At 42.0% G+C, this 576716-nt stretch overlaps 1 protein-coding gene across 5 annotated transcripts; it reads left to right on the top strand.

Annotated features, from left to right (window-relative positions):
• Positions 1–98231: 98231 nt before the first annotated feature.
• On the top strand, positions 98232–555562 carry cadm1a (cell adhesion molecule 1a). 5 transcript variants are annotated; one of them, XM_063011200.1, is made up of 13 exons: positions 98232–98328; positions 102199–102329; positions 428887–428904; positions 440981–441127; positions 453649–453801; positions 458053–458190; positions 465150–465308; positions 473460–473550; positions 478456–478628; positions 506811–506891; positions 522877–522909; positions 552791–552919; positions 553732–555562. In XM_063011200.1, the coding sequence occupies exons 2-13, from the start codon at positions 102257–102259 to the stop codon at positions 553848–553850; spliced, it is 1314 nt and encodes a 437-aa protein (XP_062867270.1). In that variant the 5' UTR covers positions 98232–98328; positions 102199–102256; the 3' UTR covers positions 553851–555562. The 5 variants fall into 5 exon arrangements, with proteins under 5 accessions (XP_062867270.1, XP_062867271.1, XP_062867273.1 ...); XM_063011201.1 differs by lacking the exon at positions 428887–428904; XM_063011203.1 differs by lacking the exon at positions 522877–522909.
• The last annotated feature ends 21154 nt before the right edge of the window (positions 555563–576716 follow it).

Below are 576716 nucleotides of genomic sequence, written 5' to 3'. Positions count from 1 at the left end.
TAACTTACCAACATACACCTGAACTTATACCCAATAAAAAGTCATTGTAAGAGCTAGCTGCTGTTTCATTTATTCAAATTTGGGCCGGGTTTGGGCATGAAACTCCCGGGCTGAAAAAGGGGCCCACTCCGGCCCTGGTCAGAGCATCTCCAAAACTGCAGCTCTTGTGGGGTGTTCCCGGTCTGCAGTGGTCACTATCAAAAGTGGTCCAAGAAAGGAACAGTGGTAATCCAGCGACAGGGTCATGGGTGGCCAAGGCACATTGATGCATGTTGGGAGCGATCCAACAGACGGCATACTGTAGCTCAAACTGCTAAAGAAGTTAATGCTGGTTCTGATAGAAAGGTGTCAGAATAGACAGTGCATCACAGTTTGTTGTGTATGTGGCAGCAAAAGGGGGACCAACACAATATTAGGAAGGTGGTCATAATGTTATGCCTCATCGGTGTATAGTTCAATAAACATCAGAGGAGTTCAGTAAACAGAACAAAAAATGCTTGGATTGCAGTTCATGTTTACACGTTTAGTTTGAAGATATTCCCTTGACAGGAAGATGACAGGTTGATTAATTTTGTACGTTTTTGACATATGCATTCAATTATTAACTGACAGAAATTAATTGTTTGCTTAGAAATGCTTAATTATAAACAATTAGCATACTGCTAGCTTCAGGCAATGAAGAGCAACAAATTAATTATTTATTTGTATAAAAACTTATTTACAAAAAAGAAAAACAAACCTTAAAAACTCTTGTGTCATTTTTTAAAAGTGCACCAGTTTATTTGCATTTATAATCTTTACAAAATGTAATTACTTGATAAACATCGTACTGGTTAACTAGCTGAGGCTAATGAGGAATGCTATTAACAGCATGGCATGATTAATGCATTGTTAATTTTAACTCTACATGATTCATGAGCTGGCACAGTGCTGCAGCCGGCAGCGCTGATACCAGACAGCCCGAGGGTTCGGGGGACCCGGTGTTAGTCCTCACTTCTGGTCTGTGTTCCTGTTGGCTAAACTGCAGCAGATAGAAATAGATCAGTACAGTTTAGGGTGAAAGGATACGTACTTTGTGAAAGACATTCACGTCATGGCAGCCATAGGAGTTTAATGAGTTCTGAAACTGTTCTTTTTTTAATAGATGATCAAACACACACATAAAAAACTTTTAGATTTAGAATTTCTAAACAAATCTATGACACAATCTGCTGGATTGAAACCTACATACAGCAGTAGATGAATATTTTGATGGTGTGGATAGTTCTGCAATGTCATGGATTGGCTTTCTAATCCGCCCTGACTGCCATGGCATACAGTACACGTCCCTAAAGAGTGTAAACTAGCTTACAATTGATGCAAAGAAGTCTCTGCCATAAGCTATTACACAACTCTGGGTGACACCAACCTATTGTGATTGTCATATATACACCGATCAGCCATAACATTAAAACCACCTCCTTGTTTCTACACTCACTGTCCATTGTATCAGCTCCACTTACCATATAGAAGCACTTTGTAGTTCTACAATTACTGACTGTAGTCCATCTGTTTCTCTGCATGCTTTGTTAGCCCCCTTTCGTGCTGTTCTTCAATGGTCAGGACCACCACACGACCACTACAGAGCAGGTATTATTTAGGTGGTGGATTATTCTCAGCACTGCAGTGACACTGACATGGTGGTGGTGTGTTAGTGTGTGTTGTGCTGGTATGAGTGGATCAGACACAGCAGCACTGATGGAGTTTCTAAACACCTCACTGTCACTGCTGGACTGAGAATAGTCCACCAACCAAAAATATATCCAGCCAACAGCACCCCATGGGTAGCGTCCTGTGACCACTGATGGTCTCTGACTTTACATCTACAAAGTGGACCAACTAGGTAGGAGTGTCCAATAGAGTGGACAGTGAGTGGACATACCAGCACAACACACACTAACAAACCACCACCATGTCAGTGTCACTGCAGTGCTGAGAATTATCCACCACCTAAATAATACCTACTCTGTGGTGGTCCTGTGGGGGTCCTGACCATTAAAGAACAGGGTGAAAGCAGGCTAAAAAGGTATGTAGAGAAACAGTCAGTAATTGTAGAACTACAAAGTGCTTCTATATGGTAAGTGGAGCTGATAACATGGACAGTGAGTGTAGAAACAAGGAGGTGGTTTTAATGTTATGGCTGATCAGTGTATAATGATCATGGATTTAGAATGAGATGTACACATGCCTAGTACACATGGATAGAATTTTAAAAGTCTACATACTTTTGACCAGAATTATAAGCTTTTACCAGCACTGTAATGCATGCTTGCATCTTTTTCCCAAACATTTCATTTAACATCTCAATTAATTTCACTTTATTCACACATCCTCAATCATAAACTGACAGAAGTGTTTGTCATGTCTGCTTCACATGTATTTATAATGATTAGCATGCTGCTAGCCTCAGGCATTTAAGAATAATGAATTCTTTTTATATATTTGAAGATTATTAAATAAAAGGTACTTGTATTTGGTGTCATGAAGGCAGAACAAACTAAATATCAAACTGAACAGCCAAGACAAGACAAGACAAGACTGAATTTGGGTTTGTAGGATGATTGATGGCTTCTACTGATGCCTCCTGTAAAAATATACTTAAAGACAATAAAAGTGTGGGATTGTTTTTGATAGCTTGTGCTGGACCACTAGTTCATACAAAAAATAATGCCACAGCAATTCGATTCTTTCCTGTGAGCTGTGTATGCCTGCCATTCTTTCCCATTAACCAATGCTGCTCCACTCCATGATGCCGATCAAATGTCTCTACCATGTATTCAGTGTTTTTTGGTATCGCTTCCGGATCCACTGTGATCATGATCAAGCAGTAGCCTAGTGGTAAAGGTACTGGACTGGTTCAAGCCACTCCGCTGCCAGGTTGCTGCTGTTGGGCCCTTGAGCAAGGCCCTTAACCCTCAATTGCTGAGACTGTATACTGTAACTGTAATGTAAGTCGCTTTGAATAAAGGCGTCTGCTACATGTCGAAAATGTAAATGTAAAATGATCAGTTTGGGGTTCTTATTAAAGAGGGATGAATATATGTAGGTTAACTCTACCTGTTGATTCTATTATCCAGAATTACTAGCTGTGGTTTGAACGTCTGTGGTTCCAAAACGATGACTTATCAGGTCCTGTATCAGGAAAATATGCCAATATGTTCATTAATACACTGCTGACCTATAGGTTGAATTGCTATGTTCTTATTTAAATAATGAATAATGTGTTATTAAAGTACTATCGGGCACAGAGCAGTGCCATCTGTTTCTGCAAGAATTCCCTGACCGCTATCGTGTTGCAGTTTAGGAACCTGGCAGTGATGAAACATGAGAGCTGTGAAGATACTGCATTGGTTTTTATAGCCTGCTCCATTTGGCAGTTCATTATTCTGGATATCACACTTTCAAATCCCACTCCTCCGAATATAGGTTCAGTGCCAACAGAGGCATGTTTGTGTTTAACAGATAAATAAAATATGCATTTAATTTATTGTTCTGAAGCGCACTTGTGTGTACTGTGACTGTATACACTGATCAGCCATAACATTAAAACCACCTTGTTTCTACACTCACTGTCCATTTTATCAGCTCCACTTACCATATAGAAGCACTTCGTAGCTCTACAATTACTGACTGTAGTCCATCTGTTTCTCTGCATGCTTTGTTAGCCCCCTTTCACCCTGTTCTTCAATGGTCAGGACCCCCACAGGACCACTACAGAGTAGGTATTATTTAGGTGGTGGATCATTCTCAGCACTGCAGTGACACTGACATGGTGGTGGTGTGTTAGTGTGTGTTGTGCTGGTATCAGACACAGCAGCAGCTGATGGAGTTTTTAAATACCGTGTCCACTCACTGTCAACGCTATTAGACACTCCTACCTAGTTGGTCCACCTTGTAGATGTAAAGTCAGAGACAATCGCTCATCTATTGCTGCTGTTTGAGATGGTCATCTTCTAATCTAGACCTTCATCAGTGGTCACAGGACGCTGCCCATGGGGCGCAGTTGGCTGGATATTTTTTTGGTTGGTGGGCTATTTTCAGTCCAGCAGTAACAGTGAGGTGTTTAAAAACTCCAGCAGCGCTGCTGTGTCTGATCCACTCATACCAGCACAACACACACTAACACACCACCACCATGTCAGTGTCACTGCAGTGCTGAGAATGATCCACCACCTAAATAATACCTGCTCTGTGGTGGTCCTGGGAGGGTCCTGACCATTGACGAACAGCATAAAAGGGGGCTAACAAAGCATGCAGAGAAACAGATGGACTACAGTCAGTAATTGTAGAACTACAAAGTGCTTCTACATGGTAAGTGGAGCTGATAAAATGGACAGTGAGTGTAGAAACAAGGAGGTGGTTTTAATGTTATGGCTAATCGGTGTATGTTTGTAAGCTACTTAAAGCTGAGGTATGGCAGCCTTTAAGCTTTGTGTATTCCCCATTTTTCCATTAAATCCTTGTATTCAATTAAGTATTTCATCTCTACATCTGCAGCCCCCCTGGACAGATTCAGAATGTGTTCTGTAGAGCCCATTACACTTTCTCTCATAACTGAAGTTCCAGGTTTCCTCCTGATGATACAGGAGATACGTTACCACCCACGCCTGAGAACGTATGAAACACAGGATGATTATAATAACTATGAGGAAACCTGTCTGATGCTTCTGAGGCACGCCTGCAGTGACAAGCCCGGTTATCACCTCACTAGGTGGACACAGTGTAGTCTAATAATTACTATCAACACTGGACATTTAAGTGATCATATCTTAATGAAAACACACGCTCTGTGTGTCATGTCTAGGCATTTTAATATTTTAAATCCCTGCCCACGGTCATTAACCTTTATCAGTGTCAGTTGCAGGTATTAGGCTCAGGGCAGTGATAATGTGTATTGCACTAACCACACAATTAATATCGACCACATACTGTAAGTGTTTACTTAAACAGTGCATTAAAGGTAACATAAGTAATCTAGTATTTTTTATCTTTATCATTAGCTTTATCCCGGTCAGGGTCACAGCAAGTCCAGTTCCACCAGGAAGCATTGAGTGCCAGGCAGAAATACCCTAAACAGGGCGGCAATCCATCACATGGCTTCAGTCACCCTATTCAGACACAGCTAATCGTGTGATGATCAGGGTCATGATGGGTTCAATGCCACTCACATATTTACTCACCTTGTCATAGAGGTAACTTAGAGTAGCCAATTCCCCTATTGCAAATTTTGGGAGGTGTGTCAAAACTTCATGAGGAAACCTGTGCAGCCTGCATGGATGTTATTGGCTGGGGGGGTGAAACAGCCCAGCCATTGGGAGGTACATTTGTCAGTGCATTTTTCATAGCATCCCAAGCCCGGATAGGTATAGGAGTGTTGCATAAGGAAGGGCATCTGTTGTAAAAACTGTGCCAAGAGCATATCTGCTGGAGTGACCCCTATATATAGAAGCAACCGAAAGAAAAAAAAATTATGTGGATAGGTTGTGTCCCAGAAATCCCTAAACACCTTAGATTTAGTCACATAGCAGGACTAAGACGCAGTTTTAAATGGCTACGCAGATCAGCCCAGACTTTATATCTGGCCTTTAGCAGGTCCTGGGTCACCTCTTGAATGACTAAGATGCTTATTTTATCATGGAAAGCGCCGACACCCAGCGAAGGAACCTAATTTCTGCTTCCTTTACCCATAGCCTCTCCAGCCTTGACTACTTGTGTAATTTCCATGAATATCACGAACAGTAGTAAAGACAAAACGCATCCTTGACAAAGTACAACAATGACTTCAACTTAAAACCAAGAACTATGTCAATTTTTTGCTGCAGAGATGTCAAGGCATGTCATCATACATCTTCTTCTGGTGTACATAACATGCGGACTGGATTGGCATACTCTCATGACTCCTCATACAGTATATATATATATATATATATATAAAAATGAGTGTGTTTAATTACAGGGGAAATTCTAATATTCTCTCTCTCTCCTTCTCTCTTAAACTTCCAGACAATGTGAAAATAGTAATAGTAAGATCATTTTAGTAGCCAATGCCCCCATGCACACAGCCTGGTCCATGGGAAAATGGTTAGTCAAGTATGGTGTGACCAACCAACCAATTGTTAACCCAATCCAACACGTTTGGAACAAACCAGGAAAGGCTTTATGCCTGACATCTGCAGCTGACCTCACTAATGTCCTCTTGGATAAATGAAAGTGAGGTGGAGCTAAGGTGGAGTTAAGGTGGAGCTGCTGTCATTGGCCATTTACCAAAAGCACCAAGTGAGCTGTATGTGCAGCATTGATCCAGTCCCCCAGCAGATGGCTGCATTGCACAAGTCAAGAACTTGTACAGAGCGCTTTTCCTCAAAGCTTTGTCGCCCCTGTGAAGCCTTCAGTGCTGACCTACAAGTGAAGATGATCAGAGATTTCCAGACTCATCCAACCAACTAGAACCGATTAAACCAGTCATATAGTTCTATAATGACAAATATAACACCGTAATAAAATGGAGTCTGTATTACACACTATGTTTTAATACTTATAGGTAAGTAAACATCTAAAAGACCAATTCTGACTCATATAATGAGAGCACTTATTTTAAACAACTAATAATTGCTGGATGTTGTAAAGAAAGCAGGAAGGTTGCAAATGGAGATCTTGTTTAAGTTTATTTCTTGCATGCTGAGTATCATTTATGTTGTGGGAATTTGCATCAGAAATGTCACTGCTTTACCTGATTGTGATACTCTGAGCTAACATTTGTGTAGTTGTTTTTGCAGGTTATCTTGGAACCTGTAAGTGCTCAGAAATGGCTACAAGTGACATTCTAGACTTGTGAAAATCTTTAAACCACTGAGATGTTTATTCACAGAGCTTTCCAATCTAGACTATCCTATAGTGCTTCTGGCTCAGTTTGTTAAATGAGCCCTATTTGCATGGACACAGTGACGTCACCAACACTCATAAATCAATCACTTACCAGTTAAAGGAAGCCAGGTTAAAGTACTTTCATAAACTGTACAGGTTATAGTATTTTCAACACCAGTGATATTTGATTAAAATTAAAAACAGGTAAATAAGAACAGCCCTGGAAATCATTACATAATCGAGAACACCATGACGTTCAAGTTTTTACCAGTGTATGTACACTTCTGACTTTAACTACATACACCAACCCTATTTAAGTTTGGTATAATATCTAATTGTTTTAATTAACAAAGTTTAATTATTACTAATGTATAATAATAATAATAATAATAATAATAATAATAATAATAATATTAATACTGCTATTATTATTGTTGTTGTTTAATTATTGTTAGCTATTATTATTGGTGTTTTTGTCATTGTTTTATTATTATTGTTAGTTATTATTATTTATTATTATTATTATTATTGGTGTTGTTGTCATTGTTGTTTTATTATTGTTAGTTATTATTATTTATTATTATTCATTTTTATTATTTCTGTAACTTCAGTTTACAGGTGGGCCACAGCAAACAGGTAAAAATCACAGGTATGACATTAAAACTGGAATTGTTGCTTTACTATAAGAGTTTTCTCTCCTCCCTTGTTTCATTAGCACATTTGTGTGAATCAGACCTAGGTATTTCATCACTCCTTCTCCTCCTGTTCAGCTCCACATGCAATTCAGTCCATGTGGACGAACCATGGCTCATTATTTTCTACATCTCCAAATCATTCAAGGCCAAAACAGTGCTGTATGTCAAAACTAGTTTTACACCTTCACAGGCTAGACTGAAATGTTAAAAATATGCTGGACCTACCAAATCTGACCTGATACTGCAACAATAATGTATAAAAGTATTAAATCCAAGATACATACATATAAAAGTGGTGGATACAAGACTGTTATCAAAACAAAAATATATACTTTTTGAATTTAGCCAACTTGAATTTTTAATAAAGTGCTTCACTCTACCCAGAAACATTGGGCAGAAACCACGATGATGTAGTAAAATAGGTTTTTAGAGTTCATAGAGTTTTAGAGTTCCCCACCTGGGGGTCGAACCCAGGACCTTCTTGCTGTGAGGCGACAGTGCTACCCACCTAGCCACCGTGCTGCCCTGCAATTACGTCAATTCAAAATTTGCAAGATAAAGTGTTAAAAGGTCCTAATACTTTCTGAAGTATAATTTGAAAGTAAAGATGCAAACAGTTTAAGGTCATTTTTTAATAAAAGCTATTGTTAATATTCTTCATAGATTATTTTTAACATTGTAAAATTTAATTATCAGTTCACCCGTGCACATGAACTGCATGTAAGTACAAGCAAAAACTTTAGTGCTTCAGTGCCGGCGTTTAGCAAATAACGCACGTCTCACTTGTTTTTCACTCTTAAAATGTGCACAGTTTATCACTTACAAATTTATTAAAGCAGATCATCGCCCCCACAGTTAGTACCGGTCGTCAGGGGAACTGAGCGTGTGCTTCTAATGTAAAAATAGATCCAGAAACTTTCAGTCCTTTCTATCATTTACTTAGTGGATTTTATTGATGGAGTCATCGCTTCAAATTAAGTCCTATTATGCCTAACACAAGTTTAGAAGCGTCTACATGTTTTTGGGATAGAGGCTCAGGACCCATGCAACACTGACCAGGATAAAACAGTTACTGAAGATGAATGAATGAACGAATGTGACTACACACTTACATAATAACTAATACACTCACTCGCTCACTAAAACACAGAGGCAATTTGAAGCAGCAAATCCACCTGTTGCAGGTTTTTCAGAGGAGATAAAAATAAAAAACATGAAGAAACAGAGAAATCTCACAGCAAACCAAGACAAAGATTAAACCTACCTGATCCGTCTGATTATTATATATATATATATTATATATATTATATATAATTACAGTTTCTACAGTATGCACATACTGGCTTAGCTAGACACACTGCGGAAACATAGCAAGTTGAATGTATGATAGACTGGTGCCATGGCCTGACCTGACCTGTGAGTAATAATACCACAAAATAAACACAAAATGACTCATTTATTACAGAAGGTTGAACCTCAAGTGATGAAGTGATAAAAATCTATTTATTTACAACCCTAAATCAGAAAAAATTAGGACAACATAGAAAATGCAAAAGTCTCTCACATCAAGTTTGACTTTTATTTTATTATAGATAGATTCAAATCCAAGATATTTCAAGTTCTGTCTGGTTTGCTTCATTTCGTTTTTTTAATATACATCCATTCCTGCATTTCATACGTGCAACACATTCCAAAAAATTTGGGACAGGGCAATTTAGTGCTAGTAATGGGGTAGAAAATAAAATAATGATGTTATTTCAAACAGGTGATTTCAAACAGATTTAGTTTCTAAAGCAGTATCCATGAAAGGTTGAGTCTTTGAGGAGCAAAGATGGACACATGATCTTCAGTCTGTCAACACATGCATAAGAAAATTATTTAATTAAATAATGTTTACAGTGGGAAAAAATGGAAATGATTTACATATTTCTCCCTCTACAGTGCATAATATTGTTAAATGATTGAAGAATTCTGGAGGAATTTCAGTACGTAAAAAGCATGGGAGCAAGCTGATCTCTGATCCCTTAGACAGCACTGCATCAAGAACCATCATTATCAATCACTGATAGAATCAAATGGGCAGGGATTAATTTGGCAAACCCTTTCAAGCACTTCAATACGGAGTTACATATCACAAATGCCACTTAAAACTTTACTGTGCAAATAAACCTTACATTAGTGACAGTGGTAGCTTAGTGGGTAGAGCTTTGGTCTATCAACTGAAAGGTTGAGAGTTCAAATCCTAGCTCTGCCATGCAGCCACTGTTGGGCCCTTGAGCAAGGCCCTTAACCCTCTCTGCTCCAGGGGCACCGTACAATAACTGACCCTGCACTCTGACTCCAACTTCCAAACAAGCTGGGATATGCAAAGAAAGAATTTAGTTGTACTGTATATGTACAGTATATATGACAAATAAAGGCGTTTTTCTTAGGGCAATTGTAGCCTAGCAGTTAAGTTATTGAATTAGTAATCAGAAGGTCACCGGTTCAAGCCCCACCACTGCCAGGTTGCTGCTGTTGGGCCCTTGAGTAAGGCCCTTAACTTAAATTGCTCAGACTGTATACTGTAACTGTACTGTAAGTTGCTTTGAATAAAGGTGTCTGCTAAATGCCGAAAATGTAAATGTAACATTAATCACCTCCAGAGTCAAGTTTTATTTATATCGAATGTTCATACTGTTAAAACTTTTTAAAAGTGTTATAGAAATACTGTGTTTGTCTGCAGCAAAGTATCAAGTCTGAAATATTTAATTTTATAATAATAATTTTTAATAATAATAATAAATGCTTTATGAGTTCAGCAGCAGTATTAGTGTGGGGGTGTCTGAAGACAGCGGTGAGTTCTGGACGGGTCATCAGGTGTGGGAATGTCAGCATAGCCAAGCGGAACAGGTGGCGGGTCTGCAAAGGTGGAATCCAATTTGGCGAGGAGACCTGTAGCAGAGATTAAAGGCTGAAAGCAGGAGGACACTGACAGCATGACGGCGAGGACCTCTCGACATGAGTCACTGGCAAACTTCAGATAAGGAACCCAGGATTACTGAGCTTTTATAGATTTCATAGTTAAAAAAAATAGGAATAAAATTTGGATTAGTGACGGTTAGTTTAACAAACAGTTTGACTTTTTAAAGGTAGTTTTATAGATCCATTAAACATTATATTAAGTGTTATTAATAAATTATATAAAGAAAATGATATGCCTCCAACTTTGCAGCAACAGGACCTTTCCTGTTCCGGCATGGTCTATAAACTTGTTTTATAAGCTTCAGCGGCCTGCACAGAGCCCTGACCCTAGCCCTACTTTTTATTACCAACATCAATCCTCAGCCATACAAACGCTATTTTGGGCACAAATTCCCACAGACATATATCAAAGTCTTGTGAGACTGCTTATCACAGGAACGGCTGATGTTATATTTAAAAAGATCACATAGATCACTCTATTTAATACCATTTGTTTTTGACATGGAATGTCCAACAAGCTCATGATCAGGTGTCCAAGTATTTTTGACCACATAGTGTCCTCCAGGTTGTATTCTTGCCTTGCACCCAGACCTACTGTAACCGTTGTGATATGAATGAAGTGATTACTACGGCTTCATACTTACTTATGGGTGTGGCATGGTGGCTCAGTGGGTAGCACTGTCGCCTCACAGCAAGAAGGTCCTGGGTTCGATCCCCAGGTGGGGCGGTCCGGGTCTTTTCTGGAGTTTGCATGTTCTCCCCGTGTCCGTGTAGGTTTCCTTCGTAAGGGCCGGTTTCCTCCCACAGTACAAAGACATGCAAGTGAGGTAAATTGGAGATACAAAATTGTCCAACCAAAGTGCAAAACATGACGTTAAAATCCTAATAAACCAACAAACATACTTACTTATGGACGTGAATGTCCTCTTAGGCTTTGGCAGGGTCTTGTTTCTCCTGAAACCTCATATCTAAAGGCAGTGCTAGAATTTGATAATCTATCCATGTTTTTTAAACAATTTATGTGGAATTTCAAAACAAGATATAAAAGCAAACCGTACTTTAAACGTAATGCACATTTCTAACTTTTTTCTTTGTTTTGTTCTTTGATTTGTAATCGTGAGACGATGCTGGCTCCAAAAGTGGTTGCAGAGTTGCTGATATGAAGACTGGCATTGCTACAGAATTTTCATATCCTTCATATCTGGCTTTTGTCCAACTGTAAATCATCCGCATGAGCAGATCTGTTTTTTTCTCCCTTCTCTGCTACAGGCAAAAGCTTTCCAAATTTCCACAGAACCAGAGAGAAGAAATACAAACGAGACTCTCAGAGTACTTCCTCATCGCTGGGTACGGGTAATCTTTCACTCGCAGGACTGATTGATTGCTTCAGTGCAGGCGCTACCAGAGAGCAGAAATATATCATACAAATGTTTGGCGTACTATTATTCCACTTTATCATAATATATACTTTTGGCTAACCATAACTCATACTCACGCCTGTTTGCAGCACTCCTTGGAATAAAAGTGCTGACAACTTCTCTACCCATGATGAATGTTTGAATAACCCCTAACAAGTTCCTCCCAGTTTTGGCAAAAAGAAAATGTTATGCAATATTTAGATCAGCTTTTTTTGATAATTTTCCTGCTGGTGTCTGGTTTGAATATTGGCTGTAAAATTCTTTCATTTCACTCTAGATATGACAAACACACAGTGGCTAAAAGATGCACCAAACAAAACAAAAACTGAAGGCACGAAATCTGACAACAGAATGAAGGAAAATGAATATTGGAAATATTCCTGAATGCCATTAAAGAAAGTGAGCAGAAGGATTCCAGGTTGACCAGCAGTAATGTAGCATTAACAAAATGCATTTTCAGAAGAAGAGTTGTTTTTTTTTCTGGTCCACATACCTCTTTCCTCCTTATTTTTATCTGGACTTGAGACTGGCACTGCACCTTCCAATGGCTAGACTGTTCGGTCACCCCCATCCCTCCCAAGACAGAGCCAATTATGTATGTGTAGACATACTGGCCAATAACACGACAGAGATTGGAACCCTGGATCTCAGTGGCAGTGAGCTAGTGTATTTTATCTCTGTGCTACCTGAGCACCCACTTTTTTACTCATGATTACTGCTGTTAAATGTCAAAAAGCCTGAGGTATTCACAAAATATTACAAAAAGTATAGCAAAACATAGTAAAAGTATGTGTTCAAGATATTAGTTGATGATAATGACAATTATAAAAAATTATAATGGTGCAAAATCCAGAAAACAATTTGTCTTCAGTGTATAATTTGCTTTTGTTTAAATTTGAATTTCTCCCGTTGGTATTATCAGATTTGTTTGTGTACTTTGTGTTTTTATGTATTTATTTTGTTCAGTATGGCACATCAGCGTAGGTGCTGCACAGCTTCAGTAAGATATGTTTGATTGTAAGATCGTGTGGCTGTTTGTATGGAAAGTGCTACATTGTCCTTATTAAATTCCCACAGTATGTGGACTGGCTACATAATTTGTATGTCCTCTATGTATAATAACACCTAATCTGTATATTTTGTACTAACAATCTATCTGTTTATTGTACTCCGCTGCAAACTATTCAAGGCAACTAACAACAACAGGAGAACAAACATCATGTTTTACATTATTTTTATATGCTAATGTGGTTTGTCATTAGGCACAGATTTGAAATTATGTTCTGGTTATGTTAACATAGGGGGTGTGAACAAAAAAGTTCATTAATAGTCAGATATCCTGAATGAAACATGTGACAAGTTCGAGAATGCACACGGACATTGAGGGACATGTCTTGAAACGACACCAATAGTGTGGTGGGTGTGGCTTATCAGGTCCTCGTGCCAGTCATTTGAAAGCAGTCTGTTAAAAAGGTGGCTTTAAGGGCGCCCAGGTGGCACAGTGAGATATTCTGCTAGCACACCAGCGCCGAGATTCTGAACTCCTCAGTTTGAAACTTGGCATTGCCACCGGTCGGCTGGGCGATATCTAGCGGGCATAATTGGCAGTGCCTACAGCAGACACTAATTGGCCACCGTATCTACAAGGTGAGGGCCGGACTATATGTGGGTGGGTGGGTCTTCATACGAAGAGGGCTGTGCACCTGTCGTAAGAAGCGTGTGCAGCGATGTGCTCTCCTCGGATGCAATCTGGTATCTCTCAGCAGCGGAAGACAAATTGAGTACGCTAAATCGGGAGGAAAATGGGGAGAAAATGCATAAATAAATAAATAAATATATAAAAAGGTGGCATTAACAAGAATGGTGCAAAGACAGAACATTATATTTTGTTTCAAATTGGAAAAAATGGTGACAAACACACACAAAATGCTACTAAAAGTCTAAAGTGTGTGTGTACGATTGGTTTAAACTAGGGCTGTCGAAGTTAACGCGATAATAACGCATTAACGCGATTTCAATTTAACGCGATTAAAAATAATAGTGCCGTTAACGCAAATTCTAGTTAATGTTGAGACTTGACTGGTAGAACTACAACGCTCGGTTACATTATGTTAACATTATGTTAAAACAAACGTTTTAATGTCGGACTTGCCACCGTTTTTCCAAATACCGGAAAGCTGAGTCAAGCACGTTAGTCCATGAACTATGGAAGCCCCAAAGGGTCAAAACACACTCACTTCGTGTAGAAACGGCCATCAAACCATTGTCACAATACAACCACAGAAAAGTCTGTTACAATAACTACGCCTTATCCCACCTAAAGCACCGCTGATCTACAATGTTTGCTGATGGAGAAATTCTAAACTACAATCTGACATTTACTGCCTAGTATGTGAGTGAATAAAACTCCCTTACAGTTTTCTCTTGTCCCAGCAGTTTTTAACATCAGTACATTTAGCATAAAATGTGTTCACCATTTTAATTGTAACATTTCACATAAAAATCCTTGTTTTCTATAACATTTACACAGATTTTTTTAAATGCGATTAATCGCGATTAACTATATGAAATTCTGAGATTAATCGCGATTAAAAATTTTAATCGTTTGACAGCCCTAGTTTAAACACTTGATCACAAAGGGTCACAGAGTTTTAGACCCCAATGACGGCAACTCTAAAGGTGTTTCCAAAAAAAGACAAAAGTGTCAAAAAGTGTGTTGTGTCTGATGGACCTTACTTTGAAGGTTAATGGAGGTTTTTTTCTATTTATGTTCTGTTTTGTTGTTTTTATTGTAACATTCACTCAACTTTTTGTCCACACCTTGTATAAATTAGCTGCCTTTTTAGACAGAAAGTAGAAACCAGTAATACTGTTGCCTTAAAATTATAATTCTGTAATTTTAAATGAGTAATTAAGCCTGAGCATCTTAGCCAGACGAGATTTCATCTTGTAAATTTTATATCCACTCTTACCTGCTTATAAAAGCTCAAATCAAAACAAACATTTATCCCATACAATATCTAAGCTCCTTACTGACACCGGTGTGTCAGTTGGTCCCGACAACATCTGTAAACCAAGTTAATCGTGTCTGCTGCAGGGCGTCAGATAACCTCCATAACACACGGGTCGGAAGTACAGTGACACTCCTCTGCACCCACACTGTCAGCCTGTCTGCTTTGGTGTCCATCATCGTGTGCTTTCTTCCTGAAATTGAAATGAGGACAGATGAGATGTGCTGGGCACCTGAATAATTCGTGTCCACCCTGTCAGGCATCTGTCCTGAACACAATTAAACGAACAGAAGTTACAGTCCCTAACTGAATTGTATGAGCTGTTTTAAAACAATATAAGGTGTAAGATAAAGTTTTAAGGAATGGGTGTAATTTTTTTTTCTCTCATTCCATCTAGGGCAAAATTTGGCAGCACTATTTAAACATTCTAAAGTATTCTTATAATGGTTCCTGCTGCTGTGATGTCATTATTTAGCTATATTATTAGGTAGAAAACTAGCTAACAGGTGAACTATATATACATCGATCAGCCATAACATAGTATCCTTGTTACTACACACATTGTCCATTTTATCAGCTTCACTTACCATCTATATACTGTATATATATATATAGGAGCATTTTGTAGTTCTACAATTACTGACTGTAGTCCATCTGTTTCTCTGCATGCTTTGTTAGCCCCCTTTCATGCTGTTCTTCAATGGTCAGGACCCCCACAGGACCACTACAGAGCAGGCATTATTTAGGTGGTGGATCATTCTCAGCACTGAAGTAACACTGACATGGTGGTGGTGTGTTAGTGTGTGTTGTGCTGGTATGAGTGAATCAGACACAGCAGTGCTGATAGAGTTTTTAAACACCTCACTGTCACTGCTGGACTGAGAATAGTCCACCAATGAAAAATATATCCAGCCAACAGCGCCCTGTAGGCAGCTTCCTGTGACCACTGATGAAGGTCTAGAAGATGACCAACTCAAACAGCAGCAATAGATGAGCGATCGTCTCTGACTTTACATCTACAAGGTGGACCAACTAGGTAGGAGTGTCTAATAGAGTGGACAGTGAGTGGACACGGTATTTAAAAACTCCAGCAGCGCTGCTGTGTCTGATCCACTCATACCAGCACAACACACACTAACACACCACCACCATGTCTGTGTCACTGCAGTGCTGAGAATGATCCACCACCTAAATAATACCTGCTCTGTGGTGATCCTGTGGGGTCCTGACCACTGAAGAACAGGGTGAAAGCAGGCTAAAAAGGTATGTAGAGAAACAGATGGACTACAGTCAGTAATTGTAGAACTACAAAGTGCTTCTATATGGTAAGTGGAGCTGATAAAATGGACAGTGAGTGTAGAAACAAGGAGGTGGTTTTAATTTTATGACTGATCAGTGTATGATGAATTAGTTGCTCTCAGCAGAGTCAAGCCAGATCTCCTGTTCTTATGCCACACCTCTGTTTTCTTGTGCTCTGCTAGTGCTAACATTTAAATAGCTGAGCTGTTTTGCATTACCCAATGAGGGATGGAACAGTAAAATCATTTTAACAGGAAATATACTGATATTATATAGACTTTATGGCCAAAAGTTGGTAGACACCGCTAGTCATTATTTATTTTATGTGTTTCAGCCACATGCATTGCTAACATACAGTATATACATTTTATTATATTAATAAATTAAAAGCTTTCAGCTTTGTTGGACCATGTGGGAAGGGTCATTACCTGTTCCAACATAAAGAGATGATCTGAAAGTTTGGAACTCCAGTGGCCTGCAAACCGACTGAACACATTTGGAATAAAATAAAACATTGATGGCTGGTGCAGCAGGATATTCTGCTAGCACACCAGTGCTGAGATTCTGAACTGAGATTCCTCGGTTTGAAACTCGGCGTTGCCACCGGTCGGCTGGGCACCATCCAGCGAGCATAATTGGCAGTGCCTGCAGCAGACAGGTCTCTGCTAGGGTGGGATGGCCGGACCATGTGGGTGGGGTCTTCAAACGCTGTGTAAGGACCCTGATTGGCGGATAGAGAGGCGCTTGTGCAGAATGCATAGGTAAAAAGGGGTTCCACTAAGGGCTGCACGCGGGTCGAGGAGGCGTGAGCAGCAATATACCTTCCTCAACTGCAATCAGGGATCCCGCAGCAGTGGAAGACAAATTGACTACGCTAAATTAGAAGAAAATGGGAGAAAATGCTTAAATAAAATATGGAGAAAAAAAACGTTGATGGTGAGCCAGGCCGTCTCTTTTTGGCACATATTTCTAAAGACACTGTAAAATCTTGTGAACAAGCTTCACATAATGGTAAAGGATGTTAGGGCTGCAAAAGGGAAAAGAAATGGAAATAAAGTCTTTATATTAACGTCTATTGCTTTGAGAAATGTGTGTATAAGTGTGTGTGTGTGTGTGTGTAGTTAATCTGTACTTCATATAATTACAGAATGTCTTTAGATCTTCAAACAAAGACAAAGAGAGCTGGTTGTTCTGATGTGGAATGTAAACTTCTACTTGACCCTGGATGTTTCCACTCAGTCTATACGATGCGTTAAATGACCTACACAGGGCAGCTTTTCTTTAGCACTTGGTGTCTGTTAGCTACGCACTTAAGATCAGCAATTAAACACGTACAATAATCCATTTAAGTGCTTTTGCCCAGGAATTTATAACAGTGTGTCAGTTACAAACCACAGATATTACAGGCTAGATGTAATCCTCAGATCAATAACAGGTTTTATTTTAAGTCTGTAAACAACTTGGACTTGACCACCGGTTATGACATTAAAAATACTCGATGCAAAGATAAACAAGGTGATAAGTGTTTTTAGCACTTGACCTTCTTTAGTATGTGACCCTCATATTAAATTTTTTTTTATTTAACTAGTCGGGTATTAAACCCAGTAACCACATTCAGGCAATTAAATAGGATCTGTTAAAGTGTGTTATTAAAAACCGGTAGTCAAGTTTTCCAGAAAGCTCGCTGACAAAAGGTTTGCTGTGAAATACACTGTAAAAATAGAACCACTAGCCAAATTCACTATAAAGTTCTAAAGCATTAAATGAATCTGTATCATGTAATTTACACCCTCTAGTCAAATAATTGAAAAAAAAAATAGACAGTAATCCCTCGCTATATCGCGCTTCGACTTTTGCGGCTTCACTCTATCGCGGATTTTATATGCAAGCATATCTAAATATAAATCGTGGATTTTTCGCTGGTTCGCGGATTTCTGCGGACAAGGAGTCTCTTTATTTCTGGTACATGCCTCCTCAGTTGGTTTGCCTAGTTGATTTTATACATGGGACGCTATTGGCGGATGGCTGAGAAGCTACCCAATGAGAGCACGCGGTTAAGTATCCTGGGTACTGATTGGCTCACCGAAGGAGAGAAGCATTAGATTCCGCTTTATGCTTTATAACTGTATGGGAAATGTTTATAAGAGTGTGGGAGGGTTTATAAGGGCTTAAGACATATAAAAATAACCATATAAACACATGGTTTTTACTTCGCGGATTTTCACCTTTCGCGGGGGGTTCTGGAACGCAACCCCTGCGATCGAGGAGGGATTACTGTTTAATGTTAGTCTGATATATATATATATAATGTTATATTAAGAGCCTCAAAAGTAAGGCACAATTTGCGTCTTTACACAAATCTATACCCTTTCATGTACAGCTGTATGACACTCAGTAAGTCTGGGATGTTGTTTTGCACAGTTATTGTGTTTAAATAAAGACCCTACACTTTCTCGCTGAATGGACAGCATTTTATAGTACTGTAAGGATATCAATGTAGGGAAATATATTGTCTTCTGATGTAATAACACCAATCAAGACAAAACCCATGCACCTTTAAACACTGGTCAGACAGTTACTTAAGGGGTTCGAGTTTTGCCCAAACAGGTTTATCACTATTATTTGTGTAAGTTTAAAGTTAAGTGTCTTTTTTTCCTTGTGCAATATCCACTCCATAAAGAGCAATATTAACATCTGGACCACTGACTGTGTCCACAATATTTCACCATAAATGTTCATGAAGTCATAAAAATCCTTACTGTAATATCTTGTTTTATGTAATTATATAAACAAATCAATATGACAAATAGGCAATAACAGAAGCATTCAGAAAGGGAGTGTTTCATTCTTTAAAGCATGCTATATGAAGACTATTCTTTTCCCAAAGAACATTTCCTACAACAGTGTTTGTTTATTAAAGCCCTGGTCTGGTTCCTTTTCCCTGGCACATGTTTGCATGCTGGGTGGAATGGTGGTGCAGCAGGTAGTGTGGGTCATGGGTCATTAAAGAAATATAAACGACGTTTACATGCTTTGATCATTTGTGTTAATATTCACTGTCACATTGTGATGTAAATGAACTGGGTAGCGCTGTTGCCTCACAGCAAGAAGAACCTGGGTTCGATTCCCAGGCCAGATCATTAAGGTCCTTTCTGTGTGGAGTTTGCATATTCTCCCTGTATCTGTCTGGGTTTCTTCTGGGTACTCCGGTTTAGTCCCACAATTCAAATGACATGCAGTCAGTCCAATTGGAGCTACTAAAAATGCCCAAAGTGTGTGTGTGTGTGTGTGTGTGTGTGTGTGTGAATGTGTGTGAATGTGTTTGCCTTGTGATGGACTGGTGACTAGTCCAGGGTGGTAAAAAAGTAAATGAATGAAAAAACTAAACATCCACTCTGCAGCCTACATACAGTGCAGAAAATGATCTAAATTACAAAATGTTATCCATCAAAGGGTTTTAATTACGCCACACAGTGTAATGTTTTAGCAATAAAAGATATAAAAAAATCATTCTGCCAAAAGAAATCTATGTAAACAAGCATTTCCTGTAGAGAGATTAAATATAATAAGGCTGCATACTTGTGGTCGCCTATAAGTGTTCTATATAATTCATACAAATCTACTTCTTAATATAAATTGAATTCTTCAAATTAATGTGTAAATAAGCCTTTTTTGCTTTGTGTGTTTTTTTTTTAATGCATTTTCTTTCCTTTGTCTCCTGATTTTTTAGCTTGTCCAATTTTTACCCAATTGCGTTATGCTTCCTTTCTACTGGTGCTGACCCCTGCCCCAATCGAGAAGAGTGAACTGACATACGCCCCCTCCGACACATGTGCAGTAGCCGACTGCATCTGTTCACCTACATGATGCAAGTTCATATGCAGATCAGCTTTGTGTACGGAGAGCCACACCCTGAACTCATTATTCCTCTACTCTGTGCAGATGCCATCAATCAGCATCAGTTATTCTGCTCCCTCCCTGAATGAACAACAGCCAAACGTTGTTCATGTAGCCGCCCAGCCTAGCCGGATGGCAGAGCTGAGATTCGATACGATGTATTCAAAATCCCAGCTCTGGTGTGCTGGCGTATTTTACCGCTACGCCACCTGAGCGGCTTTCTTTGTGTTTTCTTGCTCTTTCAGCACCGTGAGCACATATTGGCCAGAATTTTTGTGTGGAAAGGCCAGTGGTGTTTTAAAAGGAAAAAGCAAAAGCCATTGAAATGAACTCCTGGAATGCCTGGAATGTAGAAAGAATCCGGTAAACACGAAGATGTAAAAAGCACATTAATGATTTTTAAAATCTGAATAAGCCTTTAAAGAAAACAGGTTATGTGGTCTAACATTGCAAGTATTATGTATTATTAGGTAAATGTGTGTTCATGTATTTACAGTAAATATTTTGAGTGAAACAGACTTTTATTGGCCTGGTAGCTTAATACTTTCACGAAAACATCAGTATGGGTCATGTCTTGGTTGATCGACTACATGGGGACGAGGTAAGATTGTGTAAATTAGATTCCTTCTTACTTGACAGGACTCATTTTAACAATGTATTGCGCAATCACAGATTCTGTGAGGCTTTCATTTCATTAGGATACTTTCAATTCCAAACCATTTTTTAATGTTGTAAGTTTGGTGTAAACCATGACCACAGTTCTTTATTAAGCACATCAGTTTAGTTTTAATATGAGCACAGAACATAATGGGATTAACGTCTAGGTCATTTTCTGTCATATTCAAATAAAAAAACAAAGCCGACGTCCATCTGGACACGCGGCCGTAATATCATAATGCGTAATTGTCTGCAGGCTTGGTGATCTTCTAAAAAGATGGTTTAATATCCTGTCGAATGATGTGAAGCCCAGCTGTAACCCAGACTCAGACGTGGCACCGACTGTCTATCGGAAAAGAAGCTGTCGAGCCATTTGTGCGTCTTTCTCCGCGAGCGAAAAGGTCACCGTCCAAATTGCCATTAAAGCAAGTAATTGCATCCTGTGCCTGGGGAAAACAACAAGAACTTGATAATCACACAGTAAATTTACCATGATAAACTTTTTAAAGGGTCAACGGAACAGGCCGTCAACATTTATATGAGCAATCAGGATGAAAGAGTGAGAAGCTGTCTTTCTTTCACAAATGGCGTGATATGCTGAGAGTCTTCAGATTCTTAATAGCCGTACATAATTGCTTGTTTTCTTTCCATCTGTGCAGAATTCCATGCTTTTCAGCCACGTTTGTTAGCGATATCTGAAGCACAATAACAGTGCGCTCTCTGTGGTTGTGTATGTTGTGATGGATCCTCCTCCTCTGTACTTGGGTTAAATTATAGGACTATTTTTTTGGATGTGAATCTTAAATCTTGTTTTCTAAAAACATGGCAACTTATTTAGGTTAAGAACTTGTTTGTTAGCTAATCTAAAGCACATGAACAACACTCTCTTTGGTTGGGTGTGTTGTGATTAGGGCTGGCTCAATACCACTTTTTTAAGTCCGATACGATACAGATACTGCAAATTGATTATGTGCCGATACCGATAACAATCCGATACCGTCATTTCTCCTCTCAAACAACTAAGCAGTAATAATACACGTCTCAATGCACCATGGTTAACCTAGCTATCTAAATAACAATGCTCAGTAAAACTAATATTCTAAAGGAATAAATACATAACCTACAACATCACACTTATGCAAAACTGCTTGTTTTGTATTTAGTAAGGCCCTAACTATATCTGAAGCACAATAAAATACTTTATGTTTGGGTGTGTTGTGATGGATTTTTTTTTTTTGTGGTTATGAATCTTAGATCTTTTTTTCCCCTAAAAACGTGATTCATTTATTCAAGTATGAACCCTTTTTGTGTCACATTAAAGCATGAATAGAAGTCCACCTCGCCAGCAGCTGTTGAATGGAGAGCGTAACTACAGTGCCTGAGCTGCTCACTGCTGTCATAATCATTGAGAATAATTACAGCTAATAGCAGCTATTTACACTGGAATGAAACACAATGTCTTTTACTAATATGGAATACTTTTAAAATAAATTACTATGCTTATGATGCGTAGTGATCGTGATCTAAGCTACAAGATGTGAATTAAAAAATAATGAATGCAAATAAAACTTATTAAAGTGTCCAAGGAGACTAATAATAAAAAAGTTAGTAAAAAAAAAATTAAAAATAGAATTCATTTACTGTCTATTTAAGACTGCTTTATCCTTGTTAGGGTCATGGTGGTTTTGATTTATTGGACGAAAGGGGGGAAACACCCTGGACAGGTTGCCAGTCCATAACAGGGCAGACACACACACACACACACACACACACACACACTCATACCTACACTCATTGCCATTTCATAAGCTCCAAATAAGCCTGACTGCACGTCTTTGGCTGGAGGAAACCCACACGGACACAGGGAGAACATGCAACTGCACAAAGAACGGACCCTGGCCGTCCCTTTTTGTGTGAGCCGACCCCTTTTTGTGAAACCATTGCCCCCCGTGCTGGCCTAATTTCAAAACAGTAAATATATTTTAATACTAAATTCTAATTAAATAGAGGTTTTTGTTGTTGTTTTGAAGGAAGTGTTAAAATTATCACAGGATATACACCAATCAGGCATAACATTATGACCACCTTCCTAACTGACTGGTCTGCAGCTATGCAGCCCCATACGCAACAAACTGCGCTGCACTGTGTATTCTGACCCCTTTCTATCAGAACCAGCATTAACTTCTTTAGCAGTCTGAGCTACAGTAGCTCGTCTGTTGAAGGCCAGCCTTCGCTCCCCATGTGCATCAATGAACCTTGGCCACCCATGACCCTGTCGCCGGTTTACCACTGTTCCTTCCTTGGACTACTTTTGATAGACTTCTGACCACTGCAGACCAGGAACACCCCACAAGAGCTGCAGTTTTGGAGATGCTCTGACCCAGTCGTCTAGCCGTCACAATCTGGCCCTTGTCAAACTCACTCAAATCCTCATGCTCGCCCATTTTTCCTGCTTCTAAAATCAACTTTGAGGATAAAATTTTCACTTGCTGCCTAATATATCCCACCCCCTAACAGGTGCCGTGATGAAGAGATAATCAGTGTTATTTACTTCACCTGTCAGTAGTCATAATGTTATGCCTGGTCAGTGTAGATCAGAATTGTATATTTTTAACATAAAATTAGGAGGTTGGAGCATTTTATCTTTATCCTGACATCTCTAAGTTTCACAGTTATAAATCAATCTACTCAATCTAAATCAAGAGAAAGACTCAATCTCAATCAAGAGAGTTTTTAGAACCTCTGGCTTTCTACCCCTGACAGCTGTGTGCTGGTGTAATCAACACAAAATAATGTTTATGGTGTATGTTGACATTTTTGGCACCTAATGAATAAGTCATAGAGAATATACTGATGCAAATCTAGACTCTGGTTCTGAAATCCTATACCTGACTCCGCTGCAGGTGAGTCTATTAGCACAAAAGCCTGCTGGCTGTTAGCAGCTCGCCTCCAGCGATTAAGAAGCTCCAGATCTGGCTTGATGAGTGACCTGCTTGTCGTGTGCTTTCTAAAATATCTTGTAACATTCTGCAACAATGAACTAGTTAGCTAGGAATTTGTTGATGAAATTTGGCACCGAAATTTCACTTTTATTTGACTTTTAACCAGTCAAAGCTAGGCCAATTAGCAGCTAGTGAACTAATATCAGCTTAAGGCAGCTGTACTAGTGTTAGCTGTATAAAATATTTGTGGTTTTTGACATATTTTCTGACATGGTTTTTGTTGAGTTTACTTAAGCAAATCATTCTTTATATATATATATACCGATCAGCCATAACATCAAAACCACCTCCTTGTTTCTACACTCACTGTCCACTTTATCAGCTCCACTTACCATATAGAAGCACTTTGTAGTTCTACAATTACTGACTGCAGTCCATCTGTTTCTCTTCATACTTTTTTAACCTGCTTTAACTCACTTACTTTTGTTCTTCAATGGTCAGGACCCCCACAGGACCACCACAGAGCAGGTATTATTTAGGTGGTGGATCATTCTCAGCACTGCAGTGACACTGACATGATGGTGGTGTGTTAGTGTGTGTTGTGCTGGTATGAGTGGATCAGACACAGCAGCGCTGCTGAAGTTTTTAAATACCGTGTCCACTCACTGTCCACTCTATAAGACACTCCTACCTAGTTGGTCCACCTTGTAGATGTAAAGTCAGAGACGATCGCTCATCTATTGCTGCTGTTTGAGTCGGTCATCTTCTAGACCTTCATCAGTGGTCACATGATGCTGCCTACGGGGCGCTGTTGGTTGGATATTTTTGGTTGGTTGACTATTCTCAGTCCAGCAGTGACAGTGAGGTGTTTAAAAACTCCATCAGTGCTGCACAACACACACTAACACACCACCACCATGTCAGTGTCACTGCAATGCTGAGAATGATCCACCACCCAAATAATACCTGCTCTGTGATGGTCCAGTGGGGGTCCTGACCATTGAAGAACAGCATGAAAGGGGGCTAACAAAGCAAGCAGAGAAACAGATGGACTACAGTCAGTAATTGTAGAACTACAAAGTGTTTTTATATGGTACGTGGAGCTGATGGACAGTGAGTGTAGAAACAAGAAGGTGGTTTTTATGTTATGGCTGATCGGTGTATATATATTTTATATAAATTTTATGTATATATAATTTTTTTTCCATTTTCTCCCAATTTAGTGTAGTCAATTTGTCTTCTGCTGCTGAGAATCCCCAATTTCTTGCAGTTGAAGTGGGTATATTGCTGCTCACGCCTCCTCCGACCCACGTGCAGCCCTTTACGGAACCCTTTTCCACCCATGCACTCTGCACAGGCGCCTCTATCCGCCAACCACGGTCCTTACACAATGTTTGAAGACCCCGCCCACATATTCTGGTCATCCCTCCCTACAGGCACTGCCAATTATGCCTGCAAGATGGCACCCAGCCGACCGGTGGCAATGCCGAGTTTCAAACCGAAGAGTTCAGAATCTCGGCGCTGGTGTGCTAGCGGAATATCCCACTGCGCCACCTTGGCACTGCAAATCATTTTTAAGAGGAGCAGACTTAGACATTATGGTCCTGGCATCTGTACAAGGCACACCTTCAAATGGACCAATGAAATAACTTAGGTTTGGGAGAATGGACACAGCTGGAACACTCCTATATATTTACCCATCATTCCCCTCTTTTCTCCTTGACGAATCCTTGCACCCACCTCCGCCCCATTTCCTGCACAGCTCTTCACGTTTTTGTTTTCCTATATTACTGTAGCTGGTACAATTGGCTTCCCTTTTTGGAGGGGGGTTTGGTTTTAATTAGGATGGGAGCAGGCAGTTGTTGAGCCAGCTGGGGTCCTTGGGCAGGATATTTATACAGGCACCTTGGGGTCCTAGGGGCATGCTGGTGCAGTGCTGCTAGTTAAGCTAGCACATGCGTGTGTGTGTGGCAGCGGTCTCTGGAGCAGGAAGGTGTGAACAGACGGGCATAGATGAGTCCTGTTTAGCATTTGCTGTCTGGAGTTGAGTTAAGCTGGTGCAAGCAACTTTGGCAGTACTGGGTTATAGTTAAGTTTGTACTTGGTCACTGTGTACAAGTTGCTAAGTGGTGGGGCTACTCTGGGGAGTACAAGCATCCAGCATGTCTTCTAATTAATGCGTCAGCTCTATGCAATGACAGGTATGTTCCCCCACTTTTCTAAACCTGCGTTTGTGAATTTGTTTGTATATAGAGAAAAAAAAGGATTATAATAATAATAGGGGACACGCCACATAAATAAATTTTAAAAATTAAAGAAAATAACCTTAAAGCCCCCTTAAACTCCAGCCCAACATTCCCAGAGTTCCCCTCCCGTCCTAACAGTCTCATAATCACTCCTCATCCACTTCAGTTGAAGGTGTGGCCTGCACTCATAAATCTCATCTTATTTATTGAGTCATCTGGCTTTAAGAAGCCATTAGCCCAGAGCTTCAGATACTCAGTAGATTAAAAAAGAACAAGTGTTTGTTTATTATTAGATTAGGCAGAATGAGTTTGCCTATTATCGTGACTCGGATGAATCGTAGATGCCATTGTAAGTAATTGGTGTGGCAATACAGATCACTCACCAGTGGCGTAACTAGGAGCTCATGGGCCCCCCTCAACGAATATCATATATATATACAGTGTATCACAAAAGTGAGTACACCCCTCACATTTCTGCAAATATTTTATTATATCTTTTCATGGGACAACACTATAGACATGAAACTTAAATATAACTTAGAGTAGTCAGTGTACAGCTTGTATAGCAGTGTAGATTTACTGTCTTCTGAAAATAACTCAACACACAGCCATTAATGTCTAAATAGCTGCAACATAAGTGAGTACACCCCACAGTGAACATGTCCAAATTGTGCCCAAATGTGTCGTTGTCCCTCCCTGGTGTCATGTGTCAAGGTCCCAGGTGTAAATGGGGAGCAGGGCTGTTGTTAAATTTGGTGTTTTGGGTACAATTCTCTCATACTGGCCACTGGATATTCAACATGGCACCTCATGGCAAAGAACTCTCTGAGGATGTGAGAAATAGAATTGTTGCTCTTCACAAAGATGGCCTGGGCTATAAGAAGATTGCTAACACCCTGAAACTGAGCTACAGCATGGTGGCCAAGGTCATACAGCGGTTTTCCAGGACAGGTTCCACTCGGAACAGGCTTCGCCAGGGTCGACCAAAGAAGTTGAGTCCACGTGTTCTGCGTCATATCCAGAGGTTGGCTTTAAAAAATAGACACATGAGTGCTGCCAGCATTGCTGCAGAGGTTGAAGACGTGGGAGGTCAGCCTGTCAGTGCTCAGACCATACGCCGCACACTGCATCAACTCGGTCTGCATGGTCGTCATCCCAGAAGGAAGCTGACGCACAAGAAAGCCCGCAAACAGTTTGCTGAAGACAAGCAGTCCAAGAACATGGATTACTGGAATGCCCTGTGGTCTGACGAGACCAAGATAAACTTGTTTGGCTCAGATGGTGTCCAGCATGTGTGGCGGCGCCCTGGTGAGAAGTACCAAGACAACTGTATCTTGCCTACAGTCAAGCATGGTGGTGGTAGCATCATGGTCTTGGGCTGCATGAGTGTTGCTGGCACTGGGGAGCTGCAGTTCATTGAGGGAAACATGAATTCCAACATGTACTGTGACATTCTGAAACAGAGCATGATCCCCTCCCTTCGAAAACTGGGCCGAAGCTGAAGGTAAAGGTGATGGACTAAACCCAATTAAGCACCTGTGGCGCATCCTCAAGTGGAAGGTGGAGGAGTTCAAGGTGTCTAACATCCACCAGCTCCGTGATGTCATCATGGAGGAGTGGAAGAGGATTCCAGTAGCAACCTGTGCAGCTCTGGTGAATTCCATGCTCAGGAGGGTTAAGGCAGTGCTGGATAATAATGGTGGTCACACAAAATATTGACACTTTGGGCACAATTTGGACATGTTCACTGTGGGGTGTACTCACTTATGTTGCCAGCCATTTAGACATTAATGGCTGTGTGTTGAGTTATTTTCAGAAGACAGTAAATCTACACTGCTATACAAGTTGTACACTGACTACTCTAAGTTATATCCAAGTTTCATTTCTATAGTGTTGTCCCATGAAAAGATATACTTAAATATCTGCAGAAATGTGAGGGGTGTACTCACTTTTGTGATACACTGTATATGATGAGCGATCGTCTCTGACACACACACACACGTAACTAGGAGCTCATGGGCCCCCTCAACAAATTTCATATATATATATACAGTATATGTGTGTGTGTGTGTGTGTGTGTTGTGCTGGTATGAGTGGATCAGACAGCAGCGCTGCTGGAGTTTTTATATACTGTGTCCACTCTATTACACACTTCTACCTAGTTGGTCCTTGTAGATGTTAAGTCAGAGACGATCGCTCATCTATTGCTGCTGTTTGAGTTGGTCATCTTCTAGCGCCAACTGTTTGAGTTGGTCATCTTCTAGCGCCACGGGGCGCTGTTGGCTGGATATTTTTAATTGGTGGACTATTCTCAGTCCAGCAGGGACAGTGAGGTGTTTAAAGGTACTCACTCACTTTTAATATAATAATATAATATAATAATAATGACCTGGCGAGTGCAGCCAATGGGGGGGGGGGGGGGGGGGGGGTACGTCGTGGAGGGCCCCCACTGGACGTGGGCCCTAGTGCACCTGCCCCCCCTGCTCCCCCAGTAGTTACGCCCCCTGTCACTTACAAACCTTTTTTTTATATCTGTATACATGATGATAAAAAAATGAAACACATCTCTAACCTATTGTACTTACCATGTATCACTATACATTTCATTTCAATATGGACAACCTTAAGTATTCTGCCCTTTAAGCAGCTGCCAGACTAACGACCGTGACTTTTACACAAAGTGTACACATGTATGACATTAACAGTGACAATAACACCTCAGATATTACAAACCGTGCATTGCTCGCTGTGCAATCAAGTGCATTCAGTGTGTGCAACCAACCTCTGTATTTACAAACTCTCCCTCATTTATCACTGTCAGATTCGGCCAGATATTTATTTAACACCCAATTTCATTCCAATTTAACTAATCTCAGCATAGTGCATCAAACAGAAGTAGGTAAGACATCAATCTATTCTGTGTTTACGGCTTATATACAGGCTCACCTGAGTGCTGGTGTGAACTGGAATTTCATCAGCTTGCAGATCATTCAGTTTGTGTCGGTATCCTTCCACTGACCTTGGGCAAAATCAACTATTTCATAAGCTGGTTGGTTGGGAATAAACAATTGAGTCTCTCACCACTCGCTTTCTGGTACTAAATCTAACAATAATGCAGATGGTTGCTTGTTTTAAAAGTACTTATAAAATATGAGTTTGGCTTTTTTATTACAAACCAGAAGAGAACTGTGAGCCTGTTTATACGGCTGCATGGTGAGCACTGAATAGGGCAGTTTAATATCAGCCCTGAACATGATAATAAACTGTTCCCCTTTTCTGCAGGGAAAAATGCTCACTAAATGTTTGGAGAGGGGTAAATTGTCCTTATAGGGTCAGATATTTTTCACCACTATTTCTGTGACTCTACTTGGAAAAACTTTGGCTGTTTCCTACATAAACTGATTCTTTTTTTTGTTATTGCATAAGATGGTGGTCATTATTAAGAAATTTGTGCCTTATAAGGAAATAAAATTTCTTAAAAAGTATAAAATAATTTAAAAAAATCTTTTAACATATGAAAATGTATTTAAAACATAATAAATATCCTCTGGTAAGTCTAAGGTTTAGATTTAAAAATTAAAATAAATAAATAATTAATAATAATAAGGTGCTTGGGTGGTGTACAATGCTAGTCCAACACCACTGTGATACGGGATCAAATCGTAGCGGTGCTGTTGGGCATCTACAATGACATGACTAGCTTTTGGGGGATGGAGGGACTGGTGATGGCCAAAGCCATGTGATGGATTGACACCCTGTCCAGGATATTCCTGTTTCTCCCTAAGATTTTGGAATGTGTCTTGGAATTTTTGCCCACCTACTAAAAAGACCATTTGTGAGGGCAGACAGTGACGTTGGGTAAGAGAGCCATACTGAAAAAGAGTTCTACTGAAAAAGGAAAGGGTTCTACTGGAAAGTAAAGCGTTCTGGTGGAAATGGAAAGGGTTCTGGTGGAAAAAGGAAAGGGTTCTCCTGGAAAAGCAAAGGGTTCTGTTGGAAAAGGAAATGGTTCTCCTGGAAAGGAAAGGGTTCTGGTCAAAAAGGAAAGGGTTCTGCTGGAAAAGAAAAGGGTTCTGTTGGAAAAATAATGGGTTCTGGTGGAAAAGGGAAAGGGTTCCCCTGGAAAATGAAAGGGTTCTGTTGAAAAAGGAAAGGGTTCTGGTGGAAAAAGGAAAGGGTTCTCCTGGAAAAGCAAAGGTTTCTGTTGGAAAAGCAAAGGGTTCTGTTGGAAAAGGAAAGGGTTCTCCTGGAAAATGAAAGGGTTCTGGTCAAAAAGGAAAGGGTTCTGCTGGAAAAGAAAAGGGTTCTGTTGGAAAAAGAATGGATTCTGGTGGAAAAGGAAAGGGTTCCCCTGGAAAATGAAAGGTTTCTGTTGAAAAAGGAAAGGGTTCTGGTGGAAAAGGAAAGGGTTCTGGTGGAAAAGGAAAGGGTTCTGCTGAAAAAGAAAGAGTTCTGCTGGAAAGAAAAGGGTTCTTCTGGAAAGAAAAGGGTTCTTCTGGAAAAGGTTTAAACAGTGCCTGTTCTGCAGTACCACCTTAACCAAACCATCTGCAACTACAAATCAGCTTTACCTGAGTGCTATTCATCAGCTAGTAGACCTCCGGGTACATGGATTAACGTTTCATTTTTAAAGCCTGACATTCTTTATAAGGTTGGCATGAAGAGAATTGATGTTTATTGTACAGCTACGTCTGAATGGAAAGGGTGGACAAAGCCATTGCAAGTGCTTAATAAATAAATATGTTGCAGCAGCTGTATTCACTGTAATTATTATTCTTTTTCTTTTGTAGGTTAAAACAGCTTTGAAGAACTTTGAAGAGATCTCAACGTAAAAGAAAAATCATTCATTAACCAGAGGTCACGATCTCTGTTTGACACAGAGCTTCATTTATTATTGTTGATCTTTTGATAAGTGTGCTGTTAAACAGACTTTGATTAGGATCATGAACTTTTCCTCTTTATGTACAGCTTCAAGTCAATATATACAAGAAAAATAAGTAATTAATTAATCAGCAGACTAATACAGATTAATAGCATTACGAGTGCACTTAGGCAAATCCCATTATTACTGCTCGTCTTATTTACTGTCAGTACTTAACCTAACGCGAGCATGGCAATTCATTCCTTAGATTTTTGTCCTTTAGAAAATAAAAAATACGTTTTTACACATTTTCTTTCAAATTATCCAGACGCTAAAGCCTCTGAATTTTTGTAGAGGGACTTAATTTTTTATCTCTTATTTTGATAAGTGTGCTCCAGAAGAGGCTTTGATTATGAAAACAAAGAGTGCCCCTTACCAGTGAATATTAAATAGAAAGCGCTTGTTTTAATTATGAATTATCATATAAAAGGCTGAAACTGCTGGCAGTGCTGGTGCACAGCTAGATGTGTGGTCCGCACCTGGCTACAATCTTATGAAGCATCAAAATAATCACAAATCACATAATTTACTAGGCCCTTTCACCACAGTCAAGCTTTAGAATGTATTGTTAAGGGTTTTCTAGAATATTTGAGGCTGTTTTAGTAGAATATGGGGACCAACTTTATATAAATGCTTATGGATTTGGTTGTGATGTTCAAGAAGCACCTGTGGATCATGGAATATGGACAGCATTTACTGAGCCAGACTGTCTGAGTTAAATTAGCCTATAATGAGTGTAATATTGCTTCATTACAGCTAGTCTCTGGTGCACCTTCATCTGGACCCCAAATACCTGTACCTTTTAGTCCATATGAAATTTTATGTTTTGTATAAAAGCCACAAAATAAACTTTCACTTTGAACAGCTACTCCATACTTTAACATGACTACTTTCTCTTTTGAAGGTTAGTAAATATTAATTGGCTTTAAATCTGATAAGTGAAGTGATAAGTAATGAAGTCAAACATAATAAATGAGCAAAAATGACTTGTTTAAAACGTGCAATTGTTTCAAATGTGCAATTTAAGACAATCAAACTAAATAGATTAGAAGTCTAAAAATTTCTTAATGCACTGTATGTATTAATGGTTATTTATATCTGTAACTCGGCATGTGGCAAGGAGCAAGTGAAGGCACTTTTTTTGTATATCTGCGTCAGAGACCATGCAGGCATCACAACATGCAGACAAGATCATGACTCACAAATCCATATTCAGTATACAAACAGATAAACTAGGACCTGAGAAAAGAACTTGAGAGGTAAAAAATAAAACAGATTGAGAGCTACAAAAATAGCAGTACACTGAATTACTATAAGAGTAAGTGGGACAATAAAGTGACACAATTGTACACCATACTAAAAAAAGAATGTTTATTGGTTACAGTGTATCACAAAAGTGAGTACACCCCTCACATTTCTGCAAATATTTTATTATATCTTTTCATGGGACAACACTATAGAAATAAAACTTGGATATAACTATAAGTCAGTGTACAACTTGTATAGCAGTGTAGATTTACTGTCTTCTGAAAATAACTCAACACACAGCCATTAATGTCTAAATAGCTGGCAACATAAGTGAGTACACCCCACAGTGAACATGTCCAAATTGTGCCCAAAGTGTCAATATTTTGTGTGACCACCATTATTATCCAGCACTGCCTTAACCCTCCTGGGCATGGAATTCACCAGAGCTGCACAGGTTGCTACTGGAATCCTCTTCCACTCCTCCATGATGACATCACGGAGCTGGTGGATGTTAGACACCTTGAACTCCTCCACCTTCCACTTGAGGATGCGCCACAGGTGCTCAATTGGGTTTAGTCCATCACCTTTACCTTCAGCTTCCTCAGCAAGGCAGTTGTCATCTTGGAGGTTGTGTTTGGGGTCGTTATCCTGTTGGAAAACTGCCATGAGGCCCAGTTTTCGAAGGGAGGGGATCATGCTCTGTTTCAGAATGTCCCAGTACATGTTGGAATTCATGTTTCCCTCAATGAACTGCAGCTCCCCAGTGCCAGCAACACTCATGCAGCCCAAGACCATGATGCTACCACCACCATGCTTGACTGTAGGCAAGATACAGTTGTCTTGGTACTTCTCACCAGGGCGCCGCCACACATGCTGGACACCATCTGAGCCAAACAAGTTTATCTTGGTCTCGTCAGACCACAGGGCATTCCAGTAATCCATGTTCTTGGACTGCTTGTCTTCAGCAAACTGTTTGCGGGCTTTCTTGTGCGTCAGCTTCCTTCTGGGATGACGACCATGCAGACCGAGTTGATGCAGTGTGCGGCGTATGGTCTGAGCACTGACAGGCTGACCTCCCACGTCTTCAACCTCTGCAGCAATGCTGGCAGCACTCATGTGTCTATTTTTAAAAGCCAACCTCTGGATATGACGCAGAACACGTGGACTCAACTTCTTTGGTCGACCCTGGCGAAGCCTGTTCCGAGTGGAACCTGTCCTGGAAAACCGCTGTATGACCTTGGCCACCATGCTGTAGCTCAGTTTCAGGGTGTTAGCAATCTTCTTATAGCCCAGGCCATCTTTGTGGAGAGCAACAATTCTATTTCTCACATCCTCAGAGAGTTCTTTGCCATGAGGTGCCATGTTGAATATCCAGTGGCCAGTATAAGAGAATTGTACCCAAAACACCAAATTTAACAGCCCTGCTCCCCATTTACACCTGGGACCTTGACACATGACACCAGGGAGGGACAACGACGCATTTGGGCACAATTTGGACATGTTCACTGTGGGGTGTACTCACTTATGTTGCCAGCTATTTAGACATTAATGGCTGTGTGTTGAGTTATTTTCAGAAGACAGTAAATCTACACTGCTATACAAGCTGTACACTGACTACTCTAAGTTATATCCAAGTTTCATGTCTATAGTGTTGTCCCATGAAAAGATATAATGAAATATTTGCAGAAATGTGAGGGGTGTACTCACTTTTGTGATACACTGTATATATATATATATATATATATATATATATATATATATATATATATATATATATATATATATATATATATATATATATAGAGAGAGAGAGAGAGAGAGAGAGAGAGAGAGAGAGAGAGAGAGAGAGAGAGAGAGAGAGAAGCACTTTGTAGCTTTACAATTACTGACTGTAGTCCATCTGTTTCTCTACATGCTTTGTTAGCTGCCTATCATGCTGTTCTTCAATGGTCAGGACCCCCACAGAGCAGGTATTATTTAGGTGGTGGATCATTCTCAGCACTGCAGTGACACTGACATGGTGGTGGTGTGTAAGTGTGTGTTGTGCTGGTATGAGTGGATCAGACACAGCAGCGCTGCTGGAGTTTTTAAATTCTGTGTCCACTCACTGTCCACTCTATTAGACACTCCTGCCAAGTTGGTCCACCTTGTAGATGTAAAGTCAGAGACGATCGCTCATCTATTGCTGCTGTTTGAGTTGGTCATCTTCTAGACCTTCATCAGTGGTCACAGGATGCTGCCCATGGGGCACTGTTGGCTGGATATATTTTTGGTTGGTGGACTATTCTCTGTCCAGCAGTGACAGTGAGGTGTTTAAAAACTCCAGCAGCGCTGCTGTGTCTGATCCACTCATACCAGCACAACACACACTAACACGCTACCACCATGTCAGTGTCACTGCAGTGCTGAGAATGATCCACCACCTAAATAATACCTGCTCTGTAGTGGTCCTGTGGGGGTCCTGGCCATTGAAGAACAGCATGAAAGGGGGCTAACAAAGCATGTAGAGAAACAGATGGACTACAGTCAGTAATTGTAGAACTACAAAGTGCTTCTATATGGTAAGTGGAGCTGATAAAATGGACAGTGAGCGTAGAAACAAGGAGGTGGTTTTAATGTTATGGCTGATCAGTGCAGTGTGAAATCAAACACATACTGCATGAGAAAACTGTAACAAGGCTGGCGAGTGTCTGCCAATTCATTTAACAGTACTTAAAGATTTCAGACTGTATTATAATATTTACATTTATGTAAGTAAGGTTCACTCACTGGGAAAAGGCCAGTTAACTAGCCAGCAAGCAGGTCAATAGGTCACTTGTTCAGAGATTTTAGATTCTAGTGCAAAATAGATTTGATTTGCATTATTAGATTCTTACTGGTTTCTCTGATTGAAGCAAATATTACAAATTCCATAACCATGATTTTATGTAATTGATACTGGCACACAATTAACAGGCTAACTCATCAGCCTACAGTAAAAGTTACGCTTGCAAAACACAGTAAAAAGTATCTGAAATTTGTTAATTCTCTTGGATCATTACTTAACTGATAAAAGTAATATATATATATATACAGTATATACAGTGGGGGAAATAAGTATTTGATCCCCTGCTGATTTTGTAAGTTTACCCCCTTACAAAGACTTGAACAGTCTATAATTTTTATGGAAGGTTTATTTTAACAGAGAGAGACAGAATATCAACTAAAAAAACATTAAATAAAAGTTATAAATTAATTTGTATTTAATTAAGGGAAATAAGTATTTGATCCCCTACCAACCAGCAAGAATTCTGACCCCCACAGACCGGTTATGTGCCCATGAGGCACACAAATTAGTCCTGTCCCTGTATAAAAGACTCCTGTCACAGAATCAGTTTCTTCCGTTCAAATCTCTCGACCACCATGGGCAAGACCAAAGAGCTATCAAAGGACGTCAGGAACAAGATTGTAGACCTGCACAAGGCTGGAATGGGCTACAAGACCATCAGCAAGAAGCTTGGTGAGAAAGAGACCACTGTTGGTGCGATAATTCGAAAATGGAAGAAATACAAGATCACAGTCAATCGCCCTTGCTCTGGAGCTCCATGCAAGATCTCACCTGGTGGGGTAAGAATGATTCTGAGAAAGGTGAGGTCAGTCCAGAATTACACGGGAGGAGCTCGTCAATGATCTCAAGGGAGCTGGGAGCAGAGAAATGCTGGATATGACCCCAAGAACACCATCCCCACCGGGCATTTCTTTGCCTCCAAACACGGCGAGTGGAGTTGATGCCAAAGAGCTCAATTTTGGTCTCATCTGACCATATCACATTCTCCCAAGCTTTCTCTGAATCATTCAGGTGTTTATTGGCAAACTTCAGACGGGCCTGTACATGAGCCTTCTTGAGCAAAGGGACTTTGCGGGCACTGCAGGATCTCAATCCATTACGGCGAAGTGTGTTACTAATGGTTTTCTTGGTGACTGTGCTCCCAGCTCCCTTGAGATCATTGACAAGCTCCTCCCGTGTAATTCTGGACTGACCTCACCTTTCTCAGAATCATTCTTACCCCACCAGGTGAGATCTTGCATGGAGCTCCAGAGTGAGGGTGATTGACTGTGATCTTGTATTTCTTCCATTTTCGAATTATCGCACCAACAGTGGTCTCTTTCTCACCAAGCTTCTTGCTGATGGTCTTGTAGCCCATTCCAGCCTTGTGCAGGTCTACAATCTTGTTCCTGACGTCCTTTGATAGCTCTTTGGTCTTGCCCATGGTGGTCGAGAGAGTTGAACGGAAGAAACTGATTCTGTGACAGGAGTCTTTTATACAGGGACAGGACTAATTTGTGTGCCTCATGGGCACATAACCGGTCTGTGGGGGTCAGAATTCTTGCTGGTTGGTAGGGGATCAAATACTTATTTCCCTTAATTAAATACAAATTAATTTATAACTTTTATTTAATGTTTTTTTTCTGGATTTTTTGTTGATATTCTGTCTCACTCTGTTAAAAATAAACCTTCCATAAAAATTATAGACTGTTCAAGTCTTTGTAAGGGGATAAACTTACAAAATCAGCAGGGGATCAAATACTTATTTCCCCCACTGTATATATATATATATATATATTTTCAATGTTTTTACTGATCGTTGTATTTTGTCAATAGAAAAACATTTACACACTCCAAAAAGTTTAAGCATGGGCAAAATAAGACTGAAAAGTTTATAGAATAGTCAAGTGACAGTAAATTGGACAAGTGAACAAGTTAATTGGTAACACATGATTGGATATAACAAAAGGACACTTTAAATGATTAGTCTTTACAAGCAATGATGGTCATGGCTCGCAGCTTTGCGCCAATCAGTGGAAAAAAAACACTTCTTAATGCAAGACTGTAAATAATGTAGTCTTTTACCATCTACTGTTCATTATATTGTAAAAATATTCAGGGAATCTGGAGAGATCTCAGCCGAAAACTTTAATGTGCATCACCTTTGAGCTTTCAGACGGCTTTGCATGAGGAACTGTCATACTGCTGTGATAAATGTAGTCATATAGGTTTGGGAGTACTTCAGAAAACCTTTGACACTTAACACAGTCCACTACTGCATCAAGAAATGCAACCTGAAACTCTGTTACCTAGTTGTAGCCTAGCGGTTACTGGACTAGTAATCAAAAGGTTGCTGGTTCAGGCCCCACCACTGCTAGGTTGCCACTGTTGGGCCCTTGAGCAAGGCTTTAACCCTCACTTGCTTAGACAGTATACTGTCACAGTACTGTAAGTTGCTTTGGATAAAAGCATCTGCTGAATGCTGAAAGTGTAAATGTTTGTAGGGCAGTTGTAACCTAGCGGTTAAGGTACTGGACTAGTAATCAAAAGGTCACTGGTTCAGGCCCCACCACTGCCAGGTTGCCACTGTTGGGCCCTTGAGCAAAGCCCTTAACCCTCAGTTGCTTAGATTGTATACTACTATAAGTCGCTTTAGATAAAAAGCATCCGCTAAATGCCAAAAAATGTAAATGTTACACAAAGAGAAAGCTGTACATCAATTCTATGCAAAATGCCACAAAGTTCTCTGGGCCTGAACTCATCTCAGATGGCCCAAAAAACAGCAGAAACATGTGATGTGGTCAGATGAATCCACAGTTCATCTTGTTCTCTCAAGTCAAGTGAGCATTTAAAATATGCAGTTCATTTCCTACAGAATTACTGCTCATTCTTGCACCCATTTTAGGACTGTTCATGCAGTGACATTCTGCTCACATTATAAGGTAGCTTTCTTTCTTAAAAATATAAAAATATCACAGAAATACAGCATTAGTCCATTTGATCTCATTCAAAGCCCCAAGGACTGGCAATTTATTGCTCATATAAACAGTCACAGGCACTAGTCTGTGCTTAGTTGACACATTTATCTTTAAAAATGGCATTTATCAAAACAGCCTGGCAAATTATTGAGCTTCGGCTGGTGAAAAATGAGAAACAAGTCGTGGCTGTATGTGTGAATATAGCAACCGACTGCAATAACAAGAGACAGGAGCCAACAGCAAACGGCTCTGCAGGACGGGTGTAGGCTGGCACTTCACACCAGTACAGTCACACTTTTACATCCATGTACCGTGTGTGCTGTCGTTTTCTCATTTCATTTCAGTGTGAGAACCAGCAGACTCGTGCACTGGTTAGAAGTTAGTTTGTTCCACTGTGTGCTCATATTTTATACAATAAATCTCAGTTATTGTGATATATCCTTTAACATTTGGCTACAATTAAATAAACTGCTGATGAATTAATAACGTATCTAGAGACCAGATTGTGAAATGTATTTCTGACCTTTAGCTAGCTGGCATGCTTGTTTCTAAAAGTGAAAAGACTGTGTTTTATTACGTATTATGTACCACATTACTTCTATTTTAATGGTTTAATTTAAGTCAAAGTCCTTATATGTAAAAACTATACTGGAATTCTGGTTCTCAAATTCTATTCATTCTATTTCAACTAGTTGGACTAAATGAAGGGTGGTGCGGTGGCTTGGTGGGTAGTACCGTTGCCTCACAGCAAGAAGGTCCTGGGTTTGATTCCCAGGTGGAGCGGTGTCCTTTGTGTGTGGGTTTCCTTTGGGTGCTCCGGATTCCCCCCACAGCCCAAAGACATGAAGTCTGGTTAATTAAAGCTACTAAAAAAGGTCCCCCTAGGTGTGTTTGTGTGTGTGCCCTGTGATGGACTGGTGACCTGTCCTGGGTGTTTCCAACCTTTCAACCAGTGAACTGTACCCACCAGAACCCTGAATAGGATAAAGTGGTGGTACAACAGACACCTAATGGCAGTTGTAGCCTAGCGGTTAAGGTACTGGACTAGTAATCATTAGGCCATTGGTTTAAGCCCCATCACTGCCAGGTTGCTGCTGTTGGGCCCTTGAGCAAGGCCCTTAACCCTCAATTGCTTACACTGTATACTGTCACACTATTGTAAGTTGCTTTAGATAAAGGTGTCTGCTAAATGCCGAAAATGTACAAATGATGTACAAATGTACCTAATGAATTAATTAATTAATAAATGAATGGACTAAATGAAATTGGGGGAAAAGCTAAATATATAAACATTCTTTATATGTGTCTATAATGTTTAAAAAAATTTAAATTCTTTCAATAATTTAGATATAATAAAATAATAATAGATGGCGACAGTGACAGTTTTTAAACCGGAGCTAAAGATCCATTACAAGAACAGTAATGAGACAGACTAGTCTGTATTGAGCCAAATCACTAATTAAGTCATTAACAAGACAGGAACACTAACTGCATGATAGGGCAGCAGGCACCAACTTCTACAGAGAAGCTCTATCTCATTTGATTAGCAGCGTTAGCATAAATAATTTGCATAAAGTAAAACTAAAACAGAGATTAACAAAGATTATTAGAAAAACCAAACAGTCCTTTTATTTAAACTCCTAAATGTTCTCTTTTGTTTAGCTTAACTGGCAGATGATAGCAAATACCACAGCAGTTTATTATGAATGAATGGAGCCACATCCTCAGGCATTTCACTGACGAGACTGATATCGTTTGCCAAGTGAAAAAGGAAAATTAGAGGCAATGGAATTAAGCAGAATGAGTTGGGCATGTGTTGAATTCAACAGAGCTGTTCATTTCTAGAGCTGTACATGTGGTTGAATGTCAAAAGGTGCTAATGAAGAGCAAGTAAGCACATTTGTGAAACTGATTCCTTTATATAAAGGGTCAGACCAGAGTGGCCTTTGACATACGTGGTATAAAAATTGCTAGACTATGTCCTTCTCTGCCTGACTCCGTGGCTGAAACCCGTATTCATGACTTTATTACATCTAGATTGGATTATTGCAACTCCGAACTGGTCGGGCTCCCTTCGAGCAGTTTAAAGAAACTTCAGTATGTCCAGAACTATGTCCAGTACGCTCACTAAATCCTGGGAACACATAACTCCCAAGCTGAGAAATCTCTATTGGCTCCCAGTTTAAAATACTTCTCTTGGTATATGAATCTTTACATGGTCTGGCCCCCGATTACCCTACTGCTCTACTTATCTGCTCGATATTGTCCTTCATGTTCACTCCGATCTGCTGATGCCTACTTGCTTTCTGTTCCTTCAACCAAACTTTGCTTGTTTGGTGAAAGAGCCCTCAGTGTTGCTGGTCCTAAACTATGGAACTCTTTACCACTGTCCTTCCGCATGTGTTCGTCACTGTCTACTTTTAAGAAGCATTTAAAAACTCATCTTTTTAGTATTGTGTTTCCAAGTTTGTAGTTATTTATTTTAACAGCGTATTCTTTTTATTCTTGGTCTCTTAATCTTTAAGTTTTCTTTTTCTTTTCCTTACTTGATTTCTTTGGTTTGCTTTGTTGTTTTGTGTTGCTTGTATTGTTATCTATATTTACTGTACTTCATTGTTGGCAATTTGTTTTAATGATACTTGAATTGTACGGGCGGCACGGTGGCTCAGTAGGTAGCAAGAAGGTCCTGGGTTTGATCCCCAGGTGGGGCGGTCCGGGTCCTTTCTGTGTGGAGTTTGCATGTTCTCCCTGTGTTTCCTCCGGGAGCTCCGGTTTCCTCCCACAGTCCAAAAACATGCAAGTGAGGTGAATTGGAGATACTAAATTGTCCAGGACTGTGTCTGACATTAAACTTGTGAACTGATGAATCTTGTGTAATGAGTAGCTACCGTTTCTTTCATGAATTTAACCAAAGTGTAAAACATGATGTTAAAATCCTAATAAACAAACAAACAAACTTGAAATGTACAGTGTCTGGTGTCCTGCGAGGCGCTCATTTATTTAATTAAATTCTATTTTTATTATTAAGTGAATGCTATGGGTGCTGTCCATCCATATTTAATTCTAACTCTTACTATTTTTTACTAATATAATTTATACATGTCATGACCGTGAACAGAACAGTCAGACACTCGCGGATCATAAAAGACGTTTTAATAAACAGTTCAAAGTACAAGGGGAAATCCAAAGAGTAGTCAAAACCAAGCAGTAGGTCAGCATGTAAATCAGCTAGGCAAAAGCACAATCCAACGGAAAACACAGAAGTCGTAGTCACAATACTGGGCACAGGGGTCATACACATGCAAAAACGCTCAGTATGCAGAATAATAACTGGCAATGCATTGCAAAGTATACCTTTTGTTTCAGGTGTTGATTAATACATAGGTGATGCAGGCGCCCTCTGTGCTGTCCGATTGGCCGAATGTGCTAAATGATCGTCCGCTGACTCCTAGAAAATGCAGTCCTCCACGTCATTATAGTCAGCGGGTACCAGCAAGAGAGCGGCATCGCCAGGAACATCATTTCAAAAGCTCACAATATGATAACTGTTACCCCCCCCCACTCTAATTAGACTAACATGAATGGAAAATAAAATGTGTAGCTAGCTATCATAAACAATGTTAGCATTTATTACCCTGCACCAAAAAATGAGTGATGACACCATACATAAACGATCTAGAGAATGTTCCGCTGTTTATTAGCCTTTTCACAAGCCATTAAGCTCTCTATTCTCAATTAACTGTCCTTTTATGTAATATATTATACTGATAAGCATAACAACATTTAGACAAAGTGTCAAATGGAACTGTGATCACTAAGCAAACAGACAATGGTTAACAGACATTGTTAAGAACGTACTTCACCATTCAAATAAATCAGAAATGTGCAGTTAATTAGCATAACAGTGGTTACAGTTTCCAAATACTTTTATGGATGCGAGTAAATCTTCCTTAAAAGTCACACATAAAATGCAAAATCTTTGATAATATAGCAATACAAATGGCCGAAAGTGTGAGCGATACCTAAAACATGACATGATTAAAAAGCCTGCCTTTATCCCAACGTTTCAGGTCCATCATTTGTAATATTGGGACATTTGGCCTCTGCTGCTGGTGGTTTATAGTCCAGTATCTTTTGTTGTCACTTGAGTAATGCGAACATGAGAACGCCAACAGAAAAGAAAAATCACCTTCATTGCTGTGTGATTCATCAACTAGCAGCTAACGCTAGCACACTGGAACAGTGTCTCCTGATAAATGTGGTTCTGATGCCACCCACCAACACAAAGTCACACAGTCATACGGCAAGTGTGATATAGCCATGTTTCATTTTAACTCCAAAAGAATTAGAAGCCACTCTATGGAATAAAGTTGATCAATATACAATTCCAAATCAGAAGAAGTTGGCATGGAAAATGCAAATAATAATAATAATAATAAAAAACAGAGTTTCTTACATTTACTTTGACTTTTATTTGATTGCAGACAGGATGAACCTGAGATATTTCATGTTTTATCTGCTCAACTTTATTTCATTTATTAATAAACATCCATTCCTGCATTTCAGGCCTGTAACACATTCCAAAAAAAGTTGGGACAGTAAAGCATTTACCACTTTGTAATGTTGCTATTCCTTTTCACCACACTTAAAAGACATTTTGGCACCGAGGAGACCAAGTAATTTAGTGTTTCAGCTTTTATTTTGTCTTGTTCTTACTGCAAACACGTCTTAAGATGTACAACAGTACGGGATCGTCGTTGTTGCAAAATTCTCCACACGTTCTGTATTAGGGACAGATCAGGACTGCAGGCAGGCCAGTCCAGTACCCGTACCCACTTCTTCTGCAGCCATGCCTTTGACATTTGTGCAGCATGTGGTTTTGCATCGTCTTGTTGAAACATGCTGGATGTCCCTGGAAAAGATGACGTCTTGGAGGCAGCACATGTTGCTCTAAGATCTCAATGTATTTTTCTGCATTAATGCTGCCATCACAGAAGTGTTAATGACCTTTACCAAGGGCACTGACACACCCCCATACCATGACAGACCTTGGATTTTGAACTTGTTGCTGATAACAGTCTGGATGGTCCTTTTCATCTTTGGTCTGGAGCAAATGAAATGAAGTTGAGCAGACAAAACATGAAATATCTGCAATCAAATAAAAGTCAAAGTAAATGTAAGAAACACTGCATTTTTATTTTATTTGCATTTTCCATACTGTCCCAACGTTTTCTGATTTGGGGCTGTATTTAATGTACAGTAAGTTAAATAAATGCAGAAAAGCCAGTGATTGACTGTACAGCCACTTCTGTCTGCTGGAGGTAACGGCTTAGTCACTTGGGCTGGAAAAAAGGCCTCCATTCCTGATCTGCTAAATAACAGCTTTGACAAGGGGACGGTGGTAGCCTAATGAATAGAGCTCTGGGCTTTCAATCAAAAGATTGTGGGTTTTAATCCTGGTATTGCTAAGCAGCCACCATTGGACCCTCTTGGGTCCAGGGGTACCATACAATGACTGACCCTGCGCTCTGACACCACCTTCCAAACAAGCTAAAATGAGGAAAAGAATCTTACTGGTTTGTACACGTGTGTATTTATTTATATTATAAAAAATAAAGTTTTTTTTTCTTTTTCTAATAGGCATTACTTTCCACTTCCAATGAAATTTCACTCAATTTCATCATTAATTTGGGAGATTATTCCAGGAGGCTTTTGTTATTCTTCACCTCTTTGTTTTTAGTCCATGCAACATCAGTGCGACCAATTAACTCCAAAGTTTTATTTTTTAACTTTGGAATTATTACACAATTAGTAAAATATACACAGTAGAAATTATTCAGTAGAGAATGTGAGTTTTAACGTACAGAGACATTTATATGTGTCATATTTAATCTTAAAAATTAGAAACACACAGAGGCGTCATTAATAAAAAATAAAAAGTCATATAAAGTCTGTATGTAATTTAACCAGGGATTAGTTTTTGTTTTCGCCTTCAAACAACACCATGCTGTGTAAAATCTACTATCTTAGTAAATAAGGGAAACATTTAACATGTTTACATACACCAATCAGCCATTACATTAAAACCACCTCCTTGTTTCTACACTCACTGTTCATTTTATCAGCTCCACTTACCATATAGAAGCACTTTGTAGTTCTACAATTACTGACTGTAGTCCATCTGTTTCATTACATACTTTTTTTAGCCTCACCCTGTTCTTCAATGGTCAGGACTCTCCCAGGACCACCACAGAGCAGGTATTATTTAGGTGGTGGATCATTCTCAGCACTGCAGTGACACTGACATGGTGGTGGCATGTTAGTGTGTGTTGTGCTGGTATGAGTGGATCAGACACAGCAGCACTAATGGAGTTTTTAAACACCTCACTGTCACTGCTGGACTGAGAATAGTCCACCAACCAAAACAGTCCAGCCAACAGCGCCCTGTGGGCAGCGTCCTGTGACCACTGATGAAGGTCTAGAAGATGACCAACTCAAACAGCAGCAATAGATGAGCGATAGTCTCTGACTTTACATCTACAAGGTGAACCAACTAGGCAGGAGTGTCTAATAGAGTGGACAGTGAGAAATAAGGAGGTGGTTTTAATGTTATGGCTGATCAGTGTATATAGAGGGGAAATGCCCTCCCCAATATTCAGATATGCTCAAAATGCCCCCCCCCCTTCCCCAAATATATTGATGTAAAAATATAAAAATATAAATAAACATTCATTCAATCAATTACAAATAATGATTTATAGGGCATAACTTTATAGTAATGGTACCAACCATTTGAAAAACACTATTTCCCATTCCAACATGACTGGACCCCGCTAGGTCCTGTTTTGATAAATGCCATAGGTAAAGACCTTGCTCTGTGTGGAGGACATCCAGTGGCCTGCAAAGAGTCCTGACCCCAGCCCTAATAAACACTTTTGGTATGTACTTTTGACTGAATGGGGGCACATTTTTACCGATACACTCCAAAATTATATGGAAACCCTTTTTATGAAAGTGGAGGTTGTTATTGCCACAAATGCTCAAAAAACAGCCTTCGCAGGCTGGGCGCCTTCATGAACAACGATTGGCTGTGGTTCATAGGGTGGTAAAAGCCGGACCAGGTTCCTCATAACTGATGCAATTACGACCTCTGCTGGCTGATTGATAGCGTCTGCACAGAGTAGAGGAATAATGCGATCAGGGTGTGTCTGTCCAAACACAAAGCTGATCCGCATATGAACGCACCTGGTGCAGGTGATAAGATGCAGTCTGGTACTGCACATGTGTCAGAGTGTGCGTATGTCAGTCTCGGCTCTCCTCGGTCAGGAGTGGAGGTCAGCATCAGTAGAGAGGAAGCATAATGCAATCAGGTAATTTGATATGACTAGATTAGTAGAAAAACAGTCTTTACTAAACAAAATCAACTCTTTTTAATTACCTTTTAATAATTTTTTTTACAGGTGTGATCAGCGGTAGTTAAAAGTTCCTCTGCAACAGAACGAAGTAACCTAGCATAACAACAAATGTAACATACTGTATGTCTGTCAGATAGTTATACAACAATAGCCATGGTTTGAGCTTTTTATTTATTTTTTTAATACATAGCTCTCACATGTGGGGATTTTTTAACACGTAATTCTATGTGTTGGGAAATTTGCTTCTTGAGCTTCTGGGGAAATCTGATAGATATGTCTGACAGAAGGAATAAAGAATAAAACCATCTGGAATAAAGAGTCTGTAAAGGTTGAGCTTTATTAGTAATGCTGGGTTGTGGATTGTGGCGTTGGAGCGATGCTGAAGAGAACGTTGGGTCCAATATATTTTTAGGCTAGCATGTGAAGCGCGGTATGAAAGTGATTCAGTGTGATATTAAATGTACCTGAAGAGGATTTAGATGTGTTGAACAGAAAGACGATATCCAGAAGTTGAGATTTCTGGGTAATTCAGCTTCACTTTTCCCTCCAGGGGACGGAGATACTTTTCCTTTTTTTCCAGACTGTAGCTTTACTGATATCATTTCACATTTAGAAGGTAGATCATCTAGGCAACTGTTTCAGCCTGGGGATTACAAAGAAATAAATACTTAAATACCTCCTTCATTAAATTATAATGTATCTGATTAAACTGTAATCAGAGTATTTATTTTTTTGACAGGGCCGATACCCTCTCCGCTGTAACGTAAACATGTCAGATTCATTTAACTGATCTTAAATCTGCTGTCTCTGAAGGTTTATGTATAAGGCAGTGTTTGCAACAAAAATAAACCTTTAAAACACTACATTACCTTACTCAGAACTTTAGGAGCAACATCTGAGTGGTGCAACAGAAACTGGTTTGCCCCGTCACTGGGAAATAACCAGTTATTATTTTTGCAATAGTAAAATACAACAGTCATTCTTGTCTGCTAGTCCTAAATTTGCTTCTCTTTGTATGGGAAAATGTACATTATGGCAGTCTTGGGATTTGAATATTTTCTACATCATTCTATAATGTCATTGTGGGCGGCACAGTGGTTGGTGGGTAGCAATGGTAGCAGGTGGAATGTAGAGTTTGCATGTTCTCCCAGTGTCTGTGTGGGTTTCCTCCAGGTGCTCCAGTTTCCTCCCATAGTGCAAAGACTTACAGGCAGGTTGATTGGTGATGTGACAGTGTAAAATGACACCTTGCTGTGTAAAGCCACTGGTATAACTTAACGGTAAAGGTACCAACCATAAAAAAAAAAAAAAGAAAACTATTTCCCATTTCAACATGACCACACCCCTGTGTTCAAAGCTAGGTCCTGTTCTGATAAACAATATAAGTAAAGATCTGGCTCTGTGTGGAGGGCATCCAGTGGCCTACACAGAGCCCTGACCACAGCCATAATGAACACTTTTGGGATGCACTGGAATGTCCATTGCAAGTCTTTTGACTGAATGGGGACACATTATTACAGATACACTCCAAAATGATGTGAGAAGCCTTTTGAGAGGAAAAATTGCACGTGAAGATGTTTGACATTGAACTTGAACTGATGTATCATTTGTAACCTGTCATGAATGTAAGCAAAGTGTACATTAAGATATTGAAATTCTAATAAAATAACACCTTGCTGTGTAAAGCCTCTGTAGAAATAATACTAACATGTTAGTAAATAAGAAGGAAAATACAATAATAAAAAATTTTTTGTCACCCCTCCTAGTTATAAAGGTTTGGGTGTTTTAGCCCTATGTATTGCTACCAGGTACATGCAATCAATTAAATAAAATGAACTATAGGGTATAATAAGATATCCTTTATTAATCCCACAATATGACCACACCCCTGTGTACAAAGCTAGGTCCTGTTTTAATACATGCCATAGGTAAAGACCTGGCTCTGTGTGGAGGACATCCCTTATGAACAGTTTTGGGATGCACTGGAATGTCCATTGCAAGTTTTATGACTGAATGTGTAAATCATGGTATTAAAATTTAAATAAATAAATAATCTCATTGAATTCTTTGTATTGTTTATATTTTTAAAGAAATAACCACTCCGCACAGATAAAAAACCCATGACGTACAGAAGTGTTTTTCTATGACCTCGCAGGCACTACAGCCTTCAGTGTCAGGATGAATACTTATTATATCGTGCTAAGGAAGCTTGCTGAGTTGCCGCTGCGAGTCTCTGGAATGTCACAGAGAGGGTCAATATTTTCAATTAGGTTGTGCTAACAATAGAAAACAAGCCAAACATTGGTGCCAATGGATACAGTGGCTCCTACTGCGTGTGACAGGTCTCCGGATCCTCTAGCTGGCATTGATTTTAGCTTTCCTTTGCATTACCACACAGAGCGAGGCTGGCACTCCCGGGCTGCCTGAGATCAAGGTTCACATTCACGTCTGACCCTCACGCTGTGGAAATTATTTTATTTCTGTTAACTCACACCGACGCAGGATCTGAGTGATGCCTGCTGTGATACAAAAAACAAAACCAAGCACAACCACAGCTAGCAGTTTACTGACCGGGCTTTTATTTAAACATTTTATCACACCTTAAGCAATGAGTGTTTTATCTAGTAAATATATTATATTTTTATTAAGTGCTTAAACTTACAAATCCTTTTTGACTTGAATAGAGGGACAAATTTACACAGAAACACTCCGAAATCTTGTGTTAAGTCTTCCTAGAACATGGGATGTGGCTATTATTATTATTATTAGTGGCTGTTATAGCTGCAAAGTAATCTATTAGTCTGGAAAGGGTCACAAAGTAATTTATAATGTTTTAAGACTTAAGCAAACTACAGTGAGAGTTATTATTTCCATCTTCATGATTAAAAAATTAGTAAAAAACGTTTTGGATAACATTGTCTGGACAGATAAAGGTTTGAATAAATAAAGGTTTTACCTTGTCTGGCAAGTAAGAACATTATTGCAAGTAGCAGTCACTAAAATTACACAGAATGGTGAAAAAAACATCCAGTGAGTGGCAGTTCACAATGGAACCACAATGGAAATAAGTCTTCGGACTTTTTGTGTTATCCCTGACTATTTCTGTTTTTACAAGAGGCACTGCATCTAGAGAGGGCTGGAGCGCTTGTTATGTTTAAAAGTATGAAATGGTTTAATAAAAATCAATCAATCAATCAGTTCTGTGTAACCTCTAGTGAGTGTTGACAGTATTTCTGGCATACTCAAACTATCTTGTCTGGAACCAACAACCATGCCACTGTCAATGTCATTGAATATTACTTGAAGCTCTTGACTCTTGTCTGGATGATTTCATGCTGTCACATGACTGACTGATTGTACAATTTCATAAACGTATGCATTTAATATTTAAGTAACATGTGATTTATGACCAACATGAGTTATACAGTTAATGATAATTCTGATCATGGATCAACTATCAAGGATCACTGATCATAAGATCGATCATCTATTCATTTCACATCCTATCAGTTTATTCTCCTTTTATTGATTTATACAATTATTATTAATCAATCCTGCCTCTGTCCATCCATCCATTATTGCATCTTTTAACCTGTTAAAATTCATCCATACTCCAAACATTATTCCATTTGACAACTATCCAGCAATTAATCTTTCTATCTATCCACCCATCTTTCTAAATATTTTTACATTAGCCATTAATTTATTTATCCAATCAAACTTGTTTTAGGCATCCATTACCACAACCATCAATGCACCCATCCAACAGTCCAAACATTAATCTGTGCCTGTCCATCTAAATATATCCACTCCTTCATCTTTCTATTCAGATATTGATTACTGTATTAATTATTATCCATGCATTTATCCATCCATTCATTTCTAAAAATGTGTTATTTTCATCCATCCATTTATTTATGTATCCATCTATCCCTTAATCCATCCATCCATCCATTCATTCATCCATCCATCCATCCATCCATCCATCCATTCAGATTCAAACATTTTAACGCACATCTGTTCATTCTTCCAGACAAAATTACACATGAGGCCAAGCAAATATTCATCAGTTCAAATGTCCATCTATTCATCCATTTATTCATACATCCCATCATCCATCCATCCAGTCATACAGATGTGTACACATTTTAATATAGAGCTGTTACTTGTTCCTGGAGATCAATCTCCAACCCAGGACCTAGTCATCTCTCTTGATGACTCTCAGATCAGACCATCTGATCATATATAAAGCCTTGGTGTTGTCCTGGATAACCAGCTGACTTTCTCTTCTCATGTAGCCAACATGACAAGATTTGGCACAGTTTTTACCCCGGATGCCCTTCTTGACACGACCCTCCCTATTTATCCGGGCTTGGGACCATCACTACAATGCAATGGTTTGTGCATTCTAGCGGCTAGGTGCATATAGGACAATTCAGTGTCTCCAATTAGCTACATGTTTTTGGACTGTGGGAGGAAACCGGAGTACGCGGAGGAAACCCACGCAGACACGGGGAGAACATGCAAACTCTGCACAGAAAGGACCCACCTGGGGATCGAACCCAGCACCTTCTTGCTGTGAGGCGACAGTGCTACCCACTTAGCCACCATGCCGTACTTACATACTTACTAACACTTACTAATACTAATTTATTTCTTGCAACAAAAAAAAAACACTTTTTAACAGATTTTTTTTAACAGGTTTTAGCAGATTTGTGTTCTTGGACTGTTGTCTACTTAAACTAGAGTAAGGTAATGTTCACTATGGAAGCACTTCTGTAAGTCGCTCTGGATAAGAGCGTCTGCTAAATGCCGAAAATGTAAATGTAATACACATCTGTTTGTTCTTCCTTTCTATATTTTGTTCAGACAAAATTATGCATAAGGCCAAGCTAACAGTCAACAGTCCAAACGTCCATCCATTCATTCATACATCCATTCATCCATCCATTCATCCATCCATTCATCCATCCATTCATGCATCCATTCATCCATCTATTTTAATCCCTCATGCAACAAGTTTTCTCATTCTCATTATAAATCTGCGCTCTATATTTGCTGCTTCTCTTTCATTTCTTAAGTTCATGCCCTGTTACTGATTTATTTTCACTGTTCGTTTGCCTTCTGCATTAATGATGATCTGCCAATATCTAATGTATGTTTTACTTTTAATTTGCTCTTGCAACACTATTTTGTATCAATATTTTAAATCCAAAGGGGCTTTTGATCAATGCATTCTTAGGCAATACCACAGGCAATATGAAACTTTGATCAGCTGCTAGAAATAATGTTTGCGAGCACAAAGAGCAAATATTTACAGCTAGGAGCAACATATAATTGGCTAGAAACTCTCAAAACCGCCTGAGGTTATTCGAATGAAATTTCTACACGTACATGTAAAACTTCATGTACATTTATAATTATATTTAAATGAAGGAGCTTGATGGTTGGTGCATTGTGATTAAAATTGAAATTGTGTAGCACAGTCCAGAAAATCCATGATGCCTCTGGCTGAGAGAAGTACCTACCAGAGATAGAACATTTCCATTTATTTTATTTTATTTTATTTATAACTCTGAAATGTCTTTCAATTTAATTGACAGTATGCCACTGAGGTCAAATTTTTACAACCCCCAAATCAGAAAAAGTTGTGACAGCATGGAAAATGAAAATAATAAAAAAACTATTTTTTTTTTTCATTGCAGACATGCAGAATGCTGATTCACCTGACCACAATACACGTTTTCCCCGTGTGATGGTCCATCCCTACTTTTTTTGGAATGTGGTGCAGGCCTGAAATGCAGAAATGAATGTTTATTAATAAATGTAATGAGGTTGAGCAGACAAGACATGAAATATTTCAGGTTTATCCTGTCTGCAATCAAATAAAAGTTAAAGTAAACGTAAAAACTGTGTTTTTATATTATTATTTGCATTTTCCATGCTGTCCCAACTTTTTCTGATTTGGGGTTGTACATACATTTGTATGGAACAGTAAGAAGGACGTGATCCAGATGATCAGTCAGAGAAAAAGAACTGTTACAAAAGTCATTATTATCCCAATGTTATATTTTTGACTCACCAGTTATTTTTGTGAGTTTACACATTTACATTTGCAGCATTTATGGATGTTTTTATCCAAAGCGACTTGCAATTATGACTGATACATTTTGACCAATTAAGGGGTTAACAGTGGCAGCTTGGCGGTGTTTGGGGTTTGAACCAGCAACCATCTGATTACTAGTCCAGTACCTTAACCAATAAGCTCCCACTGCCCCACACGAGAAACATTAACTTAATTAGATAAAATAATGTATTTAAATTCTCTGGTGCTTTAACAGTAAGATGTATTGTTTGATGGTTAATGGGTTGTGGTTGAACTATTGGTAGGACTATTTTGTTTACGCTTACATGCTTATTCATCAGTTAAGTGTGTGTGTGTGTGTGTGTGTGTGTGTGTTTCATTTGGCCTTGTGTTTGATTCATTCTCTGGCTGTAATGCCGCTCTTGTGGCGTGATCTGAATGATTGAAGCTACTGCTGAGATGACCTGTTTTTCATAGACAGCAGCGGCTCTGGGAACAAATGACTCATTCTGCTGTACCGTGTACCCAAGTCGCTTTGTACACACACACACACACACACACGGACACACACGCACACACACACACACTATCAGAAATGCAGCATGCTGGTGGAATATGACATAGACTGAGTGCTATTTGTTATTATTTTGACACTCAATACAACATCACATACTTTGCTATGGAGAAGGATTTAGAATCAATATTCCAGCACCATTCGTTGCTGTCCTAGATTAGTCTGGACGAAGATACAGTTTGTGAGAGGATGCAATCGTTTCTATACAGACATGATGCCGTCTGTTAGATTTACAGTAAATGTACAAAGGATTGAGCTCATATTTTTTTAGATAATTGATATATCGGATTAAGGGTGACACGGTGGCTCGTAGCACTGTCGCCCACAGCAAGAAGGTCCTGGGTTTGATCCCCAGGTGGGGCGGTCCGGGTCCTTTCTGTGTGGAGTTTGCATGTTCTCCCCGTGTCTGTGTGGGTTTCCTCTGGGAGCTCCGGTTTCCTCCCACAGTCCAAAAACATGCAGTCAGGTTAACTGGAGACACTGAATTGCCCTATAGGTGAATGGGTGTGTGTATGTGTGTGTATCTGCCCTGCGATGGACTGGCGCCCTGTTCGGGGTGTTGCTGTGTGCCTTGTGCCCATTGGAAAGCTGGGATGGGCTCCAGCACCCCCCGTGACCCTGACTGGATAAGAGGTTATGAAAGTGAGTGAGTGAGTTATATATCGGATTAATTTTAGTGCTGTTAGACTGTAAAACTGAATTGACCTAATTCACACTGCATTTCCATAGATTCCCTTTTTCAACAGATAAAAAATGTGTTAAATAAACCAACAGAGCATGTAATCAAAGTGCTTAGTTCTGTGTTATATGTTCAAGGACAAGCCAGAGCCTAATCTCAGAGAGGGATACAAAATAATATTTGTTTTTGTTCGGGGTGAAGAATGGGAAGCCCGTAGCTACCAAACTGTAATAACTGCATTACTCTGTGATGTATTACATTTCACATAAGTCACAAAATCTGCTGCTCATTTTTGAAGTGTTTATTACAGAAGTCCAAGAGGCTATCTGTTATTATTATATTTTTCTCTTATCTGTTATCCAATGAAAACATGTCATAAAATAATAAAATAAGATTTTTTATTTATATTATAACCTTTTCTGTCTTAAAACTACAAAATACACAAAGTACTCAAAAGGCAACTGTTCAGATATGTTCATTTAAACGTTGATTGAGAGATGATTGAGAAAGGACAACTATCTAAAAATTGCCCATAATTAAAACAAACTACAATTCATTCACAAATAAACTGATTTTCAGCTGTGCTATCGAGACACGGATCTGCTGGCTGGTCAAGCCGCCTGTACGAGTAGATTTACATATAGTAGTGTGGGACTCTCCATAGAGTGGAAGGAATAGAATGGAAGAAAAAGGGGGGAAATGCTTAAATAAATTTAAAATGTACATCTTTATAATATAGCTATAGAATTAAGCCTAGGTAAGTTAGCTATAAATAATGCTAGCTTCAAAAAGGCATGGTGAAACAAAAATATGTGCTCGACCACAACCCAAAAAAACCCCAAACACCCTTCATCCATCCATCAGTTTGTGATAGTTTTAAATAAAGGGAGCATTCTGAATTTTTTTTTCCCGGTTTTTTCGCATTTTCTCCCTTTTTTCTCCAGACTTGCATTATGCTTCCTCTCTACTGATGTTGATCTCCACCCTGGTTGAGGAGAGCCGAGACTGACACACGCCACCCTCCGACACGTGTGCAGTAGCCGACTGCAGCTTTTCACCTGCACGAGGCGAGTTCATATGTGAATCAGCTTTGTGTACGGAGAGCCACACCCTGATCAATGCATTACGCCTCATCTCTGTGCAGGCACCTTCAATCAGCCCGCAGAGGTCGTAATTGCATCAGTTATGAGGAATCCCTGTAGCTTGATTGTAGTTGTTAGTTTTACTAAGTACATATCCCAAATGGTGCTTTGGTAAAAGTAAGCTGTATTTGAGTATTTTTTTTATCTAGCTAACTACATTTTGGAAGTAGCTTGTCAAGCTGTTATGTTAGGTACAGTTTTTAATTGTGGATAAGCCAGTAATCAGGGATGCACCGGACTCTAATCATTCAACTTTAATTTCTAGAAACAGTTCCTTCCCTGCTGTCAGAGGATAAATTATTTTAGTGATTTGCATAACACATAAAAAAGGCCGTTCTCTGCCCTAAGCTGATAATTAGTGCTGGCTTTAAGTGTACCTAAATATTTATAAACTGCTTCCATACACTTACATCCTCAGAGTAATTGCAGTGCAGAAAGCTGAATTTATATCACCTCATTTACTTACTTGTATGGAAGGAAATTAGGAAACGCAAGCTGGTTAATTCATAAACCTTTAACTTATAATTTCATGGTTTCCATGATAAACTTAAGTCGCCGCACTATTTAACATTACTCATATATAGAGGAAAAAGTTTATAAAACATTTGGTTGGCAACTAATTAAAGTTATAACAATAGACACATGCATTCTGATTAACAACACACAAACAACTGTACCTTGTATAACCTATTTAATAGTGATTACAACTCTAATTTCAATCAGTAACAAAGAAAAGTCTGCATGCTGTCATATAATTACTGGTAAAAAGGGCAAAATGCACAGCAGGTAGGTTAGATACCACACAGCTGGATTTAAGCCTGTCTGGATTACACCATGCATGTATTGTTTCCTCAGTGATTTCAAGCTGTCAGTATTATTAATGCAGCAACACAATGCACCCTCCACTGTGCTTTACAACTGGGAATGAAATGAAATTTTTGTATTAGTGTACACTGGCTTTTTCCCTAACATGCCAAACACTTTCCTCTAAATATTACACACATTTAGGTCTATTTAGGGCTATCCATATGAAGGTTAAAGGGTCTAAGCCATTTGTAAAAAGATTTGCAACTTTAGCATTACACATTGTGCTGTTTATGTGATCTAGTAATTTTATCATTCAGGTCACAATGTGTTTATTTTTGTTCTGTTTTTATTTATGCATTTTCTCTCTTTTTCTCCCAGTTTAGTGTAGCCAATTTGTCTTCCGCTGCTGGGGGATCCCTGATTGCAGTCGAGGTGGGTATATTGCTGCTCAAGCCTCCTCCGACCCGCATGCAGCCCTTAGTGGAACCCTTTTTTCACCCATGCATTCTGCACAGGTGCCTCTCTATCTGCCAGTCAGGGTCCTTACCGAGTGTTTGAAGACCCCACCCGCATAGTCCGGTCAACCCGCCCTAGCAGAGACGTGTCTGCTGCAGGCACTGCCAATTATGCCCGCTAGATGGTGCCCAGTTGACCGGTGGCAATGCAGAGTTTCGAACCGAGGAGTTCAGAATCTCGGCACTGGTGTGCTAGTAGAATAGCCCGCTGCACCACCTGGGCGCCTCTGTTTATAAATAATTAATAATAAATTATATTCATTAATAAATAATATAATGTAAATAATTTCCAAATTAGCTTCCTATCTAGCTCTTTAAATGATATAATTATTTGTTAATTTACGTTATTATATTATAATATACTCCTAAACTAACCACAATAAAAATAACTTTTAGTTTTACCACGGTATATTAAGTAAAGAAAAGAAAATGTGTTGTCCGAATCATTAATCCTTTATTTTTTCCTTTTGTATAGTAATTGTTGTGATGATTTGTGTAGATATGTATTTATTTTTTACTTCCAACAATTAACTTACTGTAACAAACAATTAGATAATTGAGCCACTATTGTTTTTTCTTAACTGAACCCTCTCTAAATCATCTTTTTCAGCCACAGGAAAATAAAAATTGGTCATACATGAGCCGGCATTCACAGCGGCACCATGTGCCAGAAAAATAAAGTCAGCAGATCTGATCCACACTGATATACTGACTGGCAGGTCAGCTGGAAAGAAGAGCCGAAAAGTTCTCTGGGTTTGCAGAATGCCTATCAAACCCTCGCCTGCAGCTCTGTCTTATGGACTGTGAAGCTAATGTTCATCTGGCACCCAGGCCCAGTCAGCAGAGTTTAATGAGCCGTACTGCATTAAAGCACTCCGCTCAAGTGTGCCGCGCAAAGTCTGTCTTATTATAAAAGAATATTTATTTCCTCTGGTCCCTTTTTTTAGACTGTGATTATTGGAAATGATTTCACAGAGGGGTGAGTACTTCAAGTTGGAACACATGCATCCAACAAATGGATTAAACATGTCCACTAATGGATATAAAAATCTGATGTTCTTTTTCTTAGTATTGAATCACACGTCCTATTCTTTTAGAAATTAACTCATTAACAATTCTTGCATCATCATGACCTTTTTTTGGGTCATCACACCTACCTGCTATGCAACTGTGTCTTTTTCATAAGGAATTTTGTAAAATAGCAAGTATAGTTAAAATTTACTTTGTTAACTCCTTAGACAAATATGGCCTATTAAGGCTTAAGGTGATAAACAGTTCATTAAAGTTTGGTTATCATTGACAGAAGGAATGAGATTTGGGAGTTCAGAATCAGTACACCAGATGTTTTTCCCCTAAATTATTTTGGATCACAAAACATAAGTGTAGTGGTAACTCTGCGGTTAAGGTACTGTTGAGCCCCTGAGTCTATAAATGAATCCTAATTAACAATGTTGACAGCAAGCTTTTGGTGCAGTCAGGTTTTAGCACAGCTCTTCATAAGTTAAGTTTTAAAACATCCATGTACGTGGTAACTAAATCACCCTATTAACAAAACGTACTCTGTCTAAGCATTATCAGTCCAAAGCAAAGACATTTGGAACCCACAAGGCCCTCAGAGACCACCAAGTGGCTTCTTAAAAATTTCAAAAGAGCACTTTAGTGCCGTAGTGGCTAATTGACTACCAGAGCTGACACAACATTTTAAATAATTGCATTTAAAACGACTGGAGCAAATCGTACGCTCTCCAAATTTTAATAAAGCTCTGAAAAACTTAATTTCTGACTAATATCACGGCATTCCTTAGGGGGGAATCATGACAGCAGTGGTACTGCTTTTTACACTGAAACTTTCTTAGCTGTAGGTTGTCATAGGTAGTTATTAACAGTTGTTAAACATATTTTGCTAGAAAGTTTAGGCTGTTTAAAACTTAAGAAGCCCAGACTTTAGCCTTAAAAATTAACTTGTATTTTATCTGCCCAGTGGTTTTATTAGCTTAGAAATCTTTATCTTCATATTTTATTTTTTAAATGTATACTGCAATTTATTTTCTTCTGGTTTAGCAGGACTTGGGGTCTGAACTTCTGTGTGTGTATTTTTACTTTGTATATTATTATGCATTTATTCATATAAAGTTGAAGTTTGGCTTCATTTCAGGATGTAAGTTAAGATCTGGCTAATGGTAGGAGTTTTACCAGGGCAGTTGTAGCCTAGCGGTTAAGGTCTGGACTAGTGCCGCTCAGGTGGCGCAGCGGTAAAAAAAAAAAAGTTGGGGTTTCGAATACATTGTATCGAATCTCAGCTCTGCCTTTCGACTGGACTGGGCGGCTGCATGAACAACGATTGGCTGTTGTTCATAGGGGTAAAAAATCGGATCATAGGTTCTCATAACTAATGCAACTGCGGCCCCTGCTGGCTGACTGATGGCGCCTGCACAGGGCTGAGGAATAATGCTGCTGGGGGTGTGGCCCTCCATGCACAGTGCCCGTCAGTGTATGAACTCGACTCGTGCAGGTGGAAAATGCAGTCTGTACTGAGCACGTGCCGGAGGGAGTATGTCAGTTGAGAGGCGTCCTCAGTCAGCGGTGAAGGGTCGAATCAGTATAGAGGACACAATCAGGGTAATTGAACACCACTAGATTAGGGGAGAAAATTGGGGGGGGAAAAGTGGGAAAAATAGAAAATTCCAAAAAAAAAAAATATATATATATATAAGCAGATTCAGAAGTTGTAGAGGATAAAAAAAAAACACTGAAAAGTGCAGTGTGCATTCTGACCCCAGCACTGGAATTTAGAACCAACAGCTTAATGAAGTCTGTGGCTGAACAGAGTAAATTATAAAATGTACATATTAACATAACTCCTCCTGTCTCCAGGCTAAGAAACTATAATCATGGGAGAAGATGCCACAGTGTTTTTTTTTTCTCTAAACATATGGTGTGTAAACCAATTAAGTGTAAAAAGCCACTTAACATATGTAACGGTAATATCTCTCATAGTCTCGTCGTGCAGCAGGTGTGACTCTTTGATTAGATCATCCTCAATTATGATTTTAATTAAATGTCCTACCTAAAGACAGATTCAGAAAGTCCTTGGGAGTGGCTGGAGGATTAAGTAGCTAAGAGGAAAACAGATGCTGAGCTTGAGCCAAGGACAGAAATATGAGAAAAAGACAATAAAATAAAGAAAGAAAGAAAGATAAACAGAGCGAATAAACAGTAGCAGTTGCTCAGCAACTAAGATGCACACATCGGTGGCCAATGTCCACGAATCCTGAGACCTCTCGTGTAAATGTGAGACAAATTCCCGGCACAGTCTGACATAGTGTTCCTGCACTCCTATATTACATATGGCTGAAGGTTGGGATGTTCCAGAGATCCTCATCCTAATACGTTTTATGTGACTTGACTGCGAATTGACATTCTCATACTGTACAGTTTTAATGATGTGTTTTTTAGGGATTATCCTCTGCAGATTATCCCCTTATAACCCAAGTCTTAGGACTGTGACAGGTGAAGTGTGTTCAGTTCACTGAAACAACAGCAAATAATTGACAGGAGAATTAAACTGGCTCACAATGCCTGCAAGATAAACATACAGAACGAAGCACGGAACAAATTATTTATAAAAATAATAAAAGACACCGATCAGCCATAACATTAAAACCACCTCCTTGTTTCTACACTCACTGTCCATTTTATCAGCTCCACTTACCATATAGAAGCACTTTGTCGTAGCTTTGTTAGCCCCCTTTCATGCTGTTCTTCAATGGTCAGGACCCCCACAGGACCACTACAGAGCAGGTATTATTTAGGTGGTGGATCATTCTCAGCACTGCAGTGATACTGACATGGTGGTGGTGTGTTAGTGTGTGTTGTGCTGGTATGAGTGGATCAGACACAGCAGCGCTGCAGGAGTTTTTAAACACCTCACTGTCAATGCTGGACTGAGAATAGTCCACCAACCAAAAATATCCAGCCAACAGCACCCCGTGGGCAGCGTCCTGTGACCACTGATGAAGATCTAGAAGATGACCAACTCAAACAGCAGCAATAGATGAGCGATCGTCTTTGACTTTACATCTACAAGGTGGACCAACTAGGTAGGAGTGTCTAATAGAGTGGACAGTGAGTGGACACGGTATTTAAAAACTCCAGCAGCGCTGCTGTGTCTAATCCACTCATACTAGCACAACACACACTAACACACCACCACCATGTCAGTGTCACTGCAGTGCTGAGAATGATCCACCACCTAAATAATATGTAAATATTGGTCTGTCCTGACCATTGAAGAACAGGGTGAAAGCAAGTTTTTAAAAAAAGTATGCAGAGAAACAGATGGACTACAGTCAGTAATTGTAGAACTATAAAGTGCTTCTATGTGGTAAGTGGAGCTGATCAAATGGACAGTGCAGGTAGAAACAAGGAGGTGGTTTTAATGTTATGGCTGATCAATGTACTGTATATCCGAAAGCATCAAGACACCCCTGCTTTCAGGTTTGAGTTTTTTAGCCACAGGTTTGGGGGACTACTTAAAATAGAATTTTGATACAAAAAGTACAACATTTAAAATAAATACCTCTTAGTGTCAATGGCAGTGCAAGAGAGAACAGTACAGTAAAAGTTTAAAAGGAGCCATTTGCACATGCAATTTCCCCTGAGCACTTTACAAAAAAAAAAAAAAAAAAAAAAAAAAAGGAGCTTAATGGACATTCAACAACAGTCACAAAACGAAATTTCAATTCAGTGGGCAAACAGGATTTTTGGTTGGAATGGTTCTAAATTTATCCTGCACTGTTACAGATATGTTTGTTTTTTTCAATAAGGAATAGCTATCAATAAATGAACATGTAGAAAATATCAGTAAATATAGTATGTAGACACCTAGGGTACAGAATTGATTTTATAGTGTGTATGTGGTGGTACGAATGGTGGGATAGATTACGATCTTTACAATATTACCTTAAGCAAACACTACAGACAACGCCACCCTGGGAATTTCACCCAGGTAAATATTTACCCCCCAAAAAAGGAAGGCACTCAGATTTGTATAGCAAATCAGCAAGAGGTGTGTTTAAACTAAAAATAGAACACTTTATTTCTTTAAACCAATATTATCTAGACAAATCATAAAATACACTTTAAAAGATACAGTACCAATTAAAACTTGCTGCAAAGCAGGGCAACAAATGTTACTGAGATCAGCAAAAGCCCCAATACTTTGATTGCAGGTTACAGGACACTAAGAGCACTCCTACAAACTAAACAAACAAAATGAAGAAAAAGAATAATTACTACAATGAAATCTACCAAAATAAATCTAAGTAGTCACCCAAAGTACAACACCAAATACAGTGTATCACAAAAGTTAGTACACCCCTCACATTTCTGCAAATATTTCATTATATCTTTTCATGGGACAACACTATAGACATGAAACTTGGATATAACTTAGAGTAGTCAGTGTACAGCTTGTATAGCAGTGTAGATTTACTGTCTTCTGAAAATAACTCAACACACAGCCATTAATGTCTAAATAGCTGGCAACATAAGTGAGTACACCCCACAGTGAACATGTCCAAATTGTGCCCAAATGTGTCGTTGTCCCTCCCTGGTGTCATGTGTCAAGGTCCCAGGTGTAACTGGGGAGCAGGGCTGTTAAATTTGGTGTTTTGGGTACAATTCTCTCATACTGGCCACTGGATATTCAACATGGCACCTCATGGCAAAGAACTCTCTGAGGATGTGAGAAATAGAATTGTTGCTCTCCACAAAGATGGCCTGGGCTATAAGAAGATTGCTAACACCCTGAAACTGAGCTACAGCATGGTGGCCAAGGTCATACAGCGGTTTTCCAGGACAGGTTCCACTCGGAACAGGCTTCGCCAGGGTCGACCAAAGAAGTCGAGTCCACGTGTTCGGCGTCATATCCAGAGGTTGGCTTTAAAAAATAGACACATGAGTGCTGCCAGCATTGCTGCAGAGGTTGAAGACGTGGGAGGTCAGCCTGTCAGTGCTCAGACCATACGTCGCACACTGCATCAACTCGGTCTGCATGGTCGTCATCCCAGAAGGAAGCTGACGCACAAGAAAGCCCGCAAACAGTTTGCTGAAGACAAGCAGTCCAAGAACATGGATTACTGGAATGCCCTGTGGTCTGACGAGACCAAGATAAACTTGTTTGGCTCAGATGGTGTCCAGCATGTGTGGCGGCGCCCTGGTGAGAAGTACCAAGACAACTGTATCTTGCCTACAGTCAAACATGGTGGTGGTAGCATCATGGTCTTGGGCTGCATGAGTGTTGCTGGCACTGGGGAGCTGCAGTTCATTGAGAGAAACATGAATTCCAACATGTACTGTGACATTCTGAAACAGAGCATGATCCCCTCCCTTCGAAAACTGTTCCAACAGGATAACGACCCCAAACACAACCTCCAAGATGACAACTGCCTTGCTGAGGAATCTGAAGGTAAAGGTGATGGACTAAACCCAATTGAGCACCTGTGGCGCATCCTCAAGTGGAAGGTGGAGGAGTTCAAGGTGTCTAACATCCACCAGCTCCGTGATGTCATCATGGAGGAGTGGAAGAGGATTCCAGTAGCAACCTGTGCAGCTCTGGTGAATTCCATGCCCAGGAGGGTTAAGGCAGTGCTGGATAATAATGGTGGTCACACAAAATATTGACACTTTGGGCACAATTTGGACATGTTCACTCTGGGGTGTACTCACTTATGTTGCCAGCTATTTAGACATTAATGGCTGTGTGTTGAGTTATTTTTAGAAGACAGTAAATATACACTGCTATACAAGTTGTACACTGACTACTCTAAGTTATATCCAAGTTTTATTTCTATAGTGTTGTCCCATGAAAATATATAATAAAATATTTGCAGAAATGTGAGGGGTGTACTCACTTTTGTGATACACTGTATATACGTGTCGACACAGCAAACCACATCACACGTGTTACTACACTACACTCACTTTAGTTTGGTAGGCTGAGTTCCACTAAAATTACACAAGAAAGGTAATCAAAGCAAAGAAAATTATTAACCAAATAATACTAATATTAATAATACTATGAATATTAATAATAATAATAATTAATAAGACAATTGATAAAAAAAAAAAAAAAAAAAAAAAAAAAGTGGAGACAAAACTAAAATAGAGACAAAACAGCAGCGCTCAATGGGAATGCGTCAACTGGATGCGACTGGCAACCCAAGAAGCAGCAAAGAGGGAGGGAATGAGAGAACACTCCACCCCCAGCCACCTGTAAATAAAACAAATCTCTTATAACTCCATTTAATATTACATTTAAGTGGAATTATGTCCCAATGCACAACAAGTACATACCAGGAGGAAGGGCTCACAGCACCCACACTAAATAGTAGCAGCAATGTGGTTCGTCAGCTGTGCGTAAAACATGTTATTACTAGTACGACTTATACATCGCTAACGGAAATACTTAGTTACCACGGACCTACCTGCAATAACTGCAACCAGGATAACCCAACCAGAACACGTTTCGCTATGAATATAGCACAATTTCGGCTATATTCAACTGACACAGAACACAACGCTACGTAGAAGCACAACACTACATAGAAGCATGGCGAGGTGCTGGAGACTATCCCAGCTTTTCAATGGGCGCAAGGCACCCAGTAACACCCTGGTCACAAAAATATTCTAAAGACTGGCTGCAAGAACAACACCAAGTCTACCTGGATGCATCTTTGCAAGCTGGATTAAGGCAGTTTATTCTATTTTATCTTGGAAAAATCTGCCAATGTTAGATGGAGGTAGATGGAAGCCCATTCAGTGACATTAAGAGACTTACCCAGAATCCACTCCTTGGGTCATTGTAGTGTTTAAAGCTAACCTGTCACTGCAGTCTGAGTTTGCATGCACCCTGGTCTTCTTCCCTTTAACCACTCTCCCAGTCCAGCTGCTGAAAAGCCCCCCACAGCATAATGCTGCCTCCACTATGTTTAATTATAGCGATGGTATTAGCCAAGCGCTGTCCAGACTGCTTGCTGTTCTGCCCAAAATGTTCAATTTTCAGCTCATCAGACCATATAATCTATTTCCTCATGTTGCCAGAGTCATTTACATGCCTTTTAACAAACTCTAAGCGGGCTGTCATGCCTTTTACTTTTTGTCTTGCCAGGCTGCCATAAAGGTCTGAGAGTGCTGCAGAGATGGTTGTGTATCCATCATGTTCTCTCATATCTGCACACGACTTTGGAAACTTTCAAAAGTGACTCTTGGGTTCTTTATTATGTCTGTGACCGAGGCATTTTTGCCTGGATGCCAAAATTGGCTACAGGAAATTCTGATTCTCTGGAAATATCCTTGTGATCAATGAACTAAAATGAACAGGATTGGGACACTTTCATTCAGGTGAATACATTGTCCACTACTCAGGTTATCACCAACAACAACAAAGTAATGAATTGGTCTTCATCATTAACAAGGGCGTCAGCAAGCTTTACTGTCATCCAAGCTTATGACCCAAGAACAAATGCCAGTTAAGAAGCAACTGAAGTTCTAACTCAAATTGACAAGAAATGTAAATGAGTTGTCCTGCTGTTTTTGGGAGACTGGAATGCCAAGGTTGGGACCTGAAGAAGAGAAACAGACAACACGACCTGGGAAACAGGTTAACATTGGATGGAGTTCACCAAAACCAAATTGGCTACATTGTGATGATAAGCTCAATTTCCATTGCAAAGACATGGTCTGGAAATGATTTTGAAATACACCATAAACTTCTAGTGTGCAGAAGAAAAAAAAACAATCAGACCATCAGGTTCCCAAAATATGACCTGAAGAACATACCACCTGATGCTAAACGTAAATGACAGAAACAGAGGAGCTATGGATGAAACTCAAAAAGGTCATCAACGAAGGATCAGAGAAAAACCTGTAAAGAATGAAAATGAGGAAGAAATCAAATGAGATGACTGCTGATACGGTGGAGAGAGGACAAAATCAAGAATGATAAAGATCTTTTAGAGGAACTTAACCATGGATTTCAGAGAGCTGCATGGAAGGACAAGGACCAGTACTAGACAAATAGAAGTATTATTTTCCAGAAGATACGTCCAGATGTGCAAGCAGGATTCTTAAAAGGCAGAGGAACAAAAGATAAAGTTGCAGATGTATGCTGGGTTATGGAAAAAGCCAAGTATTTCAAGAAGGAAGCCTTGAATACCAGAACACCAGGACATCTCATTGTTCAAATAAAGAATTTCTATACTGGTTAACAAGCCACAACTATGACAGAAAATGGACAAACAGACTGGTTCCACACTGACAAAGGAGTCGGACAAGGTTCAACCTGTACACTGGACATGGTGGTGGTGTGTTAGTGTGTGTTGTGCTGGTATGAGTCAAGGCACAACAGTGCTGATGGAGTTTTCAAACACCTCACTGTCACTGCTGGACTGAGAATAGTCCACCAACCAAAAATATCCAGCCAACAGCGCCCCGTAAGCAGCGTCCTGTGACCACTGATGAACGTCTAGAAGATGACCAACTCAAACAGCAGCAATAGATGAGCCATCGTCTCTGACTTTACATCTGACTTTAAGTGGACCAACTAGGTAGGAGTGTCTAATAGAGTGGACAGTGAGTGGACACGGTATTTAAAAACTCCAGCAGCGCTGCTGTGTCTGATCCACTAATACCAGCACAACACACACTAACACACCACCACCAGGTCAGTGTCACTGCAGTGCTGAGGATGATCCACCTCCTAAATAATACCTGCTCTGTGGGGGTCCTGTGGGGGTCCTGACCATTGAAGAACAGGGTGAAAGCAGGTTAAAAAAGTATGTAGAGAAACAAATGCACTACAGTCAGTAATTGTAGAACTACAAAGTGATCCTATATGGTAAGTGGAGCTGATAAAATGGACAGTGATTGTAGAAACCAGGAGGCGGTTTTAATGTTATCGCTGATCGGTGTATATAATAAGTTATTAATCACATTATGCGTTGTTGTAAAGCGAAAAAGCCATGAAACCAGACAAGCTAACAGAGCTAAACTATTTCTGCTTAGTTGCAACACATAACTGAGTTCCAAACTGCCTTTGTAAACCAGTGTCAGCACAAGAAATGTTAATCGGGAACAAAGCAGTGCAGCTTCCAGAATCTTGCGATCGTCATCCGCACTGCCAAGTGTTAACCAGAGTGTTGTAAAGCACAACCCACTGAACTGGAGAGGTGAAATGCATTCTCAGGAGTTATAAATAATGTTTAATCTTCTAGCAGCCTGACTGGATCTGTAGACTAGATTAGATCTGCAATTTGGCAAATTCTCCAAGAATTCTACCTGCCTTAATGCCAACTGTTAATTGGAGGAGCTGTTTTGATTCTTTGGTCTTTATAGTTTCAGTAAAAAGAAAAAAATTGATCCAACAGAATTCAGTCATGTTGTACATAATTCAGTGCTATTAAACTTGTGTAAACAGTTTGGGGAGCACCCTTTTTGTTTCAGCATGGCGATGTTCCTATGCACAACGTAAATCATATATTTGTCATATATACATAAACACTCTCACTCACTCATTCACTCACTTTCTTAACCGCTTATCCAATCAGGGTCATGGAGGGGTGCTGGAGCCTATCCCAGCTTTTCAATGAGCGCAAGGCACACAGTAACACCCTGGATGGGCGCCAGTCCATCGCAGGGCAGACACACACACACATACACACATTCACCTGTAGAGCAATTCAGTGTCTCTAATTAACCTGACTGCATGTTTTTTGACTGTAGGAGGAAACTGGAGCTCCCGGAGGAAACCCACGCAGACACGGGGAGAACATGCAAACTCTGCACAGAAAGGACCCGGACCGCCCTGCCTGGGGATCGAACCCAGGACCTTCTTGCTGTGAGGTGACAGTGCTACCCACCGAGCCATTGTGCCGCCCTGTACATAAACACTCACTCTCTCTCACTCACTTTCTTAAGCGCTTATCCAGTTAGGGTCGCGGGGGGTGCTGGAGCCTATCCCAGCTTTTCAATGGGCGCAAGGCATACAGTAACACCCTGGACGGGGCACCAGTCCATCACAGGGCAGACACACACATACATACATACACACCCATTCACCTGTAGGGCAATTCAGTGTGTCTGCCCTGCGATGGTGCCACCCTATACATAAACAGTACAATGAAATTCTGTTTTCTGCAAATTCCAGCTTCTTTGGAAACTGTATGGCGCCTCTGAACCAGTCAGGATTAGGAGCCTTTCCCAAGGGTCCAACAGTGGCAGCATAGCAGAGCCTGGATTTAAACCGACAATCTTTTAACTGATAGCCCAAAGCTCTACCCACTAGCGCTACCACTGTCCCTAAGTGTGGAAGAACTTGATGGCCTGCATAAAGGCCTGACCTCAAGCTCATCCAACACATTTGGGATGAAGTAGATGCAGACTGTGAGATTATTGCCCAACATAAGTGCCCAAACTTAGTGTTTTTTTACTTAATAAAACTCATTTCCTGCATGTTCTAAAATCTATTAGAAAGCTTTTCCACAAGAGTGGAGGCTTTTATAGCAAAGTGAAGAGACACTGAATGTGGCTTTGAAATAAGAGCTATATTATTTTGCTTATTTCAGTAATGTACAGTACTCAGGGATGTCTTTCTTTACTTAGTTATATAATGTCACCTACATCTAGACAAGGCTAATCCTTTAGACTGATACCTTTATCAGTGGAATATGTGGAAAATAGCCTAGACGGATAAAATAGCAGGATTAGTCTAGGCAAGAATTGCTTTCTGACAGGTAAAAGTCAGATTGTATTACATTTAAACCTCTATTGAGAAACTGCTCTTATCAGTCCTTGTTTTTCATAGTCTTATGTCAAATGGGTATATTCTGGGTCAGATGCCTAGATAAAGACGACATGATCCCTCGATAGTCTTATGATTTAACACAGATTGTAGCCTGAAGGGTTTTTTGTAGAGTCGTTTGTATGTGCATACACGATACATTTAGTTTTTTTTAGTAGTTTTGCATTTACATCAAATACATTTTGAGGATTCAGTTCATTCAGTTTAATTCAGTTAATGCCCATTCGATTTCTTCTGTTTTTACATATTTGTCACAGTGGTTGTGAAACAAAAAATGAATGGTCAGGACCCCACAGGACCACCACAGAGCAGGTATTATTTAGGTGGTGGATCATTCTCAGCACTGCAGAGACACTGACATGGTGGTGGTGTGTTAGTGTGTGTTGTGCTGGTATGAGTGGATCAGACACAACAATGCTGATGGAGTTTTCAAACACCTCACTGTCACTGCTGGACTGGGAATAGTCCACCAACCAAAAATATCCGGCCAACAGCGCCCCGTGGGCAGCGTCCTGTGACCACTGATTAAGGTCTAGAAGATGACCAACTCAAACAGCAACAATAGATGAGCAATCGTCTCTGACTTTACATCTACAAGGTGGACCAAGTAGGTAAAAGTGTCTAATAGAGTGGACAGTGAGTGGACACAGTATTTAAAAACTCCAGCAGCGCTGCTGTGTCAGATCCTCTCATACCAGCCCAACACACACTAACACACCACCACCAAGTCATTGTCACTGCAGTGCTGAGAATGATCCACCATCCAAATAATACCTGCTCTGTAGTGGTCCTGTGGGGGTCCTGACCAATGAAGAACAGGGTGAAAGCAGGTTTAAAAAGTATGTAGAGAAACAGATGCTGGTAAAGTGACAAGTATTGGACAAATAGAAGGATGGATGGGATGAATGGATGAATAGATGAATGGATAGAGGGATGGATCGATCGATGGATTGATGGATGAAAGGACGGAGGAGTGGATGGATGAATAGACGAGTGGACAGACAGACAGACAGACAGACAGACAGAAAGACAGATACTTTACTGATTCCAGAGAAAATTTACTGCTGCCCTGAGATGGATTGCAACACTGACATTGGTTCTTACAACCTAGATCAAAAAAGCCATCCCTATTCTGCTCAGAATGAAACAGGTATTAATGAAAAAAAAAAAATAATAATATTCAGCATCTGAAATGTAAATCTGATCATGTGTAGGAAGTAACATGCTGTTTCAGTAAGTTTTAAATAGATACTCTCTTAATTAGCTTTTATCACCTCCAGAAATCATTAATAAGGTGTGACCTTACTGTTAACATCTTACTGCTATGATGTATATATGATATATTCTTAAGACTGGATCCTGATTCATTTTTATTCCTCCCACTGAATTCCCTCTTGAATTGAACTCATTCACAGTTCTTGCTACTGTATGATTGAACACTCCACAATAATCCTAAGAATATTGGACAGTCCAGATTTTCTCTGCTTGATTTTTCCCCTGTCCAGTTGTATTTCTCAGTTCACTTCAGGTTCATCCACACAAGACCAGTGGCTTTGTCACCAAACCTCCTTCTGCTCCTAAACTGACTCCTGGTTTACAGGATAGAATTACCTTGGTGAATGTGAAATATCCAAAACCTAAACCCCAGATGTAGCAGAGCATGATACCCCTAAAAACTTTTCCTGAGAATTTTCTTGTGTGTGCTTGTGCACACTGGTTGTAAATAATGCATGGCAGGAAGGTCTGGTAAAAATGAAAGATAAGAACTGCCCTGAAATTCACTGCCAGAGGTTGAGAAATGATGTCATTAGAATTACTTCTAGCACAAATTTTGCACTGGTTCCAAACAAATGACTCCAGGGAAATTAACTTGAGAATGGCTGGAAATATTGTTGCCAGTTTTCAGTTAGGTGCCACATTATGGATGTCATTTCCAATATTACATATTTGCACTATTCTGAGTTTTTTCCTACTCAAACACTTCTTCTTATTATTATTATTGTTGTTGTTGTTGTTGGTGGTGGTGGTGGTGGTGTTATTATTATTAATGTTATTTTTATTGTTGTTGTTTGTTTGTTTATTAGGATTTTAACATCATGTTTTACACTTTTGGTTACATTCATGACAGGAACGGTAGATACTCATTACACAAGGTTCATCAGTTCACACAAGGTTATATCAAAGTCATAGACAATTTTTCTCTAATTCACCTCACTTGCACGTCTTTGGACTATGGGAGGAAACCGGAGCACCAGGAGGAAACCCACACAGACACGGGGAGAACATGCAGACTCCACACAGAAAGGACCTGGACCGCCCCACCTTGGGGATCAAACCCTGGACATTCTTGCTGTGAGGCAACAGTGCTACCCACTTAGCCACCGTGCCGCCCCTGTTGTTGTTATTGTTGTCGTTATTGTTATTATTGTTGGTGGTGTTATTATTATTATTATTATTATTAATTATTATTATTATTATTATTATTATTATTATTAATTATTATTATTATTATTGTGCTGTCAAGTTGATGCAACCATATGAATAGTCACAAGACCCTCCAGATCCTGTTGGGATCCTCCATCTTTTTTGGATTTGTCTTCTTCCTGTCCTCTTAATGACCCATCCATTGTTCCTCTTCCTCTTTTACCTCAACTTGTCCAAGCACATTTACATTTTCCATTGAATTGGTTGATCTCATGATGTATCCAGAACGAGAGAGTCTCAGTATGGTTATCAAGGCTTTAAGAAAGAAGTTGGGGTTGATTTGGTCAGAGATCCATTTCTTTGTCTCATAAGTTCAAAGTCATCAATATTCTTTCTGTCCAGCTTTCCCGTTCATAAAGGACCACAGAGATGACCATAATCGTGGTCTTTCATTGGAGAGACGATTTTTTTACAACAGAAGCTTGAAATTACATCAGTTTCTTCATTTCTGTTCTGCCAAGTGTCAGTGTGTGTTGTATTTTCTGACTGTTGGATCCTTTGCTGGTAATCATTGATTCAAGTAGTCAAAAGCCGTTGGTCTGTTGTCATGACTTTTAATATTGAATTGAAGTTCCATGTTTTCACTCTGTTTCCATCTGTTCTTTTGGTTTCCTTACACTATGAGTGCTTACAGGTCTTCCTAATTTTCAGCTATGGGTGTTGTATCATCTGCATGTCAAAGGTCATAGATTTTTTTTATACCTATCTTGGATCCTCAATCAATTCTGCTTCCATCAGTCCTGCTTCATTCATTATATGTTCATCGTACAGGTTGAACAGCGATGGTGACAGAATGCAGCCTGGTCTGTCTTCTTTGCCAATGTGAAACCAGCCTGTTTGTTCATTTTCTGTCATGACTTTGGCTTGTTGATCAGTGTAGAGATTCCAGTTAGATGTTGTGAGTGGTCAATTGGTGGACAGCTCACTGGTATTGTGAGTGGTCAATACAGTCAAAAGCTTTGCTGTAGTCTTCTTGAGTTCCTTGACTTTTTCTATAATCAAATGTAAATTTGAGATGATATCTCTGGTTCCTCTGCTTTTTCTGAATCCATCTTACACATTTGTCTGAATAATCTTCATGTATCTTCTGGAAAACAATTCTTGTTTTTTAATCATTTGTTTCTATCCTCTATTTTTTCTAGTACTGGTCCTTGTCCTTCCATACACCTCTCTGGAATTCATGATTTACTTCCATTAAATATGTTTATCCTTCTCGATGATGAGGTCTTTGTCATATTACATTTGGTTTAAAGATCCAAACGATTAAGTCTGTCAAATATGCAAAAAAGAAGCAATTAGGGCTTTTAGGAGTCTGTACATTTGTTTTACTGGATGTTTGGCCAGACATCACAACAAAGCACTGACTGTCCCTATCTCCAAAAACTGCATTAATACAACACTTTAAGGGTGGCTGGGCTGTGATATGCTAACCACTAAAGAGGAGACCTAGTCGATCCCCAAGCTAAAATGTCACCAGTGTCCTGGAGAACCAAAACTGCACTGTGAAACTGTGTAAAGCTTCTGCCTGCGGTCAGCATTCGCCTTTTCTCCAGTAAGCGTCCCGGCCACTGTCCGGCGGATACAGTTCCAGCAAATGTCATGCATGTACAATTATGTTAACATTGAACCTTCACCTTCATGGTTCAGGTACTCTAAGGGGAGAGAAATAAAGGGAAGGCTTAATATTATAATACACATTAATACAGGTATTAGTCTTAAAAGCATGTGTATTAATACTAATTATAAACGTAAAATGAAATCATAATATTGAGGCCCTAAATCAAAAATAATACTTTGGTATAGATAGTCTTAGTGTTAATCAGCCATAACATTAAAACCACCTCCTTGTTTCTACACTCACTGTCAATTTTATCAGCTCTACTTACCATACAGAAGCACTTTGTAGTTCTACAATTACTGACTGTAGTCCATTTGTTTTTCTGCATGCTTTGGTAGCCCCCTTTCACCCTTTTCTTCAATGGTCAGGACCCCACAGGACCACCACAGAGCAGGTATTATTTAGGTGGTGGATCATTCTCAGCACTGCAGTGACACTGACATGGTGGTGGTGTGTTAGTGTGTGTTGTGCTGGTATGAGTGGATCAGACACAGCAGCGCTGATGGAGTTTTTAAACATCTCACTGTCCCTGCTGGACTGAGAATAGTCCACCAACCAAAAACATCCTGCCAACAGCGCCCCGTGGGCAGCGTCCTGTGACCACTGATGAAGGTCTAGAAGATGGCCAACTCAAACAGCAGCAATAGATGAGCGATCGTCTCTGACTTTACATCTAGAAGGTGGACCAACTAGGTGTTGGTGTGTCTAATAGAGTGGACAGTGAGCTGTGTCTGATCCACTCATACCAGCACAACACACACTAACACACCACCACCATGTCAGTGTCACTGCAGTGCTGAGAATGATCCACCACCTAAATGATACCTGCTCTGTGGTGGTCCTGTGGGGGTCCTGGCCATTGAAGAACAGGGTGAAAGGGGGCTAACAAAGCTGGCAAAGAAACAGATGGATTACAGTCAGTAATTGTAGAACTATAAAGTGCTTCTATATGATTTTATAAACAAAAAAGTACTTAGGATTACATAGGAGAAAAAAGCTCTGTGTGTATAGCGTGTATACCATCTGCTCACTTAAGCATTTTGAAACCTTGCCATTTCATCCTTCATCCGCTTCTGTTTTTCACTCTTGTGTTTGACCTTGGCTGAGTAGCCTGTTTGGCTGCGCTGTAAAAACACTGGCATCTCGTCCCGTCTCGTGACAGACAACATCAAGTTAATCTCACAGGCTGCTCACCCCTGAACTCTCCATGTGATTAGGAGATTAGATTCAGCCAGCAGTGTGATTGCATCCCCGAAGGTCACGTCACTATGATTTGACACTTTTTTTCATGCGTTTTTCTAATTCCACACATACTGTAGTCCTGCTAGAGCTACAGGCGGCACGGTTTATATAAGGACATTATCATCTAGAGCTGTGACTTAAGCTAGTCAAGGAGATGAGTGTTAAATGTGAAGCTACTGTGTTAATAATGCAGACATTTTTCAAGGTCACCATTAGCAAAACCTGGTGATGATGTAAAGTGCACTGCTTTTGTAAGGTCTACTGGTTTTGATTGGATGGATGCATAAGCTAAAATAAAGTTCATTAAATTGACACAAGAAACATGCAGATCCTTACGGTTTTATTGCATTTTAATTAAGTGCATTTCATGTACAGTATATCTGAATGTAATTAAAGGTGGGGGTCAGTGAATTTTAAATAGAGTCAGGACGTTCTTTTCCAGCACCTGTTAATGAATAATGGTAAATTTGGGTCATACACACCAGTACTAGTTAGGGGTCATGGTGGGTCCGGCCTCAGTGCAGACAGGACCCAATCCATCACAGGGCCTCAGACACCTCCGCTTGGACATAGCCTATCATGTCTATATGTAGGCATCTGACCAGGTGATGGTGCCAACTGATAGCTGGTGATTTGAACCCTGGATCCCAGCAATAGTGGGCTGGTGTTATTTACCACCACACCACCCAGGCACCCAAGAATGACTATATTTACTAAAATGTATTGGTTATAATCAATCCAAATTAAGATTTTTGCTCTTTTTAAATGTGAGGGGAGAGTAACAGAAATGAATTAGATTATAATCCATTCCATTAAGCAATAACACATTTATGTGCAGTAATTTTTTTCCGTAGGTCATTTATGCATTCGTTGTCTGTTTTACCTCTAATTTATCCTGATCAGGGCTGCAGTGGGTCTGATTCACTGGGTGAAAGGCAGGAAACAACCAGGGCAGTTAGACAGTTCATTACAGGGCAAACAAACACACACACACATTCACACATTCAAACAATTATTAGTAGCGCCAATTAATCTGACCACATAATCTGTCTTGTTTGAGGAAACCAGAGCACCCGAAGGAAACCCACACAAACACAGGGAGAACATGCAAACTCCACACAGAAAGAATTCTGGCCGGGGAATCAAACCCAGGCCCTTCTTTGGGACAGTGGTAGCCTAGTCGGTAGAGCTTTGGGCTATCAACCGGAAGATTGGCGGTTCAAATCCAGGCTCTGCTATGCAGCCACTGTTGGGTCCTTGAGCAAGACCCTTAACCCTCTCTGCTCCAGGGGCGCCGTAAGGTGGCTGACCCTGTACTCTGACCCCAGCTCCCAAAAACAAGCTGGGATATGAGAAGAAAGAATTTCATTGTACTGTACAACTGTATATGTATATATGACAAATAAAGTATATCTTCTTCTTCTTCTTCCTGCTACCCACTGCGCCACCATGCTGCTCAATGGACTAATTAATGTAGTGGAAATGATAAGGACAGTGCAACTGTAGGCTTAGACTGTAGGCTTAGACTGTACACTTGTCACAGTTGTAAGTCTCTTTGGATAAAAGCATCTGCTAAATGCCGAAAATGTAAATGTAAACTGTCATAATAACTAGCAGACAAAAATCCACTGGTATTGTCAAAAGAATAGTAAGGAAGGGATCTATGACTTAAGCATAATAAATAAATATATAGTCTGCACAAAGAAAGCAGATGTGAAAGGGGTCAATACTGCTGGGTACAGTTAAATAGATTGACAGTCAAGGAGAAAAAGCTTTTAAAGCCTCCTGGTGCAACAGTGAAAACTTCTGTAGCTTGTCCCAGAACGGAGAGGATTAAACAGTCTAGAGTTAGGGTGGGAGACGTCCTTAATGATGACTCTCTCTTTCAGTCGACAGCATTTATGATAAATAACCTCTACGGTGGGTAGTTGGAAGCCAGTGATATCGTTACGGATTTCACCACCCGCCGGAGGGCAATTTGGTCTGAGACGGAGCAACTGCTGTACCACGCTGTGATGTCGTTTTTCAATAGACTCTTAATGGTACAGCGGTAAAACTTCACAAGAACCTGATTTAATAAGTGAGCGTTCCATGTCTGAGGAAGCAGAGGTGCTGTTTCACCTTCTTAATCAGGGTGGAGGGATTACAGGTTCAGATCCTCTAAAATCGAGACACCCGGTACATACTCTATATGGACAAGAGTGTTGGGATACCTCTTTTAATTTTTAAATTCATGTGTTTTAGCTTACCTATGTCATAAATCAATTATATAAAGAAAACTAAATGCTTCCAACTTGGCAGCAACAGTTTAGGGAAGGCCCTTTCCTTTTCCAGCTTGACTGTGCTCCAGTACACAAAGCAAAGCTCTATAAAGACATGAAGAAAGGCTTAATTTCAAGAAACTCCAGTTTCCTTCAGTCTTTCATTTATTACTTTTTTGTTATTTTGGCACCTCTGTAATGCTTATGGGCTATGACAGGACAAGAGGGGTGGACACATGTTGTCCACACATGTTGGATGTTAAATGCTAAATGTTAAATATGCTAAATGCTAACCTACATGCTAATGCTAATCTAAACACACAGGAGCTAAGCTAAATGCTAAACTAAACATGGACATAAACCCTAAGCTAAACTAATAACATGGGACAAGACAGGATCACTAAACAAACATAAAGCTAAACAAGAACTAAACTTAAGACAAACAGAACAGAACAGAACCGACCCGACCGACCGACCGACCGACCGACCGACCGACCGACCGACCGACCATCACTGGCTAAGGTAAATTAATGGCAAACCAAATCAACAGGACCAAATCAAATCAAAAATAGTTTCCATCCAACTGAGCCACAGGGCACCTCTGAAATTCTCTTAAATGAGGTGCAGCTGGGGCTAATTTGCAGCGGGGACCAATTACATTAGGGGCGTTGGCTCTAACATGTGCTGCTGGAGAGGTGGGCGTGGCAGGTGCACCTAAGTTCCAGGAGCACATAGAGGCTGGAATCATGACAATCATGTAAACCCCTTTTGTTGTTCTACTTTAGTCAAACATTTTGCACGTGCGGGGCTTCACCGTGCTGTTCAGTAAATTACTTCCACAGTTACTTGTTTATTGCAGTGCATTATTGATGCTTTACACAGGCTGATACTTAAAAAGCATGCTGTTTCACTTAAGCACCACCTGAAGTACTAACACTCAGTCAATGGAGGGTGTTCAGAGTCATTTTAACCTAGTTTTAGATCATGTTTACCAAAATATCCACCTGTACCAGTAGAAATGGAAGCGCTAAAATATATCTTAGCTTGTTGCTGGGGTAGTACTCTCATTAACTGGTCTTCTGTAGCTTTAGTATGTATCTTTTTATTGGAAACTCATAGAAATACTGTATACCAGTTCATCTGTGCATAATATACCCCAAATAAGAAACATTCTAAAGGTTCAAACAACATATCCTTGAGGGTATCACCAACATTAGGTACTTCCATTTTTAAAAGTAAATCCTGTTTACTCGTTGAAGTGGGGGTGTAACACCCTGATTTAACATGGACAAAGAGCCATATTGAAGGATTTACTTGACTAGATTAGCAGAAATCTCCTAAACAGGTATTGTGCCAATCCTTAAAATGGATTTATCCTTTCTCTTTGTTCTTAGTCATCCAACATATCCTATAGCTAGAAGTTGTGAAGGTCACAGACAAACCCTGTTTAGCTATGCAGCGCAAAGTACAAAGTCCTTTGTTGTGCTTTGGGTGAAAAAGATTTGTGGGGGATTCTGAAGTACTGATGAAAAGTCTTAGCGTTCTAGGATCCTTTGATAATTACATCATCAAAGCAAAGTTCTGAATTATGACATGACTAATAATTTAAGCATGTCATTTATTCTTGGACATCAGAGGCCAGTTAGATGTCTTATTCATACAAATGATTTTTATGGTTTTAGATAAAGAGGTGAGATTTAAAGATAAGGTATGCATCGTATGGTCAGTAACCTTCCAAAGACTTTCAAGTCTTTCAGGCTCCTAATATGATGTTTTGTTTTTAAACTTGAATAAATGGATAAAATAAATGAAGTTACTCTGGATGACCTTGAAAGTTTGAAAGATCAGTGAAAAAAGCTTCTATTTTGCTTATTGTCTGGATTTAATACAATGTTTTAATTACACATCATATAATCAGCATCAATTTAAATAACAAGTATCATCTTAACAAAAATTACATGAATACTAGAATTTTGTGGTATTTGGTATGTCCATATTTAAAATGGACATGTGCAGTAATGTACAGACACTTTTTAACCAAAGCAAAAATTGACTGTATACAATTCAAGCAATTGAGGGTTAAGGGCTTAATTTAAAGGCCCAACAGTGGCAACCTGACAGATACTGGGCTTGAAGCAGTACCTTGAAGTCGAGTACCTTAACCACAAAGCTACCCCGGTCCCCCACTGCAGTGGATGATGCAGCTTATAAAGTGGGTGCAGCACAGCAACATAGGAACCTGAGTTTGGTCTTTGCTAGTTACTGTTTTTCTTCCACTTTCCAACACTCACAGAAGGTCATTTTCATAGTCCAAAGTAGAAAACTAATTACACGGCTGCACTGTACAGACACTGTTTCCTTTAATACATCTTCACTTCTAACGAAACTCATATAACATTTACATTTACAGCATTTAGCAGACCCTTTTATCCAAAGCAACTTACAGTTGTGACTGAACACAATGAAAGCAATTGAGGGTTAAGGGCCTTCCTCAGGAGCCCAACAGAAGCAACTTGGCGGATACAGGGTTTGAACTAAAAGCCTTTCAATCAATAGTCCAGTAGTTTTACCACTGAGCTACCGCTGCGTTTAATATAAGATAGAACTTTATTTATCCCAAAGGAAATTCTTGTGGCACAAAAATTACAACATAGACATAAAAACAGTGCTTAATAAAATAAAAATAAAAAGATAAATTAAAATTTAGTAAGAATAATAAGGTAAAATTAGAAAGCGGAAAACCAGTATAGCACATAATAATAATAAAGTCTCATTAGCATTGATTTTGAAAAGTAATGAAAGTCATTTCTGTACATGAGTTGAAAGAGTAATATTGCACATTGTGTAGGGAATATTGCACATAATAGTAAAAAGTTGGTAGCACTGTCGCCTCACAGCAAGAAGGTCCTGGGTTCGATCCCCAGACAGGGCGGTCCGGGTCCTTTCTGTGCGGAGTTTGCATGTTCTCTCCATGTCTGCGTGAGTTCCCTGCGTGAGCTCCGGTTTCCTCCCACAGTCCAAAAACATGCAGTCAGGTTAATTGGAGACACTAAGTTGCCCTATAGGTGAACTGGCGCCCATCCAGGGTATTACTGTGTGCCTTGCGCCCATTGAAAAGCTGGGATAGGCTCCAGCATCCCCCCGCAACCCTAATTGGATAAGCGGTTAAGAAAGTGAGAGTGACTGAGAGAGATATTGCACTGGAGACTGATGTTATTATAGGAACCCTTGGGTCCTGCCATCCACGTGGATGTTACTTTGACGCGTAAGCATTGTTGCAGACCATCTACACCCTTTCATGGAAACGGTATTCCCTGACAGCTGTGGCCTCTTTCAGCAGGATAATGCGCCCTGCCACAAAGCAAAAATGGTTCAGGAACGGTTTGAGGAGCACAACAATGAGCTTGAGGTGTTGACGTGGCCTCCAAATTCCCCAGATCTCAATTCAATCCAGCATCTGTGGGACATGCTGGACAAACAAGTCCGATCCATAGAGGCTCCACCTTGCAACTTACAGGAGTAAAAGGATCTACAGCTAATATCTTGGTGCCAGATACCACAGCACACCTTCAGAGGTCTAGTGGAGTCCATGCCTCGACGGGTCAGGGCTGTTTTGGCAGCAAAAGGGGGACCAACACAATATTAGGAAGGTGGTGATAATGTTATGCCTAATCGGTGTATATATGTATGTGCTCATGTGTTTGTGTGTGTGCTACAGAGCAATAGAAAGCATCTGTGACCTGTAAGTATTTAGAGCTTTGTGCTGTGCTGTTAAATATGTATAATTAAGTATTATAACTTTTGATATGTATAATTAATTATTTATCTATGTAATTACTTGACATTATTGTAGAGGAATCTGTAGCATAGTACTAGCACATAAAGCTAATTCAGTTAATTCAGTTTAAACAGCTTTTTTTTCTACACACACATACGCTTTTACTTATTGCCCGTTCTGACCGTGCTGTCACATCACGCCTGTAAGTGGCAAAGTGACGTCCCTAAAGGTTCATAATACAGAGCAAGTGGATACGCCTGCCTGTCACTACAACACATCACTTCACTCTAAACTATCCACTTCATATGCAAAAGGTGGGACATCCACAGAATGCTCATGTCATCCCTGACACAAAGCTACTCGGGATAATCAGCTGGATCAGACGCTGACCGAACAGACAGAGCTGAGCAGATGCAGCACTGTAAGTATTGTCATATTTCATTTTTCTCATTTGTACTGCTTTACTGATAGACACCCTCATTTTAAACTTCACTCACAGTCTCAATTACAATGAATCATAATCAGACTGAGCATCAGAATAGATCCATCATGTCATTTTTCAACCCGAAGCTTCAGCACAAGACGCTGAATTTTTGCTAATGTTCTCGGTGGTTCAGCTTGGTGCTAAATATGTTTTTTTTTAGTGCTGGCACCGATCCGATACGCCGATATGTAGATATTGGCCCAAATCACTGGATCGGATATCGGAAGGAAAAAAAACTTGTAATCCGATCCGATACTGTTGCTTAATGTAAATAACACTTAATGTAAATAAGGCCATTGTTTGTGCGTAAAGCAAATAACACACGAAGATACGTTCCAACAGAGCGCTGTTTATTACCAGCTCACTCAGCAACTGCCGTAACAAGGTGCATCTTGATGACATCATTAACGTGTGCCACTGATCTACAACTCATCCACAACCGCCATTCAGAAATTAAAACACACTGATCTACTTAAACTTTTACCATTTTAAAAAATCATCTACTACTGCCACATCTAAAACCACTGTTTAAACACAATAACAATCATCTACTACTGCCACATCTAAACACACTGTTTAAACACAATAAAAATCGCTTTATAAATGATAAATTGCTCACCTGAGATAAAGAATCTATCTTGTCCCGGCTTGGAGGTCTCTCACATGCTCAACCATTAATCCATTAGTGTTATGAAATAAAACAAACTACACCGTTTCCCGTTTAGCCACAGACGTCCTCTTCAAAATCCAGCAAGGTTTAATCATCTAAAAACATGACAGAACTTTAACGGAAAATCTCAACCCTGCGTCAGTTCTAATTGGTCCATCATGTTTGATTGACATCCACATCTTCCAATTGTAGACACTTTGGACGACACGCCGTAAAGCGAGGTGTGTCATGTGAACGACAGCTTGAACGTAAGTGAAACCAAAAATGCTGCTAAATGTTCTGTGTGTAAAATTTCAAATAAAAACAGCAGTTTTGTAGAAGTGTGATGTTGTAGGTTCTGTATTTATTCCTTTAGAATATTAGTTTCAGTCTGAGCTTTGTTATTTAGATAGCTAGTTTAACCATGGTGCATTGAGATGTATTATTACTGCTTAGTTGTTTGAGAGGAGAAATGACGGTATCAGATTGTTATCGGTATCGGCAGATACTCAATTTGCAGTATTGGTATCATATCGGACATAAAAAAGTGGTATCGAGCCAGCCCTATTTTTTTTTATAAACAATGGCTTAAGGTATGGTTCTTTTTATCATATTTATGGGTCGCCACAGCGGATCTGGTCCGCATACCAGACTTGGCACAGTTATTATGCCAGATGCCCTTTCTGATGAAACCCTCTTTTTATATTTGAGTTCGGGACAGACACTGAGAGCACTGACAAGTGTCCCTCCCAGTGTCTATGCTGTTTAAGCCCCCCACACCCCTCACCTCTACATAACCCAGTGTTCTTATTAAGACACAGAAAGCTAGCCACTGTTTTTTCTGAACCACAACATCAGAGAAGATACTGTATGCATGATCTAACTGATAATGACCTTGGTTAGAGACACTTTGATTAACAGGAAGCTGGGCCAGCTGGATTATGTTCTGGGTTTGATCTTCACATCTGGCAAATAGCACCACTGAGATTTGAAGCTGGATCTAGTGTAATTGACCACTATGCCACCCAAGCAGCTTTATCATTGTTTCTATTATTATTTTCATTTTGATGCATGGACTCTGGCATGTATCTGGTACAACATAATTTACCTTATGTAGTAATGTACACCATGATTTGTGAGATTTTTACCTTTGTTGTTGGTTGTAGATTTATACTGTGTTGCTCTTAATAAAAAAGCATTTACTCTCAGGGGGACTGACACATGGCTGACCTCTGCATCAAGATGTCAATGTCCTGCCCTCTGCTTCACCTCACAACTTCACGCTACAAGAACAGACCATGAACTACCAGCCTCCTGAGACAGTGGGTCAGCGTGTATGGTAATTTAGTTTAGCTGCTATGCCAAACACAGCCTTAGTATTAGTTCACTACTATACATGAATGAAATGCACAAACGAGTGACAAAATAACAATATAAAGGGACTGTAAAGTGTCCGGCCTCCATCAAACACCAGAAAGCTAATAACTAATCTCTAGAACTGTACTGGAGAAATGGGACACCATTATTTCAAGACACTCAAAGACAATGACATTTAGCATTTTGGCATTTAACAGACACTTATATCCAAAATGACTTACAATACTGTGACAGTATATATTGTCTAAGCAATTGAGGGTTAAGGGCCTTGCTAAAGGGCCCAACAGTGGCCACCTGGCAGTGATGGGGCTTGATCCAACGATCTTTTAATTACTAGTCCAGTACCTTAACCACTACAACTGCCCTAGTGACAACACAATACATATTATTGGTGCACATAACAGTATTCACATGTAAAACAGACAACGATGAGACATAACATTATAACCTTCTTTCTAATATTGTGTTGGTCCCCCTTTTGTTGCCAAAACAGCCCTGCAACTGCGACACACTGTGTATTCTGACACCTTTCTATCAGGACAAGCATTAACTTCTTCAGCAGTTTGAGCTACAGTAGCTCGTCTGTTGGATCGGACCACACGGGCCAGCCTTCGCTGCCCACGTGCATCAATGAGCCTTGGCCGCCCATGACCCTGTCGCCGGTTTACCACTGTTCCTTCCTTGGACCACTTTTGATAGATACTGACCACTGCAGACCGGGAACACCCCACAAGAGCTGCAGTTTTGGAGATGCTCTGACCCAGTCGTCCAGCCGTCACAATTTAGCCCTTGTCAAATTCGCTGCCTAATATATCCCACCCACTAACAGGTGCCATGATGAAGAGATAATCAGTGTTATTCACTTCACCTGTCAGTGGTCATAATGTTATGCCTGGTTGGAGTATATTGTTAAATTTGGATTAGATTTTAATTAATCAAGTATAGGCTATTTGTAAACATCTATCCATATACTCTAGCACCAGTATAATAGCAATTTGTATAGTATTACTATAAACAACATCACATAATAAATATACAAGCCATCATTGTAATCCCAATACAATTCTATTATAAACACAAGATTAAACCAGCATCATCATAAAACCTCATCCTGAGCCCAGATTGAACAAAAAATACTGCAGTCTGTGTGTTAATTTAAAATAAATGAACTCATTTCTCAGTCTGATTTTAATCAGAGTTTTAAACATCGCATCAGCACTCGGGTCTGTGAAGTGGAGGCCAAGGGCCAAGTGGTGGTTTGAGACCACTGATTAAAATGCTTCTATTTTACATGTTGCTCAAATTTAATACAATGTTTTTCATTGCAAATTATATAATCAGCATAACCGGGCACTCAGGTGGTGCGGCGGTAAATTACGCTAACACACTACTGCTGAGAACCTGGGTGTCTACAAGTAGACATGATTAACTATGACTTGAGGAGTGGCTGAGGCCTGTACAGGGTGTGGTACTGCATTGTGCCCAGTGATTCTGTGACCCTGATCAAGACAAATCAGTGAAAAAACATGAAAATGAAATAAAATATGATGAGTGTTACAATTTGAGTTTTTCTTAGTATTTGGCAGAACTGAAAAACAAGACACTACTGAAAGAACGTTTGTGAAATTGGCAATGTCAGTTTAATGTCAGTATGGCCATACCAAATAATGTTAAACCTTTACTTCTCCTCTGGTCACAACCTTATAGATTTACCAGATAAAATGGCCAACATGTTTGGCTAAAAGGAAGGGAAATTTACTAGCCTAGTGGGTAGAGCTTAGGGCTATCAATCCAAAGGTTGAGAGTTTGAATCTCAGCTTTGCTCCAGGGACGCCATACAATGGCTGACCCTGCGCTCTAACCCCAGCTTTACTGTGCACCTGTATATGTATAAATGACAAATAAAGGCATTCTATTCTATACCTGATAAATGTGAATACTGGTCAGCCATAACATTAAAACCACCCTCTTGTTTTTACACTGACTGTCCATTTTATCAGCTCCACTTACCATATAGGAGCACTTTGAAGTTCTACAATTAGTGATTGTAGTCCAGCTATTTCTCTGCATACCTTTGTAGCCTGCTTTCATGCTGTTCTTCAATGCTCAGGACCCCCACAGGACCACTACAGAGAAGGTATTGTTTGGGTGGTGACTGACATGGTGGTGGTGTGTTAGTGTGTGTTGTGCTGGTATGAGTGGATCAGACACAGCAGCGCTGCTGGAATTTTGAATACCATGTCCACTCACTGTCCACTCTATTAGACAGTCCTACCTAGTTGGTCCACCTTGTAGCTGTAAAGTCAGAGACGATCACTCATCTATTGCTGCTGTTTGAGTTGGTCATCTTCTAGACCTTCATCAGTGGACACAGGACACTGCCCACAGGGCGCTGTTGGCTGGATGTTTTTGGTTGGTGGACTATTCTCAGTCCAGCAGTGACAGTGAGGTGTTTTAAAACTCCAGCAGCGCTGCTGTGTCTGATCCACTCATACCAGCACAACACACACTAACACACCACCACCATGTCAGTGTCACTGCAGTGCTGAGAATGATCCACCACCTAAATAATACCTGCTCTGTGGTGGTCCTGTGGGGGTCCTGACCATTGAAGAACGGCATGAAAGGGAGCTAACAAAGCATGTAGAGAAACAGATGGACTACAGTCAGTAATTGTAGAACTACAAAGTGTTTCTATATGGTAAGTGGAGATGATAAAATAGACAGTGATGTAGAAACAAGGAGGTGGTTTTAATGTTATGGCTGATCAGTGTATATCTGTACGTATGATTATTAGCAGGGTTTCCCAGAGGTGTGTGGAGCTCAGTCTCCTTGACTCCTGACTCCTTTCTAGGCAGTTTGATTGGGTTAAGGTCAGGAGACTGTACAGACACTGCTGCCTTTTCTTCTCTTTAAATACTGTGTATTTCTGCTTTGATGCTGTGTTTGTGGTTGCTAAAAATCAAATATTACTTAAAAGGAAAGAAGTGAAAGCATCTACAAACAGTTATTGGCCAGTGTGTACAGTATATAAAACACGTACTTTATGTAAGAGATAAGACCCAAAGTAGACTCATGTGGAAAAAAATGGAATAAAAGTGCATTCAAATAACACAATGCAGTGTTTACCCCAGCAGGTCTGTTATTTTCTCGTATCAGGCCACTTTAGCAGGCGTCATATCACTTATGCCTACTTATCAGCGTTTAAAAACAGAAGTATTGTGTGTGCCTTGCTTACTCGGAGCTGAAAGATAACATTTTAGACCTTTTTCATTTTCATGAGTGTGTGTTTATTTTTAATAGCTGCTGCTCTGGTTTGTTAGAATTTTTTCGCACAGCTCTGCATTTCTAGCAAATTTTGTTATCTGTCATGTAAATAATTAAAAATAAATCCATGGAAAGATGGTACATTTTGTAAATCATAATTAAAACAATAATCTGTGCCGCTCAGGTGGTGCAGCGGTAAAAACACACACTGGAACCAGAGCTGGGATCTCGAATACATCGTATCGAATCTCAGCTCTGCCTGCCGGCTAAGGCTGAGCGGCCACACGAACAACGATTGGCCTGTTGTTCAGATATGGGCGGGACTGAGCCGGATGGGATCTCTCTCCCATGACTGGTGCAATTGCTCTGCTGGCTGATTGATGGCGCCTGCACAGAGATGAGAAAAGAGTGCTGTCACTCTTGTCTCATTGTGTCTCTCCGTACACAATGCTGAGCTGCACTGCACTCATCAAAGTGTCGGAGGGGGCGTGGGTTAGCTTCGTTCTCCTCAATCAGAGCAGGGATCGGCATTGGTGGAGAAGAAGCATGATGCAATCGGGCAATTGGACGTGCTAAAAGGGAGAAAAAGGGGAGAAAATGCATGAACAAAAATATTAAAAATAAATTAAAAGAAAACAATAATCTGTGATTTGCTAACTTTTTTGATCCTTTATTTAAATGACCAACTTCACTGTATTTGACACTTTTACATTACCCTTCCTAATTAAACTGGCAAATGTCAACAATTAGTGTCCTCATTTCCCAAATTATTAGGAAATGAGGACACTAATTGTTGACATTTGCAAGTGGACATTTTGCCCATTCTTGCTTGTTACAAGACTTAAGCAGCTCAAAACTGTGGTCGTCGTTGTCTGATTCCTCTGTTCATGATGCGCCTTACGTTTTCAATAGGAAACAGATCTGGACTGCAGGCAGACTAGTCAAGCACACATACTCCGGGTGTGTTCGAAAACCTAGTGATCTCTCTACATAGACGCATTTTACGTCATCCTATGCGCGCTCCCGAGAAGGAGGCTTTTTGAAATCCTAGATGCCTTAATATGCGCACTGGTAAGGTATCTTAAAATTTCAACACTGTTTTGACTCAAGAACTAGTGAGCATTGGATGTGCATTGCACCCTTCTCTTTATAAAGCTGCATAGTCGCAGGAGAAGTGTCCATCCATGTTATCTTCTGTCCACCATCTAAAGCAGCGGTCCCCAACCTTTTTTTCACCACGGCTCGATTTCATATAAGATATAATTTCACGGACCAGCGGGGGTGGGAGGATTATACGATGAGCATAATAAAAAACACAAAGTGCATAACAATACTACCCAACAATGATGGAAAGTCAGTGGGAACCCTGATTTTTTTTCGCGGCAACAAGTAGCTTCCATCTAGGGGTGGTAGGAGACAATAACACCCAAAGTATGTTCCTTATGTCCGGTCTACTCCGGTTGCCGTCTCTGCAGAAAGTCCTGCTTCACAAGGATAGGATGTTGGAAATAGAAGCAGTGATTTCATTGCTTTAGTAGCCATCTCTAATTATTTACTTTATGTGTGGCCCGGTAATAAATGACCGGTACCGGTCCGTGGCTCGGTGGTTGGGGACCACTGATCTAAAGCACACGGGCAGCTGAACTTGATATTGGAGCAATGGGAAAAAGTCGACTGGTGCAACAAAACTGGTGCGGCAAAGATGGCACCAGGATGCACTGTAGAACAAACCACCTCACAAATTACAGAAGTTAAAAAACCTGCTGGTGAATTCCCGCTACCAGATACCACATGACTTCTTCAGATGTCTTGTGGAGTCCATATCTCGGCGGTTCTGTTTTGACAGCTTATTAGGAGGGGGTTTGTAACATTTTTGCTCATTAGTGTGTATACATATCACAAGGCATTACACACTCACCCATTCACTTATGTACTAAGACCTAAGTATTATTGGTGGCATATCTTCTGCATGTTTAAGAGAGGAAGCAAGGATCACACCTAGGACTCATGTTGCTGCGTGGCACCCACTAAATTAGCTACAACACCATGCCTGGCTGTTCTGTTATAAGGAATTACTACAAGACTTCCACCCAATTAGAAATGTGCATTTCCTGTAGTCATGGAAAAGGATGCAATAAACACCTGCCTCTCGGTCCTGCAGTAATTACTGGTGAAAAGGCTTTCAAATATTTTAAAGTACTTAAATACGAGGAGCCAATTTATAAACGGAAATTATTGCTTGGACAAACAGTTCAGCTAATGAGGCCTGAGTCTGAAAAGATACATACAGTAGTGCTTAAAAAATAATACACACACACACACATACAAGGTGGATGAATGAAGTTAATTAATGCCACTATTCAGCAGTACGTATTAAACAAGCTAAAAAGCAAACTTGTACGTTCACTAATAGGAATACAAAACACAGTGTTGGGAGGCTTACCAGGACTTTTCTGACAAAGTCCGGAGCTACTCAGATAACTAGCCTCCAAAAACAATCTGAATATGCCTCAGGGGGCCCGAGAGCGCTTACCAAGGAGGCCACAGAGTATAAGCCTGGTAGGGGTAAGACAACACTTACCTAACAAGATCTATAAAGGCACACACACGCAGCAACACATGCGAGCAATAAGAAAATGTAAATGCAAAAATCAAAACTGAGACAGAAGCTGACTAGGGGTGAGGTGTGTGTGGAAGGGGGGTTCAGGTTGGGCTACAGAACTGCCACCCAGTTTATTATTATTATTATTACTACTAATACTACTACATAACAAAATCTATTAATGTATTCATTTATTAGCTTTTTTTCTGCTGCTGGGGGATTCCTGATTGCAGTCGAGGTGGGTATATTGCTGCTCACGCCTCAGATGACCCGCGTGCAGCCCTTAGCGGAACCCTTTTTCACCCATGCATTCTGCACAGGTGCCTCTCTGTTTGCCAATCAGGTTCCTTACACAGCGTTTTAAAGACCCCACCCACATAGTCTGGTCACCCCGTCATAGCTGAAATGTGTCTGCTGCAGGCACTGCCTATTATGCACGCTAGATGGCGCCCAGCCGACCGGTGGCAACGCAGAGTTTCGAACCGAGGAGCTCAGAAACTCGTGCTGGTGTGCTAGTGGAATATCCACCTGCCACCTGGGCGCCTCATTTATTTGTTTTATTATTTTAAAAATTTGTTCTTCCCAGTGATGCAGTGAATCTCGTGCCACCCAGAAACATTGGGCACAAAACAGGAATTAATCCAGGACTGGGCACCAATCGATAGAAGCAACACAACAACAGGTCTGAGAATTATAGGTTGAAGAGGCACCACTGGTACCATTTCAAATCTTCTCCTCTCAGCATTGTTATTTTAGCCTTCAATTTATTTACATTCTGAACATGCAGTCAGGTTAATTGGAGACACTGAATTGCCCTATAGGTGAATGGGTGTGTTTGCCCTCCGATGGACTGGCGCCCTGTCCAGGGTGTTACTGTGTGCCTTGCGCCCATTGAAAAGCTGCGACCCTAATTGGATAAGCGGTTAAGAAAAGTGAGTGAGCGAGTGCACATACACGGCACGACATATTAACACTGCTGCAATGACCTTGTTACCTTATTATTTTTATAATAAATCGTTTATGCTCACTCTCATCTATATTAAACACTTCATCCTGATCAGGGTCATCCTGGTTCCTGTAAACTACCTGTAAACACTGGGCACTAAGAGGTAAATCATACACACTACTGTACATGTATAATAATAGTTTCAATAGTAATACCAATGCCATTGTGTACATAAAATCAATTGCAACCGTGTGTTTTTGATGGATGCTGAAAATGTCCTTGTGAAAACAGCCTTGTTGATGAATGTGCTCTCATATTTAAACACTGTGGGGATTACTTACAAGATTTTTGTCAGTGTTGGACATTCTGTGTACATCTATACCCTTCATTCAAAGTCATACTTTGCTTTAATTAGCAAATTTATATAAATTATAACTGCTAAAATAAAAAAATCTTTGGACACTTAATACTGCATTGTTGAGTAGTAATAAATACTACCAGCATTTACTGGTAACATGCAAAATACCAATATTATATACCATTTTTTTTCTTTTTGCTGTCAATTTGCAATGCTTTACCACTGTTTTATAAGCAATTCTAAATGATAAGATTTAATCAAATTACTTACAAGTTACTATCAACACATTGAGTAAGCTGGTGTGTGTAATGGTAGGAGCTACGCTGCGAGTTCTGGGTTTGAATCCTGTGTTGAGCTAATGAATACAGAAGGTGCGTGGTGTTACAAGAACCTAGCCATTTGGAATCCAGGTGTTCCAATCACATACATGGCCACAGGTGTATAAAACCAAGTACCTTGGCATGCAGACTGCTTCTACAGACATTTGTGAATGAATGGGTCGCTCTCAGGAGCTCAGTGAATTCCAGCGTGGTACCGTGATAGGATGTCACCTGTGCAACAAGTCCAGTCGTGAAATTTCCTCACTACTTAATATTCCACAGTCAACTATCAGTGGTATTAGAACAAAGTGGAAGTGTTAGGCCATGTAAAATGACAGAGTGGGGTCAGCGGATGCTGAGGCGCATAGTGCACAGAGGTCGCCAACTTTCTGCAGAGTCAATCACTACAGACCTCCAAACTTCATGTGTCCTTTAGATTAGCTCAAGAACAGTGCGTAGAGAGCTTCATGGAATGGGTTTCCTGATGAACATGAGGAGTGTGTCATGAAGGAAATCCGGTGGAAAAACTGTGTCAAATCAAATATGTGGATAAAAGATCTACTGTGACGACCCCTAACAGGAGCAGCTCAAAGAAATCATCACCTACAAGTTTGATTCAAAGACTAATGAGCTATAATAAGAAACTACAGTCTCTCCTTGTAAGATCCTAAGGGATATTGTATGTTCTCACACATCTGATAATACTGGTTGGCTGGAGTTTAGTGGATGTTGTTAACTACAGCCAGCATGCTGTCAGATTTGTGATGGAGCGCTTCACACTGGCGTCTCTTCTCCAGCAGCTGAAATGAATAAGCAGCAGGCCATTGTCATTTCCATAAAACGACCCGCGATGACAGTGATTGCCATCCTCATTAACTTGCTCTACCAAAAACCTCAGTGTCAAGCATCAGGTTGATGATTTGTGCATTTGATAATAAATTGTTCCTCGACTGACAGTGATGAATGCTGCAGCATGTGTTAGGATCTAAAGGTCTAACAGTTTCTGTCACACCTTTATAATTTGTCCCAAACACTTTGTTCGACTAGAGCAGGAATCGATAAATGATGCTAAGATTTGTTTTTAATCACAGCACAGATGAAAAACAGCATGTGTCATCAGACATTTTTCTCTCACGCACAATTTTCCATCCTAGTTTATTTGCTTTCGGTTTATTTCTAGTCTCAGTGCTTTAACAGTGAACACAGAGCTTTTCTAAAGTTGCCTCTTTTTGAGACAGATTTATGTTAAATGACAGCTGTCAGTTGGAGACTCTGGGTCTCTACGTGTTGTTTATCTCACTCTGTGGGGGCATTTTAGAAAGGAAATAGATGTGCAGCACATACAAATATATAACATTAACATCGTGCAAGAAAAAATCTTAAACTGACCGGAATATATAACTTACATTTATTTAATTATTAATTCATTAGGATTTTAACACCATGTTTTACACTTCTGGTTACATTCATGATAAGACAGGTAGATATTCGTTACACAAGACTCATCAGTTCAAGTTTTTAATATCAAACACGGCCATGGACAATTTAGTATCTCTAATTCACCTCACTTGCACGTATTTGGAATGTGGGAGGAAACCAGAGCTTCCGGAGGAAACCCACGCAGACACAGGGAGAACATACAAACTCCACACAGAAATGACCCGGACTGCCCCACCTGGGGATCGAACCCAGGAGCTTCTTGATGTGAGGCGACAGTGCTACCCACTGAGCCACCGTGCCGCCCGAAACAACTTACATAAGTGTAGATTTTTTTTCTGCAGGCTGAGGTAGTGCCTTAATCTCAGAAACCTATTAATACTTAGATTATTTAAAATGTAACTACAGGACTTTTATGACAAGAACTGCCTAAATATTGTATACTGTGGTTCTTGAGTATTTTATTAGAAATTCAGGTCAACACTATCAATAAAGGTTTTGTGTTGTATTGGATGTTAAATAACATAAAAATAAGATTTTAATTCTGATGAGTACATTGAGAATGAATAAAGCAGTAAGATCTGTAGGGATTTAACCATCCACAGTCCAAAACATGATTACATTTTTCAGAAAATAATTTATTATTTAATAATTGATTACAGAAGCCTATGAATTAATTAATAGAAGACTTGTTGCTGCCTCTAAAAAATGCAAGTTAAGACTCTACTTCGCAAAGCAGAGGTCATGAATCAACAACATTCAGAACTAGTGAAGACTTGGCTGAGCATAAGCTCATCTGAAATAGACTAACGCAAAAATTTAAATCTTTGCTGTGCTCAGACGAGTCCTCCTTTTAAACTAGGGTTGAGGAATTTGCTCAGGGGCCCAACAGTTGCCTGGTGCTGGTGGGGCTTAAACGAGCAACCTTCTCCTTGCTAGTCCAGTACTCTAACCACTGAGTTAGCGCTGTCAGGTTGCCTCTTTACTAATGCAAAGTTCAAAAGCCAGTGTCTGTTGTGGTATAGGGGAGTGTTAGTGTTAATGGCATGAGTAACTTAAACATCTGTAAAGGCAACATTACATACACATTTTATAGCAACATACACTTTATTTTCACAAAAGACAATGCTGATCTTTATTCTGTATGTGTTACTTCATGGTAAAAGCACAGAGGCTAGAATGGCCTGCCTGCAGTCCAGACCTGTTTCATTTTGAAAGTGTGTTGCATAACAAAGCATGATATATAGCAATGTAGGCCCTGGAGAAAGTAGACCCACGTTGACAAGGAACTTAAGTGAAAAATCATATTTTACTAGGGCCAGTGCTTCATTGACACATTCATGGCTATACACAGAATCACAAGTTCAATGACAAAGACAATCATATTAAAAGCTTCCTTTGTGTAGCCTTAATTTTTTATGTATTGTAAAAGTACAAACTGGAAATAAACACTCACCAAAGTATTTGTACTATGTACAAGAGGGGCGGACACACACAGAGATGTTATTAACAAAATGTTTAATAATAACAAAACAAGACAAACGAACACAAGACCTAAAATAAGCTAATGCCAAACATGAACAATGCTAAATCTAAACTAAGCTAAATGCTAAACACAAACTAAGCTAAATGCTAAAGGTACCTAAATGCTATGCTAATCTAAACTCACATAATGTGACTAAACCTACAAGAGCATTGAACAAGAGCATGGACTGACTGACAAACAAGAGCATGGACTGACTGACAAACAAGAGCATGGACTGACTGACAAACAAGAGCAATCAAAAAAGAGGCGTTAGTTGGAGACTGAGGGGCATTTCACATAAACACTGAACATGCTCCGGGAGCACAGAGGGGCTGAACTTGTGACATACTACATTTATGACTTGTGATTTTTTTGGCATGAATTAAGCTCATTATTTATGAGAACTACACTTCTAGAAGAAACATAACACTGCTTCAATTGTCTCTATGGCCATAGGTGTAAATTTAGCAAGAAATAATCTTAAAATATTAGTATTTTTGAAACTAGTTCATAAAGCAGTTAACTTTCTGATTTTGGTAAATATTGATTTTAATTATTGTTCGGGTGAGTCCGTGTTTGAAATATGATGTAATCATCCAGTCTCTGTAAATATCATGAGAGAAAACTGGCATTAAAGTGTTGATACCAGACAAAAGACCATGCAGTGATCAATAAATAACACAGCAAAATGTCATCAGCCGAGAAAACTTTTGAAGGAGCTGATAGGACTGTACTAACCTGTAGAGGTTTGCTGTCTGCTAGGTACGCTTGTTATTTCCTAGCCCAGCAAGCTGAAAACGTGAGCGATTTTTCTATCAACATGGAGATAAATAAATAAAAAGTGGTTGCATGTTTGCTCCAGGCAAGAGATGTTCGAATGTAAACCTGATTATCTAAAACAAAATGAATCAGAATTCTGAACTGGGCACAATTCGCTTCCAGTCATTATAAGATAAGAAAGAAATGAAAATTTGCCCGTGCTGTATAATTCATAAGCACAGGTAGATACTTATTTTTAGGCAGCCATTTAATTTTAATAACCTGTCTCGTCGGAAATAAAAATAAAAAGATGTTATTTTAATTATTGATGAAGACTGATCTGCTGTGGTTCTACCTCGCCATTAAGAAGTGTAACATTTTAGGTATGGTGACCTAATTCTACAGGGACTTGTTCTTTATTCAGCTCGATGCCGTGTAAAAGCTGTTTGCTTCTGATTGCTACAGTTAATGAGAAAAAACGTGTTGACAATAATATCACTAGAAGGAACAAGTTATGTAATTAGGCTTTCTACACCATCTTTGTGAGATCAGGTTGCCTGTTGAAATGCCTGCATGGGTTTCTAAATAAAAAACAAGATATGCCATAAAATGCTTGATTAACCACCAGCCATCAAAGCAGCAGCGCTGGATCCAAGTCCTAATATTATTTATTCAGTGTCAGATCCTGTTGTAGAAGATTCGGTGTAGGAAACACTAACCTGTAAATGAATCACCTGTAAAAATTGGCCCCAGTACTGTGAACCTCGTACAATGCATCATGGTACATAAATGAAAAAAAAACAAGCGTGGGATTAATGATTAGTCTCTGATCCTTTGCAGAATAATTGAGCCAGCAATACTTAAACTGCCGCATACCGAAAATTTCACCTTCCTAGCCAATAAATCTAAACCACTAAATGTCATCATTGTGCAAGAGTTACAAATTTAAAAACTCTGCGCCAGGTTCACACACTAAATCCACGCTCAGATCTCACACCTAACATATGGGTATTAAAAATGAATTATGACGTGTATTATTTTAGCAGTCACATTTATAAAATAATTCATACATTATATGGCTAAAAGTTTTTGGACACTTGATCGTAAGCTTGTTGGACATCAAAACAAATGGTATTATAATAGCTTGACCTCAACAGCCACTCTTGAGAAGGCTTCTCACAATACTTTGAAATATGTCTGGGCACTGATTTTGGTAAAGACCTCAATTGATGTTCCAGTTCATTCCAAAGCTGTTCAGTGGGGCTGAGGTCAGGACTGGTGCAGGATAATGCCCGAATTCATGTGGCCAGAGTGTGAAGTGTTTTCTGTGTCACTGGCTGCCACACCATCCTGCAACATAAAGTTTTAATCCTTCTCTATTCTTAATAGAATGAATGAATGAATAGAATGCCATATATACATATACAGGTGTACACACTCACTCAATCACTTCCTTGCTTATCCGCTTATCCAATTAGGGTCGCGAGGGGGTGCTGGAGCCTGTCCCAGCTTTTCAATGGGTGCAAGGCACACAGTAACACCCTGGACGGGGCACCAGTCCATCACAGGGCAGATACACATACACACACCCATTCACCTATAGGGCAATTCAGTGTCTCCAATTAACTTGACTGCATGTTTTTGGACTGTGGGAGGAAACTGGAGCTCTCGGAGGAAACCCACGCAGACACAGGGAGAACATGCAAACTCCACATAGAAAGGACCTGGACTGCCCCGCCTGGGGATCGAACCCAGGACCTTCTTGCTGTGAGGCGATAGTACTACTCACCGAGCCACCGTGCCACCCTACAGGTGTACAGTACAACTAAATTCTTTCTTCACGTATCCCAGCTTGTTTGGAAGCTGGGGTCAGAGCGCAGGGTCAGCTATTGTACGGCGCCCCTGGAGCAGAAAGGGTTAAGGGCCTTGCTCAGGGGCCCAACAGTGGCTGGATGGCAGAGCTAGGATTCGAACTCTCAACCTTTCTGTTGATAGACCAAAGCTCTACCCACTAGACTACCACTGTTCCTATAATAGTTAGTATAATTATTTTTTACTTCTAGTTTGCCCGACTGACATTTCCTATTAACGTTTTTAAACAGTGGAAATTGTGAGCTAGAAGTGCTTTGATAAATTTTCATAGATTTCTGCTACTTTGTAGACATCACTTAGCTTTTTACAGATCCTACATGTGGGTTGTTGAGGCAGAGAATTTACTACACCTTGGATCTGTCATCAGCCAACAATTTCTAATGAGAATTCCTAACCCATGTCACAATTAATTTTCTTTCCCTATTTTTTAGGTCTTTTCAATGTAAACACTATGAATAACCCCCAGACAATATGTTGCACAAAACATTTTCATAAAAATGTATTCACAGTGTGACAGGCCAAAACAATTCCATCCACAGTAGGGTTTCAACACCTGCTTTACATTGAGAATCAATTCAGCTGGGTTCTTGTTCGCTTCAGTGCTAATAAGATGTAGTGAAGTATCTTTTATCTCTTTGGTTCGTGTATGTTTGTATAGGCTGTAAGGTCTCTTGTCTATTGATCTGGTATATTGATTTGGTTAATTTTTAATATAAAAAAATGCTGTTTTTATTTTAATTGCAGCATTTTATAGCAATAACCATTTCTAATGTTGTCCTTAACTCTTAAACATCAATGCACAACCAAGTACACCGATCAGCCATAACATTAAAACCACCTCCTTGTCTCTACACTCACTGTCCATTTTATCAGCTCCACTTACCATATAGAAGCACTGTGTAGTTCTACAATTACTGACTGTAGTCCATCTATTTCTCTATTTCTTTTTAGTCTGCTTTCACCCTGTTTTTCAATGGTCAGGACCCCCACAGGACCACCACAGAGCAGGTATTATTTAGGTGGTGGATCATTCTCAGCACTGCAGTGACACTGACACGGTGGTGGTGTGTTAGTGTGTGTTGTGCTGGTATGAGTGGATCAGACACAGCAGTGCTGCTGGAGTTTTTAAATACCGTGTCCACTCACTGTCCACTCTATTAGAGTTGGTCATCTTCTAGACCTTCATCAGTGGTCACAGGACGCTGCCCACGGGGCGCTGTTGGCTGGATATTTTTGGTTGGTGGACTATTCCCAGTCCAGCAGTGACAGTGAGGGGGTTTAAAAACTCCAGCAGCGCTGCTGTGTCTGATCCACTCATACCAGCACAACACACACGAACACGCCACCACCATGTCAGTGTCACTGTCGTGCTGAGAATGATCCACCTCCCAAATTAAATCTACTCTGTAATTGTCATGTGGGGGTCCTGACTATTGACGAACAGGGTAAAAGCAGGCTAAAAAAGTATGAATTGAGTATGAGTAATTGTAGAACTACAAAGTGCTTCTATATGGTAAGTGCAGCTGATAAAATGGACAGTAGAAACAAGGAGGTGGTTTTAATGTTATGGCTGATCGGTGTATGTGCTGCATTCATTAGCAGAAGGACAGTCTGGGAAATGTGGGACATTGTACATTGTAGTGTCTATAATATCTGTTTGTAATGTGGGTTTTAACCCATTTTAAGCAACACAGGAAAGAAAAAGCCCTTCCATGTTCCAGCATGGCTATGCCCCTGTGTAAAAAAAATTAGATCCATATGATAATTGTGAGCATTTGCGGCCTATAAAATGAATAGTTGAGTCCTGTATAAACATCTCTTTAATTCTTCTTCATCTCAAGACAATCAAAGCAATTGCCCTGTGAGCCATTGTAGTGAATTAGCATAATGAGCCTCCAAGGGTTGAGCTACCAGCATTAACTTATCAATTTGCAACGGTGGCTCCAACCGTGAGCCAATTTCAAAAAGTGCCCAATTAATTTACTTAAAAAGTCAACATAATTATGTTGATGAGAAGTCACTTGTTTTATATTCTGAAAGGAGGGGGTAAGCACTGAATAGGTAAATATCTTACGTGTTCAGACTTAACACATGGTGATATAATAGGTAGTGCTTGTGCTACATTGTTAAGCCCCATCATTTCTTGTTACTATTTGTGTGGAATTTGACATGTTTTCTCCAGGTCTGTGTGGGTTTTCTCTGTGCTGGTAAACTGGCTGCTCCAATTTACCATGAGGTGTACAGGCCATGTGATAGATATATGCCGTGTATGTATTCACATCTTGTACCTAATTGTACCTAGTCTCTGGACCAACTGCCATATTGAACAGAATGAAGTGCTTTTGTGAAATGCTCAACACATAACAGACTACTTTGCAATACTTATAATTCCTTTGGGCAGCATTGTCCACCTTTGGTGTGGCACAGTGGCTTGGTGGATAGCATTGCTGCCTTGCAGCAAGAAGGTCCTGGGTTTGATTCCCAGGTGGAGTGGTCTGGGTCCCTTCTGTGTGGAGTTTGCATGTTCTCCTCATGTCTGAATGGGTTTCCTCTGGGAGCTCCGGTTTATAAAAGTTAAATTTATAAATGCAAGATCTTCAGATCCAGAAATGTCCAGACTTTAGTAATCTATGTGGTTCTGTATAGTGAAAGCTGGTCAATATTGGAAAGAACAATTACACTTGGAAGAGCTAAAGATAAAAGAGGAAGAGGATGGCCAGCAAAACGATAGATGGATACAATTAGAGGAACAATGAACAAAAAGATAAATAGAGATAAATAGAAGAACAATGAACAAGCCACTTAGAAGCCTAAAACAGAAGACAGGATGTTCTGAAGAAAAACCATCCATATGGTCGCCAGGAGTCGATTTCGACACAACGGCACTTATAAATAATAATAAATGTTATATTTTCATATGACAGGAATACAAAAAGAGCAGCAAGGTGGCTCAGTGGGTAGCACTGTCGCCTCACAGCAAGAAGGTCCTGGGTTTGATCCCCAGGCGGGGTGGTCCGGGTCCTTTCTGTGTGGAGTTTGCATGTTCTCCCAGTGTCTGCGTGGGTTTCCTCCAGGAGCTCCGGTTTCCTCCCACAGTCCAAAAACATGCAGTCAGGTTAATTGGAGACACTGAATTGCCCTATAGGTGAATGGGTGTGTGTGTATGTGTATGTGTTTCTGCCCTGCAATGAACTGGCGCCCCATCCAGGGTATTAATGTGTGCCTTTCACCCATTGAAAAGCTGGGATAGGCTCCAGTAACCTCCCCACGACCCTGATTGAATAAGCGGTTAAGAAAGTGAGTGAGGAGAACAAAAAGAGATTCTTAGATGTGAAACAGTACTTCAGCTGTCTATATATGATCTACAGTTCTTCACATTACTACATTGGTAAGTTACTAAATTAACTAAATTAAGAATATGGGTCATTTTGGCCTCACTGTAGTGAATTGTATTAAATGAAGCGTTTTAGTGATGTTTTGAGAGAACAGTATTTGGATTCGACCATTAGGGGCGCTGTGTCTTTACACCACGTTTGAAGGCAGTGTTGACCGAATCACCAACAAACCGATTCTTTTGAACTACTCATTTAGACAAATCAACTCCTGTGCCAAAATGATTTCAGCGTTTAATAACATGTTACTGTGAGTAATGGATTTGATTTAAGTTGTGAAAATACTGTGATTTACACGTATTTCTTCCATAAAGAGCATTATGGTGTATTTACACCTATATATCTTTTTATTTGTGACACCACCAGTGATGAATCAAACTATCTAAATGAATCGTTTATTAACTTTCTTTGTTTACGAATTTGTGTTGCATACAATCTATTCAGTGGACGATTATACTGGACGTGAATAAAATAATAGATTATTTTAATATAGTGAATCTCCATTTTGAATAAATATGTAATTTATGAGGATTTTTAAAGACGTTTGTCACTCCTTAGATGGCCAATTTCTCCCAAGCACATGTGTTCGATACATCGAAAGAGTCGATTCATTAAAAAGAGGAGTCATAATACAGTGATTTTCATACATGCGAAGCGATTTTTTTCCCTCGAGACCAACGGTCATTCTGAAGTAGGACAGATTAAACGTTATTTTATATAAAATACATTCTTTACAATTTAACTAAACATTTAATTGTATTAGGATCTCAAAATCAAGTATTGTAAACGTTTATTGGGCCAGTTACCCAAAACTGGGTAACATTTAAAAAATGAAGGGAAGTTTGGCTTTTTAGCTTTTGATTCATACAGTTTTGAGAGGAGAACAGCACAATAGGTAGGTTACTTTTATATACATGTTAAAATGTGATTAATTTAGCAAACAGTCTTTATGAACACTAATGAAAGTTGTGAATGAATGTTTCCCTTTTAAACACCACTTTATGAACACAAGACTTCAAATAAGCAAACTGAGTCGATTCAGTAAAGCGAGTCATTTACACTTTTGATTACACTTGAGGCAGTCTACAAATTTGGAGACGTGTTCTAGTATTGCACAGGGAATATCACAACAGGCTAATAATATGACATTAGTTATTATTTTGCTTAGATATATTTTAATGAATCCTCTTTCTATTTGATTTTATTCAAACAGGTCGTTCAAAAGAGTCGATTCAATAAAGTGAGTCGTAATTAGAACCGTTACTAACGGTCATTCTGCATCAGGACAAAATAACAACCGTATTTAAGACAAAATGTTGGATTTGGCTCAAATGTAGGTGCACTCGGATATAAAAGGGAAAAACATTTCTGTAAAAACTTTCCATAAATATTCACCCTTGGCTAACAAATGTACTTGACGAATGAAGTATCTTTGTTCCCTCTTTTTGTATGTAAACAAGTAAATCAAAATGAATCGTTTACTTATTCTGATGTGTTTAACAGATTGGCTTGAAAGAGTCGATTCAGTAAAGCGAGTCTGATTTTGAGTCACTAATTTCCACACATCATTGTTTTCATCTAGCTAGACCAGCGGTTGTTTCATTTCATTTTTATCAAACGCCTCATCCTGTTCAGGGTCGCGGCGGGCGCAAGGCTGGAATATAGTGCATTTAAACAGGTTGATTCGAAAGAGTCGATTCAGGAGAGCTAGTCGTGATGAAAGTCACTAATTGGCCAGTCGCACTTTTTATTTTAGCAAGATCAAATGTCAGTGTAAATATGCAATATAGCTGTATTTTAAGTTTTTAAAATCAAGTGTTTTACAAGAAGCTATCTTTATTTATAGCCGCAATAAAGTTTTTGAAACCAACCTGTTTGGTTCAAGAGTCGATTCAGGAAAGCGGTTCCTAATGAGCATGAACTATTTACTTGCTTTGTTTTAGCAGAAGGATTCGATTACAAAACTGCCCGTGACAGTGTTTGCCATTGAACTGATAATTTATATCTAATCAAACTACATGTTTACAAACTACAAGTGTAAACATGACCTTAACATCCTAATAAACAAACTATACAATTTTATTTCACTCGTTCATTCATACAGGGTTGTTTCAAAAGAGTCGATTCAGCGAAGCGAGTCGTAATGAGCACTGATTTGCTTATTGTGGTACATCACTTTGCATTTCATATGAGAATGAGCATTTTAACGTCATGTTTTACATTCTTTGGTTACATACATGACTGGACAGGTAGATTCATCAGTTCATCAGTTCACAAGTTTAATGTCAAACACAGTCATGGACAATTTTGTATCTCCAATTCACCTGTTTGCATGTCTTTGGACTGTTGAAGAAAACCGGAGCTCCTGGTGAGAACCCACACAGACACAGGGAGAACATGCAAACTCCACACAGAAAGGACCCAGACCGCTCCACCTGGGGATCGAACCCAGGACCTTCTTGCTGTGAGGCGACAGTGCTACCATCGGCCAATAAAAACGATGAATCATGTCTAATCAAACAGTAGGTGTGTTCGAAAACCTAGTGAGCTGCCTTGCTGTCTTACTGCCTACATATGCAGCTGCCTAAGTAGAGAGGATTCTAATAAGTCAATGACTTATAAGGCAGGTTATTCGAACGCGCTACTTAGACAGAGATTCCATCGGGTTTTGCATTTAGCATTTAGCATCTTGCCATTCAAACCAATGGGATGGGGTGGCACAGCGCGCTAGCATGTCAACTAACATCTCCCTTCGTGTACCGAAAACGGTCACATTCGCTGACAAGCCCGAACTTGCAAATAAAAACACTTGTGCAAGTTTATACAAGTTAAAAATCAATAGTAATTTATTAACGTTTGAAAGTAATCCATTCGTTCCTCCCCCTCGTCAGCCATGTTTTTTTTTTTTTTTTTCTGTGAGAGGAGAGCTGCCGCACTGAATGCTGGGATTGCCTTGATCACTAAGGACGCTTCCGATGCTCACTCGTTCTTGAGTCAAAATAACATTGAAATTTTAAGATGCCTAACCAGACAGCTTATTAAGGCATCTAGGATTTTGAACAGCCTCCTTCACGGGAGCGCGCGTAGGATGACGTAAAATGCGTCTCTGTAGAGAGCTCACTAGGTTTTCGAACACAGCCATATATGTCCTGTCATGAATGTAACCTTGGTGTAACTATACAATTGTATTTAACTCGTTCATTCAAAAGAGTCGATTCAGCGGAGCGAGTCGTAATGAACACTGATTTGCTTATAGACCACTGAAGTCGTGCGTCATTCTGTAGTCCTCGTTATGCCCATATTTGGAGGCCCGGGTCTAACTCAGATTTCCTATGGGAAATTTGAATGGGGTTTTCAAAAAACCGGCTGTAACTTATCCTGTGCTAAATAAACATGTTCAGAACCCTGTACGTTTTGTCCTGTGTAAATTTTTCTCTTGAACATCACTGGATCCTCTGAATTACGAGGTTGTTAAAGGGTCGTAATACTAATAATGCTACACGAAAGCTAACGCTACTGCACATTAATTAGACGTCACTGAACTACACCGATCAAAACAACGAAACGAGCGGCTCGATTTTGTTAAGTACAACCAAAGGCGTAACACCCGACCATCCTCGCTTTCTACTTTAATGTAGCTAGCTACTAAAAATATCAACCAAAACTTGTGAATATCACTCCACTGTTACACTTTTGAATCGCGCTGCTTCGTGCGCTTATTTAAGAGGCTTATAAAAGAAAGAATAGACAGAAGAATCTCCATAAAACAAAACGTAACAGCTTTGGAAAAATTTTTATGCAATTTGCGAAATCTCCATTCATATTTCCCATTCAAAATTTCTCTTAGACCCGGGTTACCAAATATGGGCATAACAACATGGCGTGGCCTACAGACACGACTTCAGTGGTCTATAGTGGTACATCACTTTGCATTTCATATGAGCAACAGACATCAGAAATGAAGATCAGAAGAAAGCATTTACAGTACATTGCATATTGAATATGGATATAAAAATGTTCATTTACACGTCAGAATCCAGTGATTTGAATCCAGAGCTCCCTGTATCAGGCTTATTAAAGGGAATGGTGCATTAGGGTAATATAGACTTGATATCTGAAAATGGTACTACATTAACAAGTGGGCTTTCTGAAACCCAGATTGTGACGCTCCCTCTCTCATTCTCTCTCTCTGTCTCACTCTCTCTCTCATTCTCTCTCTCTGTCTCACTCTCTCTCTCTTTCTCTCTCTCAATTCAATTCAAAAGTGCTTTATTAGCATGACAAATATTCACATTTGTATTGCCAAAGCGTCTTTACAAACTGGATAATAAATGAAAAAAATAGTTGCATACATAAACATTTATATTAATTTAAAGGATGTTCAATAACATTAGTAAGTAGCCTTAAAAAATAACAGAAACAAATAAGAACAACAATTATATAAAGTGTGTATATGCATGTGTGAAAAAAGTATTTGTAAGTGTGTGTGTGTGATGGGGTGTGTGTGTGTGCGCGCGATTATGTGCTAGTGTGTATGACTCGCATCTCTCTCCCTCTCTCGCATCCCTCTCTCTCTTTCTCTCTCTCTCTCGCATCCCTCTCTCTCTCTCTCGCATCCCTCTCTCTCTCTCTCTCTCTCTCTCTCGCATCCCTCTCTCTCTCTCGCATCCCTCTCTCTCTCTCTCTCTCTCTTTCTCTCTCTCTCTCGCATCCCTCTCTCTCTCTCGCATCCCTCTCTCTCTCTCTCTCTCTCTCTCTCTCGCAGTAGGTGAAGCGGCTGCAAACTCACAGCGGCGTTAGTAAAGAAGAAGCAGGTGTCCAACATGGCGAACGCGGCCAGCGGAGCTCTCGCAAGCCTTCTGCTTTTATCCACGATTGCGGCAGCTGTTCTCCAAGGTAGGAACCAGCGTTTCCCTGCGCTCCTCGCTTTCTGCGCATTCGCTGTTTACAACCCCGGAGCTGCAAACAAACGGCGGGGGCGTGAAACACACACCGAGAGCACAAAACCCTCGATCAGCCATATGGATCCTAATGGAGGGAAAGTAACTTGTTGGCTGCAAATGTTGCCGGTTTTGCCAGAATTGCGGATTTAGACGTGTTTTCATTGCGCTGCTGAGGCTCGGGGGGGGGGGATGCTGTTTGGGTTAATTTCACTTTGAAAGTAGCTCTGACTGTTGCTGCTGCTGCTGCGTGTTGGAGAAGTGAGAAACGCGCCACGCCGCTCCGTGCTCGGGTTTCTTTACTTCATTCAGATGCAACAACGCGCTCTGAACGCGATAAATGCGATCACTGTGGAGCCCGGATGCATTCTGGGCATTATATGCAGGGGTCGTGTGTTGATGATGGATGGCGGGCTCGTAAATGGGTTAACTAGGGGACGTGGAAATGGACGCGCTATGCGGCGTTACCGCAAAACGCGCATCGTAACCGTGAACGCGAGTGCGAGTGCGCAATTATATCTGCGCTGTTTTATTAGTTGGCCGTGTGGGACTTTATAGTAAGGTGTAACCATGAAGAATCTGCTTGTGTTTCCCTGCATGCATGGTGGAGGATATATGTGCGCTAAAACAAAGTTTTTTTTCTTCTCAATTTGCAATGATGGCGCATCACAGATGCCGCAAGCTAGTCGGGCTTATGTGATGTCTTCTAAATGTCGCACTAATCTGTACGCTATTTGTTATTAGATCTCTGTAGCATTATGTAGAGTATGTAGGTGAGACAGACGGTGACAGATTCTCGCATCTACATACAGTATGATCCTGCGTGTCGCCTGTAAGGCAAGAAACGCACATGAGGAAAGTTGACATGTGCAGTGTGATCGCTCAGATCAGGTGCGGCAGTAGGGCATGGAGGAAAACATACTACTATCATCACAGTCATAGCCGATTCTCTTGGTTTATCAACCTCACCATGAGCTTGTTGGACAACATATATAACATATATAACATATATACATATATAAATAAAATGTACTGGTCTCTATGTGATCTTTTCAGCTATAACAACAGCCACTCTTCTGAGAAGGCTTCTCTCAAGACTGAAGTATGTCCGTGGGAATTTGTGCTCTTCAGTCAAAAGAGCCTTTATATGGCTGGCACTGATGTTGGTCAAGAAAGCCCTAATTGACATTTTAGTTCATTCCAGAGCTGGTCAGTGTGGCTAAGGTCAGGGCTCTGTGCAGGACACTGGAGTTTCTTTAAACCGAGCTTGTCTTCATGTTTTTTTGGAGCTTGCTTTGTGCACATGGACACAGTAATACTAGAACGGAAAAGAGCCATCCCTAAACTGTTGCTGTGAAGTTGGAAACATATGATTTCCTTTATATAATTGATTTCTTATATCTCTTAGCAATTGTTGTGCCTAAAACACAATAATTCACAATAATTCACAATTGTCCATGTAATGTATAAATGATTTAAAGAGAGACTACATTTAGGTTAAATGCACAAACTCCAGCCGACTGCCAGATAGTGTTGTTGTTTTATTTACACAGCTCACAGCTACTTTGTCCTGTATCTAAATACAAGTGTAGTTAGATGTGTAGCTCGTATTTGTGATTAAAATCCAATTTTTGGTGGATGTGATGAGTTACAGATTGATCAGTATTTCCTACACTTTGATACAAGAAGTACAGGATAGTTATACATACTGTTACTGTGATTTAAATCTGGATGTTCAGTGATGGAGGAGAATTAGGCTGGTTAGTGCCTGACCTCATAAATTCTTTCAGATTAAATGCTTGAATCATGTGATGTCCAAAAAGCTCATGGTCAGTTGTCCACATACTTGGCTGTATATTGTGTATTGTAGCCTAATTATTACAGCAGGTTAAAATCTTTTAAATGGATATGTGCAATAAAGATTCTGTTTCTGTTCCTTTTTGACACTTAAAGTTCATTTAGAAGCCCAGAGTAATGATTCAGAGATCGTACGACAGTTAGTCATGGAGGAAAACAGTCATAGTACCATCCTGCTCCTCTATTTCAAGCAGCATCTCCTTTCTCTGTACTGTCTCTTTAATAATGTGGTTTCCGACTCCTGCACTAGGCACTTTGTATCCATATTACATATTATTTACACATTCTGTGTCATAACTAAAGCCTACGATGAGTTACTTACCGGATCTAAGCCACAGTGTTTGTATGTGTAGCAAAACAGTGGTATGTAATTGGTTTGCAGCATGGTGCATATAAAGAATTCTGCTAGCAGAAAGATAAAGCTGTAATAACCCAGTGCGTCCGATTATCTGATTGATACAGTCCGTATTTTCCCTGCATGCAATGTGTCTGTGGTGTTTTTGAGACCGTAAGATTAAATGGGTGAATGCCAGTGTGTGAGAGAGAAAAGGGACTATTTACTCTTTTTTTATACTGTGGTCATTCATAGAGGAAAGAGAGAGCACAATGCATGTAGCAGTTTGCCTTTCTGGTAGAAAGCCCTGCCTAAAGCAAGCCAGACAAAACAGGTTCAGTTCGGCCACTTTGTTGGTGGTCATTTTTTATAACCCCCACCACCCCACCCCCCTTTCCAGAACTTTCTGGATGTGGGACACAGCAAAGATACTTCAATATTTTCATGATTTAAATATGTATCACAGTTTTTGCATGCTATTTAAAGCCTGCATAACACCACATCTGTTTTGAAATACTGTGTGAGAGATGCTTGTCTTCAGCATTTAAAATAAAATAAAAAATTCAGTACTTTATTTAACAGAGATAAAGTGTGTGAAAATGTCTCAATTCAGATGTTATATTCCTTATGTAGGGACATGTAAGTGTAAACTCTTTAGCACACATTTGGTTAAAAGTAGAATTTAGATATGTAGGTTCACTATATGGACAACAGTATTAGGGCACCACTTCTAATTACTGAATTCATGTGCTTCAGCCTTAACAGTTGCTAACAGGTGGAATAAATCAGTTATAGAAAGGAAACAATGCCTCCAACGTTGCAGCAACAGTTTAGGAAAGACCCTTCGATTAAAACCCCAGACCTCACACAGAGCCCTGACCTCAGCCCAACTGAACAGCTCCGGAATGAACTGGACAACCGATTGTGGCTTTTTTGACCAGTGTCAGTGTTGAGCCATAGGAATGCCCTTTTGACTGGAAGGGCACAAATTCCCACAGACATACTTCAAAGTCCCGTGAGAAGCCTTCTCAGAAGAGTGGTTGCTGAAAAGATTACATTGAGTCACAGTGTTTTAGTACAATTTCTTTTTGGAATGGGACGTTCAGCAAGCTCATGGACAGGTGTCCAAATACTTTTGGTCATATAGTGTATATGACTAGATGTTTTGTGCCAGAACACTTGGATGAATACGCACAAATGGTAAACGTATATAACAAAGAAATGTGATTCTAATCATATGGTACATTGTATTTTTATTGACCTTTGTGGCAGTCATGATTATTTAATTCTCAATACATTGTTCCATGATTTTAGATTTTACTGTCGCTCCTTCCTGCTCCACTGTTTGTGAAATCATAGTTCTATCCTGTTTTTTTACTATGTAAAAAATACAATACAATAATTTGCCTGCCTTGCGGTAAAATATAGAAATAGTAGTTGTTCTATTGTTGTCATATTTAGGAATATGATCTGGAAAATGGTTTCTAGCATTTAATCAGGTACCAGGTACTGCAAGTAAAGCACTGGCACCTGATGCTAAACACACTACTCGGAAAACTATATTCAAATGTTAAAGATGTCAGTGATTTTTTGGGATTCTAGCTATTTTTGCTGGAAGCTAACAGATCAGAAACTCAACACCTCTTTTTTTAGAGCTCCCTTCAAAGCCATACCCCAAACACACACACACTTTCAAACATGATTGACAGGCAAGTAGAACATCTCTTAGTGGTGATTGGTTAAATATTAACTGTCATCTTTATTTGTTTATTTGGTTTACAGAGTACACAGCGTCCAAAAATAAGCAGTTATTTCCACAAATGTGGGAAGAATTTTTTTAACTATTGAAAGAGCTTTCTGACAAAAAATGATTATGATACATTTATCATATTATTATATTCATTTTGTCATATTGACAAACCCACGTCAAACGATGCTTGTTAAAGTCAGTGCCTCAAACGCTTAGCTAATTTGCTAATGAGTTTGGGTTGCACATGCTGTTTAATCTATGGCTGCAACAACTAATCAGCAAAATCAACTAAAATCGGTTATCAAAACAGTTTGCGATGAGTTTTAATATCGTATGTGGCCGAGCAGTCACTTTAAATTTGTTTCACAGTCGTTTAGAGCAAAAACCTGATGAGAAAGCAGATGCTTAGTGAGTTTGTAAAAACACACAGCATAAAATAAAGTAGACCAGTTAAAATGATGCTGTTTTATGGCAGCTCGTGTTTTGATGTCAGGAACAATTTAGATTGTAATAATTTACTTGTGGCCAACACGAGCGCTCAGTGGAAGTTAGATGCCTTTCATCGAACCATGTTCATTACTATTGGGTATCATGTTTAATTGAGTTTTTAATTCTTTGCTTTATGTTTTTATCCTTTGTACCCCATCAGAAAGTACTTTTGCTTGTTATTTTGGCAAAAAAAATTGTATACGTCCTGGATGGGTTAAAAATAATTTAACATGGTCTCATATGAATAATTAGTCTACCTGATGAACTCTTTCTCTCTTCAAAAAAGGAACTAATAACATAAAGCCAAATGTTTTACATACATTTAGGAGCATAAGAATGTGGACAGTGTTACAGTTTATTGTATGAATTGTTGTATGAATATTCTACAAATACTTGCTTTAGTGCAGCATTCTTTAACTATTTCAGTTTATAACTGCATTATAGTTGTAGTGGTGTATAAATTATATCGTTCAAACTTCAGACTCAGTATTTGTTGGAACATACTTTTGCCTTTATAATCTCTAATAGGCGATTTTGGTAAGTGCTAACAAGCTTCTGACACCTCTCTTGTGAAATCTTCGCCCATTCTTCTTGTGCAAAAGCTTCCAGCTCATTGAGGTTTGAAGGCTTTTGTGTTGCAAGTGCTTTCTTTAAATTCCACCAAAGATTTTGTATGTGATTAAGTCTTAAGGCCACTTTAAGATAATCCAGGACTGATTCCATTAATCATGTCAACTTTAGGTCCTACACACCAGCAGTAGGTTTAAGGATCAGCAGTATTATGTAGGGATTGATTAATTGTAACATAACAGTATTAACAAAATATCCTGCTACTTTAAAATACTACATCATTTATTTTCTTTGTTCGTTTGCTGCATCATTCTACTAATAAGCTAAATCTAGCTTTGTAAATAAGCTTAAAGTTATAAATTCTTATTTTCTTTGCAGGGTTGAATAATTCTGATTGAAACTGCACCTATTTAGATAGATTCTTGAAAGAGCATTGTGCATTATATTGTATTAAATTAATAAACATGTTTTTATTCATAAATTTTTTTAAAAATCTGAATCAACTGATCCATCAATGGAGGAAAAATCATATTCAAAACAAAATCAAAACATATTAATAGATTATCTTAATAATTATTAGTTAGCTATTAGCCATCATTTATTCACAGTTAGGAAGAATACATGTTAATCCCGGTCTGCATCAGCACTAATCGTAACAGTGACTTCTGATTACGACAGATTGAAGTTGTTGTTTAAGTAGTTTTAGTTTTATCTGAACTGTGACACCTGATAAATATTGTCCTATTATTATAAGCACCCAAACCATAATACGTGCTGCCTTCTGTCGTTTAGCAAAGCATGCGCGGCTTTTAAGTGTCAGCAGTAATTTCTGTTTTTATGAAGACAGTAGGGTATCACAGTTGGGAACAGACATCACGGGCAATTAAAAGACCATTAGTCAGTTTGCTCTTGCTCAGGGTAATTGGCTGTGGCGAGAGAAATAAATAGTTTAATGCACGCGTGTATTAAACCTTGCTGACTTACTTACCGTTCTTACTGATTTGTTAATGTTACCGGGGAACGTTGTCATTTTGGGCCTTAAATGGGTTGTTTGGTGGAAATAAGATTAGCGATAATTTTTTGCGGCCTCAGATGCCACTGATAACCAAGAAGTTTTGTTGTAATTGAAACTTTTGTCCATGAATTAGAATTGTGCAAATAACATGCACAGAATAGCTGTGGGCAGACAGCAAAGATTACACGATATAAAGCTTGAATGTTTTTACAATATACTGTATTGAATGCCTCATTAAATGTAGGTACGTTTAGACCTGTTTTTTAGCATTTGCTGAAAATATGGGTATGTGTGAACAGCAAAAAAAGGCATTAAGTTTTAATCCAAAAATGTTAATACAAAATATATAAAAAAAAGAGTTATAGTTAAAACACAGGTCCAGAAAAGTTTAGAATAGTGTATCATGGTAATTTCTTACAAAATATAGTCAATTTGCCCAGTGCTTTTTTATTTTTTTATTTTTTTCAAACAGACTTACACATGTGGTGTCTGGCATAGAATGACCATATAAAACAACATGCTTAAAATGAGTCATGATGACGCTTTAGACTTATTTTGGATGGATTCTTGTTTTAGTTTATATATTTTAAACTTTATATGGTATTGTTCACTGCTTTTGGATGTGTGTGTGTGTGTGTTTCATTTAATTATTAAATACTTATAATGTTTATAACATTCAGCTGAAGCTTTTTATCCAAAGTGCCATACAGTTGTGATTGAATCTATTGCAAGTGATTGTGGGTTAAGGGCCTCACCAACAGTGGGATTTTGACGATGTTAAGCTAAAGACCTTCGGATCAATAGTCCAGTACTATAACCTCTGACCCACCACTGCCCTTGATGCGTAATGCTGACTAGGATTTGATCAATTGACTGTTATGATTAAGATAATAATTGTGCTTGATTTCTTTCCAGCTGAGTAACTTCAATTGTTCTGTTTATATTTTTATATTAACATTTATTTATCCTTAATTACCTCTTTATTTTAATCCGACCTGCAGTGTGAACTGTGCCATCAATTAGTATTTTTATGAATTGACTTTTTGTATTTTCTCCCTGTTTCTTGAATTCTGGTGCAGATCCCCACCCTGACCGAAGCTCTGTGATTTATTGGCACACTGTTCAGGGTATTCCTGCATTGTGCCCAGCATTTCCTGGTAAAATCTGACCCACTTGACCCTGACCAGAATAAGGCTGTTGATGAAAATGAAAAAGTGCTTCTCTGGTCTTTGACCGACTTCTATAAGAGTATATCGCACACCGATTTCGACACAAATAAATACACTAGTGCATTAGTATGTAGGATTCTGGAACCAGACTGAGTCATCCTAAAATAAGTGTGATTAGAGATACTGAGACAGCCTTCCAATACTCATCGTCAATAGCCGTGTAGTTCCACTACAAATCCAAAAATGCTAAAATTGCACATCATGGATATCTCGGCTGATCAGTTTCCCTGAAGCTTTTCTTTGAGCACCTAATTTCTACACTGGCGGTTTTCTCAAAAATCATTAGCATATGAAAGGCCTCTATGTGTAAAAGCACTCTTCGACAATAGCACTAACTCTCTATTTCAGGAACTGCCTGTGAATGCTGGTCACTCAGGAATTTTCAGCGCCAAAATCCGAGTCCAGTCTTGGCTGAAAATACAGAATCAATAGAGATTCTCCATCGACAAAACAGTCTTTTAGTCAGGCCCGATTTAAAGCCGAGGAGCCGCCCCTCCGCGTGTAGAACTTATTTAAGGCTCGCAGCGCAGCACGTCTTCCAATGGCAAACAAAAGAGCCGGTTTCGGTAGGTTGCCGTTATTAGACGTTTCTTTTCCTTTGAAGTGTGCAGTATTTGTTTTGCTCCACTTGGCTGTCAGACTAATACCTTACAGAGGCAAAATGAAAAATGGCTGGAGGAGCAGCAAATGCACATAAGAATATTTAGGGATTACAGCTGGAGTCTGCCATGCCCGCCTGCCTATTGATTGGTTGCTTTATTTCAACAAAACGAAATAAAATATAGAGCCATGGCAAAATAGGAGAGGAGGCGAAGTTCTTATTCATTTCTCCAGTCTGTGCCGTGGTTAAACACACCACAGTTTCAATCAATTTTATCCTCCACAACTGTCAATCTGTGATGAACTGATGAGCGACACCCATTTAGAGTCCGCTCTAACCACGAGGCTACACTGTACCTCTACTGGACTAGTAAGCAGAAGGTTGCTGGTTCAAACCCCACCACTGCCAGGTTGCCACTGTTGGGCCCTTGAGCAAGGTCCTTTAATTGCTTAGACCTTACAATAGTCAACCAAAATGGTATCACGGGCTGCTCTGGCAGCCCAGTGGTATTTTCAATAGGGCTTTTTTTTATATTAACAGTGTTATTATAGAGTGAACATTTCATACTGTATCACCTCTAGATGATACCAATTATTAAGTACTGAAAGGTGACTTTCTGTGTTTTTGTTCTGGCTATGTGACTTTTGTTCTGGCTAATAATGATCTTAATGTAACTCTACATTTATTCATTCATCGTCTGTTTTACCTGCTTTATCCTGGTCAGGGTCGCAGTGGGTCTGATTTATTGGACAAAAGGCAGTAAACACCCCAGACAAGTCACCAGTCCATCACAGGCTAGACACACACACACACACATGGTTATTTTTAATAATTTAAATGAACCTGACTGCACGTCTTTGGACTGGGGAAACCCACATAGACAGGGAGAACATGTGAACTCCACACCGAAAGGACCCTGGCTTCCCTGACAGGTAGGGATGTAACGACACACTCTACCCACGATGCGATGCGATTCACAATACTGGGTTCACGATACGATTTTTTCCAGATTTTTTAAACTGAAATTGAAGACAAATGATGACAAAGTTTCCTTTCATTATTTCTCTTAAAAAAAATAAAATAAAATACTGTATTTGTAATTATCTTTTATTTATATAAATGATGGAATGTCCTTTTATTTCTGAGGTAGGTACAAACTATGCAAAACAATTTTGAATTAAGCCCAATTTGGCTGCAAAACCCTGAATTTGGCAACCAGGCGTATAGCGCCAGTGACGTCAACCAGGCGAGGTGTATAGCGCCAGTGCCCTCTGCTGTTTAAAGTGAACATCGATGTCAAATCGATTTGTATCGTGGAGTTTTTTAATCGGTTTTGTGGTGCATCGTTACATTCCTACTGCCAGGGAATCAAACTCTGACCCCTCTTGCTGTGAGGTTACACCGTGCTCCACCGTGCCGCCCCTGTAACGGTACTGTACATTAAATTTACAGTTAAATTTATAATGTATAAATAATGCTTCCGTTGTCTTAAAACTACTGAGCTTTTTGTATGAAAGCATGTGAATCGAGCCTCTGCCTGCCTGATTAAGAGCCTCTGTAAGGACGGGAAATTATTGTTGCAGTTATAGAAAATGAATGCAGCTGTAGAAGGTGTGTACGATTTGCCTACACAGCGTTAACCAGTATTGGAACATTCAGGTATTTTTATTGGTACTTCAGCTCATATTTCAGCCACATTAATAAAAACCAAATCAGTTTCTCAACTTTCAATCAATGCGTTGCCACCCTTACTGGTCACCTTCTGCCAGATTAGGAAACTTGATGGATTGCATCTTGAAAGGGCCACATTTATTTCAATCATCGAGCCGTTTAAACGGAAAGTAATTTGCACTTCACCTATTTACAAGTAAACATGATCAGTCATTACCAGAAATGCACCTTGCCGCCTGCTGGAAATTGGAGCCATCTTATTAACGGATGGTTTAAATCTGTTCTGCAAGTAGTTAATGAACTGAGGAATTGAATTCTGAAATGCAGTCGCAGCCGCCCCAGCACCCACCTATGTGCCTCGGCTGGATGATGCTGCAGTTTACCATACATTCCTCTTCACTGACTTCTCATTAAGGGACATTAAAAGGGAGCATTTTTTCGTTTTTATTATAATAATCATATTTCCTCTACTGCTGTAAAGCAAGTTAAATAGAACTGGATAGCTTGAGGGTGACAGGGTGGGTGTCCCACAGCCTCAAGCTCCAAAACCAACTGGTTCAACAAACAAGGTGTATTCCTGGCTTGAACCCAATGTTTTTGAACCCAAAGTATTGGGCTTGAGCTTTGTTTTTATGTCAATGTAAAAATTGTGAAGTACAGGGCGGCATGGTGGCACAGTGGCACAGCAAGAGGGGTCTGGGTTTCTATGTGAAGTTTTCATGTTCTCCCTTTCCTCCTGTTGCTCTAGATGTGAGTGTGTGTGTGTGTGTCTGCACTGTGATGGACTGGCAACCTGTCCCGGGTGTTTCCTGCCTTTTCCCCAATGCTGTTTGTGATAACACACTTCTTCTCATGATCTATTGCTTTATTAAAGGAGCAGGATATTTTGTTAGTACTGCCATGTCAAAATTATCCTGAAACCTACTGCTAGTCTGTATGACCTAAAGTTGGGTTACAACATGATTAAACCATTGCGAACTCAATAGCCAGCCTTCATTTTTGTCATACATCTTGAAAGCCAAACCTGTTAGCAAATCTCTCTCCAGCTTTATATATAACACACATTACCCCAAAACATTGAATCCCTTGGGGTGCTATGGGGGGGCCTTTTCTGTTCATTGTTCTGGTGGGCTTTGGTCAGTAGTTATAAAGCCACAAAATGCATCTATATGATTGGTGTCAACTCAACCACTCAAAAATGTCTGGTAGTGAAGCATTTGACATTTAAAAATAGACTAAGATTATATTTAGTAATATTGATTAGTATAAAAAAGTGTTGATCATTTACTAATGGCAAAGACGTGGTGATCATGGAGACCTGGGTTGGCATGTTCTTCCTGTGTTCAGGTGTGTTTGAAAACACTGTTCTTCTAAATTTATTTGTGATCAGACCTTTCTCAACACAACATGAAAATTAGCAAATTTATCCATTTATTTTTAGTCTGAATAAAGAAGGTTCTGTAATCTCCTGTAAGCTCCAGGATTCATGTTCTCTCCTGTAGCACATGAGAAGTCGACTATGAAATAGTATTGTTGTAGTTGCACAGAACCATTAGCTTTTTCTGATGCTTTACATGTTTACAGGCTTTAATGGTCCAGTGTAGTTGTGGGCATTGTAATACGATGCAAATAAATATGCAAATAAAACCTGGAGGTTATAGGAGGGATGAAATAGGTTAGAGATTTTAATGTCTTATTTTATGAGCTACACTGTTATTGCCATACGGGAAAATGTAGGCAGTCTATTAAGGTTTTTTTTTTTTTGCAAATTATATAAACATGTTAAACATTTAGATAGACAGATAGATAGATGGATAGATAGATGGATGGACGGACGGACGGATGGACGGAAGGACTTAAGCTCTTTTATTTTGGACACAGTTCATTTAAAAGAGTTGAAGGTAAAAAAGGAAGAAGATGGCCAACAAGGTGAATAGATACAATTAGAGGAACAATGAACAAGGCCCTTGCTCAAAGGCCTAACAGTGGCAGCAAGGCAGAGCTGAGATTTAAACCAACAACCATCTATCCGATAGCTCTACCCACTAAGCTACCACTGTCTTTTATTATTTCCAGTTATTCAGTTACACAAAAAGAGCATGTGTAAAAGTCACTGAAATCCCAGGACTGTCATGAAATCCATACAATTCTTTAAATTTAGCCAACCCTCAATGGAAGACTGGAGGAAACTGGAATACCTGAAGGAAACCCACATGTAAAGCTCCTCAGACACGGACTGGAGGGTAGGATCAGACCCTATATGTCCTCAGAATCATCTTACCAGTAATACCACCTAGTCCATGGATTATCATTAGTAAAGTTTACACTGATGCATAGGAAATGAACTTTCTGTTCATATTGTTTGACCCAAAGCTTAGCGAAGTGGCCTCAAGCAGCCAGTCCATGCTCTCCTGTTGTGCAGGGGCTTTGTGAGGCTTTACAGGGATGCTGCAGAAAATCTAGCAATCTCAGTTTATGAATTTTAGTCGGTCACAAGTGTTTTTGTAGAGCTGGTGTGTTATAGCTGGCTTACCAAGTCGCTATTTCATTTACCTTTGGTGTTTAATATTTGTCCACAAGCAGCTGTTGAGATGAATAACAAATGTTTTAAACTCTGAATCGTGTTGACAGTTCAGTAGCTGAGACTGGAGCTAAAATCGTCCTCACACAGCAGACGTTATCATATTTGGGATGATTTTAATGTAGAGAAAGATGTAAAATCACAGTAACTAAAAGGTGATTATCTTAACAGATGGGGATTTTAAATATTAATATTTGTGTAGAGAAGCATTTAATCATGAAGTGCTGTGTCCCTTTTTAGCACATCAGATAGAAGAAGCCGGGCTTTTGTTCTTCGATTAGTGTTCCTACTAGAGGTGGGAGATATTAATATGCAGCAACGATATTCAAATATATTATGATATGCTTATGATTATCATGGACAATTGTTGGAATTGTTAGGGATCCAGGATTAAAATGAGTCACTATTTGGGCGCTCGAGTGGCATTTCTATTTCACAGAGCCATCGACCCGGCCGAGTGTCCACACAAACACAATCAACCATGTTTGAGGGAGGGAAGGTCGGATGGTTTCTCGTTCCGTTGCCCTTATGATATGTGTTGGGTGAGTTTGGCGGGTCATTTGGAGCTTAGTGTGGCTCTGCGTAGGAACCCAACACTGGCTCTGATTATTTTATTTAGGCTGGTTTGAAAAGCTTTATAACTGGCTTCAGCTGGCGACGTCTCAGTGCCCAAATAAATAGGGCTAGTTGAACTGCACCCATTTAAAAGTACATAAAAGCGTGATCACTTGCCAGACTTTGTAGGTAAAAACCCAGGTACCCAGTTACTCTATGCTGGTAAACGTTACTTGCTGAAGGTCCTAGGATCAATTACAACAAGAAGGTCCTAGGATCAATTTGGTCTTGGGTTTGCATGTTCTCCCCGTGTCTGTGTGGGTTTCCTCCTGGAGCTCCTCCATGTAAGTTAAATGAATTGGAGAAACAAAATCGCCCATGATGGTGTTTGACATTTGACTTGAACTGACGAATCATGGGTAATCTACAGTACAACTACCTGTCTTGTCATCAGTGGAGCCAACAAGAAATTCTTACACAAGACAATACAAGAACAGTTTTAACCTATCTCTCAGCCATAGAAATATAAAATATAAAATGGAACCACAATGCCGATCATGCCATTAAATGACACAACTGTGTTAAACATGGCATTAAAATCCAAACAAATAAACAAACAGTTAAACCAACATGACCCTAATAAGTAAACAACCGAACTAATTAATGTAAATGATGGAAATTGAACGACGTTACTCTTGATGTTATCAGTGTTGGGTATTGATTTACTATCCGTTTCATATCCAAAGCAAAACCGTGACGGCAGACGTTTGGTTAAGCTTGTCTAGCCTAAATAAAAAAAATAACGTGAATTCCCATGATAAACCAAAATAGGTTAAGCTGTCATTTATCAGCGTCTGTCAAAGCGTGGCAGGGTAAAAAACTCACAAACTCACACGGATGATCTTCACCGCTCATGGAAGCAGCACCACAGAAATTCAGTGCTCTAGAAACGTCACCCTTCAGGTCACCAATCGATTAAAAATAGCCAGTGTGTTTGACGGCTGAGCGCTCCGTGTGTCCTCGGGGAAAATTCTTCATGTGTTGTGGCCATCACAGCAGTGCTAGGATTGCATGTACTGATTAGCGAAGCATTTGGCGTTTTTAAAAAGCTGATCGGGCTAAAATTGCAGGCTATCATGGCATAAAGATGTACCATTAGTTTCCTGTGAGGCTTTTTGATGCCTTGATTAATGGTTTGAAGTCAATATTTTTCTTTTAACAAGCTGAAGTGTGTTTTTACTGCCTAACATGGGTACGGTAAATGTACTGAATAGAGCATTTCTAGAACAGTCCACAAAGACTAGACGGTTGAGTCGGTGCTGCATAAAAACATGGCTCTGATCCTCAGCTTGTTTGTTTCTGACTTTTTTTTCTTCCTTTCTAAGACATACAGACTCTGGGTTTACGCTACCGTGGTGTGATGGGTTAAGTGAGTACGTGCGTCTTGCCCTGCACTCAATTTCCCCTGTTCGGAGTGTATATCCACCCTGCGCCCAGTCTTGTGGCGCCCAGTCTAGGTGGTTCCAGGATCATTAGGACCCTGACCAAGGTTAAGCAGTTAGTAAGAGAGTAAACAGCTTGTGGCTGTGCTAACAGTAAACAGCCCCATACTGATTAAAAAATCTGTAATGTTTATAACATTGTTAGGATTTTATTATGTCAAAATTAATATTTATTAGATTAATTGACTTTTTTCAGGTATGTAGCCCTTTGTGTATTTTGTTCATATATTGATCAACATTTGACATTGGTGGAACCAGATGATTTCATCATGTTGTATCATCCACCCATTGCTGCTTGATTGATTGCAAGTAGTGCATGATATATTCTAATCTTTTTTTCCACTATTTCGGACCCAGTTGACCAATTGGAGCTGATCTCCACTCCTGATCGAGGCTGTCATGCACCCCTTCTGACAAGCATGCAGCTGATCACTTCTTTTCACCTGCTAGGGGCGGGGTCTCACAGAGCTGAATATCATGTGTGGAGAGCTACTATCCATACCATCATCCGTGATCGGCCGCCCCCTGTGCTGGCACCTCGCCCGGCCAGCAGAGAAACACGGCCAGTCGTGTGTGTGTGCAGGCCGGCATGATTAATCTTTTAATGCTTCTTCCACAACTTGTTTTCATAAAGTTGTTATATGAGGCAGATATGCCATTTTAGGGTGACATTAAGAGGAATATTTATTACAGGGGTGCCCTGACCGTGAAAAATTCCATGTTTCGTTGACTTAGTGAAATAAGAGAAAACAGGCACTCGGCTGGCGCAGCAATCTAATGCACTAACTGTGCTATCGACCATCTGGGTGCCTACAGGGATGCTCGATGGGCTGTGTGTCTGAGAGGGGAGGGATAAGGGTCGAGCAGGGATTCCTCGTTACGTGTCGCTGCAGTTACGGCCTCTGGTGGCCGGACGCTGCATTTGCACAATGGTGTTTATTCACGGACGGTGTGTGACTCTCCATGCGCAATACTGCCGTCTCTGAGATCTGATCTCCAGCATGTGAAAAGAAGCGGTTTGCAAGTGCATATGACTAGATATCTCTTCTAATGACTGAGATTAGGTCTTTCAGCCACACTGGTCTACTAGTGGTTGACAGAAGTGTATTTGATGCTTTTAAGGTTGTGGCAACAGTTTGAGGAAGGCCCTTTTCTGCCCAGTCTGACAGTGACATGGTTTAATGAGTTTGGTGTGAACAAACTTTGGTGACTTGCATAAATCCCTGATCTCAGCGGTACTGAACACCCTAGGAAGACATTGGAACATCTAATGCAGGCCAAACATTTTTGTCCAGCATTAATACCTGACCTCACAGATGCTTTTACTTCATGGACACAAATTCCTACAGACACATTTCAAAATGTTGTGGAAAGCCTTCCCAGAATAGAGAAGCCTGTAACATCTGCAACACTAGTCTATGGTTTAGTGTCCATGTACTTTTGGTCATATAGTGTATGTATTCAAAGGTTATGAGAAGTGTGTGTGTGTGTGGTGGGGGGGTGTATGGAGGCTGGGAACACAAACACAGATTAGCTGCCGCTGCAGCAGAGCCAGACGTGACGTGTTCTAGTGAATGTGACTAAATGACTGAACCGCTGGCATTCAGTGGAAATTTCGAGCGCCGGACTAATGAAAGGATTTGTTTAAAACCGAAGCTTTTATCTCAAACGAGTGTCACAAGTGATACACGACTGTGCTCGGATGCATTGTTTTGCATAAGCGAGCCCCGAGCGTTCCTTCCCACTTAGGTGTACTTAGCTCAGTGACAGGAACACCTTAATGCCCAGGCAACAAATAATCAGCCGTGAAAAATAGAAAGTGATGATGCATTATACAGGCTCCTTCAGCGCTCGCTGAAAATATGCCATTGGCAAGTGGTTTTTGTCTCAGCGTAGCTTTGCATTAATCCTCTCTGTGATGTTTTGCGTCACGACTGTCTCTTCGGAGACCTGATGTTATGTTGTAAAAGCTTTCCATGCTTTTTTTCTGTAAATACGAGCACTTCGGGTGATAAACTCGCTTTGTGATTGCCGTCTAAACTCCGATCACTTTGTGTTTAACCTTTTTCTGCCTGAGCGAGGCATTTTGTCTTTGGTGCTAGCACGTGGCGGGTTTAGGGTCACACAGGGATCAGTATTGTGTACGGAGGGTCATGCACTGATCAGCATTGTCCCCTGTCTTTGGGCAGAGGCCGAGGTTGCAACAGCAGTGAGGAATCACTTCAGCCCTCCCACCCGGCAGACGTTGTTTGCCAATTACGTCTGTGCGTAGGCTGGCCGATAGCAGAGCTGAGGTTTAAATTCGTGAGCTGGAGCTCTAGCGTGTTTTACTTCTGTGCCACATGAGTACCCACATTTTATGCATTTTACCCTCTTTTTCTTCTAATTTAGTGTAGCCAATCCGCTGCTAGGGACCCCGATGGCATCCAAGGAGGGTGTATGTTCGTCTGACACTTTCCCTCTGACATGTCTTCTTATTTACCCATACTTTGTTGGATTTGTGTGTGAGCCACGCCCTGATCTGTACTCTCCTCCACTTTTGTACAGGCGCTTTGGGTAACCCAAGCATTGGACAGTGGTAGCTCAGTGGTTAAGGTACTGGACTAGTAATCTGAAGGTTGCCAGTTCAAGCCCCACCACTACCAGGTTGCCACTGTTGGGCCCCCTGAGCAAGACCCTTAACCCTCAATTGCTCAAAAAAAATTGTGTTCACTAAATGCCAAAAATGTAAATGTAAATGTAACCCCACCCAGCAAACTGGAGGTTCATTGTGCCTGCTAGGGGGCGCCCAACTGACCGGTAGCAGAACCGAGATTCGAACCTGGGTGCTAGCGCATTATCCCGCTGTGCCACCTGGGCGCTTTAGTACCCTAAATTTTGTAGTTTTAAACAAATACTAGGCAATAAATTTATAAACCTTTTTACGTTTTTCATTTACACTCTGTCAAGTGCTTTATCCTGGTCAGGGTCGAGGGTGTCCAAGGCGTGAATACCCTGTTCATGGCACCCTCTCCCTGAAAGAGACATAGCCAGTTACGTTTGTGTAGGTGCCCAGGCTAGCGTAACAGACTGGTGCACCACAGAGCACGTCTTTCTAACTTCTTTTTAAAATGTAGACATCTGAGTTAGTCATGTTTATTGTTTGTGCAGGACAACACTGCTGTGTTCATTACATGAATTGAAAAATATAATAATTTACCCATAAACCATTATTATAATAGGTTTGCTGATCAAGGTCATCATTTTTTATTCAGAACAACACTTAGTCCTAAGTGACCCGGCGGCCTCTTGCTCGAGATCCTTTGCACGAGCGGGGATCTCAGAACGAATGTATTAAAACCGTTAGATCTCTCTCTTCGCCCCCCCAACTGTGCAGAGTCCCGACATATTTGGGCTTCAGACACGAGCTCGGTGCATAAGCCATCTGGATGTGTTTCTTTTTTTTTTTTTTTAGGTCGGACTGCATTACCCCGGCGCAGTAACAAGACAGAAGGCGCAGATAGGATGGGTCTGCTTTCTGGGTCAAGTAAAGAGGAAATTGCTGTAGCGATGTGGGATTAAAGTTCAGGACTCAGTGTGTGAAAGCCACGCTGAATGAACATAAAGCTGATAGAGGTGAACAAGCTGAAGAATGAAACGAATGATACAGAGTTTATCAGAATAGATTTTGTGCAGTCGTTCTGTACATCATCTATCAGCTCTTTCAATTTTTTCCTTTTTTGATGCGGTACAAAAATCAAAGCTCTCGGGTGTCATCTGATATCTGATACTAATCCAACGCTTCCCGCACAGTAAAAGACTTTCTTTACATATTTGATGTTAAGCGCTGTATAACATTATAGATACATTATCAGTAGTTTGCCTTAATACAGGTTATGTGTGTGTGTGTTTATTATCATTTATTAGGATTTTAACATCATGTTTTACACTGTGGTTACATACATGACAGGACACGTAGTTACACAAAATTCATCAGTTCAGTTTTAATGTCAAACACAGTCATGGACAATTTTGTATCTCCAATTTACCTCACTTGCATGTCTTTGGACTGTGGGAGAAACCGGAGCACCTGGAGAAAGCCCACGCAGACACGTGGAGAACATGCAAACTTCACACAGAAAGGACCAGGAACGCTCCAGCTGGAATAAAACCCAGGACCTTCTTGCTGTGAGGCGACAGCGCTACCCACCAAGCCACTGTGCTGTTTTGTCTGTGTGTGTTTTGTATATCCAGGGGTGGGGCCACGGGGCACTGGCTCCAGTTTAATCCTGATTGGCCCCTGAAGTGCCCCTGTACTGTCACTTGTTGCTTGAGAGAATTTTATCCTAGCATTGGTAGTTCAAAGACTAAGGTACTGCACTAGTAATTAGAAGGTTGCCGGTTTAAGCCACAGTTAGGCCCATGAGCGAGGCCCTTGACCCTCAACTGCTCGAATTGTATTGAGTTGTAATTATCAGTGGCTTTAGATCAAAGCGAATGATAAATGCTGCAAATTGAAATGAAGATCAATTTCAAATACATACACACAACAAACACACACTCAATTGGAGCACCACCAGGCCAATGTAGCTGGCCAACAACACACAACACTTCACGATAAGCTACATTCATTGATTCACTATAAGCTGTGGCTGAACTGTTACAAAGCTACATTACTAGTTAGCCAGCATTCAAGTTTCAATTTATATTAGAGGAGAAGGTGTTCGCATTATTACACCCATGTTATGTTTCGTATTTGGACAGAAATGGACACTAACGTAAAATTGCTTAATTTAGCTCTGTGCTAAGGGTTGATTTTCCTGCCCAGATTTTTTTTCTTCTTGTACTTAAAGAGGCTCTAATCGACCATTTAGAAAATACATTCACTGTGTGTGTCCTGTTTATTACACGAGGCTGTAGAACCAACAGCAAACACGTTATGACTGGTTAAATATGCATAAAGCTCACTGAACAAAGAATTACCCTTGAATGTCGGACATAAATTTGGCCCCTCTGTGTGGGGTATGGCTCTTTTGTGCCTCCTGATTTAGAAAAATCTTAGAACCGCCTCTGTGTATAACTGTTATTTCTCTTCAGGTGATGAACTCGCTTTGTGGTTGTCATCTAAGCTCTGATCACTTTGTGTTTGACCTTTTTCTGCCTGAAAACGTGCTATGTGTCTCTATGCAGCACGAGGCGGGTTCAGGGTCACACAGGGATCAGTATTGCGCACGGAGAGTCATGCACTGATCAACAGTGCCTCTGAAGAGATCTCTGCCGGCAGACGTTAGCCAATCATGTCTGTGTGTAGGCTGGCCGGTAACAGAACTGAGATTTAAATTCACAAGCTGGTGCGCTACTTCTGTTCCACCTAAGTACCCAATTTTTTTTCTAAATGATAAATGGTGTTTATATACAGTTGTAGAATGTTGTATGAACCAGTTTTTTAAAGCTCTATGTTTTGACTCACTACTCTGTGCTGAATTGCTTAAATTTAGCCACATGGGAGGTGTGTGTGTGGTGGGGGTGGGGGGTGGGGGCTGGTGTTGAGCATGAACTGCCCAATCAAGTTCTTGACAAGCGTCTCAGAAGAGTTCAAGTGTGGACATTCTTTTTTAATCTTTTAATCAGGACTTTCTAGTAGAGATCATACTTAATGGTTCCATCATTTATGGCAACTTGTAGGCCCCAAAGCAGCAAAGCATCCCCACGACACCACACGCTCACCACCATGTCTGACTGGTGATATGACATTTAAATTATGGAATATTTTCCTAGATGTACTTTTAACTTTGACGTCTTTTACTATTAGTGCACAGAATATAATCTCCATAGGCCTAGAGGGACACCAGTGTGCATTCTGGCAAATTTGACAGCCTTTATTTTTCTGCTGGGACAGCAGTGGTTTTTGCTTTCTATGGTTTTGTTGATGGGTCTTTGAGATGCTCTTGGAGACGTTTGGTAAGTCTGTCACTTCTGAAGATTTTCCACAGCTTCAAGTTTTTGATTTTTAGAAATAATAGCTCTTATTGTGGTTCACTGGGGTCCCAGAGCCTTGATAATGTTTTTTGCCTTTTGCAAGAGTTGTGTGAGTATGGCAAAACAAAGTATGATGTATTGTATTTTAATGTACATTGTAATTAAAAAGGGAGGCGGGTGGGTCAACTCTTCTGCTGTCCAATATACTTCATATACATCAATGATATACACCTTAATATTGTGTTGGTCCCCCTTTTGCTACTCCATACGCAACAAACTGTGATGTTCTGTGTATTCTGACACCTTTCTATTAAAACCAGCATTAACTTCTTCAGCAATTTGAGCTACAGTAACTCGTCTGTTGGATCGGACCACACGGGCATCAATGAGCTTTGGCTGCCCATGACCCTGTCGCCAGTTTAGCACTGTTCCTTTCTTGGACCACTTTTGATAGATACTGACCACTGCAGACTGGGAACACCCCACAAGAGCTGCAGTTTTGGAGATGCTCTGACCCAGTTGTCTAGCCATCACAATTTGACCCTTGTCAAACTCACTCAAATCCTCACGCTTGATAATTTTTCCTGCTTCTAACATCAACTTTGAGGATAAAATGTATAATAATATATTTCATCCTTATGTACGCTGTAATGAAAAAGCACAAATTTATAATTCACATTTAAAAAAGTAGGTATTTACAAATTATATTAGCCAAACTATGTACTCATCATGCACAGTGGCCACTGTATTAGTCTCTGGAGGCAGTGTTATCATCTGGGTTGCTTCACTTGGTCAGATTGAGACTCAGCAACGTTCTGCCAGCGACCACCTGAACGTACTGACCGATCAGAGAATCCCAGCAGTGGATTATTTTCTCCCCATGATTTCAGGGGCAAATTCCAAGCTGACAGTGCAACTGTGTGAGTGGTTCAGGGAGCACGAGGAATCATATCCCACATGAATTGTTCACCACAGAATCCTGACCCTTACCCTGTTATAAGTCTTAAGTTGTGCTGGAGAATTCACGGAGTGGTTCGATTTTCCCATCGTCAATACAAGATCTCAGCCAAAAACCAACGCAGCTCTGGATGAAAAGAAACATTATGACGTTATATAAGGTTGTGGAAACAATTTCACGCTGAATGCGTGCCACAATCAAAGCCAACGGCGGTTTGTATTTATAAACGCAAACTCGAAAGAAATTTTATGTAAATATGCCCTGATATCAGATTAAATATTAAACTGTATATAAAACCAACAAGAAAAAAAAAAGCTGTTGATGATGGAGGATTGTTGGATGTGATACTTCTGGCACAGGTGTGTGTGCCGCGACCTCTATTTACCCTAACACACTCCACCGGTTCAGAGTCATGCGCCTCGGAATCACAAGTCTCTGTTAGGTCATGTACACCAAACTCCACCGTTAGTGCACCGGCACAAAATGTCCTGGGGAGAAAAGCAGAAAAGGGCCTGGGGAAACGGATCCAGTGCAATAAATCACCAGCAGTCCAGAAAAAAAGAAAAAAAAAGAAAAAACAAGGTAGAGAGGAAACACAGAAGGTGATCTAAAACATCTAAACCTGATTAAAAAGCAAATCAGCAAGAACATGCTGTAAAACAAAGCAATGAGAATGTCAGTAAGAAGAAGCAGCAGCTCATGCATAGATCATACTCTCGTTCGGACAAAGAAAAGGAAATATTACAGAAAATCGTACAGAGGAAGATGATAACCACTGAGCAAGTGTACGAGATGGCCAGAACAGAAAATGAGCTACTGAACCACAGAAAGCATTACAAGTTATATTACTTCGGGCGTTGTAGCCTAGTGGCTAAGGTACTGGACTAGTAATCCAAAGGTCACTGGTTCAAGTCTCACTCTTAATTGCTTAGACAGTGAACTGTCACAGTACTGTAAGTCACTTTGGATAAAAGTGTCCGCTAAATGCTGAAAATGTAAATGTGATAAGGCACCCACATGACAACATTGAAAGTTGTGTTACGTCAGGACTTGTGAAAGGATGTAGAACCAAGAACACCAAGAATAAGCTGGATTGACATCACAACATTTTACATTTACAGCGTTTATCCTGTTTACCCTGTTATCCGAAGCGATTACAATTATGACTGAACACGAGCAATTTGGACAACTGAGGCTTTGCTCAAGGGCCCAACAGAGGCAACTTGGCAGTGGTGGGACTTCAACTGGCAACCTTCTGATTACTAGACCATTAACTGAAACACTAAACTACCACTGCTCCTACCACAACATCAGCCCATGATTACAGTATCAGGGCCTCGTCTGCTACCGGTAACACGGGATATACACGGGGCTTTGGAGAAAACTGACCCATCTGTGCGGCAAACCATCACAAAGTGATGATGACGTGACAATGAATGAATACATTTCCAAACTTACTTGTTTTGTAGCTTGATTGAAGAGTTTTAAAGTAATATGAAGACTTTTACTCCATTGTGAAACTGTAAGTGAAGTCTCAGCAACTCATTCAGTTTTTTCCTCTTCCTACCATTATTAACCTTTTTACTCTTGAGCCGACGAGTGAGCCTGCAGGTAAACCTAATCTCCTTAAAAGACCCCTGAAATAAACCCGACCACTTACAGGAATCACTCCGAATGTATCTGAAAAAGTTTTTTTTTTTTTATGGTTTAGTCATTCCAGTTGCTATTCATTCCAGTTTTATTTTATGCTGAAGACACAAAGACGCTCCAGGAATTGAAAAAAAACGTGTCATTTTACCTTCTAACATTCAAAATTTTAATATTTCAATTACTTTGTGGTGCAACGTTAAGTCATGCAAGCCTATCGGCTAGTCGGGTGTTTACACAGGCATGATTGGCTATGTCTAAGGAGGTGGGGAGATTGTGTGTCTATACAGCCTAGCCATTGTGAGTTGCACTGAGGACCCAAACCCGGATAAAATAATCAAGAATGAGTCGGAAAGGGCATCCGGCATAAAGACTGCACCTGTATTAACACTGACCAGAAGGTTTAGCTGTGCAGGTCAGCAGAGGTCATAACTTGTTCCTCCTATTGCAGACACACAGTCAACCGTGTGTCTGTGCAGGCGGCTGGTAGCAGAGCTGAGATTTAAACTGGAGAGCTGGAGATCTCAGCACTGGCGGGTTAGCATGTTTCAATATGTTTACAAATGTAAGTATGAGAATCACCATTCATAATATTTTTATAAGAAAAGAAGTTCTGCTTCTGCCGTGTGACAGTGAAAAAGTGTCTGACTTAGACGACCAAGAATACAAGCAGGTCACCAATCATAGGGGTCACCACAATGACCGGAAGCCTCAGGCGGCTTCGTGGCATCACCAGAAGTGCCATGCATCTTGCAGTCGATGATGTATATGTCTATTTCCCGTATCAGAATGGCTCCCCTGCCGTTATATCAGTCACACTAATAGATAATTCATGCTCCGATGCCCTCGCCTGCACAACTGCAATCGCAGGAGAGCAGGTGCCCGGCCTCTCCTCATTCCTCTGCAGCGGTTTTTTTTTCATTTTCTTTTTCTTTAATCAAACTTTCAGTCCTTTGATACCATCAAGACCCTTAAAAAACAAGAATATCACAATGCAACTTGGTTATTGAGAGTAATCAGCTGAGAGGAAAGCCTGTCATTTCTTTATTTTCTTCAGAACGCGTGCAATAATAGGATTGCGAGAGCGACGCACGGTTCCGTGTGACCTTGGCACGTCAGGGGTTTTGATAAGGACGCGGGTTCTTATTTAGAAGCCTTTGTTCAGAAGAAAAATGGTTTATTTGGGGGAATCGGCTGAAAAAGCGCCCGACCTTTTTGTTTTTGCGTCGTACCCCTTTCGCACTTGATTCGGAAGAGCGAAACGCAATTAGGACGCTCTGTATCTATGGCTTACTGCTTCAGTGGCATGTGCCCACATCATTCCGCTTCCATTCGAACATAATTGGAGTAATTAAATCTAATGACTTTCTTTGATAATGCTGCAGCTCTATAAGTGGCATGATAAAGCACTAAGAGTGCAGGCGCCCAGGCCGAGGCTAATGAGACGTGATCGGTGTTTCGAGCAGTGTTGTTTAAGCATGGCAGCGCCGTCATTCCGCAAATGTCACTGTTGTGCTTCACAAGATCCACATTTTACACTTTAAATTAATAAATGACCTCATGAGAGGGCAGCACAGTTGAACAGAAACTCGCAGGGCCGGCATTCGTCAAGCGCCCTGTGGAACGAAGGGATTTTTTGGTTTTGGTCCCACACTTGTAAGGAAAGTTTACTTTTGACGAGTTGGCGAGCGCTCATGAGTTCACCATGGAGAGTTTGAAAGTTTCCCAGTAAGAGGAAACAGATTCAAATTCAGAGAAGATTCAGAAAGTATAATGAGATGATTGATTGACTTCATTTCATTATATGGTGGCGGCAGTTCTAGTTCTGCCGGGAAACAGGGCAGGGCAGGAATACCCTAGAAAGAGCGGCAGTCCATCGCAGGGCTTCCACACGGAGCCATACCATGTATGGATAGACATTCCCCCCACCACCTATGACAGTGTCTGCATTAAAAACCCCGTCCAACCTGCCCTCCCTCAGACATGACCCACCCATCATGTCAGTGTAGACGCCTGGCAGGTCACTAGCTTTACTGAGATTCAAACACGGATCTGTCTATCAAAGACTGGGCTAGCGTAATAGCCCACTGTGCTACCTAAGCACCTAGAGATTTGAGGTCACTTCTTATTGACCTGTTAAAAATTCTAATTTCTGGCACTCAGGTGGTGCAGCTGTTTAATATGCCAGCTCAAATCTCAGCCATGCTACCGACCTGTCCGGGCATCCAACAGTCTTACAGAACCACCTCCTTGTTTCTACACTCACTGTCCATTTTATCAGCTCCTGTGACCACTGATGAAGGTCTAGAAGATGACCAACTCAAGCATCAGCAATAGATGAGCGATCGTCTCTGACTTTACATCTACAAGGTGGACCAACTAGGTAGGAGTGTCTAATAGAGTGGACAGTAAGTGGACACGGTATTTAAAAACTCCAGCAGTGCTGCTGTGTCTGATCCACTCATATTAGCACAAAACACACTAACACACCACCACCATGTCAGTGTCACTGCAGTGCTGAGAATGATCCACCACCTAAATAATACCGGCTCTGTGGTGGTCCTGACCATTGAAGAATAGCATGAAAGCAGGTTAAAAAAGTGTGTAGCGAAACAGATGGACTACAGTCAGTAATTGTAGAACTACAAAGTGCTTCTATATGGTAAGTGGAGCTGATTAAATGGACAATGTTTGTAAAAACAAGGAGGTGGTTTTAATGTTATGGCTGATCATGTAATTGGTTGTGTCTGAGGGAGAGCAGGATGGATGAGGTTTTAGCATGGGTGGGCTAGTGCATCGGACCCCTGCATCACCCAAGCTCCAGGCATCATCATTTTTAGGAGTTCTTATGAGCAAGTATCTTTTCCATACGATTAAGCCAGACTAGACAGATTATTTAGCTCTGCTCACTCTTCCAGATGTTGTTTCTGCCGCATGTTTGTAGAGGCGCTGAGAGGGCACATGCTGATGTGGCGGTATAAAGCTGTCCAACACAAACACTGACAGACGATGACTTTTCCATGCTGTTTCCTTCATTCGGCTGCAAATATCCACTGCACAGTCTTAGAATCAGTGCAGTTCAACCTAGATAAACGTTTATTAGATCTAATAAAGGATTCGATTCATATTTACATTGTACGATGCCTCATAATTAGCTCTGTATTACAGAGTTTTCCTCAGTCGACATTAAATTCAAAAATCCCCCACACACTTGTAATCATTAACTTCGGAATACAAACGAATCTTTTTCTGTCTCTCATAAACCGCTTCGTCTCTCTTTAAAAAAATATTTTAAAAGCTCCATCGTCTGCCTTCAGAAGTCTCCCCAATAAATCTAAATTAATACCCAACTAATGTGATGCAGTTTGTGCCAACTAGTAAACTACATCAGAGCTGCACTTTTGGTCCAGTACATCACTGGTGCAATAACAAGAGTTTGCACTAAAATTCGTTTATGGATCATTAAAGTCAAGCACTTAGTACACTCTTTGCTAATTGTTAAATAATGCTAAATAATGCGCTCCACTTATGTATTCTCAGCAGATGGGGACTGGGGAGAGGAACAGCAGTGCAGGAAGGGGAATAGAAGGGGAATTTACTGTACTCATCGTGGTGGCTGTTTACATACCCCCACAAAGCGACGCTAAGCTAGCGCTAGCTACGTTAGCTAATGCTATCAACAAGCATCAGTTTCGCCACCCGGAGGCTGCACTCATCATCGCAGGGGACTTCAATCAGACTGATCTCAGAACAGTGCTTTCAAAGTTCCATCAGCACGTCCTCTGTCCGACACGAGGGAAAAACACGCTGGATCATGTCTACACGAATGTGAAGGATGCCTACAGCTCCATCCCGCTACCTCCATTCGGAAAGAGTGATCACATCTCGCTACTGATGAAGCCCACATACCAACAGCTACTGAAACGTGTTAAAACTACAGTGAGAACTGTGCGTGTGTGGCCTGAAGGGGCAGAATCAGTATTGCAGGACTGTTTTGAGTGCACGGACTGGGATATGTTTAAAACTGCAGCCACCAGTGACTGTCTGACTGATGTGAATGAATATGCATCATGTGTCACTGGCTTCATCCAGAAATGTGTAGATGATGTGACTCAAACAAAGCAAATCCGCACATTTCCAAACCAAAAACCATGGATGAACAGCGAAGTCCGCAGTCTACTGAAAGAACGGGATGCAGCTTTTAAATCTGGCAACCCCGAAGAACTCAAGACTGCTAGACGTAACCTGAGGGTCGGCATCAAGGCTGCTAAACACAAGTACAGCACACAAATTGCAGCCCACTTTAACAACAATTCAGACCCCCGACGCATGTGGCAAGGGATACAAGTAATCACCGACTACAAGAGCAAAGTCAGTAACTTGGAGACTACAGACGCCTCACTCCCTGCCGAACTGAACACCTTCTATGCCCGCTTCGAGACCACTGCTCAGGCTCAACCATCCACGTCTGCCGTGCCGCTTTCCACAGAAGAGCCAGCACTCATCCTAGCTACAGACGAGGTGAGAAGAGCTCTTTCGAGGGTGCCAACCCGGAAAGCAACAGGTCCAGATGGCATTCCAGGACGGGTCCTGAAGGCATGTGCCAACCAGCTGGCTGCCACCTTCACAGACATCTTTAACCTTTCCCTGGCACAGTCTACTGTTCCTGCCTGTTTCAAGGCCACCACCATCATACCAGTCCCAAAGAAGTCCAGCATCACATGTTTGAATGACTACCGCCCCATCGCTCTCACACCCATAGTGATGAAGTGCTTCGAGAGACTGATCTTGGCTCATATTAAGAGTAGTCTTCCTATCACCCTGGACACTCATCAGTTTGCCTACCGTGCCAACAGATCTACTGATGACGCAGTTTCTCTGGCAATGCACACCGCACTCAGTCACCTGGATGGAGTTAACACATATGTCAGGATGTTGTTTATTGACTTCAGTTCTGCCTTTAACACCATCATCCCATCCAGACTGATCTCCAAACTGAGCACACTTGGGATTAGTCACACAATATGCAGTTGGATTATGGACTTTCTTAGCTCCAGACCACAATCTGTTAGGATGGGTGACCACACCTCCCCCGTCCTCACACTCAGCACAGGATGCCCACAAGGTTGCGTCCTCTCACCTATGCTGTACACACTGTACACATACGACTGCATCTCAAAACACAGCTCCAACACCATCATAAAGTTTGCCGACGACATCACAATAATCGGCAGAATCACCAACGATGATGAGAGGCTGTACAGGGAGGAAGTGAGGATGCTCACAGAGTGGAGCACTGCTAACAACCTCTCCCTCAATGTTAGCAAAACCAAGGAGATGGTCATCGACTTCAGACGGGGGAGTAGAGTGCACACACCACTGAGCATCGAGGGGACAACGGTGGAAAGAGTGAGCAGCTTCAAGTTCCTTGGCGTCCACCTAGCTGAGGATCTCACCTGGTCACTCAACACATCACACGTCATCAAAAAGGCACAACAACGTCTCCACTTCCTTCGAAGACTGAGGAGAGTCAACCTGCCACAGCAGCTTCTCTGTAACTTCTATAGATCCACTGTGGAGAGTATCATGACAAGCTGCATCACGGTCTGGTACGGCAGTGCCACAGCTGCTGAACACAAGGCTCTTCAAAGGGTGGTGAAAACTGCCCAGCACATCACTGCAACCGCACTCCCACCCATACTGGACATCTACAATAAAAGATGTCTGAGGAAAGCCAGGAACATTTCCTCTGACCCCACACACCCCAGCCACTTCCTGTTCCAGCCACTGCCATCTGGGAAGAGGTACCGGACCATTCGAGCCAGAACCACCAGACTCAAGAACAGTTTCTACCCACGAGCGGTTAAACTAGTCATTCCTACTATAACTACCAGGACATAACCACCTCTACGACTGTTGCACTCGCACTTTTACTGGACTCTTGCTGCTAATCCACTACCTCGAATTTGTTTACCTAAACCTAGCTGCTAAATCCAAATCCACTACCTCAATCTGTCTATGCACCTTGCTTTTGTTCTTGCACCTTGTTTTGTTCTTGCACCTTATATTGTTTTTGCACCTTATATTGTCTTGTCATTGCACCTTGTCTATGCACCTTATGTATGGTTTTCTTTTGGTAACTTCCCCCATCCCCTCCCCCATTGTTTTTGCACTATTGTCTTTCATTGTCTGCACTGGAGATGTAGCCTGACAGTGTTTCGTTATACTGTACAACCCTGTATTGTATAATGACAATAAAGTTGAATTGAATTGAATTGAATTGAATAGAAGGCGGAAAACAAATCGTTTCAGACCCGTTAAAGTTTTGTAGGCTTTTAGTGTAATAATCATTTTTATCTGTGTATTTGTGCATTTTGCCCTCATTTTTTCCCTAATCTAGTTGTATCTAATTACCCCAGTTATACCTCCGTGTACCTAGTATACGTCTCTTCCGAAATGTGTGTAGTGCCAACCACTTCGTCTCACCTGCCCGAGGCAGGTTCAGGTTCACCCAGGGATCAGTATAAGGCACAGAGCGTCACATATAAGGCAGATTATTTAGACACACTGCTTAGACAGCGATTATGTCACCGCAGTTTTGCTTACGCTGAAACAGTCTCCCTCTGTGCACCGAAAACAGTTAAATTGTCACTCATGAGCTCGAATTTACAAATAAATGACACTTGTTCACCTTTATACAAAATTAAAAATCAACAAGAATGTATTTACATTTGAAAAGAACTCTGTTGGTTGCTCCGCATCCGTCCGCTATGTTCGTCATTTTTTGTGAGAAAAAACTGAATGCTGGGATTGCCTTCAGCACTGAGGAATCGTCAGACGCTCCCTCGTTATTCAGTCAGATTATCACTTAGAATTAAGGCACCTCAGTAGGAGCATTTTAAGGTATCTAAGAATTTAGACATGCCTTCTTCTCAGGAGCGTAGGATGACATAAAAAACGTTTATATAGAGAGATCACTAGGTTTTCAGACAGACCCTATATAGGCAAAAGAATTGGGACACCTCCACTCACTTTAGACGTTACAGTCTGGACCTGTTGTTTGAAGTCGATGTTATGTAATATATGAATTTTCATATTGGGGTCAGTGTTAGAATCATTAGTGTGTTTTGGCTGTTATTGTGGCAGGCACGAAAAGACTCATTTGTTATGTTCAGTCATGGAAATAATGGACTGCGAAACCCTAGGTTTTTTTTTCATATTATTTAATGTATACACATAAACATGCCTTTGAGCGATAGCATCTCGGGCTCTGCAGATTTGTGTACACAGTCTAAAACAGACACTGCTCATAAATAATAAATAAAACACATTAATGTTGAAATGGGTAAGAAATGTCTTATAACTGTCTCATACAGGCGTGTTAACGTTTCTTTTCTAATGAAATGTATTTTTCTCAGTAATAGCACAATGATAGCGAGGAAGCTCTGCCTGATTCTTATCTCTGTGCCTATACTAGAAGCAGAAGCAGGACTTGCTTATGTCGAGATAGATCGCCAGAGTGGATTAGCATTAGCTCTGCTTTCTGCGCGGTCCTGTGGAAAGTGTGCTCAAAGCACCAGGGACTCCGAGACGCTTCAGCAGATTAAAGGTTGTACACCATAAAGAAGCCGATCGATGCGTTCACCTGCCACGATATTGAGCACCTATTGATCAGGAGGCAGGAGCAGAGTGATGCAACCCAGCTGTGCTGCAACTGGTTTAACTTTAGTGAACTTCAAATCGCAAAATGCTGAGGCTCTAATGGCTTCAACTTTTAAGTAGATGCAAAGACATTTGGATGGGTGTAGTTTTAGACTATGATGTGTGATTGCTACTGGAGAATACTGGATGTTAGTTTATCCACATCTATCATGATTGTCCATGGCTGGTAAGATCGTGCTGTTACTTATCATGTTATTTCATTTTATGCAGCACGTTGGCTCGGTGGGTAACACTGTCGCCTCACAGCAAGAAGGTCCTGGGTTCAGTTCCCAGGTGGAGTGGTCCGGGTCCTTTCTGTGTGGAGTCTGTGTGGGTGTCTGCATGGGTTTCCTTTGGGAGCTCTGGTTTGCTCCCACAATCCAAAAATGTGCAAGTGAGGTGAATTGGAGATACAAAATTGTCCATGACTGTGTTTGACATTACAAACTTGCACTGATGAATCATGGGTAACGAGTAACTACCATTTCTGTCACGAGTGTAACCAAAGTGTAAAACATGACGTTAAAGTCCTAATAAATCGATAAATGAATGAATTAATTTTCATCCACTTTATCCTGCTCAGGTTGGTGGTGGGTTTGGTTTCACTGCGAGGTAGGACTACCCCCACCCTGCAGGGCGCCAGTCAACCCAAAACATGTTAAGGAAAGAGAGTTTGGAATGAGATACTGATTGGTGAAGGACTGCAGAGAGAAGAGTGTGATCCCCTGCACATGTAGGGCATGTCAATGACTGCACGTGTCGGAGAAGCCATGTGCCACCCTGCAGTTCTCCTAGGCTTTGGATAGATCGCAGGGTGCTGGTTCAAGCCCCACTACCACCAAGTTGCCACCGTAGGCACCCTAAGCAGGACCCATAACCCTAAATTGCTTGTGTTGTATTGTGAGTTGCCTCTTTATCCTGGTCAGGGTCTCTGTGTGTCTGGATTCCCCTGAAATCTGAAATCACTGGATGCTATGCCGTAAGGCCATCCCACTCCCTCTGACATAGTCGATCATTTCTGTATATAGACACCTGATTGGTCAGTTCACCTGGGGATTCCAGCAGGAGTGGGCTAGCACAGCTTAGCGCTGCACCACCTGAGCGCTATTAGACATTTTACGTCTAAACAGATGTTTATCCAGACCGTTCCAAGTGAGGTCTCATCTCTGCCATATGCATGACGAGCCTATTTCATCACCCAGAGTGTCTGAATGACTAATTTTTCATGAAAAGCTCCTCATTAAAACAAAGCCTGGATTATTCCAGCGTGTTGATGCTCATTGTTAACTGCTCCCGATTTTATAGACGCAATAATGAGAGCCTAACACGTCCGCGACGTCCACCATAATAATCCCACACGCAAGCATGTGCAGCGAATACAGACGGTCTGATATTTACCCACAGACACGGCACACGGCATCGCCTGGCTCTGTCATTAGCCCCTGTCGTTTCCCATGAGCCGGGGCAGGTGCTAATCAGCATGCTAATTGTAGCATTGTATTGTTGCGTGATTCGCAGAGATGAAAGGCAGGGCTGTACGGTGAAAGAGCCACGAGTGTGTGTGTGTGTGTGTGTGTGTGTGTGGAGGGAGGGGGACGGAGGGTTAATGGGCAAGGTCCAGCGGGGCAGCGTCCTTTTCTCTGTCTCATTATGACGTCTGGCATTTTGACTCATTACTGCGATTATGTCTTCCAACTCGCTCAACAAGGCGAACGCGGAGCTGCGTGGGAGCTAACCGCGTACAGGAAGTACTTTAGCACGGTGTGTTCCTAGATGGCTCTTCAGAAGATCTACTGCAGGTCTGACAGATTGGCACAGACTTTAATTCTGCTTAAAATCAGTTTTATCCACTTTCACTCTGATTTTATTGCTGAAAATGAGCTGTAGGTGCTGGATTGTTTTATATTTCTTTTTTCTATGGTTGACCAACACTTTATCTTGGAAGACGTTGCTGCAGGTCTGTTTTCCATGGAATCACTAGTGCAATAACACACCCCAGACAGGACGCCAACCTGCCACTTAACCTTGACCATCCCGCTCCCTCAGACATAGTCAAACATTTCTGTGTATAGACACCTGACCAGTCCATCGCCGGCCTTGGTCGACCCCCAAAACCTTTCCTTTCTCACATTTAGACAGGACACCAACCTGTTGCTTAGCCTTGACCATCCCACTCTCTCAGACATAGTCAGTTAACTTTGTGTGTAGACACTTGTCCAATCCATCGTCGGCCTTGTTTGACCCCCAAAACCTATTCTTTCTTACATTTACATTTGCAGCAGATCCAAAGCGACTTACAATCTAGGCAAATAGAGTTTAAGCAATTGAGGGTTAAGTGAAAACTTGGCAGTGGTGAGGCAACCTTCTGATTACTTCTGATTATATTTATTTAACCTTTCGGCTGCTCTGTTATTAAGAGGTCGCTACAGTGAATCATTCTGGTTCGCATGTCTGATTTTTGGCCCAGTTCTTACGCCGGATGCCCTTTTTCTTTCTTTTTCTTTTTATTGAGGTTTTGCATTACAGGTGACAGGACAAGATTAGAAAAACAATGTAAAGAACAATAAAAAATGTTGCATTTACATATTAATACAGATTACCAAACAGCAAAACAACAAATCCATCTCCCCCCTCCCTAATCCCCTATTGGGCCTGCCCACGGGGCGCTGTTGGCTGGATATATTTTTGGTTGGTGGACTATTCTAAGTCCAGCAGTGACAGTGAGGTGTTTAAAAACTCCATCAGTGTCTGTGTCTGATCCACTTATACCAGCACAACACACTAACACACCACCACCATGTCAGTGTCACTGCAGTGCTGAGAATGATCCACCACCCAAATAATACCTGCTCTGTGGTGGTCCTGTGGGGGTCCTGACCATTGAAGAACAGGATGAAAGGGGGTTAACAAAGCATGCAGAGAAACAGATGGACTACAGTCAGTAATTGTAAAACTACAACGTGCTTCTGTATGGTAAGTGGAGCTGATAAAATGGACTGAGTTTTGAAACTAGGAGGTGGTTTTAATGTTTTGGCTGATCGGTGTATCTTCTATACCTTTATACTCTATTTATTCTCATTCATTTAGCCACTTTTAGTCACCTTTCATCACACTGTAATTATATACTAGTCTACACACTGTACAATCAGCATTATCTGTTTAATATTCTTAACTTATGTCTCCTCATTTCACTTATCTGGTCATTCCTGCACTTTAATTGTATTATATGTAAATAATCTTTATCTTGCACCTCTGGTTAGATGCTACTGCATTTCATTGACTCTGTACTTGTACTCTGCACAATGACAATAAGGTTGAATCTAATCTAATCAAAATAATTAAGGGAACGTCTGGCTGATTCCCCTTTTTCTGACGCAACCCTTTTTATTGTGTCCGGGCTTGGGGGCAGCACTGAGAGCGCACTGACTAGCACATCTCTGAATGACCAGGCTGTTCAAGCTGACACATTGGGTGTGTTCGAAAACCTAGGGAGCTGCCTTGCTGTCTTACTGTCTACATAGGCAGCTGACTTAGTAGAGAGGATTCTAATAAGTTAGTGACTTAAAAGGCAGGTTATTCGAACGCACTACTTAGAAAGCGATTCCATCGGGTTTAGCATTTCGCGTTTAGCATTTAGCATCTCGCCATTAAAACCAATAAACTGAGGTAGCATAGCACGCTAACGTCAATATAACATCTCCCTTCATGTACCGATAACGCAAATAAAAACACTCGGTACAAGTTTATACAAGTTAAAAATCAGTAATATTTTATTTACGTTTGAAAATAACTCCATTCGTTTCTCCGCCCCGTCAGCCATGAGTGCTAAGATTGTCTTGATCACTAAGGCAGCGTCGGATGCTCACTCGTTCTTGAGCCAAAATAACATTGAAATAATAAGATGCCTCAGAAGTGAGGATTTTAAGGCATCTAGGATTTCGAACAGCCTCCTTCTCGGGAGCGCGCACAGGATGACGTAAAATGCTGCCTATGTAGACAGCACACTAGCTTTTCGAACACACCCATTGTCTATCATCTATCATGTCTAAACGTGGACCTCTGAGATCAGATTCCTGGACCCCAGCGGTAGAGGGCTAGCATCATTTATCGTTGTGCAACCCGAGCGCCTTGCTAGAATATTGTCGTTCCAGTTCTTTAATCACTGTCAGATTGTTCCAGTATGAGAACGCAAGCCAGTTCGGCGAATCTGTCGGGTTAGCCTTACGCTAATTTGCTTTTCTGCTCTCCCCGTTGGCATGGCCTCGAAAGTACCGATTGGTTTGCTCTCTCTTTTTTTTCTTTCTTTACTACATTCGCCGCGTTCTTTGTTAGTCTTGAAAAGCCTGCGTATAATCTACTGTGTAATCTTCCACATCCGCACGGCGACATGCTTTTAAGCATTGTCAGCATTCAATAGCAGCAATGATTTCCCAGGCAACCTCACACCTTCACAAAGGCTGATGGAACGGAAAGCAGGGGGACAATAGTAAGAGCGGTAAGAATGGACTTTAAAAAAAGTGTGTAATCTTAGAACAGCTCGACATTGTGTTTGCTTGTGTATTCAGGACGACTGCATGTGCTGTTAGGGTTCTAGTAGGAAATGTACCTGTTCTATAGAAGACGCCCCAAACACGATCAAATCTATTATTTATAAATATACTGTTTTATAGGACTGACGAAATCCAGGCAAATAACAGATACCGTTTGATCAAAGGGTTAAAATAGTTGCTATTGTGGTTTTGTTGCATTACTCTTGTTATTTTTTTTCCTTTTTGCACCCTAATTCAGTCGTATCCATTTGAAGCTCTTCTCTTTCTCCTTGAGGAGATCCGAGGCTTCTTTTTCATTTAGTAAGATATAAGAAGAAGAAGAAGATATCCTTTATTTGTCATGTATACATATACAGGTGTACAGTACAATGAAATTCTTTATTCGCATATCCCAGCTTGTTTGGAAGCTGGGGTCAGAGCGCAGGGTCAGTCACCTTACGGCGCCCCTGGAGCAGACAGGGTTAAGGGTCTTGCTCAAGGACCCCACAGTGGCTACTTAGCAGAGCCTGGATTTGACCGCCAATCTTCCAGTTGATAGCCCAAAGCTCTACCCACTAGGCTACCACTGTCCCTTTTAGTTCTGCAATTTGCATGTTCTCCCCATGTCTGTGTGGGTTTTCTTCGGGAGCTCTGGTGAGCTCAAGTGAGGTGAATTGGAGATACAAAATTGTCCATGACTGTGTTTGACATTAAACCTGAGCCGATGAATCTTGTGTAGGACAGCTGTAGCCTAGTGGTTAGGGTACTGGACTAGTAATGGAAAGGTTGCTGGTTCAAGCCCCACCACTGTCAGGTTGCCACTGTTGGGCCTTTAAGCAAGGCACTTAACCCCCACCCGCACTTTTGCTCAGACAAAATATTGTCACAGTACTGCAAGTGACTTTGGATAAAAGCATCTGGTAAATGCTGAAAATTTAAATGTGTAACCAGTAACTACCGTTCCTGTCATGAATGTAACCGAAGTGTGAAAACCATGACGTTAAAATTCTACTAAACAAATCAATTGGGCAGCAGTTACTTTTCCACGTGGGTGATATAAGTTTTGAATCAATCATTATCTTCATTTAATGCAACGATAATTTCAAAGCAGCATTTTGTGTTGACTTGTGTCGTCTTTATCCAATATATTAAATTTGGTTGGAAGACATTATCAAATTTAGAATAAATCAGAATGGGGCGAATTCTTTTTTACAGCAAAGTGCATCAGTGATGAGTTATTGCCTAAAGCTTGCTTGGATCCCGTGAGAATTTAAGTATTAGGTCACAACTGGGGAGCGGCCAGTAATGAGAGCTTTGAGATCTGCATTGTGTTGAGCAGGGCTATTCAGGGACATTAGCGACTCATAGGCGTGATCCTGCCCTCGAGTAAACTTTTACTGCCCCTTTAATTGGGTCTTGCTTGCTAATTAAATGGACACATTAGGAAAGTAAACGGTTCTGGTATCTCTCGTACACCATCGGTGTCACCGGCCAGTTAAAAACGAAAGGCATAACTACGTCATGTTACTGACAGCAATGCTACTCTCCAGGCTGAGTGTGGATTTTGATGTGGAAGCCACAATTTTATTTGCATTTTTTCTTCAATTTTCCTCCCAATCTAGTCGTATCCAATTCCCTGATTTGTATTTCTGCCTCTTACTGCTGCTGAACCAGTTGAACTAGTGGTACATTACAGGGCGCACTGGTGGCACAGTAGTCAAGTCAGGTCAAATTTATTTGTATAGCGCTTTTCACAGTAGACATTGTCAAATTGTCAAAACAACTTTATAGAATCCAGGACCAACAGACCAAAAACCCCTGTTGAGCAGCCAAGGGCGACAGAGGCAAAACTTCCTTATATTAATATAAGAAACCTTGAAAGGAACCCGACTCATTAGGGACCTCCATCCTCCTTGATACTTCATACATATATAACATTAATTTAAAGTTATAATTAGTGAATATAATAAACAAGCAATTGGAGTTCTTTATTATTTACTCCAGTCTACAGTGATTTCTGGACATTTTTGGTGCAAACATGCCAAGTTTTCGTCACATCTAGCAGGAGCTGCATTGTTGGCACAGCAGTCTCAACCTGCAGGCTTCAACCTCGGGTGGGTAAACAGGTTTCCGTCAGAACCACCTTGAGGTAAAAAACAAAATGTAGTTAGAATGTGAAATCATTAAGACTATAATGTCAGTTTTGCAGAGAGTAGCGTGAGTCCAGGTCGCAGACTGGACACGTGTCGGACGGAACGCGTTGTGATCCGGCTCTCTTTGATCAGATCTGGGGTTGTGCAAGCGGCAGCGGATTTATTCTGACATCTGGGAGATGGGGCGGGTGGTGTCCAGAAAACAAAACAGTATTTGAATCATAATAAGCTTCTTCTAAGTAAAACAAGAAAAAAACAACAAGCAATTACGATGTTTTCTACGTAACCTTCAGTGCTTCTTTGAAATTGTACCCATGCATTAGTTTGGAACAGCTGACCTTTTCCACCGATGCTATCTACGCGGACGGAGAGGGTACATGTGGTTATATCTGCAGTCCTCATTTAGCCGTAATGAGCTTCTGAAAAAGAATACGTGGCTGTTTGAGCTCGACCACCGGTGGAAGTCAGGAGTTCACTTTGATTGAGTTTGATTGGCCTGAGAGTTTTATTCAGGTTTAAGAAATGGGCCATGTCCATCAGCTCCTAATCCTCCGGGTCTCTTAAACAGTGTCCCTTTTTCATCCGTCCTTTTTGTTCCGCTAACTCATTCCCGCTCATTCAGATGGCCTATTGTGCCCTGCTTGCTCTTGCGTTTCATTTGCCGGGCTTTTGTCTGTGGAATAAGCAGGAAGCATTGAGTTTGGCTTTTGTCTTAAACGCGAATGAGTTCGTTTGTGCGGAGGTTAAACGCAACAAAGCCTTAAATTATGTCGCTCTTATCAGATAAGTGACGCAGAAGGCTTAAATTAAAGGCACTCCTGCTAGCTCCTACTTTTTCATGTATGTGAATTCTTTTTTGCTCTGTGCTTGCGATTATGAACGGTTACATATTGATTAGCGCATGGACACCGTCTTTCATCTGTGCCGATTGGTGTTTTTTTTAAATGCCCTTATATTGGTGATTAATAGTTTACCAATAATACATTTGTATATTATTTTTATCTGGTTTTACCCTCGTCAAAATTACCATTAAGTAATTTGCAGGTCTTGATAATATTTGCTGTTTGTGCTTTTCTGTACTTTGTGGTGATTTTGACGAAGATAAAACCATGTAAAAATAATATACAGCCTAAAATGTGCTATCGGTAAACTATTAATCATCTTTTCTTTTTCCACAATTCATTTTTTCACCTATTTTCCCCCCAATTTTCATTCATTCAGTCATTTATAAAGCCGCTCAGGTGGCACAGCGGTAAAACCACACTCTGCAACCAGAGCTGGGATCTCGAATACATCCTATGGAATCTCAGCTCTGCCTTGCCGGCTGAGGCTGAGCAGCCACATGAACAACGATTGGCCTGTTGTTCATTTGCATTTACATTTTCAGCATTTAGCAGACGCTTTTATCCAAAGCGACTTACACAATGAGCGGAACACGATGAGCAATTGAGGGTTAAGGGCCTTGCTCAGGGACCCAACAGTGGCAACTTGGTGATGGCGGGGCTTGAACCGGCAACCTTCTGTTTACTAGTCCAGTACCTTAACCACTGAGCTATCACTGGCCCTTGTTCAGATGGGCGGGACCAAGCCGGATAGGGTCTCTCTCTGTCAGACTGGTGCAGTAATGACCTCTGCTGGCTGATTAGAGGTGCCTACACAGAGATGAGGAAAGAGTGCTCTTAGGGTGTGTCTCTCCGTACACAACGCTAGGTGGCACAACACTCGTCAATGTGTGGGTGATAAGATGCATACAGCTTGCTGACCACGTGTTGGAGGGGGCGTGGGTTAGCTTCGATCTCCTCGGTCAGAGCAGGGATCGGCATAGGCGGAGAGGAAGCATGACACAATCGGGCGGTTGGACACGCTAAAGGGGATAAAAAGCATTAAAAAAAAGAAAGAAAGTCATTTATAAAAATACTAAAAACAAATCCTCTTAACAAAGCTCTAAAACACCTGATAAAAACTAAAACGTGGCCTTTCTGGGCTTCTGTACAAATGTTCTCTTTCAGTTCTCTCGGTCTGAACTTGAATTCGATGCTGCTGTTTTCTGCCATTTCATTGTCTCTACAAAACGAAGCGACAGAATTGGCACGTTCAGAAAACAGCCATTTACTAATCAAACTTTGGACGAGGGTAATTAATTCTTTGAAATCGGCCCCTTCATCTGCATCATAAAGCTGGTATAATTATGACTTCTGTTAATCGAGCCCCGAAATGTAATTAGAACTTTAGTCTGAATTACAACAGCACTGTGATTTTTCACGAGTGCGCTGCTGTGTCGGGATAAAGCGAAGTGCTCGAATTCCATTAGGAAATACAAAATGTTGTTTTTTTTTTTCTCTGTTTCCACTTCTTTCCAGTCTGGAGGGGGCATGACGAATTTCTGAAGCTTGTTATCTGCCGAGCACAAAGCACACAAAGCATCGGATTCTCTGTTTGTCAGCGGATCACCGTATTTTCTTTGCAAAAAAAAAAATAAATAAAATAAAACATCTTGTTGCCCGGATGCTGTTCGAGCTAGAAAAGGAAATAGGAACTTGGACACTGCCTCTCGAGACCCTGGGAGCACTTTGATTGATTTTAAATAATCAAGCACTCTGTTTGTTTCATGATGCCAATTAACCGGCTGCTCTCATTTAGTAGAGCGAACGCGCCGCCTTGAAAGCAAATCGGCTCTGATGGCAGAAATCGCTCGTGTAGTTCGGATCACCGGCGCTTTGTTCAACGACCGAGCGACTGTTCAGTCAGGTGTGTGTGTGTGTATGTGTGTGTGTGTTGAGAGGATAGACCTATTGTTGCTGAATTTGCATAACCAGGCACAGTTGAGAAAAAAAACCACTTCATTTTAAAGAAGACCAGGGCTGGAATGGGCATTTCCGGTATTTGCCAACACCTTGTATAATTACACTGTACTGACCATGAGCGTATGAGACTCCCAACGTACTTCCAAAACCTTCAGTATTAGATAGAAGATATATATATATAGAGGTTGTACTTTATTTGTCATGTATACATATACAGGTGTACAATACAATGAAATTCTTTCTTCGCATATCCCAGCTTGTTTGGAAGCTGGGGTCAGAGCGCAGGGTCAGAGCGCAGGGTCAGGCATCGTACGGCGCCCCTGGAGCAGACAGGGTTAAGGACCTTGCTCAAGGACCCAACAGTGTCTGCATAGCAGAGCCTGGATTTGAACCTCCAATCTTCCGGTTGATAGCCCAAAGCTCTACCCACTAGGCTACGACTGTCCCTTTAATACGTACCTGACCCCTCTTTGCATCTTTCCGAAAGATTTGCAGGCGATTCTATAGGAATCTCTGCTCATTCAAAAGAGCCGAAGTTCCCACAGGTCATAAATTCTCACAATCAGCGTTTTAATTGATCCCAAAAGCGTCCTTTAGGGTTGAGGTCAGGGCTCGGTGGAGGCCGGTGGAATTTCTTCACTACAGAGATGTCTGACCAATTCTTTATGGACATCACTTCTCTATACTGTTGCCACAAAGTTGAAAGCATGTGATTTCTTTTATATTATAGATTGTATAATATCAGATGTTAGCAGTGAGTGAGGTTTAAACATTTAAAGTTGTGAATTTATAGGGGTGTCCACTTACATTTGGCAGTATTGCTGCTACTAACGGCTTATTAGCTTTTAAATGTATTATTTTTCGAATCATTCATTCATTCATTCATTCATTGTCTGTTTTACCTCCACTTTATCCTATACAGGGTCACATGGCCCAGACACACACACACACACACACACACACACACACACACACTCAAACCTAGGGGGCTTTTAGTATCTTCAGTTCTTCAGTTAATCTGACTGCACGTCTTTGAACTGTTGGAGGGAACCCACACAGACAAAGGGAGAACATACAAACTTCACACAGAAAGGACTCAGACCGCTCCACCAGAGAATCGAACCCAGGACCTTCTTGCTGTGAGGCGACAGTGCAGAGAAAACCCACGCAAACATGAGGAGAACATGCATATACACTAACCTATTGAAGCTGGGATCCAGGGTTCAAATCCTGCTGTTGCTATCGACCAGTCTGGGCATCTACATACAGACATGATTGGCTATGTTGGGGGAAAGAGGGGGGTGGATAGACAGCTGAAGCCTGTGATGTATTAGCAACCTGTGCATATTAAGGTGTGTTGTTTGTCTTGCACCCAGTAGTTCTGGGGAAACTAAAACCACACAACCCTGACCAGGATGAAGCGGTTTTGAAATATGGATATAAAATGAATTGACGAATAGTGACGCATACGTTTGCTCAGCAGAGAGTGAATGAATTGCTGCTGTTAGTCCACATGGCGCTGAGAATGCTTACACTTGGGTCTTTCTCTTATTGGCTCAGAGTATCAGAGGATTGGCCTGAACACTTTAGGCCGTAATCCTATCTGTGTACCACATTTATGACTTCAGAGCTCTCGGGGGAAACGTGGAGCATCGCTAATTTAAGCTAAATGTGAGCCTCTTCGCTGTCTGTTCATCCTGCCTGACCACCACTGGGAGCCTGGCAAGGTTATGCCTGCAAAAAAAACAGACCCACCGCTGGCTACAGAGGACGCTGTCACTTTTCTGACCAGGCGGTCTCGCCCCCAAAATTATCAGGTGTCAGTTACAGCCTTTCCATTTCATCTAGCCTGGGCACCTCCATCCTGCCTTCAAGCATTTAGAAATATAGTCACCACCACAAAAAAATAATAATCCACTTCCCTTTTTTCCTGGTGCCCACAAATCTGCTGGGCGAGTTCCATTTATTAAATTATATCAGCTTTTCATTTTATTTTCTCAGGTAGCTGAAGTGGAATGATAAAATGTGTATAAAGGCAGCTGTTTTGATGAATGGAAAGCCCCGAACGTAACCGGCGTGATAAATGACGAGAGAAAGTAAATGCAGTCATTTGATTAAAACTCATTGATTTGCTTTATTTACTGTTTATTACTCAGTCTTGTCATTTATCATCTAGTGAGCAGCAATGTGTCACTCTTTTTATTACACAGTGGAAAAAAAACAATACAACCCTCTTCTAACTTGCTTCAGACTTTGCAGCAACAGTTTAGGGAAGGTCTTTACCTGTTCCATCATGACTGTATCCCTGTGCACAAAGCAAGCTCTATAAAGATGTGAAGAAAAGCTCCAGTGTCCAGCACAGAGCCCTGACCTCAGCCCCACTGACCAGCTTCGGAAAGAACTGGTACATCAATCAAGGCTTTATGGACCAACTGAATGGGCACAAATAGACTTCAAACACCTGAATGGCTGTTGCTATATCTGAAAAGATCACACAGGGGTCACTTCGTTTTAATACCATTTGATTTAAAACAATGGGATGTACAGCACACTCATGGACAGGTGTCTTAACACTTTTGGCCATATAGTGTTTCTGGTCTTGGAAAACAGCATTTTAGGAACCTGTGTTGTATCTATTTTCAAATTTTTTATTTTTTATTTTTATTTTTTACCCCTTTTTCTCCCCTTTTAGCATCGTGCTTCCTCTCTGTCTATGCCGAACCCTGCCCCGACGGAGGTGATTGAAGCTAACCCATATCCCCTCCGAAACACGAGCAGCAGCCAGATGCATCTTTGCCACCCACACATTGACGAGTTTGGCGCCACCCAGCGTTGCATGCGGAGAGACACACCCCAAGGGCACCCTCTCTCATCTCTGTGCAAGCGCCTCCAATCAGCCGGCAGAGAACGTAATCGCATTCTGACAGAGAGAGACCCACATCCGGTTCTTTGTCCCACCCCCCATATGAGCAACCGGCCAATCGTTGCTCATATAGCCACTCAGCTTCGAACCGGTAAAGCAAGGCTGGATTCGATACCACGTTCTCAGAATCCAGCCCTGGTTGCAGCGCGTCTCTTTTTTTTTTTTGGTTGCTGCGCCACCTGAGCGGCCTCTATTTTCAATTTTGACGTGATTGGCTATGTCTGAGGTGGGAAAGGTGTGAACAGCCCGTCCATTAAGAGGTGAACTGATCAGTTTGGTTTTAGTGCAGGTCCCAAGCCTGGATAATAAGGTGGTTGAGTCAGGAAGGGGATCCGGCGTGAAAACTGGTAAAAATTAAATAGGGTCTGTGGACCAGAAACGTCTGACTGGTCCTTTCAAAGTAGGAAATAAACCTAAAGGTTAAATAGACTGTTTAGGTTTGAAAAGTTTGGATGGGTGATGAAAAGGTAAAAAAAAAAAGTGCAGTCCATCTTTTTAGGACGATACCCACTCCCACTCAAAGTGACTGAATGGGCACAAATTCCCACTTTATTTTAATACCATTTGTTATTGGAATGGGATGTCAGGCGAGTTCATTTGTAGTCCACATAGTGAATTCATCCGCATTTGGGACTCCCTAATATGTGTCCCCTTATTGGCTAGGTTTATGTTACGTCATGCACCTGCATTTAGCCCAGCCCAAGATTTGAACCCGCAAAGAAGCTCTTACCAATACGACACACCAGCTCACCACTGGTTGTGTTTTTTTTAATGCATTTTCTCCCAATTTAGCGCACTCAATTTGTTCTCCGCTGCTGAGGGATACCCGATTGCATCTGAGGAGAGCACGTCGCTGCACACGCCTCCTCCAACACGTGCGCAGCCCTCCTCTTCTTGCCTTTGCATTCTGCACATTAGCAGAATCAGGGTCCTTACACAGCGTATGAAGATCCACCCTCCCACATATAGTCCGGTCCCCCCCGCAGATACGGTGGCCAATTAGTATCTGCTGCAGGTACTGCCAGTTATGCCCACCAGATGCCGCCCAGCCAATACCAAGTTTCAAACCGAGGAGTTCAGAATCTTCGTGCTGGTGTGCTAGCGGAATATACCGCTGCACCACCTGGGCGCCCTCTTCCCACTCTGTTTTAATACCGTTTGTTATTGGAATGGGACGTCCAACAAGTTCATGATCTGGTGTCCACATAGTGAATTCATCCGCATTTGGGACACTGATATGTGACCCCCCTAATGGCTAGGTTTATGTTACATCATGCACCTGTATTTTAGCCCAGACCAAGATTCGAACCCCTGGAAAACAGTAGAGAAGCTCTTACCAGTACGACACACCAGCTCACCACTGGTTGTCTTTTAAATGTGCTACAGTTTATGACTGAATGATCTGCATGCTTGTTTAATATGATACTGATATGATACTGATGTGGGGTCAATAATCCCCCGTCCTTCGTAAAGTCCCTATCTTTTTTTATTGAACTAATTCTCAGATTGGTGCCCCGTCCATCATATTTAAAGAGGTCAATAATTCTGGTCCTGCTTTTGCCTCACATCTCACTGTACTTGTAAAGCAGATTCATTAGAACATAAAAGCACATAAACAGAACCCCACAAAATAATCTCCTCGAAAGCCACATCACACTCCATTCCATCCATTATGACCATGTTTTAATTGCCATGTTTTCAAAGCATGTCATTCCTCAAGCACGCAGACGAGTCGCCCGCGAGGCCGTCGCTTGTGATCGCCGGGAGGCTACGACGCTCCAATCAAACAGGAAAATTAAAGACGTGCAGCTGTGATTGATCATGCCCGCGGGCTCTCGTTTACAGGACACCTCTTCAACTTCGCCTCGTTGCTCCGTCGATACGCCACGTCACGCGGAGTCAGTAATCACAGCCCGAACCCGGTTCAGGAGCAGCCAGACCAAACTGCCTTGTAAGGAAATGTATAATTAACGTCTCAGAACAATCCACTTTACGTTCCTCCCCACGCTATTAATATTTCATCTCCCATCTCCTGACGCGCGGGGAATTCTGTATCCCCGAAATAAATGCAAGGGAAACGGCCTCTGCGGCTCTCCGGAGACCCGCTGATGATATTTAAAGCGCGGCTAGTGCGACCTCTTCAAACTTCACAGCACTGCGGGGGATGAGAAGTTATGGGCCCGCAGAAACATGGGCTTTAGTTTTTTTCTGGCGACTCGCAGCCATTCGGAAGTTCTCAGGAGCGCACGTGTGCCGTGAGCAGCTGTAATTAAAGAGGGTGGATGTCTGCAGAGACACATACTTGTTTTTAACGGCACCGTTGATGCGTCGTTGCATTGACTCATTCATTGTTAATAACCGAGCCACTTAGGATGCCTGCGAATTGTTCTTGATGCCGCACAGCGAGTCTGTGCCGTGTTTCTTCACCATCATGTTAGACAGAGCTTCTCTTTTACAGGGTGTCCATAGACCAATAAACTGTCCTGTTATAGAGAAACAGCAGACCTGACAGTGACTCTGCCAAATAGTTATGTCACTGACATAACTGAGTGTATGAGGGGGTGCTGGAGCTTCTCCTAACTTTTCAATGGGCGCAAGGCACACAGTAACACCCTGGACGGGGCACCAGTCCATCGCAGGGCAGACACACACATACACACTCATACACACTCCCATTCACCTATAGGGCAATTCAGTGTCTCCAATTAACCTGGCTGCATGTTTTTGGACTGTGGGAGGAAACCGGAGCTCCCGGAGGAAACCCACAGACACGGAGAGAACATGCAAACTCCACACAGAAAGAACCCGGACCACCCCGCCTGGGGATCGAAGCCAGGACCTTCTTGGTGTGAGGTGACAGTGCTACCCACTTAGCCACCTTGCCGCCCTTAAATCACTTACATAAAAGTAACATCACATACCATTACTTTTCCTGAACAGTGTCCTGCACAGAGCCCTGACCTCAGATCCTCTGACCAGCCTTGGAATGAACCAGAACATCAATTGAGGCTTTCTTGACCAACAGTGCCCAGCCATACAAATACTGTCATATTTTGACTAAATGGGTACAAATTCCCACAGACATACTTCAAAGTCATGTGAGAAGCCTTCTCAAGACTGGATGTTGTTATAGCTGGAAAGGTCACATAGAGGTCACTCTGTTTTAATACCGTTTGTTATGGGAATGGGATGTCCAACAAGTTCATGGTCAAGTGTCCACATCATTTTGGCTACATAGTGTCTTTATCCATGTTTGGGACACTGATACATGTCCCGCTAATAGCTAGGTTCACGGTATGTCATTTTTTTCACTCTCTGTATTTGTGAGCTCAGCCCAAGATTCGAAACCCTGGAAACCAGTAGAAAGGCTCTTACCAGTACGACACACCAGCTCATCTCTTGTTGTCTTTTAAATGAGCTACAGTTCATAATCATATAGGTTTGATTTTAAACCTCCCTGCTTTGTTAAAAACAAGTAGGTCAGCATGTCCCAACCTTTTTTGCACCACGGTCCGGTTTCATATAAGATATAACTTCACGGACCGTTGGGGGCGGGATGATTACTGCATTTTGTTGCCTTGTGCTTGTACATGTGTAATGACAATAAAGTTTAATCTAATCTAATCTAATCTAATTTTATAAAATTGATCACAAACGATGTAACGAGACGCTGCTCCCATCTAGGGCTGACAATAAGACAATAACATCCTAAATAGAAGCAGTGAAAATCGCTTTTCTAGCGATCTCTAATCATTAATTTTTTCTGTGCGGTCCGGTAATAAATAGCTCACGGACCGGTACCGGTCTGCGGCCCGGTGGTTAGGAACCTCTGAAGTAGATCACACGGTGCACGACTCCCTCATGCCCTCAGAGAAATCCTAAACAAATGCACAGTGGAGGGGAGTTTATTTAAAACAATGCTTATGTGTAGTAGTAAGTCCTGATTGCAGTCTATGAAAGCCGACAGCCTTGTTCAGTCTGAAACATTTTAATTAGCTCGCCGGCTAGGTGCCTGAATTTATCATCTCCAGCCCTGCCGAGACACTGCAACCTCAGCAATAACAGCGCTCCGGCCAAACCGTCGTATCGATCAGTGGACGTAGCGTAGCCGTCTCGGAATCGTTAAAGGTTTCCAACAGTAAACCCGGATCGTAAAGCGAAGCCACCTAATCCTTTAGCCATTACCCCCGGTTTTATAGAGCTCTGTTAATGTTAATGAGAGCAGAAGGTCCAGGCCTCACATTTCTAATTGCTCTAATGTTGAAACATGAAATGGTTTGCAGTAGCAATTTATTGAGGGGAAACACTGGGTTGGAGGGAAGGGGGTTGGGACGGATGTTGAAGCTCCGCCAAGCAGCTGAGCCCCACCTGCCCTGCGTTTCATACCTAATTCATACCTAACACAGGCAGGAAAGGTGAAGCCGCACGTCAAGAATCTGGGGCCATTGGGGTTGGGGACATTAAAGGGGCCCAAAGGCACAACGGTTGCTCATTGGTCCAATCATATTTGGCTTTATCTATTGTTAGAAAAGACAGAAAAAAGGCAGAGCTTGAAAAAAAATGGAAATTGCCCCTCCACCCCCCAAAACCATCAATAAAAAAAAACACCAAATTTATTCTTCCAAATTGGTTCCCTTCCTCCCTTCCCTACAATCACTGACCATTTCGTCACACACCCACGTTTGCATGCGTTTATTGGAAATTTTATTAGCTACACCTAACGTAGTACCATACAGCTATACTGTTACTGACTGTAGCTCTGCAGTTGCCTAATATACTTTGAAAAGTAACTCCAATAAAACGTTCACTACCCAGATGTCATTCAGGTGAATCAGGTGCAGCAGCGTTGTTGGGATTTTTAACAGTTCTCCTACCAAACATATGAACCATGAGCGAGTAGGTGTTCCTAATAAAGTGGCAGACGAGTGTTTGTATTATTGTTATTAAGGACAGTAATACACAACATGACAAATAAATCTAGGACTGAACATGAGTTTTTCACCGCTTAATCCTGGTCAGGGTCACTGGAATCACTGGGCACAATGCATTAACGCACCACTGACGGGACGCAAATCCATCGCCGGACCTCGTCTCTTCATTTTCCAAGGCATATTCAATCATATCTGTTTGTAGATGATCAACTGGCCGATGAAGATCCATGCAGTACCGGGCTAGTACAATTATACTGCTGCACCACCCGAGCGCCAAGGTACACCTGACCGCCATGGTTATAAATGTGTATAATGTGCTGTAAATTCAGGGGCAAGCTACAGTATAGCCTAGTGGTTAAGGTACTGGGCTAGTAATCAGAAGGCCACTGGTTCAAGCCCCACCACTGCCAGGTTGCTGCTGTTGGACCCTTGAGCAAGGCCCTAAACCCTCATTTGCTCAGACTATAGTGTAACTGTAATGTAAGTCACTTTGGATAAAGGCGGCTGCTAAATGCCAAAAAAAAAAAAAAAAAAAATCATGCCCCCTTATTTAGGGGTCGCATCAGCGGATCCGGTCTGCATACCAGACGAGGCACAGTTTATTTGTTAAATTGTTACTCCCTGATTTATTTTATTATTTCGTTTTTACAGCACTGAGTGTGCACTGACGATCGCACCTCCCGATGGCTAGGCTTTTTTGGCCATCTGCTTTTTTAGCCAATCATGCCCATGCAGATGACCGTCCAGCAGATAGCACCTCTAAGATTTAAACCATGGATCTCCAAATCTCAGCAGTACTGGACTAGTGCAATTTTACTGCTGCGCCGCCTGAGCGCCCTGGTCTTCTTTCCACTACTCTGGTATTTAGGGGTCGCCTCAGCGGATCTGGTCCACACACCTGACTAGGAACAGTTTATTTATTTATTTGTTTTTTTTATGCTCTTCCTGACACACCTCATGTCCACGCAGATGCCCGACCGGCCGATAGCACCGCTAAGATTCAAACCCTGGATCTCCAAATCTCAGCAGTAGCAGGCTACCGTATTTTTAGCGCTGCTGGTAATGAATGTTCCCAGGCAGGTGAATGAAAGGATTTACGTGTAAATATGCAGCATGTGTTTTTCCAAGGGCCCCGGCGGTCACCAGCTTCACGTGCGAAAGTCGTACGAGAACGTTTCCACCGCTCTTCCACGAGAATGCCAACAACGGTTTAGCATCACTGTGATTGAAGGCATAATTAGCGTTGGAATGGCGCTCGTTCTTGTTGTTTGACAGGATAATACACAGCGTAGGTGCGCTCAATTCAATCCAGTACAGCGTCCCGAAATTGCCTTCAAAAGATGACTTCATCTGGGACGCACAAAATGTCGATTGTTTAGATATTACGCAGCGGCAGTTAAAAGCAGGGTACACGATTACACGACGTCCCCGGGTCGCCCGCGCACCTGCCCGCTAAGACTTCTCACTTGTTAACATGATTGCTTCAACAGATCAATAGCAATTTTGTTGTGGGTCACATTCTCAATGACAGTAATGTACACGCCAAAATGCAACAGCTCTTATTCCCCCAGCAGTAAATTGGAAAATCTGTCTCCCAGAATCAGCGGCGAATCCTGTTAACTGTCTGCAGAATGTGATTAAGTCCAGCGTCAGTGGGTGGTTAGGCTTTTTTATTTTTGGTCAATGCTAGTTTAGCTCTGCTGAAAATATCTTCCCACGTTATGAGAACTCGGATTATTTCTAGCAACTTTTTATTTTAATTTTAAACCGAGCTGGCCTTTCTATATACACTGATCAGCCACAACATTAAAACCACGTCCTTGTTTCTACACTCACTGTCCATTTTATCAGCTCCACTTGTTTCTCTACATACTTTGTTAGCCCCCTTTCATGCTGTTCTTCAATGGTCAGGACCACTACAGAGCAGGTATTATTTAGGTGGTGGATCATTCTCAGCACTGCAGTGACACTGACATGGTGGTGGTGTGTTAGTGTGTGTTGTGCTGGTATGAGTGGATCAGACACAGCAGCGCTGCTGGAGTTTTTAAATACCGTGTCCACTCACTGTCCACTCTATTAGACACTCCTACCTAGTCGGTCCACCTTGTAGATGTAAAGTCAGAGACGATCGCTCATCTATTGCTGCTGTTTGAGTTCATCATCTTCTAGACCTTCAACAGTGGTCACAGGACGCCGCCCACGGGGCGCTGTTGGCTGGATGTTTTTGATTGGTGGACTATTCTCAGTCCAGCAGTGACAGTGAGGTGTTTAAAAACTCCAGCAGCGCTGCTGTGTCTGATCCACTCATACCAACACAACACTCACTAACACACCACCACCATGTCAGTGTCACTGCAGTGCTGAGAATGATCCACCACCCAAATAATACCTGCTCTGTGGGGGTCCTGTGGGGGTCCTGACCATTGAAGAACAGCATGAAAGGGGGCTAACAAAGCATGCAGAGAAACAGATGGACTACAGTCAGTAATTGTAGAACTACAAAGTGCTTCTATATAGTAAGTGGAGCTGATAAAATGAACAGTGTGTGTAGAAACAAGGAGGTGGTTTTAATGTTATGGCTGATCAGTGTATATATTAATTTATAATTAGATTTTTAATGAACTGTTGGTGACCAATTCTGTTTAAAATCAACAGATAAGGGGTTAATCCGATATATAAATCACCAGGTCAAGCATCACTGGCACAGATGCTGTATGGCAGCTGTAGCCTAGTGGTTAAGGTACTAAACTAGTAATCAGAAGGTCGCTGGTTCAAGCCCCACCACTGCCAGGTTGCTGCTGTTGGGCCCTTAAGCAAGGCCCTTAACCCTCAGTTGCTCAGACTGTATACTGTCCCAGTGCTGTAAGTCGCTTTGGATAACAGCGTCTGCTAAATGCCGAAAATGTGAATGTATCTCACTGTATTTATCTAGAATACGACCTTAAAAAATCCACCAAGAGCTTCTAGAAGTAATGCAGTCAACGTCCAACGTTTTAGCTGCTAATAGCAAATTTCTGATTTGCCGAAAAAATGAGGACTTTATCCTGAATAATATAGCTGTAAGTTATATAACCGCGAGCGTAATCATTCTTCAGCTGGTGCGGTTCCGTCTACATTCTCTCCAAAGATGCAAAATGCATAAAAAATAGTTTCCCCTCCAGATTTAGCATTTGTCATGCATGTTCAAAGAGCATCCTTTTCCCCCCGACTTTTTCTGATAAGAAAAAAAAAAATGAACGTGGGTGTGATTATTCCTGCCTGCTGGTGTATCAGCCTTTCACTTGTGTACAAATAGAGCAGGGCGGGGGAAAAAGCATCGCTTCCTTCTTAAATATTCACAGAGGTCTGTCATCAAAAGGCTCGGCTAATCTGACATCTCACTTCTCTATCCGAGGCTAAATCAAGGATGCGGCTGAGAATCCGCTGGATTGTGCCGGCGGCAAAGTGGGACGCACAGGCCGTCTCTCTCGCTCTCTCTCTCTCGCTCTCTCTCTCGCTTTCTCAAGCCTGATGCCAGAGTGGATTCTGGATAATAGACCAAATATGGTCAGATTGGTATTAGGGCAGGAGAGGAGGGTAAAGATGGGGTGGAAGAGACAGAATCATACCGGAAGGTATTTGATCATGACGGAGAGGTGTCTCCTCTATATTACCACAGCACCAGCTTTATGGACGCCCTGTGGAAGATTTTTTTCTTCTGTGCCCTGTAATGCCCTCTTACCCTGTAATTATTATCTCTGGATAGAGCAGATCATTTTTTTTTTTAAATACAAGGACAAATCGTGTCCTCAGCACAAAAACTACTACAATACATGAGTTACAAGTCTGGTCTGTTGGGTCGTTCAAATATTTTTTATGTTTTTTCCCATCAGTTTAGACAGTTTAGAATTTCCTTTTAGTTCAGCGTGCATGACAGGGTCGAAACCCCTGATGTGGTGTGACAGCGTGAGATGCTGAGCTGTGTCAGGACCCGCTGACTTGCCTTTCTTGATTGTACGATATACACACTCTATCAGAAAAGAATGTGAGCTTATCAGTCTGTGAGCTGAACCTGAGGTATAAACAGACTACACAGCAGAACAGGGATCAAAAACGCAAATTAATTTTCCTCCCAATCTAGTTGTATCCAATTACCTGATTGTATTACGTTTCCCCTCTACTGATGTTGACTCTCACTCTGACTGAGGAGAGCCGAGACTGACACACGCCCTTCCGACACGTGTGCAGTAACCGACTGCATCTTTTCTCCTGCATGAGGCGAGTTCATGTGTGTATCAGCTTTGTGTACAAAGAAACACACCCTGATCCCTATTATCCCCTGTCTCTGTGCAGGCACTATCAGTCAGTAACTGAAGTGCTGATTTCAGCTCAACAGAGATCATTGAAGAGACAGATACAGGGCAGTGGTAGTTTAGAGGTGAAAGTACTGAACTTATAATCAGAAGGTCACTGGTTTGAGCTCCACCACTGCCAAGATGCCACTGCTGGGCCCCTGAGCAAGACTCTTAAGCCTCAGTTTCATACATTGTGTTAGGTCACTGTTGAATACAAGTATCTGCTAAATGCCATAAATGTAAACGTTGTACATTCGCTACACACTTCTTACTTTATTTGCATTTCTGTTAGTTCTTCTTCTTTTGCTTGTTCATCCAATAATTATTGGGAAATAATAAATTTCCCTTGGGATAAATAAGGTATCTATCTATCTGTCTGTCTGTCTGTCTGTCTGTCTGTCTGTCTGTCTATTTATCTGTCAATCTAAACATAAAACTCATACAATGTCGGAGACATTTAAATTTCTGTCGATTAGCAGACGCTTTTATTTAAAGTGACTTACAATTGTGGCGATACAGTGCAAGCAATTGAGGTTTATGGGGCCTAACTTGCAGGTGGTGGGTCTTGAACCAGTAACTCTCTGATTACCAGTACAGTATTTCAGCCATTAAGCTACCACTGCCTGAATAGCCAGCAATTTAAGGTGGAAAGTTGTAGTTGTAGCTGCTAATACTTATGCAACCAGTTACTAAGTAAGAAAAAAAACCTGCTTTTACTGGTTAATGTGGGTTTTTTACTGGTTAACGTGTCACATATAAAACTTGCATACAAAATTCAACACGTACTAAATTTATTATATATATATATTTTGAAATCACACTTTTACATGGTGGCGATTAGCAGACGCTTGTATTCAAGGCGACTTACAGTTGTGCCCGATACAAGCAAAAGGGGTTTAATGGCCTTATGCAGGGCTTGAACCAGCATCCTTCTGATTACCAGGTCAGTACCATATCCAAATAAGCTACCCCTGCCATAAAATCCACTGATTTAAGGTGGGAAGGTGTAGTTATTGTTGATAACACTTATGCAACCAGTTACTGAGTATAAAAAAATACTTTTACTGGTTAATATGGGTGTTTGGTTAATTTGTCATATAGACAATTTAACACATTTAACTTTATTATAACATTATTATTATTATTTTTATTATTATTATCGCATTTTCATTCAATGTTGCCAGTAGATAAGGACAAATGTGCCACCATAAAGGAGGTCTGAAAAGTTAGCACTTACTTTGTTTATACAAACTTCGCTGCACTGTGTCTTCTGACACCTTTCTATCAGAACCAGCATGAACTTCTTCAGCAGTTTGAGCTACAGTAGCTCGTCTGTTGGATCGGACCACACGGGCCAGCCTTCGCTCCACACGTGCATCAATGAGCCTTGGCCGCCCATGACCCTGTCGCCGGTTTACCACTGTTCCTTCCTTGGACCACTTTTGATAGATACTGACCACTGCAGATCGGGAACACCCCACAAGAGCTGTAGTTTTGGAGATGCTCTGACCCAGTCATCTAGCCATCACAATCTGGCCCTCAAATCATCACGCTCCAGCTTCTAACATCAGCTTTGAGAATAACATGTTCACTTGCTGTTTAATAGATCCCACCTACTAACAGGTGCCGTGATGAAGAGATAAACAGTGTTATTCACTTCACCTGTCAGTGGTCATAATGTTATGCCTGGTCGGTGTATATCTATATTACATTTATGAGATACAGTGGTATAAAAAAGTAAGTGCCCCCTTTTTAGACCTACTTTCTTGAGTCCTGGGACTCTTTTTGAAACGTGATGATTAATACGTCTTTTATTTTCTCTTGAACAAGCATTTTTGTAGAGGTAGAGATGCTCCGAGCTCTGGTCACGTCTATCAGAATATATTCATATCAGAATGAGTGGCTGTGGGTGTGGGTGTTCCTACATGAACCCCCTTATATCCATCCTATCTATAAAGCATTAGCAATATTCCTTCAGTAACTTCTAGAGAACGGCTGGTGTTGCTATGGAGAGAACATGCACTCCATCCTCTCTGCTCATACTGGACACAAAAGGACGATGCGAATAACGGATACACCCACTGGACACGTATGCTACAGATGCGCAGAGCATTAAGTACTGTTAAAAAAGCAATACAGACGTTTGTTTACCTTCCATTAGTACATTGTGGCTCTCCAGCAGCAGCCCATTCTTCCATCAATTACCCACAAGGCTTTATGAGACCTTTAACCAAAGCTTTTTAGTGCATACTTTCATTCACAGGCTGGCAAACTGTAAATCAGGCTGTTTTTTCTTCTTCTTCTGTATTTAAGGCAGAAATGCTTACTAATTTAATTATCTTGCTTTTGAATGAACAGCCTTAATGGGTTAAGCCAAGAGTGCAGAGGTTCGGGTCAACTCTGCCACATCACTAAGCATAATTAAGTCATTTGAGTCGGAGAGAATACAGAGTGGCAATAAAATTCCCCAAAAATATCACAAATCAAACACAAGTCATATGCTGATACCAGAAATCAAGTTACAGTGGTCTTCTATCAGTGACGTGACTTCTATTCTGACATCCTCCCACAAAAAGTGTGCTGTGTTTAGGATGCAGTAAAAGCCGGTGTTGGTGTTCAGGTGGTGCAGAAGTCTGTTACACTAGCCCACTATTCCAGAGATCAGGGTTCGAATCTCAGCTGTGCTATCGGCCGGCTGCGCGTTTACACAGACACAATTGGCTATGTCTGATTGGGCCTTGCATCCAGTGTTTCCCAGTGAAACCAGACATGCCTCAACTTTAGGATAAAGACGTTAATGAAATGAAATGGAATAAAAGCCAATGTTTGAGAGGTTTTTTTGTTTACACACTGTCGTTAAAATCATTTCACTCAGCAAGCTTTTAAATGTTTATCCCGCTAATAAAATGTGGCTTTTGTATTTTTGAAATTTGAAGTATTATTATTATTATTAGTAGTAGTAGTAGTGTTATTATTACTATTAGTAGTAGTATTAGTATTGTAATTATTATTTTATTATTAGATCATTATTTTATATATAATAAATATTATTTTGTAATAATAATAAAAATATTAATTTTACTTTTATTATTATCATCATTATGAATATTTCTGTAATTATTATTGTTTTTATTTTTTATTGTTCTTATTATTATTAATATTATTTTACTATTATTATTATATTATTATTATTAGCGTTATTGGTATTATTATTATTATTATTATTTGTAATATTATTAGTAGTAGTTGTAGTAATAGTATTATGTTATTATTATTTTTATTTTTTGTTATTGCTATTTTTTATTATTATTCATATTCTTAATAATAACAGTATTTTTTATTTTTTATTATACATTTTATTACTAACATTATCATGAATATTTATTTTTATTTCATTTTTATTATTATAACCATTATTAAATATTAGAAATATTATTATTAATAATAAAAGTATAATTACTAGTGTTATTATTCTTATTAATAATTTTTCTTTATTTTCTTTATTAATATTATTATTATTATTGTTATTATAACCATTATCATCAATATTTATTATTATTATTATTATTAAGATTTGTATCATCACTATTGTTATGAATCGTATTATGATTATTATTAATAATAATATTTATTATTATTTGTAATATTTATTACGTTGCGTGCAGCTGCGACGCGCCGTCCGTTGAGACGATCTACATGTTTATTATCTTCTGATTGAGGTATAAACATAAAAAGCTGTCTGTGTACAGATCCGTCTATTAGATGGAACATTAACTCTTATTAGACTGATGTAAACATACCTAATGTGTCCTGTGTGTCAGATTCAGCTCAGTAATTTTAACATGCCCACCCTAACAGAACGCCGCCGCTGTTTATTTGATTAGCAGCGTCTTTATAAAACGGCCCGTTCAAAAGCATCTTTTCCTTAATTGTATCTTAATTTTCCAGCCTTTCGTTCTGTGCTTTGATCCAGTGCAGCACCAGCGTTATCGTTCCAGACTTTCCTGATACAGGCATCGGAGATTAATGGCGCTTTCACAAGAGCTTAGCAAGCGAAACGTTTCAGCACTAATTAAGGGCAGACGGGGTTAAAGCAAGGTTTAGACGGTTTGTAGCAGCCAGGCATCAACACCTTTTATCCTGGAGGTCCAAGCTGACCCAGTTTTTCAGTTTACATATTCGTGCTTGTTGCTAGTGGTTGTGTTGAGGCCTAATTTGGGTAGGCCTAATCCAAATTTGGGTAAAAAAAATTGGGTAGCAATGTTTTATTTTTATTGCTAGGGCGCTTGGTTGGCACAGCACTAAATTACACTAACCCACTACTGCTAGGATCCAGGGTGTGAATAAGAGCAATCATGTGCCCCTCTGTGCCCTCCCAGTCTGCTGTATTTGGCATGATTCTGCGACCGCCACCCCCCTGCCGAACTCTGCAGCAGATGGTTCTGTTACATTTTTGCATATATTTATAAGAAGGTCAAAAGAGGTGAATGTATGAGTGAAAATTATATTAAATAATAAAAGCTAACGTTAATAAATGCTCGTTTTACCGTAACTGTACGACGTGTTCTATTTCTGAAGCTGAGCGATGACCTACAGAGGGCCCTCAGCAGGGGGCGCAATGTCTCAGGGCTAAGGAACCACAACTTTAAAGCTGACGCGCTGACGGATTACGTGTTTGTTGCTGGATTTTAAATCAGGATCGAACAAAAGGTGGGTTTCTGAGGGAAACGTGTTGCACTTGTTTTTAAATTCAGTCGGTGTGAAAAGCACGTCAGATGGATTTTGTTTGCCTTTGTTACGAGCTCAGTCGTTCGCATTTCAACTGCTTTTCCACTTAGCTAACACACTGGTGTAAATTGCTCAGTTCCATTACTCTTTCTCCATGGCTTTGTGTTTGCTTCCCTGCTGATGTCTGGATTCATATCTGCATCCATTGTCATTTTCTCCGACTCTAAATGAACATTCCTCGTCGGGCTGCAACCCACGGTATTATTCTCTTCCATTACGTCGCGTGCGGCGCTCTCAATTAACGCGTAACTCGGCACTTGCCACTTGTACGCAGACTCCTAATGCCAGCGCCCGTCCATTATCCGGCTTTGTCGGCGAGCGCGGGACTTATCTAGGCATCCAATCCGCCGGCCGCACCCGCGGACATCGCTTTTAGCTCACAGCAGAGACGGGAGATTAGAAAGCAGCAAATGGAAGGCATCATTTACAACGTGCACTCAATCTTGTCGTTCTCTAATGTCGTTACAGAGTTCGGCGCGAGAGGCTGTTTCTTTTTTTTACTGCACATTTCCTGTTTCATTTGTTCAGAGAAAGCATGACGTTCTAATGATCACTTCGGAAAACACATTAAAGCATGATGAGATTTGATGAGATTTACTGTAGATCGCAGGCATGTGCTGAACACTTCCAGGGTCCTCAGATCTCGGTCCTTAGGTTTGAACTTTGATTTCCTTCCACCTCAGTGCCTTTAGGTGGTACTGAATAAGTGAATTTGTGATCCCTCACATAGCTTGGCACCCACTCCAGGCTGTGTTCCCAAATTGTGTCCGATCAAAACTAAACACAAGTCAGAAGAAATGGTTGTAAATAAAAAGCAAGATTGTTCAGAAATTCTTTTCTTATTTTCTTTCTTTTTTTTTAATATATTTTTTTCTCCCTTTTTAGCGTGTCCAATTGCCCCATTGAGTCATGCTTCCTCTCCACCAGTGCCCATCCCCGCTCTGATTGAGGAGAACGAAGCTAACCCACGCCCCCTCCAACGCGTTGTGTACGGAGAGACACACCCTGACAGCACTCTTTTCTCATCTCTGTGCAGGTGCCAACCATCAGCCAGCAGAGGTCGTAATTGCACCAGTCATGGTAGAGAGACCCCATCCAGCTTAGTCCCACCCATATCTGAACAACAGGCCAATCGTTGTTCATGTGGCCGCTCAGCCCTAGCCGGCAGGCAGAGCTGAGATTCGATACGATGTATTCGAGATCCCAGCTCTGGTTCCAGCGTGTGTTTTTACTGCTGCGCCACCTCAGCGGCATGAACAGGATGTTTCACTGGAAAATAAAACAAGCAAGTGTACTATTTTTTTGGGGGGGGGTTGTAATTATCATAATTAAATCATAATAAAAAAAAATTAAGAACTAAATAAGAACTGAAAAAAATGTATTACTTTATTTCCACAGAATCAAGTCTCAGCTCTGAGTCCCTACACTGTGGTCACTCACTTCCCATTTAATTGTGTCTTTTAGAGCAGGAAGAAAAAAAAAAAGGTGGAGGATTTATTTTCCCTGACTCAAAAGCTCTAAAATTACATACAAGCTGAAAGTCAGCAGCAGCAGCAGCAGCAGCAGCGTATTGTCAGGCCGGTCACCTGACTTTTTCCTCCGTCCACACTACAAAAGCGCTGTGCAAAGTTTGCAGGAACCAAGAAAATAAAACCATTTCACGTCCCACGGCCTTGAAGGTGGAGGGGGGTTACAATCCTGCCCCCTCAGAGCCGCGCTCATTTTCATTCTGCCACGTCCTGATGGAAACTGGAGCATTAAGATGCAAGGTAATGGTGTCTGCAGAGTGCAGCATAATACACTCATTGCAAACAAAGCTCCGGAGTGATGAGCCAAGCACTTTAACTGTTTACCCGAGAACGGAGGGGAAAACAGCAACAGCAGGTCTTTTTGTGCACTTCTGCCCATTTCTCAGGGACTTTTTGGAGGCACGCCAATCAAAGCAGATCACAGCAACAGCGCCGAACAAACAGGCTACAGTGGAAGCCAGTGAAGATGAATGAGTTTACATATCTGGTGCAGGTTATTTATCTCCAGGCCTGGCAAAGGTCCCGCAGCCCTTGGAGTGCTGTAGATCCGTTTAACCTTGAGAGCAAGCTGGAATGAGACAATACCGTCTAAAGAAAACGAGAAAACGCGCTTTAATGTAAGGGCGTGTCGGTGAGAAAGACAGGCCTTTGTGTTTAATAGCGGCTAAAATGACAGTAAAATTGCAGCGTAATGGCTCACTCTTTAATAACAACTCCTGGCTGTCTGTCCTAAAATACTGTGAAAGCTCCGTATATTCATGTACGTCCACGCATAATGGACCGCTCTGTTTTATTTGCCTTGCGTGGGTGTTGAAAGGACCTCATTTCATTTTTTTTTGGCTGAAATAATCTATGATGGACAGTTGGATGAATATTTGCTCCGGAATGTAATTTGACAGAAATTTAAATATGGAGCAGACATGCACTGATATTCAGTTCTTTTCTTTTTAGAAGATACTGATATGGGTCGCTCAGGTGGCGCAGCGGTAAAAACACACGCTAGCACACCAGAGCTGGGATCTCGAATACATCGCATCGTGTCTCAGCTCTGCCTGCCGGCTGGGCTGAGCACTCACATGAACAACGATTGGCCCGTTGTTCATTTAGGGGTGAGGTATATGACTGATGCAACTATGACCTCTTGGTCGATGGCGCCTGCACAGAGACGGGGAGAGGGTGCGGTTCAGGGTGTGTCTCTCCGTACACAGAGCTGGCCCGCAGCTGATCTCGTCTGGTGTAGGTGAAAAAATTCATACGGCTGCTGCCCACGTGTCGGAGGGGGCGTGGGTTGGCTTCGTTCTCCTCAATCAGAGCAGGGATCAGCATTGGTGGAGAGGAAGCGTGATGCAATCGGGCAATTGGACGTGCTAAAAAAGGGAGAAAATTCATAAACAAAATGGGCTGAGGCGGCACAACCCCGAGCGTGCCAGCTAACGTCTCCCTCCATGTACCAAAGGGAGAATTTATTTACATTTGAAAAGAACTCCGTTGGTTGCTCCGCATTCATCCATGATGTTTAAAATCTTTGCGGAGAAAAGTAGTGCCGCACTGAATGCTTCACCGCTAAGAAAGGATCGGACGCTCCCTCGTTATTCAGTCAGGTTTTAACTTGAATTAAGGCACCTTAGTAGGCAGCATGTTAAGGCATCTAAGAATTTAGATTTGCCTTCTTCTTAGGAGCACAATGGATGACATAAAATGCGTCTATGTAGAGTTTGTTTGTTTGTTTATTAGGATTTTAACATCATGTGGTTACATTCATGACAGGAACGGTAGTTACTCATTACACAAGGTTAATTCGTTCACAAGGTTATATCGAACACAGTCATGGACAATTTTGTGTCTCCAATTTACCTCACTTGCATGTCTTTGGAATGTGGGAGGAAACCGGAGCACCCGGAGGAAACCCATGCAGGCACGGGGAGAACATGCAAACTCCACACAGAAAGGACCCGGACCGCCCCGCCTGGGGATCGAACCCAGGACCTTCTTGCTGTGAGGCGACAGTGCTAATCTATGTAGAGAGATCACTAGGTTTTCGGGCAGACCCCAGTTCAGTGGTCCCCAACAAGTGGTCCCCCCCAGTTCAGTGGTCCCCAACAATAAATGTCTGTGGGTCATTTATTACAGGGCCGCACAGAAAGAAAAAGTAATTAGAGATCGCTACATCAGCAATGAAAACACTTCCATTTCCAACACACGGGTGTTTATTATTTCATATCACCCCCAGGTGGAAGCAGCGGGTCATCCCCACCCCCCGGTCCGTAAAATTTTATTTCATATGAAACCGGTCCGTGGTGCAAAAAAGGTTAGGGACCGCTGCCCTAGTTTGATCCCAGTTTGATTTAAGATGAGAAAACTGCGAGAACAGCGTCTGAGTCGGTCTGACTGGTTTATGTTCCTCATGCCAGTCATGATACAGACATTTACCCAAGACCTGTTCACTCTACCACAATCTTTACCGTTCACAAACAACAACATGGCAGACTTCCCTGATAAATGGCTGGCATTTTAGAATACTGTGTAGGAATGTTAATGATTAACCAATAACCAACAAAGAAGTCATTGTTCCATTAATGCTGTCGGCTATAAAGGTCAATTCAATTCATTTCTAACAGCGGGCGGTTGAGTTAAACTGAGAGCAGGACTACAGATCTTCACCCACCCTCGGTGCTCGTGCCACAGCTGACTGTTTACTTCCTCTTCCTCATTCAGAGGAAGAGCGTTGAATTCCTAATTCAAATAAAATCTTTTTTTCATGTTTTTATATTATTAAAATGATGAACGGACGCATTCAAATCCCAAAAGGAAGCTGTTTTGCGTCAGTATGGAGTTAAAAAAATAAATAAAAACGATGTGGATATTTTGCATCATGCTTTAACGCTTTTATTGCCAATCCCAACCATTCATTTTCCTCCTGATCTCATTCCAGAGCTTTTCACTGAAGTTCAGGTCTTTATCGTGTACATTACCCCAGCGGCCGTTTCTCACTCTTCTTTAAGTCACTTGAGGTCATCCTATGGTTGTTTAGTGACATTCAAATGAGCCGAATGTCACATCCCAGGCAGTAAAGATTCGTTTCTGCTCTCTGTGGTCTATAGCTTTGTTGTTGCCAGTGTTTACTAGTGACCTTGTTCTTAGGAACCAACCTCTTTTAGAAATCTTTTTTTAAATGCTTTTTATTATTAAAATGAACGGGGGCAGTATAAGCATTCAAATCCCAAATGGAAGCTGTTTTGTGACAGTAAACAATTGGGGAAAAAATGATGTGGATATTTTGCATCTTGCTTCAATGCTTCTGACGCCAATCCCAAGCTCGAATAGATATAGGAGTGTTGTGTCAGAAAGGGCAACCAGGTCTGGTATGCGGAGGATACAGGAGCAGCTAAAAAAAACGATAGCATTTATTGGCCAAAATGACATCTGGTCATAATGAATGATAAACAAACAAACATGTCCATTAAAGGACACAGTACTAATGCTTTAGCTTAGGAAGAGCTTAGAAATCAATATTTGCTAGAAAGACCACAATTTCCAACCACAAATGTTATGTTTCCTGGCATGTTCTCCGCTAGGCTTCCACATTTCCATTCTGCCACTACTGGCAGGAAAATGCAAGCAGCTTGGTTTTGATGGCTTGTGACAATTCATTTTCCTTCTGAGTTCATTCCAGAGCTTCTCACTGAAGTCCAGCTCTGGAGATTGAGCTGGCCATGACGAAGTCTTGATCTGCCGGTGCTACAGCCACACCAGGATTGATCTGGCTGTGTGGCATGGAGCTTTGTCCTGCTGGAATGACCAGTCCCCAGCAAGATGATTCATGCGACCACAAAGACAAATCTGCCCAGTTTCAGTCTTGCTGAAACACCCCAGTGGGTGCGAGACACTGTGGCCTGTGGGCTTCTCCAGGTTTCCTTTCAGACATAAAATGACCAAGTGTTGGGACAAGCTGAAAGTTGGACTCATGGTCCAATCTTTATGGTCTTTTGCAGACCTCAGCCTGGCTCTTATTGCTTCTCATTACTGAACAATGATTTTTTTCTAGCATTGCTAGACTTCAGCCCTGCCTCAGGAGCCTGTTTCGAACCCTTTTTTGTGTACATTACCCCAGCGACCATATCTCTTTCTCTTTATGTCACTTGATGTCATCCTATGGTTGTTTAGTGACATTCAAATGAACCAAATGTCACATCCCAGGCAGTAAAGAGTTGTTTTTGCCCTCTGCGGTCTATAGCTTTGCTGTCCCAAGTGTCTGCTGGTGACCTTGTTCTTATAAACCACTCTTTTTAAAATTTTAATGCTGGTAGAAACCTAATGCTTACTTTAACCTTCTGCCAAAGTATTGGGACACCAACATGTTACACAAACATGAGCTTTATGACATTACATTTTAAATCAATGAGCATTAATATGAACTTGGTCCCTGGTTTGCAGCTATAACAGCTTCCACTCTTCTGGAAAGACTTTGTACAAGATTTTGGGTGTGTCTGTGGGAACTTTTTTTTCAGAAGAGCATTTGTGAGGTCAGACACAGTTGAGTGGACAAGAGGGCCTGGCTCGCATTCTTCGTTTTAGTTCACCCCAAAGGTTTTTAAAGAGGTTGAGGTCAGGTGTCTGTGCGGGCAAGTCAGGTTCTTTTTTGAGAGCTTTGTGAGCGATTAAGTTTAAGGACATTGCAGAAAAATAAATGCATGTAGGTTAATCAATTAAAACGCATTAAAATAGTTTTTTGGGGGGGAAAATGGAGGGTAAGGTAACAATCAGTTTATTCATTTATTTATTAGGATTTTAACGTCATGTTTTACACTTTGGTGACATTCATGACAGGAACGGTAGTTACTCATTACACAAGGTTCATCAGTTGAAGTTTAATTTCAAACACAGTCATGGACAATCTTTGGACAATCCACGTCTTTGGACTGTGGGAGGAAACCGGAGCTCCCGGAGGAAACCCACACAGACATGGCGAGAAACTACACACAGAAAGGACCCAGACTCCTTCACCTGGAAATCGAACCCAGGGAGGTAATCAGATGATACACCATATCACACTGGGTGTGTTCAAAAACCTAGTGAGCTCTCTACATAAACAGCATTTTACGTCATCCTACGTGCTCCTGAGAAGGAGGCTGTTCGAAATCCTAGATGCCTTAATATGCTCACTAGTAAGGTATCTTAAAATTTCAACGGTATTTTGACTTAAGAACGAGGGAGCATCCGATGCTGCCTTAGCGGCCAAATTCACACTACATGACTTTCCAAGTCGTCAGGTCGCTGTACAGTTCACACTACATGACTGGATCTCTTGTAATCGTTGTTGAGTAGTTCACACATAGCGACTGAGAGCCGAGTTTAGATCGCCGAGCGAACGCCGAGTTGCTGCCGAGCTGCCACATCTAGCGGCGACCAGTCGGCGAGCGAAAATCAGGGCAAAAATCGTGTAGTGTGAACTAGGCATTAGCGGTGAAGGCAATCCCAGCATTCAGTACGGCACAACTTGCATAAGTGTCATTTAGTTGCAAATTCAGGCTTGTCGTTGGGCCGCTCAGGTGGCGCAGCGGTAAAAACACACGCTGCAACCAGAGCTGGATTTCGAGTACGTCGTATCTAATCCATCTCTGCCTTGCCGGCTCGAGGCTGAGTGGCTGTATGAGCAACGATTGGCCGGTTGTTCAGTTGGAGGGGCGGGACAAAGAACCGGATGTGGGTCTCTCTCTGTCAGAATGCGATTACGACCTCTGCCGGCTGATTAGAGGCGCCTGCACAGAGATGAGGAAGAGTGCCCTTAGGGTGTGTCTCTCCGGATGCAACGCTAGGTGGCGCCAAACTCATGAATGTGTGGGTGGCAAAAATGCATCCCGCTTGCTGCTCATGTTTCGGAGGGGATATGGGTTAGCTTCGATCTCCTCGGTCAGGGCGGGGTTCGGCATAGACAGAGAGGAAGCACGATGCAAATTGGACAATTGGACGCGCTAAAGGGGGAGAAAAAGGGGAGAAAATGCAAAAAGAAAAAAGAAAGAAATTCGTTCTCGTCAGCAAATATAACCGTTTATGGTACATGAATGGAGATGTCAGTTGACAGGCTAGCGCATTGTGCCACTCAATCCCATTGGATTGAATGGCATGAGGCTAACTGTGTTAGCTTAGTAAGTGAAAACTGATGGAACCAGGGCTGGACTGGGAACAAAATTCAGCCCTGGACTTTTTTCTTGACCAGCCCACTACAAGCACATCACACCACACATATCACCCCCTAATCAAATGTTAGATGATTGATATTAATAGTTTTCATCTATCTTACCACTAAAGTTAATAACTCACTATAATAAAAATTAAAATAATAAAAAAATAACAACAAACAAATATATATATTTCCAACACTTTCCTTTGGGATTAATAGTTCTATCCATCTATCACACACATAAAATTTACAATTTCTTAAATAGTTCTATTGGATTTCACCATCCTGTCTCATTAAACCGCAAGAAATAAAATTAAACCTTTCTTTCATTAAACCTTTAACACTGGTAAATATGCTTTTTTCGCACTTTTATTCACACGTGATTCACGTTTGTTCCAAATTAGTGCATGGCTCTGATTAGCAAAGAAATAAATCGCATGTGTAAATACTTTATATGTTGACAAGGGAAATTAACCATGTGAGCTATGCACATAATCACTCAAAACATGTCCTGAACAGCTGCATTTTCCTTTTCTGTATTATAGAGGACAAGATAGTGTTTACTTTTTCTGAAGAGCAGAGACTAATGGTACCATTTCAAATTATATCCACCGCCCTATGTAGTGCACTATGTTGGACATGACATCGTAGAACTTTTACAAAAATCGTCCTTAAAACGGCTGGTTTATAGCCCCTGGTATCCAACAGTAGCTTAGATAACTACTTATTAATCATTCAGTGATTGTTCAAAGAAATGTTTTGTACTGTTAGGAAGTACCCTAAGTAGGGCATAGGTGACATTTGAGATGGGCCCACAGTCTCTTCTTAAACGGCGTTACTAACAAAGCAGAGGCGCTGGACCCTAACTACACCTTTTCTGCTCTCTGGATAGGCTGTAGTTCCTCACTGCCAAACAGGTTGTCCAGTTTTCTGCACTTTTCTGCATCTGCTTGCAGCTTTTTCTGTTTTTTTATCACGGGCTTTTTCTGCACCTCCTTTACGCTTTTTCGACCCTTTCTCCATCTCGCACTCATTCATAGTTTTTGTACCGGTGGTTGCGATTACGGTTTATCCTGGGGGAGGGACATTTCTGTGATTGGCCAATGGACATGCAGTGAGGATACTGTGGTGGGCCAATGCACACTTCAGGATTATTATTCAGGAATATTTAAAACAGAATTTATTTTTCACTCTCTCAGTCTCAGCGGCCCACATACAGAGCGGCCCACCGGGAAAACTCCCGACCCTCCTGATGGCCAGTCCATCCCTGGATGGAACCACTGTCTAAGTAGCGCATTCGAATAACCTTAATCATAGGTCAATGACTTGTTAGAATCCTCTCTACTTAGAGAGCTGCATGTGTAGGCAGTAAGACAGCAAGGCAGCTCACTAGGTTTACGAACACACCCACTGAGTTACCATCCACACCATGAGCAAGCCTAGGCCTTAGTATCAGTTTTAAACCATCAAATAAAAATCGATCTAATAAGTCATTCATCTTTAAGTTTAAAACTATCGGCCATGTGAATAAAGACGGAAATCACCTAAATTCAGCAGGAGCTACTTTAGCGTGTTAATTCCTTTCCTGTCTGTTTAAATGAGGGACCTTGAGACTGCAGCGATGGCTAAACGCTCTGTGCATATGCAGTACCGAAAGCTGTAAAGCTTCACAAACAAAGCATAAATCAGGAAGTTTGTCAGAGCAAGGCAGGAGGAATAAATCAAACCCGCGCGCTCACTGCGGCGCTTTCTCGCCACGGCAGCGGCTCCTCGGCGTGCCGGCGCAGCATGACTTATAGCCAGGAGGGGAAGAAATTACACTTATCACTTAAAGATACTGTAGGGAAAATGTAAATGAAGCTCTGTTAGGGAAAATGTCACTTGCTCTCAGCGGGCGCAGCACGTGAGGGGGGTGTTGATGTGTTTTTCGGGGGTGGAGAAGTGGTCGATGAGGACGAGGAGGCAGCTAGATGGCAGATCAAGGGCAAAACAATAACTATGAGTGACTTTTAATAGGCTCGCGCTGTCCTGTCGAAGCTACGTCTTGTTTTCTGTTGTCTCCTGAGCTTAAAAATGGGGTTATCATGGTCATAGTAATTGGTTGGCTGGCATGGATGGGGATGGCTTGTAGGGGTTTGTTCAGTGTCCTGCCCTGCATTTGGTGTGCATTTATCTGTCTGGTATGCAGAGAGCTGTGGAGGAAGGAAGTGTAGCATTTCCATAAAGCGCACAAGGCGAGAGTGAGAGTGATTCCAGGCCCTTGATCAGATAGCGTAGCAATGAAGGATCAGCGGCGTCCCACCGAATATGATTCCGCTTTAACCCCGAGCAGCTTCTCCCCAGAGCCGTCTCCGCAGGAAAGAGTCCCAGCTTCATTCCACATGGCCTGATGGCACGTTCCCCGGGAACATTTTACATTTTCAGTTTATATTAATGAGTGCAGGAAATGATGTGCTCTCTGTTTCTGTCGCCTGGACACTCCCAGTAGAGTGAAGGCTCCCATAATGCACTGATATTGACAGCATATTATGTGAAACTTTACACCGCCACCGGATGAGATGTATTATCGGCAGGTTTGCAGTAGTAGCAGTAAAAAAAAAAAAAATTCTTGCTGTTTAGAAATAGATTTATTTATTTATTTATTAGGATTTTACTGTCATGTTTTACACACTTGAGTTACATTCATGACAAAAACGGTTGTTGCTCATAAATTTTGCTTCATTAGTTCACAGGTTTAACGTCAAACACAATCATGGCCAATTTTGTATCTCTTGTTCACCTCTTTTGCATGTCTTTGGACTGTGGGAGGAAACCCACGCAGACACAGGGAGAACATGCAAACTCCACACGCAAAGGACCAAGACCATTCCACCTGGGAATCAAACCCAGGACCTTCTTTTGATTTTGTTTATGCATTTTCTCCCCTTTTTCTCCCGACTTTTAGCGCGTCCAATTGCTCGATTGCGTCGCGCTTCCTCACCACCAATGCCGATCCCCGCTCTGATTGAGGAGAACAAAGCTAACCCACGACCCCTCCGACACATGGGCAGCAGCCGTATGCATTTTGTCACCTACACTTGATGAGTTCATATGCAGATCAGCACTGTGTACGAAGGGACACACCCTGATCAATTTACGATGTATTTGAGATCCCAGCTCTGGTGTTCCAGCGTGTGTTTTTACTGCTGCGCTACATGAGCGGCAAACCCAGGACCTTAATAGATAGATAGATAGATAGATAGATAGATAGATAGATAGATAGATAGATAGATAGATAGATAGATAGATAGATAGATAGATAGATAGATAGATAGATAGATAGATAGATAGATAGATAGACAGACAGACAGACAGACAGACAGACAGACAGACAGACAGATACTTTATATTACTTTGTTACAGGAAAGTTCTTGTTACAGCAGCTCACATCAGACAGACTTGTTACATAAAACATCCACTGACTAAAAAAAACAAGCTAAAAATCACAGGAAAATATGTACTTGTAAACATTATATTTTATATATCATATACATGTAAACATTAGAAGTAGGTGTATGCATAGCAGGATAATCTATATACAGGAGGTCCTCGACTCACGTCGGAGATCCATTCCTACGGACGCGACGTAGCACGATTTTCGCCGTAAGTCGGAACCCACCTACATAAGCATCTACGTCACTCACATGGAGCACATACACAGTACAGTAATGAAGTGAAACAGTAAAAATATTCGTATTCGTCCCCTCCGCTCGCCAACTAGTTCCCGTGCGAACTTTGTTTTTACGTCTCAAACGGCGTACATCGGAATGACGGAACGACTTTCTTAATACATTTATAGGAGATGGCGACGTAACCACGAAACGCCGTACACTGTACATGTAAATTAGAAATTCAGACATTCAGAAGCTAGAAAGTAGGCAGTTTTGTCAGAACTTTGGTGATGGAAGCTTGGCACATACGCATAATTTGTTGCTTTTCAGTCATGAAAGCTAGCAGGGAACTGGATAATGTAGTAATGGGAATGTAATTTTCACTGTTCCACCTGTACGAGCCCATTTATTCCATCCCCTGTGGATTCTGACTCCGTGTAGTCATAAAGTGCGCTGATGTTGAGTAACGGCGTGGCTGGAGTCCTGGAGTCTGGAGGCCGGTGGTAAATGTGATAGAGCTGGAATGATTGATGTGGGCAGACGCCGTTTCTGCACCGGGACACTGGGACACCTGATCTGTCCCAGCCTAAACAACTGCTTTCCATTTATTTCTTTTCATTGGATTCGTTCGCTCGGTTCTGTTCTCTCAGCCTCTCTTTCTCAATCGATTTTAAGTAGGCGACTTTTATTTGCGCCACTTTTTAACGTTACGGTCCTGTCAGGATTGCAGTCAGATTACAGTTCCAGTCATCATGTCCTCAGAGGCTGCTGATCCTCCAAGGAGGATGGAGGTCCCTGCTGAGGCTGGTTCCTCTCAAGCTTTCTGCCTTTAATTTAAGGGAGGATTTTTTCTTGGCACTGTCGCCTTTGGCTGCTCACCAGGGGTTTTTGGTCTGTTGGTTTTGGATGCTCCTTTTGAGATCGTGTCTGTTGTAAAAAAAAAAAGTGCTATACAATAAATTTGACTTGACTTGAGGGGTCCTGGGTTCGATCCCCAGGTGGGGTGGTCCGAGTTTTTTTCTATGTGGAGTTTGCATGTTCTCCCTGTGTCCGTGTGGGTTTCCTCCGGGTGCTTCGGTTTCCTCCCACAGTCCAAAGACATGCAAGTGACGTGAATTGGATATACAAAATTGTCCATGACTGTGTGTGACGTTAAAACTTGTGACCTGATAAACCTGAACTACCGTTCCTGTCATGAATGTAACCAAAGTGTGTAAAACTTGACGTTCAAATCCTAATAAACAAACAAACAAACTCGACTTGAGGATGCTGAGCTCTTTGCCCATGTAATAAGGAAGAAAATTCAGTCGAGCTTCGAGTGTCGGGGCTTTAATGCTTCAATTAACTCACCTCAGAAGTGGGAGGCTCTACTCGTTTGAGCTACTAGGATGCCTCCATTGAAACTCATCTTTGGTTTGGTCTTACCAAGCACCAAAAGCTCATGGATAGTTTATAGTCCCTGTTGTGGATGAAACAAACTACTGTATCTGTATGTTACGTTTACATTTACACCTTTAGCAAATTAAAATACTTGTATATACTACATACTTACTCGTCTACAAAGCCAAAAAGTAGACCTGCCCCAAGATAAAAAACTCATAAAACCTCCCTCTGTACCATCGACCTTCGACCCACTAGTCTTGCTTGTTTTGATCCTCCATCCAGAACTCAAGAAAGACAAGCATCAAGGCTCTTTTCTGTACCAGCACCTAAGTGGTGGAACGAACTTCCTCAGTCTGTCCGAGCATCTGAGGGTGTGTTCGAAAACCTAGTGAGCTGCCTTGCTGTCTTACTGCCTACATATGCAGCTGCCTAAGTAGAGAGGATTCTAATAAGTGAATGACTTATAAGGCAGGTTATTAGAACGCGCTACTTAGACAGCGATTCCATCAGGTTTCGCATTTAGCATTTAGCATCTTGCCATTCAAACCAATGGGATGGGGTGGCACAGCGCGCTAGCATGTCAACTAACATCTCCATTCGCTGACTAGCCCGAACTTGCAAATAAAAACACTTGTGCAAATTTATACAAGTTAAAAATCAATAGTAATTTATTTACGTTTGAAAATAACTCGTTCGTTTCTCCGCCCCGTCAGCCATGTTTTTTTTTCTTTTTTTCTGTGAGAGTAGAGCTGCCGCACTGAATGCTGGGATTGTCTTGATCACTAAGGACGCTTCCGATGCTCACTCGTTCTTGAGTCAAAATAACATTGAAATTTTAAGATGCCTAACCAGACAGCTTATTAAGGCATCTAGGATTTCGAACAGCCTCCTTCACGGGAGCGCACCAAACACTTAGGCTGAACAGTAACACACACTTACTAACCTTGTATATATCTTATAAAAAACCTTTGTTCAAACAGGGTTTCAGCTGAAACTAGATGTCTACTTCGTTGTCTGTTTAAACTAGAGTAGTGAAATGTTTACTGTGGAAGCACTTCTGTGAGTAGCGTCTGCTAAATGCTGAAAATCTAAATGTATAATTATAAATCGTCTTTTCATGTTGAGGAATCATAAGTGTAGATACATCGAGTCCTGGAAATATATAGGTCTGTATAGGTCTGAGAACATTTTAATGAGGGTGCATAGTATTATGGGAATGCGTGGTGGTTTTCAAACCACAATGTGGGAACACATTGCTCTGGGAACATGAGGCCCTGGGAACACAGTGCTGTTATCTAGAAAATACCATAGAGTTAGCATAATGCTGGGAACATCTGGGTGACCATATCATGACTATGCAACTGACCTACTGCAGGGCTCTAGGGTGCGACCAATTTGGTCGCACATGCGACCTAATTTCTCAATGGTGCGACTGAAAAAAATCTGAGGTCGCACCGGTGCGACCAGCCGTTCGAGGGGAAAAAAGTCTCTGTGACTCTGAAAGTCTCCGGTGCAACAACAGACACACATTAAGCCCATATCTAATCATATCTAATCACATCTATATGTCTAACCAATCAGAGATAGTGAAGGGCGGGACCAGCATCATCAACGGTGGGCGTTACACAGCGAAAGTTAAGAGTGGTAATATCATGGTGGAGTGTGTAGAATATGTGTGAGCATCTGTGCTGCTGTTACAGATGTTGGTTTTAATGTAAAAACATCAATCAAATATCGGTGATAAGAAGACGTGACGTGTTTGTCTCAGTTGTTGTTTTCTTTAGTTCACTGACGTTAGAAGAGTTTTGCGCTTCGCTTTCACCGCGACTCTCGGCGCAAATAACCGATTTGCTCAGCGCTCGACTCGATAGATGAAACATCATTAAAGTTCCACGATACAAACACCCATCTGTGTGAAATAACCATCAAATCCAGTCTAACAGCTCCACATGTATCTGTGTTTAGCTGGATTTACTTCACGTGTGGTGTTTATATTTCACGTTAAACGTTGTTCGTTCTGTCCGGGTCACTTTTACCGCGTCATATCACAAAGTTCATCTTTTTTTTAGGGCACTTTAAAAATATCAGCAGCAAACTGACTAAAAATGTAATAATGTCATGTAGCCTATGTCAATAATATGCGTCTCGTTACTGCATTAACCATATGTAATATTCTTATCATTAAATGAGATGTGCAGTTTGAAGCCCTTAAAACACTTGCACTGTTAATTCAGATTTTCTTTTTATTTCACTTTTTCAGTAAGTTACCTTTCTTGTAGAATTGTGCTTCAAATAAAGAACTTTATGTTGACCAGATTGTTAGTTAATCATTTACAAGTCAAAAAGTGAACCTGTAAAACTGCAGTGTTAAATGCGGTGCGGTCGAAAATTTGGGTGCACCTAACTTTTGTGCTGGTGCACCTAAGAAAAAAAGTTAGGCGCACCAGTGCAACCAGTGCAAAAAGTTAGTCTAGAGCCCTGTACTGACAGAGCAATGAAAGGTCAGCGGTTAAGGAACTGGACTAATAACGTAAAGGTCGCTGGTTCAAGCCCTACCACCACAGGGTGCCACTGTTGGTCCCCTGAGTGAGACTTTTAAGCCTTAATTACTTGACTGTAAGGGTAGTGAACCATACCAAGCAATGCAATAACACTAACCTGGTAAAACCTATGTGAAGCAGGTGCAGCAGTATTGTTGGGATCTTTAAACACCTTAATGTCAATGCTGGGAGGAGAAAAAAATGCAAAGCCAACATCATCTTGTTATCAGAAGAGGAAGATTTCCACACAGTCTGTAACTAGGGTTGTGTCAGTGCTGTTCCTAATAAAAAGGCCAGTACGTCCAAGCAGGATTAAAATCCCAACACCTGATCAGAACAACACACTACCATGACCAATTCTACCTACCAAACGTCATCCAGTCAGCAGGGGTCCTATTGAGGGTACATGTACAGAGAAACAGATGTGGTACAGTCAGTAATTGTGTACCCATAAAGTTAATCTGTATGACGGGTATAGTAGAAAATAATCAATTAATGTATTTACTATACTAATATTGCCCTAGCTGTGTGTGTGTGTGTGTGTGTGTGTGTTTGCCCTGTCATGGTTTGGTGACCTCTTCAGGGTGTTTTCTGTCTTTCGCCTCATTGAATCGGACCCATAGTGACCAAGATAAAGAAGTGGTAAAACAGACAGTAAATTACTGTACCTAATAAAGTGCTCGGCCGTATTGTGTGAGTGTGTACGCTCTCTGTGTCCGGCTGTGATATCTGATATATTGCGGATGTTATTGTGCTGAAATACTCTGCCGCATTGGCCTGTCATTTTAGGAATGGGTGTTTCTAAATCTCGTCGGGGCTGGAGGCCCGGCGCATTAGCCTGTCAGGGTTCGGCATGAAGAGCTCTCACCTGTTTGCATTGCAGAGCCTTCTAGCGAGGGGGGTCACAATCTCCTGTCCATTCTATTCTCTCTGATTTTACATTAGTTGTCTGATTTCCCAGTCCAGTTTTCATACTCGGTGTACAGCCAAAGGAAAACTGACCATGAGCTTGTTGGACGTCCTATTTCAAAAACAAATGGTGCTAAAATAGAGACTTCTGTGTGATCTTGTCAGCTATAACAACAGCCACCTTTGTAAGAAGGCTTCACACATAGCTTTTAAGTCTGTCTGTGGACTGTCGCCGCACAGCAAGAAGGTCCTGGGTGTGCTCCGGTTTCCTCCCACAGTCCAAAGACATACAAGTGAGGTGAATTGGAGTGTGTTTGATATAACCTTGTGACCTGATGAATCTTGTGTAATGAGTAACTACCGTTCCTGTCATGAATGTAACCAAAAGTGTAAAACATGACATTCAAATCCTAATAAAAACCGCTCAGGTGGCGCAGCGGTAAAGCGTACGCTGGAACCAGAGCTGGATCTCGAATACATCGTATCGAATCTCTGCTCTGCCTTGCTGGCTGAGGCTGAGTGGCTACATGAACAACGATGGGCCTGTTGTTCAGATAAGGGGTGGGACTAAAGCCGGATGGGGACTCTCTCTCAGACTAGTGCGATTACGACCTTTGCTGGCTGGTTGGTGGCGCCTGCACGGAGATGGGGAAGGAGTACGGTAGAGGGTGTGGCCCTCCGTGCACAGCGCTGTACCTCACTGCGCTCGTCAAGTGTAGGTGATAAGATGTTCGATTGCTGTGCACGTTTCGGAGGGGGCGTGGAGCAGCCTCGTCCTCTCCAATCAGGAGCAGGGACCAGCATTAGTGAGAGGATGACTGACGGGTAGAAATTGAATGCGCTAAAAGTGGGAGAAAACCCAACACTGGTGCTGGTCCAAAAAGCCTCAATTGATGTTCCAGTTCATTCCAAAGCTGGTCAGTGGGGCTCTGTGCAGGACACTGGAGTTTCTTTAAATCGAGCTGTTCTTCATGTCTTTATAGAGCTTGGCTTTGTGCACAGGGCACAGTAATGCTGGAACAAGCAAGTCCCTTCCCTAAACTGTTGCTGCAAAGTTGGAAGCATATAATTTCCTTTATATCATTGATTATTACACCTGTTAGCAATTGTTGGTTGAAACATGTAAATTCAATCAATAGAAGGGGTGTCCTAATACTTTTGTCAATATAGTGTGTGTAAACATGAACATCCAATTACTTTACTGTGGGAAGAGACTCAAGAGGCTTGAGACTTTAAAGGTCTGATCTCACCAGTCACCCATTTAAGGGGAAACACTGAGCATGTCTAAGCTCCCTTTGTAATTCTTGATAGGCTAAGATGCATGACAAGGTTTGAGGCTCAGGAGGCCACAGTTTGCTTTTGTTCCAAGCTGGCGGGTTTTTTTTAACACGCTTAAGCCATCTGTTACCTTAAGGTGGACGGAGACTCCAGAGACTCAAGCCTGCTTGTCACAATAGGGTGGAAAGAGTCAGGATCTCAAAGCCACCTTTAACTCTACAGCGAAGAGAAATTCAGATTGACCAAATTGCCTGTCACACTGAGGGGGGGAAGATTGAAGAGGCACAAGGAGACCAAAGCAGCGTATAACTCTTATGTAGGCAGCAACCTAGGAAGCTCAAGCCATCAATCACTCTAAATGGGGCAAAGATTTGTGCAAAGGCTTTCCACTCGTCACTCCGGCAGAGACCCAGTAGACCTGGGCTCTCCATGCTTCTAGGGTAGGGTTACTTAGAAAACCCAAGGACCAAGGTGCTGGATGCTTTGTTGTGAGAAGGTGACTCGAATCAACCTGGTGCTCAGAACGTCAGACCAATTGGTCACTCTGAGGTATGCAGATTAACAGTGGGTCTGACTTGTCCGCCAGTCAGAAGTGGATTGACCCTTATTGTTTGAGAACCTGCTCACCTTCTGACGTATTGGAACTGAAGAGGCTTAAGCTTCCTGTTATGCTGAGCAAACGTTCATTACCCAATCTGCTCATCACTTTAGAGTGGGTGAAGAACCAGTACCCACAAGCATACTTGTCTAAGAGACTTGACCCAACTCAGTCCTGAGCTTCAAGAAGTCAATGGATATCCTGGTATTCTTAGGTGGGCATTTATTGAAGGAGACTGTCCAGGGTTATATGCTTAGCAGTTTCTAGTCTGACACTAAAGGCCTCAGCATACTTCATGTGGAGACGACGGTCGCCTGGCTTTGGCGACCAATGTGACGTAATTTGGGAGAAAGCGAACAACCACGGGCGCCGCTTAGAGGCTTCATATGCCTTGTTGCGCACATGGAAGCTGGGCGAACTCCGAGGATTACGTCACTCCGTGACAACGCCTGTGATTGGTCGGTAAAAAGGGCGTGCCATGAAAACAAACATGGGTGATTTTGAGGAGCGTCTCAACTGTGATCATCGGCTGCGTCCGAAATCGCATACGTTCATACTGAACAGTACGCAGGAGCGGGTAGTGTATTCGTAGTATTCATTAAACAGTACGTGAAAAGTACCCGGATAATCTACTGCTCTGGCAGCATTTTTTGTGTATGCAAACACAGCACACCTGCGTAATGAAAGAGCTTCTGTACCGACTGAGCAGTGCGCACTGCCTCTAGTTTAGTACGTACTGTTTAAGTATGCGATTTCGGACACAGCCATCGCTGTTCAGTAGTCGTAGGACTTAACATAAGATAAAATAAGATGAGAGGATTAAGACTTAAAAGGTCTGAGCCCACCAGTCACCCATTTAAGGGGAAACACTGGGTATGCCTAAGCTGCCTGTTAATTCTTGGTGGGCTAAGATGCATAAATGTCACAGCGTCACCTGCAGCTGTGGAGCTGACGCGACAGGCAAAACAAAACCGCAGGAAGTATGCCAGCTTGGAAGCTCGCGAAGGCGCGTTCAGCTTCGTGCAACGCTCGCGAACTTAGTTTCGCAGGAAGTATGCGGAGGCCTTAAGGGAGACACTCGGATCCCACAGCGCAGCATCTCTCGGCCTCAAGGTGGGGCGACGGACGTCAGCAAAAGTGAGGACGAAAGAAACCTTGATCGACCGGCACTCGGCACCAGCTTACGCACTGCCTGCTTTTAACGCCAGGACTCATTCAAAGACTCTTCAGACTCCGCGCGCAGGCATTAAAAAATCTTCAGCACCGCTGTTGACGTGTTGTTGCCGAGGCAAACGATCTTTGAACTTATGCAAAAGCTTGTAGTTGTGCAAAACAAGAGCCAATGGCAGGCGTCTGATCTGAGATGTCACGCGTAATGTTTTGAGACGTCGGCTGCTGGAGCGCTGGGTTCAATCCAACGGTGTCAGTAAAAAGTGGATCTAGAATTCTCCGGGGTGGCTATGACAGGAACATACTGACATCAGGAAGACGTCTAAAGCAAAGACAGGTTTTTTTTTTTTTCCAAGTCGGGGATCATATATTATTTTTCTTAGCGAATATCGTGTAGGTTGTGCAGGTTAGCTGTCAGCCCCCCTGTCGGGCACGTGGCACCGTATGAAGAAATTCCATCACTGGAAACATGGTACGGCGTGGTAATAAATCATGCTCGCCAGCTCTCACGTGCATCGATGTGTTCTTGAACGTACCAGGCTGCTGTGTCAGCAGGACAATGGTTTAGCCCTCGGTCCTGGACCGTCACTCCGGTTATTCATAGAACGCATCAATGATTTATTGAATAACAAATCTTGAATAATGGGAGCCGAGCCAATCCATCACGCAGACTCCAGAAGCCTCGAAGCTCTAAAACTTCATCATGTGATTTATTTCATTTGTTAGGTTTTGAAATGAAATTTTGCAGTCGGATTAAATTAGTGCTAAAAAAAGGTGAAGCGCTAATTTGATTTCATTTCTGCGACTGTTACGTTCATACACCGATCAGCCATAACATTAAAACCACCTCCTTGTTTCTACACTCACTGTCCATGTTATCAGCTCCACTTACCATATAGAAGCACTTTGTAGTTCTACAATTACTGACTGTAGTCCATCTGTTTCTCTGCATGCTTTGTTAGCCACCTTTCATGCTGTTCTTCAATGGTCAGGACCCCCACAGGACCACTACAGAGCAGGCATTATTTAGGTGGTGGATCATTCTCAGCACTGCAGTGACACTGACATGGTGGTGGTGTGTTAGTGTGTGTTGTGCTGGTATGAGTGGATCAGACACAGCAGCACTGCTGGAGTTTTTAAACACCTCACTGTCAATGCTGGACTGAGAACTGTCCACCAACCAAAAATAACAGCCAACAGCACCCCGTGGGCAGCGTCCTGTGACCACTGATGAAGGTCTAGAAGATGACCAACTCAAACAGAAGTAATAGATGACCGATCGTCTCTGATTTTACATCTACAAGGTGGAACAACTAGGTAGGAGTGTCTAATAGAGTGGACAGTGAGTGGACACGGTATTTAAAAACTCCAGCAGCGCTGCTGTGTCTGATCCACTCATACCAGCACAACACACACTAACACACCACCACCATGTCAGTGTCACTGCAGGGCTGAGAATGATCCACCACCTACATAATACCTGCTCTGTAGTGGTCCTGTGGGGGTCCTGACCATTGAAGAACAGGGTGAAAGGGGGCTAAAAAAGTATGTAGAGAAACAGATGGACTACAGTCAGTAATTGTAGAACTACAAAGTGCTTCTATATGGTAAGTGGAGCTGATAAAATGGACAGTGAGTGTAGAAACAAGGAGGTGGTTTTAATGTTATGCCTGATCGGTGTATATCCAGTAAGAACTAAAAAGGTTATTATAGGTTATTCTCGGTTTATTTACAGAATTGTATGAAGCAGCCTGGTCACAAGAACACTTCAATTATGTTTGTGAACTCACAGTCTTACGAAACGACACGGAAAATTCATGCTAGAAGCAGGAAAGCAGATTACGACGGTTTCATTTTCTGCCTCCTTGCTTAATCCATGACATTTGATGAGACACATGAAGGTAATGTGAGCAGCGACACGGAAAAAACATGTCAGTCTTCGGCCTGGAGTGTGCTCGCTATGTGGATTATTAATATTAGTTCCTAATAGTGTCCCAAAACCACTTGGAAATCCATGGCTTTATTTAAAAAATATCATTATTCCACAGAAAAGCCTGATGAATGCTGACAGCTTTTAATTTTAAATGCTACACATATTTAGCATGCTTTAAAAAAAACTGCATCCCAAAAGTTCATTTAACAGTTTTGTGGTCCTTGACATGAGCATTCAGGCGAACTTTCCCTAAAGGTGGTTTAAGTAAGTATTGTGTTTGATTGGGTTTGGGGTACACATTCGGAAACACACACATGTTGTTTTTATGCATTTTCCCTCCAGTTCTCCCCCTAAATTTGTCATATCCAATTACCTGATTGTATTTCGCATGTACAGCTGCAGACCTCCACTCCTGACCTCTGACATGTGTGCAGTAGCTGACCATTTCTTTTCACCTGCATTAGGTGGGTTCATATGGAGATACAGTAGTGTTCAAAAAAATAGCAGTGATTTTAAAAAAGTGAATAAAGCACAAATTCATTATAATAACTTTTATTTCCATAAATGCAAATGCACTGAAAATACTCCACTTTCAATTCTAAATCAAAACATTAACAACATTTAGCCAGTTTGTGTTCATCATTTACAGAAAATTAAGAAAAATGAATATTAGGCTGCTCAGAAAAATAGCAGTGCCAGCATTTTTCTTTAAAAACTCAAAAAAATTTATCTATAAACTGAAAATGTTTGAGGTTTCACTTTACTTTAAATTACTGAACTAATATTTAGTGGCATAACAATTGTTTCCGAGATCTGTGTTGCATGGAGTCGACCAACTTCTGGCACCTCTGCACAGGTATTCCAGTCCAGGATGATTACACTACATTCCACAGTTCTTCTGCAATTTTGGGTTTTGCCTCAAAAGAACGCGTTTCAGATATCAGAACACAAGTTCTCTCTGGGATTGAGGTCAGGGGATTGGGCTGGTCACTCTATTACCTCAATCTTGTTTGTCTGTAACCAAGATGTTTTGGGTCATTGTCATGTTGAAACACCCATTTTAAGGACATTTCTTCTTCGACATAGGGCAACATGATCTGCTCAAGTATTCTGATATATTTAAATTGATCCATGATCCCTCGTATGTGATAACTAGGCGTAACACCATGGTATGAAAAACATCCCATATCATCATTTTGTACCACCATGCTTTACTGTCTTCACAGTGAACTTTGGCTTGAATTCAGTGCTCAAGGGGCGTCAGACATACTGTCTACGGCCACTAGACCAAAAAAATACAATTTTGCTTTCACCAGTCCACAAAATATTGAGCCATTTCTCTTTGGACCAGTTAATGTGTTCCTTGGCAAATTTGAACCCATTCAGGACACGTCTGTTTCTTAACAACAGAACTTCGCAAGGAGTTCTTGCTGGTAAATTGGCTTCACTTAATCATCTTCTGTACTCACTGGTAACTTCAGATGTTCCTTGATCTTTCCGGAGGTGATCACTGGCTGAGTATTTGCCATTTTGGCTATTCTTCGATCCATTCGAACAGTAGTTCCACGCTTCCTTCTGCATCTTTCAGGTTTTGGTTTTCACTTCAAGACATTTGAGATCATTTTAGCTAAGCAGCCTATAATTTGCTGCACTTCTCTGTATGTTTTTCCCTCTACAATCAACTTTTTAAACAAAGTATGCTGTTCATCAGAACAATGTCTGGAACAACCCATTTTCCCCAGTATTTCAGAAGGAAATGTGCTATGACCAACCTGTGCAACATTTGCCCCCCTCCTACCTTAAATAAGGGCCAAAATTGACACCCGTTCTTCTGCAGAATGAATGGCTTCACCAATTGAACTCCTCACTGCTATTATTTTGAACAAGCCCCTTTCAGTCAATGCTTCGATTTTACATTTTTTGCTATGTAGAAATAGCATTTTTACTAAAAACAGTGATTTATCAGGTTAATGGTGTTGGACTGCTATTTTTTTGAACACCACTGTACGTATCGCGTATGGAGAGTCGAGCACCGATCTCCATTATCCACCGTCTTTGTGCAGGCGCCTTCGATCAGCTAGCAGAGGCCGGAATTACAGCAGCAACGAGGAATCACTTTGACACTTCGCCCTCCCTCAGACACAGCCAATAATGTCTGTGTATTTCCCGACTGGCTGATAGCAAATTTAAAAGCTTGAGATCTCAGCAGTGGTCGTGTAGCATGTTTTACCTTTGTGCCACTCAAAGCCGCACAGTTTTTTGCATATTTAAAGCTGACTTAAATCCGGATCATTTAATGGCTCCTGCTTTTACCGCGCCTCGCGTGTGGTGATATGCTACACACCGACGCAGTAATTCGACATTTTTGCACGAGCTCGGCGTGAAAACGATGGACTTTGTGAGAAAAGGCACAGAAGTTAAAAGGGACTTCCAGCTGGTTAGATTTTCTAGGATGTGGGTAACGTGTCAGACCGCTTCACTCTGATTGCTTTACCCACGGGAGCTCTCGGTTGGTGCTGCACAGGGCCGATGGGCGATCTAAAGCGCAGTAGGACTGTGGAATAGATTTCTGGAACGTATTGTGCAGCATCGGAGCCTGAATCCTCAGTGCCATCTGCAGCAGCGTCAGCTCTAACACCGGACAAAAAGTGTAATTACTCCCACCTAACAAAGGCTGGAGTAATTGGAGGAAGTGTCCTAATTCAGTCCTCCGAGTACTTCAGTCATTGCTCAGCCGTGCGCTTTTAACTAGACCTGGATATGACGTGTCTATATTCTTAAAGATATAACTCAAAGGCTGATATGTAGGATGGATTCTGACTCCATTAAGCACATGAAAAAAGTCAATCAATGCTTTCTGGCTTACTTGCAGTAGTCTCCGTGGCATCACATCATAAAGCCTTTTATTTGGTGCTTGGGTGGTGCAATGGTAAAACACCCTCCACTCAGTTCTGCCATCAGCCAGCCGGGTGCCTGCACAGACTGGTTGTGTGCCTGTAGGGGGAGGGACATGGCTGAAACGGGGTTCCTCGTTGCTGGGGATAGTATACTGGTGCGACTGATTATGGATGGCAGCGTGTGGCACTTCGCACTTGGTAGAGCCCTCTGCCCTCTGCATTTTGTCCCGTTTCTCCCGACTTTTAGTGCGTCCAACTGCCCGAGAACGAAGCTAACCCACGCCCCCTCCGACATGTGGGCAGCAGCCGTATGCATTTCATCACCCACACTAGGCGAGTGCATATATGCAAATCAGCCCTGTGTACAGAGAGACACACCCTGATCGACACACTCTTTCCCCTCTGTGCAGGCGTTATCAATCAGCCAGCAGAGCTTGTAGTTGCATCAGTAACGAAGAGTCCCTATCCGGCTTAGCCCACCCTTATATGAACAACAGGCCAAACGTTGTTCATGTGGCTGCTCAGCCCAGCCGGATGGCAGAGCTGAAATTCGATATGATGTTTTCGACATCCCAGCTCTGGTTCCAGCGTGTTTTTACCGCTGCGCCACCTGAGCGGCCCAAATATAATTATTAATAATTAATAAATATGAATAAATAATAAATTTTTCATTCATCCATTCATTCATCGTCTGTTTTACCACCTCTTTATCTTATTCAGGGATGTGGTGGATACAATTCACTGGGTGAAAGGCAGGAAACACCCCGGACTAGTCGCCAGTCCATCACAGAGCAAACACACACATACACATTCACATACACATTCACACACAGGGCAATTTTGTATCTCCAATTTATCTGACCGGAAGCTCCCGGAGGAAACCCTAGCAGACACAGGGAGAACATGCAAACTCCACACAGAAAGGACCCGGACCGCTCTACCTAGGGAATGAACCCAGGACCTTCTTGCTGTGAGGAGACAGTGCTACCCACCAAGCCACCATGCCGCCCTCATATTAGGATCAAAATGTGTCCTAATATTATTGAACATTCTACGTTTGTCTATATTGTGCCGCTCTAACCAGTAACTGAAGCAGTTTGAATAACTTCAGCCTCTCAGCGCTCTCAGCTTCAGCATCTTGAGCTTGATGGATTAGAACCTGAAGGAAAGTACGTGTGATGGGTACCCCGAAAATATGTTTGTGTTATATTAAGTGGCCAGAGGTGTTGGATTTCCTCAGGATGACTGCTCCGAGAGCCATGAAGCCATGTTTCCCATCAGGCAGTGTTTATACAGCGTCCCCAAGGCTACAGCGTCCTGAATCTGCTGGGAAACAATGTAATATTTCTGGTGCCAGTGAGGAGTCGTGGGTTCAGAAAAGCATCGTCTGTTTGTTTTCCGAGTCAAAATCCACATACGGCACAATATCACAGTAACATGATTCATCCAAAAACGGCGTGGAACTGCCCAGCAACTGCTCAGCAACAGCTATGTACACCAGAAGACAAGTATGTGGATTCTTCTACTGAGGATTTAATTAATGACTGCGGTTTCTAACACATCCATTGCTAACAGGTGTATAAAAGTGATATAAGATAAATGATATGCTTTTAACATTATGAAAACAGTTTAGGGAATCCCCTTTCTCCAGGCTGTGACTCTGTGGTTTGACTAGTTGTGTGCAAAGGAGCTCCAGTTGCCTCCACAGAGCCCTGGTGAACACTCAACCCAACTTAACACTTTTGGAATGCCAGCCAGGCCTTCTCTTTTCTTTGATGGGTAGCACTGTCGCCTCACAGCAAGAAGGTCCTGGGTTCGATTCCCAGGTGGAGCGGTCCGGCTTCTTACAGTCAGTAATTGTAGAACTACAAAGTGCTCCTATATGGTAAGTGGAGCTGATAAAATGGACAGTGAGTGTAGAAACAAGGAGGTGGTTTTAATGTTTTGGCTGATCAGGTTTCAGAATGATTGTCCAACAAGCTCATGGTCAGGTGTCCCAATACTTTTGTCCATGTTGTGTTTCTCATTTCCTGTTGGTGTTCGATAGTACAAAAAAAAAACCCAGCTCTTTCTTTCCAGCACTGTACCGATTTCTTTAGACCTGCTGTTTGAGAAGCGTGCACAAGCCGGTCCTCTCATGCGCTGCCCTATTAATCATCAGTCAAATAACTTCCATTGGATTCAGAGGGAAGGAAAAACATTTATTGGCAAGGTTTTGCTATGCAACAGCAGTGTGGAGCTCCTATAAGCGATAAGCTGCCGGGAGAAACGAGCACGGCGGCACAACTTGTAAGAATGATGAATGAGAAATAATCCGCATCCGGACCTGGCCTCCTCCATCACAGCACATTTTCTTTGGAGACGCATTTACCTTTCAGAGCGTTCCTTACTGAAACTCAGAAGCAGGCATTAGGAGGTACAGCAGTGTGGGGGCGGGAGAAAGCTGCACTTTAGCTGATTGGCGCAGATTGTGCTAAATGGACCTGCGGTAATTCTATGCTAAGGGAAATAGATCACCCTGCTTGAAGCAGTTCTTTCTGGGACTCTGGCTTCTAGAATAAGTGCACCGCTTTAGACAGAAGTCACTGCTGGATGGATCTGTTCATGTTAGAAAGCGTGTTGTGTTTGGAATGTGGATGATGCTGTTGTGGTCATGTCCATTACTTTACCAAAACTACAGCTCAAGTGCAAAATATTTAATGAATTGAAGCAGAAAAGCACACTGGATAGAGCAATCGGAAGGATGGTGGTTTGAATCCTGGCTCTGCCAAGCAGCCACCGCTGGGCCCTTGAGCAAGACTCTTAACCCTTTTGGCTCTAGGGGTGCCGTACAATGGCCAACACTATGCGGATGACAAATAAAGGAAACAGGCATTTTATTTGCACTTGATTAATATTATTAGTATCAATATTATTATTATTATTGTTATTATTATTATTATTATTATTATTAATAATTATTTCTATTATCAATATTATTATTATTTATTATTATAACTATTATCAATATTGTTGTTATTATTATTATTATTTTATTTTATTATTATATTATTTTATTATTATATGGTTATTAGTATTACTATTATTTATTATTATTATTATATTTTATTATTATATTATTATCTTATTATTATTATTATTTATTAGTAGTAGTATTATTTAATTATTATTATTATTATTATTTATGTGTTATTATTGTTATTATTATTATTTTTTTTATAATAATTATTATTATTATTAACATTTGACCCATCATATTTCTGACAGAGATGATCATACACTATATAAACACAAGTATTGGGACACCCCTTTTAATTTGGGAATTAATGTGTTTTAGTCACAACAGTTGCTAACAGGTATAAAAAATAAATTATATAGAGTAAATTTAGATCCTTCCAACTTTGTATCAACAGTTTAGGGAAGGCTCTTGTTTACAAATCAAGCTCTATAAAGACATAAAGAAAAGTTCGATTTAAAGAAACTCCAGTGTCCTTCACAGAGTCCTGACCTCAGCCCAACTGAACAGCTTTGGAATGAACTTGAACATCAACTGAGGTTTTCTGGACCAACATCATTGCCCAGCCGTACAAATGCAGAGAGGTCACTCACATTTAAGACTTTTTGTTTTTAATCTGGGACACATCCAACAAGCTCTTAATATGTTAAACTTTTTTATTTTTGATTTTTTTACTCGAAGCTTCCTACACTTGTGACATGAATAAATGAATTGTTATGTGGTTTGGGACACAGCACCTGTCTGTTTATTTTTCTATATCATTTCTTACTTTAATGTGTAGTTCATGAACTTAGCTATGGATTTAACACTGGGAGGGGACCAAATCTACCAGGATTGGGGTGCGGCTGGAGGGGTGATTGGGTTCATAACATGTTTATTTAAAATTTTTAAATAATTATTTGTGGGGGGGGGGGGGGGGGGTGCGCAGTGTGCACATATCTGAATATACTGTGATTACAGTAGGTTTAGTTTAACAGGCGGTACGATAGTGCAGCTGCTAGTGTAAGTGCTGCACAGTGACATGAATCTACCTTTTAAAAAAGGGAGTAAATAAATATGAGATTTACACTTTCTGCTTAGTGTTTCTTTGTGACAATGGTCCCGTTGTGATGCTGTGAAATTGAACGACCAAATAAATATATTTTTATTCCTTTCATCTTTATTGTTTGGTTATTCTCAAATGTCTGTTTGCATTCGTTACTGGAGAATGAAAGTGAATCTGTAGATCTTCAGTGTATCGTTAGAGACAAACCCTAAATTCGGGCGGCGATGGCCGAAGCGTGCGCGTGCAGCTCCTCCGCAGACGCAGATTTAACGCCTGTCTTTCGAGTTAAAGTGAGTTCAAGTGAGAGTGGTTTGGACAGCAACAGCTTGGTGCCGTCCTGCTCCAGCTGTCCACGCTTCTTTAAAGCCAGACGACGGAACATAAAAGCCTGGAGCTGTTTCACTTCTTTATGGGTCACAAGCTTATGATTATATTGGCTTCAGTGTTACATTCACACACTGTCATAGCAGCTAAGCAGCAAAGAGCTGATCGTTTGTTTTAAACACAGCTCGTATAGTTTGAAAATTAACTAGTGTTTATACACTCATCAGCCATAACATTAAAACCACCTCCTTGTTTCTACAGTTGCTGTCCATTTTATCAGCGCCACTTACCATATAGAAGCACTTTGTAGTTCTACAATTACTGACTGTAGTCCATCTGTTTCTCTGCATGCTTTGTTAGCCCCCTTTCATGCTGTTCTTCAATGGTCAGGACCCCAACAGGACCACTACAGATCAATACCTACTTTGGGTGGTGGGTCATTCTCAGCACTGCAGTGACACTGACATGGTGGTGGTGTGTTAGTGTGTGTTGTGCTGGTATGAGTGGATCAGATGGAGGTTTTAAACACCTCACTGTCACTGCTGGACTGAGAATAGTCCACCAACCACAAATATCCAGCCAATAGCGGCCCGTGTGCAGCTTAGCGTAGTTTAGTGTAGTCAATTTGTCTTCTGCTGCTGGTGGAGCCATGATTACAGTCGAGGTGGGTATATTGCTGCTCACGCCTCCTCCGATCCGCGCGCAGCCCTTAGCTGAACCCTTTTTCACCTATGCACTCTGCACAGACGCCTCTCTGTCTGCCAATCAGGGTCCTTATACAGCGTTTTGAAGACCCCACCCACATAGTCCGGTCCTCCCGCCCTAGCAGAAACGTGTCTGCTGCAGGCACGGCCAATTGTGCCCGCTAGATGGCGCCCAGCCGACCGGTTTTACACACGTTGGTTACATTCATGACAGGAACGGTAGTTACTGGTTACACAAGTTTCATCAGTTCACAAGTTTAATGACAAACACAGTCATGGACACTTTTGTATCTCAAATTCACCTCACTTGCATGTTTTTGGACTGTGGGAGGAAACCCGAGCTCCCGGAGGAAACCATGCAGACACGGGGAGAACATGCAAACTCCACACAGAAAGGACCCAGACTGCCCCACCTGCGGATTGAACCCAGGACCTTCTTGCTGTGAGGTAACAGTGCTACCCACCGAACCACCGTGCCGCCCCGCTATGACTGAATACATTTTGAGCAGTTAATGATCCAACAGTGGGAGCTTGGCAGTGTTGGAGCTTAAACCAGCAACCCTCTGATTATTAGTCCAGTACCTTTACTACTGAGCTACCACATCTTAACGTTGCAAAATATTTATTGCTATTATTGTTTATACGAGGGATCTTCAAAAAGTTTCCGCACTTGTATATTTTGGTTATAAGCGGTGAGGGTAGAGGGAGTAGTTGAGTTAATCGGTCGTGTCTGAGAGTCTTGAGAGAGCTTATAGTTCGGATTCAGCGCCATCTGATTTCCACATTTTTGGATGCTTAAAGAAGCTTTAAGGGGAAGATGATTTTCATGTGATGATGATGTGAAAGCAGTGCTGCATCAGTGGGTACGAGCTCAACCCAAAAGCATTTTATATTCCAGCTTTTTTGGAAACTGGGGTCAGAGTTTAATTTTGTAACATTTCAGCCCCTTGGTGAAAACATTATCAGTTTGAAGAGTCGTATCACTTTTCCCCAGAACCTCCCACCCAGTAGGTAGTAAATGGGTTTAGGAAAGTGCTTCCTCTCCTCTCTCTCTCTCTCTCTCTCTCTCTCTCTCTCTCTCTCTCTCTCTCTCTCTCTCTCTCTCTGTCTCTCTCTCGTAAAAAGCTCCGGAGCCGAAGGGAACAGAGTACTCTTGTCTGTGGAGGTGCTGGCGCGCTGCCGCGTCGTGCCTCGCGTTCAGTCCTGATTTCCTGCTCTTTACGCCATGCGGGTGGCTCCTTCCAGCAGAGATAATGAGAAGAGAATGCATTAACCTTGTTTTCATTTACTCCCCATAGATCCCGTTCAGGCTGCTGTCACTGTTCCGTTTGAAACGCTGCAGCTCTTTGTCCTTCTTCTGCTCCTCTCGTGTCCTGCGACCTTGTCGGCAGCGGTTTCAGGGGAGCAGCTGGGACTTTGCTCTGGACTCTAGGGTCTATTGTCAGTTTATTTTCTAAACGAAGGAGAGAGCTTTTCTTCAGAAGAGTTTCTTCTATCTTCACTTTGAGTTTGGCTTTGATCTGTGTTTTTATTATTTATTTATTTAATTTTTTTGGCAAGTGTTGGGTAATTTTATTCTGTCAATCTTCCTGATGACTTTGGGATGCTCGGTTGGAAAGCGATTATCATCAGGAGTTAATAAGAAAAGATGTTTCACAACCCGAAATCAGATCCCATCAAATGTTCTATTATGGTGGGAGCTGAATGATTTAAAGCGCACGTATTTATTTCTACATTTGTCAGGGATGAGGCACTGAGTCTCTGTCTATAAAGAGGGGATTCGGGAAGTATTCAGACCCCTTGAATTTTTGCACACTTTGTTATGTTGTGGATTTGATTTTAAATAGATATAATTGCGTTTTTTCCAATCAACCTGCATTACATCACCCATAACATCTATAAACGTCCAGATATTCTGATCTGCAGAAATGTACACTGATCAGCCATAACAGTAAAACCACCTCCTTGTTTCTACACTCACTGTCCATTTTATCAGCTCCACTTACCATATAGAAGCACTTTGTAGTTCTACAATTACTGACTGTAGTCCATCTGTTTCTCTACATACCTTTTTTTAGCTTTCACCCTGTTCTTCAATGGTCAGGACCCCCACATGACCCCCACAGAGCAGGTATTATTTAGGTGGATCATTCTCAGCACTGCAGTTATAATGACATGGTGGTGGTGTGTTAGTGTGTGTTGTGCTGGTATGAGTGGATCAGACACAGCAGCGCTGCTGGAGTTTTTAAATACCGTGTCCACTTACTGTCCACTCTATTAGACACTCCTACCTAGTTGGTTCACCTTGTAGATGTAAAATCAGAGACGATCGCTCATCTATTGTTGCTGTTTGAGTCGGTCATCTTCTAGACCTTCATCAGTGGTCACAGGACGCTGCCCACGGGGCGCTGTTGGCTGGATATTTTATTACCTATTTTATTATTTATTATATTATATTACCTCTTATTTTGATATTTGGAGGTTATAATTAGAGTCCTGTGGCTGAAGCATTAAGGTCACAACAGTAATGTTGAAAACTGCGAAGGTGATTCACAAAGGTTGAGAAGTTAGAGAGAAGCTATAACTTTTCTTGCTCCTTGAAACTCCATTGGTTGTTATCCGATTGTTTGTACTTGTAGGATCTGATGCCAAAAATAACAGTGAGATGGCAGAAAATGATCAGAATTCATTAGTAGATAACATTAGTATAGAATCACTTTGTAGTTTTACAATTACTGACTATAATCAATCGGTTTCTCTACATACTTTTTTAAACCTGCATTCACCCTGTTCTTCAATGGTCAGGACCCCCACAGGACCATCACAGAGCAGGTATTATTTAGGTGGTGGATCATTCTCAGCACTGCAGTGACACTGACATGGTGGTGGTGTGTTAGTGTGTGTTGCGATGGAGTTTTTAAACACCGTGTCCACTCACTGTCCACTCTGTTAGACACTCCTACCTACTTGGTCCACCTTGTAGATGTGAAGTCAGAGACGATCGCTCATCTATTGCTGCTGTTGTGAGTTGGTCATCTTCTAGACCTTAATCAGTGGTCACACGGTGCTGTTGGCTGGTTTTTTTTTTGGTTGGTGGACTATTCTCAGTCCAGCATTGACAGTGAGCACTGCTGTGTCTTATCCACTCATACCAGCACAACATTCGTCAATGTGACCTCAATGCAATACGTGGAAACTCAGAATCTGTGCAGCAACCTCTTTTTCCCCCCTTCAGAACTGTCACAGCGTTCACACACTTTCTGACACTCCTGGCATTAGCACTTGTCTTTTCAGTCCGGCTTTTGCGTCAATAGCCAGTCCTCATTCGGGAGTCTCAGTGAAATGATTACATAAATCTCTGCATTTTTCATTATGTGACCATCTGAGCTGAGCCTGTGGTTTGTTCCACTGTGTTCTGTGGTTCAGGAAAAGCTTATAACAGCTACAGCTTAGGAAACGTCAATACGAACGTCTTCTGTAACCTTTAAATTCTTTTTACAACAAACACCAGCATTTCCTGTTTTGGAAAATTGACTTGTGCTTCTTTAGGATTTATTTTGCACTGCACATTAGAAATCGATAGAACTTCGGGTTTTCAATCTTGTGTGTTTTAAACGTACTCGAGAGACAGCTGGACTGGTCACAGTGACGACCGCTGAAGCGGCTACATACTGGCTGTGCATTGTGCAACGACACCAAAATGATGTTCAGTATGAATAAAGTCATCAGATCATCATTTTTCTTCTTTGCTGAATCAGCTGTTTGTGTATATAGTGTATTTTATCATCTGTATCAGATGCAGATGCCCGAACCACCTCAACTTGCTCCTCTCTCTACTCTGAGCTCCTCCTGGATGGCTGAGCTCTTCGGGATGCCTTTTGGACTCCTCATGTCGGTGGTATACCAGGCACGGCCAACTGGGCAGAGACCCCGGGGTACACCCAGGACTCTCTGGAGGGATTATGTCCTCCGGCTGATCCGGGAACGCCTGGGGATCCCACTGGTGGAGCTGGTAGACGTTGCAGGGGACTGAGATGCCTGGTCTTTTTTGTTTGCCCTGTTGTCACAGCGACCCTAAAATGGATAAGCCAGATGATGATGATGATGATGATGATGATGATGATGCTGTATTGTCTTCAGCATAAGTATTACATCCCATGCATCCAACTGAAGACAAACCCCTTTAATTCTGAAGTAAAGGCCAAAGATAAAGGCTCAGCGTCAATCACTGTCCATATAGGTGCCCAGCCTAGTGGTAGCAAAGGTGCGATTTAATATAAGATGGCAAATCAGACAACAGGGCGGCACTGTGGCTCAGTGGGTAGCACAGTCGCCTCACAGCAAGAACGTCCTGGGTTCGATTCCCAGGTGGAGTGGTCCGGGTCCTTTCTGTGTGGAGTTTGCATGTTCTACTCGTGTCTGTGTGGGTTCCCTCCAGGAGCTCTGGTTTCCTCCCACAGTCCAAAGACGTGCAGTTAGGTTGGAGACGCAAAATTATTATTTTTAAAATCCTAAATAAATAATAAATCCTAATAAAATCAGACAATGGAGTGACATAAATCCCCTACAGTGAACTTACTGGTTGTAGTGGTGCATGCTGAAATAATAATGCAGTCGATCTGTGACCGTTTTTGTCCCAGTCCTTCAAGTTGATGGGAAATGAACCAAAACAGAACCAGAACCCCGTGCTCATGTTTGTTCCTTTTTTTCCCCAATGTGCAGTGTTTCTAATTCCTTCCACCAGTCATGACTACAGAGACCCACCTTTCAGTCCATCAGCAGTTACCGCGTGAACTGGTGATTTGTACGCGCCCGTCAGGGACCGACCCTGTCGCTCCTCGTGAGACGGCTACTGGAGGTCACAAGATGGCACGAGCAGCTGTAACAGACCCAAGTCTAGTTAGAACCCTTAACAAGACTTATGTTCCATCTGTTGTTCAAAGCTGCTTTAAAAAAAATGAAGTAAAGAGGTGACTGTGTCTTTGACAGGGATGGAAGGGGGTATGCGTGGCGGTGCCAGCCTGGGCATCTGGCACTCCTCTGGGACAGCTGTTTCTTCAACCTGCCCTGGGGTGCTGGATTATTTATGCAACCTTACTCACACTTATTTATTAATAGTGCATTTGCATATGCGCACAGCATGGTGTGGTGAGAGTCCCTCGAGCAACAGTCGGCAAATAGCCTCATGTACAGATTCAACACAATAAGTGGGAGGTGTCACCTGGGACCAAAATAAAAGGCTTTATCTTCATGATAATGGCGAGTGATGTTGATCGTTGTCACCATTGCTGGTTGTATAGAGCTTGCTACAGTCATACTTGAACAGGAAAGGGCCTTCCCTAAACTGTTGGAAGCATAGTATTTTCTTTATATAACTGATTTATTACACCTGTTAGCAAATGTCGTGGCTGAAACACATGAATTCAGTAATTTGAAGGGGCGTCCTAATTCTTTTTTCCTAGTCTATACTCAGTACTGTGTACTAGCCAACGTCACACTTGTCTTTTTGGGCCGTTGTTTTATTTTTTTAGGTCCAATAACAATAAGTACCTCGTATTTATTGTAGGTTCTTGTATTTGTCTGCACTTTGTAGATTATATTGTTTGCACTTGTGTTGTGTTGCATCCTGGTCCTGGAGGAACGTTGATCTGGTTCAGTTTGCACTTGTTTAGCTGAAATGACAATAAAGCCTCTTGATCTTAATCCAGTGTTGCTCGTTGTTAACCCGGGCCTCGAGCGATCCGGTATGTAAATCCGACCTCTGATCCACATGTCTGATTTGCCACAGCGTTTACACCGGATGCCCTTCCTGACACAACTGAGAGCCCATTGAAACTCGCACCATGAATGACTGGTGATGATTTTTAAAAAGCACATCATTTTAGTCACTCATTTCCACATTAAAGAAAGTGTCCATGTACAGTACAATGAAATTCTGTTTCCGCGTATCCCAGCTTGTTTGGAAGCTTGGGGTCAGAGCGCAGGGTCAGTCATTGTACTGCGAGTGCAGTGCAGCTCAGCACTGTGTACGGAGAGCCACACCCTGACAGCACTCTTTTCTCATCTCTGTGCAGGCACCATCAGTCAGCCAGCAGGAGTCGTAATTGCATTACTATCCAGCTTAATCCCACCCAAATCTGAACAACAGGCCAATCGTTGTTCATGTGGCCGCTCAGCCTAGCCAGCAGAGCTGAGACTCGATACGATGTATTCAAGATTCCAGCTCTGGTTCCAGTGTGTGTTTTACCACTGCGCCACCTGAGCAGCCCGAGCAGACAGGGTTAAGGGCCTTGCTCAAGGGTCCAACAGTGGCAGAGCCTGGAAAGCTCTACCCACTTGGCTACCACTGTCCCAAAGGATGCGTGTTGGATGGGAATCGAACCTGGCCCAACTGCTTGGAGGGCAGCTTCGCTCACCGCTATACCACCATTGCAGTTTAGTTAACGAGAACATTAGAACCTTGTTCTGCACAATTAACTCCTTTTTTATTCGTCTAATTCAAACTCTGGGTCTGCACGCTGACCCTGCTGGACCCGTTACATCAGGGTTTTTCAAACTTTTTTTTTTCAAGCAACCCATATTATGTCCATGATTTGTACCGCAACCCAGAGAACACAAACAATGCATCAAAATGAAACACAAAATGACATATACTTATAATAAAAATAGTGGCAATCTGGTCCCACTGTGGTTTACAAGATGTAACGTAAAGCCTCCATGTTTATTTCATGTTTGTCTAAAATTTGTTGATTTGATCATTTTTCTCTGCGACCCATTTTTTTGGCTCGCGGGTCGCGACCCTTGGTTTGAAAAACCCAGCATTACAAAACCGGAGACGTCGTTTAAATATCGTAAGACTCGCTGAATTAATTGCATCAGCTGGTTTCTCTCTGGTTGCGCAACAGTAAACACAGTTTGGAAATAAAACCCGGCGAAGTTCACGGAGCTGCCGGAGATTCGCCAGGGCCGGGCACCATCTCGCTAACGGCAAACACCTTTCGGCTCGCTCGGCGAAGTCTGTTAGCTCAGGTAATGACATGAGACAACAGAGAAGCTGATCGCCGGTGAGGTCGAGAGACTCGGAGCTGGATGTTTACTGATTCCGACGCAGATGTCACGCCAGGATGTTAACGGCGCCGCTCGCTTCTGGGAGAGCTTTACGTTTACTTTTCATTTAGCCCAAGTCCTCGACAGTGTAATCTCCTTTTAAGCACGAGTAGCTCCCGAAAATAACCCGGGTCGCCTAATCAACGTAGCCCGAGTCGCTCGAGGTTACCTGCAGACATATGGCCGCAGTACACGCCTGTCTTCTGCAGATACAAACTGCACGAACGGGGTTTCCACCTCCATTTCTTTCAAGAGCTAATCTGGTTTTCAGGAGAATGCAGTTTTGGGATAAAATGCTTATTACTCTCTCTCACCAAAGGAATGGTTTTATATATATATATATACTGTGTATCACAAAAGTGAGTACACCCCTCACATTTCTGCAAATATTTTATTATATCTTTTCATGGGACAACACTATAGAAATAAAACTTGGATATAACTTAGAGTAGTCAGTGTACAGCTTGTATAGCAGTGTAGATTTACTGTCTTCTGAAAATAACTCAACACACAGCCATTAATGTCTAAATAGCTGGCAACATAAGTGAGTACACCCCACAGTGAACATGTCCAAATTGTGCCCAAAGTGTCAATATTTTGTGTGACCACCATTATTATCCAGCACTGCCTTAACCCTCCTGGGCATGGAATTCACCAGAGCTGCACAGGTTGCTACTGATGACATCACGGAGCTGGTGGATGTTAGACACCTTGAACTCCTCCACCTTCCACTTGAGGATGCGCCACAGGTGCTCAATTGGGTTTAGTCCATCACCTTTACCTTCAGCTTCCTCAGCAAGGCAGTTGTCATCTTGGAGGTTGTGTTTGGGGTCGTTATCCTGTTGGAAAACTGCCATGAGGCCCAGTTTTCGAAGGGAGGGGATCATGCTCTGTTTCAGAATGTCACAGTACATGTTGGAATTCATGTTTCCCTCAATGAACTGCAGCTCCCCAGTGCCAGCAACACTCATGCAGCCCAAGACCATGATGCTACCACCACCATGCTTGACTGTAGGCAAGATACAGTTGTCTTGGTACTTCTCACCAGGGCGCCGCCACACATGCTGGACACCATCTGAGCCAAACAAGTTTATCTTGGTCTCGTCAGACCACAGGGCATTCCAGTAATCCATGTTCTTGGACTGCTTGTCTTCAGCAAACTGTTTGCGGGCTTTCTTGTGCGTCAGCTTCCTTCTGGGATGACGACCATGCAGACCGAGTTGATGCAGTGTGCGGCGTATGGTCTGAGCACTGACAGGCTGACCTCCCACGTCTTCAACCTCTGCAGCAATGCTGGCAGCACTCATGTGTCTATTTTTTAAAGCCAACCTCTGGATATGACGCCAAACACGTGGACTCAACTTCTTTGGTCGACCCTGGCGAAGCCTGTTCCGAGTGGAACCTGTCCTGGAAAACCGCTGTATGACCTTGGCCACCATGCTGTAGCTCAGTTTCAGGGTGTTAGCAATCTTCTTATAGCCCAGGCCATCTTTGTGGAGAGCAACAATTCTATTTCTCACATCCTCAGAGAGTTCTTTGCCATGAGGTGCCATGTTGACTATCCAGTGGCCAGTATGAGAGAATTGTACCCAAAACACCAAATTTAACAGCCCTGCTTCCCATTTACACCTGGGACCTTGACACATGACACCAGGGAGGGACAACGACACATTTGGGCACAATTTGGACATGTTCACTGTGGGGTGTACTCACTTATGTTGCAGCTATTTAGACATTAATGGCTGTGTGTTGAGTTATTTTCAGAAGACAGTAAATCTACACTGCTATACAAGCTGTACACTGACTACTCTAAGTTATATCCAAGTTTCATGGCTATAGTGTTGTCCCATGAAAAGATATAATGAAATATTTGCAGAAATGTGAGGGGTGTACTCACTTTTGTGATACACTGTATATATATATATATATATATATATATATATATATATATATATATATATATATATATACACACACACACACACACACACACAGTTTATTCATTTTCTCCCTTTTAATGCGTCCAATTGCCCAATTGCATCATGCTTCCTCTCCACTAATGCCGGCCCCGGATCTGATTAAGGAGAACGAAGCTAACCCACGCCCCCTCCAACATGTGGGCAGCAGCTGTATGCATTTTGTCACCTACACTAGACGAGTGCATTATGCGGATCAGCACTGTGTACGGAGAGACACACCCTATCCGGCTTAATGCCCCACCCCTATATGAAGAACAGGCCAATCGTTGTTCATGTGGCTGCTCAGCCCAGCCGGCAGGCAGAGCTGAGACTCAATACGATGTATTCGAGATATATGAGTTCTGGTGTGCTAGCGTGTGTTTTTACCACTGCGCCACCTGAGCGACCCAAGGGAATATTTATTGGGCTGGTTAAAGCTTGTGTCAATGACTCACAAACTGCAAGAGTTCAATACAAAATGGGCACAGGATGGAGTTTTATGTGACAACGTATGGGGTCTTAAATTCCCATTTTTAATGTGTTTTAATCATCTGTAAATAATTAGAGTGGCACAGTGGCTCGGTGGGTAGCACTGTCACCTCAAAGCAAGAAGGTCCTGGGTTCGATCCCTAGGCCTGGTGTTCCGGGTCCTTTCTGTGCAGAGTTTGCATGTTCTCCCCGTGTCTGCGTGGGTTTCCTCCGGGAGCTCCGGTTTCCTCTCACAGTCCAAAAACATGCAGTCAGGTTAATTGGAGACACTGAATTGCCTTATAGGTGAATGGATGTGTATATCTATGTGTGTGTGTGTGTGTGTGTGTGTGTGTGTGTCTGCCCTGCGATGGACTGGTGCCTCGTCCAGGGTGTTAATGTGTGCCTTGCACATAAGCGGTTAAGAAAGTGAGTGAGTGAATTAGGGCGGCACGGTGGCTTGGTGGGTAGCACTGTCGACTCACAGCACGAAGGTCCTGGGTTCCATCCAGTTTCCTTCCTGAGGAGATACAAAATTGCCCATGACTGTGTTGGATATAAACTTGTGAACTGATGAATCTTGTGTAGAGTAACTACCGTTCCTGTCATGATTGTAACCAAAGTGTAAAACATGACGTTAAAATCCTAATAAATAAATTAATAAATAAATAATAAATCTCTAATTCTTTTTAAAGGCTTTAAATGTCTATTAATAAAATGTCTTGAGCTTTAAAGGAAAAGGTTTTAAACACTGATTTGTATAATGGAAAATTTGTTGTTTTAAAAATCTAATCTCTCTCTCTCTCTCTCTCTCTCTCTCTCTCTCTCTCTCTCTGTAGGTAAGTGATGGCGATGTTCGGCTCTTTATCTTGTCCCGGCTGTAGCTGCGGACTCTGCACATACCCCTGAGAAATGGGTCCTGGGGTGATTCATGGACGGCAGGTTTTTTTAAAAATACCCCTGACTTCAGTGTATTACAGCCATGCAAACTGCTGTCGAAGCTCGCCCCGTCTCTCCCCCTAACTCCCCCTCCCCCACCTTCCGTACGGGAACAGGCAGGCCGGGCGCTCTCGTATGGATCATTTTAATGTTCAACAAGCTCTTACGCATGAAAAATTTATCGAGAGGCTAAAATGGTGGACTTGACTGAGCGAGCGAATTTGGAGATTGAGGAACACACACACGAGCGAGCGGGCGGGCGGGCGAGAGAGAGCGCAGGAAGTCTCAAGGTGCCATAAAGGCAACAAAACGCGGCCGAATTTATCGCTGCGAAAGCTTCATGGCTACAGAGCCGTTATTACCGGCATTATGACTAAAACCCAAGGAAAAGCGATTTGTCTTCACTCATATCGCTAGTGACCGTAGATAAATAATAGAAACATTTGCTCAAAAAATGGCCTTATTGCCCCAGACGGGGAGCGCGAAATTAATGAGCTGAGAAATTGCTTTCATCAAACAGCGTCAAGGTAAGAGAAGGAAAGTACAGCGTGGAGCGTTCACGGTGACATTAACACTTTCAAAACACCGTTTAACAAGCCTGAATGGGCCGTTCCACCGGCCAGGACGGCGGTTTTATAGCCTGTAAACCAACACACGACTGATCAGCAAACAATCGTCACGATCAACCAGTTCTACCAGGGAACACCCCGAACAGGGTGGCACCGCCTTGCGGCTACGCCCTTCCTTCCGTCTTTTGACATAGCCAAGGCCCGACTAAATTCAAGGGAAAATGTGCTAAAAAATGACAAATAAAGAAAAGAGCCACACTCATACATTAAATTATAGATTAAATAGAAGCTACAATACACAGCACAGCTCCCCTAATAGTTGAATGTAAACCTAGAACAGTGACGGTGCAAGGCTCCGTCTCAAATACGAAAATACTCATCCATGTTTTAGATATCCCTCCCCCCCCCCAAGATTTGGTTGGGATTTTTCCATACTCACTTTAGCTGCTTTAGACTTCGAAACCTTGGACATTTTGACTGAGGGATTGCTAACTGAATTGCCGTAGGATTGCTAGGATGCCTCATAGTGCAACGTTTACATTCAACACAATAATGTGTATTGCAACTGTGAGGGACTGAGCACCTAAGCCTAATTTTTCACTCACCTTTCACACCTGTGTTAATGTGATGTGACAATAAAGTGGTTTGATTTGATTTGAGGCACTTAAATTGTAAATCGCTAAACACAAACCTTTAATTTTGAATTTTACAACAAACTGCATATTAGACAGGAAACGACTCATTTCATGCTCTGTGATGCGATTTAGGGGCCTTAGACATATCCAATCGTGTCTGTATCTGTGTCGCCACTCGGCCAGCTGATAGCACCTCTGAGGTTCAAACCCTGACCTGAGTGGTAGTGAGTGAGCCCCAGCACCCTTTTTCTTTTGCCAAATTGGTTTTAAGTAAAGCTGTCACACGATTGAAATTATTAATTGAGATTAATCGTGATTAAACAACCAAATGAATCGCGATTAACTGACTGCAAAAATAAGCAGCCACATGAACAACGATTGGCCTGTTATTCAGATATGGGCGGAACTAAGCCGGATAGGGTCTCTCTCGTAACTAAAGCAATTACGACCTCCGCTGGCTGATTGATGGCGTCTGCACAGAGACGGGAAAAGAGTGCTCTCAGGGTGTGTCTCTCCGTACACAACGCCGAGCTGCACTGCACTCGTCAAAGTGTAGGTGATAAGATGCATACGGCATGCTGCCCATGTGTCGGAGCGGGGATCGGCATTGGTGGAGAGGAAGTATGACGCAATCGGACAATTGGATGCGCAAAACAAAAGGCGAAAAAGGGGGAGAAAATGCATTAAAAAATATATATAAAAAAATAATTCTCGATTAATTTTTTTAATCGCGATAAAAAATTTTACGCGTTAATCGTGTTAATTAACGACAGCCCTAGTTTTAAGCGAAAGGAAAAGTGTCGGTCGCACAATGATGTGCAGCCCTGAACTGAAATATTTATGCAGCACTAATCACTCAACACTCAACTCACACCTCAACACCGGAGTCTCACCGGGGCCCAACAGCGCAAGAGAAAAATCCATTAAGGTTAATAAAGTTATTGATTTTATTTTGTCCTTGGTCAACCATGACATCAATAATCCACACTAAAGGTGGCACAGCACACACAATGCCAGCTTCTCCACGAGTCCTCCACATGACCTGTGTTTTTTTTTATTTAATAGTTTAGTTTTTTCTCCTGACGTTTCATCATCTGCGTTCTCATCGTAATCGCCTTCAATGTTTCGGCTAAGCCACTGATGCCAAAACAAGGCCTGGTATTTTTCCGTCTTCGCTGCACGAATCCGCACTTTCAAAGGCAGGAAAGCGAGATGTTTACGCTGAAAAGATCAATCAGACAGGAACATTTCTTTTGATTTTTGAAGTGCTAGTGTTTTGGGGATGAATTCTAAGGCAACTCGTACTCGACGTCTCTCCAGTCTGATGCAACGAGACGCAACGCAGACGTTTCCTTTTGAACCTGGGTTTCTAATCGTTGACAGCGCCCGCCCCTGGGCGCCTGTTGTTAGCTGCTACCTCGTCCAGGTGAAACGGAGGATTAATTGAGACCAATTAAGAGAGAAAAGTTTCAGATTAGTGAAGAAGCGTAGCGCCGCGAGACTCTTAAGCTCTCTGTTGCATATGCGCGTATGATCTGGCCGGCGTTTCATCATGAAAGCCATCTTTGTTCTTCTATTTACGAGTCTCCTGAGGGCTTCGTGGGACGCGGCGGTGGCTATGAATTCTCCAGCTCATAAAAAGCACTGTATGTCCGTTGAATGTACTTTTGTCTGGTCTTTCCAGACGCCCCTTGAGTCACTTCCTGCATTAAGTGTCACAATGAAACACCCATGTGTCTACTAGTCACGCTAGTCATGTCTGTGGTATGAGCACGATGTGAAGTCCACCAAGAATGTGACGCATTTTTTATTTACTTATGTCAGACCATCCCAAAATACCAGTGGAAGGTCAAATGGTAAATGCTAACCCACAGCATGTGAGGTTTAGTTGACCTTGGTCCAGTGTACCCGGGGGTGAAGAATCATAAACAACTGTAATGTCTGCTGGGTGTTAAAAGACCTGTCTAAAAAGAGGGTGGGGTCTTCCACGCTGTTTAAGGAAGTGGAGGAATGTGGAGATCAGCACGTGACTCTCCCTACGCAGGACTGGCCTCATACATGAATCCACCAAAGTATGGGGGAATGAGAAGGTGGAAGGTGACCCAGTGGACCGCCCATGCGTCAGAGGGAGCTTGTGTCAGACAGATATACCCCCCCTCGGACATGATCGGGCTCCCCAGCACTGGAGGACTAATTAGCTACACTGAATTGAGAGAAAAAGGGAGAAAACGCACTCGGGTGGCGTAGCCGTGTAATATGTTGGCCCGTCACCGCTGAGACCTGAGCATATCTCTGAGATATGAAGGCTGGCTGTGTCTGAGGGAGGGAGGCTAGATGGTCAGTCACCTCATTGCTGCTTCAAAAGGTAGTCCTATTGCTGGGGGGGGGCTGGCACGAGCTGGGGAAGAATACAGAGAAGGTAGTGTGGTCTTCTGGACGTGCAGGACTGTTTTCGCCTGCAACCTCCTCAGCCAGTGTGGTGTACCTATTGTATCCAGGCTTGGGACCAACATGTGTGAGCGCACCGCCCAATGGCTAGGTTGTCCGGCCACCCCCTCATGTCTGTATAGTTGCTCGACGTGCTGATAGCAGGTAGCGGTTTAGCGGGATTTACCGCTATGACACCTAAGTGCCAAGTGTTATTATCATGATAATACATACATGCAGCCTGATGGGGCATTTGATCATATTGCCCACATATTTTACGTACGAGCTCTTATATAATACGCCTTTTTTTGCCTATTGAGCCGCGTGACATGTTGTGTGAAAATGTTTTCACGGCTCTATTACAGTTCACATTAAGGTCACGACATTCTCACGTTGAGAAATGTTCCATTCTAAGCAGTATGTGTGAAAAGCGATGCCGCCCGCACGCCAGTGTTGATGGCAAATGCATCGCGCTGGTTTGTCAAGTGTTAATCACATTTGCTAACGCAAGAAACTCTTATGCTGTCGTACTTCCGAGGAGAGCACGTCGCAGTACACGCCTCTTCCGACACGTGGACAGCCCTCCTCTTCTCGCCCCCTGCATTCTGCACAGGCGTCTCTTCCGCAAATCAGGGTCCTTACACAGCGTATAAAGACTCACCCACCCACACATAGTCCGGCCCCCACCCTGCAGATACGGTGGCCAATTAGTATCTGCTGCAGGCACTGCCAATTGTGCTCGTCAGATGGCGCCCAGCCGACCGGTGGCAACACCGAGTTTCGAACCGAGGACTTCAGAAACTCAGTGCTGCTGTGCTAGTGGAATATCCCGCTGCGCCACCTGGGCGCCCAAAATGTGATTTATTTTAATGTTACTGTACAAAAGATGTGATGCAGCTAGATTCAAAATGAACAAAAGTATTGGGACACCACTTCTAATATTGAATTCATGTGTTTCAGCCTTAACTATTGCTAACAGCTGTAATAAATCAACTATATGAAGGAAATTCTTTGCTCCCAACAGTTTAGGGAAGGCCCATTCCAGTCCCAATGTGAGCAAGCTCTATAAAGTCATAAGGAAAAGCTCATTAAAAAAAAAATAACTCCAGTGTCCTGCACTGAACATCTTTGGAATGAACTGGAAAATCAACTGAGGCTTTCTTGACCAACACCAGTGCCCAGCCACACAAATACTGTCTGTCATCTTTTGTGCCTTTGAATGGGCACAAATTCCCACAGACATATGTCAGCCTTCTCTGCAGAGAAAAATCCCTGCAGAGGGTTTTGAATATGAAAATTCCAACAAGCTCATGGTCAGGTGTCCAAATATTTTTGGCCATATGATGTAAATGAAATAACAAGAGCAGAAAGTGTGAAATCCATATTTCTCCGAACTGCAGCAGATGCTTTTAGCGACATATTTATTACTCACACTGAAATTATGAAGTGTGTTGCTTTCACTAAAGCTAGCCCGACTCTAAAACCACATTAGCATCCGCAGTGGGATTGCAAAGAGGTATTTATTATGCTGGTTATGTATTATCTATTTATTATACATGGCTATGAAGAACATGCTCAATAAAACATAACGGGCATTCATATCATAAAATCAACCACAGTGAAACATCTATAGTTTACGTGAATGTAATGCTGTGCAGGGTTCCACAAGCCTGGCATTAAATCAGCTCAGGTGCCAGTTTATTAGAAACACTTACACTTAAATACACACAGTTCAGGGTTCAGTTCAGGGTTTAGTTTGTTGTTTTCTTGTCATTTCCAATTCCCGATTATAAATCCGCTGGTGCTCGAACATCCCCCAGTCTGATCACGGAGAGCCGGATCACCACACGACCCCTCCGACACGTGTACAATCTGCAGCCGCGTCTTATCACCTGCCAGTGTTGAATTTCCACACACAGTTATACACTATATTGCCAAAAGTATTCACTCATCCATCCAATCACTTCCATGGCCACAGGTGTATAAAACCAAGCACCTAGGCATGCAGACTGCTTCTACAAACATTAGTGAAAGAATGGGTCGCTCTCAGGAGCTCAGTGAATTCCAGCGTGGTACCGTGATAGGATGCCACCTGTGCAGTCGTGAAATTCCAGTGGTGAAATTTCCTTGCTACTAAGAATATTCCACAGTCGACTGTTAGTGCTATTATAACAAAGTGAAAGCGATTGGGAACGACAGCAACTCAGCCACAAAGTGTTCGGCCCAGACAAATGACAGAGCGGGGTCAGCGGATGCTGAGGCGCATAGTGCGCAGAGGTCGCCAACTTTCTGCAGAGTCGATCACTACAGACCTCCAAACTTCATGTGGCCTTCAGATTAGCTTCAGAACGGTGTGTAGAGAGCTTCATGGAATGGGTTTCCATGGCCGAGCCGCTGCATCCAAGCCTTACATCACCGAGCGCAATGCAAAGCGTCGGATGCAGTGGTGTAAAGCACGTCACCACTGGACCCTAGAGCAGTGACATGGAGACGTGTTCTCTGGAGTGACGAATCACGCTTCTCCGTCTGGCAATCCGATGGACGAGTCTGTGTTCGGTGGTTACCAGGGGAACGGTACTTGTCTGACTGCATTGTGCCGAGTGTAAAGTGTGGTGGAGGGGGGATTATGGTGTGGGGGTGTGTTTCAGGAGTTGGGCTCGGCCCCTTAGTTCCAGTGAAAGGAACTCTTAATGCTTCAGCGTACCAAGAGATACATTTTTAAGAGGACAATTTCATGCTCCCAACTTTGTGGGAACGGTTTGGGGATGGCCCCTTCCTGTTCCAACATGACTGCGCACCAGTGCACAAAGCAAGGTCCATAAATACATGGATGAGTTTGGTGTGGAAGAACTTGAGTCCTGACCTCAACCCGATAGAACACCTTTGGGATGAATTAGAGCGGAGACTGCGAGCCAGGCCTTCTCGTCCAACATCAGTGTCTGACCTCACAAATGCGCTTCTGCAAGAATGGTCAAAAATTCCCATAAACACACTCAACCTAAACCTTGTGGAAAGCCTTCCCAGAAGAGTTGAAGCTGCGAAGGGTAGGTCGACATCACATTAAACCCTATGGATTAAGAATGGGAGTCACTCAAGGCAGACGAGCGAATACTTTTGGCAGTATAGTGTATCTCGTATGGAGAGGCGAGGATCGTAGGACCACTGCCGACCACATATTATTTGAATGTGTGGCACTGGTTTTATACTATACCTGGCGCAGCAGTACCTAATGAAGCCAGACGACTGGCCACCTGGATGCAGTGGGGGAGCGGAAAGGTAAAGCGTACCTGTGAACATGGGGTGGTAGGGGTCAGCAGGAACAGTCACTCTGGCTTCTTCCTCCTCACTGAGTGATGGGCGGAGCTTGCCAATCTAGCACAGCACTCCTGGCAGCCTCATTACCCACAGTTCACCTGATAGAACATCAAAAAAGTTATAATTATGTGCTTCCAGGCTGGATATTTATTTCCTCTTAGCTTGAAATGGCAGAACTTGCTAGCCTAAACGATCCCGTTCACAGCGTTCACTTCTCTGGTCACTTACAGCTTCAGAGCGCATTTCATTCAAGCTCACGACTTCCTTAATTATTTTTAAGCTCTTCCTGAGGGCTGACACATCGGCAGGGGTCAAACTGTGCGGCCAGGTGAAAATCAAAAAGCCATATTGCCATCTCCTCCGTCGCTCCCTTCTGCCGCCCGCTCCGCGGGGCCGGTAATGGAGATTCGGAATGCCCCCGCTGCTCCGGCCACCTGTGCCACTCGGCTTTGGCTCCGGCGCCGAGGTGTGCGCCGGTATTCTGCGCTCGGTCAGCGAGGTAGCCACGTTATATAAGCACAAATCCAGCCAAGCCGATCAAATATCACGCGCCACTTCATCTCTAACCCGGCTTCCTTAAAATAGGTCGGCCTGAAGAGGGTCCTTCTGCTTTAATGATACGGCGGGACGAACACGAGGGCTGCGTCTCACTCGCTCTTCCATAGGAGCGAATCTCAGAGCGCAGGCACCGCATCTGGTGTCAAGTTGTGTCGAGGTTCTAGTGCGCTTCGAGCCTGTGTGATTTACTCAGTGAAAGGCCGCCTGGATGACGTCCCAGCATGCCCAAATGATCCCTTTTATGGTCCAGCAAGGATAATAAAGTGAGAAAAAAGAGCAATGCATTAGACAAGCTAAGCTACTGGGGAATGAATGTGACTCCCTCAGTTCAGGCTGGAAAATGGATTACGCTGGTCATTATTATTTTAGACCTTTTCACTATCAGGCCAGAAGTTGGGCCAGGATTTAAAATAATTAAGAATAAACTCCGCACTACGGTCCGCGCTGCCCTGACCAACCTTGACGTTTGCTGTTTTTTTGAGTAAGGCTGCTCTGCTCTGCTCTTGGTTTTTTTCTGCTGGTGTTTAGCCGAGCTTATGTGCAGTTCTGGCACACAATGGGTGTCTTCGAAAACTTAAACTTTTTAAAGTGTCTTCAGAAATATGTGCCAAAAAGAGGCGCCTGGCTCGCCATCAATGTTTTATTTTATTCCAAAGGTGTTCAGTGGGTTTGCAGGCTTTGTACTAAGGCCACAGTCATGCTGGAACAAGAAAATGACCAGATGGTCCAACAAAGTTGAAAGCTTTTTGAAATGTATATACTGTATGTTAGTAATGCATGTGGCTGAAACACCTAAAATAAATAATGACTAAGGGGTGTCTAACATTAAAACCACCTCCTTCTTTTTACACTCACTGTCTATTTTATCAGCTCCACTTACCATATAGAAGCACTTTGTAGTTCTACAATTACTGACTGTAGTCCATCTGTTTCTCTACATACCTTTTTAGCCTGCTTTCACACTGTTCTTCAATGGTCAGGACCCCCACAGGACCACCACAGAGTAGGTATTATTTAGGTGGTGGATCATTCTCAGCACTGCAGTGACACTGACATGATGGTGGTGTGTTAGTGTGTGTTGTGCTGGTACGGGTGGATCAGACACAGCAGCGCTGCTGGAGTTTTTAAATACCGTGTCCACTCACTGTCCACTCTATTAGACACTCCTACCTTGTTGGTCCATTTTGTAGATGTAAAGTCAGAGACGATCGCTCATCTATTGCTGCTGTTTGAGTTGGTCATCTTCTAGACCTTCATCAGTGCACACAGGACGCTGCCCACGAGGCGCTGTTGGCTGGATATTTTTTTGATTGGTGGACTATTCTCAGTCCAGCGGTGACAGTGAGGTGTTTGAAAACTCCAGCAGCGCTGCTGTGTCTGATCCACTTATACCAGCACAACACACACTAACACACCACCACCATGTCAGTGTCACTGCAGTGCTGAGAATGATCCACCACCCAAATAATACCTGTTCTGTGGTGGTCCTGTGGGGGTCCTGACCATTGAAGTTTAGAATTATAATTGTCCATTTTTGTGTGCATATACAAATCCTGACAAACTAAACACCAGATATAGGGCTGCTAGTTTTCTTTTCACTCAAGTACTGAACATCTGCAAATGAAAACGGTTCATCTTCCTTTCGTCTCACACTGCCTTCTCGCCTTCTGTGTCTTTTTATATCACCAACAGTTGATCAATGCAGCATTTTGCATTAAACAAACATCTGTAACAGCAGCACAAATGCCCACAGGCAATGTTAGTATTTTTTTCTTCTGTTGTGCCACAGCCACCGTTGATGACGGATCCTTGTCTCCCAAAAACAGGTGGAAAAGCGGGCCAGATTTTTAAAAGGCACCGAGGTTCACCAAGAAGCCTGAATGGAACCATTTCAAGAACCAGAGTTCTTTTAGTTGAAACGGGCTAAGAGAGCAATCAGCAGCAAACCCTACTTATTTTTTATGTATCTATATATTTTTTTTGAGCTTCAGTTAATGTTCATATTAAACACCAGGGCAGGGAAAACGTCTTAAAACACTATATGGCCAAAAATATTTGGACACCTGACCATGAGCTTGTTGGACTTCCCATTTCAAAACCAAATAGTATTAAAACAGAGCTCTATGACCTCTATGTGATCTTTCCAGCTGAAGCAACAGCCACTCGTCTGAGAAGCCTTCTCACAAGACTTTGAAGTATGTCTGTGGGAATTCCTGCCTATTCAGTAAAAAGATGACAGTGTTTTTATATGGCTGGGCAATGATGTTAATCAAGAAAGCCTTAATTGATGTTCCAGTTCATTCCAAAGCTGTTCATTAGAGGTGTCCCTATACTTTAGTCCATATGAGGTACTTTGGCTTGATTACCATGGAATCCAGGTTCACACGTTTAATCAAGAGTCTAGTCGTCTGAAATCACCGGCCTGCGCTGCTCCAGCACCTCAAAATGTTCAGACGGGTGAGGCATAAAAAGTTAAATTAATGAGGGAAGAAAGGTAGCGAGTGTGGATGCCAGAACTGTGGACTCTGTAATACAATTAAACAATGAACATCCTGCTATGCTCAGTGGCATTTCCGTTAATACCGAGCACTAATATCCATCCATCTTTTTTCTGAAATGATTACTCAGAGGGCTTCTGCGCTTTTGGATGACATCCCAGCGTGTGCAAACCATTTCTTTTACGGCCCAGCAAGGATAATAAACTGAGAAAAAGAGCAATAATTCAGACAAGCTGAAGCCACTGACTCGCAAGGAGATTGAATGACACTCCTCTATTTACAGGCTCTAAAACGGACAAAGTTGCTCATTATTAATTTTGGATCTTTTTCATTATCAATTTGGGATTTAGGGATTTAAAATAATTAAAAATGGACTCCACTAATGGCCTTGGCTGCTTTGACTTTGTCTGCTCTTGGTTTTCTTCCGCTGCTGTTTAGCCGGGTTTATGTGCAGCTCTGGCACGAGCGTCCAACCCGTTTTCACCTTCAAATAATAAAAATGGCGGGAAATGATGCATGAATCGGCTGTCGGGTGCTTTGAGGAATATCTGACATGTTAGAAGGTATTGCAGGCACCTTCTGTCTCTGAACAAAACGGTTCACGTACCGCCTTCTGTGTCTTTTTATATCACCAACAGTTGATCAATGCAGCTTTTTGCATTGAACGAACATCTGTAACAGCAGCACAAATGCCTGCAGGCAATGTTAGTACTATTTACTTCCATTGTGCCACAGCCATTGTTGATGACGGATTCTTGTCTCCCAAAAACTGGTGGAAACGCGGGCCAGATTTTTAAAAAGCACCAAGTTTCACTAAGAAGCCTGTTTTCACCTGCAAATAATAAAAATGGCGGGAAATGATGCATGAATCGGCTGTCGGGTGCTTTGAGGAATATCTGACATGTTAGAACGTATTGCAGGCACCTTCTGCTTCTGCACTACTAGCTAGACAGTTAGCCTATATGTAGTTTTATTTATGTGGTAAATAACGGTTTTGTTTTTGTTTTTTGTCTGTCAGGATTTGAGGGAAAGCTTTACTAAAATAAAGCAACTATAATTCTATACATTTGTGAGGCACTTTGGTGGTACGGCGGTTAAGGAGGCTAGTCTTCTACCACTAAGATCCAGTGAAGTGTTACCTGTACAGCATTTATGTTACTGTTTTTAATAACTTAATTGAACTGCTTCTCCATGGAAGGGTCGGAGTGTATTCTCCCAATGACTAGGCTGTTCAGCCACCACCTTAAGACATAGCCAATCATGTCTGTGTAGAGAGTATTACACCGATAAGCCATAACATTAAAACCACCTCCTTGTTTCTACACACATTGTCCATTTTAAGGACTGTAGTCCATCTGTTTCTCTGCATGCTTTGTTAGCCCCCTTTCATGCTGTTCTTCAATGGTCAGGACCCCCACAGGTCCACCACAGAGTAGGTATTATTTAGGTGGTGGATTATTCTCAGCACTGCAGTGACACTGACATGGTGGTGGTGTGTTAGTGTGTGTTGTGCTGGTATGAGTGGATCAGACACAGCAGCGCTGCTGGAGTTTTTAAATACCGTGTCCACTCACTGTCCACTCTATTAGACACTCCTACCTAGTTGGTCCACCTTGTAGATGTAAAGTCAGAGACGATCGCTCATCTATTGCTGCTGTTTGAGTCGCTCATCTTCTAGACCTTCATCAGTGGTCACAGGACGCTGCCCACGGGGCGCTGTTGGCTGGATATTTTTCATTGGTGGACTATTCTCAGTCCAGCGGTGACAGTGAGGTGTTTAAAAACTCCAGCAGCGCTGCTGTGTCTGATCCACTCATACCAGCACAACACACACTAACACACCACCACCATGTCAGTGTCACTGCAGTGCTGAGAATGATCCACCACCTAAATAATACCTGCTCTGTGGTGGTCCTGTGAGGGTCCTGACCATTGAAGAACAGGGTGAAAGCAGGCTAACAAAGCATGCAGAGAAACAGATGGACTACAGTCAGTAATTGTAGAACTGCAAAGTGCTTCTATATGGTAAGTGGAGCCGATAAAATGACAGTGAGTGTAGAAACAAGGAGGTGGTTTTAATGTTATGGCTGATCGGTGTATATTTTCACCTCATGGCTCTTGCTACTTTTCTTTGGTCCTGTTGTGACTTGTCACATGTCAACATCAGTAGAGAGGAAGCGTAATGCAATCGGGTAATTGGATACGACTAGATTGGGAGGAAAATGAAAAAGAAAAAAAGGAATCGTAGCTTAAGTGTGTACTGACTGGCAGACGTGGGGAAACTGACGCAGTCTGCCTTCATCTCAGCAGTCGTGCTGCATGTCTCGTGACATACATGTTTCAACAAAGAACTTAGGATACAGTCAACAACTGAGGCTGTTTTCAAATAATATAGTCCAGAACAGAATTGTTCGAGATGGGAGATGTCCCAGAACCGAGGTCCCACTGTATTATGATCCCGCTAGATGCTTTGTTCGGCCAAGCTAGGCTTTTTGCCCACAAAGGGTCAGATATAGCGCTGGTCAGAGGCCGAATCTCGCTCGGGTTAATGCACTAGACTCGATCAGCGCACGTCTTGGCCGGACGTTGATGATAAACGGTCTGAGCTTTGGGGACGGTGGCTATTTCTGACCCGACAGATCTGACCTGCTTCCTCCTGTCTTCATTTATATTCCTCATGCAGTCTTTCATCTCTGTCTTCCAGTGCAAATTTGAACCTCCCGAATCTATCGATTCGAGTCTTCCGTTGCACCCTGAAGGCCGTTTGTCTGCCGGTATCCACTTCTCTGGAATACAGAGATCAGGCCGAACCGTTTAGCGTGTACACAGGCTAACACGGATGAATGTGTTGGGAATACAGTTTTAGCACAGAACTCTAAGCATGTACGCAGCAGCCTCCAGGGAAGGTCGTCCACGTTTGATTGATGAGATGAAGTTGGCAGATTAAGAGCAGTGCTAAAATAATAAGCTGGTCGTTTGTAATTGCTCTGAGGAGTTGTTTCCATGTGCATAGCTGTGGTTTAATCAGCTTACTGTCAGTCAGGACAGCACAGTAAACAGCGCGCTGAGGGAGGAACGGTGATACGACACAGACATTAAAGTAAAGTCTTGAGACGCCAACACATTTTAATGCTGTTTTTAGTTATCAAATGATTCATTTACTCGAGCTCTAGAGTTTGAATCTCAGCTCTGCTATCGGTCGGTCGGGCATCTACACAGACACACGATTGGCTGTGTACCTGTAGGGGGAGGGACAATAACTAAAACAGGGTTCCTCATCATTTTTTGCTCATAGGGCCAACAGTAGCAACCTGCCAGTAGCGGGACTTGAACCAAGCAACAACTTTCTGATCACTAGCCCAGTACCCTAATCACTCAGCGAGCACTGCCCACCTTTACAGTACATTTCTAAAAATAAAGTGACCTTTGGGCTTAACATACTGTGGCCTCCACAATCTGTACTTACATTGCTCCTGGCATTTGGACCGAAGTATTGGGACTCCCCTTTAATATTTAAAATTAGCTGCAACAATTGCTAACAGGTGTAATAAATCAATAATATAAAGGACATTATATATTTCCAACTTGAAATATGAACTGAAACACTAACTGAGTCTTTCTTGACCAACACCAGTACCCAGCCACACAAAGGCTGTCATGTTTTGACTGAATTCCCACAGACATACTTCAAATTCTTGTGAGAAGCCTTCTCAGAAGAGTGGCTGCTGTTATAGCTGTAAAGATCACTCAGAGGTCACTCTGTTTAGATACAGTTTGTTTTTGAAATGGGACGTCCAACAAGCTCATGGTCAGGTGTCCAAATACTTTCGGCCATATATTGTAGGTAAACTGTATTTTTAGCACTGTCAGTTCAATTCATAACACACTTTATTTATTTATTTTCCCAGAATGCAGCTGAATTTTGCGCCATACAAATGTATCGTTATTAATACTTGGACTGTCATTGTCATTATACTCAATACACATCCACTCCACACACACACACACACACACACACACACACACACACTGGAAGCAGCATCTCCCAGCATGTATTTGCAAAAAATATAAATAGTACAGACTGACTGAAATCCAGACAGATGGAATACTTTACAGACATGACTATCCGTAAGGGTGAGGTTACTCTGGCTCTACCTGGACCTGAGGCTTGGTGGGTAGCACTGTCGCCTTACAGTAAGAAGGACCTGGGGTTGATTACCAGGTGGAGCGGTCCGGGTCCTTTCTGTGTGGAGTTTGCATGTTCTTCCCATGTCTGTGTGGGTTTCCTATGGGAGCTCCGGTTTGTGAGGTGAATTGAAGATACAAAATTGTCCATGACTGTGTTTGACATTAAACTTGTGAACTGATGAATCTTGTGTAACCAGTAACTACCTGTTCTGTCATGAATGTAACCAAAAGTGTGTAAACAAACAAACTACATGGATCTGAGGTTCAGTGGCTGGACTATAAGAGTTGGCCATCATAGTTACCGCAGGCAATCAAATTAAATTAAAATACATTTACAATTTGAGTTCGATCTTCTGTTCTTTGGTTACCTGCACACAGAGAGGTAAACTGACTCTTCGAGGAAAGACCACATGACATGCGTTATCTCTCCACCAACCCTTCATGACAGATCCTTGTAATTTGCAATTTGCTTTTTGCTTACAGCTTTTTAGCAGCGAGACCTGCTTTCTCCTGCGTGTGTTATTAGCTGCCATAATGACCTATAAATTTAATATGAGGCCTCTCGCCAAGCATCTAGGTTCATGGTCTTTTCCACAGGGAATAACCACCGGTTGCCGCTAATGTTTATTACGCTATCATAATGGTATCGTGCTCCAGCATGCTCTCCAAGTCCGGAGAGAAATTTTTAATAGAGTTGTTTGTTATGTTACTTATTAGATGTACAGAAATTGGCTATTTTCTTTAAAGACGTATAAACAACATCGTTTGCACAAAGCAGTTACGAACAAGTAATTCTTGGCATTTCTTTCTCCCAATTCCTAAAACATTGTTACTAGGGACACACGGTCACTTTCTTCCACCCGTGCCGAAGAAGTAAAAGAAATAATGAGCGAATACGACTTCCATTGGCTTAGAACCTGCTACAAAAGCAGCACCTTTAAGCTTGACTGAACTTTGCTGCTGATAACAAGGACCAAAAAAAAAAAAAAAAATCTGGAGTCCAGCAGCATCTTACTGGTGGTGAAGTTTTCTTTAGTGGCTCTTGAATTACATCTGACCAGCCGGACAAATTTCCTCTTAACATAATGTGACAGTTTTATTCTACCGTGGCAAAGAGACCACTGTTCCATGTCGTTTGTAGTGGTAAAGCCAATCTAGCCCAGTTTAGACAGACAGAAAGAAAGAACAGGAGCAGAAGTCCTGTACCTTCTAAATGAATGGAACTATTGGAACCTTTTTCCTTTAGCTTTAAGATGTGAGATTGAGATGTGGCTTAGTACATCTGGCTCTTGAATCCCATCTCTGCCATGCTGCCACTGTTGGGCGCTTGAGCAAGGCTCTTAACCCCATCTGCTCCAGGGGCTTTGACCCCCAGCTTTTAAACTAGCTGTAATATGTGTGCATGACACATAAAGCATCTTTGAATTTACATTAGTTACTTGTGCACCTGTCCACATATAATCAATTACCCTACAAATTAATTCATTTATTTTTATTCTTCACCACCTCTTTATCCTGGTCAGGGTCGATCCGGGTCCAATTTTCCTTAGAATCACTGTTTGCAATGAAGTAACACACCCAGGACGGGATGCCGATACATAAAGGGGCCTCGGATACCCCCACTCAGACACAGCCAATCATGAGTGTATATGGACACCAGACTGGCCGAAAGCACCACTTGGGATACGAACCCTAATAGAGGGTTCCATTACCATGCCAATAATTTCTATTAATTTCTATTATTATTTATTATTGTTTGTTTTTCTTTAATTCTTTCCATTTGAATGTGTTTTATAATAAAATCTGACATGTTGCACATGGAATATGTTTTATATACAAGATCAATTCACTTGCAAACCTGCAACAGTTATTGTCCTCAGGTACCAAACCAATGAAAGGTGTTATTAATAGGGAAGATGATGGAACCCAGGGGTAAACATATTCAAGCTGACCAGTAAAAACAGTGGAAATCTGATTAATCTGAAGGTTCTAGAGAACGAACAAATAAAAAAAAAATTTGTTTTGGGGTGCGCAGGTGGGTCGAACTCCTCGGTTCGAAACTCGGCGTTGCCACCGGTCGGCAGTGTGCCATCTAGCAGGCATAATTTGTAGTGTCTGCAGCAGACTCTACTTGGCTACTGTGATGTATTTTATAAGCATTGACCTTTCTGTTATACAGTAGTTGTGGTAATGCACTGAATGCTGGGATATGTTGTTCTCTTCCTCATCAGTGGTTGTAAACTGGAAAACGCTAGTAAACATGCACCTGTTGTGCTAACAGTACATCTCGGTCTCTTTCTGATTATTTATCGTATATCCAGTACTAACGGACGTACTGCCGATATAACAGCTACCTTGTCTGCTAGGGTGGGATGACCGGACTATGTGGGTGGGGTCTTCTAACGCTGTGCAAGGACCCTGATTAGCAGATAGAGAGGCGCCTGTGCAGAAGCATGGGGGAATAAGAAAGGGTCCGCTAAGGACTTCGCACGAAGGAGGCATGAGCAGGAATTATACCCTCCTCAAATGCAATCAGGGATCCCCCAGCAGCGGAACACAAATTTAGGCTAATAATTTATGCTAAATTTATGCTAAAATCAGGAGAAAATTTGAATTTGAAAAAGTGGGAATAAGTGTTTATGAAGTTAATTTAATAAGTAATACAGGTCTTATTACTTGTGGAAAAATGCTAAAACGCTATGTTATAAATGTTTTTGTTAGCTAGTATTGATTTTGAGCGTATAGATCTCGTGTGCTGTTGTAGCACATTGCAAAAGCAAAAAAGCCGGGTGAAAAACGACTCGTCTTGGTGCTTCGAACGACTGTGAACGGCTGATAAATGAGGCAAATACAGACATTTGCTGTCAAAACTCCTCGTTTTGTTAATAGCTCTCGCGTGCTGTATTGATAGCGTGCCACGTCCCAGCAGAGGTCCTTTGGAGATGCTAAGCAGTGGCAGCGGTGGGTCTGGACGTCTCTCCGTCGGTTAATGGACAGTTGTCAAACACTGAACTGATGAATCAGACAGGGCTCTGTAAATCCCGCCTCACGCCGAGCCGTACCTGCTGTGGTCGGGAGGGGGGGACCCTTCTGGTTGTGGGGCAATTAGCATGAAAGCAGCTAAGCATGAAAGCTGGCCATTGGGGGCCCCCTTTGCTCTGCACCGCTCGGCCACCAGGAGTCCTTTCCCCATCACTGGTCGTGTATTTCGGTTATAGCTCACAGATGGAGAGCAGGCGCCCTGATGCACCACAGTCTGCTTCAATTTGGGCTTCCGCGCGACTAATTGTGCAGCCATGTAATGACGTCTCGCGACAGACAGCGTGCTGCTGCTTCGTGCTCTCGGTTAATGGCCATTTATTGGAAACATGGTGAACTGGTCTGAGATCACCAGCGTGTTTAACTGGACAGATTTATTAGACACATTTTAAGATAAACATCAACACGTGGAGGTAGCAGCAGTTTTAAAGTCGACCTCGCAACTCAATCAAAAAGATCAAAGTTTACGTACATTTAAAAGGAACACATATACACTGATGAGCCAAAACATTAGGACCGCCTGCTTAATATGCTGTCAAAACAGCTCTCGCGCTCTGAACCAGTTAGGGCAGTGGTAGCCTAGTTCTTGAGGTACTGGACTAGTAATCTTAAGGTCGCTGATTCAAGCCGCACCACTGCCAGGTTGCCACTGTTGGGCCCTTAAGCAGAGCTCTTAACCCTCAATTGCTTAGACAGTGTACTTTTTTTTTTTAATGCATTTTCCGATTTTCGCGCGTCCAATTTTTTACCCAATTGCGTTATGCTTCCTCTCTACTGGTGCTGACCCCCGCCCCTGATTGAGCAGAGCGAACTGACACGCCCTGTGCACGGAGAGACACACCCTGATCAGCGTTATTCCTCTCCTCTGTGCAGACGCCATCAATCAGCCAGCAGAGGTCATAATTGCATCAGTTATGAGGTCCCTATCCGACTCCCTACCCTGTATGAACAACAGCCAAACGTTGTTCATGTAGCCGCCCAGCCCAGCCGGATGTCAGAGCTGAGATTCGATACGATGTATTCGAAATCCCAGCCCTGGTGTGCTGGTGTATTTTACCACTGCGCCACCTGAGTGGCAACAGTTGCTTTGGATAAAAGCGTCTGCTGAATGATGAAAATGTAAATGAGTCAGAATGAGTCCCTTGGTGTCTGGTACCAGGACGTTACTGGCAAGTCCTTCAGCCTCTGTGTTTTACAAGGTTCATCGATCTACAGTGAATCTGGTCAATCTCTTCTGCAGGAAACAATAATTTTGGAAAAGACTGGATTTGTCTGACCAGCTGACCTTCTTCCATTTGCTTGTTTGTCCAGTTTGGATGCCCATGTGTTCATTTAGGTGGTTTTAATGGTGGACAGGAGTGCACAGGAGGTGCGCTTGTCAGTGCCAGTCCCAAGCCCGGATAGAAATAGAAGAGTTGTGTCATTAGAAACTGTGTTAGTCTGGTATGCCGATCAGATCCGCTGTGATGACACCTATATACGAGGGCAGCTGACAAACAATAACAAATAAAATCCTTACTTTATATTGCTTGGTTGAGTTATAGATAAGGCCATACTAAATTCAAGGGACAATGTGCTTAATTTCACGGACCTCGTTTTTCAAAAATCACAGAAGACAAGAGCCACATTTCACTGCAGTCATTAAATGACATTTATAAACTAAATGATAAAATAAATAGAAGCTACAACACACAGCACAGCTACCTTAATGGTTGAATGTAAACCTAGAACATCCAGCGACGGTCTCAAAGATAAAGATTTTCGTCCGTGTTTTGACACCCCCCTCTGCATTCACAAAATTGGTTGGTAGTTTTCCAAACTCAGTTACCCGAGTCGTGTTTTAAGCTGCTTTACACTTCGACATCTTGTGTATTTTGACTAACCGACTGCTAACTGAATTGCTGTAGGATTGCTAGGCTGGCCTCATAGTGCAGATTAACCAATAAACATGAGGCACTTGAACACTAAATGGCTAAACACAAACCTTTTAGCCTAGTCGGTAGAGCTTTGGGCTATCAACCGGAACATTGGTGGTTCAAATCCAGGCACTGCGCTCTGACCCCAACTTCCAAACAAGCTGGGATGTGCGAAGAAAGAATTCCGTTGTACTGTACACCTGTATATGGTCATATGACAAATAAAGTATATTTTCTAAACTGAGCAATTGAGGGTTAAGGACCTTGCTCAAGGGCCCGACAGCAGCAACCTGGCAGTGGTGGGGCTTGAACCAGCGACCTTCTGATTACTAGTCCAGTATCTTAACCACTCTGCTACGGCCTCAGGTACAGAATAAAAGCATTTTTTACCATGTGCACATGATGGACCTTTGCCCGATTCTAGCCTTTCAAAACCCAGTGCGCCGTTGTGGTTTTGTTCTGCCACCTCTTTGATCGCTCCCTCCCTCTGACGGTCTCTGAAAGTTCAGATCTGTCAGTCAGTCTATTAGGCTCCCCTCGCTTCTGTAATGACTCCCACTGTTCTCTGATGCAGGAATGGTGATGGTGGGTCTGATAGCGACAACGCTTCGTTTCACCGAGCACAAAAGGCGTTCGACTTCCATTGTGCCGGTCCCGGGTGCGCTCTGTCTAACCTGTGGCAACAAAGAGTAATAGGAATGTTTATTCCCACCAAGTGTGATTGCAATCCTTTTGTGAGGAGAAATGGAGGGGAAAAAGACATTACTTGTGTTGTGCACTTTGTGTTGGCAGAATTTCTAAAGGTTCTTTGGACATCTTTTAGAGACATGGCTAAGGGTCCTGACCTTTTGGTTCTGATGGAACCTGTACAAAAAGCCGGGTTATGACCTTAGCCAGGTTATAATCAACAAAAGATCAACAAAGAATAGAGCACTGACGAAACCCGGTGAGGTCTGGGTGGATTCGGTTAAACTGTGTGAACTGCGTATGTAACGTAATGTAATATGCTCATGATATGACCAGATGTATGTGGAAAACCGCCTAATTATCAAGGTCAGGTGGTTCAGTGGTACGTCTTGCTGCCAAAAGGTACATACAATCACTGAAAATAAATATGCTTACAATTTTAAGACTGTAAACAGTTTGGAAACTGCGCCCAGGTGACGCAGTGGGATATTCTGCTAGCACACCAGCGCTGGGATTCTTTTTTTTTTTCCCACATTTTTCTCCCCTTTTTCTCCGTTTTTTAGCGTGTCCAGTTCGTACCCAATTGTACCCGTTATGCTTCCTCTTTACTGGAGCCGACTCCTTGCCCCGATTGAGGAGAGCGAGACTGCCGCACGTCCCCTCCGACACGTGTGCAGTAATCACACATCTTTTCACTTGCACGAGACGAGTTCACATGCCGATCAGCTTTGTGCACGGAGAGCCACACCCTGATCAGCATTCCTCGACTCCTGTGCAGACGCTATCAACCAGCCAGCAGAGGTCGTAGCCCGCTCAGGAGACCCTATCCGGCTTGTCCTACCCTATGAACAGCAGCCAATCCTTGTTCATACAGCCGCCCAGCCCAGCCGGATGGCAAAGCTGAGATTCGATACGATGTATTCGAAATCCCAGCTCTGGTGTGCCAGTGTGTTTTACCGGGATTCTACATTTTTTTACCCCCCCCCATGCAGTGCCTTCAGCAAACAAAATTGGCCACTAGTCTGCTGGGTGGAAAAAGATCGGACTAGGTGTGGGGAGTGTGGGGTTTTCTTTAACGCTGTGTAAGGACCCTGGTTAGTGTCCAAGGCGCCTGTACAGAAGTGAAGGAACACAGAGATCTGTGTTTTCTGTGTAGAGCCGTGGTTCTCACTTACAACTGGCTATGGCTGGGCGATTTTCACGATTAATTCGGTTAATCAGAATGAACGTTTTCACCCGATGTTAGAATGTGACAATCGCGATTGTTTACATACTTTATATTTTTACTAAAATACCAACATGACACGAGGCAGAAACTGACCAGACGCTCGCGGAATATAAATCAGGGAAAGTTTAATATAAAAAGGCAAAAACAGTGTACAAAACCAGGTCAGAGTCCAAAACCAGAGGATAAACTAAAACAGTAAACGGAAGACAACAAGGGTTATACACGGTAACGGTTAGATTCAGAAATAAGGAGCGTAAACACGATCAGTAAAACGAGACACAAACAGAAGAGTTTAATTAAGATTCACTGAATCGAACACCGCTGAACTGAATCAAAACTCCGGCGCGGATTGGCTGACCGGGGACATGTGACGGTCCGTGGAAACATGGGAGTTGTAGTCTATATAGTTAGAAGCAGAATGTGCCCCCTCCATCCACCCCCCAATCACAAGAGGACAAAATCAAAGCTGAGCTGAGTGATTACTTCACCCCCCCTCCCCCAGTATAGATACTGATACAGACTCACTCAGTGGTGGAAACAGCACAGCACAGACTCGTGTTTCTTTTAAGAAACCTGTAAAGAACTTTTTTTTAGTCCTTTTCCTAATGTAAGGTTTTGCTGCACATTATTTAAAAAAAAAAGAGTTGTTTGTGAGCTATTCTTATGAAGCATATAGATAATTCAGATTTCCATTTTGTTTTTAATTATTGTGATTGTTATTGTTATAAATTTTTAGATCCTTAAAAGGATAATTATAGGTGGTGCTGGTACTATTTTTGCACTTCTGCAGTCATTTTAATTTACAATGCAAAAAAACTTAATCTGAGTCTTATTTCAATTGCATTATACAAGAACAAAAAAAATCGAAATCGTAATCGACAATCGGTTATAATTTTAAAATAATCGAGATTTTTTTTTTGGGCAAAATCGCCCAGCCCTACAACTGGCTACTATTATGCCTAAATCATTATTTCAAGTCATAAATCAAAAACATAAATCGAGTCCTGTCCACCCCACGTTAATTTTCACCTTGTCTGGCTTAATTAGTTTGCTATTCTTTAGTTAGAAGAAATCATGTAGTCTAACGTCAAGGTGCACGTGTAGAAGTTGGTAACATAATGCTCATTAGAGCAAAAACAGTGCCCATTGGCAAAGTGCAAAAAAAACTTCAAACCGAAAGTAATCAGAGTATTTAGACATCAAACGATAGGCGAGGTCCAATCAAACACATAACATGTTGGGCTGAAGTTTGGATGATATCGTATAGATCATTTACTTGTGTGTATTTATGTTCTTATCAGTATTAGAATCAAAATCACTTTCTTAACCTGGTGATTGAATTAAGTGGGTTCTTCGGACCATGGAGTCTAAAGATTTTAATGTTTCATGTGGTGGATTAACAGGTTGGGTCGCTTCTGAAAAGGGACACCACACTTCCTCTGGGACAGTTCGATCTAAAGATAAAGATATGCTGGCATCCCTCGCCAGCTGAAAACCCGACCAGACCCAGCCCGGTATTACGGGTCCAGAGAAAAGCAGGTTGCCATCAGAGGAGTGGGCAAATCTGTGAGGGACAAACCATGACAAGTACAAACACTTCCACCCGGAGCGAACTGACACTCAGCAGGGTTAGGTGATTGTCAGATATGTCAATCATCTCTGCCTCCATGCCCCCTGTGCTGGACAAATTTGGGGAGGCAGAAGGATGTGAGTCCATAACCGTGCTTTACTGTGCTTCTAACAGACTAAATAAAGATTGTTCTACTCAGGTGCACACTTGCAAAAGAAAGAATGCAACAGCCATCTATATAAAAATTCCCTACCTGTCCAGAGTATTTCTGAGCGATGAGGAAAAGTCATTTGTGAGCACAATTTTAATAAATATTTCTTGTTTTCTGGTCGGGTTAAGTTCGCCCAACCAGAATGAAATCAACTCGTACCACAAAGAAAGCTCAGCCGGCGAACTCCTCTACAGGTAATTAGAAATCTGGAGAAAGCTCTGGGGGCTTGGCTCTTGGAAGAAGAAAAGATTTAGTAGAAGAGGCGTACGCTTCAGGTCTGAGGCTGATTCAGAGAAGCTCATTTCAGAAAATGGAAAGTGGCGAGCGTGAGGGATGTGCTTTTGCAGATGCACAGGCTGTTTTATTATTGATAGGATTATGACTCCGTGACTACAAGGTAGACCCATTAGTGCCGACGGGAAGCCCAGGAGACAACAGCCTCACTCCGGATTGAGCGAAGAGCCGGCCCTGAGCGAAACACTATCTGCACTGAGCTCCAGATGCCAGACCTTGTGTCATTATTAATTACCACATCTAAAAGGGTCAATCAGGCGTGAACCCGCCACTCCGACTTTGGGCCGATACTAGCGCGACCTGCTTCGTGTGGTGGGAACAGAACACAAAGACAATAAGGCTTGTTAAACAGGTTCATTTTATTTTCTTTTTTTTTACAGCACTGAGAAATGAAGCAATCGAATCACATCTCTGCCAAATGACTGCGTATCTCCTCTCACATCTGCAACTTCACATCACTGTTCACCAACTTATTATCGCGGGGATTATGCTCTTAGCACGGTTCTACTCATATCTGATTGAATCTGCAGCAAACAATGCATTTAATTTCACTTCTGAAGCATAATTCAATGAGGTGGAAATGAAGAATTTATACAATTTTCTTTGCGGTAGCTCGGCCTGAATTGTTTAGTGAGCCAGCCAGATGGTTCTGTTTCCACTTTTAGCTCATTATCAAAGTCAGTGTGCAGAACTGGCACGAATCTCGCCACCCACTGTAAAGGCCGTTAGAGCTCGAGCTCAGCCCCGCTTACCAGACGCCGCGTGATCATTACCATGATGAAATGAACGCCAGCAAAACAGACTCCGTGATGGACTTGGTGCTGATTCTGGAGGTGGATTTTGTGTAACACTTACATATGTGCTCCTGTACAATGTGAATGTGTGTGTGTATGTGTGTGTCTGCCCTGTGATGGACTGGCGTCCTGTCCAGGGTGTTACTGTGTGCCTTGTGCCCATTGAAAAACTGGGCTTCTACACCCCTGCGATCCTAATTGGATAAGCAGATAACAAAATGAATGAATGAATAATAATAATAAAAGCAACATTATTAGCTATAAAAATAAATAATAACATTAATAAAAGAGTCAACAAGAATAAACAAAAAACACAATAATAAAAAAATAATATTAATAATAATAGCAACAGTCACAAAAATACTATTAATGAAAGCATCAACAATAACTATAAAAATATAATAATATTAATAATTTTAATAATAAGTATAATTCATTATTAATATATAATACATATAATAGTTAATTTATTAATTATAATTAAATAATTAAAAGCAACAACAACAAAACAACAATAATAAATATTATTATTATTATTATTATTTAGGGGACAGATGGATTTACACATGGACAGTACAATATGCTGGGATCAGAGCACAGGGTCAGCCATTGAACGGGGCTCCTGGAGCCGAAAGGGTTAAAGGCTTTGCTTAAGGGCCCAGCAGTGGCTGCATGGCAAAAAACCTACAACCTTCCAGTTGGTAACTACAGCTGTACCTACTAGGCTACCACTGTACCTATTAGACATAAGCACAAACAAATAAGCCAATAAAGAAACACAGCGAGTTCTGTATGTATGATTGTATGATTAAATAAAGCAATGGCATGTTGCTATACTCTGTGGCATGTATAAAAAGTCGAGCAGGCCCAGTTGACTTTCATTATTAGGAAATTAGTATTTTAAAGTCCAGCTGCTCTAATGAGATTAAAAATGCATGTTTTAGAAATAGGCTTACTGTTGCTTTAAGTCTTTATGAATGATTTTTAGTTGTGTGGTTTGAATGCACTAGTGTCTTTTATTGTGTTCTTTTACCTGAGTGACAGAACAACATTTAGCTCTAATGTCTTGTCTTGTAGAGTCCATGGCTTGGCGGGTCCCAGCTGTTTTGACAGCATATTAGGTGGCTGATCGCTGCAGAAACGGCTTTCATTTAAGACACAGATTGTCGACCTTACCCAAATAAAACCATCTAATAGTAGAATTGTTGAAATTTCAGGATTTTTAGGTACATTTTAGAAAAAAGGGGGATTGGTATTGGTACCGGCACTCTATATCTGTACTGGACAAGGTACTCTGTACTGTATCTATCGGTGCATTTTTAATAACGCCCCCAGAGTATTCATCCAGCCTTATGCCAGATATTATTCTTTCAACCATGTTAATAATGCATTAATAAGGTATTTGAAATCCAGGAGTCATATGAAGTTTCAGAGGAAGTTTGAAACTTTTTGTTCTCCTTGCCATCATGCTAATGTATACAACTGGGTCATGCCAGCGGAGACTATAAAGAAGAGCTCCAGCAATATTAGATCAAACAGGATGAGTCCGTTTCTCCGTATCCACTTAGAACAGCAGAGCCTGAAGCCATCCATCATCCTCAGTAAAACATGTCAATACCAGTGTCTGGCGGCTCCTCTTAATACACTTTACTCCGTCTGACATTTTTACTCTGTTTGTAGTGATCTGACATTTTGGGTTTTTATTTGTTGTGCTGTTGTCTGTGTCCGACTCTTCCTTTTATAGCCATCAGATGATTCATCCCAGTTCGATTTAATAAGCACCTTCTTGTTTGAGTTCCATTTTGTGGTAAACTTTTCGTTTTCAGGACACCCGTCTTTACACCGTCAGTATACACCCAAACTTGAACGAGGTATTAGTCCATATGGTAGAGAAGAAAAGCATTGTCATGCTTAACCATTTGTTATAAAGGTCACATGACATATCAGGTCATTCATTGGCTCACAGTGGGTGTGTTCGAAAACCTAGTGAGCTGCCTTGCTGTCTTACTGCCTACATATGCAGCATAAGTAGAGAGGATTCTAATAAGTCAACGACTTATAAGGCAGGTTATTCAAACGCGCTACTTAGACAGCGATTACATTGGTTTTCTCTAACTATGCTAACACAGTTAGCATAATGCCATTCAAACCAATGGGATGAGGTGGCACAACTCGCTAGCATGTCAACTAACATCTCCCTCCGTGTACCGAAAACAGTTAAATTGTCACTGACAAGCCCGAACTAAATTTTGAATTAAAAATCAATAATAATTTATTTACATTTGAAAATAGCTCCACATCGTTTCTCCACATCGTCCGCCATATTTTTATTTATTTATTTTTTTTAAGAAAAGTCGTGTTGCACCGAATGCTCCCTCGTTATTCCCTAAAAGTACGTTCAAATTTTAAGATGCCTTACTAGGGAGGATATTAAGGCATCTAGGATTTCGATCAGCCTCCTTTTCGTGAGCGCGTAGGATGACGTAAAATGCGTCTATGTAGAGAGCTCACTAGGTTTTCGAAAACACTGAGTATAAAACATGGTATTACCCTACTTTCAGACCGATAGTAATTTTTTGGCTCTTGTCGGCCTGAATCACTGATCTGTCAGCTCTTTGTGTTAACACCGGCAGCGTCATCATTTCCTGTGATTGTTTGGTTGACATTGTTTAACTAAAAACAAAACAAATAAAAAAGCAAATGCCGTAACAATGCAGCGTACTTCACTGGCTAGTATCTACAGGGTGTATAAACTTTTCGACCACAGATCAGATGTGTTCCTACTAAAAATAAAAATCCTGAAGGGAGATCGTTTTACTGTGGCTGAGATAATGTGTGGAGATAATGCACAGAACATTCTGCTAAATGCTCATTCATATTGGTAATCACCACATCAAAGTTAAACTTCACTCAACTTTTTCACATCCCCGACTCCGCCCACTTTGCATCACCAACATTCGCACTGCCTTCTGTTGCCAAAAAACGCCCGATTTTATTTAAAATGATTGACAGCTGCTCACTTTGTCGTGTTGCTTTTCTGATGGTCTAAATTAGCAATACCCAGGACTAGTACTTGGGGGATCCGAACTCAACTAAACTTGAGAGCTTGAACACTAAGCAGTTGGGAGCTTGCGTGTTAGACAACTGCACAACCCCCATCAAATATCTCCACCTCATGACCCACCTTCATTCTGGATGAGAAGGATGGCAGACTGCCACACATACCTCTAATACCTATATGTTTTAGATTTTTAGATCTTATTTTTGCATTACATAGTGCAAATTAACCAGTAAATGTGAGGAACTTGAAAGCTACGCATTAAATTAAACTTAGACTTAGACAAACGTTATTGTCATTCATTATACACAAGTGTACGCAGAACGAAATTTCGTTGCAATTGGCTCGCACAGAATTTAAAAAAGTAGGCAAAAAAAAAGCATTGATACATAGTATCATAGAATTAAGATATGAAAGTATATGAAATGAAATATACAGCAGCACAGATTAAAACTATAAAGTATTTAATGTAAGTGGCAGCACAGAATTAAAAATAAAAGTATATGAATATACAAATAAATAGCAGCAGGAATTAAAATATAAAGGCATATATACTGTATATATACTGTATATATACTGTATATATAAGGTATATATATTTCGTTCTGTATATATACTGTATATATACATACATAAAATAGCATGTATATATACTGTATATATACATACATAAAATAGCATCATGGAAATCATTAAATTGCTAAACACAAACCTTACATTTTAAATTTCACAGCAAATTGCATATTACACAAGAAAACGTGAATTAGGTAGGGCCTTAGTTATATGCTTAGCACCTTACTTTTTAAATGTATGGTTTGTGCTACCTAAAGCTCCATACTGTCTTTCTCCATGACCTCTATCTATTACTTGTGTGTGTGTGTGTGTATGTGTGTGTGTGAGAGAGAGAGAATGCGCCCTGGAAAAGATATTAAATGCAAATGCTAAACAGTCCGCTCTTTCAGTCTGCCAGGAAAAGTGAACCTTTTGCGTTTCTCATCCGCCACCGCCAGGCAATGTGACTCCAAATGCCTCGGAATCATCATATCTTTTATGTGCATCCAACAAAATCATTCCGTGATGGCATTTTAGCCGTTTTGCTATGCACGGGCTCTTCCGCGGCTCCGTCGCGCCCGGCGCTCCCTCGTGCACGGTGACTGAAGAGCGAGCGGACGGGATCTTCTGATGCCACCGTTGGACACAGCTGATAGATCATTAGACGTTCGGATCGTGCTTATCTCGCCTCTTTTCTCCATCTCGAAGTTCATTTTAGTGTGTAGGATCTCATCTTTAACTGTCTGCAGGTATAGCGGGTCTAATGAATTCCCCCAAAGAGCATAAAGATGATTGATGTGCCAGACACTTAAGCATGCGATGATTCTGGGATGAAGAGGGAGAGCAGGAATCATCATGATCGCTGAACTGCTCTAAGCTCATTTACTAGCGCTGCATTGCTGCAGACGGGCGAGGATCCTGCTTTAAATGTGTCTGTAATGTGTCCATCACTTCTCACGAGTCTTCGCTGAGACTGTCAGGTTCATTTAGCTCACTAATATTATAGACATGATTCTGAGGCCTGGCAGGTTTGCAGCTCTTATATCGTTTGCATGACAGCAAAAGATTAAATATGATTCTTCTAACCGTTTTTTTCTTAAACATTTAATCAATTTTTCTTGAGTTTAATACAAAATGTTCATTGCGATCCATAAAGAATGCATGGCTTCCCATAATGCAATTCTCTCACCGATGTCACTAATGGGAGTTAAAGCTGAAGTTATGTTTGCCTTTACTTTGCTGATTGGCTGAAAGTACTGTATGCAGACACCTGATCGTAATTATGCTTTACGTTCCGTTCCAGAATCTAATGTTACACTAGAAGGCCTGGCACACAGTCGACATTCCAGTTCACCTCAAAGTTGTTCAGTAGGATTAAAATGGAGGACTGTAAGTTCATTCTGTAAGGGGCATGGCGGGTGACTCTGCACCTGCAAGAATTGAAAAGTGAATTTTTTCCATTATATATACATACGTATATATATTATATACACACCATAACATCAGCCATAACATTAAAACCACCTTCTTGTTTCTACACTCACTGTCCATTTTATCAGCTCTACTTACCATATAGAAGCACTTTCTAGTTCTACAATTACTGACTGTAGTCCATCTGTTTCTCAGCATGCTTTGTTAACCCCCTTTCATGCTGTTCTTCAATGGTCAGGACCCCCACAGGACCACCACAGTGCAGGTATTATTTAGGTGGTGGATCATTCTCAGCACTGCAGTGACACTGACATGGTGGTGGTGTGTTAGTGTGTGTTGTGCTGGTATGAGTGGCTCAGACACAGCAGCGCTGCTGGAGTTTTTAAACACCTCACTGTCACTGCTGGACTGAGAATACTCCACCAACCAAGAAGATCCATCCAACAGCGCCACATGGGCAGCGTCCTGTGACCACTGATGAAGGTCTAGAAGACGACCAACTCAAACAGCAGCAATAGATGAGCGATCGTCTCTGATTTTACATCTACAAGGTGGACCAACCAGGTAGAAGTGTCTAATAGAGTGGACAGTGAGTGGACACGGTATTTAAAAACTCCAGCAGAGTTTGATCCACTCATACCAGCACAACACACACTAACACACCACCACCATGTCAGTGTCACTGCAGTGCTGAGAATGATCCACCATCCAAATAATACCTGCTCTGGGGTGGTCCTGTGGGGGTCCTGATCATGGAATAACAGCATGAAAGGGGGCTAACAAAGCATGCAGAGAAACAGATGGACTACAGTCAGTAATTGTAGACTACAAACTACAAAATGGACAGTGAGAGTAGAAACAAGGAGGTGGTTTTAATGTTATGGCTGATCGGTGTGTGTGTGTGTGTGTGTGTGTGTGTGTGTGTGTGTGTGTGTGTGTGTATATACAGGGGTTGGACAAAATAACTGAAACACCTGTCATTTTAGTGTGGGAGGTTTCATGGCTAAATTGGACCAGTCTGGTGGCCAATCTTCATTAATTGCACATTGCACCAGTAAGAGCAGAGTGTGAAGGTTCAATTAGCAGGGTAAGAGCACAGTTTTGCTCAAAATATTGCAATGCACACAACATTATGGGTGACATACCAGAGTTCAAAAGAGGACAAATTGTTGGTGCACGTCTTGCTGGCGCATCTGTGACCAAGACAGCAAGTCTTTGTGATGTATCAAGAGCCACGGTATCCAGGGTAATGTCAGCATACCACCAAGAAGGACAAACCACATCCAACAGGATTAACTGTGGACGCAAGAGGAAGCTGTCTGAAAGGGATGTTCGGGTGCTAACCCGGATTGTATCCAAAAAACATAAAACCACGGCTGCCCAAATCACGGCAGAATTAAATGTGCACCTCAACTCTCCTGTTTCCACCAGAACTGTCCGTCGGGAGCTCCACAGGGTCAATATACACGGCCGGGCTGCTATAGCCAAACCTTTGGTCACTCGTGCCGATGCCAAACGTCGGTTTCAATGGTGCAAGGAGCGCAAATCTTGGGCTGTGGACAATGTGAAACATGTATTGTTCTCTGATGAGTCCACCTTTACTGTTTTCCCCACATCCGGGAGAGTTACGGTGTGGAGAAGCCCCAAAGAAGCGTACCACCCAGACTGTTGCATGCCCAGAGTGAAGCATGGGGGTGGATCAGTGATGGTTTGGGCTGCCATATCATGGCATTCCCTTGGCCCAATACTTGTGCTAGATGGGCGCGTCACTGCCAAGGACTACCGAACCATTCTGGAGGACCATGTGCATCCAATGGCGGTGCCGTGTATCAGGATGACAATGCACCAATACACACAGCAAGACTGGTGAAAGATTGGTTTGATGAACATGAAAGTGAAGTTGAACATCTCCCATGGCCTGCACAGTCACCAGATCTAAATATTATTGAGCCACTTTGGGGTGTTTTGGAGAAGCGAGTCAGGAAACGTTTTCCTCCACCAGCATCACGTAGTGACCTGGCCACTATCCTGCAAGAAGAATGGCTTAAAATCCCTCTGACCACTGTGCAGGACTTGTTTATGTCATTTCCAAGACGAATTGACGCTGTATTGGCCGCAAAAGGAGGCCCTACACCATACTAATAAATTATTGTGGTCTAAAACCAGGTGTTTCAGTTATTTTGTCCAACCCCTGTATATATATGATATTTATTTGAATGCAAGAGTCAGTGACTATGACTGAAGATGGTGTCCCTGAATGAGTAAAAAGCATGTTTTACTCTTGTAAAAGAAGTAAATTTAACAAAGAAGAAGCCTTAAGTTCACATTTAATGTCTATGGAGAGTTTTGCTGTATTCCACCACTCCTAAATATCCTGCAAATATACACAGATATAGTAAACAGACTCGGTCAACATGGCTTCATCACCTCATGCAAAATGTATCCAACCAAAATTACTCCTGACTGTAACTGCTATTAGTGGTGTAGTAAACAATGTATAAAAAGTTTATACATTCATAAATAGTTGATATTTATGTTAAAATTGTGTGCATTTTATTATTATGTTTTAAGTCAAGCTACAAGACTTATTCAGTTTTGCTGGTGGGGCTTAAAGACGTGACCATCTGCCTCGTAAAACAACGTTAAAACTTAACTGCTGATTCTCTGCTTCCCTTTTTAGCATTTTTTTTATGTTTTAAAGAGGATACATTTCCCAATCCAGTCCCTAGATTAATAATCATTGTATAAATGACTTAAGTATTAATGGGGAATTCATATTTTTAGAGCACTGTACACAAATGTCCTATTAAAAGTCCTTATAAAAACATTAATTCTTTTTTTTTTGGGTTTTGTTTTGCTGTTTTCCACTTTTTTCCCACCAGTCAGTTCTTGTCATGTTGTTCCATAATGAGTTAATTACAGCTGGGATGTGTGGCAGACAGCGAGAGATGACAGGGGGTCTCTGATGACAGCTGATGGGTTTCTGCGCCTGTTTGTTTTATCACCAATGTATGTTATTAATTCCTCAGGCATCGAGGCTCGCTGCAGATCTTTAATGACGGAGCCAGAGCTCATACCAGCAGTAAACAGATTTCCTTAAAGGTTCTCGAGTGAGTAAACACGATGCCACCTGATACACCAGAGATGGGCCCAAACCAGCCTGGAAAGATGCGCGCACACTTTCCACTGTGCATCAGTTAGATTCCGTCCTCAGGGAGCGCGCTTCACTCATCAATCTGTCAGCAAGTCCTTACGTCCTTCCAAGTGTGTCAAAGAAGCACACTCATCCGATTCCACGGGCCGAAATTAACGAAATAACACCGCGCTTTCTGAAAGGCCGCAGATGTTCTTATTTAAGCATGGCAAACTCCGGTGTCGACTTCTTAAATCTGTCGTCGATTTATTCATGCATCTCAGATCAAAGAATCTTAAAGGATTGCAGCTCGCTTCTCCTAAAACTCCTACAAATAACTTTTCCAGCTCTGTTGTTGGAGAAGTCGTCCAGAATTAAGAATCAAGGCTTATTTTGAATGGAGTCGCAAAATAATCAGGAGTTGACCGGCCACCAGGGTCAACCCTTCAAACACTTCCACACAGGCACTATTAGGGCGCATTTACATGAGACACAGCAAACCGCTTTTGCGCCGGCTATGCCGTTGTTTCTTCTGGAGTGTTGCGTTGCTGCTTAGCTTGCCGCTGCGCTTCCCTAAGCTGCACTCAAAGTTTACATGATTGCACTTTGACCCAGTTTGCCGCTGACCTTTTCAAAGCTCCTCCGATGAGACGAACTGTTTGATATGATGCGGTAAAAGCAACTCAGGCTGAACAAACAAAGCTTAATGTGACTTATTGTATTAAAACAACGAGCGAGGAATTTAATTAGTGGAAAGAACTTATGAGCAGTAATATTTAAGAGATGTATGGTGTTCCTGTGTCGTTCTTTTAATACATTAAACCTCACTGGCTTTCTTAACCGCTTAGGGTCGCGGGGGGGCGGGTGCTGGAGCCTATCCCAGCTTTTCAATGGGCGCAAGGCACACAGTAACACCCTGGACGGGGCACCAGTCCATCACAGAGCAGACACACACACACACGCCCATTCACCCATAGGGCAATTCAGAGTTTCCAATTGACCCGACTGCATGTTTTTGGACTTTGGGAGGAAACCAGAGCTCCTGGAGGAAACCCACGCAGACACTGGAAGAACATGCAAACTTCACACAGAAAGGACCCGGACCGCCCCACCTGGGGATCGAACCCAGGACCTTCTTGCTGTGAGGTGACAGTGCTACCCACCGAGCCAACATACATTAAACCACGTTAAGTTTTTTTTTTTTTTTTTTCTTTCACAGTAAGCATTTTAAACTCTCGTAGAAGCTGATTCTCACAATTTCTCAACACCCTGAGCTGTAGCACAAGTTTAAAAGTGAAACAGGGAGGAAACACAGATAAACACAGATACATGTGGATGCTTAAAGAGTGAATCTGACGGTTATTTCACACAAATGCAGATTCATCTCATATTCGCACTTTGATGACGTTTTACTATAATTTCCACTGTGATAAATAAAGTATCTTTCTATGTATGTATGTATGTATGTATGTATGTACAGTGTATCACAAAAGTGAGTACACCCCTCACATTTCTGCAGATATTTAAGTATATCTTTTCATGGGACAACACTGACAAAATGACACTTTGACACAATGAAAAGTAGTCTGTGTGCAGCTTATATAACAGTGTAAATTTATTCTTCCCTCAAAATAACTCAATGTACAGCCATTAATGTCTAAACCACCGGCAACAAAAGTGAGTACACCCCTAAGAGACTACACCCCTAAATGTCCAAATTGAGCACTGCTTGTCATTTTCCCTCCAAAATGTCATGTGACTCGTTAGTGTTACTAGGTCTCAGGTGTGCATAGGGAGCAGGTGTGTTCAATTTAGTAGTACAGCTCTCACACTCTCTCATACTGGTCACTGAAAGTTCCAACATGGCACCTCATGGCAAAGAACTCTCTGAGGATCTTAAAAGAGGAATTGTTGCGCTACATGAAGATGGCCAAGGCTACAAGAAGATTGCCAACACCCTGAAACTGAGCTGCAGCACAGTGGCCAAGATCATCCAGTGTTTTAAAAGAGCAGGGTCCACTCAGAACAGACCTCGCGTTGGTCGTCCAAAGAAGCTGAGTGCACATGCTCAGCGTCACATCCAACTGCTGTCTTTGAAAGATAGGCGCAGGAGTGCTGTCAGCATTGCTGCAGAGATTGAAAAGGTGGGGGGTCAGCCTGTCAGTGCTCAGACCATACGCCGCACACTACATCAAATTGGTCTGCATGGCTGTCACCCCAGAAGGAAGCCTTTTCTGAAGTCTCTACACAAGAAAGCCCACAAACAGTTTGCTGAAGACATGTCAACAAAGGACATGGATTACTGGAACCATGTCCTATGGTCTGATGAGACCAAGATTAATTTGTTTGGTTCAGATGGTCTCAAGCATGTGTGGCGGCAATCAGGTGAGGAGTACAAAGATAGTGTGTCATGCCTACAGTCAAGCATGGTGGTGGGAATGCCATGGTCTGAGGCTGCATGAGTGCAGCAGGTGTTGGGGAGTTACATTTCACTGAGGGACACATGAACTCCAATATGTACTGTGAAATACTGAAGCAGAGCATGATCCCCTCCCTCCGGAAACTGGGTCGAAGGGCAGTGTTCCAGCATGATAATGACCCCAAACACACCTCTAAGACGACCACTGCTTTATTGAAGAGGCTGAGGGTAAAGGTGATGGACTGGCCAAGCATGTCTCCAGACCTAAACCCAATAGAACATCTTTGGGGCATCCTCAAGCGGAAGGTGGAGGATCGCAAAGTCTCGAATATCCGCCAGCTCCGTGATGTCGTCATGGAGGAGTGGAAAAGCATTCCAGTGGCAACCTGTGAAGCTCTGGTAAACTCCATGCCCAGGAGAGTTAAGGCAGTTCTGGGAAATAATGGTGGCCACACAAAATATTGACACTTTAGGAACTTTCACTAAGGGTGTACTCACTTTTGTTGCCGGTGGTTTAGACATTAATGGCTGTATATTGAGTTATTTTGAGGGAAGAATAAATTTACACTGTTATATAAGCTGCACACAGACTACTTTTCATTGTGTCAAAGTGTCATTTTGTCAGTGTTGTCCCATGAAAAGATATACTTAAATATCTGCAGAAATGTGAGGGGTGTACTCACTTTTGTGATACACTGTATATATCTATCTATCTAAGCGGTGCTGAACAAAGCAGCAATTTCAACCAAAGCTCACGGTTTTGCCGCTTCTCACGTTAATGTGCCCTTACATTCTTTCTCTGATTACTTTAAGTTTCTGGTCCATCATAGTTTTTTTATTCCGTTGTCAGGAGAACTGACTCTCACACACATTGTCTATTCTTAGCAGATCCAGGAGTGAATATACATAGAACAGCACATGTAGTAATAAAAGATAAGAGAACAAAACCGGCGTGTGTTCCGTGACCGGGGCTGATAGCACATAAACAAGAGCATCACATTAACAGAAGTACAGAATGTTCTAGAAGAGTTTGTAGAAATATAAAAATATATCTTACAGCCACCATCTTTAAATAAACTTTGAGTAAAGGCTCGAGTCGGCCTTCGTTAAGCACTCAGTGTCGTTCACAAGGACGAGTCCAGGCTAAAATTGCTCGGCTTCGCCTTAAATCCAGAGGGGATGGGAGCTGTTTACCTTGAATCTTGAGCAGTTAAGCTTGTTTTCTCCCCGTCTGCCTCTCCATGGGTCTATCAGGCCATGCCGAGTGAAAGGTGGAGGTTGGCTCATATGCTGACGCTGACGGTTTAGTGTGGCTGACAGGCTGACAGCGCTGTGGGCCCTAAAATGTCCTAACTCACATTTCTTTGGCACCTCAAATGATGCAATCTACAAGCACATGTACACACACTGGAAACGATTTGCTTTTTCCCGCGACAGGGGGTGGCGGGAATTTTTCCTTTTCCTCAACTGTGCCTTAAATGCGCCGGTTCTGTCGCCGCCCTGTTTCACCAACCCGTCATTTCATGTTACAACGTGTAGCTTCGTGTACTTATGAATTTAAATGTCACACGCTGGGTCTGACCAAATTTCTTCTAAGGCCGATAATAACACTACACGACTTTCCAAGTCGTTAGGTTGCTGTACAGTTCACACTACACGACTGGATCTCTTGTAATCGGGAGTCTTTCAAGTCGGTGTGTATTTCACACTACACGAATGATCGACGATAGGGGGTTTCACACTACACCATCTATCACCAACTGGAATCTCAGACGAGCTTCTCTGGTCTCCCAAACTACCTTCAGTCACAAAAACAAATGCGAGAAGTGACAAAAGGTTTAATGATACCGTGTCCAAAAATGCACGTCAACAAGTAGCGAGCGATCAAAGTTTGTGCGCTGACGTGCAGCGTAAAAGCAAGTAGGAAAAATAAATAAATCTGAGTGGATTTGGCTACGCGACCAGCATGGTTTGTTCTATAGTGAGTTGGAGGTTAATAAATATTTTTGCAATGCAACGTTGGTATTATGTTTTGTAGAGAACGATAAGGTCAGAAATACTGTAAATCTTGTGTGTGTGCTGATGTATTCTGACTCCTCCCCTGCGTTTCACCCTCACACCGTATTTTGCGTTCTCATTGGCTATTCGACGTAGCACTCATTGCCAGCTGGGCGACTCAGATCCAGATATTTAACATGCTAGATAAATTTCTTTAGTCAGCAGGCACTCGGCGAGCCGCTCAGATCGAGTTGTTGAGTAGTTCACACATAGCGATTGAGAGCCGAGTTTCGATCGCTGAGCGAACGCCGAGTTGCTCCCGAGCCGGCAAATCTAGCGCCGCCCAGTCGGCGAGGGAAAATCAGTGCAGAAATCATTTAGTGTGAACTAGGCATTAGCAATTGAGGGTTAAGGGCCTTGCTCAAGGGCCAAACAGTTGCAACCTGGAAGTGGTGGGGCTTGATCCAGTGACCTTTTGATTACTAGTCCAGTACCTTATCCACTAGGCTACAGCTGCTCCTTATTTAAGTCTTTTGACAGCGACGTGACTTTGCAGCGTCAACTAATGGAAAACTTCTTCTTACGTAACGTAGAATTATTCTTGCTTTATATTTCGTTTTACCTTGAGTCATGTGCACATTATCAATTGTGTGATATTCGGTCTCAGTGCTGCGTTTCTGCCCACGCTGGAAATTTTTAGATCTTTGATTTGATGCACAGATGTTTGAAAACTTTACTTATAAACCCCAGGCAGTCGCACTTCGACCGCAACATCCACTGAATATCTGGTCCGTCTTTAAGAGTGAGATTTTTACCCACCTAGTTAAATTTTTTCTATTTAATATATTTAAATTTCTTGTCATTGTGCTGCATGAACGGATACAAATAAAGATCGGGTCTGTCTGAAAACCTAGTGAGCTGCCTTGCTGCCTACTACCTTCCTGGGCAGCTGCTTAAGTAAAGAGGATTCTAATAAGACATCAAACTCATAAGGCAGATTATTTAGACGCACTACTTAGACAGAGATTCCACAGTGAGTTTTCAATTACTAAGCTAACACAGTTAGCCTCAAGCCATTCAAACCAATGGGCTGAGGTGGCACATCCCGCTAGCATGCCAACTAACGTCTCCCTCCATGTACATAACGCCGGTATCGGTTAAACTGTCCATGTTGAGCCCGATTTAGCAAATAAATGACACTTCAATGACAATCAATGATAATATTTACATTTTAAAAGAACTCTGTTAGTTGTTCCGCATTCGTCCGCCATGTTTGTCATTTTTTGGTGAGAAAAGCTGTGCCGCACTGAATTCTGGGATTGCCTTCACTGCTAAGGAAGCATCGGATGCTCCTTTGTTATTCAGTCAGATTATCAGTCAGAATTAAGGCGCCTCAGTAGGAGCAATTTAAGCTATTTAAGTATGTAGACATGCCTTCTTTACGGGAGTGTAGGATGATGTAAATTGCGTCTATGTAGAGAAATCACTAGCTTTTCAGACAGACTCATAGTGTTTGATTAAAAACGTAAAGCAAACAACCCAAACATGATTTATAATTCCTAGTAAAATATGCATACATGAGCTCTGATCAGGATTAAAGAGTCGAGTGATGAATGAAGATGAATGAATTCCATTCGTAAGCGTCTCTGCATGAATACTGAAAAGCTCATCCCACTCCTGATCATGGGAAGATTGTTTGTTTTTTGTTTGTCCTCATACATTGTCCCCGTACATATCCGCAGTATTCTGCAGTCGTACCCACGTCCCCGTTCCCGTGCAGCTCTTCCCTCCGCAGCATTAACAGTGTGCAAAGTGCATAAGTAATGAAAGTGGACCAGCCGGGGAGCTTTCTGGACTTTGAAATAACTCGGTCCTGAAGAAGCCATTAGGAATCATGTCAAGCCAACATAATCTGCTTTAACTCACAGTGCTGTAAGCGATAACATGAAGGCCTGGCTCACAGTCAGCATTCCAAATCATCTCAATGTCCAGTGTGGGCGAGACCCGGCTTCTGTGCAGGCTGTTGGATTTCCTGAGGTCCTGGAATCTGCTTTCTTAAATCATATAGGTGGAAACAGAACTTTTCCGGCTGCTTTTGTATTTAGGGGTCACCGCGGTGGATTATTCTGGTCCAAATATCTAATATGGCAATGTTACTTATTTTATTTATTTATTTATTTATTTTGTTAATGCTGGAAGCCCTTCTTTGTGCAACACTGACTATTATCCAGGCCTGGGACCTGCACTCAGAGTGCACTCAAGTGCGCCTTCCAGTGGCTTACCTGTTTGGCCATACCCCCCTCAGACATGGCCAACCATAGACACCTGCTGAGAATTGAACCCCGGATTTCTGTGCTAGTGGACTATTGTATGCAAACTACACATACATACACTGATGAGGCATAACATTATGACCACCTTCCTAATATTGTGTTGGTCCCCCATTTGCTGCCAAAACAGCCCAGCAACTGTGATGCACCGTGTATTCTGACACTGTGTATTCTGTTGGATCGGACCACACGGGCCAGCCTTCGCCCCCTACGTGCATCAATGAGCCTTGGCCGCCCATGGCCCTGTTGCCGGTTTACCACTTTTCCTTCCTTGGACCACTTTTGATAGATACTGACCACTGCAGACCGGGAACACCCCACAAGAGCTGCAGTTTTGGAGATGCTCTAACCCAGTCGTCTAGCCATCACAACTTGGCGCCTGTGAAACTCAACTTTGAGGATAAAATGATCACTTGCTGTCTAATATATCCCACCCACTATCAGGTGCCGTGATGAAAAGATAATCATTGTTATCATAATGTTATGCCTAGTCGTGTATTTGCTTGAATGTTGATCCGAATGTCACCGCTTTTTCTTTACATACACATACCAACTTTAATGATGCATCTTTTCCACTCAAGTTGGCAACTGTAAATACGCCTATCAACAATGAGTTGCTGGTTAAAACAGATTACCTAGTTAATACTCCTTTCTAGTACCATTCTAATGTGACTGTATGCTGTGCATTTCTGCAGCTAACACATTTAAAGCCTACTTCCTTTTTAAACTAGTGTAGATTTGCAGTACCGTTTGGTTTTATGTATCCGCGGTTGTAGAAAGAACTTGACATCCCGCTATCAAAGGCAGCCTTACTGTGGACCCTCGGGATAAATGAATCGTGCCTCTCCGACTGTGTGACTAAGGCACGGATCCCGCCACTGTGTCGAAGTCAGTCTTACCTACAAATCCCCCAAAGCCAGGGAATAATAATAAGGACGAAGACTTGTCTAATCAAATCTGGTCTATGAGGCATGACTAAAGGCCCGGTCTGTTCAGCTGAAGAAGGATTGTAAAAAGTCCTGCACGTTTGCTTTTATTAAGTTTCCCAGCGCTTTAGACAGGGCTTCCTTTTAACCTCGGATATACGAGCAGTTCTACCTGCCAACAGCACGCTAAATATGAAGCTAATGATGGAGTTCACACCTAAACAAAAGTGGGAGCCATAGGGGTCTAATTGTACGTATCCATTGGTCTAAAATGTTGAACGTGATCATTAACGCCGCACGCTCGAGACCAGAGCGGCTTTTGGCTTTTTCCGCGTAGCGTACTTGCTGGGATAATAGAAAGTCCTCAGGCAGGAGAGCGGCAGAGAAAAAATGAAGAGCTATCCATCAACGGCACAATCGGAGGCCAGGATCCTCCGTTAAGATTAGGGCTGTTTAGAAAGATGGATGGCCATTGTCAGCGCTCAGCATCATCCCAAAAGGCTTAAATGAAATCCAAAGATTCTCAGCAGTGGCGTAAATTACCTCTGTAATATCTGCAATAAGGCCAGGCTAAACCAAGTTCAGGCCTGATTAAAGTGGCAGCTCCCTGCATTATTATTACAGATTGTAAACATTATCCTGTTCTCGTTTCCTCGCTTGTGTGCTGTTGGGGGAAACTTATATAAACTATACGGGGGTGTTTTTCTAAAAGGGAGATTATTCTGATCTGTAAGTGATCCCAGCAGATCTGAGAACAGTAGCACAAGAGTGCAGAAATGCACAAGTTTTGTTGATTTGCTCATTCAAGTGTCCAAATATTTTTGGTTTTGTTGTTGACTTTTTTTGTTGCTTCCTGTAATGTTGCATACAGACTTGTAAAAAATGCTGTCCGGGGGTTTCAATAATCTATACAACTGGTAAAGATAATATAGATATAAATAAAGACAAATTGAAGGGTGTTTGGGTGGTACAATGGTGTGCTACACTAGCCCACCACCTCTGAGATCCGGGTTCGAATCTCAGAGCTGTTGTCAGCCAACTACAGCGTCTGCGAAGACCTGATTGGCTATGTCTCCGTCCAAAGCCCACAGATAAACTGCCGCCCCATCCAGGCTACTCCTACCCTGCACCTAGTGTTATCTGATGTAACTGGATCTGCCATGACCATGACCAGAATAAAGCAGGTGATGAAAATTGGCGCAGCAGTAAAACAGCAGTAAAGCTCTGCCATCCGCCTGGGCTGGGCGGCTGCAAGAACAACGATTGGCTGTTTATAGGGTAGGATAAAGCCGGATATGGACTCCTCATAACTGAGCGAATCACGACCTCTGCTGGCTGGTTGATGGCGTCTGCACAGAGTTGAGGAAAAATGCGTATCAGTATGTGGCTCTCTTCATACAAAGCTGATCCGTGTATGAACTCGCCTCGTGCAGGTGAAAAGATGCAGTCGGCTACTGCACACATGTTGGTGGGGGCGTGTGTCAGTCTCATTCTTCTCAATCGGGGTGGGGGTTAGCTCCAGTAGAGAGGAAGCATAACACAATTGGGTAAAAATTGGACGCACTAATATTGGGAGAAAAAGAGACACAGGCACACAGTAACACCCTGGACCATCACAGGGCAGACTCACACACACACACATACACACACATACACACACCCATTCACTTATAGGGTAATTCAGTGTCTCCAATTAACCTGACTGCATGTTTTTGGACTGTGGGAGGAAACCGAAGCTCCAGGAGGAAACCCACACAGACACGGGGAGAACATGCAAATTCCACACAGAACGGACCCAAACCGACCCGCCTGGTGATCGAACCCAGGACCTTCTTGCTGTGAGGCGACAGTGCTACCCACCGAGCATTTATTTATTGACATGACATTTATTTATTCATCCTGACTTGCTAGGGGCCGGACGCTGACCAGGAATGCAGTTCTGTCACCTAGGGTTATACTGCAAACAGCACCTTTGGTTGTACATTCATTCACTCCACTATCTGGTACAGTTCAATAAAGTTGAACAAAGCAGCCAGAATGGTGGATGCCATTGTTGGATAACACAGACTGGTTTCATTTTCATATTCCTCATTATTAGTCGTTACGTGTACCTTTAAAACAGGGTAAAGATGAGGGCCTGTTTGAACATCATCTTAGACACCAAAATAAAAAAACCTAATGAACCGCTGGACCTTAAATTGATCACTCGTGAGTGAAAACGTACACTTTTAATTCTGTTAATGACGATTAATGATTGTATCGATACGTGAACTGTGAGGGAATGGAACCTAAATCCAGACAGAAACACACAGAAGAGCACAAGCATACCATATAGTGCATCCAAAGTTATACACCACCTTTTTTATTCTGATTAGCAGGATTACCTCCCTTTTTCCTCCCAATGTAGTCATATCCAATTCCCAAGTTGTGTCTCCTGTAGTGCTGCCTCCATATTAATGTCAGTGGTTTTTATATACAACCTCGAATCAGAAAAAGTTGGGACAGTATGGAAAATGCAAATAAAATAAAAACACAGTGTTCCTTACATTAACTTTGACTTTTATTTGATTGCAGACAGTTTGAACCCAAGATATTTCATGTTTTATCTGCTCAACTTCATTTCATTTGTTAATATACCTTAGGGCTGCCGTGATTGGTCGACGTCAGTATTTTAAGTCGATGCATCGTTTTTTAAACTATGCTCATAAATGATCCTTTTTAATTTCTACGTTTCCATTCATATAAGCGTTCATATGATTCCCTTAGCACTACTTGCTGCGTGCATGACCTAAGTCGTACCGGGTCCAGTCACTGGTTGGCGGCATTAACATAAACACGTGCTGCACTTCGTTTAATACGGAGCACTTGAGAATTTGATAATATGGACATAAACCCTGTTACATTTAGTTTTGTGCTCTATTATTATGCCGTACATTTTGTTGTTAAAATAAAAGAAGCTTAAACGAGATTCTAAATTACATTTTTTTAAGAAAAATTAATCGCTAGATTAATAGATTAATCAATAAAATAGTCTATAGATTAATCGATAGACAAATAGTCATTAGTGGCAGCCTCCAATATACCTCCATTCCTGCATTTCAGGCCTGCAAATAAATATATCAGAAATATCTCAGGTTCATTCTGTCTGCAATGAAATAAAAGTCAAAGTAAATGTAAGAAACTATGTGTTTTTTTTATTATTTGCATTTTCCATGCTGTCCCAACTTTTTCTGATTTAGGGTTGTAGAATATCCAGCAAACTCACGGTCGTGTGTCTACATATTTTTGGCCACATCGTGTATGTGTGAGCACGAGTGCAAATTTCTCTTTGCCCGCTTCATACCCGGCTCTGATCACGTTCAGCCAAGTAAAATGTGGTAGCTTTTTCCTTTGTTCTCTTCAGGTGTTGCTTACATTTCCAAATGAACTCTGGCTCACTGATCTGAATTTTTAATGAAAAGGAAGTCGGTTATATGCTAAAGTCAGCCATTTAGGTCAGTTCTATTAATGAGAGAGGACTAACGTCAGGCCGGAGAAGAAAAGAAGGCCTTCTGGATCTAATGCCTCTTATTTGGCAGAAACACCAACCACTGTCAGGACAGCACAGGCAATTTGGAAGCTTTCTAAGGGCCAGGGATTAAGGCTGAGGGCTGAGTAGCCAGCAGCCCCCTGGCAGACAGTACCTGTCAAATCTGCGTGTCAAAAAGCCAGGCCGGGTTTTTTTTATTTCAGACGAGAACCAATGCCGTTCTGACGGACACAATTAGTTTCACCGGCGTGTCAGAGTGCTTCAAATTACTGGTGACCTTTTAGCTCAGGGCCTGTCCCTTTACACAGCGACCTAATTACTCATTAGCTGCTCTCTCCCCCATATTATAGGCCTGGCTCATAGTGTGGAAGCTTTCATTTATCTCAGAGGGTGGCTGTCATCGATTCTTAGCATTTCTCAAAGCTCTGTCACCTTCATGTCAATGATAAATTCATGAAGGCTTCAGCCGGGCGTGTCATCTTTAGCCGTATCTCCATGTCCTGAGTTTAAAACGGACGTGATTTCTTTGTCTTTTGATTACATTTCCTGGACATTGTGAGTCATGATTAATGTTTCCACCATGGCATGATTTTGCTTTTAGAAATATATTTGGGTTTGCCATGGGTGCCTCTTCAAGAGCGATGTCTTGATTGTAATAAGTAGGCTTTATTGTTATCAAAAAGTGGAAGAAAATACAAATAATGTCCATTTTCAGTTTTATAAAGACCCAAACAACACCAGCATTGATTTTACCTTAAGAGTAACTTCTGCAGCCATCAGGATTGGTTTAAGGTCATCATGTTCTCTGCATTGGTCACTAAATATTATTTGTTGTTCACTAAATATTATACTGTTGTTCTGATTTATTTATTTATTAGGATTTTAATGTCATGTTTTACACTTTGGTTCCATTAATGACAGGAACGGTAGTTACTCAATACACAAGATTCATCAGTTCAAGTTTAATGTCAAACACAGTCATGGACAATTAAGTATCTCCATTTCACCTCACTTGCACGTCTTTGGACTGTGGGAGGAAACCGGAGCTCCGAAGGAAACCCACACAGAAACGGAGAGAACATGCAAACTCCACACTGAAAGGATCGCTCCAGCTGGGAATCAAACCCAGGACCTTCTTGCTGTGAGGTGACAGTGCTACCCACAGAGCCACCGTGTTGCCCCGTTATGATTTAAAATGATCCAAACATCAGCTCAGGTGCTAATTTTGCGATAGAATTGGAATCTTTTGTGGTCCTAGATGTTAGGGACAGTGGTAGCCTAGTGGATAGAGCTTTGGACCATCAGTTGAAAGATTGTTGGTTCAAATCCAGGCTCCTGTCTGCTCCAGGGACGCTGTACAATGGCTGACCCTGCGCTCGGACCCCATGCTTCCAAACAATCTGGGATATGCGGAAAAAGAATTCCATGATACTGTACACGTGTATATGTATATATGATCAATAAAGGCATTATTCTGCTTCATTTGGCACTTTTACCTTGTTTTACCTTGTTTATCATCCTCCTAGGCTCTTTCTTACACTAATCCATCAAACATCACACCTCTCTCCCTTATTGCTTGCACTGTTGTAAATGTATTCACTTTATAGGCTTACATTGCACCTCATATTGCATTTATATACACCGATCAGGCATAACATTAAAACCACCTCCTTGTTTCTACACTCACTGTCCATTTTATCAGCTCCACTTACTATATAGAAGCACTTTGTAGTTCTACAATTACTGACTGTAGTCCATCTGTTTCTCTGCATGCTTTGTTAGCCCCCTTTCACCCTGTTCTTCAATGGTCAGGACCCCCACAGGACCACCACAGAGCAGGTATTATTTAGGTGGTGGATCATTCTCAGCACTGCAGTGACACTGACATGGTGGTGGTGTGTTAGTGTGTGTTGTGCTGGTATGAGTGGATCAGACACAGCAGCGCTGCTGGAGTTTTTAAACACCTCACTGTCACTGCTGGACTGAGAATAGTCCACCAACCAAAAATACCCAGCCAACAGCGCCCCGTAGGCAGCGTCCTGTGACCTCTGATAAAGGTCTAGAAGATGACCGACTCAAACAGCAGCAATAGATGAGCTACAAGTTGAACCAACTAGGTAGGAGTGTCTAATAGAATGGACAGTGAGTGGACATGGTATTTAAAAACTCCAGCAGCGCTGCTGTAGTGCAATAGGTTTGATAAAAACCACTGACATTGATATGGAGGCAGCACTACAGGAGATACAACATCGGGAGAAAAAAGGGAGGTAATCCTGCTAATCAGAATAAAAAAGGTGGTGTAGAAACAAGGAGGTGGTTTTAATGTTATGGCTGATCTGTGAATATTAAACCTTATATTGCATTTTTTTCCTCTCCCATTTCTTCTATTTTTCATCTAAACTTAAATTTGAATATAATTTCTTTAAAAAATTGTTGTAAAACATTATTTCTTTTTTCGTACCGTACGTTTTTCTTTAGCAGTTATAAAAACAGCATTTCACTGCTAGTTATAGGCAATGAATTCAGCTACTTCGTTTTGGCTGTTGTTAGAAGTACGATATAAATCATTAAAATAAGATAAACTGGGCTAGAATGCATGAGCAAAATATCTGTGGACTAAGTAGCTGACTACCCTAGCACCTTACATGACTTTATGAACTGATTTTGTACACCTGTAGCAATAAGTTTGATTCAGACACCAGAATCTAGATATTGAGGAGTGTCCACATACTTTTGACCTTATTGTGCGTAATCAATTGTTGTTAGTGTGCTGCTGGATTCGTTCCAAGTACAGTAACCTGAAACCACGCCTGGGAAGCCTGCGAGTCTTATCTAGAATTAAGAAATTGATGTCGAATTAGGGGGTGTCTGGTGCACCCTGCTGCGCCCCCGACTGTTCTCCATACAGCTTGGTTTACTCAGGCTGAACCACCAATTAAGATCAGAATCATCCTGAGGAAGAAAGAAAAGCACTTATTTATCTCCTTCTGCTCGAGTCTGTCCGTCGAATAAGTTTAGCTAATCTCCTAGCCCGGTCTGACCAGCCTCCAGTGTGACTGGGAGATAGAAACGATGGGTCGCAGCCCTTTTGCTGATGGGACTTTTTTCTCCTCCAGGACCAGAGCAGGACTGAAATAAAGTGCTTCCATCACACAGGAGGAAGAGATTAGAATCCACAGCTAGCCTCGGCTGTATCTGCACCCTATTCGTGTAGCCAGGTTACACCGAGTGTAGCGACCCCGCTGAGCAGAAGTACCCTCAGAGAAATACTCATCTACCCACCGAATGTAGCACGTCCTGCAAATCACGTGCTGGCTGTCTGGGAGCAAAGACTGGACCCTGTACTGTACAGGCACATTCACATGAGAAACGGCTGTGCTGTTGTTTCCTATGCAGTGTGGCACTCGAAGTTCACCAAACCAGTTTGCCACTGACCTTTTTAAAACGCCTCCAATGAGACAAACTGGTTTATATGACGCAGTAAAAGCGACTCAGAACAAAACTTAACCTAATTTATTGTATTAAAACAACGAGTGAGGAATTTTATTATTGATTAGAGAACTTATGAGCAGTAATAACTAAGATAAGTTTAGTGTTCTGGTGTCGTTTTTTAGCACATTACACCACGGTAAGCTTTTTTAATGACAAGCGTTTTAGACTCTCGGAGAAGCTGCTTCTGATTCTCACAAATTCTCAGAATCGAGCTGTAACACAAGTTTAAAAGTGAAACAGTGAGGAAAATCCAGATAAACACAGATACATGTGGAGCTTTCAGACTAGATTTGATGCTTATTCCACACAAATGCAGATTCGTCTCATATTCGCACTTTGATGACATTTTACCACACAGGCCGATCGCTAAACAAAGCGGCGAGGCTCGCGGTGAACGAAGCGCAAAACGCTTCTCATGTGAATGTGCCCTAACTAACTACCTAACCTAACAGGAAGCTTTTAGGAGGTGGATTGTTGGGACCCTGATTGGGTCTTTATACCCCCATCTACAGGGTTTGAACCATAAAGTTATTATAAGAACTTTAGACAGCAGTTTAGCAGGCATTAGTTTGGTCATTGATGCATTGGTCACCAGAATGTACGGATACTGGACATTGCCATATTAACACGAGCTTTATTACATCAGAACAGCGCTTGGGTCATCGATCTGAATCACAAATGCCATGTGACTCACTGTGGGCTTAGAACAAATGGTCACTTGACAAAGAATGACTTGTAGCTTGGAAAAAATATTGTCCTCGTTGTCTAATGTTTCTATGACCAAAAGTATTTGAACACCTGACCGTGAGCTTGTTGGACATTCCATTTAAAAAACAAATGGTATTAAAATAGAGTGACCCCTGTGTGATTTTTTCAGCTACTACAAAGCCACTCTTCTGAGATTGCTTCTCACCAGACTGTGGGGATTTGTGCCTATTCAGTCATAAAGAGCATTTGTATGGCTGGACACGAAAGCCTCAATTAATGTTCCAGTTCACTGCAAAGCTAAACAGTTCGGCTTAGCACTGCAGTTTCTTTAAACTGAGCTTTTCTCCATGTCTTTATAAAGCTTGCTTTGTTCACTAGGGGCACAGTCATGCTGGAACAGACAGGAAACGGCCTTTCTTAAACTGTTGGTGCAAGTTTAAAGCATATAATTTACTTTATATAATTGATTTATTACAGTAATTAGCAATTCTTGTTGCTGAAACACACAAATTCGGTAATTAAAAGCAGTGTCCCAATACTTTTGTCCACACAGTGTTCCTTGAAACCCTTTTATTTAAGCTTACCTTGTAGGAGGCAGGGTCACACTAGAAGTTTTATAATTTTATTGTTACGTAGGTGAGGCTACATAATTTAGCGTAAACCTACTAAATTAATCCTAGATTTCATTGGTATTGGTTGGAGATGTAGAATAATGATAATTGGCATGATGCCCATATCTGAGGGATCCAGTGTGTGTAAGACTGGCTCAGCCGGCCATTAAAGCAATAAGAAAAGCAATCATTTGATCGGCTTCTGAAACTTTCTCCGCCTCTGTTCTGCACTCAGCCACTGTAAAGCTGATTCTAATGTAAATGCCAGTCAGATCGAGCCTGACCTACGTGTGATGCCAGCCAGCTCGTGCATTCTGGACTTTTTATAGATGAGCCGAGTGTCTGCAGTTAGCATCCCTGGAGCAATATCTCAGCCTCCATGGTTACTGCTTAATGTCATTGAAAGGTTCAGATAGCACATAAGGATGATAAAGCTTGGAGGTCTCTCTTTGGTTATGTAAAGCACCGTCCATTTCAATTGAAAACCTATATTATGAACCGCATGAGCCGTTTTCATTCACCGAAAGACTTTTGCATTTAAAAGTTCAGCCTTGGCTGCAGCACACAAACTCGTGGAGCCTTTATGTGAGTCTGAATTACAAAATCATACTCAGGGTCAGACACAATGGGAACTTTGTGCCCATTTTCTGGCGAAATTTGGCCTCGACATTTTGTGCAGAATGTAACAGAAACGCAGCCAAAAACAGGCATGAATTTCAGAGCTGCACACAAAACAGCTTCATTAAACATGTAGTTACACACCGCGTGCACAGCAGAATGTGAATAACAACTCTGTCCCACATACAAATGTAAAGAGGAGGCAGAACTGTGCACTAATATAATGAAGATATCAAAAGTGAAGCTCAGTACATGTTTAGTTTTATACAAACGTTTGGACACACTGGTTGATATTTTAACACATACATTAGTTTATTTGCTAAATGTTGTGTACTTTAATTATTAAATTGTTTATAGCTGGTGCAGCAGTAAATTACGCAGGCCCTCTATTGCTGCTATTCTGGGTTTGAATCCCCAGAGTGGCTATCGGCCTTGTCGGGCGTATCAGCCAAACAGAAGACAGGATGTTTTGGATACTGTACATATGGTCGCCAGGAGTCGGAATCCACTTGATGGCAATTAATAATAATAATAATAATAATAATAATAATAATAATAATAATAATAACAAAACAATAATAATAATAACACTAATAATAATAATAGTAATAATAATGATAATAACAATAATAATACTACTAATAATATTAATAACAATAATAATAAGAGACATTAATAACAATGTAACAGTTTAATAGTAATATCAGCAATAATAATAATAACAAAAATAATAGTACAAACAAAAAATATTATTATAATAATAGTAATCATAAAAACAACAATAATATTTTTATTATTATTAATAATAATAATAATAATGACAGTTTAATAATAATAATTATTTTAATAATAAAAAAATATATATATTTATAATTATATTTTACTTTTTCTTTTTTTTCAGATTATAATTTGGCCATTTTCATGTTTATTAAATTAGTTATATTTAAAGATAAAAATATTTTTTCATGTAATAATTTTCCCTCTTATTCATTTTTTTATTTATGTATTTATTTGTTTATTATAAATGTATTTATTTTTTCATTATAAATGTATTTATTTACATTGATATTTATAATTTATTAGAATATCTGTCATTCTAAATTATTTTTCAAGTTTCTGGCAACCCTAATAATGGTTTAGATAGATAGATACTTTATTTATTCTGAGGGAAATGATTTAGAATGAAAAAAGGAAGAGAAAGACGCTGTTTTTATATTTCTAAATAAAGAGTTTAAATTCAGTTTTAGTTTGTGAGGGACACAGTCCAGGTATCTTAATGAATGGACATGTTAGCTGTTTCTGTGGCCTTCACACTGTTTACTTTTTTGTTGATGTGAGTGTGGATAGAACTTTGGATTGTGCCGTGTCACATTTGTACATCCAGCCTTGAGTTTAAACTCTATATCAGGGGTGTCAAACTAATTTTCACCGAGGGCCACATCAGCATTATGGTGACCCTCAAAGGGCCGATTGTAACGTATCCTGCTGTGATTGCAGTCTGTTGTTTTTCTTGGAGGCTGAATTCTGCATTTATATTGTTCTACTTTACCACAGACACGGCCTCATAACACAAGAGACGCACCGGTTTCTCTTCCTGAAGCACAAACTTGTTTTCATTTTCATTACATTTCCTCCTTATGCTTAATTTTCTTAATTATCTTTTTGTACATTTTAGGATCATGTGTAAATATGTGTAACATCATCTACTGGCGGGATGTGTCACTTTGCAGGTCACAAAATCAGCATGTATTTTGAAAGATGCAGTTTATTTATTTATTTATTAGATTTTACAGTGTATTTTTAAGACAATCATTCTGCCCTCACTAATAGTTTATCCCCCTTTCTCAGCTAGACAGACAGACAGACAGACAGACAGCTCCCTTCAGAATACAGTCGGTTTATTTGCTCCCCAGCTGTGTGCATCAAAATGAAGTAAAAATACAAACAATAAAAACAATAAAGAACCTAATATAGTAAAAGCACACAGCTGTAGTCAAGTGTTACATCTGGTACAATATAAGATTTAACCAAACGTAAAATAACGAGTTAAAATTGTGTGTAAAGATACTAATTGCTATAGTAACGTAACAACAGTATTTAATTACGGTAAATTTGTAACTAAAACGCTGTGATATACTCACTAAACATTTACTAACAACTGAGAATATAAACGCCACTACTTACAGACGATGCTTGGGTATTATATTGCAATATAATTATTTGTATTTATTTATTATTGTTTACATTACTGACTACGCTACCCCGCGTTCTTTTGCCGTAAAAGTCACATGGCTTCTTAGCGAAGGTTAAAGTTAGTTGCCATGACTACGATGTCACGTCTCTTAAAGGCGCAGGAGCGCATTAAATTATAAGCGCGTCTCTGTAACGACTCGAACCATCACAACTATCGTACAGTCGTTTAAGCTCTCGCGGGCCGGATCAAATGACGCGGCGGGCCGGATCTGGCCCGCGGGCCTTGAGTTTGACACCCCTGCTCTATATGAATGACATTAAAATGTAGAGTTGGAAATAGTTGATTTATTAAAGCATCGATTAAAAAGATGGGGATTGTTTTACCACTGCTGCTCCTCTTTCTCTTGTTCTCGACCTTTTTTCATTTAAAGTCTCATTTCAACAAGTAGCAATTTCTTTTTCTTTCTTTCTGTCACTTCTGTTTAGTTTTATTTATCAGCCTGGTCAAGCAATCATCAGTGCATGAATCGCATATTTCCAATTACAAAGCTTTCTTCTGAGCCATAACTAGTTTAATAGCTCATTCATCAGGGAATCACAGTTCATCACAGAGCAACACACAGATCATTCCACACAACTTCCTGTAAATGAGATGATGAAAACAAGACGAACTTAGATGAGCCACAGATTAATAGATGAATGATTTTTTTTCGGCTGCTTTCGTAAATACACGTTTTTGATTTGGTGCAGTTTATGCTGGATATCCCTCCTGATCCAACCCTTTCATTTATCTGGGCTTGGGACCGGCACTAAGGGTGCACTAATACGTGTCTCTATTGGTTCAAATCCCAAGCCTGGCTCACAAATACAGAAAGTGCATGACGACGATATGTGAATCTAATCATTAGGGGGAATGATTCACATAACGCCATGCGCCTTCTGTATTTGTGGGCCAGGCTTAGGATTCGAACCCTCTGAACTCGGGCACTGATGTTTACCAGTACGCCACTCCAGCTCACATGGATCCAAAATTTAGAAGGGTCGTCCTAATACTTTCATCCATATAGCTGCTGAAATCATTATAACCACTCTATGCAGGTTAAAGGAATCATTTATTGTTTATCGACAAACTGAAATCTGCTCAAATTTGGTCCTTATTACTTGTAAATTGCTCAGGGGTCCAGGTTTTGTTCACACTAGGTCATACAGGTTCTACCCGGAGGTGGTTTTAATGTTATGGCTGATCGGTGTACATCGTCTATTATACATTGTTATTTATATATATATATATATATATATATATATATATATATATGTTATGTAATACCTGATACATGTTGTTTATTGGTAGAGTGTAATGTTTGTGCAGCCTTTCCATTGGGATTTGGTCTCGTCTTAATTCCTCCACCACTTCTGTGTGTCCAGTGGATTCTGACCTCTGAGCAGAACAATATTTTCTGTCATCATTAGAACAGAACAAATGTTTTGATGGCTTCAGCTTTAAGCACTCGGTGCCTCGTCGAAGAGGAATGTTCCCTCACGAACCCTTAAGGCCATCACTGTGGCATGAGGAGGATCCGTCATAGCTGTTAAGAGGGCTAGATGAAGAAAGATGAAGATGACGGGCTTCCTCTCCGTCAATCCTGACCTGTATTTTCAACGTGACAGGCAGTACGGTTCAGACCGGGCTCGGAAAATACAGCTGTCTTATGCAAATTTGGCAAATGGCTAACCCTTCTGCCACTCAGCATGGGGGCACAGCTGTAGAAATATCAGCTCAGCACCTTCCTCCAGATGCTGGCGCAGTGAAGTCCACCATGTGCCGTCGTCTTTAGCACCTTCTGTAATTTACAGAGACACTTCCCAGCTTCTTGATTACGGTCCGAGGAGCTCAGAGCCAAAATTAGAACTGAAAATGTGACATCAGGTTGATTTTTCTTCAACCTTTCCCAGTCAGCCGTGCAGCCCAATTAATCTGATCAACACTTTGTCATTTGGGGATTTTTTTTGGAAATCTAAATAACAAAATGTACTAATGCATGCATTATTATTCATTTCCTCTCCTGGGCACGAGGCAGATTGATTTTCATAATCGGCGTCCGTAAATCACATTTAAAAACTCGAGGCTCCAATCAGAAACTTTGTTTATTTGGGCTTTGCTCGACGGTTCGGGACTCGGGCTCATGATTGTCTCTGTAATTCCAAGTCAATTGATTTTTTCCCCCCCTCTTCCCCTTTTTGAAGGGAGAAGCTTAATTTCTATCTGGGTGCTGAAGGCTTCCACGGCTTCTAGCTTTAAAAAAATCAAATTGCCCGTCTTGCGGATTACTCTGAGTGAGAAATGATGAGGAGAAAGAAAAAATGTTCAGGTAGGCTGGTGGGTTTGCGATCTTCCACTCCCGGGGGCGGATTCTTGAGGGGAACGGGTTCGTCTTAAAATACCATGGCCGCACTGAGGGGACATTAGGTTTGACTCAGAAAGGACGACTCTGACACGACCAATTAATAATTCAAACAGTTTGGGCTTAAACGAGCCGTTCAGTTACCGACTCCTCCATCTGGAAGGCGGTTTAAATTCTTTGTGGGGTCGTGCTTTTGCCACGGGTGGGCGAGATGTCATCATTTTGGGGGGAACTGCTATGAATTAAGCGTTTAAGTCTCCATTAACCTTGTCCTTACTGCAATAGCCAGTGATGGAGTGCTGACACTACGCCTCCGTCCCCACCTCCACCTCCCAAAACAGTTCTCAGTTTCATGCCACCTTTTCCTCAAACCACGTCTTCTTCACTCTAGCATGTATTTATTTATTAATTTTAACAAGGTTTGTTTCAGTATTTGTACATCATCATTTCTCTCTGTCTAAAGAAAACCATCTTGATGTGGGCCAAACATTATATTTGGGCTCCATTAGACTCCATCACTGTGGGGTTTATCCTAATGGCCTGTACTGTTCTCTTGGTATATGTCACACATGCACTTACTTGTTAGGTAAATGGTAAAGGAGGGGCCTTCCAATCCACCATTACCACTAGATGCATCTAAAGTTTAAGTGTCGTCTTAAATGGGCACTTAAAAGACACAACTGGTCATCCATCCATTCAACCATCAGCCCATCCATCCATTCAACCATCAGCCCATCCATCCATCTATCCAACCATCAGCCCATCCATCCATCCATCCATTCAACCATCAGCCCATCCATCCATCCATCCATCAAACCATCAGCCCATCCATCCATCTATCCAACCATCAGCCCATCCATCCATCTATCCAACCATCAGCCCATCCATCCATCTATCCAACCATCAGCCCATCCATCCATTCATCCAACCATCCATCCATTTAACCATCAGCCCATCCATTCATCCATTCATCCATCCATCAAACCATCAGCCCATCCATCCAACCATTAGCCCATCCATCCATCCAACCCTCAGTTCATCCATCCACCCAGCCATCCATCCATCCAACCATCAGCCTATCCATCATACCATCTATCCATCCATCCAACCATTAGTCCATCCATTCATCCATCCATCCAACCATTAGCCCATCCATCCATTCATCCATCCATCCATCCAACCATCAGCCCATCCATCCATCTATCCAACCATCAGCCCATCCATCCATCTATCCAACCATCAGCCCATCCATCCATGTATCCATCCATTCATCTGTCCGTCCATCCGTCCTCCATCCAAACCCTTAGTTTATCCATCCACCCAATCATCCATGCATTGGTCGCTGCTCCACCCAAACAGTATTAGCAAGTTGTTGCTGCAGCAGGAGCTTTAATGGGAAGGCTGGTTTGAATCTTTTCCTTCAGATAATATTGCAGTTATAAATTTGATGTTGACTTTCTTACCCCCATTCACATAAGAACTCACTGACCTTTAAGCGTTATGCAAATCGGCACCTATGAAACTCCGGGCACTGTCAGTTCTGATATTTAGCCCGAGATAGAAAGGGAAGCGGAAGGAAGCAGCATGATTTGCCCTTTCACAAGAAGCCGGTTAAACAAAGACGTTCCCCCGCAGATGTTTATTAAAAGACGGCGTGCTGTACAGCTGTACCATGCTCAGCCTCTCCGAAGCCACCGCTCATTCTCATCAAAGCTCGGGTATGAATGGCATGTTTCACCAGCTTTGCATGGAAGAACTGGCGTTTGATCGAATCATCATAATGACTATACGTTAAAGCTCTCCGCCACTCATTGATACCTGTCACAGCTTGATGCGTTCTGACTTTATGCTGTGGAAATTACTCGGTCCCGCGTCTGTGTTCCATTAGCACATGAGTCAGATTACCAGCACAACTTTGACATGCTGAGAAGTAACTGACATTATTGAGTCTTTAATAAAGCGAGTTGTTTATACACCGATCAACCATAACATTAAAACCACCTCCTTGTTTCTACACTCACTGTCCATTTTATCAGCTCCACTTACCATATAGAAGCACTTTGTTGTTCTACAATTACTGACTGTAGTCCATCTGTTTCTCTGCATGCTTTGTTACCCCCCTTTCATGCCGTTCTTCAATGGTCAGGACCCCCACAGGACCACTACAGAGCAGGTATTATTTAGGTGGTGGATCATTCTCAGCACTGCAGTGACACTGACATGGTGGTGGTGTGTTAGTGTGTGTTGTGCTGGTATGAGTGGATCAGACACAGCGATGCTGCTGGAATTTTTAAACACCCCACTGTCACTGCTGGACTGAGAATAGTCCACCAATCAAAAAAATATCCAGCCAACAGCGCCCCGTGGGCATCATCCTGTGACCACTGATGAAGGTCTAGAAGATGACCGACTCAAACAGCAGCAATAGATGAGCGATCGTCTCTGACTTTACATCTACAAGGTGGACCAACTAGGTAGGAGTGTCTAATAGAGTGGACAGTGAGTGGACACGGTATTTTTAAACTCCAGCAGCGCTGCTGTGTCTGATCCACTCATACCAGCACAACACACACTAACACACCACCACCATGTCAGTGTCACTGCAGTGCTGAGAATGATCCACCACCTCAATAATACCTGCTCTGTAGGGGGTCCTGACCATTGAAAAACAGGGTGAACCTGGGATCAAACCCAGGACCTTCTTGCTGTGAGGCGACAGTGCTACCGACTAAGCCACCAAGCCACTGTGCTGCCCCAGACAGACAGATATATAGATTCTTTATGATTCTGATTCTGAAGGAAAATAAATAATAACTTGTAAACAAAAGGTGTAGTAAGTACACTATATGGACAAAAGTATTGGGACACCTGACCATGAGCTTGTTGGCTGTCCCATTTCAAAACCATCGGCTTTTTAAACTGTATTGAATTGCTTCGTCTTTCCTTTGTAGCTTTAATATTATTTACTTTTCTGATTCTGTGAAGCCTTTCTACTTTGGAGGTTTTCTGAGAATAGGAATTTGTGCCATTTTGGTGTATAGAGTGTTGAGTTGGGTTGGGACCAGGGCTCTGTGTAGGCAACAGAAGCTTTTCTGCACACAACTAGTCAAACCAAGTCATGTCTTTTCAGAGCTTGCTTTGTGCTCAGGGGCGTAATCATTCTAAAGTAGGGGATTCCCCAAAGTGTTGCCACAATGTTTAAAGCAAATCATTAACCTTACATCATTTTATACACCTGTTAGCAATAGATGGAGCATAAACAGCCAAATCCAATCATTAATAGGCCGATCCTAGGTGACTGGGATTTGTGTCACCAGTGGTTCCTAATCTCATGCCCAGATTTTATGAGGGGTCACAGTCAGAGACAGATTTAGAAGTCTGGACCCTCCTTGACATTTTTCAGCCATCTAATCCACTGATCCACTAGAGCATCCAAAATCAACATCATTCAAAAACATTCATTTTTAATGTACCAACACAGCTGGAGAATCTCTAACAGTAGGGCCAGAGAATGTAAAGATCAAAACCACCAACGTTATTATGAGCTTCCCCTGCTTGTTTATTTATTTTATAAAGACTTCATCAGATTTTTGACATGTTTTTATGGGCCATTTAGTCAGAAAAGCATTTTTTTTGTTCATCTGAATGAGTTTCCAGGCAGTATAAAGTGACAGTTTGGGTTTTCCTCTCAACACTGGCGAAAATACCACTGTTCCATGTACTTAATAGAAGCAGTTAACTAGCCCAGTTGACTTAGCCACAGAGAAGTCCTCAGCTGTAGTCAGTCATAATTACTGATACACTGTTGGGCCCCTGAGCGAGGCTTTTAACCCTCCTTGTTCATTTTTTTTCTCTAATTTCATTTTCATCTACTGCTTTATCCTGGTCAAAGTCATGGAAAGTTGCTGGGTACAAGACAGGAGTACGCTGGACAGGGTGCCAATCAATTGCAGTGCTTTGGCCATCCCCCCCCCAATCATGTCCATGTAGATACCCGGCCAGCTGATAGCAGCACTAAGATTTGAAGTCGCTTTGGATAAAAGCGTCTGCTAAATGCTGAAAATGTAAATGTAAATTTCATTTTCATCTACTGCTTTATCCTGGTCAAAGTCATGGAAGGTTGCTGGGCACAAGACATAAATACACTTGGACAGGGTGCCAATCCATTTCAGTGCTTTGGCCATTCTCCCTTCAGATACAGCCAATCATGTCTGTGTAGATGCCCGGCTGGCTGATAGCAGCACTGAGATTTGTCTCAGAGGTGGGCTAGCTTAATAGGGCACTGGGCCACCTTAAAAGAAGGATAGTGGGGGTTCAGTGGATAAGGTAATGGACTAGCAAACAGAAGGTTCTCAGTTCAATCCCAGCTACGTTGTGGAAGGTTGCTGGGTACAAGGCAGGAAAAATTGGCAATCCACTGCAGCTCTTCGGTCACCCCCAAGACACGGCCAGTCATGTCCGGCCGGCTGATAGGACCACTGACATTTGAACCTGAGGCTCAGGGGGGTGGGCTAGCATAAAGCACCTTCAGTGGAGAAGGTAATGGACTAGTAATTCAGAAGGTTGCCGGTTCAAGCCCTTAACCCTCTGTTGCTTAAATTGTATTCGGTCATAATTCGCTTTGGATCAAAGCGTCCACCCAATGTCGTAAATGTAAGAAAACAGAAGGCTATGTCTTGAGGGATGATGTAAACGACATAGTAAGACTTTCTACACCTTCTATAATGTAAACAAATCATTCAGTCACAGTATAGCACTAACTACGTCTAACAGGTCTCCGCCGAGTGTATGAACTGTGTATTGAGATTCTCCTTTACGCATCAGTAATAAACAGTTGAGTGCAGAAGGGACGCTACGTAAGTGGAACCCAGCAGCTCAGCAGTCGTGTCGTGCTGAATCGCTTGTTAAGAGCTTTTTCAGTCTCGATTCTCTACAGCGCTGCGTTGGCTGCGTCCCGCCGGAGCAGCTCTTCACGAAATAGTTGGACACTATCAGATTTAGCTGAGTCGGTCCAGTGCTGAGGGCCATCTGTGCTGCCGCTCAGCTTCTGAGAGCATTTCAGCTGAGTGCGAACACCCCTGCACTCCACCATATGCGCAACTCCACCATATGCGCAACTCCAAACCCCACCACCCCCCGCCCCTCCGTCCACCGCCGCTCGCTCGCCGTACGTAAGCCCGACTGTTTGTTTACACTCGTTCAGAACAGAAACGGCTTTAAAGGTTTTTGTATACGTGAATTCTCTCAGTCAACATCAGAGCCAGCAACTCCAACACGGCGCATGCCAAGGGATTTTTCAAACTGGGTCAGCCCAAGGAGCACACATTAATTTATTTTTAATGCACCCGTTGGGAGCAGTGCAGTGATCTATGAATAATTTTGTGGTCACATTGTTCCCTTGCATCTGTGTGTGCGTTACCATACGTAGCCTTTGAATATTTAATTAGCAGCAGGCTACACACCAATGCAACGCGCATTCTCATCAATATGAATTCCTCAGCGTACCCATGCAAGATAAAAATGTCAAAAGAGCCCAGACAAGCCAAGATAGTCAATGCCCAGTGCATTAATTTTGCAGCAAGGGGCCCCGTGTGCTTCTCATATGAGGGATTTTATGGTACAGTGGTTGCCTACTGGGTTGAGCTTTGGGCTGTAAATTGAAAGGTTGAGAGTTCGAATCCCAGCTCTGTCATGTGGACACTGTCACTGTGTTCTGTACCATTCTCTTGGTGTATGCCATGAAACAGATGATGCACTCCTGCCAAAACCCTTTAAATATTTAATTAGCAGCAGGCTACACACCAATGCAACTCACTTTCTCATCAATATGAATTCCTCAGTGCACCAACACGGTTATAGGACTGTGGATCCGGCTGTGGTGTCAAAGGGGGCAAGATAAGGATGTCAAAAAGAGCCTGACGTGGGGTATAAGATAATCAACATTTGTCTGGGGCATAACGCCCAGTGCATTAACTTCGCAGCAAGGGGCCAAACATTCATATTGGGACCCCGTGTGCTTCTAATAGGAGAGGTCATAAACAGACAGAAAACTTGATGTGTCACATGTTGTGTCTTTTCTTAGGCATCGGTGCCACCCGAGCACCCAGTCTGGCCCTTCTGTTTAGGGGGACAAGTAAACCCAAACTATTCCAGCAATACCCTCTTAGTATACGAGTCAAACATTATATTCTGTACCATTCTCTTGGTGTATGCCATGAAACAGATTATGCCGTAATAAACCCTTTGAGTGCTTAATTAGCAGCAGGCTACACACCAATGCAACGTGCATTCTCATCAATACGAATTCCTCAGCGCACCAATGCAGTTACGGGTCTGTGGATCCGGCTGTGGTGTCAAAGGGGGCAAGATAAGGATGGTGAAAAGAGCCCCGACATGGGGCCTAAGATAATCAACGCCCAGTGCATTAACTTTGCAGCAAGGGGCCAAACATTCACATTGGGACCCCATGTGCTTCTCATATGAGAGGTTATAAACAGACAGGAAACTTGACGTGTCACAACGTTGTGTCTGTCAGTCAGGCACTGTTTTCTCTGTTTTATAGGGGCAGGTGAACCCAACATATGCCAGCAGTTAGTTTATGAGTCAATCATTGTGTTCTGAACCATTCTCTTGGTGTATGCCAAGAAAAATTTAGCACTTCTGTCACTTTTGCCCCAGTAAACTGTTTATTTATTTTTTATTTTTTTTGCCATGATGTAAAATCACTGCATGGTTGGATCTGATTGCTGTTTCATTCAGTACACCTGCCTTTTTTTTTAATCGGCGGTCAACACATGCATATTTGATCTTGGTGCACTTCATTGCTGGCTTTGTTGAACTGAGCTGACAGGTATTCACAGACTCTGAATATATAGTGTGCAGGAGCCACCAGCTTAGTAGTGCAGTGCATGAAAGTGGCATTGCCTCACCAATCAATAGCATGAATTATTTACAGCTGAGCAGGGACAGAAACCTTGTTCCACGCCACCTCCAACCTGTTCAGCGTAGAAGCTCTCGGAGAGCTGTGCGGCTCTCTAAATGCTTTTGCCAGTGTCTGCTGTGCTTTTTTTGTGAAGTAAGGAAGGTAAAGAGGGCAGAAGGCTGGTCATTAGGTTGCGTCTTTATTGTTTATTGGCCGGGTGGCTCCAGAGACCCGCTCAGTCTGAGTGACTATCTTTACAAGAATTTTGAAACAAAAAGCTGACCTATCTGACCTCTGGGTCACAGTTAGTGATGCCCTGTGTCACTGAGAGATATTTACTCCATTTACTCTATTATTTATTTCCATTATCAGGATATTTTATATACAACATTATAAATCCAATGAAGCACTGAATGAATCAATGAATCGATTCATTGATTTGATCAAAAACTTCTCCAAATATAATTTTTAAATATGAGAATAATGTTTTAAGACCGAGTCTTGTTGGACACCAAATTTGATCCCAGTTCAGTTGTGGTTCTTGTTACCAATCACTGGTCTGATTGGAAATATGTTCTAGCATTTGTGAATTTAGAATAGAATAGAATCGAATAGAATAGAAAAGAGCAAGGGCCTTGCTCAAGGGCCCAACAGTGGCAAAGTGGTTGAGCTATGTATACATGGACGTATTCTCTTCTGATTGAGGTGTATACATGGATGTATTCTCTTCTGAATGAGGTGTATACATGGATGTATTCTCTTCTGAATCAGGTGTATACATGGACGTATTCTATTCTGAATGAGGTGTATACATGGATGTATTCTCTTCTGATTGAGGTGTATACATGGATGTATTCTATTCTGAATGAGGTGTATACATGGATGTATTCTCTTCTGAATCAGGTGTATACATGGATGTATTCTATTCTGATTGAGGTGTATACATGGATGTATTCTCTTCTGAAGGAGGTGTATACATGGACGTATTCTCTTCTGATTGAGGTGTATACATGGATGTATTCTATTCTGAATGAGGTGTATACATGGATGTATTCTCTTCTGAATCAGGTGTATACATGGACGTATTCTATTCTGAATGAGGTGTATACATGGATGTATTCTCTTCTGATTGAGGTGTATACATGGATGTATTCTATTCTGAATGAGGTGTATACATGGATGTATTCTCTTCTGAATCAGGTGTATACATGGATGTATTCTATTCTGATTGAGGTGTATACATGGATGTATTCTCTTCTGAAGGAGGTGTATACATGGACGTATTCTATTCTGATTGAGGTGTATACATGGATGTATTCTATTCCGAATGAGGTGTATACATGGACGTATTCTATTCTGATTGAGGTGTATACATGGATGTATTCTCTTCTGAATGAGGTGTATACATGGATGTATTCTATTCTGATTGAGGTGTATACATGGATGTATTCTATTCCGAATGAGGTGTATACATGGACGTATTCTATTCTGATTGAGGTGTATACATGGATGTATTCTCTTCTGAATGAGGTGTATACATGGACGTATTCTATTCTGATTGAGGTGTATACATGGATGTATTCTCTTCTGAATGAGGTGTATACATGGACGTATTGTATTCTGAATGAGGTGTATACATGGACGTATTCTATTCTGAATGAGGTGTATACATGGATGTATTCTATTCTGATTGAGGTGTATACATGGATGTATTCTATTCCGAATGAGGTGTATACATGGACGTATTCTATTCTGATTGAGGTGTATACATGGATGTATTCTCTTCTGAATGAGGTGTATACATGGACGTATTCTATTCTGAATGAGGTGTATACATGGATGTATTCTATTCTGATTGAGGTGTATACATGGATGTATTCTATTCCGAATGAGGTGTATACATGGACGTATTCTATTCTGATTGAGGTGTATACATGGATGTATTCTATTCCGAATGAGGTGTATACATGGACGTATTCTATTCTGATTGAGGTGTATACATGGACGTATTCTATTCCGAATGAGGTGTATACATTGACGTATTCTATTCCGAATGAGGTGTATACATTGACGTATTCTATTCCGAATGAGGTGTATACATGGACGTATTCTATTCCGAATGAGGTGTATACATGGACGTATTCTATTCCGAATGAGGTGTATACATGGACGTATTCTATTCCGAATGAGGTGTATACATTGACGTATTCTATTCCGAATGAGGTGTATACATGGACGTATTCTATTCCGAATGAGGTGTATACATGGACGTATTCTATTCCGAATGAGGTGTATACATGGACGTATTCTATTCCGAATGAGGTGTATACATGGACGTATTCTATTCCGAATGAGGTGTATACATGGACGTATTCTATTCCGAATGAGGTGTATACATTGACGTATTCTATTCCGAATGAGGTGTATACATGGACGTATTCTATTCCGAATGAGGTGTATACATGGACGTATTCTATTCTGATTGAGCTGTTAGTCGGATTATTAACAGATTATCATTCTACACAGAAACGTGTTTATTGTTTCTGTATGCCAGTGGACCTCCCGTGAATCTAAAATAAAATTATTACTAAATGAATAAACATTATTAGCTTTCCAGCACATTCTACATGACACTTGAGCCTAGACCTAAAGAAACGTCTCTGTGTGCCCTGCCTCATGTCAGCCCAGTCGTAATACCAAGTAGATGCCAGCTGAGCAGCTCTACTGCTGGAAGCACTCTGAGACGTCTTCACACAACGTCGGTCATGAGTGGAAGAAGCATCACGTACAACAGAAGAGCCGCTTTGTTTTCTGACGAACAAGGTCATAGCAGGAGATTGCCACCATTTCCTTTACTCCCCGCACCTGGGATATTTCTTCTTCCTTCCTTGAGAAACGGTGTGCTAGCAGTGTGCTGCTCTTTTGGCCTGGATAAATGAAATCCTGATCAGTCTTGATTCGGAGAAAGGCTGGAGCTGCCGGAATAAATGAACCCTGATAATTCAATCCCTCCAGCCTGTGTTGTGTGTTTTTTGCCCCCATGGCCTGCACATTAATGCCTGTTCCTGGCAACCTGTTGCAAGTGTCGGCCTTGATTGCACTACCCGCTAGAAGCTTAGCATATTTATGGCGGGTCCTGGTTAAGACCTGCATGTTCAATTAATTCCTGTGGGCCTCTGGGTGATCGGGACGCCTGAAACTTGCTTATTAAGGTCGGATTTGAAGTTCAGAATCCAGCCACTGTTTCACTTTCTTATTTAAAGTGCGTATGCATTTATTTATTTATTTTTAGCGGTGACAAATGAATCTTGTTGCAGACAGATTTCATCTGGCAAAGCCGTGGTGCCCGATGCTGGCGCTGATTGCGCGCTGGGTGCAGGGCTTAAGCTGGAGTTAGAGAGATTGGCCACAGAGGTGAATTGTTTTCTGAGCTTTGCTGATGGCAACTGTCCTGTGATGCATTGATTTTTGGTGGGCGCAGAAATCAGCGGAATGGGTTACGAGATTGCTCACAGGCTCGGGAGAAATGCGGTTATCGCGGTCAGCCGGATAGGCGGCCTGTAGTTCAGCCTGATTTATCACGGAAGCCATGTGACCACCGAGCATGTAGCCTATCAGAGCTACAGACACTAGCATAATTGTTTATTCTGTATAGCATTTCATTAGCGTTTGGGTGGCACAGTCGTCTATTTCACCAGCCTACCAACGCTAGCCCATCTGTCAACCGGCCGGGCATCTACACAGAAATGATTGGCTTATTCTTGAAAGGGGTATGGCCAAAAATCTGTGCTCTGTATAGAGTACTCCTACCTTGTGCCCAGTGTTTTCCGGTGTTTTCTGGTGGAACTAGACACGCCACAGGCTAACGGTGGGCAAGAGTACTGGTCTACTGCACCACATGATCGCCTTCTATATTAAATAATAGTTTTCATTTTATTGTTGCCCTGTTCAACACGGTGGCTCAATGGGTAGCACTGTCGCCTCACAGCAAGAAGGTCCTGGGTTTGATCCCCAGGCGGGGCGGTCCGGGTCCCTTCCGTGCAGAGTTTGCATGTTCTCCTCGTGTCTGCGTGGGTTTCCTCCGGGAGCTCCGGTTTCCTCCCACAGTTCAAAAACATGCAGTCAGGTTAATTGGAGACACTGAATTGCTCTATAGGTGAATGGGTGTGTGTATGAGTGTGTGTGTGTGTGTCTGCCCTGTGATGGACTGGCGCCTCGTCCATGGTGTTACTGTGTGCCTTGTGCCCATTGAAAAGCCGGGATAGGCTCCAGCACCCCCCTGCGACCCTAACTGGATAAGCGGTTAAGACAGTGAGTGAGTGAGTGAGTGTTGCCCTGTTGCTGTGATAAAGCGATAGCTTTTTAATTTAAGAAGCATTGTTGATCGACATTACTGAAAGCTTGATGCTCCATTGGGACCCCAGTTTTTTTTTTCTCTATTTATACATACACTATATGTTCAAAAGTATTTGGACGCCTGACCATAAGCATGTCGGCCGTCCCATTATAAAGACAAACTGTATTAAAATACTGTATAATGACATTATAACGATAATGTGTGATCTGTTCAGCTATAGCAACAGCCACTTTTCTGAGAATGCTTCACAGAAGACTTTGAATTATGTCTGTGGGAATTTGTGCTCATTCAGTCAAAAGATTAAAGTCTCAGTTGATGTTCCAGTTCATTCCAAAGCTGGTCAGTGGAGCTGGGCAGCACAGTGGCTCTGTGGGTAGCACTGCCGCTTCACAGCAAGAAGGTCCTGTGTTTGATTCTCAGGTGGAGCGATCTGGGTCCTTTCTTTCTGGAGTTTGCATGTTCTCCTTGTGTCTGTGTGGGTTTCTTTCGGGAGCTCCGGTGTCCTCCCACAGTCCAATGACGTGCAAGTGAGGTGAATTGAAGATACAAAATTGTCCATGACTGTGTTTGATATTAAACTTGAACTGGTGAATCTTGTGTAACCAGTAACTACCGTTCCTGTCGTGAATGTAATCAAAGTGTAAAACATGACATTAAAATCCTAATAAATAAATAAATAAATATATAAAGTCAGTGGGGCTGAGATCAGGGCTCTGTGCAGGACTTTAATCGAGCTTTTCTTCATGTCTTTATGGAGCTTGCTTTGTGCACAGGGGCTCAGTCATACTGTAACAGGAAAGGGCCTTCCCTAAACTGTTGCTGCAAAGCTGGAAGCATGTAATTCCTCCTTATATATTTGACTTATTACACCTGTTAACAACAGTTGTGGCTGAAACACATGAATTCATAAATTAAAAGCGGCGTCCCAATACTTTTGTCCTTACAGTGTAGATTTCACTGACAGTTGGCAGAAAGTTCCAAATATTAGAAAGTGCTCACGGCAGCATTTAATGAAACCTTATCAAGCTGGTATTTAATCATCTCACTTTTTTCTCTGTCTCTCTTTCTAGGTAAGCACTTTCCTCCTGTGTTTCTTGATATGAGGTTTGGGTGGAACAGCAGCGGGGCCGCCGTGCTCCCCGGTTCTTCTGCCGGAAGACTGAGCAGTCTGATTAAGGTGATGTAATACAATGCTCAACACTTTACTGCGCGGCGGAGAAGAGCCCGTGCCCCGCGGCCTCGCCGAGTCAGCACACTGTCCGCTATTATGCATCTGACAAGCTCACAATAGCAGCAGCCCAGTACGCTGCTTAGACCTAATGCATCCAGCGCTGGCTCAGAACACACCCTCCGTCTGAGAGCATGTCTGCTTCAGGGCCGTCGTAATGCACCTCTGCTGTCCCTTACTGAAGACATGTCATTGTTACATCAGGTTTTCTGGGCTTTGTTCCCATATTTGGCCACATTTTCATACTTGACATTTTGAAAGCATTTTGAGAGATTTTCCCTCCTCGTGTTGATAATAAATGGAAGTTAGAGGTGTTAGAGGTGGCAGATAGTTCCCAGATTTTATTGAGAATGTCAGGTTGTGTAATTTTACACAAACATCAGGTTCATTAGTCACATCATGTCACTACGGAGTCCTAACTTTGTGATGGTTGGTTGTACTGATTGGTCAGCTTTCTCCAATGCCCTCTGTCTCATGTCGCCAGTAACAGACTATTCTCTGATCATTCATTCCACATCATAATGCTGTCAACTCGGTTTATTCTTGGTCTTCCTTGGCTTTTGAGTCCCACCAGTAGCTCCTTTTTCTGTTCTGGCCACCATGTTCACTTGCTCGGTGGTTATCATTTTTTTCCATGAGTTTTCTGATGCACTTGTTAAGTAGTATTATAGATTATAATGTTTTCATCCATTTGATACATTAATACAAATACATTAACTAGCTAAAAACACCAGGTGTGACTTTATTCTGTACTCATATTTTGCATCAGGGTTTTTTTTTAAAGCGACCCATGTTTTGTCCATGATTTTTACCACGACCCAGGCAACACAAACAACACATCAAAACAAAACACAAAACAAAATATACTTCATTAATATAAATGGTGGCAATCTGGTCCCACTGTGGTTTACAAGATGTAACATAAAGGCTTCACAGGGCGGCACGGTGGCTAAGTGGGTAGCACTGTCGCCTCACAGCAAGAAGGTCCTGGGTTTTATCCCCAGGCAGGGCGGTCCGGGTCCTTTCTGTGTGGAGTTTGCATGTTCTCTCCGTGTCCACGGCGTGGGTTTCCTCCGGGTGCTCCGATTTCCTCCCACAGTGCAAAAACAAGCAGTCAGGTGAATTGGAGACACTAAAATTGTCCATGATCGTGTTTGATATAAACTTGTAAACTGATGAATCTTGTGTAATGAGTAATTATCATTTCTGTTATTAATGTAACCAAAGTGTAAAATCCTAATAAACAAACAAACAAACTGATGACCTGAATAATTTTCATGTTTTGTTCAGGCTCGGGACCTGCACTGAGAGTACACTGCCAAATGAACCTCCTAACAGACAAAACCCAGTAATTCTCTTATAGTAAAGTGTGATAAATGTGTTTTTTTAGCTTGTAATTCTTTAGGTGCATGAAATGTACGCAAATGAGTGCTGCATCCATCATAGCTGCTCGCATATGTTTAAATAGTCATACAGCTAGTTTAATCTCAGCATTAATGATGTTTTTGCATGATTATTTGATTTAGAATGATTTATTTCTGCACAGTTTAGTGCCTAATTCATATGTATTCATGGAATGTAACGTACGTTCAGAACTTCAGAAGGTTGTTTGCTGTACAGAATAGGAACCTATTAAAATAAACTCGATATGAAATTTTTTCGGCGTCTTTAGAAGTTTTAGCATCTAAACTGATGCATCAGTGTCCTAGAAAATCGTACTTCATCCATCCTTTAATTAATTTCTATAATTTGTGACCCTTTTTTAGTAATATATAGGCTAACAAGCATACACACACACACCATTTTTACTCATAACACACACTCGAACTGACAATGAAAGTGTGTTTTATCTTCTGGATCTGCTCAGACAAGCTTCCACAGTGTCCTCTAATTACACTCACCATATACTCCTCACTGTCACATGGCCTGACAAAAGCCTTCAGCATGGCTGGGCCTCATTCCGACACACGGCCATCTCGTTGTAAATGATATCTTGCCACCTGAACCATGGAGCGCCCCACCCCACCTCCGAACTGATAAATGGAAGCTCATTAAGGTGCCTGAGGCAGCCCAACCAGATGGTGCTGATTGTGGATGCGGGAGGCAAATGATTGTTCCAACCATTACTGAAGTGAGCACGTCTCAACCCGCTGCCCGGGACTCTAATGCAGGCACTTTGGCAGAGGTGGAGGCTGAGCCCCAACAAACTCAATTACATCTGTCAGTGTACCTATCAGAACAGCTACTAGGATGTTTGATGTCGGTGGTGCTTCTTCTCTGTGGCTAGTTTCCCACCCATTTACCCCCATGCCCCGAGTTAGGAGTCGCTGCTAACAAACGACAGCCAGTAATGTGGCAGGGTTTGGCTAGCATGTGCTTTCTTCTGCTTGAAGTGAGCCACTGAGTCTTCACAGGCTTGTTGCTCATGTCTTAAAATGTCATTGAGCAGATGACTGGAGGAGGGTGCTAATTTATGCTATGTGCTAATATAACCATGTCAACGTGCTTCTCAAAGCTCCGTCTTGACCGGAAAACGGACTCAACCGCCAACCGTACTTAACAGCATTTGTTTGTACACATGAGCTAAGACTGGTTCATATTTCAGGATTAATAATGGAGAAAATAATGCAATCGCTCCAACCCAGAAAGCAAAGCCGGTCAGAGCCAGATGCTGGCCACTGATAGAGGAACTAACGAGCTCTGGAAGACAACGTGAACGCTTTTCTGTTGCTTCACCCTGGAGCTTTTGTCTCTCCCAAAAGTTGCCTGAGAAAGAAAACAGTAAAAACAAAAGAGACGTCGTCCTATCTGATTAATAACAGCTTAATGCTGATGAGCCGAAGTCTCTCGGTGGAGAATCTGGCACCATTTTAAAGACAGATAACAATCTGTTCTATTAGCATCGTCCCCCTCCTCGACTACCCTGCGCTCGGAAACAGGGGAACATCATGAACACCAGCCAACTTTTCTGTGTATCCATTTAATTAATTTGTCAGTATATAGTTTTTCTGAGCTCGGAACACCTCTGGTTCCCGAGCCGTCTCGATCGCCCCCTTCCTGCACTAAACATCTGTAGCGCTCGACAAAAAAAAAAGCTGATGGAGGAATATATTCCTGCTGCCTGCTGGGAGACCCGGGAATGAGAAATCATGACCCGCTCTCTCTGAGGTTTGTTTGAAGTTATTGGTTTAAAGGAAAGCTACACACAGTCTGCCGTGTGTTTGCACAAGCCTGAGCAACATATATATTTTACACTGAAATGCTGTTTGTGTGAGCGCACCGCTGGTTTAGGTGCACTGAAATATCCTGGACACTGATTGGATTGGGAGGTTAGTGGCTTTAGCAATATGCTAAGTGCATATCTCTCAGAACAGGCTTTTCTGATTAACCTGAGATGGTGGAGACAGTGGAGAGGATGGAGTTTGGGTTGTCGTCCAACGTTCCATCTGCTGCCACAGTTCTTGTTTCTTATTGTTTAAAAAATAAAATAGATTTTGGTTCAGATTTTGGTTTTGCCATATGCGACCAAATATGTGTCAGTATGTGTTTTTTAAAGGGCAAACGCACATATGTAAAACCATGCAGCCTGCAAATACGCCCACTGTCAGCGTCATCCCTCTACCAGACTGCTGCCTTTATAACTGATGGTCAATATGAATCATTATGCTGGTCACTTATTTATAACTAATAATGAAAATTTGTACTGAAATTTGATACTGAACATTAGAAAAACACCACATACACTTACTGGTCACTTTATTGGGAGCACCAGCTAATACTGAACACGCTTCTGCTATAAGAACAGCCAAAATTGTTATTCCTATAAGATTAGCCCTTTTATTTAGAAAAATAGCTCTTGTGGGAATTACAAGGGCGTGAAAAAAAGGGGTCAGATGTGAAATACGGCAGATTCCACCCACTGAACGAACAAGTGAATATACACCAACCAGGCATAACATTATGACCACTGACAGGTGAAGTGAGTAATTATCTCTTCATCACGGCACCTGTTAGTAATATAATAATAATAATAATAATAAGATTTTATTTGAAAAGCGCCTTTCATGACACCCAAGGACACTGTACAATAAAAATAAAGAAAATCTAAGCAAAATCATAAATAAAATACACATTTACAAACATGGAAAACACCAAAAATGTGGCACAGTTCTGAGTCACCCAAAAGCCAGCTGGAAAAGATGAGTTTTGAGACGGGTTTTGAACACAGCTGCAGATGAGCGGGCACGTAGCTCAAGAGGGAGACTGTTCCACAACTTGGGACCAGCGACACTGAATGCCTTATCACCAAATGTACGTAACTTAGAGGGGGGAACCTTTAACAGATGCAAGTTGGAAGAACGAAGAGACCGAGCTGGAGAATATGATGTTTGCAGATTTCCCAGATATGAAGGTGCGAGGCCGTGTAGAGATCTAAAAACCAGCACCAACAGTTTATATTGTATTCTTTATTGTACTGGAAGCCAATGTAGGTGTTTTAAAGTTGGGGTGATGTGTTCCCAAGATCTAGTATGGGTTAAAATCCTTGCAGCTGAATTTTGTACATACTGCAGCCTGTTCAAAACCCTAGCAGGGAGTCCATGTGGTACAGCATTGTAGTAGTAGTTATATTAGGATATATTAGGATTGGGATGTATTAGGCAGCAAGTGAACATTTTATCCTCAGAGTTGATGCTAGAAGCAGGAAAAATGGGCGAGCGTGAGGATTTAAGTGAGTTTGACGAGGGCCAAATTGTGATGGTTAGACGACTGGGTCAGAGCATTTCCAAAACTGCAGCTCTTGTGGGGTGTTCCCGGTCTGCAGTGGTCAGTATCTATCAAAAGTGGTCCAAGGAAGGAACAGTGGTAAACCAGCGACAGGGTCATGGGCAGCCAAAGCTCATTGATGCACGTGGGGAGCTAATGTTACAGATTTAGACTTATTGAATATGTTCCCTTGGAGCTAATTAGGAGTTAATACAAGCTTATATCATTTCTTTCCAGTTTTTTCTCTTTTTTTGTGCTGACATAAGACCTTTCCTCATCTAAGCAATTAGCGTCTTCATTCCGATGCAATGCCAGCGCCTCAGGCGTCTTCTTAGTACGGGAGACGCTCGGGCTTCTGCCTAACAAGCAATTATGCTTTTGAAGGGGTTTCATAGCCAGCGTGTGTGTTTGAAATTGCATTGTGGAAGTCCTGTCCTTTCTCAGCACTCACTAATGCTTTCCGTGCCCATCTGTGGGTAATGGAAATGTTCAGCGTAGCCGCCTCGGGTGCTTCTCTGAAGGACCTCTTTTCCAAATGCACACAAGAATGAGAATGTTGACTTTATGTGGACGGTAGAAAGGCTCATTCAGGATGGGAACGCTGCCGTGATGGGAACGAATGTAAAGGGGTTGAGGGGTACAGTGCGGGAATGCAGAAATACTGTATGAGTGTACGCTTGCGTGTGGGCAGAACAGTGGGTGCTCTGTATTTGTTGGGTGGGCGGGCAGTTCCTGTTCTCTCATGTTTTATTGTGAAACGGGAGCCCACCAGTTCAGTCGGGTTATTGTGGGAATTTTGTGCTTGTGTCTGTGCTGCTCTATCTCAGCATTATATTTATATTTTTAATACACATCGATCAACCATAACATTAAAACCACCTCCTTGTTTCTACTCTGTGTCCATTTTATCAGCTCCACTTACCATATAGAAGCACTTTGTAGTTCTACAATTACTGACTGTAGTCCATCTGTTTCTCTGCTTGCTTTGTTAGCCCCCTTTATTTGTTCTTCAATGGTCAGGACCCCCACAGGACCACCACAGAGCAGGTATTATTTAGGTGGTGGATCATTCTCAGCACTGCAGTGACACTGACATGGTGGTGGTGTGTTAGTGTGTGTTGTGCTGGTATGAGTGGATCAGACACAGCAGTGCTGATGGAGTTTTTAAACACCTCACTGTCACTGCTGGACTGAGAATAGTCCACCAACCAAAATATATCCAGCCCACAGCGCCTGTGGCCACTGATGAAGGTCTAGAAGATGACCAACTCAAACAGCAGCAATAGATGAACGATCGTCTCTGACTTTACCTCTACAAGGTGAACCAACTAAGTAGGAGTGTCTAATACAGTGGACAGTGAGTGGACACGGTATGTAATTGTAGAACTACAAAGTGCTTCTGTATGATAAGTGGAGCTGATAAAATGGACAGTGAGTGTAGAATGTGAGTGATGTCCTGCAGCAACAGTGCTTAAATATCTGAGCCTTTGGGAAGGATGGGGGGATTTCCCTAGTGTACTTACTGCACGGTGTAACATGTTGGGTCTGATCCCACATGGCGACCCCGAAAACATCGTGCTGGCGAGACATGAACTAGACTGGGTGACTAAAATCATTTTGAAGAAGGATGAAGATGTTTTAGTGGCTGACCAGCTTTCATTACTTACCATTAACCAACCAGCGCTATAATCTTGACGAACAGCTACGCACTTATCCTCATTATCCATCGTCTTTGTGTCAGTTATGAGGAATCCCCTCTGGCACCCTCCCTACAAACAAGTCAGTCATCGTTCATAGCAGAGCTGGGATTCGAACTCCCGAGTTTGTGATGTCAGCTCTGGTGTGCTAGCATGTTTTACCGCTCTGCCACCTGAGCGCTATTCTGGCCACTCTTAACTCTGTAATGGCTTTGAACTTTTAATACCCGGATAGTGGGCTAGTGGGCCAACCAAGTGCCTTGACACATCAGTCTTTTAAAAAGGTGACGTGAGGTAAATGTCAAACCATACACACAGACTAACCGACTTATTAATGCACAGTTATAAGGGCAGCTACAGCCTAGTGGTTAAGGTGCTGGTCCAGTAATCAGAAGGTTGCCGGTTCAAACCTCACCACTGCCAGGTGGCTGGTGGGCCCTTGATCAAGGCCATTAACCCTTATTTGCTTAGATTGTATACTGTCACAGTACTGGAAGTTGCTTTGGATAAAAGCATCTGCTAAATCAGGGGTGTCAAACTCATTTTCACCGAGGGCCACATCAGCATTATGGTGGCCCTCGAAGGGCCGATTGTAACGTATCCTGCTGTGATTGCAGTCACATTGCTGAATTCTGCATTTATATTGTTCTACTTTACCACAGACACGGCCTCATAACTCAAGAGACGCACCGGTTTTTCTTCCTGAAGCACAAACTTGTTTTCACTTTCATTAAATTTCCTCCTTCTGCTTAATTTTCTTAATTATCTTTTTGTACATTTTAGGATCATGTGTAAATATGTGTAACATCATCTACTGGCGGGATGTGTCACTTTGTAGGTCACAAAATCAGCATGTATTTTGAAAGATGCAGTTTATTTAGGATTTTACAGTGTATTTTTAAGACAATCATTCTGCCCTCACTAATAGTTTATCCCCCTTTCTCAGCTAGACAGACAGACAGACAGACAGACAGACAGACAGACAGCTCTCTTCAGAATACAGTCGGTTTATTTGCTTTCCAGCTGTGATACACTGTGTGCATCAAAATGAAGTAAAAATACAAACAATAAAAACAATAAAGAACTTAATACAGTAAAAGCACACAGCTGTAGTCGAGTGTTACATCTGGTACAATATGAGATTTAACCAAACGTAAAATAACGAGTTAAAATTGTGTGTAAAGATACTAATTGCTATAGTAACGTAACAACAGTATTTAATTATGGTAAATTTGTAACTAAAACGCTGTGATATACTCACTAAACATTTACTAACAACTGAGAATATAAACGCCACTACTTACAGACGATGCTTGGGTATTATATTGCAATATAATTATTTGTATTTATTTATTATTGTTTACGTTACTGACTACGCTACCCCGCGTTCTTTTGCCGTAAAAGTCACATGGCTTCTTAGCGAAGGTTAAAGTTAGTTGCCATGACTACGATGTCAAGTTGTCTCTTAAAGGCACAGGAGCGCATTAAATTATAAGCGCGTCTCTGTAACGACTCGAACCATCACAACTATCGTACAGTCGTTTAAGCTCTCGCGGGCCGGATCAAATGACGCGGCGGGCCGGATCTGGCCCGCGGGCCTTGAGTTTGACACCTGTGTGCTAAATGCTGAAAATGTAATGTAAAGTTATGTCAGTTAGCCTCTGAGCAATCTAAACAGTAGAGCAATCTAAACAGTACAGGGTAACGGTACATCTCAGTACAGGTGTGTGTGTGGTCACATCCCCCAGCCCTTGTGTCTAGCTCAGTGAAAGAAAAGAGACGAGAGAGAGCGAGTAAGACAAAGTGTGTGTCATTATGAATTTAATGCTGACTCTTTCAGCTTTGTGTGAATATATGTGGTGCGCTGTAATCGATCTGGGGCGTCGCTGCATTTAATAGGATATCTGCAGGCTAGGAGAGGGACCCGAACCACACATCAACCGGCTGCTCTTTTCAATCAAGCCCTGCCAGCGCTAGATCACGGATTAAGGCGGCACGTGGCACTCAATTCTGCCTCTTCTGTTTTCCTATCTCATCAGGGCGCGAACCGAGCGCCAGCGTGCCTCGACAGGCTGCCGCTGATGGCCCGAGACTTTTAATCACTGGCGCTGACCTGACTCATCAATACTATATTAAAAAAAGAAGAAGAAAAGCTTTGTAGCGCTATAGCTCAGTAGTGCATCCAGCATATTGCACTCACTTGATCTCGCGCGCTCTCTCTCCCTCGGTCACGCTCTCTCACACATCAATCGTGAAGTTGTACCAGACCTCCGCTCAGCCTGCTTCTGTATGACTGCAGACTCTGCTTACCTAAGCAGCTTGCTTGAAAATGATTCCCTGAATCTCCTTCATCAACTACAAGAGATTCAATAAATTCGAACGAGCGAGCGCGTTAAAAAGCCAGAGATAGCATTAGCCATTCTGTGTGCTTTGTTCAAGCGTGCCGTTGCATTAAAACTAAATGAAACACATAAAGAAGCATTAGATCGCGATCTGTTCAGCACCCGCTTATCTCCAGAACCGGTTCCAGAAGACGACGAGCGTAAATGTGTGTGTGTGTGTGTGTGGGTGTGCATTTGCGTGCCAGGCTTCTCGCCTCGCTCGAGGGCCGGCGACGGAGAGAGATATTGTCATGAGAACAATCGAGAGACGAATGGAGACGCGCCGAGGGGCCCGGTTCCGGTCCCGCGAAACGGCGCGCGCCATGCCTGTCGTGTTGGAAAGTCAAACCTAAGGCATCATTAATAGATCCCCGATGATCCCGTCTGTAAACGATCGTGTTAAGAACAAAACCCAGAACAGCTTCGGAGTCAGAGTCGAAAAGTAACGCTCTGTTGCTCAGCCAGCTCCTGCAGGCCAGAACGTTTCATTCCTCTTTGTTCTGGAAGTCCCTCAAGTCCCATCGCTCCACAGTGTCTCAGTTTTTCGCTTTTTTTTTGCTGTCTCTGTGCCACCATTATTATGGTGAATTATGCTTGTTTCTTTTAACAGGCTTTTGGAGGACAGCTCAACAAGAGTACTTACCAAGAGCACGGGACTAATAGCCGAGTGCTTGACCTCACTGAAATATGATGAAATATGAAAGCGCACAAGTTCATAAAGCACGACGAGGCTGGGCGGGATCCCTACTGTACTCCTGTCGTATGATTTAATTGGCTGCTAGAGAAAACCAGTGGACTTAATTTATAGTGGATAATTGGTCTGTAATGCATTAGCTGGGTCAGTAGCCAGCATTCTCAGATGTGTCCTGGTTGCCAAAAGTGGAAAAAAAATGAGCTGAAGTGGATTTGAAAAACTTTTTCCTCTGAGTTGCTGTTTGCTCCCTTCACTCAAAGTTTTTCCAGTCTGGGTTTGAAGTCCTCATGGAGAAGCTTTGATTTTTGAACAGCAGGGTTTGCACAAGGTGTGTAAAGTGCTTTAAGAGCCTGAATGTAGCTTTCTAAAATAAATAAAAAGCACAGTTTGGGAGGCATGGTGGTGCACTAGGTGGTGTTGGTGCAGCATAGCTGAGGGGTTTGATCTCTGCCTTCCACATCTCACATCTGCCAGCAAGTGGATTGGTTCCATAACATCAGCGGTTCTCAACCTTCTTTTTTCTTCTTAGAACCCCCTTTTGACCATAAAGTGTATTTAGGCAAGAAGGTCCTGGGTTCGATCCCCAGGCAGGGCGGTCCGGCCGGGTCCTTTCTGTGTGGAGTTTGCATGTTCTCCCCGTGTCTGCATGAGTTTCCTTTCGAAAGCTCCAGTTTCCTCCCACAGTCCAAAAACGTGCAAGCGAGGTAAATTGGAGACACAAAATTGTCCATGACTGTATTTGACAATAAACTTGTGAACTGATGAATCTTGTTTAACCAGTAACTACCGTTTCTGTCATGAATGTAACCAAAGTGTGTAAAACATGACGTTAAAATGCTAATAAATAAATAAGTAATAATAGTTTCACTCATTGAGTAGTTTAGTATAAGGGAGTGTGAGGAACCTGCCATCAGAAGATCCAAGGGTGCAAGGGGGTATTTAAAGAAGCAGGAGAATCTTGAGAGATGCAGGGACCCAGACCATGAAAGGCTTTTAATGCAACGAGCAATATTTTGTATTTAATATGAGAAGTTAGTGATACCCAGTGCAGCTGGTGAGGAAATACTGGTTCCATGGAACATTCTAGATCTATATCATATTGGTTAGTTTTTCAAACTGGGATAAGTGTGTTCTAAAGGCATTAACGATAGGCTTTATGATGCCCGGAGCTTTCTGTAGTAAAATATGATGCCCGGTCCATTAAAATACCCAACATGAAGGATCCAGATTAGACTAAAAACACAGAGGTACTCTTGTAATAATCTGATTATCTCACCTCCCCTAGTAAGACTAATAGGTTTAAATGCAGTTTTGCTTACATCCACAAATGTGCCTAATAAAAAATCTATATCCACTCGTATGTGGAAAATGCTGACACATATTGTAGCTAGCGCTGAAGCAATTTCTACCTGAACTTCAACATGACTTTGTCCTGGAGTGGGCAGGAACGTTGAGGTGAGGTTTGATGACCATTAAGGCTGCTGATGATGCTGTATAATAGAATAACAGAAACATGGGGAAGCATGAGGGGCATCTGAATTTATCATGCTGTGAACTCGATTACTATTATAATGATTGTAGCAGTGTTTGAAAGGGCATTTTTAATTTTGAATCTGAGAACATTATCATAAAAAATGTTTTTTGCACCATAGGGTGCACCTGTTACAGTAGAAATGCTTTATATTATTGTCTTTTTACCACCAAGTTGAAGTTACAACTAAGACAAGTAATTAACACCAGATTGCTGTGAATGTATTTTTATAGCTCTTTTTACAATAGACATTGTCTCAAAGCAACTTTATATCATTCAGGACCGACAGACCAAAAAACCCCTGCTGAGCAAGCCAACAGTGGCAAGAAAAAACCTGCCTTTAAAATTAGGGGAAGACCCCTTGAGAGGAACCAGACTCAGCAGGAACCTCCATCGTCCTTGGGTGGCTATAATGATAATTTGAATGGATAAAATTGACACAAATCCTAAATACACAAAATTAATTTAAGTTAAAAGTTACAATTTGCGAAAACAATAAACGAGCAATTGCAAAGTGAGCTTTGATTGTGGATTCCAACCGTACTTACACTAATTTGTTTTCAAAGGAGTTGTGTGCTGATGCCTATCAAAGCTTTTCAATGGGCGCAAGGCACACAGTAACACCCTGGACGAGGCGCCAGTCCATCGCAGGGCAGACACACACACACATTCAGCAATAGGGCAATTCAGTGTCTCCGATTAACCTGACTGCATGTTTTTGGACTGTGGGAGGAAACCGGAGCTCCCGGAGGAAACCCACACAGACAAGGGGAGAACATGCAAACTCACAGAAAGGACCCCAACCGGCCCGCTTGGGGATCAAACCCAGGACCTTCTTGCTGTGAGGCGACAGTGCTACCCACCGAGCCACCGTGCTGCCCATTTAAATTTCTAAATTAATTAATTAATTTAAAAAAAGTCCTGACGGAGTCCAACTCTGCCCTTTGTCACCGATTCTGTTCATAATATATATGGACAGAATTTCTAGGCGCAGCCAGGGGATGGAGGGGGTCCGGTTTGGTGACCTCACAGTCACGTCACTGCTGTTTGCAGATGATGTGGTCCTGTTAGCGTCATCGAACTGTGAACTCCAGCTCTTGATGGATCGGTTTGCAGCCGAGTGTGAAGCGGCTGGGATGAGAATCAGCACCTCCAAATCTGAGGCCATGGTTCTCAGCCGGAAAACGGTGGATTGTCCTCTCTGGGTCAGGGACGTGTTCTTGCCTCAAGTGGAGGAGTTTAAGTATCTCGGGGTCTTGTTCTCGAGTGATGGTAAGATGGAACGGGAGATTGACGGGCGGATCGGTGCAGGGTCAGCAGTGATGCGGACTCTCTACCGGTCTGTGGTGGTGAAGAAAGAGCTGAGTCATAAGGCAAAGCTCTCGATTTACCGGTCGGTCTATGTTCCTACCCTCACCTATGGTCATGAGATTTGGGTAATGACCGAAAGAACGAGATCGCGAGTACAAGCGGCCGAAATGGGTTTTCTCCGCAGGGTGTCTGGGCTCTCCCTTAGAGATAGGGTGAGAAGCTCGGTCATCCGGGAGGGACTCGGAGTCGAGCCGCTACTCCTGCGCGTGGAAAGGAGCCAGTTGAGGTGGTTCGGACACCTGGTAAGGATGCCTCCTGAGCGCCTCCCTAGGAAGGTGTTTCAGGCAAGTCCAGCTGGGAGGAGACCACGGGGAAGACCCAGGACACGCTGGAAAGATTATATCTCCCAGCTGGCCTGGGAACGCCTCGGAATCCCCCCAGTTGAGCTGGAAGAGGTGGCTGGGGAGAGAGAGGTCTGGGTTTCTCTACTTAGGTTGCTGCCCCCGCGACCCGAACCCCGGATAAGCGGAAGATAATGGATGGATGGATGGATGGAATTTAAAAAAAGTTAAAAGTTGCCTTAGAAAACATAACACTCAGTTTTCCATTGTTCAGACCTTCTCCAATGTATGTATGTTTTAAAACAGGACTTCTTGGGTGGAGCAAAGGTCTAATATGCTAACTCATCACTATGGAGTATTCAAGCACTACAGGTTAAAGTGCTACCAACCTGCCCAGGTGTCCAACAGAAAACGGTTGGCCGTGTCTGAAAGAGTTTTGCCTCTGTAAATGTGATCTCTGCTGCTGGTTGAGGTATTGGCATGAGCAGTGGTGGATTCACATGGAGCCCAGCGATACAGATCTCTGTGAGAACCCACCAAAGGCAGGTAACAAAAGTTGCTGGTGATTGCGCCCGTGTGTGAGGGGGCGTGTGCATGTGTTCGGTTCTCCCCGGCCAGCCCTCAATTGGGGTGGCGCAAGTGGCACAGAAAAAAAACTGTCCTCTCCTTAGTTTGTAAAGCTCACTACTGACAGTTGTTGTTGCAGCTGGGTCATAGGTGCTTGATTGATCAATTCTTCAAAAGTGTGTGTGTGTGTGTGTGTGTGTGTGTGTGTGTGTGTGTGTGTGGCGTGGCAATTTTGATCCATTTTCATTTAAAGTGCTTCCCTGTTTGTGAGCTCCAATCTGCAATCACTGCTCTTCTTCACTGATGATGTTTGATCATGTTTGGTACACGGTGCTGTTACTTATGTAGACTGTTCTGATTTAAATCAATCGGGTGGTGCAGCAGTAAATTACACTAGCCCAGTACAGCTGGGATCCAGGGTTCTTCTTACGTGCTATCGACCGGCCAGGCGTCTACATACGGACGTGATTGGATATATCTGATGGGGTAAAGAAGAACGTAGCCGTATCAAGTTGTAGCAATTCAACAAGTTTTGTTAAAAATGATATATTATTACATTAAATTTAAAAATGTTTTTACCAGACAGGCTGGTAAATGACCCCATTATCATTTGGCACATGGCGTGCGTTATTTTCCGACCCTGAATAAAAGCTAGTAAGACCTTCAAAGCTCAGAAAGTGGCCTGCAGTCAGTCAGTCTAGCTCTAAATGAGAATTTTGAATAATTTCCTAGCCTGGATGCCAGATGATAAGAGGCACGTCCTGTTGCATTACTGGTTTCAAGTGCACGGGCAAAGCAGATCAATCAAGCGATGATGGGAGCATTAGCGCATTGATGAACATCCATTGTCTGCGTGTGATAATGGCACAGAGTTAGATCCTAATCAGGGTAAGAGAAGTGAGACGATGGGACGTTCTGTACGGTGTGAAAAGGCTTATCCAGAAAGCGGTGCCTTTTTTAAACTCCAGACCTGAGTCATATCGACGTATGCTAAAATGTTCCTGGAGGATCGCCAACTGGTCTGTAAATGCCGCTGCCATCGTTCTCGTTGGGACTCGTATGAAACTTGACTGCAGATTTTAAGAAAGACATTTATTGACAGAGAAAAAAAAATCAGCGATGAAGTCAAGTCCGTTTACTCCGACCCGTCCTGTAGGCAGCACAGAGGTCAACTACACAGATCATGTCCTATATAATTAGCCTCTGTGGGACTTTGCTCTGTTTGTAAATTGGCTACTCCAAGGGTGTGTTGGAATGGAAGAGGGAGAAGAATAAATCTTTACTTATTTGACCTCTTTAGGGGGTCCAGACTGAAAATGCTGAGACAGGTCAAACCAGCATGCTAGCTTGATGTGAATCATGCTGTCGATGTTGATTGAATGACTTTGCTAATTATTCAAGTTCAAACCCCATCGCTTCATCGCTGCATAAGCCGCAGCCACATTATATATACACCGATCAGGCATAACATTAAAACCACCTCCTTGTTTCTACACTCACTTTCCATTTTATCAGCTCCACTTCCCATATAGAAGCACTTTGTAGTTCTACAATTACTGACTGTAGTCCATCTGTTTCTCTGCATGCTTTGTTACCCCCCTTTCATGCTGTTCTTCAATGGTCAGGACTCCCACAGGACCACCACAGAGCAGGTATTATTTAGGTAGTGGATTATTTACCTATTATTTAGGTAGTGGATCATTAAAGTGATCATTACCTCGGGGATCAATAAAGTATTCTGAATTCTCAGCACTGCAGTGACACTGACATGGTGCTGGTGTGTTAGTGTGTGTTGTGCTGGTATGAGTGGATCAGACACAGCAGTGCTGCTGGAGTTTTTAATTACCTCACTGTCACTGCTGGACTGAGAATAGTCCACCAACCAAAAATATCCAGCCAACAGCGCCCCGTGGGCAGCGTCCTGTGACCACTGATGAAGGTCTAGAAGATGACCAACTCAAACAGCAGCAATAGATGAGCGATCGTCTCTGATTTTACATCTACAAGGTGAACCAACTAGGTAGGAGTGTCTAATGGAGTGGACAGTGAGTGGACACGGTATTTAAAAACTCCAGCAGCGCTGCTGTGTCTGATCCACTCATATTAGCACAACACACACTAACACACCACCACCATGTCAGTGTCACTGCAGTGCTGAGAATGATCCACCACTTAAATAATACCTGCTCTGTGGTGGTCCTGACCATTGAAGAACAGCATGAAAGGGGCTAAAACAGTATGTAGAGAAACAGATAAACTACAGTCAGTAATTGTAGAACTACAAAGTGCTTCTATATGGTAAGTGGAGCTGATAACATGGACAGTGAGTGTAGAAACAAGGAGGTGGTTTTAATGTTATGGCTGATCAGTAAATATATATATATTGGTTGAGGGCCTGAATAGCTTGTGGGAAAAGCTCCTTCTCATTCTCTTTGTCTTGGCCTTCAAGGAGCAAAAACTATTCCCAGACTAACAAAAAATAAAAATAGTGCATTACTGGGATGACTGGGGTCCTTTACTATCTTCCTAGCCTTTGACCAGCACCAGCTATATCCTGGTCAGGGTCTACAGTGCAGCTCTGTGCTCAGTGGTAATGTTCTTACCTTTCTACATTACTGCCACGTTCACTAGGTTACACAGTTGTTCATCATATAAAGCAAGAAGTCCTGCTGATATGAAACTGTGGGACGTGTTTATATTATTATGGGATGTTTTCTGGTTACAAATTACGATCTGTAATCGGTTAGAAGAAATTGGCAGAATTTGCGTCTCTAGTTGTAAGACATCAGCAGTCAGCATGTTGTGTTTGAATCTCTCTTGGAGTTGCTTCGGAAGCTAATTTAGCATTAGCTTTCGCAGTAAATGAATCTGCTGGGCTAACACATAGTGACAGAATTCATGTTGTAGTCTAATAGAGAACAGCTGCGGCGTGCAAACAATATTCATTCAATTTCTTCATCAGTAAGGGTTGTTTATAAAATCTTCTAAATCTACATTCATTTTTGGAAACATTCAGTCACTGTTGATATTTACACACACGAGCCAACATGGAGCGAGTCAGTGAGTTCATCCTAGGCAACGCTGATTAGTCAAATCACGTCTTCTTACTTGGTCCTGGTTCTCAGTTCTCACCCAGGACTTGTTTTCGTGATTCCATTACTATAGCAGGATTATTCTCACTAGCCCACCACCATCTGAGATCCAAGCGGCTGTTTACACAGACAAGATGGAGCAGTTGACGGATTGAGTCAAAGGATTGAAAACAGTGATTCCTCCAGACTTTGGCTTGATTACAAGTCATGTGATCTTACGTCAGGTTTCATACGCAGAAAAGTCTTCTTGATTTTATTGACCATACAAAAGGTGCTCTAAATGACCCGTTAGTGTAAGAGTTCGAGTAAATGTGTGTGTGTGTGTGTGTGTGTGTGTGTGTGTGTGTTGCACTGAGATGGATTGTTGCTCTGTCCAGGGTGTATTTCACCCCCGCAGCTAGTGTTTCAAACGTCAGGATGAAGCAGTTTGTGAAAATGAATGAATAAATACAAGATTACAGTCATGTATTATGTATTTATCAAGTACCTCTTTACTTTAGCTAACCATCTATCAGCTGCTTGGGTCAAGCTCTTTATTCAAAGCTGCCCGCTCATCAACTATTTATTTAATGAAGCGCTTTAGTGCTGACCTCACTTGCATATGTATAAAAAAACCATTGCATTTTATTAGAGAGCAGATATTCGACATGTCGCGCTTCCTGTGGTTTATGGAAAGATTAAAGCATCCACTTCTACACTCTATTCTATCTATCTATCTGTCTGTCCGTCCGTCCGTCCGTCCACCCACCCACCCACCCATCCATCCACCCACCCACCCACCCCTCCATCCATCCACCCACCCACCCCTCCATCCATCCACCCACCCACCCACCCACCCCTCCATCCATCCACCCACCCACCCACCCCTCCATCCATCCACCCACCCACCCACCCACCCCTCCATCCCCCCACCCACCCACCCACCCCTCCATCCATCCACCCACCCACCCACCCCTCCATCCATCCACCCACCCATCCATCCACCCCTCCATCCATCCATCCATCCACCCATCCATCCACCCCATCCATCCACCCACCCACCCACCCCCTCCATCCATCCATCCACCCACCCACCCCTCCATCCATCCACCCACCCACCCCCCCACCCCTCCATCCATCCACCCACCCACCCACCCACCCCTCCATCCATCCACCCACCCACCCACCCACCCCTCCATCCATCCACCCACCCATCCATCCACCCCTCCATCCATCCACCCATCCATCCACCCCATCCATCCACCCACCCACCCACCCCCTCCATCCATCCACCCACCCACCCACCCACCCACCCCTCCATCCATCCACCCACCCACCCATCCATCCACCCCTCCATCCATCCATCCATCCACCCATCCATCCACCCCATCCATCCACCCACCCACCCACCCCCTCCATCCATCCATACACCCACCCACCCATCCATCCACCCACCCACCCCCCCACCCCTCCATCCATCCACCCACCCACCCACCCACCCCTCCATCCATCCACCCACCCCTCCATCCATCCACCCACCCATCCATCCACCCCTCCATCCATCCATCCATCCACCCATCCATCCACCCCATCCATCCACCCACCCACCCACCCCCTCCATCCATCCATCCACCCACCCACCCCTCCATCCATCCATCCACCCATCCATCCACCCCATCCATCCATCCACCCATCCATCCACCCACCCACCCCATCCATCCATCCATCCATCCATCCACCCCATCCATCCATCCACCCACCCATCCACCCACCCATCCATCCACCCACCCATCCATCCATACACCCACCCACCCACCCCATCCATCCACCCACCCACCCATCCACTCATCCACTCATCCACTCACCCACCCACCCATCCACCCATCCATCCATCCACCCACCCATCCATCCATCCACCCACCCACCCCTCCATCCATCCATCCATCCACCCATCCATCCACCCCATCCATCCATCCACCCATCCATCCACCCACCCACCCACCCCATCCATCCATCCATCCACCCACCCACCCACCCCATCCATCCATCCACCCCATCCATCCATCCACCCACCCATCCACCCACCCATCCATCCACCCACCCATCCATCCATACACCCACCCACCCACCCCATCCATCCACCCACCCACCCATCCACTCATCCACTCATCCACTCACCCACCCACCCATCCACCCATCCATCCATCCACCCACCCATCCATCCATCCACTGGAATGTCACTGATTGATGATTCAACTTCATGATAGGGTGTATAATAAAATAACTATCATTAAATTAATTAATTTTAACAGGCACATAACCACAAAATAAACTTGCACAGGAATGCCCCCTTGTGGAAACTTTATGTTACATTTTGTAAACCACAGTGGGATTGCCACTGTTTTTATTAATGAAGTAATGTGGGTCGCTCAAAAAACCCTGCAATAAGAGACTGATTTTAAGGGCCAGTATAATTGACCAATGATACATTTTCTTTTATATCGGTGGGTTCTGGTAACGCCAACTTTATGACAAGTTCCACCAACTGTGTGGACACGGGTGTAACACCAACTGTGGGGACACGGGTGTAACACCAACTGTGGGGACACGGGTGTAACAACAGCATTGTTAACAGCTATGGTTCTACTCTGACATGTTTAAGTGTAACACACGTGGTTTAGGACTCATGGTTCACTACTGACCTTTAGAGAGGATCACATAGACACATGCTACACATCCAAGCTCACCTGAGAAACTCTAAATGCCTGTTTCCAAGCAGACCAGAAATTGGATTTGGGATTCCACCTAATCTCAAAAATCTTTGTTTGTATGGCAGGTGGATGAAGCAAATAAGATACTCTGATCTTCTGGATTTGTCTTATACAAGCTTCAAATGGCAAAAAATGAGACTGTTGTATAATGTTGAACACAGGGAGATGTATGTAGATGCCTTTTTTATTAGCTTTCTTTTATTGCTAAGCTCTCTTGTGGCTCATATTTGTGGTTTTGGACCGTGTTCAAGTGTACTTTTGATGTCAGGGTCAAAAAAGTCTCATTATGAAGGCGTTATCACAGGATTATCACTGAACCTGCAGGTGCTGGAACAGTGAACTATGGGTTCTTTTTACATGGCAGCTGATGTATGTCTTTTTGTGATATGGTACACAAACACTACTCTAAAGCAATCATTTAAAAACTCGCTGTGTTGGGATAAGTGAAGTTTACTTTTGGACTTTCTGGCACATCGACAAACCTTCCAACTTCTTACTTGTTCAGAACGACATTTCAGTCCAGGTTAACAGGGCTGTCTGTAAGAAAGGAGAAGGTTAATAGACTTAACAGGCAAGCCGCTCAGGTGGCGCAGCGGTAAAATACGCTGGCACACCAGAGCTGGGATTTCGAATACATCGTATTAAATCTCAGCTCTGCCATTCAGTGGGGCTGGGCGGCTATATGAACAACGTTTGGCTGTTGTTCATCCAGTGAGCGAGCCATATAGGGACCTCATAAATTATTCAATTACGACTTCTGCTGGCTGATTGAGTCGAGGAACAATGCGATCAGGGTGTGGCTCCGTGTGCACAAGGCTGATCCGCATATGAACTCACCTCGTGCAGGTGAAAAGATGCAGTCGGCTACTGCACACATGTCGGAGGGGGTGTGTGTCAGTTCACTCTCCTCAATCAGGGGCGGGGGTCAGCACCAGTAGAGAGGAAGCTTAATCGAGACTTAACAGGCACAACGGTCATGCCTCCTTTTAAAAACTGGCAGGCACAGAGGGTACACCTTCTTCGCCTCAGCTAACAACATCCCAAGACATGCTGCCATGAGACATGCTGCCATGACAGGTAGCGATGCCACACCTACACAAGACCAGGTACAGATATAGAAGCCACACACCCTTCACTCACACCAACAGATACAATGACCACACCTTGTTTACTAGAACTGGAACCTACATGCTTCTGGCGGGTACACAGGCTGCCTCTTTAAGAAAACTGGCACCAATTAGCAGCAAACCGAAACAGCGGACAGTCTCCTCTAATGAGAGTGACCAACAACTTTGTTTCTTCTTTGCTGGGATTTGGGGATTTAGAGGCTCAGGGGCCAAACTTCCTCAAATAGGACTAACAGGCACAAAGACTACACCTCTTTTACTGAGTCATAGCCCAAATTCGAAGTGAAAAAAGCAAAAAGGCTACATATCTTTGACCGGGACAATGGAAACAAAGGTCACACTCTCTCTACTGTGACTGACCGTTTCATTTTCATCAATTATTTTATACTGGTCAGGTTTTCAGCTGGGAAACACAGCCAACTTTTCCCTCACTAGATGTATCTGTGTATGAGCCCAGTCGGTTGATAGCACCGCAGATATTCGGATCTGGATCTCAGCGGTGGTGGGATAGCGTGATAGACCGCTGTGCCAGCCGAGCGCCGCATAGATAATTATTAAAGAAAAGGAGAGGAAGGAGAGTTATTTGATAGTGATTCTAAATGAAAGTACACTAGAGATTAGTAGTAGACTTTTATCAGTATAAAGATACTCATATCGATTTAGTTACCATCACGGCTCAGATTACACCTGAAGCGTGCTGTTCAGAACCATCACAGCCTCATCGTAAACACGGAGAAATATAGAAGCAGTGAATCTGTCCATCTAACAAACTGTTGCACCTCCTGTTCTGACCTCACGCTAAGGCTTAACAAGCTAGCTTAACTCTCGGTCACTAAGAAATTCCTGTCGAGAGAGCTGACGCTGGGAGAATGCCTCTGCCCTGATCTCTCCCGGGCACAGAACATCCTCCCACACCACACATTCTCCTCTGTAGTTTTACAAAGGAATCACTGCTAAATGACTCGAGGAGCCCCTTTACAAACACAATTCAACCTCTACAACTGTTTAAACATTGTGAGTGTTTGCAGAAGTGTTGAGGTTGAATAATAACTTCTGAGCAAAGCACTAGACCTTGTGTTGGAGAATGTCTTCATGCTGATCTTTTGTTCAGGATATTAACAGACTCCAATATGGACATCTGCATGTGTAACCAACTGCTTAAGTGTTAATCCTGCAGCCTGCTATTGGGCAGCCAGGAGCCTACACAGACATGACAAACTGTTGTAAAAGAATAGTCGATGGGATTCCCCGTTACACTTGGCTGAACCGTAATTGACTGGTAGAAGGCATCTGCTCAGAGATGATGAATAATGGAGAGCAGTGTGTGACTCTTCTTACACGATATTGTTTTCTGGCAAGGGGAAAAGAAGTGGTTGGAGGGTGTGGATTAGGATGGGTCCCTCTCAGTCAAAGTAAGGCTCTGCAGCACTGACGGGAAGACACAAATGGGTAATTGGATATGACTGATTAAAAGATAAAGGAAAAAGTACATACACAGAATATAAAAAAAGTAAATAGACATTGCTAAAGACTTGTTTCACCAAATGCAGGTCCATCATCTACTTAAAAACAAAGTCATAATTCACATTTGACCAATTCAAGACCTTATAAGATCTCAAATTGTCTTAAATGCAAGATCACAAGGTTCTTAGTCTTAGTATTATTCTATTTATTTAATTTTAATTTAATCTCACCTGCAGTGACCAAAAGCAAGTTTTGATCTAGTAAACTTTGGCAAAAGTGTGAAGAGAAAATAGAGGAATACCAAACTGGACAAGATCAGGCGTTCTCAGGGTGGTGTGGCCATAAAGAAACAAAGGTGCTGGTGTATAAGGCAGCTATCCTGCCCACTCTCCTGTACGGATCGGAAACCTGGACAGTGTACAGGAGGCATCTCAAGCAACCGGAGACGTTCCATCAAAGTTGTCTCCGAAACATTTTGAAGATCAAATGGGACGACTACAGGACGAATATAAGTGTCCTCGAGGAGGCTGGATCCACCAGCATCGGGGCGTCAACAAAAATCGCCTTAGATGGACAGGACACGTCATCCGAATGGACGACAGCAGGCTGCCTAAACAAGTACTAGCTTAGAAAAGGCCAGAAGAAGCGTTACAAGGATCTCCTCAAGTCGACACTCAAGGGTTACAAAATCGAGGTCGGCAGGTGAGAAACGCTTGCGCAGGAGAGGGCCATGTGGAGGTCTCTCGTTAAGGATGGGACGGAACGGTTAGAGCAAGACCTCAGGCAGCGAGTGGCAGAAGAACGAGAAAGAAGGAAAGCACAAGCAGCCACCGGGCCTCGACCTGCTCTCCTGGTGGGACTGAACTGCCCACACTGCGGCAAAGTCTGCGCAGCCAGGATCAGACTCATCAGCCACCTCAGAACCCGTCGACAGATCGTCCAGCGAAGAACGAAGGAAGATAATCATCCTCGGCAACGAGGGATAGCCAAGGAAGGACTCAAACTGGACCTATTTATATGGACACAAAAAGTCTGAAGTCAGTACCTCTGTGATTCAGGGTTCAAATCCCCAGCGGTGCTATCAGCTCGTTGGACTACGTCTGAGAGAAGTTGGCATAAGCGCCCATAAGCGCATAATGGATTAGCGCCCTGTCTGGGGTGTGTTACAGCATTGTGCCCAGTGATTTCTGGGAAAACCGTACCCATTGCGACCCTGACCAGCATCAAGTGGTGGTTAAACATGGAAATTGATGATGATAATGATGTTCTACTTGTTCATTTGTTCCGTTTGCCCGTTTGACTGCCACCCTAGGCAGCTGCCTATACAGTCTATTCCATAAACCAGTCCTGCATTGAGCAAATTGTTCTCTAAATCACTGCTAATATTGACAGGTTTCGATGAGAGAGCGTGTTTGTTTTCAGCCTCTCACTTTATTGAGACATGGATTAGGTTTTATCACTTTCTCTTGTCTCGTACATCCTTAGCTAATTATCCAGGAAGCCTCTCGCCAGGTTGCTCAGCGATATGCACTTTCATAACTCACGTGCACATGCACAAACATTATTAGCTGCCATATGCTTATCGACTGCTTCCTTTCTCTGGGTGGGAGGCGGCGGATGGGTGATTTATTTATCCCGTCACAGCGTTCTGTCAGCGGCGGCGCCGAAACCTGCCCATTTGAAATGGGGTTGCCATGGCACAGATGCGTTCGGGAGGGAGAAAAGAAACGAGCGAGGCGAGAGAGGACGCTCTCCCGAGACGAGACTGGGCTCCCGTGCTAATGCCAATGCGGGCTCATGGGCAATGTGGGCTAGGGTGAAGTGACCAGGCCTGCCACTCATCATACCCAGCAGGCCAGAGAATAAAACCAGCCATGGCTTGAATGAGAGAACAGAGACAGAGATAAAAAGAGAGCAGCCTTGTTTTAATCAATCATGGATCAAATTGAATCTTGCCTTACAACCTACAATTAGAGGTAGACAGAAGATAATCCATACAAGCAGGACTTGATCCTCCAGCCTCCCAAATTCCCAAATCATGACCCCGGTAGGTACGTGTGTAGGTTACTGGGTGTGTACATGATAGGAATCTTTGCACATTTGCTGTACTCAGCGTTTCCTTCTCCTGTTGGTTCATCTCACAGCTATAAAATAGTTCTTGTTGGCCTCTTTATCTGTTCTCACCTTTTGGAAGCTGAGCTTGGACAAATGTGCCGACGTGTAGTTGGTGTGAAAACACCAAGCGGCGACAAAACAGACAGTGCCTGTTAAAAAATAGTGCAAAGAAGAGACAAAATGCATGAAAATTGCAGACAGGTTGTGAGTTTCTTGATTATAATAAACCTGCTGACAAGCTTAATGTTTAACAAAACTAGAGATTATTCATTCATTCATTCATTTTTACTAACCATTTTATCTTAGTCAGGGTCACAGTGGTCTGGCACCACCCGGAGACACTAAGTAAAGGGCAGGAATGCACCCTGGACAGGGCACTAGTCCATCACAGGGCATCACACACTTGTTCCCACCTAGCACCAGTTTACAGGAGCTAATCCACCTTCTACATGTTTTTGAGAGGTGGAACGAAAACTCTTAACTTGACAGGGATGACCAAAAAGATAGTGACCAGAGGTGAGGACCCAAACTCAGGTCATGTACGATGTACGTTGCTGTGGGACACCCACACTATCAGCTGCACAGCAGTGCTGCCCAGACTTAGTATTATTAAAACGTATTTTATTCTGAGGTAAATAAATCAGGTGAATGTAGGATGAGTATGTTTAGTTTAGGTGGTGCAGCAGCTAGTGTGGGTCGTGCACAGCTCAGAAAGCCTGTCAGTGAACTGAGCACTTTAGATTGTGACTGGTTTGACACCTTGCATATTCATACCTAGGGCAGTTGTAGCCTAGTGGTTAAGGTACTGGACTAGTAAGCAGAAGGTCGCTGGTTCAGACCCCACCACTGACAGGTTGCCGCTGTTGGGCGCCTAAGCAAGGCCCTTAACCCTTAATTGCTTAGACTGTAGTCCCTTTAAATAAAAGCGTCTGCTAAATACCTAGGCTCTGCAATTCTAATGTACTGCAATTCTAAATCTAATCTAGATGTCCTTACTGATGCAACCCTCTTTATTATTATTATTTGGGCTTGGGATCAGCACTGATAGCACACTGATAAGTGCACCTCTCAATGGCTTGGCTTTTTGGGCACTTCCCAAGAGGGGTATTGCAATTACTTGGCAAACAATGGTTAATCAAGTGATACAGGTACAGTAACAAACAAACACCAACAATAAAAAAAAGTGTTTCATCAAATATAAGAGCACAGAACCAACATAATGCATGGTCATTAGTTAAAGTACTGGACTAGGTATCAGAAGGCTGCTGGTTCAAGCCCCACCACCTCCCTTGAGCAAGGCATTTAACCTTAAATTGCTTGCAATATAATTATCTACAACTGTAAGATGCTTTGGGTAAAGACGTCTGCTAAAATGCCAGAAAATGTAAAATGTGGTAAAATATCATTTCTTATATTATTCACCACTAAACTCGGTCCAGTCATAATTTCACTTCTGGATTTTTATTAGTATTTCTCCAGGAATAAAAGCTTTTAAATCAATAATTTAACCACAGCAGAATGTTTTTGTTGGAAGTTATTACTTAAAAATCTCATCAGACGTTTTGTTGTGCATTGTGCACCACATAGCTTTTAGAATAACGCATCAACTTTATGTGCGATATCTACTCCAGCACTAATAAACTGCTTAATATCTGTAATTTGTAAATGATTTGTTTACTTCTTGACAGATGATCTGCATTTTTGTTCAGATGTCTTACAGCAAGACAAATTTAATCATTATCGTTTTGCTGTTCTGTACTGGGGGCTTGAACACTTTTGAAACACTATTGAACGTCGATATGAGTTCATATTTCAGCGCTGGAACAGGAACGCCCATGGCGAACATGAAACTTCATTCTGATTGCTAAGATTATTAGTCTGTCATGTTATTTTGATGTTTGGTTCCAATCGTGAGAGCTGGTTCTTCTAACCAATCCAGAATGATTAGGGTTCCCTGTTTTCTTATTTGGAACATAGTTACGGTGATCATGATTGCAAAAGCAAGCGCTGCTATCTTCTGTGTATGGGAAGAAGACAGGATAAAGATATCACTGTAAAAAGACTGGGATCCGTCCTGGTTGGGATATACAGCCTTCCCCTTTGGCAAGTTAGCCTAAAGTCTGAGATTTGACTCTGTGAGGCTCGGCCCTTTGTTCAGCGCTCTTCACTGATGTCAGAATCACTTCATCCACATCGGCCTCAAGGGTGCTGCACTGTCGAAGCAAATCCTCACCTCCTTCTAGCAAAGCGCAAATGGGAATATAAGAGCCCGCCGCTCTACAGCCCCACCGCCACAAAGAAGAAGAAAAACTTCAGCGGAGTTCAAACTCCAGCGTGCCACTGGGATCTGATTACACCCGGAACCCTAAGCACGACTCCACCGAGCAAGACTCGTGTGAGAAATAGAGCCGACTTCCAGGCGATCGAGTCAAATCAGAATGAACTCTAGATACCCCCCTCATTGATCACCTAAACTATAGGCAATTACAATATGAACCAAAATGCAAGCGCTGCACATTAAGAGATTGTTTCCCTGCAAGAACCACATGGTCAATAGCCATCTCCAAATGAAGAGGTGTTTTATTGACCTTGATGGAAGAATCGCACCGTGGATCCACTGCCGTTATGCCGTCTGGTGTCAGACTCAGCGTCAGTCTCTCCCTGCCACTTTAAAACTGTAGTTCGCTAAGCTACACGCTACTCTGCAACACCTACACTGGAGCTACATTGTTTATTGATAGACATAATAATTTAATGAACCTGTCAAACCATTCATTCAATTTTATTATGATAATTTCTCACCGGGTGCTTGTTTAAAGAGCTACAACTCACAGAGTCAGCATTGCCTTCTCATGCCTATGCACGGAAATCAGTTCTGACCAGGTGCTTAGCAGAAACAATTGGTAATCCTGAGGAAGGTGAGGTTGGATGGTGAGTTACTTTCTTACTGCTGAAACAGTGACCCCTGTTGTCCGATTGAGGCACTGGCATAAGTGGTGGAAAAATACAGAAGAAAAACAGAGGCTCTCTGTTCCCATTCAGGGCATCAATTACCCATTAATAAGCTTTCATCGTGGTTTGAGAAAATACTTACCAGGCTGCAGCACTTCGGTTGTAAAAGTATTAATTAGGGATGCATCAGTACCATTTTTTCCCAACCGAGTACAAGTACATGTATTTTTGTACTTGCCGATACCGATACCAATACCTATTGGATCAGATATCTGACATGCTAGAAAACTCGATCCGGTCGCCGAGCGAACGCCGAGTTGCTCCCGAGCCGGCAAATCTAGCGCCGACCAGTCGCCGAGCGAAAATCAGGGCAAAAATCGTGTAGTGTGAACAAGGCATAACGCAGCAACGTGCACTAGGCACACGGTATCGGATGTTTAGTATCAGAGCCTCGTTTGCGAGTACGAGTACAAGTTAATGAGCGCGGTATCGGGCAAATACTTGATACCAGTATCGGTACTCATGCATCTCTAGTATTAATAATTGATGTCTATTTTAGTTCTAATTCATTTAAATGTTCATATCAATAGCCACTAGGAAATTCACCAGTCACAGAGATCGCATAGCGGTGGCGGGACGAGACCCTGTCCGATCTTTCCTCCCTCAAACACTCCAGATTGTGTTTGTGTGGATGCCCGGTCAGGTCGGCGGCTCTGCTGAGATTCGAACTCTACACAGTGTTTTCCCGTGTGCCCCATTCTATTTAGAAAAGTCTTTATTTTATGAACACCTAGCTAGGCAAAGTCGATATTCTTCATTTTCTATCTGTAGAAACATGATGTTGGAGATTGTGCCTGGTGATTCAGTGACTGTGGCTCTTTTGAGCCTTTCATGGTCTGAACCAAGGGTAGCACGGTTGCTCGTGCAGTGAGGTGAATTGGAGATACAAAATTGTCCATGACTGTGTTTGACATTAAACTTGAACTGATGAATCTTGTGTAATGAGTCACTACCGTTCCTGTCATGAATGGAACCAAAGTGTGTAAAACATGACGTTAAAATCCTAATAAATAAATAAATGGCCTGAAACTGATCTTCATCCTTTATTTGGGAGGTCTGTACTGGTCCAAGTCTTGATAGGAAGGATTAGCTTGTCTACCTGTGAACTGATCAACACTGATGCACCTTAATGACCAGTTGTTACAGAAAAGTGCTTCAACGTAAAGAGTTTAATGATCTCACCAGGCACTAGTAAAGCTTTTATATACACTTTCCGTTTGTAGACAGGCTCTGGAGACGTGTTCATTCAGACCAGCCGATGGGAAACATGGTTCTGCTGGTCTGGTCATGCTGCAAAGACATTAATCACATTTTTCTTCAGTAATACTTTCTAATCCCTACAGAGATTCTATCATGTCTCTGTTATATCAAACCCAGAAACAATGCCTCTGTATGTCCATGTAAATTAGCTTGATTATTCTCCTCTAGTTATGCAAATCAGCCGGTGATAAGTGCTGGCATTTGTGTTCAGTCAAAAAAAGTCACTTTTTATATTCACCGTATGCACTCGTGTGAAGCTGAAACGACAATAAAAGCCACTTGAACTGGAACTTGGGTTATTCAGTGAGCCATCAAGCGAGCGTTTTCTCTCAGCCGTCAGAACGAGTCGCTCATTTTCTTTCTCCCTTTTTTTAAAGTCTTTACTTGAGCCAATAACCAGAGTGAAAAGGCCGAGGAGCGAGGCTGAACTAAAATGAAAGGATCTCGTTTGGAGTGGCTCCTCTCCAGGAGAGGTTTTCTCATGGAGCCGCTCATTAGAGGTGTCCTCACCTCAGTCCAGCCCGGATAATGATTTTGCTCGTGAGTGCTGGAGCTGGAACATGGAGAGAGGACCTCACTGTGACACTCGCTGCAGATTTAAGAAGCAGGATTTGGATTAAGACGGTCTTAACACATGCTGGCTTTAATGAAGGACTCCAGCAACAATAACCTTTAAGTCCACGTAAACAAATCACTCGGGGGACGACTAATAGGGAACTTGTTTCTCGTCTCAGCAGACCAGTCGCGTGTTCCATGTGCCGTCAGGGGCGGAACGATGCACAGATTAATCCAACATCACTTGGCTGTGGCGGATATTCGTTTACGGTTGGCTGAACGATGAGCTTTGATTTTTTATATCAGCGGCCCTCATTCATAAGAAGCTACTTTATCCTGACTGGGTCACAGTGGGTCTGGAGCCTATCTTCAAAACACTAATCACAGGGCGAAAATACACCCTAAATAGGGCGCCAGTCTATCTAACAGCATCACACACTTTAACATATTTAGAGGAGCAAATCCACCTACTGACATATTTTGGGGCTGTTGAAGGATACCAGGCAAAAATGAAACACAAGGAAACAGGAAGCAAACTCGCCACAGACGGTAACTGGTGGCAGAAATGAAACTTAGGTCACTATGTCACTATGTGGTTCTGAGACTAAATCATAATTCTAAACTATATGGACAAAAGTATTGGGACACCCCTTTCTAGTTTTTTTAATTCATGTGTTTCAACCACAACAGTTGCTAAAAGGTGTAATAAATCAGTTAAATGAAGAAAATCATCTGCCTCCAACTTTGCAGCAACAGTTTAGGGAAGGGCCACGACTGTTCCCCTGTACACAAAGGAATTTCTATAAAGACATGAAGAAAAGCTGGGCGGCACGGTGGCTAGTGGGTAGCACTGTCGCCTCACAGCAAGAAGGTCCTGAGTTTGATCCCCAGGCGGTGCGGTTCGGGTCCTTTCTGTGTGGAGTTTGCATGTTCTCCCCGTGTCTGTGTGTGTTTCCTCCGGGAGCTCTGGTTTCCTCCCACAGTCCAAAAACATGCAGTCAGGTTAATTGGAGACACTGAATTGCCCTATAGGTGAATGAGTGTATGTGTATGTGTGTGTGTGTGTGTGTGTGTGTGTGTCTGCCCTGCGATGGACTGGCGTCCTGTCCAGGGTGTTACTGTGTGCACCTGTTGAAAAGCTGGGATAGGATCCAGCGCCCCCTCGGGACCCTAATTGGATAAGCGGATAAGAAAATGAATGAATGAATGAAGAAAAGCTCAGTTTACTGTCAAGAAACTCCAGTGTCCTGCACAGAGCCCTGACCTCAACCCAATTGGACAGCTTTGTGAGAATGGGCACAAATTCCCAAATACCGATACACCTCAAAGTCTGTGGCTGTTGTTACAGCTACATGTCACTCTCCTAAGCTCATGGTCAGGTGTCCATATACTTTTGGCCATATGGTGTATAGTTTTCACAGACTGAACTCTCTCCCTATGGGACAGTCGTTTTAGCCACCGGTTTCCCAACACCTATAATTTGCTGAGTGATTGAGTCTTGATAAGAGCAGCTGGCATCAGTGTTGCATAATGAGCATAGTGGACAGTAGTAGCCTAGTGGGTGAAGCTTTGGGCTATCAGTCGAAAGGTTGAGAGTTTGAATCCCAGCTCTGCCATGCAGCCACTGTTGGGCCCTTGAGCAAGACCCTTAACCCTCTCTGCTCCAGGGGCGACGTACAAAATTGTAATAGACCTGGGCTTGTTCAACAGGAGGTTTTTGGTCTGTCGGTACTGGATGCTGTAAAGTTGCTTTGAGACGATGTCTGTTGTAAAAATTTGACTTGACCTTGCGCTCTGACCCCAGCTTCCAAACAAGCTGGGATATGTACACGTGTATATGTACTGTATATACCACAAATAAAGGCATTCTGTTCTATTATTTCTAATTTTCTAAACATCGACGTGCTCAGTCATCAGGAATCAGCACACGTGAATAATCCTCCCAACCCCACACCATGCTGTTTATAATGACCATCAGATATTTTTGCAGCATTTAGAGTTCCTGTACGTAGCTGAGAAAATGAAATCAGTGATGTTGTGAAGGAATAAATCGCTGACCTGGTAGGAAGAGTCTGCAGTGCCTGAACTGAGTATTTCAGATCGATGTTTATAAAGACGTGCTTTTATTTTTGCTCCTTCTCATGGGCTCTGTCCCATTATATTTATTTAGACTCTATATTTCCTTTCTGCTAGGAGCGCAGCGTGCCCGTGTGACTATGTGTAACACGAGGTGTGAGATTTCTGGCTTGTTGTTAGAAACAGGCCAGTTATTTGTCATTGTAAATTGAGTAAACAAGCTAAAACCTATTGATTCAATTTTCTTAGGCCTAATTAAATTTAAATAACATTGTTAAGGAGCAGCACTTTAATTCACTTGCCTCGCTATCTATAGATTGTTTTAAGAGCGCATTTGTTATTTATGAGAATTGACTGGCTTTTAGGGCAACAAACGCATTTTTCAACCTGATTTTATACGTCCGAAGCAAATTTGGTAATGTTCAGTAAATGTACTCTTTCTATAAGGAGAAAAAGCCCTGCATGAGGAGAAAAAGCTGAAGTGGTGCTTTGCAGGGCTTCGGGATTTAGTTGAATAATACTCGTTTTAACCTTCTAGTAGAGTAAAGCACCTCTTTGAAAGGCGTCTAACACAAGGCTCTGGAGAACCACGCTTTGTTTTCTTGTTCTATATGTTCAGTTTTTTCACTTACTATGGATGAAATCCAAGGCAGAATCCTCACTTAACATGAACAAAGCTTATTGTGACTTGAAATGAGGAATTAAATTAGTGGAGAGAACTTATGAGCAGTAATAATTAGGAGAGGTGTAGTGTTCCTACATTAAAACACATTAAGCGTTTTTTTAACAATAAGCATTTGAGACTCTTTGAAAAGCTGATTCTCACAATTTCTCAGAACCTCGAGCTGTAACACAAGTTTAAAAGTGAAATGAGGAGAATCCAGCTTAGACTTAGATGTATGTGGACGCTTTCAGACTGGATCTGTTGGTTAAAAATGCGTATCCATCTCACATTTGCACTTGGATGACGTTTTATTGCACCGCTGAAGGCCCACAATGGATTGGCGCCCAGACCTGCTGTGACCTCGACCAGGATAAAGCGGTGATAAGACATAAAGGAAAAAGAAATCATTATCTATATTAGCAGAGACCTTCGCACAGCATGAATCTAATCAAATATAATCATTTCCTTCGGATACATTCGTTCTATATTAGTCTCGATATTAAATTGACAAAAAGATAAAAATGATGAGGCACACGGGTGTCTATTATGATAGCCCACCACCGCTGTGATCGTGGTTCGAATCTCAGCAGGTGCTCTCGACCAGGCGGGGTGCCTACACAGACGATTGGCTATGTCAGACAATAGGGGGTGAGGAATGTCCAAAGCCCTGTAATAGATTGGCACCCTGTCCAGTGTGTATTCCTGCCCTGCACTCAGTGTTTCCCGGTGGAAGCAGACCAGCCCCAGCTTTGACTGGAATAAAGTCAGCAGTGGTAAAAATGAAATGAAAAACGATGTGTCTTTATTTCAGGGGTGGACAAATCACTTACCCAAGCGCTCAGGACAAGCCGAGGTTTAATCGTGCTTGACTGCTGAAAAAGTGACTCATTAGGCAGCTGAATAAAAAGATTGATGACATTTCCTTAATCAATCATAAAATATTCTTTTGCCCTGCTTAAATTTCTCCTTCTATTGTTTATTAAATGATTATTATTATTATTATTATTATTAGTATTATTTTATTAGTATTATTATTATTTTATTATTGTTATTATTATTTTTATTATCATTATTATTATTATTGTTAATATTGTTATTACAGTTATTATTATTATTGTTTTGTTATTATTATTATTATTATTTAATTTTATTTAATTAATTTATTTATTTTGTATTATATTTCTTGTAGTTCTTTAAGACATGATAGAGAAATTCCAGAGCGAGATGGCAGTTTGACCCCTCAGTGAATTGGGCACCGTCCCAAATTACCGTTGTTACTCTCTAATGGCCTTGAGGGTTCGGCGCCACAAGTCTGCATTTATTCGACATCAAAAACTGGAACTGTGTGCCAGGAAAAAGGCATAGCAGGGACAATGTCAAATTTAGGAACGCAGTTAACGTCCACTCAGCTCAGAACAGGATTTTGTTAATCCAGCCTCTCAGAATCTGGTTCTGAAATGAGTGACCCTCTGTACAGCCTGTGAACCGTCAGGTCTCGACCACAGGTATCACTGTAAACGAGGAACCACTGGGCTACAGTTTCTGTGTTTGATACTGGAAGTACATTAATGTAAATCTGCAAAAACGAAAGAAACCTTTTTATTTATGGATTTTCGTGTTTGGTCATTTTTATATTCCCCTGAATCACTAAGTGCAATGCAGTTACACATACCTTCCTTGCCGCTCAGACATAACAAATCAGATCTGTATATAGACACCTGACTGGCTGATAGTACTGCTGGGGATTCGACAAAGCATGCAGAGAAACAGATGGACTACAGTCAGTAATTGTAGAACTACAAAGTGCTCCTCTATGGCAAGTGGAGCTGATAAAATGGACAGTGAGTGTAGAAACAAGGAGGTGGTTTTAATGTTATGACTGATCAGTGTATATATTTATTGTAAATGCATTGATTCTCATAATGTCAGATAAGTATCTTTCAGTTTGTTCAGGCTTTTATTTCAATACAGAAAGTTTTTCATTCCAGCCAAACATTCAGCTGAAGCTGAGAAAAGTGTCGTACCCTTGTGCTTTGTAAATGATTTGAGTGGTGTGGAATTAGGAACCTTGATGCCAGCCTGTGTCCTGGTGAAGCCCTGGTGAAGTCCTGGTGAAGCCCTGGTGAAGCATGATATCTCTGATTTGCTGGCTGCAGTGATTAATCTGAAAGCAGGAGGATTTTAAAGAGAACGATCATCCCTCTATTTCTCCCCTTACTGCCACTCAGTAGAATCCCAGAACAGATTTCATATCAGTGCATGCAAATAGATTAATCTGGCTTCATTGGAGCAGACGAGGGAGGAACGAAGCGTGTGGGCTCAGCTTACTGCCGGAGTAACCAGTGCTAACATTGATTGAACATTCGAGGATGAAAAGATTTACTACGTCGTGCCGGCTCTCGTGAAAAGGAACAAGCTTTTTTTTTTTTGATGTGTCCTTCACAGAGGAGCACACGGGGCTCCGACACATTGCTGAGTGCTTGTATGAAACTCAGATTGTTCCTATGGTTACGTTTGAAATAAAATAACGCCCAGAGCGGAATCAGGTCCATTTAACTAATCCAGCTATTAAATATGATTCATTTATGCTTACATAACACAACTGCCTACACCGAACGTCCCATGCATGGGGGTAGATTTGTCTTGAAGCTTGGTATGGACCCATCAGAGGAACTCAGTATAATGTGATTAAAGCTTAATGCTTACTCACTTATCTTTATTAACCAGTTGATCCTGACCAGGGTCACACTGGTATCAGATCTCAAAATATTGGGTGCAAGGCACCGGATACATTAACCCGTTACTCATACCTATGGACAATTCTAGTTTTTTTGGTTGCTCCTGTATTTAGCGGTTGCCAAAGTGGATCATTTTGGTCCCCATGCCTGATTTGGTGCAGTTATTACGTCACGTCGGATGCTCTTCCTGACACAACCATCTTTATTTTTTTAAATGCATTTTCTCCCCGTTTTAGAGCACCAATTTAGCGCACTCAATTTTGTTTTCCGCTGCTGAGAGATACCAGATTGCATCCGAGGAGACTCGTGTACAGCCCTCCTCTTCTCGCACAGGCGTCTCTTCTGCCAATCAGGGTGCTTACACAGCGTATGAAGGCCCACCCACCCACACATAGTCCGGCCCCCACCCTGCAGATACGGTGGACAATTAGTATCTGCTGCAGGCACTGCCGATTATGCCCACTAGATGGCGCCCAGCCGACCGGTGGCAACACCGAGTTTCGAACCGAGGAGTTCAGAAACTCGGTGCTGGTGTGCAAGCGGAATACCCCGCTGCGCCACCTGGGCGCCATCTTTATTTTTAATCCAGGCTTGGGACCTGCGCTAAGAGTGCACTGAATGCATGATGCATGTCATGTATACTAATCAAGTCCAGCTGCATGAATGACCTTATTTATTTATTAATTCATTCGTTTTGCAGGGCAACCAATATATACTTCTCTTGGCCTTCCGGTCATGTTTTTTTTTTTCTTTTGGTCCTTGACCTCTTCTGATTCTTCACATTTCATTTGAATATCACATCTTGAGTGTCTAGTTTGTTTTGCTAATTTCCCTTTAAGAGGAGCCTTGCTGATGCAAAATTATGATTTTCCTGATGCCATTGGGTTTCTTGAACCTCCCAATGGCTTTGTTGTCCTCCACAGTAGCCAATTCACCTTCTGCACGTTTTTGAAGGGCGCAAAGAAGTTGAAAAGCCTAGAAGAAACCCACACGGACAAAGAAAGACAGCTGTACAGCAGAATGTACATCTCCTCACAGACAGTGAGCATTGGTAATAATCCTACTCTGGTCTCCAGGACCATGTCTCTCTGTGTTCCACTCTACCAGTTGTGCTACTGCGATGGACTGGCGCCCCGTCCAGGGTGTTACTGTGTGCCTTGCGCACATTGAAAAGCTGGGATAGGCTCCAGCACCCCTCCCCGCGACCCTAATTGGATAGGCGGATAAGAAAATGAATGAATGAATGAACTCCTTGGAAACAAGAACATACACTGTCACATACACACTAACACGGTAAAATACACACAGCAATTAAGTCCTTCAATACTTCTATGGTATGCACAAATGCTGTTTTTCATTTTTAATATGACAGCATGATAGATCTGGGTATATCCAAGCTTAGGTCGATGGGCTGAATGATTAAAAATCCTATTTTTTTGTCCATAAAGAAAAATGTTATTTATATAACTACTGAGTTCTTAAATATTTTCCTATTTAGTCATATCCAATCACCAGATTGTATTGTACTGAGGTGGATTCATATGGAGATCCATATCGCACACTCGGAGTCACGCACTGATCTTCATTATCCCCCGTCTCTGTACAGGTGCTATCGACCAGCCAGCAGGGGTCGTAATTGCAGCAGTTATGTAAAATCCCTACGGCTCTCCCTTCCTCTGATTAGCCAATCACTGTGCATGTAGGTGCCCGTCTGGCTGTTAGCAGAGCTGAGATTCAAACCTGTCAGGACTGGTGGGCTAGCGCCACTCGAGAGCCCGAGTTCCTTAAAAGTAGAGTGGAGGTTGGAGGACGGAGGAAGTTCTAGAAAGTTCTAGAATGTCACTTCACTCTGTAGCTTGACTTCCTTATTCCTCATTAGTCAGTAGGGTTGACTAAAACTGGTGACTTCTCTGTGCCTATATAAAAGGACTAGTTTCACTTCACCCATCAAAAAGTACCTTGGTCTCTTGCCAAGGTTGGGAAGGAAAGCAAAGTTGCTTCTGACTGTCATGCTGAGAAGAACTTTGTCCAGACAGTCACAGTAAATCCAAGAACTGTCAACATCTGGTCTGCCATGATGTAGAAGCTGCTGGAACACTTGTGACACGGGGCTTCACACTGGTGTTGGTTTTGAGGCTTCTGTACAGGAAAGAAGCTCCTGCTCCAGTGTTGTCAGATACAGGGGGGTGATGGGAGTTCTTTCCTGCACAGCAGCTTGTAAGGATATGATGACGTCAATCCTAAAGTAAAATGACATTATAAAACTTTCTACACAGTCAAATTTATAAACTACACTATATGGACAAAAGTATTGGGACACCCGCTCTATAGGAAACTTTAGGAAACTTTGCTGCAACAGTTTAGGGAAGGCCCTTTCCTGTTCCAGCATGACTGAGCCCCTGTAGACAAAGCCAGCTCTATAAAGACATGAAGAAAATCTCGGGTTAAAAAATCCTGCACAGAGCCCTGACCTCAGCCTCACTTTTCTGACATCAGTGCCCAGCCATACAAATGCTCTTTTAACTGAATGAGCACAAATTCCCATGACATACTTCAAAGTCTTGTGAGAAGCCTCAGATCACATAGTTGTAACAAGCTCATGGTCAAGTGCCAAATAGTTTTTCTATATATCACATGTTTTACATATCAGGGACAGTGGTAGCCTAGTGGACAGAGCTTTGGGCTATCAGTCGGAAAATTGTCGGTTCGAATCCAGGTTCTTCTATGCAGCCACTGTTGGGCTCTTGAGTTAGTATGCTTCAGGGGGCTATGACCATAGCTTCCAAACAAGCTGGGATAAGTGGAAAAAGATTTTTGTTGTACTGTACTTGGAAGGATGGATGGATGACGAATGGATGGATGGATGGATGGATGGAAGGATGGAATGATGGATGGATGGATGGACGGATGAATGGATGGAAGGATGGAAGGATGGCTGGAAGGATGGATGGATGGATGGAAGGATGGATGGAAGGATGGATGGAGGGATGGAAGAATGGATGGATGGAAGGATGATTGAATGGATGGATGAATGGAAGGATGATTGGATGGATGGAAGGATGATTGGATGGAAGGATGGATGGATGGATGGATAGATGGAAGAATAGATGGATGGAAGGATGATTGAATGGATGGATGGATGATTGAATGGATGGATGGATGATTGGATGGAAGGATGGATGGATGGATGGATAGATGGAAGAATAGATGGATGGAAGGATGATTGAATGGATGGATGGATGGATGGATGGATGGATAGATAGATGGAAGAATGTAAGGATGGATGGATGGATGGGTGGATGGAAGGATAAATGCATGGGTGGATGGATGGATGGATGGATGGAAGGATGGATGGATGGATAGATGGAAGAATAGATGGATGGAAGGATGATTGAATGGATGGATGGATGGAAGGATGATTGGATGGAAGGATGGATGGATGGATGGAAGAATAAATGCATGGGTGGATGGATGGATGGATGGATAGATGGAAGAATAGATGGATGGAAGGATGATTGAATGGATGGATGGATGGAAGGATGATTGGATGGAAGGATGGATGGATGGATGGAAGGATAAATGCATGGGTGGATGGATGGATGGATGGATAGATGGAAGAATAGATGGATGGAAGGATAAATGCATGGATGGATGGATGGGTGGAAGGATGGAAGGATAGATGGATGGATGGATAGATGGAAGAATAGATGGATGGAAGGATGATTGAATGGATGGATGGATGGAAGGATAAATGCATGGATGGATGGATGGGTGGAAGGATGGAAGGATAGATGGATGGAAGGATAAATGCATGGATGGATGGATGGATGGAAGAATAGATGGATGGAAGGATGATTGAATGGATGGATGGATGGAAGGATGGATGGATGGAAGGATAAATGCATGGAAGAATAGATGGTTGGATGGATGGATGGATGGACGGACAGACAGATTGATTACATTATTCATCTCTAAAGGAAGATTGCAGTGGTACAGCAGCAATTCACAAAATATCACAGGCATCACACAGAAATATGTTGATGTAGTGCAAGGAAATACAATTAAATAAATATGTGTATAGACATTATGTGTGCAATTGTGTGCTGTGCAAATAAAACAGAACCATGTGTAAATGTGCATATAAAATAAAAAAAGCATATATTTCATATATTTTATATATCACATGTTCCTGGTGTAAATGTCCACTGTGAATTGGATCTGATTATACATTCTGGTACTGAGTGTACAGCATTAGTCCTGATCGACTTGGTCCATCTGTAATTAATATTTTGTATATTACGCTCGGTTAGGTTAAATCGAACACTGTGGAGGGTCTGTGAGCACCTTGTGCTTTTCCTCAGACTAAACTTGCGCTCGGAGGTAAATGCATCCGTACGTCATTATCCCGCTCCACTATGATGCACTTCAAAGCTGGCATACCCAGCATGCCCCCTGATGAGGGCTTTGCTAATGGGATGGAGAAAATGCTGCACTCTGCTAGCACTGCTGATTTCATTTGGAATCCTAAAAGCATGAAGATTTCGCTCCATCTGCCTTTTAACTCCGACGAGCTGCACTATTGTGGAAAGTCTGCAGCTTCTTTTTTTTTTTTTTGAACGTACACCGAAGCTAGTCAGGAAATTGCATCTTTCTCCTCGTGTTAAATGCGGTGGAAGCTCTAGCTGGAGGTTGGGAAGCCAGAACCCCAGGCAGGGGCCTGAACTGCCAGTTGGCCCCGAGCCACGAAAATAACTGTGAGGAAAGTGGTTGTGAATCCATTAGCTTCAGCTCTGGGCTCCAGTGTGCGCCGGCTTATTAGAAAGAACTGAAGAAATGCAGAATCACTCATGGGCTTACTCGCTTCATAAACCGGCGCGAGGGGAGACTGTTTGTGCTGCTGTCTGTCCGGAATAAAGATCAGGCTCTGGTCGGAGGGTGGGCGGATGATCCCAAAATGGGCTTATTTGTTCAATACTTAGCCATGTGAATTAATCTTGAGCTTGAATCGGTGCGTAAATGATCCTTCACAAATTATTTACGGGGTGGAAGGCGGGAGGTTGGCGAGGCCGCACACAAGCACCTTCAGCTTATTTTTTTAGAAACGAGTCTTCAGTTATTTTGGACTTTTGGATCTCTTTTGGGGGTTTATTTATTTATTCTTTTTTTTTTAACAATTTTTTTTATTGAGATTTTCTTATGTCAAACCAAAACATACAGTACATTTCAAGAGATAAAAGACAGATTGACAATAGATTCATTCCACAATTCCACATTCCATTAATTAATTAATTAAAAAAACATTACTGGGGGTGGAGGGGACAACTCAACATCTCTCCTCTACTCTGGGGTGATGCAGTAATCCGCAATAGTATTAAGGACAGGCGACAAAGTTTTATGAAAAGTTTGTAGTGATCCCAACCTGTAAGCATGCAGCTTCTCCAATTTGATGTTGCTCAAAAGCTCCTGGAGCCACCAGTTGTGTTTAGGCGGACAGGAGAGCTTCCATCTCAACAGAATGGCACGTCTGGCCAGTAGGGTGCTAAAAGCTATTACCCGCTGTTTCGTAGCTGGAAACTGATGATCCAGAGAAATCCCGAACAGTGCCACAACAGGACACAGGTCTAAAGTAATCTCCAGGGCCCGGCTAAGCATTTAAAAAATTTCAGACCAAAAGGACGATAATTTGGAGCAGGACCAAAACATGTGTGAATGATCAGCTGGTGAGTGGTCACATCTGGGACATGCATCAGACCTACCCGGGAACATTCCTGCCAGCCTGGCATTAGTGAGATGCAGTCTGTGTACCACTTTAAATTGTAATAGGCAGTGTCTAGCGCAGATGGACGGCGAGTGTACCCACTGACCTTCAGTGATGGATACCCCTAGATCCTGTTCCCAAGAGTTTATTAAAGAGTTAATAGGGCCACTATTCAAAGAGCCAGTTATGTTAAAAATGGTTGAAATTAGCTTCACTTGAGTTGGGTCCAGAGTAAGCAAATGATCGATTTTAGATTCAGGTGGGAAAAGTGCCGTACAAAGTGTGTAATTAAAAAAAAAAAAAAAAGCTGAATAAACGGCTTTTAGGCAGGTCAAACTTTCGCCATCAGATCCGGGAACGACATAAAAACTCCTTCTGAGTACAGGTCACTAATGGTTGCAATGCCCGGGGGTATGGACGATGGATTTCAGTTCATTAATGCTTCCCTTGATGATGAAATGTCCCACTATATGACCAAAAGTATTTGGACACTGACCATGAGCTTGTTGGACATCCTATTTAAAAAAAATAGTATCAAAACAGAGTGACCCCTATGTTATCCTCAGCTATAACAACAGACACTTTTGAGAAAGCTTCTCACAAGACTTTATAGTATAACTGTGGGAATTTAAGCCCCAACTGATGTGTGGCTTAGTGAGGCCGAGGTCAGGGCTCTGTGCAGGACACTGGAGTTCCTTTATCTAAGTGCCTTCCCCAAACTGTTTGACACATTTTTCAAATGTTTTTATTGCTTTGGGCCCTCGGGTGGCCCCGTGGTAAATGATGTTAGCCCACTACTGCTGGGATTCACGGTTTGGAGCCACCAAGCGGTGCTATCAGCCAGTCAAACGTCTACATACAGACATGATTGGCTATGTCTAAGGGAGTGGGATGAGGCTTTGCAATGGATTGGTGTCCTGCCCGGGGTGTGTAATGGGCGCAATGCAGTAACACACCCCGGGCAGGACACCAATCCATTGCAAAGGCTCATCCCGAATTACAGGATGCCAGTCTATCAAGGGGCGTCGCCTACCTTAGACATAGCCAGTCATATCTGCATGTAGATGCCCGACCGTCATATCGAGAACTACAGTTTATATCGTAAACAAAAGTATGTAGGCACTTTGTTTTTTCCCACTAAAGGGACGACGACGTCCCGGCGCTGCCCAGCGAGTGGCTCTCGACACATAATGAATTAAATGCGGAAATAAATGGCTGCTCGTGATTACCGGGGCACAGCAGAAAAACGCAGGTTATAGTAATTATCCGGCGATCTAGACGTGTAGCGCTAAAGTGCTGTTTCCTTTCACACTCGTATTTTACCCAAGGTTTCAGCCGGGGCTTTTTCAGCACTTCCTTTGATTACGGCTCTCTGTGATGTCCTGACGCGCCCGTGTTTTTGGCGGGCCGGATCGGAAGCTGCTGCAGATTTTATTTCCATTTTATTTTTTAGCATAGCTGAGTAGTCCTTCGCTGTTGGGGACCCTGATCGAGTCCAAGGAGGGTATATTTGCCTGACACGCTTCCTACGACGCATACGCAGTCCACGCCCATACTTAGGTGGATTTACACTTGAGGCCAGTCTGGCACATGGAGAGTCACGCACTGAGCTCCACGTTCCTCCACTTCTATACAGGTGCTTCGGACTACTAACCAGGGTCTTTACACGGCTTCGAAGACCACGCCCACTTTTTAGTCTGGTCTTTTCCCACCCAGCGGACTTCAGTGGCTCATTTTTGTCCGCTTCAAGCATCGCTGTCTGTGGTGGATCCCAGTAACAAGACCTCACACTTTTACTGCCTTACTCATTTAGCGTAGCCAGTTTACCTTCTGCATGTTTTTAAACAATGTGAGGAAACCAAAGTACCTGGAGGAAATTCACACACATGAGGAGAACATGCAAACCTGTCCATTAGCTTTTTGGACAACTTATTCCAAATCTGTGGACAGTAAAAAGCTTTCAGAAGATTTTGAAGTGTGTGTATGGGAATTTGTACCTTCATTTATTCATTTATTGATTCATTCATTCATCTGTTTCATACCTGCTTTATCCTGGTCAGGGATGAGGTGGGTGTAATTCACTGGGGCGAAGTGCAGGAAAGACCGCAGACTGGACGCCAGTTCACAAACACACACACACACACACACACACTTGTACCTAGGGTGACTTTAGTAACTCCAGTTAACCTGACTGCACGTCTTCAGACTGTGGGAGGAAACCAGAGCTATAGGAGGAAAGCCATGCAGACACGGGGAGAACATGCAAACTCCACACAGAAAGGGACCCAGACCTTCTCGCTGTAAGGTGACAGTGCTACCCACTAAGCCACTGTGCCACCAGAATTTGTACCTATTAAGCCAAAATAGCATGCAAATTGGTCTTCCAATTCATCCCAATAGTGACCAGTAGGGTTGAGGTCAGGTCTGTGCACAGGTCACTGAAGTTTCTCCACATCAAAATCATCAGACCATATACTGCAGTATTGACAGTAAAACTGACTTTGACTTTATAGAAAATGCTTTGTGCACAGGAGCACAGTCAGGCTGAAACATAAAATGGCCTTCCCCAAACTGTTACCACACATGGTTTATTCAACATTAATATTTAACAGAGGGTGTGGTTGAAACATTTAAACTTAATAATTGGCGGATGTCCTCATACTTTTGGCCATATAGTGTGTGATGTTGCTCAAGGTCCTCAGGTGGTGCAGTGCTGTACTATACTAGTCTATCACCACTGAGACGGGGGTTCGAATCTTAGGGTTGCTGTCGGCCCACCGGGTGTCTACACAGACACGTTTGGCTATGTCTGTTTGATCGAAGCCCTGCGATGGATTGCCGCCCTGTTGAGGGTATTTCTGTTTTGTGATAAGTGTTTCCTGGTGGTTCCTGATTAGGGTTGGGCGGTATGACGGTATTACGGTATACCGCGGTATTTAAAAATGGTGACGGTATTTTTTAAATGTGAAGCGCCAAATTTCTGCTTCAGGTTTACCTTGAAAACTGAGACTTTAGGACATTCGCGCATCCACAGTAAGGGAGGGGTGGGAGGGGTAGGCGGTTGGAGCTCACTGATTGGTTGTGGGGTGCTCACTGTGTAAGGTGATAACACAGAGAGACGAGTGAAAAGCCACACTGGCTAGCGTTAGCTGTGAGCTAACAAGCAGAAACAGTTCAACCGGAAATGAACACAAGCGCGTGCATGCGCGGACATGTACGTATTTACTTACTATAATTCAGTGTAAATCGAGCACAAGTGTTGAGAAAAAGGAGCAAACAGTAATAATAACGTTACGCCCAATCCGCTGTTCTGACTCTTGTCTGCCATAGATTTTCCTGCCTATGTAAGAACTATTTTTTCCTAAATAAAAGTGCTGTATTAAGAAAAAAGAACGTCTCACCTGTCGTGTAATGTGAATTATAAAATATACAGTATTGTCTGGCCCTTTAAGAATGTTAAGTGCACTATAGGGCGTAGGGAGCGAGTGTGTAGGGAATAGAGCGGATTTGTACCGTTTCCGTGCTCGTGTTTTGCACTGAGCTTGTGTGACATGTAAAGTAGCGTTCTCGTTAACCACTCAAATGTTTGGACTTTGAATTATTTTAACATTATTTTACATCACCGTCATCGCAACATGAACATTTACATTCATATTTTTTTGTTACGGTATAGAACTTAATTCTGGATTAAAGCATTACTAATCGTACACGTTCATACACTTTTAAGAAATATCTGTAACTATAAACTAAGCAGTTAACTTTTGAAATATATTGAAGTGTGTAGCTGCTATTATTCTGTTTTGTGTGGGCAGAGAGAGATTACAATGCCAAAATGTTATGTGTTAATGTTTGTGTTAAAGTGTAATTGATACACATGCATTTATACTTATGCGTATTTATTATAGATCAGACAAGATAAGCAATGTTTGTCGTTCATATTGTTAAATCTTTTTAGAATAAAACATTGAAATATTGTAATTACACTCAAGTGTGTACACTGTAAAGTTTGTCCGAGACACCCCGCCCCCCCCACCCCACGCGGTAATACCGTATACCGCGGTATTTCCTGAAGACGGTATGACGGTATGAAAATTGGCAATACCGCCCAACCCTATTCCTGATCCACCGTGACCTTGACCAGGATAAACCCGTTGATGGATTTTTGTAATGTATAAATACAAAATATTTTGTATGTAGGTGCTGCTTGAAGTTCACGCCGGGCGGTTTTGTGCCGGGGAAGGTGAACCGGCCTCGTCTTAATCGCAGCCATTTGTATTTTTAGACTTCTGTCATCTCTGCCCGCCGCGCCGGCCGTAAATTGATTCCGCCCGGATTCCTGGGCACGGTTGAAAAATGCGAGCGCGCCCCGCTGCGTGACGTCCTCGTCTCCGTGGGTTATTTTTAGAGAAGTTGACTGATGCCTGCGTCCCGGAGGGCCTGTGGCCCGGCGTATCGGCGCGTCTGTTGTCAAACAGGCATGAGTGAAGGCCGGCTGAGGAGGAGAGACCGGTCAGGGGACGGCTCACCCACCGCTGCCACCCAATTATCAAACGGCAGGCAGCCTGCGGCAAGAGGGAGGCTGCAACCTGTTGAGGCAAGCTGTCAATTATCTCCGGGAGCCCGCTCGGCCCGGCAGCACGCCGCGCCTCCTCCTCCTCCTCGCCGGGTTTACGCCGAGCGCGCACACACACACACCGACACGCGGGGATTCATTACTCAGCCCTCACACTCGCTGTCTGCTAATAAGGGGCCGCCGCAATCAGAACTGAAGGATCATAAACACGCACCTGTAGGTCTCTCGCTCGCGTTCACGCTCTCGCACTCTCACGGCTTGCTGCATTCTCTCTGTTGGTTTTCCTCGGCCCGGTTTCCGCACCATCCATCTGGTACAGCGAGGGCAGCATGTGATCCTGTCTGTCTCCTCGGTGTGTGACTACTTGCCTGGAGGGAAGGACCACTGCCGAGACACAAACACACTGATCCCCCCCACTCTCTCTATCTCTATGTTTCACTCTGTGTCAGTGTCTCTCGCCCCGTTTTCACTCTTTTTGTTGGTGTTTACTGCCAGGCCCTGAAATGCTTCTCTTTGTGCTGGACTGCCTGCTGATAATTATGCTTCAGGATAGAAGAAGAAGAAAAAAATAGCAAAAAAAAAGCTCTTTGTCCTTTTCTAAAATCCTAAATTCTGCTTTGTTGTGGAAACATTTGCTGAGTGCAAATACACCACCTTGCCTTGTTTTGTCTGCCTAATTAATTTCCGAACACGTTTTTAGGCCGTGTCAGAAGCACTAATAGTGCGTGGGTGGCGTTTTTATTTTTGTTGTTTAATTCCTTTTCTGTACTCCGTCACCATTAAACAAATCAACACCCTAAAAAATATAAGTAATGGGTGTTGCGGGTGTCTACATACAGACATTATTGGCTATGTCTAAGAGAGTGGGATGAGGCTTTCCCCCAGCGGTGCTATCGACTGGCTGGGTTTCCACATACAGACATGTTTGGCTATGTCTAAAAGAGTGGGATGAGGCTTTTCCCCAGCGGTGCTATCGACCAGTTGGGGGTCTACATACAAACATGATTGGCTATGTCTAAGAGAGTGGGATGAGGCTTTCGCCCAGCGGTGCTATCAACCAGTTGGGGGTCTACATACAAACATGATTGGTTATGTCTAAGAGAGTGGGATGAGGCTTTCTCCCAGCGGTGCTATCGACCAGTTGGGGGTCTACATACAAACATGATTGGTTATGTCTAAGAGAGTGGGATGAGGCTTTCTCCCAGCGGTGCTATCGACCAGTTGGGGGTCTACATACAAACATGATTGGTTATGTCTAAGAGAGTGGGATGAGGCTTTCTCCCAGCGGTGCTATCGACCAGTTGGGGGTCTACATACAAACATGATTGGTTATGTCTAAGAGAGTGGGATGAGTCTTTCTCCCTGTGGTGCTATCGACCAGTTGGGTGTCCACATACAGACATGATTGGTTATGTCTAAGAGAGTGGGATGAGGCTTCGCAATGGATTGGCGTCTCGCCCGGGGTGTCTTACTGCATTGCGCCCAAATTACAGGACGTCGATCTATCAAGGGGTAATAATAATAATAAAAAACCCAGACGTCTCCGGTTTCTAGGCTGATCATGAACGTTAGCCCCTCTTCAGACCCGAACACAGACGGATGAGGATGCGTACGCGATTAATCACCAGCATCGCTCCTCGCTGATGAAGTAATTATACGGAGCGCACCGACCGACGTGATCCCGGCACAGGACATGAATCAGATCAGCGCAGACCATCACGCTGGTAATGCGGTCCCCTGTCTCAAACCCATGGTCGGCTAATAAGGGCTTCCTGAAGGTTACGCTAACACAAAGATGGTGGTACCGGTGAGGAGTGGACGGGGTGAGAAGACACAGCTCGTCACTGAAGAGAAAGGTGTTTGGATGAGGGAAAGAACAGTGTAAATGGTTTCTGCAACTGATTGTTTTCTGTGATTAAACACAGATATGATTGGCTATGTTTAAATGGGGTGGAGTATTCACCAGTGCACTCTCAGTGCCGGTCCCAATCACAGATAAAAATAGGAGGGTTAAGTCAGGAAGGGCATCCTGAGTAGAACTTAGGTTTGTGAACCGGGCGGCAAAGTGGCTAAGTGGGTAGCACTGTCGCCTCACAGTGAGAAGGTCCTGGGTTTGATCCCAAGGCGGGGCGGTCCGGGTCCTTTCTGTGCAGAGTTTGCATGTTCTCCCCGTGTCTGCGTGGGTTTCCTCCGGGAACTTCGGTTTTCTCCCACAGTCCAAAAACATGCTGTCAGGTTAATTGGAGACACTGAATTGCCCTATAGGTGAATGTGTGTGTGTATGTGTGTGTCTGCCCTGTGATGGACTGGCGCCCCGTCTAGGGTGTTACTGCGTGTCTTGCGCCCCCCTGCGACCCTGATTGGATAAGCAGTTAAGATTAAGACGGTGAGTGAGTGAGGGTTTGTGAACCAGAATGGACTCCTACATTTTTAGACTCCTAATATACAAAAACAGACATAACAAGAAGACGTAAAGAAAGATTCTGCTAATAATCCTGTTATCTAACGGGAATCCTAGCATGGAAAGCTGATCCCGTCTAAGTTGTGACTTGAGACTGACCGGTTCTTATAACTTCTGACCAGAATAAAATCAGAAGAAGGAGCAAACACATCTGACACTGTATAACGTCGTCTGTGACGATCAATGCTACGGTCAAAGGCTAGTCAATGTCCAGCATTTGAAATAACACAACCGTGCCACTAAACTAAACCGAACACAACCGGTTCCCATTTGTCCTCACAGCCAGGGCCATGAATTGACCCCCCTCTCCCAAACCAGGGTAACAACAAACCGGCGCAGAGAGCTGCTATCCGAGTCAGCGGGGGAGTGGCAGAGCTTCTTCAATATGAATTCGGCTTCTAAACCCAGCAGAATTCAGATTGATTTCCCCCCCCCCCTTTTTTGCTACTGAAAGAACACAAAGCTAAACCCATGTTGCGGCTGACATTTTACTTCCAGCTATCAAAACAAGACCGCTGCCTCCAGGGGCTCAAATTATTCTTTCTTTTTGAGCACTGTTGTGCTACCGGTGGGCAATATTTTGTGCGGCGTTCAAGCTTGTAAAGAGACTCCCGGCACCGCTGGAAAAGGCTGATTGTTGAAGCAAGATGTGGTGCCTTAAATATACTTTCTGACAGACTGCTGCAGCATTACGAGGCAGTCCTACTCTATAAAGTTCTGCAGCCGGCTCCGAGCGCGGTAAAAAGCTTCATTTGCACTTTTTTTTTTCTTTTACAGCTTTCACAGCTTTTTACACAGTTGAAGCAGCTTCACTAAAGCCTCTGTTTCAGTAAAACAGGAGACACTGTGACTCGTGCGCTTACTTTCACCCTGAACGTTATAAAACGTGTTTTTATTGATTTGGTCCTTTCGGGTGAATTTATTTAAGCGCATGAACTGCTGTAAGTGCGAACGTTGGCATTCTGTAAAATAATAATGGAGCTGAAAGACCAATTGGGTTAACAATTAACAAATGTTATTGCATAATAAAGTAGAAGAGCCAATCATTACCCAGTAAGCACTTGGGGAATACTGGAACACTTCAGCTTTTAGATTTATTTGAAAGGGATTTGCTCTCGGCTGCATTTTTCACCAGGATAGAGCTGCCATGTCTGGTTGAAAGAAGCTTATTTTTTATTGATTTATTCATTCATTTGTATAAACTATTCTGGCATTTTTTAGGAAATCGATTTCCCAATAAAAGCCCACACAGTCATGGACTTCATTCTGTTCTGCATCCACATGAGCTCCTGTACCTAGTCATGCCTGCCAGACTTGGCAACCCTCCTTATTTTATCCGGGCTTGTGACCAGCACTAAGAGCGCACTAACAAGCGCACTGCAACCCCCATTGGCTGCACGCTCGGCCGATAGCACTGCTGAGATTCGAACCCTGGGTAGTTGGCTAGGGTACTTTACTGCTGCACCTCCTCAAGTGATGATGCTTAACACACAGTTTAGGGCTGAATTGCAGATGGTATGTGCCACACTATGCTAGAAACGATGACTGGTCACCATTAGACTTCACCACTGTTGTAAAATGGGTGGCACAGCTGCCTATTACTCTAGAACACCACTGCTGCCTAGATTTGGGTTTGAATTCCAGCTGTGCCATCAGCTGGCTGGGCGTCATTTACATTTTAGGCATTTGGCGTCTTATACTGTGACAATATATTGTCTAAGCAATTGGGGGTTAAGGGCCTTGCTCAAGGGCCCAACAGTTGCAACTTGGCAGTGGTGAGTCTTGAACCGCTAGGCTACGACTGCCCTAGTTAAATTACTGACGCCACGATTATCCAGCCGTCCATACACTGCCCTCGACTCCAGGTCCTGGTAAGATATACCAGATGTGGGGCTTGAACCTGCAACCTTCTAAACACTAATCCAGTGCCTTAACCACTTAGCTACCACCGTCCTGACAGACATGACTGGCTACATTGGGGCGGGCGGATGGCCGAGGCCCCACAATGGATTGGCGTCCTGTCTGGGGTGTCTTACTGCATTGTGGGACTGAAATTATTGAACCATTCTGAACTGATAATGACTTTATATATAATGATAATGATTGATTAATGAATAAGTGTCAGTGCTCAACTGTGAATGGACAGAAATGGCTTTTATATTTCTAGTTTTACATTAATTTGCTATAAGTGGGAAACTCGACGTGTCTGATGCGTTCATAATTGTAGCATTGGCTGTAATAGCATCCGTCCTGGCAGCGCTTCAGGTTGGGACATGTGATGTGATTTGATGATGAACCCTTTCTCCGGGAGTCTGGCTCTTGTTAAACAAACACCAGCTGATGAGCATGTAGATGGTATTATGGCAGGCAGCCATCGTGCATTAATGCTGCTGGGATCAAACCAGTTTGATAGACAAAAGGCCTTTTAATCAGCTTTTATATATGAACATGTATTAAAAGTACATTTCTTGAGAGGACTTATGTTAATAAGAGGGCTTCTCTCGGGTCGGCGATTGATTTTTATGCATTTTATGCGCGCTTCATTGTTCCGGTGGGTCGCCCGGCTCCCTCGCTCGGCCCCAATCGTATTAGACTTCCACCCGAACCCATTAATCACGCCTCGCCAAAGTGAAGGCTGTTGGTAAAGTTTTCCTGTGTCACCGGCAGGAACGGAATATTTCTTTAGCTGTGCAGTGAGATTTATGGATGCAGGCAGGCGATTCTGAATATAGTTTTTAGGTCACGGAGGAAAACCGGAATACCACAAAGCTAATGTCGAGCACAGCCGTGTGTGCTGGGGTGCTCAGGGTTTCCTAGGGGGTCTTCCACAGTGCAAGCTTAGCAAAATAAACTGTTTAAAGTTTAATGAAATTGTAGTTAGCCATTATTGTTATTTTTTTTAATTATTATTATTTTGTTATTGCCCTAAGTTTAGTCCCTGAATGAGCCGTTTTTGGTGGCTATCACAGCCATTAGTTTTTGCACGATGAGGTAGATCAATTTTGGTTTATTTCTCTAAATGAGTTTTTTTTTTTCAAGAGACTTGGGACAGCAATGTAAGGTCTCACCTCAGATGTTTGATACGGTTCAGATCAGGAAATGTTGTTTTAATTTGACAATTTCCAGCTCCGGTGGTGCAGCAGTAAATCACACTAGCCCACAACCACTGGGATTTAGGGTTTGAATTCCCAGTGGGGTGGGGCAGTGCCTCAGTGGGTAGCACTGTCGTCTCAGAGCAAGAAGATCCTGGGTTTGATTCTCAGGTGGAGCCGTCCGGGTCCTTTCTGTGTGGAGTTTGCGTGTTCTCCACGTGTTTGTGTGGGTTTCCTCCAGGAGCTCCGGTTTCCTCCCACAGTCCATACGTGCTACAGATACATACATTCAGCCTTAACATTAAAACCACCTCCTTGTTTCTACACTCGCTGTTCATTTTATCAGCTCCACTTACCATATAAAAGCACTTTGTAGTTCTACAATTACTGACTGTAGTCCATCTGTTTCTCTGTATACCTTTTTTTAGCCTGCTTTCACCCTGTTCATCAATGGTCACTACAGGACCACCACAGAGCAGGTATTATTTGGGTGGTGAATCATTCTCAGCACTGCAGTTACATGGTATGACATGGTGGTGGTGTGTTAGTGTGTGTTGTGCTGGTATGAGTGGATCAGACACAGCAGCGCTGCTGGAGTTTTTAAATACTGTGTCCACCTACTGTCCACTCTATTAGACACTCCTACCTAGTCGGTCCACCTCGTAGATGTAAAGTCAGAGACGATCGCTCATCTATTGCTGCTGTTTGAGTCGGTCATCTTGTAGACCTTCATCAGTGGTCACAGGATGCTGCCTACAGGGCGCTGTTGGCTGGATATTTTTTGATTGGTGGACTATTCTCAGTCCAGCAGTGACAGTGAGGTGTTTAAAAACTCCATCAGCTCTGCTGTGTCTGATCCACGTTCAGTGCTTTCAGGCGTATACTGACCTAGGAGGTGTGGTTGTAGATTCATAGTTCACAGACTTTTCTTTACTATGGATTAAAGTGGACTCCAGGGTGATTAAATAATTGTTAATGATCAGATCTCTGACTTGTATGGCAGCAAACAGTCTTGGTCACAGTAGTGCCAATGATCTTGGAAGGAAACGTCCAAAAAACTCGTAGTCCGGTGTTCATTTACCTTCAGCGGTGTTGTGCAGGTATGTGTGTGTGTGTGTGTGTGTGTGTGTGTGTGTGTGTGTGTATGTTTAGGAAGCGATGAGTGAAAGCATGTTTACGTTGCACTGTGTATGTACCAGTTTCACCGCCACCCCGGTATCCTCGTTCCTCCACTAACAGAGCGAGTCACCTTTAGCCAGTTGAAGCTGATGAGAGATAACAGAAGTGAGACGTTAATCACCAGGCAGGTTCCCTCACAAACAACTGCACTAATAAATTACTGTAATCAAACATCTGTCAACATACTTTTATCCCCCTCTGATAGGGTGGTGTGTGGGTAGAAAATTCTGTTAAAGCGACGTCGGCTTCTGGTCGCTTCCGACGCCGATGATACGACACGTAAATAAAGGCGTGCGCTGATGATCCAACCCAGTATCTACACCGGCATTATTTATTTTTGTCCACTTTCTGCAACGCTTCAGCTTTACCAGCAGCAAAACAGCCCCAGGGCTTAATATTACCACCACCATGCTTAACAGTATTGTTGGGTTTAAACAACAAACGAATTGATCTTCATTTATCTTATCACTAAACTTTTAAACTCTACGTGTTCAGTAACCAACTTTTTTTTCTTATATGGGTGAGTGCTTGACAGTGGACAGTGCAGCTTCTAATACCTGGTGGACCTTTCTTATAATGGCTTATAAAACACATCTGATTATACAGACATTTACATTTTCCGCATTTAGACGCTTTTATCCAAAGCGACTTACAGTATACAGTCTAAGCAATTAAGGGTTAAGGGCCCAACAGTGGTAACCTGGCAGTGGTGAGGTTTGAACCAGCAACTTTCTGATTACTAGTCCAGTAACTTAACCGCTAGGCTACAACTGCCTACGGACTCTTCTTGGACTTTTTTAACGGACTTGTGCTGTAGCAGTTTAACATGCTTGAATGCTACCGGTTAACTGGGCGCCCCCTAGTAAGCACAATTGGCAGTGCCTGCAGCAGGCAAATTAGCCACAAGTCTGTTGGGTGGGAAAAGACCGGACTGAAAAAGAGAGTGGGGTCTTTGATGCTGTGTTGAGACCCTGGTTTGGGGTCCAGTGTTACAAAAAGTCTGACTGTTAATGTCTCAAAGCTATAACTGCCATCGGCCACTTTGCAGCAATGTACTAATTTTATTTGTAGTGCCTGAAACATTTTACCGTGTTTCTGTTTATGCTAAAAATAGATACATTTTCACATAAGTGCAGAGTTAAAATTAAATAAACACTATTAAATAAAATATAAAAAATTGATTAAATATTTGGTCCTCCTCTCTGTCTGAGAATGTAAGAGACCAGACAAGTCGGTCCACGTGTTTGGAGCTCATCCAGCCATGCGTTTTCCCCCCTTGTGCATCTTAACGCCTGGCTGCTCCTGCTAAGTGTAGTCAAGTGCATTAAAGTCTGGGACACACTGGTGCTGCAGTTTGCTTTTTCCCCTCAGTTCCTACAGCCTGGTACAGCTACAGAGTCCCACACCATCACCCCACAGTCCCACACCATCACCCCACAGTCCCACACCATCACCCCACAGTCCCACACCATCACCCCACAGTCCCACACTATCACCCCACAGTCTCACACCATCACCCCACAGTCCCACACTATCACCCCACAGTCTCACACCATCACCCCACAGTCCCACACCATCACCCCACAGTCCCACACCATCACCCCACAGTCCCACACCATCACCCCACAGTCCCACACTATCACCCCACAGTCTCACACCATCACCCCACAGTCCCACACTATCACCCCACAGTCCCACACCATCACCCCACAGTCCCACACCATCACCCCACAGTCCCACACCATCACCCCACAGTCCCACACCATCACCCCACAGTCTCACACCATCACCCCACAGTCCCACACTATCACCCCACAGTCCCACACCATCACCCCACAGTCCCACACCATCACCCCACAGTCCCACACCATCACCCCACAGTCTCACACCATCACCCCACAGTCCCACACTATCACCCCACAGTCCCACACCATCACCCCACAGTCTCACACCATCACCCCACAGTCCCACACCATCACCCCACAGTCCCACACCATCACCCCACAGTCCCACACCATCACCCCACAGTCTCACACCATCACCCCACAGTCCCACACCATCACCCCACAGTCCCACACCATCACCCCACAGTCTCACACCATCACCCCACAGTCCCACACTATCACCCCACAGTCTCACACCATCACCCCACAGTCCCACACCATCACCCCACAGTCCCACACCATCACCCCACAGTCCCACACCATCACCCCACAGTCCCACACTATCACCCCACAGTCTCACACCATCACCCCACAGTCCCACACTATCACCCCACAGTCTCACACCATCACCCCACAGTCCCACACTATCACCCCACAGTCCCACACCATCACCCCACAGTCCCACACCATCACCCCACAGTCCCACACCATCACCCCACAGTCCCACACCATCACCCCACAGTCCCACACTATCACCCCACAGTCTCACACCATCACCCCACAGTCCCACACTATCACCCCACAGTCTCACACCATCACCCCACAGTCCCACACTATCACCCCACAGTCCCACACCATCACCCCACAGTCCCACACCATCACCCCACAGTCCCACACCATCACCCCACAGTCCCACACCATCACCCCACAGTCCCACACCATCACCCCACAGTCCCACACTATGTCCCACACCATCACCCCACAGTCCCACACCATCACCCCACAGTCTCACACCATCACCCCACAGTCCCACACCATCACCCCACAGTCCCACACCATCACCCCACAGTCCCACACCATCACCCCACAGTCCCACACCATCACCCCACAGTCTCACACCATCACCCCACAGTCCCACACTATCACCCCACAGTCCCACACCATCACCCCACAGTCCCACACCATCACCCCACAGTCCCACACCATCACCCCACAGTCCCACACCATCACCCCACAGTCCCACACTATCACCCCACAGTCTCACACCATCACCCCACAGTCCCACACTATCACCCCACAGTCTCACACCATCACCCCACAGTCCCACACTATCACCCCACAGTCCCACACCATCACCCCACAGTCCCACACCATCACCCCACAGTCCCACACTATCACCCCACAGTCTCACACCATCACCCCACAGTCCCACACTATCACCCCACAGTCTCACACCATCACCCCACAGTCCCACACTATCACCCCACAGTCCCACACCATCACCCCACAGTCCCACACTATCACCCCACAGTCTCACACCATCACCCCACAGTCCCACACTATCACCCCACAGTCCCACACTACCACCCCACAGTCCCACACCATCACCCCACAGTCCCACACCATCACCCCACAGTCCCACACTATCACCCCACAGTCCCACACCATCACCCCACAGTCCCACACCATCACCCCACAGTCCCACACTATCACCCCACAGTCCCACACCATCACCCCACAGTCCCACACCATCACCCCACAGTCCCACACCATCACCCCACAGTCCCACACCATCACCCCACAGTCCCACACCATCACCCCACAGTCCCACACTATCACCCCACAGTCCCACACCATCACCCCACAGTCCCACACTATCACCCCACAGTCCCACACCATCACCCCACAGTCTCACACATCACCCCACAGTCCCACACCACACCATCACCCCACAGTCCCACACCATCACCCCACAGTCTCACACATCACCCCACAGTCCCACACCATCACCCCACAGTCCCACACCATCACCCCACAGTCTCACACATCACCCCACAGTCCCACACCACACCATCACCCCACAGTCCCACACCATCACCCCACAGTCTCACACATCACCCCACAGTCCCACACCATCACCCCACAGTCTCACACCATCACCCCACAGTCCCACACCATCACCCCACAGTCTCATACCATCACCCCACAGTCTCACACCATCACCCCACAGTCCCACACCATCACCCCACAGTCTCATACCATCACCCCACAGTCTCACACCATCACCCCACAGTCCCACACCATCACCCCACAGTCTCACACCATCACCCCACAGTCCCACACCATCACCCCACAGTCCCACACCACCACCCCACAGTCCCACACCATCACCCCACAGTCTCATACCATCACCCCACAGTCCCACACTATCACCCCACAGTCCCACACCATCACCCCACAGTCTCACACCATCACCCCACAGTCCCACACCATCACCCCACAGTCCCACACCACCACCCCACAGTCCCACACCATCACCCCACAGTCCCACACCATCACCCCACAGTCCCACACCACCACCCCACAGTCCCACACCATCACCCCACAGTCTCATACCATCACCCCACAGTCCCACACCATCACCCCACAGTCTCACACCATCACCCCACAGTCTCACACCATCACCCCACAGTCCCACACCACCACCCCACAGTCCCACACCATCACCCCACAGTCCCACACCACCACCCCACAGTCCCACACTATCACCCCACAGTCCCACACTACCACCCCACAGTCCCACACCATCACCCCACAGTCCCACACCATCACCCCACAGTCCCACACTATCACCCCACAGTCCCACACCATCACCCCACAGTCCCACACTATCACCCCACAGTCCCACACCATCACCCCACAGTCTCACACCATCACCCCACAGTCTCACACATCACCCCACAGTCTCACACCATCACCCCACAGTCCCACACTACCACCCCACAGTCTCACACATCACCCCACAGTCTCACACCATCACCCCACAGTCTCACACCATCACCCCACAGTCCCACACTACCACCCCACAGTCCCACACTACCACCCCACAGTCCCACACCATCACCCCACAGACTCACACATCACCCCACAGTCCCACACCATCACCCCACAGTCTCACACCATCACCCCACAGTCCCACACCATCACCCCACAGTCCCACACCATCACCCCACAGTCCCTACAGCCTGGGACAGCTACAGTCCCTACAGCCTGGGACAGCTACAGTCCCACACCATCACCCCACAGTCCCTACAGCCTGGGACAGCTACAGTCCCACACCATCACCCCACAGTCCCACACCATCACCCCACAGTCCCTACAGCCTGGGACAGCTACAGTCCCATGGTATCACCCCACAGTCTTTACAGCCTGGGACAGCTAGAGTCCCACATCATCACCCCACTTACTCCCTTCTTTTCCTCATGTACAGCCTTGGACATTTACAACCCAGTCCCTTACCATCGCCCCACCCACACTTATTCCCTTCCTCTCCTCAGTCCCTGCAACACCATAGACTGTACCTACCTGGGACAGATGGAGTCGCACACCATCGCTTCACAACACACTCATTCCCTTCCCCCCCGAGCACCTGAGCTTGCTGTATCCCAGACCGCCAGCGTGGGTGTTTTTACTCTGCATCGTCGGCCGGAATCGAAAAAGCCCAGCATTGCAAATTTACTAGCAGCACAACCCTGAGTAACAGCGTGTTTCAGAGTAATGGCTCTAGCTCGAACAATGGGTCGAAAAAACAGAGACTCCCATCATGCTTTGTGCTTTTACCTGATTTAAACTTCAGCTAAGCCCCAGCATGGCTCTGCCAGCGCAGCATGAAGAGCCCAGCTGCTCCAGTTCTGGCAGGCATCTGTCAAAAACGAAACTTTTTGCCTCTGTTTTTCTTTTTCTTTTTTTGCCGTATAGGAACGCAAGAACACGTCTGCTAATGTGCAGGAGCATAAAGACGCAAGGCGCCTGCACGCTAGTCTTTGCTCTCCCAGCATATTGTTGTGTTTGGCCCGGGCTCAGAATAGCAAGCGCAGATTTTCTTCTGCTTCAGAGTAAAGATTGGAGCAGCTGTTTCACATTAGTTTGTGTTTGCGAATGCTGAGTTCCCCTCGCCTCTGTAACTCGCCTCCTCACACTCGCTTCCTTCATCTCTCCGTTACCTGGGGACACATTTAGATCTGTTAATGAGCCTACACAAATCAGAGGGATGCATTATTGAATGTTAATTGCAGTGAATGTCATTTTCCTCCTTTCCCGCTGTTTATACATTGTGCGTGTGGGCCACCGGCCTCAGCCATTAGCGCTAGACAATAGAGACCAAAACCTTTAGTGCTTTGAGGCTAAGTGCTAATATTTCTGCATTAAAGTGCCTGCAGTTATTATATGAATAAAGTTTGAACAGCCCGGGGTCTTTATTTTTTTCTTTTTAATTCTGACCTCTAACACATGCACAACCAAGGCCAAGGGGTACACTATACTCACCGTATTCCTCTACCTCTCCTTTCTCAAACACGACCCTCACCGGGCTGAAGGAGCCGTTCCCTAATCGAGCACCTTGTTTTGTTGCTTTTCTGAGGGAGAATAAGCTGGCTCATCTTCTGCATTTTTATCTTTGTAGTAAACAGTTTATTAATCTGCTAAATGTTACATTAGGCATTAGGCGGTATGAAGGCTTTGTGGGTAGCACTGTCGCCTCACAGCAAAAAAGGTCCTCTCTGTGTGGAGTTTGCATGTTCTCCCAGTGTCTGTGTGTGTTTCCCCTCATCCCCTTCTTCTCATAGTACAAAAAGTCCAGTCAGGTTAATTTGAGACACTAAAGTCCCCCTAGGTATGAGTGTGTGTGTGTGTGTGTGTGTGTGTGTGTGTGTTTGCCCAGGGTATTTCCTACATTTCAGCCATAACATTAAAACCACCTCCTTGTTTCTACACTCACTGTCCATTTTATCAGCTCCACTTACCATATAGAAGCACTTTGTAGTTCTACAATTACTGACTGTAGTCTATCTGTTTCTCTACATGCTTTGTTAGCCACCTTTCATGCTGTTCTTTAATGGTCAGGACCCCCACAGGACCACCACAGAGCAGGTATTATTTAGGTGGTGGATCATTCTCAGCACTGCAGTGACACTGACATGGTGGTGGTGTGTTAGTGTGTGTTGTGCTGGTATGAGTGGATCAGACACAGCAGCGCTGCTGGAATTTTGAATGCCGTGTCCACTCACTGTCCACTCTATTAGACACTCCTACCTAGTTGGTCCACCTTGTAGATGTAAAGTCAGAGACGATCACTCGTCTATTGCTGCTGTTTGAGTTGGTCATCTTCTAGACCTTCATCGGTGATCACAGGATGCTGCCCACGGGGCGCTGTTGGCTGGATATATTTTTGGTTGGTGGACTATTCTCAGTCCAGCAGTGACAGTGAGGTGTTTAAAAACTCCAGCAGTGCTGCTGTGTCTGATCCACTCATACCAGCACAACACACACTAACACACCACCACCATGTCAGTGTCACTGAAGTGCTGAGAATGATCCACCACCTAAATAATACCTGCTCTGTGGTGATCCTGTGGGGGTCCTGACCATTGAAGAACAGCATGAAAGGTGGCTAACAAAGCATGATAGAAACAGATGGACTACAGTCAGTAATTGTAGAACTACAAAGTGCTTCTATATGGTAAGTGGAGCTGATAAAATGGACAGTGAGTGTAGAAACAAGGAGGTGGTTTTAATGTTATGGTTGATCGGTGTATAAACATTTTCAATAATAATAATAACAGTTCAAATAGTAACATAAAAATATGAATAGTAAGAACACAGGCAGGAAGCCCTCTCTGTGCTCCCCCAGTAGGTGGGGCAGTTTGTCAGGGTCTGGGAGAAAGTTCAATTTGGGGATAAATTGAGTATGAATGTGCTCTCTCTCTCTTGTCCTAGGGGTCAAAAATGACCTGCCTTCTCCAAACCCCTATATAAAGCAGCTTGAATACATTTAAAAACCCCAGACCTACCAACCCGTCATTCATCACAGACTGTGTGAACACATGAACACCGGGGTAAAATCTGTTCAAGTGACAAGTCAATTCTCAACACTCTCAGACATGGAGATCTGAGTCAGCTCTAAAGCTTTCAGCTCAGATCCACAAACACAGAACTGGATTGTGTTCACTGAGTCACTGGTTCTGACAGATCTTTTTCTCTCACTACCTTTATTAGCATTTAGCTTTAGGTGAAGCTGAGAACAATGTCAAATATAAACTGTAGCACAAAGCAGGTGTTCACATGAACCTGATCACATGAAGCAGTTAGAGATGAAGATTTAGGCCAGGATTACAGATCATTTACAGCAGGTGAAGAGAAATGTTGTTCTAAAGAGAGACTTTTATTTCTGGGAGTTTAGCAACAGTTTGTGTGTGTCAGTTCTAAGCCCAATACTGCTATCAGCCAGTTAACATTGGCACTACTGCTATCGGCCAGTTAGCATTGGCACTTCTGCTATTGGCTGATTAGCATTGGCATAATTGCTGTTGACTGGTTAGTATTGACAGTACTGCTTTTGGCCGGTTAGCATTGGTACTACTACTATTGGATGGTTAGCACTGGCACTTCTGCTATTGACTGGTTAGCATTGGCATTACTGCTGTCGACTGGTTAGTATTGGCATTACTGCTTTTGCTCAGTTAGCATTGGCACTACTACTATTGGATGGTTAGCACTGGCACTTCTGCTATTGACTGGTTAGCATTGGCATTACTGCTGTCGACTGGTTAGTATTGGCACTACTGCTATCGACTGGTCAGCATTGACACTACTGCTATCAGCTGGTTAGCACTGGCAGTACTGCTTTTGCTCAGTTAGCATTGGCACTACTACTATTGGATAGTTAGCATTGGCACTTCTGCTATTGACTGGTTAGCATTGGCACTATTGCTATCCACTGGTTAGCATTGGCACTACTGCTATCAGCTGGTTAGTATTGGCACTACTGCTATCGACTGGATGTTATTGGCACTAATGCTTTTGACTGGTTAGCATTAACATTGGGAAGTGCACTTGTCAGTAAAGGGCCCAAGCCTATATAAAAAAATAGGAGGGCGTCTGGGAGCAGCTGATATGGTGGGTAGCTGTCATCTCACAGCAAGAAGGGCCTTGGTTTAATTCCCCATCTGGGCGGCCAGGGTTCTTTTTGTGTGGAATTTGCATGTTCTCCCTGTGTCCACGTGGGTTTTCCTCTGAGTGCTCTGGTTTTCAAGTCCCAAGATATGCAATCAGGTCAACTAGAGCTACTACTACTTAATAAATCGCTGATTAAAAAGTGTGAGTGTGTGTGAGGATGTGTTTGTGTTTCTGCTGTGTGATGCACTGGCGAGTGTTTCCTGCCATTCGGCCAATGAATCGGACCCCCAGCGACCACGCCCAGGATAAATCGAAGGTAAAACAGACAATAGATGAATGTGTATAGATCAAATTAATCAGTGTCACTTAAAATGACAGAATTTTAAAAAGCATGAATCAAATATCTGTTTATCTGCCAGACTGATGAATCCCAGTACAAGTCCACGTTCCACTTCCATTAAATAATGACTCCCTGATGGAAAACTGCTGTTAATCGATGAGAATGCCACTCTGAGGCAGATTGTGAAGCCAGTGGAGGAATCAGAAACGGCTCTCAGCGTGTTTATGCATCCCGGAATAAAATTACACTATTGGATCAAGGGACGTTTAGGAAGCAGTGGCGTTCTTCAGCGGGGCACTAAACATCGTAGTCGTGAGCGAGCATAAATGTTTGGAGAATGAACGCGGGGGGCGAGAGCGAGCGTCTGTGTCGGCGCGTGCACGCCCGCCTGTTTGTCTGCGCACGCCGTCTAATCCGTTTAAGAGCGAGCGCAGCAGAGATACGACGGTGAGGTTCATATCCCGAGGAAATTCCTGAAATAGGTGAAGTGTGTGGGCTGCGTCGGCAGAGTCGTCTAATCCCTCCAGCTTTCATTAGACAAGTAGTTTGTGTTTTGAGGAAATTGAATTTGCTGTAGAGGATTTTCATTTTTCAAATAGCTGCTGTGTATCTAGCAGATGTTTGAAGAAGGTTTCTCATGTATTTACGCACCATTGTTCTGATCCAGAATACTTACACAGATTGTTCCAGCTCTTTTTTTTTGACATTTTCAACTCGATTAATGTTTGTTTTACGCTGACGCTAGTGCTGAACGCTGAGCGTTTTCATATCAGCAGCAAAACCCATTAACCCGTAAGCGCCGATGAGCTAGCTGTCAGAAGCGATGCGCAGTCTCCTCTTTTACTAAAAGCAAATCAAACACGAGTGTAAATTCCAGAAGTTAACAAAGCTTCGGGTGTTTGTTTACATTTCCTATTCATACATATCCTGGGGTGTGTTTCCTCAGCATGGACAGTGATAGCCTAGTGAGTAACGTTCTGAACTAGTGTTTAGAAAGTTGCAGGTTCAAGCCCCAACAACACAACGCTGAAACTGTTGGGCTCCTGAGCAACGCTCTCATGAATCCCAGTACCTGTCCAAGTTCTACTTCCATTATATAATGACTCCCTGATGGAAAACTCCTGTTAATCAATGAGAATTCCACTTTATTTTTTTATTTATTTATTAGGATTGTAACGTCATGTTTTACACTTTGGTTACATTCATGACAGGAACGGTAGTTTCTCATTACACAAGATTCATCAGTTCAAACACAGTCATGGACAATTTTGTATCTCTAGTTCACCTCACTGTGGAAGGAAACCGGAGTTCCCGGAGGAAACCTACTCACAGGGAGAACATGCAAACTCCACACAGAAGGGACCCCGACAGCCTCACCTGAGGATCAAACCCAGGACCTTCTTGCTTTGAGGCGACAGTGCTACTCACTGAGCCACCGTGCCGCCCTAATGCCACTTTGAGGCAGACTGTGAAACCAGTGGAGGAATCAGAAACTGCTCGCAGCGTGTATGTGTGGGCACCCGGTCGGTCAACTAAAGGCCCGAGGTCTCAGCGGTGGTGTATAACTGAATGCCAAAAGTGTAAAGACTGTACAGCAGGGGTCTCCAACTTTTTTGCACCACGAACTGGTTTCATATAAGATATAATTTCACGGACCGGCGGGGGCGGGGGGACTTAATATAGAATAACTATAAAATGGAAAATCAGTGTGAATCCGGAGCTTTGTTTTGATGTAACGAGACGCCGCTCCCACCTAGTGGTGATTAGAAACAATAACACCCGAAGAGTATTGGAAATGTAATCAATCTTGTAGCGATTTCTAATTATTTATTCTTTTTGTGCGTCCCTGTAATAAATGACCCACGGACCAGTACAAGTTCGCGGCCCGGTGGTTGGGGACCACTGCTGTACAGTACAGTGACTTTACAGTAGTTTGTTTAGAAGCAGCTGTGTATAAACATGTATGTAAACATGCTGCTAGCTTCATGTTGGTTTGGTTGCCATGTCTTCAGTATCCAGTAGATGGATGGATGGATAGATAGAATGCATTAGTCATATATACAGTGCCTTGCAAAAGTATTCGGCCCCCTTGAACTTTTCAACCTTTTGCCACATTTCAGGCTTCAAACATAACGATATGAAATTGTAATTTTTTGTGAAGAATCAACAACAAGTGGGACACAATCGTGAAGTGGAACGAAATTTATTGGATATTTTAAACTTTTTTTAGAAATAAAAAACTAAAAAGTGGGGCGTGCAATATTATTCGGCCCCTTTACTTTCAGTGCAGCAAACTCACTCCAGAAGTTCAGTGAGGATCTCTGAATGATCCAATGTTGACCTAAATGACTGATGGTGATAAATAGAATCCACCTGTGTGTAATCAAGTCTCCGTATAAATGCACCTGCTCTGTGATAGTCTCAGAGTTCTGTTTAAAGCGCAGAGAGCATCATGAAGACCAAGGAACACACCAGGCAGGTCCGAGATACTGTTGTGGAGAAGTTTAAAGCCGGATTTGGATACAAAAAGATTTTCCAAGCTTTAAACATCTCAAGGAGCACTGTGCAAGCGATCATATTGAAATGGAAGGAGTATCAGACCACTGCAAATCTACCAAGACCCGGCCGTCCCTCTAAACTTTCAGCTCAAACAAGGAGAAGACTGATCAGAGATGCAGCCAAGAGGCCCATGATCACTCTGAATGAACTGCAGAGATCTACAGCTGAGGTGGGAGACTCTGTCCATAGGACACAATCAGTCGTACACTGCACAAATCTGGCCTTTATGGAAGAGTGGCAAGAAGAAAGCCATTTCTCAAAGATATCTATAAAAAGTCACCTGGGAGACACACCAAACATGTGGAAGAAGGTGCTCTGGTCAGATGAAACCAAAATCGAACTTTTTGGCCACAATGCAAAACGTTATGTTTGGCGTAAAAGCAACACAGCTCATCACCCTGAACACACCATCCCCACTGTCAAACATGGTGGTGGCAGCATGGTTTGGGCCTGCTTTTCTTCAGCAGGGACAGGGAAGATGGTTAAAATTGATGGGAAGATGGATGGAGCCAAATACAGGACCATTCTGGAAGAAAACCTGTTGCAGTCTGCAAAAGACCTGAGACTGGGATGGAGATTTATCTTCCAACAAGACAATGATCCAAAACATAAAGCAAAATCTACAATGGAATGGTTCACAAATAAACTTATCCAGGTGTTAGAATGGCCAAGTCAAAGTCCAGACCTGAATCCCATTGAGAATCTGTGGAAAGAGCTGAAAACTGCTGTTCACAAACGCTCTCCATCCAACCTCACTGAGCTCGAGCTGTTTTGCAAAGAAGAATGGGCAAAAATTTCTGTCTCTCGATGTGCAAAACTGATAGAGACATACCCCAAGCGACTTGCAGCTGTAATCGCAGCAAAAGGTGGCGCTACAAAGTATTAACGCAAGGGGGCTGAATAATATTGCACGCCCCACTTTTTACTTTTTTATTTCTAAAAAAAGTTTAAAATATCCAATAAATTTCGTTCCACTTCACGATTGTGTCCCACTTGTTGTTGATTCTTCACAAAAAATTACAATTTCATATCGCTATGTTTGAAGCCTGAAATGTGGCAAAAGGTTGAAAAGTTCAAGGGGGCTGAATACTTTTGCAAGGCACTGTACATATATACATTTACAGATGTACAGTACAACAAAATTCTTGATTGCAAACTGGGGTCAGAGCGCAGGGTCAGCCATCGTACGGCGCCCCTGGAGCCAACAGGGTTAAGGGTCTTGCTCAAGGGCCCAACAGTGGCATCATGACAGAGCCGGGATTCAAACTCTCAACCTTTCCATTGATAGCCCAAAGCTCTACCCACTAGGCACCACTGTCTCATTACGAGCATGTGGCATCTTCTTATTTGTCCAAATGAGAAAACTCAGTGCCTGAGAGGAGCAGCCTGCAGATTTGGTCAGTGATGTCGACCTTTGTTCCATCTGATTGGAACGAAATAAAACATAACAACGTCGGGCTTTGATCTTATTTTTATAATGTTTTACAAAAACAAAACACAAAGAACTGGAGAGCGTCTCCAACTAAAGAGAGTGGACACAGTTCAACAACAAAACCCCACTAACAATGAAACATGGTTCAACAGGGGGCTAGCATGCAGTCCTCAGCTCCAGTTTTTCATTAAAACGTGCTAAAATATTCATCTGAGTTAATATTACTTAAGAACGACGAGATATGAGAAGTGAAGACTGGTAGCAGGAGAAGCTGTTATTTCCCACAGTGCACTAGTGATATTACACTGCTTCCTGTCTCCGTAATGAGCCGCGCGCACACACAGGGAGACGTTAATAAGATCAGTTATGATAAAACTAAATAAAATATGCGTAAATATGAGACTGAACATTCCTTCTGTACGACGTTCGTTCACTTTTGTCTTGTTCTGTTTAAACTGGCTGGAAACGTTCAGAGAGTGTGAGATTTTTAAATGTTAAACTTTTTGAACAACTAAAAACTTTCCACTTTTAAACAAACGACCTTAAATTGTAAAAGAGGTTTTTGGGTTTTTTTTGCATGCAAAAACCCCATTTCCAAAAAGATGGGACGAAACTGAACTCTGTCATTTGTTCATTTACTTAAATCTTTATTAAACAGATAAAAAGACAAAGGAAAGATTTTCAGTGTTTTTAATGATGAACTTAATTCTGTTTGTTCAGTACAAGCAGATTTACATTTACATGCTTGCGACACATTTAGAAAACAGAGGCGTGTTTACCACGGGGTTGCATCATCTTTTCTTGTTAATTACACTTTTTAATGGTTTGGGAATTAAAGATATGTTTTTTTTTGCACTTTTGTAAGTGGAATTTTGTTGTCTGTGGTTGACGTCCTCTTGTCAAATATTCAACGTCTGATTTTTGTCTGTCTTCTCTGTAGGTGTTGCTGTTTTACTTATTCATTAATTTAGGAGAAAGACAGGAAACAGGTTGCCAGTCCATCACAGGGAAAACACTCATCCACTTGTGTACTTAGGGAGACTTTAGTATCTCCAGTTAACTTGACTGCTTGTCTTCAGACAAAGACAAGCCAAGGAATACATAGCACAAAAAGGTCCCAGACCACTCCACCTGGGAATCAAACCCAGGACCTTCTTGCTGTGAGGCGACAGTGCTACCCCAGTGTTCCTTTTTTAAAGCCCCGCTAAGATTTCAACCCTCTGCAGCGGTGGGCTACCCAGATATTACACATTTTATAGAAGAATGCTTGTGTGTGTCATGTATACATATACATACACAAATGAGGCATAACATTATGACCACCTTCCTAATATTGTGTTGGTCCCCCTTTTGCTGCCCCATACACAACAAACTGTGATGCACTGTGTATTCTGACACCTTTCTATCAGAACCAGCATTAAGTTCTTCAGCAGTTTGAGCTACAGTAGCTCGTCTGTTGGATCGTACCACACGGGCCAGCCTTCGCTCCCCACATGCATCATCGAGCCTTGGACGCCCATGACCCTGTCACCGGTTTACCACTGTTCCTTCCTTGGACCACTTTTGATAGATACTGACCACTGCAGACCGGGAACACCCCACAAGAGCTGCAGTTTTGGAGATGCTCTGACCCAGTCGTCTAGCCGTCACAATCTGGCCCTTGTCAAACTCGCTCAGATCCTCACGCTTGATCATTTTTCCTGCTTCTAACATCAACTTTGAGGATAAAATGTTCACTTGCTGCCTAATATATCCCACCTACTAACAGGTGCCGTGATGAAGAGATGATCAGTGTTATTCACTTCACCTGTCAGTGGTCATAATGTTATGCCAGGTCGGTGTATATACATTTTCTGCATATCACAAGCTGGGATCAGAGTGCAGGGTCAGACATTGTACGGTGCCCCTGGAGCAGACAGGCTTGACAATAGCTTCATAGCAGAGGCGGGATTTAAACTCTACTTGAGCTCTACTCACTAGACTACCAGTGTCCCTTTTTTCATTTTTTTCTCTTTAAAGGATTTATGAAATTTGCTACTGTAAAAATAAACACACATTGCTGGATAGTCTTCATTGATCATGAATTCGTATTTAAACACACCTTCTGTCTTCCTGTTGGATTACGAAATATTAATAAATAAAGCAGGAAGCATTTCTGTGCTCTATACATTTCTTTCCTGATTTATAAAGAGCTCTAGCAAGTTTGTCATTGCTCTGTGGGAAAAAAAAGGAAAAAAGGAGCCTGAGCATCAATCAGGGGCTGGAGGCACATCTCCCAGGCACATTCAGAGCTGTGGATTAGACACCCACAAAGCAGCTTTAAATTTCAGGATCATTTGCTATTGTGAGCAATGCATTAAAGGAGAGCGTGCGGTCCTTTCTAGTTTTGTTTAGGTTTTTTTCCCCTTCATATCTGCTCAAATTAATTGACTGTCAACACTGCCCGCACACACGCGTCGCCTCGTGAAAGGTCTGTACGTTCAATGACATAGAAATAAAACAGTGACACGTTCTATTCAGTGTGTAATTTAATTTTGCATCCCGATCGAATGAGATTTTTGTTGTTGTTGTTGTTGAGCTGCAATAGCGGGAGAACGATGACACGCCAGAATGTGTAAATAATCATTTCACACCTTATTGAAGCCATTCTGGATGTGAAGGAATCATGGCGCGCACCTCTTGAGAAACCAATGACAGTTGGCTTTGCTGACAGCCTGGCCTCTTTCACGGCTGCTGACAAGTGAGCGCCGTAGACCGGCGGAAAGGAAACGAGGCGTGGACGAGGTGGCGGAGCACATCTCGCCCAGCTGTACAAGCTGCCGGGCTAAGATAAGTCTTCCCACTGTGATTGGCACCTGCCCGTGTCAGTCTTCAAACCCGTGCTGCCGAAGCCGAGGTTCGACTGGCGCGTAGGAGGGGTCAGTGCGGGTCAGGAGGCCGCGAGTCGGCGGCGACGGCGGGATCGAGGCGGCGTTTCGGAGCAGCATGGGGGAGCTCAGAGCATAAAAGTTTCCCTGGTTTCTAATCAGCACCATGCTGCTCCACGCTCGGCATAATCAACACCTCTCTGGTTGGCTGAGACTCGAGTGTTGTGAATTGCAGACAGGAGGTTCCAAAAGTAGCGCATTACAATCATTTCTCACGCCTCGTATCCATGGCGCTCTGTAGATGAGTGCCACTGGTCGCTGCGAGGGGTCATCATGAGCGTCGGGTAGAAAATATATCATTTTCTTTAATAAGTGCCGGTGTAACAGCACTTTGTTCCGCCACTGTTAGATTTGTTGTGATCTAGTGATTGTTTGTGCAAAACTCGACTTAAAGCATCATGGAGCAAATGGACATGGAGTTTGTTGCTGAGGAACGACTGAGATGTTGGGTTCACCCTTTTCCCTCAGCGGTCTTTCAGTGTCCAGTCGTACAAATTCTCTTCTTTTTTTAAAAATATTTTTGTTTATGCATTTTCTCCCCTTTTTGCCCAATTGCATCATGCTTCCTCTCCACTAATGCCGACCCTTGCTCTGATTTGAGGGGAACGAAGCTAACCCACGCCCCCTCCAACACGTGGGCAGCAGCCTTATGCATTTTGTCACCCACACTAGGCAAGTGCATTATGCGAATCAGCCTTGTGTACAGAGAGACACACCCTGATCAACGCACTCTTTCCCCGCCCCTGTGAAGGCGGCATCAATCAGCCAGCAGAGGTCGTAGTGCATCAGTTACGAGGAGTCCCTATCTGGCTTAATATCCCACACCTATATGAGCAACAGGCCAAACGTTGTTCATGTGGCCGCTCGATGTATTCGAGATCCCTGCTCTGGTGTGCTAGCGTGTGTTTTTACCGCTGTGCCACCTGAGTGGCCCAGTACAAATTCTCTTCTGACTGAATTGGCACAAATTTCCACAGACATACTTCAAAGTCTTGTGAGAAGCCTTCTCAGAAGAGGCTGTAGTTCTAGCTGAAGATATCACACAGAGCTCACTCTATTTTAATATGATTTGTTTTTTAAATGGGACTCCAACAAGCTCATGGTTGGGTGTCCAAATATTTTTGGCCATACAGTGTATGTTCACACATACACCCCTAATAATTAGGTGGAAATGTTTTAGCCACACCCATTACTAACTGGTAAACAAAGTCTGTAATCAATCAATAATAATAGTAATAATAATATTATTATTAATAATAGTGATAATTTTTTTTTAATTAATAATAATAATAAAATAATAACAATACTACTACTACTACTACTAATAATAATAATAATAATTAATAATAATAATAATAATAATAATTTTAATTTTAATAATAATAATAATAATAATAATGGTAATAATAATAATTGTAATATTAAAAGTAATGATAATTTTAATAATAATAGTAATAATAATAGTAATATTAATAATAATAATATTAATAATAATAACAATAATAATAGTAATAATAATAATAATCATAATGACTTTATTGTCACTGTAGCGATACAATGAAACTTTGGCAGCTCTCAGTAAGACCAGCAGCAATAATAAAATAAAAAATAATATAAAACAATATAAAAAATATATAACTAGGCACAACACAAAATACGATAAAATTATAGGACATGTAGAGCGTTTAGGTGGTGAAATAAATATAAAAATATATATTAAAATAGTGCAAAACAGAACAGAGTTACTGGTACCACAGTAGGAATAATTATTGCACATATTGTATTGATTTTATTTACAGAACATAAAGTGATCTGTGCATTTAGTAGCAGCTCGGGGCGGGCAGGGTACAAGACAGGTTGGTTATTTGCTAGATCATCTCTAATGAGGTCCTTTCCTGTTTTAGCATAACTGTGGGCTCCATAAACCTGTTTTGATTTGCGGTTTGGTGTGGAGGAGCTCCAGCGTCCTACAGAGAGCCCTAATCCCCAATTCAACATCCTTAGATGAACTGAAACTTTTATTGCTCAGCCTAGCCAAGTCTTCTTATCTAACATCAGTGCCTGACCTCGCAAATACCTTTATAAACGAATGGACACAAAGTCCCAGAGTTACACTGCAAAATCATGTGGAAAGTCTTCAGAAAACTCCACATTAATACTCTTTGTTTTTGGAATGGGATGTCCAACTCATAGCTCATGATTAGATGTCTGCAAGAAGGCTTCTCACAAGACTGTGGGGATTTGTTCCCATTCAGTCATAAAGAGCATTTGTACAGAGGGACACTGATGTTGGTCAAGAAAGCTCCAGTTGATGTTCCAGTTCATTTCAAAGCTGATCAGAGGTCAGGGCTCTATGCTGGACACTTGCGTCTTTCTTCAAGTCTTTATAAAGCTGGCTTTGTGTACTGTATTTTTTAGGGTTGAGATTTTTTGACACTGAGCAGATTCGCCTCACTGATGCACCTTTTCTACTCTTGGTTACAGAGGAAAGGAAATAATTTGTGTTTTCCGTCCCGACTCGGTTTCCAGACGGAACACGTTTTAAAGCACATTGATGATCACAGCCTGCACTTTGATGCTAACTAGCTTGTCAGAACGTCAGAGCTGCTAAAGAACCCGCGTTCGATGTTGAGACTTTTTGCCTGAGGGGCCTCTGGACCGACATCCAACATTTAGGAGTCAAACTGCCATCTAATCGCTTCACAAGGCCGGTGGTGTGTATTGTGCCTTCAGCGATGTTGCGGTGCTTTTGGTTTGAACACAGTACGGCTGCATTTTGAAGCCACGCGATTATGAATACTAAGCAGGACATGATGTGTGCATGAAAGGTCCACTCGCTCTTCTCCTGTACCTTCACTGCTTTATATTCAGATTCACATGTTTAAACATTTTATTGTGTGTGGAACAGCTTGTCAGTCTGGTGGTGCCACAGAATCCTCTTAGTAATAACTGATAGATAACGGACGCTTGGCTGACACACCAAACCAGAGAGTTAAAGCTCTTGAGTTTGAGTCTCAGCAGTGCTATTGGCCTGAACAGGCGCTTAACAGACACAGCAGATCAGCAGATCATGTCTGAGGGAGGGACGGTTGAATAGAGTTTCTCCTCATTTCCACTACAATACTAATTCCTGCTGAAGGCTCCAAAATAGTGTGACTATCTGTGAGAATCCACTGCTGGCTGGTGCAAAGAAGCACCCAGCGAGGACACATGTATCGGTGTGGGGAGGGGATGGGTGCTAGTGTTAGGCTCTCCTCAGACAGTGTGGGGGTAATAAAAGTAGCAGAGTACCAATTTATTAATTAAATCAAAATAATAATAATAATAATAATAATAATAATAACAGTAATAATATTAATAATAATAATAGTAATAATAATTAATAATAATAATAATAACAACAACAACAGTAATATTAATAATAATAATAATAATAACAACAATAATAATATTAATAATAATAATAGTAACAATAATTAATAATTAATAATAATAATAATAGTAGTAACATTAATAATAGTAATAACAATAGTAATATTAATAATAATAATAATAATAGTAATATTAATAATGATAATTAATGATAATAATAATAATGACAATATTAATATTACTATTAATAACAATAATAATAATAATAGTAATAGTAGTTATAATAATAATAATAATAACAGTTAGAATAATAATAATAATAGTTAGAATAATAATAATAATTAATAATAATAATAATAATATTTATAATTATAATCTTAATAATATTAATAATAATAATAGTTGTAATAATAATAATAATAATAATAATAATAATAATAATAATACAATTTCTTTTTCTTTCAGTGTAAGCTTAAAAGTTGTTTGGGTGCTGTGGGGATACATTTTACTAGCCCACTACCACTGGGACCCAGCGTTCAAATCCCCACTGCTTTATCTTGGTTAGGGTTGCGGTGGTTCCAAATTTCTCAGATTTTTGTTGTTGTTGTTACTCCCACTTCCTCTCCTAATCTAGTCGACTGTGACGCACTCCCTCCAACACGCCGACAGTTTTACCCCGCCGCTTCTTATTTCCTGTCCAGCAATGTGGGCTCATACCGAGCTTCATTGCAGTACTGAGAGTCTCCACATTGCTCAGTCGGCACCTCAGATCCCTATCTGCCCTCCCACCCACAGACACGGCCAGTTGTGTCTGCTGGATGTTCAGCCAGGTGTGTCAAACCCAAGACTTGACAGTAGTGTGCTAGCACAATAGACTGCTGCTCCACCCAAGCGTCTCATTCCTTCAGACTTACAGATGTGAGAGGACGTCTGGTTCCACAATACTAGCCACAAACTTAATGTGGTCATTTGGTAAAACTTGGCATTTCTTTCCAAACTAAAACACTTCTATTCAAAAAAAAAAAAAACACTTTCAGTGAGCACAACAGGAGAGAAAAGCTCCACAGGAGGCTTTAAGCAACACACATAATGATTTCATTTTAGAAATTAGGCGAGTTTTTAACACTGTATGACGGCTCATTAATGTCATCATTAATATGCACCGTGGCGATGTGTGCGTAAGAGTGGAAATCTATTACCCATTCCATTTGGAACTTTTAAAGGCGTGTGAACGCTCGCAGCCTGATGAATATTTGTTAAGGATGATTCCACGTTCATAATGATGCAAATTGGTGGCTCGTTTTATTGAGAAGAGTTCATTTCATTTGCATAGCGCCTGCCGAGGGCGCTTGTCGAGGGACGGTCTTTAGTTAAGATCAGAGTCTGTGATAGATATAAAAGTGGAAGGTAAAAAACTGTCATTCTGATCACTGAGGTGAAGTCGAACTTGCTCTGCCTTCACTTTAATAAACACACCGATCAGCCATAACATTTAAACCACCTCCTTGTTTCTACCCTCATATAGGAGCACTTTGTAGTTCTACAATTACTGACTGTAGTCCTGTTTCTCTGCATGCTTTGTTAGCTTCCTTTCATGCTGTTCTTCAATGGTCAGGACCCCCTCAGGACCACCACAGAGCAGGTATTATTTGGGTGGTGGATCATTCTCAGCACTGCAGTGACACTGACATGGTGGTGGTGTGTTAGTGTGTGTTGTGCTGGTATGAGTGGATCAGACACAGCAGCGCTGCTGGAGTTTTTAAACACCTCACTGTCACTGCTGGACTGGGAATAGTCCACCAACCAAAAATATCCAGCCAACAGCGCCCCGTGGGCAGCGTCCTGTGACCACTGATGAGGGTCTAGAAGATGACCGACTCAAACAGCAGCAATAGATGAGCGATCGTCTCTGACTTTACATCTACAAAATGGACCAACTAGGTAGGAGTGTCTAATAGAGTGGACAGTGAGTGGACACAGTATTTAAAAACTCCAGCAGTGCTGCTGTGTCTAATCCACTCATACCAGCACAACACACACTAACACACCACCACCATGTCAGTGTCACTGCAGTGCTGAGAATGATCCACCACCTAAATAATACCTGCTCTGTGGGGGTCCTGACCACTGAAGAACAGCATGAAATCAGGCTAAAAATGCATGCAGAGAAATAGATGGACTACAGTCAGTAATTGTAGAACTACAAAGTGCTTCTATATGGTAAGTGAAGCTGATAAAATGGACAGTGAGTGTAGAAACAAGGAGGTGGTTTTAATGTTATGGCAGATCAGTGTAAATGCTGAATGTGAGAGTAACAGTATGTCTAATTCCTTAACAGTGTTTTGGTGCAATGTCTTATGAATCTTTAAATAAATAAAAAAATAGAAAAGATCTTAGAATCCAGCAGCTTGCCGAGTGGCCTTTGTGTTCCGCAGTGCTTACTGAAGCAAGAGGAATTCTGAGATTCACACTTTCAGCAAACAAATCCAGACATTATTACGCAATCATGCACAAAATCACCGAAGCCGCCAACCGTCCCAACACCAAATGCTCAAACCCAAGCCCTGAAGTGCCATTTCAACAGCCAGCCAACGCTTTAGTAAGCAACATGTATGTTATTGCTGTATAAACGATTTCTGCAACAGTTTTTTCTCTATAATTGAATGACGATTGAATGACGGGGTGGGTCGTGTTTAGCTACTGAAGCACCAGGTTTGAGCAAGAAAATAAAAATAAACATTAGCCAGAATAATGGAAACACAAGAACACATGCAGCCTGTAACTGAGAAAGTGGATAGAAAAGGGATAGAGCAGAAATAAAAACTGGTTGTCACAATATGGCAACCTGCTCAGAGAGTCTGTGACAAGAAAACCCTGAACAAGTAGGGGACAGCAATTCATGAGCGTCTCTGCTAACTAGCGCAGCCCATTCCCAGTATGGATTCAAATGTGGGGAAAAGGCTAGCAAACTGCCCTAGAGATGGTTCCCTCACGACACCCGAAAAAACGTGCCATGAAATCGGGTGAGTTTTCAAAAAGGCACAAAGGATGGTGACTCCATACGTTAGCAGAAAAGCGGACCGGACCGAGACCGGGTCTGCAGTGTCAAGAGAAAAGCAGGTTGCCAACAGAGGAGCTGGCAAATCTATAGAAACACTTTCACCTGGCGCAAAGGTCAGAGGAACCTGCAGCAGACAATATTGGTCACTAGTCTGCTGGGTGGGAAAAGATCGGATTTAAAAAAATAAGGGCAGGGTTTTCGAAGCTGTGTAAGGACCCTGGTTAGAAGCCCGAGGTGCTTGTACACAAGTCGCACGAATAAGAAAGGGGTCGTCGGAGGGAGCGTGTCAGGTGAATATACCCTCCTCGGACGCGACTCATTAGCTACAGTAAATTGGTAGAAAAAAGGGAGAAAATGCATAAATAAAATGGTAAAAAACACATTTTCCTTTAAGAGGCAGTTTTTATCTAAAATATAACCACAAAGCAATGTTAAGTCTGTGAGTAGCTCTCTGTTGGCTCTCTGTTGGCTCTCTGTTGGCGCTGTTCTAATACCAACAAGTAGTGCTGGCACATTTCCAAACAGACTGTCAACCACAGTGTGTTATATCAGAGCTTTTTTCTCTTTCTCTTATCTGATTCCAGCTCTCGTGTAGTCACGGCACAACAGCTAGACTGCAAAGAGCATGAATCATGAAAGCAGCGTAAATATTCTGGCCAGCACAATATGGAGTCACTTCCCAGCATCTCCAAGTTCAGACTGACCGCCTCCACACCACTAGTTCAGCGAGCTCTCACTGACCGGACGGCCGGGCGAGGGCTGCACGTACATGACTCAGTTCCTCAGACCTGTAGCTGTTTGAGAGAAGTAGTGGTTGTTTAATATAGTGTGTTGAAATCGGTTTTCACAGTCGATTAGTCCTGCACCCGGTTCTGAGTCTTTTCTAATTTTGGATGCTGATGGCTTGGAGTGAATCAATGATTTTATTTTATGAAGTGTTAGCACTCTGTGAAACCTCCGCATTTGTTATTCCAGATGTGTTCCCACGACACCTTTTGATTCAAATGTGTGTGTGTGTGTGTATGTAAAGTTTAAGGGGTGAGAAAAATGGCTGAAATGCTGCATTTAACTCCTGTTCATTCTGCACAGAAACCTGTAAGAGACTTCGACTTCCTCAATTATTCTGTTTTTACTACAACCCTGGCCAGAATAAAGCTGTGGTACAACATAAAAATAAAATAATAATAATAATAAAAAATAACAGTGTAACAATAAGTAATAAGAATAAGAATAAGAATAAGAATAAATAAATAATAATAATAATAATTAATAATAATACAAATAATTAATAAATAATAATAATAAATAATAATAATAATAAATAACAGTAGTAAATAATAAATAAATAAATTATTATAATAATATAATAATATTAATAATAATAATAATAATACAATAACAATTATATATATATATATATATATATATATATGTAAATAATAGTAATAAATAATAGTAATAAATAATAGTAATAAATAATAGTAATAAATAATAATACTAATAATACAATAACAACAACAATAATAATAATAATAATAATAATAATATCTATAATAACATTATTATCAATAATAATAATTAATAATGTTTATAATAATAATAATAATAATAATAATAATAATAACAAAACAACAACATGTCCCTCCCTGATGCAATCCTCCCTTTTCTATCCGGGCTTGGAACTGGGACTAAGAGCGCATTTACAAGTGCACTTCCCAGTGACTAGACTGTTTGAGGACCAGTCTATAATAATAAGAATGTGCTTGTGTGGCACAGCCACCAAAACTAAATTATACTAGCTTTCTACCGATGGGATCCAGAGTTTGAATCCTCAGAGGTGCTATCAGCCAGTCAGACGTTTATATAAAGACATGACTGGCTATGAATTGGCGTCCTGTCTAAGGTATGTGATCCACCCAGTAAAATGAAGTAAAAATTATTAGTAGCAGTGAGTAGAAACAGTTGTGTTATTTTAATCCTCGTCACTGTAATGCAATCGTTAATGTAGTCGTTACTGTACTGTTACTGTAAGACACTGCTTTGTTTGGCTTTTTAAAAACCTGAACTTCTCTTGTTTCTTTTATAAACAGCACTCGCGTTCTGACTTGTAAGAGCGTCCTGCTGAGGGGGAAAAAGACTTTAATTTTGAGAAGCGTTTTATGATAAATTATTAATCAGTCAGGGCCGTAATGCTGTGCAGAAAATAAAGTGTTTGGTGCCTTATTGCAATTTTTCACGCGGTTCAGAAGTTCTCTCTTAATTGTGCCTCGCAGTCAGATTGCCGGAGCCGTGCTCTTCTCATTCGCTCAGACTTACAAACATGCCGGCTGGGAGAGTTGCACAGCTGCGGATAAGCCGCACCGAAGTCACTATAACCGTCCCACTGAATGGGTGCTGTGTGTGTGTAGTAACTCAATGAAATTAAACTTCATGTTTTATTTTTGTTCAACTCTGAATCTAGTAACACACACACACTTAACTACTCAGAATGTGTTTTAGTTAATCTCAAGCACCATTTTGAAGATGAGTTGTATAATGAGTAACAGGACTAAAAGTAACAAAACAGAGATTTTAACACAGAAGGATGAATATGTTAGGGTAACAGGACTGAGAGTGAAAACCTGGGGACATAGATTTTAACCACATTATTATATATTTCTTATGGAAATTAACTATTAAAAACATAGATGGGATCTGGAGTCACCAAACAATGCAGGGAAAAAAGATTTCTGAAAGATTTACTTATTATATGTTATTTTAAGTGTCGTGTTAAAGTGGGGACATGAAAAAACACTATTTTATGTCCTTGTTTCTACACTCACTGTCCATGTTATCAGCTCCACTTACCATATAGAAGCACTTTGTAGTTCTACAATTACTGACTGTAGTCCATCTGTTTCTCTGCATCCTTGTTTTAGCCCCCTTCACCCTGTTCTTCAATGATCAGGACCCCTACACCACAGAGCAGGTATTATTTGGGTGGTGGATCATTCTCAGCACTGCAGTGACACTGACATGGTGGTGGTGTGTTAGTGTGTGTTGTGCTGGTATGAGTGGATCAGACACAGCTGCGCTGCTGGAGTTTTTAAATACCGTGTCCACTCACTGTCCACTCTATTAGACACTCCTACCTAGTTGGTCCACCTTGTAGATGTAAAGTCAGAGACGATGGCTCATCTATTGCTTCATCGGTGGGCACAGGACGCTGCCTACGGGGCGCTGTTGGCTGGATATTTTTGGTTGGTGGACTATTCTCAGTCCAGCAGTGACAGTCAGGTGTTTAAAAACTCCATCAGAGCTGCTGTGTCTGATCCACTCATACCAGCACAACACACACTAACACACCACCACCATGTCAGTGTCACTGCAGTGCTGAGAATGATCCACCACCTAAATAATACCTGCTCTGTAGTGGTCCTGTGGGGGTCCTGACCATTGAAGAACAGGGGGAAAGAACGCTAAAAAGGTATGCAGAGAAACAGATGGACTACAGTCAGTAATTGTAGAATTACAAAGTGCTTCTGTATGGTAAGGAGCTGATAAAATGGACAAGGAGGTGGTTTTAATGTTATGGCTGATCAGTGTATATTTTACATTTGCAATTAAATCAATGTACAGGACACTTTGCTCATTTTCTTTACATCTATACATATCAAGTCCTGGGGACGGAAATGGCCCTTTAATTCTGTTTTCACTGGAATCTAAACTGGGTTGTTTACTAATCGCTCTTTTTCTCTCTCTCTTTTTCTGCTTCTAGGTAAGTCTGTCCTTGACATTTCAGCTGGGCTGTTTGGCGCCCCGGGTCCAGGTTACGATGCGATGTCCTGACCGACCGTCCCAATTCAGATCTCAATACAGGTGTGCTCGTTTCAGTCGGAGTTCATTCTGTGCTCATGCGTGAGCGTGTGTGCTTGCTTGTATATCATGCAAAAATGGGTTAAATCACCTTATTTTCACTTGAAAATGCCTCGGCGCTGGATACCTATCTCCCCGCTCTTTGCATCTGTTTTGTTACTGAACGTTCCCGTGGAGATGCCTCGCCAAGTGTCGTGCACATTTTGTCTCGATGCCGAGATGAAGAATGCCTAATGATTTCATAATGCTTGAGTCACTAGGCTCTCACATCTGTCCCCACTCGCGCTTATGTGTTTTCCCAGCTGTGCTTCATTCATCTCCCGGAGCTTTTGATAGAAATGGATATTGCTCTGATATGAAAGCAGCTTTCCCCCCATGGCTCGCTAGCTTGCTGTGGTGAAAAATACAGCACATCCTTGAGTTGGAGATTTGTCTGTGTCCCAGCAATGGCTTACCCATCTTTCCTTTGTCCTGTTATTAAGATGTCTAATTAATTCCAGTGCTCTGACCCTAGTCTGCTTTACTGCTCTGTGCTAGCTCAGGTTGTTTGAATAAAACCACCAAACATGATGTTAGATGCATTTAGGGCTGCATGCTCAAGACTTTTACATCCTGTTTTAGGTGCAATTAGCCCTCATCCTTCCTTACAGGGAAAACAACTATTCAGCCATTTTTGTTTTGTAATTTATAGTTCCTTGGTCCAAAGGATGTTTGGGTGACACAAGTTCAAATCTCAGCAGAGCCACTGACCATTCTGGTCACCCACACAGGGAGGGAGGAAAGACTCTTGCCATTGCCACGGCAATATGTAATCTCTGGGACTGGTCTGGGTGCCTTTGTGAGTGGGGTGGTGGTGTCACATGGAGTCTAGCATAGCTCTCCATACGTGATAAAGATTGTACATGTGTCAGAGGGAGTGTAAAAAAGCATAAAAAAGTCACAATTTGATTTCGAAATGTACACAAAACTGCCTCATGCTCACTGAGGGTGGGCCAGGATGTGTTTTAACCATAAACTGTAACTAAACTCTCAATTGGAATAAAGTGTCAGCTATTGGAAAAGAATGCAAATTAAATTTTTAACTGATAGCATTATTCTAACAGCCACTCAACGTTCCTCCAGGACCAGGGTGCAACACAAAACACAAAAAAGACAATACAATATACACAGTGCAAGGGAGGGAGACTAGCAACAAGTGTAGTGTTGGCCAGTAAATGGTACTGAATAGTGAGTACTGAAAGGTTATGGGTTTAGTGGTTGATCATAGACAGCCCTAAGGGAACCGGTATTAAACATGAACATACAATTTAAAAACTTCTATCAGTGCAACATTTAAGACCATGTCAGTTTTACTGCTGCTCTGAAAATGCCACAAATATAATCTAATAAGTGGTGCACATAGTGGTGGTTAACATGTGCACCAATATATAAGCTCATCCTTTGATAATGGACAGTAAAATTCTGATAAAATAATAAGATATGAATCTTGTTTTAATATCCAGCCCTAGCTCGAGGGGTTGGCATTTCAGATTTCCTGTCTGATTTATATAAGAATTTGAAGCAGTAGAGGATCCACCTCTCAGGCCCTCGAGACTCTCTGTGCTCGGCGAGGTCCGTGGGGAGCACCTTCTGAACGAAACCCTATTAAATGCATCAGCTGTCTGATGGAAAAGCTTCAGGCTGGCAGACTGTGAGAGCCACCATCACCACTTTCACCATAGCTTCATTTTGTTTATGTAAGAGCCAGTGCTGTCTGCATCAAACGCAGTCAGAAAAAAAAGCCACCCGAAACCCCTGCCTGGGGTGCTCTTCCACGTCCAGTGAAGTTCACAGGAAGGCTTTCTTTTTAGGATAAGGGAAACGGTGCCTCCGGTTGAAGAGCCCGTCCAGCCGTGCTATCGATTGAGGAACAGGCACGCTGTGGGCTGGAGTTAGCAAGACAAGAGGAGATAAAAGGGGAGATAAAAAAGTGAATTCTATTGACCGGCTTCATTAAGGATATTAGCGTGATTAATAGACCTGTCCCAGGCTTTGATCCGAAGCACTTCAGTGTTTGTCAGCCTGCTCCCACAAGACAGCTAATACAAAGCGAGGTGCTGGCCGACTAATGGGCCGGCTGTCCTTTGAACACTAAAGGTTAGAAAAGGTCTTCATGGCCTACAGCAAAGATCATTCAGGGAGGGGAAAAAAGGACTTTAGAAAGGCGCGCGTACCTTGCGCTAGCTAAAGGTCAGATATCATAGATAACAAGCCAGCCAAAAAGTTAGGAATGATATTCTTTTTAAAGAAGACATGAAAGCGCCGTGTCCTTTTTACCTGCACCAGGTCTGGAGATTTGTGGGTGCCATAAGGTTACGTACGTTGGAGTTGTTAGTGGATTAGAGAGTTTATTGTGAGGCGGTCCTGACTCCAGTCATCTGTAGTCTGAGTTCATTGAGAGTCGTCTGCACTGAATCGAAATGAAGGCTGATTAGTTTTCCCAGGGGCGACGCTGGCTCTCCTCACAGCTGGAGCTGTTACACGCCATGACTAACTGTGACTTTAAGGTGCCTGGGAAATGGAACACATTAGGATGAAGATTTAGTTTATTTCAGATTGACTTTGCTGACATTTGTTATACCGCTTTACATTAAAGATGAGAAGATTTACACAGACAAGGCATAACATTATGACCACTGACAGGTGAAGTGAATAACACTGTGAATCTCTTCATCACGGCACCTGTTAGTAGGTGGGATATATTAGGCAGCAAGTGAACATTTTATCCTCAATGTTGATGTTAGAAGCAGGAAAAATGGGCAAGTTTAACAAAATCACTGGATGAAATTTTGTGCTTTCTCCTTCAACTGACCGATAGCATGCCAAAAAAAAAATATATAAATATATAATATTGCATTTATTGCAAGTTCATGCACTGTAACTGTGATGACTCAGCAGCTGGACCAGTGGTCTATAACCAAGGTAGTTCTGAATGATTTTGAGCAGGCGCTCAGAGAACTGGGGTGAAATACAGGGGTGAAATGCAGGGGCAGTGAAATGGAAAGCTAATAGCATCTGATGAGGACTAATGTTGCTTAAACTCACTAAATATTTCATGATCTCATGAACACTGTGCTCTGATTTATTGCAATATTTAAGATGTAGAAGAATTACTGGCATGGTCGTTGTGGTCAGTTGAAGCTAATATGATCAGATTAGCCACCATAAATTCTCATCTGAGGCTTTTTAGAGTTTTTTTTTTTTTCTCCTGAACATAATTAATAATTTAATAAAAAAAGGAACTTTCTGTAATTGATCTTGATAATCATCAATTATTATGACTAACTAAAGCCAAGTTGGTGTAATTAAGTGTAATAAGGAAGTTTAAGAGCTTTTGTAAGCGGAAAATGACCTCTGATTGGGCTAGGATGGCAGAATAAATCTGGAGGTGTGTGTGTGTGTGTGTGTGTGTAGTGAGCTGGTGATTACAGACTGATTTTAATAATCGACGTTACGTAAATCCTGGGCAGCGGTTTGCTGATAAGCAGAAGAATAGGTTCTAGTGTCTGAATCCCGCGAGTCGATTGATTGTGTATTTGAATAACGCACACTGGTGGACTTTGTCACTGTATAGGGGTCAGTAAAATGACTGTGTTTAATCACAATTGTTTAATTTTAAAGCTGCAGTGCATACCGTTAATGTCAGATGTTTATTTAGTCTTGTAAGTAACATGTATGGTATGGTTTGTCTGTTTGTTTATTAGGATTTTAATGTCATGTTTTACACTCTGGTTACATTTATGACAGGAACGGTGGTTACTCATTACACAAGGTTCATCAGGTCACAAGGTTATATCAAACACAGTCATGGACAATTTTGTATCTCTAATTTACCTCACTTGCACGTCTTTGGACTGTGGGGGGAAACCGGAGCACCCGAAGGAAACACACGCAGACACGGGGTGAACATGCAAACTCCACATAGAAGAGATTCGGACCGCCCCACTTGGGGATCGAACCCAGGACCTTCTTGCTGTGAGGCGACAGTGCTATCACCCTGTATGATACGGTAGTTTTTTGATATTCAGGGTTGTTGTTTGTTTGTTAGTTTGTTTTCTGTGACTATAAAGAATTGGAACACATACTTTGTGCAAAACAATGTGATGGTGTAGAAGGCTCTATAAAGTTTAACTTTGTGGTGTAGCTTCCTCTTTCTTTGTGATTGGTTGACTAAACTTGGGGGCCTTTTTGTATCCACATAAATAGGTCTAGTTTAACTGTTCCCATAAAAAAACAGTGGTCCACATGCACAATTACAAAGAATTTAGGGGCTTAACCATCTACTGTCCATGCTATTATTAAATGATTCAAAAAATCTAGAGAAATCTGTCTGTAAATGGCAAACTGAAATCCCGTATTTAATGCCTGTGCACAGCCTGAGACAGCTGTATTAAAAACTGACCCGATTCTGTACTTATATAACCACACAGGCTCTGCAGTACTAAATCTGTATCTAAAAGTACATATAACAACTCGGTTTAAAGAAACTCCAGTGCCCTGCACAGAGCCCTGACCTCAGCCCCACTAAAGAGCTTTTGAATGAACTGGAACATCAACTGAGGCTTCCCGAATATCAGTACTCAGCCATACAAATGCTGTTTTGACTGAATGGGCACAGATTACAACAGAAATACTTCAAAGTCTTGTCAGATGCCTTCTCAGAAGCTGTGTGTTAGTTAAAAGGTCACTCTGTTTTTGTAATAGAATGTCTAACAAGCTAATAGTCAGGCGTCCAAATACTTTTGGCCTGTGAATGTATCGTTAATGCTGAGGGGTACTCGCAGAGCAACGTATGCTTCCAACTAGACGACGAGACGATGCTAAGCCACAGTTTGCACATGTTAATACAGTGTGGTTTTATAGTAAAAGTGCAGGTGATAGGCTGACCTGCCTGCAGTCCAGACGTTTCGCTCATTGAAAATGTGTGTCACATTAAAAATGGGACAGAAATCACTTTCACAGCTACATAATTGGTCCCCTCAGGTAATAAACGTTTTCTAAAGCAGATTTAAGCCATCAATCAAATTTAGAATTTAGTGCATACAGTGAATAAATATTCAGACCCCCTGTCCTTTTGCACACTTTATTGTGTTGTGGATTTCATTTTGAATGGATGTGGTTGCCATTTTCAATCATCAATCTACACTTAAACACTCAAACTTTATTTTATTTATGTATTTTTTTCGAACATTATTTAAAGAAAAATTGTCTCTCAGACTCTTTACTGTGGCTCTCACAGCACACACCTGTTCTCAGGTGCATCCTGGTTGCTCTAATTATCCCTGAGATGTGTCTAGATCTCAGTTGTCCACCTGTCGCCATGTGATTTGATTGGACATGGTTTGGAAAGGTTCACACCTGGGTCTGAAAGTACCTGCAGTTTACACAGGCAGGGCAGGACTGTGGTGAGGAGATAAATCAATATCTAAGGGTTGAGTGTTCCCAAAAACGGTGGCCTCCATATTTTTAAAATGGAATAACCTTGGCACAACCTTGAGCCTTCTTAATGTTGGCCATCTGGTCGAACTGGACATCTGGGCAAAAAGAACCTTGGTCAGGGAGGTAAAGAAGAAGCCAGCAGTCACTTTGAAAGTCCTCTAAAAGTCCTGTGTGAAGATCTGAGAATCTGTTGAACTGGTCAGTTTATTAATCAGGCCTGTATGACAGAGAGGTAGGACAGAAGTCAGTGTTGAGTAAAAGGCATATGACAGCACACTTTCAGTTTGCTAAAAGGCAAGTACAGGAAAAAGATTCTCTGGTGCTATGACTAGCAAAAAACAGGTATTACATATAACCTGGCAAATACCATTGATGTTCTGAAACATGCTAGTGCTTCTCAGCAAGCAGGGACATGAAGACTGATGGGAATTAGGAAGAACGAAAATAGCCGAGTGCAGAGACATCTTTGATGAAAACTACAGATCGGTGCATTAAATTAACACAACAATGTCTTAAATCATACAGCTAAAACAACACTGAAATGTCTTTGTGGTACGTTTGTTGGTGATGACTGAGGCCCCATGATGGATTGGCATCCTGTCTGGGGTGTGTAACTGCATTGCATCGAGTGATTTCTGAACAACCAGAGCCACTGCGACCCTGACCAGAACAAAGCAGTAGTAAAACATGAAAATAGAATGAAATAAATGTGTTTTCCGTTCCAATAGTGACAGGAAATAAACCATAGCAGAAATCATTAAAATCGAGAGCCAGTCGTGATGTTCATGGTTCTTATCAGTGTGTAAATGATTTAATTTATCTGTAACTTTGAGCCGGTAGAGTAAAAATATGATCAAATTCAGTGTGCAGTGTTCTTCACTTACTGTCATTAAATGATTCCTGGTTGGGGAATGAGACATGACACTTACAGGATTAGCCCACCTTTTATTTTCTATTTCTTGACATTAATGATTATTATTTAATTATAAAAGCTATGAAACAATTATTGGTGCTTGGTTTCAAGTCAGGGCAAACTGAGGGTGACCGAAATACCACAAATTCTGTAACAACGTCACTATTCTGTAACATTGTCATAATGATGTTATTAGTTGTTTTCAAATGCAAGTAATTATTATTGTTTATTATTTTTATTTTTATAAATGCATACAAGTGTAATTCATTGCAATTTTGGGTTTGTCAGTGACAATTCAACTGTTTTCAGTACACAAAGGGATGTTTGCTGGCATGCTAAAAAGTTGAATAGCCTCTGCTCATTGGTTTGGTTGTAAGTGCCCCTAAGACAGATCCATTATTAAGAACATTAAAATACAACAACTCCTGACTTCAAACTACTTCAGCTGTTTCAGCCAGAATGTGAAGTCGAATGCTGTACTCTTGTTTGCACTGATAAATGCAGACATGTTTTCCACCCCTTAAACTCCTCAGACTTCCTCGCTCCTCTTCAGACTTCAGTTCACTAGAAAGGTCAAACATTTATCATCTTTTCTCACCTCGACACCGCCAGGACTTGTCATGTCAGATGTAGCCACTCATTACTCCAGTCCTTCAGCCTCAACCTTGGGTTCAGTCTTCTCTATATACATGAAACTATAATGGCCTATTTTTAGTGTGTGTGTGTGTGTGTGTTTATTCTTCATTTTCCTTGCTCAGCACCTCCACCATGCTCAGCCATTTAATCATTTTTCTCTTGTTATGTTTCGCATTTTAGGTCAGAAAGAGCAGAATATAGCTTTAGCGCCGCAGGCTGTGAGAGACGACGCTTCTGTTGCGTGTCCCCTCCATGAATGAAATGCGCTATTAGGCATTATTTGTGGCACTTGGCGAATTGATGAGCCTAAGCGGCCCTTTCTGTTATTACCCTGACCCATCCAAACATGCCCAGCGCTGCATCGAGTTCAGACTTTATATCTCGTATGAGTTAAATACAGACAGACGTAGACACAGGAGTAAAGTGGTATAAAATGGTATAAAATTTGTCTGTCATTTTCATTAGCTCGATCTTACGCTAAAAATATGAGAAAATTATAATAACTATACCAGTTTTAAACAGAAGAACACTGTGTCTGTATTTAACACTTTGTGCTACCTTCTTTTGGCAACATAAGAAGACTGAGTTTTCTCCTACAATGAGAAATTGGAAGCACCACTTAATACAGAATCTCTCCAGATTCTCCAAATTCTCTTAGATCCTTTTCTGTGGACAATCCGTTTTAGCCTACCGTACACATTGTAATAGGCTTTAGGTCATGGGACTGGTTGACCATGGTTAAAATTCTATACTTAATAAACTATTTTTATTTATTTGTTTATTTATTTATTTATTTATTTATATATCTATCTATCTATCTATTTATTATTATTATTATTATTATTATTGTATATTTGGTGAATATTATATATTTATTTTTTCTGTACTTAAACTATTTTTATTTATTTATGTATTTATTTATTCTTTTATTATTATTATTATTATTATTATTACTATATTTGGTGAATATTATTATACATTTTTTTCTGTACTTAATTAACTATTTTTATTTATTTATTCATTTATTATTATTATTATTATTATTATTATTATGTTTGGTGAATATTATTATAAAAAAAAAAATTCTGTACTTAATAAACTATTTTTATTTATTAAGTTATATATGATGATAATGGTAATTATAATTTTCACAAATTCAGCCTCTCTGTGCTCCTGGAGTGCTCTGTCTCAAGCCAACACCCCTTTTGTGATTGGTCTCCTGTTAATAATCCACAGCTGCAGCTTGTTTAGGAAAAATGCTCAGAGCATTTAAGGAGGCAAGTGGATAATTCATTGGAGACTATTTTGGTCTGGTCTGGTCTGGTCTGGTCTGGTCTGGTCTGGTCTGGTCTGGTCTGGTCTGGTCTGGTCATGTCATGCTTTTGGTTTTCTTGCTCATGTTGGTTTGGTTTTCTTGCTCTTTGTTCATGCTTAGAATTCTTGTTTACTGTTAGTCTTGTTCATGTTTGGTGTTAGTATTGTTCATGTTTTATGTTAGTCAGTTAATGTTTAGCTTAGGATTTAGGTTAGGTTTAGCATTGTGTGTGTTTAGATTAGCGTTAGCAGTTAGCTTAGCATTTAGCATAGGTCATGTGTTTGTGTGTCTTGTTTTGTGCAAACCTGTCTAGTGTCTTGTTATTATTAAACGTTTTGTTATTAATCTCTGCGTGTGTGTCCGCCCCCTCTTGTCAAGTGTGGCACATCGTTACATGATTATTATTATTATTATTATTATTACTATAATTATTAATCATTTTTTATTATTATTATAATTATTAATTATTTATTACTATTAGTAGTAGTAGTAGTCATTATTATAATTTTTATTATTATTATTATTATTATTATTATTATATATTTGGTTAACATTATTATATGTTTATTTATTCATTTAGTGAAGATTTGGACTCTTGTGTGGAACCCTCTTTGCTCTTCTTTTTCCAAGAATGCCTATAAATCTGAAGCTAACTGTAGCTTTTGTGCCGCAGGCTATAAGAGACGATCATTTCAATGAATGCGATGCACTTTCGGACACGATATGCTGCATTTGGCAAATCGATGAGGCCAAACGGCCCTTCAGATTATTAACCTGACCCACAGCCGTGCTCGAACATGCACAGTGTCTTATAAACTTTATACTTTATATCTCATTACATGCAGGAGTGAATGTTTCTGTGTATATTCTGTATGAGGGTGCGGATGTAAATAAGGTAATTCTCTGGTGCCTGTATCTATTAGCTACGCTGCATATGTATTAGATATCATGCTTTTATAGCATATTAAAACGTGGCCTTGTCTCATGACGGGAATGAAATGATGGCACCTCGTCCGCTTGCTCTCTGCACGAAGCTGCTTTTTAATCTCGTCCTCGGATATTCAAGGTCATCAGCGTACAGTCCATGCTAATGTGGATCAGTACAGCTCAGTACATTCTGATGATTACGGTACTCTACTCTACTGTATTTAACAAATGCACTTTTGTGTAAAACCTGTCAGCCTCTAAAGTGAATACTTTTCATGAATGTATTTATTTTTAGTTTGTTTGCCAATCAATGCATTATTTAATTGCTCACTCTCTCACAACAGGGGCAATTTAGCAAAGTGTAGCTTATTTACCTATTGGCATGTTTTGAAATGTGAGTAGAAGGGGTTCCAGGACCCTGGAGCTGTGTGCTACCAACAGTGCCTACCCCATATATGGAGCAAGCATTAGCTATAGCGCTCTACTTGAGCTTTAAAAGGTAAAATATTCAGTTTATTGTTTTATTTTTTCCTATGAAAGGTGAATCTCGAGCAGGATAGTCTACATTTGATCTGCTGATCTATCTGGTAAGGTTTCGAACCCTCCCAAAGGGTTGTAGGCTAGAGTAATGAACCGCCGCACCACCCAAACCAAGCACCCTGAAATCAAACTCGATTCTGTTAAAAAATAACAGATTTTGTATTCAACTCACTATAATGTAATTTTCTTGTTGTGAATTTCTATAGAACAGCAAGTTTACAATGGCACACACACACACACACACACTGACCTGCACATGTTCAAGGTTTTCTAAATCCAAACACAGCGAGGCAGCCCAGAAAGGGTTTAATAATGAGCTGATAAGCTGGACCACAAATGTTGAGAATGAAGAAACCTTGAAACTGTGCAGCTTATTGAACTTAATGTTGAAAAAAAAAAAACTACTAGCATGCAATGGTACCAAGCGAAGGAAGAAAAGTGGCAAAAAAATTTTAGTTAATCGAATCGAATCCCACACATTAGAATGTAAAATTCATGAAAGCTTGTATAACCCCAAATCAGAAAAAGTTGGGACAGCATGGAAAATGCAAATAATAAAAGTTTCTTACATTTACTTTAACTTTTATTTGATTGCAGACAGGATGAACCTGAGATATTTCATGTTTTATCTGCTCAACTTCATTTCATTTAATAATAAACATTCATTCCTGCATTTCAGGCCTGCAACACATTCCAAGCATTCACCACTTTGTAATGTTGCCATTCCTTTTCACCACACTTGAAAGACGTTTTGGCACCGAGGAGACCAAGTGATTTAGTGTTTCAGCTTTTATTTTGTCTCATTCTTCCTGCAAACACGTCTTAAGATGTGCAACAGTATGGGGTCGTTGTCGCATTTTTCCTTTCAAAGATCCTTACACATTCTCTATTGAGGACAGGTCAGGACTGCAGGCAGGTCAGTCCAGTACCCGTACCCTCTTCTTCCGCAGCCATGACTTAGTAATGTGTGCAGCATGTGTTTTGCATTGTCTTGTTGAAACATGCATGAATGTCCCTGGAAAAGACGACGTCTTGAAGGCAACATATGTTGCTCTAAGATGCTGCCATCACAGAAGTGTAAATGACCTTTTCCAAGGGCACTGACACGACCCCATACCATGACAGACCCTGGCTTTTGGACTTGTTGCTGATAGCAGTCTGGATGGTCCTTTTAGGCTGTGATGAGCACACGGCATCCATTTTTTCCAAAAAAAGACCTGGAATGCTGATTCATCTGACCACAATACATGTTTCTACTGTGTGATGGTCCATCCTAGATGCCGCCAAGCCCAGAGAAGTCGACGCCGCTTCTGGACATGGTTAACATAAGGCTTTTTTTTTGCACAGTACAGTTTGAAGTGGCATTTGTGCGTGTAACTCTGTATTGTAGAGCTTGACAAAGGTTTGCCAAAGTAATCCCTCACCCATGTGGTTATATCAGCTATTGTTGAGTGGCGGTTCTTGATGCCGCGCCGTCCGAGGGATCGAAGATCTCGGGCGTTCAGCTTAATCTTGCGTCCTTGGCCTTTACATACTGAAATTCCTCCTGATTCCTTGAATGGTTTAATGATATTATGCACTGTACAGAGAGAAATATGCAAATCCCTTCCAATCTTTCTTTGAGGTTCATTGTTCTTAAACATTTCAATCATTTTCTCACACATTTGTTGACAAACTGGATCCTCTGATCATCTTTGCTAATCAAAGCCTTTTCTGGATGCTGCTTTCGTACCAAACCATGATTACAATCACCTGTTGACATCACCTGTTTAAAATCGCATCATTTAGTTTTTTCACCTCATTACTTGCCCTACATTTCCCCCGTCCCAACTTTTTTTGGAATGTGTTGCAGGCCTGAAATGCAGATAAAACATGAAATATCTCAGGTTCATCCTGTCTGACATCAAATAAAAGTCAGACTAAATGTAAGGAACACTGCATTTTTACTTTATTTGCGTTTTTCATACTGTCCCAACTTTTTCTGATTTGGGGTTGTAAATCCAATATTTTCAACAGCAGTATGTTTGTACCTGACAAATTCCTCAAAGAAATATGATTGTGTTTTGGTTGTATTTTTTCTTCTTTCCCACATGCGTCCTCCTGCAGATGGATTACAAAACGAGCTCTGTCTCATTCCGTTGCTTTTGTTTTTGTCGTAGGTGCCACTCTATCAGTGTGCAGCCTTTACCGGGAGCATTAGGTATTCTAAGAACGGCTCTGTTTACCGACAAGAACCTGCGCCTCTCAGATGCTGGGCTGAAAGGTGCTCAGTAGTGACAATTACTCCACTCAAAATGACAGAAAACAACAAAAACTAAAGATGAAGAGAGAAAAGTAACCTTCAGTGAGACTGCTGAAACAACAAAGGAAGTACGCAGCATCACACAGACTGTTAGAGAGCCTTTATCTCCAACGTTACAGTGTTTGCATCTCCGCTTTGTGAATCTGTGCCATTACGGGTCAACCACCTGAGTTGAGGGTTTTTTTCTAGTCAGTGAAGGTATGTAACTTCAGGAAATACTTCAGTTTTTTATGGCCAGGGCACTAAAAATTCTTTTAAAAAATCAGAATTAAAAGTCCTGGCACTACTTTGATTACATTAATGACAGGACAGGTAGTTACTGGTTACACAAGATTCATCAGTTCAAGTTTAATATCAAACACAGTCATGGACAATTTAGTATCTCTAATTAACCTGACTGCATGTTTTTGTACTGTGGGAGTATCCCAATATACGTAATATACTTAATATACTAAACTGTTGTAAAATGTTAATTGCAGTAAATATTAACAGATGTGTAGTATCTACCACTATACTACCACAATTGTCTGAGTCTGAGAGGTGTGCAGCAGCTTCTTTTTTACCCTCAGCATGTTGTAGACTCTCAGTAAGAATCCATTACTGTCTGGTGAAGAGTAGCTGTCGGCAGATGCACAAGTGTCTGAGGAGGCGTGTACTTTCCTGCGGCTGTGCGCGGTCAGTGGATTTGTTCATCCAGTGGGGGACGCAAATGCAATAGGGAATTAAATATAATTAAATTGGGATAAAAGGAAATTTGGGCGGGGGTGTGCCAACACATTTTACATATAATTCTACTACTATTAATAGGAATGTCTATAAATGCTTGTTCCTAATGATGGTATGACGTGTAGTCTGTGCCAAAATGACAAACATGGCGGACGGATGTGGAGCCACAAATGGAGTTCTTTTTAAATGTAAATAAACTCTCATTGAGTTTTCAGTACACGGAGTGAGATGTCAGCTGGCATGCTAGTGGGTTGTGCCACCTCAGCCCATTGGTTTGAATGGCCTGAGGCTAAATGTGTAGTGACGTAATTGCTGTAATCGATGTACAAGTAGTCTAATCTGCCTTATAATCTGAGTTTGATGTCTTATTAGAATCCTCTGTACTGAGGCAGCTGATCAGGTAGTCAGTAGGCAGCAAGGCAGCTCACTAGGTGTTCAGACAGACCCAACATGCAGAAGGTGGACTGGTTGCTCTAAACATCCCAGGTGTAAGCAAAGGTAAATGAATGTGTGCATGACGCCCTGCAGTAGGCTGGCACCCCTGTGCCCGGTGTTCCCGAGCCACTCTCCGTGCAGTTCATTATAAAGTGGAGTTTATTTCTCGCGTCCAGACCGGAGCTTCTGCTGCTGGAGACCCGGCGTGATATACCGTCCCTCATTATTAGGATCGATCCGTTTGTCAGGCTGATATGATTTAATGGCACACGTTTGCTGTTTCCTTTCAAGGTGGCTCATGCTCAGTGCTCATGAACATTTATGTGCCGTCTGCATCCCATCTCGTCTTTCGAATTGGTTGGCAGTGCCCGGGCGTGTAGTGAGACTGGTGATGTCATAGCTAGCCATTATACTGTAGTGAAACTCGATCTTGTGTCATTTACTGATTTCAAGTGTTTGAGCCAGTGATCATTCTGCCAGGGTGAATCGCTTCATACTGCCAGTCTATAGCAAATAAATGAGAGTTATAGGTGGCATTTGTGTGTGTTTGGGGGGGCTGGGTAGGGTGGCATGGAGGGGAAATAGATGAACTGATCGCTGTCAGCAAAAAGCTGTTCAGAAATGCATCTTTTACATTTAAGCAACCAAAGGAAAGGAATGGGAATGTCTCCCGGTGGAGTATTGATAGAGCCAGATAATGCTACATTGATCCTCATCTCCGGCCTTTGTGATGGGCTTGAACTCATAGCGTTGGTCCACATTAAAAATGATCGCCGTCAGTTTATTCGGACATAAAAAGAGCTGGCTGTGTTTTTTTCTTCAACTCTGTCTTACTAACCCTTACTGCCACAGGGATGCTGTACAATGGCTGACCCTGCGCTCTGACCCCAGCTTCTAAAACAAGCTGGAATATGTGAACGAAAAGATATACAACGATAGAATTTCTTTATACTGTACATCTGTATACAACGATCAGGAATAACATTATGACCACCTTCCTAATATTGTGTTGGTTCCGCTTTACTGCCCCATATACAACAAACTGTGATGCTCTGTGTCTTCTGACACCTTTCTATCAGAACCAGCATGAACTTCTTCAGCAATTCGAGCTACAGTAGCTCGTCTGTTGGATCGGACCACACGGGCCAGCCTTCACTCCACACGTGCATCAATGAGCTTTGGTCGCCCATGACCCTGTCGACGGTTTACCACTGTTTCTTTCTTGGACCACTTTTGATAGATACTGACCACTGCAGACCGGGAACACCCCACAAGAGCTGCAGTTTTGGAGATGCTCGGACCCAGTCGTCTGGCCATCACAATTTGGCCCTCGTCAAACTCACTCAAATCCTCACGCTTGATAATTTTTCCTGCTTCTAACATCAACTTTGAGGATGAAAATGTTCACTTGCTGCCTAATATATCCCACCTACTAACAGGTGCCGTGATGAAGAGATAACCAGTGTAATTCACTTCACCTGTCAGTGGTCATAATGTTATGCTTGGTCAGTGTATGTATATATGACTAATAAAGGCATTCTATTCTATTCTATTTTCACCTGCCAGTGGTTGAGTCTCACAGAGAACTGTACCTGCATGGACAGACAGACTATGACCTCATAGTGAAATACCGATCAGTCCAGGTACCTTGACCAGACATCAGAGGTAGTAGCACTTGCACAGCGGCAATGAAACTCGTTTGATCTTTCCAATTGTGCCTGTTTTTGCTTCTGGCTAGGTTGATAGCACCAAGATTCAACTCTAGAGCTTGAGATATTCTGTGAACAGCATCTTTTTTTCTTAAGTTTTTGGACAGTTCTCTTGACTTTGTCACAGTCAACAAATTCTTATTTTTTTTTATTTTTATTTTTTTAATGCATTTTCTCCCAATTTAGAGCACTCAGTTTTTCTTCCGCTGCTGAGAGATACCAGATTGCATCTGAGGAGAGCATGTCGCTGTATACGCCTCTTCCGACATGTGCACAGCCCTCCTCTTCTCGCCTCTGCATTCTACACAGGCGTCTCTTCTGCCAATCAGGGTCTTTACACAGCGTATGAAGACCCACCCACCCACACATAGCCCAGCCCCCACCCTGCAGATATGGTGGCCAATTAGTATCTGCTGCAGGCACTGCCAATTATGCCCGCCAGATGGCGCCCAGCTGAGCAGTGGCAACACAGAGTTTTGAATCAAGGAGTTCAGAAACTCGGCGCTGGTGTGCTAGCGGAATATCCCGCTGAGCCACCTGGGCTCAAACAAATTCTTATTGACCATTCCAGGTATTTGATGTGTTTTATCTTAAATGTGTGCTCTTATGAGAGTTTATGTTTACATTTTCGGCATTTAGTGGACGCTTTTATCCAATGCAACTAATAGTAATGTGGCAGAATACAGTCCAAGCAATTGAGGGTTAAGGGCCTTGCTCAAGGGCTTAACAGTGCCAACCTGGCAGTGGTGGATCTTTAACCAGTGACTTTTCAATTACTAGTCCAGTTCCTTAACCACTAGGCTACAACTACCCCTACTTTAGAATCTGGTGAAATCACTTGTTATATCAGTTGTGTTGGGCTATTTAAATTATTTAGTTTGATTAGTTTAATGCAAACAGCTGAACGTTTGTAAATTTGAGTAATCAACCTAATTCACAATGGGGGGTTGAATTATGAAGTATGAAGCTGTTTCGTTGGCGATGTGCGCTGTCACTCTCCAGTTCTCCAGAATAATTTTTTTCTTTCTCAGTCCGAAATTATGTTGTAAATGAATATTGATCGTTTGTCGGAGAGATGCTTCTCATAAGTGCTGCTTGGCTGGGTAGCGGTCATAATGCGCTTTGTATTTACATTTGGCGAGCAGCAATTACCTGTCCCGTGTGCTCCGTGCTCGGCTCTATTAATGAGGCCGCTCTGGGATCCGATCTATTGTGTGCTGTCAGGGCCGAGTACCGTGGTAGCCTGCGGATCTGTCGTCTGTAAGCGATGGTTTCGGAGACGTGTATGAAAAGCTCGCACCACACACACACTCACTGATCCATCAGCAAACTCCCCCTAAGTGCTGTTACACCAGTCAACCGGGCTCCAGGTTTCCCCCGCCGTCCTCCCCGCTACACACACTGCTCCCCCGGATTAGAACCCGGATTAGTACGGATTTGATCAAATCTCCAGTAAGAAAGAATTAAATCACGGAACGAACATGATCTAGCAAACAAAGGTGGCCACCGCGGTGCCTGTCGTCTTCGTTTTTTCCGCCGTCTCGCCGTCCACGATTTCCCGGTCCGGCTGTGCGATTCGCCACAGAGTCGCGGTGCCTCTTTTTCAATCAGAACGTGAGGTCTTATCAGCGGCGTACACCAAAGTGCTGCTACGCGCTCCCCATCAAGCGAAAAACGGCGCAAAGAGAATTTCCAGCAGCATGAAAAAGAATGCTAATGTGACGAGATAAATGAGAATTTGTTTGTTTCCATAGCAACACCTTTGGGTCATAAGCCGGCGAAGAGATGAGGCCGGGGCTGAAGCTGTGAAGGTGATTAGTCTTTTGTGTCTGTCATACTTAATTTAGCCTCGCACACACACACACACACACACACACGCACACCTCCAGCAGATATTCTGCACTACCGGAAATGAAAGATGAGAGACAAATTCAGGGGAGATTTAATAGGCCAGAATATTTAATCAGAGCCAGGAACTATTTGAAAACGTATATATTAAAAGTGCAGTAATGGTTGTATGTACAGTGTATCACAAAAGTGAGTACACCCCTCACATTTCTGCAAATATTTCATTATATCTTTTCATGGGACAACACTATAGACATGAAACTTGGATATAACTTAGAGTAGTCAGTGTACAGCTTGTATAGCAGTGTAGATTTACTGTCTTCTGAAAATAACTCAACACACAGCCATTAATGTCTAAATGGCTGGCAACATAAGTGAGTACACCCCACAGTGAACATGTCCAAATTGTGCCCAAATGTGTCGTTGTCCCTCCCTGGTGTCATGTGTCAAGGTCCCAGGTGTAAATGGGGAGCAGGGCTGTTAAATTTGGTGTTTTGGGTACAATTCTCTCATACTGGCCACTGGATATTCAACATGGCACCTCATGGCAAAGAACTCTCTGAGGATGTGAGAAATAGAATTGTTGCTCTCCACAAAGATGGCCTGGGCTATAAGAAGATTGCTAACACCCTGAAACTGAGCTACAGCATGGTGGCCAAGGTCATACAGCGGTTTTCCAGGACAGGTTCCACTCGGAACAGGCTTCGCCAGGGTCGACCAAAGAAGTTGAGTCCACGTGTTCGGCGTCATATCCAGAGGTTGGCTTTAAAAATAGACACATGAGTGCTGCCAGCATTGCTGCAGAGGTTGAAGACGTGGGAGGTCAGCCTGTCAGTGCTCAGACCATACGCCGCACACTGCATCAACTCGGTCTGCATGGTCGTCATCCCAGAAGGAAGCTGACGCACAAGAAAGCCCGCAAACAGTTTGCTGAAGACAAGCAGTCCAAGAACATGGATTACTGGAATGCCCTGTGGTCTGACGAGACCAAGATAAACTTGTTTGGCTCAGATGGTGTCCAGCATGTGTGGTGGCGCAGTGGTGAGAAGTACCAAGACAACTGTATCTTGCCTACAGTCAAGCATGGTGGTGGTAGCATCATGGTCTTGGGCTGCATGAGTGTTGCTGGCACTGGGGAGCTGCAGTTCATTGAGGGAAACATGAATTCCAACATGTACTGTGACATTCTGAAACAGAGCATGATCCCCTCCCTTCAAAAACTGGGCCTCATGGCAGTTTTCCAACAGGATAACGACCCCAAACACAACCTCCAAGATGACAACTGCCTTGCTGAGGAAGCTGAAGGTAAAGGTGATGGACTAAACCCAATTGAGCACCTGTGGCGCATCCTCAAGTGGAAGGTGGAGGAGTTCAAGGTGTCTAACATCCAACAGCTCCGTGATGTCATCATGGAGGAGTGGAAGAGGATTCCAGTAGCAACCTGTGCAGCTCTGGTGAATTCCATGCCCAGGAGGGTTAAGGCAGTGCTGGATAATAATGGTGGTCACACAAAATATTGACACTTTGGGCACAATTTGGACATGTTCACTGTGGGGTGTACTCACTTATGTTGCCAGCCATTTAGACATTAATGGCTGTGTGTTGAGTTATTTTCAGAAGACAGTAAATCTACACTGCTATACAAGTTGTACACGGACTACTCTAAGTTATATCCAAGTTTTATTTCTATAGTGTTGTCCCATGAAAAGATATAATAAAATATTTGCAGAAATGTGAGGGGTGTACTCACTTTTGTGATACACTGTATATATCATATGTGGGTCACCACTGCTGTATGCAAGGACACAGTGTTTGCAGTGCATCCAATTTTTTTACACCTTTTTACATTTTCTACTATACTAAACCAAAAAAAAAAGCTTTTTGTCTTGTTGGTAAATAACAGCCGTGGTCAGATTACGTAAATATACAGTACAGCCTATATAAAGCTCCAGTTTAGGACCTTGAGAGTAGAGTGCTGGTTCTATCAGACACGCAACATATTATGTATTTAATATAAAAACGATTACTGAATCTAAATTTATTTTGGCATCCTACAAGATTGGGATTGAGGTGGACGCCAGTTCAGGTTCTGTTTACAATTTTTATTTATTTCTTTATTTTTATATCAAATATTTTGTTTGGGCCCATAAATGTAAAACTGCTGTAAGAAAAAAAACATACTTAACGTAATTAATTAATAAGAGAAAAATAAAATCACATGTTGGTGATTGTTTTCGTTGGTGATTGTTGGTCCTCCACAGCAAACTTATCAAACTTCAAACCATGTCTTATTCATGCAGAAATACAAAAGGACCTTTCCCTATATTATTGCCCTCCTACACCTGGTAGCAATGGGTGTGGTGTAAACACCTACACCTAAGTACAGGTGTCCACATTATTTTGATCATATACAGTGTATCACAAAAGTGAGTACACCCCTCACATTTCTGCAGATATTTAAGTATATCTTTTCATGGGACAACACTGACAAAATGACACTTTGACACAATGAAAAGTAGTCTGTGTGCAGCTTATATAACAGTGTAAATTTATTCTTCCCTCAAAATAACTCAATATACAGCCATTAATGTCTAAACCACCGGCAACAAAAGTGAGTACACCCCTAAGAGACTACACCCCTAAATGTTCAAATTGAGCACTGCTTGTCATTTTCCCTCCAAAATGTCATGTGATTTGTTAGTGTTACTAGGTCTCAGGTGTGCATAGGGAGCAGGTGTGTTCAATTTAGTAGTACAGCTCTCACACTCTCTCATACTGGTCACTGAAAGTTCCAACATGGCACCTCATGGCAAAGAACTCTCTGAGGATCTTAAAAGACGAATTGTTGCGCTACATGAAGATGGCCAAGGCTACAAGAAGATTGCCAACACCCTGAAACTGAGCTGCAGCACAGTGGCCAAGATCATCCAGCGTTTTAAAAGAGCAGGGTCCACTCAGAACAGACCTCGCGTTGGTCGTCCAAAGAAGCTGAGTGCACGTGCTCAGCGTCACATCCAACTGCTGTCTTTGAAAGATAGGCACAGGAGTGCTGTCAGCATTGCTGCAGAGATTGAAAAGGTGGGGGGTCAGCCTGTCAGTGCTCAGACCATACGCCGCACACTACATCAAATTGGTCTGCATGGCTGTCACCCCAGAAGGAAGCCTCTTCTGAAGTCTCTACACAAGAAAGCCCGCAAACAGTTTGCTGAAGACATGTCAACAAAGGACATGGATTACTGGAACCATGTCCTATGGTCTGATGAGACCAAGATTAATTTGTTTGGTTCAGACGGTCTCAAGCATGTGTGGCGGCAATCAGGTGAGGAGTACAAAGATAAGTGTGTCATGCCTACAGTCAAGCATGGTGGTGGGAATGCCATGGTCTGGGGCTGCATGAGTGCAGCAGGTGTTGGGGAGTTACATTTCATTGAGGGACACATGAACTCCAATATGTACTGTGAAATACTGAAGCAGAGCATGATCCCCTCCCTCCGGAAACTGGGTCGCAGGGCAGTGTTCCAGCATGATAATGACCCCAAACACACCTCTAAAACGACCACTGCTTTATTGAAGAGGCTGAGGGTAAAGGTGATGGACTGGCCAAGCATGTCTCCAGACCTAAACCCAATAGAACATCTTTGGGGCATCCTCAAGCGGAAGGTGGAGGAGTGCAAAGTCCCGAACATCCGCCAGCTCCGTGATGTCGTCATGGAGGAGTGGAAAAGCATTCCAGTGGCAACCTGTGAAGCTCTGGTAAACTCCATGCCCAGGAGAGTTAAGGCAGTTCTGGGAAATAATGGTGGCCACACAAAATATTGACACTTCAGGAACTTTCACTAATGGGTGTACTCACTTTTGTTGCCGGTGGTTTAGACATTAATGGCTGTATATTGAGTTATTTTGAGGGAAGAATAAATGTACACTGTTATATAAGCTGCACACAGACTACTTTTCATTGTGTCAAAGTGTAATTTTGTCAGTGTTGTCCCATGAAAAGATATACTTAAATATCTGCAGAAATGTGAGGGGTGTACTCACTTTTGTGATACACTGTAGTTTACATCAAGCTACAGCCAAACCCCATAGATAATCCTGTGTGTTTTAGCCTGATCAGGGTCGTGGCAGGTCTGGTTCTACTGGCAAACATGGAATACAGGGCAGGAATACCCTGGACAAAGTGCCAAGCCATCACAGGGCTTCCGACATGCCAACTCCTACTACTACTACTACTACTACTACTACTACTATTATTATTATTATTATTATTATTATTTTAGAACATTAATTATTATTATTATCATTATTTTAGAACACCTAATTATTATTATTATTAATTATTATTATTATTATTATTATTATTACCTTAATGCCAATCTTTTTCTGCAGCAGTCTTGTGTTCCAGTTCACCACACTGGGGATCTGGGTTTGAGTCTCACTGGTCCTACTGACTTGGCAGTAACTGATATATCAATTCCGGTGAGGTTCACTGTAGATCTAAAGCCTGTCCTGATAGTGAAGAGTAGCTGTGTTACATCTGATAAATACTGTGATTAATTTAATCTGTGTTATTGGTAACTTTATCATTATGAGTATATTTTAGTAAGTAGTTTGCGGTTTGAGACACAGCCCTTGTTTGCAGGCAGCGCCTCTCCTCTGTATGCGCTCCGGTATGACACGGCCAGTTTTGGATCTGATGCCTGAATGTTTCATGTTGAATTATTTCACACACCCTGTAAAACCCTCGTATTGCACTGTATTAAACAGTCGTTTCTACAGCCGGGGTCTCCTCAGCCCTTCTCCTACCCGCTGTTGTGTTTATGTTCTTAACAGATGTTGTTTTTACGTCCCTCTTCTGTTTAAGACGGACAGTCGAATCTTTCAGTGACAAGATGTTCAGCAATCCTGAGGTTTTAAATTCAGGCTTTAAACTTTCAGTCAAGTCCATGTTTTTCCTGGATAAAGCAACACACACACACAGACACACACACTTTGCTTCGGAAGCATCATCTCCACTGGGCTGTAGCTAACATGACATTCTCAGCAGCCACTTCTCCCACAGAGCCTGAGGACCAAGAAAGAAAGCACATGTGAAGACCTGTCCTATCCACACACACACACACACATACACACACTCAGCGACACCTGGTTGATAGGAGGCACCCAGGCGGCTCTGCTCACTGGCCCCTGGAGGACAACAGTTCTTGCATACACAAAAACAGCTGCTTTTTTCGTCTGTCAGTCTGACCAATGGTTCAGCTTTTATGCGGGTAGTCCAGAGTCCTGTCCACCACTCTCTGTCCACCACTAATCCCATGAGTTTTACAGGACATGTCAAAATATTCATGCCCCACGGATACAGCTGAAGTGTTTCTTCTTTTTTACCCAAACTAGATGTTTTAACTTCCCCACTGTAGAGCCGCTGCTTGTCTGGTTCCAACCAAATAGTGTCAGACCATATACGTTCCTCTCCAAGGCACTTTTTAGAATCGGCTGCTGGCTGTAACTCACTTTCTAAGCTGGTTATTCTAATCAGGGTCGCGGTGGGTGCTGGAGCTTATTTTAGCTCTCAATAAGCACAAGGAAAACACAGAAACAACCTGTACAAGGCACCAGTCCATCACAGAGCAAACACACACACACACACACACACACAGCTGTGGGAGGAAACCGGAGCACCCAGAGGAAACCCACACAGACACGGAGAGAACATGCAAACTCCACACAGAGAGGACCCAGACCGCTTCACTTGGGAATCGAATTCAGGACCTTCTTGCTGTGAGGTGACAGTGCTACCTACCAAGCCACCATCCACTCCCATTCAATTAATCTCTGAAGCATTTAATTATTAATGTTGTTTATTTTTATAGGATGAAAGTACCTTGACATCACATGGATACTAATTAGATGTTGATATTAATGGTTAACTCTCAAATCGCACTCCTAGTGCACTAGGACTGTTGTTTTCTGTGTAGTAAGTATTTAAAGTAAAGGTAAAACCATTTGGGACTCAGACTGAGGGGTTCAGACTGAGGTCACTTTGTTTCTGAGTGAATGAATATCAGAATTCAGCACCACATTTCAAAAATGTCAGGTTCCTTTTTTTCTGTTTACCTTGTCAAAAATATCCTGTATGAGAAACAAATAGCAGCGTAAAGCAAGTCCAGGTTAGCATCGTCATGCAGCATTATTTTATTGTGCTACTAGAACACGTCTCGGCTGTAAAGATTCTGTCCTCAGATTTTGTCCTGTTTTGTATTTGACATTTAGCCGGTTAAACCACACCCGCTTGTATCTGATTCACTCTGTTTAAAGGAACAAGGAGCTTTAGACTCAGTGAGGTGTGTATAAGGCTGTAGTGTAGGTCTGACTTTTAACAGAAAAAAAGGTCCTGGGTTTGATTCCCTGGTGGAGCGGTCTGGGTGCTTTCTGTTTGGAATTTGCATGTTCTCCCTGTGTCTGTGTGCAGGTGCCCTAGGTATTAGCGTGTGTGTGTGTGTGTGTGTGGCCTGATGGACTTGCTCTGATGAACTGGCGACCTGTTCAGGATGCTGAATAGGATGAAGCGTAGATAAAAACGAATAAAGAATAAATAACTGAATAAATGAATGAATGAACAAATAATTGAATGAATGAATAAACAAATGAATAAATGAATAAATTAATGAATGTATAAATAGATGAATTTATAAATTAATAATCGACCGAATTAATGAATGAATGAATTAATAAATAAATTAATTAATAACTGAATAATCTAATGAATAAATAAATATTTAAATGAATGAATACATTAATAAATAAATGAATGAATGAATAAACAAACATGAATAAATTAATTATCGAACGACTGAGTGAATAAATGAAAGAATTAATAAACTAATGAATTAATAAATAAACAAATAATGAATGAATGAATAAACAAATGAATAAACGAATAAATGAACAAATTAATGAATGAATAAATAAATGAATGAATAAATGAATGAATAAACCAATAGATGTATAAATAAATTAACAAATGAGTGAATGAATAAATGAATGAATGAGTGATTCAATGAAAAAATAAATAAATGAATGAATAAATAAATTAATAAATAAATGAATGAATAAATTAATAAATAAATGAATGAATGAGTGAATAAATAAATACATTAATAAATAAATAAATGAATGAGTGAATGCATAAATGAGTGATTAAATGAAGGAATAAATGAATGAATGAATAAATTAATAAAAAAAAAAATGAATGAATGAATGATGAACTCAGCCTTCAGGCTAGTGGAATTACTCATCTAGCATCCCTGTTATAATCACAAAGCCATGTAGACATAGTTAGCAGTGCAGATGAGCCTTGTTTACTCTCTCTGTCTCTCTCCCTCGCTCTCTCTCTCTCTCTCTCTCTCTCTCTCTCTCTCTCCCGCCATCTCTCCAGGCAGATGAAGGGTGCTGTCACCCAGGCTGTTGGGCACGGTTTTTGGATGGCACCCTGCAGGGCTGGTAATTGCGTTGGACATACAGTCGGGGCGGACAGGCTAATTTTTTTAAAACGATAGGCTGCTCTTTGCAGCTCACCCCTGATGGCTAGCTATGACATTAGCGCTCCATTGCTGTGGGATTGTAAACGACTCCTCTGCCTCTCATCTGATTACTGTACACACGACCCCTCCACAGCAGAGACAGAAAGCAGAGAGAGAGCACTACTAAAGAGGCATTAAAAAATCTTCAGCTTCAGCTCTCAGGCAAATGTTGCTTAAGTGTTCTGCACAAGTCATCCGCAGCCTGTGCTGGAGAAAGTGGACAAAGAGGGATAGAGCAGAACTAGGAACTGATTATCACAATATGGCAACCTGCTCAGAGCGCCTGTGAGAACCAGGTTCTCTAGAAAAGAGATAAGAAAGGAAACCCAGAATGAGCCCGGTACGACAATGCACAAGCAGTACCCCACCCCACCAGCTGACACAGCCCTTGCCCAGTGTGGGGTCCACTCCAGCAAAGAGCCATCGCACTGCCTCTGGGGCAGCAAACTCACCCAATGCAGTTTGTTCCTGATGCCAAAAAAGGGCTGTGACACCGGCTTAGTCCCAGAAAGACACAAAGCATGCTGGCCTGGTACGCCAAATCGAACAAGGCATTACGGCTTCACAGAAAGCAGGTTTCCCAACAAAGAAGCTGGCAAATCTGTTTGGAAGAAACCGTGATATATAGAAACACTTCCACCTGGAGTGAATTAACGCTCAGCAAGGCGCAGGTGACACGTCAGTCATCTGCACCTCTATTCACCATCTGCCAGCCATTATGGCAAGGCAGGAGGACATGATTCTGTAACCAAGCCATGCTGCTGATCTCCACGACGGGGGAAAACTGTTTTACAGAAAACAGTGCAAGAAATATGAAAAAATAGTAGTGTTTTTATTGGCTATAGTATATAGACTTTTGGCCTCCACCAACCTAAACTTAAGTCCTCTGTTCTTTAAAAAAAATCTTATTTACGTTCAGTAAAACAGGTGTTTAATATCAGGAACATCAACAACAGACCCTTACTGGTATTGGAAATCATAAAAAAAAAAAAAGACATGACATGATGAGATACAGATGGAAGCCCTGACTTACCCCTTTATGACCAACGTGGAACAGGTTCCATTCCTGTTCTCGTACCTAATTTTAAACCATTTTGTGCATCTTCACCAGATATGTTCGTTCCCAGCTGGAACCTGAGAATAGTAGGTTTGTGGCGTGTCTGGTTGTGGTGTGTCTGGTCTGTAGGCATGTCAAGTTGTAGGGGAAAGAAATTATACATTGTTGGTTCCAATAAAAACTAGTGCAAACACGGGCTACTCGGTTCTCTAAGTAGCACCAAGGTTCTAAGAAGTTTGAATAGAAAAATGGCTTTATTTGTCATATATACACCAACCAGGCATAACATTATGACCACTGTCAGGTGAAGTGAATAACATTGATTATCTCTTCATCACGGCACCTGTTAGTAGGTGGGATATATTAGGCAGCAAGTGAACATTTTATCCTCAAAGTTGATGTTAGAAGCAGGAAAAATGAACAAGCGTGAGGATTTGAGTGAGTTTGACGAGGGCCAAATTGTGATGGCTAGACAACTGGGTCAGAGCATCTCCAAAACTGCAGCTCTTGTGGGGTGTTCCCGGTCTGCAGTGGTCAGTATCTATCAAAAGTGATCCAAGGAAGGAACAGTGGTAAACCGGCGACAGGGTCATGGGCGTCCAAGGCTCATTGATGCACGTGGGGAGTGAAGGCTGGCCCGTGTGGTCCGATCCAACAAATTGCTGAAGAAGTTAATGCTGGTTCTGATTGAAAGGTGTCAGAATACACAGTGCATCACAGTTTGTTGTGTATGGGGCAGCAAAAGGGACCAACATAATATTAGGAAGGTGGTCATAATGTTATGCCTGATCGGTGAACGTGTACAGTAGAACGAAATTCTTTCTTCGCATATCCTAGTTCGAAAGCTGGGATCAGAGCGCAGGATCATTGTACGGCGCCCCTGGAGCAGAGAGGCTTAAGGGCCTTGCTCAAGGGCCCAGCAGTGGCTGCATGGATTGATAGACCACTATGCTACCACTGTTCCACTGTAGCACTGAATGGAACTAGTTCAGGATCCAGAGTTATCCCGAGTTACTTCCTTTCTCTGCTCTGTTAGTTTTACGGCACAGGGGTGTTATTAGAACAAACGGTCTGGTTTATGTTCACGAGGGGGTTCTGCAGCACCCCCCTGCAGCCACTTCCCATGCCCTCGATACTTTAGACTGGATTGCAGCGTTCATAGTTTGAAGTGTGCACGAATTATTGCCCGATGAGGTACTTACTTACTATTGGCATCTCTCCAAACTGCTCCCACTGCCATGAGCTGTTAGCCAGAATCACCCCGTTTGATAGGAAGCTTCAGGCTACTGGCAAATAGGGTGGCACTGTATTACATTCTGACCTCCTTTTACCCCTATTCTTATCCCTCTCCCTAATTTCCATCTTTAAATCACCCGATTAAAGCTTAAACTTCATATGTAGGCTGGAATGACTCAGAAATAGCAATCTGTGTCAGAACATACTACCCCGCTACGTTTTCCTCCCCAAATCCATATTTAGAAGCTTTTGTGATGCCAACATGTCCTTACAGTTTTAATTTGCTCTCGTCTGCCACGTCCCTCCCCTTATCCACCTTTTTTTTTTATGTCTTGCTCAGAAATTGCAGCCTTCTCTTTTTGCCGCTCCCGTTCAAGTGGCTTAATTACACCACCGTAATGAATGGTTAATCAGCAGAAGCGCATTAGGCAAGCTAGGGAAGGTAGGGAGGTGAAGGTAGTGGGCATGGCAGCTGGGTGCCACCGTGGGCAGGCAGACGATTGCTGTGCCTGATTGAAATCAGTAATTTTCTTTTGACTGGCACCTTCCACTCAGACGTAGGCCGACACGCCGGCTGGTCGACACAGCTCGCCTCTTAGCGAGAGGCCGGCGGAAAGGCTTGTTTTCTCTTTCGCTGCTCTCGCGTCGACGTGACTCGTGTCAATCATCATCCGAACGTATTTTTAGATGCGGTTAGATGCGCTAAAGATCTCCGTCATGCTGTCACTCCGAGTCCGGCTTCCTGGCGTACAGGATGAAGGAAATATTAGATAGAAGAGAAATATCTAGTATTTAGTTATGATGATTGTGCGCTCACCCATGACTAATTACCCAGTAAGCATGAACGGTACTGGTCCAGTGCAGACCACAGACAGTGAAGGCGAGATATTTTACGCTGGCTGTTTATGCGCTTTCGGATAAACGCCTGCTCGCTGAGAAGTGTGAAGAGTTTTTATGTGTCTCTCCACAGCCACGGGACTCTGGGGGAACAGATTGTGTTTTCACCTTAAAAAGTCTTTAGCACTTCCTTTTTTTCACTACGCTTTTAATCATTTGGTCATGAAAAAGAAACATTGTGCAATTAAAGGCTGTGATATAGAATTTTCACATCACTGGACCTCCTACTCTCTGGTTCTTAGAGGTACGCTATACGACCGAAAGTATTCAGACACCTCATCATGAGCTTGTCGGATATTCCATTAGAAAGAAAACAAATGTGACTGAACGTTATGTGATCTTTTCAGCTATAACAGCAGCCACTCTTGTGAAAAGGCATCTCACTAAATTTTTAAGCATGTCTGTGGGAATTTGTGCCCATTCAGTCAAAAGATTACAGCATTACAGCATGTCTGGTCACTGATGTCAGTCAAGAAAGCTTCAACTGATGTTCCAGTTCATTTCAAAACTGTTCAGCTAGGTTGAAGTCAGGACCAAACCGAGTTTTTCTTTGTCTTTATGGACTTTGCTTTGTCCACAGGGGCACAGTCATGCTGGAACAGGAAAGGGGTCGTTTATTATTGGGGGTCATTTATTATCGGGTCGCACAGAAAGAATAAGTAATTAGAGATCGCTACAAGAGTGATTACATTTTCAAAACTCTTCGGGTGTTATTGTCGCTTATTACTGGCAGGGAGCAGCGTCTCGTTGCAGCGTTAACACTGATTTTCCATTCTATAGTTATTCTATCTTAAACCCCCTTATTCTGATCGATATCCTGACTGAATGACAAGGGAGCATCGAGTGCTTTCTCAACAGCAAAGGCAATCCCAGCATTCAGTGCGGCACATCTTTTCTCACAAAAAAAATTCTAATATAGCGGACGGAAGTGGAGCATGTAAGTAATTCTCATATATGTATATATGTCACTGACCAACCCAGAATTGCAATATATATATACAGTATATTTAGCAATTCTGGGTTGGTCGGTGACACTAACAGTTTGGGGTACACAGAAATAGATGTTAGCTGGCATACTAGTGGGTTGTGCCACCTCAGCCTATTGGTTTGAATGGCCGGAGGCTAACTGTGTTAGCTTAGTAGACTACAGCTGTGGCGGTGGGCGGGAACAGCCGATGGCGTAATCACTAGCTAACTGAAACATCTGAATAATCTTCTTTCTAAAGTTTAATGTCACTTTGAATCCTCTCTACTGAGGCAGCTGCCTGGGTAGGTAGTGGGCAGCAGGACAGCTCACTAAGTTTTGATACAGACTCTGAGTGATAAAGTAGCATGTTTTGCATGTTTTGGGTGTTTTGTTAGTTCAGGTAGACACGCGATTGCCACACAAACTCTTCATACAGTGTTTTTTTCTTCTTTTGGTTCATGCTGTGCCCGAGACAGCAACAGATGAGCGTCTGAGTGGAATTGCTGTTGTGCATCTGGCTCGTATCAATTCTGACACACAACATGTGTTTACTTATTAAAAAAACTGAAAAGAAATAGAGGAACTTCCCGGTGATGTTGAAGTTCTGTCTGCACGTCTACCAGTCTGGGGCAGAACAAGCGCACCAAAAACCCTCTGGAGTAAAGAAACGCAGCAGATCTTCCACGGCGTGTGTCTTTTTCCACTCGGCGTCTTCTTCTCGTCTCCCAGGAGCCCTTTTGGGTAAAAAGTCTTTCCTGGCGATGGCTCTATCCTCGGCTTTGATAATTAGCTGCACATCATGTACGGTACAGCGGGATTGGCTGCGCTTTGCACAGCCCCACCTGTCAGATTAGGACTTGTAAGAGAAAGTAATGGCCGAGTCCCTGCGGAGGGGACGTCACGAGTCGTGCGCCGTGGAGCCTGATCAAAAGATTCCAGCTTTCTGGCGTCCTCGCTGTCCTGCCTTACCGAGACGCACATCTGTCTAGCCGACTCGCCCGTTTTAATTGGCTGCTAGCGCTGGCCCGGATCACGGGCAGCACACCTCCAATTTCGGTCCTGTCTGATCACTCGCTGTGTCTGAGAGATGCTCCTCGGATGACACTGGCTCAGGTCCACACTGCCGGCGCTCTCTGTAGACTTACACACACACGTGTAGACACACACAAACACACACACACACACCTTTAGCAGTGTCTCAGACAGAGGCCAGCTGGGAGAGCTACACTCTAATGAGTTTTTTACCTCGTGCACTGTACCTATTGCAGTCTCGCAGTGGGAAACATGCCCGGCCTGTCTTTCATCTCCACATCTCAGTCCCCGGTGTCCTCCGCTGGCCTTGTCCCCAACAGCTAGAGATGTGCGAATGCTGGTTATTTTATTTATTTATTTTTCTTAAAGCCACCTCTTGCAGGTCTGTCAGACCTTTGATGCTCTGGACACGAACCAGTGCCGTGATCACTACACTACCAACAGCTTCTTTGAAGAACTTTGGATGACCCCCCCCAACCCATCCCCATACCCCATCCCCTTTGTGCATGCACAGTTGTATGCCAGGAGTTTTGCTTTTTCCATACATTATATGGCCACAAGTATTTGGCCATTAGCTTGTTAGAGATCTCATTTCATAAACAAATGGTATTAAATAGAGTGACCTCTATGTTAGCTCAGCTATAGCCACTCGTTTAAGAAGTCTGTGGGAATTTGTGCCAGTTCAGTCTACATGTGTATTTACATTTTCAGCATTTAGCAGATGCTTTTATCCAAAGCGACGTACAGTTGTGACAGTATACAGTCTAAGCAATTGAGGGCCTTGCTCAAGAGCTCAACGGTGGCAACCTGCCAGTGGTAGGGCTTAGACCAGCAACCTTCTGAATACTGGTCCAGTACCAGGGCATTCTATTGGCTGGGTACTAATGTTGGTCCAGAAAGCCTCAGTGGATGTTCCAGTTCATTCCAAAGCTGTTCAGTTAGGGATCTGTGCAGCTTGACTGGCTGAGTCTAGAGGGGTAGCTGAAGCCCTGCGATGGATTCCTTCCCTGTCCAGGGTATTCCTGCTTCACTCCCAGTGTTTTTTGTTGACGGACCGGCCGTGACCCTGACCAGGATAAAGCAACTGGGGCTAATACCAGCCCTACTAATGCTGTTAAGATCTGGCCAGTCAGTATTTGGTTGGAAGCGGTAAGGGTGGGAGGAGTAGTAATTGGTCGTGTCTGAGAGACTGAGCAACGCTTATAGTCTGGGTTTAGGAAGCTCTAAGGGGAAGAAGATTTTCATGTGATGTTGATGTGAGAGCAGCGGTGTATCAGTCGCTACGCGCTCAACCAAAACCATTTTTTGCTGATGGCTTTAAACAGTTGGTACGACGCAGGAAAAATGCATCAGAAGGCGACTGTGTAGAAAAGTGATGTAGTTTGTTTTTAAAATTCTTAATAAATAGAGTTTTTAAAAGTGTGGAAACTTTTTGAAGAACCCTCGTACCTCTGGTCAAAGTGTAGGTGACCAGAAGTACGACCTGTAAGCAATACTGCAAGGCTTCAGACTAGCTCGTCAACTTCTGCCTCCACTACACAGCGCAGTACTATCCAGCCGTGGTTTGGTCGACTAATTGTCAACTCAAGCGATCCATATGGGCACGCGAGCCATTTAACAGTGCTGGCAGCAGAGATGAAACTGCCCAAGGCTGCGCTCTTGTATTCTGTATTCATGCACACGCATGGAAATGAAAAATGAACTCGAGGGATGCGTTTAGCTCATGTAGGACACCCTGCTATAAATTTCACACTTAATCAAATATTTCTAAGGGAGCTGAGTTCAGGTAAGTGAGAAGCTGTGGTTGTTATGCTACACAAGCGTATTTCCCAACAGCCTGTTCAGATTGAAACGTTTTCGTCTATACGTACACGTATTAGGAGGTACCGAGAGGCGTACTGCTCCATTAATCTCTTTAAACTGTAACAGCTGCAAATACATTTTTATGTACAGTCACAAACCCTTAGTTCTTTTGGCTCCAGGGGCGCCGTACAATGACTGACCCTGCGCTCTGACCCAAGCTTCCAAAGAAGTACGTGTGTATGTTAAAACCACCTCCTTGTTTCTACACTCACTGTCCATTTTATCAGCTCCACTTACCATATAGAAGCACTTTGTAGTTCTACAATTACTGACTGTAGTCCATCTGTTTCTCTACATACTTTTTTAGCCTGCTCTCACCCTGTTCTTCAATGGTCAGGACCCCCACAGGACCACCACAGAGCAGGTATTATTTGGGTGGTGGATCATTCTCAGCACTGCAGTGACACTGACATGGTGGTGGTGTGTTAGTGTGTGTTGTGCTGGTATGAGTGGATCAGACAGCAGCGCTGCTGGAGTTTTTAAATACCATGTCCACTCACTGACCACTCTATTAGACACTCCTACCTAGTTGGTCCACCTTGTAGATGTAAAGTCAGAGACGATCACTCATCTATTGCTGATGTTTGAGTTGGTCATCTTCTAGACCTTCATCAGTGGTCACAGGACGCTGCCCAAGGGGCGCTGTTGGTTGGATGTTTTTGGTTGGTGGACTATTCTCAGTCCAGCAGTGACAGTGAGGTGTTTAAAAACACCATCAGCGCTGCTGTCTGATCCACTCATACCAGCACAACACACACTAACACACCACCACCATGTCAGTGTCACTGCAGTGCTGAGAATGATCCACCACCTAAATAATACCTGCTCTGTGGTGGTCCTGTGGGGGTCCTGACCATTGAAGAACAGGGTGAAAGGGGGCTAACAAAGCATGCAGAGAAACTGATGGACTACAGACAGTAATTGTAGAACTACAAAGTGCTTCTATATGGTAAGTGGAGGTGATAAAATGGACAGTGAGTGTGGAAACAAGGAGGTGGTCATAATATTATGGCTGATCGGTGTTTGTCTGACATAAAGACGTTCTGTCCTAGATTATCATTATTCATGTACCAAATTTCACAAGTCTATGATTTGGGTTATTAAAGACCACGTTTTCATCACAGTTGACGTGTGCCAATTATTTTTGAAGAAAAAAACATTTCAAATGCTCAAGGCTCCTGTAGGAGTTGATCCATGGCACGTTGAGAGCAGTCGTATTTACTAAGGCTCGGCATGGGGTGAAGCAGGATAGAAAAGGTTTTGGTGCAACACTGGTTGCTAGAAATGTAACATCTTCATCAAAGCACAGCATGACACGACTGGATTAGAGCAACGCAGGGGCAAGATTTATTTATGGGTTTTTTTTCTGTTACTATTTTAATAGGAACACTTACCTTCTACCTACACCACTTTACCAATTTATAGGTGTACAATTACTGACTGTGAAAATAAATAGCAAAAATTAAAAATTCCATCAATAAAACCATCACTGACAACATATTATTTGGCTAGTTGAGTCTTCCCAACATATGGAGCTGATTTGTTTTATATCGGGTTCAGCCCTTTCGCTGTGATTATTAAATTTTATCACAATAAAGTTTTGGGTTTTTTTGTCCAAAAAAGCCTAAACACGTTTTACAAGCATGAAAAAAAATCTATTCTGTTGTCCTACATAGCCAGACATGATCGTGGAACCATGAGAAAAGAAGCTTATGGATGAGTGAGAAATCCTAAATCAATATCAGGGCAAAAAGAAACTCAGTTTAAAATGCAAAAGTCAATTAAATGCTTTATTAAGGCAGAATATTTTCCATTGTTGAGCTGCTTTCATTTTCATTGACCACTTTATCCTGGCCGGAGTCGTGGCAGGTCCGGTTCCAGCGTAGGGCAGGAAAAACCTGGGCAGGGTGTCAATCCATCACAGGGCTTCAGACATAGCCAATCATCAGAGTTAGTGAGCTAGGGACATCTGAGCGCCTGCTGTGAGACCTGTATCAGTTAAATGAAATGCTTGGGATGGGCCATACTGCTTTAGAATGTAAGCAACATATACCAGAGCTAACTTCAGAGTTGTAAATGTTATAGTAGGAATAAATTGTTCATTCATTCATTCACAGCTTTTTCCAGTTCAGGGTCTAGTGGGTACAATTCATTGGGCGAAGTTTAGGAACCACCCTGGACAGGTTGCTAGTTCATCACAGGGCAAACACACACACACACACAAAGGGCAATTTCCAATTAATCTCCAATTAACCTGACTGTTGGACTGTGGGAGGAAACCAGAGCACCTGGAGGAAACCCACGCAGACACGGGGAGAACATGCAAACTCCACACAGAAAGAAACCGGGGATCGAACCCAGAACCTTCTTGCTGAGAGTTGACAGCGCCCGAGCTAAATTTAGAATTTTAATTGTCATTGGTAGGAATTCACTTTTCATCCATTCATTCACCGCTTTTTCCAATTTAGGGTCATAGTGGGTACAATTCACTGGGCAAAATTCAGGAAGCACACTGGACAGGTTGCTAGTCCATCGCAGGTCAAACACTCGCACTCTCAAACACACACACACACCTAGGGTAATTAAGTAGCTCCAATTACCCTGAATGACTGTATTTGGACTGTGGGAGGAATCCGGAGTTCTCGGTGGATACCCACACAGACACGGGGAGAACATGCACACAGAAAGGACCCGTACGGCTCCACCTGAAAATCGAACCCAGGACCTTCTTACTGTGAGGACACAGTGCCACCCACCAAGCCAACGTGCCACCTTGAATTAATTTTGAGCAAGAATTAAGTATTATTTTCTTTCTTGATAAGAACACGAGCCACATCATGCTAAACTAACACACGCTTTTTGATTATAAGAAAGAATAAATTAATAAATTGCAGGATCTGGTATGTAAATGAAACCCTGTCAGCTCATTGGAAAACAACATTAGATCTGCTAGAATTTGTCTAATTGATTTATTCTCCTGACTGGGTTGTGTGTAATAGTGTCAAGTCTGCTGATTTCTCTTTCTTATTGTTCACTCACGGTTCAGTTAGCCACTGAAGCGAAGTGAAAGTGCGACAATAAAGGGTATAAAGAGTGGCACTGGTACGCCTTCACGTCGTCTTTATTTAGATGTTCGAAACTTTGATTTTGTCTCCGAACAGAACAAAAGCTGCAAGTTTGTTTTCCAGTAGAGAGAAAAAAGTCAAACATGCTATGACATGGCTGTCAACACACTCCGCTCCTGCCTGTGTTTGTTCAGATGTCTGAAAAAAGGGCTGTTTTGCCAGATCCAATTTTCACAATCTTTACTCAAACTGTTTGTGAAATTTTCTTCTTAGTTCATATTAAAAAAAGGAAACTAGATGACACGTGAGATTATTATTACAAACTCTTCTAAACACTTGTACCTGTGACACTATACACATGTACTGAGGAGCAGAAGTACACCAATCAGGTATTTCTACACTCACTGTCCATTTTATCAGCTCCACTTACCATATAGAAGCACTTTATAGGTCTACAATTACTGACTGTAGTCCATCAGTTTCTCTGCATACTTTTTTTGCCTGCTTTCACCCTGTTCTTCAAAGGTCAGGACCCTCACAGGACCACCACAGAGCAGGTATTATTTAGGTGGTGGATCATTCTCAGCACTGCAGTGACACTGCCATGGTGGTGGTGTGTTAGTGTGTGTTGTGCTGGTATGAGAACTGCTGATGGAGTCACCGTCACTGCTGGACTGAGAATAGTCCACTTACCAAAAATATCCAGCCAACAGCACCTGTGGGCAGTGTCCAGTGACCACTGATGAAGGTCTAGAAGATGACCAACTTAAACAGCAGCAATAGAAGAGCGATCGTCTCTGACTTTAACCTACAAGGTGGAACCAACTAGGTAGGAGTGTAATAGAGTGGACAGTGAGTGGACACGGTATTTAAAAAATCCAGCAGCGCTGCTGTGTCTGATCCACTCATACCAGCACAACACACACTAACACACCACCATCATGTCAGTGTCACTACAGTTCTGAGAATGATCCACCACCTAAATAATACCTGCTCTGTGGTGGTCCTGTGGGGGTCCTGACCTTTGAAGAACAGGGTGAAAGCAGGCAAAAAAAGTATGCAGAGAAACTGATGGACTACAGTCAGTAATTGTAGAACTACAAAGTGCTTCTATATGGTAAGTGGAGCTGATAAAATGGACAGTGAGTGTAGAAACAAGGAGGTGGTTTTAATGTTATGGCTGATCAGTGTAAATCAGGTGGGTGTGGACGTGGTGTGGGTGTGTGGAAGGCTGGGTGGGTGGATATGAAGGGTCTCTGCTTGTGTCTTCCATCATTTAAGTAAAGAAAAAGAGAAAACAGCACGATGGAGGAATGTAGCGAGAGAGAGAGAATAACTCAAGTCCGCTGGAGTCTCAGAGGGTTCCACAAGGGTCGTCAGTGTGTGTAGGTGTGTGTCCGTGTGTGTGTGGCTAGAGTTCTTGATTAGATTCCAATATAATTTTAGTGCACTATGGCAACAGATAATTAAGTAAAATCTTTCAAACTGCAAATAAAGATCGTACAGTATAGAGACAGGGATCAGCTTAGCATGTGTTGGCTGGCTCACAGTAACAGTAGTGTGTAGAGAGTGTGGAACATCTGTAATAGAGAGAGGGTGTAGGTGGTGTGTATGTACGAGATTCTGGGATCCGGGGTTCGTATCTCAGCGGTACTATCAGCCAAATGTCCACACAGACATACTTGGCTAATGACACTTTTATCCAAAGTGACTTTATACATTGTAAGCGATTGAGGGCCCTTGCTCAGGGGCCCAACAGTGGCTGCCTGGCAGATGTGGGGCTTGAATCAGTGATCTTCCAGTCCTGTACTTTTGAGCACTGCCCAATGGTTATGAAACAGCCTAGACATTGGAAGGTTCACTTGTCAGTGCGCTCTCAGTGCAGGTCCCAAGCCCGAATAAAAATAAGAGGGTCGTGTCAGGAAGGGCATCCAGAGTAAGAACTGTGCCAAGTCTGGTATGCGGACCAGATCCACTTTAGTGACTCCTAAAAAAATGAGTGTATGCAGTGTGTGTATTCAGTACACAGATGAGCCAAACTATTAGGTCCAACGTCTAAAATGCCATCAAAACAGCTCTGATTTACCCAGACATGGACTCCACAAGACATCTGAATATGCCCTGTGGTATCTAGTACTAGAAAAGAAAACATTCAGAGTAAAGGAGTGGATTTGGCTGCATGACCAGCAAAGATTGTCTGTTCTGCATAAAAATATTTGGATGCAATGCAACGTTGCTATTATGGTTTTCCGTGGACGATAATGTCACAAATACTGTAAAGCTTGAGTATTCTGATGTATTCTGATAGAAACTATATGAAGCCCCTGACCCACACATTTACAACTGCTCCCCTGGGTTTCCTCTTACTCCATATCTTGCATTCTCATTGGCTGTTGTTCTACTCCACACTCACTGCCAATCACAACTTGATATTTATATATTTATATATTTAAATATCTAGATATCCAGATATTTAGCATGACAGATCTTTTTCTTGAGTCTGCGAGTGATTGTCGAGCTGTTTAGATCGAGTCGCCTTTGAACAGTTCACACATAGTGATCGAGAGCCGATTTTCGAGCCCCCGAGCGAACGCCGATTTGCCTAAACGATGCACTCACGATCCTGCAGAAAACTGGATTTGTCAGACCAGTTGACCTTCTTCCATTGCTTTGATTACCAGTTTCAATGCCTGAGTGCCCATTATAGGTGCTTTCAAGGGTGGACAAGAGTTATCATGGGCTCTTTGACTGGCCTGCCCCTTACACAGGGTTCACAATCATTAGGATTAAAATGATCTGCAATTTGAGCCACACCAGCCGCCATAGCCTTCGTGTCCTTTGGCATAAATCTTGTCCACGCAGAACTGTCAGAGGTACTTGGACCAGTGTCTGTAAGCACCCCCTGCTTTTTTAAAAAATACTTTAACCCACCATAATGATGCATTCAACATGTGAACTACGAGTAACTGCCCACCCCGATTTGTAATATATTATTACATAATATTAGTACATTGTTATGCACATTTTTAAACAGTGGCCCTAGTGTTTTGGCTCATTAGTGTATGTGCTTTGTATATATTTAATGCAGTGTGTACTTGTGTGTATCCAGCGTACGTGTGTGTTTGATCCTCTGCAGTACGTAACGCTGCTCTTGAAGCGACGCCAGTGCTGCAGACTCAGATCAGCCAGGCCTGTTTTCCTGTGATTGTCCTTGACAGCTGTGCACAAATCTGGATGCCTGGTGCCGCTGCATGCTTCTCTTCTGTTTGCTCGTCATATTAATTTGATGATTGCCGACGACAGAGCGATATACGTGCGCAAATTGAGTAAAGGTAGTGGTAGGGTGTGTGGAAATTGGGTTGGCACAACATGCCATCAATGCAAAGTCTTTTTATGAAGAGAGTTCGTGTGAGATTCATTTGGTAAGTTTGTGTGCAGAGATTTTCCTCCGTAGTTAAGAACCATTAATGAGCAATAACGCTATTTAATAAACTGAAAACGTGACTTGTAGTCATTACCGGCTCCATGATTCTGTAGATAAGGGAGACTTGTTGGCCACCACATGAGATGTAAGAGTAGGACCTCAGTACAGTTGGAGAGGCAGCTTGGAGACATCGGTTAGGTTGATGCAGATGTTTGAGGAACTTAATAAATTGGAAACAGGAGCTTGTAGACATCATTAAGTTGGAAGTTGAAGCTTGTAGATTCTAGTAAGGTATGGGCATGAGATGTTTACCTTAGTATGTTTGGAGCTAAAGCTTGTAGGCCCTAGTAAGGTATGACTAGAGGCTTTTAGACATTAGTAAGTTGGACTTTGGAGCTTGTAGACATCAGTAAGGTAGGAACAGGGTTTTTTTTAGACAGTAAGTTAGGAATTGAAGCTTGTAGACCTTAGTAAGTTAGGACCAGGGGCTTTAAGACATTAGCAGATTGAGAGCTGGAGCTTGTAGACCTCAGTAAGGTAAGAGCAGGGGCTTTAAGACATTAATAAGTTGGGAGTTGGAACCTGTAGGCCCCAGTAAGATAAGACCAGGGGTTTTAAGATGTTAGTACATTGGGAGTTGGAGCTTGTAGACCCCAGTAAGGTAAGAGCGGGTTTTTTGGACATTAGTAGATTTGGAGTTAAAGCTTGTAGGCCCCAGTAAGGTAGAGGAGGGGCGTTCAAATATTAGTACGTTTGGAGTTAAAGCTTGTTGGCACCAGTAAGGTAAGAGCAGGGGTTTTTAGACATTAGTAAGTTGGGAGTTGGAGCTTGTAGACCCCAGTAAGGTAGAGGAGGGGCTTTTAAATATTGGTAAGTTTGGAGCTGGAGCTTGTAGACCTCAGTAAGGTAAGACCAGGGTTCTTTTTAGACATTAGTAAATTAGGAGTTGCAGCTTGTAGACCTCAGTAAGGTAGGAGCAGGGGTTTTTACATCAGCAAGTTGGAAGTTGGAGCTTGTAGACCTCAGTAGGGTAAGATCAGGGGGTTTTAGACATTAGTAAGTTGGAAGTTGAAGCTTTTAGACCCTAGTAAGTAAGACTAGAGGCTTTTAGACATTGGTAAGTTGGATGTTGGAGCTTGTAGATCCCAGTAGAGTAGGAGCAGTTTTTTTAGACAGTAAATTAGGAATTGAAGCTTGTAGATTCTAGTAAGGTAAGACCAGGGGCTTTAAAGCATTAGTAGATTGAGAGCTGGAGCTTGTAGACCTCAGTAAGGTAGGAGCAGGGGTTTTTAGACATTGGTAAGTTGGAAGTTGAAGCTTGTAGACCTCAGTAAGGTAGGACCAGGGTTTTTTTTCAGACATTAGTAAATTAGAAGTTGGAGCTTGTACACCTAGGTAGGGTAAGAGCAGGGGTTTTTACATCAGCAAGTTGGAAGGTGGAGCTTGTAAGCCCCAGTAAGGTATGACCAGGGGTTTTTAGACATTGGTAAGTTGGATGTTGGAGCTTGTAGACCCCAGTAGAGTAAGAGCAGGGTTTTTTTAGACAGTAAATTAGGAATTGAAGCTTGTAGATTCCAGTAAGGTAAGACCAGGGGCTTTAAGGCATTAGTAGATTGAGAGCTGGAGCTTGTAGACCTCAGTAAGGTAGGAGCAGGGGCTTGTAGACATTAGTAAGTTGGGAGTTGGAGCTTGTAGACCTCAGTAAGTTAAGACCAGGGATTTTCAGACATTAGTAAGTTGGGAGTTGGAGCTTGTAGACCTCAGTAAGTTAAGACCAGGAGTTTTCAGACATTGGTAAGTTCGACGTTGGAGCTTGTAGACCTTAGCAAGGTAAGTCAGGGCTTTTTAGACATAACTAAGTTGGGAGTTGGAGCTATTAGCTCTCAGTAAGGTAGGAGCAAGGATTTTAAACATTAGAAAGTTAGAGCTTATAGGTCTTTGGAAAGAAGTTCAGGAGCTTGTTGACATAAGCATGACAGGACTTGAAAATCAGAATCAGATTTATTGGCCAAGTATGTGAATACACACAAGGAATTTAGTTACGGCTGATGGTTTCTCTCTAGTATAAATACAGTATACAAGCAATGTACAAGTACAAAATCACAGTATGATGGGAACTTGAGCTTGTTGGACTAAGTAAGGCACTTTTTGTAGCTTGCAGGGTGCTATGAAGCTGGAGTTTGGCGCTTACAAACCTTAGTAAACTACAACCAGCAGCTTGTAGCTCTCATTGAAGTAAGAGGAGAAGTGTTTAGACAGTAGTAAGGTTTGAGATTGAGCTTGTCAGAGAGCATAAAGGCCTCAGTAAAGCTGGATGAGAAGCTTGTGGACTTTAGAAAGCAGGAGAAAAAGCTTGTAGGTCATAGTAGAGTGAAAGCAGAAGCTGGCGAAGATGTTATTTGCCTCAGTCAGGGCAGGAGCTTGTAGACTTCAGTTAAGCAAACGAAGAAGCTTGTAGGCCTTAGTTAAGCAAAATGATCATAGCAAGTTGGAAACTGAAGATTGAAGGATTAAGAAGGCTGGATTTTGGAGCTTTGATGCTGCAGTAAAGCTGTAGTTTCTTTGGCACAGGCCTCAGAGAGGTGGGAGCTGGTGATTGTAGGCTTTAGTAATGTTGGAAGCCTATATGCCTCTGGAAAGTAAGATTTGAAGCTTGTAGGTCACAGTTAGACGTGAGCTGGACCTGGCTGACTACAGTGTTGATAAAGCAGAAGCTTGTGAACCCCAGTAAGGAAGAGCTTGGAGAGACTCAGAAGAAGTTTTTCATGATTAGAGAAGTAAAAACTGTTTTATATTGGACAATAAATGTATTTATTAATTACATATTGGGGTAAAAAGAAAATTACTTACAAAAATACTTGGCAGTTGTTTTGGACAGTGTTTTAGCCATTGATGTGTCAATCATCCTCACTATGAGAGATCTCAGTATTTGCTATGTGCCAACATGCATCCGAATATCTCTCTGGAGTTAAACCTTCCAGAAAGTTCCTTTAAAACGTGCATGCGGAGGTCACACCTCTTTTACTGGCCTCGTCTCAATCCAACATATCTGTGTGAGCACTCTGTTAAGAGGCAGCCTGAGTGAGCCCATCCTTCAGGCTGATGGATGGTGCTGGAGCAGGGGTTAAGCTGCTGCACTTGTCATCCTGTGTGTGGGTTTAAGAAGGTGTGTGTGTGTGTGTGTGTGTGTTTGTGTGTGTGTGTTTGCAAATGTACATGTGTGCGGTTTGGGAGGGGGTGTTTGTCTTTTTGCTCCTTGTTAAATTGAGGTTGGATGGCTTTTAGAGGTTGCGTTAGATAAAATAAAAACACACATCATCCAGTTAGGGCTGAGAAGACTGAAGCTTTTTGAGAAAACCCAAACCCTAGAGCACTTAACTGTAATAGCACAGAGCCCGAAGACTCTATTCTCGTCTGTAGACTCTGTTCAAACCTGCACAGTCTATGGGAATCTGTAGGGACCGAATGAAAAGCCTCGGAGATGCCTAATTATTTGAGAGATGGCATTTCAGTGGCTGGTTTCCCGAAGCGAGAGTGCATTGAGGCTTGGCTCAGCACATGGAGAAAATGGCAGGAAATCAATGCGTAAGAGCATATTTCCATAGAGCTTCAGCAAGGCAAATGATAAGGCTGTCCATGGGGAGCGAGGTCTGTTGAATAGACAGTAAATCTCCTGTGTGGTCAGTATGAACGGTGTAGCTCCATAGAGTGGATGATGGGCTGCGTGGCATTACGCTCTGATGATTCAAAGCTTATCAGTTATGGAACTGACAAGCGCTACAAGTGTAGCTGATGAAGGACCTTTGTGAGAGGGTCTGTTTGGGTGGAACTAATGTTAAAATAAGATAACAGGGCCCCAGTGGTGTTACAATACAATGTGTTTAATCTATTAATGGGGGACTCAGATGAAATTCCTGGCAATGTGTGCCATAGCCATCCAAACCAAGGAAATCTAAGACAGCATAGCTGGCATCTTGGTGCGAGGGATGTAGGGATATCTCCATCCAAACCAAGTATTGGTAACATGGTTGATGCTGGTCCTTATTGCTTAATTGTTATCAAATCATATTCGATATAGTTTGACACATTTTTACTGTAAATTTCAAATGTTTATGGACATATTTCACATTTATATTTTTGGCATTTGGCTTTTATCCAAAGCGACTTACAATTGTGACTGTATGCATTGCGAGCAATTGAGGGTTAAGGGTCTTGCTCAAGGACCCAACAGTGGCAACCTGGCATGTGTGGAGCTTAAAGCAGCAACCTTCCGATTACTAGCCCTGTACCTTAACCGCTAAGCCATGATGCCCATCGATTAAATCCCTCCTGTCACATGACAGCCACCAATACAGAGATGTGAATCTAGCACTTGTTTCTTTGGAGACTTGTGAGGCCAGTTACTACCTTTTTATGACCTGTGCTCATTCAATATGACCTGGATGACCTGGAGGATGCACTTGAAATGGATTGGATGGCATCACATGATTGACTGGGGAGACAGGAATGCCAGTTCGTCCACCCAAAGAGGAAGGCTTATCAGCTTCTAGCTTCCAGTGACACGATGGCTTGTGACATCAGGGCTTCTAATGTGAACTATTTTAGTTGGTAATCACGACCCATTCGAAATATTTTTAATAATGCTGCCATCCTTAATCTGATCTTCAGCAGGACTTGCTTTTAAAGAGTCACCAGTTAGGATCCAGTTAGCATTTCTCTTGCTAATTAATCAAATTGAGCATCTGAAGGAGGCATTCTATTGCACTAGCTTAAATTAAAATCCCATGGTGCTATCGACCTGGCTGGGTGCCCACTCATGCATGATTAGCTAGGGAGGGAGGTCGATTTCACTGCCGCTGTACAGTTGTAACATCTGCTGGCTGGTCGAGGCGCCTGCACTAGTGATGGATGATCTGGAGAGCTTTGTGTGTCTTCTTAAATGTGATGCAGCTCTGTTATTTCAGGCAGGTAGAGAGATGGGGCTTGCAAAAGCACACATGTTAAAGGCGCTGGGTGAAGTGGCACTAGCAGCAGGATTCCAACTTGGGATGGGGATGGGAGATGACTAGAATCAGAGCAAATTGGGGAAAAATATTTAAAACACTAATAAAATGAGCATCTGTGAGCCATTGATGATCGACATGTTGCATGATGCAGTTTAAAATTTCCCAGTGGCTTTATGTGACTTGAAGGAAGCACGTACACACCTTCAGTCTTCTTATTGACAGAAGCATTTAATTTAGGTTGCCAGATCTCTGCCGGCTGCATGATGTCTTTGCTGGCCAAAAAGGACCTCAGGTTAGCACACATCTCTTCCAAAACCTGTAAAGCCATTGGCTACATCATTGACCACACACAGAGGACAACGCTGCTCTCTTTGTATTTCCCTACCAATCATTCCGGTGCCTGGACCAGACAGTAGGAATTGATGTTGCAGCAGAAATGAAGTGATTCCTCATCAGATGTTCCATCCCTCGGACACGATCAATTGTGTCTGTTGAGCACCCGGCTAGCTCGGGTCTCGGCAGTGATGGGGTAGAGTTTAGACTTTTAATCCACTCAAATGTCCTGGTCAGACTAGTTTTAACCCAACAGTGACATACTGTGTGTTTATAACTATAATTGTTTCCCAACAGTAACACATATAGCAGTGCCACACACACTCACCACCATCTGACAAATACGTGGTGGGTACCTAACTCTCTAGACCAGAGTTTTTCAACCCCAAGGGCCATGAGCCAAATTGGTTGTAGAGAAATATAATAATAATTTAAAAATGAATTTTAACAGGCACATAAACACAAAAATGACCTTGTACTCCCCCTTGTGGATGCTTTACATTACACCTTGTAATCCACAGTGGGACCAGCTTGCCAGATTATTTATTAATTAAGTATATTTCATTTTGTGTTTTGTTTTGATGCATTGTTTGAGCTGCCATGGTCGCGGTAAAAATCACGGACTAAAAATGTAGAAAAACCCTGCCTTAGATCTCAAACCCAGTGTCATGAAATGTTCATCATATTTTATCTTGATGTAGAAGCTGAAAATGTGCTTGAGGGAATAAAAAGCAACATACGATTTAGATCTGAGTGTTATACTCTTGGCAGCTGAGCTTAATAACACACACACACACACACACACACACACACACACACACACAATATCCACCTGGTAGAAAATGTGATCAGTGGGCAGAATCACCCCCTAACTCACAAAACCTTAAGTCCTTCGAAGACCTAGTGCCAGCCTTTAACAGGAAGCTAGTCTGTTCTCCTTATCCGTTCAGAGCTTTTAATTTCCCTTCTTCATCAAGCAAACAGCGGTCTGTTTTGGCTCCTGTCCTGAGGAGACCTTTTGTTGTTGCGGTAAGCAGGATTTTTCTAGGCCTAAGCACTATTCCTAAACTATTTAATATGTTATCAGTCCGAGGAATCAAATTACCTCGGCCATTAACGGCTGGCGGGTACTTGGTGACCCGGTGCTGGAGACACTAACCAGTGCTCATGGCTGATTGCGTGGGCTGATAGAGGTGATTTCGGAGTCGAGGAGCCTCTTTTTCTTTATGCTGCAATGCATTCTGTTTGACAGTCTGCCGCACTGGATGGAATGTGCCAGCACTACCGCAGTCTCATTATGATGGTCTGAACAGCTTCCTTTGACCGTGACAGGCTTTACAGGCTGCCATTCAGTGTGGGTTTTATACAGTGTGATGGTTTGCGATCTGGACAAAATCTTCTATTTTATTTCATGCTAATTGAGTAAATCAGGATGTAATAAAGGGAGGTAGAATTTTTCTAATCGATGTCTTGATTTTTTAAAATCGAACACAATCACATGACCGGTTCCATCCTATTTAATCTGTATCTATTTAATACAGAATTTGATCATGATCTGCCAATATTTCTTCCTGTATAGCAATTTTGTAATAAACTGTTGTTAATGGGGCGGCACGGTGGCTCAGTGGTTAGCACTGTTGCCTCACAGCAAGAAGGTCCTGGGTTTGATACCCCGGTGAAGCAGCCCCGGTCCTTTCTGTATAGAGTTTGCATGTTCGCCCCATGTCTGTGTAGGCTTCCTCCTGAAGCTCCGGTTTCCTACCATAGTCCAAAGACATGCAGTCTGGTAAATGGGTGATACTATAATTGCCCTTAGATATGTGAGTGTGTTAAGGTGTAAATGTACTGGTGCCCTGTCCAGGGTGTTTCTGTGTACCTTGCACCCATTGAGAGCTGGGATAGGCTCCAGCAGATTGAGTGAATGTTGTTAACAGGGTTGAGCAGGTAGTGTAGATGCTGCACAGCACCGTAGGTCTTGACAACCTGGGTTTCAATCCTAGTCATCAGTCATTCTTGTAGATGGCTTGCATGTTTCTCGTCTGCCTTATATATCGGCTGCTGGAAATTGCCCCCAGCTGTGAGAGAATCACCTGGCTAGTTTGCAATACCGTAAGATGGATAGATCGATAGATAGGAGCCCTGTCCAGGGTGTGTATGCGGCTTGGCATTTTTAGGGCTTCCTGCTGGCAGTGGTCCGACCATGACACTGACCGAACAGTTTACAAAGATCTTTTTCTGTATTAATTACCATTTATTTTCTTATTAATCCTGACCAGGTTGCCAGGTCCTTTTTGCTGTAAAGACTCTCCATGCCATGATGCTACCACCACTATATTTCACTAAGGGCATAATGTTAACGTGCCTCGTTAAATTTGCACCATGGACACACTAGACCTTAAGTTTACGCCTCATGGTGTACCACCTCGAATACCTAACTAAAATGTAAAGGTGGCATCACAGCAGCTTTTCTGATGTGTAAAATCGGTTCAAAGGGGAGGACTGATCTATGCAGTGTGGTTGTAGTTTATTATTTAGTTGACTTCTTTTTGATGCCGCTGAGCTTCAGCTTCAAGGTAGGACCTGATTCCTTCTGCTTAGATCGCTACCTTGTCGGGCAGTCTTCACTATACTTATCAGTCTGCAAAGGATATGGGCTATTAATATCAAAAATAGCATTGTTTACATTGTAAGGTGAGGTCAAGAATGGCAATGGGCGTGGCATTTATAGTCAAATTGACCTAGATATAGATATGGAAAAAACACGTCAATTACCACCATCGCCAAGCTGTGATTGATGAAAGCCTTGGTCTGGCCACTAGCCACATATGGATTTGAAGCCTGGACACTGATGAAAGAGGAAGAAAGAGGCTCTTAGGCTGAAAACAAGTGCATCAGATAACTGCTAAAAATCTTATGGGGAAGATGATAACCACTGAGTAAGCATACAAGATAGCCAGAACAAAAAAGAAAAGGAGCTTCTGAATCACATTAATTCACGCAAGTTATGTTACTTTGGGTGTTTTGTTTTCAAAGACACAGATCAACCGTCCCTTCAATACCAATCACCTGTACTGATTACAGTACTTACCTTAAGGCAAGATGACTTTATAGGAGTTGAGGATCTGCGTTAGGTGGTTGATCCCGCTTCTTCTAGGTCTGTGGGCTTGTTTGAGACAAGTCTCTCATTCGCTTTATTTTCTCAAGTAATATAATGAACAGTTACAAATAAAACACTGATTACAATAATTCTTGAAAATAAAACTTAAATTCTCCTCTGAGAATTCTATTCTAATACACACACTGGCTAAGAAATAGGCAAACAATATCTGTCCCTATAAGCAATATAAATCACGCAATGAACCTACAATGGTCAATAACTCTATGCTCTAAGCAATCAAAGAAATTAAAGACAAAACATACTCCTAAACATTATTTCTTATAGCCTAATAGGCGGAGTTAGCACTGAGTAAATACACTGTGGTTTTAAAGCTAAAACATGTTCAGCAAATATATTTGAACATTTCCCACTCATTAATTATGTACCATAACATTGAGGTTTGGATATCTCACACCACTTCCTTTACCAGTCGTATGTACAATAACATCTGTGTGGGTTAGCTCTGTTCAGGGGATTTATTCGTTGCATGAAGCACCGCCTTGCCTCAGTACCTTGAGTTATTTGCCGTAGGTGTCTCATCTGCATCTGCAGAGTATTCGCTAGGCTAGGGTTGTGGTTTGTTGTATTCTCTGCCAGGTGTCAATGAGCTGCCTTTTAAGATGCATGATCTCAAAGGTCAGCTGAGCAGCCACATCCTCTCCTCTGCGTTTGACCCCTCTTTGCCTTGTCTGCAGTCTTTGCTTTCGTTCACACCTCTTTTGCTTCTTCTTGTCTACAGCAGTCTATAAATAATGTTTACTTGGCATATAAGCATATATATATATTTTCCCCAACAGTTTAATTAGGTGCCCACATGACAACATTGTGTTTAGTGTTATGACTAGGGCCCTACTGAATTCATGAGAAGATTTGCTTAATTTGATGGATTTCGTTTTTCAAAAATCACAGATTTTTAAAGAAAAGAGCCACATTTCACAGCAGTCATTAAATTACACTCATAAATTAAATGATAGAATAAATGGAAGCTACAATACACAGCACAGCTACCTTAATAGTTGATTGTAAACCTAGAACATCTAGCGACGTTGCAAGGCTCCGTCTAAAAGACGAAAATTCTCACCCCCCTCTGTGAAACTCTTTACGAGTCGTGTTTTTAGCTGCTTTAGACTTCGACTTCTTGGACATTTTGATTAACTGATTGATAATTGAATTGCTGTAGGATTGTTAGGACCGCTTATTGTCCAGCTTAACCAGTAAACATGAGGCACTTGAACGCTACGCGCATGAAAAACGTTAAATCGCTAAACACACTACATGTTACATATTACACGGTCCATGACGTGAATCAGGTATGGCCTTACTTATGACAGGACTTAAAGGACTCAGGAGATAAGGATTGAAAACATTAAGTTGTGGATTGCATTATCAGGAGCTACTCTGCTACAGGTGACACGATACAGAAGGCATTAGAGAAAGCTTACCCATTCGTGCAGCCAACCATCACAAAGTAATTATGGCGTAGTGATGTGACGTGATGTGACATACTGTTTTAAAAAGCTGCTAAAAGAAAAATGACATTTGCTATATTTGAAAAGTCTAATCTCAGACAATGGAAAACAAGGCGCTGTATTTCACAGCCCGTCCAGACACCGGTGTTTACTCTAGAGACGACATTACCATGCTCACGCTTCTTCTACAACAGTTCTGAATAGGTGAGATGCAGTGGTTGTGTGTGATAAGGCTTTGTATTTAAATATCAACCATGAAGAGACCAGAGACAAAAGAAGCGCAATGTGTGTTTCTTAGATTCGGCTACGCTAGGTAAATAACGTTATAATGCATTAGCGCCCGACTCGTGTAATTACTCTTGTGTTGCAGTGGTTTTTTTTGTACGTAGGACCTGGACTAGCATGTGTAAAGCCTGGCTGAATGACAGAGCGAAGCGTGTTATCTCTTTACGGAGATTTAGTCACAGCTCCATTCGTCCCAGAAATTAAAGAGTGCAGCCAGCAGAGAGCCGAACGGAGAGCCGAACGGAGAGATGGTCAGAGCCGCACAGCTGGTAAAGGCTACCCTGGAATTTGCTTTGGCATCGACTGCTTTCACTCACGATCTCTCAGAGAAAGCCAACGAGAGAGCGGAGACGGAGAGAAAGGCTGGCAGAATAAAAGATGGGAAGCGGTCTCCTCAATTAAAAGCTCCAGATGATTGATTGTAACGTCGTCTGCCCTTTTAATATAAACTATACTGCAATTTATCAAAACTATTAAAGCAGAGCCGGCCTGTCTGGGGAACGCATACACAAATAATAGATTATCCCCGAAACTGAAGGAGTAGTGTGCCAATATCAAATATTCATTTTGTGTTCCGATAAAAAATATGGTCTCTATTACTCTGTGTCTGTCTGCGCATGAATGTGTGCGCATGTGGGCTAAAAAATGGGCGGGAAAGGACAGATAGATAAATGCGGCCCTGCATGTATTTGCCGGCGTGTCATAAATACGCTTGACAGAGAAGCCGGGCAGTTAATACTTACAGCTTTAATCAAACAGGCTGATATATATAATGGCCCATCTCACGCTGTATAATTTAGTTCTAGTCACCAGCGCCGCTTTATTGAGCTTCGGCCCAGTGATGGAAGACGTGCTGTTTGATCAAATCCCATGCACGAGTGCCTCTTAAGCAGGATGTGCACCTTCATACTGATTCAGCGAGTTTATTGACTAAAGTGAGGGAGAACGGCGCTAACTCCCTCCTCTCCCGTTCGATATCGGGTCAGGAGGCTGCGCCGGGGTGATAAAGCCGGAGTCGGAACTTGTCCACGCTAATAAAGATACATAGACACGTTTTGCATTCTGATTTTATAATGAGCATATGTATGCTACCGGAGCCTGGAAGCTGTGTCCCAAACCTGATACACTATGTAGGATGTCAAACTAGTGATTTATCTCCTTGTAAGGTTCGCAGTGGACACAATATGGACAAAACTGCAGGGTTTAGAGTTACTACTACTACTTTTTTAGCATTTTTTCCCAATTTTTCCAATTAACCGATTGCATTATGCTTCCTCTCTACTGATGTTGACCTCCACCCTGACCAAGGAGAGCCGTGACCAACACACGCCCCTCCGACACGTGTGCAGTAACCGACTGCATCATTTCACCTGCATGAGGCAAGTTCATATGTGGATCAGCTCTGTGTACGGAGAGCCACACAATGTCCACATTACCCCCCGACTCTGTGCAGGTGCCATCAATCAGCCAGCACAGGTCGTAATTGCATCACTTATTAGGAATCTTCTCCGGGACCCTTCCCTCGAACGAGCCAATCGTTGTTCGTGTAGGTGCCCAGCCTGCCGGTAGCAGAGCTGAGTTTCGAACCGATGAGTTTGAGATGTCAGCTCTGGTGTGCTAGTGTTTTTTACCGCTGCGCCAACTGAGTGCCAACCCCTACTTTTTAAGTTTTGTGCGACTTTATACATCCAATAAAAAATATCCGCCCGCCAAGAAGTAGAAATCCCAATAAATTACCAGAATGCAGTCTATAAATAACCACAGGGTTTATGTGACTATAGATAAATAAGTAAGAAGCCACCCGTGCTGGCCGAACGCTTGTAACGTTTCGGCCCGGTAGATAGGAAAAGGTTAATCACGAGCTCTGCTGCCTTAACAGAAATACAGCCGTGCTGTAACAGATTGATTACCTTCATCTGGTTCCTCTCATGGCAGGAAGCGTAGATCGACCTGTTGTAGTTCCAGAAGAACTGCGAATCCCAGCAGTAGCAGCAGCAGCAGTGATAATCAGCGCTAACTCTCAGCACCTGGTCACAGGTTTATTTAAGGAAACCTTAAACTCCCTGCATTGCTGAGACATGGGCTGTGTTTAAAACCGCGTATTACATACTACTCGTGTACTGATGGGGCTCCAAATCAGTATGTAGTATACAGTATGTGACCAGAATGCGACCAGTGTGTTTTTCCAGTATGTAAAAGATACCCAGATGACTGACTACTGCGCCAACAGTTTCAGTATGAAACCAGAGCTATCTTTGTGGAGTGCTGCATCTTGTCATGTAATGCATTCTGGATACTATACTGCATACTAATACATGGACCAGTATGCAGTATACAGTATGCAACCAGTGATTTTTTTTCCAGTACGTAAAAGATAGCTGAATGATGTACTACCACGCCAACATTTCCAGTATGCAACCAGAGCTATCTTTGTGAGGTGCTTCATCCTGTCATGCAATACATACTGGACACTATACTGCATACTACTACATGGACCAGTATGCAGTATACAGTATACAACCAGTGATTTTTTTTTCCAGTACGTAAAAGATACCAGGATGACTTACTAACATTGTGCCAACATTTCCAGTATGTAACCAGAGCTGTCTTCATGTGGTACTGCATCCTGTCATGCAATGCATACTGGATACGTTACTGCATACTACTACTTGGACCAGTATGCACTATACAGTATGTATGTGACCAGGATGACATACTAACATTAAGCCTATATTTTCAGAATGCAACCAGAGCTATCTTTGTGATGAACTGCAACATGTCATGCAATGCATCCTGGACACTATACTGCATACTACTATTTGGACCAGTATGCAGTATACAGTATGTACCAGTATGTTTTTCCAGTACATAAAAGATTCCTTGCCTGACTTACAACAGCATCAACATTTCCAGTATGCAACCAGGGCTATCTTTATGTGGTACTGCATCCTGTCATGCAATGCGTACTGGACCATAATCAGATTGCCATATTTTTTCTTTTTGTTTTTTGGAACTGTATTAAATGTGCTAATGTAAATCAGTTCTACATACAGAATAGGATCAAAAGTTTTTGGACACCTGACCGTGAGCTTGTTGGACGTCCCATTTCAGAAAGTAAATGGTGTTAAAATCTACTGACCTCTGTGATCTTTTCAGCTATGACAACAGCTACTCTCACTTTAAACTATGTCTGTAGGAATTTGTGCCCATTTGGTCAAAAGAGCATTTGTATGGCTGGTCAATATATAATATAATATATAATGTTGGTCCATAAAGCCCCAATTAATGTTCCAGTTCACTCCAAATCTGTTTAGTGAGGCTGAGGTCAGGGCTCTGTGCAGGACACTTTGGATGTTGGAGTCTGGAAGACATGAGAGTCAAAATCCTATCTCAAAATTATACAAAACTATCAGAGAAAAAAAAATAAAATACGCAGATTTTCCTGATCAAATCATTGATTGCTATGGTTATGAATCATATTTCCAGTATGATAGTACCTTGCGTGACTGATCAATTCCCTTTAGAATAAACAAAGGCTAATATGGTCTTCTCAGTTTAGATTCTATAATGGCTTCATTCTTTCCACTATCTATAGCAGGGGTGTCCACATTTTTTTGGGGGGCCCCATGAAGCAAAAACACTATGCAAACACGGGGCCACAGACTCTTATGTAATAAAACACAAGATAAGAGATTGGATTGAAAAACACATTGATAAGGATTGGATTGGAACACATGGATTGATAAGAGATTGGATTGAAAAACACAAGATTGGATAAGAGCGTCTGCTAAATGCAGAAAATGTAAATGTAAAACAAATACAAATATAACAAATCTCCCTGATTACTAACAATTACACGTCCTTTTATTTGAGTGGCTGGGCGGCACGGTGGCTCAGTGGGTAGCACTGTCGCCTCACAGCAAGAAGGTCCTGGGTTCGATCCCCAGGTGGGGCAGTCCGGGTCCTTTCTGTGTGGAGTTTGCATGTTCTCCCTTTTCTGCGTGGGTTTCCTCTGGGTGCTCCGGTTTCCTTCCACAGTTCAAAGATGTGCAAGTGAGGTGAATTGGAGACACTAAATTGTCCATGACTGTGTTTGATATAAACTTGTGAACTGATGAATCTTGTGTAATGAGTAACTACCGTTCCTGTCATGAATGTAACCAAAGTGTAAAACATGACGTTAAAATCCTAATAAACAAACAAAAAAAAACATCTGCTAAATGTTATTGTAAATGTGAATCAAATGTTGCTCGTCGCCCCGTCTGGGTATCGCTGCTGCTGGCCAAATTGCAGGTCCATGTCATGCACCTAGAAAATCGATGGCTGTCTCGGGTTGGATCCTGCACTGCAGCATATCAAAGCACATTAAGTATGTACAGCATTATGCATTCACAGTTTTTTTTATTCAGCTGAGTCTCTCGCTCCGTTTTTTAACGATGAGCCGAAATCAGATGAAATGCTAATACAGCAGGTATTAATTGCACTTCTCGAGGCTTTAGCGAGCGAGCGGGACTATTCATTGCGCTGTGTAAGTTAACTATTTAAGGCCGGGTGCATAACACAGGAGTATTGATTTAAACCCCTCCGTGGGACCTTAATCAAATCAGAGATCTGTTTAGCAGTCAGGGCTATTGTGCTGCGCTGGGCTGTGTACAGCAACACACAGCGCGTCGGCTGATTTATGGCGGGCGCGCCATCCTGTACGGCTCAGCGAGTGCCATATTTTATGCACAGTATGCAAACATTGCAGGTTGCGAAGGCTGTTCTGCCTGTAACGGCGAGAGATGAAAACACTCCCTCACGACATCAGCCGAGTGCATACAAGGGCTCCAGGACAGCTGGCACGGTGGTCACGTGGTGGATCGGGCATCTGTAGGCTGGCACGGAATCTGGCACGGAGGACCCCAGCAAAGAGCCCTGAAGCAACCCAGACTTTCCACAGAACCCGCTAGTTCTTGGCTCTCGTTGGCTCAAACCCCTGAAGGAGGTTGAATCGAGTAAGCCATTGATTTCTGCATAAGCTGCGCCACAGAGAGAGGTCATTTACGGCGTGGACCGGGGCCCCTTTACATCACTTCCTGATGTTTTTTTCTTTATTGATGGAGTCCTTTCTTACGATTTGAAGTGCGTCTTTTGTAGCTACTACGTGGCGACCGTGTTATGCAAGCTTGTGCTGCGAATGCGCCTAATGATTCAGAAAGATGTGCGTTTTGAAGCAAAAGCACTGACCTTAAAGGAGCAGCCATCTGCTCCTCATTAATTCTACCTGTCCCAAGGGAAGGACGTGGATTTCTGGAAAGGTTCCACACGCCGCCTCTCTCCGTACACGGCAAGCTTTCATTTCCAGCCTTCTCGACCATAAAACCAAACACAAATTTCATTTAAATTCATATCCTGTGAGCCGCACCGGCTAGTGTACACAAGGCTTGTGTTTAATTTGACTTCTCGCCTTAACTGTGGGGCAGTGAAATACGGCCTGGCATTTCATCTGGCTCGTCTCTGTCTTATCGAGCCGTAAAAGTGCTCCCAGTGTCAGCCGTGTGGTCAGAGTGTTTATTTGTTGAATGCAAATCCGAAATGCCGAGGCTTTCCTTGAGCATCCTATTGGTATTCCAGTACTGACGTCTACGGCTATGCAGATTTCCAGGCTTGGCCTTGAACGTGACCTCCTCCCTGCGTGTCTACATCGAGTGTTTACCAAAGCAAGCACTCTATAAACAGATACTTGTTTTTTTTCTTTATGATAAGACTATGACATGCTTTGAATCTTGTTTAGGCTAAATTACAGCAGACAAATTAGCTTTGACAAGGTAAAAAATGAAATCGATGGCTGATGCATGAGCTGGCTCGGCTGGAACACGTGTGGCGTGATCAGCTTGTGTAGTACACCGCTGTAGTCGGCGTTTTCTCGCTGGCCCGGCGCACAGCGATATTAGATACGCCGGTACACGGATACCTTGATGAACGTTCAGAATTTGATTTCGTGCTAGGACTTTCTTTCCGCCTGGCACCGGGGGCATAAATACTACAAGACAGTTTTGCAGCGTAGCTTATATCAGACTTTGTCCGTATTATGGCCAGTAAACGATTTTGATTTATCCTGCTCTGTTTTTGTCAGTGACCTTCTATTCATCAGCATTTCTCTCTTGCCTCTTTGGAACCACTGACAGATCAATAAATGCACTGACCATAAATTAAGCTCTGGTATAGTAATATGCATCATCTTGGCACCTGCAGCCTGGCTGGTGAGACTAAAAAAAGAAGGACAAGGCCTTCAAGTGCCTTAAAAAAGTATTCATCTCCCAACCCTGTTTCACATAAATAACTGTCCTCTAAAACCTTGAACCCAGAGTGTATATCAATTTTACCAGGAATTAATAATAATAATAATATATTTATTTATTTATCAGGATTTTAACATCATGTTTTACACAATTTGGTTACATTCATGACAGGAACGGTAGTTACTCATTACACAAGATTCATCAGTTCAAGTTTAATGTCAAACACAGTCATGGACAATTTTGTATCCTCAGTTCACCTCACTTGCACGTTTTTGGACTGGTAGGAAACCGGAGCTCCCAGAGGAAACCCACGCAGACATGGGGAGAACATGCAAACTCCACACAGAAAGCTTTACCTGGGAATCAAATCCAGGACCTTCTTGCTGTAAAGCGACAGTTCTACCCATTGAGCCACTGTGCCGCCCTAATAATAATAATAATAACAATAATAATAATAATAAAAATAATAAAAATAATAATTATAGCTTCTCAGCTTTAGTACCAGTATATGGTAGTGATAGCTCAGTGGTCAAGGTTGATCTAAAGGTTGCTGGTTTAAGCCCCACCACAGCCAACTTGCTTCTGTTCGGCCCCTGATTGCTTGACTTGTATTCAATCACAACTGTTATGTTGTTTTGGTTAAAGCGTCTGTTTTAAGCAGCACGGTGTAAAGTCTGTGTGGGTTTTCTTCCAGCAGCCTCGGTTTCCTCCCACAGTACAAAGACATGTAAATATCTCCATGTTTGGTACTTTGATGGCACAGATTTTGCTGAGCTTTATGAAGTTGAATTTTGTACTTTATTTAAGCAGCTGTGGTGTCCAGTTATTCTGATATCCCTCCACAGGTCTTCAGTGGTATTAAGCTCAGGACCAGGCCTGTAAAATCATTTTCTTAGTTGTAAACCACCTGATGTTGGTGTTGCTTGGTGTTGATTTGGGTCATAGTTTTGCCTTTGGCAGGGTGCATCAGGCTTTTATTTATATATTTGTACTGTTTGTTATTGATTTTTAATTCATATTCATACCATAATGATACCACCACCATATTTTACATTGGGCACAGTTTTACCAGGCTGAGGCTTTTTCATTTCACACACCACATTTTTTCCTTTTCTTCTAATAATGGCTTTTTGGTGTAACACCTTGATATGGTACATCACTAAACACGATCTTCAGTCACAGTGGCTACAGAATGTCAGTTAAAGTCACTGTGGCCATTTTCTACTCTGGTAAACACATTTAGAAGTGTGGAACAACCTAGGCAGCCTCGGCTGAATTTTGACATTTACTCTATGATCTGCTGAACTGAGCATCGGGAGATGTTTGGTGATCTCCAGATGTGTGCTTTTCTTAACTAAACCCCTAACTCGTTTTAAATGTTCTTTCATTTTCATTTACTTTGTTAATAGTCTTTACCATAGTGATAAACCTGACAAAGACACAATTTATCCTTGTTTGGTAGTTACAAACGACTGGTCTACATTACTTATACTGTTTTGAATTATTAACACATCAATTTAGAGAACTGTTAGTTTACTTATAATAAAAAAGTGCAAATACTTTTTATATAAAAGCTCTTGTTTACATTTGACATATTGTACAGTCAATTTATTATTAATATTATTATTATTATTATTATTATTATTAATAATAAATGGCATACATTTTTGGTTGTTATTTTTTTTCTCATGGATGCTCCCGTATTTATGGGTTACCACAGTAGATCTGGTTCACATACCAGACAATTTTTACTTATGATTCCCTTCCTAAGGCAACCCTTCTCTTTTACCCGAGCTTGGGACCAGCACTTAGAGCACACTAACATGTACACTTGCCGATGGCGGGGCTTTTTTACCACCCCTACTTTTTCAACACTAACCAATCATTATTATATCTGTGACTCCTGACCCGTTGATAGAACAGCTGAGATTCAAACCCAGATTCCTAGAGCTCAGCACCAGTTGTTAACATACTTCACCGCTGCACCTGATCTGAGTCTGATCTGAATAAAGTACTAAAGGAGGGCTGGAATTAGTTTTTAAGGCACTGTAGGTGTTGATAGCAGCTCTTCATAGCCTATAACTGGCTTCTTTAGCGTCTTTGCTTTGTGCTGGCTGCTGTTGATTATACTGAGGATTTCATTTCCTCTCAGCGGGGCGATATTTAAATACCCTCAGCTTTTGTCTTCAAAGTAGTACAGGACAGGAGCTTTGAAGATGAGAGGAGCTGGCAGGGCACATAGCTGGAAGAATGACGAGGGCTTTATATGAATGAAGCTTCATTATTTCTTTCCTTTGTGCCTAATATTAGGTGCAATAACTTTAACTCTAATAATAATGTGACCTGGATCAGTGGGAGTCGATCTTACCTGTGATTTTTATCTCTGTGTGTGACGGGGAACAAGGGAGGCTGTAGGATCTACCTGTCAGATCATTATCATGGGAAGTGGGGCTCTCTCAAATTTCATTTCGGTTTGCCTCTTTTCTGAAGCTAATTCTGCTTTTATGTGATACGGAGGTAGCCATAATTATCATTCCTTTCACTGAGGTTCAGGGTAAGAATCTGGACGGCCGCTGACTCACAATCAGAACTGGACGAAAAGCAACAGATACAGATTTTAACAGGACTGCCGACTATATATACAGATAATATAACTTTTTCAACATTATAACATGATAATAATATTATAATTTACATTAATGGCATTTAGTTGACGCTTTTATTTAAAGCATCTTACAATTGCAACTTATACAACTCTAGCCAATAGTGAAGCTTGAACCAGAGACCTTCTGATCACTTGTTCAGTAGTTTAATCACTAAGCTACCACTGCCATTGACACATTGTACCAAATTGTACCAGCTGCTTTAATAGTTTAAAATTGTAACCTGGGCACTTGGGTGGCACAGTGGTCTAATGCGCCTGCCCATCACCACATAACAATAAATAGGAAGAAAAATAAAGTGTCTAGTCTAGCTAGTCGTTACAATAATGCTGCATCCACACGACATATGCTGCCTCTGCTCACCTATAGAGTCAGGTGATGCCACTTACGTTGCCACTGCACTACCTTAAGTGCTGCACATTGCAGACATTTACCGCTTTGACGTGCGGTTTTTACTGCTTGCCGCTGCACTCGAAGTTTAGTCTGGCTGTTTTGCACTGCCAATGAGACCATTTTTTTTTCTACGGACATGACAGAGAGAAACTGATTCTCTTTGTTTACAAAACCCTGATCTGTTGTGCTCCACTTTAAATTAAAACCGTGGCATTGTAAGAAAAATACAGCTTGGAGACTAGTGAACAGTGAAACAGTGAGAACAGGTTTGCTATAGACAGCATTCCCTTGTTTAACAGATCACCTTTATTTATCATATATACACCGATCAGCCATAACATTAAAACCACCTCCTTGTTTCTACACTCACTGTCCATTTTATCAGCTCCACTTACCATATAGAAGCACTTTGTAGTTTTACAATTACTGACTGTAGCCCATCTGTTTCTCTACACACCTTTTTAACCTGCTTTCACCCTGTTCGTCAATGGTCAGGACCCCCACAGGACCACCACAGGGCAGGTATTATTTGGGTGGTGGATCATTCTCAGCACTGCAGTGACACTGACATGGTGGTGTGTAAGTGTGTGTTGTGCTGGTATGAGTGGATCAGACACAGCAACGCTGCTGGAGTTTTTAAACACCGTAGTTGGTTCACCTTGTAGATGTAAAGTCATCTATTGCTGTGTGAATGATCCGCGCTCTGTGGTGGTCCTGACCATTGAAGAACAGGGTGAAAGCAGGCTAAAAAAGGAAAAACAAGGAGATGGTTTTAATGATATGGCTGATCAGTGTATGGGTGCATATTACTGGGTAAAATGCACCAAGCCATGCAGGGAATGAAGCACAAAATGCTTATCATGTGAAGGCCACCTAATCGGTATTATACATTTTACATTTACATTTTCAGCATTTAGCAGACGCTTTTATCCAAAGCGACTTACATTACAGTTACAGTATACAGTGTGAGCAATTAAGGGTTAAGGGCCTTGCTCAAGGGCCCAACAGCAGCAACCTGGCAGTGGTGGGGCTTGAACCAGCGACCTTCTGATTACTAGTCCAGTACCTTAACCACTAGGCTACTGCTTGCCCACAGTTATAGTTATAGTCTGTACATGTCACATAAAAACAGGTTGTTCAGGTTTCTATAGCAGGATGTCATGAGACTAAGACTCTATATAAGGCAGTAGCCAATGAACTGAACATAACAATGCCAAGGGCCCATAATGCATGATGAACAGTCTGACAGTAAGCAAACCACCTAGATAAATATGACTTAATTCTAACCACTCTCTAGTTCTTATCCTGTTAGCTCCGGGGTGGAGAACCTCCTCAAATAAAGTGCCACGTCGATTTGTTTTTTCTTCCAATGAACAACAGTGATGTTTTATAGGCACATCCTGTCACACTTAAGTCCCCGTCGATTGGTCTCACTTTCCGAGGTTGTTAGTGGCTGGCTTGATGTTTACAGCGCATTTGTGCCTATTTATTTAGCATCCCATAATGCACCGTTTAAATGATTGATCATCCCATTTTTAGAGAGACGGAGTACCTGTTGTCTGCTGGAAACAGGCGCACCAGGTTGCACTGAATTAGGGAAGTCAATTTGAATTTAAATTTCCAATAATCCCTCACTAAAAACGTGACTTCTCATTTTGCTTGTAATTTGAAACGGAGAATTAGCATGAAGAAATAAATAATAAATAAATAAATAATCTACAGATGGCAGATTCCATTTTTACGTAATAGTGCTCCAAATTTCTGCTCGGAAAGCTTCGTATCTTCAGCGGCTCCGACATTCACCGGGTTCAGACGCTGATAGATCCATCACCGAAGGAAACCTAAAACCGTCACTCGCTCTCACCTGGGATCGTACGCCGAGTAGAGCTATAGGCCACGCTAGCCATTTGAGTGCTAATAGCCCAATTACGTAAATCCGCTGTGGCTTTGCCTTGTAAAACGAGCGCATCTTTCTCTTTCCCTGAAGCTCTCCTCTGTAGTTTAATGTCACACACAACACCATAAGTCTGTTTACTAAGTGTGCCACGCGCTCAGGGCCCCTTCATCGCAGCACACAGAGGACCCATGTTCGACGAGGGCTCGCCTTTTAAGGCCATCCTTTAGGAAATCAAAGGTGATGGAGGATCCATAGCGATTCTTGATAAAGATAAACACAATTCCCAAGCAATGTTTTTATTTGCAGCAGTTATTCATTCTGACGTGTCTGACTTTCTGACCTGAATGATCTGGCCTTAGATATAAGCTGTCCTTTCTAGAGATGGACTGGTCAGTGTATTACAGCAAACACAACCTTTATCAGGATTGAATAATGTCCTGTTTTAGTTATGAATAAAGCACCACAGCAATGGTTTAAACTGGTTTCAAAACAACAACAACAACAAATGTTGCAGCAAACTGGTGTTTAGCATCAAATGTTGATCTACGGCTCATATTGAGGACCGTCTTAAAATCCCCATACTGACCATTTCTTCTTTCTCTAGCCATTGATTTTCTTCTTTGAGTGTATTCTGTGTTACTTGATGATGTTTGCTGACTTATTCCTTACTATGTTCTGTTAATGTCAACAAAAATAATGGACTGGGCGCTCAGGTGGCACAGCGATAAAACACGCTAGTCCACTTGTGTCCCACTAGTTTTTACTGGTCAAGTTCGGATTGCTTTGGAATTTATGTTTGTTTGTTTATTAGGATTTTAACGTCATGTTTTACACTTTGGTTACATTCAAACTGGACAGAAACGGTAGTCACTCATTACACAAGGTTCATCACTTCTCAAGGTTATATTAAACACAGTCTTGGACAATTTAGTGTGCCCAATTTATCTCACTTGCACGTTTTGGATTGTGGGAGGAAACTGGAGCACCCGGAGTAAACCCACGCAGACACGGGGAGAACATGCAAACTCCACACAGAAAGGACCCAGACCGACCCCACCTGGGGATCGAACCCAGGACCTCCTTGCTGTGAGGCGACAGTGCTACCCACCGAGCCACCGTGCCGTCCCTCTGGAATTTATGTCGGTGATGTAGCAGTGCTGGGACTACACTATATGGCCAAAGGTATTCAGACACCTGACCATTAACTAGTTGGACATCCCATTTCAAAAACATATGGTATTACATCAGAGTGACCTCTGTGTGATCTGTTCAACTATATATAACAGCCTATCTTCTGTATGTCTGTGGGAATTTGTACCCATGGAGTCAAAAGAAACAGTATTTGCATGGCTGGGCACTAATGTTGGTCAAGAAAGCCTGAATTGATGTTCCAGGTAATTCCAGAGCTGGTCAGTGAAGCTGAGGTCAGGGCTCTGTACAGTACACTGGAGTTTCTTCATGTCTTTATAGAGCTTACTTTGTGCACATGGCACATTCATGCTCGAACAGGACCTTCCCCAAACTGGACTATATAATTTATTCATTTAATTTAAAACTATAGCGCTGATTTATTACACCTGTTAGCAATAGTTGTGGCTGAAACACATGAATTCAAAAATTAGAAGTGGCATGCCAATACTTCCCATATAGTGTACCTGTATTGCTATTAGCTAGTTCAAACAAGCTGTTAGAATTGAGCATTTATGGGTTGGTTATTTGCTGGTGGGTCAGTTATACTACATTCTTCTCAAATGTTGGTCTTTATTGTTTAAAAAAGCAGCCAGGTTGCAGATTTTCAACACACTATTTTGTGACTGGGTAGGATCGTCGGATCATCTGTAGTAGGTTGAATGCGAGATCAGCATCAATCCTGAAATGAGTCGTTTTCAAAATGAGTCGTTTTCTCAGCATGAATGAGTCGCATAAATGAGCTAGACTAGTAATCAGAAGGTTATCAGTTCAAGCCTCACCACCAAGTAGTCACTGTTGGGCCCCTGATGGGCTCCTGAGCAAGACCTTTAATTCTCAATTGCTCGAATTTTATTCAGTCATATTTGTTATTGATCAGGGAAACACTTGTATCACTCAGGTATGGAGTCCCTCTACAGCCCTGTGCATCATCACTTTCTCTTTGTGTTGAGAATCAGCTTTCCTAAATAACAGTATCAGGTGGCTGGATTGAATGCTAGTAGTAACTGTGACTGTATTCAGAGCCTATAAAATAAGCAGTTTCATGTTGTGAAATACATTCCTCATTGCTCAGGGAATTTACTCCTCATCTGTATTCTGTCCCCGACTGTTAAAGGAGGCTGGTAACAAGTCCTCCCTGTGACTCCTTTTTTCCGTGATGTGACACAAATAGAAGTGCTTTGCAGCAGATGTAGCCTATCGTCCTGAAGTGCACTCAGTTTCACTGTCAGAAGCTAAGGCTGATTGATAGCTGTGATATCCTCCGACGGGAGCGCGTCACGCCGCGTGTGAGGAATTGAACTGTTGGCTGTTGGGCTGATAAAAATAGTGGCTGGAAATTAGAAATGCGTGGATGTTGATTGCAGGCGGTTCGCTCCGTTTTGCCGCTACGCTCGGCGAAGTCGGTAGCAGGTGGTCGGGACAGGTGTCTGACGCAGGCTGTGGTGAAAGACGTGAAATGCCAGGCAAATTGGAGGAAGCGTTTTGTAGGGGTTTCCGGTGATTGGTGTCAGGGCTGATGGATGTTACCAGCCTGGGATGCAAACCGAGAGTGGCCAAACCGCACAGGTGCTGAGAAGTGAACAGAAGTGGAAAGAAAAGGAACCAGGATTTTTACTGAAGAACACATAACTGTGAGACAAAGATGTCCGGCGGCGACAATACAAACCCCGGAGCTGCACAGTGAAAGAATTCTAAAGTAAGAGTCATGCGGCGGAGAAAGCCTTGTTCTTCACGTTAGCGTGACCTTTATAGGACAAACGACTCCCAGTTCCAGGTGTGTGTCCGCTGCAGATTAAAAGAAATGATATTAGAAAGGATGCTCTTTGGTCTTCTCACTGATTTGTGGAAGGATAAAAAATCGAGGTGCTGTTTTTTATTTTTGTCGTCTCTGTGTTGAGAAAAGGAGGCGCCCAAATGAGGAGAAATGACACCTCAGAGCTGGGTTATGTACACAATCTCCAGCGTTGTCAAACAATGACACCTCATCAGCCCCTTAAGGCTTACACCCCCGTATCCCTTCAGCCCAGCACATCCAGTGATCACAGGAGAAAAATCTATATGGCTTACGGCACCGTCCACAGAAATCCTGCACAAGCCCCAGACTTTTGTTAACGCTCGCACCCCCTCCCCCCCCAAAAAAAAAACAATAAAGTACTGGATCACTCCAATTTATCTCTTTTTCAGATCTTAATACCCTGTAAGTTCTGTAAAATGGTTTGTTTAACATCGACTTTCCTTCTTAATCCGTTCCTAAATGCTGGAAGAAATGTGATTTAGACGTCACCTAGCTTGTTTTTATCTGCAAATTAAAGGTAAACCCTGCAAAGGAGCTGGTAAATGTAACCAGTGCATGTTTTTTTCTAGATCCAAACATCCCAGCCTGCTTTGTAGCATGCCTCGAAATGCTGGGCAGGCCGAGTTGACTTGGTATTCAAAGAAAGTCCTTTATTATGACACAGATCTGCCATCCAGCTTCAGTCACCAAGACTGCTAACCTAGCTAGTAATAGCTGGAATACCTCGGACAGGGCAGCGGCAGCAATCATTTGCAGGGCTTCAGCCATCCTCTCCCCTCAGACATAGCCAATCAGGTTTGTGCAGACACCTGCACCACATGAGCGCCAGCCAGTGGTGCTAGTGTTTTATGTATTACGGCATGAGTGGTATACACCAAAGAGCTGTATAGGCCTTAATGTTTGACGTCAGCATTAACTTTTTAATGGTCTGCTCATCCATTTACTTTGAGTCTAAATACTTGCGTAAAAATAGTCACTGTGCAATGCTTTGATGGTACCACAGCAGCACTAGTGCCATGTTGCACGTCTATATTGTTTTCCTTATGCTTCTTAATCACAGAGATCTAGGAATACCGTATTCCTTAGCGAGTTCAGTTAGGGCGCATGAGACGTGGCAAAACTTTTACTTCTATATTGTTTCATTAAGCTTCTTGTGTTAGGGCGTGCTTCTCACGTGAAACACTTACCACTTTGTTTACATCGTTTAGAATGTGAAGTAAGATTTGAGTGAATGTGTAGGTTAGAATCTGGGCTCATTCTGTCGTTACTGTAGGTTGGACTTAATGAGACGTGGCTACATCTAACTATTTTATTTCTGCTATAAGTTTAAGCACTTTGCTCTGTGTACGGAATGCTATAAACACGTGTTACACTTTGTTTAATATGGAGCACTTTGAGAATTTGATAATATGGACATAAACCATGTTACATTTAGTTTTGTGCCATATTATTATGCTGTACAGTTTGTTGTTAAAATAAAAGAAGCTTAAATGAGATTCTGAATTAAATTTCTTGGAGGAAAATTAATCGTTTAGATTAATTCGACTAATCGACAAAATAGTCTATAGATTAATCGATAGAAAAATAGTCGTTAAGTGGCAGCCCTAACCTTTTGTTTATGTATCTATCCATTTCTTACCATTCTTAATTATTTGTCAATTCTGGGTTATTTCCTTCCTTTCTTTTGTTTTCGATTTGTTCTGGCTGGCATTCATACATATGACAGGCCATGGAAAGAGGATTGCCCGCTAAATTAAATTACGGATGGGCGTGATGTGCCAGTATGGCAGGTGCACACGGTCACACGAACACCATTGATTGGTGGCAGCTGTGAACGCTGATTTGCTCCCCGAGACGACGACTAAACAGAGGAGCGCCCGTCCGTGGCATTTTCACCGTGAATAAGGACCTTACGCGGTCCAAACTGGGTGTCAGCCCGGCGCTTGTGTCATTCCGTTTGACAACACGGATAAGCTAGCGGAGGCAAACAAACAAACTGTCCACTCTCAATATCACTTTGCTTGGCAGTGCCACTTGTCAGCATTGGCACTCACGCCTGCCAGCACTTTAAATTTAAACTGTAGGTTTTTTGTTCCTGTGTAGAACACCAGCAATAGCTTTCTCCAGTGGTGCAAAACAAACAGCCTATTCTCTGAGAGCACACAAGGCTGGCATAGGAATGGCACATTTACCACAATAAAAACGTCCTGCAGCAGCCGCTAAGTAATCCAGAACACAAATTTATTCCTGCTCTGTTTTATGTATCGGCGACTCCGGAGATCCATTATTCCGCCCTGACTGGCAGGCATTGCTCACCACATTCTGCCTTTCCTTTTTTAAATGAACGAGCTTTTCTGCCTTGGTTTCCGTGTAGAAATGGAGTGTTTGTAAGAGTTCAATTTTCCGAGTGCTTTGCCTGGTATGTCGATGCTTATTCTAGAAGAATCTGCACTATATAATAACACTGAAGCGCCACTTCAGATGGAACTGCCAAGCACGTACAATCAGTCCTCAGCCTGAAATGAGGTGGTGTGAAGTGGCGCTGCTGTTTGTTCGCACGACTGGTTGAGTCTTCAGTGCAGCATATTTGCTTTTTTTATTTATTTATTTTTATTTTCTGTCCAATATTTCCAGCATGGCTGATGCAGCTCATCATTCGGTGCTCCATGTTTTCATCTGAGGACTCCAGTGTAGCCGTAACCTTTTCTTTATAATCCCTCCTTTTGTAGCTGAATGTCAGTAGATTAACTGAGGTTTAAACAAGACCTGACTATTAATACTAGTCTCCTAACCGGCTCTGCTGTTACATTGTCACCTAATCTACAGTGTCTGGAAACTGTATTCATCCTCATTGCTCAGTATTTGATCAAAATAGCTCCACTTACCATATAGAAGCACTTTGTAGTTCTACAATTACTGACTGTAGTCCATCTGTTTCTCTACATACCTTTTCAGCCTGCTTTCACCCTGTTCTTCAATAGTCAGGACCTCCACAGGACCACCACAGAGCAGGTATTATTTAGGTGGTGGATCATTCTCAGCACTGCAGTGACACTGACATGGTGGTGGTGTGTTAGTGTGTGTTGTGCTGGTATGAGTGGATCAGACACAGCAGCACTGCTGGAGGTTTTAATCACCTCACTGTCACTGCTGGACCAAGAATAGTCCACTAACCAAAAACATCCAGCCAACAGCGCCCCGTGGGCAGCGTCCTGTGACCACTGATGAAGGTCTAGAAGATGACCAACTCAAACAGCAGCAATAGATGAGCGATCGTCTCTGACTTTACATCTACTCCAACTAGGTAGGAGTGTCTAATATAGTGGACAGTGAGTGGACACGGTATTTAAAAACTCCAGCAGCGCTGCTGTGTCTGATCCACTCATACCAGCACAACACACACTAACACACCACCACCATGTCAGTGTCACTGCAGTGCTGATAATGATCCACCACTTAAATAATACCTGCTCTGTGGGGGTCCTGACCATTGAAGAACAGCATGAAAGGGAGCTAACAAAGCAGGCAGAGAAACAGATGGACTACAGTCAGTAACTGTAGTCACACCCACTTTCTTCTTATTTCATCCTCAGCTCTTCACGTTTATGTTTTTCTAAATAAATAAACCCAACATTTTCAGAGTTTCCCTCCCACCCATTACAGCCTCTCCTCATTCACTACAGTTGAAGGCGTGGCCTGCACCCATAAACCACCCTTGGCTAGTTTTACAGCCAGCACAGCCGGACTTTCTCCACTTATCCATGATGGGAGCAAGTTTGGCCCCTCGCCTTCAAGTTCTGCCAGGATTGTTTGGCAGCCGTGCTGTACAGCAGGTTTAAGATCTGGCCGCCGATAATCACCGGGTTCAGGTTTCGGACTTAATAGGCCACTTGAGTTTTATTCATCTGAAAGCGCTCCAGTGTTGCTTCGAGCTGTTTTTTTCCTCAATGACAAATTGACTTTTCCTGAGAAAAGCAGCATTTTTCATTTTCATAACTTCCCTGATCAGGTTGAGAGTCCCCGCCAGGTCTTATTCTGAAGGCACTACAACAGCGTGGCTTCATAGACACAGAGTTCGTGTGCTTGACTGGCCTGCCTGCAGTCCAGGGCCTGTGGTAGCCTAGTGGGTAGGGCTTTGGGCTATCAACCGGAAGATTGGCGGTTCAAATCCTGGCTCTGCTATGTAGCCACTGTTGGGTCCTTGAGCAAGACCCTTAACCCTGTCTGCTCCAGGGGCGCCGTAAGTTGGCTGACCCTGCGCTCTGACCCCAGCTTCCAACACCAGCTGGGATATGCGAAGAAAGAATTTCATTGTACTGTACATCTGTATATGTATATATGACAAATAAAGGATATCTTTCTCCTATTGGTAATGTAAGTTAGAGCATGAAGTGGAGAAATAGACAACAGATGAGCAGCTGAATTACTGTTCTCAGCTTCCAAACCACTTAAAAGCCTAGAACACACTTATGTGTATGTTATGCTGAACACGCCTCTGAGTGTGGCGCAGAAATATTATATTTTGTATTTACAAAATTACAAAATAAGCTGATCAGTAAACAGGGCGGCACGGTGGCTCGGTGGGTAGCACTATCACCTCAAGGTCCTGGGTTCGATCCCCAGGCGAGGCGGTCCGGGTCCATTCTGTGTGGAGTTTGCATGTTCTACCCATGTCTGTATGGGTTTCCTCCCACAGTCCAAAAACATGCAGTCAGGTTCACTGGAGACACTGAATTGCCCTATAGGTGAATGTATGTGTGTGTGTGTGTGTGTCTGCCCTGCGATGGACTGGCGCCCCATCCAGGTGTTACTGTGTTCCTTGCACCCATTGAAAAGCTGGGAGAGGCTCCAGCACCCCCTCGACCCTGATTGGATAAGCGATTAAGAAAGTGAGTGATCAGTAAAAACATTGGATTTTTTTTTTACTACTTTTATCGGTTAAATAAAAACTCAAATTTTTATTGCATTTTACAAAACATCCCAAGTTCTCTGGAAATGTGGTTTGTACATGAAATGATGCTACCAGCACAATATTTTAAGAAATAAAGCAAACATACTTCTTAGAATTCGGTTTGGTCTCAAAGAACTAAGGTATTTTCCGTTTGCGAGTCTTTTTCATCATTTGGAGCGAGGGTGTGCACTTTTTAGTAAAGGCATCAAAGTCAACGACTGGCAACACTTGCAAAAAGATTCTTTTTTTATTCCAGATGATTCATGAATATCAGTCACAACTGCTACGTTCTGCAGCTTTAATGAGAGAAAGTAGCCTGACCTAGGCAGTGTAGTTGTAGTTGTGTTTTGGGCTGTCTTTAAAATGTTCATTTATTTTTTTCTCATTTTCACATTTGTGCTTTTATATGATTGGATCTCTCTTGTTATAAACATGTATTTGACTTTGTGAGCAGTCATAACCTTACTGATAGACCTCACAAAGAAATAAGCAATACATTATTGTAAGAAAAGTATAAATAGCTGGTAACTGGTGTTGCAAATTGAAAAAAAAACTAATTAATAAATAAAAGCTAGGTTTACAGGCACCCAAGTGGCACAGCGGGATATTCCGCTAACACACCAGTACCGAGATTCTGAACTCCTCGGTTGCCACCAGTCGGCTGGGCGCCATCTAGCGGGCATAATTGGCAGTGCCTGCACAGACACGTTTCTGCTAGAGCAGGATGACCGGACTATGTGGGTGGGGTCTTTAAACGCTGTGTAAGGACCCTGTTTGACAGAAATGCCTGGGTGAAAAAGGGTTCCGCTAAGGGCTGCGAGCGGGTCGGAGGAGCGTGAGCAGCAATATACCCACCTCGACTGCAATCAGGGATCCCCCAGCAGCAGAAGACAAATTGACTACACTAAATTGGGAGAAAATGCATGAATAAAATAGAAAAATAATTACAAATTAAATAGAAGCTAGGCTTATAACTTTAAACTTTAATTTGAAGTATGTGAGTTTGATACTCCTCACTATTCTTCTTCATTTATGTTCTAGTTGTCTTGTTTTTCTTTTCTTCATTGTTGTTTTGCCTCTAAATGTAAGTAATCCTTAATAAACTTATTAGTAGTAGTAGTATTACGTGTGTCTGTGGGCAGTGTTTGCTCAGTGGTTAAGTACTATTGACCAAAAAGTTGCTGGTTCAAGTCAAAGTTTCATTGCTCGGGTGCTGAACCATTAACCTTCTATGTTTTGTATTGTTTTGGTCACAATGCTGCGTTGCTTTGGATAAATCGTCTGCTAAATGTTGTACGTTTGTTAAGGTTTGTTCTGTACTCTATACTTCTGGTTCCATTTCGAATCTCTGCCTCACCTTCACTCTTATTCACCGTCTCTCACATATTTAAATACACTCACATGCATCGTCTTTAACTTACACTGCCACGCCCCCCTGCACACCCGGCCTCGGCCCTCAGCAATTCTCCTGAGAAATACACGTTTTAGTCCTGAGTACCTCAGAGAGGATGAAGATAGTCGAGCTATTCTTAAATGATTAAGTGTGTAGGAGCGGCTGCCCTGTTTCCAGCTAAACCCAGTGACACTCACAGAGAGGTAGCATCCTCCTTCTATTCCCCGAGTTCACAGCTATCTGATGGATTGGATTCACCCCCATCAGGTGCCTTTAGAGATAGAAATCCTGCGTGTTACATCCCAGGGGCTTTCTTCAAACAAGCAATACACACTTCGTTTTTACACTAAACCAGAGATGTCCAAACTACGACCCGTGTGCCATTTATGAAACAGCTCGCAAGATATTTTAAAATAAAATTAAAGTTGGCTTACTATTAAGCAGGTTTTTAAAAAACACAGCTTGAACTGTTTGGACTTTAAGTGTCACATTAAACAAATCTAAAGCGCTCCCCATCTTCTTTCCCCCGACTCAAAACATTAACGTTACACCTACATTAATGAGTTAATGAGTTTTTGGATAAACACGGCGGCTCCAGATGCTGGGAAAATTAATATTTTGTTACTGAGTTCAGAGGAAAGTGGGTATGTTTAATTTAAAGAAGTATAACAATCTAGATAGAAAGATTGATCATTAGTTCCTCAAATAAAAAGAAGCTGTAATTGTTAGTAATCAGGTACTGTAGGTCTATTATATGTTTATTTGTTTTATTGCAAAAGACTCTGTGGCCCCGTGTTTGCATATTTTTTACTCCATCTGGCTCCCAACAAGTTGTGTTTGGACACCCCTGCACTAAACAAAATGTATAGTGGACATACACCGATCAGCCATAACATTAAAATCACCTCCTTGTTTCTACACACACTGTTCATTTTATCAGCTCCACTTACCATATAGAAACACTTTGTAGTTCTACAATTACTGACTGTAGTCCATCTGTTTCTCTGCATGCTTTGTTAGCCCCCTTTCATGCTGTTCTTCAATGGTCAGGACCCCCACACCACAGAACAGGTATTATTTAGGTGGTGGATCATTCTCAGCACTGCAGTGACACTGACATGGTGTTGGTGTGTTAGTGTGTGTTGTGCTGGTATGAGTGGATCAGACACAGCAGTGCTGATGGAGTTTTTAAATACTGTGTCCACTCACTGTCCACTCTATTAGACACTCCTACCTAGTTGGTCCACCTTGTAGATGTAAAGCCAGAGACAATCGTTTATTAATTGCTTCTGTTTGAGTTGGTCATCTTCTAGACCTTCATCAGTGGTCACAGGACGCTGCCCATGGGGCGCTGTTGGCTGGATATTTTTGGTTGGTGGACTATTCTCTATGCTGTGTCTGATCCACTCATACCAGCACAACACACACTAACACACCACCACCATGTCAGTGTCACTGCAGTGCTGAGAATGATCCACCACCTAAATAATACCTGCTCTGTGGTGGTCCTGTGGGGGTCCAGACCATTGAAGAACAGCATGAAAGGGGGCTAACAAAGCATGCAGAGAAACAGATGAACTACAGTCAGTAATTGTAGAACTACAAAGTGCTTCTATATGGTAAGTGGAACCGATAAAATAGACAGTGAGTGTTTTAATGTTATGGCTGATCGGTGTAATAATGTTAAGCTCATGGTTAGGGGTTCACATACTTTTGTTCATATAGTGTATGAGGACGCAGACCAAGACTCAATACTAAAACGTACAGTTTATTATGAGGTGTAGTGTGGATGAACAGGGTAATAAATATTTACATATATGTATTACACTGTTAACACTCTGACATGTATAATGAGGGTTGGATGGAAAAATGTTCCCTGGCTGATCGAATATATTGTGGACATCAAAGAAACTATACAAACACGAGTAAAACACATTTAAATCAGAGTAAAGTGAAGTCAGCTCTTAAATTGTGCTTTATTAACTACATGCTTTACTATGTAAGTGTTACAACATCACTAAAAAGTTTATAGGAACCCATTTGGGGTTTGACCTAGGACAGTTAAAGGCTTGTTTGGCTGTTAGATCTCTGAAGAAATTGCATTCACCAATAAGAAAGTGCTAGAGAACAGTGATAAATGTATCAAGCAGGGTAGGAACTGAAATATATTCCCTAGACAGAGACGCTTCTTCCCCTGCATGATACAGACATCGCTGTACTCCGTCTTGTTCAAGGAAATAAATGGCATGAGAGACTTTTTAGTATTCTAAACTAGTCAAAAACTTTTATTGTTGGGTGGCACGGTGGGTGCAGTGGGTAGCGCTGTCACCTCACAGCAAGAAAGGCGTGGGTCAGAACAGCCAGGGTCCTTTCTGTGTGAAGTTTGTACACCGACCAGGCATAACATTATGACCACTGATTATCTCTTCATCACGGCACCTGTTAGTGGGTGGGATATATTACACAGCAAGTGAACATGTTATCCTCAAAGTTGATGTTAGAAGCCGGAAAAACAGGCGAGCGTGAGGATTTGAGTGATTTCACAAGGGCCAGATTGTGTCGGCTAGACGACTGGGTCAGAGCATCTCCAAAACTGCAGCTCTTGTGGGGTGTTCCCGGTCTGCAGTGGTCAGTATCTATCAAAAGTGGTCTAATGAAGGAACAGTGGTAAAGTTGTTTGAAGAGGATGAGGTTTGTCTTAGCAGTGGACTCTATATTTGCACGAAAGTAGTTCATTTTAATTCTTCATATTTACTGACCGCCTTGTCTTTGGACTGCTGGACCACTTGGCGCCATGCTGAAATTCAGTCTGTACAAGGTGCCAGTCCATCACACAGCATCAGACGATCTTTTTCTTATATCTGAGGCTAATTTGGAGATCCAAGCCACCCTTTACATGTTCCAAGTACCCGGAGAAATCTGAGGTTGAATTTAAGAGCCGTGCTCTGGACTTTGGAAATAGTGGGCCTGTCTTGTTATGCCAAAAGTCAGAAGCCAGATGTTTCAGTGGAACCTCTTGGCTAACAGGTGTATAAAATCTGTTCTGTATTAAAATAAGATGCTTCCAAATGTTTGGCGACAGTTTATAGAAGCGACTTTCCAGTTGTAGCTGGATCAGACATCCATATTGGTCCGTGTTGACATTGCCAGACACTAGCCTTCCAAAAGAGTGGAGGCTGTTATAGCTACAAATGAGTTGTCCAACAAGCTCACGGTCAGTTCACGGTCAGACTGTTTTATCCTTGGACTGCTGAACCACTTGGCGCTATGCTGAAATTCAGTCTGGACAGGGTACCAGTTCATCACACAGCATCAGATGATCTTTTTCTTATATCTGAGGCTAATTTGGAGATCCAAGCCACCCTTTACATGTTCCAAGTACCCGGAGAAAACCTCCCCCTCAACGCCAACCTCAACCTCTGAGCAGAGAAAGAAATGAGTCCCCAGACCCCCGTTGCTGTGCGGAATCCACGTTGCCAGCAGCGCCATTGCTTCTCTGTGAGTGTTTAATTTGAGCCGCACATATTATCTTGGGTTATGTTATGTTACATCACCCAAAAGACCCTTTTAATAACTGAGTCAAAAGAGCGGGATCCTGCGTGCTTTCTGGCTAGTTGGATAATTGGTTCGAGCCAGGCGTTCATACATATATGCAGATAATTGGTGTATATTAAGTATTTATGGCCGTCCTCTGCAACAGTGCCGCGTCTCCTTGTTCTTCTTTCATACTCCTCCTTCTAACGTCCCGCAGAGATCGAAGCCGATTCACTTATGTAAGAGTTACAGCCGAGGCAATTGGAGTCAGAAAGCAGACTGGCGGCCCATCTGTGACACCGACTCCAGGGATGAAATAAATGTCTGTGCCTCTCCTCGCTAATGACCTGCTTTTATACCCCAATTAAACGCTGGACAATGAAAACGCATTCGCCGTTGTTTACGAATCAGTCAAGAGAGTCGCCTCGCCTTCTGCTCGCCCAGCTCCTGCTTTTCACATTTCGTGAAACAAGTCATGGCACATTTCAGAAATATGGGGAGATTAGGCGAGCCCATTATCACTTCCCGGCCGCCAGACTTTCCGAGAGGCTATTTGGGGATTCTGGGCTGCAGCGAGTGTATGAAACAGCTAGCTGTGCAAAATGAATGTACCTTTTGCTTTTGCCGGGGCGCGATGGGAAAAGAGCTGCACCGTGCCACCGAGGCGTACATGTATCATTTGCCTTGTCAGACGGAGCGCAAACTTACTCTGCCTCCGTTTCATCGTACCCTGCCTCTCTTTATGCCAGCGTTCGGCGGTGCCCGCGTTCTGACTGACTGCACGGCTCGTTCTTGCTCATGCCTTCTCTGCAGATTTAATTGCACGCCTTTTTGGATTCTTATAAAAATCTTGGAGAGAGAGTAAAGCCGGGAGAAGTCGCATCCAAGCCGCTCCCTGGAGTCCCGTATTTACGATGAGGAGGGGAATAAGTCCGCTGAAGTGTTGGGGCCCTACTGTATAATGATCTGCACTGACCTCCCAAATGAGGGGATTAAGCCAGAAATGCGTGGAGGAGGAAATAATGGGCTCAGGGCTCAGCGGGGCTCTCCATCACACATTTCCACCTGCCAGCGCGCTGACGTGCCTCTCCAAGTGAACCGGCTTGCAATTTTGCCCCCGCATACACTGCTTATGCTCACACAGTGATTTCTAATCCCAATACGGGATTTATTTGATTCATTTTAATGAATGACCGGTGTTTGGTTCCTGTTACAAAATCCTACCAATAACTTTAAGTAGGGATGTCCAGATCCGATCTCAAAGATCGGGATCGGGGCCGATCGAGGCATTTTTTAATTGATCGGAATCGGCTTTACTAATGCCGATCGTAATCCCGATCTTTTGTTCTACGTCAGCATGTCCGCTGTGTGGAAATAGTTTCAAGTGGAAAGTAAAACAAGTTCAATGTGAGCGTTTCACGAGGCGGAAGGAGCAGAGCTGCGTTCATTACTGTAGAATTTTAGTATTTATGTGGTGTGTGAGTCAAGGATCACTCCGGTTTACAAAACAACCTAGTGATGCACTCGTTTAATAAAGAAATGAAAACACGGTATATTTCAGAATAGTCGGGAGCAGAACACTTTCTTAACTTCTCCTGTTATGGTACCGAATAGCGGAGAGCTAGAGTGAATTGCGCTATTTCGTGTTCTATGGAAGGCCTAAAGGGTCAAAACACGCTCACTTAGTGTACAAACGTCCCTTGTCACAGTACAAGCACTTTAAGAACTGGCTTTCCTTCATAACAAAAGAGCCTTTCCATTTTACTGTAATGCTTTTAAGTAACTTTTTTCTTATATTCAAGTTAAGCTGCTACACAGATTTCTGTTCATTTTTAGTGTATCACTGCATTAAACAGATTTTTTTTCTTCGAATGTAAAGTTTAAAGTAAAACTGTAATTATCTCACTTATTTTGATTGATTTTGTAAAAATACAAAAACATTAAGCAATAGCTTGGATGCAGCATTTTTTCCCTTCAGCACTGCAGAGCTTTTTAGTTGTTAAACATATACATTGAATTAATTTGAATAACTGTAATGTACTTGAAGTGTGCACTGTGTGAACAGTATTATCCAGTTCTTATCTAGACAATATCTAGAAAATACAAGTATCGGTTTGAGTATCGGTATCGGATCGGGATCAAAATTAATAATCGGGATTGGTATCGGAAACAAAAAAACGTGATCGGGACATCCCTAACTTTAAGAACAGCGCTCTGGATTCTGGACACAATGGGCATGTCTTGTTATGCCAAAAGTCAGAAGCCAGATTCAGTTGCACCCATGGCCAATAGGTGTATAAAATCAGTTTTGTATTAAAATAAGACACGCCCAACAGGGCAACAGGTTGTAGAAGCGACTTTCCAGTTGTAGCTGGTTCGTGTTGATATTGCTCGTGGTGATGAAGGTCCAATGGTCTTCACAGAGACTTGAATTTAGCCCTATTGAACACTTTTGGGATGAACTGGAACAGTGATTGTGAGCCAGGCCTTCTCATCTGAAATCAGTGCCTGACCTGATAAATACAGGTACAACCTTTGCCAGACACTAGCCTCCCAAAAAGAGTGGAGGCTGTTAGAGCTAGAAATGGGATGTCCAACAATGTCACGGTCAGTTAGTTGGACTATTTCTACAATATTTCTAGTTCCATTTATTTGCCCTTGTTTAGTATTTTTTTGCTATTTTATTTAGCATTTTCTCCCCTTTTCTCCCAATTTAAGCATAGCCAATTCGTCTTCCACTGCTGGAGACCCTGGTCGTGTCTGAGGAGGGTATATTTGCCTGACACATGCTCCCTTCGACAAGTGAGCAGTCCACCGACCCCTTGTTATTCGCTCATACTTTGGTGGATTTGCACTTGAGGCCAGTCTTGCACATGGGGAGTCACACACTGATCTCCACTTTCCTCCGATTTTGTACAAGTGCCTCGGGCTACTAACCAGGGTCCTTACACAGTATCAAAGACCCCACCTACTACGGTCTTTTCCCACACAGCAGACTTTTAGTGGCCAATTTTGTCTACTGCAGTGCAACAATTGTGCTCACTAGGGGGCGCCCAGCCAACCGGTAGCAGAGCTGAGATTGGAACTCGTGTGCTACTTGTTCACTTTTCTTTGCACCTGCACTAGAAGGGTAAGCAAATTCAGATACCCAGTACTGGTTCTGGTCACTTTGCACTGGGCGCTGTAATGTGGGGGTATAAATTTACATTTAAAACCCTTCTGATTTTCACACTGGTTGGTGGAAAATCACTTTAAAGGTACTGGCACAGTACAAATATGATACAGCCTACAGGATCCCAGTAGAACTACACACACACACACACACACACACACACACACACACACACACACACACAGAAGTTCAAGCCTGACTTGCTTTCTGCTCGGTGCAGCGGGTGGTGGCAGCTCCTGTCACCGAGAGAGTTTATTTGTTGGGTTCAGCAGTTCCTTCTCCACATCAAAGAGGCAAGAGTCTGAAAGTAGTCCCACTGTTACTGAAACCTGTTGTTTATGTGTTCATCCGACAAATAAAACGCGCACCCGCCCCGGCACACATCGCTTTCCCGAGCTCGTCGTGATGCCGTTCCATCAACCGTATGATGGGAACCCTTGGAAGTCTTGGAGGCTGTTTTCATCAGTATGTGCAGGTAAAGCGATGTCAGGCGGGGAACCACTGTGCCATGTCAGAAACATCATTCATTCCGCTGCTCTGTAACAAAAAGGGAGGGCGCGTCGAGTGTCGGAGCGTAAACCTCGTCATATCTGTCAGCGCCGAGAACACAGGCTGGAGGTCGGCGCCTCTATCTCACCAGCGGGTTCGTAGCCGACGGCGGAGAAGCGGCGCTTTCTCTTCTGTGCCGGCTGATCTCGGGGATTAAAGCGTCCGTCTCTCTGCCCCTGTAATGGCATTAGGAGATTGAATATGTTTTAGTATTCCATCAAAGAACATCTGATATGAGGCTGATTTAATTAAGTAAAAAGCTAGGCCTGAGAGGGAATGTGATGGACGTGGGCGGGTCGGTGGCTCGCATTGTGTCGAGGTTCTGCACCAGCCTTGGTGATTACTGTTCAAAATTTTATGCGGACGTTTGGACAAAACGAATCCTGTCCATACGTTTTGACAACTCCTGGATGAATAGATTTCAGAGGCCGAGCGTAAATCCACGCGGCTCCTCTGAAAGGATCTTCGGGTTTCTTAGTGTTTTGCCGTTAGAAATGACCTTGCACTTTTTCCTCAGGCTCCACTGCCGCTTTGTCGCAGTTCTCATACAAAATGTTAACTTCCATTTCTTAATTCGAAATGTTCAAGGGCTTGTTATTTATTTCTGTATTTATTGTGATGATAACCCGGCTCCTTCCGCGCTAACCTTTTCTTTCGCCGTAATGGTCAAAAAAATATTTTCGCCACCACAAAGCGTACAAGAGTGGGCTCTTCATGGCCACGGCCGGCTCTATTGTTCAGAGAGCCGTATTGATTTAGCAGTGAATGTAGCCTGTTTTTCGTGTGCCGGCTCAAGGACACTCATTTCAAATATGTGACTGACATTCCATTTTAAATCTTTTTTTTTTCTTTCTCTTCTCTCCCTGAACGATTGCACAAGAGAGTTCTCGCTTTTTAAAAGTCCTCGGTGGTTTAAACGGGTATTTAGTGTTAAGCTTTTCTAATTATGAATAGCTTGTGTTTTGGTCACATGGACATGAAGTGGTTTTACCCCTGGGCATGGTAGCTTTTATTCTCTGAAGATTAAGGATGTGTCCAACCAGTTAGCGATGTGTTTACATCATGTTTCAGTGCAGTATGTATTCACTTCAGCGCTTTAAACACTTTTTCTGAAGTGAGAAGGCCAGAAAGGAGAGGTAACTATAGTACAAACCATCACTCACATCCCACTGGCTCCCAGTTCAATACCGCATACAGTACAAAATACTCTGATCAGCCATAACATTAAAACCACCTCCTTGTTTTTACTTCTACAATTACTGACTGTAGTCCATCTGTTTCTCTACATACTTTTTCATACTTACAGGACCACCACAGAGCAGTATCATTCTCAGCACTGCAGTGACACTGACATGGTGGTGGTGTGTTAGTGTGTGTTGTGCTGGTATGAGTGGATCAGACACAGCAGCGCTGCTGGAGTTTTTTAAATACTGTGTCCACTCATTGTCCACTTCTACCTAGTTGGTCCACCTTGTACCTCATCTATTGCTGCTGTTTGAGTTGGTCATCTTCTAGACCTTCATCAGTGGTCACAGGATGCTGCCTACGGGGCGCTGTTGGCTGGACATTTTTAGTTGGCGGACTATTCTCAGTCCAGCAGTGACAGTGAGGTATTTAAAAACTCCAGCTGCGCTGCTGTATCTGATCCACTCATACCAGCACAACACACACTAACACACCACCACCATGTCAGTGTCACTGCAGTGCTGAGAATGATCCACCACCTAAATAATACCTGCTCTGTAGGGGTCCTGTGGGGGTCCTGACCATTGAAGAACAGCATGAAAGGGGGCTAACAAAGTATGTAGAGAAACAGATGGACTACAGTCAGTAACTGTAGAACTACAAAGTGCTCCTGTAAAGCAAGTGGAGCTGGTAAAATGGACAGTGAGTGTAGAAATAAGGAGGTGGTTTTAAGTTTGTGGTTGATCAGTGTATATTTACTGTACTTCATTGTTGGTCATTTGTTTTAATTATACTTGAATTGTACAGTGTTACTTGGGCGTCCTGAAAGGGCCTAACAGTGGCAACCTGGCAGTGGTAGGGTTGAACCAGTGCCCTTTCGATTACTAGTCCAGTTCCTTAACCACTAGGCTACAACTGTCTGAAATTGAAACAGGTGATTTTGAAACCTATTAAAGACACTCGATTTGAATATGATGTTTATCAAACCAATTATGGAAACTTTAAGCAGTTTGCATGGGGACAATCTTATTATTATTATGACAATTGGGACATCCTCGGAAAGGAGTGTGTGCGCCATAAGGTGCACTCGATCCTGTATAATTGACACTGATGTGGAGGTTACACAAGTCATGTGTCTTCACTCGATGGTCCTTGTTAAAGTTTTGTAAAGTTGTAAAGTTTACTATGTTCAGGTTTTGTTGAGACTGAGGGGATCAATCACAGGGGTTCTCGTTTCATTCTGTACTGATGCTGCTGTTAACTGTAATTAGCCTTATAGTGTCTGCTGGGATTGTAATTATTCAGTCACGTTAAGTCTGTGTTCCTTTTTGAAGCTCTGTTTTTATTACGATGCATCCCCTCCGTGTGGATTTTGCACCGTATTGCTGTTGCATTGCTCTTACATTTTTAACTTCATTATTCTTTTTAATACTGTGATGTACTTATATAGATAATACGCAGCGGTAGTCTTATTTATCCCTGATATAACACTTTATTCCCAGACTATTTGTACTTAATTATTTGTTGTTTGTTGAGTTGTAAAATATGTGCAGTATCTCCCTGCTTTATCTGCCTTATTACCTTTGCATTATATTACTTGTAGCTGTACTTCATGGAGCAAGTAGGAGGGTTGTACTTAATTCTAATTTGCAGGCCTGTGTTAATGTGGCTCAGGTATTTATCTTCTGTGAAAACACGACATTCAAATGACCGGCCAAACCCTACACTGGTCAACAGTGATCACATCATGTAATGCAACCTTAACCAGTCAAAGTTCTCTTTGATTTACTTTTTATAGCATTCACTGTGTCTCATTAAACATGGCTTGCTACACCTGGGTGCGCCGCTTCATAAGCATAGCTGGGACTCAGTTTTTATGTTTGTTAGACCTTTGTTTGTCTGTCTGACGTGTGGCTCTTACCATTCACCACTCAAGCTCACTTCTGAAAGCAAGTAATGCAACTCACATAAAAAGGATAGTGGCATTTAGACAGTATAAAATATGTAAGTGGATCAGATTAAAAATACATCAGAATTCAGACCTGTGTTAGCCTGACTGTGGGGTTAAATTGCAGCCTCATTGTAAAATACAAACTGAACATTTAAAAAATAATGTACAGTTGTTATATAGTGTATACACCGACCAGGCATAATATTATGACCACTGACAGGTGAAGTGAATAACACTGATTATCTCTTCATCACGACACCTGTTAGTGGGTGGGATATTTTAAGCAGCAAGTGAACATTTTATCCTCAGAGTTGATGTTAGAAGCAGGAAAAATGGGCGAGCGTGAGGATTTGAGCCAGTTTCACAAAGGCCAAATTGTGATGGCTGGACGACTGGGTCAGAGCATCTCCAAAACTGCAGCTCTTGTGGGGTGTTCCCGGTCTGCAGTGGTCAGTATCTATCAAAAGTGGTCCAAGGAAGGAACAGTGGTAAACCGGAGACAGGGTCATGGGCGGCCAAGGCTCATTTATGCACGTGGGGAGCGAAGGCTGGCCCGTGTGGTCCGATCCAACAGACGAGCTACTGTAGCTCAAACTGCTGAAGAACTTAATGCTGGTTCTGATAGGTGTCAGAAGACACAGTGCAGCGCAGTTTGTTGCGTTTGGGGCTGCATAGACACAGACCAGTCAGGGTGTCCATGCTGGCCCGTGTCCACCACCGAAAGCGCCAACAATGGGCACGTGAGCATGAGAACTGTGTGTGACTGGTCCCAGCACTACATTGAGTAAATAGTTGTGATAAATTATAGCTGTGAGCATAGTTTTTTGCTATAATTGTGCAACCATTTATAGTATCTGTTTGATCCTCTAAGGGATTATCGGATATCATCAAGCTCGAATCGTCTCGTGTTATTATAGTCTGCTGGTCCAGCAGGACGCATTTTTAACCACCTTTATTTATCATAGCCTTGGTTCTCAACCTTGGTTGCTGTCTTTAAACCCCTGATGGCACTCGTGCCGACCCATTTCCTTTTAAACGTTTAACTTCATGTCAAAACTTGTAATTTCTGGTTTCATTTCTGGAGCGCTGCGGCTTTGCTGAGGACGTGACGGAGGCATAACGAATATAAATGTCACCTTGTTGCTGGAATTGCTAATGAGATTGAGATCTGAGATCAGCGTTCTCCTTCACTGAGGGATATCTGCTGGATAAATCTGCTTTTCTAGCTCCTGCCGCAGACTCAGAAGCGGTTAAACGGTCGACTTTGGCACGCTGCTCGGAATGGCGTGGTGGCGCAGGCCTGTCGGGGGCGTGTTGTCCATGCCACACAGCCCTGGCCTTTTCTACCCAGTCTCCTCTGAGAGAGAAAATGATTTTGCTCTCCTAACCTTTTAATTACACAAAGGTCTGGCGTGTCCCGTTTGCACCCCGTTCATGTGTGGGTAGTGTACAGTCAACAGTCTGTGTGCTGAATGACTGAATAGATCCTGGCATGTAGATTCCCATCAGGCATCAGAAAGCGAGGGAGACCTTTGGCCTTTGGTGTATTTCTAAAAAGGGCAGCTCTTTCGGCGCATTAGCAGCCGTACGCGGTTGGCTAGCCTTCAGTGGATTCTCATGGAATGTCACATACCAGCGCTGGGCTTTCACGACGGCGGGAATCGAATCCCCGAGATTATTCGGTGCGGTGAAAGGGAGCGAGTGCTGCACCGTGAATTTCAAACCCTTCGGATTAGCGGCGCGCTTTAGCTGGCGAAGACGCCACGGCATCTTTAGGAAAGTGACCTGAAAGTGAAGAAAACCTCAAAAGTCATTGGAAAGTCAGAGACCGATGGGGTTGCATATGCCGGAGGAGCGTCTTTCTACCCTCGCCCCTCCCTTCTGTGAGGTGACTCGAGGACAGCAGGGTGAATATTCCCATCAATGAGGAGCTTATCGGAGTGTCAGCAGTGGTGTCTAATCACCGCAAAGCAGACAGACCATAAATCCCTCCCTATTATGGCCCAGGTTTACACACTCGCTCCAGTCGTCTCTGTCTAAACTAGTCTCTGATCAGCCAACTTCATCTCAGCCTCATCGTATCCTGATAAAAGAAAAAAAATACAAAAACACAAGGATGTGACCTTCAGTATTGGTGGGATCTTTATGAGTCCCTCCGTTTGGGAAAACACTTTTGTTTAGGCTTTTTTGTTTTCCATCTTTTGTCTTGAGCTTGAAAGGCATCAAATAAAAGATGCATCAATGCTTCAGCTTTTGGAACAGTATTGATAATTAGGCTTTAATTGAGTTTAGCTATTCTGTCTCATTTAACTCCTGGCAGCAGATTGGCAATTTGAGCGGTATCAGTTGTTGCCGGGGAAGGGAACTCAGGGGGATCTTGTCTTCCCCCTCCTGCTTCTGCGTGGGAGGCACATTATGGCTCGCTGTTCCATGTGAATTGGGTTGAGGCTGCTTCTTAGCCTTGGCCTTGTCTGAAGATTGCTGCGAGGGCCTGGTAATCACATCAGAGACCAACATCACAAGCGGCGCAACTTTAGTTTTCATTTATGACCCTTGCCACTGAGGACTGGGTTGACTGAAGCAGTCATTTATATGAGGTGTGAGGTATGAAGTGGTCAGTAGTAATGAGAGATAATTCTAATTATCGTTCCGATGAGGGTCTTGTGATTCTCGCTGGCTGCTTGTTGTGTCTCCGGGGTCCTCTGGCATCTCTGTAGTTTCCTGATCTTAATCAATGCTGCAGTGATAAATAAGTTTTTATTTGTATTTTGTTCTCTGGTCCTGTCCTAGCAGGCCGTCTGAAGTGCTCTTGGGCTGATGGAAACGGTAAAAAGAGACACAAAGCTTTATTAATTCAGCTCATGCTTGCTGACCACCAAGTTAATGCAGCTATCATTCTGAGAAGCGAACTGCTCCTGTGCGGGCTAACTCATGCTTAATGCATTCCTCTGAAACGTTTAACCTTACCTTAGGGGCAGGAGAGTAAACCAGTTACACTACCCTCTCTGTGCCAGGCTGGGTGAGTCTTTATATGCCCAAGCCAGGCCCCAGCAGGCCCCAAGGTTGAAAAGCCAATGCAACATTATACTTATGACGTTTGGCATTTACTTAACCAGAGCCAGGGTTTCATGGGTCTGATTTCCAGGGTGGCCCCTGATCCCCTGTGGCTTTGAATCAGTTAGTGGCTTCCGTGTTACGAATCTTAAATCAGCTCCAAAGCTTCTGCCCATGAATATACTGCACACCTACTGCAGGTAGCAGAGAAGCTTTTAAACAGTCTCTTTTTTACTGGTGCAGGAAGAATCCAGGCTCCAGTACCTGTGTGGAAATGTTCTGGGCATTTTTAGTTGTTTGTATTTTCTTTTTCCTGCTTTTGATTTTTTTTTTATCCAGTTATTTTCAATTCCATGTTACAATTCCTTGGCTGCTTTCACCACCAATACTGGCCTGAAGAGAGCCATGGACAAGCCCTCGCCCCTCTGGCACATGTTTAGTCTCCGGCCACCCCCATGAATGCTTTGATGCTTAGATTGATGGATGCTTGATTGAATGGGTGGATGTGTGTATGTCTGTGTTATGTTAACACCAATGGATTTATTCCCCGCAATGTGTGTCCGGGCTTTAAATGGTACTGTTGATCACTGTTCACTGGCGAACAGGTTGAGACACATATGAAGTATGTTTTGTGAATAAATGGTTTCCGCCATTTAAGTGTTAACATAATTTTGCCTCACCCTGCATGTTTGGGTGGTTGGATGGAGGGATGGATGTTTAAATGGGTGGATGAATGGTTAAACAGATGGATAGATAGAGTGGTGGATAGATGAATGAATGGATGGATGGACGAAAGGATGGATAAATACTTGGATGGATTGATAAATAGATGGATATATAGAGGGGTGGACAGATGGATGAATGGATGGATGGATGAATGAATGAATGAATGTTTGAATGGGTGGACAGATGGATGGATGGATGGGTGAATAGATGGATGGATGCTCTTGGATGAATTATTGGATGGATGGATGGATGGATGGATGTATAAATACTTAAATGAATGGATGGATGGATGGAAGAATGCTTGGACGAATTTTTTGATGGATAAATGCTTGGATGGATGGATGGTGAGATGGATGGATGGATAAAGGCTTGGATGGATGGATGGTGAGATTGATGGATAAAGGCTTGGATGGATGGATGGTGAGATGGATGGATAAAGGCTTGGATGGATGGATGGTGAGATGGATGGATAAAGGCTTGGATGGATGGATGGATGGATGTATAAATACTTAAATGAATGGATGGATGGATGGAAGAATGCTTGGACGAATTCTTTGATGGATAAATGCTTGGATGGATGGATGGTGAGATGGATGGATAAAGGTTTGGATGGATGGATGAATGCTTGGATGAATTCTTTGATGGATGAATGGATCCTTTCATGAAGGTTGGTGGGTTGTTGAATGGACGGTTTGGCAGCTGGATGAATGGATGGTTGGATGGATGGATACTCGGATGAACGCTTGGATGGATGATGTATGGATGGATGGATGAGTGGACAGACAAACAGATGTATGGATGTATGTTTGGATGGATGGATGGATAAATACTTGGATGGATTGAGGGTTGGATTGATGGATTGCTGATTAGATGGATGGTTGGATGGATGGATGGATTGATAAATAATTGGATTAATAAATACTTGGATGGATGGCTGGATGGATGGATTGACAGATGGCTGGATGGAGTGATGGATGGATAAATACTTTATTACTTACTTGGATGGATGAATGTATGGATGGTTGGATAGATGTACGTTTGGATGGTGGTATATTTATGCAGCAACATGTTGGCTGAACGATCGTTTTCTGGATCTTTTCCTGTGGTCAGACCTCTTCCATCATGCGTATCTCTTATACCCAGCTGAGGCAGCTGCGGTTATCTCCGGTGGTTATATTAAACATGCTCTGTGTAACAAAGTGAACAGACATTTTGTGACACAGAGCTGGAGTATGAATTTTGACTGCAATAGGTAATTGTGGCTCTCCTCTCCATGCATATTGCAGCGAGAACATTAACAGAGCCACCTCCAGGACGCGTATTTGGCAAAACCGCGACAAACGGAAATTGGTTTTCTAATCAGACTCTGACTTAGAGCACAATTCATCCTCCCTCTTTTTGGCTGTAAGTGCTTTTTAAAGCCCTGCTGTGGAATCCGCTGTATTAGCCTGTGATTCTCAGTAGCGGCGGCGGCGGCCGGAGGAAGGAGGACGGCTGAGTCCAGGCACAGCTGACATGCTGTAATTAATAAAGCTTTAGGATTTCGTGTGTCTGGGAGAGACGTGGGAAGGTAATGTTCGGTGGGAAGCTTCTTGCGGGGCTTGGTTCATTTCTCTAGTTTAATGAACTCCTGCTAATTTATCATCTGATTAACACATGACGTGAAATCGTGAAGTGTCGGAGAGAAATGGTGTGAAATACCTTCTCATTTTTAGTACTGATGACATCGTCAGTGCGTCTGTGAGGAATAAACAAAACACAGAAAACAAACAGCAATAAATATTAGTTTTAATGCACGAAAAATCCTCCAGTTCTTTGAGGAATAGAGGTGAGGTGAAGATGCACTTTCTCGTCTGCACTTCAGAAGCTTTCATAAATATTTAATGGTAATTAAATCTGGTGATTGGGGAGGCCATGGAGAGCACTTGACCTTATACTGGGATTCAGTGTAAAAGTGGCCTTCACTGTCTTCACTATTGGAGCATCATCGAGAGAGTGTTGGTCCTAAAAACTGCAACAATGTTGTCCCTACCATTATGGATCCATCATAGTTGGTTGAAACATGGTTACACTGGTCAGAGAGCATATTTTTGTCCCAATTTTCAGGACCCATATTCTCTCAAGTAATTGTTTAGGGGCCATATACACTAAATGGCTTGTTGGACGTCTCATTTCGGAGTGACCTCTATGTGATCTGTTGAGGTATAACAACAGCCACTCTTTTAAGAAGGCTTCGCACAAGACTTTAAAGTATGCCTGTGGAAATACCCATTCAATCAAAAGATGACAGCATTTGTACGGATGGCCAATAATGTTGCTTAAGAAAGCTTCAGTTGGTGTTCCGGTTCATTTCAGAGCGGTTCAGTGAGGTGCAGGACACTGGAGTTTCTTTAAAATGAGCTTTTTTTCATGTCTTCATGAGCTTGCTTTGTGCACAGGGACACAGTCATGCTGGGACAGAAAAGGGCCTTCCCTAAACTATTGCTGCAAAGTTTGAAGCATAGACTTTTCTTTGTATAATTGATCATTACACTTGTTAGCAACTGTTGTGGCTGAAACACATGAATTCAATAATCAGAAAGGGTGTCTCAATACTTTTGTCCATATAGGGTCTGTCTGGAAACCCAGTAATTTCTCTATATAGACTAGGGTGACATGTGTCCTCTTTTTCCTGGACATGTCCTCTTTTTTGTAACCTAAAAAATGGGTCCGGCCAGGATTTCTAATTCAAAATTATCAAAAATGTCCGGGATTCAGCTTTTGTAGTCGTAACTATTGCATTTATTGTTTTTATTGTTTAGGGCCAAATGGTGAATGGTTATCTTACCATAAAGGCATTTGTGCAGGTGGTGCCGTGATAAAATACGCTAGTATACGATGTATTTGAAAACCCAGCTCTGCCACCCGGCAATTGGCTGTTGTTATAGGGTTAGGGGCAAGCTGGATCATGGGTCCTCATAACTGCTGCAATTACGACCCCTGCTGGCTGATTGATGGCGCCTGCACAGGGCTGAGGAATAATGCTGATCAGGGTGTGGCTCTCCGTGCACAGTGCTGATCGGTATATATGAACTCGACTCATGCGGGTGAAAAATGCAGTCTGTACTGAGCATGTGTCGGAGGGGGCGTGTGTCAGTAGAGAAGCTCCTTAGTCAGCGGTGGAGGGTTGAATCAGTGGAAGATGCCATCAGGGTAGTTGGACACGACTAGATTAGGGGAGAAAATTTGGGGAAGAAGGTTGGAAAAATAGAAAAAAAAAAAAAAAAAGTCTTGTTAAAGAGTAGTTGTTCCAATAATGTAAAATTATATTAGAGATTCGTTGGCTGCAGTTTTGGCACTTACTGTTTGGACACTTTGGAACTCTGTTAGTTGCTTTACAATCTAAATTATCCAAGTGCTAAATGTCAGAGCTGTTGAATTGCTGATATGAGCTGGTAGTTACAAATCAACCTAAATAACTAGCATGCTGAGCTGTTTTTAACTGCTATTAAGTCACTGTTAAGCCAAGCACATAGTGTATGTGGTGTTTCTGTTATTTTGTCCACTAGAATGAAGTAATACCTGGTTATAACTTCTGCCGTATTGCGCTGTGTTACACTGTAAAATCTCAACTTTCTAATGACTCTTTTCTTTCCTTTTTTAATGCAGGAGCAGCTCAGTACCCAGGTATGCCCCACCTTTTACCTCTGTGTTTGTCCGTGCCCATTCACATGTGTTCCATTCCTCCCACCATAACCCTCCAGATCAGTCCAGATCTTTACAGCCAGCCGTGTGTCATAACCAAACCATGTTTTCCTTACTTACGTTTATAATTCATTCATTCATTCATCATTTTATTTGACTGCCGCCTCCATCTCAGCCTCCAGAATCTCAGCAGCTGATTGGTTCGCTCTGTTCTTCACCTCAGTGGTCGTTTCTCTCTCTGGTTCTCACCTCGCAGGTCTAATAGTACAGCCCTAATGCCCCCTGCTGTTTCATTCATTAACACTGATCATGTGTACAGCATGCATTAACACGCACTGTTCAAAGGGAGCATTAGGATGTTTGCATTTTTACGTATATATTTTATGTATATATTTTTATATATATATATATTTTATATATTTTTATATATGTTATATTGTTACATTTATGTTTGTTTACTGTAAATTAGTTGACCTGACCTGCCGTTGTGGAATCTGTGCAGTGCACATTGGTTTACACACACACACACACACATACACATACACACACTGAAGACATACTGTATATACATTGACTATTTACATCACCCCAACAGTTGCATGTGGGATCTTCCCATAACATAGGCCTGTCTGTCTGTCTGTCTGTCTGTCTGTCTGTCTATCTGTCTGTGTGTCTGCCTGTCCGCACACACTTTACACTAACCGATTATTTGGTTATAAGAACTATGAAATTTGATAGTAGTATTAAATATACGCTTGAGGCGCTTGGCTGGCGAAGCAATAACCCACTGCCATTGGCATTAGTTGGGTGTCTACATATGGACATGATTGGTTGTTTCTGAGTAGGGGGTGGGACTGCGATAAATTGGTGTCCTATTTGTGGTGTGTTACCGCATTTCAGTAATTGATTCCGAGGATAACCGGACCCACTGCGAGCCTGACCAGCATCAAGTGGTGGTAAAACATAAAAATGATGTTGATTTTTGGAAGTTTGTTGTGTGATTCCTTTATTAAGGGGTCACCACAGCGTATATGATCCACATATGCCTGATGCTCTTCTTGACGCAATCCTCTGATTTTGCCTGTTTTGCCCCCCACCCCTCTTTGGACATTAGCCAATCATGTCCATGCAGATGCCTGACCTCCGGACTGGTAATGTTCTCATAATGTCCTCATGTCCTTTAAAGAGCAGGGTTTCTAAATAGGACTTCAGTACTGTCTTAAAAGGTCTCTATAATGTCTTTGTTGTAGGAGTCCCTGTAAGAGGGGGCTAAATGAATTTTTGGTAATATCATTTGTACTTTAATGAGGGGCAAGTAAAAGTTAATGAAATTTTGAAAGAATTGAAAGGCTCTCCTTCAGTCATTAATTTATTTGGGGGTCAGAGACTGATTAAAGCTACAGCATTAGCGCTACATAACGTAGACTTTAGCGTCCGACGTTAAAAAGCCAAAAGAAAGTCGATACATCAGCAATACTTAAGCTTCTACGAAAGGCAGCTGACTATAATCATTTAATTATTCATAATCCTTACATATTACTGAATATTATTACTGGATGGTTCTGCACACCTACACCGAGCATTTGAAAGATTAGAAGTGCATAATGCATGTTAGCCTGAAGGAGCCGTTCTTGCTGATCTAGCTGTTCTGAATGTCAGCACTGTGGATCATTACTGTGCTCACAGGGCACATTATGCAACTAGGTTACTTTATCTAATGCATATCGACTAGCGAGCGATTTTCCTCATTTTTCTGTCACTTCTCATGGTGGCGATGCACCGCTCAGGGATCCCGGGCTTTTAACTGATCGTCTCAGCCGCCATTGTGAGCGTAAGGAGGGAGTTAATTCAGACACTGTTTGATGACAGCTTAATAAATAGAATAAAGGTACAGTAGACCCTTGACTTACAATTTTAATTTGTTCTGAAGGGCTGTTCTTAAGTCAAAATTTTCGTTAGTTAAACCTATTTTTTCCATAAGAAATAATGTAAATAGAATTAATCCGTGCCAGACCTCCCAAACCCCCCCTTACCTAAACTCTCTAATGTCTTAAATGGTCTTTTTTGTTATGAATACAACTATATATTTTTTATAAAATGTATCTACCAGAAACAACAATAACTCTCATATTTCTCTATTATTTCCTTCTTTATTTTAATAGTGTTGTATTTTGTAGGTGTAATTGCACGAAAGAAAGAATACTTTACTGAGCCGAATTCCTTCTTCTCTCTCACTCACTGTCCCCTCTGTCTGATACACAGTGACAGCTACTGGCAGGAGTAATTATAAAACAACAAATGTAATAGATTAATACTACGCTTTCTCTTCACCTTCTCTGGGGACATTTTAATATAGAATTTTACAAAATATAAAGAAAACACCAAAAAAAAAACATCCGCTGTCCGCTCACTGTATATATATATATATATATATATATATATATATATATATATATATATATATAAAGAGAGAGAGAGAGAGAGATAGACAGATAGAAAGAGAGAGAGAGACGGTCGGAGTTAACTTGTTCGTGATGCCATGTGTTTCGTGAATTTCGATTCGTAATCCGAAATATGTTCGTACGTTAAGTTGAAAAAGATAATTCATAACCCAAAATGTTCGTATGGTAAACTCAAGGGTCTACTGTATCTGATATGTAATGTAATAAAATAAACTATTATGAAAGCGTCTTTTGCAGTAACATAGATGCATTTTACGTCATTCTCCGCTCCCGAGAAAAAGCCATGTCTAAATTCTTTGATAGCTTAAAATGCTCCTACTGAGGGGCCTTATTTCTAAGCGATAATCTGACTGAATAATGAGGGAGCGTCCGATGCTTCCTTATCGATGAAGACGATCCCAGCATTCAGTGCGGCACAACTTTTCTCACAAAAATTACGGCAGACGAATGCGGAGCAACCAACTAATTCTAATTGACTTTCAACCTGTAAAAAGGTGTACAGGTGTCATTTATTTGCAAATAGCTGGAATTCTCCCGGGTTGTGTCGCCTCAGCCCATTGGTTTGAATGGCTCGTGTTGACTTAGTAAGCTAAAACTACTAAATAGTGCGTTCGAATAATCTGCCTTATGAGTTTGATGTCTTATTAGAATCCTCTCTACCTAGGCAGCTGCACAGGTAGGCAGTAGGCAGTAAGGCAGCTCACTAGGTTTTTGAACAGACCCTGAGAGATGAATAGCCGCTCCTATACTGTCAGTAATGCTTAGAAAAGAAGCAGTGATTCAGACAACCTGCTTTATAGCTGGTACCGTTACCCACACTGCAGCGGCCCTTTACCATTAATTTCCCTTACACACACACACACACATACACACACACACTCAATCAGCAGAAACATGCAGACACACACACACTGACGAACAGCCAGAAAAACCTGCAGTAAACCTGCTTTAGTCATTTTGTTTGCTTTTCAATTCAATTATTAATCGTATTCAGGTTATTTATACGTTTCTAAGTTCGGATCGAGCTGAGAGGCTCCCCCAGGGGGTTGGACGTGACCTAGCTCTCGTTAAGGACCCCAGTCTTTCACAGTTCTGCCTCGTTTTATCCTTCCTCGGATCCAGTTTTTTCTGCGCTGCGCTTGTAAACACAACGTTCTGCTGGCAAAAGACTTTCGCTTCCCAATAATATTGAATAGCATGCCAGCACTGATGGGGCTGCTGTTATAGCATTAGCGTCGACTCCTGTAAAATTACAGTAAAAGGCTCTGGGGAAAGCAGCATTAGCTAAGCACATTATCACCAGGAAAGGAACATTTGCTCTGTGTGATGGGAAAATTGTCATTCTTTCACCTCAGAGATTAAAACCAAAAAGAGAAAGAAGGTTTTGATTTTCTAGATAGGAGGGTTATTAGAGAAGATAAAGGAGTAGCTACCACTCCCCTCGGACCTCAGGAACAATCCAATCATGTCCATACAAACACCCAACCAGACTAGCACTGCTAAAATTCAAACCCTGGATCCTTGGATCTCAGCAGTTGTGGGCTAGCATACCTCACTGCTGCGTCACTACATTGCCCCTGATCAGTTATCATAATTGAGTTCCTATAATTAAAATATAATAATTATTTTACAGGGTACAATTAATTTGACGGTTTAACACAGCTAACTAGCAGAGAAAAGTTTTAGGCAGGTTGCTTTCCCGTTGTTTGAACCCACCGTCCTCTTTAAAAACTTCTTTTTGGAATAGTTTATGGAAAATAGTCACAGCAATAACGTTAGTGCCGGGAAAATGCAGTTATGTGTGAGAATGTTCTCAGCGCTGTGGTATATTGATATTTCTTTATGACTGAGCGCAGATCTTTCCTCCACAAATAAACATTTATGCATGTAAAGTGTGTTTATATGATAGAGTTCCATTTTTGGACATTAAATAATAACTCAATACCAGCGCAACGGCTGGTTCAAAAGTTCACACACAGAACCGGGTTCCTCTCCATCACCAGACTGTGAGTGAGCGAGGGTGGGTTCTGAGGACAAAGCCTGAGGATACAGATGAACATCACACGTACACGGTCATGTCACTGGGCCTGTCTGACTTTTATAATCTCCCATCATTCCCCCATCCTGTTCTGATCTGACACGTGGGGCGATGCTGCTTATTCAGAACGAGGCCAGAACTTTCAGCTCAGTGGTCTGTCACTGCATCCGCACAGCAGGCATGACATACAAACATACACAAAGACACACAAAAAGTATTCATACCCCCTGTACGACTTGCTTTAACAATATATATACTGTATATATATATATATACTGTATATATATACCTGTATATATACACTGATCAGCCATAACATTAAAACCACCTCCTTGTTTCTACACTTACTGTCCATTTTATCAGCTCCACTTACCATATAGAAGCACTTTTTACTGACTGTAGTCCATCTGTTTCTCTGCAGGCTTTGTTAGCCCCCTTTCATGCTGTTCTTCAATGGTCAGGACTCTCCCAGGACCACCACAGAGCAGGTATTATTTGGGTGGTGGGTCATTCTCAGCACTGCAGTGACACTGACATGGTGGTGGTGTGTTAGTGTGTGTAGTGCTGGTATGAGTGGATCAGACACAGCAGCGCTGCTGGACTGAGAATAGTCCACTAACCAAAAAAAAATCCAGCCAACAGCGCCCTGTGGGCAGCGTCCTGTGACCACTGATGAAGGTCTAGAAGATGACCAACTCAAACAGCAGCAATAGATGAGCGATCGTCTCTGACTTTACATCTACAAGGTAAACCAACTAGGTAGGAGTGTCTAATAGAGTGGACAGTGAGTGGACACGGTGTTTAAAAACTCCAGCAGTGCTGCTGTGTCTGATCCACTCATACCAGCACAACACACGCTAACACTGCAGTGCTGAGAATGATCCGCCACCTGCTCTGTGGTGGTCCTGACCATTGAAGAACAGGGTGAAAACAGGTTAAAAATATATGTAAAGAAACAGATGGACTACAGTCAGTAATTGTAGAACTACAAAGTAAGTGGAGCAAAGTAAGATAAAATGGAGAGTGTGTGTAGAAACAAGAAGGTGGTTTTAATGTTATGGCTAATCACTGTATATATATATATATATACAGTGATTGCCTCCCTCAAATGTATATTGTTATTAGGACTTTGACTTGAGGCCACACTACATTATCTTCTCAGAGAAACACAGATCTGAAGAATACAAGACACTGATCTCACTTTAACACCCAGTTTAGTCTCTCATAAAGGACTGGAAAATGTGAAACTACAGCCAGACGTCCTACATCAGACCCCTTTTAGAAAATACAATAAATGTAGACATGCTAGCATGGCAGGCGGGACAGCAACTTTCACACTGATCACGGTGTTTGCAACTGAAGGTGATGTTCATGGGTGCTTGCTGGATTCTATCATTGCTGGATTTCCTACACACTAATCATGTGATACTTCAGTGGGTTGAATCACTTAATTCAGAACGCCTTGTAACGTCATCACGTAAACAGCTGAGCGTTGTGTTGACAGCGACCTTTAATAGTTCCTTTGCCTCTTAAAGTAACTAACAAACGAATTAACTCCAGCCGTGTATCATATTAAGTGTGTAATATGGTAATAGATGTGATTTTATAGACGTACAGCAGGTTTGTGTTGTGTTTACATTGTGTTATATTGCTTGATATTATATATGTTAAAGTTACAAGCTAAATTTGCAGCGTATCTGGACGTTTGCTGGCTAATTTCACATTGTTGGTAGTTTTCAGCAAAGATTAATGAAACAAAGGCCCAACATAATTCTGCTAAGATAATGCACCAGCTTTCTTAACCCACGAGACACACGACAATTGCTGAGTGAACTTTACTGTCAACTTCCTGTGTAGTGATGAACCGTTGCTCACTACCTTCTATGCAGTATGAAGTTTCCTTCTAACTGAACATTTTCACTGTGTAGTCCACTTCACTAGAAACTACTGGGGTGACTGGAACGCACCCAAAGTCAATGAAGTCGACGTACTTACAGGCCTGTATAGAATTCTAGCTGAGAGTTTCTCTAAGAGTTCTACTTCTGCTGACTGTATGGGGCGATGCGGGTGGCGGAGCGGGTGGCGGTGGGTTTGTAGTAATATAGATGACACGTCGGGGTGGCCGTGAGCAGAGCATCCCGCTCTGACAGTTTTAATCTAGGCTAAAATGATCAGTGTTCTGTGCTACTGCTTTTGAATGCCGGTAATTAAATAGAAAGATAATGTCACAGATCTGTTTGAACAAGTTATGCAAATACGAGGCGCGGGCACTTCTTCGCCGCTTCCGCGATGCCTTGTTGGTTGCCGATGCATGCGCTGAAAGCTAATTCGGCGCCGGCTCTTCGCGACGGTCCTCGCCTAAGCAATAAGGCTAATGAAGGCTTTGTTTGAATCGGAATTAATCACCAGTTCATCTATTTCAGAGGCGGTGACACAAACAATTATCTTAATTAAGCCAAGCTGCGTGCCAATAATCAATAATAATCTGGAGGCTAATCAAGTTTAATCCCTTCTTTTATTCGGCATGATCCGTGCAGAAGATTTACTTAACGTCTCGTATATTAAGGGCAATTTCCTGAGAGTATGTATCTCTGCGTTAACGTTCTTCAGCGTATTGTTTGGCACGCCATTGTGAACCGGTATATGAGTGCATCTTGCTTTGTATGCCTGCTGAATGATAAATTACACTCTCACACACAAACACACACACACACATGCCAGAGGCTTGTTAAACGTCTATCGAGTCTGACTCGGCTGTGCACCCTGGTGCTGCACGTCTCAGTATATACGATAATATGAGCGATATCCAGGCCTGATGTGTTCCTGATGCTGCAGGTACATCTGCAGTATAGATTACGAATAGTTAACCTGCATCACGCTGAGCCTTCTCGCTCACACCCCCCCCACACACACACTTTATTTAGAAGCAGCAGAGATGGAAAACAATCTCACTTTGCTGCACAGCCAAGTCGTTTTCTTCTACTAGAGTTAGAAATGAATGGCTGATCAGTGTATATGCAGTTCAACAGGACCATGGAACGCATTAACAGGTTTCCCATACATCCTTATGGGAAAAAATACCTCGAAACTCAAATTTACACTTAAATAAATGACAAATAACAAATCTTACTTAGCACGAGCGCCACTAATGCGTGAAAGCTTGCAGCTGAACGAGTCTGACGAGCAGGCGAGACGTCACCAGTTTATGTGTAATCTGTCAATGCTGTTGCTGAACTCCCTTTTTACTCCATAGGTGTTCAGAATGCACACACACACACACACACACACACACACACACACACACACAGTCCCCCACAATCATGTCTCTTTTTTCTGTGGCTGCCGTGAGGAAAGATCCTGGTTACCAAGGACGACACCACAGCGCTTTGATCTTGGTGATGCTCTGTACACGTTATCTACTGTCACTCTGTAGGATTATCAGTCAGGGACCAACCTGTTTAACACAGTCACCATGATGACCACGGTGGTCCACCGCATGCTGGACCTTCATCCATAACCCTGCCCGTAAACACGCACCACATTTTCATTTCCAGCATACCAACCCCTGCTTCTAAGTCTGAAGTTTCTCTGTTCCTGCTTCTCTTCCTCTCCTGAGGTTCGTTTGTTTGCTCTGTTTTCACGTTCCACTCCCGGCAGTCTAACTGAGGTCGGGTCTGTTAAATTGTCTCTTCTTATCGGGAGCATCAGAGGATCCGATCGCCGCTCTTCTCCTCTAGTTAAAAAGACGGGGCTCTTTAGGGGGCTTGATTTCTGACGCATACTAATGAGGCGCTTTTTTTGTCCCTCTCTTTTGTCCTGTTAGCTCCAGGGGAGTGATGGTAAATATGGAATACCTCATGGGTTTCCAAATGTATGTGGACATCACTATTAGTTAGTGAGTTCGGGTGTTTATGCTGCATCCGTTGTTAAATGGTACAATATATGGCCAAAAGTATTTGGACACTTGACCATGAACTTGATGGACATCACATTTCAAAGCCAAATGGTATTAAAATAGAGTGACCTCTATGTGATCCTTTTTTTTTTTTTTACAAAACTTTGAACCATGTCAGTGGGAATTTGTGCCATTCAGTCAAAAAAAGCATTTGTATGACTGGACACTGATGTTGGTCAAGAAAACCTTATTTGATGTTCCGGTTTATTCCAGAGCTGTATTGTGGTACTGAGGTCAGAACTCTGTGCAGGTCACTGGAGTCTCTTTAAAACTGAGATTTTCTTCATGTCTTTATAGAGCTTGCTTTGTGCACAGGAACACAGTCATGCTGGAACAGGAAAGGACCTTTCCTAAACTGTTACTGCAAACTTGGAATGAATTGTTAGAAGCAGTGTCTCCAGTACTTTTGTCCATATAATATAAATTAGATTTACTTTTTACGGCATTTAGCAGAAGCCTTTATCCAAAGCGACTTACATTACAGTCACAGTATACAGTCTGAGCAATTGAGGGTTAAGGGCCTTGTTCAAGGGCCCAGTGGCAACCTGGCAGTGGTGGGGCTTGAACCAGCGATCTTCTGATTACTAGTCCAGTACCTTAACCACTAGGCTACAGCTTGCCCATATTAAGTATTAAGTAATTACTTAATTATATATTAATTATATTATATTAACTATATTTGTAATTGCCGCTCAGGTGGCGCAGCAGTAAAAATACGGTAGCACACCAGAGCTGTTTTTAATATACATCGTATCAAATCTCAGCTCTGCCATCTGGCTGGGCTGGGAGGCTGCATGAACAACGATTGGCTTTTGTGTTAGGGTTAGGGGCAAGCCGGATCATGGGTCCTTATAACTGGTGCAGTTACGACCCCTGCTGGCTGATTGATGGCGCCTGCACAGGGCTGAGGAATAATGCTGATCAGGGTGTGGCTCTCCGTGCACAGTGCTGATCGGTATATATGAACTCGACTTGTGCGGGTGAAAAATGCAGTCTGTACTGAGCATGTGTCGGAGGGGGCGTGTGTCAGTTGAGAAGCTCCTCAGTCAGCGGTGGAGGGTTGAATCAGTGGAGGATGCAATCAGGGTAATTGGACACGACTAGATTAGGGGAGAAAATTGGGGGAAAAAGGTTAGAAAAATAGAAAATTAAAAAAATATATATATATATTTGTAATTATTTATAATTAAAAATATAAACTAATTATGTATATTATATATATTATATTTATATATAATTATATGTAATTATTAATTATATGAAGTTATTCATGTGCAGTCAGCAGTGTGGAAACACCTCTCCTGCATTACTACACCCCTGTGCACAAAACACGGTCTATAACGACTTTCTGTCACCTTTTAATAACATTTAATTTTGTGTCACGGCCTTCTGAGTCTCTGCCAGTGATTCTGATCGACTGTAGCTGGGAACGTTTTCTGTGCCTTTATAAATACGGCTACTTTAGCCGCCCCCGTTAAAAGGTACGTGCAACAGTGACCGGGAAGGAAACCAAGGTTGGGACGAATAGCGGCGCTTTAAAAAGGTCAGTGGCAAACTGGGTCAAAGTTTAATTAGATTGGAAAAGCCGAGCGTCAGAAAAATAAATCTGAGCGGTGGAAGCACGGCAGTGAGGAAAAACAGTGGAACCACCCGGATAAAAACAAGCTCATGTAAACTTTCACCTTAAATTGTAGCTTCATTATGGAACTGAAAAGGTTCTAGCTGGTTGATTCGGGGGGAAATGTGTGAACTACCATATAGAAGCACTTTGTAGTTCTACAATTACTGACTGTATTCCATCTGTTTCTCTACATACTTTTGTAGCCTGCTTTCACCCTGTACTTCAATGGTCAGGACCCCCACAGAGTTATTATTAAAGTGGTGGATCATTCTCAGCACTGCAGTGACACTGACATGGTGGTGGTGTGTTAGTGTGTGTTGTGCTGGTATGAGTGGATCAGACACAGCAGCGCTGCTGGAGTTTTTAAATACCGTGTCCACTCACTGTCCACTCTATTAGACACGCCTACCTAGTTGGTCCACCTTGTAGATGTAAAGTCAGAGACGATCGCTCATCTATTGCTGCTGTTTGAGTTGGTCATCTTCTAGACCTTCATTAGTGGTCACAGGATGCTGCTCACAAGGCATTGTTGGCTGGATATTTTTGGTTGGTGGACTATTCTCAGTCCAGCAGTGACAGTGAGGTGTTTAAAAACTCCAGCAGTGCTGCTGTGTCTTATCCACTCATACCAGCACAACACACACTAACACACCACCACCATGTCAGTGTCACTGCAGTGCTGAGAATGATCCACCACCTAAATAATACCTGTTCTGTGGTGGTCCTGTGGGGGTCCTGACCATTGAAGAACAGGGTGAAAGTAGGTTAAAAAAGTATATAGAGAAACAGATGGACTACAGTCAGTAATTGTAGAACTACAAAGTGCTTCTATATGGTAAGTGGAGCTGATAAAATGGACAGTGAGTGTAGAAACAAGGAGGTAGTTTTAATGTTATGCCTGATCGGTCTATGATGAACAGTAAAATGAACAGTGTAAATAGATATGTAAATATGTCATGTAAAAAAAATTACTGTACTGTACTACTGGGGAGAAATGTCATTTACCTTGTGTGGTGGAGGAGATGCTTTTTTTGCCGTGATCATATAGATTAGTGTCTATTAATCTTTCAAAACCATAACTAAGCACTAAAGCACTAAAACTTGCAAAAATTACGCATAAAACACAAAGAAAAAGGCGAGAACAAAGCGAGCCTCTCGACAAAATAAAGCCTATCACTCATGTAAACAGAGAGACTTGCGCCAGCTAGTGGACAATTAAGGAACTATTGGACTTGATACGCTTCTCATGGGAATTCTAAACAATCGGACCGGGCAAGAAGGTCCTGGGTTCGATCCCCAGGTGGGGCGGTCTGGGTCCTTTCTGTGTGGAGTTTGCATGTTCTCCCCGTGTCTGCGTGGGTTTACTCCGGATGCTCCGGTTTCCTCACACAGTTCAAAGACGTGCAAGTGATTGTACAGTATATTGGGGACTCAAAGCCCCAACTAAGCACTAGAACTTGCAAAAATGAGGCATAAAACACTGAGAAAAAGGCGAGAACAAAGCGACACGCCTGGCCAAATTTAAACCTATCACTCATGTAAACAGAGAGACGTGTTAAGTAGCGGACAATTACTGAGCTACTGGTCTTGGTACCCTTCTTGTGGGATTTTGAAACAATAAAACTGGACATTCGGTTCTCCAGATTTTCTCCATTAAATAAAGGTTCCTCTGTAATATAAAACCCTCGGGCCATGACACTCTCTGACCAGTCTGAGATGAGTTCCATAGCTGGGATTTAGCTGGTCTGTAACATGAACACAGACAGGTTTAAAAGAAAGTAAAGAGAGAGAGACAGAAAACTGGTATTCACACTCTGCTGGGTGTTCACGCTCGCCTCAGGTGCATTTTGTCACTCGCTCTTCATCATGCACTCATGTAATTGTTATGATGGTTCGTGCCTGCTAGCGAATTTTATCTGTGTGCAGAAAAAAATAACTATAACACGAACACGGCGTCTTTCTCTCTTTCTCTGACTTTTCAGTCCAAAGCCAGAACCTGGTGACAGACAACGTGTCGGTGGTGGAGGGAGAAACGGCCACGATCAGCTGTCGAATTAAAAACAACGACGACTCCGTCATCCAGCTTCTGAACCCCAACAGACAGACCATCTACTTCAAAGACGTCAGACGTAAGTAGCTACCCTCCATCATCCAAACCAATGTGCACACACACACACACTCCTGTCCAGTGTTTCAACCTCTGACCAGAATTAGCTTTATCTCCAGACTAACGCGGTGTGTGTCTGAGGGCAGCTGTTGGAGCGTGCCAGCTGTGCGCTGAGGGCATGTTGTTCTCCGTGGCCGGCCTTGATCTGGAGTGATCTGGCCGACAGCTCTCCAGCACGCAGCACAGCTGCTCATTTCATCAGGATGGTAGCGCTAAAATCGGCCCATGTTGTTCACCAATATTATCAACCTTTACAATAAGAAGCAAATTTAAGTGCTGCAAAATGTATTGATGTTCCATCAGGCTCAGTCAGACGTTTAAATTTTTTTAATGCATTTTCTCCCCATTTCATGTCTTCCGTTGCTGAGAGATACCAGATTGCATCCAAGGAGAGCACGTCGCTGTACACGCCTATTCCGACACATGTACAGCCTCCTCTTCTCACCCCTGCATTCTGCACAGGCGTCTCTTCCGCCAATCAGGGTCCTTACACAGCGTATGAAGACCCACTCACCCACACATAGCCCGGCTCCCACCCTGCAGATACGGTGGCCAATAAGTATCTGCTGCAGGCACTGCCAATTATGCCCGCCAGATGTTTTGAACCGAGGAGTTCAGAAACTCGGTGCTGGTGTGCTAGCGGAATATCCCGCTGCGCCACCTGGGTGCCCCTGCATTTTTCCTTTTTCTAGCACAGATCATAGATGGGGACACACAGCGACTTGGACTTGTTTCAAATGACTCGGACTCGACTCGTGACTTGCAAAAAATTACTTGTGGAAAACAAAAGTCAGCAACATTAGGTACATGTGACAATTATATATATATGATCCGACATCATTCTGATCATGTCATTTTCTGCTCTCTAATAACGCTCCAGCCGTTTTAACCCGCAATGCACACAATGGGCAAATGTTCCAGCCAGCTTCCGGCGTAGTGATGAAGCGTCGCTCCCTACTCCCTCCTTTGAATTTAAATCTCACTTAAAATGGTGGAAATACGTAGTGCACTTCACAGTTACAGCTAATGTGAATGAAACGCTCTTACAGAATTGGCGCTAATGATTGTAAGAACCGCTTTCTGAACCAATCAGACCTTCTAATTTAAATTTTTAGTAAGAAATGCTGTTATTTGCATGTATTTAGTTTGCAGCGTCACACAGATGATGTGTCAATAAAACGCCTGATTGGCTTTCTAACGAGTTCGTGTTTTACTTCACAACCGGGAAAAGTTTGGAGGTTTTTAATTATAAGCACATTTACAAAATAACAGATTCTATTCCTGATGGGACACATGGTTATAAATTTAATAGTATCTGGAAGAACATAAGCTAAGGTAAGCAGTATTATGGATTTTTTGCTGTGTTTTGGATTTTGGCCGCTGTGCTGTAATTTGCAATGAAAACAAAACGTCAGTTTAAGATTTTAACTGGTACCTAGGAAGGTAAAGGCACGAAGTAAAACGGCTCAATACAGTCGCTAATCTGTTGTTGTTTTTTATCCGAATTTACAGATTATTTATTTATTTTTTACACTACATTTCCAATATATGTTTTATGTATAGTATATTGACTCGGACTCTAGCCTAATGACTCGTGACTCGACTCGGACTCGTATTGTGTGACTTGTGAGCATCTCTGGCACAGATACATGTTGTAAGCTCAGCTTTGCTCACGTTATTGTTTATTTCTGTTTAAACCCGGGTATCTTAATGATATCACATCGCCAGCTCGACTCACTGCTCATGTATTTTGGCTCAGGTAGGATCCGAACAAAAAGAAGGGGTTGGTAATCACGCCTTCCCTCGCCGAATTCTTCGTGTGGATCTGTTCGCCTGTCAGATCATCCGCCGGTTTGGAATCATTAGACGAGCTGAGAAACGGCGCTACGGGGGCCTGCGAAGCCCATCATTATTGCATGCAGCCTTAATAAAAGTTTGATGGGCTCCTCTCCAAATCGGCGTGACCGGTAATCAAAATTGATTGCTGCCATTTAGGAGGAACGGCATGTCTCCCCGAGGCTGGGTGGATTAAACCTGAGAAAACAATACAAATTAGATGCGGAAAGAGAGTGGGCTGGAAACATTTAGAGAGGACGAGAAGTAGGGAGGAAATAGGGGAATGAAAAGAGGGTGAAGAGGACGGAAAGGATTGCGAGAGGAAGAAATAAGAAATGACAGATGTGTTACCAACATGGTGCCGGTGCTGGTATGTTATCTGGAACTGAGCTGTGCTGTAAAACTACAAAAATCAATAATATAAAAAATAAATAAATAGCTAACAAAAATAAAATAATAAACTTTTTTTTTCTTTTGGCTACTCTAGTGTGTGTGTGTGTGTTTATTAGAAGTCGCTACAGTCTCATACCTAAATTGGCAAAGCACCTTAATAAGTGCACCTCCCGATGGCCAGCCTGTTTCGTCCATCCCCGTCATCCCCATCACAGTCAGTCATGTCCGTGTAGATGCCAGGCCAGTCAATAGCGTACCCCCCCACCCCCCACTGATGACAGTTGAAACTTTCGTACAGATAAAAGGATGTGGCTTGAGGATTTAGGATTGTAGGGATAGAGTAATTTAGTCGTCTAACAAGGGCCAGCCAACAGCGCCCTATGGGCAGCATCCTGTGACCACTAATGAAGGTGTTGAAGATGACCAACTCAAACAGCAGCAAAAGATGAGCGAACATCTCTGACTTTACATCTACAAGGTGGACCAACTAGGTAGGAGTGTCTAATAGAGTGGACAGTGAGTGGACACGGTATTTAAAAACTCCAGCAGCGCTGCTGTGTCTGATCCACTCATACCAGCACAACACACACTAACACACCACCACCATGTCAGTGTCACTGCAGTGCTGAGAATGATCCAACACCTAAATAATACCTGCTCTGTGGTGGTCCTGTGAGAGTCCTGACCATTCAAGAACAGCATAAAAGCAGGCTAAAAAAGTATTTAGAGAAACAGATGGACTACAGTCAGTAATTGTAGAACTACAAAGTTCTTCTATATGGTAAGTGGAGCTGATAAAATGGACAGTGAGTGTAGAAACAAGGAGGTGGTTTTAATGTTATGGCTGATCAGCATTTCCAGTATGTGGATGAGTGGGCGATAATTGACAAGAACCACCTGAAGACACTGGTGGAATTGTTAGCCGGCTGGATTAGCGCGAATATTGAACTGAGAGTAAGAAATGGCCCTTAACATATTGGATTTGTTCCAGGATCTTACTTTGCATTGACAGAGTTTAGATGACACCGTAATCCAGACGTACAGAAGTGCTTTATATAATATTATAAGTTCTCCATTCCAGAAGTGTAACTTGTTAAACTTACACGGTTATTATTTTTATGCTGTTCATCAGGAAACTCCTACATCTGATTGTGTAACAGGTTGGCTCACATGACGCAGTGCTGGTTCCCTGAACTCATGCTGGCACCGATCGACTAAAAAAATAGAGGAATAGAAACGAAGGGCATGAGGGAACGACAAAAAGGGGATCGGGAAAGTGAGCGGTGCAGGCAGGAGAAGGTTAGAGAAGTGGGCAGAGGAGGAAGTGAATTGATTAAGGAGATCAACTCGGCAGCTAGCAGCTCTCCTCTCACAAAAGTAGTTCTTCAGTTTCTTTTTTTGTGATTTTGGTTCTCTTACAGTGTGTTCACAGCTAGCATCATTTCAGTTAATGGTCTCGCCTCATTCAGATGGTTTATATCAGAATAAAAGATCACTTTATTTTTATGTATTTTCATCCATCCTTTTGATTTCTGCTTCTAAATTATTTAGAAAGTAATGTCATGTTTTCATTGGTGTTGAATGAAACGATATAATATATACAGGGGTTGGACAAAATAACTGAAACACCTGGTTTTAGACCACAATAATTTATTAGTATGGTGTAGGGCCTCCTTTTGCGGCCAATACAGCGTCAATTCGTCTTGGAAATGACATATACAAGTCCTGCACAGTGGTCAGAGGGATTTTAAGCCATTCTTCTTGCAGGATAGTGGCCAGGTCACTACGTGATGCTGGTGGAGGAAAACGTTTCCTGACTCGCTTCTCCAAAACACCCCAAAGTGGCTCAATAATATTTAGATCTGGTGACTGTGCAGGCCATGGGAGATGTTCAACTTCACTTTCATGTTCATCAAACCAATCTTTCACCAGTCTTGCTGTGTGTATTGGTGCATTGTCATCCTGATACACGGCACCGCCATTGGATGCACATGGTCCTCCAGAATGGTTCGGTAGTCCTTGGCAGTGACGTGCCCATCTAGCACAAGTATTGGGCCAAGGGAATGCCATGATATGGCAGCCCAAACCATCACTGATCCACCCCCATGCTTCACTCTGGGCATGCAACAGTCTGGGTGGTACGCTTCTTTGGGGCTTCTCCACACCGTAACTCTCCCGGATGTGGGGAAAACAGTAAAGGTGGACTCATCAGAGAACAATACATGTTTCACATTGTCCACAGCCCAAGATTTGCGCTCCTTGCACCATTGAAACCGACGTTTGGCATCGGCACGAGTGACCAAAGGTTTGGCTATAGCAGCCCGGCCGTGTATATTGACCCTGTGGAGCTCCCGACGGACAGTTCTGGTGGAAACAGGAGAGTCGAGGTGCACATTTAATTCTGCCGTGATTTGGGCAGCCGTGGTTTTATGTTTTTTGGATACAATCCGGGTTAGCACCCGAACATCCCTTTCAGACAGCTTCCTCTTGCGTCCACAGTTAATCCTGTTGGATGTGGTTTGTCCTTCTTGGTGGTATGCTGACATTACCCTGGATACCGTGGCTCTTGATACATCACAAAGACTTGCTGTCTTGGTCACAGATGCGCCAGCAAGACGTGCACCAACAATTTGTCCTCTTTTGAACTCTGGTATGTCACCCATAATGTTGTGTGCATTGCAATATTTTGAGCAAAACTGTGCTCTTACCCTGCTAATTGAACCTTCACACTCTGCTCTTACTGGTGCAATGTGCAATTAATGAAGATTGGCCACCAGACTGGTCCAGACAGGTGTTTCAGTTATTTTGTCCAACCCCTGTATATACTGTATATAAATACAGTGGTACTTTGTAACTCAATGTCTGTATGTGGTTGCTGTGGTTCTTGAACACTTCCACTTTCAATAATGCCACTCACAGTTGATGATGGGATATCTAGGAGAGAGAAATTCCACTAATGACTTGTTGCGACAGTGGCGTCCTATTACATAACCACGCCCGAAATCAGTTAGCTTTTAATAAAGACCAATTTTTACACAAATGTTTGTATCATGTTTTTTAAATGATTTTTTCCTTCATTTTTTTGTTGTCTGTTGTTTTATTCATTTATTTATTTATTTTTATTCATTTATAGTGGTTAATTTCTATGCTGTTTTATGTCTGTGGTTTTCCAGTGTTCTTGCGTATCTTTAAAGGGGCTTATAAATAAAATGTTATTATTATTATTATTATTATAATTATCATTATTAATTATTATTATTGTTGTTTTTTGTTATTATTATTAGTGTTATTATGATTTATTTTATTATTATTAATTATTATTATTATTATTTTATCATTATTATTATTATTATTTATTATTATCATTATTATTATTGTTGTTGTTTTGTTGTTGTTATTATTATTATTAGTGTTATTATTAATTATTTTATTATTATTATTATTATTATTATTATCATTATCATGGTGAGGTGCTTCATTTTATACACCTGTGGAGATGAGACGCCTTTAATCATTAGAAGGTGTGTTGTCCATGAAAGTGTGTGTTTGTGTGTGTGTGTGTGTGTGTGTGTGTACAAATAAGTGTATGAAAAGTAATTATGCATCAAAATTTTCAGAGGTTTGTTTCCTTGGTAAATAAATGTGTTAACATGTATTTATTTACTTATTAAATCAATAATAGATGGGATTTGGCTGAGGTTGTCCAACCTTTCACATAAGACTGTATTAATATTTTTACCACATATTACCAGCTTATTTTAATGCCGAATTAAAATCTCAGCTCTTCACTCTTGACTTAATCGACTTTGACGTTCTTTGTTGCACTGGTGCAGTTCTTTATTTCAGTAAATCAGTATGTGGGGGTGGGCGGGGGTGACTTGTGAAAAGGGAACGTGAAAATCCTCGGCTGGTATTCAGACTCGGCTCAGCGGGAAAAGCTAACTGTTTTGGATTTTCTGAGTCTCCTGAGAACTTCACCTCCCTCTTTACTATACGAGGGAGTTCTTGGATCAGAGCTGAATTTTTGATAAGCTTTCTTTAGTTCTCGGCCTGATTTATTTCCTCTAGTTGTTCTGCGCTGCCAATTATGGATTTATTTTTCTTCCAAATCATTCTTGGAGGATGAAGGGGTACAGAGGGGTTCAGCGCTTTTTTTGGTTCCTTTTTAGAACTCTCAAAGGTGGATGCTGCAGCAGACTTCTCGCAGTCCTGACTGTCAGAGAAGCACAAAAGGAAAAACATCGTGGTCTTCTTGGTGTCTCCAGCTGAGACCCAGCGTGCTGAGAAGCCCTGCAGGCTCCGAGGCCTTTTCACACGGCATTTTTGTCCTTGTTGTTTGTTTGCGAGGTGCTGCATTGTGCCATCCTGAGCCTGTATCACACTCTCTCATCTTAATCATAATCAGAACCTCAGCGGACGCCCGGCTCCGTGCCCTGCCAGCGTAGGTCAGCCTGTCTCTTCCAATTCGCATCACTTTTTGTTGGAATAGACGCGGAATGTGTTGGTATCTAGTGTTGAATAAAAAAACAACAACATCAACAAGGAGAAAGTAAAAAGTAAAATAAAATATGCTTGTAGGACTTTGGCCTTAATGATTTGTTCTCAGTGGGACACGTTGCCATGCTGCGCTTCATTTTACTGCACACCTGCAGCGAGCTGAATAGCACCAGCACTCAGCTTTATCCTCCTGTCACTGGGGGCCAACCACTCAGGGCATTCTGGGACAGCACAGGCGTCACGGTGGCCTGTGTACGTGTCCAATATTTGCAGCATCAAAGGCTGTGTGCTCAGTAGAAAATGTCGTAGTAAATATTTAGGTCATTTTCTTTTCTTTTTTTTTTATCATTTCCCCTGTTTTACTGGTGAAGATCTCAAATAAAAGCAGTGGTTATATATACTGTCATCAGCCATAACGTTCAAACCACCTCCTTGTTTCTACACTCACTGTCCATTTTATCGGCTCCACTTACCATATAGAAGCACTTTGTAGTTCTACAATTACTGACTGTAGTCCATCAATTTCTCTACATACTTTTTGAACCTGCTCTCCCCCTGTTCTTCAATGGTCAGGACCCCCTCAGGACCACCACAGAGCAGGTATTATTTGGATGGTGGATCATTCTCAGCACTGCAGTGACAATGACGATTGATGGTGGTGTGTTAGTGTGTGTTGTGCTGGTGTGAGTGAATCAGACACAGCAGCGCTGCTGGAGTTTTTAAATACCATGTCCACTCACTGTCCACTCTGTTAGACACTCCTACCTAGTTGGTCCACCTTGTAGATGTAAAGTCAGAGACGATCGCTCATCTATTGCTGCTGTTTGAGTTGGTCATCTTCGAGACCTTCATCAGTGGTCACAGGACACTGCCTATGGGGTGCTGTTGGCTGGATAATTTTGGTTGGTGGACTATTACACACTAACACACCACCACCATGTCAGTGTCACTGCAGTGCTGAGAATTACCTCCCACCCAAATAATACCTGCTCTGTGGTGGTCCTGTGGGGGTCCTGACCATTGAGGAACAGCATAAAAGGGGGCTAACAAAGCATGCAGAGTAACAGATGGACTACAGTCAGTAACTGTATAACTACAAAGTGCTTCTATATGGTAAGTGGAACTGATAAAATGGACAGTGAGTGTAGAAACAAGAAGGTGGTTTTAATGTTATGGCTAATCAGTGTATATATACTGTATATATATAATTAAAAAATGTACAAATATATAAGTAAAATTTAAATAGTCAGATGAAAGGCCTTCATTTGTTGTATAGGACGGTGGTTTGGTGGGTAGCACTGTCACCTCACAGCAAGAAGGTCCTGGTTTCGATTCCCAGGTGGAGCGGTCCGGGTCCTTTCTGTGCATGTCTGTGCAGTTTGCACGTTCTCCATGTGTCTGTATGGGTTTCCTTCGGGTGTTCCGGTTTCCTCCAACAGTACAAAGATGTGCAAGTGAGGTGAATTTAAGATGCGAAAGTGGAAGGAACCTGCAGGCTCTTTTTTCCTTTCACGACAGCCTCTAAGCCTATGGCAGTGTAAAGCTTACTTTGTGGACAGTGACCCCAGTGTTCCAGTATCTTTAAATTAATGGCAGACCTGTTCGTTAGTGGTTTTTGGATTACACCAATCACAGTGTATAGCATAGCTGACCTAATATGCTGGGTTGGTACTACCCGTACCATCCAGATATTGACGTTTGTTATATTTTGCAGATATTAGTTTCAGTTACTTTTAGGACATCAGTACTGATTTTGTATTGGGAATCAGAAAGTACTAAGATCTTTGGTATTAGTACCAAAGCAAATGGGGAAAGTGGGATTAGTGTATCCTAAAACATTCCTCTGCTTTTTATTTGGATAATAAAACTCAACCTAAATGCATATCCTGGTCCTGTCCGCTTCACCTTGCTAATGTTTGCTTTAACTTCAGTTGCTGTAAATCAGCATAAATCTCCTCTAATGCATTAATGCTAATGTGGGCAGCATTTTGGCTGTTTTTTTAGTAAGTATAGCCACTTTAACTCCTAACACCACAGTCCTGCACATACTGTAGTTCCTACACAAAATGCTCGGCTCTCCCTAAGCCTCTTCATCTCGTAGCCTTTAGAGCTGACACCGCAGATATTCATGTTTTTGTAATGCCGTGATTATTGCTGTCTCTCCACCTGATGCTCCGTCACAATAGATTAGAAACTGCACTGACTGCCTGCCCCTTATCGGTGCACTTTAATCCCTGCGCATTCTTAATCAATAAATTAAATTAAATCATTCGGGCCTCCCTGCCCTCCCCCTGACAACCAGATTCCCGCTTTCAAGCCGGCCGTTCTAATTAGTCCCACATTATCCTAATAGCACATAAAGGATGCGCCACATGGGGTGAAGGGAAAGGAGCAAAAGCAGCGCTTGGTTTGCCAGAGTAAACGGCCTTCCGTTGATTTTCCTTTAATCCGGTACACGTTTTTATTCAACTGAGAGCACACACACATACACACACACACACACAGCTACATGCTCGGCTCAGGGTGTTTTATTTATTTGTGCATTCTCTTGAAGATCACACAACCCTGGCACCATGATCAAAGGTGAACAGCACACCGTTTCCTCCAGTGTGGGCTCCACACACTCAAGCTATGGACCGTTAGAGAAAAGGATTGACAGACTGAGACGGGTGTGTGTGCGTGGAAGGGGGATAATCCAGATTCATGTTCTCCGGATGGCTGCGGGGTGTAGAGTCATGCATTAACCCGGGGCTGATCTGTGACTCGTGGTTTCTGATGCAACAGCTTGTAGTTCGGGACTGACTGACAAAGTTTGCAGACAAGAGCAGCAGGTTATACAGCGGCTAAGGTACTTTACTTGCAATCAGAAGGTTCCCGGTTCAAACCCCACCACTACCAAGTTGCCACTGTTGGGTCCCTAAATGAGGCCCTTAATCCTCAATAGCTGTATTTGGATTCAGTCACAATTGAAAGCAGCTTTGGATAAACGTGTCTGCTAAATGTCAGATGTAAAGCCAATAAGAGTCAAAGAACAGGTCCAACAGCACAAATGAAATGGTAAAAAACAGGATTATACTGTACTAGTAATCAAAAGGTTGCCGGTTCAAGCCCCACCGCCATCAAGTTACCACTGTTGGGTCTCTGAGCGAGGCCCTTATTCCTCAATAGCTGAAGTTGGATTTAGTCACAATCATAACCGGCTTTGGATAAATGTAAAGCCAATGGAGGTGGGAGACATGGCCCAACAGCACAAATAAAATGAGGAAAAACAGGATTGTACTGTACTAGTAATCTGAAGGTTGCTGGTTCAAGTCCCACCGCCATCAAGTTACCACTGTTGGGTCTCTGAGCGAGGCCCTTAATCTTCAATAGCTGAAGGTTTATTCAGTCACAAACATAAGCAGCTTCGGATCGATGTGTCTGCTGAATGTTATAAATGAAATGGGAAAAACAGCATTGTACTGTACTGGTAATCAGAAGGTTGCCAGTTCAAGCCCCACCACCAAGTTATCACTGTTGGGTCTCTGAGCGAGGCCCTTAATCCCTAATAGCTGAAATTGGATTCAGCCACAAACGTAAGCGGATTCGTATCAGTGTGTCTGCTGATTGTTATAAATGTAAAGCCAACGGAGGTGGGAGAAATGGTCCAACAATGCAAATTAAATAAGTAAAAAGACAGGTTGGTGTCCTAACAAATCACTGGGTGCAATGCAACAGCACACCCTGGACCGGACGCTAATCTTTTTGCGGGTCCTCGTCCACCCCTCAGACATCATGTCTGTATGTAGACGTCCAACCAGCCCATAGTGGACCAGCATAATTTGCTTCTGTGCTACCAGAGCGCACTGGGACGTGGTGTTTTCCTAAACCCACCTTTAAAAGAATATAGGAAGGATATTGCCGTAGAGCCCTCGAGTTCAGTTAAGAAAGCTTTGATCTTTATTGTGTTTGCTCTGCAGACCACTGCTCCGGGGTCAGACCACGGCTTCACTTCTACAATTACTAAACCTTACAAACCGCTCTTACCAAACAGCCAGGTTTGCAGGTATGCAGCCGGGTTCCAGATTTTTAATAAAGTGTGTAAAAAACTGAGTCACACTTTCAAACAGTGAGAAAAACCCCATCTATCCCTCTCCTCGTATTTTCTCTTTCTAATTTGTTCTTTTACTTCTGTCTCCTTCACTGCTGTCTCTGTCTTTTAGCATAAAATGTAAAAATCATGCATAACCAGCTTAAGCTCAAGACAATCAACATGCTGCTCCATCAGTGCCCGCTGGCAGGAGCCCATCACTTCACAAACCTCTAATGATGACTGATTATTTATTTCCTCTAGATATATTTCTTTATTTATTCACTCCTTTTTGAACTCGGACGATCCGGCAAGAACATAAGCCGGCGCAAGAGCTCTTAGTGTCATAAATGGTCTGCTGGAATTTATTCCACAATGGGGGGCAGGCTTTTATCTCTCTCTCCCCATTCCTCCCTGTCTTTGTTTCGGTGTCTCTCGCCCGTTCCGACACGTGCTTTTTTCCATCGCGGTCGACTTGATAGCGAGCCTAATAGACTCCTCATTATTCTTGGCCAAGAGGAATGTGAAAAAGCGTTTTTGACTTCACCTAATTAGGAGAAAGACCCTGAACTTGATTTGAAGACCAAAAAGTTGGGAACAGCGTGTGCCTCACGCCAGAACTTCCTCCTTCAGGCAAAGACAAGGTTGTTTTCATTAAACCGACCGAGCCTGGAAGTGTTTGATATTCAAAGTAACTAAGACATCCAGATATCTAACACAAATCCAACACAGATACAAATGCAGGTAAAATCCATTTATTATGGAGAATTCAACAAAATCTAGTTTACACAGTTGTTTTCTTGTCCCAGATGTTGTCAATCACTCAAAAATGTTTAGTGTCCAACAAGGCAAAATGGAATGTAGTAAAATTCCAGACTTTTGTATGACATTCCTTCACTGTAATATATTCATTAGGGTAAAACTCATTATCCTGGACATCTAATGGAACATCAGCCATATCTGATCTCCTCCACACCGACTTCTGCTTCTTTTAATAAACCGAATGTTAATTTTAGGCAGGTTGAAAGCGTCACTACTGGCTGAAGAAAGGTCATCGTGAGTCACTACTGACCAAAGCAATGATGGAGCTAGCTATTAGGTACACTTGTAACATTTTATTCTGTGTGGAAAAGAAAAATAAATAAATAAGTGTGCGCTCAGCGTTGCAATCGGGCAAGCTTGACTGCATTCAATCTTTCTAAGGTTGATCAGTAAATTGTCTGCAAAAAATTCTCTTGGTGGTAAAATGTCTAAAAACCAAAGAAAACAGGTCCAGGTCAAATCATTCAAAAATAAATCTCAGGGTGCACTCGGGTGGTGAACACCAAAGCTAGCCCACCAGAGCTGACATTTAAATTGAATTTGAATTTGCAAGTTCGAATCTCGGCTCTCTAGGCCGGGCACCTATATGGCACCTATATGGACAATGATCAGCGTGTCCAAGGAAGGGAGAACCAGAAAGGGTTTCTTATATCTGCTGCAATTATGACCTCTGCTGGTTGATCGATGGCTCAGTGAGATAAAGATAATGGAGATCAGTGCGCAGCTCTTCGTCCTTTAGGTGGTGTACGCTGCAAGGTGGATCGTGTTACAGTTACAGCTCTGATGCAGAACTAAAGAAACTAATTCAATGTTTAAAAGTAGAACCGTATTTTAATTCATGTTATTTTCCTTTTCCTTCCTCTTAGCCCTGAAGGACGCTCGCTTTCAGCTGGTCAACTTCTCAGACAACGAGCTGCGCGTGGCTCTGTCCAACGTTTCTCTCTCGGATGAGGGCCGATACGTGTGCCAGCTCTACACGGACCCGCCGCAGGAGGCCTACGCCGACATCACTGTGCTGAGTACGAGCCGCCACACACACACGTAAACACAAACAAACACACACTACTTACTGCCGTCCTCCCTGCTGAAGGAACAAGCAGCAACAGAGCGCATTTCCCGAACATGTCCTTGTCTTGTTCTTTTTAACAGCAAGGGGTTCAAGGTACTGGGATGATGAAACAGCTACACTCGACAGATGCTTTTCTGTTTCATCAGAGATGTTTTTATCACTCAGGGTTTATTAGCTGAAAAATACAGTGTTATAAACCAGCAGCCCAGCAACTACACGACGAATTAATAGCTGTTTAGCTGAGGCGAGGGACTAATAACAGTAATATGCATGGCACAGATGAAACCCATCACTTCCCTACATGTTCAAAACATGAGAGTCAGTACTGAGCTTCTATACGTCTCATCTGATACCTGGGGTCACCTGACGAGAGACGTTGGAAACCCAACTTGCTTTAAAATATGTGTTTTTATTATTGGGTGCCTGGGTGGCACTAGTACACTACTGCTGGGATCCAGGGTTCAAAATTCTCAGCAGTGCCATCAGCCATTTTGTGTCTAAATACAGACCAAGGAGTGGCCAAGGCCCTGCAATGGATTGGCATCCTGTCTTAGGTGTGTTACTGCACTGTACCTGGTGATCCCAAGGAAACTGGACACACTGCAACCATGACCAGGATAAAGTGTAGGAAAAACAGGAAAATTTAATAAATGTGTAATTTTATATCACATTTATTAATGTGTTTGTGTATAAGCCCAACCAGCCAATAGCATCACTGAGATTAGAACCCCAGATCTCAGTGGTAGTGGGCTAGCCTTATATATAAATACATATATATAGTTTAGGGAAGGTCCTTTCCTGTTCCAGTATGACTGTACCCCTGTGCACAAAGCAAAATCTATAAAGACATGAAGAAAAGCTCGGTTTAAAGAAACCCCAGTGTCCTGCACAGAGCTCTGACCTCAGCCCCAGAACAGCTCTGGAATGAACTGGAACACCAACTGAGGCTTTCTGGACCAACATCAGGGCCCAGCCATACAAATGCCTATGTCTGTGGGCACAAATTTCCACAGACATACTTCCAAGTCCTGTCAGAAGTCTTTCCAAGAGTGGCTGCCTTTATAGCTGAAAAGATCACATAGAGGTCACTCTGTTTTAATACCATTTGTCTGGTGTCCAAATACTTTTGGCCGAATAGTGTATTTTTACATAGTAAACGGCATTTTCATAAAAAGGAATTTCAGCCATTCTGGTGAACTGGTGGCCCCAGTTGAACTGCTGCGTCATTATTCCAGCTAGAAGCAGCTCTCGTATATTCCATACACTAACACACACACACACTCGTGTTTGGAGGGCCGCTGAAAGCCCTTTACAGTTTGTGCAAACACTTCACCTGCCTCAGCCTACGAGGACTCAGCTGTGTAGCCTGGCACGGCCCTTTAAAGCAATTACAGCGCTCGCGTATATGAGCGCATCTGTCTCGCATTCATGTCTGGCAAAATTATGTCTGTTAGTGCAAATGATGGTGTTTGGCTTTTGGAAATGCAGCTTGGAAATTCCCCCTGAAATTTGAACGTAATTATATGGACGTGATGGTGGAGTTTAAACTCAGTGTGAATACTGGGACAGAAAGTACTAACAACAGAGCTGGGTGAGGGGGGGGGGGGGATTCTGGAATTATTTGATAGCAGTGTTTTGGCAGTGAGTGGGGGCTTTATTAACAGTTGTGTGTTTTGCTGTCCAGATTTTTTCTCAGTGCTGATCTTTGAGAAAGCTAATGCTAATAAATGTACTAATTGTTCATGCATCCATACACAATTATTGCAAAAACAATTGATTACTTTTACACATCGATCAAGCATAACATTATGACCACCTTCCTAATATTGTGTTGGTCCCCCTTTTGCTGGTAAAGCAGCCCTGCAACTGCACTGTGTACTCTGACACCTTTCTATCAGAACCAGCATTAACTCTTTCAGCAATTTGAGCTACAGTAGCTCGTCTGTTGGATCGGACCACACGGGCCAGCCTTCGCTCCACACGTGCATCAATGAGCTTTGGCCGCCCATGACCCTGTCGCCGGTTTACCACTGTTCCTTCTTTGGACCACTTTTGATAGATAGACTGGGAACACCCCACAAGAGCTGCAGTTTTGGAGATTCTCTGACCCAGTCATCTAGCCATTACAGTCTGGCGCTTGTCAAACTCACCCAAATCCTTACGCTCGCCCATTTTTCCTGCTTCTAACACATAAACTTTGAGGATAAAATGTTCACTTGCTTCCTAATATATCTCACCCACTAACAGGTGCCGTGATGAAGAGATAATTAGTGTTATTCACTTCAACTGTCAGTGGTCATAATGTTATGCCTGGTCGGTGTATACTTTCAGTGTTTACACAGTGTATACACTGCGCTCGGCTATCACGCTAGCCCACCAACACTGGGTTTAAATAATCCACAGACATGATTGCTTATGTCTGCCGGAATGGCCGAAGCCCTGCGATGGTTTCGTGCCCTGTGTTTCCTGATGGAACCTGGCTTGCCAACTTACTGGCCACTTTATTAGGAACTTTATACTCACAATGTTATAATACTGTGCCGAACACCTTATTTAACATAAACATTTGACATTAGTACCTTATAGTTCCAGTCTAGCAACGTTTATGCACATAGAGAAGGAAGGTTTTCTACATTTTATTAAAAAATGAAATGAAATAAAAAATGCATTATAAACCATTTAAACACAGTGATGTGTACATATTTTTTAGTAATATTTATTTTGACCCTGATCTACAACAACAGCAGTTCTCTACATGCCAAGTGACAAATTATTTGCAACCTCAGATGACTATGAAGGATCTTCAAAAATTTCCACACTTTTATATTTTGGCTGGAAGCGGTGAGGGTGTTAGGAGTCGTAATCAGTCTTGTCTGAGAGTCTTGAGATGCTTATAGTCCGGATTTAGCGCCATCTGATTTCCACCTTTTTTGACGCTTAAAGAAGCTTTAAGGGGAAGAAAATGTTTATGTGATGATGATGTAAAAGCAGATATGTGCATCAGTGGCTACGCGCTCAACCAAAACTGTTTTTTGCTGATGGCATTAAAAAGTTGGTACGACGCTGGAAAAATGCATCGGAAAGTGATTATGTAGAGAAGTGATGTCATTTGTTTTTAAAATTCTTAATAAATAAAGTGAGTTTTAAAAGTGCGGAAACTTTTTGAAGAACCCTTGTAGTATATGTTTCCTCTGGCCTTAGATAGTAAGTACATTAATCAACCAAATATTTTCTAGAAACTGTCAGTACATCTTTGAGCTCAGAATGATCTAGCTGGCATGTAAACATATCTGGTCTTTTAGTTTGGTATATTTAATGTAGCAAAAAGTCTACTATTATTTAGGTATGGCCGGTTGAGTGGGTGCCCCAAAACAACACGGGTCTTAAGGATCTGGGTTCCAGCTCCCAATAACATGCTCTTAACTGCTGCTATAAAATTTAAGTACATGTTAAAGAGAGTGATGTCCTCATCTCGAACTGATGTCCTTGTTTTGAATCTCAGCTCTGCTACCGGCAGACTGGGCACCTACATGAACAACTGAACAATTGACTGTTTTTTCAAGGGTGGTGCCGGAGGGGGATTCCTGATGCAATTACGACCTCTGCTGGCTGATTGATGGTGCCTGCACAGAGACGGGGGATACTGAGGATCAGGGTGTGACTCTTTGTACACAAAGCTGATCCACTTATGAACTCTTCTTGTGCAGGTGAAAAGATGCAGTCGGCTACTGCACACGTGTCGGAGGGGGCGTGTAATAGTCACGGCTCTCCTCAGTCCTAGTGAAGGTCAACATCTGTAGAGAGGAAACGTAATGCAATCGGTTAACTGAATATGACTAGATTGAGAGGAACATTAGGGGAAACATTTTTTAAAAAAGATATTGATGTCCTGCAATGGACTGACACCATGTTATCTAGCATGATAGTACTATTGTGTTGTAGCAGTTGTGGTAGTTGTTTCTGGTATGTGTTGGTACTTACTACAACTCCCTATAAGACCACACCTCAACTGCTGCAGTCAACACATGAACTATCATCAGCCCACAATGTAATACATCCATGATCCTAACATGCACATTTGTTGAACTAGGCGATGGTGTTCACATTTCATATTTTGGCTCTGCTGTGTGTTGTCTCTGTAATCATGGCTGTTTGATAGCTCAACTCTAAAACAGCCTGTTTTTCTGTTTGCTTCCCCCAGTCCCACCTGGCAACCCAATCATCGAGTCACGGGAGGAGATCGTGAGCGAGGGCAATGAGACAGAGTTTATCTGCACAGCGATGGGCAGCAAACCCGCTGCCAACATCAAATGGATGAAGGGCGATAAAGAGCTGCAAGGTAGGTTATGATTCTTACATCCTGGATCTGAAATAGAGCTTCTGAGTTCAGGTTTCAGCTATCCTTTTTTTTTAATTATGGATAATATAATATGTTTCTTCTATCAACCTGATTGCATATTTTCAGTTCTATGATCTTCTGATCCTGGAGCTGTTCTGGCGTGTTTTCTCCTGTGTTTTGTACAAAGTCTTTTTTAACACGTAATTTTAAGCATGTTACAGAAGTGCCGTGCCACTGAGACCACCTGAAAGATCGCACCTGAGACTCAAGGCTGTCTAGACATGAAGATATTATGTATTATATTGCAGAACCAATTCACTTTGGAAGCAAACCTTCAAGCATTAACTTACATCAAACCTAAAAATAAATTATTTATTCCTCGTATTTCTATGATTTCTTTTTTCAATCAAAAAATGAGTGATTTTTGTGACTGATTGGAAGACACTTTCTGTCTGTCTCTCTGTCTTTCTGTCTGTCTCTCTGCTTGTCTGTGAGAGAAATCAGCTGTGTCAAAATACACATACAATCTCTCGGGTGGCACAGCAGTCTAACACAGTAGCCCACCACTGCTTAGCTCTCAAGTTCGAATCTCAGCTCTGCAGTCGCCCAGCCGGGCACTTACACAGCCATGACTGGCTGTGTCTGAGGGAGGGCAGGGCCAAGGGATTCCTCAGTGCCGCTGCAATTGTCGCACGAAGTACTGATCTCTGTGTAAACCTGAACTTCTCTTGTGCAGGAGAAAACAAGCACTTAGTTACTAGAGACATTTTGCAGGGGAGCTGCAGACAAAGCTGTCTGAGATGAGTTGTTAATGCGGTGTGAAAGGTTTCTCATTAAAAGTTGAGGGTACATGGACTGTTGGTGAGGGGGGTAGCGCTGATTTGCAGGTGTAGCTATGCAATGGAACACCTCATTGTGTGCCAGCTGTCAAAAAATCACGCCATCACACCAACATTGGTGTTAGCATCTATATGTTTTTTTTGCCGCTGGTGAAGGGGGTGCTTCTGGGGACCAATCATGGACCAATCATTGTCTTGGTCCTTTCAGGTCTGCATGGATTTCCAATTTCCAAAAGCATACAGAAGGGGGACTGGCTACATTAGAGATTGACTTTAGGTGGAAGTTAATGTGTGAGTGTGTAATGCCCTTAATATATTAGTGTTCTGTCCAGGGTGTATTCTTACCTTCCGATAGATGGATGGATGGATGGATGGATGGATAGAGGATGGCCAGCAACAAGATAGATGGATACAATCAGAGGAACAATGAACGCACCATTACAATGTTTGAAGTCCCAAACATAAAACAGGATGTTCTGGAGAAACACCATCAATATATTCCACCCATTTATTAAATTATATTATTCTGGTCAGGGTTGCAGCAGGTCTGCTTCCACCGGGAAAACACAGGGCGTATGGCAGGATTACTCTGGACAGGGCGCCAATCTATCCAATCCATTTGGCTGTCCCATAATCAGACACAGCCAATCATGTCTCAATCATGTCTGTGTGGACGCCTGACTGGAATTCATATTTAGACAAAATAAATGTGTCTCGACCAAACCAGATATATGTGTGAAACAATAAAACAGATGGTTGTAAACACTCAAATCAACTTAAAAAACATGAAATAGAAATGTGAAAATTACTTAATTTATTTTTATTAATTTATTTTTATGAACCGCTTTATCCTGGTTGGGGTCGTGGAACCGCATTGGGTCTGGTAAACACTGGGTGCAAGACGGGTATAAGACAAAGTGCCAGTCCATAACAAGGCTTTGCACCCCCCCACCCAATTATATCTTCAATCTTCAGTACAGTTGAATTTCTGTGGGTGACAATAATTGTAGCACATGTGGTTTTGTTAACAAGGTTTATTTTTTCTGTTTTAATGTGAGATGAATCAAGGTGAATTTCATATAACTCTTTTCACTCCTCTTTACTGGGTGCCAATAATTTTACATGCCCACTGATATATTGGACAGGCACTGGTCCCTCGCTGCTCATTGTCATTTTTGAATTGTATAATGGTTTGACTTGCTTGATGATGTTCTTGGAATTGGACCGAAGTGTGGAGCTGTTCTGCACTCATCTACCGAAAAGAATGAAAAGTGAAAGGGGAGATTTAAAAAAAAATGAAATAATGGACTGAGGAAACAACACATGCTGAGTAGCACTGGTACTCGCTGGCTGGAAATTACTTTTGGCCCTGGCGCCTTGCGGATTTATTTTTAATTAAATGTCCTCATCATTCAGCCTGATTACTCTCAGGATAATCAGGCTTTTTTAAATATCATTTAAAGGTTACACCCATCCAGCCCCGGAATGTAAACTCAGCTGCCCTGCCATGCAAAGCCTCAGACTCTTATATGTACACAAGTATTCATACACACGTGGATGGAAATCTCCCTGCCTTGTTTTGTGCTGCATGTGATATTTCTCATCACACCGGGTCCATAAGCTAATATGCCAGGCTGTGCTAAGAGGAGCTGAGAAAAAGATAAGGGACAATGGAGTTAAAAAAGGCAGAGTTATTAATCTTCTGCTGCCAGATGAGAGGCAGGGCGGGATGGGTGATGGCCAGCGGGAGCCGAGACCGTCATTAGCCCTGCTGTCGACGCCCAGAAATATAACCTACCATTTCGCCTAACCTGCCAACAAGCTAAACGCTTTAAATGGATAAGGAATGTATTTTTAGAAAGGTGTGCGGCATTTAAAAAAGCAAGTTTCCTCAGTGCGCCAAGTTCACCCCTAAATCCTCGTGACGTTCTCGTTAACGATGTGAAATTACAATGAAGCTTCGTGACTGACGGCGGATGAAGGCGAGGCCAGGATCTGAGCGAGCTGAGTGCTAAAATCAGGATATCTGGCTTCTCTTTGATGTTCAGCCTAACGTAGGATCGCGTTATCAGACCTAATCAGAGCGCGATTTTGCATTTCAAAACCACAGATGATATTAAAATGAGGCGAGCTATGAATGACAGTGATTGACCTGTGATTATCTCTCTAGCAGGTATGATTAGGGCATTGTTGGGGGTTGACATTTGAATGAGGAAAACACCAGCTCAATTAAAGCACGGGCAAAGCGCTGAGAATAATCACAGCCCGGAAATCTTTCCTCCCTCTGATTATCTTGGCATGGGTGGGAATGCTGCGGGGAGTCACAGCGAGCTGGGATACGTGGTGCAGAGATGAGCCGAGCTGTCCGTATTATGGTAGGATTTCACAAAGCTGTCTGAGATGAGTTGTTAATGCGGTGTGAAAGGTCTCTCATTAAAAGTTGAGGGTACATGGACTGTTGGTGAGGGGGGTAGCGCTGATTTGCAGGTGTAGCTATGCAATGGAACACCTCATTGTGTGCCAGCTGTCAAAAAATCACGCCATCACACCAACATTGGCGTTAGCATCTATATGGTTTTTTTTTGCAGCTGGTGAAGGGGGTGCTTCTGGGGACCAATCATGGACCAATCATTGTCATGGTCCTTCCAGGTCTGCATGGCTTTCCAATTTCCAAAAGCATACAGAAGGTGGACTGGCTACATTAGACATTGACTTTAGGTGGAAGTTAATGTGTGAGTGTGTAATGCCCTTAATATATTAGTGTTCTGTCCAGGGTGTATTCTTACTTTTCACTCAGTATTTTTGGTGGCACCAGACCCAATGTGAGTCTCACCAAGATAATGCATTCAGTAATGAATAAACTGTCAATCTTATATAAACTGGCGTGTGGGTGCACTTTTTTATTTCAAACCTCATAGTTTCTTGTATTTTTGTAGTTTCTAAATATTATAAAAATGTCCCCAGGATGTTTGATGTTTGTCCTCATGTTGTGACGTCACAATTTGTGCCAGTTTCTGAATTGTATCTTGCAGATGCCCCAAATCACACAGACATGCAGTTTGTCGAAGCATTCAGTAAATGGTGCTCAGCAGTCTACCATTCTAGCTGTTTACCTGGCCGGACTCTTAACAAACAATATCGGTTGAATCTAAAGTGGGAGACGGCTGAATGAAGAGTCACCTACTTCCATCTGTTTGAATTTTCTAGTGGCCGGTGTAAAGATGTGGACAGCAAAGTTAAATATTTAAGCAATAGAACACGAGAGGGAGTGTGTTATCGCGAATAACATCACGGCTGTGATTTGGTCGCAGGTACGAACCGAAGGTGAGTGCCGTAGATCATCACAGTCGTGATGTTATTCGCGATAACACATGACCTCGAGTGTTCTATTGCTTTTATACAACAGTTTTTACAAAATAAAGAAAGAAAATAAATCAAAGAAGCCCTGAATTTCATATTAAATATGCTTTGATATTGACAATACCTTCCGCCAAAAAGTAGTTCCACAACGAATATAAAGTTTAACACTACAAAGCAAACATCCCAAGTTGCAAAAACTCATTTTAGGGAGGTAAGAACAACAAGAAGAAAAAGGCGAGAACCTCCGAAGGAAAAAAAGGAAATAAAAAAACTCTCACACACACCAAAGAATTATGGATGATAACAGAACTACTAGGAGCTGCTAACTGGGCTATTAAGATAACTGTTCGCGTCACAAACACGTAAATGTTCCTTACATAGTGCACTAGATTGTGTATCAGATCGCGGATTTATGTTCCCTACACAGTGCGCTAGATTGTATATCAGATAACGGATTTAAAACGAGATCGGGAATAAAGTCTGTGTCGCCTGCGTGCGCGTTTGTGAAGCTTGTCGTTACTGGCAATGCGTCAGCGGAGTAATACAGTTGTGGTGTGAAAAGACTGTGCTGTTATCACGATAATATAGACCATATAGAAGCACTTTGCAGTTCTACAATTACTGACTGTAGTCCATCTGTGGTCAGGACCCCCACAGAACCACCACAGAGCAGGTATTATTTAGGTGGTGGATCATTCTCAGCACTGCAGTGACACTGACATGGTGGTGGTGTGTTAGTGTGTGTTGTGCTGGTATGAGTGGATCAGACACAGCAGCGCTGCTGGAGTTTTTAAACACCTCACTGTCACTGCTGGACTGAGAATAGTCCACCAACCAAAAATATCCAGCCAACAGTGCCCCGTGGGCAGCATCCTGTGACCACTGATGAAGGTCTAGAAGATGACCGACTCAAACAGCAGCAATAGATGAGCGATCGTCTCTGACTTTACATCTACAAGGTGGACCAACTAGGTAGGAGTGTCTAATAGAGTGGACAGTGAGTGGACACGGTATTTAAAAACTTCAGCAGCGCTGCTGTGTCTAATCCACTCATACCAGCACAACACACACTAACACACCACCACCATGTCAGTGTCACTGCAGTGCTGAGAATGATCCACCACCCAAATAATACCTGCTCTGTGGGGGTCCTGACCATTGAAGAACAGGGTGAAAGCAGGATAAAAATTTATGTAGAGAAACAGATGGACTACAGTCAGTAATTGTAGAACTACAAAGTGCTTCTATATGGTAAGTGGAGCTGATAAAATGGACAGTGAGTGTAGAAATAAGGAGGTGGTTTTAATGTTATGGCTGATTGGTGTATATTGGAACATTGCAAAAAGGCAGAACAAAGTTGTTCCTGTATGATCTTCTGTGATAGACTGGTGCCCAGTCCAGGGTATATTTCCAGCCTGCCACATTGGTTTCCCAGATTTCCAGTGGAACAGCTGTAATCTTGATGAGAATGAAGTGGTTTAAAACTTTAAATCTTCTTAAATGCTACTGTGTACACAATATACAAAGTACTCACAATACTGTGGCTCGGTGGGTAGCACTGTCGCCACACAGCAAGAAGGTCCAGGGTTTTATTCTCAGGTGGAGTGGTCTGGGTCCAAGGTGGGTTTCCTCAAAGAGCTCAGGTTTCCTCACACAGTACAAAGAGAAGTTAAGTGAATTGGAGATACAAAATTGCCCATAATGGTGTTTAACATTCAACTTGGACTGACGAATCATGTGTAACCTGTAACTATCTGTCCTCTTAAGAATGGAACCCGAGTGTGTAACAAAATCTTAAAAAATTATTAAACAAACAAACCTACACCGACCAGGTATAACATTATGACCACTGACAAGTGAAGTGAGTAACACTGATTATCTCTTTATCACGACACCTGTTAGTGGGTGGGATATATTAAGCAGCAGCTGAACATTTTATCTTCAAAGTTGATGTTAATGGGCGAGCGTGAGGATCTGAGCGAGTTTGACAAGGGCCAAATTGTGATGGCTAGACGACTGGGTCCGAGCATCTCCAAAACTACAGCTCTTGTGGGGTGTTCCCGATCTGCAGTGGTCAGTATCTATTAAAAGTTGTCCAAGGAAGGAACAGTGGTAAACCGGCGACAGGGTCATGGGCGGCCAAGGCTCATTGATGCACGTGGGGAGCGAAGGCTGGCCTGTGTGGTCCGATCCAACAGACGAGCTACTGTAGCTCAAACTGCTGAAGAACTTAATGCTGGTTCTGATAGAGAGGTGTCAGAATACACAGTTTGTATCAGTGCAGCGCAGTTTGTTGCGTCTGGGGCAGCAAAAGGGGGACCAACACAATATTAGGAAAGTGGTCACAATGTTGTGCCTGATCGATGTATATTCATTTAAAAATACACAAAGAAGGCATTTTAACGGTTGCATTCAATAAGCTGTGCACGTATTATATACATTGATGACATACAACTTGAGTAGATTCAGCCCGGATGGTTAATGTGGAGGACAATCATTCCCACTCCACTCCCACCACAGCGGCTGATTAACTCTACACGTGTTGTTGATTTGCTATCCTTGAGGGGCACATTCGGTGTCCTTGTAAACAGTCCTTGTGCATTATTTTCATTGTAGTTAACCTGACTAATAAACACAGCCCTGTTGTTTTCTCTTTAATAAGATAAATGAATGTACAGATAAAGGACTGCATGCATATTAAACCAGGCTCCACCATATGTAAGGTTTGTAATGTATGATTGTTGCTTTTTTCTTTTATAGGGAGGTCTAAAGTGGAGGACACATTCGACAGGATGTACACGGTGACCAGCTGGTTAAGGTTTACAGTCACAAAGGAGGACGACGGCGTGCCCGTGGTCTGCATTGTGGATCATCCGGCGGTTAAGGAATTCCAGGCTCAAAAATACCTGGAAGTTCAGTGTAAGTACCGTTATGATCCCCACAGCTCTCAGCCAAACTCCTCACTGGGAATCAAGAGCTTTTTTAGCTTAGCTGATGCTTTTCACCAGGGCGTCCGTCCTGTTAGTAAATCCAGCCAGCCAGTCATGCATGGGCTTTGATTTATTAGCGTGGCTTTAAGAAATTGTGGTAGGGGAACAGTAAAACATATGTGACGTCATCAGTCCATCATCCGTCCACAGCTACATGTCTAGACCCTGCATTCATGTTGTAAAAGATGATTAAAGACCCCCTTATTACTAAGCACTTAAGAATGAGCAGTAACATGCACCTACAGGGCAGTTGTATCCTAGTGGTAAAGGCACTGGACTAGTAATCAGAAGGTCGCTGCTTCAACTCCCACCACTGCCAGGTTGCTGCTGTTGGGCCCTTGAGCAGAGCCCCTAACCCTCAATTGCTCAGACTGTGTGCTGTAAGTCGCTTTGGATAAGAGCGTCTGCTCAATGCCAAAATTTAAATGTAAACGTACCTTATACATATAGCATCTTATGTAAAAAAGACTGTTCTAACAGGGTTCCAGCAGGTCTTGTTCGAATGACTTATTACTTATACTCCTCTCTGTTTAGGCAGCTGCCTATGTAGGCAGTAAGACAGCAAGGCAGCTCACTAGGTTTTCCAACACACCCTCAGTTATGTTTAGTCTAAATTATGCATGTACAATCTGTTAATTGTTGAATTAAAAATACTATTACTGTGCTGAGACCCTGGCACACACTTGTGAATGGACTGAGTCTGTAGGGCTGCAAATAAAACTAATACATCATAAATCATTAAAGGAAAATAAATACGAGTAATACATATTGGAGGAGTCGTAAAACTAAATTATAGTCTGAATTATTTAAATTTAGACGAGTGAAGTTGTGTACATGATTTTGACAATCGTTTCAGTTTAATTCTATTAAAATGTATGAAGGTTGCCGCTCGACCTCTAAAAGAGTGCTGTCAGGGTGTGTCTCTCTTACACAGTGCTGATCCGCATTGCACTCATCAAAGTGTAGGTGATAAGATGCATACGGCTGCTGCCCGCATGTCGGAGGGGGGCGTGGGTTAGCTTCGTTCTCCTCAATCAAAGTGGGGATTGGCATTGGTGGAGAGGAAGCACGACGCAATCGGGCAATTGGACGCGCTAAAAAGGGAGAAAAAGGGGAGAAAATGCATAAACAAAATAATTAAAAATTTTTTTTTAAAGGTTTACATTTCCGAGACCATTAGAATGACTCTTGTAAACTTGAAGAGTTTTTGTGTGACTTTTACGTGTTGGTTTTGTTTCATTGCATATTTCTACACTGGTGCACTACAAGACCCACCGAGCTATGACTAAATAATAATGCTTGTACCTGCCTTTGGCTCAACTGTGCAAAAAGCAGAATACATTTCCTGACTGCGCAGTAGTATGTGAGAGAAATCACTGTGTGAGAGCAACGTCAATGCAGTTCATTTAGAGAATAGTAAAAAGCACTGGGGTGGATATTAAATAAATGCAGAAATATTGATGCCAATGCCATGTAACTGTTTCACTTTGCTGCTCAGCGGCACCTCTGCCCCTCCCCACCCGATTTAAGGGAAATGAAGTTCGGCAGCTGGAGGCAAACGGCGAAGCTGGAGAGGGGCAATGAAAATAGTTGTGTTATTAAAATGAGCCTGACCTTTTACTTCGGTGCCCTCCAGTCACGGTGCGGGAGCAGATCTAAAAGCTTGAGGCAGAACTCTTAGCCGGTCTCTGCACCTGAACACCCAGGAGAGGAAGTTCCTGAGAGGAAATGATACGCGGACGCCTTCAAAGCCGAAGGCATTCTTTCACTGCCTTTCATGCGGAGGGTTTAAAGAACAGGGAGGAAAGAACGGGGCGCATCTGTAGTGCGCTGCCGGAGACAAACAGGTGGAGCTTCCTCTTAACCATAGCTTCAGAAAAAAAATAGCTCTCCATGACTGGCTGTCCATCACCGAGAGAGCAGCGCCAACACTGGCAGCATGTAATTTGGACAGATGGACAGCCGGCATTAGACCACTTTTTTGTTGACTAGCAAGGTCAGACAGGAAAGTGGCGGTGGACAGAAGATTTGATGTATTTAGTGATGGGAAAGAGCTTTAAAATGGTGCAATACATCTCCCTACATTATCTGATGCCCTTTCCAGTTGACTGTTCTATTTGTAGGACAGTGTGCAGTAAGCGTATAGCCTGCACTACAGTTATTGCTTTTTATTTGGGTCTGAAGAAAAACAGATTGTTTATGGGGTCATGTAAACCAGATGATACACTCTAAAACATTTCTGCTTGAAGAAAACTGATTTTTATACTGTTTTAGACTGCAAGCTAAATAAATAAATATACACTACATGGCCAAAAGTATTTGGACACCTGCCCATGAGCTTATTGGATCTCATTTCAAACACACATGGTATTAAAATACAGTGACCTCTATGTGATCTTTTCAGCTATAACAACAGCCACTCTTCTGATAATGCCTCTCACGAGACTTTAAAGTATGCCTGTGGGAATTTGTGCCCATTTAGTCAAAAGAGCACTTGTATGTCCTGGTCAAAAAAGCCTCAATTGATGTTCCGGTTCATTCCAAAGCTGTTTAGTGAGGCCTCATAACTGGTGCAATTACGACCTCTGCTGGCTGAGTTGGGGAATAATGCTGATCAGGGTGTGACTCTCCGTGCACAAGGCTGATCCGCATATGAACTCACCTCGTGGAGGTGAAAAGATACAGTCGGCTACTGCTCATGTGTCGGGGGGGAAGCCAAGATTTTTTATTTATTATACAGGTTTATCAGGAACACCATCCACATCTAAAGTACAGGTAATAGATTTAGCTGATGATTGCAGGCATTCAATTACTGGATAGCGTAAAATGTAAAATTTTAGGTGATGATTTAAAATGAATGTAAGAAATAGAATTTTTGCATTTTATTTCTTGTCCCAATGTTTTGATTATTAGGGTTGTATAAAGTAGTGGGAAAAGCCTTAATGAAATACCTCAGAGACTGGATTGTGAGTAAAAAGGGCTTTTAATCTTGTCTGCAGAGAAGGATTACACTGACAGAGTCTCACACAGAGACTCTGTGAATGTGTTAACACAGGAAAAAAATAAACAACCTTGTATACTCCCTTCGGTGTCCTTGTAGGGCTGTGAGGATTCCACCATTAACAGAGATTTCATAGCTAGAACATAGGAACTGATCTAAACCAGCTAGAACTGGGTTTTGGACATCATACAATGCAATTACACCACGTACACTTCCGGTAACTTTCTATTGTAGCCGTATTCTTGGATTATTGGAGTATGACTGTTGGCAGTCATGCCCTACGCATATCTACATGTTCTAATTAGTAATTGATTATGTATTAACACTTCACGGTGGCTAAGTGGGTAGCACTGTCGCCTCACAGCTAAGGTCCTGGGTTTGATCCCCAGGTGGGGCGGTCCAGGTCCTTCCTGTGTGGAGTTTGCATGTTCTCCCCGTGTCTGCGTGGGTTTACTTCGGGTGCTCCAGTTTCCTCCCACAGTCCAAAGACGTTCAAGTGAGGTGAATTGGAGATACTAAGTTGTCCATGACTGTGTTCGATATAACCTTGTGTGAACCGATGAATCTTGTGTAATGAGTAACTACCGTTTATGTCATTAATGTAACCAAAGTGTAAAACATGAAGTTAAAATCCTAACAAACAAACAAAATGTTTTTTAAAGCTGTGTTTTATGAGAGCATGGCCGCTACATACCTTGTTAGCCGACTCGTCTAGTCATTTTAAAGAACCGGTTTAAATATTGATTCATTCCTGACACTGACATCCCTGCCGTCATTTCCAACAAGTGCTGTAGACCTTTCCGTTGCTGTCACCCTGCCAGACTCGACTGATCTGTTCTATCCTTCACCATTTGATCTGTTAAGATCTCCAAATTTCCCAGCTTGTGTCAACACAATCTGGAGCTAAACCCTATCCCTTTGAGTGTCGCTAAACAACAGCGCTCCATGCCTTTATGCTAATTTGTGATGCACACAGAGAAATCTGGCCAATTTACATTATCGGCCTGCTGTTAAAAATGAGGTTTTTTTCTGCGGCCCACACTGCTTTAAACACATGAAATCATCCATAATTGTATCGATGTCATTACTGTTTCTCACTGTAATCTCTTCCCGTAGTGTGTGTGAGGCTGGGCACACACAGCTTGCCAGAACAGGCACGTCACTTCAAGCTCCATTATGGAGAGAATATTAGATTTGGGGCTTTTGGAGAAGCTGTAGGCTTGGAGGCGAGCCAGATTTTGGCATGCAGCACATATCAGCCATTACAGTAGGCTATTACGAGACACGGAATACCTGCAAGGACATCAGGGCATGAATTAGCGCTTACCTATAGAAGAACCTGTCCGAAGAAGCTGTTCTTTCCAGTCTGGGCAAGCTATAATGAAGTTTTGAAAAAGGTCAGGAGATATTTATTTATATTTATACCAGAGTGTTTTTATTCCATATATACAGTAACATTTTATATACAACCCCAAATCAGAAAAAGTTGGGACAGTAGGGAAAATGCAAATAAAATAAAAACACAGATTTCCTTACATTTACTTTGACTTTTATTTGATTGCAGACAGGATAAACCTGAGATATTTCATGTTTTATCTGCTCAACTTCATTTCATTTGTTAATAAACATCCATTCATGCATTTCATGCCTGCAACACATTCCAAAAAAAGTTGGGACAGGGGCAGTTTAGGGCTAGTAATTGGGTGAAAAAACTAAATAATGATGCGATTTTAAACAGGTGATGTCAACAGGTGATTGTTGTGATCATGGGTTGGTACAAAAGCAGCATCCAGGAAAGGCTTTGATTGAGTCTTTCATGAGAAAAGATGATCAGAGGATCTCCAGTTTGTCAACAAAATGATTGAAATGTTTAAAAACAATGTACCTCAAAGAAAGATTGGAAGGGATTTGCATATTTCTCCCTCTACAGTGCATAATATCATTAAACCATTCAAGGAATCAGGAGGAATTTCAGTGCATAAAGGCCAAGGGTGCAAGCTTAAGCTGAACCCCCGTGATCTTCGAACCGCACTCAACAATAGCTGATATAACCACATGGGTGAGGGATTACTTTAACAAACCTTTGTCAAGCACTACAATACAGAGTTACATGCACAAATGCCACTTAATACTTTACTGTGCAAAAAAAAAGCCTTATGTTAACCATGTCCAGAAGCGGCGTCGACTTCTCTGGGCTTGGAGGTTTAACTCCTGTGCCCAACACCACCACCGTTGTCTTCATTTCCATGAGAGAACCAGGACCTCAAAGGTTTTGATTCTCATCTCAGATGCTTTATACATTCCTGATGGTTCAGTGTAGATAGAAATGTTGTTATCTAATGTGAACATTACTTTCAAAACATTTTTTAAATATTTTTAAAGCAGCAGAGTGGGGTGTACAGCTCCATGTGCCCAGTTCTCAAATAGTTATTGTCTGCATAGAGTCCATCCAATGAGTTTCCATAGAGTTTCTCCAATGGTCATAGTATCAGATTTTTTTCTGGTCACTGTATATTTATTTTTGGGTCATTTCGTAGTTTTATGTAGAGCGATGCAGTACTGCAGGACTCAAACAACCTACTAGTGTTACAGCAGGAGCCGGTCAAACCGCCAGTGCAAATGTGAGCCTGTAAATAATAAAAGACTTTGGGGAGATAATTGCACCGCAGCCAAAAATAGTTTTTAGAGGGGAAGAGGGAATTCTTACTGCATTTGTTTACTAATTAAGACGTTGCCCTATATTATTTATTAGCCAAATTACCTCTCCTATCATGTCTGATCACTAGAGTGGGTGAGGGCTAACATATGCTTTATCTGAGAATGAAGCCAGCCACTGCAGGCTATGGGCTTCCCGTTGCACCTGAAAAAAGGTGCTAAATACCTAAAGAGTAGAACAAGCCAGCTCCCAGCTTTTGGCCATGGATGGCTTGTGGTTTCTCAAGACTTGCTTTCTTGAGCTCCAGACGATAAGGCGACCATAGAGTGTTGTACCAGTCAGACGTGATTAAATACTTATGCCAATACTTCACACTACACGACTTTCCAAGTCATCAGGTCGCTGAACAGTTCACACTACACGACTGGATCTCTTGTAATCGGGAGTCTTTCAAGTCGGTGTGGCTTACACACTACACGACTGATCGACGATAGGGGGTTTCACACTACACCATCTATCACCAACTGGAATCGCAGGTGAGCTTCTCTGGTCTCTCGAACTACATTCTGTCATGCAAGAAGTGACGAGGGGTTTAATGATACCGTGTCCAAAAATGCACGTCAACAAGTAGCGAGCGATCAAAGTTTGTGCGCTGATGTGCAGCGTAAAATCAAGGAGAAAAAATAAATAAATCTGAGTGGATTTGGCTACACGACCAGCTTGGATTGTTCTGTAGTGAGTTGGAGATTAATAAATATTTTTGTTTTGTAGAGAACGATAAGGTCAGAAATACTGTATAAAACTTGTGTGTATGCTGATATATTCTGATATAAACTAGATTGTCCCCCTGTCCCACCTTTTTACAACTCCTCCCCTGCGTTTCCCCTCACACCGTATTTTGCGTTCTCATTGGCTGTTCGACATAGCACCCATCGCCAGTCGGGCAACTCAGATCCAGATATTTGACACTCGGTGAGCCGCTCGGCTCGAGTTGTTGAGTAGTTCACACATAGTGATCGAGAGCCTAGTTTCGATTGCCAAGCAAACGCAGGGTTGCTCCCAAGCCAGCAAATCTAGCACCGACCAGTCGGCGAGCGAAAATCAGGGCGAAAATCGTGTAGTGTGAATTTGGCATTACTGGCTTTAGTAATGCTGTCGGTCATGTCACAGTGCTCTTAAAACATTTAGAAGTAGATTTAGATCATTATTGCATGTGTGCAGGTGGAAGTTACACTCATCTCAGATTTATTACTGATAAGAAAATGCAGAAGGACACTGATGATCTTTTCATTAACGTCTCCACAATTACTGGTAAAAGAGTGAAGAAATAGTGAAGGTGTCCGAACTGCTCATTACTCTTATTATTCTCCTAGACCCCAGTTCTCAGCTGGGTTCCTCGTCCTTTGTCCCTGTCTAACTACTGATCCCTTGATCTTTTCCTGCTTAATGAAAGGCAAAGAAAAGCTCCTTTTTGTTTCTTATTCTCTTTCTTATGTTCTCTCCCTGCGCTCTCATTAGCACTATGTAAACACAGAGGCTGCTTTCTCCTTTCAGCACCTCGTGTCCTTCCCATACAAGCACTACCTGCTGAAATGGACCAATGGGGGGTGCTTATTAGTGTTTACCTACCTAAAAAGTAAATTTAGAGACAGCAGAAGCACACTTCTCCACTCTGCCAAATGTTAATGCCTTTATTAGCATCTAGCAAAAAAAAAGATTACCAGCGTGGATTTTATTTTAGTCCTAATGGTATGTTGATTAGGCGGGCAGTTTGGGAGGACTGGAATCATTTTGAACACCTAAACCTGTCGCTTCTGGGAAACAGGGGTGTTGTTATTTAGATCTGGCATCGTGATCATCCTGCATTACTGTCCTGGGTGGCATTCATGACCTTATACACATGATGTCATTGTTTGTGAGATGCTAAGTGTTGCTTGTGCTTGTCAGACGTCTTCATGAATATCAGAGCGTCTGTATCCAGTACACAGGCAGCAAGAAACCTAATCCCAGTCGGATTTGGAAAGGAGAAAGTTACCCCGGCCAGGAAGAAATGTACTTTTCATGTTGAATGCAGTGACCATGACAGAGAAGCATGGCTGACACGGGCCTTTTAAAGGACCCGACAGGCTAGCTGTCGCCAGCCACAGGAGAGCGGCGTACCCACGCTGGCCACAGACTTTAATAGATGAGGGAAAGGACAATAGTGGTGGAGCGTAAAGGTCAGCACTGACTGTTAACAAACTGGACAGGGGTATTGTCAGCTGGCACAACTGCTGGCGTCACCTCTTCTGTTGTTGCCAAATTCGTTGTGCCAACCAAAGCAGGCCTTGCAGTCAGGTGTGAATCAGGCTGGACAATTAAAAAAAAAAGTTTTAAACATAACCAGTGCTGTTAAAATGTTTGTTGTTTTTTTTTATTAACAGATAAACCAGAGGTGAAGATTGAGTTTCCGAAAGGCCTGACCAGAGAGGGAGAGAACCTGGAGCTGACATGCAGGGCCAAAGGCAAACCACAGTAAGAGTTTTTTTTATTCTTTGTTTATTATATTATATAATCACTATATTATTAGCTCTTCTATTAATAGCATTATAAGTAAATAATAAATGAAGCTGAGACATTGGTTGGCTCTTCTATAGGAGCCCATAGGAGTTCCTCATAACTGCTGTAATTATGACCTCTGCTGGCCATAGCAAGTAAATGAGCAACCAGTATCAGCCTCAGTCCGCCAAGCGCCTACACAGACACACGGAAGGAACAGTGGCTGAAACAGGGTTCCTCGTCACTGGGGCAATTACAACCTCTGCTGACCGGTTGAGACGCCTGCATGGGTGATACTGCGCTCTGTTAGACCTCAGCCCTCCTCAATCAGTGATGGGGTGGCATCAGTGAAGAGAGAGAGAGGGAGAGATAAGCTCCAATTGGCCAAAGCTCCATCTTTAATAATAAGCATTATCTAGGTGGCACAGCGGGATAATTCGCTTGCACACCAGCGCTGAGATTCTGAGCTCCCTGGTTGGAATCTCGGCTCTGCTACCGGTCAGCTGGGCGCCCTCTAACAGGCACAATTGGCCTTCAGTCTGCCTAGTGTAAAAGACCGGATTAAGGGGTGGGGTTATCAACTCTGTGTAAGGACCTTGGTTGCCCAGGGCACCTGTACAGAAAGTGGAGGAGCGCAGAGAGCTGGGCGTGGCTCTTCATACACAAAGCCGACCTCACACACAAATCCACTGAAGTATAGGTGAATAAGAAGGGCTTGGTGGACTGCACACGCATTAAAGAGAGTGTGTGTCTAGAAAAATGAACACCCCCTTGGATGCCGTCGGGGTCCCCAGCAGTGAATTGGCTGCACTAAATTGGGAGAAAAAGTGGTAAAATGCAAAAAACAACATTAGGACATAACCGCATCCTAGATGCACATGGACCAAACATAGGTTGTTGATTTAATATAAAGTAATTTGAATGTACAGTTCATGGATGGGTAATATGTGTTATGTGTTAGGGTGGCATGGTGGGTAGCACTGTCACCTCACAGCAAGAAGGTCCTGGGTTCGATCCCCAGGTGGGGCGGTCCGGGTCATTTTTGTGCAGAGTTTGCATGTTCTCCCCATGTCTGCGTGGGTTTCCTCTGGGAGCTTCGGTTTCCTCCCACAGTCCAAAAACATGCAGTCAGGTTAATTGGAGACACTGAATTGCCCTATAGGTGAATGGGTGTGTGTGTGTATGTCCTGTGATGGACTGGCGCCCCGTCCAGGGTGTTACTGTGTGCCTTGTGCCCATTGAAAAGCTGGGATAGGCTCCACCCTATGTGTTATGTGTTATAAAGATATTACGGGTCCCCAGCAGTGGTTGGCTATGCTAAATTGGGAGAAAAAGGGGTATATACCGGGGTATATACCACATAGGACATAACCGCATCCTAGATGTAAATGGACCAAACATAACTTGTTGATTTGATATAAAGGAATTGATATAAAGGCGTTCATGAATGGGTAATAGATCCTTTATGATAATAATTCAAAGTAAGTGAGAAACGGGAGGTGAACCATGGGTATATGCTGCCCCCCTGCATTGTTCCTAAATAAATAAAGCCAGTTCCTGTACTGTCTTTAAGATGCTGCATGAATGTGAATGTAGAGACAGACTCGAGCAGGCTGCACCTGTTGGTGCCTAGTAATTGTATGTTAATCAGCCCCGGGGAGCTGAAGCTCTGAGCCTAACTGTGATTAGCATGTGCATATTGAAGAGGAAGGCTGAAGCCAAATGATCATCGTCATCAATCATGGATTGTGTATCTTGGTCTAGTTACTTCTGCCCTGTAAAACATTGTCTCACATCCTGCAGCATCTTTAGGGTATAATAATAAAATACTGGATGTCATGACACTGCGTATGTGTCCAAGACTTCACCCCCGTTCATATGATAAAGATGAAAAAACATTATTACACTGAGATGAAAATGGAAAGTATTTTATTAAAAATTGAAAAACTGACCGCAGTTATTAATGTCGTATAACGTTAAGCTTGCTGCTCGGTCCCATTTGTATTCCGGCTCTAACCCCGAGTTCTCTGCAGCTCCTTCACTCCCTGTCCCTACTCTTTTTTCTCCTTCTTCTTCTTTTTACTTTTTCTAGGCCATTTCTCTCCCGCCTGCATCTTTATGCCACGCATGTGTATTTAAACTCTGATTCACACCCTCCCAGATCCAACCCGCACGGAATTCACTTGGCACTCGTCACGAAATGTCTGTTCCCCGTAGAAGCTGAAGATCAACTGTTATTGAACTTAAACCGATCTTTTGGTTTGAAACCCACGGCCCCCTCTCCGCCCGTTCCCTCGGCTTCTCTTTCTGTGTTTTCAAATAGAACTAGTTTAAACATCGGTGCTGGGATAAAACAACAAGAAAAACCTTCTTAGAAGCTCCCGGGAAATAACTAGGCTGCTGCGCTTACACCGAACCTTGCGAAGTAGTCTATAGGCTTTTAGTGGCTTTAGTTCAGGCTGCCCATCGCTGTGAAACTGAAAAAAGCTTTTGTGCTTCCAGTTTACAGGCGCTTTTAGAAGAGCAATGGATTAATGCTTTTAGCAGCAAAATAAATAAATAAATAACGATGACCCTTCTTTCTGCTGTTCTGTACATTATAAATGTTAGTTATATTTTTTGCATCACCTAAACTGTATCTCCAAAAACGCAACTTTTTAGAAGTTAAAAACTTGACAGTACCGGTGCAAACAAACCACAGATACAATTTAGATACAATTCAGCACAGAAATAAAAATATATCTTTATCAGGTCGTCAGTCCGTCGGTTTCATATGTTTCATAAGTTATCTGACTCACTCAGAAATCATGCTTTTTGCCGCTCAAGTGGCGCAGCGGTGAAAATGCGGGATTAAGCCGGATAGGGTCTCTTACCCATGACTAGTGCAATTACGATCTGCTGGCTAATTGATGGCGCCTGCACAGAGATGAGAAACGAGTGCTGTCAGGGTGTGTCTCTCCGTACACAACGCTGAGCTGCACTGCACTCGTCAAAGTGCAGGTGATAAAATGCATACGGCATGCTGCCCACGTGTCAGAGGGTGTGGGTTACCTTCGTTCTCCTCAATCAGAGCGAGGATTGGCATTGGTGGAGAGGAAGCATGACGCGATCGGGCAATTGGACGCGCCAACAAGGGAGAAAAAGGGGAGAAAATGCATAAAGAAAATATATTAAAAAAAAAAAAAAGAAATCATGCTTCTTTTAAATATTTTGATCTAATATTTTGCATCAATAAAGCACCAAAACACATACGATTATTTCATAGATCTATTAAGAAAACCTTTTAATACTGTGTTGTGCAGAAACATGACTGGGAAAAACTGTTCTAAATTACCATTTAAAACCTATAAATACCTGAAACAGTCAAGTTACCAGACAATATCTTTACTTAGTAAATAAAGTTATTGGCTGTAGCTACAAAAATGTTCAATTGTGTTAATAAATACAGTCCATGTAAACGCGTAGTCCATATAAATATCAGTTACAAATGTGTTTTTAAAAAAACTACCCTAACTACCTATCACAAATATAAATCATGTTTACAACCATGTAATTGAATAACCTGAATAAACTGTAGAGATGAAACATCACACAGCAAACAAGTTTTGCTTCTTTCTCAAACAGTACCGGAGGGAAGAAGGAGGAGATATGCGGTTTTGATGGACAGGTCTAGCAGCCAATGGAGATACTCGTTAAAGAGATTGCGTGATTTTTCATCTTTTCAAAGTCAAAGTGAACTTTATTGTCATTCACACTATACAACTAGGAGTACACAGCTGAACGAGATTGCTCCAAGCTCCAATGTGCATAACAAGAGCATATACAAGACAAAATATACGTTAAGTTTAAAAAAATATGTTATTTAAAAAATATATACGTTAAGTAAAAAATATTGCACAGACATTGTAGACAGACATAAAATACATGTTAAGTAAAGTAAAAAAAAAAAAAATATATATATATATATATATATATATACACATTAAGTCAAAAAATATTGCACTGAGGTAATTGTTATTGCACCGTGTTACTGTAAACATGCCACCGGTGAAGTAATAAATAAAATAAAATGCCTGGTGTTAAATACTGAGTTATTGCACAGAATAAAAGAGTAGCAGTTGGTAATTTTTTTCATTGGTCATTTTTATATTCGCTGCCAGATTTATACCCACAGTCAACACATGTAATAAGGTGAAAACCACTAAAAGTGGAGATACATGTTTTTTATCGGACAGCGACGATATGCTGGTCACTTTTGGACCAGTGAACTTTCTTTAGTTGTACAATTAATTAAACCAACAATCAACGTAATTACTTTTTTTTTAATTTTCTATTTTTTCAACCTTTTCCCCCCAATTTTCTCCTCTAATCTAGTCATATCCAATTACCCTGATTGCATCCTCCACTGATTCAACCCTCCACATACGATGTATTCAAAAACCCAGCTCTGATGTGCTAGCGTATTTTACGGCTGCGCCACCTGAGCGGCCAACATAATTACTTTAAGTATTATTTCATTAAAGTATGTGTTACCATCAGGCGCTCAGATGGCACAGCAGTAAAAAGTGCTAGCCCACCACCACTGAGATCCAGTGTTTGAATCTTAGTGGTGCAATTGGCCAGTCGGCCATCCACACAGACATGACTGGCTATGTCTGGGAAGGAAGGGTGACCAAACAGCCTAGCCAATGGGATGTGCACTTAACAAAAAGGAGGGTTGTGTTGGAAAGGGCATCTGGCAAAAAAAGGTACCACATCAAAATGATCTGCTATGGCAACACCTAAATATAGGAGGAATACAGGAGCCGCCACAAAAAGAAGTAAAATATGTGCTACCAACCCTCAGTCACTGTATCCATTAATCGGGTTTGTTCTCCTCAGACCTCAGCAGGTGAACTGGATAAAGGTGGACGACGACGTGCCATCACACGCCGTTATCTCCGGCGCAGATCTCTACATTGAAAATCTCAACAAATCCTACAACGGTACTTACCGCTGCGTGGCCTCCAACTCGGTGGGTGAATCCTTCGACGATTACACCCTCTACGTGTACGGTGAGTCCTCGAAGCTCGGCACACCTCCCTCACCCCGACTAACCGTCACTCCTCCCGAACGCAGGTCAATAAATGTGATCTCAGTGACATTTCCTTCTCTTTAGGATATCACACTGCAATCTGGTGGTGTTTCTCTCTGAGCTCAGTCTGCGCTAAGCCTGTGGAGAAATGACTCACATCTGTATTTAGATTGCAATAATCGACCTCAATTTAAAAGGATTTGTGTTTTGCAGAGAGTCATTAAGTGGTGAGCTATAGCAGTATTTACCACACACAGCTGTGCTGGTTACAAAAAAAAAGGGAAAAGTGGCACACTTATCAGAGACCATCTGCAGCTGTTCATTCTTTTCTGCATTTATTTAGTTTGCCTACATTTTTATAATAATAACTGTTATGAGGAAGGAAGTACGACAATCACTTGGCAGCAGTTGAAGTTTGTGCGGTTTTCCACTTATCCTTAAGGTAGGGTGGGACTGTGGCTTGGTTGGTAGCACTGTCATTTGTTTGGATGCTCTCCCCGTGTCTGTGAGGGTTTCCTCCCCGGTGGCCGTGACTGTTTGACATTAAACTGGAACTAATGAATCTTATATAACCTGTAACTAGCTGTCCTGTCATAAGTGGAACCAAAGTGTAAAACGTGACCTTAAAATCCTAATGTTTGTTATGAGGAAGGAAGTACGACAGTCACTTGGCAGCAGATGAAGTTTGTGCAGTTTTCTACTTATTCTCAAGGTAGGGCGGCACTGTGGCTTGGTTGGTAGCACTGTCACCTCACAGCGAGAAGGTCCTGGGTTTGATTCCCAGATTAAGCCCTGTGGGTCCTTTCTGTGTGGAGTTTGGATGTTCTCCACGTGTCTGTGTGGGTTTTCCTTCCACGGTGGCCGTGACAGTATTTGACATTAAACTGGAACTAATGAATCTTGTATGACCTGTAACTAGCTGTCCTGTCATGAGTGGAACCAAAGTGTAAAGCATGACCTTAAAATCGTAATAATATTTAAAAAAAAACAGACTTTTATTGGGTGGTTTGTGAAATTCCTTTCTTTACTTCGTTCTTCGCACTTTCTTTGCTTTACTCCTTCACAAGCTTCAAGGCTTTACGAGGCTAATGTTATTTGCAAATAATAGAGTACAAACTGCATGCCTACATTATTACAAACAACCCTGGATTGTAATTTGTATTTGTAAGCTTTATTTAATGTATTTTCCTGTTTTAAATTTACTGTTATTTAGAAAATGTACAGTCGCAAAAAACTCTGTAAACTTACTGGATTTACTTAAATTACTCAAGTTTATCTGCCTAATGAAAGGAAGGTCACTGAAAAGTGAAAATGCGAGAAGTTGAGGAAGTGAAAGTGGATGAGTTTTAATACTTGCCGTGGAGTATAGGAAGTAATAAAGGATAGATGGATGGATGGATGGATGGATGGATGGATGGATGGATGGATGGATGGATGGATGGATGGATGGATGGATGGATGGATAGATAGATAGATAGATAGATAGATAGATAGATAGATAGATAGATAGATAGATCCAGAGGGGAATGAATTCAATGAAATTGAATTATTGAATATTAAAGGGTGTGAAAGAGAGGTGAACAATGTTACAGAGTGCAGGCATGGTGTAGAGGGGCAGAAGTCATTTGTGATAGAAGGGTACTTACTTTTTTGGAAGTGGTGACTCTGACCAAAAGACCAGACATGGAGCTGGAGGTGGTGGAGATAAAGATGCTGCAATTCTCATTTGCTGTGATGAGGATGGACAAGACTAGAAACGATTTTATTAGAGGGACGTTGCAGGTAGGATGTTTTAGGGACAGTTAGGGAGGAGAGATTGAAACTGAGCATGTGCAGAGGAGGGATGAGAGTTATATAGGGAAAGGGACGATGATAATGGAGCCACCAAAGAGGAGGTTTACAGACGCACTAAGGTCGCTGGAAAGTGAAGAAGCAAAAAGTTGAGGTGGTAAAAGTAGATGACTTTTAATACTTTCCACAGAGTGTACAAAGTAATAAAGGGTGTGGTAGAGAGGTAAATAATGTTAGAGAGTGCAGGAAGGGTGGGGTGGGAAAGTAGTGAGGCCTGCTATGTTGTACAGCTTGGAAGTGGTGGCACTGACCAAAAGACCAGAGATGGAGCTGCAGTTGGTAGAGATAAAGATGTTGCAATTCTCATTTGCAGTGACTAGGATGGACAAGACTAAGAACGATTTTATTAGAGGAACAGCGCAGGTAGGATGTTTCAGAAACAGTTAGGGAGGAGAGATTGAAACTGTCTGAGCATGTGCAGAGGAGAGATGAGAGTTATATGGGGAGAAGGATGACGATGATGGAGTCGCCAAAGAGGAGGTTTACAGATGCACTGAGGGAGGACATGCAGATGTTTGGTGTGAGCAGGATGTTCCGGACAGGGCAAGATAAGGAAAGGGAGAAATGATCTCATGTGGTGACTCCTAATGGGAGCAGCTGAAAGATGAAGAAGAGGACACCCTTTAATTAAGGTTAATTAATTCATGTTTCCTGTAGATGCTGATCAGACTTATACAAGACATTTCAGTCTATTTTGGGATTTCTTTGCCAAACAACCCCTTCAAAACTGCTCCAGCATCTTATTTAGAACTAAACTTAGGACTCTTATTTGGCCATTTCTGTTGTTTGTGTGTTTTAGCTCACTGTCATGTTGCATCACCCTTCTATTAGGCTTCAGATATAATGTTTGTTATGAGGAAGGAAGTACGACAGTCACTTGGCAGCAGATGAAGTTTGTGCAGTTTTCTACTTATTCTCAAGGTAGGGCGGCACTGTGGCTTGGTTGGTAGCACTGTTACCTTACAGCGAGAAGATCCTGGGTTTGATTCCCAGATTAAGCGGTTTTTCCTCCATTATTAAAGGCTGTCCAAGTCCTGAGGCAGCAAACAGCTTTAAGCCGTGATGCTCCCTTCACCACACCTTACAGCTGGAATGTAGTTTTGGTGTCACCATGTCTGATTCAAGTCTGTAAACCTACTGTATTTACTTAAATTACTTAAGTTATCCACCTAATAAAAGGAAGGGCGCTAAAAAAGTGAAGTTGCGAGAAGTCCAGGTGGTGAAAGTGGGTAAGTTTAAATACTTTCTGTGGATTATACAAAGTAATAGGTGAATAATGTTAGAGAGTGCAGGCAGGGTAGGGTGGGTGGTGTAGAGTGGCAGGGTGGCAGGAGTGATTTTTTTTTTTTTAATTTATTTATTTATTAATGCATTTTCTCCCATTTTCTCCTGGTTTAGCGTAGTCAGTTTGTCTTGCACTGCTGGGGATCCTTAGTTGCATTCGAGCAGGGTATATTGCTGACCTGTTCGCAGACCTTAGCGGATCCTTTTTTTCGCCCATGCCTGTATCTGCTAATCAGGGTCCTTGCACAGTGTTTGAAGACCGCACCCACATAGTCCGGTCATCCCACCCTAGCAGACTCGGTGGCCAATTAGTGTCTGCTGCAGGCATTGCCAATTATGCCCACTAGATGACACCCAGCCGACCGCTGGCAACGCCGAGTTTCAAACCGAGGAGTTCAGAATCTCGGCGCTGGGGTGCTAGTGGAATATCCCGCTGTGCCACCTGGGCATCGGTAATAGTGATTTTTAACATTGTCAACATTGATTTACTGTGTTCATTTTGCTTTTTAATGTGTTCTAATTGTATTACGTTTACATTTACATTTTCGGCATTTAGCAGACGCTTTTATCCAAAGCAACTTACAGTACTGTGACAGTATATTATCTACCAAATAAGACAGTGTCTTATATTAATTTTTGCTCCCAAAGATGCGCTAGGTCTTATTTTCAGGGGATGTCTTATTTTTGAAGAAGAATTCACATTTATTGTTGAACAAAAAAAAAAGAACATTTATTATATACTGTATATATACTGTATATATACTGTATATATATATATATATATATATACTAAGCCACTTGTACAGCAGGGACGGTATTACAGATTCCGGCCACCAGGGGGAGCTCACCACAGCACACTCGTACAGCACAGCAGGGACAGCGTACGGTCCAAACAAAAACTTTGCTAGGTCTTACTTTCGGGGGAGGCCTTATATTTAGCAATTCAGCAACACCTCTACTAGGTCTTATTTTCAGGGGATGTCTTATTTTCGGGGAAACACGGTAAGCAATTGAGGGTTAAGGGCCTTGTTAAAAGGCCAAACATTTGCAACCTAGCAGTAGTGGGGCTTGAACCAGCCATCTTTGGATTACCAGTCCAGTACCTTAACCACTAGGCCACAACCATCCCTCTGCTAAACCTGTCTCCACTTTTAGGGCAGATCAGTCGCCAAAATAGCAAACTAAAAGCTATAAGCAATTTTGGAATTTAGTGAAAATGACATGTACATATAGAGTTGAATAGAATGTGTCATAGATAAAAACACTACATGTATTTATTAACTGGCGACTGTGTTCAGTGTAGCATAGTCAGACATCTGGCTCGATTTGGCTTGTTCCAAAATCTAATCCCAAAATGGTGTCGAATGTGCCAGTGATTGCGCCAGGCTTTTCACACTTTTTCTCTCACGAGAAGCTTGGCAGTCGCTGCAGGTGAAGAATTCACAAGCGCCCGGCCTGTAGAAGAGCGTAGAGGGAAATACACCCGGCATGCTCGAGTCTCACTCAGGCCGAGACAAGATCAACAGCCTTATTAAAATCAGCGTGAGCCATAACGAAGCCCTGTCTGGTCGCCCGATGGCTTTGATGTCTGCCACCGTTTTTAATATGTACTGTAATTCAGCCGTGTATCTTGTCCTAGCATTAGAATTGCTAATGCGGCGAGCCTGGAAGCTGGGACCGGCCTGTCAGCGCTTAATCTTGCGTCATGTTCCTCTGACATCCGCGCTCAGCCTCCCACCTGAAGACAGTGTGTTAACAGAGCGCTCTGACACCCTTCAGTATTCAACAAGCAGCTCATGCGCGTTCATAAAGACGAGCATCGGTGACGTCTTTGTAGTCGTATAATTGCTCTTCTCTTTTAACATGATGACATCTGCTTATTACAAACACGAGTCCTGCCATGTTCCAGGCTCCGCTGCCGTGGCCTGCCATCGACCATAGTAGAGAATTTGGTTAAAGAAAGGCAGAAATGCGTGGCTGTTTCTTTTTTTATTTAAATAACGTAATAAAATGGCTGTTTAGCAAGTTGACACATTTTTACACATTCATTCAGAAACTTGTTAGCTTAGCAGAACAGTAACTGTTGAAGTATTGACACACTAATGAGCCAAAACTTTAGGACCACCCTCAAAAATGTGCAGGGCAGTGCCTGTTTCTTAACTCTTGTGCATGTGAGGGTCAGGGTTACTGACACAGCACACAGTGCTTACAGATAGCCTTGGTGAGGGCCAACCAACAGGTCCAGGGATGACCTGTTGGGCGGCCCAGGCTCTTTGATGCCGGAGGGCATGAAGGCTGTGGTGTCTGGTAGAGATATTAGATGGGTGATTTAGAGTAAACAAAACCGTGAATGACTTCTTTAATTGGAATTGTATTTTTTACATTAACTGGTACATTGTCCCTTTTTGTGTAAATATGTGAGTGAGTGAGTGAGTGAGTGAGTGAGTGAGACAGAGACTGTATCGTCAGGATCTTTACATTTACATTTGTGGCATTTAGCTGACGCTTTTATCCAAAGCGACTTAAGCCTGGCAACTGTGGGGCTTGAACCAGCAACCTTCCGATAACTAGCCGCTGAGCTACCACTGCTACTCAGTATGTGACTGATAGGGTGGATGTGTGAATAAATAAGTCAATGAATCACTTAGTGAGTGAGTCATTTAGTGAGTGACTCAGTAGGTGAGTCATTTTGTGAGTGACTCATTGAGTGACTCAGCAAGACAATGAGTGAGTGAAGACAGTGTGCGAGTGAGTCATTAAGTGGGTAGGAGGCACGGTGGCTCGGTGGGTAGCACTGTCGCCTCACAGCAAGAAGGTCCTGGGTTCGATCCCCAGGTGGGGCGGTCCAGGTCCTTTCTGTGCAGAGTTTGCATGTTCTCCCCGTGTCTGTGTGGGTTTCCTCCGGGAGTCCACAAACATGCAGTCAGTTTAATTGGAGACACTGAATTGCCATGTACGTGAATAAATGTGTGTGTGTGTGTGTGTGTCTGCCCTGCGATGGACTGGCGCCCCAGGGTGTTACTGTGTGCCTTGCGCCCAATGAAAAGCTGGGATAGGCTCCAGCACCCCCTGCCCCCCCGCGACCCTAATTGGATAAGCGGTTAAGAAAGTGAGTGAGTGAGTCAGTAAGTGGGTTGGTGAGGGGGTTAGTAAGTATGAGTCAGTAAGTGGGTTGGTGAGGGGGTTAGTAAGTATGAGTCAGTAAGTGGGTTGGTGAGGGGGTTAGTAAGTATGAGTCAGTAAGTGGGTTGGTGAGGGGGTTAGTAAGTGACTCATTAAGTGACTCAGCAAGACAGTGAGTGAGTGAGTGAAGTCAGTGTGCGAGTGAGTCATTAAGTGGGTGGGTGAGTGGATTAGTAAGTATGAGTCGGTGAGGGGGTTAGTGAGTGAGTTAGTATGTGAGTTAGTAAGTGGGTTAGTTTGTGACCTTTTGGCTGGGATACCTAAACCATACTATTGTCTAAAGATAAACGAAAAACAAATGAATCGATTACCATGCAGGTGAAACCATAATTAATACCCAAACTTGATGTTAGCAGGAGCTACAATGACAGGTTACCGCTACATTTCTAACTGCAGTGCAGTGCAGTTTTTCTGATGTCAATTCCACTTTAGCTTGTTTCAGTAGGAGATGCAAAGTGCAGGTTTCCTGGGTGAATGTGGCTAAACGTGTTTGTTCCCAACTACTGAGAAGCTAAGTGATGAAGAACACTCAGAGGGGAGCTGGTGCTAAAGCAGTTATGAGTGGGGAAACCACATTCTCTAAGACACATTTTCAGAGCCCCAGTCCTGGAGGGCAATAAGAGGCAGCATACAGGGCTGTAACTAGTTTACGGCACAACGCTAACCTAATAGAGACTAGCTTTCACCTCGAAGGCCCCAGCCTCTTTTTATTGCGCCTTTCCTCCTCTGCTTGTCGACCTCATTCTCGCTGCCTCTCTGTAACACTTCCTATAGCGCTTAGAGTGCTTTCCTCTGTCGTCCCACAACCGCTCGTGAGAAATCGATCACCGCACATGGATGTGAGACACAGCCGAACTCGACGGGGAATGGATTTTGCACTGTTGGTCTGCGTACAATACAGTCCTGGTTGCAGAAACGAGCTTCATATGTCTTTGTAAATGCCACAGAGTGACACAAACAAAACGCTCTGATTGATAACAGACTACCTCACTGAGCTAATTGTACCACATGTTCAGCATCTAATTTGAAGCAAACAAGAAAGTGCACTCCTTCACTCCTACAAACAACAAACTGCTTAAATATCCGCAGGAAAAAACAAGATCTGCAGTCCTGCCCGAGTGAGCCAAATCCCATCACTGTGTCATTATAATGAAGCCGTAAATTTCCCCTGCCCGACGCTCTCCCTCCATTCTTACGGCTCTGCGCACTTTCATTACATTTGAACAGCCGATATTTCCCTCGCAATTTGTTGCAGTTGTGACACTTGCATTTAAAAGTCAGATTTCGACAATACATCTTGGCTGCTGTCAAACATGGCTTCGGTACTTTAGCTTTCAAAAAATCAGCCATCTGGAAATGCAAATTTAGAGTATCGCACTCTGTAATACGACAGGCTAAAATGCCAAAGCTTGGCAAGTTTCAAGTATGTCAGATTAGTTTAACCTAGAAAACAGTGAACCAGGGGGGGTTTAAGCTGCTTATCAGCACTTCTTGACATTGTTAGTAGTTTAGGTGCTTTAAAATTAGATCTAAACAATTTCTCATTATTGGTAACGACAGGTCTTACTGTCTTTGTACAAAGGAAAATAATAATAATTAAAAAAATATTTGCAAATCTGACTTTTAGTCAAATAAAAATAGTACAATGTGACGTAAGGCTGGCAACTGTGGGGCTTGAACCAGTAACCTTCCGATTGCTAGTCGCTGAGCTACTGCTGCTACTCAATAAGTGACTGAGAGGGTGAATGTGTGAATAAATAAGTCCATAAATCAATAAGTGAGTGAGTCATTTAGTGAGTGACTCAGTAGGTGAGTCATTTAGTGAGTGACTCAGTAAGTGACTCAGTAAGACAGTGAATGATTGAGTGAGTGAGTGAAGTTAGTGTGCGAGTGAGTCATTTAGTGAGTGACTCAGTAGGTGAGTCATTTAGTGAGTGACTTAGTGAGTCATTTAGTGAGTGACTCAGTAAGTGACTCAGCAAGACAGTGAGTGAGTTAGTGCGTGAGTGAAGTTAGTGTGCGAGTGAGTCATATAGTGGGTAGGTAAGTGGATTAGTAAGTATGAGTCAGTAAGTGGGTTGGTGAGGGGATTAGTGAGTGAGATTCAGTCAAATAAAAATAGTACAATGTTTTTATTGTTACAGATAAATTAACGTTGTTTTGTGTATTTATAAACCTTTTCTAAACTTAATTGCTGCAACACATTAAAAAAAACGAGGACTTGTTTTAATTTAACACTTCAGCTGCTCAACAGCCTGGGGTCTCCATTGCATGGTCTCCACTGGGAGATAGGTCTGGACCGCAGGCAGACCAGTCTAGCACCTGCACACTTTTACTGCTGTCATGCTGTGGTAATGAAGAACATGCCTTAGCTTTGTCCTGATGAAACAAGCAGAGATAAACAAAATAAAATGTCAACATCGTCAACAAGTTCTCAAAAGAGCAAACTCCACCAGCATTGAGTCCTTGATCCTCAAGGCCCAGCTTCGCTGGACGGGTCATTAAATCCGTATGGAGGACACTCGCATGCCACGGCAGGTTCTGTATAGCGCCCTCTCCAAAGGCCAAAGATCTAGAGGTTGCCCGAGAAAACGCTACAAGGACTCCATCAAGGACAGCCTGAAATACGCCGACATACCACCCAATAAACCAGAGACCTGTGCAGCAGATAGACAAACCTGGCAAGGCATAGTCAAAAAAGCTGTCAAGGTCTTTGAAGAAGGTCGTCAAAAGCATATTGTCCTAGTGAAAGAAAAGCGCAAGGCTGCACCACCAGCCTCACCAACTGCCACCTTTCCCTGCCCCCATTGCCCCAGGGTGTGCACATCCAGGATTGGCCTGCTGAGCCACATTTGAATTAATAGAGATATCGTTATGCACAGCTGACATCATCGAGATCGATGGTCAACCGAGAGACCAATGCCACTGGTACTACCAGACACTCATACTTACTACAGATACTGGCTTTTAAACTTTGCACTGGAAACAGTCGAATTTAAAAGGTGCCCTCATCAGACCACAGCTGATATTGAACTTGAGAAGTAGGTGGCATTTCTGGGTGATATTGATATTTGGCTTCTGCTTTGTTTAATTAGGTCTAAAACTGCAGTGCTGTGAAAAAGTAGCTGCCCCCTTACTAATTTCTTCTATTTTTGCAAATATATGTATTCAGCTTACTAAAATTTCACCAAGAACGCATCAACGACTTATCCAAAAGGTCACAAAACAATTCTGATGAACATCTAAAGAACGGCAGGCCTCTCTTGCCTCAGTTAAGGTCAAGGTACACGATTCCACAATAAGAAAGTCACTGGGCGAAAATGGCATCCATGGGAGATCTGCAGGGTGCAAACCACTGCTGACCAAAAAGAGCACAAAAGCTCGTCAGTTTTCTGCTTTTTCTGCGTTTTATATTTTTATTACTAGTTTTTATTAGTATTTATTCATTTATTGGATCGGGTTTGTATATGCAAGTGACTAAACAACAAACCTGTTTTCCACAACATCTTTTTGGGGATGATGACGTAATAAGCCAATTGGTCCAAACGCCATCCTATCATGACTGGGGTCTTGAATGCTTCACTTTGTTGTGAAACCCCACCATAAAATAGCTTGACAGCTGTTGTTATTATTATTTATTTTTATAATGGGGGCGGCACTGTGGCTCAGTGTGTTTGACATTAAACTTGTGAACCGATGAATCATGTGTAGTGAGTAACTACCTGTCCTGTCATGAATGTAACCAAAGTGTAAAACATGACTTTAAAATCCTGATAAATAAATATTATTATAATGGCTGAATTGCACTGGAAGGAGTTTGAGCCTTTTTTGTTAGCCCTCAAGGCTAACAGAATACATATCTAAATTTCTCACACTTTGTTGAGTCATTGTTTAAAGAGGCAAAATATTGTGACTGTTCAGCACTGAAACAGCAATAAATCATGTATTATTAGAATAGTGAGACGTTTAGCCTTATTAGCAGTGATCCAGTGAATCTGGAGCTGTTAATCAAAGCTTCTTGACATTATCAGCTGTTAAGTGATTATTTTGGGCTTGTGAATTGGTTCAGAACAATGTTCGATTATGAAGGATGACACATCTAGGCATGTTGTTCTAAATGCAAGTGATTGAGGAGGCATCACTCATTGTTTTGTAACATCATCTTTGGAATGGCAGCAGGCATGATAAGTCTAATTTTAGATTGTTTTCCTCGAGAACGTACAGAGAGCGGCAAGCTGTCGCGTCACAAAAACAAACCATGAGCAAAACGTTCACAGTAGCTATACTGCTAAATTTGACTTGCCGCTCTACTACCCTTCATTAGTATTGTCAATGAGTCATCACTTAATATATGGATGCTTAACCTTGGTACCAGTGATCCAGTGGATTTGGAGCTTCTAATCAAGTCTGCTTGACATTGTCAGCAGTTCAAGTGCATTTCTGTGCTGATGATTCGGTTCAAAAGAATATTAAATGATGATGGATGACACGTCGAACCATGTACGCTTGTGCAACCAACTGATGAGGCATCACCCATTCTTCTGTAACATCCACTTTGGAATGACAGCAGGTATGATGAGCCTGATTGTTGACTATTAACTTCCAGGATGTGCAGAGATGAACTGACTTGTTCTGAATGTTGACCTCAAGCTTATCCACTCTTGGAACTGACCTGTCAGTACTTTTATTAACATGTAGGCTTCCAGGCTAGTGTATATGCTTTTTCATTATTAGCCTTGTCATTGAGTCATCATTTGATAGGCCAGATTATAGTGCAGCATTAGTAACAATAAACCAGTGGATTCAGAGCTTCTAATCAGAGCTGATTGACCTTATCAGCAGTTCAAGTGATTTCCTGTGCTGCTGAATTGGTTCCATGTTCTATATGCGAACAATTGAGGAAGCAACACCCATTGTTTGTACCATCCTTTGTAGAATGACTGAGTGTGATAAGCCGGACTGGTTTTCTACAGGATGTGTAGACACATACCAGCTCATTGCAAAAACATGAAACATGGATTATGAGCCAATAGTTTGACAACATAGGTTTAAAGACCACATAATGACGTAGTCTACTACACCTAGCTGATCTGCTGTAAATATGATATTAACCTGCCTGTCTTTGAGTTATGACTTATCAGAACCTTGGTAGCAATGAACCAGTGGTTTTGAAGCTGCCAATCTTGGTATTATCAGTTCCTCAATGGATTTCTTATGGCTCAAAAATGTTTTATTATGATGAATGGCACAAAGTGGGGCACACCACTATACTTGTTTCTACACTCACTGTCCATTTTATCAGCTCCACTTACCATATAGAAGCACCTTGTAGTTATACATTTACTGACTGTAGTCCATCTGTTTCTCTGCATGCTTTGTTAGCCCCCTTTCATGCTGTTCTTCAAAGCTCAGGACTCTCCCAGGACCACTACAGAGCAGGTATTATTTAGGTGGTGGATCATTCTCAGCACTGCAGTGACACTGACATGGTGGTGGTGTGTTAGTGTGTGTTGTGCTGGTATGAGTGGATCAGACACAGCTGCACTGATGGAGTTTTTAAACACCTCACTGTCACTGCTGGACTGAGAATCGTCCACCAACCAAAAATATCCAGCCAACAGCGCCCCGTAGGCAGCATCCTGTGACCACTGATGAAGGTCTAGAAGATGATCAACTCAAACAGCAGCAATAGATGAGCGATTGTCTATGACTTTACATCTACAATGTGTCTAATAGAGTGGACAGTGAGTGGACACGGTATTTAAAAACTCCAGCAGCGCTGCTGTGTCTGATCCACTCATACCAGCACAACACACACTAACACACCACCACCATGTCAGTGTCACTGCAGTGCTGAGAATGATCCACCATCTAAATAATACCTGCTCTGTGGTGGTCCTGTGGGGGTCCTGACCATTGCAGAACAGGGTGAAAGCAGGTATGTAGAGAAACAGATTCACCTCAGTCAGTAATTGTAGAACTACAAAGTGCTTCTATATGGTAAGTGGAGCTGATAAAATGGACAGCGATTGTAAAAACAATGTTATGGCTGATCAGTGTATATCTATGGGTGTTTGAATCAGTCCAGCAGATCTCAAGGAAGACGAGCATCAAGGCTCTTTTCTGTACCTGCACCCAAATGGTGGAACGAAGTTCCTGTCCGTTCGTACATTTGAGTCTCTAACCGTCTTCAAAATACGATGAAAGACTTTCATCACCTCTTTACAAAGTTTTTTTATTAACTTTCTATAGCATCTTTTTTTTTAAAAACACTTTGTTCTGACAGGGTTTCAGCAGATTTGTATCCTTGGACTGTTGTCTACGTAAACTAGAGTAGTAAGTCGCTCTGGATAAGAGCGTCTACTAAATTCGTGACAGGACAGGTAGATACAGGTTACTCATTATTCATCAGTTCAAGTTCAATGTCAAACACCAACATGTTAGTGCTACCTACTGAGCCACCTGAGGTTCATTATAAGGTGTGACACTGTAAGCATGTATTTTACTCACATGCTATTAAGGAGACATTAACTAGCACCCAGATTGTCAACTGTAAGCCTAAGATATGCACACATCTCATTATATAAGCAGAAGGACGATTATAAAACTAGATCCTGTACATCCCAAAACCCTTTACTTCATCTAAACGACCCACTGATGCAACCTACTTGTAAACATTCTCATTAACGTGTACGGCTCCTGCTTCTCGAAACGTCGGTTGAGGTGCTGTATGCTCTACTTTTTCATCATTAGCCTTGTCATAGTGTTGTCGCTTAATAGGCCAGAGGGGACTCATCAGTCTCTTGTCACCGTGTGCAACCAGCAGATTGGGCGGGTGCTGAGTTTTTGTGGAGCGCCTGTTGGCCTTGTCCCACCCCTCCCTTCCTTCTCTCTGTCTTTTCATTTTTAAGCCAGAGAAGACTCCCTGCATCCCATTCATCTCACTCTGCTTGCTAGAATCATTAACAGGGGCGGACTCTCCAGCCCTTCCTTCATTAGCCTTTAATTGGAGTCAATCACTCCAGGGTTCCTGTCAATGCAGGGTTTGACTGTACTCATTGTTATTTTACGCCATTCCCTCACTCCCATCGATTCCAAAAGGCAGGAGGAATGCACATAGCTAATTGAATTTACTCCTCTTATACTGAGCAAATGTGCTACCTCTGGCACTTATTGATATAATGTCTCTCTATTTTGCCAAAAACAGATGGGATGAATTTGTCTGCATATGCCTCTATCTGTCTCTGCCACAGGAAGGTACGCTGAGCCAAATAGGTTGTGTTTATTTCTTTTCCGAGGTGTGCAATAGAAGGTCGGAGAATGAGTTTTTTTTTTTCAGTGCTTAGAGCCCTGAAGCATCTAAACCATTGCAGTATTTGTTGAGATTAGGTTTTGTCCTTTCCTTCTGAGCAAAAGCCCTCTTCAAACAAGCATACAAAGCCACTGCACAAGGTGGCTGTGGGGCAAATTAACAGCACTTTACTCTCCTAAGGCTCCTGCACTTATAAATTTACCTGGATGTTAACCGCTAATTAACTGGGAATGTGATGTGTAATGTGTGTTCGTACGCCAAAGGTCCAAACCCAAGAAATTTGATGTGGTCGTTTATGAGTCCTGGAAATTCATTGGTGGGTCATGTGTGAACAACAGACAAGGTATTACTAAGTAAAACTGCTGACATGTATTAAGTTGACCCATTTAAATACATTTACACAGTGAAATGACAAAGGTCAAAGACAGCCAGCTAAAGAAATTGGAGTCATTTACAAACATATTATCTTTTATGAGAAAAAACAAATGAATGGTAGAATAGTTGATGCATTTGTAGTATGATTGTGACATGACCAATATGTATTTGTGTGTTACCCAAAGATAATATAGGGATAATAATATAAGGACAGTGGTAGCCTAGTGAGTAGAGCTATGGACTATCAACTAAAAGATTAAGAGTTCGAATCCCAGCCTGCCATGTAGCCACTGTTGGGCCTTGAGCAAGACCCTTAACTGAACCAGCTTGAGCAAGACCCTTAACTGAACCAGCTTGTACTGAACACTTGTATATGTACACCGATCAGCCATAACATTAAAACCACCTCCTGGTTTCTACACTCCATTTTATCAGCTCCACTTCTTATATAAAAGCACTTTGTAGTCCTACAATTACTGACTGTAGTCCATCTGTTTCTCTACAAACTTTTTTAGCCTGCTTTCACCCTGTTCTTCAATGGTCAGGACCACCACAGAGCAGGTATTATTTAGGTGGTGGATCATTCTCAGCACTGCAGTGACACTGACATGGTGGTGGTGTGTTAGTGTGTGTTGTGCTGGTATGAGTGGATCAGACACAGCAGCGCTGATGGAGTTTTTAAATACCGTGTCCACTCACTGTCCACTCTATTAGACACTCCTACCTAGTTGGTCCACCTTGTAGATGTAAAGTCAGAGACGATCGCTCATCTATTGCTGCTGTTTGAGTCGGTCATCTTCTAGACCAGGGGTCCTCAAACTTTTTAACTTAAGGGCCGGATTACTGTTCTTCAGTGTTTCGGGGGGCCGGACCGCAGATGAAATAGTAAACACACCCCAAAAAAAGCTATTTACTATGTATACTGGATGTATTGTCTGCTGTGTATAACTGTAGTATAATTTTACTTCATAATGATAATGCAGACATTTTATTTATTTTAATCATTTCCATTATCCCAACTCATACAGTGTTTCCCCAAAAATCAGTGTGAACTGTGACTCTGCTTTTGCCTGAAGAGACAGTAAGCATCAGGTTCCATATTTGTTACTGCCAGTCATAATAGGTAATAAGTGTTGATGAGTGAGTCTGAATCTAGTTGGAGATCTAAGGTGTTTAAACTTCGATAAAGTCTGCTCACAGATACAGTGGTACTTCGGTATATGTCCTTAATCCGTTCCAGATCCTTGGATTCATACCAAACAGGACGTATACCAAACGAATTCTTCCCATTAGAAATAAAGGGAAAATGATTAATCCGTTCCCATGAAAAAAAATCCTATTGTTATTGGCATATTATACGTTGATGGGGTTGTATAAAATAATGTATAAAACAGATAGTTCCGGTCCTGATTGGCTGAGCCGCGTTCGAAGCCGCTGTAAAATCACCGATATAAGCACACCTGTCACCACCTCACATCATTCCATATTAATACGCCACTGAAAAGAAAAAGTACAAACTTGGTTGAACACTATTTTAATTCATGTACTATACATGGAAATGATATTCACACAATCACGATACGCACAATCACTCCTCTCGCAGAACCCACCATGCTTGGAGCGCCACCCGTTGGATCGCTGCCGTATAATCTACGGAGACTCCAGGTGGCCGATTTTTTTTTTTTCTGTTATTTTTTTTCCGCTACAATACTGTAAGTTTAAACATGAACAGGGGCCAGACAACATGTATTGCTACTGTGGTTAAAGGGGCCGGTAAAATGAAAGCATCGGGCCGTATACGGCCCGCGGGCCGTAGTTTGATGACCCCTGTTCTAGACCTTCAGGAGTGGTCACAGGACACTGCCCACGGGGCGCTATTGGCTGGATATATTTGGTTGGTGGACTATTCTCAGTCCAGCAGTGACAGTGAGTTGTGCTGTGTCTGATCCACTCATACCAGCACAACACACACTAACACACCACCACCATGTCAGTGTCACTGCAGTGCTGAGAATGATCCACCACCCAAATAATACCTGCTCTGTGGTGGTCCTGTGGGGGTCCTGACCATTGAAGAACAGGGTGAAAGCAGGCTAAAAAGGTATGTAGAGAAACCGATTGATTATAGTCAGTAATTGTAAAACTACAAAGTGATTCTATACTAATGTCATCTTAGTGTTGCACCACTTAATGAATTCTGATAATTTTCTGCCATCTATTTTTGGCATCAGATCCTACAAGTACAAACAATCGGATAACAACCAATGGAGTTTCAAGGAGCAAGAAAAGTTATAGCTTCTCTCTAACTCCTCAACCTTTGTGAATCACCTTCGCAGTTTTCAACATTACTGTTGTGACCTTAATGCTTCAGCCACAGGACTCTAATTATAACCTCCAAATATCAAAATAAGAGGTTGTGATGTGTTTAATGGGGTATCCTAAATAAATGAGCTGTCCTAAATAAATGTCCTCTGTCCCAGAAAACGGCACCCCGATGATTACACACCCAGTGGCTCTCAGTGCCTTCCTTAAAAAACCCACAGTGCCACTTCATGCCTCTCCATTTCTTTTAGCTTATGTATGTATTAGACTGCATCTCAGATAGAAGATGTGGCCTTTCACCAAGTGGCCCACTGGGAGAGGAAAAGAGAGATAGCAGCGAGAAGATAGAGAGACTGAAGTGCAGTATTATGAGCTCCTTTTGCCGCCTAAGCTGGCGCTTGCACGTCTGGGGAATTGGCTTAACTGGCAGTGTTTTGCTATGGCCCAGGTTTAATGAGCCTGCTCCACACACCTCGCACCTCAGCCTGCTGCGATGATTCATAATGCGCTATGATGAACCCAGACGAGCGTGACACGGCAGGTGTGCGCCTGCTGTGTAAAAGCTGAGAAAACCCCCAAACTTATTGATTCAGTTAAGTATTAGTGCGCTGGCCTAAAAGAGACGTGGTCGAACATTTACATAAGCAATGCTGCTTAGCAACACAGTGGTTTTTACATGCCTTTTTGTGAAATGTCAGGCTTTTAAATGAGCTATTGACATCATTAATCCCAAATATTTGCTGGGCATTCACAGTTTGGTAGACAGACCCAATTAAGATGCCCACAACAAAGGGTGAGATTGGTCTTACCTAGTGAGTTAGCTTGTCAGCTTGTGTTGCCAAGATTTCTCTTCTAGCATTATGTTTAGTTATTTACTTTTTCAAAGTGCAGTGCATGTTTCTGATGTGTCACCCATATTTGTTTTGGATTCTAAAATTAAATTTTATATGATTCAGAGAAAACCCAAGTGAACACAAAATGATCATTTATTTAAGAACAAAAAATCAAACATCTCTTTAGTTACTCACTGATTGATTGGGCTAGAAAACTCCAGACTTAATCACTGCTTTTAGCATCCATAATTCCACCATTACAAAAAGACAGGGTATTTAGGGAAGAGTTGCATGGTGAAAACCACAGCTTACACATAGCAACATAAAGGCTCGTGTCACACCTACCACATCTTTATTGCCCTCAAGCGTTTTAAGACAGTTTTTAAGCGTTTTTTTTATGTTCTGTGGACTGATGACGCGATACGGCTCTGCGTGGGAACCCATCACTGACGTGATAAGAAGCTGCTGATGTCTGTGCACGTGTCGAAGGAGGTGCATGATGATCACCTCATCTACCTCATTTGTGCTCCTTGGCCAGAATGGAGGTAGCTCAAGTGGCAGCAGTGGCACACAATCATGTATTGGAAATGACTGGAGGAAAGAGAAGAAAAAAGAAGTAGGAACAAAATGAAGATTTTGGAGTGATTTGAACCCTTTTGAAAATGCAGAATCTTAAAAAGGGAGTTTGTGCTTGAAAGCTCTTCATTGTGGCTAAATTAATGCAATTCAGTGAAGAACGTGCTCACATTAATGTGATAGACGAATCCTCAAGGGTATTATAGGTGTTGCTTTTTCCCCAAATAATTTCATAGAAATCATAATATTCACTCATTCATTCATTGTTCATCTTATTCAGTGTTGCGGTGGAAATCATCTTATATAATTGAGTAAATCATATTAATTGATATTAATTAATCATTATGTTACAGCGGCACGGTGGCTCGGTGGGTAGCACTGTCACCTCACAGCAAGAAGGTCCTGGGTTTGATCCCCAGGTGGGGTGGTCTGGGTCCTTTCTGTGTGGAGTTTGCATGTTCTCCCCGTGTCTCCGTGGGTTTCCTCCTGGAGCTCCGGTTTCCTCCAACAGTCCAAAAACATGCAGTCAGGTTAATTGGAGACACTGAATTGCCCTATAGGTGAATGGGTGTGTGTATGTGTGTGTCTGCCCTGCGATAGACTGGTGTCTATCCCTGTCCAGGGTGTTACTGTGTGCTTTGCGCCCATTGAAAAGCTGGGATAGGCTCCATTACCCCACTGCGACCCTAATTGAATAAGCGGTTAAGAAAGTGAGTGAGTGAGTGATCATTATGTTTCGTGTTTTCTCATGTTCTTTTTTTCGTATTATTAAATTTTGAGGATCTGAATCATTGTGCGGCAAATATGCACAAATTCAAGAAAAGAAAGGAGATGGGGGGTGGGCTGTTGTCCAGTACATAGTACTCAATAAGTGTAAAAATGTGGGAAAATATACAACATATATGAAGGAACTTAAAAAGAAAGTAAATAATTCTTGACACTTTGCATTGTCCACCTTTATCATCTAGGGGGAGATTCTCTACACCTGGCCATGATTTTTAACAAACCAAACAGGGCATAAGGCAGCTAAATAAAGTCTCTTAGGAGTCTCTATGAATTTATGACCACTAGATCTGGGGTCAGACCACGGGTGGCTAAGAAATAACAGCAATTATACTAATTGGAGCTACCCAAATCATTCCTCAGAATAAAACAGTAGTTATTGCTCAAAAAAACAGTGTAACCGCTCAGGTGGTGCAGTGGTAAAACACACGCTGGAACCAGAGCTGGGATCTCAATACATCGTATTGAATCCTAGCTCTGCCTGCCGGCTAGGCTGAACGGCCACATGAACAACGATTGGCCTGTTGTTCAGATAGGGGTGGGATTAAGCCGGATAGGGTCTCTCTCATAACTAATGCAATTACGACCTCTGCTGGTTGATTGAGATGAGAAGAGTGCTGTCAGGGTGTGTCTCTCCGTACACAGTGCTGAGCTGCACTGCACTCTTCAAAGTGTAAGAGATAAGATGCATAAGGCCTGCTGCCCACGTGTCGGAGGGGGCGTGGGTTAGCTTCGTTCTCCTAAATCAGAGCAGGGATCGGCATTGGTGGAGAGGAAGCATGACACAATCGGGCAATTGGACGCGCTTAAAGGGAGAAAAAGGGGGAAATAGGCATTAAAAAAAAACAATGTACAGTAGTATGTGGTGTTTCTGTTCTTTACCTTCAGGTTTTAGGGTTTAGTTGTTTTTTTTCTTCTGCTAACATGTCAGTAGATAGATTGGCTCCACTACATGCCCCTGGAAGCACTGATTAAATGCACACTTATTTTCTTGTTAATAATTTAAATGCGGACATTTCTTTACTTGCATGCTGAAACAGTAACCAGTTAATGAACGATAATGAACTTTCTGATCCAAAACTGAGACCAGTCGGACCTGTTTAACGTTATGCTTCAGCTGTTTTGTAAATGTACCAGATACCAAGAAATAATTAGTACCGCCTAATACAGATGTAATATGTTCCAGTTGTTCAGAAGGGTTTCTGATGCATTTCTGGTCTTAATTTGTTTGTTTGTCGCTGTATTATCAGCATTTCCATGAGAAATCAACAATCGCACACCACTGATTAGTCACAGCAGGACGTTAGTGCCACAGTTACAATGGTGTTTAACAGGAGAAAACGTCCAGCAGTTGTTAACAACAGATTTTAGTCCGGCCGAAGCTCCTTACAGCTAAATATTAGCAATGTTAGTTCATTCTAAGCAATTGTGCATAGAAAAGGGAACAACAAAAGCTGTACTCATAATTTTGTGCATGCAGTGCAGCTGTACCACACAGGGGGCTTGATGTGGGCAACCAGTAGTGCTGGGTTACACCAGAAACCAGAAGTTTAACTTGGGACATGACTAAATATCACAGCTTAATGGTCAATATTGAAGCACCTGTTGTTTAGGGTGGATTTGTCTACATACACTGTGTGGCCAAAAGCATGTGGACACCCCTCATATTGATTTAATTTAGGTTTTTCTGTCTCATCCATTGCTAACGTAATAAAATGATAAAATGGAAATGAATTTTTTACATTGTGGCAACAGTTTGGTTAATTCCTTTTCTCTTCCGGTGTGATTATTCCTCTGAGCACAAAGTAAGCTCTATAAAGACATGGTTTGACAAGTTGTGTGCCCTACACAGAGCCCTGGTCCTAACCCAACTCAACACTTTTGGGATCAATTAATTAATCTTTTAATTGATCACACACACACACCCAAAGTCTTACAGAAAAGCTTCCCAGAAGAATGGATAATATTATATATAAATGACTAAGGAAAGACGGAGCAGTTTAATATAAATAAATGCCCGTGGTGGGCTGCACGGTGGCTCGGTGGGTAGCACTGTCGCCTCAGAGCAAGAAGGTCCTGGGTTTGATCCCTAGGTGGGGCGGTCCGGGTCCGGGTCCTCATGTGCAGAGTTTGCATGTTGTTCTCCCCATGTCTGCGTGGGTTTACTTCGGGAGCTCCGGTTTCCTCCCACAGTCCAAAAACATGCAGTCAGGTTAATTGGAGATACTGAATTGCCCTATAGGTGAATAGGTGTGTGTATGTGTGTCTTCGCTGCGATGGACTGGTGCCCCGTTCAGGGTGTTACTGCGCCCATTCAAAAGCTGGGATAGGCTCCAGCAAACCCCACCCCCACCGCCGTGACCGTAATTGGACAAACGGTTAAGAAAGTGAGTGTGAGTGAGTAAATGCCCATGGTTTTGGAATGGAATGTCAACCAAGCTTAGAGTCAGTTCCAACAGTTTTGTCTGCAGTGTGGTAGCAACATGGCAGATATCACATTGTAACCACTTCAGGAATTCCCAAAAGGAACAGGTGTCTAAAAAAGTTTAACTCCCTAAAGCTTAATTTCTAAAAAGAGAACTCAGCCGAGTGTTTTTTTAAGTGATAGTGCTGTAAATGATCTCTTTCTTATTCCACCTGCTGCTCATTAGTGTCAAAGCCTAAATGCTTTCATGGCTGTGCTAATCAGAGTTTTTATGAATAGGTGGAACTGTGAAATAAAAATCAGCTACTTCTCAGAAAAATTTAAGATTGCATTTAATTATAAATGCATTTTTGATATTGTTAGATAAAGCTGGTTTATTCTGTGATTTAGACTGTTTTTATGCAATTCTTGAAATGTGGATGCTAATATTGATCCAAATATTACAAAAAGAGCACTGATCCGTCTCAGTGAAGGTAATGAAATGATATTCTGTTGAGGAAAATAATTCTGCCAAAGCTGGTATATAAAACAAACAAATCTCACCCAGTGAGTACCAACAGACATGTTTTTATTCATTGTCAATCTTTGTTAAACCTTCTCTAGATATTTAATGCATTATAATTACTATTAAAGATCATTTAACAACCTATACAACTCAGATTCTCACACCACTTTACACCTGGCGTGTTTGCACCAATAATGTCAAGAACCCACTACAGACTTTATCACAGACTGGACTGAATACTGAAGAACTCCAATTTTTTACATTATTATTTTTTGCTAGTTATAACTTTTAGTTCAAGTTAATTTTGTGTGTGTATGATTTGTGTAAATCATATTTATTTAAATTTGACTCGACTTTATCACAAATTCAAAACTGGCATTTACTCTGAGCCTCCAACAATAAAACCTTTTTAAAACCAATAGGAAAAGACAAAAATCAATCCAAATTTAGCTGATGTTCTGAAAGTGCAGGTCTGTTTGCTTATTTTAGTTGGACTAGTTTCTGACAAAATGTCAAATTGACATGTGTGTCACAAAAACAAGTACCAGCCATCAAATGGTTTGGAATGCACACTGTAGTTTAGTATCACAGCTCACAAGTATCACTCATATAAGGTTTAGAGCAAAATGTAAAGGCTGCATCATTTGCACTTAATAATCTTGCTGTGTAACCATATCGATGAGTATAAAAACTCATTGATATGATATTAGTTCCACATTTACATTTCACAATCTCACTATATACTGTATATATACACCAATCAGCCATAACATTTAAACCACCTCCTTGTTTCTACACTTACTGTCTATTTTATCAGCTCCACTTACCATATAGAAGCACTTTGTAGTTCTACAATTACTGACTGTAGTCCATCTGTTTCTCTACATACCTCTTTAGTCTGCTTTCACCCTGTTCTTCAATGGTCAGGACCCCCACAGGACCCCCACAGGACCCCCACAGAGCAGGTATTATTTAGGTGGTGGATCATTCTCAGCACTGCAGTGACACTGACATGGTGGTGGTGTGTTAGTGTGTGTTGTGCTGGTGTGATTGGATCAGACACAGCAGCGCTGCTGGAGTTTTTAAACAACTCACTGTCACTGCTGGACTGAGAATAGTCCATCAACCAAAAACATCCAGCCAACAGCGGCCTGTGAGAAGCGTCCTGTGACCACTGATGAAGGTCTAGAAAATGAGCGACTCAAACAGCAGCAATAGATGAGCGATCGTCTCTGACTTTACATCTACAAGGTGAACCAACTAGGTGTTGGTGTGTCTAATAGAGTGAACAGTGAGTGGACACGGTATTTAAAACTCCAGCAGCGCTGCTGTGTCTGATCCACTCATACCAGCACTACACACACTAACACACCACCACCATGTCATTGTCACTGCAGTGCTGAGAATGACCCACCACCTAAATAATACCTGCTCTGTGGTGGTCCTGTGGGGGTCCTGACCATTGAAGAACAGGGTGAAAGCAGGCTAAAGAGGTATGTAGAGAAACAGATGGACTACAGTCAGTAATTGTAGAACTACAAAGTGCTTCTATATGGTAAGTGGAGCTGATAAATGGACAGTGAGTGTAGAAACAAGGAGGTGGTTTTAATGTTATGTCTGATCGGAGTAGTAACCAGGCCAAATTGTTTTTGTGATGACCCCCAAACTGGAAGCTATATGCTTTTATTAGAGCTTAGCTACATTATCATCACAGCTCCTATTTAAAATGTAAAAACACAAATATCAGCCATTCAACACGTCTTGTCTGATCCATTATATTTATAATAAGAGGAAAATGATGTATCCATTTATTTCTGGCTAAATCAGGTCTCACAATACAGGTGTTACAGATTATCTATTTATTTCTTCTCGTCTGGTCTAGATCTCTATGTAATACATGTTATAAAAGACAGGACATCATGGCTGCCATGTTTTAGCTGTTGCAGTAGAGAATTTTGACAGTAGAGGCGGCTCTGAAACTCTTTCTCTCTTTCTCTGCATGATCCTCACCATCTCTGGCTGTGTTCCCTCCTCCTGGATATTTTATCATTAGCAAGGGGAAGTGTTCCCGGGCTCCCGCCGAGCGTTTTTGATAGAGCGCGGACAACAAAGCTGGGAGGGGAGACAGCCGGCCAATTTCATCAGCACAGATGTTAACACAGTAGTATCTGTCTGGATGCACCGGGCAAACTGTGGCGCTGCCCGCGTCACTTTTCACGCCTGTTATCTCAGCGGCGAACAAGAAACCATCTACACACAAACCTTCCACATACGCCCACCCATCCACCCACTCAACGATTATTCCGTTTTGATCATTTTGTTAATGTGTACCTGTTTGTGGCCAAAAAATATAGAAGGGTTTATATCTAACAACAAAAAAAAATCACGTTTTTAAGGACATTCTTTTTAAAATACAAAATTGATTGATTACTCATTAATTAAGATAAGTATTAAGGAAGATAAGTATTAATGGGACATCTATAAAGTACATTTAGTCAAAAATTAAGGTCAAATGTTCAATAAATTGACCTGTCTGGATATAATCTTGCTGTGTAACCATATCAATAAGTATTAAAAACAGTGATATTAGTTCCACATTTACATTTTACAATCTCACTGCTAAAACACTTGAGGAGAAATGAATGCACACACACACACACACACACACAAATACAATAAGAATTTTATCAGCTCCACTTACCATATAGAAGCACTTTGTAGTTCTACAATTACTGAGTGTAGTCCATCTGTTTCTTTACATACTTTTAACCTGCTTTCATGCTGTTCTTCAATGGTCAGGACCCCCACAGGACCACCACAGAGCAGGTATTATTTAGGTGGTGGATCATTCTCAGCACTGCAGTGACACTGAAATGGTGGTGGTGTGTTAGTGTGTGTTGTGCTGGTATGAGTGGATCAGACACAGCAATGCTGATGGAGTTTTTAAACACCTCACTGTCACTGCTGGACTGAGAATAGTCCACCAACCAAAAAAATATCCAGCTAACAGTGCCCCGTGGGCAGTGTCCTGTGACCACTGATGAAGGTCTAGAAGATGACCAACTCAAACAGCAGCAATAGATGAGCGATCGTCTCTGACTTTACATCTACAAGGTGGACCAACTAGGTAGGAGTGTCTAATAGAGTAGACAGTGAGTGGACACGGTATTTAAAAACTCCAGCAGCGCTGCTGTGTCTGATCCACTCATACCAGCACAACACACACTAACACACTACCACCATGTCAGTGTCACTGCAGTGCTGAGAATGATCCACCACCCAAATAATACCTGCTCTGTGGTGGTCCTGTGGTGGTCCTGACCATTGAAGAACAGGGTGAAAGCAGGTTAAAAAAGTATTTAAAGAAACAGATGGACTACAGTCAGTAATTGTACAACAACAAAGTGCTTCTATATGGTAAGTGGAGCTGATAAAATGGACAGTGAGTGTAGAAACCAAAAGGTGGTAATAATGTCATGCCTTTTAGTATATACATATATATATATATATAATTTGATTTTCTCAGTTGTTTTCCTTTTAATTTATGGGATTAGCATTAACGTTACAAATTACCATGATAGAGCTGTAATTAAATGATGGTAAGAGATTGTGATATTTTTAAATATCCAGACAGACTTAGTGAGGTAAACAGAACTCAGCTTTATGTTGTGGTCACCTTGTGTATGGTATAAGCAGAACTAAGCAGGACGTATTTGACGTAAGAAAGACAACTTGAACAACAAAGTCATTTTACAATAAAGAAATGGGATATAATGTGATCAGGTAAACATATGGTGGTTTAATGTAGCAACTAGCTTCCTTACATTTTGCTGCATTTGCATGGCACCACATAACAGCTAGCATAAATCATGTAGCTACACACAAAGAAACAGACAATTTAGGTTTTTAGGAAATGATGTTTGTTGCAAACTGTGATTGTACCCTAGTTACACACAGAACTGTTCGGGCGTTATATCACGGAATTTTGCAAGTGGTTATTTTTTAACACCCACCTCACCACCTACCTCTTTCCATTTTGCTCATTTAATTAGCATATGCTATAGCCTCTGGAACAGTCCACACACCCAGGGGTGTCTGCTATTACTGGTGCTGGGCTAAGTCAAAACAGGAAGCTAAATTTATCATTGATTATATCAGCATAACTTAAAAGTTTTCATAACTCATGAGAGAATCTCATTAAACTATCTGGCTGTAGCATTAGCAATAAACATTTTAAATAATTATGAATATAGTCTCAGAGGTCATGGGTCATGTGATCGTTTTGGCTAGCTTTTTGGAGGTGTAAATTTACAGTTCATTCAATACATGTACAGCGTTTAGCAGATGCTTTTTATCCACAGTGACCTACAGTTGTGACCAAATACAGTTTAAGCAACTGTTGCTCAATGGCCCAACAGTGATAATGCGGTAGTAGTGGGGCTTGAACCAGTGACCTTCTGATTACTAGTCCAGTTCCTTAACCACTGAGCCACCATTGCCCTTTTAACCTTTTTCACTCAGGACTGCCAAATAAAAACCTCTCACTGTGACAGTGTTATTATTAATGTGATGGTTAGTTATAAACTAAATATGTGTTTGGATTTCAGTCTTCTTGGCTGGGACTAAGAAAACAATAGTATCTAACTGTAGTATAACTCATGTCTCAGCGTCAGGTCCTTAAATAATGTAAAATCACCGTTCTTGGGGACCCAGCCAATGTAACATAAGTTTTTAACATTTTATCCTACTGGCTAGCTTTAGGAGGTGAACATTTATAAATATAATTATCCTAAATATTTTCTTAAAAGCTCTTTAACATTGTAGATGCATGATTTTAGTAATTCACAAGGACATCTGAGAGAAAAAGTTTATATTTTGGACAAATCTGTGTGGTTTCCATCTATATTTGCTTAAAATTCTTAAATTAGAGCTCTGCCATCCGGCTGGGCTGGGCAGCCACATGAACAATGATTGTTCATGCTGTTGTTCAGGGTGAGATGAACCAGACCAGGGTTCTTCATAACTGGTGCAATTACCACCTCTGCTGGCTGATTGAAGGCGCCTGCGCAGAGTCGGGGAATAATGCTGATCAAGGTGTGTCTGTCCGTACACAAGGCTGATCCGCGTATGAACTCGCCTTGTGCAGGTGAAAAGATGCAGTCGGTACTGCACACGTGTCGGTGTGTCAGTTGTGAAGCTCCTCAGTCAGCAGTGGAGGATAGTATCGGTAGAGGTGAAGTGTAACGTAATCAGGGTAATTGGATACGACTAGATTAGGGGAGAAAATTGGGGGAAAAAATCTAAAATCTAAATCAGAAACTGTGAGCATGAGCATATTTTTGAGAGCACAGAAAGACAATCTGATAATCTATGGGTGGATTGAACAACTTTATTTAACATAAATGCATCATTTATTTTATATACATAGAAATACACAGATCAGCCATAACATTAAAACCACCTCCTTGTTTCAACACTCACTGTCCATTTTATCAGCTCCACTTACCATATAGAAGCACTTTGTAGTTCTACAATTACTGACTGTAGTCCATCTGTTTCTCTGCATGCTTTGTTAGCCCCCTTTCATGCTGTTCTTCAATGGTCAGGACCACTACAGAGCAGGTATTATTTAGGTGGTGGATCATTCTCAGCACTGCAGTGACACTGACATGGTGGTGGTGTGTTAGTGTGTGTTGTGCTGGTATGAGTAGATCAGACACAGCATCGCTGCTGGAGTTTTTAAACACCTCACTGTCACTGCTGGACTGAGAATAGTCCACCAACCAAATATATCCAGCTAACGGCGCCCCGTGGGCAGCGTCCTGTGACCACTGATGAAGGTCTAGAAGATGACCAACTCAAACAGCAGCAATAGATGAGCGATCGTCTCTGACTTTACATCTACAAGGTGGACCAACTAGGTAGTAGTGTCTTATAGAGTGGACAGTGAGTGGACACAGTATTTAAAAACTCCAGCAGCGCTGCTGTGTCTGATACACTCATACCAGCACAACACACACTAACACACCACCACCATGTCAGTGTCACTGCAGTGCTGAGAATGATCCACCACCGAAATAATACCTGCTCTGTAGTGGTCCTCTGGGGGAACTGATCATTGAAGAACAGGGTGAAAGCTAAAATGTATGCACAGAAACAGATGGACTACAGTCAGTAATTGTAGAACTACAAAGTGCTTTTATATGGTAAGTGGAGCTGATAAAATGGACAGTGAGTGTAGAAACAAGGAGGTGGTTTTAATGTTATGGCTGATCAGTGTATGTACAGTACAGTGATTTTTTCTGCATTTCAAAAGTACAGGAACTATAGTTAAGGGCCTTGTTTAGGGGCCCAGCAGTGGCTGCATGGCTGAGCCAGGATTTAACCCATCAATCCTCCAGTTGGTAACCCACAGTGCTACCCACTAATCTACCACTGTAACCTATGTAAAATCATTTAAAGTGGCATCATGACTTAATGGAATGGACTTTCATCTTCAACTTCATGTTCCATTTCATCCTGTTTTCAGTTCATTGTTTTGCTTTAATTGTTTAATTGCTGTTTTTGAATGAAGTTGAATTGTTGCTTTGGGTTAAACAGAACTTGTTTCCTGAGTGAAGTGAATGGCATTGTGTTTGAGTTAGATTTTTATTTCCATTTTGCTTCCCCGTATGTCATTTTTCTTTTCCTTTGTGTTGTGTTTTTTCATCCAGATGCCCACACCACCACCCCTATACCCACAACAGCCACCACCACCATGTACACCACTACATCTCTCCCAGGCATCACCCAAGGTACAGTATGACCTCCACCGCCCACCCGCTGCCAACCTGCGTTAGTGTGAGAGAAAGTGAAAGAGAGGACTGCCGCTAGCTAGTCAGTCCTGATAAGATTCTCGTGCTGATAATGAGTGGCTGCTGCTCCCATATGTGGCCAGGCCAGTTCTGGCTTTGCCACATTGCCAGCGCTGTGTGTCGGGGCCAAAAGCCGTCGAATTTCTCTCAAATTTTAGCACAGCTTGCTCCTTTAGCAGGTTAATCTTATCAGGATCTAAACCTGTCTGCTGCCAGGATTACAGTTTTCTTTGTGTTTCCTGAGGCTTGATAATAACGGTCATGCACGGCCACCACCAGCCTCTTTTCTTTCACTGAGAGGTTTATAATGCCATTTTTTACAATGTAATTTTGATTAAGCTCTTGTGTAATTTGTAAATAAGCACAGTTTTAGTCATAGTTTTATTTTATTACTTTTATTTATTGTATTCTTCCCCTATTTTTTTTTTTTTTAATAGGACAGTTATTTGTCCCGCTCTGAAACAAATGAATGCAACTTTAAAACAATTACTATTACATACTTTAGCTTGAGTTGATTTATATTTATAATGCATACATCTTAACATTAAGGGTGAATAGTGTGATTATAAATATTATTACTTAGTTATAACCTTAGTTTTTAAAGAAATCATTTGCAATCAGAAATATTCAACCCTCCAAAGAAAATAAGGATTTATATATTATTTATACCCAGGTGGCGCAGCAGGATATTCCACTTGCACAACAGCATCGAGTTTCTAAACTCCTCGGTTCGAAACTCGGTGTTGCCACCGGTCGGCTGGGCGCCATCTAGTGGGCATAATTGGCAGTGCCTACAGCAGATACTAATTGGCCACCGTATCTGCAGGGTGGGGACCGGACTATGTGTGGGTGGGTGTGACTTCATACGCTGTATAAGGACCCTGATTGGCAGAAGAGACGACTGTGCAGAATGCAGGGGCGAGAACAGGAGGACTGTGCACGTGTCGGAAGAGGCGTGTACAGCGACGTGCTCTCCTTGAATGCAATCTGGTATCTCTCAGCAGCAGAAGACAAAATTGAGAGCATTAAATCCGGAGGAAAATGGGGAGAAAATGCATTAAAAATAAATAATTAAGCCGCTCAGGTGGCACAGCGGTAAAAAGACACGCTGCAACCAGGGCTGGATTCTAAGTACGTGGTATCAAATCCAGCTCTGCTTCACCGGTTCGAAGCTGAGTGGCTGTATGGGCAACGATTGGCCGGTTGCTCAGTTGGGGGGGTGGGACAAAGAACCGGATGTGGGTCTCTCTCTGTCAGAATGCGATTACGACCTCTGCCGGCTGATTAGAGGCACCTGCACAAGAGATGAGGAAGGGTGCCCTTAGGGTGTGTCTCTCCACATGCAACGCTAGGTGGCACCAGACTCATCAATGTGTGGGTGGCAAAAATGCATCCGGCTGCTGCTTATGTTTCGGAGGGGATATGGGCTAGCTTCGATCTCCTCGGTCAGGGCGGGGTTCGGCATAGACAGAGAGGAAGCACGATGCAAATTGAACAATTGGATGCGCTAAAGGGGGAGAAAAAGGGGAATTATTATTTTTATTTTTTTAAATAAATAAATAAATAAAAAATAAATAATTAAATAAATCATTATTTATAAGATTTTGCTTTAAATTAAGTCTTTATGAGTTAAATGATACAGCAAATAAATAAGGAAAATGAATAATGTGGTATTTTAGATTAGCAGGATATTTCTGTAATACAGCCATGTCACAATTATTCAACCCAGAGATAATATTGCTGATCTCATAACCTACAGCTACTCTGTAGGACATAAAGTTGGGTTACTACATGATAAAACCATTAGGAGCTCAATTTTGACCCTTAATTTGCTTCAGCTGCGATGTGATATATAAACAACTCCCAGAGATCCAAGTGTTCAAGGTTTGCATGGTAAAAACTAAGGAACTAGGAGCTTAGAGAGAAGATCATTTCATTGCATTAACTATCTTGAACATTCCTAGAGACCATTAGACGTATGGTCCCAAAGCATAGCAAGCCATCAAACCTCAGTGAGCTGAAAGCTTTTCCACGAGAAGATATGTAGCATATAGAATAAAGATTTATTTTACCCAGCATCATTTCAGACTTACTAAAATCCATTAAATATATAGACCAATCTACTGTACATACGTGTTCAGTTAAAGTTAAGCTATACAGTATATTTTCTGTGCAAACTGTGTTCAGGTTTTAACTGGAACATTATCATGCACTAACTTCCAATATGTTACAACAACTGTGCGTGCAAACATTAGCAGGCTGTGTGCTTGTGAATAGGTTTCAAAACACCACTAAATAAAATGCAAGCATGAAGCGCAATATAAAAAAAAGTAGATCAGTTTTCCCAGGGTAACGGTTCCTAATGGTACAGACTGACAACCTCAGCCTGCATGACGCTATCATTTAATACCTACTGTATTTAATTTAAGTGTAGTGTGATAGGAGAAATGGGCTTACAGTTAAGGGTATGAGACACAGGAGGCCTGATATGCCTTTATGATGCACTAGGTAAGCCCTAACATTTACGATCTCTGTGTGTCCCCTAATATAACCTTCAAAGAGGTTTTAATAATGTTAGTTAGGGTGTCATATAGTTTCCCCTTAAAGAGCATCAATTAGTTTTCTGATCATTTTGGATTCCCCAAAACACAGTGCATTAACATGGAGCTACCTTTTTTGCAGATATCCAGTCGTCTGGAGTGTTTTTTGGGAAAATTAGTGCCCATACAGACAAAAACAGTGTTTGTGAGGTCAGGCACTGATGTTGTTTTTTATACTTGTTTGCAGTGACTGAAACACCTAAATGCAATAATAAGGGGGCATGTTCAAATACTTTTGGCCATATAGAATAGAACGCCTTTATTTGTCATATATACATATACGGATGTACAGTACAACGAAATTCTTTCTTCACATATCCTAGCTTGTTTGGAAGGGTCAGAGCGCAGGGTCAGCCAATGTACGGCACCCCTGAAGCAGAGAGGGTTAAGGGCCTTGCTCAGGGGCCCAACAGTGGCTGCAAGGCAAAGCCAGGAGTCAAACTCTCAACCTTTCAGTTGATAGCCCAATATAGTGCATACTCGCTGATCTGCCTCATTTAATCTCAGAGAAAAACTGTACATCTGATTTGTTGCTGAACTAGTCCTTTTAACCACACTTAAGAGCTGTATCAATTACATGCAGTTTCAAAGCTTCATTTAGTTAGAAACATGACCTTGGAAGGGATATTTTTTTAATGGATTGTTATTTGCTCAGTTGAACACTCAAGTTCATTAAGCTGCTTCTTCTCCAATAAAAAAGACAAACAGGTGGTATTAGTGTGTGTACTCAGAACTCAATATAATTGGACAAAGCCATAGACTGGATGAAAACTCTCCATACCGCTTTATTACTTTTAGTTTTTACAATTAGCAAAGCTCTGTCGAGCACTAATGGTCTAACTTTAGTCAATCTGCCCGAGTTTCAGTATCATGGAACTATGTGGTCTGTCTGTCTGTCTGTTCTGGAGTCACTGAGTAATATGGATGGTCCTGTGAATCTGCTCTGCCGCCGTCATTAGCCTCTCGGCTCGTCCGCTCTGGTTTTCTGAAGAATACGGCGAGCTAATAATGCTTTCGATAATAGAAAGCAAATTTAATGTTGCTGCTGGCTCCAAACTCTAAAATAGCCACTGACGTGATTTGCTGCCTATAACAATTATGGTTTTGAAAGCGAGCAAGTTAGATCATTTTGCTCTCCATTTTCAGGCTTCCTCGGGGCAGTTCTTTATATTACACAGTACACAGCAGCTCTGTACGGCGGAGGCGAGGGGCGCACATTTCTGTGTGTTTTTTGAGCTGGAGCTGAACAGCCCTCAGCTAAAAGTGCAATCAAAGAGTCGGTTTGACTTGTGTGAATGATTTGAGCCAATCTGTAAAAATGGTAAAATGAATCAGACTTGATTAAGCTGCATGATTGCACTTAATGAAAGCAGCAGTGACGCATGCTGATTAGACACACCCTTTCTTCAGCATTAGCACTCTTCTCTTCTTAGCACCAATCTCGCCAACATTGCTATTTACATAATGTATTACTTTAATCCAGGTTAATTCTATATATTAACAGCCTTAAGCCTTAAGAATCTTAGATTATTCAGTAATGATTGGGGCACGATATTTAATGTGAAAGCTTCTCATCTAATGTAAAGGTTTGATATAAAATAACTCCTCAGTTTTTTGGTTATTTCATATCGGAGAGATTTTAACTGCCAGGGGGAAAGTTTTCATATTCTGGGACTCCTGCAGAACAGGGGTCATGGGTTTGAGCCGCAATTTTCAAATCCATGCAGCATAAGTGAAAAGAATGGTATTCCTGCTTCATCAATTATGTAAAGCTTGCCAGTCTTGGGCATCTGCCCAGTGATATTGCATGGCTGCAACTGAAGGAGATGTCTGAGAGAAATCATGTTCTAGCCCTTACCTTTTCCCCGGGTTGGTGAGTGTTATGTGTTAGAGAAGACTCAGGTATTAGGTGGGAACTGGCAGCATCTAAATTGAGTAGAAATGGAGGGAAGAGGAACCCTAAAACGAGATTAAAATCAAAGCATCAGCTGGCCAGATTCTCAGAGCCACAACAGATCAATGTTAAGTCTTGGTAGCGCAGCTACATGCTAACAGATAAAGCTGAGGCTTTGTAGCTTTTTAAGCATTTCTTTTGTCAGGTAAGTCCAGCTATAAGATTAGATTTATACGCCCACTTAGCTTAATACTGACTGACATATCTGGAGGTTTACTGTAGCTGTTTGTTTTGTTGTGTGTGTGTGTGTGTGTGTGTGTGTGTTAAAGCCGGAGGTATAGTCCCAGTATGATCATTACTCCCTACAGAATGATTCAAATACTCGTACAGTGTAGGCTACGCTGCTGGTTTGTGACACTTTCCACACTGATAACAGCACATATCCATAAGGCTCCTATTAGAGGCTCTATTCACCCTTTTAGCTCTAAGTGAATCCTATTATACTTGTGTATTTTACTAGCACGAGCTGGCCACCGCACGGCCATAAAGCTCTTATTTCTTTTATCCGTTCAGGGGATGCGTATAGATCAGCAACAGCAAATGAATTTATCAGTCCAGCGAGGTGGAGGCCACTTCGAGATTTAATACATTTTTGATAAACTGGCTATGAGAGAAATGGAATGGGCTATACTGCACTTTTAAAAAATCTATTAAAGCCCTAACAGAAGGCTAAAGTGCTCTGCAGCTTCAGGAGGTGACATTTAGAGATGACTAAATTGCCATTTAGACCAAAAAATAAATGGCTACATGGAGAGGCTTTGCCGGGCTCCATACGTAACGGAGGCCAATGTCATTTATTGCTATTTGTGTTGCCAATTTTCCTCCTTGCTAAACACAGCTCAGAAATAAATGTTTATTGATTTTTTTGGGGTGTTTTTAAGCATTTGCAAATTTGATTCAAGCATACTCTCACTATTGTGACTTTCTTTTTTCTTTCATGTCATTTCTTACTGTTTTTCTAATAATTTTGAGTCGGAGTAAAGACTGCAGTAAAAAATCGTCCAGAGACTGAAGTTCTCTCCTTCATCCCAGTTCATCTCTCACTGTCTTTGTTCTCTCTCACAAGTACAGTGGCTGACTGATGACCTTGGCAATTGCGCTGCCAGATAAGAAGACAAGTGTATTCCTAAACTGACTTCTAAAAAAGCAATTTGCCGGATGGCTAGAGTGCACTGCGGAAAAAAGAAAAACAATAATGTAAAAAAACCAATGAAAATGCACAACAGTAAGTCCATTAATAAAAGCCATCGTCATTAAAAAATAAAAAAACAACACACACACACACACACACTCAAATTAAATCTCTGTGTCACTGTTTTTAATTGATGCAAGGCCATAAGCAAATTTGGCAAACAATTCATTTCAGCCTTCAACAAAAAATGAATAGTGGGGAGACCCGTTTAATGGCATAAACACCATCTGCTAAACTGATTTTGAAGTCGAACAGATGAATTACTCTGCACAAGCGCTTGCTAGTAAAATACGAGTGCATTTCTCTAGCCGTTTGATTTCTGCAGTAGATCGCCGACAAAGAAAAATGGTTCATTGGCAAAAGAAGAGGCTAATTCACTAAAGGTCAATTGCATTACCAGTGAGAAAACAGCGACTGCAGCGCTGTGATACACAACGTACAGAGACCATCCCCAGAAATTTATTGCACTTAGCAACATGCAAACACAGGAACGCTGCCAATACGTCTTTTTTATATAGAGCTATATTGTTATGGGAGCCATGATTGCATGCCATGATGGCTAAGCTGAGATGAGAGTCATAAAGGTGACCTGCTGGTAATCAGCACACCAAGTGTGAATCTGCCAGCATATTCAGAGAAATTCACTTAAAAGAGAGACTCAGCTAAATTCTGCTGTCCACAGTGCTCGACAAAGCCTCCTTTCATTTACGTTCAGGGGGAGTAAATACTGTTCTACTGTACAGATCTGCTGTCAACGTGTAGAGAAAAAAACGTTTTCATATAGCTTATTACCATAGCATCCATGTTTAATTTGACATAATATGCTTGATTAGTGTTGCTATAGTGTAGTTTTGTTTTCATCTTTATTCCGAGTTGATTTTGTGGCCATGGAATTTTCCCATGACCTTTTTATAATTACCAATGCATGCCTGTTCATCAGTCTTACAATGGCACAATAATAATGCCTGTGTAGGAAATAGGAAGCTATTTGGTATATAATTAACTTTGTGCTTGTGGGGCCTTAAATAATTTTTGTAGTATGCAAATTAAAGCTGAAGTGCCAAGTGTAGCCCCGTACCTGCATCCAAGTGCATGATGCTTAACCAAGGTAGAACAATACTGTAGCTAAAAAGCCACTTACACAAAGATACAGTGAAGAAATATATGAGGTGGCCAAAATAACAGACTAATAAATGACACAAGAACTTATGAAACCCGCAACAGAGAAAGTGGATAGACAAAGAGGATAGAGTAAAAATGAACAACAAGCTGCTTCTGGCGACAACCAAGTGCTCCGAAAAAAGGATAGAGAGGAAACCCCAAGCCAGCTAAACTGGCAGCAGTAACTTAGCAGGCACCCTACTCCAACAACTGCTGCATCATGGGTCCATGGGTGGGGTCTGCTCTGGAAAAGGGAGTTCATGCGTCTTCTAGAGCAGCGACACAATTTGTCCATGATTTTTTACACGACCCAGGCAACACAATGCATCTTACTCTTTCTATACAAGATGTAACATAAAGCCTCCACAAGGGGGCGTTCATGTACAAGTATTAAATTATTAATATTTTTCTCTGCGACCCATTTTTTTAGGGTTTGAAAAACCCTGCCCTTGGGCATTTTGCTCTTCCAGATGAATTCCCTAGTGACACACAAAAAGTGCTGCTGAGGTGAGTTCTCAGAAAGAGATAAAAGTGTGTTGGTCTTATATGCCATCAGAAAACCGTTCTGGACCGGACATGGCACCATAGTGCTAGAAAAAGCAGGTTGCCAGCAGAGGAGCTGGCAATTCTGAGAGCAAGAAACTGTGACCGTTAGAATCACTTCCACCTGGAGTGAACTGATGCTAAACGAGGAACAGGTGACAGTCAGTTAAGAGCAGTTGACATCAATCATTTGCTCCTCCATGCCCCATCTGTGATCCAAATTTGGTAATGCAAAGGGACATGATTCCATAACCAAGTCACACTGTCGATCTCCATGGCAGATGGGCTCATTACAGTAGCTTATCATTAGCGTCAGTGTTGCATCAACATTTCACTCACTTACTCACTCACTCACTTTCTTAACCACTAATCCTATTTGGGTTGCGGGGGGTGCTGGAGCCTATCCCAGCTTTTCAATGGGCACAGGGCACACAGTAACACCCTGGACGGGGCACCAGTCCATCGCAGGGCATACACACACACACATTCACCCATAGGGCAATTCAGTGTCTCCAATTAACCTGACTGCATGTTTTTGGACTGTGGGAGAAAACCGGAGCTCCCGGAGGAAACCCACGCAGACACGGGGAAAACATGCAAACTCTGCACAGAAAGGACCCGGACCGCCCCGTCTGGGGATCGAACCCAGGACCTTCTTGCTGTGAGGCGACAGTGCTACCCACCGAGCCACCGTGCCACCCTGCATCAAGATTTGCGAGAGTCTAAAAACATGCAACCAAACCTTGCAGCATCACCAGTCCATGATCCTCTCTCTATTTTATGATCGTTAAAAAACCTCTTTCAGTTCAACGTTTAGGGGTCTTTTTCAGTGAGAAATCAGTTCTTTTTCATGATCTAATGTGTAAAGCATAGCAACCATCAAGATTAATAACCACAGAGGTTACTGACTAACATCGTTACTAAAAGGAAGCGTACTTTCATCTGAAGGAGGTTTCTGACTGAGTCTAAAGCAATGTCAGGTTATTACAAAATCATATGAGAAACTATTATTTCACCTGGATTTTTAAACTATAGGTATTTGACGAAGTTCTCTTACTCTGACAAACTAAAGTAGTGAAACTTGCCTTTTTTTTGACCCGCAGACAGTCTTTTGGTTGAACTTTCTTTGACTTCAGCAAACTTGGTGTAATACTGAATATTTTATTAACTTAAATGCACAATGCTCATTTCGGTGTATCTAATTTTCATCTGCGGTGCTTTTTTTCATTTTCTCTACTTGCACAGAAATTATTTTGCTCCGGCTTCATTTTTAAAGAGAGTGCTGCTGAATTATAGCATAACGTATTCTTGGATCCGCTCTGTTGTAAATTAAGTTTTGGTTTGTTATTAAGCCCACCTCTTGTTTGCTAGTTAGCTTATCAGTTTGTTTACTCCCACGAGAATGATTCATACTGTATTTTATGTTCAGTGCCGTAAGTGTCAGTTTTTCCTCTGATTTGAGTTCTAAATGAGTCCCTGTAATGTTTTTAATAATTTATTGATGTGTAATTTAAAACCTAATCATGCCTAGTTTCCCATGCATTGCTAATTTTCAGCAGGGCTTTTCCCCCGGCACTTGCTGCGTGTTTTTTTTTGCCGGCAAGCAAAGCTGTTGCAATTAGCCACAGCACCATGTGCCCACTGTCATGTCTGCTGATATCAGCTCCTGATGGCAGCATGGATGGTGCCTCAGGTGATCTGAACTGAAACGAAGGCCATGCATGAGACAGGTTAGCCGTTACTCTTCTGTAGATGTATTGATGGGTGACTGGCCCACTGTCTTTATCAGTAATGAAGTTAGCAAGCTCCCAGGTACCTCTCAGATGATTGTGAGCCTGGAGGACAAATAGTGGATTTTAATACTTATTTTAAAGCAGGTTCTGTATCAATCCTGTGCCAGTAGTTTGATAAAAAAAATACCAAGTCCAGACCAACTCCTCTTTAAAACTTTTCCTCTTCTCCTGTCGGCTCTAAAACATTGTTTTGATAGAAATCTTCACATGTGTAAAGTGGTGGAAATCTTTCCTCTGTCTCACACTGTCAATAACCTAAGGAATTATTTCTTTTATTACCGTTCCTATTCACACGCACACTTTATCTTAAGATGCTGTACTTAAAACGTTCGCCTAGAGTGATCTAAGTGTACTTTCAAGGGCTCCCGCTGTTCATCTTTAATAACTATTCTGCTTTCGGACGAAGGACCTCGTTGCTCAGTAGCACTAGTAGTTCACTGCTTCACATTGAGATTTTATATTGTATTCTTAACATCGCACATGAAGTCTCACAGACGTAGAAGTAAAAATACACAAAAGATTTGTGTGGAGACTACAGATCAGTGAGGATGTCTTTGAGGATTGGGGTGTCTCTACAGAACTGGAGTGGGAGTTTTACCAAGGTAATCGGAAAGACGTGTCCCATATGGTTGACTGAAAGCTGCATCGTTTTTTTCCCTCTGTTGGAACGTTAAAGTGAAATTATTTGTAAATGAAAGTATGTAGTTCTGATTAACCCTAACGTTAACCTTTTATTTAAGATGATAAGCAAACAAAGGCTGATAAACTGTGACTCAGCAGAAAGCTTTTAAAAACGGCCTTGTAATTAAAACAACTATAAAAGAAATCTATTTCCATGCTGAAATATTCACTGCGACACCAAAACACTCACCTCTAATCTCCAGAGACCCTTCAATGGTCTTAAGTGACTTTGTTTCCTCATGTGAATGCGTGTATTTTGTTGTTTCTGATTAAAGGTGTCAGGCTCTTAACAGCAGTTTTATGAGAAGTAACAAGATCGCAAAGCGTTAGTGATCTGTGTTAACCAGCTATCTGGTCTTAGTAGGTTATATTTAAAACATCAATGAATAGCACTTAAAACCTTCACAAAACTTATATTCTCTTTTATATAAACCCATAGGAGTCAATGTTCTGAACTAATTCATTAAATGACTTAATTATGCCATTTGTATTTCTTCAAATGCTTCTAAACCTGAACTAGTTCTTACATTTTAAACAACAGTATTTAAAGACTCTACTAGTCACGTTTATTTATTTATTCATTCATTGTCTGTTTTACCAGCAATTTATCCTGGTCACGGTCATGGTGGGTCTGATTCATTATAGGTAAATGGCAGTAGACACCCCAGACAGGTTGCCAGTCCATGACAAGGCAAACACACACATACACATTAGGACATTTTTTTTACCTCCAATTGACCTGACTGTATGTCTTTGGACTTGTGGGAGGAACACTGGAGCACCCAGAGGAAACCCATGCAAACATAAGGAGAACATGCAAACTACACAGAAAGAACAGGGAATCAAACCCAGGCCCTTTTTGTTGTGAGGCGACAGCGCTACCTACTGCACCACCGTGTTGCTCACTACTCATTTACATTTACATTTTCGGCATTTAGCAGATGCCTTTATCCAAAGCGACTTACAGTAGTGTGACAGTATACAGTCTGAGCAATTGAGGGTTGAGGGCCTTGCTCAAGGGCCCAACAGCAGCAACCTGGCAGTGGTGGGGCTTGAACCAGTGACCTTCTGATTACTAGTCCAGTACCTACTGCTAGGCTACAACTGCCCTACTCAAGTTTTGATGGATAAAATACAGTGATAGATACATGGGGTCATTTTTTTCTACTCTTGTTAGTCGTAATGTTTGATGTTATTGTGAATAAGTGCTGTGAATATATGATTAATAATATTGTGTTAATATTATTATTATTATTATTATTATTAACTATTAGTATTATTCTAATTACGTCTTACATTCCTGTAGTTGGAACTAAACGCCAGTGATTGTGTGATATATACCGATCAGCCATAACATTAAAACCACCTCCTTGTTTCTACACTCACTGTCCATTTTATCAGCTCCACTTACCATATAAAAGAACTTTGTAGTTCTACAATTACTGACTGTAGTCCATCTGTTTCTCTGCATGCATTGTTAGCCCCCTTTCATGCTGTTCTTCAATGGTCAGGACCCCCACAGGACCACCACAGAGCAGGTATTATTTAGGTGGTGGATGATTCTCAGCACTGCAGTGACACTGACATGGTGGTGGTGTGTTAGTGTGTGTTGTGCTGGTATGAGTGGATAAGACACAGCAGCGCTGCTGGAGTTTTTAAACACCTCACTGTCACTGCTAGACTGAGAGTAGTCCACTAACCAAAAATATCCAGCCAACAGCGCCCTGTGGGCAGCGTCCTGTGACCACTGATGAAGGTCTAGAAGATGACCAACTCAACCAGCAGCAATAGATGAGCGATCGTCTCTGACTTTACATCTACAAGGTTGACCAACTAGGTAGGAGTGTCTAATAGAGTGGACAGTGAGTGGACACAGTATTTAAAAACTCCAGCAGCGCTGCTGTGTCTGATCCACTCATACCAGCACAACACACACTAACACACCACCACCATGTCAGTGTCACTGCAGTTCTGAGAATGATCCACCACCTAAATAATACCTGTTCTGTAGTGGCCCTGTGGGGGTCCTGACCATTGAAGAACAGGGTGAAAGCAGGCTAAAAGATATGTAGAGAAATTGATGGACTACAGTCAGTAATTGTAGAACTACAAAGCGCTTTTATATGGTAAGTGGAGCTGATAAAATGAACAGTGAGTGTAGAAACAAGGAGGTGGTTTTAATGTTATGGCTGATCAGTGTATGTAGTCCACTAATCTTAGTGTTACTCACAATCCCTTTACAAGTAAATGCATATTTAACAATATAAAAGATTTTATTCAGAATTTAAGCCCTTTATACATTTATTTCTGTTTTACTTCACACCAGCAACAAAAACGATTGTTATCAGTTCTTATTTTCAGTTTTGTAGCCTACATGACGTTTGCAAAAAAAAGATAAAGGTTTTGTGACATTTTTACAACCTTTATTTTCGGGTGAACGTTTTATCACCGGATCTTATTAAAGCTCAACAGAAAATAAATGCACACATGTCAATACTACAATACTAACGCTGAGACGGGCTCCAAACCCATATACGAGCTTAATGATGCATGCATTTTTGTATACGCACTCCAGTGGATTGCAATCTGCAGACAGACTCTATTGATTTAAAAAAAGGCCTTACCTTGCTGCTAACATAAAGTGGTGTGCTAAACAGTTCCTTCACTCATTATGTCCTGTGCTGTCTATCGGCAGTTTTGAACAGAGAGAGGGACCTTAATTGTAAGACCTAAAGGAGAACCGGGTATTGAACCGGGTCTCACGCTATTAAGGTTTATAAACCTTAGACCCTAAAACAGAGGGCAAGTAAGAAACAAGGCTGTCAGCGTTCTTTTGGGATAATGTTTATTTATAGTTTATACATTTTATATACGTTTTACTCCCAATCTAGTCGTAACCAATTACCCTATTGCATTACGCTTCCTCTTTACTTATGTTGACCTCCACTCTGCCTGAGGAGAGCCGTGACTTACACACGCCCCCTCCGACTTGTGTGCAGAAGCCGACTGAACGAGGCAAGTTCATATGTGGGTCAGCTTTGTGTACAGACAACAGCCAATCATTGTTTGTGTAGGCGCCCAGCCTGCCAGATGGCAGAGCTGAGTTTCGAACCGACAAGTTCGACACGTCAGCTCTGGTGTGCTACTGTGTTCTACCGCTGCGCCACCTCAGCGCTTCTAGTATGTACATTTTGAGTGCTAAAAGAGAGAGAGTGTTATTTTTAAGTGCTAAAAGAAATACTAGGCCTAATACCATAAGTATATGGACATAAATATAACTAACATCTAACAGAAGGACTCCCATACTTAACGCATCATTCTTGCTGTGTTGTATGTTTATGTTGTATGTTCACCTCCACGATCTGAGCACAGCGGCATTGTTGGGTTTAGAGCTTCGTCAAAGACTGTGCTGATGAACTGTGTTGCCTGACACACAACTCCCTGAAAAACATACCTTTCTTTCTAGTCAGAATGCAGAGTGCACCACTCTCATGTCTTTAGATGCTAAGCATCCACCCCACCTCCGCACTTTGTCCAGCTCCCATCAACAGCAAAGAGAGCGGGTAACCCGACCCCGCATCCATCGACGGCCTCAGTCTAATCTTAATGGAGAAGAAGCAGGGAGCGTTCACTTACGCTTTAAGGCCGAAGTGTCTGATGTTCCGACAAACAACTGACTCCCCTAATGTTTTTCCACCACATAACAAGCACCTCTGCATTGCAGAGAAGCTTTCCTGGTGCGTTTGAAGTGTTCTGTGCCCTAAGGTAATGCACTCGGATGAGGGCTGCAGCTCTTGGCGCATGCCTCTACATTTCAGAGTAGATCATTAACACATGGCGGGGGAAAAGCAGGGCTCAGATGCGAGCTAAGAAGCCGAGTTCTAAAAGTAATGTATTATAAAACTGATAAAATATGACTTGGTGTAAGTAAGATGTAAAAAGTTTGTGGTCTTGAATAATATTCCGGTTTATGTAATCAATCATTTTTTATGAGAGCAAATGTATTACAGTATTAATAATATACACAACAAGGAACACTTACCACATTTATTAGGAGCACTTATCACATACACTGATCGGCCATAACATTAAAACCACCTCCTTGTTTCTACACTCACTGTCCATTTTATCAGCTCCACTTACCATATAGGAGCACTTTGTAGTTCTACAATTACTGACTGTAGTCCATCTGTTTCTCTACATACCTTTTTAACCTGCTTTCACCCTGTTCTTCAGGACCCCCACAAGACCACTACAGAGCAGGTATTATTTGGGTGGTGGATCATTCTCAGCACTGCAGTGACACTGACATGGTGGTGGTGTGTTAGTGTGTGTTGTGCTGGTATGAGTGGATCAGACACAGCAGCGCTGCTGGAGTTTTTAAATACTGTGTCCACTCACTGTCCACTGTATTAGACACTCCTACCTAGTCGGTCCACCTTGTAGACATAAAGTCAGAGACGATCGCTCATCTATTGCTGCTGGTTGAGTTGGTCGTCTTGTAGACCTTTATCAGTGGTCACAGGACGCTGCCCACAGGGCGCCGTTGGCTGGATATTTTTGGTTGGTGGACTATTCTCAGTCCAGCAGTGACAGTGAGGTGTTTAAAAACTCCAGCAGCGCTGCTGTCTTATCCACTCATACCAGCACAACACACACTAACACACCACCACCATGTCAGTGTCACTGCAGTGCTGAGAATGATCCACCCAAATAATACCTGTTCTGTGGTGGTCTTGTGGGGGTCCTGACCATTGAAGAACAGGGTGAAAGGGGGCTAACAAAGCATGCAGAGAAACAGATGGACTACAGTCAGTAATTGTAGAACTACAAGGTGCTTTTGTATGGTCAGTGGAGCTGATAAAATGGACAGTGTGTTTAGAAACGCGGTGGTTTTAATGTTATGGCTGATCAGTGTACATGCACTTTGTACAAATCTCATTTCCATAAAAGTTGGGCCATTTTGTAAAATGCAGTACAATTTTATTTAACTGACATTGATACAAATGAAAGATTTTCAGTCATTTTATTTACTAACTTTATTGTTTTTTATGAATATTAACACATTTATGATATTATGCAACACACTCAAAGTTAGGACAGAGGTACACTATATGGCCAAAAGTATTTGGACACCTGACCATGAGCTTGTTGGACATCCTATTTAAAGAGCCCTGACCTAAACCCCACTGATTAGCTTTGGAATGAACTGGAATATTAAATAATGCGTTCTTGACCAACATCAGTGCCCAGCCATACAAACGCTCTTTTGACTGATTAGACACAAATTCCCACAGACATACCTCAAAGTCTTGTGAGAGACCCTATCAGAAGAGTGGCTGTTGGCATACCTGAAATTACTTATAGTGAAATTACCACTAATCTTTGATTGGAAATGAGCTGTTATGTACTTTGTGGAACAGTGGTAGCCTAGTGGGTAGAGTTTTGGGCTTTGGGATGTGGGTTCTAATCCTGTCTATACAGTGTAGCCACTGCTGAACCTTTGAGCAAGGAACTTAACCCTTTCTGCACCAGGGGCCCTGTACAATGACGGACCCTGCACTCTGACCCTAGCTTACAAACAAGCTGGGATATGCGGATAAATCATTTTGTTGTACTGTACATGTGTACTCTATTCATTTATAAACCTCCATTTATTTTTATTTCTTGTGCTCTATTAGCCCGTGTTGAACCTCAGCGGAAGGGTGCTGCTCTGTTTGCTTAAAACATTGTATTTGTTCTAACTGTGCTGCCTGTTGGGTGGTGCTGCTCTATTAATTTTGATGTATGATGTTTATATCTGTATTCCAGTTGGTTAACCTGTGTGCTCTCATTTTTCTCTCTCCTGGGCTTGTTGCAAGGTCTTAGTTGTGTGTAAATGTCTCTTGCTTATTGTTTCCGTTTGTTTCTTTCCCCCCCTCCATATCTCCTTGTTTTGCATGCCGTACTCCTGTCCCCCTCTTCCCACCACCGCTCGTCACACCTCTCCTTGTGCGCTCAGACGCCGCGCCCAGCACCGAACCCGCTGCACACGGTTGGTACCTTTCCCTCCTTCTTCTGCTAGCCCAGCATGCCTGACACTGCATGCCGACTGATCTCCGAGCACCTCTCGGTGACCCCTGCCTCTGCAGGCAGCTGGAGACGCGCCTGACACTGAAATGACGAATATGACATGCTGTGTGCCTGTCTGTCCACCTCATCCATCTGTCCGTGTTGGTCCATTCCATCTGTTTGTCCTGTGTGTCGTGCTTGTCTTTGTTTCCTGTGCTTGACTGTCACACACCTACAGGTTTGTCCAACATGAGCAGTCACCCAGTAATTCCATCTTAGGCTGCATGAGTCTCTAAGTCCTCGTTGACAGTTTGCCTTGTCCTCATGCTGCACCCGTCACACTCCCCTAATCTGCCTGCAATCATTTCCATGAATATCCAAGCGCCTATTTTTCCCAGAGAGCGAAAGAGGCTCCCTATGCAGATGGCATTGTACTCAGTCCGTCAGTATGCTGGCACTGCACACAAGCTCTTACAGCGACACTTCCATTTGCTGATCTGCCTGTTACAATTGTAACAATGTTTTTGGCACCTCATGGCTCTAAATTCTCTTACTCACACACTTAGAAAAATGCAAGCTACATTTAGTGATGCTACCATTTCAGAATGACAGGGATGGATAAATTAATTATAGATTTCGTAGCTTCTGTATATAGCAAATGAATGCTTAAGTGCGATCACACAGTCCCATTTTGGTGCTGCAAGCTTAGTATCACACTTAGCCATCAAACGCTGAAATACCCGACAGGGTTGCTAATCGAAAACCTGTTGTATCAAATATAGATGCACAAAAATGCATAACTTAACTTAAGGAGGACCAAGAAGTTTTAATTAAAAGCTTATTCATACCTTCATTCATTCATTCATCATTCATTAATTGTCTGTTTTACCACTGCGTTATCCTGGTCAGGGTCTCTGTAGGTCTGACTCGTTAGGTGAAAGGCAAGAAACACCCCAGATAGGTTTCCAGTCCATCACAGGTCAAACAGACACCCACACACACCTAGGGTTTCGAACTTAAGCCCTTCTTGCTTTTTTCCTGTTTTTATTTATGCATTTTCTCCTATTTTCTCCCAGTTTATCGTAGTCAGTTTGTCTTGAGGCAACAGCGCTACCCACTGCCCCACCGTCCCTTATTTTTAAGATTTATTCGTCCAAAACAGCCAATAGAGGGCAGGATTTTTTCACTAGCAGTCAGGGTTCCTGTAGCACCGTACATGACTGCCATGCAGCTTCTGTTGGGCCCTTGAGCAAGGCCCTTAACCCTCTTGGCTCAAGGCGTGCCATATAATGTCTGACCCTGCACTCTGACCCCAGATTTTAAAAGAGCTGGGGTACATGGGAAAAGAAAACTCCATGTGTGTGTGTATACATGACCAATTAAGATGTTCTATTCCATCTCTGCACTTTTGCCTGGTTGTTGAGATGAGCACATCTCCAAAAAGGGTGTTACAACAGAATGGTACTTCTCATTAATGACACTGAGTGGTGTAGATTTTATTATTAAAACTAAATGCTTATATAATGATTCTACAGTTAATATCAGTGCAAAATCATAATATCTTTTCTGTTGAATTAAAAATATTATGTTGTGCTGCACCATTTCTGCACATGAGAACTCCAGTTCCAGTGATGCAGCAGCCTTGTTATATATTATGTGCATTTCTCTGGGCTTGCAATGTTTAAAGGCAAATAACCACTCACTAACTCACTCACTTTCTTAACCGCTTATCCTATTAGGGTCGCGGGTAGTGCTGGAGCCTATCCCATCTTTTCAATGGGCGCAAGGTACACAGTAACACCCTGGACGGGGCACCAGTCCATTGCAGGGCAGACACACATACACACACACATTCACTTATAGGGCAATTCAGTGACTCTAATTAACCTGGCTGCATGTTTTTGGACTGTGGGAGGAAACCGGAGCTCCCGGAGGAAACCCACGCTGACACGGGGAGAACATGAAAACTCCGCACAGAAAGGACCCGGACCGCCCCATCTGGGGATCGAACCCAGGACCTTCTTGCTGTGAGGCGACAGTGCTACCCACCGAGCCACCGTGCCTCCCCAGGCAAATAACCATGAAAGTTAAATACCAGAGTTTAATCTAAAGGTGTGATCATTTCTGTACACATCTATAATGCAACAGCGATATGTTTGAAGAGTAAACATGGACAGGCCTGAATATATGGACACTGAATAGAGTCCATGGTGCCAGGTTTTAACTGAGCCCTTGGTACAGTTTACTCCTTTTCTAAATGCCACGTTACTAGATCAGCAGTAACCTTGTGGTGTTACAGCCGGGTGCCCGGTGCTGATGTATCACACAGAATTACCGAAAGCCACAGAACAATTTCCAGACATCAAAAAGAACTCTAAAGAACTGGATGTAAAGGACATTTTTATCCAACAAAAAGATTGTAATGCTTCATGTCTCTGTGTAACTGAGCTGCTATTTTATATAACCTGTACGAGTCTGAGTAGGGGGCAGCACAGTGTTTTGGTGGGTAGCACTGTCACCTCACAGCAAGAACGTCCTGGGTTTGATTCCCAGGCGGGGCGGTCCGGGTCCTTTCTGTGCAGAGTTTGCATGTTCTCCCCCATGTTCTGCCTTGGTTTCCTTCCTCCCACAGTCCAAAAACATGCAGTCAGGTTAATTGGAGATGCTGAGAGATACTATAGATTGCCCTATGGGTGAATGGCTGTGTGTATGTGTCTGCCCTGCAATGGACAGGCGCCCCGTCCAGGGTGTTACTGTGTGCCTTGCGCCCATTGAAAAGCTGGAATAGGCTCCAGCACCCCTGGCGCAACCCTAACTGGATAAGCGGTTAAGAAAGTGAGTGAGTGAGTGAGTCTGAGTAGATGTGAAGAGACAGTTTAGGTTTTATGCACATTTCAGTTATTAGAAGTGATGTAAAATACTCAGGAAGGCTTTAAGGTTGATCTCACCTGTTGCAGACGTGCATTTCTGATTTTCTGCATTTTATTATGTGCTGATTATCTGCTGCTCGTGTGGATTTCTTCACAGCCACTCTTTATTTATTCTCTTATGGCCACGTCCAGCATGATTTTGCTCAGAATGATAATGTCACGAATCACAAGGCATCCCTAACTGGTTTCATGAACATGACAAAACGTTTAGTGGCCTTCCCAGTGCTTCCCGGATCATAATCCAATAAAGCACTATTGGGAATAGAGGAATCATGGCATGAATGTGAAATGCATACTGCGAAAAGACAAATGTTCCAGCCAGGATAGCTTAAAATTGATTATATTGGTTAGTATTTATAGTATTTCATAGTTAGTAACCTTTTAAATGGTGATAGATTGCTTGTAATTATGACTTTCTGTCAATACTATGTCCTCTACTAAATATTCATGTTAGTTTTGTTTAGACCTATTTTATGTATAGCCAACATAACATTAAATGCATAGACCAACAATAGATGATTATTATTATTTACTATTAAAAAGAATTATTATTAAAAAGATTGATTATTTATTATTAAAAAGAATTATTATTTATTAATAAAAAGATTTATTTTTATTATTTTTTTTATTAAATAATTTTTTCCACTTTTCCCCCCAATTTTTCTCCCCTAATCTAGTCGTGTCCAATTACCCTGAATGCGTCCTCTATACTGATTCGACCCTTCACTGCTGACTGAGGACACCTCTTAACTGACATACACCCCCACTCTGTCACGTACAGTCAGTACAGACTGCATTTTTCACCTGCACGAGTCGAGTTCATACACTGACAAGCACTGTGTATGGAGGGCCACACCCCCATCAGCATTATTCCTCAGCCCTGTGCAGGCGCCACCCTCCCTGCCGACAGGCAGAGCTGAGACTCGATACGATATATTCGAGATCCCAGCTCTGGTTCCAGCGTGTGTTTTTACCGCTGCGCCACCTGAGCGGCCACGTAAAACCATGTTTAAAATTATTTTTTATTTACAATGCAGTTTTAGTTTTAATTAAAAATATGATGAACTGAGGTGTTGCCAGCATTACAATGTCAAGGCTGTAATAAACAGCCACTACATTCAGTGAAGCAGATTTATCCAGTGTACAGTAAGAGGTAAACTCAACCTGCAGCCTGCTTGAAGGCAATCTTTATTTCTTTATTCATTTTCCTTTTTTTTCATCCAGTGTCCATTTAACATGATTCTCTTTTGTAGCTCAAGCACATACCCCTGTTTACCATCTTATTTTCTCTGGTGCGCTACTTTCACTGTTTGGGTGAGTTCTTTCTACTCTGATAACAGTCTTTTTTACTCTCTGTGGTGTAGCCTAGCAACAAGCTGTTCAAGGAATAAGGGAGGTTTTCAGCCCATGCCGGGGTTGGGGGAGTGGGGGCGAAAGAGACGGCGTGTGTGGGGTGGGGGGGCAGGATTCCTTGTCAGAACAAAGAGAGAAGAAAAGCTAGTAGGTCCCATTTAAGTATTTTGGTTGCATTGCATGTTTTGCCACCCTTTTTCGTTGTCAGGAGAGAGATGTATAAAGCGCTTTGCACTACGTGCGCCCCTGGCCTTGTTGATAGATTCTGTCTGGTATGCCCATCTTGTTAGGTGAGCGCGCCAAAGCGCAGCAAAAATATGAATCATGCAGCAGGTGTGGAGAAACATGGCTTTATGGGTCAGATAGATCAAATCCTTATCAGGGTGTCAGAGTCCTTGTCATCCGCCTAGCGATCACACACCGCTATTAATCCCTTCTCCATCACTGAACTAGTGTGTACAGTATTTACAGCCACACACACAGTCAAACGCCTTATAGCCTGATTTATCGCTTGCTTGTCACTGTTTTCGTACAAGCTTTTGTCCGACCCCTTTTTCATGTATTAGAATAGAGGCGTCCAGGATGAATGCTAATAGTGAGAGCTCATTCATACGGTCAGATGCCTCCTTCATTCTCCATACTCGGCATTCTCCTCTTCATTTTAAACCAGATAACTGAACACCCTTCGCTATTTCATCATCCTTTGTTTAACACTGTACCTTGAGAGTTGCTAAACACAAGGCCGGCATGTCTTTCTAGTTTCTAGCTGACGCATTTTCAGTTATCAGACAGCAAGCATGTCAGTAAGAAGCTAAGTGTGGAAAGACTGCTGCGAGGTGCTACTTGGCATGACAGGCAATAAATGATCACAAAGTTCTCTGTAAACACATCAAAACAACCTTAATAGAAGGACCAAAATACACCAATCAGCCATAACATTAAAACCACCTCACTGTCCATTTTATCAGCTCCACTTACCATATAGAAGCAATTTGTAGTTCTACAATTACTGACTGTAGTCCATCTGTTTCTCTGCATACTTTTTTAACCTGCTTTCACCCTGTTCTTTAATGCTCAGGACTCTCACAGGACCCCCACAGAGCAGGTATTATTTAGGTGGTGGATCATTCTCAGCACTGCAGTGACACTGACATGGTGGTGGTGTGTTAGTGTGTGTTGTGCTGGTATGAGTGGATCAGAAACAGCAGCGCTGCTGGAGTTTTTAAATACCGTGTCCACTCACTGTCCACTCTATTAGACACTCCTACCTAGTTGGTCCACCTTGTAGATGTAAAGTCAGAGACGATCGCTCATCTATTGCTGCTGTTTGAGTTGGTCATCTTCTAGACCTTCATCAGTGGTCACAGGACGCTGCCCACGGGGCGCTGTTGGCTGGATATTTTTGGTTGGTGGACAGTTCTCAGTCCAGCAGTGACAGTGAGGTGATTAAAAACTCCAGCAGCGCTGCTGTGTCTGATCCACTCATACCAGCACAACACACACTAACACACCACCACCATGTCAGTGTCACTGCAGTGCTGAGAATGATCCACCACCTAAATAATACCTGCTCTGTAGTGGTCCTGGGAGAGTCCTGACCATTGAAGAACAGCATGAAAGGGGGCTAACAAAGCATGTAGAGAAACAGATGGACTACAGTCAGTAATTGTAGAACTACAGAGTGCTACTATATGGTAAGTGGAGCTGATAAAATGGCCAGTGAGTGTAGAAACAAGGAGGTGGTTGTAATGTTATGGCTGATCAGTGTATATGTACAGTGCCTTGCAAGAGTATTCGGCCCCCTTGAACTTTTCAACCTTTTGCCACATTTCAGGCTTCAAACATAACGATATGAAATTGTAATTTTTTGTGAAGAATCAACAACAAGTGGGACACAATCGTGAAGTGGAACGAAATTTATTGGATATTTTAAACTTTTTTTAGAAATAAAAAACTAAAAAGTGGGGCGTGCAATATTATTCGGCCCCTTTACTTTCAGTGCAGCAAACTCACTCCAGAAGTTCAGTGAGGATCTCTGAATGATCCAATGTTGACCTAAATGACTGATGGTGATAAATAGAATCCACCTGTGTGTAATCAAGTCTCCGTATAAATGCACCTGCTCTGTGATAGTCTCAGAGTTCTGTTTAAAGCGCAGAGAGCATCATGAAGACCAAGGAACACACCAGGCAGGTCCGAGATACTGTTGGGGAGAAGTTTAAAGCCGGATTTGGATACAAAAAGATTTCCCAAGCTTTAAACATCTCAAGGAGCACTGTGCAAGCAATCATATTGAAATGGAAGGAGTATCAGACCACTGCAAATCTACCAAGACCCGGCCATCCCTCTAAACTTTCAGCTCAAACAAGGAGAAGACTGATCAGAGATGCAGCCAAGAGGCCCATGATCACTCTGAATGAACTGCAGAGATCTACAGCTGAGGTGGGAGACTCTGTCCATAGGACACAATCAGTCGTACACTGCACAAATCTGGCCTTTATGGAAGAGTGGCAAGAAGAAAGCCATTTCTCAAAGATATTCATAAAAAGTCACCTGGGAGACACACCAAACATGTGGAAGAAGGTGCTCTGGTCAGATGAAACCAAAATCGAACTTTTTGGCCACAATGCAAAACGTTATGTTTGGCGTAAAAGCAACACAGCTCATCACCCTGAACACACCATCCCCACTGTCAAACATGGTGGTGGCAGCATCATGGTTTGGGCCTGCTTTTCTTCAGCAGGGACAGGGAAGATGGTTAAAATTGATGGGAAGATGGATGGAGCCAAATACAGGACCATTCTGGAAGAAAACCTGTTGCAGTCTGCAAAAGACCTGAGACTGGGACGGAGATTTATCTTCCAACAAGACAATGAACCAAAACATAAAGCAAAATCTACAATGGAATGGTTCACAAATAAACGTATCCAGGTGTTAGAATGGCCAAGTCAAAGTCCAGACCTGAATCCCATCGAGAATCTGTGGAAAGAGCTGAAAACTGCTGTTCACAAACGCTCTCCATCCAACCTCACTGAGCTCGAGCTGTTTTGCAAGGAAGAATGGGCAAAAATTTCTGTCTCTCGATGTGCAAAACTGATAGAGACATACCCCAAGCGACTTGCAGCTGTAATCGCAGCAAAAGGTGGCGCTACAAAGTATTAACGCAAGGGGGCTGAATAATATTGCACGCCCCACTTTTCAGTTTTTTATTTCTAAAAAAAGTTTAAAATATCCAATAAATTTCGTTCCACTTCACGATTGTGTCCCACTTGTTGTTGATTCTTCAAAAAAAATTACAATTTCATATCGTTATGTTTGAAGCCTGAAATGTGGCAAAAGGTTGAAAAGTTCAAGGGGGCTGAATACTTTTGCAAGGCACTGTATATGCTGTACAAGGATGCACTTGGACCAGCGTTCTGTCCAGGTTTTGTTACTGCATTGCACTCGGTGATTTCAAGGAAATTCCAGCGTGACTCTGATCAGAATAAAGCCGTGGTAAAACATAAAAAAATGATATGAAATGAACATGTACTGAAGCTGAAGGCTGCTTGAGTATGCGCTGTAGAGTAAAACATTCTCTTTCTGATTCTTACATGAGCTTCTTTTATACAAAGTTGGTTTTATTTTTCAATTATTTTTACCAAGATTTTGGCTTCAGCTTTAATAATACCAGTTCATGGGTTTTGTCTGAAACTGCTCGTAATGAAACAAAGCCTGTAAAAGAAATAGCAGGTATTAGAATTCTATGAATAAAAAGCAGTGTTCACTTCATGCAACGTTAAAATTAAGCAACGGCTTAGTGAAGTCTTTCCTTTTCTCTTTTGTCTTCCTCGTTACCTCCTCTAACTCGCTACTCATAAAAATAAGCTGTTTTTGGGCTGTTTTATATGTCATATAAAATGTGAAAGTTGTATTTAAAAAAATGGTGTCCTTATCCTTTTATATGTAATAGGTTGATGATGCCTCTGCCCTGCACTTTTGAAATGGGGGGGGGGGGGGGGGGGGGGGGTTAAACACAGTGGAAGAAACAGGTTTAATGCTCAAATTCTATGTTTCTAAGATCTAGTTATTCTTCTATATCTACCTATAGATCTTCTGTCTGCTCATGTCTTTATTTATGTAAGTGTAATTTTGCATTTAATGTAGGAAAAGTTTCCTAATATGTACAGTGTGCGTCAAAAAGTAACCTCTGTACCTTTGCACTGTACTAAGAACAGATCATCTGTGTTGAATTTGGTCGTAAACCAATCAGCCATAACATTAAACCAACCTCCTGGTTTCTACACACAGTGTCCATTTTATCAGCTCCATTTACCATATAGAAGCACTTTATAGTTCTACAATTACTGACTGTGGTCCATCTGTTTCTCTACATACATTTTTAACCTGCTTTCATGCTGTTCTTTAATGGTCAGGACCACCACAGAGCAGGTATTATTTAGGTGGTGGATCATTCTCAGCACTGCAGTGACACTGACATGGTGGTGGTGTGTTAGTGTGTGTTGTGCTGGTACGAGTGGATCAGACACAGCAGCGCTGCTGGAGTTTTTAAATACCGTGTCCAGTCACTGTCCACTCTATTCGACACTCCTACCTAGTTGGTCCACCTTGTAGATGTAAAGTCAGAGACGATCGCTCATCTATTGCTGCTGTTTGAGTTGGTCTTCTTGTAGACCTTCATCAGTGGTCACAGGATGCTGCCCACGGGGTGCTGTTGGCTGGATATTATTTTGGTTGGTGGACTATTCTCAGTCCAGCAGTGACAGTGAGGTGATTAAAAACTCCATCAGCGCTGCTGTGTCTGATCCACTCATACCAGCACAACACGTACTAACTAACAGTGCTGAGAATGATCCATCACCTAAATAATACCTGCTCTGTAGTGGTCCTGTGGGGGTCCTGACCATTGAAGAACAGGGTAAAAGCTGGCTAACAAAGCATGCAGAGAAACAGATGGACTACAGTCAGTAATTGTAGAACTACAAAGTGCTTCTATATGGTGAGTGGAGCTGATAAAATGGACAGTGAGTGTAGAAACAAGGAGGTGGTCATAATGTTATGTCTGATCGGTTGTTTACAGTTAAAGCTGGCATGTAACGTAATATGATAATATTGTTTGTGAAAATTATAATTTCACAAGGCATTGTAGCTACATGCTTAAGGTTGGGCTATATAATAATCACTTTGTTGCAAATTTAATTCTAAATGCATCAGTGAAGGATTTTTAAAAATTGATCAACATTTGCAAAGGTTATGGGCAAAAGTACAGAGGTGCATCACAGTGTACATAATAAAATAAATATAATAAAATGATCATGATCTGTGGAATTGTCCTGATTAGCTTTTTTTGTAGGTAGGAGGTGAGTTGTTTTATCCCGGCGTCGTACAAATGCTTTTGGTTATCAGAGGCCGTGCACTGAGCTAAGAACTCCACTTCAGCCATGTTCTCTTATTCCATCTTTCAAGAACATTTGCTCTTTGTTCTCTTCTGTATGCTGGCTGAGAAAGGGCAGGCTAGTAGTGTTAGCAATAAAGCGAAAGCATAAGTCGATGCCCAGCCGGCAGTCTGATATTCTATAGAACGGAAAAAGCATGCTGGAAAGGACACACCTGCCAACATTTCTGTCAGGCTGGGCGTGTATGAAGGAAATAATTGACCAAACTCTGAGCTGCGGGAAGCGCCACAGCAGAATGCAGTGGGATAATGACCACTTTGCTCTCAGCTGGACGGCATCAGGTGAAGCAGAAAAGTTTGCGCCTTTAATATCCTCGAATTATCGCATGCAGACGCCGTTATGGCTGAGGATTCCATCAGTCAGCTATATGTTCCGCTGTTGCTTCAAGACTTCCAGGCTCATACACTTTCTGCTTGTTTTTACTATGATTATTATATATTTTTTCTTTGTTTCCTGCAGTGACCTTTCATTTACTGAGAGCTCAAGCAAAGCAGGTGATTCCACAATAGATTGTTAGTGGGTGTCTTCTAGATAATTAACAAAAAAATGGCTGTCGGGGGTGCTTTGTGCTGATGTGTGTTGTTCTCTGAGTGACATTTGGGTGGGATAGGTGGGACTGCCTGCAGGCTTCTCAAAGGTGATGCACATAAGCTGAACTAATTAGTCTGAAATGGTGGACTGTCAAGGCCTGCACACGCCAACGTCTGCCTAACTGCCCTTCGTTCACCGCAACCGACTCGTCAGCAGAAATTTGAAGGCCAGCGTGGGCTGCTTTGTCTAGAGAGAGAGAGAGATAGAGGACAGGCCTAGGCCCGAGACAGAGCTTATTCCCCCACAGACCCCTAAATCTCCACTCAGTTTGAAAATCTAATCTAAAGTAATCTCAGTATCTTCACCTGCAGTCTATATACAGTGCCTTGCAAAAGTATTCAGCCCCTTTGAACTTTTCAACCTTTTGCCACATTTCAGGCTTCATACATAACGATATGAAATTGTAATTTTTTGTGAAGAATCAACAAGAAGTGGGACACAATCGTGAAGTGGAACGAAATTTATTGGATATTTTAAACTTTTTTTAGAAATAAAAAACTGAAAAGTGGGGCGTGCAATATTATTCAGCCCCCTTGCGTTAATACTTTGTAGCGCCACCTTTTGCTGCGATTACAGCTGCAAGTCGCTTGCGGTATGTCTCTATCAGTTTTGCACATCGAGAGACAGAAATTTTTGCCCATTCTTCCTTGCAAAACAGCTCGAGCTCAGTGAGGTTGGATGGAGAGCGTTTGTGAACAGCAGTTTTCAGCTCTTTCCACAGATTCTCGATGGGATTCAGGTCTGGACTTTGACTTGGCCATTCTAACACCTGGATACGTTTATTTGTGAACCATTCCATTGTAGATTTTGCTTTATGTTTTGGATCATTGTCTTGTTGGAAGATAAATCTCTGTTCCAGTCTCAGGTCTTTTGCAGACTGCAACAGGTTTTCTTCCAGAATGGTCCTGTATTTGGCTCCATCCATCTTCCCATCAATTTTAACCATCTTCCCTGTCCCTGCTGAAGAAAAGCAGGCCCAAACCATGATGCTGCCACCACCATGTTTGACAGTGGGGATGGTGTGTTCAGGGTGATGAGCTGTGTTGCTTTTACGCCAAACATAACGTTTTGCATTGTGGCCAAAAAGTTCGATTTTGGTTTCATCTGACCAGAGCACCTTCTTCCACATGTTTGGTGTGTCTCCCAGGTGACTTTTTATGGATATCTTTGAGAAATGGCTTTCTTCTTGCCACTCTTCCATAAAGGCCAGATTTGTGCAGTGTACGACTGATTGTGTCCTATGGACAGAGTCTCCCACCTCAGCTGTAGATCTCTGCAGTTCATTCAGAGTGATCATGGGCCTCTTGGCTGCATCTCTGATCAGTCTTCTCCTTGTTTGAGCTGAAAGTTTAGAGGGACGGCCGGGTCTTGGTAGATTTGCAGTGGTCTGATACTCCTTCCATTTCAATATGATCGCTTGCACAGTGCTCCTTGAGATGTTTAAAGCTTGGGAAATCTTTTTGTATCCAAATCCGGCTTTAAACTTCTCCACAACAGTATCTCGGACCTGCCTGGTGTGTTCCTTGGTCTTCATGATGCTCTCTGCGCTTTAAACAGAACTCTGAGACTGTCACAGAGCAGGTGCATTTATACGGAGACTTGATTACACACAGGTGGATTCTATTTATCACCATCAGTCATTTAGGTCAACATTGGATCATTCAGAGATCCTCACTGAACTTCTGGAGTGAGTTTGCTGCACTGAAAGTAAAGGGGCTGAATAATATTGCACGCCCCACTTTTTAGTTTTTTATTTCTAAAAAAAGTTTAAAATATCCAATAAATTTCGTTCTACTTCACGATTGTGTCCCACTTGTTGTTGATTCTTCACAAAAAATTACAATTTCATATCGTTATGTTTGAAGCCTGAAATGTGGCAAAAGGTTGAAAAGTTCAAGGGGGCTGAATACTTTTGCAAGGCACTGTACATCAGCAGCCTCCCATGTGCTGAGCCAAGAGCAGCTAATGGCCCACCTCATTACCGCTACTCTCGCCCACGCTGCCTTACACTCGATCTGGCCTTCTCAAGTTCTTGCCACTTACCAGCCTCACTTTCAAACCAGTTGATGAGACACACCTACCTTGTACCTACCACGACTGAACACTATATCAGGTACGACTTAGATAAACAGAGAGGGAATAACAAGTATTTAACTGCTTGTTTTTGTTATTTAATGTACTCCCATATACTTTAAATTTACACATACTTTCAACTTTACACTTATAAAAATATGAACATATTCTTTATTTTAAATCATAAACAAGACAAAAAAAACACATTACTGGGGGGTATTTAGACACCACAAATTAGTAACATTAGTAGTAATTGTAATTGGCAACCTGCTGTTGGCAATTACAGCTCAGAGCGTCTACAATAGGAAATAATTATCACTTGATTATCTTCTTAATTGCGACCCCCTTCCTCTTGGTAAATTGACAAGATCACAAAGGTCCCTTTAATGGACTCGCAATTTTGATGCACTTTTTGATACATTTTTAAAAATTGATTTTAAGTCTTGAGAATGACTTGGCCATGCAAGCACCGTCACCTTCAATTTTTAGAAGTCAGACTTTTAAAAACGAGTTATTTCATCTTTTTAAAAGATCCAGATTTCATTTTATGAGATTCTCTATTTTCATTTCTTATAGTGTTCACTTTTTGATACTTCGTTCTCTGTACCTTAGAACACTTATTAAAATAGTTTTATTTTGTTTTAACTGACTTCTGCTAGGTGGCACGGTGACTTAGTGGGTAGCACTGTCGCCTCACAGCAAGATGGTCCTGGGTTTGATCCCCAGGCGGGGCGGTCCGGGTCCTTTCTGTGTGAAGTTTGCATGTTCTCCCCGTGTCTGCGTGGGTTTCCTCCGGGAGCTCCGGTTTCCTCCCACAGTCGAAAAACATGCAGTCAAGTTAATTAAAGACACTGAATTGCCCTGTAAGGGAATGGATGTGTGTGTATGTATGTGTGTGTATGTGTGACTGCCCTGCGATGGACTGGTGTCCCGTCCAGGCTGTTTCTGTGTGCCTTGCACCCATTGAAAAGCTGGGATAGGCTCCAGCACCCTAATGACCCCAACTGGATAAGCGGATAAGAAAATGAATAAATGACTTCTGCTAATTTTAGATGCACTTCTCTTTGCTTCGAAAATATTTTGGTACTTTGGTTATTTGGTATTAAATTTTTTTAGTTTATGTTCATGTTTGTACTCCTGTTCTGTCCTGGTCAGCGTTGCCGCATGTCCGGCTTATTCAGAATCACATGGTACAATGCAGTAACGCACTCAGGACTGGACGCTGACACTTTTTTATGTATGCAATCACTGACTGTTGCTGTGCACATTTCAGCCCACATCCCCTGTCTATCAGTGGAAAGCAAGGGGAACCTCCAGGACCACTGCTGAACAGATATGTTTTTGGGTGGTGTACCATTATTAACACAGCGTGCTAGTGGATTTGTGTTGGACTCAGCAGCATCGCTTGGTACATCTGTGTTCCGTGGGCAGAAAGTAGTGGGATAATGACCACTTTGTGGTAGAAAGTGACGACAAGGGAGGATTAAAGTGGTGCAAAAAGGTGGGCTAAAGCAGTTGTGTGCAATGTGTGTGCAATGGCTATCAATCTATACTTGGTGTTGTATTTTCCTTAAGTCATTTTATTCTGGCTTTCTCAATTGACTATTTTTACACTTATACCTGACACCATGAATGAACTAACCTAAACCTCTGTTTAACAGAATAATTTTAACATATTTTGAAAGTATCTTTTTTATTTACTTTATATACAGATCTATTCTGTTCTGTTTATTCTTTTAAAGTTTTACCTGACCCCCTCTGAGCTACACACAACACTAAGCTAATGTATTATAACTCTACGCCTACAAGGTTTATGTGTCAAATAAATGGGCCAGAAAGTGTTTCATACTATTTGTAAGTACAGATCTACCACCTACCATGTTTCACCTAAAAAACGAATGTCCCTTATCATCAATTAAATGTCTTACAATACTTGAAAACCAGCAGAGTGATAAAAATACCCATAGGCTACTTCCCACTAACTATAGCTGCTTCAAAAGCTCATGCTGAGAACGGGAAAACTTTTCACTCTGTAGTCTAAGCATCACCAGGAAAAGTCACCTAGCCTTTTATGTAAGAACTATATCAGAGACACACCTGCTCTGGATTCCTCCCACTCAGGAAGCCAAAGGTTTTCATTTGCACCACCAGGAACAGGTTTGCCCACTGTGAGCAAGACCTACTGTGGTAAGTAGACCAACCCACTCCTGAAAACAGCCAAAATTCATGTAAATGCTGCTTAAAATGGTTTTCAGGACGCGTTCCAGCCCCTACTGACCTTTTATTCAACTCTTTTTCTTTACTCACGTGAAGCCGCTGGTAGAATTCAAAGCCCATTTCTCTGACCATGTTCATAAAAAGCAGTGAAGGTGTGAGGGCAGCTTTATAATCCAAGCTACTACCCAGCCTGTCTGGATAAATTCAGGCCTGCTCCCGCTGGCAATCGGATGTGTTGAAGAACACAACTGGTTTCCTGTCGACGGGGCAAGAGATAAATTAGCACTGATCCCACAGCTCAAGGGAAATGAAGAATGCCTAAGGAAGAGACTCAACCTGTGACTAGTTTCGTATGGCTCTCTAAAAGGGACGTTTTATTCCGGATTAGTTGTGACAAACCTTACCTCCCCTGCATCTCACATGGAGTGACAGCATTCCCTTGTGTTAAATGTGTTGTTCACAGATTAGCATAATGTTCAACTCTTGTTGATTCTGGCAGATTTAGAGTTTAAAAATGATCAAACCAGGACTAGTTTATGCTGCATTTGTATCAGATAATGTGGTTTGGAGGCTGCTCAGGTGGCGCAGTGGTAAAAACATGCTGACACCAGAGCTGGAATCTCGAATACATTGTACCGAATCTCAGCTCTGCCTGCCGGCTGGGCTGAGCGGCCACATCGATAATGATTGGCCTGTTGTTCTAATAGGGGTGGGATATTAAGGCCGGATAGGGACTCTCTCATAACTAATGCAATTACGACCTCTGCTGCCTGATTGATGCCCCCTGCACAGAGATGGGAAAAGAGTGCTGTCAGGGTGTGTCTCTCTGTACACAGAGCTGATCCGCATTGCACTCGTCAAGGTGTAGGTGACAAAATGCATACGGCTGCTGCCCAGGTGTTCTCCTCAATCAGAGCAGGGATCGGCATTGGTGGAGAGGAAGCATGACGCAATCGGGCAATTGGACGCGCTAAAAGGGAGAAAAAGAGGAGGAAATGCATAAACAATAAATATATATATATATATATATTAGGGCTGTCGAAGTTAACGCGATAATAACGCATTAACGCGACCTCAATTTAACGCGATTAAAAAAATTAGTGCCATTAACGCAAATTCTAGTTCATGTTGACACTTGACTGGTAGAACAAACGTTTTAATGTCGGACTTGCCACCGTTTTTCATTTGCGGTTTGTTAACATAATGTAACCGATCGTGGTAGTGATGCACTTGCATAATAAAGAAATAAATACACGCTATATTCACAAGTTGTCGGGAGCAGAACACTTTATTACACTTAATTAACTTCTTCTTCTGTACCGAATACCGGAAAGCTGAGTCGAGCACGTTAGTTCATAAACTATGGAAGCCCCAAAGGGTCAAAACACACTCACTTCGTGTAGAAACGTCCATCAAACCATCGTCACGATACAACCACAGACAAGTCTGTTACAATAACTACGCCTTATCCCATCTAAAGCACCGCTGATCTACAATGTTTGCTGATGGAGAAATTCTAACCTACAATCTGACATTTACTGCCTAGTATGTGAGTGAATAAAACTCCCTTACAGTTTTCTCTTGTCCCAGCAGTTTTTAACATCAGTACATTTAGCATAAAATGTGTTCACCATTTTAATTGTAACATTTCACATAAAAATCCTTGTTTTCTATAACATTTACACAGATTTTTTTAAATGCGATTAATCGCGATTAACTATATGAAATTCTGAGATTAATCGCGATTAAAAATTTTAATCGTTTGACAGCCCTAATATATATATATGTATATAGAATCTGCCCTGTACCAAACCACATTATTTATATACTGTATATATATATATATATATATATATATATATATGTATATACTGTATATAAATAATGTGGTTCGGTACAGGGCAGTTTCTAATCTGAATCCAAAATTACATACCATGCTTTAGTATCCTTTGTTTTCTTTGTGATTGCATAAGAAAGTGTGTAATGACTGAAGTTCTCTGAGGTTACAGTCTGCATATACTGAACTGTGGGGTTTAACTATAACAATTCATCTTAGACTTTACATTACACAAACATTTTGTAATGCCTTCAAAAATCACATGGCAAATTGCTCCACATGTGTCCCTGTTCGGTACTCTTTCAACCTTGTCTAATAAAGAACACCATATGGGTCAGTAGTAAAAGCTCTAGACAAAAATAAGAGACCACTCCAGTGTGTTTCAGCTATTCCATTCCAGCGGAATCCAACACTGAAGTGCTGATCACCTGAACCGAATCATGTGTAATGAGAAGAAATATATATAAAAAAAAAAACACTGCTGTCGTCCTCTTACAATAAGACCAACTGGGTGGCAGAAGTAATGGCCTCAAAGTAAAGAAGTAATGGCAGAAATAATGGCCTCAGAAGTAACTAGAATCAAAAAATAACTATTGGCCATGTCAAAAGCATGAAAAAGAAAAAGGGGTCTGATTGAGGAGAAATGGGTTCAATTTTTGCTTTACTGGAAAAGGGATAAAGTGAGCGTTCTCCTGATTGAAATTTCAAAACAGAAGTTTATAAGAACATCAAGCAGTAGACAACAAAGCGTGTTGGGGACAACTACTCATTGTACTCAACTCATTGTAACTCAAAATGTCCCAACTTTTCCAGAAATAGGGTTTGTATAGGGGTGACTGGAGGCAGGGTTTGTAGGCATAACATTATGATTACCTTCCTAATATTGTGTTGGTCCCCCTTTTGCTGCCAAAACAGCCCTGACCTGTCGAAGGCAAGAAGTCTGACACCTTTCTATCAGCTACAGTAGCTCGTCTGTTGGATCGTACCACACGGGCCAGCCTTCGCTCCCCACGTGCATCAATGAGCCTTGGCCGCCCATGACCCTGTCGCCGGTTTTCCACTGTTCCTTCCTTGGACCACTTTTGATAGATACTGACCACTGCAGATCGGGACACATCCCACAAGAGCTGCAGTTTTGGAGATGCTCGGACCCAGTCGTCTAGCCATCACAATTTGGCCCTTGTCAAACTCGCTCAAATCCTCACGCTTGTTCATTTTTCCTGCTTCTAACATCAACTTTGAGGATAAAATGTTCACTTGCTGCGTAATATATCTCCCCCACTAACAGGTGCCGTGATGAAGAGATAATCAGTTTTATTCACTTCACCTGTCAGTGGTCATAATGTTATGGCTGGTCGGTGTATATCACTATTTTTTTAACAATAAGAAATGTTTACCAAAAGTAAACGTGGTTAGAGTACTTCAGGAACTTTTTACACTCACCTATCATGCTTAAATCCCTTGGAGGCCAAGCATCTGCTGTAGTTTGTCCTGATTCTGCTCTCCTGCCTCCAGTCACCCCTGCTGGCCCAGTTCTGTCCACCCCTACATTCAGTAAATATGGCTCTGTGGGGGTAGCATGGCAGGCAGTAATGACAGAGCTCTAGGCGAACCAGGGTAACCAGCATAAAGGAGATGATGAACAGACAGTGAGCAGAGAAAAGGGCAACTTGGAAGCTAAGTCAGTTATGGCTCCATTGTTTTTCTCTCACTCTCTGTGGGATTGCATTACTGAGACATAAAGGATAGGTTCTGACCCTTTGAAAGTGTAAGATACAGCACAGCTCAGTAATGGCTTCCTTCCTATAATGCTGTTGTGACCGCTGGCCTTTTGTCACCATCGCTGCCTAAAATGTCACATAAAGCAGCTGTGGTTTGAAAATTCTGGTTCGGATTTGTGTTTGTATTTGGAAGTGACCTCATCAGGTTTCTTTATTTCTGAGGTAATTAGATTTTTAATATGTTTAACCGACAACCTTTCAGAAAACAACCCCAGAGATTTCAGACGCGGAAATCGAGTGGAATTGAATCTAGCCGTGGTTTATCATCAACAATAGACCAAACTGTACTGTAATTACTAATTATCACCATTTGTCTAAACAGAAAGTGAAAAACCATGCTGGTCTCAGGGGAGCCTTGTTTCATTAGTGCTCAGATCAGGTGGCACATATGGACTGATAGTCAGGCATCACAGCTGTATATTGCTTCCACGTTAAAAGAATTTACAGATTCAACATTGCTTTCCTGCTACTTTAATTCCCACGTGAAGCAGTCATAATTGAATAATGTTAAATTACTAAATAGGGCTACAGTTCACTGGGGGCTTCAATAACTATAAACTAGGCTTGTTACAGAGTGGCTTTATACTCAAACCCATTTCCTCATCTAGACATGAGCTTTTATTTATGTGAGAAAAAAAACACTTAAATAATGCATTCCATTAGGTGCAGTAGTATTTTTGTGGTTAAGATACTAGACAAGTGGGCCGCTCAGGTGGCGCAGCGGTAAAAACACACGCTGCTGATTGATGGCGCCTGCACAGAGACGGGAAAATAGTGCTGGCAGGGTGCGTCTCTCCATACACAGCAGCTGAGCTGCACTGCACTCGTCAAAGTGTAGGTGATAAGATGCATACGGCATGCTGCCCACGTGTCGGAGGGGGCAATCGGGCAACTGGACGCACTAACAGGGAGAAAAAGGGGAGAAAATGCATAAAATAAAAATATTTAAAAAAAAGATACTAGACAAGTGATCAAAAGGTTGCTGGTTCAAGCCACACCACTGCCAAGTTGCCACTGTTGGTCCCCTGAGCCAGGCCCTTATCTCTCATTTGCTTGCATTCCATCCAGTCACACTTGTAAGTCGCTTTGAATAAAAAGCACTTGCTAAATGCCATTAATGTTCACATTAAAGTGTACACAGCAAAGTAAAACATTACACACAGGGTTCATTTTATGACACATCACGATTGGGTCAATAACATTTTTAATTACTTTTCACAAAAGTACAGAAGTGCTTCTGGGCTAAAGGGACACAGGTACATGCAGACAGGCTTTATAATAACACATCTGTCATCCATCTGCCCATAGGCCCAAGAGCAGAGCTCTTTCATTACAGTCTGCTCACACGCTCACAACAGCAATCGCTATTGCTTAATTAGAAGATTAGAGGATCCAATTAGTCGATCTCCTGTCTTGCAGATCAACACATCTTTTGAAATGAGACACTTTTGTTGACCCCCGGAGTCAACATTTCCTTCTTGTCAATTTGATTGTGTCTGAGTGGGTGCAATGGATTTTGCCAGCCTGTGGGCACACTTTCTGGGTCGCTCGTCCTTCAGAACAGATTTGGGTTCTTTACCAGAAACGCAGAGCTCTATGTTTTCATAGCCAGACCTGTAGAGCCAAACAGAACGTACAGTGTCGTTCTTGCTGCCATTTTTTGTAAAGTCTTTCATTTATTTATTTATTAGGATTTTAATGTCATGTTTTACACACTTCTGGTAACATTTATGACAGAAACGATAGTCACTCATTACACAAGATTCATCAGTTCACAAGTTTAATGTCAAACACAGTCATGGACAATTTTGTATCTCCAGTTCACCTCACTTGCATGTCTTTGGACTGTGGGAGGAAACCGGAGCTCCCAGAGAAAACCTACACAGACACGGGGATAACATGCAAACTCCACACAGAAAGGACCCGAGCCTCCCCACCTGGGGATCGAACCCAGGACCTTCTTGCTGCCAGGCGACAGTGCTACCCACTGAGCCACTGTGCCGCTCCGTAAAGTCTTTGAGAAATCTTTTTGTAAAGGATCTTTAAAACATAGCATTATGAGTGTAGACTTAAAGTGAAGGTTTAGTTAATACACAGTGGATTGCAATTTAGCTTCACACTGCATATGGAATCATCATGACCTTTTATTATGAAAATGCCACCAGGAGACAAAACAATTAAGCAAATTGCCCCTGCCATCCTGTTGTCTAAAAGTCTGAACACAATGTCATATTAAAGGCTGCTTTTACTAGGCTTTGATATTCATCCTTAAATCTGTTTGATTCTTACTAGTGATCAGATGTTTGAGAAGAACATTTTTCATTATAAAATGTTAGATTATTTGATTTTTTTTTGTTTTTTGCTTCACTGGAAAAGGGAGCATTAGGTTGCTTTCATTTTTTTATTTCAAAAACACAAGTTAATAAGAAGAACATCAAGCTGCAGACATTGGGGACAACAAGCGGCTGGGTTAAGCTGCATGGCAGGGACATTTTGAAACTTCTAGGGCCAAAACTTCTAGAGGTTTCTAGAGGCTAACAACCATAAAGTTTAGAAATTAGATGACTGGAGTAAGGTCATCTTCTCTGAGAGTCTAATTTTCATCCTGACCTGCAAGGTCCAGCAGGTCTCCTCTGCAAGGTCAGAATATGAAGGAAAGATCAAATGTATAAGCAGTGAAAATAACTTTTTACATGCTGTGTTGTTTGTGTTTTTAAGGCTGTAAGTATTTGTGAAGAGGTCTGTACAGGGTATTGACAGACATAGATATTGTTGGGCCACCATTAACTGTTAAAACAGCTTTAGTTGGCTTTGGTATAGAGTCTACAAGACTTTTGAGCTGTGCTGGAGTAATAGAACACTGCCATATAATATTCCCCCACTTAGGTTGCTAATGATGGTGGTATAGTACTATATAAAATGCTGATCCTGAATCTTCTATAGGTGTTCAACTGATGAGATGTGGTGATTTTTTTTTTTTTTTTCAAAAAGCCAATTTCACCAGGATAAAACGTTTCTTCAGATTAATCATGTGTTTAGTCTTGAATAATTGTACTGATTTCTTTTTTGTGACTTTTCTGTTTAGAAGTCACTGACTATTCTCATGAAAGGGGTTAAGCATTTCTACCTAGTTCTCTTGGTGTACACCACGAATGCCCTGGCACACATGTAAGGAATATGAAGAAGGATGACTTATCTGACCATTTTACATTTTCCTCTACTTACTTTACCTCTGCTGTGTGTAAAAATACACTATTATTTTACTACATTGCCTTGTTCAGCCATTAGCAATCGATGTGCACTTAAGAAACACACAAAATATAAAAGGTCTAACTGGATTTCCTCTAATCTCTCAAATGACATACCAGCAGGTCATGTGTCGTCCTAAGAATCCCATAAATGTGTAAGTGAGTGGTATAATAGATTGGATGCTGGTCCAGGGTTTTTGTAGGGTTTTTCTGTCGACTGATCAAGCATTTACTAAAGGTGAATAAGAAGAGAAGTGCTACCCTTTCACACTCTGACACAAGTTGTAAACAGCAGTGGTAGGTTTTTGCAAAGTCAATTTTAATTGTTCACTGGGGGACAAAATCTATTTCTTCTTGAATTTCATTTGAGAAAGTTATTAGAAGTAGGCAATGACTGCCTGAATCCAGAGTGATAAAACAACGGCTGTGTTAGCCAGAGGAAGTTTAGTAATTACCTATGAGAGCAAGATCAAATGTAGCTACAGGCTTAGCTCATGTAGGAGCACATATCAGCTTTCTTCTCTTATCGCCTGGTCTGCTGTAAAACAGTGGAACAGATCTGAGAAATCACCAAGGTCATACATCTACTTTTCATCCGTCTTCATCTGCTTCTAAAATGCACAGGAAATACTGCAGATGGAATGGTGTAGCTTTTTTGCTTTTGTTTTAGTCATTTTAAATCCTATAAATTGTCTTTTTATCTTCATTCTTTATTAAAATGTGTTTGTGTTATAATGAAAGTCAGGACAAGGCAGAGCACATTAGCAGCATGCTGTCTGTGTTTGGTGAACAAATGTGTAATAGTCTGACATGCTTTATTTAGTGTCCATTACAAAAAATGTTTTAAAGACCATAATGGTGATGTGAGTGTGACAGCAGACCAGGTTAGACATTTGTTTCCTCAGAGAGTCTCAAGATGTGCCAAAGAAAAGCACGACTGCATTTATTTGATGACACAATCTAGTCAATCCTTCAACTACAAATCAACCTTATTGTCCTAGCTGACACCAAGTCAGTAGACATGAACTCCATCACAAAACCAGTTTCACAGTGAACCAGCATGGAACACTCTGAGACCTTTACCGAGACCCTTAGACTAAAAAGTTTGCTCTTTGGATGCAGGCCAGATTGCTTTTGTGTTGGTACCTCACTAGTGCTGGCATCACAGCCATTTTTGATTGTTTGTTTGCTTCCCTTCTGCGTGTCGTCTTTATTTGGACTTTGAACACTGGAATTAAATGTCAGCCTCAGGTTTTTTCATCCCTTTGTGATGATGCGAAATGGGACTTGTGCAGGGTTGCAAGGCTGTTAGTTCTGTCCATAACATCACCCTACTTTTAGATCATTTTCCCAGTGGCTTTATTTTAAATGTATGCAACTGATGTGATGCCACAGTTTGCCTTTGATATTCCCTTTCAATTTACTGCGTATGTGAGCTAAAAGGAAATCAGCTTACATATATGGTTTAAAAAAAACCAAACTAATAATGATATTTTTCATTTAATCTAGACAGAAATGCAGAAAACGTGTTTGCAAAGCACATGTCATATAGCAGCATGGGTCTGAGAAGTAACCTATTGGAATACGTCTACACCAGTGGCGGCTGCTGGTCTTTCAAAGAGGGGAAGCTCATTGTCGGCTTATATCATAAAATTTGTCAATTTATTTATACATAAATTATTTATACATAAATTCTGCCCTCCGTTCCTCTTCAACCAGATACCAAGAAATGGGTTGCAGTTTGTCTTTCGACTTCACTCGCAAAATCCGCGATGGGACTGAAGCTCCCAGTGATTAAGTGAAGGTGTAGATCTCAAAATAGCTGTCAATCAAAATGGGATTCAGCCTTTCGACTGATCCTCCAATCATCTTGCAGAAGCTCCGCGTCCAGACCCGCCCACAGCTCCATTCACCCCCAGAGACGCTCAGCGTCCGGGGGCGGGACAAAATCGTGGCATTTATCCAATGACCGGCAAGTTTCGAAGCAATGAAAAAAACCGTTCCATGCAGCCCCGTTGAAGTGAATAGACGCTCAGCTTCTACGGGCAAATGCATTGACGCTCCGGGAATGTATGAGAAGTTCGAGTCAGTCGATTTGTGATAAGTAGCTGATTCTGAATGAACCTGTCTTCGAGATGAACGTGTTCTAACGCATTTGTAGTCAATGAAATGTTAACACAACTGTACATATTTGACCATTTAATTTTTGACATTTTAGGGGAAGCTGAGCTTCCCTTGCAGTCTTAGAGAAATCGCCACTGGTCTACACCTATGGCGCTATTCCTGTTTATAGTGGTTCACTGTTTCAGCTTGTTTTAGACAAACCCTTTTATTCAGCTACAGGAGTCTATCTCTTACCTATCAGCTATTTCAGGCCTGAACTGGTTTCAAATAAAGGTTTGCTACTGTCTGAGCCAGTAGTGTTTTATCTACTATGACTGCATCTTCTATTCCTTTTTACTGCAGCCAGCAGCCCTTGGTGTAGACCGTAGGAGTCCACAACAATCCCGCCTCAAAGACAGAAGAGAGATTTAAAAAAGAAATAGTTGAATTGGTCATGTCCAAGCTCTGTCATTGTATTTTATTTGTTATCAAAATCATCTTGATACGTCGTTTTTTTAGGAATTAAGGAAAAGTAGAATTAAGAAGATTCCATGATTGCTACCCAGTTTTAGTTTCAAACTGCCATTTATCCCAGCTACTGCACAACAGTTACCAATTTGAAAGGATAATTGCAAACTCATTTTTGTCTCCACGTCAAGTGAAGCCAGAATCTACCTCACTTCAAACTGCCACTCAAGCTAAAAGTCTGCAATTAGCTAGTGCTACTCTGATCAACCCTTACACCCAAAGCAGCAGTTATGCTCTCTTGGATTTTTGGCAATGATGGCTATGGCGTTATCAGAATTTTTACATATAACAGTCGTGCCACAAAAGAACCCATTCCTAAATCAGTGCAATTATGTAAGTTATAACGGTTATTTTGCATTACCCTGCTAGTATGGTTGTAAGGCTACTGGGTGTAAGGCTGTAACCCACTAATGCCTAGTTCACACTACATGATTTTTGCCCTGATTTCCGCTCGCCGACTGGTCGGCGCTAGATTTGCCGGCTCGGGAGCAGCTCAGCGATCGAAACTCGGCTCTCAATCGCTATGTGTGAACTACTCAACAACTCAATCCAAGCAGCTCGCCGAGCACTCAAAAAGAGTTTTCTAGCTTGTCAAATATCTGGATCTGAGTTGCCCGACTGGCAATGAGTGCTATGTCAAACAGTCAGTGAGAACGCAAGATACGGTGTGAGGGGAAACGCAGAAGAGGAGTTGCAAAAAGGTGGGACAGGGGCATAATATAGTTTATATCAGAATACATTTAGTGTGAAAGCCACACCGACTTGAAAGACTCCCGATTACAAGAGATCCAGTTGTGTAGTGTGAACTGTACAGCGACCTGGCGACTTGGAATGTCATGTAGTGTGAACTTGGCATAATTCTAATGCTTTAGTTTTATTATAGTTTTTAATGTGGCGTACAAAAGGATAGAAATGGGGTGTGGTACGTGTTTTATTGATACATATTGCCTAATATAAACTTAATATAGGCACAAAAAGGTTATTAAACATGTTTATAATCAAGCATGAATTGATAACCTTTCCATAGAGCTAGATTTTACTTCTCTATCAGTTGAAGGATGCTGCAAATGAACAAAGAAAAGAATTGCAGGACAGTTTGTTACTACATTGTGTCATGTTCCTATTATTCAACCCCTACATACATTTGGTGATATTGGTAGTCTGTATGACCTTAAGTTGGGTTACAACATGATTAAACCATTGGGATCTCAATACTGACCATTTTGCCTCAGCTGTGATGTGTTATATAAGCACCACTTAGAGATTCAAGTCAAGGTATCCAAAATACTATTTGAATTTGCCTGGCACAAGAACTCCATATTTTTACAATCAGTGGACCCATAGTTACAGGGTATACATATAAATTAAATAGATTAAAGATTCAAGAAGCATGCACCACCTTCCATCAGTCTCCCCTCTAGCCCAGTGTGTATTTAGACTCATAGTCATAAATGTCTCATAAACATGAGAACTGTTTGTAGTAATTATTCATCCATAAGCAGCACGCAGTACATGTGATTAAACAACTAACAGTAGTCAATTGAGATGAGAGCAAATTTCAGGGGTTTCATTAAGATGCCAATTTCGGAGAATTATTGAATATTCTGTAGGCAAACTGGCTGAATGTGATTAGATGTGGTTGTTTGAGAATTACTTATTTCTCAACCATCTGCCTCTCAAATTACACATTACCCAAACTGTTGGCTCACGGTGAACTCTTATTGAATTACAATTCCGTCATTGTGTTAAGAGCTGCTCCGGATTCCTGTGTGTCGCCTCATGCAGCAGGAGCACCAGCTTCAATCTTCCCTCTCATTGTTATGGCTGTTTGCTGCACAGCCCTTCATTTCTCTTCAGACAGAGAGAGGAGGAGGAGAAGAGAGTGTGGTGGGACTGGAGGGAGAGGAAAAAAAAGATAGAGACAGAGGTGAATGCTGGATGTGAACAGACGCTTCTCTGTCCTTCTCTTACTTCATTTGTTATGTTAATTACTATCAAGTGTGGTCAGTCAAAGTGAATGACCTGAGCAGGCATCGTGTCTAGCCACTGCTCAGACCTCTCAGATAGCAAATGAGTGATGGCCGAGACCTGGCCCACACTTACCACCTGGCCCACTGTGGGTTTCTGCATTACAGAAATGGCCTTTGTTAAGTATTAATTAAGATCTGACAAGCTCAAGAAAGGATTTTACACCTTTTAACCAAGTCCATAATTATCATGTCTGTAAGTATGCAACCAGTTTTGCTTAGCATTGATGTTAGACGTAAGACATTAGCCAGTCATGTCTGTGCAGACACTGGACTGGTCAATAGCACCATTAAAATTTGATCCTCTGATTTCAGTCGGCTAGTAGCACCCGAGTGCCCCATAATTTTACTGACATAAAGTACCAGTCATAATTTATATATTAATAAGTTTATGGTGCCTAAAATGGGCAGATAAACAGTACAAATGAAAGTGATTGGGTTGCTAGAGTTAGTTTTGTGTGAAGTAAATTCACAGTGGTGCAGCAGGAACTGGTGGTGACTCAGCGTCTTGGGCTCAGTTCCAGTTACTGTGTGTTCACACTTCTGTGGCTTTCCTGTACGCCAGTAGGTACACTTACAGCTCTAAATTGTCTTTAGATGTGAGCTAGTGTGAAGAAATGGGTGAGAGGTTTGTGTTTAATGTTCCTGAGTAAGCTGCATAGCTCCTTTTTAGGGTTTTAAATGGTTGCTAATGATAAATGAATGAATGAATGAATGAATGAGGCCCTAAAACGATCATGTCTACCAAACCCTGTGATTTATCATTTTATTTTGTTTGGATCAACTGTTTCATCAGGGTCAATGTCATGGCAGGTTCAGTTCCACTGGTTTACAAATACTCAGGACAGGGCACAAATCTATCACCATCAGACATAGCCAATCATGTCTGTGTAGATGCCCAGCTGGCTGACAGCACCTCTGAGATTGAAACACGGTCTACCTTTTTAGAATAATCATTATACATTATACATACATTATACAATGAATACCTTGCATAAAGAGAACTGGTAAGAGTGGTTTGGGACACAGCCCATTTATTCAAACCGTAAGGAGGTTTTCTCTTTGGTATTACAGAATTGGGCCGGAACTGGAGTCATGCTATGAAATATGGGTACACTTTTTCTGCTGGCACCACAACCAGACAGCGAAGGTCCCAATTTAAGCAGCAATAAAAAGAACCCCCTTCCAAACACCATTCCTCCTCTACCAAGGCCAGTGGCATGGGATAGCCTTAACTATGCACCACCCAACTGCAGGGTTCTATTTAGAGATGTCGATTTGAAAAAAGTGATGTCGGACTTCATGTTTTCTTTATGTTATGTTGTCCTTAAATGTGCCCAGCCCCACGTGCCATGTAGCTTATTTTTATCTGCCTAAACTGAACCATAAGACTGGAATTATTTTAATGGCTGGTGTGGAAAAAGTGAAAAAGTGTTTAAGGTTCTATATACTGTTTATCCCTCTAATTCTCCTCTGCAGCCTGATCCGCATTAACATCTTAATAAGAAAATGTGTTAAACCATGTCTTTACGTCTTCATTGTCAGGAGTAAATTGTGTGTCATTTTTTTTGGCCTTGGCAGCCAGCAGTGGTATTATTTCCCCCCTGCTTCTGGTCACACATGAGTTGTTTATCAGTTGAGATTGGGAGTGTTGTTGTACAAGCACAGAGGTTTTTGTTATCCTCTAATAAGTTGTGACCTGTCGTTTTTGTTTTTGAACTCCCCCTGGAAATCCCACAGCTCTAGATTTAGGCCAGAGATGAGTGTGGGAGATTGTTTGAGTAAACAGGGATGGCTGATCAACTCCTCGTGACTGGATTACCAAGAGCTGGATTGCTTAGCTGCTCCAGCCTTCCTATCTTTCTTTCCTTTCTTATTGTCTCTTTTAATCAAGTCAGCGTTGTCTTTTTAGCCAGGCGTGACGGAACAGTTAATACAGACTTTCAGTTTCACTCGAGGATGTGTAGGTGACAGAAATGTCTTAAGATTTGTGGTATTCAGTTCTTTGATACTAACAATGAGAAGTTCAGCAGTAACACGATGCTAATCTTTAAATGTAAGCATGGAGATGTTAATGGTGGCTGAGAAAGTAAAGTCTCTTACCTGTTTTTCCCGCCCATCTCTTCAAACGATTAAATTTCCGAACTGAATATGAAATATTGATTAAGGATTTTGTTACCTCTTTGCACCATAAAGAACCAATCAAATCCAGAGCCAGCACTAACTTTGGGTTGTCATGGTACCTTACACTTGATCGATAAACTTCACATATCATTATAATGTGCCGCCTCAGAGAACTGCCTTGTTCTCAGACTAAAGTGGTAGAAATCTTTCTTTAAAATTGCCAGTGATTCACATTTTAGTCTTGAGTGTACAGTGCATTTCAGTGTCAGACCCAGTGAAGGTGCATTACTGTGCTCTTATACGCTTGTATTTTAGGCACTTAACTATGAGCTTGTTGGACACCTCTGTGTGATATTTTCAGCTAGAACAGCCACTCTTCTGACAAGGCTACTCACAGTGGGAATACACTGATCAGCCATAACATTAAAACCACCTGCTTGTTTCTACACTCACTGTCCATTTTATCAGCTCCACTTACCATATGGGAGCACTTTGTAGTTCTACAATTACTGACTGTAGTCTATCTGTTCCTCTGCATGCTTTGTTAGCCCCCTTTCATGCTGTTCTTCAATGGTCAGGACCCCCACATGACCACCACAGAGCAGGTATTATTTGGGTGGTGGATCATTCTCAGCACTTCAGTGACACTGACATGGTGGTGGTGTGTTAGTGTGTGTTGTGCTGGTATGAGTGGATCAGACACAGCAGTGCTGCTGGAGTTTTTAAATACTGTGTCCACTCACTGTCCACTCTATTAGACACTCCTACCTAGTTGGTCCACCTTGTAGATGTAAAGTCAGAGACGATCGCTCATCTATTGCTGTTTGAGTTGATCTTCTAGACCTTCATCAGTGGTCACAGGATGCTGCTCATGGGGCACTGTTGGCTGGATATTTTGGGTTGGTGGACTATTCTCAGTCCAGCAGTGACAGTGAGGTGTTTAAAAACTTCATCAGCATTGCTGTGTCTTATCCACTCATACCAGCACAACACACACTAACACACCACCACCATGTCATTGTCACTGCTTGTAGAACTACAAAGTGCTTCTATATGGTAAGTGGAGCTGATAAAATGAGCAGTGAGTGTAGAAACAAGGAGGTGGTTTTAATGTTTAATGTATGTACACAAAAAATAAACAGCGCTGCTGGTACCACCCTGACCAAACCAGATATCTGTAGTAGTGGATTGATGGATCATGTTAAAAGCACAACTTTAATATTTAGCTTCTGAAAGTTTCAGTACTCTTGTGCGGTTTAAAATAGCCCAAAGTTAAAGGTTTATTAGCAGCAATGCTACACGGCCAGACGGATTCAAAACAAGCAGCTGTAGCGTTAACCCTTATGCCCTCTACTAATGAACTCAAAGCTGGTCCTGAAATTAATGCTACACATTTCTCATTTCTTCTCTTAGATCAAGCTCACTTTGTTTCCTTGAATAATAAACTGGCTTTGACACATATAATCTCTTGTTTTTTTAGCACACTCTTGGATAATGTAGTTGTCTCTCACATTGTTAGATGTCTACATTAGTTGGTGATTTTGGTTGTTGTTGTTTTTTTTTGTATTAATGTTTTTTTTATATTTGTCCCAGTAGACTCAAGAGCAGGAGCAGGAGCTCAGAGGGCAGTGGACCATGCTGTTATCGGAGGAGTGGTGGCTGTCGTGGTCTTTGCCATGCTTTGTCTTCTTATCATTTTGGGACGATACTTTGCAAGACACAAAGGTACGCAGTTTGTTTTTACAAGAATTGCCCACACGTTTTAAAATGTGGCCACGGTTTTAGGTTGGTTTGATTTAGTTGCTAAGGGCTTGAGGTTTTGTGACTTGCTGGTGAAATTGTTTGCTTTTTTAAAGCTCGTCTGTGACAAAGATCTTCGTCGCTCGTTGCTTGACGCAGTTCTGTTTTTTAATTCTGAAAAGGGTCCACATTTCAGCAGAGCTACTGCTTTCATTTCCAACTGTTATTATTTCTGTCCCTACAGTCTACTGCTTGATAATGAAGTTTGAAGTGGCGTTGTTATTCCCACCACCTTTTTGCACTTTGAAGGTTAATCCTGAAGCACAAGTCAGAGCAAATGGAAAATTCCAGCATCTCTGATTTGAGAGGGTTTTCATGGAAATTGAGGAATATATTTTCATAAATTAATGGTGACTTGAAGCAAAATGATCAACAGGCTTGTTCCTCAAAACATGTGCCATGCCCGTTTTGCAGTGATTTGCTGGTTTTAATGGTACTCATTTGCTGTTGCAAATAAGAGTGGCTGAGATGTATTCTGTAATCAAACTGTCTACCATGTTTTATCATTTGGAATTGGTTTGTGGCGCCTGCTACGTTTGCATATAAAAAGCACTACAGCCTGCAGCACTGTGCTCTACACCTTATTTAAAGGTGTGCATTTTAAAGTCTGTGGGATCAAATTAAATAAGCCACTCCAGACAGTCTTTTAAAACACACCGGTTGCATCAATCAAAAACCTTAAGGTGCCAAAATATGACTTTTATCATCATGCCTTTCTTTCTTTGAACTTTTTACAGGTACCTACTTCACACATGAAGCGAAAGGGGCAGATGATGCAGCCGATGCTGATACAGCCATCATCAACGCTGAAGGTGGACACAACAACTCGGATGAAAAGAAGGAATACTATATCTGATTGTCCAAACCCTTTGCTGGTGTTTATGGTTTAGTTTTTTGATGGGTGGGATGGGTGGAGCATGGACGGGTTGAGAATGGGAAATGGGATTGAAGTTTTTTCTTTGTTTTTATTTCTGGCAATGGAATGATTTAGACTGCTACCAGGACAGCTAAGATGATTTCAGCATTTGTGTTGGGGTGGGAATGAGAGGTTCATGGTCAGGGGTGGGAAATTGGGTAGGGTTGGGGTTGCCAGATGTCGCCATGTATCATTGTAGAATGCTTTACCATTTAACGTCTCCCAAACTGCTGATACTACTTTTGTTCAGTTCAGACCATTTGCAGAAACTTCTGTGCCTTGTTCTGATTTTTTTTCTCTATCATGCTTTTGGTTTCGAACTATTGTGCTGCCCAAAACATAATCACACCCCATTACTTTATTCATAGTCTCTGTCCGCTTTCCTATGAGGGTAATTTTACACAGCGCCTCAAGACACCTCTGCACTGTGTAGCCATCGCGTTCTTTAACTGCGAACCAAAATTCCTTCACATCCTATCCTCTATACTGTGAGAAGGCCAGGAAACATGGCATTATTTTAAGTATTTCTGTAATCACTAAAATGTGTATTTGACATCTTAAACATTGTGTACTAGGAAACTAAATGAGGAAAAGCAAAAGCATGACCCGTTAAGATTATTTCCTAATCCTAATCCTTAACCCAGACCCAGTCACTTCCAACCTATTGCCATAAAGTACAAGTACTGATCCTAAAAACTGTACCTGTTTTTATTCTGTATTGCTATGAAATGGTTATTTTTGACACTGTACAAAATTTCTCCTGATGTATAAATTACATGTGCCAGTACTTTTGAAACCTATCTACTAACTAGAGTGTGTTTAGGTTGCGGCCAATTTATTTCCAGCTCGACCTGCTGCACTTGCACAGGCATGTTGATTAATTCCACTCAGCTAGACAGGGTTAAACGGATATTTATTGTTTTGGAATGATCTTGTATTGTTTCTATCCACAGATTGAAAAAATCCTAAAGACTCATGCTTACATAAAAAGGTCAAAATGTTTTAGCAATTTAACTGCTCTAGTCTATCTAAGCTGGTGGTGATGGTTCTGTAGCACATGCTTATCTGACTACCTAAAATAGTAAAGAAAATTGTGGGTCTGTTAGTAGGTATTAGATTCTGGTTTCAGTATGTATACTGTATACTATAAGACACAACTGCAATTTTTTGTGGTGGGATGCTCTACAGATATGAATACATCTTATTCATCTTATAATACTACCTAAACAGAAATCTTTATCTATCAAAATGCATTTTTCCATGAAGACATAGCAATTACATGATAAAGAGAAGCCTCAGATGTAATTTGGTGGAATTCATTATGATACATACGACTTAATTTATTCCAGCTAATATCATTAACAGTGCAGGTAATACAAACTGGCTTTTGTATTTAATGAAGTGAATCACTACAATGTAAGATTAATCAAGATCCCTGATCACCCCTGTTCCAGCAGATCTATCAGAATTCAATTTTGAGCTCCTGTATGATTTAATAGGTAAAAAAATTAGTGCCCATTTGTGCTGCAATAACATACGTTTAAATACTGTGGTCCAGGAGAGCATAATTGCCTTTGCTTTCTAGTTGGAAGGAATTACTATTAAGGGCATCCATGAGTATCATTTACACAACAGAGGGTAGATAATGCTCTCCTCCAAGTGTGTTTAGGTTAATTATGAGTTTCCATAAACCTGTATTTGTTTGTTTAGGGGTTTTCTTTGTGTCTCAAAGAAAACTCACGCTGTGCTCAATTGGTAGCTTCCTTTGAAAAACAATTTCACTTTTACATAATCTCCATCTCTGATCCAGCACATCGGCTCCAAACAATTAGTGTACTTGGGTGCATCCCAGCAGTCTAAATGATGCCTCTCTGATTCCTTGCTTGTATGCTCTTAATCCCGAGACCTGGGATAGGCAATGAGAGATCAAGGACAGAGAAGATAAGAGGCATTTAGAGTGACAATACACCAATGTTTCCTGTGTGGAAGTCTTTATTCTAGTACATAACACAAGTCACAGCAACCAATTACCCCACAGGTTCAAAAATAATATATTAATGATTTTACAAATGAAATAGTAATATTTTGAATAAAGGTTATTTACCCATTTCAGCTAGGACATTTATCACCAACTGGCAGCTGGATTTGTCCTCACTTCCTTTCCTTGCACCCTCAGATGGAGCTGCTAAAAGTCAAGAAGTCAATATTAAAGAAACAAGATTCATATTTTATTTAGCTATAAGCTGGACCTACATTTTGTGGGATGATATATCTTATGGAGCAGGCTTGGTGATACAGACCAGACAGAACATTTAAAAGAGCAATCGGTGAGATTCCGCATTGAAAAATCAATAAATATAATAACGCTTCATAAATAAGCCTTAGCCATTAGGTTCACTTTACCAGCACCAGTTACCATCAACATGGTCACAATTGTTCTGAATGCTGTCAAGCATTGCAGTGATTCTAAATGTATTTATCAACAGTAGCAACAGATATTAATGTAGTTATAAGTGATATAGCCATGATATGAAAGGTGTAGGCCAACAAACTGCAGGTTCAGAACCTCTGTAACACAGTCAAGCAGACTATATCTAAAAGCCTGCCAGAAGTCTGCTAATTAACAATAGCATTCTGTATTAAATGCTGATCCCAGATGTTTAACATCACATACAGCTATTTAAACACCAACATTCCACCATGACATAAAGCCAGTCAGTCTGAATTGTATATATATGCTCAACACTACTGTAACTAGCACGGTCTGTCACCTTCCTTATATCACACTTTATGTCTGCAGCCAACAGGAAGGGTAAATATTAAACTTTTGGGACTTATCGACAACACATACATTACCTTACACATACCTTACCTTGCTCTCTGGATGAACAGCTTCACTTCACACATAAATATGTAGGCATCAGTAGCTCAGCTAACAGAAGTGTATGTGAATATTGTTTTCTGGCATATTCTCTTTTTGCTTCTTCCTATAAGTGCAAACTGATCAGTGTAAAGCTGAGGCTACATCTTCTGAAGGTTTTCCTGTCACATCGTGCTATTGAGCAGACACCATGATTTGTGCCCTGATGACCTCTGTGTGTAAATAAGACAGAATGAGGTAAGAAGGAGAAATCATGGCCATACTTGTTTTGTTATTTAAAGATAATTTTTCAGTATGTTTTTATTTTAACAGTTTTACAGCACAGTACTTAAGGAATGTCCTGAGGTTTAACTAGAGATGTATGATTGTGACTTTTCCATAGTGGACGTTGTTTAGCTTTGGTGAAAAGTCTGGTGGCTTCGATACACACAAGATTTCAAAGTATATCTTTAACATTTGCATCCGTGAAAGACAGTTTACTGATTTATTGGTCATTTAGACTGGGCCGGTGTATATTTTGTTCAACTTGATATGTTAGACCTATTTTAAATGTGTCGGTTGTGGTCTTTTGAGGACTTGAATGTTTTAAACTAGGACTCTACAGAAATGCAGCGTTGTGCTTTATTGTTGTTTTAAGCACCTCCATTTTTGTCTGTTACTTGTACAGGAAATAAAAATGGTCCACATAAACTCGTGAAAAAGACAACTGCCTTTGGTGAGGTGTGAAACCGGATTTGCGTGTTGTCTTCTTTTTTACTGGTACATTTGTTGTTTTTGCTGATTTTACTGCCCCTCATTTAATAGTGCAACAGTGTTAATGATGTGTTTAGATTATTTGATGATTATTACTTTTCTAATTCCATTTTGATTCTGCCCTGCCTCAGGTTCATTTTACAACTATGTTTGCATCTCAGGTAGATCGCAACATGAGTCCCCTTACATTAATGACGTAGAAGACGAAAGAAAAGCTTCTGCATTAAAATTGTACATTGTATGTAGTTCTTTACTATTTGGTGCACTGTATAAGATGTGTTGAGTATTATTTTTTAGATTTAGTTTACAAAAAAACTGAAAGGTGTATAAAAAGACTGAATCACAAGCACCTGTTCAATCTCAACATATTTACCAGTCTGGCTTTAGATGGGTGGGATCACTGAGAAGTTTTGGTCTGTTTATCACCCATTGTTTAGGTTGATTTTATTGTCTATCTGCTGTACTTGGGCAATGTTACTGTGTATTAATGAATATCCACATTCCCATACACATTTTGTATTGGTTCATTTTAGACATTTTTACAAAAATGGAGAGTTCTTGTCTTAATAAAAAGAAAAGATATTAATGTTCAAAGTAAATGCTGTATTTGTTGTTTATTTGTCCTGTCTTTCTTGTTATCTTAAACTGTTACCATTTTTTTAATTGAAAGTATTTAAAGAAATGACTTGAAAACTTTATACAAATTACATCAATGCCAAATGTAGTTATCAAGCCAATAAATGCATGGCTCCTTATGTTAGCATTTTTATATCAACTGCATTTTTTTTTTATAAATGAAAAAAGCATCCTACAGCTTGATAATATTTTCATTCTGAACGGCAGTAGATTGACACCTATTATTAGAAATACATTACAGATTCCAAGAAATGCTTTTGATTATTTTCAGCTACATTTAGGTCCTAGTACCTTCACAAAACAAATGGCAGATACCAAACATACATTAATTTGTATTAACTGCTTTATTCTGGGTTGTGGTGGATCTGAAGCCTACACAAAAACCTGGACATAAAACAGGAATACACCCTGGACAGGGGTGTCAATCTCTCTTGAGTAGCCAATTCACCTACTGGCAAGTTTGAAAGGTTGAGCAAACCCCTGCCTTAAGGACTAATCAGCAAATGAAAGATCAGACTAAAATGGTGTAAACTACCCATATGAAAGCCAACACTTTTGCCATTCTGTTTTATTCTCACCTCGCTAGGTCTGAGTAGACGTATGCTCAACACGGCATCAATTTGTGATGGCAGGTCTGATATTCCTTGGTCAATTGACTATAGATTTTTTGTGTTAATAAATCTACCAAAGAATGTACTATTCAATATGATTATTTTAATTATCTTAAATTTTCTGTTTATATAAATTTTTATATAAATAACAGCATTCACTGTTTACAAAGGTGACATGAAATAAAGATGTGTGGCGTAACTATGTAGACAAAAACTTCAGTGCAGGACAGACCAGACAGTCCAAACTAACAATGCAAGGCAATACAGATGATGATGTAGATTGAGGTAGAGGTTAAGAAGCTTATGGTGTCTGGTGTAATGAATACTATGTTATATTAGAGAACGGCATTGCACACAATTATTAATATCTACTGTGTGTAAGTAAGAAGCAGTAGCATTGGAGTGGAAGCTTTTCATTTAGGGTTTAGGGCCAGCAGTGTTTTATTTATTTTCCATTGACATACTCAATATACTAATTTATTTAACTGACATTGTTTATGAATTTTAGTGAATTTAAAAATTTTTGTTCTAGTAAAATCCGCATGTGGACATAAGCCACCCCTGAACAATACACATTCAGTAAAACATTTAAATCACTGCCTGTTCTGTGCTTTGTGCATCATAGCTCTCATGAAGCTTGTTAAATTTGAGAGGTCCCACAGATATAATTCACTAGCGTCAGTTAATGTTCATGCTTGTTAGAAGGCATTGTGAATGTTTAAACGACCATAAACTTTACCTTGGCTTAATGTAAGAGTTATAGCAACTCATACCTCCACAATCTCTAATGGTATTCTAACTACTCAGCCCAGATGATATCATATAAAGCACTTTGAGTATTGTATTTTTATTCCTGCATTCTCACACTGCTTCATGGTCAATCTTTAAACTTATTCTTTTGTGCCAGTCCCAGCAAATAACTCTGTAGATGCTGACCATGGGTTTTAGCCTACTTTTCTGCCCTCATATTCATATATAATACCTGCTTCACAAGAGCAAAGCACTATGGTTGTCACAGTGCCAAAGCTGAAAGTCACCTTCGTACCAGATGTGATGACTTCTAAGATGCCAGATAAGCGCACAGATGTCAGGTTGTAACATCTCCTGTGGATAAAGAAAGAATGGGGGTAAGTACCTTTAGAGTAAATGCAAATAGACTGGGTCACGTTTGGTCCCACAGCTGTGTCCCTTACCCTCCCTACTTTGCTTAGTGGTCTGTTAATTTAGAAAAAGCCAGTGTTTAAATTATTTTCTAAGCAAAGCATAATGTATTTTTCAGAATTTTTAAATTATGTTCAAGTTAAAAATATGATTTATTTACACCTGTGAGGGTGTAACATTTGGGCGTAATAATTACAACACATTAAACTGTATTGCATTGAATTGTACACATTGTAGTGAATTTTCATAAATGTGTTTATAAAAAAGAGATCAAACTGCCAAAGCGCCATGTTGTTGTTGTTGCGTTATATTTTTACAAAAATGTCAGTGTAAATACAATACATGGCCAAAAGATTGAGGACACATTCTGAATGCAGATGTTTCAGCCACACCCACTTCTAACAGATGTATTAAATCAAATACATAAAATAAATTATATTCCTCCAACTTTGTGGCAACAGTTCATATGTTTTGTTCAAGGAACCAATTTGAGATGACTTGTGTTTTGTGACATGACAAATTACTTCTTGGAAGAAGCAATTACAGGATGGTAAATTGTGGCCATAAAGGGATGCACATAACAAGCAAGATAGGCGGTGGCATTCAAACAATGCCCTAATGGTATTAGAAGGCAAATAAGAAAACATTTCTCACACCATTAAACCACCAGTAGCCTGAACTGTTGATTTAAGGCAGGTTGGGACCATGGATTGTTTCCATTTGACCATACTATCTGCATTTCACAGCAGAAATCTACATTTATTACACATTTTTATACGCAAAGCTGCCACTCACTAGATGTTTTTTCGCACATTGTGTATGAAAGTCACAGATAAGCATTCTGTAAAATATTAAGGCAAGGCACACTGTAACACCCTGGATGGGGTGCCAGTCCATCGAAGGGCAGCCATACATACACACCCACATACACCTATAGGGCAATTCAGTGTCTCCAATTAACCTGGCTGCATGTTTTTGGACTGTGGGAGGAAACCGGAGACCCGGAGGAAACCCACACAGACACGGGGAGAACATGCAAACTCCGCACAGAAAGGACCCGGACTGCCCCGGCTGGGGATCGAACCCAGGACCTTCTTGCTGTGAGGCGACAGTGCTACTCACCAAGCCATCGTGCCACCCAAATTGAAAAACAGCATAAGATAAATAAGAAAAATTAAAGTAAAATTCGGTTGAACATAAATTAAAGATAATTTGGAGACTGGATGCTGTGAATGAATTTGAATATTTTTGGTGAGTTCAGGTATGTAATCATCTCTAAAACACTAAAATACTTTGTAAAACTACTATATTAGGTTTGTTTTAAGGTTGTAACATATCAGTGAAGTGCTTGTGAGTAATAAAGCCCATTGAAAAGGGGTTATTTTTGGTTAATTAGTCAAGGAACCGATTTCAGGAATGTTGGCTAATTCGCTACATGCTAAAGAGTGCTTATTAGTAGCCTTCATTAATAACGAGTTCATTTAAATTTTTTTGGAAGTAATGTGAAATGTATATTTAACTTCTAGTCGAAATAAGTACAAATGCAAGCTTGTTTTGTAGTTAATTGTGTTTGTTTGATTCAAATCGAGTGATTCATACTAAGTGACTTAGATTCATTGATTCAAATGTGTCGATTCAAGCTCTGATTCAGTGGGTTTGTACTATTGTTTTGAAGTAGATGCTACTTTGTGATAAATTTATTATATTTGAAATTTATAATCGTATACATTTGTATGTTCACTGCATTTCTATGTATATTACCAAGAAAGTTTAATTTAGAATATTTTTTGTAGTTAAAATGTTTATGCACTGAACATTGAATAAACAGAAATATGCATGTGGACAAAAAGATGCAAACATTTAAGTCATTTAATTTGTTAATTTTTTGTATAATGGTGTTGCTGTAACAAACTGATGGTAAAATTGGGTTAAATGCCTTTTTTTCCCCAATCACCATAGCATCATCTGTTACCTATTCACCTGTTTACCTCAGGAACAATCCAAAACACTTCACAGTCACATTACTGCTGTTTTAACCAATATAAAATGTGTTGCAGGCGTGCACCAATTTAAGAATTAGCATTTATATTTACAAAAAAACAATAAAGTTAATAAGGTAAGACATGAAATGTCTCTCCTTTATGCTGTTTTTAATTGAATGCATGTGAAAGAAGTTTGCAAATGCTGCCTCTGCTTTCTGTTAATTTACAGTTTACCTCCTTTTTGGAATTAGGATTGAATAATTAATTAGCTAGTTCTCTAGCTGGTTAGTTTGGAAAAAAGGACAGAACAGCCATGTGCTGGACTAACAGTAATAATGGTTTATTCAGATGGAATGATGTTCACAATCAACTAGATTATTTGAATACACTTTTTCTCCTGATTTTAAGCACGTCGAATTTTTACCCAATTGCGTTATGCTTCCTCTCCACTGGTGCTGACCGCCGCCCCGATTGAGGAGAGCGAACTGTCACGCGTCCCCTCCGACACGTAAGCAGTAGCCGACTGCATCCTTTCACCTGCACGAGGCGAGTTCACATGCCGATCAGCCCTGTGGACGGAGAGCCACACCCTGATCAGCGTTATTCCTCTTTCTGTGCAGACACCATCAATCAGCCAGCAGAGGTCGTAATTGCATCAGTTATGAGGTCCCTATCCGACTCCCTCCCTGAATGAGCAACAGCCGCATATAGCTGCCCAGCCCAGCTGGATGGCAGAGCTGAGATTCGATACGAACGGCGAATACACTTTTAAAAAGTAGTTAGTTACAAATTGTGTACAGTTCTTCATATGCCAGCACACATGGAACTTTTTGTGATTAGTGATTAAGATATTCTTTGCCAAATGTCCAGATAAAACCCTGTTCTTCTGACTGTTACTCTTTGCACAGCTTTTCATTTATATTTCAACAAATTCATAAACTTAACTTGTATGTAGAAGAGTCTGGAGTTTGGTTGTAATGTTATTGCTACAGGTCACTTCATTCATTATGGGTGTTTTGTGCTTGAGCTTTAGATCATGGACTGATAATGGGGCATTCTCCCTTAGGATTTTTAGGTAAAGCACAATATTTATGGTTACCTTTATGGCAAGTTGCGCAGACCATGAAGCAGCAAAACATCCACCCACCATCGCATTATCACCACTATGTTGGACTATTATGATGATGAATGTGCACGGCACGGTGGCTCGGTGGGTAGCACTGTTGCCTCACAACAAAAAGGTCCTGGGTTCGATACCCAGGTGGGGTGGTCTGGGTCCTTTTTGTGTGGAGTATGTTTTCCACATGGGTTTCCCAGGGTCTACGGTTTCCTCCCACAGTCCAAAGACGTGCAAGTGAGGTGAATTGGTTTTAACATTAAACTTGTGAACTGATTAATTTTGTGTAAGCAGTAACTACCTGTTCTGTCATGAATGTAACCAAATTGTGTAAAACATGACGTTAAAATCCTAATAAATAAATAAAATGATGATGAATGTAAAAAGAACAAAATAATCCAGCATATAACAGCCCTGATGCTCAGTTCACCTTTCTTATGACTTGTTTATGCAAGAGCCTCATATTAGAGTAGGTCTTTTTAGGCAGCATTGGAACTTGTGCTGAGAATAGACAGTCTGATTACCTTCAGATTTCTTTTGTTGGCAGAATAACACAACATTGTGATATAATCCTCACTCTCAATCACTCACCCTGCACAAATTGCAATGTTATGAATTCCATTATGGTCATCTATAGACACCAAACTAGCCTTTACAGGATCTAAATGGACTCGCTGATAGCTGCTAGGAAGAAAGAGGAAATCATTCAGTCCAACAATAGTGGCCCTTAATGGTGTTGGCCCTCTACACAGTGCATGCCAGGTCAATAGGTGAAAAGGATACTGATTCATGAAATTGCTACAGATTTCCAGCTAGAAAGATGGTGAAATGGTGTATTAAACTCAATATAGTGTTTTGTATCAGGATGGTGCTTTGGAGGAATGGAGGAGATTGAGTCATTTCTCTGTGTTCTAGAGTTATATGAAAGTTTGATTTACTGATCCAGAGATTAGCAATAATTCTCCTTTTTCCAAGGCAATCATCTCACTTTATCAGTGCTACTGAGGTCATGGAGCTCTGGGGAAGCTGCATGATTCTGCAATAGTTTTTATCCCCAAGCAACCCAAGTTATTTTAAAAGCTAGGAGCAATTAATTATATAGAGACACAGCTGTATTTAAACCTAAAATAATAATAATACATCTGGTAAATCGTAAACCGTCCTAATTCTTTTATTCGGTCTAGTTGGCATTCAAAGACATGCTCTTAAAAAATACAGTGTATCACAAAAGTGAGTACACCCCTCACATTTCTGCAGATATTTAAGTATATCTTTTCATGGGACAACACTGACAAAATGACACTTTGACACAATGAAAAGTAGACTGTGTGCAGCTTATATAACAGTGTAAATTTATTCTTCCCTCAAAATAACTCAATATACAGCCATTAATGTCTAAACCACCGGCAACAAAAGTGAGTACACCCCTTAGTAAAAAGTCCTGAAGTGTCAATATTTTGTGTGGCCACCATTATTTCCCAGAACTGCCTTAACTCTCCTGGGCATGGAGTTTACCAGAGCTTCACAGGTTGCCACTGGAATGCTTTTCCACTCCTCCATGACGACATCACGGAGCTGGCAGATATTCGAGACTTTGCGCTCCTCCACCTTCCGCTTGAGGATGCCCCAAAGATGTTCTATTGGGTTTAGGTCTGGAAACATGCTTGGCCAGTCCATCACCTTTACCCTCAGCCTCTTCAATAAAGCAGTGGTCGTCTTAGAGGTGTGTTTGGGGTCATTATCATGCTGGAACACTGCCCTGCGACCCAGTTTCCGGAGGGAGGGGATCATGCTCTGCTTCAGTATTTCACAGTACATATTGGAGTTCATGTGTCCCTCAATGAAATGTAACTCCCCAACACCTGCTGCACTCATGCAGCCCCAGACCATGGCATTCCCACCACCATGCTTGACTGTAGGCATGACACACTTATCTTTGTACTCCTCACCTGATTGCCGCCACTCATGCTTGAGACCATCTGAACCAAACAAATTAATCTTGGTCTCATCAGACCATAGGACATGGTTCCAGTAATCCATGTCCTTTGTTGACATGTCTTCAGCAAACTGTTTGCGGGCTTTCTTGTGTAGAGACTTCAGAAAAGGCTTCCTTCTGGGGTGACAGCAATGCAGACCAATTTGATGTAGTGTGCGGCGTATGGTCTGAGCACTGCCAGGCTGACCCCCCACCTTTTCAATCTCTGCAGCAATGCTGACAGCACTCCTGCGCCTATCTTTCAAAGACAGCAGTTGGATGTGACGCTGAGCACGTGCACTCAGCTTCTTTGGACGACCAACGCGAGGTCTGTTCTGAGTGGACCCTGCTCTTTTAAAACGCTGGATGATCTTGGCCACTGTGCTGCAGCTCAGTTTCAGGGTGTTGGCAATCTTCTTGTAGCCTTGGCCATCTTCATGTAGCGCAACAATTCGTCTTTTAAGATCCTCAGAGAGTTCTTTGCCATGAGGTGCTATGTTGGAACTTTCAGTGACCAGTATGAGAGAGTGTGAGAGCTGTACTACTAAATTGAACACACCTGCTCCCTATGCACACCTGAGACCTAGTAACACTAACAAATCACATGACATTTTGGAGGGAAAATGACAAGCAGTGCTCAATTTGGACATTTAGGGGTGTAGTCTCTTAGGGGTGTACTCACTTTTGTTGCCGGTGGTTTAGACATTAATGGCTGTATATTGAGTTATTTTGAGGGAAGAATAAATTTACACTGTTATATAAGCTGCACACAGACTACTTTTCATTGTGTCAAAGTGTCATTTTGTCAGTGTTGTCCCATGAAAAGATATACTTAAATATCTGCAGAAATGTGAGGGGTGTACTCACTCTTGTGATACACTGTACATGTACTTCAGAATAGTCAGAAAAAGGCTATACCACCACCAATTCTTGTGCATTGTTCAAACAGTCTGGAGTTTGGATGAAATACTCTAGTGATCTAACGTTAGCACACTAGCCAAAAGACATGCTGAATTAACTGTATCAATCACATTAAGATGTTTTTCTTTTCATACTCACACTTGTGTAATACTGTAAAAAAAACAACAACAACAAATGTTAGATATTTAACCAGCATTCCAAACCCTTCACTACACTACTAAACAGTATGTCTACATGCTTTTAGTAGAAGTATTGTTTAGGCACATTATTAGGTAAAGTGTATTATTAGGTAAACATTACATTTGAACTCATAGGTAGGCTTTAGTTCACATTTTATTTGACCGGCTACTGGCTTTTTGTCAGCCACTCAAGTTTGTTCGTTTGTTTGTTTATTATTGTTTGTTTAATGTTATGTTCGCCCTCATGTTGCCTAGCAACACTGTTAACGGACTACGTGATTTCGCGGAAGAATGCTTTTTGTAAGTGTTTTTGTAAATAAAAACATTTATTTATTTAACATTGTTGTATTTTGTTTTATGTTTTATGTTGACCGCCGTTTTATAAAAGCATTAAGCCACTCGAGACCGTGCGTTACTGCTATGATTTTATCACGGGGAACGACCTTCCCCATGATAAAATCGCAGTAACGCACGGTCTCTCGTGGCTTATTGCTTTATTTTACACTCTGGTTACATTCATGACAGGAACGGTAGTTACTCATTACACAAGATTCATCAGTTCACAAGTTTATATCAAACACAGTCATGGACAATTTTGTACCTCCAATTCACCTCACTTGCACGTCTTTGGACTGTGGGAGAAAACAGGAGCACCCAGAGGAAACCTACACAGACACGGGGAGAACATGCAAACTCCACACAGAAAGGACCCGGACCGCCCCATTTGGGGATCGAACCCAGGACCCTCTTGCTGTGAGGCGACAGTGTTACCCACCGAGCCACCGTGCCGCCCCAGCCTCTCGAGCCAAATTTCAAACTCATGCTTTTTATTTCCCAACATTTTATTTATTCTTATTAGAAAATACAATATATATTTTTTTTTAAATACAGTAAAAAGCAACAACAAATCAATCATATAATTAACATTAATTAAAAGAAATCATCTTTATATATTAAAAATTAATTGACTTCAAGCATTACCATAGGTCTCTTTCCCCAAAATGACCTTTCAGATCTAAAAACGCTGTACATTTTAGGCAAAAGGCCTCCCGTTTGATTTAGTTCTGAGAGGTGTGTGAGATGCAGAATCATTATTTAGTACACAGTACTACATTTTGTCACATTACAGAAATTTAATTTAGGACAGCAGAAAATATTAAAATAACCAGGGGTCGATTATTCTTTGGCAAACAACAGGCAAAGAATATTTGGTCATTATTATTCAGAAACATAAAAATCCAACTAATTGAGTACATGCTTCATTTTTACCTTCATTAGCATTAGTCTTGGAGCATTTTATGAAAATCTTTCATGGCACATAATTAGTGGTTTTGAGAACTTTTCACTAGCATATTATAAAACCAGTTGTACTGGGAGAAATGTGTGCTGTGGTTTTTTCATGCATGTGTTGTTTAGTAATTTTTTCAGTTTTTCATGATTTTATATGATTGCTACTGATTTCGCGAAGTATTTTTTAACCAGTAGAAACTTTCTTATAATAAAAATAGGTGCAGTTAGAATGAGATCTTTGTCATGTTTACATCATTAATACCAACAACTTGATTTACTTGAACATAACCTTTTTATATATACTTTTTCATATATTTTTAATGTAATGAATTCATTTACAATAAATGGTTCGTACAGAGCATTTAAAGTCATGTCAAAACATCTCAATCAGTCTAGCCCACTCTAAATCTTTTGTTTCTTTTTGCCATTTGCTGAACGTTTTTCAACTTCAGGTTGTTACATAACCCAATGGTGCGTGAGCTTCAGATAATGGACTAAAAATGAGGCATTCTCTCTCTTAGGATTTTTCAGGTAGAAAGCAGAATTCATGGTAAATTACGTCACCCAGACCACAAGGGAGCAACACATCCAGTCAACATCACATTACCACCTCCGTGTTTGACTCAGTGGCATAACTAGGAGCTCATGGGCCCCAATGCAAAAAAAAAAAAAGTACATTATATATATTTATAACAAATGTGAGACAAGTCTTTATTTGCAGCTCCTTGCAGCTATTCTTTAAACACCATTTCTTTTTAAATGTGTAATCATGAATCAAGTGATGTTTAGATTCAACAAGGCTTTTAGTAATCAGAACTGGTTTTGTCTACTCTTATTAAAACCAGTGATTAATTACATTTTCTTAATTGCTTGATTGAGTAAGTAATAGGGGCAATTAGATTTTCACACAGTGTGCTTTTTTTCTTTCCAAATAATAATCTAATTTACCACGTTCTAATGTTGTATATGAAAGTTAGTTTAAAAGACAGAAACAACTTGCTGTGACATGTAAAAGCTGTTGAACATTTTTGGCATTTAGCTTTTATCCAGAGCAACACACAGAAGTGCATTTTGCTTACACCTGCTACCAGACATTTCTCCATTACTTTCAAAACTGTATTCTTGTGCATACAGCAAAATAGACCATGAACCTGGTCAGATGTATATACAAAGCCCAGTTGCAGAAAATATATAAAACAACAATCTGTATTTTTCCATTTTCTTGAACCTGTGTAAGACAAAAGTGCAAAGAAATTATTTTTAATGTTTTGCCTTGATATTTAGTAATTTAGTCATTTTAAAGCATCAACTAAAAAGCATCAACCAAAAATATCCAGCCAACAGCACCCCCAACTCAAACAGCAGCAATAGATGCGCGATCGTCTCTGACTTCACATTTACAAGGTGGACCATCTAGGTAGGCGTGACAAATAGAGAAGACAGTGAGTGGACACGGTATTTAAAAACTCGAGCAGCGCTGCTGTGTCTGATCCACTCATACCAGCACAACACACACTAACACACCACCACCATGTCAGTGTCACTGAGAATGATCCACCACCCAAATAATACCTGCTCTGTGGTGGTCCTGTGGTGGTACTGACCATTGAAGAACAGGGTGAGAGCAGGCTAAAAAGGTATGTAGAGAGACATATGGACTACAGTCAGTAATTGTAGAACTACAAAGTGCTTCTATATGGTAAGTGGAGCTGATAAAATGGACAGTGAGTGTAGAAACAAGTAGGTGGTTTTAATGTTATGGCTGATCGGTGTGTGTATATATAAATATATATATATATATATATATATATATATATATATATAGCGCTGGGTTTAAACTCGGTGGATTAGAACACAGTAAAATGTTTCTCTAAAGAATGTTTTTACTTTGTAGATTATCCATCATTTTTGTTTGTGTAATATCCTAAAGCAAACCCAGCTGGTGTTGTGCAGAAATGCCATTGTACAGTTTGTAAGTCACAGGCAGTAAAAGCTTCTAACAGCGTGCTACTCTATGTGAACTTTATTTTAAGGCTTTAATGGCTTTTGACTTGCCTGTCGTCACATCTCAGAATTTTTTTTAATGTCAATGACACAGAAAGTCTGTCGAGATGCAGAACTTTTTCCATCAGGACCATACCAGATCCAGAGATGTTAATCAATCCATAATGTGGGCTAAGTGGAATAAACAATAGTCTCATTACATGTTTACTTATAAATACTACTAAAGTGTACCTTTTTATTAGGCCTGGCTCGATACCACTTTTTTATGTCCGATACCGATACTCCAAATTGAGTATCTGCCGATACCAATCCGATACCGTCATTTCTCCTCTCAAACAGCTAATCTGTAATAATACACGTCTCAATGCACCATGGTTAAACTAGATATATAAATAATGATGCTCAGACTGTGAAACAAATATTCTAAAGGAATAAATACAGAACCTACAACATCACACAAATACAAAACTGCTGTTTTTTTAACTTTTACACAGAACATTTAGCAGCATTTTGGCTTGTTTAACAAAAGTGTCTACAATTGGAAGATGTGGATGTCAATCAAACTTGATGGACCAATTAGAATTGATGCAGAGTTGAGATTTTCTGTTAAAGTTCTGTCACGTTTTTAGATGATTAAAAACCAAAGAGCGCTTATTACAAAACCCTGCTGGATTTTGAAGAGGAAAACGGGTAACGGTGTAGTTTGTTTTATTTCATAACACTAATGGATTAATGGTTGAGATATCTACAAGCTGAGACAAGACGCGATTTTCATTGTGTTTAAACAGTGTTTTTAGATGTGGCAGTAGTAGAGGATTTTTTTTTAAATGCTAAAAGTTGAAGTAGATCAGTGTGTTTTAATTTCTGAATGGCTGTTGCGGATGAGTTGTAGATCAGTGGCACACGTTAATGATGTCATCAAGAGAGAGCTGGCAATAAACGGCGCTCTGTTGGAACATACACTGCCTGGCCAAAAAAAAGGTCACCACCTGGATTTAACTAAGCAAATAGGTAAGAGCCTCCCATTGAATAGTTACTGCATGGGTGATTATGTTTCAGCTGGCAACAAGTTATTTTAATTTAAAATTTTAATCTGTTTCAGAAGGGTCAAATTATTGGCATGCATCAAGCAAAGAAAACATCTAAGGAGAAGCTGAAACTACTAAAAATCGGGTTAAGAAGATGAAACATCATCTTCCAGGAAGTAATGTGGTCGGAAAAAAATCTTGAATGATCGTGATCGGCGATCACTTAAACGTTTGGTGAAATCAAATGGTAGAAAAACTACAGTAGAACTCATGGATATGTTTAATAGTGAAAGTAAGAGCATTTCCACACGCACAATGCGGAGGGAACTCAAGGGATTGGGACTAAACAGCTGTGTAGCCTTAAGAAAACCACTTGTCAGTGAGGCTATCCGGCAAAAACGGCTTCAATTTGCTATGGAGCATAAAGATTGGACTCTGGAGCAATGGAAGAAGGTCATGTGGTCTGATGAGTCCAGATTTACCCCATTCCAGAGTGATGGGTGCATCAGGGTAAGAAGAGAGGCGGCTGAAGTGATGCACCCATCTTGCATAGCGCCTACCGTACAAGCCTGTGGGGGCGGTGCTATGATCTGGGTTTGCTGCAGTTGGTCAGGGTCTAGGTTCAGCAACGTTATGTGCCCAAAGAATGAGGTCAGCTGACTACCTGAATATACTGAACGACCAGGTTATTCCATCAATGGATTTTTTCTTCCCTGATGGCACGGGCATATTCCAAGATGACAATGCCAGGATTCATTGGGCTCAAATTGTGAAAGAGTGCTTCAGGGAGCGTGAGACATCATTTTCACACATGGATTGGCCACCACAGAGTCCAGACCTGAACCCCATTGAGAATCTTTGGGATGTGCTGGAGAAGACTTTGCGCAGTGGTCCAAATCTCCCATCATCAATACAAGATCTTAGGGAAAAATTAATGCAACTCTGGACAGAAATAAATGTTGTGACATTGCAAAAGCTTGTGGAAACTATGCCACAGCGAATGCGTGCCGCAATCAAAGCTAAAGGCGGTCCAACAAAATATTAGTGTGTGACCTTTTTTTTGGCCAGGCTTCTTCGCGTGTTATTTGTTTTACACACAAACAATGGCCTTATTTACATTAAGTGTTATTTACATTAAGCAACAGTATCGGAAGCGATACTGCGGTGGCATCCTTGGGCCTATTATTGAAACATGACAAAAGCTAAAAAAAAATAATAATAATTTTAAAGATGCTGAGCTGATAAAAATGAGAAACATCAATACAGTGGTAGAAATTTTGATCCGTGATGAAACAACAAAGAACAAGATGGAGCTGTTAAGGCGAGTGCTATTATAGAACATCACTGTAGGAAGGGTGAAAGGTTTGGCAGAGGACTGCCTTTCCACTCTGCTCAGTGAGCTAAAGAGCACAAAATTTATGTCACTCGCCATTGACTCATCTTGTGACAGGACCAACAAGAAGCAGCTGTCTGTGGGGGTGAGATTTTTTTGGTTTCTTAAGTAGGGTGGCATGGTAGCTAAGTGGGTAACACTGTTGTCTCACAGCAAGAAGGTCCTGGGTTCGATCCCCGGGTGGGGCGGTCCGGATCCTTTTTGTGTGGAGTTTGCATGTTCTCCCCGTGTCTGCGTGGGTTTACTCCGGGTGCTCCAGTTTTCTTCCCACAGTCCAAAGATGTGCAAGTGAGGTGAATTGCTAAATAAAATCCTAATACACAAACAAGTATCTAGATCTACTGTATATGGCCCATCGGCTGTGTAGATCAGCAGGGGGTTCAGGTTACAGTATCATGCCTGTCTGTGTGATACCTGTTACAATTGAGATATTTTTACAATTTTCTCTAAATGAGCTATAAAAGAAATCTCAGGTAAAAGCACTTTTCAATGTAAAACGGTTAATTTAATTTAAAATAGTAGGAGCAGGGGGTATCACAGTACAATCTGATCCAGAAAAGGAAACTTTAGTGGTGTTTGTGTCTGCACATGTCAGCAGTGTCAGCAGTTTAAGGCAAGTACTGTATATGCAAATTAAAAGGTACAGCTATCAGCTATAATGAGCGGTGGGGGGTGAAAATGCAAATGCATAACAAAAAGAACAACTATTGCATTACACACTGTGTTTTTGCGCTAATACACAAAACACAGTTCATCTTACATAGTTTAGGAATGGGCAAAAGATCATATTTTGAAAATGGACTTTTCTGTGGGTAATTTGTCGATGTGATTTCACGGGACTTATAAAACTATAAATTAACCCAATGCAGTCAGACGCATTTCCTAATGATGTGTGTACAAAGGATAACTTCTACACAGATATTTATTAATTACCCATGTAAAACATTTATACTTTTATAGATGTTTAAAAAAATACTTTTATCACAGACTGGACTGAATAATAACTCCAATTATTTTTGCTAGTTATAACTTTTAGTTCATTTTAATTTGTGTGTGTATGATATAGCGTAAATCCTATTTATTCAAGTTATCCTCCAGGCTTGCTCAACAGGGGTTTTTGTTTTTGTATCTGTTGGTCCTGGATTCTGTAAAGTTGCTTTGAGACAATGTCTATTGTAAAAAGCACTATATAAATAAACTTGACTTGACCTGACACCAAAATAATTTCTATTATGAAATAAATGAGATGTACATTTGAATTCAAACAGGATATAGGTTTGTAATTGTAGGTTTCAACAGAGTGATGTCACATCTTTTGCAGAGACCATTTTATCTGTAGCTTACCACTGTCTATTCTTAAAATCTGTAATATTTCAGACAGACAAAAATTAAACACATTACACATTAAATTTAGTATATAATATTTAACAGGCTAAAGCAGCTTTACTTTTAGCCAGATGTGGATTCAATATAATTACATAAAATAAATGATCAGTTGTTCTGTGATGGACTGGCCACCTGTTCGGGATGTTTCCTGCCTTTTGCTCAAAGAAAGAAGAAATCAGGCCCACTGTGACCCTGATCAGGATAAATCAGTTGCAAAACAGACAATCAATGCAAGCATCAAGGTTATTATGAATAAACCTCATGCCTTTGTTTTCTAATTACAAATAATGTGTGTATGTTTTATTTTATTAATTAATTTATTTATCATTCATGACAGAAACGGTAGTTATTCGGTACACAAGATTCATCAGTTCACAAGTTTTAATGTTAAACACAGTCATGGGCAATTTTGTATCTCCAATTTACCTCACTTGCATGTTTTTGGACTGTTGGAGCTCTCTGAGGAAACCCACACAGACACGGGGAGAACATGCAAACTCCACACAGAATGGACCCAGACCGCCCTGCCTGGGGATCGAACCCAGGACCTGTGAGGTGACAGTGCTACCCACTGAGCCACTGTGCTGCCCGTATATGTTTTTAAAACAGCTATGAATAAAATAAAAGTACCCTCTGCCTATAGATGTAGAAGCAGAGGCTCTGTCGTGTTATTAATGGGCTCTGGGTTTCAGTTCACTCACTGCTTTGTGGGGCTCTGAGGCACATGGGAAACGTGCAAGCCAACTAATGCTGAATCATAGAATCAGCTTTGTTCATGATCAAAGTTTGCTTAGTGAAGTTGGAGAATGTTATTGTTAAGAAAATGCTTCTTTTGATTTACTAAAGAGTGGGGTGGCATGGTGGCTCGGTGGGTAGCACTGTCGCCTCACAGCAAGAAGGTCCTGGGTTCGATCCCCAGTTGGGGCGGTCCCGGTCCTTTCTGTGTGGAGTTTGCATGTTCTCCCTGTGTCCGCGTGGGTTTACTCCAGGAGCTCTGGTTTCCTCCCACAGTCCAAAGATGTGCAAGTGAGGTGAACTGGAGATACAAAATTGTCTGAGACTGTTCGATATTACTTTGTGAACTGATGAAGCTTGTGTAATGAGTAACTACCATTCCTGTCATGAATGTAACCAAAGTGTAAAACATGACATTAAAATCCTAATAAACAAACAAACTGAAGAGTGAATTACTTATTAGAAATGAATAAATGTAAGAATAACAAAATGTTAGAATTAAGTTGTCTTATAGCAACATGAAAATGTTTTTATCTTTAGTAATTTGAGTAGCCAATTCAACTGTCTAAATGTTGTTGGAAGTAAATCAGAATATCTGAAGCAACCCATAAATACTTGAGGTGAACATGTCAAACCTCTAAGCAGACTGCAACCTAAGATGGGGATTGAACCTGGTTCACTAAAGCGACCTGCTGCACCACCATGGCTTTTGTTATTTCAAACATTTTTTCCGCTCAGTAATGAGCGTGCTTATTAGTGTATTTTCTAAAAAAGATGTTAGCAATCAGTTTTCCCTTGAAAAAAAGCTTATCCTGAATTAGCCCCAAGCTAACACAGTTTAATGAGTGTGGTATATGTTTTGATTGTTTCAGTAATTTCACTACATTAGCTTGCTGTAGTAATTATCCTAAAGTCTCTGTTTTCACATAATGTTGTTTTGATTGCATTATGTATGAGTTCTAGCCTAAAAACAATCATTTATGGGACTTTTTTTTGCTTTCAAAACAAAACTAGTGAACAATTTATAAAACCCACATATGTGCAGATAGCCTAGCCTGTTGGTTCAGAGTTCATCCAGGTAGGCTGAAGACCTACTGAGACCCTGACCAGAATTAAGCACTGATACGAATCACAACAAGGCAAGTGCCAACAATATGTGACCTTCAGCTTAATTCAATGTTTATACTTAATCTAGGTCACAGATCTGCAAAGTCTATCTGGTCTGCACCCACTGTCATCTCATGCACCAGGAGGGTAGAAGAGGTGGAGGTATTAATGTCTAGAGCCCTGAAGCTTTCCCTCTGTTTTCATCGCCCACACAGACGGAAAGGAAATTTCCTAAGTGCTCCACTGCCTGATAAAAGTAATGAGCTTACACAGAGCAGTGAGACGGCTGGAGAAATGCATGGAAGCCGCTGGTGTGGACTTATCTGTCACTCTCACAAAGGACGGCCTCTATTGGTGCCCCCAGTGGCCCAGCAGTAGCAGCACAACAGCAAGCCAAGGCTGACCTTTTCCAAATGCTGCATCCACTAGCCTGTATTAGTGAGGTATGTCCTGCTGACTATCTGCTCCCTGTCAGACTGGATTGCAAAGGCAGAGTGTGCTGATTTAAAAAAGACTAAAGAAATAATATTTAGCCTCACCTATTGCTAACAAGTACATAAAATCAAGTATACAGTCATTCCATCTCTATAGACAGCCATTGGCAGTAAAAGTGGTGGTACTGAAAAGCTTGTTGACCTAATGTGGCCCTGTCATACAATGCACATTGTCAGTAAGTGTGTTTGTTTTGCTAGAGCTACCCTGATCAACTGTAAGAGGTGTTACTGTAAAGTGGAAAATGTACCAAACAACAGCTCAGCCAGTAAGTAATAAAGCACACAAGCTCACAAAACAAGACCACCAAGCACTGAGGCACAAAACAATAATGCAACACTCATTCCAAAGTTTCAAATTGATTCAGGAAGCAACATCAGCACAAAAATTACATACTGACTTTTTATGGCCAAGTAGAACAAAAATCACATCACAGAAGGCATAGAGCACACCACTGCTGGACTCATCAACAAATCATCTGAGAACGTTAATGTTATTTTGGGCGACTTTAGTTAGTTTAATGCTACAGCAAACATTGACGTTTAAAAAAATTTATGCTTTCAGTTTGGGGATATTTTCATTTTCAATTTTCAGTTGTATTATGACATTTACATTGAAGTTCATCGATGTTTAGCTGTGTGGTACAGAGCGGGATTTTATTAGTTCTTTAAGGTAGTTTTGATCTGGTCTATTTTTGGCTTTGTAGGCTGGCATCATTGTTTTTTTTTTTGTTTTTTTTTTATATATTGTTTATGCATTTTCTCCCCTTTTTCTCCCTTTTTAGGGTGTCCAGTTGCCCAATTGCGTCATGCTTCCTCTCCACCAATGCCGATCCCCGCTCTGATTTAGAAGAACAAAGCTAACCCACGCCCCCTCCTACACGTGGGCAGCAGCCGTATGCATTTTGTCACCTACACTTTGACGAGTGCAATGCTGATCAGCACTGTGTACGGAGAGACACACCCTGACAGCACTCTTTTCCCATCTCTGTGCAGGCACCAGCAATCAGCCAGCAGAGGTCGTAATTGCATTAGTTATGAGAGAGTCCTTATCCGGCTTAATCCCACCCAGGCCAATCGTTGTTCATGTGGCTGCTTAGCCCAGCCGGCTCAATACGATGTATTCGAGATTCCAGCTCTGGTGTTCCAGCGTGTT

The sequence above is a fragment of the Trichomycterus rosablanca genome, chromosome 16 (genome assembly GCF_030014385.1).
Source record: "Trichomycterus rosablanca isolate fTriRos1 chromosome 16, fTriRos1.hap1, whole genome shotgun sequence".
Lineage (NCBI taxonomy): Eukaryota > Metazoa > Chordata > Actinopteri > Siluriformes > Trichomycteridae > Trichomycterus > Trichomycterus rosablanca.
Note: the sequence above shows the minus strand (reverse complement) of the source record. Positions and strands in the feature narration are given on the sequence as shown.

Coding starts and splice junctions, on each gene's coding strand:
- cadm1a (XM_063011200.1), top strand. CDS start 102,257: ATGGCGAACGCGGCCAGCGGAGCTCTCGCAAGCCTTCTGCTTTTATCC. Junction 453,802..458,052: donor CGCCGACATCACTGTGCTGA/GTACGAGCCGCC, acceptor TGCTTCCCCCAG/TCCCACCTGGCAACCCAATC. Junction 473,551..478,455: donor AGGGCCAAAGGCAAACCACA/GTAAGAGTTTTT, acceptor TGTTCTCCTCAG/ACCTCAGCAGGTGAACTGGA.